Source organism: Amphibalanus amphitrite, unplaced genomic scaffold, assembly GCF_019059575.1.
Source record: "Amphibalanus amphitrite isolate SeventyFive unplaced genomic scaffold, NRLGWU_Aamphi_draft 000031F_arrow, whole genome shotgun sequence".
NCBI lineage: Eukaryota > Metazoa > Arthropoda > Thecostraca > Balanomorpha > Balanidae > Amphibalanus > Amphibalanus amphitrite.
The window spans coordinates 524,716-1,060,303 of NW_024881527.1; the positions used below are offsets into that span (position 1 = coordinate 524,716).

The 535,588-nt window shown below is 48.8% G+C and overlaps 17 protein-coding genes and 3 long non-coding RNA genes across 50 annotated transcripts; 11 read left to right on the top strand and 9 right to left on the bottom strand.

Moving 5' to 3' along the window:
* Window positions 1–5,612: 5,612 nt before the first annotated feature.
* LOC122367509 (BSD domain-containing protein 1-like) lies at window positions 5,613–17,988 on the bottom strand. Of its 9 annotated transcripts, none has more exons than XM_043340638.1 (10): window positions 17,727–17,831; window positions 15,488–15,733; window positions 13,864–13,951; window positions 13,052–13,189; window positions 12,540–12,692; window positions 11,295–11,506; window positions 10,869–10,987; window positions 10,428–10,442; window positions 7,854–8,033; window positions 5,613–7,454 (listed from the first exon to the last, which is right to left on the bottom strand). In XM_043340638.1, exons 2-10 carry the CDS (start codon window positions 15,718–15,720, stop codon window positions 7,363–7,365), a joined length of 1,230 nt encoding a protein of 409 aa, XP_043196573.1. In that variant the 5' UTR covers window positions 15,721–15,733; window positions 17,727–17,831; the 3' UTR covers window positions 5,613–7,362. The 9 variants fall into 9 exon arrangements, with proteins under 9 accessions (XP_043196573.1, XP_043196600.1, XP_043196562.1 ...); XM_043340665.1 differs by having other exon boundaries at window positions 5,613–7,451; window positions 17,727–17,829; XM_043340627.1 differs by lacking the exon at window positions 17,727–17,831 and adding an exon at window positions 17,618–17,663.
* Window positions 17,989–20,613: 2,625 nt separating this feature from the next.
* On the bottom strand, window positions 20,614–52,943 carry LOC122367532 (prolow-density lipoprotein receptor-related protein 1-like). The gene is made up of 12 exons (XM_043340721.1): window positions 52,788–52,943; window positions 45,261–45,393; window positions 41,577–41,686; window positions 39,429–40,418; window positions 32,803–33,023; window positions 28,185–28,369; window positions 27,181–27,404; window positions 26,262–26,444; window positions 24,049–24,257; window positions 23,501–23,605; window positions 21,732–21,799; window positions 20,614–21,337 (listed from the first exon to the last, which is right to left on the bottom strand). The coding sequence occupies exons 1-11, from the start codon at window positions 52,861–52,863 to the stop codon at window positions 21,737–21,739; spliced, it is 2,499 nt and encodes an 832-aa protein (XP_043196656.1). The 5' UTR covers window positions 52,864–52,943; the 3' UTR covers window positions 20,614–21,337; window positions 21,732–21,736.
* A 25,424-nt stretch (window positions 52,944–78,367) lies between these two features.
* Window positions 78,368–79,816, top strand: LOC122367275 (MFS-type transporter SLC18B1-like). Its single transcript, XM_043340235.1, has one exon. The coding sequence runs from the start codon at window positions 78,368–78,370 to the stop codon at window positions 79,814–79,816; it is 1,449 nt and encodes a 482-aa protein (XP_043196170.1).
* A 336-nt stretch (window positions 79,817–80,152) lies between these two features.
* On the bottom strand, window positions 80,153–81,943 carry LOC122367535 (keratin-associated protein 29-1-like). The gene is made up of 2 exons (XM_043340736.1): window positions 81,754–81,943; window positions 80,153–81,277 (listed from the first exon to the last, which is right to left on the bottom strand). Exons 1-2 carry the CDS (start codon window positions 81,940–81,942, stop codon window positions 80,381–80,383), a joined length of 1,086 nt encoding a protein of 361 aa, XP_043196671.1. The 5' UTR covers window position 81,943; the 3' UTR covers window positions 80,153–80,380.
* A 23,885-nt stretch (window positions 81,944–105,828) lies between these two features.
* LOC122367539 lies at window positions 105,829–108,445 on the top strand. Its single transcript, XR_006254073.1, has 3 exons — window positions 105,829–106,347; window positions 106,878–107,106; window positions 108,030–108,445. It is a non-coding gene; the product is annotated as an uncharacterized LOC122367539 (long non-coding RNA).
* A 5,069-nt stretch (window positions 108,446–113,514) lies between these two features.
* LOC122367544 (methylmalonyl-CoA mutase, mitochondrial-like) lies at window positions 113,515–132,793 on the top strand. 2 transcript variants are annotated; one of them, XM_043340758.1, is made up of 14 exons: window positions 113,515–113,730; window positions 122,533–122,705; window positions 125,950–126,144; window positions 126,753–126,936; window positions 127,219–127,401; window positions 127,657–127,806; window positions 128,487–128,618; window positions 128,989–129,165; window positions 129,492–129,681; window positions 129,975–130,180; window positions 130,616–130,768; window positions 131,128–131,274; window positions 131,562–131,778; window positions 132,157–132,793. In XM_043340758.1, the coding sequence occupies exons 1-14, from the start codon at window positions 113,716–113,718 to the stop codon at window positions 132,234–132,236; spliced, it is 2,202 nt and encodes a 733-aa protein (XP_043196693.1). In that variant the 5' UTR covers window positions 113,515–113,715; the 3' UTR covers window positions 132,237–132,793. The 2 variants fall into 2 exon arrangements, with proteins under 2 accessions (XP_043196693.1, XP_043196701.1); XM_043340766.1 differs by lacking the exon at window positions 113,515–113,730 and adding an exon at window positions 121,960–122,164.
* On the bottom strand, window positions 132,697–138,954 carry LOC122367554 (phosphatidylinositol glycan anchor biosynthesis class U protein-like). Of its 3 annotated transcripts, none has more exons than XM_043340779.1 (9): window positions 138,922–138,954; window positions 137,018–137,141; window positions 136,471–136,670; window positions 135,967–136,141; window positions 135,254–135,470; window positions 134,922–135,059; window positions 134,432–134,705; window positions 133,743–134,032; window positions 132,697–133,448 (listed from the first exon to the last, which is right to left on the bottom strand). In XM_043340779.1, exons 2-8 carry the CDS (start codon window positions 137,139–137,141, stop codon window positions 133,922–133,924), a joined length of 1,239 nt encoding a protein of 412 aa, XP_043196714.1. In that variant the 5' UTR covers window positions 138,922–138,954; the 3' UTR covers window positions 132,697–133,448; window positions 133,743–133,921. The 3 variants fall into 3 exon arrangements, with proteins under 3 accessions (XP_043196714.1, XP_043196723.1, XP_043196730.1); XM_043340788.1 differs by lacking the exon at window positions 138,922–138,954 and adding an exon at window positions 138,824–138,836 and having other exon boundaries at window positions 137,018–137,176; XM_043340795.1 differs by lacking the exon at window positions 138,922–138,954 and adding an exon at window positions 138,195–138,213.
* An 8,169-nt stretch (window positions 138,955–147,123) lies between these two features.
* Window positions 147,124–151,290, top strand: LOC122367585. The gene is made up of 2 exons (XM_043340833.1): window positions 147,124–150,324; window positions 150,646–151,290. The coding sequence occupies exons 1-2, from the start codon at window positions 147,714–147,716 to the stop codon at window positions 150,648–150,650; spliced, it is 2,616 nt and encodes an 871-aa protein (XP_043196768.1). The 5' UTR covers window positions 147,124–147,713; the 3' UTR covers window positions 150,651–151,290.
* A 2,641-nt stretch (window positions 151,291–153,931) lies between these two features.
* LOC122367580 (protein stum-like) lies at window positions 153,932–157,386 on the top strand. The gene has a single exon (XM_043340820.1). It carries the CDS (start codon window positions 154,158–154,160, stop codon window positions 157,152–157,154), a length of 2,997 nt encoding a protein of 998 aa, XP_043196755.1. The 5' UTR covers window positions 153,932–154,157; the 3' UTR covers window positions 157,155–157,386.
* Window positions 157,387–159,674: 2,288 nt separating this feature from the next.
* LOC122367649 lies at window positions 159,675–165,713 on the bottom strand. The gene is made up of 2 exons (XR_006254099.1): window positions 165,526–165,713; window positions 159,675–160,155 (listed from the first exon to the last, which is right to left on the bottom strand). It is a non-coding gene; the product is annotated as an uncharacterized LOC122367649 (long non-coding RNA).
* A 7,927-nt stretch (window positions 165,714–173,640) lies between these two features.
* LOC122367656 lies at window positions 173,641–186,282 on the top strand. Of its 2 annotated transcripts, none has more exons than XR_006254101.1 (3): window positions 173,641–173,692; window positions 174,363–174,547; window positions 186,224–186,282. It is a non-coding gene; the product is annotated as an uncharacterized LOC122367656 (long non-coding RNA). The 2 variants fall into 2 exon arrangements; XR_006254102.1 differs by lacking the exon at window positions 173,641–173,692 and adding an exon at window positions 174,211–174,234.
* A 9,468-nt stretch (window positions 186,283–195,750) lies between these two features.
* Window positions 195,751–199,959, top strand: LOC122367608 (elongin-C-like). Of its 10 annotated transcripts, none has more exons than XM_043340924.1 (4): window positions 195,751–195,842; window positions 198,317–198,359; window positions 198,645–198,835; window positions 199,205–199,959. In XM_043340924.1, the coding sequence occupies exons 2-4, from the start codon at window positions 198,336–198,338 to the stop codon at window positions 199,344–199,346; spliced, it is 357 nt and encodes a 118-aa protein (XP_043196859.1). In that variant the 5' UTR covers window positions 195,751–195,842; window positions 198,317–198,335; the 3' UTR covers window positions 199,347–199,959. The 10 variants fall into 10 exon arrangements, with proteins under 10 accessions (XP_043196859.1, XP_043196891.1, XP_043196828.1 ...); XM_043340956.1 differs by having other exon boundaries at window positions 195,797–195,801; XM_043340893.1 differs by having other exon boundaries at window positions 195,799–195,863.
* Window positions 199,960–200,204: 245 nt separating this feature from the next.
* Window positions 200,205–225,005, bottom strand: LOC122367573 (adhesion G protein-coupled receptor L2-like). Its single transcript, XM_043340807.1, has 19 exons — window positions 223,699–225,005; window positions 223,278–223,418; window positions 222,637–222,894; window positions 215,441–215,775; window positions 214,645–214,770; window positions 214,031–214,179; window positions 213,618–213,794; window positions 211,424–211,654; window positions 211,009–211,126; window positions 210,548–210,642; window positions 210,013–210,258; window positions 209,644–209,742; window positions 209,328–209,391; window positions 208,722–208,931; window positions 203,546–203,665; window positions 203,055–203,176; window positions 202,435–202,580; window positions 201,919–202,078; window positions 200,205–201,536 (listed from the first exon to the last, which is right to left on the bottom strand). The coding sequence occupies exons 1-19, from the start codon at window positions 224,651–224,653 to the stop codon at window positions 201,494–201,496; spliced, it is 3,795 nt and encodes a 1,264-aa protein (XP_043196742.1). The 5' UTR covers window positions 224,654–225,005; the 3' UTR covers window positions 200,205–201,493.
* On the top strand, window positions 216,174–218,618 carry LOC122367600 (macrophage mannose receptor 1-like). Its single transcript, XM_043340865.1, has 2 exons — window positions 216,174–217,505; window positions 217,928–218,618. The coding sequence occupies exons 1-2, from the start codon at window positions 216,491–216,493 to the stop codon at window positions 218,434–218,436; spliced, it is 1,524 nt and encodes a 507-aa protein (XP_043196800.1). The 5' UTR covers window positions 216,174–216,490; the 3' UTR covers window positions 218,437–218,618.
* A 3,758-nt stretch (window positions 225,006–228,763) lies between the features above and the next one.
* On the top strand, window positions 228,764–307,985 carry LOC122367590 (PDF receptor-like). Of its 2 annotated transcripts, XM_043340854.1 has the most exons (18): window positions 228,764–228,782; window positions 230,306–230,546; window positions 231,466–231,604; window positions 232,028–232,215; window positions 233,081–233,220; window positions 234,472–234,711; window positions 254,918–254,980; window positions 274,874–274,981; window positions 278,700–278,857; window positions 286,895–286,998; window positions 290,344–290,494; window positions 292,912–293,045; window positions 295,730–295,816; window positions 296,583–296,652; window positions 299,033–299,118; window positions 299,327–299,510; window positions 304,003–304,097; window positions 306,946–307,985. In XM_043340854.1, exons 3-18 carry the CDS (start codon window positions 231,479–231,481, stop codon window positions 307,022–307,024), a joined length of 2,013 nt encoding a protein of 670 aa, XP_043196789.1. In that variant the 5' UTR covers window positions 228,764–228,782; window positions 230,306–230,546; window positions 231,466–231,478; the 3' UTR covers window positions 307,025–307,985. The 2 variants fall into 2 exon arrangements, with proteins under 2 accessions (XP_043196789.1, XP_043196781.1); XM_043340846.1 differs by lacking the exon at window positions 228,764–228,782 and having other exon boundaries at window positions 230,221–230,546.
* A 9,158-nt stretch (window positions 307,986–317,143) lies between these two features.
* Window positions 317,144–413,236, top strand: LOC122367681 (PDF receptor-like). The gene is made up of 11 exons (XM_043341019.1): window positions 317,144–317,401; window positions 348,457–348,569; window positions 360,130–360,237; window positions 360,535–360,689; window positions 361,483–361,586; window positions 361,973–362,120; window positions 376,479–376,635; window positions 379,034–379,164; window positions 407,005–407,102; window positions 408,589–408,772; window positions 412,079–413,236. Exons 2-11 carry the CDS (start codon window positions 348,458–348,460, stop codon window positions 412,349–412,351), a joined length of 1,470 nt encoding a protein of 489 aa, XP_043196954.1. The 5' UTR covers window positions 317,144–317,401; window position 348,457; the 3' UTR covers window positions 412,352–413,236.
* Window positions 413,237–413,666: 430 nt separating this feature from the next.
* LOC122367664 (serine/threonine-protein kinase OSR1-like) lies at window positions 413,667–448,622 on the bottom strand. Of its 4 annotated transcripts, none has more exons than XM_043341001.1 (14): window positions 448,481–448,622; window positions 447,801–447,887; window positions 428,299–428,522; window positions 426,436–426,548; window positions 418,991–419,096; window positions 418,682–418,826; window positions 418,230–418,395; window positions 417,713–417,835; window positions 417,409–417,521; window positions 417,024–417,138; window positions 416,584–416,685; window positions 416,139–416,356; window positions 415,683–415,869; window positions 413,667–414,695 (listed from the first exon to the last, which is right to left on the bottom strand). In XM_043341001.1, exons 1-14 carry the CDS (start codon window positions 448,489–448,491, stop codon window positions 414,603–414,605), a joined length of 1,803 nt encoding a protein of 600 aa, XP_043196936.1. In that variant the 5' UTR covers window positions 448,492–448,622; the 3' UTR covers window positions 413,667–414,602. The 4 variants fall into 4 exon arrangements, with proteins under 4 accessions (XP_043196936.1, XP_043196925.1, XP_043196917.1 ...); XM_043340990.1 differs by lacking the exons at window positions 447,801–447,887; window positions 448,481–448,622 and adding an exon at window positions 440,745–441,002 and having other exon boundaries at window positions 416,139–416,303; window positions 416,349–416,356; XM_043340982.1 differs by lacking the exons at window positions 447,801–447,887; window positions 448,481–448,622 and adding an exon at window positions 440,745–441,005.
* Window positions 419,664–422,241, top strand: LOC122367691. The gene is made up of 4 exons (XM_043341029.1): window positions 419,664–420,068; window positions 420,279–420,404; window positions 420,742–420,954; window positions 421,371–422,241. Exons 1-4 carry the CDS (start codon window positions 419,895–419,897, stop codon window positions 422,115–422,117), a joined length of 1,260 nt encoding a protein of 419 aa, XP_043196964.1. The 5' UTR covers window positions 419,664–419,894; the 3' UTR covers window positions 422,118–422,241.
* Window positions 448,623–453,450: 4,828 nt separating the features above from the next.
* Window positions 453,451–498,810, bottom strand: LOC122367701 (tRNA-dihydrouridine(47) synthase [NAD(P)(+)]-like). The gene is made up of 12 exons (XM_043341041.1): window positions 498,509–498,810; window positions 496,058–496,131; window positions 495,579–495,778; window positions 495,221–495,449; window positions 494,178–494,808; window positions 491,162–491,356; window positions 490,770–490,886; window positions 476,691–476,867; window positions 458,096–458,334; window positions 457,665–457,737; window positions 454,795–454,976; window positions 453,451–454,220 (listed from the first exon to the last, which is right to left on the bottom strand). The coding sequence occupies exons 2-12, from the start codon at window positions 496,123–496,125 to the stop codon at window positions 454,148–454,150; spliced, it is 2,184 nt and encodes a 727-aa protein (XP_043196976.1). The 5' UTR covers window positions 496,126–496,131; window positions 498,509–498,810; the 3' UTR covers window positions 453,451–454,147.
* Window positions 498,811–524,008: 25,198 nt separating this feature from the next.
* LOC122367706 (zinc finger matrin-type protein 5-like) lies at window positions 524,009–525,774 on the bottom strand. Of its 6 annotated transcripts, none has more exons than XM_043341093.1 (2): window positions 525,714–525,774; window positions 524,009–524,932 (listed from the first exon to the last, which is right to left on the bottom strand). In XM_043341093.1, exon 2 carries the CDS (start codon window positions 524,905–524,907, stop codon window positions 524,440–524,442), a length of 468 nt encoding a protein of 155 aa, XP_043197028.1. In that variant the 5' UTR covers window positions 524,908–524,932; window positions 525,714–525,774; the 3' UTR covers window positions 524,009–524,439. The 6 variants fall into 6 exon arrangements, with proteins under 6 accessions (XP_043197028.1, XP_043197012.1, XP_043196997.1 ...); XM_043341077.1 differs by having other exon boundaries at window positions 525,680–525,737; XM_043341062.1 differs by having other exon boundaries at window positions 524,009–524,956; window positions 525,718–525,735.
* Window positions 525,775–535,588: the final 9,814 nt, after the last annotated feature.

The window sequence follows — 535,588 nt, forward strand, 5'->3', positions numbered from 1 at the left end:
TCCCTGGGTCCCCTATAGAGACCGAAATAACTATTGAACGCTCCTAATAGGTAGTAGATTCAGCTTAACAGCCCTTCACACAGAGCCCATGACGAAAAAAGCCGGCCGCTGTAAACCTAGAGGTTATAACAGTTGGAAAGGAGGAAGGAGATACTTAGGGCCGACTTATACTATACCTAGCATATCATATAGAGTCCTCCTTACATACCTTTTGATTATCACGAATCACGATTGTGGCGTGCGAATAAAAGTCGCCCGGCAAATGGCGACACAAATAACTACCGAGATCGACAACGTCACGAGTCCCACAGGCCAAGTGGCCTTCTAAATTCTCGTAAAACGCTAGTGTAGGTGTCTCGGCATCACCCTAGGCAGTAGGCACTTGCCTGTTTTGTTCGCTATAGGGCTAAAAGGTTTGCAAGAAAACTGTCTTTCTCCAAGGTCCTTCTCAGCAGCCTCTATAATGATCAACTGGGGCTATTATCGTAGGTGCGTCCGCCACGACAGGTTCAGCCGGCGCCGGGATCGCTTTCAGTGCGTGTGCGGGGATCGTTCGCCGTGGGGGCACTGCTCGGCTGTCGGTGCACGAGCGTCGTCGTCCCGGCGTTCGTCCAGTACCCCGTGACGGTGGCCTCCCTGTCGGCCGGATAAAAACGGCGCCACCCCAGCTGCCGGTCCGCCTGCGGTCCGTCTCCGCTTTCCACCAGCCGCAGCGGCTGTGTTCTCCGACTGCGGCCGCCGCCGCCCGGACGGTGAAACGCCGCCGTCCTCGTCCGCCGCGCGGCAGAGACACGGCGCCGTCCGCCGATCTCCCTCCGACGCACGCGACGGGCCGGGCTCGGAGCACGCGGCCGCTGGTGATGTGGAGCAGGTGCGCCCACCGCTCAGCTCTCACCGATCATCTTGTCAACGATTTGAGGATTCATGACGATATCTAATCCTTCGCCGTTTTTATTTTGAGATGCCGACAGACAATCGCAGGCATGAACGATACAAAACTGGGGTTTGAAGAACCTCGAGCCCATGGTTCATCGCCATTCCCACGATTGTCGATCGAACGGTGACTCTCCTTGACCAGAAATACACGAGATGACGTCATAGGACTGTTGCAAGATGACAACACTCTTACACATTTATGCAGCTGAATAATCACTCAGTTGTGTCTGGCAGAGTCAACCACCAGTGCTCGGCTTCATCACAACGAACACAGTTTCTTTTTCCGGTTTCATGGGCGTGGCGGCCCAGAGAGAGAATTGTTCTTCCCGTGAGATGACGCAAAAACCGTCTCAGTGACATCACCGTTCGTAAAAGGGTGACCAAAACGGCGGCTTTTACTGAACCAAAGTGCGATATCCTCCCACGACTATAAGTAAAGTAATCTTGCCCACACTATTGAAATAGCGGTGAGCGGAGCTCGAGGAAGGGTGTATTTTGGTCACACGGGTGAACCGCATGCATAACATGACCAGAAGTGGCGGCGTCGGCTCCACTGATAACGCAAAAGGAGACGTTAGCACACCATAAAGCTCCGGGCCACCATCTGGTAAACCTTCACTTTTCATCATCTCCGTTCCTGAAGTAGTCGTCTCCCCAGCCGAGCGACCTGCCGGTCCCACTCCACTGTCACTTGTCAGATACGAGCTGACAGCTGTCAGCTGGCGCCCAGCGAACCCGACCCAGATGGCCACACACAACATATTCCACATATCCATCGCAAAACGAGGCGCCGTAGCGCCGCAGGACGGCGCCAGGACAGCTGCTTGGCCGTGGCCCGGCTGCTCGTGGCACGCTTTCGAGCGTGTCCTGAATCGACGCCGCTCGTAGATCCGCCTGAGCGGCTACTGATCGACGGCCGCTGGTTGTTAGGATGGGATCGTGGTCGAGGGACGGTGAGCGAGCGGCTGGACAGTCGGATCGACTGCAGAGACGGCAGGCTACGTACCGACCAATGGTCGACCACCGCACCGAGACGGAAATGAGTCGCCTAAATGAGCCGCTTTATCAGACCCGAGCCTGCAGGACCCGGCACGGTCCGGACGGCCGCAGATGCGCTCGGTATACCTAAGTACGAGCAGAGGTGCCCCGTGCACAATGAACACACGGAGTCGCAGATAAATATTGTCAGACGTGCCCCACATTAGCGTCATTGTTTTCATGTACCGATCTCCCAATTTAACATCTGAAAAAAAAAAACAAGCGCCAGGCCGACCCACAAATTATGAGGAGCACTTGTTTTGCTATGACTTTCGCTTGAGCAATTCTCCGTCTCTGTTCCTAGTCAGTAATCCCAGATAAGAATCTCGACAAGCATCAAACACCAGCACCTATCGTAATACATATTTGTAGGGAAATCAGCCCGCCTCCTGGTCCCGGTTTCGCTGCCTGTTGGCGGTAATTGGTGACCACCTACGTATCTGTGTCAAATCTGGCCCGGCTGACGTCCTGGGAGCCACGTTAATCGCCTCTGTTCGGCGGCAGAATCGATCCAGCCGGCGCTCAGATACCGGCCTTCTCGGACTCATTCGACGTTCCACCTGCTGGTCGCCAGTGAAAATCCGTCTTGGAACGATCAAGGACACAGTGTTTGGGCCGAATAATTGCTTGGGTAGGCCGAGGCGCCTGAAGTGAGATTTATAGGATACACCAGCACAGGTGAAGTCAAAATAACCCAAATGCATGAAAACAATTTGTTCGCATGATTTATATTGACGTCAAAATCGGACAGCTGGATGTTCGCGAGCCGTTTATATACCGTATGCAGCTGCAACGGCTAAAATATTTGAACCGTCCATAAAATAGCCTTTACTATGACAATGGATAAGCCAATCCACTAACCACGGTTTAACCCTCGCACGACCAGGCCATTTCTCATAACACGAACGACCAGGGGGGGGGGGGTTGCTACGACCCCCCCTGGCGTTTCGAAACGGAAGGTCGTAGAGCTTAGCGGAAAAGACCAACGGATTGCTCTCAACGAGATCTCGCGATTGGTGGTATATTTTTTGGTCCTAGGTCAACATTTGACCTACTTATGACCGGTCAAAGGTCAGATTTTCCGAAAAATCAAACTTTTTCAACGTTCCGCGGCGATTGCGGCAAAACGGTGGGAGATATCGACTTGAAACCTTCACTATCGTGTTCCTTGATCAATTCTCTATCGTTTGGTATGTATTTCGTTTCCCTAGCTCTAAAAATGGCGCGTTGGGAGCGCCGGAAGTCGGCAAGGTCACAGTCGGCGGCAGAAATTCGAAAAATCAAAATTTAAATTTTTGAAATCTGATTTTATTTTTGGATTTGGGAGGTCCATTTGCTCCCTATAGAAGCTAATATTGCTGCATATTCCCATTGAGGTGACAAGAATTAGCAAAATAGTGGTTCGGGCGCTTTTCAAAAATAGCACCGGACGCTGTTCCTCTTGTGACGTCATAGCTCCGTGACCTGACCTGACCCGGTCAATTTTCTTGCACCACACGATAGCCAATGCTTGCCCCAACATGCATGGGAAGTTTCATCATGATCCATCAAACAATGTGGGTATCACCGGCAGAAAACCTAGGGATTCGGCGCACACGTTTGGTAACTGTCGGCCGGAGGCTGTACCTCTTATGACGTTCATAACTCCGTGACCTGACATGACCCGATCAATTTTTTTTCGGCAAAAGATGCGCAAAGGTTGCCCCAGAGGGTATTGAAAATTTCAGCCCGCTACGACAAGCCGTTTAGCGTGCACTTCGAAAAAAACCTCAGGGGGGGGGGGGGTGATACAACCCCCCCCTAGGCGTTCTAGGGTTAACCTTCGCCCCAGTGGGGGGCATATGTTACCACCCTGTCGCGTTTTTTGCGTGTGAATAAAAAACCGCGGCGCTACGTAGCTTTTTGTACATCAATTTTGGACAATGTGTGAAATTTTTGACCCCAGGTCATGTCAGGTCAGGTCACCAGGTCAAGTTAACTGACCAAGCCTAAAAAAGCTTGCAATCATGTCCAGCCTGCAGTGTTTGTCAGAAAGGTTTCAAAGTTGGTGGATTGCATGATGCTCTGGGCGCCTATAATTTGTACATCTCGGATTTTTTATATCCGTGACCTAAGGTCAGGCCAGTGGCATGACCTTTCCATTACAATTCAATGGAGAAAAATGAAAATGCCTCTTGATCCGTGTGTACGCATAGGAACAGTCCAAATATTTCAGAACCACAATGATTTGGACCACTAGTGATGACCAAGGTGTCTTTTTTACTGATAGCCTCTAGAAAGGTCATCCGAGGTCATTTGAGGCCACAAACATATTTTTGCCAATAACTCGCGATTGGAAAGAGATAGAACGCTAGGGATGGCCTCATTGTGCTTGTCTTGTTGAGACGCATCGACTGATATGCAACATGACCTTTTTCGGTCAGGTCATGTCCTTGACCTGAGGTCAAATTTTCAAGTTGACTTTTCAAGGTCAAATTATAGTCCATTCGACGTGTCTCGGCGAGAGGAACACGATTCTAGCAATAGAAATGTCGTGGCCTTTTTTAGTCGAAAGTTATTGTCGAAAAACACTTTTCGTAAAAACAGCTATTTTTGGAGTTTTTGCTCTCTGGAGGCTAAACCGTTGACCTGAGGTCAATTTTGATAATGACCTTATCAAAAGAAGAGTTCAAAAGCTATCGATTGCTTTTCCATGCGTTTTTCTAGCTATCATAGTTCCTGAGATAACGGCATGTTTTCTGAAAAATATAATGACAATTAGCAAATTTTGACCTTTGATGACCTCTGGTGACCCCAATATTGCTCTAAGATGAAAAAGGACCGAAATACTTTCAAATGTACGCATTGAGAGCTATCGACTGCTTTTTACCTCGTCTTTCTAGCCCTCTTAGTTTTTGAGTTAGAGGTGGGTGGTAACATATATGCCTCCCCCTAGGGCGAAGTTGGCTGAGACCGCCACTGGGGCGCGGGTTAACCAACCGTCCATCACTAGCGCTCACTTTTTGCATGCATTCCATCGCTCATCAACTAGCCCTCGATGAACCTTTCTGTTGCACTACGCAATACGACCCGTGTACATATCAGTTCACTCCCGTAATTCGATCTCTTACATCCGTCTCCTTATTAGTCGATATTACCAATTCCACTTGACATCCACTCCACTAATAAAGAGACCGTCCAGCGTCCACCTGTCTGTCACTGGTTACCACATCTGTTCCACGTTACTACCCACTCGCGCTCGAACATTGGCCCTTCCGAATCCTGCTACTCTTGCGGCTCGTGCGAACGAGGGGCAGGAGACAGGCCGCAGTTGGTGCATAGTGAACCAGACGGCAGACCCATATGACCACCGACAACGCAGACCCTCTCACCAGGACAGAGCAGGGAGGATACTCAACTCTACTCCAGCTGTGAGTTGTGACCACGGGGAGCGGCGAGTGTTCACCGTAAAACGCAATCAGCTCTAGCGACTGGGACATCGCCCCAGGGCGGCGGGTGGGCCGACCACAGGGCACTGGCACCGACAGCCGGGCTGAGCCTTCCCAGCGAGTTATTACAGGCTCGTCGGCTGGCGACGTCTTCCGTCTTTGGTCCGATATTAACACGTTCTGCTTCCATCACCTTTTAAAAACATTGCGTGACATCTGTAGCTGTATTGACGATTTTTCAGACACCGCTCGTCACGTGAAGTGCAACTCACACAAAGAAGTAACCAGCATCAGATTTTAGCAAAGACAATAAAATAAACGATCTATGGACATTCAACAATGGAAACAACTTAGCATACGGAAATTATTTTGCTTAAAAGGCATCCCCTTCCCGTGTACGTCAAACAACAGGACCATAAGGCTACAAAATAACACACGAAAAAAACTATGTATGCGTGCCTGCAATACATTCCAGAAACGACATCTAAGTTCCCGCCTATACCATTGTGCTATGCATTGCAGAAACGTATGCTGGGAAGCGGCATAGAACATCATCACACTCAGCATTCAACAGTCGCACTGCCCCGGCGAGAAAAACCGCACATTATAGGGCGCAGAGTCCGTAGACTGTCGCATTCTCCAGTTAGCGAGACGCTTCAGCACCACTCCACACACGGCAGGCCCAGCGGCTCGCAGCACTAAACTACAGGCCGTGGGGAGCGGAGCAGCTGACCGGTGGCAAAGCAGCCGACGAATCGGACATGATATGACCTTCATAGATAACACACCGCAACCAAACAATACTACGGGGGAAGAGACTACTAATTCCACCGCCCTTGTCACCGGACAGCACACACCGTAAACGAAATATTATGTGGCTTACTCAACATAACACTCCCAGCAGACACATAGTGAATTTTTTTCTCAATTACGAATAAGTCGAAAAGCAAGGAAATTAATGAAACCTGTTCCACGGGTCTTTGATTGTCCACGACCAATAACTAATCTAAATAAGATACTGTTTCATCGCAGAGCCACCTTTAACCATTATACATCCAGTAACACAAAACAAAGCTAATATCTGTCTCAGCTCATTCCACGTAACCAGACGTCATCAAATCACATTTCACCCGGCCATCCACTCACACACACACAGACATATCACCACGACCGGGTCCTTCGGGTGGGCGGGAGAAAACGCAGCTCGACCGGCCACTGCTCACACCAACAGCCACAATATATAGAGACGCACGCACTGGATGTATATAATTATATAGGTGACCGCAGGACATCTCGCGTCTGCAGCGAGCAAGCCAAACGGCAGACTCTGTGTGTGACACGACAAGGCGACAGCGATTGCATCACCACCACAAGCTACCGCCTTAATTAAAATAGCAATTCTTACCGATGTGGTCTGTTTGACGCTGCTGCAGGAGACACTCACCTCACCATGGGTAGTCAGTGCCGATAGCCGGCGCTTGGGACGCGGTGCGGCAGTATAGGGCCTGTTCTGGTGGTCGACCGGGGAAGGGTCATCACATACCGCCGTGGGACCCTCACACACCTCAGACCTCTGAAGCGACTCAGTGCGGTACCACAGCGCAGTGTACCGTAGGCCCGAGCGGCTGCTGTCCAATGCAGGCATGGTCGCCGCCTCTCCCGGTCTCCAGTGTGATATTTGTAGTGCTCTGCTGTCCGTTCTAACAGTGACATCCCGTCACTGTAGTACTCAGCGTTCGTCTGAGAACTGTCCCCACAGCAGTCATCGGTGTCTGTCCAGTCCTGGCACGCACACCTTAGAGAGTCCGTCGTCCGGCCCGTCAATTCCAGCACCCGGGCCGACTCAGTCTGCCGACCTTCTCAGATGCGCTGTCCAGTGTTTCCTCCAAGACACTGCGACCAGTGTTCCACACCGCTACCGGCCGACTCACGACTCGGCAGAAGGCTGTACCGGCGGCGGCTAGTCCCACTTTTCCCAGTCGTTTCCGACGCTGCTATTGGTCTCGGCGTCAATGTCCGCCTTCACCCAGTCATCCTCATTACTGGAGGCTGCTGAAGGCACACAGGCGGGCGGGAGCGAACCGGTCAGTACCTATGGGGTGTGGGAACTGTTTGGAAGAACGGTCTCAGGTCTGAGCTGCGGCGTGGCTTCGGCATAAACCGTTGTGACACGTGAAACGAGACGAAATATCAATCAGAAGCAAGAGGCTAATGGCAAGTCGAGCACGGAGTACGAGGTATAAGGCACGAACGTGTTGTAATTCGTGCTACAATCTACGATAAAAATAACAAACGGCTCAGCTCACATTACACAGAAAATGCAGTCTGTGCCACTTCCATCCAGCAACACTAGGAAAGCCTCTGCAAAATGAAAATGCAAACAAAACCAAACAGCAAACCCCCAAACCCCGCTATCTCGTGCACGCCCGACCTCTCCCTCGCGGCCCTCACCCCTCTCAGGTGACCGAGATCCAGAGCTGCCCTCTGCCCCGGCCGCGGCCGCGCTGTCGGCGGGGGCGGCGGCGGCGGGCGCGGCCGCCTTGCTGGGTTTCTGCCGCTGCTCGGCCTCATACTCTGCCAGGAGCTGGTCAGCCTGAGCGTCCGTCACCTCCACGTGGTGACTGAAGTCCTCTGGACGGCGGCCGGGCCCGACTCACGGTTAACAGACAGACAGACGGAGACGAGCAGGAGAGCGGGATGGACACAGACGGGGTAGGGACTAGGAACAGACACAAACATGGATGGGGGTATACAGAGACGGAGAGGGCTCGAAAATGACGGAGTATAAGGGAAGATGGGTTGGATACAGAGGGACATGTATACAAGGGGATGGAGGGAACTGAGGTAGAACAGCCGAACGGCAACTGACATACAGACGAACGAGACGGGTGCAACTAAATACACGTCGAACGGACGGAGGTATGAACATTGAACATATATTACACACTGAATGGGCAGCAGACAGAGACAGGACAGAACGACTCGGACAGTGCAGCCGGGAAGGGACAAACAGAGTACACAGAGGTGAGCCCCCGACGTCGAGTGATGGCGGCCCAATCACGTGCACTCAGAGTCGGGACTTGGAGGAGCTGAACAAATGGAAATACTGATTGAACATTGTGTGGCATTTGAGTTGGAGCTGAATTAAAATTATCTACCCCTCTATTCAATCATGTTTAGCATGGGTGTCTCGAAACAGGGCATATTCAATAATGTTCAGTATGAATGTCTCAAGACAGGGCAGAGTAAGAACGTGACTAAGGTCTTAGGAAGTGTGTCGTGGGATGTGTGTGTAGGCTGCAAAACTGTGTGCCTCACGTCGTTTTAGTTCTTAACCCGCGACCTGGTGGGGGGGGGGGCTATTTTTTGCCCCCCCTCCAGACTTTTCGATATATCTCCAGAACCGCTGCGCCGATCGTCACCAAACTTTCAGTACCCTCCCGGACATCAATTTTACACATGGTGACCAAAAATTGTTCCAAAGGCTATGATAGGTTGGCCGGAAATGACGTCAGAGTGACGTCATGTTCTGCCGTTTTCGACCCAAAAAAGGGTTTCGCGGGAAGAGCTGTCAGGCCTATAGCTTTGCAAATACAGAAAAATGATAAAGACATAAAAGCTGTAGAATTGACAGGGCTACAAAACTGCTATCTCGGATTTTTGAAATTTTTGGATTTTGACCCCCAAAAATCAAAAAATAATTTTTTTTGGATATAATGATCGTAAAATCCAAAAAGTTTTTTGAATTTCGCAAAAACCGGAATATATGTGATAGTCCTTACCGCCTTCCATCCACATACCAAATTTGAGATTGATACCTCTTTTTTGGCGACGTTATAGCGAAAAAACTTCAAAATTGATGACGTTAAATTTTCAAACTCAATTTTTAGCAATTCTAGACCCCGTAGCGCAAAACAAAGACCTCCATTAGACTCCCCGTGACGAGCTGCATCGAATCAATACACAGTTTATGCAAAACTATCAACTTTAAAATATGACCTTTTTTGTCCTGACCTTGACCTGACCTTGACCTGAACTTCACCAGAAAGTGACCTAAGCCGTACCTGATAGTCTTATAACCAACACCATTGAGTTGGAAATGAAAAATTGGCCATAAAACATGCATCACACAACCTTAGTAAAGTTGGGCTCATGTGACCTGACCTGTGACCCTTGGTGACCTGACCTGTGACGTGACCTGGTATTGTCAGTGACCTCTAATAGCAACATATCTACTAGGCAACTGACGCCCTATCGCTGATTCTCGACAAAGTGCGTTTTCCTCGGTGTTATAGCGCATTTCCTAAAAGACCCGTGAACGGTGAAACATTTCATCTTTGACCTGACCTGTGACGTCATCGGTGACCCCGAGGTCAATGAAATTTGGTTTCCTTCGACAAATTTGACAGGCCTTTCGAACGCCGTTTGAATTTTGCGGATCCGTCCAGTAGTTTCGGAGATACGAGGGGGGGGGGCAAAAAATAGCCCCCCCACCAGGTCGCGTTATTAACAGACCCCACCAGGGCGCGGGTTAAGGATCCCATCTATAAAGAAGCATGGAAGCTAGAAAATTGTACAAAGGAAAAGAAAAACAGCCTATGATAGCAGATAAAACTAAACGATGCACAATTAACATCGCCATGCGAAGTCATTCATTATGCCAGGATCTACAGTTCCAGCACATCATAAACCCAGGTACCCCTGAACAAACCAGCATCCCAGTGCAAACAACCATCCGGCCTGTACCCCAATAATGCGGTTATGGCGGCTGCAAGCTTGTAACTTGGAAAATTGATTTACTGGACCAGAGCCAGTGGTTGTGTTTAGAAGTAAGCGCGTGGATAGGATACAGACAGATCAACACATCGTTTATAGAAGATGCTGTGTTAACAGCAGACAATCATACTGTCTGGGTGCCAGATACAACCAGGAAAAGAAAGAAGAAATAGAACAGGAAGGACAGAAGCCTTGTGAGCAGACACCAACCCAGCAGCAGCGAACTACAGAGCAATGAGGGGGACTTACTTTTCTCCGCGGATTCTGCGCGGCACGAGAGAGGGAAAGATCAAGATGCAGCAGACATCAAACACCAATGGCGGTCACACACTCGGTTCATTTTACAGTCGGCAACACCATGCGGCAATATGTACATCATTTGTAAAGGGTATGATCCGGTAGATCCCGGAAACACCAACACTTGAAAACCCAGGCAAACTAGAAATCCTTGAAATTGACCGCAGATGACTGGTTGAGGAGACACTAAAAACGTAATGATTTATGAAAAAGAATAAGGGGCTCATTTCAAAGAAATGTTGGTTATTTTAAATGCACTCGTAGATCAGGAACCTTACAATCAACTCCCTCGGTTGTTAGTTTTGCTAATCTAATCACAATCTGAACCCAATCCCATCCACTCTAGCTCCCACGTCTCCAAGACCGCGTATAGCATCAATGCTTATTGCTTACCTTCTTCCCATGTGATTTGTTTCTCGGCCTGTCCAGGTGAGCTCATCTGATCGGCACGCTTCCTCAGCTGCTCGCGCTGCTTCTCTTTCTCCTCTGCCAGGTGTACTCGGAACAGGTACCTGTACACAAAGGCACAATCACACCGCTTAGGGTCAGACACATATACACAACTTGAATGTTACACCAAACGCTGAAAGCAATGGGTGGACGGCTGGCAAATTTTCGTAAGTAGGAGCTTCATGCCCGTTTAGACGCTAAACTATTGGTACACCCACCTGTGCCAGGCCCAGAAGAGTACCTATGTGCCTGACTGGCCGGCACCAGATGGGTTCAGTTCAGCCATCATTACGTAAGGCCACAGGAGTAGGTACGTGCCTACACGCCACCCACCTGTGCCAGAAGAGCACGTGGGGACACACCACCCACCTGTGCCAGAAGAGCACGTGGCTGACTTTGGCCGGCACCAGGCTGGTGTACTGTTCGAGCACGGTCCGGTTGGAGGCCAGCAGGTCGCTGAGCTCGGTTTGACGCGCCTCCAGGTCCAGATCGGCGCTCCACACCTCGTATCGCACCCGCTCCGACTCGGCTGGCTCCGTCAGGTAGGTGCTGGGGTCGGCCGCCAGCCGGTACAGCTCCGTCTGAGGGTACGGGGCGGGGTAGAGGTCAGGTTAAGGGAACCACCATGCACGGGCCAGGGTGCGGATGTTTTATTTAAGTCGCCTGTCAATTATCAGCGATGTGAGAGGGCAAGAACTGAACTTGTCAGGACATAGAGTTGGCTCAATAAGTTTGACAGATATAAGCCGACACATCGGGAAGATAAGATAACGATAAGACACCGCGCACATCACCTCGCAATAGACGCCAAAAGCATATCAGATACTGCAGCAATAAATCAGACAGCTAGTGTTGTGACTTGTTTCACTCTCGTCATTTTCATTCTTGAGTTTCAGAACACAGTTGTCCCAAATGACCGAAAAGCCTGTCCTCCAGCTCTCCCTACCCACCAACAGGCTCTCCATCTACCGAGCTGGAGCCTGTCCTGCAACCCTCCCCTACCGACCTGCAGCCGGTCCTGCAGCTCTCTCCTACTGACATGTAGACTGTCCCGCATCTCCCCCTGACCTGCAGCCTATCCTGCAACCCTCCCCTACCGACCTGCAGCCGGTCCTGCAGTTCCCTACACCCACCAACAGCCCGTCCTGCAGCTCTCTCCTACCCACCTGCAGTCTATCCAGCAGCTCTCTCCTACCCACCTGCAGCCTGTCGAGCAGCAAGGGCTGCCCGTCCTGCAGCCTATCCAGCAGCTTCCCCTACTGACCTGCAACTCTCCATACTCACATGCAGCCTAACTATCAAGCAGCACGGGCTGCCTGTTCTGCAACTCTCCCCTACCGACCTGCAGCCGGTCCTGCAGTTCCCCACACCCACCAGCAGCCTCTCCTGCAGCCTATCCAGCAGCTCTCTCCTACCCACCTGCAGCCTGTCCAGCAGCACGGGCTGCCCGTCCTGAAGCCTGTCCTGCAGCTTCCCCTACCCACCTGCAGCCTGTCGAGCAGCACGGGCTGCCCGGCCTGCACCCTATCCTGCAACCCTCCCCTACCGACCTCCAGCCGGTCCTGCAGTTCCCCACACCCACCAACAGCCCGTCCTGCAGCTTCCCCTACCCACCTGCAGCCTATCCAGCAGCACGGGCTGCCCGTCCTGTAGCACGTAGGCCTCGGCGTCGTCATCCTGCGCTGTGTCGGGGGTGAACACTTTGTGTACGTGAGTCAGGAAACCCGAGACGGACTTCTTCACCTGGCCGGCCGTCGACTCCTCGCTCTGCCGGGGAGAGAGGCAAGGGGATTGAGTGGAGTGGTGTGATTTTATGGCGAGGGGCGTGAGTTAGAGGGCATGTTCGTGACAGGTGAACGTTTGAAACTTCTGGAGGCAAAATCACTCTGTTGATAGATGTGCACTTGATATCGACGAGCTAGAATAATCAATACATTGCGATAGCAGGGGTCACAATATACCGAGATGACGATAAAAAATCAGCAAAACACCATTGACAGAAGAGATACAAGGCTATAACAGGTAGCGAGTCATCAACGTGAAATCACTTGAAATGAAACACACAACACTCCCCGCCCGCCCACCACAAGCCGGTGCTCCACCGTTGGATGTGCCAGTATTCTGACCTGCAGGCTCTCCTTCAGCGTCTGTGACGTGCTGCTGATCATGGAGCTCGTCTCGGAGATCATCGAGGTGGTCTCGGTCTGCACAGCCTCGGTGAACTCGGTCAGGTCCTTCTTCACCATGTCGTACACCTCTGCCGACTGGGAACGAATAGACACACGAGTTACGAGTTATCCGAGCCCCTCGGGCGGCAGACTAGCCCCAGTAACTACACACAATGGTCATCCTGTTCTTTCAGCACGTCCTTGCAGTTTCAGAGTACACACGTCGGGTAGCGGATACACCTGAGACACAAACCTCTGCGAGCTAACACGAGCATAGACACCCAAGATGCGGTCAGGGTGTATTGTGCGTGCTTTGTTCGTAGTCTAGGAGGAATACCTCCCCAATACGACAGAGTTCCTGCTGATACCTGACGAACTGTAGAGCTGGCATTATTTAGAAATTGAAACTGTTGGTTGAACTGTTTTGGAGCGTCACTATTACTCCAAATATGATTGGACTGGCAAAAGGGCTGCCTTGGCTGGTGCGCAGTGGCGGAAAATTCTGCAGGGCTCACTTACATAATAGTTGACGGAACTAAGCGAACCCAGGCAGAAGACAAGTAAAAACGTTCACATAATGGACTCGGACTACCAGACAAAGCGGCCATTGTTTGGACGAATCAGAGCATGCGGATAAACAAATCGATAACTATAGACCAGCTGACGTGCTCATAAAGCATGATTGAGGAACAGAATAATTCCGAACCTTATGACACTAAATACGACCGATTCGTGCCTGGCGGCACGTCCCCAGTCTGCAGCGCGCTCACCTTGTACTTGGCCACCTCGAGCGACTTCATCCAGCCGGACAGCCAGCCGGAGGCGGCGCTCGCCATGCCGGCCACCATGTCCTCCATACTGCCACAAACGAGTCAGAGGTCACAGGTCAGTCGCGTGTCACACAGACGCAACAGTCACCCAGAGAGGGGAAAACGTTGAAGCGACCTTCTAAAACCCTCCCTTGGTGACAGAAAAGACCATGGTTCAGACGGCAGAAGCGCTGATCGGTTCAGCGCTGGAATCCGGTTCAGCGCTGGTGCCGAATCCCGCACACAGCTCTGGACCGTGACACGGCCCAGCCGGGTCCACTGTGACCACTGGGGTGGCACGACACACCCGTCCTCACAGCCCGGCGACCAGCATCTGTCGAGCACTGACCGCCCTGACTCGGCAGATCCCGGCGCCGAATCCGCTAAACAAATGACACGAGCGGTGGCGACCAGAACTGAGTTCGCAATTATTGGCGTGGCAGGGTGGGAGGAAGAGAGATTGAAAGCTGAAAGATCACCTCAGAATGATATAATTCTGTGGCATAACAATACTTAAAAAAAAAAAAATCGCCAAGACTGTCAACTGATAAGTGACGGGCCCAGCATAGCATAACATCTCAACATAAAATAATATAAAAAATGTGACGAGATACAAAAAAATAAAACATTGTGTAAAAAGCAATATTTGTGATCGTTTGTCATTTTAAACCTCGCCCGTATTGGCGTTTTGCCAGCCACGAACGTAAAGGCGGGGGGGGGGGGGGGGTCCGTTGGACCACCCTTGCCGTTTCGCTCCTGCTAGAGCTAGAGCTTCGCGAAAAAACGAGCGTGCTGCCCGTGACGAGAGGAAGCCGATGATACCCAATTTTAAGGTCCCAGGTCATCGGTTGACCTTCCAGGTCAGGTCAATGACCCAAAAGTCGGGAAAATCGGGACTTGTTAGAACGTCGTAACGTGTGGCTGCTGTTTTTTTCGGGGTGCTGATTACGAATATCATGTCTGTTTTGATCACAGATGATGTCTTCATGCATTTAGGCCAGGTCGGGTCAGGTCAGGTCAGGTCAAACAGTAGGGGTCCTGCCGGGTATTCGTAGTACGTGTCAACCGCCTCTGACAGCTTCGTAACATGTAACGAAGGCACCAAAACTACTTCATAAATGTTCAAATGGTTGCTAGCTTCGAATTCAGTTCCAAAAACTAGCCTAGAAACATGTTAAAATCGAAAAAGTGAACCGAGGTCATCAAAAGTCAATGACCTGACCTGACCTTCAGGTGACCTTGATACCCACCCTAATGCATGAGAGCAGCATCACATCACATTTTAAAACGCTTGAAGCCACGAAAAGACTACAAACGCGCGGCTAATGCGAGCTGACAATCGCATTCGGCATACGCCGAATCGCGATTCCGGCGAAACATGGTCTCAAAAAGTATGTCACAGGTCAAAGGACATTTGGGTCAGGGTGAGGAAATTTTCAGGATAGGTGTAAAATTCATGAACGCGAGGATACTGAGAGTTTCGTCGCAATCGGCCGCTATTTATGCGAGTTATTCGCGAAAAAACCGAGGGGGTCCATTCGACTCCCCCTCACGGGCGGGGGTTAAGATGTTGCCCACACATTACCTGCTCTCATCCTCCTCTTCTTTCTTTTCCTCTGTACTATCAGCTGGAGCCTTGGCTGCTTTAGCTGAGTCCACAGGGGCCTCAGGGGCAGGAGAACTGGTCTTCTCTGCCTTTGAGGCTCCCTCAGCCTTAGTGGGTGTCACAGACATTGCTGACTGGGACTTCTCATCAGGGGACTCCTTCGAGCTGTCCTTTGCCACAGCCTCCTTCTTCTTAGAATCTCCTTCTTTCATAATGGTTATTTATCTGAAAAAGAGACAAAGATATCACACCACACTTAAAAAAAACTTAGAGACATGCTTGATAAAAAAAAAAAAAACAGACCATACTTCAAGCACAGGTTATGCATGCCTTGAGTTTTGTAATCCCATTGATCACAATGCATTGTTACATTAAATTATAATTTTGAAGGTAGGTAAGTCAAAGTGCAACCTAAAAATATCCAAATCTGACATAGCTGATTCATTCACAAAAACACACACACACACAAGCATAGGATGCAATATATTCTGCATCAATGATGTCTCCTTCTTGGAACAGATACTTCTATAAATTTAAATAATTTCCATGTAGTTTTATTCAAATTAAAAAAATTTTGTTTATCCAAAAAACATTGGTATTAGTATATATTAGGTCCGAGTGGACAATTGTGACGCTGTTGATACAAATATGTAACAGCAAAAATTTAGGTTTTAGGTTAGGTTAGGTTGTAGGTTTGTAGGTTTTAGGTTTTAGGTTGGTAGGTTTGTAGGTTAGGTTAGGTTAGGTTGTAGGTTTGTAGGTTGTAGGTTGGTAGGTTGTAGGTAAATAGGTAAGGTTAGGTCAGGTTTGATTATGTTTTTCTTTTATTTCCAGGACATATAAGTATCATTTTTGGATTCAGGATGTCAAATAATGTAAGAACATGAAAACTTTATCTTTTTACAGTCACTCGGACTCAATGTATACTTTTACCAAAACATTTACTCCAAACTTGCAAAAATGTAGTTTCTAGGTGTCTATTCATAAAAATGGACACAAATAATTTAACAAGCAGGTATTGCCCATGTGTCTAGTCTACTAGCTAGGTCACAATTTAGCAAAAGAAAGGGGTCAGTCATTTGTCTTCAAGGATAAAATCAATCCCAAAAGTAGTGATAGCCTGTCCTGTGGTTCAGTTGGTAGAGCATTTGACTCCCAGTAGTGAGAGTCATTGTTCCAGTTCATGTTGCTCTGGCACTGAATATCATGAGACCGGCTGACAGGGACCATCTATGGTTGGTAGGAGCACCTGCAGCCAGTTGAAGTCTGTTGCGTGAGACAGGCTATGTCTGGCTTTAATGAGCACATTTAACTTTGATATCTAAATTCTTCCATCATCCAGGACCACTTGATCTGATGATATCATACTCAATATGGGTCAGAGCTAGCGCAAAAATCTCATCTTAGCATCAAGCTTGGGCTTCGGAGTTCGGATGTCAATCCAACCACACATTTCCAACTTAAGTTATAAAAATGGAGGTATCCTTTCAATAGCCTGAAGTAGGCAAAAATCAAATGAACACGTAAACACAAGCAGGCAATGATCTTGATCTGAAAGAATACTGTCTGGTCCTGACAAGGCCTTGATCGTGCCTGTTATTCCACAAAGATGTTCTAGGGCCTGTTCCAGCGCCTCCAGAAGAAATTCTTGACTGGAGGCTCTACCAGAGGTTTTACTGGAGGCGCTGGAACGCAATCTGGAGATTTCTGGAGATTGGCGTCATAGATACCAAAAGAATGACGATTGTTCTCTCTTGAAACGCAAAATTTGTTTTCAATTTTAGTTAAAAAGATACATAGAATTATAGCAATGTAATTTTCTTTACATTCAAGTTGTAAAATAATTAGTCAAATGTCCTTTGTTTACATTCGTGATTGTCACATGTGCACCATAATTGTAGACCAGAGCCTCCAGAGAAATTTGGACCTCTCAACTCTCTGGAGGCTACTGGAGGTTTCTGGAGCTTTGGCGAGAGCTTTCTGGAGCTTTCTGGAGGCGCTGGAACGCTCTCTGGAGGATTCTAGAGCTTTCTGGAGCTTTCTGGAGGTTTCTGGAGGCGCTGGAACAGGCCCCTAATTTCCCACAACATGCATGTCACATCCTAGTACCTCACACAGTATTTTTGAAAGGACGCTTGGGTCGCAAGACTACGCGTCCTATTCCCACAACAACAACAAGTATTTTTGAAATCCAGTCCTCCTTTCATTAAAAACTTACCTGAGCTTGCCAGTAGTTAAAAATACAAATATTATGACCTTCCAGACAAAAATGCGTCATCCATTCTGTGAGAAACTTGTCAATATTTTGCCGCAAATCACCTAGGGAGACAATTGCAGCGCAGGCTTGGATTTCTTTAGCAAGCAGCTACTAAATTAAATAAGTTGTTTGTTATGAGAACTACTGAGGTAGTAAACCGTTTTTGGATATTTTAACATAAAATTTGATCCAAAAATCGAAATATAAGAACAATTCAAAGATCAATCGTTTTAAGTTTTTTGCAATATTATGGATTGTACGAGGGAACAAGACTTGAGATGACCGCAAATTGTGAGATCGTTTCATACTCATGTTGTCAGCTCTGTGGTACATTTGTTAGGTACAGGCCGTATGAAAACTCAGTCCGTTTGCAAACGGCCTGGCCCGATTCAGGCCGTTTGCAAACGGCCTGGACAGCCCAGACAGTATGCAAACGGACTGAAAAGTCAGGCCGTTTGAATACGGGCTGAAATTCCAGGCTGTATGCAAACCGCCTGAAATTTCAGGCCGTTTGCAAACCGTCTAGGCCGTATGACAACTTTCCAGACACCAGGCCGTTTGCAAACGGTCTAGGCATTTTGAAAACAATCTGGTCTGCATAAAGTTACAGCTGGACAATGTTGAGTTTGTTGAAGCACGACCGTTTCATGGCATTACATGGCACCATGAAATCCTGAGGTGCATTCGGCATCCGGAAAAATATCGTCACTCGGATATTCTCCGTCGGAAAATTATTGTTGAGCGCCTATCTTCAGCATGTCTCGTTATCGCGATACCGTTCGTGATCCCCGATGATTCTCGCTAGTTCCGGAAAATTCTCCCTGATTTTCCCGATGACGAATGCAGGCCTGGTTAGGAATAGATTAGAAGAACTGAGACCCGGCCCGTATAGCGCCCGGTCGACCCGGGCTTCCCCCGGACTTCAAAGTTTCGCCTTCCACCGCAATGGTCAAGTGTTGCCGGCGTACGCCACCGGCCAGCCGCCGGCGGTCGACCGGGCGCGGTGAGGACTCTAATGTGAACCAGTGGCGCGGGAACTTCTTCGATCCAGACTGGGGGGGGGGGGGGCTGAACCATAATAGAGATCAACCTAGGGTACCCCCAAATCCTCACCGGTTTTAGGCCACTTATTTTTCAGACCTTGGCCTTTTCAACAAAAAACGAAAATATTTGCAAAAAAGTCAGGTATCCCGTCTCAACTGAGTGAAGAAACGACCGTTTTGGCAACCTGGAATAAAGGTTTTAATCTGCCAAATGAGTTGCCGGGCCAGTGAAAGAGGTGGATTTTTCACTTACATGCTTTCTTCCTTTGTGACCCACAACCCCTAATTTGGGGAGGAGAGGACAAGCTGCCCCAACGGTTCCTGACCTCATGAAAAGTTGTGGGGCACCGCCCCCACGGCCCCAGAGCTTGGGAGCAGGTTTCCCCCACTGCCCCCTCCCCCGGTTCCCGCGCCTATGTATGAATCTATGAAATTATGTTGGTAGATTTTCGATTTCGATTCCTCCAGCTGGGGGGGGGGGGGGGGGCTCAAATACATTACAAGCGCCCCCCCCCCAGCCGAAAAAATTGGAGGGGCTCAGCCCCCGCTAGCCCCCCCCCCTCCCCGGTTCCCGCGCCACTGATGTGAACTCTGATGTCCATTGCGCGCTCCGGCGTTTTATGCCGCAAAATAATCGGTGAGTCTTGTAGTGATACGTTTCACCAGATCTCACCAGTAGTGGCTTTACCAGGCTCCACCAACTGGATGGCCGTACACAGGCGGACCGTGAACTTGTATAATTAGTAATATTGTCAAAAAACGGCCGGGCCGAGCATCAGCACAGTAAGAAAATGTTTGACGTATGTAGACGAGTCATTCGGCATGGAATGCGCAAGCATTCACATGGATGCAACCTGATCATCGACCAACCTGGATCCATTAAGTTCAATCTTCAGAGGCTGTTGTACTTCGCCAGACCGTTTGAAAACTGACTAGGCCGTTTTCAAACAGTCTAGGCCGTTTCAAACTGCCTAGGCCGTTTTCATACGGCCTGATATTTCAGGCGGTTTGCAAACGGCCGGCTTTTTCAGGCCGTTTTCAAACGGCCTGACTGGGCCAGGCCGTTTGCAAACGGACTGGGTTTTCATACGGTCTGTAACACATACACTTAGTTTGGCGAGGACCTCGTTATAGATTTAAGTTGCCAACCGGTTGGGACTGGAGCCCTTACCCCAGCTCGTCGCTGGCTGACCTCACAAGGCTGCCCAACAGCCTACAGGTGTCGCCAGCAATGTCTTACCATTTTTTTTTTTTTGTAGATGTCGTCACTTGTTGGTGCCTGGTGGACTGGTAGGCTCTCTGGTAGGCTCTAGCCTCTTATTATGACTATACATTCGCACTGCAAGACTGTCAGCTCGCAGACCTCAGGGGCATGGGTGGGGGGTGAGGGGGTGGGGGAGCTGAGGGGCTGCAGCCGGGAACCGAAAGAGGGCCGACCCTTAGATCCCTCTGGTCTATGCTCAGGACATGCAAACTATTCCTTTCAACACCCTGCAGTCCCCAGAGCCCCGGTCTGGGACGGCCAGCTGGAAAGACGATTACCTTTACACGACTCGATTAGGTACAGCTCCCGTTGGAGCATGCACGGTGTCTACTTGCGCGACTGGATGGCCTGTCCTTCGAGATGGGCTCTGCCTAACTTCCGCAGTGCACCAGGATGGCCGCCCAGACCAATGGGAGACGCATTGGAGACTATGTGGAGTTATGTCCACACATTATTTTTCTTACCAATTGCATGACTCGCTGTTCAAACGTCGCTGTGAATAATTTTACTGTTGATGCAACCATGCCGTAAACTATGGAAAGTTATCAGACGCATACATGTATTACCACCAGCAAACGCAATCATTGTCATACAACGCACATGGAACACCTTATGCAAAGTTAAACAGAAAATCGCATATTCGCCTTATTCTTGAGATAACATGGCGAGTTTGTGCACTACTTCTACGCTTAACAAGCTACATAAATATAAAACGGCGCCAGATTTCGCGCAGAAACGAGCTTTGAAGCGCGGTAGGCTCACCTGACCTCAAAACTACCTATGGGAATTCTTTTACTCTAATCATTTTCGCTGAAAACAGAGTACCTAATTTCACGATATTATGTCACACACGGTGAATTATGAGCATTCCGAAAAGATCTTCTTATCAACTATGCCGAGTCGAGTTTGATTTTCTATAGCAGGATCACCGCGGTCGATACAATCTCGGAGCACAGTATGTTGTTCGCGAGAGCCGTGCCACCTGATCAGCCAGCCGCGACGGGCACACATGGGGTATATATGACATATGTACAATGATATACAGCTCTATGGTGACGGGGATGCTCTATACTCCCTCCAGTCCTCCCTCTGAACACAGCAGCAGTAGAGCGACCCGCCTGGAGCCGTCCTGGCCGCCGGCACCCCACAGGTCACCGCGAGCACACGCCACTTGTGAACACACCTTCCTTCGGCAGACTGGACCGACGCCATCTGCCAGTCTCCCAGCGCAGTCTCCAACCCAACTCGTGGAGAGCAGGCCATATCTGCCGGAGGGGATAAATACCACTGTTCATGACTGGGATCAACGGAAGAAATTATATAGGTAAGCATGCAAACAACATCCGAATCGACAGCAATGGCTGATGAACTGCTCAAAACGCTACATTTCAACGAATAACCGTTTAGTTAAAACGCAATAAACTTCATCAGTACGCATATTAACCTAAAAGACTTGAGTTATATTCACGATTAAATGTTCCACATTTAAACGTTCATTAAAAACCCAATCCACATTAAAAAGCACAACGTTTCGATTACACAAATAAACGTTACAACTTTTGCTTTTAAACTTTTACAACTAAACCAGCACAAGTCACAATTAAACTATTGCCTCACAGTTACCGCAGCTCCACCAATTGTCTCGACGGCGCCACTTACGTCGCTCAGGACTCGGGACAGCTGAGCTCGTCAGCGCCGTCCAAACAGTCCGGGTTGCCATCGCAGATCTGTAACGAATACAACAGTGTCAACGGTGTGGTCCGGTCACTAAAACACATCACTATGATCGCATGTGGCATGCCATTTATTTCAGTGCCTGCAGCTGAGTACCTTCGGATTTTATATATGTTTATAATGGACGCCATTTAATTGCGTCCCAGAAAAGCTATTTCTGGCACCTAAAAGCTGACTCGCCCCAAAATTGGTCCTCAGCACCTATTTCGTGGATACCAGCACCAATCATGGAAAATGACCTTAATTAGCTGTTTCTGGCACCTATTCATTGGTACGCTTTACTCTTTTTTCTGAATCTGGCACCTAAATGCTGAGCGTAGCAATAATCTAGTAGAAAAATGAACTACTGGCTGGTAGAATCATGTTGTTCTGGTATAATGACCCCTGGAGTCTAGCCTAAAGGTTGCCAGTGCAGCTACACTCTAAGACAGCCCCGTAGTGATCTCAGCATTGTATATGACGTTTAAGTAAGCAAATAATATTAATTTGTTTGAAAAAACAATGTCATTTAAATATTTAAAAGTATTTATTTGTAATGCTTAAAGGGAATCATTTTTGTGGGTAATTGTCTCGATTTTGACCATTAAAACGGATATTGTATTTTTTGACGTCATCAAATAGCTCCAAAAAAGAAATGTAATGTTTTCATTCCGTTCAAGGCCGCTGAAGAAACGCGGGATCTTGCGTGGGACATTGTCCGTTGTTTGCTGCGCAGAGTTGTGCCGTGGTTGTGCCTTCTTCATCCGTTTCTTACTTATGGCATATGTGTGCATGAAGCTTTGATTTTGTTTTTGGTTATTGTGTGGCCGGTCAGTCAAACGCCCCTGTAGAAACCGGATGCTGCGTTTGATCGAGATGGAGTCAGACGATGATTGCAGAAAGCTAATAATATTGAAAAGAGGGCCGGTTGCGTGGCAAGTCTGTTCAGAGTTGACATTTTGCTTTACTCCAGTTTATGACCTGAGAGCCTGGCTGGAAGTGACGGATCCAAACTTTTCACGTTAAAATGGCTGAGGGTGCAATAATATCTAGTCTCTACATAGCGGGCTGGTATAGGAGCATCTTGCTATGCTGCACCATAGCTGGCTAGTGATTCTCTTTTGGCTAGAAATGGCATTAATCATTATCTCCACTGGCGAAAATGGCACTTGGCATCACCGAATGCAACGTTCATGTTGTTAGGATACATAAAATCAGGAAGATTACGCGAATTAGGTAGGCAAACGTGGAATAAAATAGGTGCTGGATGTTTTGGTTTTGGTGCTGAATCAGCAAACAGCAAATACGGAGTTCAACTAGACGATCTGGCAACTTTAGGCTGTGTGGAAGCAATTAGGTGCCAGATTCAGATATTAGGGTCGAATAAGCATTTTGGGGCTGATCAGCAATTAGGTGCCAGAAACAGCTTTTTAGGGACCAGAAACAAATATTCCCCGTTTATAATTTACATTGTCGTATGGATATCCGTTTATGGCTTCCTAGTTAATTCAGGATGCCTATCTATGCATACCAAAGCTGAGTTAGCTCGGTCATTCACTGGTTGTTACCGTTTACATTTAACGATGTGTAACAGAACAGAGACACGCATGTAGGTATACGACCGCATAATACACGTCTTTAACACAAGCTTTAATGCATTTAAACGTCCGTTAAAGCTCTGAGCCTGTCGATCGAAGGTCTCGATAGTAACTGACCTGAGATGTCTGGATGCACTGTCCGGTGCGACACTGGAACTGACCCCGCTCACACTTGAAGGGTGGACAGAACGAGGGCTCATCGGAGCCGTCCCCGCAGTCGTCCTGAGGAACGAGAGATGGCGTCAGTGGGAAGGAAAGAGGAGGGAGAGAGAGAGAGAGAGAGAGAGAGAGAGAGAGAGAGAGAGAGAGAGAGAGAGCCGGATGAACAGGACAGATCTAATCAACGGATATAATATTCACAACGGTTTATTTGTAAACCTACATACATGAGAATACGCAGGGTTAGCCTTTGCAATTAACAGTTGCGTGGAATACATATAGGCACTTTTCACAGGAATGGAACAACATTGGTCCGTATGGATGAAACATTACACTACGGAACAAAGACATGACAAGATTCCCTGAGACCCAAAACGCTCAGACGCATTGATCTAAATAAACTGCGGCCCGCGATCTCACATCTGCCATGATTGCCGTTCGATGTCGGCACCGAAGTCACAATCTTATCTCCGACAACAGAATAAGAGCAATGTCGCATGACTCACCACCCCGTTGCAGACCAACCAGTGCGGCAGACACTGGAAGGTGTGCTTGCAGATGAACTGGTCGCGCGTGCAGTTGGTCTTGCAGGTGGCTCCGTCGTCGATGGTGACAAAGTGGTCGGGACAAGCGCAGGCGTGACCTCCGCCCGGCGTCAGCAGACAGAGCGTGGCGCAGCCGCCGCCTGAGTCGCCGCAGGGGTTCGGCACCGTCACTGGCGGCAGCCGGGGTCAGGTCAGGTCAAGTCAGGTCGTTAGACAAGGTCAGGTCCGGTCAGACGAGGTTAGGTCAAGTTAGGCTAGTTCCGGTCAGGTCGGGCCAGGTCAAGTTTGACCAGGTCTCTACATGTCATGTCAGGTCAGGAGAGGTCATGTCAGGTCAGGAGAGGTCATTTCAGGTCAGGAGAGGTCATGTCAGGTCAGGAGAGGTCATGCCAGGTCAGGAGAGGTCATTTCAGGTCAGGTTAGGGAAGATACATCAGGTCGGGCTAGGGTAGTTAGGTGAGTCAGGTCAGGTCAGGTAAGCGAAGGTCAGGCGAGACTGACTGAGTTCTGGGTCGAAGGACCGGGGGCCGATTGAAGCTCCTGTTCAAACAAACTCGCTCCCTTCTACGGGATATGTGATGCCACTTTCACACCGGGCTTTTGCTAGTCCCTCTTTATATTCCCGGTCAACAGACAATAATAAAACTTACGCAATTGTTCCACTTTCAGTAGATCCTGACCTTCGACATCTGTCTAGTCAAAACCAGAGTGTATATAAAAGGCCAAAACATTCGGACAAATGTTAGACCAAAACAAGAATAAATGAAACGGAATGACGTCATCGTGACATCAATTCTGAGAATAAAAACAGGCTCATGGCCGTCACGGAAGATGCGTCACCCGCTAATCGGAGCCAGCTCACTAAAAACAGAGCCAGAGATTGTCGGCGCCCTCTCTGAAGGTGCCGGTATACCAGGAAACATTCTGGCTGGTGTGCCGCAATTCACACAATTAATAACAAGAAGCGGGCGTGATGACGAGAGGGCGCGGGGCGGCTCCGCGCTTCTGACCCGGTTGATGTCACCAGTCTGTGTTTGGTGGTCTCTTTGTGCGTGGGTGAGTCACACAGGGAGGGCAGACGCCTGCGACGCACCGAGATGTCACAGCCGAGATGTCACAGCACATTACCCCTGGAGGCTGCCAACCGTGCCGCCATTAGCGCTCGCGGCGGCTTTACTCGAGATGTGTTGCCACACCATTTCTCGTCCCTTATAGCTGTAAAACTGTCACTAGCGACTTCTTGCATAATGCGTTGTAAATGTTTAAGCCGGTTTGATGCGTATAATCTTCGTCTGCCTCCCAAGGATTGGCTGAAGAGGCTTATTGATCTAATGGGCTAGCAGATGACATGTATTTATGAATGGACTGTTTGTTTTGGCTTCGAATATGCCAACCATTCAGTGCGTGCAAATTGAATGTCGCAATCCTCACCTATTGAAAGCCATTTTGGTAACCACACAGGCAAGGCCATACCCAGAAAGGATAACGTGACACAATATCAAATATCCCATCTACCTCATCCGCCGGGTCTTATCCTCTACAAGGAGCTATCGAACTGTGAAACATCTTACGATAAATGGGGTCAATATGTGATAGACGCGCGGAGCTCGAATAATCCTTGAGCTCTCTGCATAGTTAGGGATTTTAAAACGTCATTCCGGTCACAGGACAGTCGTGTGAGCTGAGACGTTGGTGTTGGGACGAACCTTTCGAAAGTATCACTTCAGTAAAACTGCAACATATGTGACGTATTCAATCACCGATAAACGGTACAACTGCAGGGGACTTGAACTGATGAGAAGTAATGAATTCAGATTATCTACCATCGTTTCAATGTGAGTTTTTACGAACGAATGTCACTCGTAAATATTTTCTTTATGCTGAATCCGTAGGATAAGTTTTAATGTTTGAAAAAAACTCAGCAATAAACTTCGTTAACTCGTTAATCACTGAATCGTCAATAATTTAAATTAACGTTTGGTGTTTGAAGATGATTTAGCGGTATAATAAGGAACTATTTAACGGTTAACGATTTAAGGCAGCTATTTGCTGCATTTGCACTTCCGATGCTTTTTAGGTTGCTTATACATGAGGTGATAATAATTGCATGAGGTGACGAAGATAAATACATGTCATGATTTTCTTCCGCTACGGGAATCATTAGGCATACTCACGCGGCTTCTGTTGTGACGAGTGGAACACGCGCACACCCATCGGCAGACTGCTGGAGTTGCGCAGGGTGATGGCATGGGTCCCGTTGTATTTGATGATGCTGTTCGTTTGCCAGCTAGACCAGAACAGTTGCTTCTGGTAGATGGCCAGCGAGAAAATGTGCAACAGTGGCTTGATTGTCACGCCTGTGAGAATCAACACATGATGAGCCGGCCACATCGGTGGGAAAAACGACAGGTCACTTGAGTTCGACAACCCAAAACTAGCAGAACTCCGCGAAACGAAATGCCTAACGAGCGGTTTTACTCAGTTAACAAGTTAATCTGACATGCAAAATGTGCGACAACATAAAGCCTGACATCATATGGTACAATATGACATGCGACACAACGACAACTGCCCTTGTAACTTTCGCGTCTGTCAATGCATCCTGTCTCTTGCCACCCAGATATGGTTACTCGGTAATCACGGGCGGCCTTCAAAGTGGTGAGCTCACCACATCTGGTGGCCATCATCCTTCATCGGGCAACCGTTTCACATTTTTCCACTGAGATGCTCTGGTCTGAATCAGATGGCCATGAAAACGACCTTCACAGTTGGAGAGCATCAGCCTCCCGCTCATTTAGGACCATCGCCATCGAAGAAAAGTTTGGGAGTTTTGATCAGAGAAAGAATACCGTTATGCCAGATTACCTGTGTGTATGTATTTACCAGAATTTACCCCTTCTTATTTGATCATGAAACGTACCTAATTATGATAGTTCTCCAACGTCAATCTGTAGAGAAAGACACGCCTTTTGTATAACAAATGGATTTCAAATATCGCGATGCCTTGTTTTTCCCGCACTTTGACTTGTTTCACTCGCCCTCCGGACTCCCGAAGACCCCTTAAATCACACTCCTAAGGATTCTTCCACTCACCCTCTGGACTCCTGAGCAGGACTCGCCGGTTGCGTCCGAGCATGTCGGCCACCTCGATGTGACCCTGCTGGGCGTCCGCCCAGAACAGCTGCTGGGTCTCTCGGCTGATGGTGAGCGCGTTGGGCCACACCAGCTCTCCGGAGATGAGGGTGCGAGGCTCGGAGCCGTCCATGCCGGCTGTACCGATAAACGCCGGCTCCGCCCAATCGGTGTAGTAGAGACGGCTGTGGGGGGGGGGGGGGGGTGATAATAAAGGGGACTGCGCGACGTACAAATATATGATACCGCATGCAAATATATGATATCGTAGCGAAATTGAACAATGAAAATGTGCTTTCGGTGACCGATAAAATTAAAATAATCTCGTCGCTTTCATTTATAACGGGATACGTTCAATACGCTGACTATGCCAGGCTTTGGTTCCGGCCCCCCGACGCATAGAACAGCTGAAAAGAAGATGAGACAAAGAAACGGAGGGAAGCCGATCTACTCGTATTTTACGACTCGACGTACTTGAAATAATTCTTCACCGAACGAGTTTGTACCGAGAGATGTAACTCACCGAGCTTAACACTTTTCACAACATGATACCGTATTACAAGTTCGTACAACATGAAATGACATTACGCCCATGAAAACCCATCAGATGACCTTTTGCAACCGGAGATTACACGATTCCTTATTAACCAACGTGGCAGTTTGGTCAGCTGCCGGTTTGTCCATACACGGCTGGAGGTGGGAGTTTTCCGAGGCCGGCGAACCCAACTAATCTGTTCTGAAAGACCGATGATCCGACCCGATACCAGCCACGAGGGCCAGAACAGCGCTCCACCCCGTCTGGGCAGCCCGTTTCGGCACGGACCGCCAGTGGCCGGTCTGCCCACACGGGACGGGGCGGAGGGGCAGACACCGTCTCATCACAGCCCGCCCTCCCACACACCCGACCGCCGCGCCGGGACCACCGTCCTCTCCTCGCCACCGCCACCGTCCGCTGTAGCACTCACCCATTCTCCGGGTCGACGCAGATGGCCCTGGGCTTCTTCAGGCCCTTGGTGATGAGTGTGCTGGTGAAGCGGCCGTCGCGGTCCGACACGCGGATGGCGGACGAGCCGCCGTCGGTCCAGTAGAGGTTACCGGTCACCCAGTCCACGGCTAGGTTGTCCGGTCGCTCGGCGCCAGAGTGCAGAGACTGAGGGAGGAACGGCGAGAGACGGTTAGCGATAACAATCACTGCGTAAATGTTAAATATGACGAAAACGATGGAAATGGGCCTACCATCTCGACGTCCAAGTGCTTGCTTTGCGTGTTTGTATAAGTAAGTGCTCACTTAAAGTAATCTAATCACCTTTCACGCATAATACCCGGAAATCTTCCAAAGATCTTTATAGCTAGTGGCAGACAGCAAAGGCTGTACAGTGTACAAATTATGCAGATGTGTTTTGAAGTGTGCTGTAGACATGCCTGCTGACACCAGGAAGGAGTATAATCCGATCATTTTCCGGTGCTTATGCATAAGCGACTCCTCCCTGACCAAATATGTGCATGTGCATGGCTGGCACTGACCTCTAGCCCAGCTGTGAGCGGCGCTTACTCACGCCACACAATCACAATCTCACAATACACACCATTCCTCACACGGACGGGCCATCATCAATCCATTGTCGGTGGAATGCCGTCCGCTGCTTGACGGGTGTTATTGATTATTCGCCGGCTCTCGGCGGCGTGTAATCCAAAGTTGTTTGCATGTTTACGCTGCATGGTTCCGGCGACTCGGTACAGCCTTGGCGAGGCCCACGGCGCCGGCAGCGTTTGCACGGCGCGCAAAAAGGTGGCGAGGCGCGGGGTCCGGCGCGACTTCGCCCCCGCCGGTGTCGCCACGACACGCGGCCTCTCGGGGCGACTCCGGTCGAGGTCACTGCGGTCACCGGCGACCCACCGAGAGGGAAAGGCGCCGGGGAGACGAACAGTGACGCACGGCGCTGTCGGGTGTCCCACCTGGACACGGACGCCCCGCCGGATGTGACACAGGGGATGTCCCGGTGTCAGTGGGTCGACGCATTTAGTCAGAGGTCCAGTGGTCGAAGAGGTCTACGAGTACTTAATTGGTCATAAACTCATAATCAGTGGACATTATGTAAGTGGTCATTGCTAGGACGGGCAATATCCGGAGTCGGATCGGCAGTGTGGCGCCGCGAAGCAAGCAGATAGGTATGGGGATTTTCAACATTGTCAGTAAACAAAGCAAAAAATATGATTATACCTATTCATAGTTTTCCTCGTGACTCGTTTGGCTAAATATGACAGAAAACTTTAAGGGTCTATTAGCATAAATTGACTGCAACGAACAGTTAAGCTGTTGCAATTTAACAGTTAAGCAAGCTCATTGACAGCCGCATTTAACGAGTAAAGTAGGTGACGCTACTGCAAATCACGCCCTTGCATCAACTCCCCGTTGTCGCTGTTGGATAGGGCCTTGGTTGGGGCGCACTACGGCGAACGGCCGCAGGTTTTTATGTCCGCTTCATGCCTGAGACCATTGAGCAATAACCCTCGGGAACAAATCGAAGGGTCGCCGTAGCTGCGCGAATGCGTTCGCCATGCCGCGAAGTTCCTCAGAGTTCAGTCACGGCTATATGCCGTCCGATTTGCATACGCTGTGGTGCATGCATTGTGGTTTGCGAATGGTGGTCACTGCGCTGGCTGGATCTCAGAGCCGGTGCAGAACTTAAAGGGACCCTCCCACCTTCAAAAAAGTTAATGAATTGGCATGAATGTGATGTCCCTTGGTTCAGAAAGAGCGAAAACGAATATCTACCAAATTTCACCGAAAAATATTCACTGGTTTTCAAGATATTAGGCTTTTACTTTTGTTTACTTTTTGGGATCTCCCCTGTTACTAGCGACTTTATTTGGAAGCAATAATTTGGCAGCCTTAAAGTGCGGCAGACGTTGCGCGCAAAGCAGCGTATACCACCACGTGTTAACGATGGTTTTAGTCTAAGATTTAAAAATCGTTAGATCTCCGCTGACGTTACAAATTCTATGGGGGCATTCCAATGCATTAGCCCCTTAGAATCCGAAAACTGCAAGTTTGAAATTCCATATCTTCGAATTAAAGCATTTTTCGATGTTGTGAGTGCCCAAACCGGTATTTGCAGGCCATGGCCACCAATTTGGCTATCTCAACTCAAAACTAATGTTAAGGTGGGAGTGTCCAGGCGGTAGCATTCAGGACACTGACCCTACCGCCTGGTCGCCGGCCTACCGCCGGCGACCAGGCGGTAGGCTCAGCTCTGAGGCATACCTATCAGTCATCTAATGAGAGCAGAGGCTGAAGAGGCAGTTGAAAGGAGTTATCTGAATTCCCAGTATGCATGCACTCAGCCATTGGAATTGAGCAACTATGTAAATGGGTCACAGGGAAGCACATTTTAAAAAAGGCACACGCAATTGCATACTACATACCTACTGATACAATATTTCATGCGTCACCGTGTTAGTGATGCTGACTACGGTGATATGGCCTGCGATGTCAGCACGGCAACTGAATATTCTTCAGGCTATCCGGATACGAGTACATGCATACGTCGAATGAATGGTAACGTAATTACGGAAGGCAGCGGTCTCGAGACCACCATCAGTTTCGACACCACTCACGATCGTAAACCGTGAGAGACTGCACCGCTATTCCTGGGACGGAAACTAAGAGCATTACACTACCCCACCGTTTTCTCTCCGGTGGCGCACTCACAGAGATAGCTCTCAAGCTCACCACATGGACTTCTAGTGATTGAACGCTCCACTGCGCACAATATACATGATTATTGGGCTATGAACACTGCGCATTACGTACCTTTTTACATTTGATCAGCTCATGCGCAAAATGTAGAAGAGAGTAGAGACAAAAACGGTATTATAAGAATTACATGCAGTAGGTATACATAGGTATCTGAGAAAATAAGAGCGTGATTTGACCTATCAAATAAGCCCAGCATTGTATGCACCTACTGTCCTCCAGTCCTGAATGCTATTTAATGTTTTGTTATCACTAACCACTTCAAAGAAGCTGTAGTCCTTGCTCCTAATTAATTAAAAATACACGTAAGGAGAAGCAGCCAGCATCATGGATTGCCTAACGGATAAGCACGTCTAACTAACTAAACGGACAATTTACCGAGGATAATTTGCCCTCGGGACCCAGCGCACTAAACCGTGTTATCGCCGAAACCCGCAAATTGGTAGTCGTCGTGTCGCAAACCAAGTAATGAGCGGTCTCACGCGAATGGTTAATGAACGAGTGACTGAATGAATGAGCTTCTTTAAGTATATTGTTCAACTCGCATTGTCTCCGAGATACGCCACGGGGCAACGGCATCGATGTTCAGGTTTGATAAGATTCACTCATGGTGGGAATATAGGCGTCTGTGGTAATTCGATCGAAGATTGATGAGCATTTAGTGATTATTACGACAAAATTATAGCGGGTCAAGGCCGAAAGCGAGATTGCACATTAGGAATCCTCATCCACTTATGAGTTGGCTTACCTAATCAGCTCAAATAGGCCCATTCGATGTTGCTATGCAGTATGCAGTATGCACGCTTACACAAAACAAGTATTTTCCGATTTGGTCCTATCTTCACTGGTAATTACTAATTTTTGTTTTTTACATTTTATCAACGGGTCTTGGTTAAGTTCTCATGCATGACATACAATTGTTGCATTCCTATGAAATTTCAGCATCAGGTTAAATCAGATGCTTTTGTCTAAAAAAGTTAGGTGGAAAATGTGTCATACACGCATTAAAATGACAATAAGAACACCATTCTCGTCATTTTATGGAGGCGCAAGCTATCCGGAAATGCTCATATGGATTATTAAATTACATGTTCCATCACTGTCCTTTTTCTTTCAACCTAAGGTGACCAAGCGAATCAAATTTCTCGCTGCATAGTACTCGTATCGCAGAGCACATCCGAACCAACAGCTATGGACTGCTTCGACAGACATCCGTGCCAGCTTTAATTCGCCGCTCAAGTGTGCGAACTGCGAGGCAAAAGGCCGTGACAGGCCGTCCCCTCTACTCTCGACTCTCCCGTGCTGAAACACGGCAATTGGGACATGAGCTACCGACTGACCAGCCTCTGGAGAAGAGGACCTGATGTTACTCATCTCGACCTCACGGTACACCGATCCAGCCCGACCGACCGGTGTTTCTGGAACGGATTATCTGGTCTTAACGCTCCGGCTTCCATGCCACCGAGGTCGACGGCGGCACGGGTTAGTGACAGGGCGCGACGGGTTGGTGTTCGTTTCGCCACATGGGCTCATGTTTTGTCACCAGTAGCCCGCAGTAGCATGAAGAGCGCCCGGTAGGTTTCATGACAGTTTCATGACCTGAGAGCCGACTTGTCGACTTAGAGAATTAGGTGGTCGAAGAAAAAGAAACAAACACCCATCACGTAGGTTTCAAAGTCTATCGTATTTCATAATCCACGTTGACGGTTCTATGCAACAGACACTGAAATTGATCATTTCAATGCCCGTTTGAACTGAAGTGAAATTCATCACCAACAGTCCCGTGCCACTTTTGGCACTTCCGTCTCCCGATCGTGGGGACCCACCTCTGGAGGACCGGAGTGGCAGAGGCGGTCGATGCTGCTTGTGGACCGCACCACCGTCCAGAAGAAGCACTGCCTCTGCCAGTCGTAGTCGACACCAACAGCGTTGGTCAGGTCGGTGGCCACTATCTCTTCATTGGTGCCGTCCAGGTCCATCAAATGGAGCGCGTCCCGCGAGGAGAACAGCAGCCGCGGCCGGTCCTCGTCCAGTCGACACGTCCGACCTGAGGTCAGAGGTCACGGGTCAGAGGTCAGGGGTCACAGCAGCCTCAGCCGGTCCTCGTCCAGCCGACACATAAGTACGACCTGAGGTCAGGGGTCACGGGTCAGGGGTCAGGGCCAGGGGTCACAGCAGCCGCGGCCGGTCCTCGTCCAGCCGACACGTAAGTACGACCTGAGGTCAAGGGTCAGGGGTCAGAGGTCATGCATGTCAGGGATCAGCACGACGGTGTACCGTCGACAGGTGCTAGTGATGAGTCCGATCGTATCGATATAGGTGTTAAATGTTTATATTTATTGACAAACGGACATTCAGCGTCGAGGGTGTGTACTGTGTATCAATTCAAACTATCGCGTGAATGATGGGGTTTGCTATATGGTGACAGTTGCAGTCTTCTTCATGTATTCAAGTTGCGGACTGACCTTGGATGATAGGTACGACATACCCAGAACAAAATGCTAAGAGCACAGTGAATAACATCCTAAGCCCATTTACGGAACAGGTGACACCAGCTCTGGCATGTTTCTCCACGCAAGCTCAAGAACATGTCGTCTATGCATGCCGTTACACTCAAGACCGCAATCATTAGCATATCATCATGTAAATCTTCCACGTATAACTTGTCAGCCAAACAAGCAGCTTTGAATATTTTTGCCTCCTAGATCGTAGATGATGGTGCTTTTACAGGAAGATAGAACTAATCTTTACGGAAAAAGGCAGCTCACAAATGACGCTACCGAAGAGATCAGAGCTGACACTGAATAGCTATCAATCGATCACTGCTTTTTGCACAAGAGTAGGTACATACTAGCCTTTTTCTTGACTTGTCAGATGAATGGCCAATGACATAGAATAGGGGACACGCACGATTTTTGCCGAGAACGATCTATATGAATCACTCACGGTGGTCGTTCCGGGAATCGTTCAGTGACGAACCCTCAGACCCGACGTGCGCCCGACCCGAAATTTATGATGCGGGTCGGCCGCTAAGTGGCTCGGCAGTCCGTTCTGACACCCCTCAGAAGGGCCGACGGGGAGGGAGCCGAGCGACAACTGCATCTGAGGTACCGCCGCACCGCCGTGCCGCCGCTCGGCGCGTCAGCATTGCCTCACACGCGCCGCTGATGTCACCACGCCAATGAGCCGCGCCACCACTGCCGCACCGCTAACTGCAGCCAGCGGCGAAAGTGATTCCGCCGATTTGGCCGCTGATTCGCCATAGCGCGCCGCCTCTGCCTCGCGTGGAGATTTGCGACAATCACGACTCGTCTACGGCCACCGTCACGGTTGGAAGAGAGCCACAAGAGCCGTGAAATACGGCGAGACGAGAGGCGCCGTGAGGAGAGTGACGGCGCTAGTTTGGATCCACTCCTCTGACCAAGAGGCAAACGTATTACACACACCGGCTACGTGACAAGGCCGGCGAACGTGGCAGCATCGCATCTGGGACAGATCAATCTCGGCAGAGCGCCGGGCAAATCACGGCTGTAAATCATACCCCGAATAGGTGGCAACCTAATTGTATTTAGCAAATATGTTGCTCCATGCTTAATTCAACTTGAAGAGGACACCTGTCGTATGTTTTAGAGCTGGCCCAAGATAATTGTAGTGTAACTTTCTGGACATGTCAATCTCCAAGCGTAGCTCATGACGATGACTATGCAGTTTGGTGGAGGGGAAGCTGCTCGCCGCTAACCGTTGAGTTTTAGCTCGCTAAATTGCTGTCGCTATTGCGCTGTTGAGTGTAGGGTTGTGACACAAATTATAGAAGTCTTGCACTAACTCGGACAGCGTCTTCATATCCGCAATAAGAAGCTAAACGTGGGAAGACAAAGATGTTCCGATCCCACATAGTAGGCGAAATGATGAGGCATATTTAGTAGACGTGTAACGTGATACTTTAATAATACAGAATGGCCGTTTTCACGACGGAACTTTCGCAGAGGAACTTATTTGATACCTAAAAAGTACCTACCCTTAGAGGCCTTAACATCCCTCAAACTGAAATATTTTATGTTCAAAATAATTTTAGAAGTTTAAATCCGGGCATTTTTTGCCCTCAAATCACTTATTTATATACAAACACAGCAATTTTTGGTTCTAGTAGCCCACCTTTCGACTATGAGGTATTAAATCAGCGTGGCAACTTGCTCCCTCTTTGCTCCCTCGGGTATCTAATTCCGGAATTCTTAAAAACAAGGAAAGTATATATCGAGTTCTCTTTTATACCTATTCAGTTATGTTTTAATGGTGATTAAAATATGACAAATTTTTTAATTACATTTCATATAAGAAAACATGCAAAACAATGAAACAAAAATAACTACGGCAGATAATTACCTTCAGGTATCTAATTCCGACCAATCAGCACCTCAGTAGGATATGACGTCATACAAGAATGGTGGTGAAGGCCGTTTGCAGTCCCGGCCGGTAGGTCACGTGACCGCCGGGCGCCTCGGGTCACGCGGCGGTCGGGAGTCGGACGCGGGGCGTGGTCGCGGGCGGACGCGCGGGGCATCATGCTTTGCTTTGCTTGCTTTGTCAACTTCATATAACTTACTATCGCATTCGTGTGAAAGCCAAACACTGCTCAGTGCCCTTAGAAATTGAGTTTTGGAAAGCTCAAGTCCCTATAGCTCCTCAGGTCGGCAACAGTTGAAGCCTCATCTGAACCCATGTGAAAAAACGAGGGTAAGGAACCTTGTGTTGCTTTTTCTTTTACCGTCATAATTATCTCAAACCATCACAATTTTGAGTTCCCACATTGTCTGCTTCACTACATTCGTGTAAAACTTGGGTGAAGGCTGGTGGCTCAAAGAAAGGTGAAGATATTTCTTTAAGTGCCTAATCCGTGAAATTGAAATATCCCGGCTTTACAAATCTACACTTTTCATTTTCTCCACGATACATTTTTTAAAATTGTTTAAATTTTATCTACATTTGTTAAAATCGGGGCTTTGGTTTTGTGTAAACTAGATCATAAAGTTTACTATAGTTTTGTGTAACCTGATGGCTGAAGAAAATAGTAATTTTGCTAAAATGATGTGCGGAAATTTGTTGCTTTCCAAATCAAATTACTCATACCTATTTCATTCAAAATTAGGAGGCATTATTACTGTTTTTTCTTGTAACATGAACTGAGTTTGGGTACGGTGCTCCGGAAACGTTGTGGAACTTTAAGCTAGCTAGAGCAGTTTCCATAAAAATTGTTTAGATAGTTGACATGGCTTGTTGACAACTCTTTTGCTGTTTCTAAAAAAGTGGAAAAAAATATTTTCCTGCATTAAGCACACAAGGCATGTTATTCTCATAAGCTATCGAATGTGTGTGTGTGTGTTTTTTAAGCTGTTTTTTTTTTTAAGCTTTTAAGCTGTAACTTCAGTTACTTCACTTTAGAACATATTGCCCAGAATGCGTCACTGATCATGAGCTGGTATATCATATCATATGTAGCAAATACATAAATGAGAATAGTGTGTCATGAATTTTTGTGCATGCTTCTGGATCATCTGTAATTACATCAAAGGCTCGGCTCAAGAGTGTCCTGCCGACCAGCTTATGCCCAACCCTTTCTGTCCGCAGAACGTCGCCTGCGACTCCCGCACGCCGTTTGCCCCGGCCGTCCGTACTGGTCTTCGCGCTGCGAGCCGCGCTGGAGTTCGCGGCGGCGTCGTGGAGCTCCCATCGGGACGGCGTGTGATGCCCGCGTCGAGCTTATAAGCCGTGAGCTTCGATTGGCGGCTCACGCGGTCACCAGCTGTATGTACAGCCTCGGCCCCGACGACCCCGCTAATGGCCGAGACCGGCATACCCCCGGCATGGGTCCGCTGTCCGGCGCAGCGCTGGCCGCCCGCATGCTATGCTACTTTTGGCTGTATCGCTGCCCAGCGGGAGCGCGCTCCACGCTGCGGAAGAGGTACACGTTGCGACCCGACTGAGGACTGCAACCGGATGGTGACACGTCGGCCTCTGCGCCCTGGCCGGGGCAGGCGTGACCGACGTCACAGTGGAGGAACGCCCAAACAAGACCAGCCCACCGTCGGAGCAGCATGGAAATATCATGTTCTGCCTGGACGTCGGACCCGGCGGCGGCGCAGTGCACCTGCACACGTGCGGAGAGGGGCGCTGGAGGCTACTCTGGAGCTTCTGCCATTCCGCGGCGCGACTGCTGGCAAAACGGCGGCGATTGAGGCGGTTGGGAACAGCTGCAGCAATGGTGATGGCGGTGATGGCGACATGGCGGTTTGGGACTTCATCTCAGCGCGGCCGCCGCCCAGGCGCCGCTGCGCCCGGCTGCTCAGCCACCTACCGGATGGCGGGGTGGCCCTTACGGCCCTCACGCCCGTTCGGTCTGCGGCCACGTTGTGGGGTGGCGGTCGCGGGGTTAGCGGCGTTGGACTTCGTCCTTTATCCAGACTGCACCGCACCATCTGAACGGATGGATCTGCCAAGAAAGATGACATCCAAGGCGGCTATGAGGCGATCACAAAGCTTCACCAAGAGCTTCTCCTTCATGGGGCCGGCCGGCCGTTAAGTCGCAACACCGGCTGCCGAGTGCCAACAGCTGCGTGCGCTGGCGCCGACGCGTTGTGGGCCGCGCTGCTGACGCCCAAGCTGCGATATCAACCATCTATGAATAAGTGGCAGCGGTGGCGGCTTGTCAGTTGTTAACGTGCCTTAACAGACGTTGCGAATAGCCCGCGTTGGAATCGCATGGTTGGGAACACAACGCAAGTAAAAATGGGCTTCCTTGATGAACCTACTTTTTAAGCATTGTAGCCTTTGTAATTTTGGATGTTTTGCTGTAGATATTATTTTCTACATATATACTATATAGGCACTCACGTGCTTTAAATCGCGCAATGCAATTGAACCATGGTAAAGACAATGATAAATGAACTGAGAGCTGACATGCCCCATGCTTTGTGTGTGTATGTGTGTGTGTGTGTGTGTTTTTTTTGCGAGTCGATAAAAGTGGTTTTGGACACTGGATGAGTTTTTAGGGGTGTGGTGAGGGGGGATGTAATTCCACAGACCTGTCAGATTCACTAATGCAGTAGGTCTGTGCGGTGTTTAGTTATCGGAGCATTCTTTGAAAGTCGTGAATAGGGCCAACGAGTACCTAAAGCCGTGATATTCCCCCACAAAAACTTCTTTTAAATAACCGGGGATAGGTACATGAGCAGAGTAAATGCTATTACGAACGCCTATCACAATGCTGAGCGAATAGGAAAATCCATAGATGGAGAATTGTGCCGCGTTACGGGTGCTCGGGCGCAGCCAATCCACCGTTACCCCAGCGGTGACCTTGACCCGCATCGTCTGTCTCGGCTCCAAAGCCAAACCGGCGTGGAATTGGGAGCGTTCGAGCACTCATGGTCCAGCGCAATTCTCCACCTAAATCCATTCCTGATACACATTTGCTTGCTCATAGTCATGTAACCCCGGTAAATTCACCCAACTTTCATATTGGTCGCTCCATAGACAGATGGCCACAGAGATCAACTTAAAAGGCCATTGTTGCATTCATTTAGTGGAGATCATTAAAGAGCCGTGACAGGCCACAAGTCGCGTGACATCATACGTGTAACGACCAATGACGTCGGCCTGCAAAACCCAATGGAAGCGGCTAGCAGCGTGCAATAAAACAGGGCGCTGCTTTCTAAATGTCTGTCGTGCGCCATAAATGAATATATTCTTTGTAGCCTGGCAACTCAGTATCTTTTTTTAACTATTGTACTAGTATTTAATAATTTCATAATTTTATAATTGTGCTTACGCTTTATGTTGATATTAGTGATAAATCCTTAGATAAAGTAAATCGATGTGATATTTAATAGAAAAATAGCAAACTAACGCACCATTCGAAAGCTGGGGAACCTACTAAAAAGAACTACTAAAATTCCTGAGGAACTAAAGGATTAAATGGGGATTAAATAGATGCCTGCTATTCCGTCGTGAAAACGGCCAATATGATTTAATAGAGCGATCCATAATTCATTATCCGCGGCTATATTTATTAATGAAATATTAATGCTTTTGAAGATTGTCCAATGCAATAGAATAAAGAAAATGTTCAGGAAGGTGCTCGAGGTGGTGCAGCTTGCGGTCATACAAGAGTTGGATGAAGCTATGACATAATTAAAAGCAGACGTAAGTGCACAACTGACAGGCATACGCACCAGAAACGGTTAAAGGTGGAAACTGAGAAAGATCTTTATTATTTGCGGTGCACTTAAACCAAAAATCATCCACGGTAGACGATAGTGAGACAACCTCCATTAGCGCCCAATATCTAAGGTTCTGGCCACCAGCATCAGCTCATAGAACCCGACCCATCAACCGACACTCCCACTCGACCACGGACCACCCCGTGACCGACTGCTGTTCACCGCCTCCCGGTACTTACCGTCGGGCTGAAGGCGCATCTGCTCCGGGCAGCTGCAGTGGACTAAGCCGCTGATGTCACTGCTGCAGACGTGGCTGCAGCCACCGTTGGCCCGCAGGCAGCTGTTGCTGCTGTCGTCCAGCGGCAGAGGCACCACGGCGTCCACTGGCTCGGCCGAGCGGGCGGTCGTGCTCGAAGGATCCCGGGTCAGCGCAGCAGACGGACCCGTGGTCGGCCTCCGCCGCCGAGACGGCCGCCGTGCCCGAGCAGTGGTGGCTGCCTCCGTGGTGGTCAGCTCTGTGACAGCCTCAGTGGCAGGCTCAGCCCGCTCTGTGGTGGTCAGACGAGCCGTCTCCGTGGTCGTCTGGACGGGCGACTCCCGAGTGGTCGTTTCGGTTTCTGTGTCTGTCGGTTCTGTCGTCACTCGAGGTCTGACGTCGGCGTCTGTCAGCTTGGTCTCATTTAGAGCGGCCATCCTGAGCAGCAGCTGCGGCAGACAGGCGTCTCCCTGGCAGGGCCCGGCCGCAGCCAGTCGCTGGGCGGCCTCCGCACAGCTGCCGCCCTCACACTCAGGCAGTCGAACAGTAACGCACCGGTCACCGACGCAGCCCTCGCCGTCCCGCGCCAGCGTCTGCAGGATCTGCGGCAGGCAGGTGCCGTCCTCACAGGGGAACGGTGCGTCGGTGGCCGAGCGCGGCCGCTCGCCCATGGCGGCGATCTCCAGCAGCAGCTGTGGCATCGGCTCCAGCGGCTGTGTCGGCTTGGCCGGCCGCGCCACGGCGTCCAGGTCCGGGCAGTTGACGCCCTCGCACGGCTCGCCGCCCTCGGCGATCTCCAGCAGCAGGTCGGGGACGGGACGCTTGGCGGCAGCCGGCTCCGTGGGCACCCTCGGACGCTGCGCTCTGTTGGAGGCCGGCTGACTGCTCAGTCTCCGACCTGAGCTCTCTGACCGCGCCAGGCCGGAGACGTCCACCGCCCGGCCCCCGGCCACGCTGCGAGCGCCGATCGCCTCTGAAACGGGACCGGGTCACGTGAGCTGCGTACACGACGGTCACGTTTGGCTCTCATCCAGATACACTCGTCCATCAAAATGATGGTTTACTCTAACCACGGCCCGGGTGGGATGCGGATGTATCTCTATTTAATCGCCTTAACATGTATACAATCTATAAACCCTACAAGCTGGCTTACGACACGACCGAAACATTTAAAGGACAGCGGTGTAAGTTGAATCATTCTCGATCCTTCCTTGGGGAGAGCATGACGTAAATTTATCTGTTTCGGGTGTGCCCTTGGCAGCGGCCGTGCTGGCAGAATCTGTGGTCTCGTGATGACAGTTGAGACCGTCCGAACATCTCCCCAGAAGGTGACGCAAAACGGTCTGACGCAAACATGTTGCGGTGAGCCTAGCCCCCGGTAGCTGTTGCATCGGTTAATCTGAACCGTGTTTCTCGAGAGGATGAACTCTGCTTTTGCTAACTGGTTGCTCGGTTGCACCAATCGACCCTCACGGGATACTTGAGGAAGAGCACCGTGACGAAAAACGTAAACATCCAATTGGGAGGACCCGTTACGACGCTGATGGGGGCCGTCATGTTGAGTGAGGATATGTCAAACAAACTGATAAGAATACTCGGCTACCATATCGGGAGTTCCGTGGCAGACACAACAGACGCATATATCCGCTAATGAAATGGTAACGGCGGCGCGATGCGAGACGGATGGTGACTGACTGAATTGATACCGGCACACTGGCGCCGGGAATTCATCTAATTTTCAACTTAATGAGGAATTTAAGATATGACATTGATGGAATATGACTGACGCCGCCAAACAGAGGAAGGAACAGAACACCAGTCAAGTGAAAGTCCGATGACGGGACAATCGGGGATCGGCACCATGCAGGTATGCAGGCCTAAGTCTGCTGCAACTGAGCCTGTCTCGCTGACCGAATGAATGACGCAATGACCCGCTGTGGACGGCGCGTAACCGCAGCCGGGGCCCACGTGAGGCGGCCATCGGAAGGCGCTGAGGTCACGGCTCACTGCCGAGCCGCCCGGGTCAGTCGGCCGGCCCGACTGCTGCCGGCAGACCCGGCGGCGGCGTCTAGCACCGACAGGACGCGGCGGTAGGACCGGATCGGGTCAGGGCCGGCGCCTACACACGTACCGGTGGGGGCGCAGCTGACCCGTCGGCAGCAGTTGGGCCAGGGCGCCTCCGGGTCCGGGTAGACCACCTCGCAACCCGGCTCCAGACGGTCCTCGATGATGTAGCGGCACCTGGCGGACAGACGCAGGCCAGGTCAGGTCATGTCATGTCATGTCAGGTCAGGTCAGGTCAGGTCAGGTCAGGTCAGGTCAGGTCAGGTCAACTCTTGTATTTGAATGGTATGTCTTATTTGAAGTTGAACATTATGGAGTGTTATGTGTGTGTGTGTGTTTTTTTTTTGTATAGTTATATGAGGAGGAGCGAGGACGGCACAAGCTGTTTTATATAGCAACAAACAGGACAAGCATATTGGCGAAAAGCATATCTTTGTTTTTGAAATTCACTCGCAATTGCAAGACAGGCTGAGGGATTTTTCCATTAAAAATAAAAAAGAAGTCAATTTTGTCCGACGAAGACGGCCAATATCGTCTCACTTCATATCGTTTTTGCGTCGACCAGCCAAATAACAAGTAGATAAAGTAAATAATAAATAAGGAATTAAATAAATAAATGAAAAAACCAGACGGGTACCAGCATCACTTTGCTGCGGATGTCTCCAATCTATCATTGCTCACTCGATGCTCGAGCTCATATTCGCGCTTCATAAGCACCAGCCTGATTTGATGACGCCCTCAGAAGTATCTTTACCGCCTTTTTGCCACCTCTCGAAACGCCTCCAGCCGGCACCCGGAGGTAGGTAATTACATCCCCCAGGACAATCATCTTCCTCCGGGCCACCGGTGCGGGCTCTGACGTCAACACCAATCATCGGCGACCGGAGGTCGTCGCGACTCGTCACCCGCCTCTGATTGCCCCGTCATTACGCGCCGCATCTGCCGCCGGCACGCCGCCGCCGCCGCCGCACTCGGTCGCGCCGATCGGCCGTCACGCGCGCCAAATACGGCACGCTGAAGGTCGTCCGGTGGTGGGCGCGCGCGCCTCCCGGCCGCTTTGTGGTCACACAGGTCAGCCGCGGAGGCGCGGTGCGGGCGCCGCTCCGATGACGGCGGAGGTGGCGGAGCGGCGCGCGGTGGCGGCGCGATGATGGATGACGGCGATGAGCAACGCTCGGTGGTCCGGAGCGGGCGTCATCCTGAGGGGCGGGGGCGTCATCCCGAGGGGCGGGGGCGTCATCCCGCGGCGGTGGCGGGTGCGGAGATCAGTGCCTGGTGGTACCGGTCTGAGTCAGCTGGTCGTCCGGCTGGCCACGTCACTGCCCGGTGGGCGGGGACCACGGCCGGTATGGGCCGGAGCCGACCGGTCCCATCCCCCGAGACCGCAGGCCCCGCAGATGGACCGAACTATCGAGACAATCTGAGGAGTCGAGGGTGGCGTATCACGGCACGAGCCGCCGCTGGCCGTGAGAGTCTGAGGAAGCGTCACGGACCACCGGCGCCTCTTCTCGCTATGTCAGGCACCACTGGGCACCACCGGTGCGCTAAGGACGGCACACGATTCAGGCTGTAACGGAGCATCTTCCGGGATTCCGGTGACACTGTCACACCTTCATGACATCCCGACAGTCGTGTTCAACGTCCCGGGTGACTTTTGGGTATTGATTGATGCAGCTGGGACGTTCACGACGTAGCCGGTAAGGCGTGACCTGCCGTTCATGCCGCATCAAATCGTGCCGTGTAGTCGTGGGGATGAATCAATGGCCTTGACACTGCGGAACGATACAGGAACAGCTAAGGAACGTGATGTGCTCTTGCAAGAAGGTCACGTCCCAGGTCAGGTCAGAGGAATTGATGAGTGAACGGACACCATCTCTTATTCGAGGGATCAGCTTCGAATGATCACAGGAAGTCAGCTATATGAGTCACGAGAGCGTTAAGAATCTCGTGACGTTGTTGACGTTTAAAAAAAGGTGACGTTGTTCAATTTAGAGCAATGAGCAATTAAAATTAAAAAACAATGGTCATAAACACCATGCAAATCAGTTCATTGTCGAATCTATTCGACATTTCTGTTCTACTAAGTCATCAATGAGGTATAACATTAGTTTTATCGCTCTTCATCACACCTCTTCAAGTCCTTACGGTGTGACCTCCCATATGACCAACACTCCAAGTCCCAACAGCGCCTTCTCTTTCCACATGACGTCTCCTATTTCTCGCATCCTTATCTATACATCATTTGGCTGAGCTGACTGCGCCTCCGGTGAGGCCTCCGTGGGCTGATGGTCTCCGTTTGGAAGCCGTACTCTCCTAAACCCGGGACCATTTACTGGTGAAAGGCGCCTCACGCCGCACGGCGCCGGAGCCACGGCCGGACCGTGCCGGTGCGACCCGCGCACAGCCACGAGTGATGGCCACGCGTGACCGGCCTCTCCGAGTCGCCGCACGGAGAGCAATGGCCAATTAGTGTGCGCGCGCTGCGGTGATCGCCGCCTCGAGCGGCCCGTATTAGCAGGCGGGCTGTGAGTGTTTGTGCGAGTGAAATCCTCCGTCCGTCACTCTCTGGGTGTCCGGAGATATTAATCTTTCCACGTCAGTTGAGCCGCCGCCGCAGGAGTGATCGCTTGTTTTGGCCGTCCATGGCAGCTGACGGCCTGCTCTGGTCCCGGCGGCGCCAGCGGCCGCCCCTGATCAAGGCGTGCCGCTGACGGCTGAGCCATTTGCACCCTCCTCAGAGGAGAGCGCCGCCACTCCGCCGCCCGTCCCTCCCAGGATGTTCATTACTCCCTCAGGCTGACATCACTCTCAGACCCCTCTGCCATAAGTGTAAGGGTCCTCGAGACAACAACCACGTAGATGTTCGACAAAGGGCAGCGCTCCATAAAAGGCAGCACTGGCACTGACAGGCGCTGAACGTTTGCCAACTGGTCAGGGAATGCGCCGGACAGGGTACGACCCATCCTGCCGGATCAGCCTTCATTGCCGTGGCGTAAGAGGGCTGCAAGTGCGCCGGCGATTCATCGCATGAACGCGACAAAGCCTTACCTTGTCGAGAGTCCGGGACGGCTCACCGTCTGAGCGCCCATCTCCGGAACAGACTCTGTTTATGGCTGGGATCAGCGATGTTAATCGACTGTCGTAATCGTTGAAGAATGACTGATGGGCCACGGATCGCAGCGGACGCCTCAGCCGCTGCCAGAGACAAAGGACTGGATGGATGGACGGTGGGAAAACGCTCTAACGATAGTCACGGCGGTAACGCGAGAGAGCTAGCCTGATGTATTCGTGATTCCGTATACTTTATGACGCTTTGGAATTTTACGTTGTCTTGTTTTTGAAAGTGCGAATACTTTTTTTCTGATGTCCAAGACTATCCAGAAATCCAGATTAATGTTTTCATTTGTAAAACGAATAATCGAAAGAAGCCAGCTGCCATAATATGTCCATTTAAATTCAAACGAAATTGAACGAGATCAAGGAGATCGGCCGCATCCCGTCAGACAGAAAAATGCGTCTACTCCAATTAATATCCAATTCCACCGATGGAAAGTCGTGCGATGTGGCGGCAGAACCAGTTCTACCGGTCAGATGGCATCATCAAACAACACCCTTGGCTTCCCGATCTCCACATATCAGAGGAGACATGGGAGTGCCCTGCGGCAGACCGGATCCGAGTGACGCCCGCGACTGCTGGGGACCACTCTCGCTGTGCGGCGGGGCGTATGGTCGCCGGGAGTGCATCACTCACCCGAGCACGAGCACGCCGGGCCGGCCGTTGGTCCAGCCGTCCACGCACTCCGCCTTGGTGCAGCCCGCCTCTCGCCATGTGTCGCCGATGCTGAAGTACCGGTTCAAAGTCTTGGAGTAACAGTCGCCAGCCTCTGCAAATAAGCGAAGAGGTTAAATGCGATGGAAGCTGCTTTCAGAATCGTTTGGATGGAATAGTCGTTTATGCGCAATAATGCTTTGGATCAATTTTAATTTTTATATGCACTTTACGTTGTACCTAATGTGGGAAAAAAATATCTAACACCAGATAATTCAAAGGTAAGACACCAAGAACAAAAGAACAACAAGACGTGTAGCCACAACAACTTGTCGTTTCCCAGACATCAAGCACGTCAACCAGCTTCGTCTTTGTGTGATCAAGTCACGACCACGCGATAAACAAGCCCAAGTGAGTCGAACCATAAGTCACGCTTATGTAAGTACGTTTTGTTTAGATGCCAGAATTTTTACACAGTCTTATTTTGTTGATATTCACGCTAACGAGGGGAGTATAATTAACACTTTTCTATGGCCTGTCATGAGCTGAAAGAAACGTTGAACTATATATTTTTTTTTCAATTGCCTCAAACCATATCGCTGGAACGGAAATGGATGAAAAACACCCCAAAAGGTCACAGGTTTAGACAAATCGGTTGGGCTGCAGTCCGTTTTGAATAATCGAATCACTTTAATAAGCGTTGCAGAGTAGAACGAATCTGTTTTATTAATTGGTCAATATCTTTCTATACAATTTATATGACAAAGTTTCATAAATTTTGTGCGCTGCGGGGTAACGACGCATGCGCCGGTACATCTAAATCCGTCAGTGATTTTATCTTTTGCAGCTACAGGCCAATCTGAAAATCACGGTGTTTCGTTCCATTCTTTCAGCCACATTTGGTCCATTGTCAATGACCTCTGGTCTCTTCCCAGAACAGTTATCAGCCCTGATCGTTAACTGTCCGCACACAGCTGGTTCGGTGTAACTTCTATAGAGGAACTAGGGGCCATAGAGGCACTGTTCCGAGTATACCCGGAAAAGGGCCTCTATATGGCCAGCTGACCGTCAGCTCAACGAATAGGCGCCTCGCTAGCTGTGCCAGGCAGACTTCTGAAGCTACTAAAACAGCGCAGTCGGCGAATCGATTCAGTGCCCTCCTAATTATTGAGGTCCTCAACTGAGTCGAGCACTGCTGTCGCTCAAGACGCAGCTTAGCTATATACCCCGGCTCCGCCTCACCTCTGCACCGCCCGAGTTTGAATCTGATCAGAGCACGGTGACGGCCAACGGGGGATAGTTCAGCCACGCCCAGGGGCCCAGTCTCGTACCCATCTCGGGCGCCAATTTTGCACCGGTGGCACCCCCGTCTCACACCCAAATTGCGCCTTCGTCCGGCCGTCCCGCCGAGCCGGCGCCGATGGACCGCGCCCCGGCTGGAATATGACATCCAGTGGCGTCAGCCGGGCACCCAGAGCGGGCCGGTGGAGCCGCGAAATTGCGCTGATGCGCCCATTGTTTGGCAGGCGGTGGTCCATTGGAGCTGTGCATCGGACGGTGTCCAAACAGCGCCGCATAGTCAGACGACAGGCCGCTAACGTGGCCGGCCGGCCAGCAATGGAGAGGGGCCCGCCCGTCAGTGGACACTGTGCCAAATGTTCAGACAGCAGATGCAGCTGATGACGTTTGCCGGCGCGGTAGTGGAATATATGCAATCTTCACTAAAGTAAAGCACAATTAAGCGGTGATCCTCATTCCTTGCATAGAAATAATGCTGACAATGAACAGAACGTATTTAAAGTGCAAAATACCTTCATAGTTTGAACCTACGAGACAGGGTTTACGTGAAGCGCATATCAATTAAACGAGGCATAAAGTATGCATGCGAGTATGAATCATGCGTAAGGACCATAACGTGTGCACCATTTTGCATAATGAGAGCTCTGAGGGAGCGTAGAACTAATTATTTCATACATAATATACTCGCGTCTGCGCATATCCATGCAAGCACAGACATTTCATTTTCCAGCAGAATGCATATTACACCGCTCATTTCAGGCTCATTTTTGCATTTAATTTAGAAAACATCTTCTACTTTTACTCTGTAAAATGAACGAGAGCATCCGACTAAGAGTCGCCATCATTCAGGTGTCCAAACACCGGGCCTCTGCCAGTGGGCGTGTCATTGTCGGTCTTCAAGCAGAGAGACGTACAAAATTGTGGGTGCTGGCTCTGGCTCTCTTACGATTTCCGTGATCGACAGCCCTTTATCTGTCTATGTCTTGTATCCATGTTCTGTGAGCTCCATCCATCCATTAGTCTGTCTATGTTCTGTGAGCTCTATCCATGGGTCGATCCATGTTTTGTGGGCTCCGGCCGCCGACCATCCATCTGTCTATGCTTTGTAGGCGCCGGCCTTCTGTCTAGTGTCTAGTGTCTATCTATGTTCTGTTGGCGCCGGCCCTCCAGTTGTCTATGTTCTGTGGGCGCCGGCCCTCCAGTGGTCGCCGTGTGTGGGCGCCGACCCTTAAGTTGTCTATGCTCTGTGGGCGCCGACCCTTCAGCTGTCTATGCTCTGTGGGCGCCGACCCTTAAGTTGTCTATGCTCTGTGGGCGCCGGCCCTTCAGCTGTCTATGCTCTGTGGGCGCCGACCCTTCAGCTGTCTATGCTCTGTGGGCGCCGGCCCTCCATCCGTCGCGTCGCCGTGTGTGGGAGGCGGCCGGCTCCCGGACAGGGAAGGGTCGAGGTGAGCGGGGTGCCGGACCGACCTCGTGCACACCGGCGCCGACCGGACCTCTCCGAGAACAGGGCGGGCACTCCCGCCCCGGTCGGATCGCAGCAGTCTCCCGAGGTGGCCGAAAAAGGGTGACGCGATAGCTTTACGGTACGTTTTTGTAAGAACTAAGGTAATGTATGTATGTACATATAGTGGAGCGCACGCGCTGTTTGTTTTATATAGAAGGTACTGGGTACTGACTAGTGACTAAAGAAGCTATTGAACCTATCTGCTATTAGGATCTCACCAAATGAAATGTCTAGCAAATTCAATCAATACCTAATCATAGTTCTGTGATACGTTCGCGCATTGAGATGCAGGTATGCATAATTTTCAAGCCACAGAAATGCTCGCTAAAACAGGATACAGCTCGACTCATCGAAAATTTCGTCGAACGAGCCTGGCAATGTGTTGTGCAATATGCATGATTTCAACACTGCTTTGTTACTATGTGCCCCAAATGAGGAAGGCATTGTATGATAATAAGAGGTCCCGATTCAAAGCTGTGCACCTGGGTATAAATTGGATTGCATGCTACATGCCGTTCTGCCTGTTTTCAATATGGATGGAAACCACGCATCCCTTTTCCACGTCTCTCGCTTAGGAGAGAAACGGTGATTCTCATGCGTTATTCGAGGTCATTACATATTCACATATTACATATACACATACACTACACATATTCTCCTAGAGCCAATTCAATAGCTGGATCGTCTATTTCACCTAACCATTGTCCTTGGAATTATTCAGTCAGATCGCTCTCTGCTTGCGTCCTGAAACTAAATGCTGTAGGCTCACCTATATGCGCTGTGCGGTTTTGTGTTTTTTTTGTTATTATTCTTATATCGTGAACTACACGATATAAGAATAATAACTTCTGCCACTGTACAATACAGTGGCAGAAGTCTGCCTCCAGATAATGACATCAGCCCGTGCCTTTCGACTGATATCCGGCTTTGACTTGGCTTGTCAACAGCAGCATGACAACATTCGCCCTGAAGGTTGCATCACAACAATCAATCAACGGCTCTTCTCTGCTTCTTCGGCTGATTCAATGCGTTCCGGTGAGTCACCGTCAGGCTTCAGGGCCAACTATTTTAGCTTTGATGCAGCAATTATCTATTTGGTGATGTCCCCGTTTATATAAACAGCTCCTGACAGGTGCCCTGAGCTGGGGAGTCTGAAAAATTCCACTGACCGCTACTACTCTGAGAAGTAAAGTGTGCAACAGGGTTGTGCTTGACTCATGAATCGAGTCAGAAATTTGACTCAACTCTGACTCAAATGAGTCAGATTTGAGTCGAGTCGGATAAAATGTTGAGCTGTTGAGTTGAGTCAGAGTTGAGTCGGACAAAAATATTAAGGTGTTGAGTTGAGTCAGAGTTGAGTCAGTAAAATAACTTTTGACATTGAGTTGAGTCAAGAACATTTAGGAACATGAGTCAGCTGACTCAACACTTTTTAGAAACAATATATAGTATAAGTTTTTCATTCTCCCCCGCTTAACCCTATTAGTGGCAGGGGGGGTTGTTTTTATCCACCCCTCAGGTTTTTCGGGAATATCTCCGAAACCGCTGAAGCTACGATACTGAAATTTTCTGACTTTTCCTAAAACTAAATTAGGCACATTCCCTGAAAATTTCAAGTTCATAACTTTACCAGGGGCGGCTCCAGAGCACTGGGAATTGGGGGGTCCTATTCGTGAAGCGAGTCATTTGGGCGAAGATCACGATGCTGCACCAGTTTTACGAACAGTGAATGAAAGGTATCATGTGATAACATATACAAAGTTATTGTGCATCCTCTTTTGACACGTTTTTGCTATAATAGGCGGATCCAGGCGTCCAAAAAGGGGGGTTATTTTTTACCTCCCAACATAGGTGCCCTGACACCGCCTATGCATGACCAATACAATTTTAGTCCTTCTCTCATAAGAAAATTGTAACATAACAAAACCATTGCCACCCTTTTTAGAAACAGTACCAACAAAAACCTTATTTACTATACTTTTTGTGTACCCCCAATCTCAATGATCTGTATCCGCCTATGATTTTTGAAAATGCATATTTTTAGGATCCATGTGAATTCCTGGTTCATTCTCTAGGTATCGATCGGCAAAAGTTGCGTTAAGATTGGTTCAGAAACCTGGCCGTGATAAACAGTCTAAAATGTATCTGCAATTTGCCCGTTTTTACCCCCCTCTACCCCCCTTTTGACATTTTTTATTTTTTTTAAATGTAGATCTCGTTGAGCCAAATCGAATGCTGTTTGAATTTTGAAAATCGGCCGGTTAGATCTCGAGATATCAAGGGGGGTCGTAAACAGTCCCCCCCCCCCCCTGCCACTAATATGGGGTAGCCAGGAGCCTGCCACTAATAGGGTTAACAACTTAGGCCCGGCCCTGCTGCCGGATTTTTTCACCCCCCCCCCGCTCAACAACTTTTTTATCTAAGTCAATTTTGAGTCAACACACTTGACTGAGACTCAACAAAAAAAAATTGAGTCAAGTTTGAGTCAACTCATATTTTCATTGAGCCGCTTGAGTCATGAGTCGAGTCAAGGGAAAAATCATCTCCTTGTTTGAGTCAGAGTTGAGTCAGGGCATTCTGAAGTTGAATGATGAGTCGAGTCGGCAATTTTTTTTGAGTCGAGCACAACCCTTATTTGTCGAAGTCGAACACCCCTTATTATTTTTATTATTTGACTCTGGCACTAGAATAGCCACACAAGTGTGGAGTGAGCCAATGACGTGAAATAAATAAATAAATAATAATAAACCCTGGTGTGCAATGTATTTGCAGTAGGTACTCATTCTTACAGCGGGCAGTGGAATCTTTTGCCGGGTCTCACTGTAAGAAGTAGGAACATAGGCACATCTAGCGCGGATACTGAGTTAGAAAATCCGTGGTGGTGGCCGACCCACCCTCACACGGCTCATATCGACCCGTGGACCCGACCCACTCGATCGGCACTACCACCGGCAATGGTAGACAGGGTTCGATTCGGTTTTTGTGCTGATATCAGTGTCACGGCAATGTGGCAGGAGAACGCTGGCGCATTAACGGTCCGTGCTATCTTCTGAACACATGAAAGACTAGCGCTCAGTTGACAAGTTTTGCCGACCGTTGTCTCCGCGACTCTCTCAACATTGATTGCTACCATCTCGCTTTTAGACGATAATTGATTCGTGACTCGGACGAATAATCACTCTTTCGAAACGTTTTATTCTTTCGTGGGAAAATCCAGCTTAGGATCATTATAAGCGTCGTCAAACGTGAAATGGATGAACCTCAATAGCGTTCGGTCCCATGACGTTTCATAACTTTTGGTACAGGTGCCAATGAGCGTTAGACGGAAATCAAACTTGGTCGCTCACCTGCTATAACTATACCTACTCAGCAGTCAGCAGCCTATGTCAAAACCCTTCTAAAATGTCAAAGCAAAGCGGGATAGACGTCTGAGTCCAGCTTTCCAGAACACTGTGTTTCAATGACACTTGACAGTCATCTTCGCAGATAATGGAAGACAAGCATCCATCCCATTCTGTTCAGATTCAGTTCTGCCGTAAGCTCAAATTTGTCTACATTGGCATATTATTGCCGCAAAGTAACTTAAAAAAATACAGGTACCCACGGGCATCGAAGACAACATCCGGTACTGGACGAGCACTTCCAGCTCCTTTACATTTTACCATTTTTCATTTGTCGTGGGGTTACTCGACCCGTACCTAAAAGTAAGTAGGTACAGCGGGCACTTGGGCCTAGATATTACAATCACCATATACCACTATATACCTATATAGTGGTATATAGTGATCTATGCAATCACGCATCCGGTTGCCAATTCTTAAACCGGTTTTAAGCTGCGTAACGCTGTGGACGTATTGTGTCGAAATGCCGCAACACACATGCGATGATAATAATCAATCGTGCATCTGTTTACCTAGCTCAACGAATGACCGCAAGAAAACATTCCGTGTGCCGAGGCACGAATACAATTCGTCTGCAATGTCTGGTCTGGCAGCAGGCCAGCGGCAATGCTCGCGCTGGCCGGTGGAGCCTCGGCACTCTGCAGCTTCGGTCAGCTAGCCAAAGTGAAATGGAAAGTGGAGCGGCCGCCGCCGGGCCGCAGCGGTCAGTTCGACCGGCCAGAGGCCACTGCGCCGCCCGGGAGTGGCCAGCGAAAGTGTCATAGGCCGCACTGGTCAGCAGCCGGGCCGCGGGCCATGCGAGCACCTCCGGCGAGAAAATATCTCACACTGGGCGGGCCGCAGGACTGTTACGCCACCGGTCGACCTGTCCTCTCGGACCCGCCCGGACCGGAACCTCCCGTGGCGTTTGATAACAGCCCACAACAGATCGCGCTCAGACGGGCGCCGAGATTGGTTTCACTTTTGTCAGCCGGCGCGCCGTGGTCGGTCGTGGCCCCTCCGGTACCCCGGTGCCAATTACGGCCGTGCTGCGCCGCTGCGGCCGGTACTACGTTCAATGGTCGTCGCCTTCCGCCCCGACACTATGTCCACAGGCGGGCCTTTTCTCACCACACAGGAACGAACAAAAATAAACAGAGGGGAAACAAAGCATTCCGACGGCCAGCACGGCGCCAGCGCGCCGCAACGGCAGACCGGCGCACGGGACGAGGGGTGCACCGCCCCAGAGGGACCAACTCTGGGGCACCGCTGGAAATTATTCCGAAAAACGAATGCCCCTACAGAGCGTTAGCGGGTACTTACGATCACTGGGCGCTGCAGCGGTGAGCGCGGCGACCGTCAGCAGCAGCAGCAGCAGCAACGCTCCACGTGTGGCCATCTCGGGCGCTGGGCGGCACGGCGCGTGGCACGTCTGGAGGAGAGGTGGTGCGCGCTGCCGTTCGGCAGAGAGCCGCTCACCGACTGAGCGGCGTACGGAGCTGAGAGGAGGCCGGCGCCGCCGCCGACCCCAGCCGCCCGCCCGGCGACACCCGTCACCAATCACAGGCGCCGATGAAGCAATTGGTAGTTGAAGGATTATCAGGGTTTGAAAAAAATCGGTTTGTTTTGACTATCGATGAATCGTTCAGGCTCTTCTGATTCTAGGTAATGATAGCCGTTTTCACGACGGGCTATCCGGCGAGTGCACCTAATGTGACCAAATCTGCACCTAATCTCTTTTACAGCAAATATCTTTATTTTATGAATTAATTTCAGTGTTTTAATCGATGATACTCTCTGATAATATGACAAAGCAGGCATATATGTAAGCAATTAGTGCAGACCTAGGCCCTAGCTGATAGCTGCTAAGAGACACACTGAGCCTAATTTGACCAAATCTGCACCTAAGCTGCACCAGATGTGAACCAAATGTGTACCAGATGGCCGTCGTGAAAACGGCTAATATGTACGCAAATTGTACAGAAACCTGATTGTTGCTTGTATTTTATATTCGGTTACAGTACATTGACGATTCTATTATCTACGTATCGGCGACATACTGTTTAGGCACCCATACCCATGGCTTCGAAGGATCACCAATAAATAGTACACTAAACTAGCGATTTATTTGGAAACAAATCGTGATTAACCGTGACGCAGAGTCGGTTCACAACTGAGCGAAGAACAAGACAATAGCGAATAACTCAGACTCAGATCATTGTTTTGGGCACAAGGCAGCAAATTCGTCAACTAGTCCCGATAGAAATCAGGTTCATGGGTACCACTGCTGTGGGAACGTCCTCAGCTAAAAACCTCGGCGTCACTTTTGACGAGAGCATGACCTTCTCAAATCATGTGACTGATGTAGCCCGCCGATGCACCGGTATTCTGAGCGGCCTGAGTCACAGTAGGCACTACCTACCGAAAAGTACGCTGGCCACTCTGGTTCAGGCTCTAGTAGTCTCATCGATCCGGTACGCCATTGTTGTCTATGGTGGATGTGGTGTCACCCAGATGTCTCGGCTCCAGCGGCTTATCAATTTCGGTGCTCGTGTTGTGTCGGGCAAGCGGAAGTATGACCATGTAAGCGAAGTGCTGAAAGAGTTGCGGTGGCTCTCGGCCGAGAATATGTGGCGTCTACAGTCTGTCACGCTATTAAAGAAAATCCTCGAGACAGGAGAACCCGAAGCCCTATCCAACGCGATTGTGTCGCGAGGTAGCGTGCATGGGCGTGATACGCGTCAGGCCGACCGGCTCGATTTACCCGTGATTAGAACGGAATCCGGGCGCCGCCGGTTCCTATACGCCACTGTATCGCAGTATAACGCTCTGCCTCAGGCGCTGCGCAATCTCGGTCACAGGCTCTTTCGGAGGGAGTATCGGAAGCTCCTACTGCGTGAGCAACACGGCGACCCGGCCAGTGTGTAGCGGCGCGGTGGCGCAAATGTGAATATGTGTGCAAATTGTGACGCGTGTGTGTTGTGTGTAATGTTGTGCCCACCTCATTCGTTTCACCTGACTCGGCAGCCAATAATAGCCATTTTCGGATGGATCGGCTTGCCACGATAAGTACAATACAATACAATAGCTAGACATTATGATAATTATTAAAAATAACTGAAGATATACAACGTAACTATAGCAAATGTTACAAACAAGGCCCAACTGTCTCACTAAATCTCTGGTAGCTTCCTGCCCCGGTCGCAACGAACCAATACAAGACTGTAAATTTGGCTCCTCACGAATTCTTATTGCACCAAACAAAACAGGCAACATACAGCCAAACTGTGCGATGACAGGTAAGTTGTGTAAATGATCGGCAGAAGGCCGAACCTAACCCGTGAATAACCTCCATTGACAACGGTTAAGCCGTGAGTAACAAGTGAAACCTCCGCTGAGGACCAATATGACTCAAGAGTATATTGACCGTGGGCAGTGGCCGGGACCAGGCACCAAGACGTCTGGTTAAGAGGGTGGACTATAGTCCTCCCTCTCCCATTTGGGCAGCCCAATGCAGTTTGGCCAGAAGCTTTGGACAAGACGAGAGTCCCACCTGACAGCCGCCAACGGAACTATGTACAGTGAACAAGCCGCGAAAGGCGCTACTAGCGGGCCAGAATTCCTGCACCACAGCGGCCCAGCACAGCGGTCCGCCCGGCCACGACCGACTCTCGACCAAGAGTGACATGCCGCTGCGGCCCCGACCCCACATCGCGTACGATCAGGTCACGTGCTCACCGACCAATGAGCTCACCGCGTGGGCGCCCGTCGGGTAGGCTGTGCCGCCCGCCGCTCCTTGCAGCGACGCGGCTTCAACCGGCAGCCGTTACACAATGCCAACAGCAACGTTACACCGAGGCCGCTTCAGGTGACTAAGCTCGAATAGGCCTTTGAAGTCGTATGCGACAAGAATCGACGCGTGGCATTTTCTTCTCGATCGGCCCTGTAGTTGCTAAGTTACACAATTGCTGCTATAGGCAAAAACGTAATGCTAGCCCCTTAGAGTCACCAAGGTCACCTGAGGTCACCATGTTTAAACATTGCCAGAAATCACAGACAGCGGACAGACTATATTATTTTGTTTTTGATCGGCCCGGCACATATCTATATGTATGTAGTTGCTGAGTTCAATGGTTGCAACAGGCTAAGAAATTATTCTGACTTTTGAAGGTCATCGAGATCACCTGAGGTCATTATATTCAAAACGGCTCACAAAATCGCCTTCTGCCATTTGCATAGTGCCATTTTCGGCTGCTGCGTCAGGGTAGCTGAGGCGCAAGCAAGTACATACACTGGCGCTGCAAGACATGGGCGTTTAGTGTCAACAGAAACTAACGGTAACGACCTCTCTTTTCTGAAAATCTCACATTTAGCTTTATTTGGACGATGACATCACTCCACAAGAAACAAAGGCGGGACCCACACCGGACGTCTCAATCACTTCCTGTATGGTGACGCTGTTTTGCTCCGTCGGAGCCCTGCGGCGTTATTCACACAGCCGTGGCGCGGTCTGCGCCCGCCGATCGCAGTTTGTACAGTTTTTGTCAGGTAATCAGCCCTGCCTCCGGCAATTATAGCCGCCATGAAGGTCGTTCTCGTCTCGCCTGGCTGGATGGCCGGCCGAGGATGAGCACGGGCAGGACTCTCGGGTGTTCTTTTCTGCTGGCGCAGAGGCCGTGGGGCAAGCGTGTATCGCGGTGACCTCATCCGTGACCAATTGCGGGGTGGTGCTGCGCGACCCAGAGAACCGACGGTGAGCGGATGATTTAAAAACACATAATGAAACCGGTCGTATTCTTTGACTTTCTGTGAATCATTAGTGCACGATCATCCTTGACCGTTCGACAAAATTTTGAGGCTACATAAAGACGTGATCAAAGTCAAAGGCAGAATCAGGCCGGCGAGACTAGTCTGACAACTATCTAACGCCACCGAGGGGCGAGGACACTGCATCGCTGAAGGAAATAACACTGGCATAAACACACGCGAAACACGAGAGAAATATGGTAGTGTTTCGTGGCACCAATGCTAGACACTGAGCAGGTGGTCTCGTCAAATCTATATTATGAATTCTAAGATCTAATCTAAAATCTAAGAGATGATTAGATGCGTAAAACCCCCATAATGTGAACATATATTGCATTAAAAATAATGAACCAGTGAATATACATACCCACGGGTCCGGATTCTGGGTCCGGTGACGGGCCGGCTATTGATGCCTCATCCCACAGAGATGCTAAGATAAAGTCTCCAGGGCTTCAGCCAAAAAGCAAGCGTCCAAGTGAGGAGGCGGTAATAATCGAAACACTTTTTTTATACATGTTCATGAGCCGTTTTCATGACGGACTATCTGGCGAATGCACCTAATTTGGCCGAATATGCACCAAATTTCTTCTACAGAAAATACCTTGAATTTATTTCAGTGTTTTAAAAGGTAATAACTAATAATGTCTGATGACATAACCAAGTAGGCATATACATAAGCAATTAATGCAACCTTAACTCATAGCTACTTTAAGAAACACAATGAGCCTAATTTGACCAAATCTGAGGCCTCTTACACCAAACTACCTAGATAGGTAAAATCGAAAAACCGGTTTCAGAATAAGCTAATCTAACGGTGGTAATTTTTTTTTTGCAATAGCCCAATACATAATCCTACATGTTCTTGCTAAATTTTGCACTCAAGTTGTTACATTTGAGACTTGGACTGTGTATACGATGCAAAATAATCCAAGCATTGGTGCAAGAGGATTTTGGTGCAAGAGGCCTCTGCACCAAATATGCACCAAATGTGTGCCAGATAGCCGTCGTGAAAACGGCTATACGAGGGGGTATCGAAAAGTTCTGATCATCACCATTAATTAGATGTGATAGAAATTTGATTTTTTTACATGATGTTTATTACTCCTTTACAAGTCACCACACACGACTGCAAACTTATTGCATCATTTCTTGAGCTGCCTCAGGCGGTCATTGTAGGACCTTCGCACTCTTCCGTAAATCACTGCTCCACCTCATCAATGACGTCATTTCTGTCCTTAAATCACCGGCCATACTGTGGATTCTTCATCTCCCGTAACAATCAAGAGTCAGTTAATACCCGGTCAGGTGAATTTCTTAGATGCGATAGGATTTAATGTCCACATCATGTTGTTTCTTCAATCTCAGCTCAGGTTGAATGGGCGGGGGCGCTGTCAGTGCGGATAAAACATCTTTCTTGGGCTTTTTACGGCGATTCTGTTTGAGGCCATCTCGCAACTTGTCCAAAAGTGTGCAGTAGTGCTTTCTTATCACTATCCGACCATCATCAAGACAGTCGGTAATGACTATCCTACGCCAGACCCAGAACACTGGTAGCACTGACCTTCCATATCGGCTTCTGCATCTTCGCCTTTTAAGAAGGACAGATGTGCCGTGCTTAAACTTCTTGATCATCTTTTTGTCTCTGAATCATACAAATAGACCCAGCATTCGTCCCAAGTCATCAAATGATCGAATATGTCTTCAATTTCCTAAAAAAGGCCTAGTTTTCATTTCGAAAGGCCTTAAGACGCATTTTTTCTCTTGAACAAAGCAGACACACGAACTTCTAAGCGGGCTGACTCCTTTATCGTCTGTAGTTCTTCGCTGATAATATATTCAGGCACTGCCAGCATTGAGACCTTTCTGTTGCACAGTCATCTGAAAGGTCACACGACGATCTGTGAGGATGAGGTCCTCCACTTCCTTCACAGTCACCACCTTGTCAGTCACTGGTAGTCACTCACTTCTTGACTCCCCTGCAAGGGTCATGCAACCAGGTTGAAAATTATTTCTTCATTTTCGGTGAGTGCATGAGATGGGCTTTCCTCACCATAAACTAATTTCACGTTCTTGATGTATTTTCTCAGTGTGATACCGTTTTAAATGCATTAGTTGGATGACGGTTCGGTCCTCAATGGGCCCAATACTCACCTTTTTTACTTCTAAGTCTCTCCTACATAAGATAAAACCACCAGGATCCTCTTTGCGGATGCGTTGCTCTTAAGAACCAAATATAATACCAACCAAAAATCATCAAAATCGGTCTATATCTTCTATGTGATGATCAGAACTTTTCGATACCCCCTCGTATGTGGAATAATAAATTGAAGTCACATGATATCTACTCGACTTATGTTTCCTTAATATGATTAAATGTCGGTTAACGAAATACAATGTATAATGTAATTTAATAACTAGTGAGACGTTTTTTAGGCGATGGGCGAGTGAGCGAAAGGGTGAGCCGGGAGCCCCTCACGTGCGCTGGCGAGAGGGTACTTCCAACTTGAACACGGCGCCCTGTTTACTGACCTCTCTTACGGTGTGCCAAATTTGAGTGCCATTGGCCCAGTTGGGTTAACAGTAAAAAAGAAACTAATCCAATTGGCATGTGTGCACGTGCAGGGTGCCGCTTCCAGGATCTCGACAACGGCTGGGACGATTGCAACCGAATTAGGCATATCGCTATAACTGAGGGTGCCGCGGACAAGTCAGTTGGAAATATCCCCTCGCAATTTCGCACGTGCAAGGCTTACCCCTAACTCGTTTGTTTTTCGCCCAAAAAGGCGTTTTACTGCAGTATTGAAAAGACTTCGCCAAGACTGCATGGCTGGCAGCGAGCGAAGTCCATGACGTAGAATGGCAGAAATTTCTGAGTATCAGCGGCCGGCAGTGGGAACGCTTTTACGAGGCTAATATCCCTGCATCTGCTGTACCGATCCACTTGCGGCATTTTTTTTTTTTTTACACCGAGGTGACACTGAAGCGCGATTTCTCTTCTTGGGACCCAGTATGCACTGCACACGTGCAGGGTGCCGCTTTCACATCTCACTCGCTCGCCTTCTTCATATTAGTCGTTTTCACGACGGGCTATCCGGCGAATGCACCTAATTTGACCAAATCTGCACCTAATCTCTTTTACTGGAAATATCTTCATATCATGAATTTATTTCAGTGTATTAGTCGATGATACTGTCTGATAATATGACAAAGCAGGCATATAGGCAATTAGTGCAACCCTAGCAAATAGCTACTAAGAAACACACTGAACCCTATTTGACCAAATCTGCACCTAATACCCACCAAATGTGCACCAAATGTGCACCAGATGGCCGTCGTGAAAACGGCTATTTTCATTCAGGTGTCGTCAAAGCAGTCGTGCTCTACTTTTCTTGCTTCGATTTACTGTTAACCATAAGCCCCCACCCAGCTACCACAATCGAAAACACCAATGTTACGACAGCCATTCCAGAAGCCAGAATCGGCAAACCTACCTTTTCTATTACTGCGCCCCCCATTGGTGGCCAGGCCGCCTTGCCCACATTGAAGACGGCGCCGAAAACAGCAGACACCAGGGCATGGCCACGCAGGTTGTCTTGCAGGCCGGCGGCCACCGAGCAGCGCAGCAGAAGAGCCAGCAGTGGCAGGCGAACGCCCAGGCAGAACGCCTCACGTACCGCCATGCCGACGCCGAGCAGCGCCCGGGATGGCGGCAGATCTAGAGGAGGCGCCGGCGGCATCAGCAGCACCCCGAGAGCGGTAGGTGGCAGACAGGCGGCCACCAGCAGGAACGTGTTGCGCATAGAGTCGGCCAGCCGGCTCCAAACCGGAGCGGCGACGGCAAACGCCAAAAGCGAGGAAGCGAAGAAGAGGCCCAATTCTGCGGAGTCAACGCCCAGCTCCTTCTCAGCATAGGGTGCGAGACTAGCGTCTAGCCCCCACCAATTCATCGCAGCGATGAACAGTGCGGTGAAGACTATCCAATTGTCCGGACAGAAGAATACTGTTGCCAACATCTTCATGTAGCTCTGTTGATCCGTCCGCTGCTCAGCTTCTCTTTGATGCGCCTCGGTCTTGCCACTCTCAGTGCTGGCTATCGCAGGCATCGCCACAGCATTGATCGCCGCAGTGGCGAGCAACATTCCTCCTAGAATGTAGAACGACAGACCGTATCCTCCAAGCACGTACAGGCCTCCCCCGAGAGCGGGGCCTAGGCAGAGGCTCATCGCTCTCACGGCTTCCAGGACTCCGATGGCTGCGTTCACCCGGCCTGGGAACTGGTTGATGACGATAGTACTCGCAGAGGTCAGGGTTGCTGCCGTGCCCACCGCTTCCACGGCGCGCACGGTCAGACAGCCGGCCAGGAACGCTGCCGGTCCGGGGACGTACGTCAGAAGACCAAAGGTCAGCGTTGCGACGCCGGCGACCACCAGACCGGCTAGGTAGAGACGTTGGACGCCGAGCCGCGGCGCCAGCCAGCCCATGACTGGGTAGGCGATCATTTCGCTCACAGAAAAGGCGCTGAACACGGTGCCGGCCTCGGTCAGACTGAGATGGTGTCGGTGCGCCTCCCCGGGGAAGAAGGGCAGCTGGATGGATAGACAGAAACCGTCGAGTGCGGCACTGAGCGACAGGCAGACGAGTAGCCGCCACTGGGCCCAGGAGAGCGGCGGCACGGCCCCTTCGGCAGGCTGACCACAGCTGGAGCTGGCCTTGGTCTCCGCAGTTGAGGCGGCACCAGCGGGACAGTCTTCGGTAGCTCCGTAATTTACTCTGAGAGTCTTCTGTCCGGTAGAAGGATGTTTTTCGGATATTGCAGACATGGTATCAGCATCACATTTTATAATGGAACTGGTATTTGCGCCGGATGCAAGATGGCATTCTGTAAGATCAAGCGGTGACAGGTCTTCTGTGCCCCCGGCCTGGTACACTTGTGGTGGCATGCCACTTTCTCTGCCAACGGTTTCGATGTTTGAACTGTGCACCGCAACCATTTTCGGTCTCAGGCCAACTTTTCCTGAGGGATTACTTTTCACAGGTGGAACAGGGCCTGAAATTAAGCATAAGAAAATATCATTGATGTCCTTAAAACCGCGCCCCTCTGGCGTATTTTTTGCAATGCGTCCCACTGGAAGGGGAAAGCTATTCATAGCCCTCCTCTCAACTACGAAACTACTGAATCACCCTTGTGGCGCAGTTGGCAAGTGCGTTCACGTTTGACGTGGGAGGTCCTTAGATCAAATCTGACCTCTGGCAGCGTTTTCCTCGGCCGGCTCCTACCCAGGAGATGGCAGTAAGTGGGGAGTGTTCGCTCGGTCGTGGGGATTAACGCTGTGCCAGCCAGCGCCTCCGGCCGCAGGTACACGGGCCTGATCCGCCTTAAAACAGATCCTTCGGTCCGGTGACATGTCCCGAGGGCACGGCCTTGCTTCATGTCCCGGAGCAGCCCTCTGACCTGCCGGGCCCGAGAAATCGGGATATCCCCAGCGTGCGCACCAGTGCGGTGCCATCTGGAGTGCGTGACAGGAAGCGTGCGGTCAAGGCTGACCCGCGTAGCGGGTGCCGAAAACGATTCGTATCACTGCTGTGTATATAGTGTACTAACCCAGTATGAATGTGTGCTACTAACGACAAAAGCCCGGGTCGGGCACCAAAAATATTTAAAAAAAAAACAACGATACTACTGGGCTGATTACCAAAATTCAAACGGCGTCCGATATGGCTGAAAGATCTGTTTTAGAAACCCAAATTTATTGACCTCCAGATCACCGATGACGTCACAGGTCAGGTCAAAGTAAAAAATTATCAACGTTTTGGCTTGTTAACATTTGGGTTCTGGCCGCCGGCTAACAAGTCAGATCAGGCTCATTTTCGGTTTCATGCACACTGATGAATATATGCCTATGAAGATACCCTGAGGGTACCAAGCTTGTTCTTCAATTTATTTTAGGTCAAGACCAGGTCATTCTAGGTCACGGAAACTTTATATTCTATCGGTCAGGTAACACATTTTTTATATTCCATCTAAGCCATATATTTCGAAATCAATGTCATCCTGTCATTTGAGGCCATTTTTAGCGTTAAATACCTATAGTTGAGGTCAGAATACTTTCAGGTAAAACAGGTGAAATTTTAAGCTCAAATTTTTCAACAAAAAAGGAAATATCAGAAGAAAGTATCAGAATCAGTCAGTTGCCTTTTGAAACACGATGGTGCTATTTATTTTGTTGTAAGATGTCAAAAAGTACTGAAAAATATTTGTTAATTTGTAGGTGCCATGGTATTTTTACTACAAAGTTTAGGTATAACTTTGCTATTTTTGAAGATATCGGCCTAAAATTTCCGAGTATGTCATTGGTATGAGTTCTATCACATATATTCCGGTTTTTCGAAAAGATACAATTTTAAAGAAAATATTCAAATATAAAACTTTTAATTATGATATGTAATATTTTCAAAATTTCAAAAATTTCAAAACCCGAGATAGCTTGTGTGATAATTATTTGTGTTCTGAGTCCTCTCATGCAAATAAATTTGATCTAGCTTAAAAACTAAGCTCTTGAGAGCAATTGTCGTAGTTCATTTTTTTTTTCATCAAAATCGGCGGAACAACGGGGTCGAACAAAATCGGCCGGCCCTGTAGAGCCCCCTCTCCCAGTCATGCGAGGGCTAAGGGACACTGTTCGGATTAAATGAAGAACGTGAAAGTCATTAAAGATTGGGATAAATTGAAGGCTGCCATCCGTAAGCACGCTGATCGTAATTCGTAAGTTGCACGCTTTCTAAGCTCGTGCTTTTCTGTGTACAGTAGGTCTACAAAAAAAGTCCCCCGCTCCAGAGGCGGCCGGCCGGCCGAACCCCCGGATTCCAGCCCCGACTCTATTGCGCAGGCCGCGGCAGCGACACGGGTCAGGTCGCGGCGCCCGGCGAGTGGGTCAGTTGGCGGCGGCCGGCCGTCGAGTGAGGACGCCGTGTGAGGGGCGCAGAGATGCCGCAGTGCAGAGGAGGGGGAAGATAGTGACTCTGCACTATGCCGGAAATGATGCCTTTGTGATCTAAATTAAACACCCGCAGACGCAGTGCAGTGCATATCCTCCCTCGCCCCATTCCTATTTTATCATAACCCTTCAATAATCCGTAATGACCATTCAACGCAAGCAAGCAAACAAAACAACCCGTTTAGCGGCGACATCATCACGGATAAAAAAGCGACAGTAATGATTAAAATAGACATAGCGCGAGAGCAAATCGAGGGGTATATATGTATCACATACCCAGCATTTTATTCCCATCTAGCAAATCAAGATTGGGGATCTTGTCCAACAAGTCAGCGGCCGTTCTAGTTAGACACAGATAAATGCTTTGTTTTCGGTCGCATCATTATCTGCAATAATTCGAAGCGAGGTTTAACCCTCGGCGGCCGAGAAGAAGGGGTGAATGCCGCCATCATGTATTTTTTTTTTTGCGGTAGCTCAAAGCACACTGATGATAGAAGGCGGACATTTCACATGCCTTGCATTTGATTCACGCCGGATCATTTGAAATCAACCACGTTTTCAGGTCACTGGTCACTTAACCATGGCGTCTTAACCCTCGCCGGCCGAGGGGGGTGCCGCCCCCAATAGTTTTTTTTTTCGCGATAGCTCCGAACACGCTGGGGATAGAAAGCTGAAACTTGGCATACCTAACCTTTGATTCAAGCCGGATCTTTTGACACCAACCGCATTTTGGGTCAGGTCAGGTCACTGACCTATAGCGTCATAAGTGAGCCTCTGCACGGTCTTCCGATGTCGCAACTTCGCAACGCCCTCACTGCCAGAGGAGATGTCACAGGGAAATGAAACTTGCAGGATCTAGTATCCATTATGAGTCTCACAACTTGTATATCTCGGATTTTTCCTAAAGGTCATATGAGGTCAGGTCATTTTCGCGACTTCACCATTAGGTATAAGTCAATGGGGAAAAATGAAAACTGCTATTCTGGCGCCGGGAACGATCTCCAACTACCTCAAGCACACATAATCGTGATTTGATGCACTCCTTGCAAGGTTAGATGCGTCACTTTTGCAATTTTGACCTTGCGTGACGTCATTTATGACGTCATCAAGGTCATATTAGTTTTTCGTCAATAACTCCGGATCAAATTGAGCTAGCGAGTCGGGAAAGCCACCAATGGACTCAGGAAGACCTGCCGAATCGAATGATATTTAACATGACCTCTTTCGACCAACTTCGTGACCTGGGGGTGCTGACCTGACCTTGACCTAAGGTCACTACCCCAAGTTGACCTGACCCGGACAAAAAGTATATCATTCGACGCGCCTGAGCAAGGCGAACACGATGCTGCCAAAATTGCGGCTCTGCGGCCGTTTTTTGCGACGTTATTCACCAAAAACTGAACCGTACCTTGGGGCACTTGACCTGACCTCAGAGGTCACCGGTTGACCTAGGACCTTAAAATCGGGTACCAATCTCTGCGTCTCGTAACGGCGCACACGCTCGTTTTTTTCCGCGACGCGCTAGCTCTACCTGGGGCGAAACGGCGAGGGGGGTCGTACCCCCCCCCCCCCCCACCCCCCCTCGGCCGGCGCGTATGTAGAAAACCAATAGGTCCGGCGAGGGTTAAGTAAACCTCTGCACGGTTGTCGGTTATAAAATGATGCAAACCCGCAATGCACTTAGTGTCAAGCATAATGGAGAAATATGGAAACTGTTAATTTGGCGTCGGAAATGATCTAAAATTACACCTCAAGCACTTCAAATCGTGACTTCATACAATCTTGGCAAGGTCTAATGCTTCACTTTTGCATTGTTCACCTTGCTTGACGTCATTTATGACGTCACTAGGGTGATAGGAGTGGTTCGTCAATAACTCCCGATCAAAGTGAGCTAGCCAGTCGGGACAGCCATCTTTGGACTTTGCAAGACTTGCCGAATCAAATGTTATGCAACATGTCCTCCTTTCAAAAGCTTCGTGACCTGTGTTGCCCTAACATGACATTGACCGCAGGTAAACATTCTAAATTGCTTCACCTACACAAAAAAGCATATAAATCGACGCGTCTGAAAACAGAAAACACGATTGTATCGAAATGACGATAATGCGACCATTTTTGCGAAGTTATTTACCAAAAACCGATCGAATGCCTTGGGGCCCTTGACCTGCCCTAAGAGGTCACTGATATTTGAAAATGGGGTACCAGTCGCTGCGTCACGTAACGAAGCAAGCGCTCGTTTTTTCCGCGAGGCTCTAGCAGCTAGCTCAATTATAGGAGCTAAACATGGGGTTGGGAGATCGTTCCCTTCTCACTCACTATTTGGCCGGGATAGTGTTTGCAATTATTGTTAAAATCTAGCATTTTCAGATTTCAAATAACCCATTTTTCCCGCCCAAGTCTTTCAATTCAAGGTCATAACACCAGGTCACGTCAAGTGACCTTACCTCAAGGAAAGTTCCTGTGCTCATCATATCTAAATACACCGACTAACCGATCGCTTTAGAACTTTCAGCGATTTCAATGGGCAACACTATATGTATTTGAAACGTTTACTTTGCAAGTTTGACATTGTTGACAGTAAGGCCGGGTCAATTTTGTGATCGCTCAAGTCAATGGGAGAAAATTGAACTGCGCTTTTTTGGACGGAACGCTTAATAAACACTATGAAAACACGTGGTGCTTGATGAGATGCAATACTGAATGAGAAAATTGTTTGTTTTGTTGGGAGCCATCTTTTTCGGTCTGAAAAGGCCCTTGCAGAGCTATGACATAACTATGCGCTGGTGTAGTAATTGGGTTGTGCGAGCCAGCGACAGTGATCTGCGGAAGCGAGACTGTTCCCGTGGGACGATTGCCCTGTCGGGACGGTCCAGCCGTCTCCCAAACGGTCACCCGAAGAGGATTATGTGTCCTGGAATGGATCCGACATCAACTACAGGTTGGCTGGTGGGGTGACCTCCAGTCCAGAGAGGGAAACATGAAGACTAGGGGCGATGTGGATTGTTTTTTCCTGAGGATAGCGAGGACGGAAGGGATCTAGCACCCTTGACCCTTCCTTATACTGAACGTATCTCAGGCTGTTAAATCTCCTAAGCGTTTTTTTCTCGACATCGTCAAGGTGTCATTAATAGAAATATGAAATCCGGGAGAATAAATTAAATATAGAAATTGTGACCAACAGAACATTATCAGTTGCGTTAAACATACTAGTAAGCATGATCACACACCCATCTTATATATGAGCCATGTCATAATCATTTTTGATAGACATGCTTAAGTTATGAAATCATCTAAAGTGTTTGTAAAGTTCCACGATACGAATCTAATATCCTGCTATGCATCATGACCATTTCTGGTCAAGTCATGTCTTTGAACATAGGCCAAATTTTTCAAATGACCTTTATAGATCAACTTTTGATTCATTCGAAGCGTTTTTTTTTTTTATAAGAGGAACACGAGGCTGGTAAAATTAATTTCAAGCAAGTTTTAAGCTAAAAACTTTTGAGTGTTTGTGGAAAAGCAATTGGTTTTCTCATAATACCGATGGTGGCAGTTGCTGTTATTTACGTGCTAAGCCGTTCGCCTTTATTAAATCTGACAATATTATTCAGACATAGCGGTAAACGAGCTGATTGTTGTGTTAGGTTAGGCTCGGTCGATTTCAGAGTGGGAAGGATGACAGGAATTAGGGGGAGACAGGGGGCCTGGGCGAGAGTCCTGGACCTCATGCTCCGCTGGGGCCGAGCCCATCACGTGGGTTGGATTGCCCTGACACATGGATAGCCCTGGGCGGTGTTTCCCGGCCCTGCGTTGCAGCACGCTGCGCTGCGCTGCTGCATTGTTGCGGCGGTTGATATGAATTCGGCTCCACGCTAGCGTTGCGAGCTCCCGAGTCTGTTGATTTTTCCATGGAAACTGGAAACCCAATGCACCGGTGCGCGCAACGCACCCTGTCCAAGCAAAATTTTACCACCGGTGACCTCTGATGACATGACCTCTGGCTCTGACGCGATCTAAAATTGGCTGAAGTATATTTCTTCTTTTTGCTACTTTTGACGCTACTTCGAATGCCACTTAAATGCCCAAAGCTGAGTTATAAGAATGATGCTCAATCCCCATTTTCCCTCCAACAGGGCGTGCATAGGCATTCCTGTGGGGCACGGGCTAACAATGACTTTCTCATAATCATTGTGGCCATGAACATCTACTGCTATTCTTCAACACCGGTTTCGCTGCGCTGAGCGGCGGCCGTCCCGTTTGTTGGATTCTACAGCTGGCTGGCGGAAAGCGTTACCGGCCGCCCGTCCACCGCCCGCGGGCCGGACCGAGCGGCCCCGCTGACCCTATGACCTGAGCCCGGCGCGATATGGGACAGGCAGACGGGGGTTCGGCTCAGCGAAGGCAGCGCCCACTGGTGCCGGGGACTTTTTTAATAGACCTACTGTACCTACATTCTATGTCCTACTTTGGTTTATGCATCAGCCAAGAAGCTGAGGTTAAGAGAGCAGAGAAGGGTGATACCTGGTGATACAAATTAATGCATTTCACCCAGCAAAGTTCCAAGAGGTGACGCAAGGGTAAAATTTCGCTGGAAAAAGTTGTCTTTTAACAAAAAGGCTCAAACAACTCAAACAACATTCTTAATCAATTCAGACTCAATTGAAGCAAAACAAAATTGAAGCAAAATTGACAAAATTGAAGCAAGTGACCATCCCACCTTAACCCTCGCCCGTATTGGTGTTTTTCCAGCCGCGAACGTATACGGGGGGGGGGGGTCCGTTTGACCCCCCTTGTCGTTTCGCCCCTGATCGGGCTAGAGCTTCGCGGAATAAACGAGCGTGCCTGCCCGTGACGAGAGGAAGCTGATGATACTCAATTTTAGGGTCCTAGGTCATTGGTTGACCTTGCAGGTCAGGTCAATGACCCAAAAGTCGGGAAAATCGGGACCTGTTAGAACGTCGTAAAGTGTGGCTGCTATGCGGTTTTTCGGGGTGCTGATCACGGATATCATAATAGTTTTGATCACAGATGATGTCTTCATGCATTTAGTCCAGGTCGGGTCAGGTCAGGTCAGGTCAACCAGTAGGAGTCCTGCCGGGTATTCCTAGTAGGTGTCAACCGCCTCTGACAGCTTCGTAACATGTTGCGAAGGCACTAAAACTACTTCGTAAATGTTCATATGGTTGCTAAATTCGAATTCAGCTCCAAAAACTGGCCTAGAAACATGTAAAACTCGAAATAATGAACCGAGGTCATCAAAGGTCAATGACCTGACCTGACCTTCAGGTGACCTTGACACCCACCCTAATGCATGGGGGCATCATCATATCACATGTTTGAACGCTTGAAACCACGAAAAGACTGCAAAAGCGCGGCTAATGCGAGCCGACATACGCCGAATCGTGATCCCGGCCAAACATGGTCTCGAAAAGTAGGTCACAGGTCAAAGGTCATTTGGGTCAGCGTCATAAAATTTTCAGGGTAGGTTAAAATAGATTAACGCGAGGGTATTGAAAGTTTCGTCGCGATCGGCCGCTTTTTACGCGAGTTATTCGCGAAAAACCATGGGGGGTCCGTTCGACCCCCCCCCCTATACGGGCGAGGCTTAACATAAGTTTTGAGTTGAGCTAGCCAAATTGGTGGCCATGGCCTGCAAATACCGGTTTGTGCACTCACAACATCGAAAAATGCTTTAATTCGGAGATATGGAATTTTAAACTTGCAGTTTTCGGATTCTAAGGTGCTAATGCATTGAGATGCCCCCATAGAATTTGTGACGTCAGCACTCAGCGGTGATCTAACGATTTTAACCCTCGCCGGCACAGGCCATTTTGCGTCCTTCGACGGCACAAGGGGGTCGAAGACCTCCCCCCCTCGCGTTTGGCCCCTGATCGAGCTAGAGCTTCGCGGAAAAAAACGAGCGTGTTGCCCGTCACGAGAGGAAGCCGATGATACCCAATTTTAAGGTCCTAGGTCATCGGGTGACCTTCCAGGTCAGGTCAATGACCCGAAAACCGGGAAAATCGGGACCTGTTAGAAAGTCGTGAAGTGTGGCTGCTATGAGCTTTTCCGGGGTGCTGATCACGAATATCGTGTTAGTTTTGATCAGAGATGATGTCTTTAAGCATTTAGACCAGGTCGGGTCAGGTCAGGTCAGGTCAACCGGTAGGGGTTGTGACGGGTATTCGTAATAAGTGTCAACCGCCTCTGACAGCTTCGTATAAACATGTTACGAAGGCACCAAAACTACTTCATAATTTTCAAATGGTTGCTAAATTCGAATTCAGCTCCAAAACCTAGCCTTTAGACGTGTAAAACTAAAAAAAGTGAACCGAGGTCACCCGAGGTCACCAAAGGTCAATGACCTGACCTGACCTTCAGGTGACCTTGACACCCACCCTAATGTATGGGAGGAACATCAAATCACATGTTTGAACGTTTGAAACCACGAAAAGCTTGCAAACGCGCGGCTAATGCGAGCCGACATACGCCGAATCGCGATTCCGGCCAAACATGGTCTCGGAAAAGAGGTCACAGGTCAAAGGTCATTTGGGTCAAGGTCATAAAATTTTCAGGGTAGGTGTAAAATTGATCAGTGCGAGGGTGCTGAAAGTTTCGTCGCGATCGGCCGCTTTTTACGCGAGTTATTCGCGAAAAACCTTAGGGGGGGGGGGTGCATCAATCATCCCCCCTGTGCCGGCCAGGGTTAAAACCTTATACTAACATCTTTGTAAAGCAGTGGTGGTATATGCTATTTGCGCGCAACATCTGCCGCGAACGCCGCACTTCCAAAATGAAGTCGCTAGGAACAGCGGAGATCCCAAAAATGTAAACAAAAGTAAAAGTCTAATATCTTGAAAACCGGTGAATATTTTTCGGTGAAATTTGGTAGATATTCGTTTTTGCTCTTTCTGAACCGAGCGAGATCACTTTCATGCCAATTCATTAACTTTTTTGAAGGTGGAAGGGTCCCTTTAAAGTATTTAACCAAAAACAACGTTTTTGTAAGTTGAGTACTATTTGAATAAGATACACAGAAGAGTAAAACCGAGCGATTGAATTAGGCTAAAGTATACTTTTCTACTTTGATATTCACACCATCTCGCCAAAAAAAAAAAAATTGACGGCAGGGTCTTTTCTTTTTTTCCCACAAAATAACCAGCCGAATCTTACCTGTGGCAGGACAGGCAGCAAATGTCGCTCCGCTCCTCACCAACTTGGTTTTGTTTCTCAGCACCGACTTGGCGCCAGCGCTTGGCCCGCCAGTGCTTCTCCATTGTGCTCAGCGGGGACCACACCTGTGTGACAGTCTGCTATGGACTAACCTACTTAGTAGTCCCTACACACTTGTGGCCGACTCTGCGAGCTTCATTTTCTTTTTTACTAAACATAAAGCACTTCTTTACCCCCCCCCTCCAAAAAATAATAACAAAGCTTCACAAAACCGGTAGCTCAGTCAGTAGGTAAAGCGCGTTGGACTCCGCATGCGGTCAGAGCACGCGTCCAGCGGCCCATTTCCTAAAAGGGCGTAAAATGCGACTGGCGCAGTTTTCCACGCATTCTGCTGCATGTTATGACCGAACAGTCTCATTATTTGATTGCTTCAGCTGCATCATTTTGTCACCTTGTGTAAAAAATTCATTTCTTTGTCACTCTAGAATCGTCATGAAAATCATTAATTGTTAATCAATAGTGAATAGTCGTTAAATCGTTATTGTGATAAAATTAGACACATCAATTACCCCAAACATAAAAATGGCGGGCGCATTTTTAAACCTGTGCAGCGGTTCAAAAAGATCGTAAGTGGGGGACCAAAATTGCATTTATTGCACACACCCATGTGGTCTGCTTTCAGCTGGTATATATGGATCGATCTGGATCTCATGACGGGCTCGACACATGCGCTGGTACACATGCGGTTCCCACCGCTACGCACAAAAGGGCTATTGTTCATTTTCAATAATTGGCCTATTCACACTCACCTGTACCGCAGCGTTTATTCTTAGGTATTTCATGAAACTAATACAGCGTAGTATGTACCCCTTTTACGGTCAAATATGCGGTTCAGTAATCGTGCAACCAATTTCGACAGATTGAAACTCATTTTCAGTGATGAGCGATTTTAGTTTCGCCGGACTGTACTACGTCGTCATTTTCATTGGAATTTGGTGTGCCACAGAACAATTAAACCAATAGGTTAGATATTCAAGTAATTTCGGTGCTCCATAGAAAACACATTTTTGACAACGCGACGGTCGACCACGCAGTCGCCCGTTTGACGCGCATTCTCACAAGCACCTCCTAATAATCTCCACGGGCGGCATGGACTTCACTCAGTATATACTCGACACTTGCCCGTCACTCTTCTTCGGTCGGGGCCGCTTGTACCGACTACGAACGTTATGCCGGATATTTGAGCATTATTAGAGACACATGTCGTCTGTCCAAATTGAAAGGGCCTGACAAATGATGGACACTTTTCCTCATATATCTGAACCCTGGCCACTTTTGGTTGATCTATAACGGAATAGCGTTCCCTAATGCAATGTAACAGTTTAGCAATTTGGTCAAAAACCAGCACCATGTACTTACCTGCTTATTGCAGCAGGCTAAGCACCCATTTGGCAGATGCAGGGTGCTGGTTTCTGACCTAAGTGCAAAACTGTTTTACAGTGCATGACGAATGCCGTGCCGCCTATTCAATATATGAATGCACTGTGTCGAATCGTCGAAATCGCCTGCACTATCACCGAAATGTGCGCGCTGCCACCGAAATTGGGCGTAAAAAGGTGTACCTACATATAATGCAGGCTGTGTTAGGCTACGCTCCCGTATAGGCTGAAGTTATCTACACTGTACAGGTATCAATATGTCCATGTGCAGCACGGTATCGTGACGCTGCATGCTGATATTATCACGTTACATGTATTTTTCAGCGAATCTGGCGCACATAGCGACTGACCTCTTCCCCCGTCACACAGGTCTATAACTGTGCTCCATAGGATACGTCGGTTCTGTCTGTGCCAGTCTACAGGTGTGCCTTGGACCTCACACAGCCCAGTAAGTACCTATTAATGGAGCCGTGTGTACCTATAAGGTGCTGCTGAGTCGTTCGCGACGGATTAACGACTGAGTCATGAGTCGCGTCCGTGAGTTGTTGCCATGATGTAATTGTAAACTATTTGAAATTAAATCAAAGCTTGCGTTAAACAATCGTGTATTCACGCGATGGTCGACCACGCAGTCCCTCGTTTGACGCGCCTTCTCGCAAGCACCTCTTGATACCTAATCTTCACGGGCGGCATGGGCGACGACACTTGCCCGTCGCTCTTCTTCGGTGGGCCTCTTGTACCGACTACGAACGTTATGCCGGATATCTGATCGTTACTCAGGATATATGCCGTATGTAAAAAAAAAATGTTTAACCTCTAGGGGGCAAAAACTCGGAAATTGCCGTTTTAACGATTTTTTTTTTCTGTAATAACTTTTGACTAAATACACGACATTTATTTTGACAGCATCGTGTTCCTCTCGTCGATAATTGTTGAATAAACCATAATTTGACCTTGAAAGTTCACATTGAAAACTTGGCTTCAGGTCAAGGTCATAATCTGACCGGAAAAGGCCATGTTGCATATCAGTCGATCCGTACCGTCAACCTGAACACATCTAAGGTGTTTTCATCGCTCTGGCTTGTCTCGCTGGTCTGACGCAACAGGTCTACAAAACGCTCCATCCGGCGACCCGAGCTGATGTCAAACGGCGTGCGTGCCGACCGTGACGCCTAAAATTCGCACAGCCTAACACACAGCCTAACGGTACCAGGCGGCTGCTGCCAATGCTGAGCCATGGGGACCCGGTGGATAAAGAGTAGGGGACCATCAACCTGTAGCCGACTGTACCACGTCTGAAAACTATTTGCACCCTTCTCTTTCGTCCTACCTATGCCCCGCAGGGCTATCGGCGGACCCTACCACTCGTAGGGGGAGGGGGGCGTTTCGGCCCCCCTAAGATCTTGGAAAGTTACCGGTCGATTTTCAAAATTCAAACGGCGTTGGATAGCCATAACAGTGAACTACCTATTGACCTAATTTCATTGACTTAAGCTTAACCGATGACGGCACAGGTCAGGTCAAAGGTTGAATTTTCACCGTTAACAGGCATTTCACGAAATGTTTTGTAAAATCGAGTAAAAAGGAATACCATTGAAAATCATCGATGGGGAATTGTCCATCAAACACATCTTATGCTATTTGAGGTCACTGATACAGGTCAGGTCACAGAGGTCAGGTCACGGAGGCTCACAATATGAAAGTGTCGTGTGAGACATGTTATGGTCCATTTTACATGACAAATGCGATTATGTGGGTTAGGTTTGGCACCAGAAAACGGTATCATCATTAGAGGTGGCAAAATGTGGACCCGAGGACCCGGTCCAAAGAACCAGTCTGGACCCATCTGGGTCCAGACCGGTTCCTGGAAATTTTCTGACGGGTCCAACCGGGTCCTACTATAAACTATACATCTTGCACACTACACATTATTGCAAAATATGAAGTGAATGTTTCTTTACACACAGTAGCTCATGAGTATTCCCAGTGGGAAATAGGCTGTTTACATGATGCAACTAATGATACCTAGGTACAAGTAGTTTGTATTAATTGACCTTTGAGAAACGGGTCCAACTGGTTCCGATTCCAACTAAAGACCGGGTCCGACTGGTTCCAGAAATGTCCAGCCGGGTCTGGTTCGAGTCTGGTTCCCAAAATTTTCATCTTTTGCCACCTCTAATCATCATCGGTACCTATACGATAAGCAGCGCACTTGATATCCAACGGTGACCCAAAACAGCAACATTTTTTTAGTTTGACCTGACCTGGAAGGTCAATGACTGACCTGAGAAGGTAAAACTGGGTATCATTGGATTCGTCTCTTCCCAAAGAATCTTTTTGGTCTTTACCGCTAAACTCTATCTCCAACAGGAACGAAATGGCGCGGGGGGTGGGGGGGGTGGCAACCCCCCCATGTGCGTTCTAGGATGGGAAAATGGCATGTGCGGGCGAGGGAGAACATAGCCAATAAAAGAGGTATTGATCTCAAATTTGATATGTAGATAGAACACGGTGTGGGCTATCAGATATTTGTTTTACTTTTCGAAACTCAAGTAATTTTTCTTTTATTTTTTGGCTATTATATCCAAAAAATGACTTATTTTAGGGGTCAAAAAAATAAAAAAATCAGGAATAGCAGTTTTGTAGTCCCGTTTATTCTACACCTTCTATGTTTTGAACGTTTTTCTGTATCTTCAATGCTGTAGGGCTGACAGCTCTTCTCGCGAAACCTTTTTTGGGGGTCGAAAGTGGCAGAACACGACGTCATTCTGATGTCACTTGCGGCCAATCTATCATAGCCTCTGGAAATTACTTTAGTCACGATGTGTAAAATTGATGCCTGGAGGAGTCCTGAAAGTTTGGTGACGATATCTGCAGCCGTTTGAGAGTTATCTACGGAAAAGGACAGGGAGAGACCGTTTCGGCCCCTCTCCCCTACGGGGCGCGGGCTAAATATACTGTAGGGTACAAAATGGCCGTTTTCACGACGGGACTTTCACGGTGGAACCTATGAATTGATACATGAAAAGTACCAAGCCTTTAAGGCCTTAGAATTCCTACAACTGAAGTCTTTTTGCCTTCAAAATATTTTTAGAGGCTGTAATCTAGTTGATTTTCGCCATCAAATCGCTTATTTATTTACAAACAAATCAATTTTCGGTTCTAGTAGCCCCCTTTCCACTATGAGGGAGCAAATCAGCCTGGCAACTAAATAACCGGCTTCCCTTTCCCCAGCTCGACGCTGCGCGGGACCTGGTGGTGCCCGAGCGCAACAAATCTGCCGCCGCCTTAGCAGTGACCTTGACCGCCACCGTCTGCTGCGACTCCAAAGCCAAGCCAGCGTGGAATTGGGAGAGCTCGGTCAGCCATGGTGGTGCCCGGGTGCATCAAATCCGCCGCCGTCTGCTGCGGCTCCAAAGCCAAGCCAGCGTGGAATTGGGAGAGCTTGGTCACCCGCAGCTGGCAGCTCAGTATACATATATTGTACCAGCACTAGGGCCCAATCTTACCAATGCCGTAAATAGGATTTGGCAGCACTGGCCGGGGTCTATCCTTTTTATTTACATCCAGCTAATCTTATCCGATGATTTTGGTAACGTAAATGATTATGAATGTTGCCCAAACGAATGAATAAATGAATGTTGAGTAGTTTAAAATGCTACCAAATGCCGTAAATGCGCATTCACGGCATTTGGTAAGATTGGGCCTAGGTATCAGATTTGAGAATTTCATAAACGTGCTTACACTTTAGAGTTTAGGTCACGTGAGTGGTAAACGTACACCCTAGATAAAATAAATTCATATAATATTTAGTGAAAAAAACAGCAAAGTAACGGGGCACTCATTCGAAAGGTGGGAAACCTACCATAAAGAATTACTAAAATTTCTGAGCTATCAACGGATCAAACAGGTATCTATTAGGTACCCGTTATTCCGTCGTGGAAACGGCTGTAATAGCATTAAACAGTTAGCAGGCACTAAGCGAACTTTAACACGCGCACTGCAGGGGGGGGGGGTTGTTTTCAACCCCCCTCTGTTTTTTTCGCTGTAACTAAAAAACCAGTGAAGCTACGACTTTGAAACTTTGTATAGCTGTTCATCAAACAATTTTACATCACCTCTGAAAACATTAGTGTTAGGTCATGCAAGGTCAGGTCACCAGGTCACGATAAGTGACCTCACCTCATAAAAAGTTTGACGCTATGCTACATCCACACCATTTGACTGAATGCTATGAAACTTTCAGAAACATATTAGGAGACCATAAGGAACATTTTCTATATTTCGAAATTTTTATTTCTGTGACCTTAGGTCAGGTCACTTTTTGGGGCCCAGTATGCAATTCAACGGTCACCAACGGTTTTTCTTCAATAACTTTTAATTGAATAGAGATAGAGACTCCATTCGACGTTTATCGTGTTTGTCTCGTCAATGCGGATCGAATGATATGCAACATGACCTATTTCGGTCAGGTCATGACCTTGACCTGAGGTCAACTTTTGAACTTGACCTTTCGAGGTCATATTATATACCATTCGATGTGCCTTGACGAGCTAAGAACGATGGTGTGTGAATTATATCTCTATCTCTTTGGGAAGAAAAGTTATTGCAGAAAAAGCATTTCCGGAAAATTTGCAATATTGATCTGACATTACATGACCTCTATAGGCTGAACCGTTGACCTTAGGTCAAATCTGAGGATAGGTTAGCGAAAGAGCGTTTCAACAGCTATCGAATGCTTTTTCACAACTTTCTAGCTCATCTAGTTCCCGAGATAAAGCGGGAAATATGGAGGGATGTCGAGATCGCTAAAAAATCGCAACATTTTGAGTTTGGTGACCTCTGCTGACCTCGTTTTTTACCTGACCCAAAAATGATCTTTGTATTTCTTGCAGATCTCATCGAAACCTATCCAACGCCGTTTACCGCTTGTCGCTACGTTGCGCCGTTTACGAGATCTCAGGGGGTGGGGGGTTGTTTTCACCCCCCCCCCCCCTGCAGTTCGTGTTCGGCTCAGACCCGCTGCAGTGCGCGTGTTAAACTATGTGTATGCGGCTAGGCAATTAACCCGCGCCCTGCTGAGGGGGTGTTTGAACACTCCCCCTACAGTTTTTGGCACACTATATCATACATCTTTTCTACATATGTTGCGAAAATTTCAGACCCAGGTCACTCTTAAGAGGTCACCAGGTCAGGTCAAGTGACCTTACTGTTCAATGTCTGCCAAAGCCACACCGAGTGACTATCGATGACCTAAGGTCAGGTCAATTTTGCGAACTCGCCATTACAAGTCAATGGGAGAAAATTTAAAGTCGCCTTTTTTAGACGGAAGTCATTATAAACACTCTAAAACACTGAATTACTAGTATCTTTGACACACTGAACATGAAAATGGCACCCGTGACCCCTTTTTATACCTCAAAGGTCATCTCAGGCCACCGATGGTATCTGACTGTTTTTTTCGCGAATAGCTTTTGGTAGAGGCATGCTAGAGCGATTAAAACACCTTTGTTGTGTTTGGCTCGACGATACGGATCGACTGAAATGCAACTTGACCCTTGCCGGTCAGGTCACCTTGACCTGAGGTCAAATTTTCAAGTTGACCTTTCAAGGTCAAGTGATAATTTATTCGAGGCGTCTTGACGAGAGGAACACGATGCTGGCAAAAGAATGTTCGTGCAAGGTATGCGTCAGAAGTTATTGCAGAAAACCGTTTCCGAAAAAATCGCTATTTTGGTAGTTTTTGCCCCCTGCAGGCAAAACCGTTGACGGTAGGTCGAATCCGAGAGAATTATTCAGAAAGAGCGTTAATAGGGCTATCAAATGAACTTTTCCGCGGCGCTGTAGCTTATTTAGTTTCCGAGCTGTGCGTCGATTTGTTGAAAATTGTCGACATCTGACCTACAAATCGGCGAATTTTTGCCTTCAATGACCTCTGGTGACCTGACCTTTGACCTGACCAAAAGTGACCGAAGTGCAGATTTCTTTCTTATTTTTGACGCTCTTTCGAACGCCGCCTTCCGCGTATCGCTACGTGGCCCAGGAGCCGAGTTAGAAGGAGGGGTGTTCAACCCCCCCCCCAGCAGGGCGTGGAAATCCAGGACCCCCAGCCGGGCGCGGGTTAAACAACTATTTTTCTTCGGAAGGCCAGAATGTAAAAGCTGTTTAAATATAGTGACCCTCATCATGTTTCTAACTAATAAATATTTCAGCTTCTGATCTGTAAACGAAGAACCGATCAAACAATTCAGTCAAGAGAACACAAAAGTGAATCATATGATAGAAAATGGCCGCCAAACATAGTCAGTTTGCCAGGGCCGTCGGTAGAGCGTGCGACCTGGTCTCCACTCCCGACTACGGAGACGCCTTGACACCGCAGGTGGACCAGGTGCCGGGCACCAAGGAAACTTCGCCGCCTAACCGAGTAGAAACTCACGGAATACGTGACGTCAGCCTCATTTCCGCAACTAATGACAAAGACGATACCATAATGGAAAAGGTTGCCGCGAAGACTCAGGTAGCTGGTGAGGGAGCTCGTAGGCTCAAATACGGCGCTGCCGGAGACCGTCCCGCTGTCCCCGCCACCACTGCGGAAACCAAGACCAGTGGCGGCTGTGGACAGCCTGCCGCCGGGGCCCTGCCGCCGCTCTCCTGGGCCCAGCGGCGGCTGCTTATCTGTCTGTCGCTTGGCGCCGTGCTTGACGGCTTCTGCCAGTCCGTCCAGTTACCCTTCTTCCCCGGCGAGGCCCGGCGGCGTGGCCTCAGTCTGACCGCCGCCGGAGCAGTGTTCAGCGCCTTCGCCCTGGGCGAAATGATCGCCTACCCAGTCATGGGCTGGCTGGCGCCGCGGCTCGGCGTCCAACGCCTCTACCTAGCCGGTCTGGTGGTCGCCGGTGTCGCCACAGTGACGTTTGGTCTTCTGACGCACGTCCCCGGACCGGCAGCGTTTCTGGCCGGCTGTCTTATCGTGCGCGCCGCCGAAGCGGTGGGCACGGCAGCCGTACTGACCTCAGCCAGAACTATCGTCATCAACCAGTTCCCAGGTCGGGTGAACGTGGGCATCGGAGTCCTGGATGCAGGAAAAGCGGTGGGCCTCTGCGTCGGCCCAGCTTTCGGGGGAGGCCTGTACGTGCTTGGAGGGTACGGTCTGCCGTTCTACACTCTTGGAGGACTACTGCTCGCCACTGCGGCGATTAATGTTGTGGCGAAGGCTATGCCCGCGGCAGGCAGCACTGAGAGTGGCAGCAAGACAGAGGCGCAGCAAAAAGACGCTGACCATCGGGCGGAGCAACAGAGCTACATGAAGATGTTGAGAGTGGTACTCTGCTGTCCGGACAACTGGCTCATCTTTACCACATTGTTCATTGCCTCTATGAATTGGTGGGCACTGGACCCCAGTCTTGGACCGTACGTTCAGCAGCAGTTGAACGTCGAGTCCTCAGAACTGGGCCTCTTCTACGTGGCTTCGCGGCTGTCATTTGCTGTCGTAAGTCCAGCATGGAGCCGGCTGGCCGACTCTATGCGCAACACATTCCTGCTGGTGGCCGCCTGTCTGCCACCTACCGCTCTCGGGGTGCTGCTGATGCCGCCGGCGCCTCCTCTAGATCTGCCGCCATCCCGCGCGCTGCTCGGCGTCGGCATGGCGGTACGTGAGGCGTTCTGCCAGTGTGCACGCCTGCCACTGCTGGGCCTGCTGCTGCGCTGCTCGGTGGCCGCCGGCCTGCAAGACAACCTGCGTGGTCATGCCTTGGTGTCGTCTGCGTACGGAGCCGTTTACAATATGGGCAAGGCGGCCTGGCCGCCGCTGGGGGCTACAGTTATACAGGAGGTGGGACTGTCGCTACTAGCCTCCGGTATGGCCGCCCTAACATTGACCCTGGCCATTGTGGATGCCGCCTGGGGACTGAAGGTTAACAGCAAACTGAAGCAAGAGAAGTAACGCCAGGCAACTATGCCTTAACCGATTTCGACAGCTGTTGCTTTTTTCCAAAGAGTATAAGTGGACACATAAATGTGCAATGTGCATTTTACAATCGTATAACTACTAGGACATCTGCTCGTTGACGTTATTGTTGTGCATGGATAGATAATTCTTACTTTTCAGCCTGATATACGTTGTTGAATAGCCATGCAGCATAATGTGTGCTCACATTGCGGTGCATTGGCGCATTTCCGTCATACAGGGTGACCTATAAGACAGGTCTGTTTTTGTTTACATACTTGTTGGTGTAGGCTGTGCTACCACCTCGCATCTTCCGGCATTGTTCTGCTATGTTCGGTTCGTCAAGTGTCGCCAGGCTCCGCGGATCTCTGACCAATGTAATATCAGATTCAGGACCCGTCGTTAGGCACGGTTTTATTATTCATAATACATGGACCATGCAAGCCTTCACTGTATCCGACGGTGTCACGATAGAAAGTCTTTTGTAATCAAAATTTTACGCTATTAACATTATTGTGTCTCCTTAAGTGCTTAGAACACGGCTGGCTTATATGGAAAAGCTTAGATCGGGGTGCATAGATTCTGAAAGCAGATCTCTCCCTCCTTGCAGTCCCTAAGTGAGACACAATCTGCGCAGACGCGGGATGGGGAGCAGATTTGGCTGCGACACTGGCTGTTTTCGGTACACCAGTCCAGTTTCTCTCCGAACGGGTAGCATTCGCCCTCCCCCCTGGCGCAGAAGTGACCGCCGCGACACTCCCGGTCCACCCGACACGAGACACAGGTTCCTAGCGGGCCGCACCGGCCGCTACGACAGTTGGAGTCGTCGCTGCAGTAGCCGCCGAGGACCTCGGACGGCACGCAGTGACCGACGCGGCACGAGCGGCCCTGCCGGCAGTCGGCCGTCCTCTGGCACTCGACACACACCTTCTGAGTGCCGCAGAGTGCCGAGCTGCATTCAGAGCCGTCACGGCAGCTCTGGAACAGCAACCGCTTGGCGTGACAGCTGCCTTCCGAGCAGAATTGGTCTGCTCTGCAATCCGTGTGGTTCCTGCACTCAGTACAGCTGTTCCGCAGGCAGACATGAGACCGGCAGTTCTTGTCCACATGACATCGCTCTCCGAGTTCACCGGGCGGCCGGCACTGGCCGCTCAGACAGTACTCGTGCTCGGCGCAGGGCTGGTAGAGCGAGCACGCGGCGCAGCGCCCGTACAGACAATTCCTGGAGAGGCAGCTGCCGTCAGTGAAGCAGCGCTGCCCGGCGCTCAAGAGGGCCATACAGCGGCCCCCGGAGCACCGCCGGCCGCGGCCGCACTGCGGGTCGGAGGAGCAGGCCTCGCACCGGCCCCGCAGGCAGACGCCCTGGGGACACGGCCTGTGGCGGCTGCACTGCGACGGGCTGACTGCTGGGCCGCTGACCGCTGGCGGGCTGACCGCAGGGCCGCTGCACGATGCACCCTGCCACAAGGTAAGCAGAGATTAGTCGCGAGTAGCATGCATGGTATACAGTTCCGGCATACGTCGCTTCAATCAACAATCCATATAACAAAGACACAAATAGTACAAAAATTGACAAACCTTAATCAATCTTAGCTGTGATTCTCGAAGAATCAAAATAGCTTCCGAAACTACTCGGCATTGCTTTTGAAATATTGTTAACGGCATAGCAAATCGACTAAAAAGTGACACGCTGAAATTTCCACTTTCGGTTTCCGCCTTCAAGATCTTAGGGAAAATATGCACAGTATTTAGATCTTGTAACCCACATCTGTTTTTTAAGATTCCCAATTTGGATTTGAGGCGTTTTCGCTTGGCATGCCGTGGCGGACGTTTTCCCTCTGGCTAAGCCGCGGCGTGAACTCGGTCGGCTGATGGCACGGAGCCACCGTTAGCGCAGTTTCAGAACCTGCTGTATATGCACGTGTGCTCCCTACCTTGCAGGTCGGCGGCGACAGGAGCTGTATGACCGGCCGAATCACCAGCGGGCCAGCAGCCGACGGCAGGCGCTGTTTAGAGCCAAATAAGCCCCTAAAGAAGCTTAGCAGACTTCTGCCTTGGCGGTTTACCCTGCCCACACCCGTCCTTTCGGCACCGTCCAACGCACCATCAGCGACGGCGACCATGGCCTGCGTGGAACAGAACAATGTTTCAACTATGTGCCAGCTTGGATGGCGTGAGTTGTGGCTTCCACTACTTATTTGCCGCTTCGACTCATCACTTAGCCTGTCCCGTATAACTAAGCTCAAGCCGCGCTGCGCTGACCCTAGTTAGTTAATTTCGATCGCGAGTTATATGGTACATCATCTTCTGTTGCCAGTGACAGCCCAGTCTGGTAAACGAGAGAAGCTGATTAAGGAGTTGGATGGGTATAATGAATGGGTATTCAGGTCCAATAATAAAAAAGCAAATTGTTTGGATACTTGGTGGTCCGGTTCTAATTTAGTTTTGTCCCGATTTGTCCTTAGCGATGTATTTTCTCGCGCCACGCAAAACCAAATTATAAATAATTAACCCTCGCATGTGTAGGGGGGTCGGATGGACCCCCCATGGTTTTTCGCGAAAAACTCGCGTAAAAAGCGCCCGATCGCGACAAAACTCTCAGTACCCTCACATTGATCAATTTTACACCTACCCTGAAAATTTCATGACCCTGACCCAAATGACCTTTGACCTGTGACCTCTTTTCCGAGACCATGTTTGGCCGGAATCGCGATTCTGCGTATGTCGGCTCGCATTAGCCGCGCGTTTGCAAGCTTTTCGTGGTTTCAAACGTTCAAACATGTGATTTGATGTTCGATAGGCGTTATCACTAGTGTATTCGCGGCCATTGGGGCGACGTAAGAAAAGAGGAAAACAACTGGCCCCAAGAACTTTATATTATCAGTTAGCATGCATCTTTTCCTTGATATGTAGATAATTTACCATTTATTGTTAGAGAAAATTGCATATAAAATCTTCCATTTATGCTTTTTTCATCGTTTGCATAATATGTTCTTTTACTAAGCTAGAAACACTAATAAGAAATAGTTCTCGCATCTCGTCGAGAACAATAGGAAAGGCTTGAAGTGAATAGAATAGTATAAATGGTTTTGTAATCTATGTGAAGACACTTCTGAAATTGCCTGTAGAAATATTGAAGGCAAAAGTTCAACTTTTTCACAAGGCGGATGTCTATAAACCTATTCAACGTGTGACAACTCGGCCGGTATTTCGTCGCCTACAGCCAAGCTTTCCCTAGTGACCGATAGAGGCGCTGCTATCGATGTCCGCCCGTGCCGCCTAACGTGCTTCCATGCATTAGGGTGGGTGTCAAGGTCACCTGAAGGTCAGGTCAGGTCATTGACCTTTGGTGACCTCGGGTGACCTCGGTTCACTTTTTCGAGCTGTACATGTTCCTAGGCTAGTTTTTGGAGCTGAATTCGAATTTAGCAACCATTTGAACATTTACGAAGTGGTTTTGGTGCCTTCGTAACATGTTACGAAGCTGTCAGAGGCGGTTGACACGTACTACGAATACTCGTCACGACGCCTGCTGGTTGACCTGACCTGACCTGACCTGACCTGGTCTAAATGCTTAAAGACATCATCTGTGATCAACACTAACACGACATTCGTGATCAGCACCCCGAAAAACCCCTTAGCAGCCACACTTTACGACTTTCTAACAGCTCCCGATTTTCCCGACTTTGGGTCATTGACCTGACCTGACTTAAAATTGGGTATCATCGGCTTCCTCTCGTCACGGGCAACACGCTCGTTTTTTCCGCGAAGCTCTAGCTCGATCAGGGGCCAAACGGCAAGGGGGGGGTCCAACCGACCCCCCCCCCCTACACATTAGAAGCTGGCAAACGCCGCACACATGCGAGGGTTAATTTATCATCATGTGGCTTTATGGCGAACACTAGGTTCTTCGAGGAATTCATGATAACGGTTGAAACGAATTGCTTGTTCATGACATAAAGGGAATTGTTGCGCAGTGTTGTGGTAGAGAATACGACTACAATGCATTTATAATATCGAGCAGTTAAATGGGGTCTGAGTGAAACAATCCGTCATCGTTGGTTTTTCATCCACTGAGTCTGGGAGTTCCTTCACCACTCACCAGGGCGCAGACGAGCAACCGCAGCCTCATTTCTACTCTCCCTGTCGTCGTTATTTGTTGGTCGCCATCCGTCACGGTGCTCCTACCCAGCTTGTAGCGTGCACTGTCACACCTCTGGTCGGCTGATTCTCGCTGACACGGTGACAGCTGTCCTGTCGTCCCGATCTGTCTACGCACGACTTATTCCGTGGAACGGTCGACAGCAGTGATTGTCGTTTACTGGGTACCTGTTGATACCAGCCGCCCAGGCAGTGTCTCTGTCCACTGCCTGGTGCAATGCCTGTTCCTCACCACTGTGAACAGCCGTGTGCCTGCAGGGCCCTCTTCTCACAAACTGCGGAAGCGCGGCTTCATCCAGTGCTCTTTAAAGTCTAAGCCTTTCGAGATTTTCTGCATTGGTGATGCATTATGAATAATTTTCCTGTCTTACAGCCTCAGACGGTTGTATGTTTTCGCCTTCAGCTCAGCTTGTTGAAACACCGATGTAGGTTAAGATGCCTTGACTGTCAACCATACGAGTATACGTGAGTGCGATCGGAGGAGGAAAATGGCAATGGTAAAGCGAAGGCTTGTTACTGAAAACTGATCGATGTGCTTTTAGCTAAGTCTTAAATCGTATGTGGGGCTTGTAATGATAAAAATGCGTATAAATAATAAATTGTGTGACAGGTCAAAGATCAGCCTGGTCTAGGATCTTTCCTCGACTAAATCCAGCTCGGCCTCCGGCCATAGCAATACATCGCTCTCAAGAGCTTAGTTTTTACGCTAGATCCAAGTTCTTTGCACGAGAGGACTTTACACAGGGGTATTAAGCTGCACTAGATTTCGAAACTTTGAAAACATTTAAGTTTACAGATATAAAATCTAAACATTTATGTTTTTAAACCTTTCCCTGAAAGTTTTTTGGCTTTGGAAAAAACGGGATATACCTATGTGATAGAACACAAACCGACGACCTACCCTAGTAACTTTTAGCCCAATATCTTCAAAAATAGTTAAGTTATACGCTTTATAGTCAATATTTTACCATTACAAATTTTTAGTCAGATCAATTTGCAGTACATTTTCGACATCGTACATCAAAATAAATAGCCTCATCGTGTTCCTGAGCTCAAACTGCATCTGTTGAATACATTTTTTGTTGAGAAATTTCTACCTCAAAATTCGACGTTTTTGACCTGTAAGTGACCTGGCCTCAGATGAATTCAGCTAAAATTGGCCTCGTATGACTCATACGACACTGTTTTCAAAATATATGACTGAAATGGACCATAAAACATGTGTCACGTGACCGCTGCATAATATAAAATTTCCGGGACCTGGCCTGGGATGACCTGGCCTTGACCTGAAAAATTCGAAATACAAGTTCGGTGCTCTCAGGGATTCCTAAGCATGAAGTTACGACTAACGAGTGTGTAAACCAAAAATCAGCCTGATCTGATTTGTTTGCCGGCGGCCAGAGCCCAACTTGTGATCAAGCCAAAATGTTGATAATTTTTTATTTGACCTGACCTGTGACGGTATCAATGACCTCTAGGCGAATTAAATTAGGTTTATTTCGAAAGCTTGTCCTGGGCTATCAATTTTGACGCCATTTCAATTTTGACAATCAGCCCAGTAGTTTCGGAGAAAGGAGGGGGATCTATATAGAGCCCCCACCCAGTCAACCGCGTTATGGAAAATACCCCAGTCATTCGTGGGTTAAAGGGACCCTCCCACCTTCAAAAAAGCTATTGAATTGGCATAAAGGTGATGTACCGTGGTTCAGAAAGGGAGGAAATCAATATCTACCAAATTTCACCAAAAAAAAATATTCACCGGTTTTTGAGATATCCTATGCTTTTATTTTACTTATTTTTTGGGGCCTCCGCTGTTCCTACAACGTCACATGGAAGCAATGATTTAATGAAAAAAAAAAAAAACGGAGAGGCATCCGTTTCATCCCCCCCCCCCCCATAGATACGAAGGTGAATTTCGTTGGCTTGGACAGAATTAAAGGTTGAACAATTTGGCGGCTAGCCTCGGCGCCCTGCCGTTACAATTCTCAAACGGGTATGGTCCAAAATAAAGCCGCCTTTGCTGCACAACCTGGTTGCCAACATGCCAAATTGTGTTCGTGCGTAAAAATCCCTGTTTGTGGGGGAATATACTGAACGCTGAAAAAGAAACGCTACATCTTATATAGCAGCTAAGAGAGCCCATTTTTTTGGGACAAAACTTATGCCAAACCCTGTAGGTTGACAATGGTCTGGTGCATTAGCCGTCATCCGTGTTGTTAATAGAAAAAAGGATTATATACCAGCTAATCGTCAGAACCAAAGCTTGGAGCAGGAGCTACGCGGCGCGATTAGAGAGCCTTCTTTTCCAGATTATCTTCTCAGAAAGTGCACTGTCATTCTGAGCCGAGTCTAATGCGATAGCGCTTCTGTCATGTTGTCAACCACCCGCAGATGCAACTGATGTTCATGCCAGAAGCATGACGGGTAATGGAAGCTTTTCGTTTTTTTTTTCTTACACTTTTCAGTGGCTAACGACATGGGAAGCCATATGACCGCTACGCAACATTACCCTATTCCCTATTAGCAATTGGCAAAAGTTTGCGAACTCTTATCAATAAGAAAATGTCTAACAGCATTTCCACTGAACGCAACCCGATATTTTTCCTATAAGTTTTAGACTCATCGCATTCCTGAAATACCGTCGGCATGGGGACTGGGGAGTTGGTTCATCACGCATTACTGACAACGAAAGCCTCAGAAGCCGACGGGGGCTGCAGGAGACGGCATAGAAGCTCTAAAAACGCGGCTTTGCACACGGACCGTGCAATGATAACGCGAAATTCCGGCTCTACGTGTAGCGGGCATATTTCACAAGCATTTATTGAGCACCCTGTTGAGCGGTAATATAATTTTAATCCGCCTTAACTTTGACGGTTTAAATATTAAGGTAGGGGAAAGCAGCATAAGAATAATCTACAGCAACAAAACAAGAGTGCTTATATACGAAAAGTATGAAAATGATGACTGATGATTTGCGAAATCCACATACAATTAGTTAATAGTGGTAAAAGAGAAATTCATAAACGTTAATCCAACAGATCGCTTCTGTGCTCACGTTTCTGACAAACTATATTTAACGGGTCATGTCCTAACTGGTTAGGATCTGAGGACGAGTCACACTCCCAGAGATCCACGGTGTTGGTCTTGGCAACATACATAGTGTTACAGCAACCATATGATTGCTATGTCTCAAACAACTAAGTAAGACGAGAGGCATGTGCAATGTGCATCATCTGATTGTCATGTCCAGCTGCCGGTGCTGACCGCAGGCCAAGGTTTGGTCAAAGATGGTTTGGTCAAAGATTAGTCTCGGTAAGGTTAGAACGTGTAGTGCTGTCACTTTAGGAACAATCATGATACCTATGTATAGGGGAAGTTGGGGGAACGCCGAATACTTTTTTCTGACGCCCGTGCACGCAAGGTAGACAACATAAGCTATTCTTGTTGGCGTCATTCGAGAGGCCAGTCTTTTGTCTTTCAAACATACCAGGCGCATTTGATGAATTCGCATACCGTTAAGCGCAAAAACTAAAAATATCAAAGAACTGACTTTTTCGGCGCTGCCCCGGACTGCGGGGAAAGCCGAAAATGGGATAAATGATCTACGAGGAATGCAGACATTGATGTTTTGCCAATTTATCTCAAACTTTATCCAAAATTCATCAAAGCTGACACGCGTTTTAAGAGCTTGAGGGCGCTTGGTGCACACTGGAAGTTATAATTGTGTGATATAATAAAAAAATGCTAGGTAAATCATTCCTTATAGGTAACAGGCCGTTGTGCCGGCTGAAAGTGTAATTTGTTTGACTAAAAATACGCGTTGCTATTCTACAGCAGTAAAGTCCACGTAGCGTGCTTTAACGTGCGTAATTGCACGTTTTCGGCATTACCCCAGCCAGCCATACTTTCATTTGCAGGCCCATAACTTTTAAACGTGCTGTATAAATTTCAAATAGGCAGCACACTTATGCAAAGACATGCTGAAGATTACTTGACCGAATTGGCCAGACAAACGGTAGCATAATGAGTAAGAAATGCAGCTTTAAAGGCGCATGTAGTACAACGGAAACGTACTTGAAAACGCTTTTGGCGCCCTCACAACCGAAGTATTCCAAATGACAACTCGTAACAAACATGCGATAATTGTAGTCACTTAAAGGGACCCTCCCACCTTAACATTAGTTTTGAGTTGAGATAGCCAAATTGGTGGCCAAGGCCTGAAAATACCGGTTTGGGCATTCACAACATCGAAAAATGCTTTAATTCGGAGATATGGAATTTCAAACTTGCAGTTTTCGGATTCTAAGGGGCTAATGCATTGGTATGCCCCCTTAGAATTTGTGACGTCAGCGGAGATCTAACGATTTTTAAATCTTTTACTAAAACGTTTGGCAGCACGCGGTGGTATATGCTGCTTTGCGCGCAACAAATGCCGCACTTTCAAATAAAGTCGCTAGGAACAGCGGAGATCCCAAAAAGTAAACAAAAGTAAATGTCTAATATCTTGAAAACCGGTGAATATTTTTCGATGAAATTTGGTAGATATTCATTTTTGCTCTTTCCGAACCGAGCGACATCACTTTCATGCCAATTCATTAACTTTTTTGAAGGTGGGAGGGTCCCTTTAAGCTTCAGAGCATCACTGAGACGTGGCATCCATGTCGTACGGTTTTAGAAATATCTCGAATTTCGGCTTTGCCCCAACTCCGGCATTGCCCCAACTTCCCCTATTGCATAGGCGTAGGAACAGGGGGGGCCAGGTGGGCAAGTGCCCACCCACTTTTCGAGGTGGGGGGGCCAACCATGTGTTTTGGCCCACCCACTTTTTACTCGAGGCCCCTCGTCTCGATTTGAGAGGACGTCGTCACCTTCCAGAATAAACAAACTCGGTAAAAATAAGTTCCACGAATCCCCACGCACGGACTCCAAGGGGCCGTGATGGATCCAAGGAGGCCCTCTGTTCATACTTGTCAGTCGAAGCCCCTAAGACTGATGGCTGAGAGGCCCTAGTGGATCTGAGGAGGCCCCAATATCCACACTGGTCTGGGGAGGCCCCCGACACTGGCGGTCTGGGAGGCCCCTCTATCCACACTAGTCAGAAGTCTGAGACTGGTGGTCTGGGAGGCCCCTCCATCCACACTAGTCAGAATAGGCCCCTGACACTGGCGGTCTAGCCGAGGCCCCCTACCCTCACTAGTCAGAGGAGGCCCCTCTATCCTCAATAGTCAGAAGAGGCCCCTGAGACTGATGGTCTGGGAGGCCTATCCATCTACACTGTAGTCAGAGGAGGCCCCTGAGACTGATGACCTGAGAGGCCCTTATAATCACACCAGGCAGAAGAGGCCTATGAGACTGATGGACTGAGAGGCCCTTCTATTCATACTGGCCACAGGAGACCCCCAAAACTTTCGGTCTAGGAGGTCCCTCAATCCGGTACCAGTCAGAAGAGTCCCCTGAGACTGATGGCCTGGGAAGCCCTTATATTCACACTAGGCAGAGGAGGCCCCTGAGACTGATGGCATGAGAGGCCCTCATATTCACACCAGTCAGAAGAGGCCCCCGATTCTGATGGCTGTGAGCCCTTCTGTTCATATAACTGGCCACTGGAGGCCTCTGAAACCGGTGTTCTGGGAGGGCCCTCTATCCACACTAGTCAGAAGAGGCCCCTGAGACTGATGATCAGAAAGGCTCTTATATTCTTATATTCATACTAGCCACAGGAGGCCCCTGAGACTGATAGTCAGAGAGGTCCACTCCTAATGAATCTGAGGGGGCCCTCTATCCACATTTACACTTTTCTAGGGAGGCTCCCGAGGCTGATGGTCTGAGAGGCCCTTTTATTTATACTGTCCACAGGAACCCCTGAGGTTAATGGTGTGAGAGGCTCTTCTATTTATACTAACCAGAGGAAGCCCCTAGGATTGATGGTCTAACAGGCCCTTCTATTTATGCTAGCCAGAGGAGGCCCAAGAGACTGATGATCTGAGAGGCCCTTCTATTCAAACTAGGCAGATGAGGTCCCTGAGAATGATAGTCCGAAGAGCCATGCGGCGGCAGCTGGCCGTGGCCATATTTCGGCTCGGTAGGGCCCCACAGAGCTCGTGAGAGCACCTCAAGGGCTCCTAAGTAGACACGCTTATCCCCATAAGGGTGCCACGCCGGCTTCTGAAGGCTCCTTGTAGGCATCTAAGGGCCCTTTCCGGCCTCTAACGGCTCCACCCGCCTGTGATGGCTCCACACAAGTGTTTATGAGCGCCACACAGCGGCGCCTTTGTGGGTCATACTAGTGTCTCTTTGGGCCCTATGTCGGTGGCTCTGGGGGCCCCACACCGGCGCCTCTGTGGGCCACCACACCTGTGCATCTCAAGGCTCTATAGGTACAGCCCTCTGCAAACTGCGTGGTAGGTATTCTATTTCCGACAAAACCGAGAATAACGCGAATACTATGCTATCGGTCACTCGAAAATCGTACCAGCGAGTCGCGCGAGATACCGCACCTTAGATTGACATTACCATCGCATTCATTTTCCATCCAGTTTGGCAACAAAACCCAAAAGTTTATATTTGCCCCCATAACAAACTTTTGCATTTTGTTGCCACACAAGCCGTATACTTTGTTTAGTGATGGACCCAATCGAAGGAGTGGGGCATGGCGCATCTATTTGAAGTGAGTTCCGACCGACTGTTGACATAGCCTTTGAGTAATTATCGGTTTTGTCGAAAAAAAGAATACCTACCACGCAGTCTGCTGAGGGCTGTACAACTGAAGGACCCACACCGACACCTCTAAGGGCCCCACACCAGTATCTCGGAGCTCTGAAGGCCCCACACCGGTGACTCTGAGGACTCACCGGCTCCTGAGAGCACCATGTTGATGTCTAACGGCTCCACAAGGCCACTGAAGGCACCACACAAGCTCTCACTGAGCTCTAATGTCCATGTACCGGCCTCTGAGGGATTTAAGCCAGCGCATTCATAGCTCCACACCAGCAATTGTAAGGGCTTCACACTGAAGTATCTGAGGGTTCCACACCGGTGTCTCTAAGGGCCACATACCGGCATCTCTGAGGGCCCCATGCCGGCGTCTCCGAGGGTCCACATCTGGCGGGCACCCATCAGCGACTGAAGGTCCCACACTGTCGACTCCGAGAGCCCCATCTGCGTCTGGGAGCACCATGCCGTCTCTAAGAACCACAGCGGCTCCTCCGTACGAAAGATGGGCGTCGGCATGCCAAAGCGGAGCGGTTCTAAGACAGTAGGGCACATACGTGCAATAGAGGAGCGCCTATGAAGCCCATAGGGGCGCCTCAATGCGAAAGAGGGGCGCCTCTGAGGCCTACATATATGGGCGTCCACATGCAATAGAGGTCTGCGACTGCAATTGATCAATGCCATGGGGGTTTATTCATAAGAAACAGGGGCGCCGGCATGGCAAAGAGAGGCGCCTTCAAGTGTCCATAAAAGAGAGACGCCTATGATAAGCGCACATAGGGGAGAGTGGGGTAAGATGCCCAGGGTGGGAAAGACGCCCCACCCCCTCTAGCGGCGAAACAAAGAATCGGACCTGGAAATTAATGTTCTTTGCGTAAAGCGGAAGCCTGCCTTGTTAACTGCACAAAAATTTGCGAAGCTCAGTTGGGCAACGGCTGGCTGATGATTGCATGTTTTTTATTTGCTGCTTTCAAAAAATATTTTGATGTCAAAACATTGTAAATATCAAAGAAGGTAAATAATTTTTGCGTCCCTTGCTATAGTCGTGATACACTAGCATGCGTGTACTGTGTCCCAAACAGTTTGTTTCAGGGTGTAGTTTTATGGCTAACAAATTGTACTGGTTTAATGTTACTTCGGTACCTTGGGGTAAGATGCCCCCTGTCCTGATGGGGAAAGACGCCCCCCTAAATCCGTAGGCTGTCCTTCAAACAGCCCGTCAAATCATTTATTACATACTTGTGATGTAGACAAAAGCCGATCTGGGACTATTGAGAGTCCAGTACGGTCGGGTGCTCCCCATGCCGGTCTGTCGGCCCACATAGCGACTTTTTGGGCGGCATCTGACTCTGAGAGCCCTCACGACGGCCTCTGTTGGCCCCATTATTGGCTCCAGGGCCCCTCACGACATCCTTTGAGGGCTCCCACGTTGGCCCCACGGGCCGCGCTGGCATCGGAGGTCCCCACGATGGGCTAGAGGGCCCTCAAGCATCATGAAGACCTATAAGAGCCCCACAGTGGTCTCCGAACGCCACCACGGAGGCTTGTTTGGCCGCGCTGGACTATGATGGCCCTAACGATGACCTCTGAAGCCACTTACGACTACTTTTGAGGGCCCTTATGATGACGTTTGGTGTCTACTGCAGGCTCGAAGGGACTACTGATTCGTTCAGGCGATTCACGTGCCCATTTATGTCACTTATAGTGCAGGGGGCATCTTTCCCAACGTCAGGGGGCGTCTTTCCCACCCTGTGGGGTAAAATGCCCCCTTTCACTTCTTCAGGAAAATGCTTAATAGTAAAAAAAATTATAATATTTCAGGCACGAAAGTGTGATATTTTTGGAGAAAAATGATGTCGGCTTCCGTTGAAACTCGAAGTTTTTGCTTTCCCATCGTCATTTTCGAATAATATATGATACAGCAAAACCCTGGGCATCTTTCCCCACTCTCCCCTATATGTGACAACCAGCGCATTGTGGGACATTGACTGTGGGACATATAGAAAGTTTGACCTCAGGTCAAGGTCATGACCTGACCGGAAAAGGTCATGTTGCATATCAGTCGATGCGTCTCAACAAGACAAACACAATGAGACCATCCCCAGCGTTCTATCTCTTTCCAATCGCGAGTTATTGGCAAAAAACTGTTTGTAGCCTCAAATGACCTCGGATGACCTTTCTACAGGCTATCAGCAAAAAAGACACCTTGGTCATCACGGGTGGTCCAAATCATTGTGATTCTGAAAGATTTGGACTGTTCCTATGCGTACACACGGATCTAGAGGCATTTTCATTTTTCTCCATTTGACTTATAATGGTAAGGTCACGCCACTGACCTGACCTTAGGTCACGGATATAAAAAATCCGAGACATACAAATTGTAGGGGCTTATAACATCATGCAATCCACCAAGTTTGAAACCTTTCTGACAAACACTGCAGGCTGGACATGATTGCAAACTTTTTTAGGCTTGGTCAGTTAACTTGACCTGGTGACCTGACCTGACATGACCTGGGGTCAAAAATTTCACACATTGTCCAAAATTGATGTACCAAAAGCTACGCCAAGCGGCGCGGCGCTACGCGCCGCGGTTTTTTATTCACACGCAAAAAAAAAACGCGACAAGGTGGTAACATATGCCCCCCCCCCACTTGGGCGAAGGTTAAGCTATTATTAAAAAGGGCGTCATTCTCCCAGAAGGGCGCCCAGATTAAAAACGCTATATTATCCAGGAACGCGGGACGGTCAAAACTCAAAAGGATGCCGTTAGAACTTGCGAAGGGCGCCGTGCTCTCGAGAGGACGCTTGTAAAAGACTTTTGGGTGCATTTTCATCCTTGTGGGGGCATAATTCAGGATTGTTGGTGCATCTGCGAGATATAAAATTACACCCCTGTCCCTAGGGCCCTACTGAAGCGCAGGATACCTTTACTACCTACTCAGGCCAGGGCCTCCTCTAAGGATTTTTCACTGGGTGGGCAAAATTTTTCGCCGCTCCCCTGCCCAAGGGCAGATCCAGTCACTTGTGTTGGGGTGCAACCATTTTCACCTGCGACTGGGGGGGGGGGGCGGGTTAAAGGGACTATCCCACCTTCAAAAAAGTACCATTTAGGATTCGGAAATGTTACTCATGATATTGTGACGAATTCTGCAAGTTTTTACGCGTTTTCATTGTATACTTTTTGAGATATTGCGACTTTTATATTTCATCGTGACGTCATTTAGATCGGATCCGTGACGTAATGAAGGATTTACTTCATGTCAATGTGGAGGAAATTTGGCAGCAAATATAGGTATTTGCTCTCAAATATGACGCGGCTCATACAATAACAAGTAGCAAGATTTCCCCGGCGCCGATTTCAACTTATTCGTAAAGCAGGTCGAACGCGTGAAACGGCTGATGACGTCATCAAATGGCCGTTAATAGTTAAGAGATAGGGCCTTAGCGAAGGGCCACTTTTCAAATGAAGGGAACGAATTTCTTTAACACCACGAAACTGAAGATATTGCGACCAGGATTATAGTGGTTTCTGAACCTGGCCGCCAACTTGGCTATCTCAACTCAGAACTAATGCAAAGGTGGGACAGTCCCTTTAACCCGCGCACCGACGGGGGTCTGCGCCAACTTCGCACCGACGGGGGGGGGGGGGGGCGGATGACCGCCCCCCCCCCTGAGATCTCGAGAACGAAGCAAGATAGCGACAAGCGGTAAACGGCATCGGATACGCACGGTCAAGATCTACAATTTTTACTAAGGTCATTTTCAGGTCAGGTCAAAGATGACGTCACAGGGGTCGAAAAAGTCAAAATGGCGGCGCTGGATATGGAGAGAGTTTTTCTCGAATAACTTTCGAATTAGTCAAGATAGGAACAAACTAAGGGCAGCATCGTGATCCTCTCGTCAATCCGCATCGAATGATATATATGTTGACCTCGAAAGGTCAAGGTCAAAGGTTGACCTCAGGTCACGTGACCTCGAGGTCATCATGTATATCATTCGATGCGTCTTGACGAGCTGAACACAATGAGACCATCCACGCGTCTGTATCTTGTTCCTGTACGGAGTTATTGGCCAAAAACCTTTGGTGACCTTTGATGACGTCACATGACCTCGCAGCTGCCCAACAGCAAAACAGACCTCAAGGTAGTGAAGGTTGATCGTATATGAAGTCATGTATGGTATATGGGGCCATTCCGACCCGTTTTAGTGGTAAAAACAGGGAGTTGATTTTTCCCCCATTGACTTATAATGGGGAGGTCGCGAAATTGACCTGACCTTAGGTCACCGATATCAAAATTCCGAGATATACAAATTGTAGCTACTAATGACCTAATAACATCCTGCGACTTTCAAAGGCCTCCGACATCTACTGTAGCTCTGGCACGGTGACAAAGTTGCAAAAAAGTGACTTGAGGTTGGGTCATTCAAAGTGACCTGGTGACCTGACCTTGAAAGGTAGGAGGTTAAAACTTGCACACCATGTGTACAATTGATGAGGGAATAGTCATACCAAATTTGGTTTTCCCGCTATTCGCGAAAACCTCAGGGGGGGGCGGATATCCGCCCCCCCGTCGGTGCGCGGGTTTTAAGGCCTATGTCACTTTCACAGTCAACCAACTGTGCCATTTATAGTTTAACGTTTGTCGTGTGTGATATGGTATTTCGTGTGTATTTCACCTTAAAGGTATGCCTATTGTCTACATTAGTGATGTCAATAACGGAAAATCAGGATATCGATACCAAACCAAATGTCAACCAAAACCATGAAAAATACCGAAACCAAACTAACTTGGGAACATGAGGGAAATACCAACTTTTTACCGAATTCGTATCCTCTTATACATTAGCCGGATTCGTAATACCAACAAAATACCAACAACATTAGGATCAAAATACCAAATACCAAGTTGGTATCGGTTTGGTATCGGTATAGGTACCAAAAAGTTGGTATCCCATTGACATCTCTAGTCTACATACATTTAAAATTTTAAGAAGACTGCAAATGTGCAGAGTTAAACTTATGTACTATGATTGTGTAACGATAGAGACATAGTTTGTCGGTCTCCGGAAAGGGTTTTGTCGATATGGCCGCATTTGGCAGCGCGTGCGCCATTATTTTGTGTTGGTGCGCCATGGTTGTGGCGGTTGAGCGGCGTGGACGGGGCGTGGCCCGATGGAACTGTTGTGGGACGACGATTTCGAAAATAAAAACGAAAAAGGATTACGTGAAGACGTAACATCAGCGGTGGGATGTGAATTATCCATACTCTGAGGAGAAATCAAGAGATTGACATTTACGTTACGTGCAGATGAGTGAAGTAAAAAGTGAACGGGAGCCAGAAGAACCGAAGGTGACAAGTGGGTTAAAATCTTTAGAACAAAGTGCTGATTGTTCTGTTAAAATGGAGGGTGCGATGATGAAACCAAAAAGCTACCAGGGGGAAGACCCTGAAAGTTACTTGCGAGGCTTTGTGAGGCTGGCAAGAGCCAACAAGTGGGATGAGGAGCGTCAGCTAGCCATTCTCCCTGCCCTCTTCTCGGAGACTCATGAATGGCTTGCAAGAGAGCTAGAGGATGATGAGCACATAGAAACGCTGGCACAGGCCAAAGAGAAGATATTGGCAAGGCTGATGCCTGCTGAAAAACGTAAAACTTACCTGCATGATTTTTATGAGCTGAAAATGTCGCTGACCGATGAACCCAGGGTGTTCGTCTCCAAGCTGCAGGCTATGATCCGAGCAGCCATGCCTGAGCTGGGCCCTGAGGGTCATGAGCAGCTGGTGTCTGAACAGCTGACGAGGTCAGTTCCCTCACAATGGCGGCTCAGACTCTTGGACTGTGAAACGACCACGACGGAAGGACTAATTCGGAGGTTGGAGAAGATAAAGACAACAGAACAGCTACAGAAAGACATGGGAGCCTCCAGTATCATGGTGAGGAAGGTGAACCCGAGTTCAAGTCTGGCAGCTGGTGTCAGGAAGCGAACCTGCTTCAGGTGTGGCAAGGTGGGTCACATTGCCGTGAACTGTCGTTCTGCCAGTGCCTGTCCTCGCCCTGGAGAGGAAAGGCCTCAGCAGTCAGTGATCTCTGGACAGGAGGAGCCCACCAGCCAACCCAGAAGCTCAGCTGGGGTGGAGTGTTTCCAGTGTGGTGGCCGTGGACACTACCGTCGTCAGTGCCCCTCTGCACCAGGCAGTGCCCGTCCCCCTTCAAGGACAGTGAGGCGGCTGGGTACTCAACAGCCAGTTGCTGAGGTACGTACTGTGGTTCAGCTGGAAGGAGCCGATGTTCTGGCAGTTGTTGACACTGGCAGTGTGAACAGTCTTCTGAGTGACGAGTTGGCGTCTTCCCTGCACTTGAAGGTGGAACCAGCAGTGGATCGCTTCATTGCAGCCAATGGGACTGTCGTGACTACAGTTGGGAGGTCACAAGTCTGCGTCAACATCGGTGATGTGGAAGCCGTGTCCAGCTTCGTGGTGGTTCGTGACCTCACAGATCCAGCTCTACTGGGAATGGACATTCTGCAGAAGGTGGGGGCTACTATTGAGTGTGCCTCTGGCAGCCTGGTGGTGGGTGGCAGGAAAATCAACACTGAGCTGCCCATCAAAACAAGAAATCAAGTCTCCTGTGCTGCTAGGTCGGAAACCTTCATCAACATCAGGCGTGTGGCAGCAGAGAAACCTGTCCTCTTCTGCCCAGAAGAAGTTGAAGGAGTGAGTGTGGCATCTGCAGTGCACCTGGCTCACAAGGGCGTTCCAGTCCGGATCCTGAACCTGAGTGAGGAGAAGGTGGTCATCCCTGCAGGCACGGTGCTGGGGACTCAGGAGAGCATCACCGAGTGGAAGCCGCTGGAGGAACCTGAGGAGGAGACAGACCGAAGCCGGGACCCGAAGCTGCCATCCGTGGACCATCTGGATCCAGACGACAGGACCCTGTTCCACGAGTTACTGCAGGAGTACAGTGATGTGTTCTCCCAGTCACCTGAGGACATCGGAGACTACAAGGGGGGTCATCAGCTGGTCATCAACACCATTGGGAAGGAACCTGTTCGTCAACGAGCCTACCGCACACCTCTCCATCTTCGAGAGCTACTGAAAGAGAGACTGGACGCTCTGCAAGAACAGGGTATCATCGAAGACTCTACGTCACCCTGGTCTTCACCCATCGTGATGATCAAGAAGAAAGATGGTGGCGTGAGGATCTGCTGTGACTACAGAGCCGTGAACGCCGTCATCAAGCACGACTCCTATCCTCTGCCGAGGATTGAAGATCTACTGCATGCTACAAGAAGGGCCAGAGTCTACTCTGTACTGGATCAACGATCTGCCTACTGGGCTGTACCCATCGCGCCTGAGTCCAGAGAGGTTACTGCATTCATCTCCGAGTATGGCCTCAAGCAGTGGACGCGTCAGCCGTTCGGGCTCAAAACGAGCCCTGGGATGTTCCAGCGGATAATGGAAGACGTACTGGAAGGCCTCAACTGGGAGACAGCAGTGGTGTATCTCGACGACGTCATCGTCTACAGCCCTTCCATGGGAGAGCACCTGACTGCGCTGAAACAGGTGCTGGTCCGGTTCAGACAGGCAGGACTGAAGCTGCATCCTGACAAGTGCCAGGTGGCTGTCAAGAAGGTCGACTTCTTGGGGCACCAGCTGGACGAGACGGGGATCCGGCCAACAGAGAGCAAAGTGGAAGCGGTGAAGCACTGGCCGCGACCGAGCAACCTGCAAGAAGTTCGTCGGTTCCTCGGAATGGTAGGGTACTATCGACAGTACATACCACGTTTTGCGGACAAGTCGGTGCATCTGACGAACCTACTTCAAAAGGAGACGCCGTGGAAGTGGACGGGTGAATGCGAAGAGGAGTTCCAGAACCTGAAGAAAGATCTTCAGTGGTATCCGGTCCTGCAGAGCCCAGACCCTGCAGACGACTTCGTGCTCACCACCGACGCGAGCGGCACAGGCTGGGGTGCTGAGCTAGGCCAGTCTACTGGTGTAGTGGCCTTCGCCTCTGGGAAGTGGACCCCAACGGAGAAGAACTGGAGCGTCACCGAGCGCGAGCTGGGTGCAGTGGTGAAAGCCACGTCCAAGTTCCATCACTACCTGGTGGGCAAGCCGTTCCTGCTACGGACTGACCACGAGGCTCTGAAGTACTTGCAGCGCTCGAAGTGCCCATCCGGTCGACTGTTCAGGTGGATCGAGCAGCTGCAGCAGTACGACTACACCGTGGAACACGTGCCGGGACGCCAGATTCCACACGTGGACGCGCTGTCTCGCGTGTTCGAGATGGGCGCAGGGAAGCAGCAGCTACGTCCGACGGCACCAGAGTTTGTACCGAGGGGAGGTGCGGCCGAAACTCCAGGGGACAACACTTCCAGGACTCCAGAGGAAGGCGTGTCCAGGACGCAGGACAGCGTTTCCAGATGTCTGGAGAGCGACGTGGACCAGACTGCGGAGAGCGGTGTGTTCCAGACTCTGGAGGAGGACACGGCGGCGACTCTAGTGGGAAGTGCGACGAAAGTGCAAGAAGGAGGTGTGTCTGTCTCTACAACTTCACAGGGAGTCAAGTCGAAAACGGCCGAGGGAGACGTGTCTGCGACTTCGAAGCGGTACGTCCGCCGCTCTACATTGAAGACCCAAGAAACAGCGGAAGACAACAGCAGCGAGACTGCTGAAGACGGCTTGGACGTTCACCTGCTGGGCGACCTGATTGCTGCAACTCGGACAGATCCTGTGCTGTGGCAGCTCATCCAGCATCTGAAGAAACAAGAAGTGAAGACGGACAAGTTGACAGAGGACGAGAAAGCTGAACTGAGGTTCTACACGAGGCTACCAGATCTGCGGCTGTACAACGGCATCATCCGGCGGAGTTCAAGAGGACATCAGCGGCCTCAGGTGATTCTGCCGACAAGTCAGAGACAACGTGCGCTACAACTGGCTCACGATGTCCCGATGGCGGGGCATGGAGGCGTCAGGCGGACTCTTCACCGCCTAACAGCCGGGTTTTTCTGGTACGACATGCAGCGTGAAGTGAGGCGGTACTGCAGAAACTGCTCATCCTGTCAGAAGACCAAACCGAAGTACACGGGCTGCTTGGAAGGTCGAGGAACCATCCCGGTGGAGGGAGAACCGTTTCTTCACTGGTCTGCAGACATCTTGGAGCTCCCTGAAAGTGAAAGTGGACACAAGTATGTGCTGGTGATGACTGACCTTTTCAGCAAGTGGATTGAGACTTTTCCTCTCAAGAGACAGACTGCTGAGGATGTGGCGCGGTGTCTGTTACAGGTCATCAGTCGCTTCGGTGTCATGAAGAGTCTTCTAACCGATCAGGGGCGAAACTTCGAGTGCGCTCTGATCAAAGGAGTATGCCAGATGCTCGGAGTGAAGAAACTGAGGACAACCATATACCACCCAAGCTGCAACGGGCAAGTTGAGCGGGTCAACAGGTCGCTGCTGGAGCTGCTGACTCACTACGTCAGGGAAGACCAGCGCGACTGGGACCAGTGGCTGTCGGTGGTCACGTCTGCCTACAACTCGAGCTGTCACAGCGCCACAGGTTTCTCGCCATGTGAGCTGGTCTACGGAAGACCGATCAAAACCATACTGGATGACGAGTTCAGCGTTGAAAATGTGAAGAACCAAACTCATCGCCAGTTCCTGCTGAAGCTGAGAAATCGGATGAAGCAAACTCAACAGCAAGCCCTGGAGCAGATCCAGAAAGAGCAGAGTCTAAGGACAACCACAAGACCGGCGACGTTCCAACCAGGTGACACAGTTTGGTGTCGGAACTTCACGGCAGGAAAAGGAGTAGGAGCCAAGCTCAAGCCGAAGTTCGAGGGCCCATACGTCGTAGTGGACGCTCGACCCCCAGACTACGTGGTGAAGAAGGGACGGAAGCGACGACTCATCCATGGCTGTCATCTGAAGACAGGAGTACAGCAGACGACGGGTCGTGACGTAGCAGTCGATGAGGACGAAGGAGGGAGCGACATGGAGAGGCAGTCGCCTGTCACTGAGGCGACTACTGGTGGACGACCAGTGGAGTGGACGCCCGGTGGATGGCAGCCGGCGCGGGCGGCTGACGAGCAGCTGCCGATGATAGAGACGGCGGCTGACGAACAGCTGCCAATGACGGAGACGGCGGCTGACGAGCAGCTGCCGATGACGGAGACGGCGGCTGACGAGCAGCTGCCGATGGCGGCTAGAGGACGACCGGCGGCGGCTGACGAGCAGCTGCCGATGGCGGCTAGAGGACGACCGGCGGCGGCTGACGAGCAGCTGCCGATGACAGAGACGGCGGCTGACGAGCAGCTGCCGATGGCGGAGACGGCGGCTGACGAGCGGCTGCCGATGGCGGCTGGAGGACGACCGGCAGCGGCTGGAGGACAGCTGCTAATGACGGGGGCGATGCCTGGCGAGCAGCTGCCCGTGACGGAGCTGATGGCTGTTGGACGGCGGCCGACAGCACTGACGGCGGCTGAGGGGCTGCCGGTGACGACCGACGAGCAGCGACGGTCTGTTGCGGTGGTGAACGGTTCACACCAATTGGTGAGTGAGAGTGGACAGACAGTGGCACCATCTGTGCCAAGGACAGGGGCACTATCGGGGCCGACGACAGTGGCACCAGCTGTGCAGCCGACAGTGGCGCCATCTGATGCGAGCGGGACTCCGACGGGTGGTTCGAGAGTGTTTACTCGTTCAGGGCGTGAAGTGCGACGTCCGGCGCGATTCCTGGACTGATCGTGTGCAGAGAGTGTTTGGAGCGTTACTCCTTGTCCATACTCCCTGTTATAAGTGTCTCGTGTACTCTGCTTGTTTGCGGTGACGATGACGAGTGACTCGTTGGTTAACAGCTTAGAGGAGTTACTTTTGGACGTGAGTCCGGTTTAAGGAGAGGGGAGTGTAACGATAGAGACATAGTTTGTCGGTCTCCGGAAAGGGTTTTGTCGATATGGCCGCATTTGGCAGCGCGTGCGCCATTATTTTGTGTTGGTGCGCCATGGTTGTGGCGGTTGAGCGGCGTGGACGGGGCGTGGCCCGATGGAACTGTTGTGGGACGACGATTTCGAAAATAAAAACGAAAAAGGATTACGTGAAGACGTAACAATTGCTCCTTGAACCAGAAATCGAATAGGTAGGTGATGCTCGCTGCCTCTTTTTAGGAGGCATGGTCAGCTTACTCTTGGCGCGTCCTCTTGATCTAAATACGGCTTTTATTGACCTTAATCTACTTGTAATACATCCTTGGCCTTGTAGTGCGCTATCCTGCTGGCCCATGCCGGTCTATGAGGGTCCCACAGTGACCTCTGAGGCCCCATGCTGGCCTGTAAAGGCCCATATTAGCCTCTGAGGGCCCCGCACTGGATTCTGAAGACCCGATGCCGGCCTTTAACCATCCCCTGTATTGGTGTTTTTCCAGTCACGAACGTATAGGAGGGGGGGGGGGGGGCGTTGGACCTCCCTTGCCGTTTCCCTCCTGATCGAGCTAGAACTTCGCGGAAAAAACAAGCGTGTTGCCCGTGACGAGAGGAAGCCGATGATACCCAATTTTAACCCTCGCCGGCACAGGCCATTGCGTCCTTCGGCGGCACGACCCCCCCCCCCCCCCACGCGTTTGGCCCCTGATCAAGCTAGAGCTTCACGGGAAAAAACGAGCGTGTTCCCCGTCACGAGAGGAAGCCGATGATACCCAATTTTAAGGTCCTAGGTCATCGGGTGACCTTCCAGGTCAGGTCAATGACCCGAAAACCGGGAAAATCGGGACCTGTTAGAAAGTCGTAAAGTGTGGCTGCTATGTGGTTTTCCGGGGTGCTGATCACGAATAGAGATGCCACTTTTGAGCCCGCGAACCCGCTTTCTGCGGGTTTTCAAAACCCGCAGGGTTTTTGGCGGGCTCGAGAAGCAAAACTTGTCGTGTTGCGGGTATTTGGCGGTCAGACTTAAGAACCTTAATTTTTTTTTTTTTTTTTTTTTTTAGATGCAAAACACAATGCCAAGTGCATTTGCTCAGGTTAACAATACAATATTGATCGAAACAACTTTTAAAACAGAACCAAATATAAAAATATATCATGGCAGCACATTTCAAATGCAAAACTGAAAACAACCAGCAATAGCATCCACAGTCTAGCAATGACCAAACCAGGGTACAAGCAACAAACTACAAAGCATAAATAAGAACCTGAAAGAACATAGCCATCGTTTTATGGAATGCTGATGAAAGCATTCCATAAAACATAAAAGAACCTGAAAGCAAACTTAAAGGAAGCTGAACTGAAGTCCATGTGCAGTGTGCACTAGATATACATTATGGAAGAACCCAGACTTAAATGAGATGTTGAAAATCAGAGCAAATATCACATGTTACTTTATTTACGTCTGGTCGGCATAAAAAAGACCTATCAGCTAAACAAAATTTGATGCAAATTTATTGATTACCTATCCTACTCTATGTTCTGTCCCACCCTATATTACGAAAATAGCACACCAATTACCCTTACTGTTACAAAAAAAAAAATCAAAATATTGACTGGCATGCGGCCCAAACACAGCGCAATACAATACTGGCGCACTTCCGACATTATGACAAGGATTGGTATTTGACTGCGTCAATTTTGGTCTCTGAGGCGAAGGAAAGCTGTCATTGATGACGCAATAATAATTTTACAATCAATTTTTCTGTCTTGGTTTTTGAATGCCTCAAAATAGCAGTTATACATTAGGGTGGCACTAAAACGGGGCTAAAATTTCGTTTTGATCATTTTCAATGGGACGGGCAGCCAATCTGTTCTACCACCCGAGAAAACGTTGTGTGTAAAATATTTTTGGAAAATATGTTTATTTAGAGGTAGCTCAAACAGGTCAAAGTTTACATTTTTGTGAAAAACACAACTTTGCCGAAATTTCACTTTTCACGTGTATTTCTGATGTTCACAATGACATTGGACGTTGCCAAGACTTTATCGAAACGTTTTAGCACCTAAAGCTCAGATATATAGGTACATATGAGGTACATACCTACCTAATTATTTTGAAGGTATGCATAACTTACTGCATAACTTTATGAAAAGAGAAAGCGGTATCATCGGTTATCAGCCAACACTTGTACACATCATTCGTCGGCTAGTCTTGCCTACTTAGAAGCTACGATCGCCTTGCGTATGTCACAATGCTTGCGTCTTTGCTCCTCGACGACCTACAAGAGGAGCTGCTGTTAGTCTTTATCCTTCGTGGGGGTCAGATCGATTTCCTGGCCATCAACAAAATGCCTCGCTCCGCCAAGTCGTAGAGGCGTGAAGAGACCTCATGTAGCGCATGGCGGTGTTGTAGAATGGCTTGACCTCCCAAAGAATCGGATCCTTCAAGAGGAAGTCGGTGTCCATACCGAGGATGCTGAAGAAGCTTGTGAAGCCAGTTGTGATATGACGAAGTCTGCCGTGGACTTGCTAGAGACTCAAGTCTGAAGCTATAGTAAGTTCAACGTGGGCTCGACGGGGGGGGGGAGGTGCCCTCGGCCCTCTCCTTATCTCGTAACGATGCAGCCATCTCACGTTTAGTAGCAGCGATCGTAATCTCCTTCATTAGAAGTTGAGGGCGACCAGTCTCTCATTTAGATACCAAAGGTAACGGCTGAAGGCAATGGCTGTCGCCTTGGACACCGATTCGAACACCAGTTCGTCCAATTCGTATTCCAGGAGGGACTTGAGGAAGTCGAGATCTTGCGCTGGTGCAGACGCCAGAAGCGGTACATTGAATCGAGCCGAAAAATACGTTGTTACCACCAAAGGTCACGATTCGCTGGAGCCTCTTCTTCTTAGACGTAGTGAGCCGGGATTGTGCTCGGAAGAGATAAAGCTTCATAGCGTAAATGGCATTGGTCAACCAGCACACACGGAGCATATCGGGGCGAGCGATCTTCATACCTCGTTCTGGAGCACCACCGAGGACAGTGATGGCCAGCTCCAGCATCTCACGGTTGTCGCGTGAGTGCCAGCGGTCAAGGATATACGACCGAACTGTGCAAGAACATCACGCGCGTTGTGGAGGTGGGACATGTCACAGTTTTTGAAGGTTTATGGCTTCGTTCCATCTAGACGCCCACTTTTTATGGAAGCGCTTAAACAAAACAACGTCCGGGCTGCTGACGGGCCGAGGTAGGCTGAAAATGTCTTGATAGAACAAACTCGTAAATGTCGTGGCAAGTCAGGTGGAGTAAGTCCTGCTCGAGCCGCTGCTCGATGATCGTGCAGGCTCCTGCATTGAGGCCGGTGTTCGATACACTTGTGTCAAAACTGAGCGCTTTCACTCAATCCTTCAACTCTCACTTATCGAGGGATTCTAGAACAGCGTTTGCTGCGGCCTGTCAATTTGAGCCTGGCTAGCGAAAAAATGTTTTGAAATGGCTTAGCCAAACACAACTTATCTTTTTCACGTGCATGTCTTCTCCCTGACATCACGAAGACACGGAGACCTGCCCTGTGGCCGTACACTGGCAGTGTCCCCCTGCGCATTAGTGACCGGGGATACAAGAGCAGAGTAAATGCGTATTACAAACGGATCGCAATACTCAGCGAAGAAAAACCATTCCTGATACGCATTTATTTGCTCATGTAACCCCGGTAGGTAAGTGCTAGCAGTCTCATGACCCTTCCCAACCATCGTACTACGAGAGAAGAGCTGAAGTTGCACGTCTGGCAGCGGGCTACCGTCAACGAAAAAAAATAAGCTAAACTACGATGAACAGTCATTGGTCGAATCACGCATTGCGTCACAGCGCGTTTGCGGCGAGAAACACTGTGGTTATGGATCAAATAGGAAGGCATCTATCATTCATTTAAATGTGTTATGCCTCAAATATGACAATGCTTGGAAAGGCGCGACACACATTTGAATCCCCGTTCACAATATACGTTTTGTCAATATGTACCAAGTATGACCCCATTGAGCTACCTCTAAATATAAATATTTTTTGATAAAATTTCATACAGATCATTTTTTCGTGAGGTAGAACAATATGCCTACCCGTCCCGGTCGAAATTAAAAAAGTCGAAATTAAGTGCCACCCTATTATACATGTTACAAAACCACGTAGCTGGTCGCATTTATTTCTTTTGTCTTTTTACGTCCTTATTATTTCAGTTGGGCAAACTACGGGGAGGTAATCACGAACTTGATTAATCAAGTTCATGATTATGACGTCATGAAAATGGGGCGTGGCATGACCATATAAGGAGTTGTAATCAAGATTTTGATTACTTTTCGTGCACCGAACTATTCAAGTGTTTCGTTTCGATTGTTATAATGTCCATATCGACACGATTTTTTACCAGGTGAAACGCAATATTCTATTCTCCCGAAATGATATGGACCGGTAGCAGTGGGATATGTACTTTAGCTCATATGGCGAAAGATAAACTGCTAGCCTAACTTTTTCAGAAAAGTGATATTTTTTAAAGCCCTTTTTAGGCGGATATTATTCTTTTATCCACATTTTTACGTTTCTAATTTAAAAATAAATAATTGGACATTCATTTTACACACGTCTTAAATTGGTCGTAATAAACATTTCTTCCAAAAGGCACCGTCGCCTGTTAGCACGCCGCCATTTGTCGTGTTGTCGGTGTGTGGGTGAGGCCGGAAATTAGCGCCGAATTATTGGTAATTTGGTTCTTATAGGTAAAATTAGCATTTTTTCAATAATTTAGATCATGTTTGTAAATTTGAATAGCCTCAACGTTCATGTGCGTCGGTATAAATGTTGAAATATCGCGATAGAATTTATGATGATTTTGTAGGCTATCATGGCGCATGCTTTCCGCGGTATAATATTTTAATTATTTACAAAGTGTATTGCTATTTACATGGTTATAGTATATCTTAAAGTAAATAATAGGCATAGTTTGTTGTTTGGGGCAATTGTTGATTAGAGAGGCACATTTAACTGCCCACAGTAGCTAGAAATGTTGTGGCCTGGCAGGTTGTGCAGAAGTTTGTAGTGTGGCCATATCATTTATTCAGTCAATTGTCTGTGCAAGCAGGGACCAATAGGATATATCTTTTAGTTTTTAATGAAAAGTTAAATTTGGGCTTATGCTAGGTTATTCATACTTACATTTTAAGTGGCTTTGTCATGGATTCATAGAACAATAATAGAAGTGGTGACTGCAAATGTGTCTGTTTTTCCACAGCTCATCAAAGCACCACCTCCTCGCTGTAGCAGTGGGCGTCGCTGTCACCACAGTATTGTTCAGGAAGCTCATGATAATGGTACCTATGGTCCTACGTTGAGGAACGCTCAATCAAAAAATGATATGATGAACTTCTTTGGAATTAAGCGGACTAAGTACAGCTACATTTGTATTATGTGCATCGCTCATGCAAGACAGCAGGCCAGGATGCAGGGACACACAGCTGCAGGTATGTATGAATTGTTTTTGCAATAGATGGTTGTAGTGTTTTGTTTTGTCGCTGGTGTGTCACGTTCAGTTTTGTGCATCACGTTCAGACACTACAGTGGTCCAGTCCAGTGTACATTTTGCACACTCAAGCTGGGCATGCTGAAAATAATTCGCTGGATTTGTCGCTGGTGTGTCACGTTCAGTTTTGTGCATCACATTCAGACACTACAGTGGTCCAGCCCAGTGTACATTTTGCACACTCAAGCTGGGCATGCTGAAAATAATTCGCTGGAGCTCCTTCAGTGTGATCTCATGAAGTTGCCTGGCACAACTTTGGAACTTTGCGAGCTCACATGACTCATCCCCAGTTTTGTCCTGACACAGCCCAATCTAATCCTTTTTCAAGATACAGGCATTGTCTAATGTTTTCAACAAAAAAATCATTGTAATCTAAATGCAGAAACTTCTTCACTAATGCATGTGTAATTTGTACCCACATTTTCCAGACTGCCGAGTCTGAGGCATTATACATTATTTTCACATCATGTGCCGAAATGTAGTACCTATCAGTGCCCTGCGCCAACTCATCAGGTCCATGTCTTGTCTTGTTCGCCTTGTTACATCCGCCTACCTCTCCTCCATCATTTCTTCCTTCCATCTTTCCTTGCTTCCTTCCTCACTCCCTCTCCTTCCTCTCCTCTCCTTCCTCTCCTCTCCTCTCCTCTCCTCTCTCCCCTCCCCTCCCCTCCTCTCTCCCTCTATCCCTCTCTCTCTCTCTCTCTCTCTCTCTCTCTCTCTCTCTCTCTCTCTCTCTCTCTCTCTCTCTCTCTCTCTCTCTCTCCTTTACTTTACTCTTTCCCTCCTTCTCTCCTATTCTTTCTCCTCCATTTTCTCCCACGCAATGTGAAGTGTACCTATAATTTGGTTATGAACATTTTGCAGGGGATGAGCTGGAGAACCTGCAGCGCATTCTCCAAGAGACGACGGAAGCCAACGGAGGCCCGCAAAACTTTCCATCCCATAATCGTGAATGGAGAGCTGGGCGGGGAAGACGCGGTATTCGTCGAGGCCCAGGAGGTGGTATCGGCGCCACCAGACCAAGCATTCCTGCTGTGGCAGGCCACCTTTTGGATTTTTAACATCAAAACTCCTAAAAACGTGGTCAATCTGAATTGGTTTCTGAGAACCAAAGTGTTTGGTGGGGTGAAGGCCGATGTGCCGCCATCAGCGGCGGCCATTGCGACCGTGAAGCAAGTGGAGTGAGATCCCCGTAGAGCATGCCGCTGCGGGGTGTCGGAAGCGTTTGCCAATTCTTTGAGCCTTCCACCGGCAGGACTATAAATACACATTTCTTGAAATATATCTTTGATCTGTGCTTGGTTACACGGGCTCCGGGTTGTGACGCTATTCGTCCAATATATGTGGTCGACGGTCGTATGCAGATTATCATTTGAGCTGACTTATGGTCAGGCCGCTTATCGCGGACAGCGGTGTTCTTGCTCGGGGCGGTCTTTTTTCAGTTCCGTGTTCGGCAATGTGAGCGAGCAAGCGCGAGAAGAGGTGTGCTCGTGCACAAGTTCACATGTGTGTGCCACATCCCTAACTCGTCTAAAGCTTACACAGCTATTGAGTCTCTAGCCACCCACCAAAATTGAAAAACAATCGGTGACGCCGTTCCGGAGATACAGAAATAAGGTGCGCGTGTGCAAATATATCCGGTAAATGTCAAGTTTAAGTCCTAAGAAGATTTCATTGATAAATTTTTCATATTTTTACATTATTTGACATCCTGAATCCAAAAATGATACTCATATGTCTCGCAAATAAAAGAAAAAACATAATCAAACCTGACCTAACCTTACCTACTTACCTATAACCTACCAACCTACAACCTACAAACCTACCCTAACCTAACCTAACCTACAAACCTACCTACCTACAACCTAAAACCTACAAACCTACAACCTAACCTAACCTAAAACCTAAAATTTTTGCTGTTTCATATTTGTATCAAAAGCGCCACAATTGTAGTTAGGACCTAAACTTGACATATACCAATATATCCTATCCCCGATTCGTCCAAAGCTTATAGCTAATCCGCTTCCAGCCACACACAAAATTTGAACAGGCTCGGTCAAGTCATTCATGAGAAACATTAACTGCAACATAAATTCCATCCCACCAAAACTGACTGATTTTGTCTATTATATACACCATTATCATTGTATCTTTTAATTAGCTGCATCGTTCAACGCTCGCCAGTAGCACGATCAGCGCGATCAAAATCGTGATTAGCCAGCTGAATGCGAAATCAAGATCATGATTAGCCAGCTGGCTGCGTAATCAAGAAGTTGATCATCGGACTCCCGGGACGACGCCTCGGGGCTTTGGTAACAACTGGATTTCCATTACGTCATGGGTGATGATGTCACACCACGGGTGACGTTTCACTGCTGCTGCTGCTGTCCACGGAAGGCAGCGTTTGTGAGTGGAAAACAGTAGCAACATTGTAAATGAAGGCAGTATTGGCGCTTATGCTACACATGAAATTTATAACAACATATTGATATTAGTGAATGTTTATTTTTGTTACTTTTCATAAACCCTCCATTTCAGGGTCTGCATGCAAAATTTCTGTTATTTTAGAGTCAAGCTATTGTACTAAGGGATTTATTTTAGCAATTTAGTCATTTGTTAGGTTATAAGGCTGCAGAAACTTTTAGTTGAGGTTGGTATCCACTATCCAGTTGCAGCTATAATTGTGTCATATTTTGTATCATTTTCTGAACATGTAAACACCTACCTATATGAATCCAAATATTGTGATTGTAGAAAAGCAGCTACCCTCACATTGCAGCGGGGATTAGAACAATTAACCACATTTGTTATACAAAAAGCCTGTTTGCCATCAATTTTGGGATTCCAAATTGGGTATCTCTCATCTCATCTCATACTGTATTAAGGACATCCGCAATATACTTGCGGCTATTACTGCCTTTCGTCACGTGATAAAACAAATGAACGTCAATCGGCAATGGGAGAGTAGGCACAAAATGACAACGATCAAACATACAACTGTCACATGCACGCACACACATACACACAAAAACAGGTATTGGTAAGGTAGATGTAGCACAAGCTGCCCGATGCACGAGAATGGGTCTTTCTAACCAAACCTTACCTAACCTGACCTACAACCTACAGCCTTAAACCTAAAATTTACAACCCACGACCTAGTCCTACGGTATGGCATATCACAATTCACAACACAACAGCTTGTGCTATGTCTGCTACCATGACCCAACTTTGTGCCAATTCATACCAACTTGGGATGACAGTCACTGCAGATGTGTGCTGACCATGCAGGTCTTTGTTACAATTGCAATTCTATTGTGTTACAGGTTCGGCATTTTACAGCTGCAACCCGCCATGGCTGGGCCACCACGGCGGCATCACCTTCAGGGTGGACCTGCCCGTGGCCACCCGCCGGTCGGACCCGCCTGCAGTCCGCAGGGAAGCTGCCCTGCGAGCCACTGCAGAGCTCCCGCACCCGGACGTCACTATCTGGTCGGACGGCTCGGCTCGCGGCGGACGGAACAGGGCGGCGCAGGCGCTGATCCAGTTCCACCACCTCAACAGAGAAGAGACCGTGCGCGCTCCTGCAGGGGCGGTCTGCTCCAGCCTAAGAGCAGAACTGACCGCCATGCGCGAGGCGTTCGCGGCTGTGGCCGGCCTGGAGGACGGGGAGTTGGCATCGACCAAGTCGGTCCGCCTCCTCACCGACTCAAGGCCTGGGCTCCAACTACTCGGCCGCGGCCCAGCTAACCAGACCATGGCCCTGGCCGCCGAGGTGTGGAGGCTGCTGAGTGCTGAGCACCCTCGCCGAGAACGGCACCGAGACGGTGCTCCAGTGGGTGCCAGGCCATGCCGGGCTGGACGGCAACGAAACCGCCGACCGCCTGGCTGGCGAGGCCACGGCGGGCGACCAAGACAGCGCACCGATCGACCTTTCGAGTGCGCGGGCCGCCGTCACGCGCCATGTCCGGGAGCTGTCGCGACAGAGGGCAACCGCTGCCCACCCGCACCCGGACCCCACGCCTGGCCACGACTCCCTGGCGCGCTGGGGTCGGTGACGCTGTCCCAGCTGAGGACCGGCACATCACCGCTGACCCGTGACACGCTCCACAAGATTGGCCCGGAAGCCGACGACGAATGCCCCGCGTGCGGGGAGCCCGACAGCGCGGCGCACCTACTGACCGATTGTCCGGCCTATGAGGCGGCCCGCCGCCGCCGATGGGGTGTCGACCCTCGCCTGGTCGACGTCCCCGGCGGCCCGGCGACGAAGGTCGTCACCTTCATCGAGGATGTTGGGCGGACCGAGCCGCCGCTCGACCCGCCTGCGCCGCCGCCCCCCCTGAGCGGGTTGGCGGTGGGATGCAGAAGAAGAAGAAGAAGCAACTGCCAGCGCGCCACGGCGGCGAAGCCAAGTTCCGCCGCTGGACCGCCCGCGCAATGGCCAGCACAGAGAAGAGACAACCGAATCACAACACCTACAATTACGTTATTGTTATGGTATTGACATTGTTACAATTAACCCTGCTCTTTCGAGCGTGGATGCACGCTGAAATTGTCGCATAATTCCATGCAGCTTCCACCCTTCTGCAATACAAAGTTTGAATACAAAGTAGTCTTGCAATAGGTTTAGAACTTATGTGCAGATTGTCGATGCTGGTTGACTTGATGATTGGAATTGTGTTTATCTGTTTCATCTGTTTTGACTTAAATATATGGCCATGGACTATGGCCTACTTTGGGAAGTGTCTGATTTCAACAAAACATTTTTCATCAGGATACGCTGCAGGGTACATAGTACATACGTAGTGAAAATTTTGAGCATGTATGGGTGCGCATGTGGAGATGTAGACTGCGATTGAGACGGACTACGACGGTTTTTGAACCAATTAAATCTGATTGACAACATAATGTAGGACTAAAAACTGACTGTCAGAAGAATATTCACAGAATATTCACTTCACCCGGTACAACGAAAAGGGAAAGTCAGGGAATAGAGGCAGGGGCAGGGTACATCTCGAAGATCAATCAAATTGCAGGTGCCGATTGGTTATGGATCATCGCAGCTCAAGGTACTGCCTTGTGCTGCTTTATTGTTAACTGAAATTGCTTCCACCTTGTATCGAAAGAAGTCATTATGGAAGATTTTGAAAAGGTTCTTGAAAAATTTAAATGCTTTGAATTTATATTTCTGCAGAATTATACACCCGTATCATTCTTTACATGTCAATATTTGTATATTATCTAGCATATAAGAAAATAGTGGCCTCAAGTTTCTAGAAAATATCTGATTTTGCTCTCTGGGCCACTGCAGATCCCTAAAAAGTTAGGAGCCGTCTTCATTATTTAATGTATAAAACCAAATAAATTATCACTGCTCAAAAGTGGAAGAAATGACAAATGAAAAAAAAGTTTTCTTACAGCGTTGCAATCCAGATTTCATGATAGTGATGGGCGCACTAGAAAGCAAGTAAAAGTACTCCACAAGGTAAAAGTAAGAAACAAGAATATCCTTATACTGTTTCAGAATTCGGTAACAAACATTTTTTATGTGTTTTAAATACCCGAACAAATCGATTCCAAAATCAGTCTTGATGATATTATATGGTTTTTGTATGGTGTTGGTGGTACTTGAATGACCAAAGTCAGTACATGTCCATCACCTTTCGATATTTCCGTGGTGCTCGCTCCCATTTCATAGCTGCTCACGGTGTTTTCTGCTGACGTCATATGGTGCTGCTCCACTAGCGCCACCATACGGCGTCAGCTGGCGAATTATCCAGTTAATACCAGAGCCCACGCCTCGTAATCAAGTTGTTGATTACGTTTTGGTTGCAATCTACCGCCTCACGATTTTCAACTTGAATCATTCAAAGATTACACTTGTAGAGTGACTTCTTCTCTATCGGTCTTAAAATTTTCGTGCATCTCCGTAGACCCTGAATCGAGATTCGGCCGTTTTCGTGACGGGCTGCAAACATGACCAAATATGGGCATAAAATAATCATGAACTTGATTAATCAAGTTCTTGATTACCTCCCCGTAGTTTGCCCAACTGATTTGTATGCCGAGAGAGGACCAGGCGGAGAGCATTACCAAGACCATCTATAAAATTATTACATTTAATTTAGTACTTGCTGTCTCTTTATTTCTTAACCGGTGATTAATCTCTGAATTGTAAAACTTTAGCTGTTGTGTAAAATAATTTGATCAGAATGGCACATGAATATGCATTGTACAACGGTGTTTTCGCAACAAGTTCGCACTAACTACGGCTGCAATAATTTAGTCGCTGTAACATTCCTTGCAATCAGCTGTTGGTGACGCTTCTGACGCATGTTTTCAGAAATGCGTAGTTCATTGGTGGTTAGTTGGTTTTTGCTCGGATTTTGCATGATTTGTTTTATGTGTAGATCGACCGGATGCTCATTATTCACCGTGTCACTATTTATTTTTAACTGGAAATCGCATATCTTTTTCTATCATTTTGATAGCAATATCATTCCAGAAGCCTAACATTGAGAGGGAGCCAGAGTGAAATTTTGATCCTCAGCCAATGCTGAAGGGTAAGGTGAGAGAAAGATTTTACTGAACTCTTTTCAGAAAGGAATTTCAAATGTATTGATGCATTATTCATTTTCCACTACAGTGTGCACTTCCTGAGGACTTAGCATAACAATTTCAAGTCCTTACTATTTGATTGGCTGTCTTTTTATGCACAGCAATGAAGCAAGTAAGGTTTATATAGCTCTAGCATTGACCCAGCTGTATTTTTTTCTTGCAAAAGCAGGTTTTTGAAATTGCGGGTTTTTGGCAGGTTCGGCTCAGCCAAAATCAGCTTGCGGGTAGTTGTGGTTGGGCAAGGGGTAGCTGCGGGGCGGGGCGGGTAATGAAATTGCAAATTTGTGGCATCTCTAATCACGAATATAGTGTTAGTTTTGAGTAACATGTTACGAAGGCACCAAAACTACTGCGTAAATGTTCAAATGGCTGCTAAATTCGAATTCAGCTAAAAAACTAGCCTAGAACATGAAAAAAAAACTCGAAAAAGTGAACCGAGGTCACCCGAGGTCACCAAAGGTCAATGACCTGACCTGACCTTCAGGTGACCTTGACACCCACCCTTATGTATGGGAGCAACATCAAATCACATGTTTGAACGTTTGAAACCACGAAAAGCTTGCAAACGCGCGGCTAATGCGAGCCGACATACGCCGAATCGCGATTTCGGCCAAACATGGTCACGGAAAAGAGGTCACAGGGCAAAGGTCATTGGGGTCAGGGTGATGAAATTTTAAGGGTAGGTGTAAAATTGATCAATGCGAGGGTACTGAAAGTTTCATCGCGATCGGCCGCTTTTTACGCGAGTTATTCGCGAAAAAACCTTAGGGGGGTTGCATCGACCCCCCCTGTGCCGGCAAGAGTTAAGGTCCTAGGTCATCGGCTGACCTTCCAGGTCAGGTCATGGACCCAAAAGTCGGGAAAATCGGGACGTTGGCTGTTAGAACGTCGTAAAGGGTGCTATGGTTTTTCGGGGTGCTGATCACGAATATCATGTTAGTTATGATCATGGATGATGTCTTCATGCATTTAGATCAGGTCGGGTCAGGTCAGGTCAGGTCAACCAGTAAGGGTTTTGCCGGGTATTCGTAGTAGGCATGGCAACCTCCTCTGACAGCTTCGTAACATGTTACGAAGGCACCAAAAATACTTCGTAAATGTTCAAATGGTTGCTAAATTCGATTTCAGCTAAAAAAATAGCCTAGAAACATGTAAAACTCGAAAAAGTGAACCGAGGTCATCAAAGGTACATGACCTGACCTAAAATTCAAGTGACCTTGACACCCACCCTAATGCATGGGAGCAATATCATATCCCATGTTTGAACGTTTGAAACCAGAAAAGACTGCATACGCGTGGCTAATGCGAGCCGACACACCGAATCGCGATTCCGGCCAAACATGGTCTCAAAAAGTAGGTCACAGGTCAAAGGTCATTAAGGTCAGGGTCATGAAATTTGCAGGGTACTGGTAGGTGTATAATTGATCAACGCGAGGGTACTGAATGTTTCGTCGCGATCGGCCGCTTTTTACGCGAGTTATTCGCAAAAAATCGAGGGGTGTCCGTTCGACTCCCCCCTATACGGGCGAGGGTTACCCCCGAGTTGCTGGGGGGAGGGCGTTCAACGCCCCAACTTTTTTCGCTGGGCCATAGCAAAAAAACGGCGCGCCGCAGGCGCGCCAAATTTTGGGTACCTGTAGGGAATTGATTGACGTTTATTGTGACAAAATTAAAAAAAAAATCGGCTGGAAAATTTTTGAGATATCGAGGTTTCAGTGACGTCATGATTTCTTGGTTTTCGACCAAAAACTTTATGTGTTCAAAAAATCATATAAAATCACAGAATAGACATACAGACATGCCGCCATTAGACTGACAATACCATGAACAATCAAATGGCTATCTTCGATTATTGATTATCGTTCCTCATTTTCCAAAATCTTGAACTGAATCTTGGCAATTTCTCATGACTACTTCACGACCATGATACATGCATTTCTTAAATTGAACTTTTTGAGCCAAACACGTACACATATGATAAAATGAATGTCACCATCGTGTTCTACGCCCCAAATTACCCATAAAACATGTGTCACAGGCTGCGAATATCAGTTTTGATTTTCGGGGATATGTGCCTACCCGGTTGACCTGACCTTGACCCTGACCTATGCTTGACTGACCCCTACATGGAGCTGTCACTCTTTTAGGCCTTATATGATGGATTGTGCACCGTTTTGACAGAGTTTATGACGAGAGGCGCCCATTGTGAAGTCCTGAAGTCCATGCTACTGAAAGTCCGATTTCAGGTGTTTGACCTGACCTTGACCAGACCTGTGACCTCAAAATTCAACTTTAAAGTTCTCATCTGAAGCGTCTCGTCGCGTTCTTTCGTTTGCCGCCTCGTGCGTTTCGCTGCGCCTATTGGTTCTCGAGTTATCGGCTGGGGGCGTTTAACGCCCCTCCCCCCCCCCAGCAAACGGTGGGTGGCGAAATACCCCAGCAACTGCCGGGTTAAGGACCTGCATCGGCTCTGAGGGCTCAACTTGGCCTTTTCTGGACTCTGGGGTCCAACACCAGCCCAAGCCTGTCTTTTAGGGTGGATGGGACGCTGATGGGACGCTGATCCTTGCCTCAAGGACCCGCATTAGCCTTTGAGAGCCTAAGTCGGCCTCTGATGGCCTCAAACTGCCATTTTCAGGCCCTGTACTGGTCTCTGAGGGCCTTAAACTGGCCTCTGAGGGCACAAACCGACCTTTAAAGGTCCCACACCGGTTTCTGATGGCCCATTTTCTGCCTCTGAGATCCAAGACTGACCCTTTTGTGCCTCTGAGGGCCCCGTACTGGCTTCTGAAGGATCGATGCCGGTCTCTGAGGACCAATGTCAGTCTTATAAGGGCCTCACACTGACGTCTGAGGCCCACATTAACCTCTGATGGCTCCAAATTGAGGCCCTATTTAGTCCCCAATCAGCCTATAAGGTCTCTGATGGCCCTATTTTGTTGTGTGGCTGGGGACCCATGGCTTACACCCTTAGGCGTCACGCACTGGCCTCTGAGAGCCCACATCGGCCTCTGGGGTTCCATTCGGGCCTTTGAGGCCGCTATGGCCATGGGCCCCTTAACCCGCGCCCTGCTGGGGGGGGGGTGTTTGAACACCCCCCCTTGTGGTTTTTCGCGAATATCTCAAAAACGGCGGCGCGGAGCGCCGCCGTTTTTGGTATACCTTATCACACATCAATTCTACACATGTTGTGAAAATTTCAGACCAAGGTCATTCAAGGTCAGGTCACCAGGTCACTTGAAGTGACCTCACCTCATAAAAACTTTCAATGTCTGTCATAGCTACACCGAGTGACCGATCGCTTTGAAACTTTCAGCGATTGCTTAGAGCAATAGCATGTACAAAATGTATATCTCAGAATTTTGATATCGATGACCTAAGGTCAGGTCAATTTTGCGACCTCCCCATTATAAGTCAATGGGAGAAAATTGAAATGCGCTTCTTTTGGATGAAAGACATTATAAACACTCCCAAACACCGAATTACAAGTGGTTTAGACACACTGAACTTGAAAATGGTGTCCGTGACCCTTGTTTATGCCCTGAGGTCATCTTAGGTCACGAATGGTATCTATCAGTTTTTCGCAAATAACTTTTGATAGAGGCATGCTAGAGCGATGAAAACGCCTTAGATGTGTTCAGCTCGACGATACGGATCGACTGATATGCAACATGACCCTTTCCGGTCAGGTCATGACCTTGACCTGAGGTCAAATTTTCAAGTTGACCTTTCAAGGTCAAGTTATAGTTCATTCGATGCGTCTTGACAAGAGGAACACGATGCCGGTAAAAGTAAGCTCGTACAAGGCTTGAGTCAAAAGTTATTGCAGAAAAACTGTTTTCGAAAAAATCGGCTATTTTTGCAGTTTTTGCCCCCTGCAGGCAAAACCGTTGACGTTAGGTCAAATCTGAGAGAATTACTCAGAAAGGGCGTTAATAGGGCTATCGAATGCGCTTTTCCGCGGCGCTGCAGCTCTATTGGTTCCCGAGTTATGCGTTGGCTTCTTGGAAATTTTCGACATTCGATCTGGAAATCGGCGAAATTTTGCCTTCAATGACCTCTGGTGACCTGACCTTTGACCTGACCAAAAAATTGACCGAAGTGATTTCGTCATTATTTTTTACGCTCTTTCGAACGCCGCCTTCCGCGTATCGCTACGTGGCCCTGGGGCCGATTCGAGATGGCGCACTAGGAAGCTAGTAAGACTAGGCGGCCAAGTGACACTTGATGGTAGTGACACTAAGCGGCATTTTACACCAATCGGCTAGTGGCTCAGCGCAAACCGAAATCGTCTAGTGACACTTGAAATCAAGTGTCACTAGGGCCTTAGTGAGCCAACGCGAATCGGCTGCAGGAGCCGAGTTACAAGGGGGGGTGTTCAAACACCCCCCCCCCCCAGCAGGGCGTGGAAATCCAGGACCCCCAGCAGGGCGCGGGTTAAGCTAGCACCTCCGAGAGCTGACAAAGTTACCAAGTTGCCCCCACCCCCAAACGCCAAGTCTGCTACCGCCCCTGCATTCAGATGCATCCATTGTAAAAAATAACCTGCACTGCAGTGATTGGGGGCTGGGGCACTGGCTGCTAGCAAGTTTTTTTTTTCCCGGGAAACCGAAGTGGTAGTTCCTACCGGACGTCTGGCCGGACCTTTATTTTTGCATTTGCTTCTGGGTGGGCAAATCGACGCCACTGGGTGGGCAATTGTGGTGACTGGGTAGGCATTTGCCCACCCAGTGGGTATGTTAGAGGAGGCCTTGACTCAGGCTGGTTCACTAGGGAAATAAAGGCGCCGTGGTGACGTCATCAGAGGAAATCCTTCACGCTCAAATGGAGGGGTCATTTGAATGGCTGATTTGGGCTTGATATAGTCATATTTGTTTAGTTTTAGCCCCATTTATTGTAATGAGGCGAACTCCGTAGCCGTAGCGTAGGTAGGAAACTCCAGCTCGGCGCAAAGAAATAATGAGCGAAAAAACTTGATTTGGTAGCACACAAAAAGACCATATCTGACGCTTTTGTTCCAAAAAATATTGTGTTCGTCTTTCATTAAGCACCCCATTTACTAATGCCAAAAGGACTGCACGGCGACTTATTCAAGGCTATAGAACTCCAGGTAAGGACACCAGCCGTTTGACCTTGAACGCCGCCGGCCGGCCGATGACGTCATTGGAGGCAAGCCGGCTCGGCGGACACACAGGGCGAATGCATAACGGAGGGGCGTTGGAACGTTGCGGGAGCCAGGGAGATATTTTAAAGTGGTTGCATACCACCATTGTTTGTTGATTGATCTACAGACTGCATCCTTTTAAACCTCGATGCATCCTAGGCCTGGATGGTGCGTACATTCGTGGAACGATCACCCCGTCCGACGTCCGTGGTCGAAGCTGTCGCCTGTCATAGTATTTAAGACACTAAGACTGGTGCAATAACGGCGATCCGATCCCGTTTCTGGCGAATTTAGAGGGGTCGTAAGGACCCAGGCCGAATGTCGCGGAGGCGCGGAAGGAGAGACGACTGAGCGGGCCGAGACTTGTATTGCAACTCTGGTTCTGATTCTGATTCGCCAGTGCCTGTGCGTTATATGCAGGGTGGTTGCACAATGAAGGACCGGTCCGCCGACCCGCCGGGTCGGTGGACGGTGCCGACACGTGGGGAAAGTGACGGCTATTTCTATGTAACAAAGCTTGCACGTGTACTCTCTTTATCATGATATGGAAGAAGGGAATCGGTCCCACATTATCTTCCCTCCCCCAGGGAAGCGTAGGGAACCGAAGCGATCATAACAAAGAGAGGAAACGTTTAGCTGACGGAGAAAGAAATGTTCATATGAGCGTATCACAAAATGGTATGAACAGATAAGTAAGTTTCGTGACAATTACACCTACTACCGGGCGATCCCTCCGCACTCTTGGCGGGGACCGTCCCTGGGCATCTCCATGGCCCTCGGCATCTCTGGCCGAATATCAATACAATATAATTTCAGTGAATTGACCACGATTAACGTATTTGAATGTTCATACCGTTGAGAGCAGGCTCTTTTTACGTTTACTAGTGTCAAAATGACACGGCAAAGTGCAGGCAAAAATTAAATGCACTTGCAATTTCTCCGTAAATTTTGGGGTGAGCAACCACAATGAAGCACAACAAACGACAGAACACTGACGAAAACGGATAATGAAACAGTACGGTTTTTGAAACACATCGAAGTTAAAACAAATTTCACAGCACAATTTCACTGTCACTTTTTGACGAAAATACAGCAAAAGTTCATAATGGGTGAATTTTCTTGATTTCGGTGCCAATTTGTCTTGAATTTAGCGTTGAAGTTTTTGTTTTATCTTCTCTCCTCCGAGCTTGAGTCCTTCAGCGAGGTGGTGTCCATCACTCGATGATGCTGAGGAGGACGGCGCGGGCTGATGAGCCGTGCGCTGTCGGCGGGCTCCGTAGTAGTCCAGGGTAGCTGATGACCTTGCCGCAGGGCAGATAGTCTTGCTGGGCAGAGCTACTCACTGGAGACGGTGCTGCTGGACGATGACGAGTCCAGGATGATCAGCTCCCTAGTCGATGACGCGACGTAGGGGCGATACACTGTCACGGAGCACGGACTAACCAGTCTGCGATGTCAGAGCAGATGTAGAGGCTGGGGTCCGTGGTGAGGGGCACAAGTCCCCTCGACCGCCGCTGCCACCATTGTCGCGGAGGCGCGGAAGGAGAGACGACTGAGCGGGCCGAGACTTGTATTGCAACTCTGGTTCTGATTCTGATTCGCCAGTGCCTGTGCGTTATATGCAGGGTGGTTGCACAATGAAGGACCGGTCCGCCGACCCGCCGGGTCGGTGGACGGTGCCGACACGTGGGGAAAGTGACGGCTATTTCTATGTAACAAAGCTTGCACGTGTACTCTCTTTATCATGATATGGAAGAAGGGAATCGGTCCCACATTAACCGGTCAGTCGTTGAATTAATAACCCGGATCTGCAGCGGGCCGCACGCACCTGAACAAGGCCATACGCGCTTGTAGCAATAGTCCTTTGAACAATGCGACACGAATCTGACCGTCTATTTTTAGGGAAACGGGGTGGGTGAATTGACAACCGATGGCTTAAGAGATGATGAGAAGGGATCCCGTCGTCGATTGTTGTTTGACAGACAACACATGTTGTACTGGGCGTATGACCATCAGAGGTAATGCCTGAACGTAGGCAAGCATAATTGGTCTGTCATATTGTTTAGGAATATAAAATGGTAATGGAGATCATTGAGGATATGATCTTTACATTACGGGAATTCACTAATTACTACGGCCCATAGGGGCACCGCCGGAGCTGTTGTTTTGCCATCGGTCCCAGGCAACTCCAGGGAGCTGCAGTACCCGGCGGCCAAAGCGGCCACCTCGTCGACTCGCAGGTCCTCTGGGATTCCGTGATGCTTTAGTGCTTCACCCACAGAAGCACGGGCATAACAGTAGGATGTGGGGCTAGGTGTCTGTCCACCTCTTCATTCAAAGAACAACGTGTACAGCGCCTGGTCCCGCCGAAGCTCGGTATCGACCGTGACTTATTCACAACTGGCGGATCCAGGAAGCGGTATTGGACACTGCGGGGGCTTACCCCATAAAGGTTTCTCGGAATTAATTTAAAAAACTCGGATTTCGATTCCTTGCGCACTGCTTTGCGGTGTGATTAACCAACATTTCCTCAGAAAAGTTTTGAAGTTTTCATTTATTCTCGAAAATCGATTTCGGGCGCTGCCCTGGTTGTTGGGGAAGACATTTGCCCCAAATGCCTTCCCCTGGATCCGCCAGTGGCCGTTGCCCCACTCCGAGCTTGATTAAAGACGTCTTCAAACCTCACCAGAAACCGATGGTAAGGTGAATTTAAATCCAATAACTCATCTCTGTCTGCCCGCCTAAATATACTACACATGGTACAGCACCCGGCCCTGTCGGAGCTATGAGCCGATCGTGATATTTTCGGCTTTCCCCATCCCAAGCTCGATTAGAAACGTTCTCCTTCCCCAATCCCCACCCGATTGCTGATGTCAATTCAAATTCAATGCCTCATCTCTGTCTGCCCGACCATAACCCATTCATTGCACACCGTTCATCGCCCGGCCCCGCCAGAAGTATCCTAGCGCGCTGAGCAGTTGCCTCCAGCCGCGTCATCGCGAGGCCCCGCGCGGCCCATAAATGAATACATTGCGCGAATAGCCGTGTCGCCCCCCTGGACTTATTCGGTTATTTCAATTTGAGGTGGATTATTATGAATTATTTTTTCCTGAAATAAGACTTGATTAGTAATTAAGAAAGTGTAAAAGTCAAGATATTTCAGCGGCATTGAGAACATACGAAAATGTACTTTCAGAGTGTGTCCAGACTGCCTCGCCTTGTAAGTTTTTGTTTACCGTTTGCTTGTTTTGTTATTATAAACATAGCCATTATTGCTAAAACGACGCCAGTAGTCAAGCATGACATGCGTTATTCAATAGCCAAGAAAAATCAACTAACAAAATTATTGTTAGTTAGCTGCCTACATTGACACTGTTAAACAATATTGATTTTCTAGTGCAATGCATGTTAATTGTTTGGAGATTTTCAGTAATTGGTAAATAAACAATTGTCTTACCCTTTGTCAGGCTGAACTTTTGAAGTACACACATGATTTACCTAGTGATCAAAGTAGGTACTGGAACTGCATTCACAGATCCGATGAGGGCGACCATTATTGATTACGAGAATGTTAATGATTTTTCACAGTTGAACCGGCTGAAACTGGTGAGGCATAAACACTCAACTACAGGGTTGGACCCAGAATGGGCTAAGCTTGCAACAAAACAGCTTAAATCTGAAGAGGTCCTGAAGAAGCTTGTCTGGAGAACATCAGATGGCATAGAAGTGAAGCCAATTTATACTGCAAAGGATGTGGAAAAGTAAGTTTTATGTGTTTATTTTGTTTTAGAATAATTCATTTTGGGGAAGTGAAGCATTTGAATAGATTATTCTGTCAAAGTCATCTGGCAATATTTTTCAAAAGATAAGGCTATGCTGGATAATTCTGAAAATGGGATAAATACCTGGCCAAGTTTTGTCCCAAACTTGTAATGAAGACAACAACACCTTTTGCTCTGATGGGGAAGGGGTCAATATTTGACCACTCAGTTTTTGCATGTGTTAACCCTATTCCTGGCGGGCTCCGCCGGGACAAGAAACTGGCGGGGGGGGGGGCCGATTCGGCCCCCCCTGAGATCTCGAGAACGAAGCAAGATAGCGACAAACGGTAAACGGCATCGGATACGCACGGTCAAGATCTACAATTTTTACTAAGGTCATTTTCAGGTCAGGTCAAAGATGACGTCACAGGGGTCGAAAAAGTCAAAATGGCGGCGCTAGATATGGAGAGAGTTTTTCTCGAATAACTTTCGAATTAGTCAAGATAGGAACAAACTAAGGGCATCATCGTGACCCTCTCGTCAATCCGCATCGAATGATATATATGTTGACCTCGCAAGGTCAAGGTCAAAGGTTGACCTCAGGTCACGTGACCTCGAGGTCATCATGTATATCATTCGATGCGTCTTGACGAGCTGAACACAATGAGACCATCCACGCGTCTGTATCTTGTTCCTGTACGGAGTTATTGGCCAAAAACCTTTGGTGACCTTTGATGACGTCACATGACCTCACAGCTGCCCAACAGCAAAACAGACCTCAAGGTAGTGAAGGTTGATCGTATATGAAGTCATGTATGGTATATGGGGCCATTCCGACCCGTTTTAGTGGTAAAAACAGGGAGTTGATTTTTCCCCCATTGACTTATAATGGGGAGGTCGCGAAACTGACCTGACCTTAGGTCACCGATATCAAAATTCCGAGATATACAAATTGCACATACTGGTACCCTAACTAAAGCCTGAAGAGAAGAAATTGATCGGTCAAAAACTCTAGCTCTGGCGTGATTGCAAACTTTTCTGAGGTAGGGTCACCAAACCGCCTCTGGTGACCTGACCTGAGGTCAGATCAGCTCAAAATTTTCAGACATGTTGCGTAGAAGCCTTTTAGGAAAAGTCAGAAAATTTGAGCTTCCTAGCTCAACGCGTTTGGGAGAAATAACCAAAAAACCTCAGGGGGGGGGGGGCTCCTGAGGCCCCCCCCCGCCAGGAATAGGGTTAAGGAAGCTGGGTCACTTTGTCACAAAATTTAGCATAGCTCTATTGATTTTACATCATGTGTAACAATTTTGTCCCCAGGTTCAGAACAATGTCAGGTCACCAGGTCAGGTTAAGCAACCATGCCTCTAAACAGCTTTGTGATCCTGTTACTCCTACAGTGTAGGTATTTCCTAGAAGCCTGTAACTCAGTGAATTACATTAGGGCATCAGTAGGTACCTACCAAGTACCAACTACCAATAATTCTAATATTTCATCTTTTTTATATGTGTGACCTAGGGGCAGGTCTGATTTGTGGCCTCATCATTATTATGCAAGGGAAGAAGTACAAATGTCTCCTTGTTTAAGGAACACATCAAAACCATATGGAATTTTCAGAGCTGTGACATCTCTACTCATAGGCAACGGGAAAGATGCAACTAATTGCCAGTGGTTACTTGGAAGGTCGTTTTAGGTCATCAAAGGTCACCAGCAGTTTTTGGCAGTAACTTTTGAAAGAGACCTGCTAGAGCAATGGAAGCGCGTGTCATGTGTTTACCCTCGCCGGTACGGGGAGCTTGATGTAACCCCCTAAGGTTTTTCGCAAATAACTCGCGTAAAAAGCGGCCGATCACGACGAAAATTTCAGTAGCCTACACCTACCCTGAAAATTTCATGACCCTGACCCAAATGACCTTTCACCTGTGACCTACTTTTCGAGACCATGTTTGGCCGGAATCGCGATTCGGCGTATGTCGGCTCGCATTAGCGGCGCGTTTGCAGTCTTTTCGTGGTTTCAAGCGTTCAAACATGTGATATGATGTTGGTCCCATGCATTGGGGTGGGTGTCAAGGTCACCTGAAGGTCAGGTCAGGTCATTGACCTTTGCTGACCTCGGTTCACTTTCCGAGTTTTACATGTTTCTAGGCTAGTTTTTGGAGCTGAATTCGAACTTACCAACCATTTGAACATTAACGAAGTAGTTATGGTACCTTCGTAACATGTTACGAAGCTGTCAGAGGCGGTTGACTCCTACTACGAATACCCGGCAGGACCCCTAGGCCCTACTGGTTGACCTGACCTGATCTGACCCGACCTGTTCAAAATGCATGAAGGCAACAACTGCGATCAAAACTAACATGAAATTCGTGGGCAGCACCCCGAAAAACCCCATAACAGCCACATTTTACGACGTTCTAACAGGCCCCGTTTTCCCCGACTTTTGGGCCATTGACCTGACCTCAGAGGTCACCATTTGACCTATGACCTTAAAACTGGGTACCGTTGGCTTCATCTCGTGACGACCTACAAGATGGTTTTTCCGTGAGGCTCTAACTCAGTTAAGGCCCAAACGCGAGTCTTACCAATCCCCCCAAGGACGCAAAATGGCCTGTGCCAGCGAGGGTTACAAATTCATGTAATATGTCCTTTTTGATCATGTCATGTGTCATGACTAGCCTGAGGAAAAAATTCCAGTTTTGGCCTTTTAAATTTAACTTATAGTTCAATGGACGCATCTAGAAGAAATAAGCATGGTGGTGGCAAAAGAAATGATATACATTGATTGAGACCAAAGCTATTGCAGAATAATTGTTTATGTTTCAACAAAATCTGCTTTTTCGTAGGTTTCGTACCTGTGGGCATGTAGCGAGAGAGTTTTGAAATCGGATGCGCTTTTCCGCTACACTATATGTAGAGCTCTTTTGGTTTACGCCTTGTACGCTGACTGGTAAAATATCAAATTCGAACAAAATTTACATTAAATTCTACCTTTGGCGAGCTTCAGCGACCTTAGCATAGGCCTGAGTGAACATGAACTGTTTAGTTTTGAAAGAGCTCATAGAGAGCTACCTGTCGTCGCTTTTCCTGCGTCTTAGTAACTTTTTTTTTAGATAACCGGGCATGGCCAAATACCCCTTACAAGCCATCATAATCTCGCCACCATTGCCATTACCATTTCCAGCACCAAGAGGTGCGTAAGCTGACCGTTCCATTTGCCGCCTGCTCCCGCTCGACATGTGTTGGCAGTGTTTCCGCCGAGCTGCCGGGTCAGTTTCCGTTCACGCGCGGTCCGTACCCCACAATGTACGCCCAGCGGCCGTGGACCATTCGCCAGTACGCCGGCTTCTCCACGGTCGAGGAGAGCAACAAGTTCTACCGGCAAAACATCAAGGCCGGACAGCAGGGACTCAGCGTGGCCTTCGATCTGGCGACACACTGCGGGTACGATGGGAAATGCGACCATCCCAGAACTTTGGGTAATGCTACGGTCTGTTGGGTCACTGCTATGAGTTAATTGTTACAAGAGGGGCGAATGTAGTTCATTCATATTGTTGGTCTTTGTTTACGTGCTCGTGGATGTATTTTTAATAGAAAAGAATGTGTTTTACATGGATAGCGATGTTGGGTCAGGTCAGTCATACACGCAGCATCATTGAATTGCAAAATGCATCGGTGCTCTTTTAGTTATCTGGCTGGTACAGTCCACAGCAGAAGTAATGTGGGGTTTCAGTCATGGGTATGTTCTGCTTCTGAAGCTTAGGAACGATTAGCCAGACTACAATGAAACTTTGAATGTAGCTTGTATGTATCGTCACCCTTGCAGCTGCAATTTTAGCTATTGACATCTTCTTTTCGATCACTCCGCATTAAACAATCGCCAATCAAAGCCAATCGTTGAGATTGGTAAAACCCTACATTACTTTAGCGGTGGGCTGTACATGGCAAGCTCATTATTTCATTAGTGTTTTGAGGACATAGTAATATGATACGAATATGATAGATTGCATGGAATGCGTCCAATTCCTCTGACACTGCTGGCTGATCTGCAGTTACGACTCGGACAACCCGCGCGTCTCCGGCGACGTCGGCATGGCCGGCGTGGCCATCGACTCTGTGGAGGACATGAAGACGCTCTTCGACGGCATCCCGCTGGACAAGATGTCCGTCTCGATGACCATGAACGGAGCGGTCATCCCCATCATGGCCATGTTTATCGTCACCGGCGAGGAACAGGTACAGCGGAACGATCTTCTGAGATGAATAAAGATAATTTTACTCGAGTCTTGAACATCATTCTTTGCTGATTGATGTAGCTTCCAAACAAACTTAGACTTGAGAACAAAGTTAGACTTTCGATTGCTTCGCTGATCACTTTTTATCATTCTTATCGAACTTTCGGAGTGTTAACCTGCACGACGGTATCATAAAACAAGCACGTTTCCTGCACGTTGATTTGTTTGCCTAATGCATAATTGCATATACAAGTATCGCTTGCTGAATGCATATCGTTTTCAGGGTGTTAGCACAAAGCAACTATCTGGAACGATTCAGAACGACATTCTGAAGGAGTTTATGGTTCGCAACACATACATCTACCCTCCAGCTCCTTCAATGAAGATCATTGGAGACATTTTCGCCTACACTGCCGAGAACATGCCCAAGTTCAACTCCATCTCCGTTTCGGGCTACCACATGCAGGTATGACGTCCTTTATCGCATGCGCTATATATTACCTATTTCATGAATCAGACACATGAGTTCTGAACAAACATACCATAATTGTTCTTGGCAGAAACAAAATGTGATTACCCAAAGGCGTCCAGTCAACAAATCAAATAATCGCTGTTTTGCTAGCATCATTACTCACAAGTCATAGTCTGATTGTTATATTTTGAGTAGCCATTGTATATTCTGTGCTGTGACATCCCCTGTGTTTCTCGGCTCGCTCAATAGGAGGCAGGCGCCAGCCCGGTGTACGAGATGGCCTTTACGCTGGCCGACGGCCTGGAGTACTGCCGCACCGGTCTGAAGGCCGGGCTGGACATTGACGCATTCGCGCCGAGGCTCTCCTTCTTCTGGGGTATCGGCATGAACTTCTACATGGTGAGTCATCTGGGCTACCTCATCTAGGTGGCGAACTATCTGAGTGCACAAAGTATGACGGGTTTGTTATAGTTCGTTTTTCTTAAGTTTGCCCCTCACTGTAAACGTCTTTTTGAACACAGCACGAGAATTGCTAGCTGAATTACTGAGAAAACTGGTTAGCGCACATTGCATTGTAGATATGAATAATATTTTCAAAAATAACTTTTGAACACCGACGATTTAACGTTATGTTAAGCGCCGTGCAATTTATTTATTATTTCAGACATAATTCCTGAGAAGTCGTCTATCCCTGTGGGGCTGTAGGTATTGGCAAATACGAGCTAAGAATCTGTGAAATAGTAGAGAAATTTGATCAAATTGATCGTCTGTGAAATCTGGTCAAATCAATGTGCGCCAACCAGTTTTCTCAGTAATTCAGCTGGCAATTCTCGTGCTATGTTCAAAAAGACGTTTACAGTGAGGGGCAAACTTTAGAAAAACGAGCTATAATCCATCTGGCTGCTGCCAGTGGATAGCTGAAATGACGTGAGCAATTAGAAATGTAGAAGTAGATACCGGTGAACAACGAATTGACCGTTTCGTGATTTTCACTTACTAGTACCTTCTCTGTGGATGCTTGCCATTACTTGATAAGCATATCATTCTATCTTGTCTGACGGCCGTGGTATCTATCGCAGGAGATAGCCAAGATGCGAGCCGCCCGCCGTCTCTGGGCCACTCTGATGAAGGAAAAGTTCAACCCGAAAAACGACAAGTCCATGATGCTGCGAACCCACTCACAGACCTCCGGGTGGTCTCTCACCGAACAGGTCAGTCGGACGTCAGGTTCAGACGCTAGGTCAATTACAGGTCACACGCCAGGTTCGGCTCACTGGTAGCTGACTCTATGGAGTGTTCTCTGCAGCTCACTATTCAGTATTAAATACGCAAATAAGCATATGCAGGTGAAGAGATGTAGGACATTGCAAAGCTTTTCTTTGTCCTTTTGACTAAGCTGTCTTTGTTTTATCACCAACCTGACTATCGCCTTGTGGAAGCCGAAAAGCTTGTCATATTCTGCATATTTCCTGAAGAGTTTGGCCATCCGTCCTTGTGCTTCGTTCCTTCATCACCCGTCTCACTGCATAGTCCGCTATCTGCTTCGTGTCTTCATCACGAGTCTCCCGGCGTCTCGCACAGGACCCGTACAACAACATCATCCGCACGACGGTGGAGGCGATGGCGGCGGTCTTCGGCGGCACGCAGTCGCTGCACACCAACTCCTTCGACGAGGCGCTGGCCCTGCCGTCCGTGTTCTCGGCCAGGATCGCGCGCAACACCCAGATCATTCTTCAGGAGGAGACGGGCATACCCAAGGTGGGTCAGGGGAGACCGGGGGATACGGGCAAACGCAAGGTGGGATAGTGGAGATGGGAGTAGATGGGCATACCCCAGGTAGGGCCTTGTCTTGTCCAAGGTAGACTAAAGAAGACCGGGGTAAACAGACATACCCAAGGTGGGCTAGGGGAGGCGGGAACCATCTTTGCCAATTAGTCTGCCTTTTTCCTCCCTCTTACTTTGCCTCATTCCCGACACCCAATCCGGAGTCTGTCTCTGACTATCTCTCTTATATGATGATTGTCATGGTCATCATCATGATCATCATGATCAGCGACCCTGACTATGCCCCTCGCCGTCACCAGGTGATCGACCCGTGGGCCGGCTCGTACGCCATGGAGGCGCTCACAGACGAGATGTACCGGGCCGGCCGCGAGGTCATTGACCAGGTGGAGGAGATGGGTGGCATGGCAGAGGCGGTCGCCTCCGGCTGGCCCAAGCTCAAAATCGAGGAGTGTGCTGCCAGGAAACAGGCCGCCATTGACTCCGGCACAGGTGGGTAAACAGTAAACACGACCCAAGATGAAGATGGGTCGTGGTTGACTGGAAACACAGTGATGCTGGTGTGGACTGTGGTGGAGGATAGAACAGTGGACGGTAAGAACGGAACAGCGGAGTGGGAACGGATAAGTGGACTAGGGGTAAATATTAGTAGAGTGTGTTGACTGGGTATATTTTTTTCGGGATTAATTGCACGGCTGAAGTTATGAAACTAATTTACACGCCCGTCGTCGTGCCGGTCGTCGTAAATCCCCACTGACCAAACGGCCCGCTCTCTCCTTCACCAGAGGTGATTGTGGGCGTCAACAAGTACCGTCTGGAGAAGGAGGAGCCGCTGGACGTGCTGATGATCGACAATCAGCAGGTGTACCGCGCCCAGTGTGACAAGCTGGAACGACTGCGGGCCTCCAGGGACCCGGCGGCTGTCAAAGAGGCGCTGGCGGCCGTCACTGAGGTGGCCAGGACCGGGCAGGGCAACCTGCTGCAGATGGCCGTGAGTTGGGAGAGGGGATGGGAAAGGACGTGAACTGAAAAAGGGTCAAGGGGTTCGCGAGTTGTATGAGTAAGTAGGAGTGGGGAGGGGCAAGATCGTTAGTTGGAAAAAAAGAAACTGAAGAATGTCTGGATGGCAGTGAGGTAGGGAGATGCGTAGAAACGGCAAATCCGTAAGGTTGATAGTCTAATTTAAATTGATAAATAAAATTGTCTAATTTCCATCCTAATGATGCCCGTTGTGATACAACGAAAACGACTTCCGATCCAAACCTGGCTGCTCAACTGAGCCTGCTATCGGCGTTCTTTCTATTTGTACTGTCTGTTACCCGCGTCCTGACGTGCACCGCGTTCTATGTATAACTGCTTTGTAGTGTTCTCGAACTTATATCTCGTGAACCGCGCATAACCCGTGTGTGCTGTATTTTTCTGCCAGGTGGCGGCAGCGCGGGCGCGCGCCACCGTCGGTGAGATCACCCAGGCCATGGAGGAGGTGTTTGGACGTCACGTGGCCACCGATAAGTTCGTCTCGGGCGCGTACAAGTCCGAGTACGCCGACACGGAGGGCCTGCAGAAGGTCATGCAGAAGGTCGGTGATGGACGTGTGGTCCATGCTGTGCTATGTGCTCTACATATTTACGTCCCCGGCTCCGCTGTTCAGGCTCTCTAGTTTTACCCTCACCGATTCAAGTTGGTCAATGTTTCACTTTCCTCTTCTCAATCTTAGCAATAACCGATGGCACGAATAAGTTGATAACTATGTACCACACTCGCAAGTCAATGCAATCGATATATTTTGTAGCATACGCTTTTTTCCGTCCAAGCGTTGTAACAAGGGTAGGCAACGTTGCCTACAAATTTAAATTGCAGTTTTATGGCGGGCAGCTAGGGTCAAATTCAGTCTTCCCCGCTACAATCAGACCGGCTGACCTGACCGGTGTGCCTTAGGTGGAGGAGTTTGCCGAGGAGGAGGGCCGCCGACCGCGCATCCTGGTCGCCAAGATGGGCCAGGACGGACACGACCGAGGCGCCAAGGTCATAGCCACCGGGTTCGCCGACCTCGGCTTCGACGTGGACGTCGGCCCGCTGTTCCAGGTTGGTGAACGGACTGTGGAACGCACCCACCTCCGATCGATCTCATGGATTCACCCTCTTAGCCAGGCAACGACGATAGGCTGGCTAGCAATGCAGCCTAGACCCGTTGCAATTCTCAGAAAGTTTTCGATTGTCAATCTTCAACACAAGACTAGGTCTGTATGAAACCTAATGGATATTTATACCTACGTTAGTCGCTTGCCAATCTCCGAATTTTCAATCTTCCTTCTGCTAGGTCTGCTCCTATCCACGCGCCCCCTGACCTCCCCCTCCCACTGCTCCCACAGACGCCGGAGGAGGTGGCGCAGCAGGCGGTGGACGCCGACGTGCACGTGGTGGGCGTATCGACCCTGGCAGCCGGCCACCGTACCCTGGTACCGGCGCTGGTACGAGCGCTGCGGGAGGCCGGCCGCGGGGACGCCCTGGTGATTGTCGGAGGCGTCATCCCGCCGCAGGACTATCAGATGCTGTTTGATTGTGGAGCGGCAGCCGTCTTCGGCCCCGGTGAGGAGCGGGGGTGGGTTGGTGACATGGTCGGGGTAGTGCGGCTGGGCTAGACCCGGCGGGGCTGGGGCGGGGAAACGGGTGGGAGCTTCTCTAGCCGAGGACGTTGTTGTCAGACATTGGGTACTTGGTCGTTCGGTAATGATCTGGAGTGAAAAAGTTACAGCGTATATCGGGGCAATCGTGTCGGTACATACTACATACGTTCTGTGGCTGTCTGCTTACGCTGAGGCCTGATCGACGTTGCTGATTATCCGTTTTTTTTTTTATCCTAGTTTCTTCTTGCTAGTTCGCATGGGATACAGCTTCAGTGAGGACGTGCAGCGTTCCCTGCCAGCCCAGTGACGTTTCCTGACCGCTCTTCATTCACCGTTGCAGGAACCAAGATCCCGGTGGCAGCCCTGGAGGTGCTCAACATGATCAGCTCCAACCTCAAGAAGCAGCAGCAGACTGCCTGAGCCAGTCCCTTCTCAGGAGACACTGACAAGACAGAGTCTCATCAGTCAGCGATGGCTCAGCGCGCGTTTTCCCTCCGAGCACGTGAAGTTCACTGACAGGTTGGTGCGTGGCCTGCCATTCACACATCATGGCATTGATGTAGTACTGCTGCAATGCGTCCTTACGGGCAACGGAGGGGCTGGTGTATGGTGTATTTTTGTAGGGACACCTTTTGTGAGAGCGCCGTTGCGCGCCACAGGTTGTGGCGGATGTTGTGGCCCCAGAATTGTGATAAAGCTCAGTCAGCTCAGCGGTGGTCAGCTGGCCAGTGACCGAATTTCAGTGTCGGTAAATATGTTGTTTGTGTTGGTGGGAGGTATGGGGACGATCTGCACTGTTTCAAGGGTTGGCGAGGAATCAGTCACGATTCAGACCGCCGCACCTTTCAGGCCCCGGGTACTGGCCATTCATTTGACAATATGTAGACTGACAACTGTATTTATGTAATATGTACAATAATAATGTAGTGCAATACCGTGCCGGTGGATGATGCACGAATAAACGTGTGTGATTCTCATTCATCTGCTGGTAGGAATACACAGAGAGCGCCTGTGGCGACAGGTATTTATTACCCGGGCCGTACAAACAGACACAATGGTGACATGATGGAGTTACGATGGCGACTGAAGTACGTGACGGTGGCGTCACATGACAGTTATACGGCAAACGTGACTGGAGTTCGCGGCGACCATCGTACGGCGATGATTGAAACAAACAAAGTGACTAACTGACAAAACCGTCCAGCGGAAAGACCACGCAACACTGCCGGGAGCAGCACCAGACATGGGCTTCACTGGACTCGCGAGATACGTCGGCATCTCAGTTGAAGAATAGCACTGGCTAGCAGTACCGCAATTAATTATATGCAGGACTCACTAGAAAATGAGCTATGGCATCCCCCGAATCTCAGCTTAGCCGTACGTGCCCTTCAGCTTCAGCTTCCCGTCAGCAGCAGCGGACTGGACTAAATCACGGATCACACTCACAACCACGCTGCACTCTTCAGTCTTCAACGGAACCACCAGGCAGTGGCCCCTTCAGGAAAACTTGATGCTGTTTGACATCAACAGCGTCCCGGTGCATTGTGCATGACTCTTTTCACTGACTTCACTGGACCTCACGTCACTGATCATGACGTCACTGGTCCATAATGGTCCTGGGCCCTGTTTCACCGGTGATAGCAGCACGCTACTATCAAATTGCGCGAGCTGACGTAATGTGATGAGGTCACACTAATGACGTTTCGTGTAATCGGTGAGCTGCGGTTGGAACAGAAATGCTGTCTCGTTGAATTGCGTTTGATACATTTGTTTGATCGCACGGCCGTGAAGATGCTAACAGCAATATTTGATGACATCACACAGATTGACGGCGTCATTGTTTGTTGATGTTTCCATGGAAACCCAATTTGACACGTGTAATAGCAGCGTGCTGCTATCACCGGTGAAACAGGGCCCTGACATCACTCATGGTGGCCACTGGTCATGACATCACTGGTCATATAACCAGTGACAGACTGGGCAGCCGGTACTACCGGCCGAACACAGGCAGTGTTTTCCTGTGTTCGCCCACCGGACAGCGACCACGACCGACCGGGCAGCAGGAGCGCCTCACAGCCCTACCCTGTGTATTTGTGTGCGTGAGATCAACAGAGAACGAGCTTGGCCGGCTTTCCTTCCACCTCTTTGGCGGTGCCGTGGGTGAGCACGTGGTCCCGCTTCAGCTGAGCGAACAGCAGATCTGTCACCAGGAAAATCTGTCGAGAGGAGGAGGGACGTCAGTCACCGGGCTAACCCGAACGAGTTTTACTTTGGGGTTTGGTGGTTTGAATGGCAACAGCGAGCATATAAACAGAAAAGGTGGCCCAACGGTCACCAGAACCATTCAATTCCATCCCTATCTAAAACTGACAACAGTACCGATACCAGGTAAAACGTTAGGTATCACAAGATCGACTGTCATTTGAAGGCATGAAAGTGGAGGAGGCATGGAGACTACAGAAAAGCAGGATGAAAAAAGCCTTCGATCATTTCCACATCGGCCACCCCAGGCTGATCTATCAAAAAATAAATGATAAACCACTCTCCAACACGTCCAGTCACCAGACCTCGGCGTCACATCGCCCTCCCTCTCAGTTGCGCCACTTTCGGCTCACCTGCGCCGCGTTGTAGGCCAGTGTGACGGCGAAGAAGAAGTTGGCGTTGGCTGAGCCCGCGTGGATCCACAGGGTCCACATGACGGGCGCCAGCACCATCACAGACGCATAGAAACAGGTGACGACGAAGCCGTAGCGCGCATGCGGCGCCAGGGGCCGCCAGAGCGGCAGCAGGGCCAGGTAGAGGCCGGCCTCGGCTACACTCGGGTACGACTTGAACGTCACCATGAGCACGAGCAGGGCGAACATGACCAGCACGGGCTGACCGCGGAACCTGGAGGGGGCGGGGGTGCAGGTAAGGTAACTACCTACCGGGTATCACAGCATACATATTCTTCCATTAACTTGTTGATACCTACTTCATTCAACTATGCTTGAATGAATAGCTGTTACCGTTACGTTTATAAATCAGCGGCATCGACGTACATATAACAAATTGAACCACAATATGAAACCTCACTTTTAAAGTCCGAGGATCGAGAGCACCTACCGTAATGTCAGAGGCACCGCGTATATGAACGCGTTGATTTGGAATGTGGCAATGAAGAGCGACTCAAAGTGCTGAAACATCTCGGTGAAGAAGTACCAGAAGAGGCCAACGTTCGGCGACAGGTCCCACGTCCACAGGCTGTCGGGGGAGCCGTCCATAGCGTCACGGACATATTGAAACACGATCATGAAACTAATCCACGGGCATGAATCTCTAAGTTGGTGCAGTGTGCACATTAACCAACATAAGCAAGACGAGTCGAAAGTCTGAACTTTCAACCCCTCCCCCCCCCCATATCCTCTCCACGATCTCCCGGCGGCAGCTGTACGTACATGAAGCCGTAGGTGGACCGGAGGAAGCTCCAGTCGCCCAGAGCGTGGGCCGAGAGCAGCAGCAGGCCGGCCCAGCAGCCAGCGGCCAGCAGGGCGGCCAGCAGGCGGCTGCGGCCGGCGGCGCCGACGGCTGCCAGCAGCGGCGCCAGCAGCACCACCGGGTACAGGTCCAGGTAGCAGCTGACCGACAGACTGCACAGGCACAGCCACCAGCGCTCTGGGGCGCCGGGCGGGCGACGGGTCACGTCGGCAAACGACACATAATTTCGTTGTGAACACAGTCAACACGGTCAACAGTCAACCGCATGGGTGATAACGTCTCGATGCTATTTCACACCGACTGGCAGACTTGCTCTATTTAAACCGCTTTCGGTTAGGAGCATAAATTTTATTATGATCTTTGGAATACTGAGAATTCCCAAACTCCAAAAACATTCAAGGACATTCGTCGGATGTCAGTAAACATTCCACACGTCCGTTAGCCCCGTTCGCCCCGCCATCTCCCCTCGTCCCAGCTCCCCTGTGGTCCCCCAAGTCCTCCATTGACTGGATCTGTTTCTCCCCCGCCCCTCCACTGACTGTACCCTATCCCTCTCGACCTGTCTTCCACTGACTCAGATCCCGTTTCTCACCAAGTCCCTGACCCTCACTGACCGGACCCTTGCCCCTCCCCTGCCCTTACCTGACCGGACTCGTCCCTCCCGCCCACTGACCCGTAACGGCCGCGTAGAAGACTAGCGCCAGCGGTAGCTGGTGGAGTCCTGCCGTACTGAGCGCAGCGCAGCTCACCGCCGTGCACGGGTTGAACAGGTACACAGCGGTCACGATCAGCGGCACGGGGGACGGAGAGGAGGGTGGAGCGGCGCCGGAACGGACAGCTGGCTTCTCCTGTAACAGGGACATGACAGTCATTTCACCATGGATATGTCACACTGTCAGTGTGTAGGTGAATGTGATTTGATTTTTGCATGTGTGCTCTTCAAGATTGGGGTTTGTGGTGGAATGAAATTATACTGAACAAAGAGTATTATGGTGTTAAGAATAGCTACACATTTTTTCAAGTACATTGAGCCTTGACACATATCATACAGAACATAGGTGAGAACAGCATTCACTGACAATTATGTTGCAATCAGTATAGTAAGAAAAGATAAGGAATCATAAGGAAGATGAGTAAAACATGTTTTTCCTTTTTACATGACAGAGCATGAGCTTACCTGTTTCTGAACAAATTTGTCAGCTGTCCTCTTGAGAATGTGAGCCGTCAGTAGATCTACCAAGATGAAGAAGGCAGGTACAATGCCAGCAAAGTTTTGCAGAAGGAGGTTGTACAGTAGTAAGGTTAATGGTGGCTCATGGACCATGTCACCTTCGTAGGGGGATATATCCTGTCCCATCAGGTATGATCCCTCAGTCACTGAAAGAAGAAATACATTTCAACTTCAGTTCATGAAGAACAGTCCTGCAGATACAGGAAATCAAATAAGTACCTGTTTTCTGACATGCTTCATTGATTATTCTTTGGTCAAAGTACTGGTAGCTTATGCTTGAGGTTAGATGTTGGTGCTCGGTAGATGTTAAGTTAGATTAAGTGAGGTAGATAACCTCTTCTGGCACTCCTTTAACATGTTCAAAAGCCTTTCAAATTACAAATAGAATGCAGCAATACAATTTATTCTATAATCTAATTCACAAATATTTTAGTTTGCATCTGAAATCAATCAACAACCTTAAAAAATCGTCAAAGTATTGTCCTAATCTCACCTCTCTTCCATGATGACACTGGAGTGGAAAATATTGTGCCATCACAAAGATTCTTGAAGAAGTCATTGTGCATCAAATAAAGTCTGACAAAAGCTCCTCCAATCAAAAGAAGTGGCTCCATCATCTGAAAGGTTAACAGCAGAGGGCTGTTCACGGACCCTGTGTGCCACCGCGTCCCTACGTCAGCCTTCCGTCACCGCACACAGCGACCGCTGTTGCCGGTCCGGACCGGCCACAGGGGACCGTCCACCGCACGCAGCCGTGACGTCATAACCACCTACCCATCCCCTACCCCCACGCCTGCTGCACACACCGGCACCACATACACCGCACTCAGCAGTTTGCGGTGTCCGTGAACAGCCCTCTGATCAACATTTTGTGCTGAAAATGTTGGCAAAAACACCATCAAAATAATATTTGGTAGTAACATGGAAGACGTCACTGTCTACTACATATGTCAAGACTAATAGAAAGAAATACAATGAAAGCTGAAACCCATTGGCATCTTAATCCCCTATGCAACTTACAAACAAATTTTGATCAGACAAACAACATTGAATTTATTTCCTGAAGGCTGCCTTTGGACTTCCCCAGTTCCTGCAAATCCTTTGACTTCCACTCAGTCCCTCTAACCAGTTCTCATAAAAATTCCCTCACTCCTCCAAGCTTCTGCTGATCCAACAATCACTGCCAATGTTCTCCTCCCTCATCACAACATCAACATGAGTTGGATTTTGGGAGGAGTCTGAAGAAGACAAACATTGATATTGGTGCAAACATCAACTGTTTAGAAGCAACATGAAAACTGACAATGTGTCAGTGTATTGAAGAAAGGTATGTTCATTGTGATTTGAACCATAAAACGTAAAAAAACATGTAATGTGAATATTGCCTGTTGAGACATCTGGCTATTGCAATTCGAACTGCTGTAAGGGGAACAAGTAAAATTATTATATTCCCTTGTAATTGCCAAAGGTCTCCTAGCTCTATAGCTTTGGTCTAGACTGCAGCCTACCCATAAGTACCTACTTATCATTTGTCACCAAATGCTTGAAGTTTGAACCAAATGTTTTAAGCTAAGGCATGACAATTAATCATTCTCCTTGCAACATAAATAAGTTCATGTTTGTGTTGCCTACATATACATGCACATCAATATACAAAATGCATACATTACCTATGCCAAGGCTATACAAAACCTTTTATGCCCCCTATCCTACATGTATTATGCCTCGTAAGTCATAACCTTATCAACTTGTGCACCGTTTGACTTCAACACTTCAGCTTTGCGGCGGCCAGGGCAGTACATCAATATCTCATATGTGGCTGCCAGCGGCGGCTATGTTTTAGGGCCTTGGTGGCAGCTACCGGCTGTTACGGACTAGCAAGACTAGGGAGAGCCGAGAGGTGTCCTGACTTAGCGCGTACTGCGTATTTGGAGACTGAGATGAAATCACAGCAAAAATTGAAATGGATTAAGGAGACAGCCACCTGACCTCAATATCACTCCTGATGCTTGTAGGTATGACCAAGGTATGAGGTTGTCGCAGATTCTTTTCTAATTTTTAAGTTGTTAAATGTTACTAGCTTGGTTACTAATTTTTGTTGGTTACTTAAGGATTTGCTAGGGATTACGGCTTGGTTGGTTGGCTTGGGTTAAGCACCATATCCGGTGAATCAACTGCTAACCGGAACTCTCACGCTCTTGCTCACGCTGTTCCAAGCGGTCAGCCTCAAGATTTCTATAGATAGTCAGGCTTGGGTCAGGCAAAGGATTACGGCATTATTCAAAGTATATAAAAACACCGCATTATATATATATATATATATATATATATATATATATATATATATATATATATATATATATATATATATATATATATTCTTTTTGCTATCTTGACCCATAGATATTCTTGCTTGATCTGACACCATCACCATTGCCAGAAAAAAAGACGACACAAATGAATGTCCTATCTGCGCTAGTGCTGTCTCAAAACAGTGCTTCCATATGCGAATTGGCTAGCGGAAGAGAAAGGATTTTTTGCACCTTTGAATCTCTGACCGCGTGTGTAGTGGCTTCAGCGGCTTCAGCGCGTCGTTTGGTGACAAAACACAGTGATAAATCACAAATCATTTTGATTAGTTTAGTAATCTTATGACCAGATCTTGTGACCAAAACAATCAGCGTCCAGCGATGTGCGTGAGTGCCAGGGCTGCGGAGTTGATGATGGGACTTTGGTGACTCCGACTCAGTCTCAGACTCCACCTTCCTAAAATTAGCTCCGACACCGTCACCGACTACGGGTAAACAGTAAACTGTGGACTCCGATCGAATCCGACTCTTACTCCGACTCCGCAGCCCTGACTCAGGCCTGCGGGCCTGACAGGCGTCAGGCAGGGTCGGAGTCTATGAATTTTCGGTGACTCCGACTCTGACTTCCAAAATCGACTCCGACTCTTACCCAATTCCCATGGGCGTAACCACCGGGCTGGAACGCTGGAAATTCCAGCCCATTTTTGGGATGCTGAAATGCCGCCCCCGGTAGAGGAAGTCTACAATTGCGGGACTCGCGGACTTCAAAACGAAGCAAAAGAAACGGCACTGCTCGGTCCACTATACGCCTGACCTCAACGTACCGCTCCTCACTACTCGTGCCCTTTACACGCCGCCCCTCCCAGATGTCCTTCCGCCCCCCGCACCGACTCCCCCTCAAGTTCCTCGGAGCTCTCTATGTGCCGCCCCTCACAGAACCCCGTCGCCCTCAATGTGCCGCCCCTCCGCATAATGCTCTATCGCCGCTGTGCCGCCCTCCCCAGATGACTTGCCGCCCCTCCCCAGAGTACCTCGGCGCTCTCTACATATGTGCTGCCCTCGCCACAACTTCCCGCCGCCCTCAATAAGCCGCCACTCCCCACAATGCTCTATCACCATATGTGCCCCCCCCCCCCGAGGTGCCTCGGCGCCCTCTATGTGCCGCCCCTCACCACAAAACCCCGCCGCTCTCAATGCGCCGCCCCTCCCCACAACGCTTTACCACCGTCTGTGCCGCCCTCCATAGACGCCTTGCCGCCCTCCCCACAGTACCTCGGCACCCACTATGTGACGCCCCTCGCCACAACAACCCACCGCCCTCAACACGCCGCCCCTCTCCAAAATGTTCTGTCGCAGTAGCGCCGCCCTCCCGGCTCCCAAGGCACTTTGCCGCCGCTACCTGCCGCCCCTCCCCAGACGCCTCTCTGCCCTTACGTGCCTCCCCTTCTCAGAATGCGTCGAAACGTTTAATGATTCGCCCCTCCCTATAACGCTTCATCGACATCTGTGCCGCTCTCGGCCCGGGGGGGGGGGGGGGGGTCGCGCCTCCCCCTGGCAAATATTTGCGATAGCTCAGTCAGGGGTGCTTAAATTGCTGCTGTTTACATATACTACTCGTAACTACGCATTGACTTGGCGAATTGCGATGAAACGTGTCCGATATAGGTGAACATCGTGCGGACCGGGGGATCCATAATTCCATGGCTAGGTATCACAGTTTGGTTGCTCCTCTGAACGTGCGCAAGTGAAGGACGTGCGCACGTTTTGGCGGGCTCTGTATGCTGCCCAACACAAAGTGTTACATTTTGGGCTCGATAACTCAAAGGGACTCGCCTAGCGAATTCAGCCCATGAGAGCGTCAGGTGAGACGCTCTGATCGCAAACAACCATCGAAGCCGCGAAATGGCCCTGTGTGATCGCTTGATGTGAGCCTTCCGGGCCAACGAGTAGTGTCCTGAGCGCGCAGCGAGACTCAGAGTCATCTGAAGCTGAGCACTTGAAAGAGTCCTCGGTCTACTGTGGGCCCTTGAGTGGGTGAGAGGTCTTTGGCTGGATCCCGTCCTGCAGGCTCACGCCTGGAATGGGTCCTATTTAAGCAGGCTCGAAAGCTTAGGGGCCATCAGAGGCCGGTGTGGGGCTCTGAGAGTTAAGCGTGGCTGCTTAAAAGTTGCGTACTGCTTTCAGAAGGCCTGTGCGTTGGGCACCCAAAGACCAGCGTGGTGCCTTAGAATGCCAGTGTCACGCCCTCAGAGATGCACCGGTCAAGCCCTTTGAGGTTCTCAGAGGCGTCGGTGTGGGGCTCTCACAGGCGAGTGTGTGATCCGTTGAGGTTTTGGCGTGATACCTACCCTCAGAGGCCGGCGTGGTGCTCTTAGAAGCTGGTGTGGGCTTCCAGAGTCTTCAGCGTAGGACCCTCAGAGTCACCGTTGAGGACTCTCAGCGTCACCGGTGAGTGGCCGGACCGTGGGCAATGAGCCGGTATGGGACCCTCAGAGGAAGGCACCGGTGTGAGACTCTCAAGAGAGGTCAGTGTGAAGCCTTTAAAGTTGCCTGTGTGATGCAATGGGTGCACTGGCGTGGCGCCCTCAGAAGGCCGGTATGGGATTAAAGCTTAGCGAGGTGATAAAGGACTTGTGTGGTGCCTTCGGTAGGACCCTCAGAAGTACCGGTGTAGGACCTTCACAGCCACCGGCAAGGAGCCTTTGGAAGCATTGGTGTGGGGCCCTCAGAAGTATTATTGCTGACTGAGGCCAAAAAGGTGCCGGTGTATACCCTCAGAAGTGCTAGTGTGAGGCCCTGAGAGACGCTAGTGAGGGTCCTCACAGGCACCGTTGTGGGCCCTCAGAGACACTGGTGTGGGGCCGTCACAGACGAATGTGGGGCCCTTAGAGGCTTGAGCTGCTGGTCTGAACCCTTTACAAGCCAGCAGGGGGCTCTCAGAGACCAGCAAGGGGTCCTCAGACCAGCAAAGGGTCCTCATAGGCCGGCGCTACCTTCAGAAGCCCTGTGGGGTCCTTAGAGACCGGTATAATACTTTCAGACGCCGTTGGGGTACTCGAGAGTCGCCGATGTAGGGCACTCAAAAGTCACCGGTGGGTGGCCGTCAGATGCGCTGGTATGGGGCCCTCAGAGGCGCCGATGTTGGGCCCTCAGAGCTGCTGATTTAGGTCCTTATGAGGCACTGGTGTGGGGCCCTCAGGGGTGCCAGTGTGGGGCCCTCAGAAGCACTGGTATGGGGCCCTCAGAGTTGGCAGTGTGGGGCACTCAGAGGCGCCGGTGTGGGACGTGCACAGTCGCCGGTGAGGCCCTTTACAGGCGCCAATATGGAGTTCCTCAGAGACACAGGGCCATCAGAGGCGCGCATGGGGCCCTTAGAGCTGCTGTTGTGGACTCCTCATAAGCCGACAAGGGGATCTCAGAAGGCGATGGTGCGTTGAGGAGCCCTTTGGGGTCCTTAAACTCCGGCGTGGTTTTCTCAGACGCCGCTGGGACCCTCACAGTCACCAGCGTGGGGTCGTCCGAGGCACTGATGTGGGGCCCTCAGGACCGCCGATACAGGGCCTTTAGAGATACCGGTGTAGGCCCTCAGAGTTGGGGGGCGTGGGACCCTCAGATACGCCGGTTTGGGACCTCGTAGGCGCCCGTGTGGGCCCTCAGAGTCGCCGTTATGGGGCCCTCAGAGAAACTTGTGTGGGGCTATCACAGACGGGTTTGAGGCCACTAGAGGTGGCCGTAATAGGCCGGTAAGGGCCCTCAGAGACCAGCAAGGGGCACTAAGAAGCCGGCGTAGGGCTTTTATGGGGAACTTTGTGGCTACTTAGGGGCCCATGAGATGTCCTTACGAGCCCTGTGGGGCACTTCTGAGTCGAAATATGACCAGAAATATGGCCAGTTAAACCCCAGCAGCCCATTGGCGCCACAGGGCCCCTCGTGCCCGTGTGGGGGACCTTCGAGACCGGTTTGGGCCCTCAGAGGCGCCGGTGAGGGCTATCAGTTGCCATGACGGGGCCCTCAGAGAAATTGGAGTGGGAACATCACAGACGGATGTGGGGCCCCTAGAGGTGGCCCCTAATGGGCTGGTAAGGCCCCTCAGGCTCGTTAGGGCGCTCTGGCCGGTAAGGACCCTGAGGCCGGTAAGGGCCCTTAGAGACCGTTGAGGCCCCCTCGCTTTCGACGCCCATGGTCAGACTCAGATCCCATTGCAATTGAAGTCACCATCCTCCATGGTAGTAGCAAAGTCAAACTGCTAGCAACGGGCTGACCACCCATCTTACGCATGCATATCTACCGCATGAAGTACCAAATCTCAAAGACCAGAGTTGTGGCGTGTTCTCTGCGTGTGCCCCTTACAACGTGTAGTCAGCTGATGAATGCTGATTATTGTTCTTCTTTCCCAAAGCGGAAGTACTTGATGCACAAACAACAGTGACACGGTAAAGGCCCTCAAGCACTCACCTCCATGACTCCCAAAACATAATTGCCGCCCTTCCCTTGGCATTTAATGCCGCCCCCGGAGGGCGTTATTTCCAGCCCATTTTTTAAGGAGTGGTTACGCCCCTGCCAATTCCGGTCAGAACTTTCGACTCCGACCGACTCCGACTCCGGCTCCGCAGCCCTGGCTGAGTGGTGTTCCTGTTCCCACTGTGCGGTACAGCGGCGTATTTAGAAAATCGCGAGGGGGGGGGGCAAGGGTTTGGAGGGCGCCACCTCACCCAAGGAGGGCGCCATATACGGTCGCGAGATAAAAAATCGCTCAGTGGGGGTTGGGGGGTTGGGAGGCGTTTTTTACCATGCCACCAGTTTTTTTTGCGTAACCTCGTATAGGTCGTGCTGCATTGATTTTGCATCGTGTGTATTCTTTATACTTCAGGTCACAAAAGGTCAAGTGTTCTTGAAATGCTGCGCCGAAGGCGCGCGAAATTTTTGAAAACAACCTTTTCCTCCGCTTTTTAGGCACGCCTTTTATACGATCACTGTTCAAAGCTCCTCTCGCTCTTTTACCAAATTTGAAGATGTAAAAAATACCTAAGGTTTGGTCGGGCCGCTGCCACACAAACTGTACAGAAAGCTTGGCTCATGGGTGTCGATGTATAAAAGTTTATTGGCGGTGGCATATCTACGCACCAGATCACCGTATCGGATTGATACCGGAGCGCGAGATGCGTAAACATCATCCAAATTACCTCAGACCAGCCTTCATAGCCTTCTCACAGATGCATAGTGTACCCACATAACCAGTTTCAAAAGTACGTCGAGTATAAAGTACGTATGGAATAAGTACGTCAAGGACGGAAGTAGGCGTAGGTATCGCAGAGGTAGGTACGTACAGTACAAACTAGTACGTATACCTAGACAAAAGTACCTACGTCAAGGAAGAAAATACGCATCGAAAAAGTACGTAAATTATAAAGTACGTATATCGCTAAGCATAGATGTCGCAATCGGTCGCAACTACAGCGAGACATGCAGTGCAAACGGTAGCAGACAGCAGTAGTTTCCCCTACCAAAGTGGTGGTTTTCTACCACAGACGCTCGTCGAGGTCGGAAATTCCACGGTGACGGAAATTCCAAATACGCGTTTCAATCACCGAAACTTCAGATGCCTGCTGTTGCGCCCGAACCTGTTGACAATACTTAACCCGCGCCCCGTAGGGCTACCGGCGGACCCTACCACCCGTAGGGGGGGGGGGGGGGGGGCCGTTTCGCCCCCCCCCCTAAGATCTCGGAAAGTTACCGGCCGATTTTCAAAATTCAAACGGCGTTCGATAGCCCCACCCGGGAACTACCTTGTGACCAAATTTCATTGACCTAGGTCAAACCGATGACGTCACAGGTCAGGTCAAAGGTCAGATTTTCACCGTTCACAGGCAATTCAAGAAATGTGCTGTGAAAGCGAGTAAATTGGTAATTTATTGAAAACCATCGATGGTACATTGTTCGTCAAACACATACCTTGCTATCTGAGGTCACTGATACCAGGTCAGGTCACAGCGAGGTCAGGTCACCGGGGGTCACAATATGAATGTGTCGTGTGATACATGTTTTATGGTCCATTTTACATGACAAATGCGATTATGTGGGTTAGGCAGCCTTTGGGGCCAGCCTAGGTCACGTTTTTGTGAAGGTCAGGTCAAGGTCAGGTCAAATTAGGTCAAATTTCAAAGTTAATATTTTTGCATAAAATGGGTATCGATTCGATGCAGCTCGTCACGGGGAGTCTAATGGTGGTCTTCGTTTTGCTCTACGAGTTCTAGAATTGCCAAAAATTGAGTTTGAAAATTTGACGTCATCATTTTTGAACAGTTTTTTCGCTATAACTTGGCCAAAAAACGAGGTATCGATCTGAAATTTGGTATGTAGATAGAAGACGGTAGGCACTATCACATATATTCCGGTTTTTTTGAAATTCAAAAAACTTTTTGGATTTTTTGGCGAATATATCCAAAAAAATGCTTTTTTGATTTTTGGGGGTCAAAACTCATAAATTTCAAAAATTCGAGATAGCAGTTTTGTAGCCCTGTCAATTCTACACCTTTTATGTCTTGATCATTTTTCTGTATCTTCAAAGCTGTAGTCCTGACAGGTCTTCTCGCGAAGGTCTTTTTTCGGTCGAAAATGACAGAACATGACGTCACTCTGACGTCATTTGTGGCCAACCTATCATAGCCTCTGGAAAAATTTTTGGTCAAAATGTGTAAAATTGATGCCCGGAGGGGTCCTGAAAGTTTGGTGGCGATATCTCCAGCCGTTTAGGAGATATCGACCGAAAAGGACAGGGGGGGGGGCCGTTTCGGCCCCCCCCTACGGGGCGCGGGTTAATCGTAATCCATATAGATGCCATGATGCACGTAAAGTAGGATCAATCCGTTAAGACCAAAGACGTGTTTTATGCATCGTAGAGCGTAGATAGTTTTAGTAGGTATAGATACTTCATTCATTGTGCTGAATGCACGTTCATTTGTGGCAGTTTTCACAGGCAAGACATCAACTATGTGCAATAGAACGACTAAGTTGAAAAACATGCCAAAGGAGTAAATAAATGATAGGAGGGCAGCGATCAACGGATGTTGCCAATAGGTAGAAGGGCTGCGATCCACAGGAGGGCACTAGCCACTAATAGGTAGAAGAGCCCCGATCAACATCCCGAGTTTCGACAGTAGGGCACCGATAGGTAGGAAGTTGGCGAGCAGCAGGAGGGCGCCAATGGATAGAAGGGCAGCGATCAACAGGAGGGCACCAATGGGTAGGAGGGCGCCGATCAACAATCAACAGGAGGGCGCCACCAGGTAAGAGGGTGGCGAGGAACAGGAGAGCACCAATAGGAGGGTGGCGATCAACAAGAGGTCGCCAATAGGTGGGAGGGCGGTCATCAACTGGAAGTCGCCAATGAGCGGAAGGGTGACGATTAAAATGGGGGTGGCAATGGTGAGGAGGGCGCCTTTGCTCAAGAGGATGACACGAACAGGAGGGCGTCTGTGCGGAGGGTGCTGGTCAACAGGAAGGTGCCAGTGGATAGGAGGGCGGTGATCAACAGGAGGGTGCCCCAGTGGTTAGGAGGGTGGCGATCTACACGAGGGCGCCAATAGGAGAAGGGCCCCGATTAACATTCAACAGGAAGGACTAGGGAACCAATAGGTAGGAGGGCGGCACTGAACAAGAGGGTGCCAAAAGGGAGAAAGGCGGCCTTCAAAATTTCACACGAGGGCGCAATAGGTAGGAGAGCGCCAATAATTATGAGGACGCCGATCAGCAGAAGGGCGGCAATGTGTAGCAGGGTGGCAACCTACAGGAGGGCGCCTTCGGGTGAGAGGGCGCTTATTTACAGGACAGCGGCTTACATTGGCGACCACCGTTACGCTTAGAGAGCTACAGCCTACAAATGTGGTTGGAGGGCGCCCGAGGGAGCCCTCCAACCGTATTTGGAGGGCGTATTTGGAATGGGCGTCCTCCGAGGGCGCCCTCCATCCGTATTTTCCCTGTAAACACATTCGCGATTGGAGGGCGCCCTCCAGTCGCGATTGTTTTTCGATTCGATTATATCACAATTGCATTTGCGATTGGAGGGCGCCTTCGGCGCCCTCCAATCGCAAAGGGCGCCTTCGGCGCCCAAGGGGGGGGGGGCATGGCCCAGTGGCCCCCCCCTGCCTACGCCCCTGGTGCGGTATTATGTCTCAGCGCTATGGGTACCTACACTGTGCGGCGGTGTTATGTCTCGCGGTGCACCTGGCCGGTCCCAGGGCGATAGGGCGCTGGGCGCTGGCTGCTCTGCGGTGTTTGGACTCGGTGCATGTTTTGACCCGTGCGCTCCCGCCCCCTCTCGGCCGGCTAGCAGGGGCCAAGGGCGTTGCAACCGGACAGTCGCCCTGCTGAGTGCATGGCAGACAGTATCGGCGAAGCGGGAAGGGTGTTGTTTCGGCGAGTGACGTGTGATTAGTGAGTCGCAGCTCGCAAGTGAATTATCCACTGATTGAACGTGAGTGACGTGTGGAATGTGGGTGACTCAGTGATGATGTCTGGCATTGCGCAATAAGTCTCGCCTCCATCTGAGATTGCCTCTCCCATGAAGCCTGCGCGGTAGAATGTCATGCATCCAGCATCACTCAAAAGATTGGGCTTGAGGCAAGAAATAACTAATAAGAGATGCCTAGTTAAGCTTTGAACCACATATGGATGCTGAGTTATGGGCCACTGTGGAACTGAACACGCTGCGGTAAATCAACTATCAAGAGTGTCAAAAATCCCCTGAGCTGCTGACTGTGGGTTATGCTGCATGAATGACTTATGTTTGGTTTGTGATTCATCCGTGAGCTGCGGTCTTCGAGCCAATGATTTACGAGCATTCATGAACCGTAGTCCGTAAGTAGTGAAATATGAGCCACTATGAGTCACCATCTGCAGCGAGCAGCTCATGAGTCGCCGGGTGATACGCGCAACGACGGGGAGGACCAGCCGGGCAGTGGCCGGGAGGAACAGTCGCACAGTGGCCGGGAGGACCAGCTGGACCAGTCGGGCAGTGACCGGACGGACCGGAAGGATCAGCCGCGCAGTGACCGGGCGGGCCAGCCGTGCGGAGAACGGGCCGTCCGGAAGGACCAGGAGGACCATCTGCTCAGTGACAGGGCGGACCAGCCGGGCACAGGTCGGGAGGACCAGCCGTCCGGTGCCCGTGATCCGGCGGATCTGCTGTCGGCGCGGCTCGGTCCTGACTCAGCATGCCGCCGTCTGCTGTTCGACACCGTGCTACTCGAGAAAAACCTGCCGATCATGGAGCCGTCGGCCCTGCAGGCGTGTATAGTGCAGCAAGAGCTCGAAGACGCGATCTTCTGGATGATCAGCCGGCCACTGATGGAGACGCTGATGAACCGACAGTACAGGAGGGAGCGGCAAAAGGCAGCGGAGACCCTATATAGCAGAAAGAATACCCTACAGACCAACAAGGAGCCTGCTTCAAGGCAATGGCAGACCTCCAGAGCCGACCAGGTCACCAAAAGACAGGAACAGGAGACCACCAGAGTGGGAGAGAAGCCCGTTCCACTAGACCGGGAGTCTGCGGAGGCGGCGCTGTGTAGGCTGTGTCGTCCTGGAGGGGAACCTCGAGTGGTAAGCTTTAACCGCTCGGGCAGTCGGGCAGAGGGACTGGACGATGGGGTGATTGGTGGTCAGTCTGTCTCCGACCATGATGTGATGCTGGAGATGGATCTCGGGGCAAAGTCAGCAGTGGTAAGCCGGGATCCGCCGAGCCGGGTGTCTCTGAGCGATGCGCCGCAGCTGTGGGTTCGGCCCACCGACCGGCCGGGGTTCGTCACCCTGCACTGGACGCCCACGGTTCGGTGTGAACACGAGCAGGCGGCGTCGGCTCCGTCGGCACAGTCGGTGAGAACGCTGATGTGGGAGTTTTGTCAGATCCTGTACCCGACTGGAGCCGAGCTTGCCCGCCCCGGTCCGGCGGTCAACTTCAGGAAGCCGGAGCACAGGGACGGCGGAAAGGATCACGTTCCCTGTCAGCGTCTGAAAAACTGGTGGCCCCATCAGGAGGAGTTCCAAGGACGGCATCGCCAGGCAGAGTTTCCGTCGAGAGCGGTGCGAGACGACATGTGTCGGTTCGGCGTGCACCTGGTGCCGACCGGCATGCCCGGCAGTGCCACCGAGATGATAGAGTGGCGGGTGTCCTTCTCCAGAGCAGAGGTGGTGGTCGTCCGCCTCCTCAGTCCAGTGCAGCACGCCACCATCACCACACTGAAGAGCATGAAGAATATCATGAAAGAAAGCATGCCTGTTGAGCAGAGTGACAAACGCACGCTAAAGTCGTACTTCATCAAAAATGCCGTACTTTGGCTTCTACAGGATACCCGGAGTGAGGCGTGGGCGGGAGTCAGCGAGGGCGTCTACATGGCTCTGAACTGGTTGGAGGACCACCTCAGTGCTGGCGCCATACCCTGTTTCTTCTGGCCCGCGATTAATCTTGTGGCGGAACTCACCTGGGACGATCTACAGGCCATCATCACTGCGGTCCGTGGCATGCGGGAGCACGCAGACCGCCTCCTCCTGACCTGCTGTGTCCAAGCCCTACCTCTGGACGTCCTGATGCAGGGAGACCTGGAACCTCTTCCGGAGTTGGAACTACGCCGCCGGCTTGGGCGACAGATGGTGCGCAATGCGGTGTTCTTTGGGACCCTGTACCGACTGGACGCACCGTGCTGGGAGAGCTGGCACAACCACTTCCTCCCCGCACTGGGGCCAGCGGGACAGCATCGTCTCCTACAGCGGGTGTTCAGAAGAGACTCTGGTTTGTACACACAGCAGTGCTTCCTACTCATGGCGTGGATGGTGGTGGATCAGACGGATCTGACATCCGATGGAACGTCCTGCGAGGAGAAAAGTGAGGAGTTGGGTGACTCTCACCTCGGTGAGCTGAGAGAGACTCCCGCTGAGGACCTGGTCTCCCTCATGGACGCCACGCCGCTGCTGGCTCTTCTCACCGATCGAGACCTGAAGTACCTCCTGGGCGACACTGCCGCGGTGTTCGCCTGGTGGAACAGGCAGCTTCAGCTCCCGGCCGACTGTCGGCCAACCGGGATGACGGCACCGCTGGACACACCGCGAGGCAGAGCTGAGCTGCTGCTGCAGCCCGACCTGCTGCTGCGGGCCGTCGGTCACTCCAGCCCACAGAAACTCGTCCGGTGGCGTCGAAAAGACCAGGAGTACGCTGCCAGCTTCAAGGACAACTACACCGCTCCCTATTCGCTACGCCAGTGCCGCCGTGAACTGGAACTGATTCGAGCGCGCGACGTCGTGCCCAAGCTGCAGGACGGACTGGGTGAGGAGACTAGGAGCGAGCTCCTCGCGGCGGCCGCCCTATGGAACAAGAGTGTGCGGCAACTGCTCCTGTATGACCGGGTGAGGGAGGAGTACAGCCGAATAAAGAGGTCGTGGAATGACCAGTGGGAGCTACTGCCGTACCTGTTCCATAGGATCCCGATTCCCGACGAAGGTGAGACATGGGCAGCAACCGATGACAATTGATAATGATATGCTTATTGCTTATTACTTAGACATGTTCGGAAAACATCTGCTGGTAGTACGAAAATGACTTGATTGCTACTACTGTCAAGTGGTGTCATTCTAAATAGTCATACCCATAAGTCGGAATAACGATTTAAGGGACAGAGTACATTTTATGGGTGACGTAATGATAAAGCAGTCTCTTATATTCGCCCTTGCAAACCAAGGACGGGTCAGGGACTCAGGCCCCCCAGTGCCTCTGCTCCGCTGTCTTGGGGTTAAGCGGAATGGTCCCTTTTGTGTCCGACAGGATGACGGAACTCCTGCGAAGCCGGAACTGATCGGAACCGTTCGGATTCTGCGAGGAACTGCACTGATGTCTCGAGAGACAGGTCTGATGACATGGAGAACTGAACTACATAGTGCGAAACCGCGAGGAACTGATCCGATGCTGTCGGGAACTAGTGCGATACCGCTAGGAAATGGTCCGATGCTGTCGGGAACTAGTGCGATACCGCGAGGAAATGGTCCAATGCCGTGGGAAACTAGTGCGTTACCGTGAAAAACGGATCTGGCACTGTGGGGGACTAGTGCGATGCCGTGAGGAATTGATCCGACACTGTGAGAGACTAGTGCGATACCGTGAGGAACTGCTCCGACACTGTGGGGGACTAGTGCGATAGCGCGAGGAACTTATCCGATGCCGTGGGGAACTGCAGCGATACTGTGAGGAACTCATCCGATGCCGTGAGGAACTGATCCGATGCCGCGAGGAACTCATTGGAAGCTTTCAGAGTGTCTGATGCCGGCCATCCAGGGACGTTTGTCGCCGACGTTGGCAGGCGAATGCAAGGTAACCTACCGTCACGGCAGTAATGTGTAGTTTCTAAACTTGAACAATATGAGCTGACTATTCAACGAATGCCCAACATTACTCATAAATGACCCTAAATCATCGCGTCATTTTTCGAGACAGCTTGATTCAGAAAAAGGAAAGTAACGTCAGAGTTCAGACCTACGGGCGACTGATTTGGTACCAGATATCATCAGTGCATAATCCCTTCTGAGTGGCCCACGATCTGTTGCGTGCATATTATTTTGGACAATGTGAAGGTTCAGCTAACGTTTTTGGTCCGTCGGCTGGTGCCTAGGAGTGAAGTGTCGTCGGATGCTTTCGCCTTTCAGCAACGTATTTACTATTTTCTACGGTTCTACCCCAAAAGCTCTTTGGCTGCATGTTACAAGTTGATCTGAGTTATCCCGAACTTTTGCAGTATAGGCTGGATTGTTACGACAGACATGTTTTTATTGGGATTGACCTGAAGAATGAGTCGCCCTGTGGTAGGCATTGTTTTACGTGGTCTTCACTCATTACGCATTTATCTCATATACCTAGTGGTTGATTGATATAGTAGGGGAAGGTGGGGTAAGACGGACCAGCTAAGGTTTGAGGCCGCATATCTTTCTACACTGCTCTCGTAACTCATATTGTTTATAGTCTTCTGAATGTTCAATCCTTCCTCTTTTGATATGTGCAAAGACTGAATTTCAAAATAAAGACATCTAGGTGGTGGATGCTCTTAAAGGGGGACATGTCGAAAACTCGGACAAGAAAAAACGCGGGGTAAGACGGACCACCCAGCAGTGCCTGCTATCCATTCATGCTTGGTACAGTTCTAATCTGTACTCGAGTAAGTAGAGTGGTAAAATAACAAAATGAACCTTTATTCTATACTCATATGTTATGGAAGTGCAACTAAAAGCTGGGAACATGTGTGTTGATTGTCGTTTGGCATGAATGCATGCTAGCTGAGCATTTGCAATGGTCCATGTGCAACAAAGACGTCTCCTTCCTGAAGAATTGGCTTACTTAAACTTGTGTCAATGCTTTAGAAAAGAATTTTCCACATGATGGGTACAATGGACCACCGCAGGGTAAGATGGACCATAGTGGTCCGTCTTGCCCCAAATCTAAATTCTGTCATTACGGAGCGAGCGAAGCGAGCGTAGTCTTTCCTTAGATTAACGGAAATTTCTGAGTATGAGCGGCCGGCCGGCCGGCCGGCCGGCCGGCCGTGCGGACGCTTTTGCGAGGCTTATATCTCAGCAACCACTTGACCGATTTACACGCGGTAATTTTTGTAGGATAGCTTCATTCCTTCTACCAAGTACTGCACTATTCCCGATGCATGTGGGTGACCCCTTTTGCACGTGCCACGTGCAAAACGAAGAGGTGTCAGTTTTGTAATTGTTGCAATATCTCGGTAACTACTTGGCCGATTGCGCTGAAAGTTGGCATGTAGGTAGGCACCCACTAGGCACTGCATATCCATGTGCCAGAGTTGGGGTGCTGCTGCACGTGCGCACGTGCAGGGGTCGTTTCCAGATCTCGAGAACGGCTGGACCGATGGCGCTCAAATTTGGTACACGGTTAGGGACCAGTTAGTAGGGTGCCGTGCACAAGTCAGTTGGGACCCATTTTGCACGTGCGCACGTGCAGGGTGCCGCTCCCAGATCTCGAGAACGGCTGGGCCGATTGTGCTCAAATTTGGCACATCGCTAGAAACCGGTCAGTAGGGTGCCGTGCACAAGTCAGTTGGAGGTACCCCCTCGAAATTTCGCACGTGCAAGACTCACCCCCTCGCTCGCTCCGTCAGTCGCCCCAAAAGGCGTTATACTGGTTATTATGACGTATATGTCAAATAGCCCAACATTGCGAAACCTTGCCTGTTCTAAAGTGTGACTATACCTAACCAAGTTTATAACTTTGTTTTTCACCGTAAAGTGCAAAATAGAAACTAATCATGCAATAAAGGCGCCGAAATTGAATCACCCGTAGACCTCTTATATTAGATAGGTTTGACGAAAAACAACACTTTTCTCAATAACTCAAAAGCTATGCATCCTAGCCTCATGAGCTCAAGGTGGCCATTGTTACGAAGGGAAACAAAGGTAGTGAGTGCATAAAGCAGTAGATAACAGCAGCGGTTCAGCCGGGGGGGCTGGTGGTCCGTCTTGCCCCGCTGGGCCGTCTTACCCCACCTTCCCCTACAGATCATAGGTATCTAACTATGTGTGATTGATAAGGTATGTGATGACCGCTAGTGTTACTCCTCATGGTTTTCACGCGGGGCTTTCCTCAAAGTACTTCGTCCAATACAAGTCGCGTCAATTCACCCTCAGTACGTCATATTTATACAACGATAAGGTGTGACAATTGCGTGTGCTACAACAATCATTTGTCCCTAGGGGCGGGTGCAAGTGACGCTCTCTTGCTTGAGAAAAGTTCCGGTTATAAATGGGTGGAGTTAAATCTATGCTCCATTGGAATCGTAGCATGCCAGCGACTTGCCATTCTGTCGTACAAACACTGCTCGGACAGGCTGCCCCTGTGCGTCATCAGACACCAGGTCACCCCCCCCCCCCCCCGCCGAGGGCCGGAGGCGAGCCGTGACTGGAACGGCCGCCGGCGCCGTCGGCGGCGACACTAATCGTCGGTCATAACGAGCGCCGCCGCTGACCGTGCCAGGCCCCCGGGGCATCAAATTACTCCCACCGGGGGTCGGCACTTGGCCGCACAGCACGCGCCCCGTGGGTGATTATGGACGGCGGCCGCACGGAGGTCATGGTACACACTCTGCACCGGGATGGGGTACGACCACACTCCCCCTCCCCGCGCACTGCTTCGGCCGCCGGCGGAGGAGCAACACGGTTCCGTTCGGGGCGGAGGAGACGGCCGATAGCTCTGAAGTTCGCGTGTCGACCGGGGCTCGTCGAAGCGGTCGTTTGTTCAGGTTATCGTGCGGCTAATTCGCCAGGACCATGGTGTCCACTGGCACGGGCGCGTCCGACGATTCGGAGCCAGTCGATCGGCACACTGCGGGAGACAGTGCTGGTCAGCCGGAACGGGACCTTCAGTCGGCAGCGGCGGCGGGCCCGGCTGGCCAGCGCGCCGGCCAGTCCTCGGACCACGCTCCAGATAAGTCAGCAGAGCCGTCGGAGCAGTCCTCGGATCAGTCCTCTTATCAGTCCTCAGATAAGTCCTCTAACCAGTCCTCAGATAAGTCCTCTAACCAGTCTTTAGGTGAGTCCACTACTAAGTCTTTGGAGCAGCCTCCGGAAAAGTCGTCTGATCAGCTACCTACTCAGTCCTCAGATAAGTCCTCAACTCAGTCCCCGGACCAGGCCTCAGCTAAGTCCTCCAGTCAGTCTTTGAAACAGTCCTTGGAAAACTCGTCTCATCAGCCCTCTCATTCCTTAGATCCGTCCTCAAATCAGTCCCATGACCAAACCTCAGATAAAACCCAAAATCCACCACCGGAGCAGCCGCTAAATCAAATATCTAACCAGTCCTTAATCGAAACCTCTGATCAATCCTCTGATCTTTCTCCTGGGCAGTCATCTGGCGAACCCATCAGCCAACCCTCTGCCCGATCCTCTAGTCAGCTGGCTGAAAAGCCTTCACAGCAATCTTCTGAAGACACCCCAGAGAAGCCTTCTACCCAGTCCTCTATCTCTAGCGCCGCCCTTTCCACCGATCAGGCAGGTTCCGTAGTCATCCATTCAAGTGTCACTACCACTCAACCTCATTTGCTACCTGGGCAGCCTATTCCTTTACCTAAACACCCAGATTCTTTAATTGTTCAGGCTGATAATTCCCCTGAACAATCTGGCACACCCAGTCAGTCAGATTCCTATCCTGGACATCTTGAGACTCTCCTCGAAGAGCCTGACCTATCACCTGGACAGCCTGTGTCCTTACCCGGGCAGTTCGACCCCTCGCCTAGTCAAAATGACCGCGTAGGTAAACAGCCTGTCTCATTCTCTGGAGAACTTTCCACCGTCGCCACCGTCGAACAGCTCCTTCCATCCTCTGCTGAAGCGTCGTCAGCTTCTTCGTCGTCGCGACCGACGCGCAGTCCAAAGCCGCCGAAGATCCGCATCACCCGGCCTCCGCGCGAGTCCTCTGTGTTCGCCTCGCTGCTGCCGGGCCGGTCGCGCGCCGGACCAGTGGCGGAGAGTCGGGCCAAGTATCGTGCCCCGACCGTCCCTCGCCTGCCAGCTGTCATGTCCGGAAGAAAAACGGCGTTCGGCGGCGACTCTGCTGATCCCGCTCGGCAGAGGACCTCTGTGTTCGACCGGCTGTCGCGGCCGGACACGAGGTCGCGTGGCAGGAGCAGTGTTGTGCAGGAGCGGCCACAGCCGCCTGCGGTGGCAGCGACGTCAACTGACGAGACAAGCCGACCACGTGCTGAAGAGCTGTATGACCGTCTCATCAGCGGCCGTTCCCTGCACGACCAGCCAGACTCTTCCAGCAAGGAGATCTTGGCTCCGCGCATGGTGGCTGCGACGGTCAGTGTGACAGAGGAGAAGCCGGCGACGCCGCCCAGACTTGTTCCGCCGCTGCCGAGACAGCCGACAGTTGCCAGCATCAGCATCGAAGATGAGACGCGCGCGGCAGTTCGTCAGGCGCAGGGGCCGTCAACGAAACAGGCTGCGGCAACGAGAGGCAGCGTATTCGACAGGCTGTACGGAGCCAAAACAGGCAGAGTCAGAGGCGGAGCGAAAGGTGAACAGAATGATGGCGGTGTCGCAGTTGCAAGTGGAGCGGCCGCTCAAAATGGATCGGAAGGGAAGGATGCGAAGGAAAATGAAAAGAGTCAGGCAGCTAATGGTCGCAAAGGCAATGCTGATGCTGGGAAAGGAAAAGACACTGCCACGAAGGACAGTCGTACAAAGAAGGAAAAGACAGCTAAAACTGAGGCAGAAACAGCCGATGAAACCGACAACACCACGACTGACGACAAGAAGGAGCGAAAACGAGACAAGCAAAGCTCTATCTACGACAGGCTTTTCGCAGGCAAACCGGCAGCAACTACCAGCGAGCGCACTTCGCTGGTAGAAGAAAGGGAAACTGCGAAACGTCAGGAGGCCAAGAAACGCATCAACAAGCGAAAAATACAGCCGAAACCTGAGAAGCGTCCGACGGAGGTACCGAAGCGCGCTCCAAGAGCTCCCGCTCGTCGTCAGGGAGGCAGCGTGTTTGACCGCCTTTACCGCGGCGTGCCGGTACACGCCACCCGCGACAGTGATCTTCTGACACCCGAAGGAACCACTGATCAGTCGCGGACCCGCCGTCGCAGCAGTGACGCCAGCGCCAGCGACCAGGACAGCGAGCCTGAGACCCGACCACGCTCCAAGTCGCCGGTGAAGCGCTCCTCGAGCGGCATCCACATGGCGGACGTGGCGCTGGTGTCTGCGGGCGAGGAGAGCCGCCTCCAGCCGGGCGTCCTGCCGCACGTGAAGCGCACCAAGGCCTTCAGCATCTTCGGCGTGCCGGTGGTGTTCCCGGGCCGGCTTTTCGGCCGCCGGAAGCGGGAGGACGGCGACGTGGAGAGCCTGCGTGAGAAGGGCCCGCAGCTCGACCCGAGCATGGTGAACACCACCTCGATGGCCCGCGGCGCCATCCCAGTTCTGCCCCGCTCCGCCGCCTACCTTTGTCTGCTGCTCAACATCTTTCTGCCGGGTCTGGGGACGGCAGCTAGCGGCCTGCTCGTGCACTGCATGGGTCGCACTCGCTATTCGGTAGAGACGACCAAGCAGGACCGTTGGGCGAGCACGTGCACCAACCTGGTGGTGGCGCTGATGCAGCTGTACACGCTCACCTTCTGCCTGGTCGGCTGGTTCTGGAGCGTCGGCTGGGGGGTCATCATGGTGACGGTGGCTGACCAGCACCGCTCGCTGCAGAGCATGAGCGCCGAGGAGCGCGCCGCCCAGACACGCCGCACTTCGTTCCAGCAGCTCATCAGCAGCGACTGAACGGCGGAGGGCCAGGCGCGGCACGGTAGTGGAACGGCCCCCAGACGGCAGCAGAGCGGCGTCCCAGCGCGCGAAGTCGCGTGACACCACCACCACAACAGTGTGTATGTCACTACGTGCACCACATATCTACATATATGTAGACGTTTGGAAATAGAGAACTATTTTGTGATCATGCGATAGTGCAAGTTGCTTGGAATCAGTAAACTAATAGCTAGTTTTAACCCTCGCCGGCACAGGGGGGTTGATGCAACCCCCTAAGGTTTTTCGCAAATAACTCGCGTAAAAAGCGGCCGATCGCAACGATACTTTCAGTACTCTCGCATTGATCAATTTAACACCTACCCTGAAAATTTCATGACCCTGACCCAAATGACCTTTGACCTGTGGCCTCTTTTCCGAGACCATGTTTGGCCAGAGTCGCGATTCGGCGTATGTCGGCTCGCATTAGCCGCGCTTTTGCAAGCTTTTCGTGGTTTCAAACGTTCAAACATGTGATTTGATGTTGCTCCCATACATTAGGGTGGGTGTCAAGGTCACCTGAAGGTCAGGTCAGGTCATTGACCTTTGGTGACCTCGGGTGACCTGGGTTCACTTTTTCGAGTTTTACATGTTTCTAGGCTAGTTCTTGGAGCTGAATTCGAATTCAGCAACCATTTGAACATTTACGAAGTAGTTCTGGTGCCTTCGTAACATGTTGCGAAGCTGTCAGAGGCGGTTGACACGTATTACGAATACCCGTCACAATCCCTACCGGTTGACCTGACCTGACCTGACCCGACCTGGTCTAAATGCTTAAAGACATCATCTCTGATCAAAACTAACACGATATTCGTGATCAGCACCCCGGAAAACCACATAGCAGCCACACTTTACGACTTTCTAACAGGTCCCGATTTTCCCGGTTTTCGGGTCATTGACCTGACCTGGAAGGTCACCCGATGACCTAGGACCTTAAAATTCGGTATCATCGGCTTCCTCTCGTGACGGGCAACACGCTCGTTTTTTTCCCGCGAAGCTCTAGCTCGATCAGGGGCCAAACGCGAGGAGGGGCGTGCCAACCCCCCCCCCCCCCTTGTGCCGTCGAAGGACGCAAAATGGCCTGTGCCGGCAAGGGTTAGACATTGGTCTATATGTTTTTGTGCACGACACATTATAAAGTGGCATACATTTTATCGATTGGCGTTGCATTGACATTGTTAGGCACATGTGTAAAACAACGATCTTCTGTGCATAGTGCTTTTGAACTTACCATTTGCTTTTCTTGTTCTCTCGCCTCAGTCTATCCATTTGATATGAAGTAGCTAAACTCATCATAATTAGTATTTAGTATGTATTTTTACTAGTTACAAAAAATTGATATAGGTAGGTAGTCTACACTGTGCAGTCAAGTAAGCAAAGGTACAATAGGTACGCGTAGTTGTTGTAACAAATACGATGCGATGTTAATGATCCTAGGTAACTATTTGGCTCTTTGGGCACAAATATATGTGCATGTCTACCTGTGACCGTTTTTGGCCTAGGTATCATTGATATTTATTATCATAATGGTCAACAAATTGCTATAACTGTATATGCTATACCTGTGCTATAAATTATAAGTTATAACTACCTATTGTACTTGGGCTCAACCTGATCTCCCTCGGGGGCACGTGGGTCTAGGTTATAGGTACCGATTTTAATATTGTTATTTCAGATATAATTTATCAAGTCACTATTATCTAATGGACATTGACGTAAAGGCTTAGGTACATTTATCTTTCTTTGGAAAAAAAAAATTGGGAATTTTAGCGCTTGACAAGTGATAACACAGGGACGCTTTTACAAGAACGTTCGTGGTAAAGTCAAACAATAGCAATGCCCAAGGAAGTGAGATAGCTATAAGAATATTTGTGCACATAAGTTATATAGCTACAGAAGGTAGCTATATAAGTGTATGAACATTGCAGATATCGTCGCCATTAATCGTAGCTGATGCGTGCAGGGCACTTGCCTCATGCCTGACCATTGACCGGCCTTCTTCAGAGCGCAGACAGGACGCCTCTTGTATTCTGTATGAAACATACCTCAGTAGGTATTATTTGTCGGCATGCAGAAACTGAGAATGATTTCCTCGAAATGTCGCATTTCATTCTGGCTTTTGCTAGGCTACGGATCATTATGTGTTTTGTTATCTTATGTGTCCTGAATCGTTGCCGTTAATGTGACCGTCTCGGTCTGACTGGCCCTGCTGGAGGCCGGGTCAGCTGGAGGGGGGGGGGGGGGGGGGTCAGCTGACCGCCGACCAGCGACGGCCCGGTCCTCGGTGCCAGAGAAACATTGCGCCTTTCCATGTAGCTGCCAGTATGCGGAGGCTCGTGGGGGTGCATAGTCGTCTTGGAGTTTACGGGGTGACGTGCATGAGGGCAGTCGATGCAGCCACCTGTTATGGTTTCTGGAGGGATGCGAGAAGTGCCGCGCCGCGTGGAGACTGTACTCTATTATACACACTTCTGTACTCCCGCAAATAAACTGCACAGAAACGTCACCAGTGTATATGTATTTGCATAAATAACGGCAAGCCCTCGAAAATCAGAAGACGAGATGATTTTATTTAACGACCTATGTATATCGACGGTAGCTCTAGCACTATGCGAAACCAGCGTAGCTGTTAGCGATTTTTGCTTTTCAGTATGTCAACATCTATAGGTACAAACCGCAGTGTATGTATGCTCGGATTTGCTTCACTGTCAGTTACAATGCAGTGGCCATGTTCATTCATTGATAGGCCTACATGTTGGAAGACTGATGTTGCAGAATAGCTCCCTAATCAGCGGCGGGTATCTGTCGTAGTCAAGGTCTGGAATGCAGCATGGCTTGGTGATTGGCGCCGGCAGTCCGGGGGCGGGGGTGTCCTCGAACGTGTTGCAGCTGGAGCACTTGTAGCCATGGGGGCAGCCCTCGCAGATGCATCCGACAGCCAGGCACACAAAAGGTGGTCTTGTGGTTGGGGTAGCCGTACCTATAAAACGAGAATGGTGGTAACGTATCTGTTATCGTGGTTTAACGCACTACAGTTACATAATATGTAAGCGCCACAAACATACAGAAAAAGAGGAAAAAGACAATGAATGCATATATAAATAAAGCGCCATAGTACCTATGGTGTACACAAGTTGAAACTTTACACAATTACGAAACTGTTGTCGAACTTAAACACGATTTGATGCGATCGTGATTGAGTGCCCCCATACATCCAATTTTCCGCCTTACATTACATAATACATAATGCACATCTACATCCATCCATCCATCCAACCATACATACATACACACATGCATATTACGTCATACATACATGCATACATTCATACATACATACATACATGATTCCATCCATTCATACATACATACATACATGATTCCATCCATTCATACATACATATCTTCATGCATACATACCATCACATACAAACATACTTACACAGGGAGCTAGAGCTTAAGGCAAGATAATTGCATATTATGGATGTGTCTCCTAAGCGAAAGAAATTATTTTCCCTATACATAGGTCCATAATCTATTATACAGCTGACGTATTTTAATAGCTAAGTTAGGTACTGGTCCCGTTCTTATACTTAACCCGCGCCCCACTGGGGGGGGGGGCTATTTATAGCCCCCCCTCCCGTTTTTCTGCAATAACTTCCAAACCGCTTGACGGATCGACGCAAAACTTTCAGGACCTTCGGCTGCATCAAATTGACACCTTGTGTCAAAATTTGAACTCCGTAACTACCATAGGTCCGCCGGAAATGACGTCAGAGTGACGTCATGTTCGTCCGATTTTGACGCAAAACATTGAACCACGGCAATCGCTCCCAAGAGCTCAGTTTTTAAGCTAGATCCAATTTCTTTGCATGAAAGGACTCAGAATTGACTGCGCTATCAAACTGCTATCTCGGATTTTCAAAATTTTGAAATTTTCGAAAATGTTATATAATAATATTTAAAACTTATATTTTTATATTTTTTTCAAAAAGTTTTTGATTTTTCGAAAAAACCGGAATATATGTGACAGAACGCATGATGTTGACTAACTCTAGCAAGTTTTAGCTAAATATCTTCAAAAATGGCCAAGTTATACGCATTATTGCAAAAAATTCACAATTATTAATTTTTCAAATCAATTTTTCAGTACGTATTTGACATCGTACACCAATATAAATGGCACCATCGTGTTCCTGAGCTCAAACTGCATCCATTAGACACCTTTTTTGTTGAAAAATGTAAACTTCAAAATTTGACCTTTTTTGACCTGAAAGTGACCTGACCTAAGCTAAATTCGACTCCAAATGACCTCGAATGACACAGACGACATCAAATTCGAAATCTATGGCCTAAATGGACCATAAAACATGTGTCACGTGACCGACGCATGATATAATATTTTCGTGACCTGTGATGACCTGACCCTGACCTGAAAATCAAAGTACAAGTTTGGTACCCTCAAAGTATCTAGAGCATCTCTTCACGAGTGTGGAAACCAAAAATGAGCCTGATCTGACTTGTAAGACGGCGGCCAGAGCCCAAAATGTGAACAAACCAAAATGCTAAAAATTTTTACTTTGACCTGACCTGTGACGTCATCGGTGACCTCGAAGTCAATGAAATTAGGTTTCGCTCGACAGTTTTTCCGGGGCTATCAGACGCCGTTTGAATTTCGACGATCGGCCCAGTAGTTTCGGAGTTAGGAGGGGGGGCTATGAATAGCCCCCCCCCCCCCCCAGTAGGGCGTGTTATACACAGACCCCAGTGGGGCGCGGGTTAAAGGGACTATCCCACCTTTAACATGGGGTTTGAGTTGAGATAGCCAAGTTTTCGGCGAGGTTCAGAAACCACTATCTATCTAGGTTGCAACCAGGGGCGGATCCAGGAATTTTCGGGAGGGGGGGGGGGGGCGGCAAGTCGAAATGGGGGCGACCTGGCGATCCGGGGGCGCTCCATACAAAGGGGGCGCCAAACCGTCAAAATCGGGAGCTAAAAGCCCGCGCCGTGCTAGGGGGCGTTATTGCGCTCCCCCTCAGGTTTTTCGCAAATATCTGGAAAACGGCTGCGCGCAGCGCCGCCATTTTCAGCATACCTTATCATGCATCTTTTTTGCACATGTTGTAAAAATGTCTGACGCGGGTGATGGAAGATCAGGTCACCAGGTTATGCCAAGTGACCTAGCCTAAGAAAAAGTTCAAATGCTTACCATTGCTATACCGACTGAACGATTGCTTTGAACCTTTCAGCGGTTGATGAAAGCAACACTATTCATGAAATGTATATCTCGGAATTTCGATATCTGTGACCTAAGGTCAGGTCAGTTGTGCGACGTCTCCATTAGGTAGGTAGGTATAATTAAGTCTTTGGGAGAAAACTGAAAGGCATCTCTTTTGGACGAGCGCCATTCTAGACAATATCAAGCATTGGGATACATATAAAATTAACACACTGAATAAGAACATTGCACCTAGTGTGACCACTCATTATGTCCCAGAGGTCATCCCATGTCATGAAAGGTCCGCAGCAGTTTTTTAAAAAAAAATAACTTTTGATAGATTCAAGCTAGAGCGATAAAAACACCTCAGCTGTGTTCAGCTCGACGATACGCATCGACTGCTATGCATCATGACCTTTCCCGGTCAGGTCATGACCTTGACCTGAGGTCAAATTCTCAAAATTACCCTTCATAAGGTCAACCTTTAGTTTGTTCGACGTGTCTCGACGACAGAAACGCAATGCTGGCAAACGTAATGTCGAGAGTCCGAGACTCTCTTGAGTCAAAAGTTATTACAGGAAAACATTGTTCGTAAAAAGGCTATTTTTAGTCTTTTGCCCTCTGAAGGCTAAACCGTTGACCTGAGGTCAAATCTGAGCGCAGCTTGCAGAAACACCTTTAAAAGGGCTATCGAATGCGCTTTTCTGCGGCGCTATAGCTCTATTGGTTTCCGAGTTATGTGCCGCTGCTTCGAAAACGGAAAAATGTTGAAACACTAAACAGGCAACATTTTACCTTTGATGACCTCTGGTGACCTGACATTCGACCTGACCTAAAAAAATGACCGTTTTGTTTTCGTCCTGTTTTTTGACGATCTTTCGAATGCCGCTTATCGCGTGTCACTACGCGGCCCAGGAGCCGAATTAGACGAGGGAGTGTGCCCCCCCCCCCCCTCCCCAGCAGGACACGGAAAACTCAGACCACCAGCACGGCACGGGTTAAAAGTCGTAGATGGGCACCGCTACCCTAGCAAAAGATATTAGCAAAAAGGTGACCTCCATTTACTGGTGCAGTCCTCCTCCTCCCGGTCCTTTTTCTGGAAGCGTCTCACTTATGCTGGTATGCCTCACTTCCCGGGGGCGCCCAACCTCTGCTTGAATCGCCTAATCCATTATAGAGAGACCCACTTTGCTTAAGTCGCCTCATTTCTTCCTTCTAAGAACGACCAATTTGCTGTAGGCGGCCCACTTATCAGGGACGCCCATCTTTTGCTAGAAGTGCCCCTCTTCTTCCTGATGCGTCCCACTTCTACTACGAGTGCACCTTTTCTGTTAGGGCGCCCCTTTGCTGCTGAGGAGTCTTTTCTACTGTGAATAGGGCGACCCTCTCCTGTTTGGCGACCCCAAATTCTGCTGGAGGCGCCCCACTTCTGCCCAACTCTTGGTGGGGTGCCCCTCTCTTGCAGGGGGCACTTCTCTTTTGCTGGAGGCGCCACTCTTGTGGGGGGCGCCCTTCCACTGCGGGGAACGTCTCTCTTCTGCCAGAGGCACCCCTTTTCTTCTTATGGGGCTCCTGTTTTTTTTTTCTGGGGCGAGGCGACCCTCTGCTGCTCGGAACGGGGCACACCTCTCCTTTTACTGGGGCACCGCCCCTCTGCTGGGGTTGCCCTTCCGCTGTCGTCAGGGGCGCCCCTCTTGGTAGAATATACTCCTTTTCTTTTTGTAATGGGGCGCCCCTCTTCTACCGGGGGCGCCCATCTGCTGCTGGGGCGTCTGTCTTCTGCCGGATATTGTCAATGGGGCGCCCATATCCTGTTTGGCGGGCCCAACCTCTGCTGGAGGCTGCCTATTTCTGATTAACTTTTGCTGTGGCGCCTCTCTTCTGCTGGGGCGCCCCTCTTCTGCTTGGGGCGCCCGTCTCCTACTGGAGACCCCTCTCTTCTGCTGGGGCGCCCCTCTTCTGCCAGTGGCACCCATTTTCTTACTATGGGGCTCCTTTTTTGCTGGGGCGCCCAGCTGCTGTCAGGGCGCCCTTCTTCTCGGAATGGGGGCGCCTCTCTCCTTTTGCTGGGGCGTCGCTCCTCTTCAGGGGGACACGTCTCCTGCTAAGGGTGCCCTTCCGCTGCCAGGGGCGCCCCTCTTGAACAGAACGTATTTTATATTCTTGTAACGAGACGCCCTCTTCTGCTGGGGGCGCCCATCTGCTGCTGGGGCGACTCTCATCTGCTGGGAATAGGCAATTGGGCGTCACTCTCCTGCTTGGTGAGCCCAATTTCTGCTGGAGGCGCCCTATTTCTGCTGAACCTTTGCTGTGTCGCCGCTCTTCTGCTCGGGGCGCCCTCTCTGCCGCGGGATATGGGCGCCTTTTTCGGATGGCGGGGGGGGGGGGCGGCCGCCCCCGTCGCCCCCCCCCCTGGATCCGCGCCTGGACTTGCAACCCCCGCGGCCTCTTGGTGTTGAAGAAATTCGTTCCCTTCATTTGAAAATGGGCCTTGTACAAGGCCCTATCTTCAACATGGAGCGACCGTTAGTGTGACGTCACCTCGTTTAGTCATTCTGATTTAAATGGGGTTGTTCGTTGAAAAATCGCTTAAAACTTGGTCTGAACTTTGTTGTGGTGCCTACAGAGTAAAAAGAATCAGCTCTATGACCATAGGCGCGGGAGCGGGGGGGGGGGCAGTGGGGGCAGCTTGCCCCCCAACTCTAGGGCCGTGGGGGCGGTGCCCCCACAACTTTGAGACGAAATACCGCACTTTTTTTGCAAATGTTTGTTCTTTTTTGCTTGAAAAGCCTTTTGATGAAAAATAAGTGGCCTAAAACCGGTGAGAAAACTAGATTTGGGGGTACCCTAGGTTGATCTCCATTATGGTGTGCCCCCCCCCCCAGTCTGAAAGTAGTTCCCGCGCCTATGTCTATGACAGTAATGTGGCCTGGGGAAGGAGGTAATTTTGGGCTGTGACGTCACATATTTGAAAGTTTGTGTTTGGAATATGGGAAGCCTAAGATGTTAAATGAAAAATAAATGCCAGAACCGTGTTCCTGTTCATCCAATCTATAAAGTCGGGCACAATTTAACTGGTTTTAACAACATTTTAGAAGGTGGGATAGTCCCTTTAAGTTACTCAATACTCACCTGCTTGAAGCCAGACGGCTATAGCCAACAGAACGGCAGATGCCAACAGCAGTGCACGCATCTCAGCTACTTGTGTGGATACCGATAGCTCACTGTGATACGGCTGGTTCTACAACCGGCTTATATCGGCAGTGGGCGTCTGACACGGACACAAAGCCACCGACAGGACAGAGTTGGCCAGTCCACGTGACAACTGACAGCGGGTGTCGCGCAGCGGGCGCACATTGACCTTTGGATGTACTGCCGTGTGATTCATAGGTCGTGAACCTTTTGCTGACGGTCACCCTTCAAGGGGGAAAAATTGTCGAACTGATGGAAAAAGAAACTACACAATAACCAACCCTTGTAATCTTACATGTTGGTTAACGAACATTACAGATGTATCGAAGCTTTCAACAGCGATTGATACCGAGCTTCTAAAAAAACAAAACATTTCTTTTGCGGACAGTAATGGCAGAACAATATTAACCCGCGCCGTGCTGGGGGGGGCGTTTTTACGCCACCCCCTCAGGTTTTTCGCGAATATCTCAAAAACGGCGGCGCGCAGCGCCGCCGTTTTTGGTACACGTGTTCCTACATCATTTCCGCACATGTTGTGAAAATTTCAGACCTAGGCCTTTCAAGGTCAGGTCACCAGGTCACGTCAAGTGACCTTACCTCAGAAAAAGTTCAAAGGCTCGCTATAGCTACACCGACTGAACGATCACTTTGAAACTTTCAGCGATTGATATGAGTAACAGTATGTATAAAATGTTTATCTCGGATTTTTGATATCTGTGACCTAAGGTCAGGTCAATTTTGCGACCTCTCCATTATAAGTCAATGGGAGAAAATTGAAATGCGCCTCTTTTCGACGAATATCGTTCAAAACGCTCTCAAACATCGGTTCATAGGTAAACATGACACACTGAATAGGAAAAATGCACCTGTGACCCCTCTGTGTGCCCCTGAGGTCATCTCAGGTCATGAACGGTCGCCAGCAGTTTTTTGGCTATAACTTTTGATAGAGACGTGCTAGAGCGGTGAAAACACGTCAGATGTGTTCAGCTCGACGATACGGATCGACTGATATGCAACATGACCCTTTTCGGTCAGGTCATGACCTTGACCTGAGGTCAAATTTTCAAAATGACCTTTCAAGGTCAACAAATAGTTCATTCGACGCGTCTCGACGAGAGGAACACGATGCTGGCAAAAGTAATGTCATGGCGCTTATGAGTCAAAAGTTATTGACGAAAAAACGTTTTTCGTAAAAACGGCTATTTTTGGAGTTTTTGCCCTCTGGAGGCTAAACCGTTGACCTGAGGTCAAATCTGAGAACATTACTCAGAAAGGTCTGTAAAAGGGCTATCGAATGCGCTTTTCCGCGGCGCTGTAGCTCTATCGGTTCCCGAGATAGCCGTTGGCAGTTTCCAAAATGTTGAAATAGTCAACATTTTACCTTTGGTGACCTCTGGTGACCTGACCTTTGACCTGACCCAAAAAATGACCGAAGTGTTTTCGTCCTTATTTTTGACGCTCTTTCGATTGCCGCCTACCGCGTGTCGCTACGTGGCCCAGGAGCCGAGTTAGACGGGGGGGGGCGTAAAAACGCCCCCCCCCCCCCAGCACTCGGCGGAAAGTTCAGGCCACCAGCACGGCGCGGGTTAAGACAAAATAAATGCACTCGAGAATAAAACATCTTTTTTTTTAATATTTCTTATGATAGGTAAGTACCAACATAAAGATCTTATGTATATAAGATCAGAGTTTCGGAGTCGTGGTAGTGCTCTTCCGACTCCTACTCCGACTCCGACTCCGGGCTTCTGACCGACTCCGACTCCGACTCCGACTCCGGGTCTGATACAAAGGGCAGTGGTGGCTGTCAAAATTCCGCGTCATGATATAACGCGCTATGCTAGGTCTACAACAGGTTGTCCGGAAGTCCTGGCGCTTTTCAACATTTTTAAAATAAATGCCTTTGGTCCATAGGTACTCAACAATAGAACAAAACAATGACCAGGAACACCAAGCCACATGCTTCTGCTATAAGTGCCCATTCCTTGTAACCACCGTCCGTGTGCCGACGACGGCCGCGATGCAAGGGTGGAAACGTCTGCGGGTTTTGACAATGCAGGACATTTCCTTTCCTCCCATGCTGTCAAGTGTCATGATGCGAGTCTTCAGCGACTCCAGGCAGTAGCGGCGGAACACCTTCAATTAAGGGGGGCACTGCCGACTTTTGGTCCCATTCTCTCCATGCAACACCCATAGGGCTAATGTTAAAAAGTCAAAATCAAAGGGGGGCACGGTGCCCCGGTGCCCTCCCCGTTCCGCCGCCTGACTCCAGGCTGGGATGAGAGATGGCCTAGAGCTTATTCTGCAAAACGCGTAGTATGCCTTAGTCGAGCGGGTTAAGGCTGGGATAATAAGATGGCCTAATCTCATTTCACCACGGTGATCTGGTCCGCCGAGCTCCTCTGACAGTTTGGATAGGACGGCAGCGGCATTGTTGGAGGGCGCTCCGTGCTGTTGAAGTGCGAAATGACCCTTTAGGGCAAGTCGCCTTGATTGTGGTGTCCACGAACCCCTCGTGGACCAGCCGGTCATTCATTTATTTGAACTTGATGAAGATGATGGAACATTTGTGTCCATCAGACCCCAGATTTTCTTCGATTGCCGCTGAAATGCTGCTTCAGTCTCAGCAGCTTTGACATACCTACCGTGGACGTAACCGAGTGAGAATATTTTCTAAGAAATTTCCGATCCGGAATGCACCTTTGCCTGCTCAACCGTTCGCCGGGAAATGCCGCATCGCGCTGCAACTCGCGCCTCGTTCAAATCGCACCGGGCCCCCGCGCGCGGGCTCTCAGCGACAAGGCGCATCTTCGCCCATATACCTAGCACTGAAAACGGTTTAAGGTCATATTTACGCGACCCCTAGCTGAGCGGTCAACGAGGGGTCATATCTGCGGTGATTGGTGAAAGTCCGATAATCACAGCGCGCGTTAGACGACGTCCAAAAGAGGCGCCAGAACTTTCCGGACACCCTGTTCGCGCACCGGGAGATCGCTCCGGTTTCGTTCATGCGGTTACCATTTCTCCCACGTGGACGCAGCTGAATCCTTAGAGACCAGCGGCCGGCGGCGAGCTTGAAAACCCGCCGAGAAGCACGAGTGTGGCCGTATGGTATTGATTGGATGCAGCTGGTCACGGCAAGTCTAATGGTGGTCTTTGTTTTGCGCTATACGTGGTCTAGAATTGCTAAAAAAAAATTGAGTTAAAATTGACGTCATCAATTTTGAACAGCTTTTCCGCTATAACTTGGCCAAAAAAGGAGTTATCGATCTACAGTTTGTTATGTAGATAGAAGAGAGCAAGGACTATCATATATATTCGGTTTTTAAACTCGAAAAACTAGAGTTTTTTCCTATTTTATAACAAACCAGTTATTTTTTATTTTGGAGGTCAATAGCTCAAAACTTTTAGTATGTGAGATGGTGCTTTTTGCCATGATGAATAGTTATAAATATGCAAAAATGATCAATTATTCAATAACATGACCGCTATGTAAAACTTTTATTGTACACCAGTCGATGTGTTTAGTGATACCCTGTGTACGTTTAGAGCCCATGTAAAGTTATACGTCTCGTCTTTGAATGGGTAGTTTGCCGATGAGACGTTTTTTACTCACAGTTTACCATAGTTGTTACACTTTACGTACAATGTGTGTGTTTTACTTTTAGACTGGACTCACTTACTATAGTTAAGTTATAAAGATTTACTGGTTTTTAATATGCTTCTTATTCTTATTGAGGTACTTGGTGGGCTGTACTTTGCTCATTTTATTGTGTGCATTTTTACTGTATATTTTTAAACGTGTAGGGTAGGTACTATTGTACTCAGTATTATAATATATGTTATGCTGTTTTTTTCTGATTTACTTATTTTAGGCCTATGACTTCGCCTCTAAGTGGAGATTGCTCTGTTGGCGATTATGCAAATAAATAAATAAATAAATTGTAAAATAGGTCAAATATGGGAATAAGCTTTCGCTTTACAGCATTATCAGATTCATTATTTTTTTTTTACGTTTAAAAATTCTAGCTACACCAAAAGTCTATCACACGCTCAATGTTAGGTGGGAATATCGCAATGCAGATACATACATTCTTGACACTGACAATTTCAAACGTAAATCTTGTAGCACATATGTAGAAGTTAACGAAAGTAAGAATAGGTTAACCGTTAACCCGCGCCGGGCCGGGGGTGTTTGAACACCCCCCTGCGGTTTTTCGCAGATATCTCAAAAACGGCGGCGCGGAACGCCGCTGTTTTTTGCACACCTGTTCCTGCATCTTTTCCGCACATGTTGTGAAAATTTCAGACCCAGGTCGCCTTAGGTCAGGTTACCAGGTCACGCCAAGTGACCTCACCTCAGAAAAATAAGAATGCTCGTCATAGCTACACCGATTGATCGATTGCCTTGAAACTTTCAGCGATTGATTAGAGCAACAGTATCTAAAAAATGTTCATCTCGGAATTTTTATTTCGATGACCTAAGGTCAGGTCAATTTTGCGGCCTCTCCATTATAAGTCAATGGGAGAAAATTGAAAAGCGTCTGTTTTGCACGAACGTTATTCTTGACACTCTCAAACATCGAGATGTAGGTGAAATTGACAAACTGAACCGGAAAATGGCAACTGTGACCCCTCGTTATGTCCCCGAGGTCATCTCAGGTCACGAACAGAATCTAACAGTTTTTCGCTAATAACTTCTGATAGAGCCGTGCTAGAGCGCTGAAAACGCTATAGATATGCTCGGCTCGACGTTGCGGATCGACTGATATGCAACATGACCTTTTCCGGTCAGGTCATGACCTTGACTTGAGGTCAATTTTTTAAGTTGACCTTTAACCCTCGCCCCGTTGGGGGCCATTTTGCCCCCCCCCCTGTGGTTTTTCCTGAATAGCAAGAAAACGGCGGCGCGCAGCGCCGCCAAATTTTCAGTACCTTCCCGGGCATCAATTTGACACCTTCACACTAAATTTCAAGTCTTAGGCCATCTTAGGTCAGGAGTTATTGAGGTCAAACTGAGGTCATGTTCGAGCAAAAATGAGCAAAAAACATGCAATCTTGAAACGCTCACCAAATATACAGTTATCAAGCAATTTCAAAGCTCTTTATATGTTCTAGTAGACAAAAAGCGGCGCTACAAAACAACTATCTCGGATTTTCAAAATTTTGGGTTTTTGACCCAAAAAAATCAAAAAAATGATTTTTTTAGAAAAACTAAAAAATCAAAAATTTTCCGAATTAAAAAAAACGGAATATGTGAAAACTGTTCAAAAATGATGACGTCAAATTTTTGAACTCAATTTTTAGCGATTCTAGACCACGTACGGCAAAACAAAGACCACCATTGAACTTCCCGTGATGAGCTGCATCGATTCGATACCCATTTTATGCAAAAATATCAACTTTGAAATTTGACCTAACTTGACCTGACCTTGACCTGACCTTGACCTGAACTTGACCAAAACGTGACCTAAGCTGGCCCCAAAGGCTGCCTGACCCACATAATCGCATTTGTCATGTAAAATGGACCATAAAACATGTATCACACGACACTTTCATATTGTGACCTCCCAGTGACCTGACCTCTGTTACCTGACCTGGTATCAGTGACCTCAAATAGCAAAATATGTGTTTGAAGAACATTTCCCCATCGATGATTTTCAATGAAATGCATTTTACTCGATTTTACAACGCATTTCTTGAAATGCCTGTAAACGGTGAAAATTCGACCTTTGACCTGACCTGTGACGTCATCGGTTTGACCTATGTCAATAAAATTGGGTCACAAGGTAGGGCAAGGTAGGGCCCTGATAGGGCTATCCAACACCGTTTGCCGCTTGTCGCTATGTTGCGTGGTTCTCGAGATCTTAGGGGGGGGGGGGGCAAAATGGCCCCCAACAGGGCGCGTTGCTCGTCAGGGCCCAACGGGGCGCGGGTTAAAGGTCAAATTATAGTTTATTCGACGCGTCTCGACGAGAGGAACACGATTCTGGCAAAAGTAATGTCATGGTTCTTTTGAGTCAAATGTTATTGCCGAAAAAACGCTTTTCGTAAAAACGGCTATTTTCGGAGTTTTTGCCCTCTGGAGGCTAAACCGTTGACCTAAGGTCAAATCTGAGAACATCACTCAGAAGCACCAAGACTCTTTTTACCCATCAACCCTCAGCCTCTGGAACAATCTCCCACAGGAAACTGTGGGTGCCACCTCCCTCGACTCATTCAAGGCTGCTTTGGCCAGCCGTCAGTTCTGACTGACTGATATCTACAAAACGCATGAACGACTATGTTACCACGCGCAGTGGAAGGGTTGCGAGTACTACGCCCAGTGGAAGGGGGGGGGGGCGGATGTCGCCCCCCCCTAAGATCTCAGCTCCCACTGGAGCTAGAAAGACGAAATTTGGAGGGTAGGTGGAGGCCCAGGGGAACTCTGTTGTGTGTGAATTTCATGACCCTAGGTCAATATCTTCAAGGTCAAATGAGGTCAAATATGGTCAAATCTGCCATTTTAGCGACTTTTCGCGTTTACACGCCGATAACTCAAAACGTTACCGGCCGATTTTCTTTTTTCTTTCACTATACGAAAGAACATACATTTGTGAGTATGTATGGTGAATTTCTTGTTAATCCAACAATAAATATGGCAGTTAGAAGCCTGCTAAGCGTAAGATGTCACCGGCTGAAGCGGGATCGGCGGACGCGGGAAACGCGGCAATCACAATTTTTGTGTTTACACACTCATAACTCAAGTTGTTACCGGCCGATTTTCAAAATTCTTTGACCATAAGATTGCCTGTACATTTCTTAGTCTTCTCACAAAATTTGACGTGAATCGAATATAATCAGCGGTAAGGAGCGTGATGTAAAGACGGAACCGTCCCGCCCCGGCACAGTCTACAATTCAGGCGGCGCGTAACGGCTAGCGCCGGCAGCCGCGCCGCCGCGCCGCCGCGGCGGCAGGATGTTTGACTTTACACCGCTATTACTAGAAAAGTTGTTGCCCGATTTTTTTATTTCTTGCACGAGAAGATCCGCAGTTCAATTCTGGACAGGTAGCCAAAATTTCACATTAATATCATGTTTGCGGCGCGAGTTATTGGCGAAAAACAGGAGGGGTGGGCGAAATCCGCCCCCCCTTCCACTGCGCGTGTTACTTTATTACATTTGTTTCAATGTGTTACTCACCCCTTTGCCAAAGTTAGGCATTAAAGGTAGTGTGCCACCTTTGAAAGATTTCCCGTTTTATTTTTCCTAGGATAAGAAGCTTCTGTTTTTACCTAATATCGCAAAAAAAAAAATCAAAAATAGGCCTGGAATAGTGCCTTTTTCGCCTAAAAGTTTATCGGTTTTTAGATATGTATAACAACTGTAGTGGGCTCACGGTCATAGAATACTAAGGTAACACGGAGCCGAAGCTTCAAGCCAGGGGACACGGGAGGCATGCCGTCAGCTGTCCATTTATAAATAATCGGTTTCTTTGACTTAATTTCTAATGTTTTTCTGATGTTTTGCATCAATGAGGTACATCAAAAATTAAGTTTTATTTTTTTTGAGGTCGAAAATATTTTGTTGTCCAAACTATCCCCGTTTAAAGAAAATAGACAAGGGGAGAGTTTACCCAGGACCCTATGGAGAGAGTCAACCCAGGGCCCTATGGGAGAGAGTTAACACGTGCTTCTATGGGGCGAATTCGATGCAACAATGGCGCAGTAGCGACATTACTCTTGTTCGATGTTTTTCGGACGACAAAGATTCTACGCCATTCGGCCAATCATATTCCATAATTGCAGCCGAGCCCCCGTTGATCTAGAACGAGATTGGCCGGACGACGTACAATCTTCGTCGTCTGAGAGACATCGAACGAGGGGTACATCGACTGAACATACATTGCGATTCAATATTCAGTATTTTATGACCGTGATTGCAATCCAAATTTGCATTTGAGCTCAGCAGTCGAGTGTGGTGCCAAAAATACCAGAAGCGATGTCCTATATACGGCCTTGACCAGAAGTGTTGCATGCCCTGGATGCAGAACAAAAAGATTGAGATGAGTGGATCAAGATGTATCTTTCGTGCAGATGTATCAAGAACCTTTCACTTAAGATCCATGCAGGTGAGGTTCCAGTGAAATTTGAATTCGATAGGTAGCTATTTTTGATTTTGCTTTGATACTTGTGGTAAGGAAACATGATTATGGTTGCATGAACCGCCCACTGCTCATTGCTGTCTTGTCTCACGTTCGATATCCGATCACCATTCTTAAATAGCTCACCCCATATGGAAATCAGGTTTCAGGAGGCCACTAGGCTTGTGGGGCCTGGTCTCAATGAGCTCCCAGTGCTAAGGACAGTCAGGCTCATATGCTGGGTAAGGTCAGGTTCAGGTAGGCCAGTATGCACTCTGCAAAGCATGGCAATTTCGACAAGATCTTGTCTGTGCTGGCTTGTCCGGCTGGTGAGGCTTTGGTGTGGCGTGGATTTAGCTTGGTGCAGTGCGGATTTTGTGTAGCGCGGTGCAGATTTGGTCTGGTGTGGTCAGGTGGTGGGGGATGTAGTGTAGTGCATTTTAAATGTGGCTGATAGGTGTGCGGTGGTCAGAACGGACTGTGCCAGTGCTGGTGCCTGGTGGTCCCACCAATCACGGGGGTCATCTCCTGTTGTGACCCAGGGCCCAGGGGGTCTAGTCAAAACCTTACCTATTTCTGCTAACCTAAACCTATTTCTTACAAATTAGGCATAAATGTGATTATGGTATAATGATAATTAAACCTGGCCCTTTTTCAGGCGCAAGCTTTGGATGAACTTCTGCTTCTGCGGTCGGCATTCTTACAGGAGAACCCAAGATTCATTGTACCTACCTGTATGCATTTCAAAACTGAATAATTGATAGCAACAAGTAAATATTTGAAGTTGCAGCCAAATGCTGTGCCTTCTCTGCTGCAAGAGCTACATGTCACCATTGAAGCAAGGTAAGTGTTAAAAGAAATTGTTCACCTTCTGTGAGTAACTTGATAAATAAAATTTAAAAAGGTGTGTTAAAAATGTGATGAATAAAATTTAAATGTATTCTAACTTGGAATTACACACTTCTTCTAAAGGGATTTCATTATTTTAATGATTAGAGTTATGAACACTTACAGCTGAACAACCTATCAGCTGCAAGGGATTCTGCTCCTGTAAGTGCTCTCATCGCTGATTGGCCACTGTGTGTGTTGAAGAGGTTTCTGCTTGCTGTAAATGAGCACTAGAACATTAATTTAAGCACCAATATTCCAGGGGTGTCGTTTTCCGAAAATGATTGGTAGTGCCCAAAGGCGGCGGCTGGCCATATATGACGGGGCTTACAAGGTAGGGTACCCCCAAATCTGCCTTTCTCATCGGATTTCGGCCACTTATTTTTCGCTCTGGTCATTGACAAGACTAACCGAAATCTAAAAAAAAAAACAAACAAAAAAAAATTGGAAATCTGGGTCCACACCGGACGCCATGCACAAAACGTGCAGTTATATAGGCAATAGTGTCGGAGGAATGCACGCCATTCTGAAAGAGGTCCACATCGACTTAAAAGGACGGCTGTGCTGAAAGGGGACAGGAACAGCTTTGAGGGCCCAAGCCGACTAAAAAAGACGGCTGCGGGGCCAGGAACGGTTTTGAAGACCCACGCCAATTGAAGGGTTCGACAACTAACGAGGACTGGAAACACAACGATAGTTAGAAAGACCTGCTTGCCAAAATAAAAGGATGACAGTACGAGGGGCGTTCAGAAAGCTACGGGCCCGACCATGAAGGAGCAGAGAGATACAGCATCGACTCATTAGACCAAAAAGTTCATTTATTCAAATAAACACCGTTAAGACAAACACATTTCGCGCAGCGCTTCGCGAGAGCCCTCAAGGCCTCCATAACCAAGTGGGTTTTGGACCCATCCTCCACGTCCAAGACGGCTGATTTCGTCTCCCTGCTGTTAGCGAGGTTGCCGCTGCTAATTTTCTTATGTTGGGGAAGAGGTGGCAACCACTAACCAGAGTGTGCAAGGTTCGGAGAGAAAAAAGTGGATGCGACAACAACTCGAAGCTCATCGCTTCACTGTTCGTCATCCCGCCCATGTACGCAGGTGCGTGGTCGCGGATCAGGTGCACACTTTACGTCAGCTTCCCTATAGCCTCTCCTCGATGTTTATCGAATGGACGCACATCATCAATTGTGTGCCCCTGTTTTGGAAAGTTGACGAGCGGAGGGGGGTCGCATCGACCCCTCCCCCTGCCAGGCCGTGTTATGAAAAATGCCCAGGGCGAGGGTTAACGCTTGGTGCCTTTTCTGCACTAACTACATACTATGAAACGAATCACTGCTCTCTTCTGGGCGTCGCCCATCCTATCCGAAATGGCGAACTATGCTACGAATAGAAGCCCGAATCAATCACAGAAGAGACTTAATTAATGGCCACTTACTTAATTTGCGTAAGTGGACATCCCAATAACACATCATTTAACACACCGCCTTGCAGGCCAAAATTCCAACTCCTTCATTGTTCGGCCCGAAACTTTTTGAACGCCCCTCGTAGTTACGAGCTTCAGTTTTCGGGGTCTGATGCGGTAATGACCTGGCGTTGAACCCTGGGGAATCAGGCTGCATCACCCACTCAAATCAATATACCTATGGCCTATTCTGGAGCACCGCGGCACCTTCCGAAGTCGGTGTAGGGCCTCCAGCGGCTGGTGTGGAGACGGATCGGGGTCTATTAGGGGCGGTCGCGTGGTATGCGGGACTCAGAGGCAGTTATGGACCTCTATAACCAATTGCGTTTTCGAGCCTCTTAAAATCCATTAACCCTCGCCCGCACATGGGGGGGGGGGGGTGGTTGCCACCCCCCCAGGCAGTCTTTCTGCTCTGCACTCAACATTTTTAGAGCTAGAAGGCTGATTTTTCGTATAGCTGCTCGTCTATTCTTTCTTGATGTCCACTGAAAATTTCAAGTTTCTGTTATTTTTGGTTTCGGAGATATGACCTTGTTTTTCAGGTCATGTCATGACCCAAATGGCCAATTCTCAACATCTTGCGTTTGCCATGGGCCTTGTGAGCTTTTGACACCCTGATTTCGGCCTTTTTTGCCAGTCTTACCTCCCACCTATCATGGAACATGTTGTTCGACGATGTACAGGGGTCAAGGTCAGGGTCAAGGTCAACCTAGGTCATCTAAGATAATTGCGTTTTAGGCAAGCGGAATTTACTTTTTGTGAAGTTTTTTGACTGCATTTTTGGTAAAAGCTTCTCAGATCATGATTTCATGTGATATGGACCCAAAAACAATCGGTGCACACATCAGTATACACACAGACACACACAGACATACAAACACATATAATTGACCTTGACCTAACTTGACCTGAAATGACCTCAGCAGCAAAATTCTGGTGGGATAGTGTGACAAAGAGGTTCTAGCTGGCTTGGCACCAGAAAACAGCATCGTCATCGGTATTTGATAAGCAGCGCACTTGATATCCAACGGTGACCCAAAACAGCAACATTTTTTAGTTTGACCTGACCTGGAAGGTCAATGACTGACCTGAGAAGGTAAAACTGGGTATCATTGGATTCGTCTCTTCCCAAAGAATCTTTTTGGTCTTTACTGCTAAGCTCTATCTCCAACAGGAACGAAATGGCGCGGGGGGTGGTGGCAACCACCCCCCCCCCCATGTGCGTTCTAGGATGGGAAAATGGCATGTGCGGGCGAGGGTTAAGGACCAGAGTCCTAGACACGTGAAACCTCATTGTCAGCTACATGCACCTACTGTGGCTAGAACCTTATTTATGTACTTGCATATGTGCTTATTTAATATTTGCTTATCTGTTTATTTTGATTTTTTATCAACTGATAAGTGACAAAAGATTGGTAGGGCTCAGCGAGCATTGGTAGGGCCCAAATAAACATTGGTAAGGCTCGGGCAGGCGCGTAACCACCACTGGGGACACTGGGGACCGTCCCCAGTAAAACTGACGACTTCAATTTGCTACAATAGCGAAATATTGTCTCTAAATCGACGTGAGGAGTAATATGTAGTCAACGTAAGACAAAACTATGGATGTTTTGTTTACCCAGCGCCCGGGTGGGCCTCTCAGCCAGCTTCGCCATGGTGTGGGCTTTTTGGCCACACCAGGTTATCTCGGAAAGTAAGCAAGCTAGAAAGACGAGGTAAAAAGCAACAGATAACTCGCTACAGTATCTTTCAGAATTACCTACATCATTTTTTATCAGGTCCGCTACAGGTCACCAATTGTAAAAATTTTCACGAAATTTTATTCCCAATTTTGACAACTTTTCACAAATACGCGCATAAGTCAGGAACCAATAGAGCTGCAATGCTGCGGGAAAGCCCATTCGATAGCGCCTTCAAAGGCCTTTCTGAGAAATGCTCTCAGATTTGACCTAAGATCAACGTTTTAGCTTCCAGGCTGACGTTTTTGCGGAAAAGGTTTTTGCATCATAGCTTTGGACTTAAAGCTTGTAAGACGCTGATTTTACCGGCATCGCGTTTGTCTCACCGAGACGCGTGAATGAACTATAAGTTGACCTGAAAAGGTCAACTTCAAAATTTCACCCCTGTTCCAGATCACGGAAAAGGTCATGTTGCATGTCATTTGATTGGCATTGTTGAGCTGAACACATTCATACTGTTTCAGCGCTCTAGCATGTTACTACATAAAGGTGTGGGGAAAAAACTGTTAGAGATGTTTCATGACCTGAGATGAGCTGAGGGGCATAAAGGGGTCAAAGGTGCAATTTTCCGGTTCAGTGTGTCATGTTTACCCGTGTCACGGTGTTTGAATGTGTTTTCGGCCAGAAGAAGAGCATTTCAATTTTCTCTAAATAACCTATAGGTAATGGCCCCCAGCCAGCAATCCCACTCCGTTCCCGATCGGGTTTTTCGGACTCAGCCCGCACCACCCCGATCGGGACCGGAGTGGGACAGGATTGGGAAATGAGACACTTTGTACGGGCTGGAACGGTCCGGATATCCCAACCTACCCCGCACGGTCGGTTGGGAGATCCCGCACGTATCCGGACCGCCTTATGACGTTTTAACAAGCGCTTAACTCCGATCCCGATCGGGATTCCCCAAATCTCCCCGCACAACCGGTTCGGAAATCCCGCACGCATCCGAACCGCCTTATGGCATTTTAACAAGCGATGAACTCCGATCCCGATCGGGATGTCCCAACTCGGCCCGCACGGCCGGTTCGGGAATACCGCAGGTATCTGGCATATTAACCGCAGTCTTATAACCGCAGATTGCTGTTATGCAGATGCGACCACTTTGCTTGCGCCACCGTAACCCCCTCGCCTCTTCATTATTCTCCAATTCAACCTTTATAATGCCTGCACGACAAAATGAATTACATTGGACACTGAAATATATTCACAAATTTACTGGCTGCACACAGGTCAAATTTTTACAAATTCACAGCCTGGCCAGCACATTCGTGGCGTCGGCCAACATCTTAGCGCCGCTGCAAGGCGCTGGCACAGCGGACTCACTTCCGGTGTTCACAGTCATTATAGCAGGCCTGCGCCTTGTTCGTGTCGGCTCCTCTGCGGACAGTGTGTCCGTGTGCCGTCACGGGCTTCAGAGAGCCACCGCGAAACTATGTAGACGGCTGGCATCTGGTCGGGCGGTTCACCACTGTGCGAAGAGCAGGGCCTCCTCTAACATACCCACTGGGTGGGCAAATGCCCACCCAGTCACCACAATTGCCCACCCAGTGGCGTCGATTTGCCCACCCAGAAGCACATAGGTGGAGAATTGTGACCAGCTGGGGGACGGGGGTGCTCGGGCGCAGCAAATCCGCCGCCGCCTAGCGGTGACCTTGACCCGCGCCGCCCGGCCGCGGCTCCAAAGCCAAGCCGGCGTGGAATTGGGAGAGCTCGAGCACCCCCAGTCCAGCACAATTCTCCACCCGTGCAGAAGCAAATGCAAAAATTCTGGTCCGGCCGGACGTCCGGTACTACCTTTCTGGTCTTAAGCAAACTGGAGGCTGTTTGAAGGTAAAAAAAAAGTTTTCTGGTTGCCCGATATTCAGGGGCGTAGTCAGAATTTCCTCAAGGAGGGGGCCAAACGCACAGGGGCCCAAAATAACCCCCTAAAAATCCAAAAAGCCATCTGGTTGGATCCAATATTTTTTTGGAGGGGGCCCAAATAAATAGAAAAATATTTATTAACAGAAAAAAATATTAGAACTGAGGGGGTAAGCAGTCCATGGGCCCTGTTAGATAGGCCCACGAATAGCTTCATAGAGTCGCCAGTCGGTTTTGAGGGCGGTCTGAGGGCCCGTAGGTCGGATAAGGGTTCTTCAGACCGTCACAGGCCCCTACAGCGCATGAGAGCCTCGTAAGCCGTCTGAGGGTCATATAAGCCGCCTAAGGGCCACTAAGACCGACAAAAGCCCTCCTTGCACCTGCAGAGGCCCAGTCATGCCGACGGAGGGCTCTCTCAGACAAACTAAGGACCCGTTCAGGGCATTTGAGGGCTTCCTCAAACCGATAGGGGCCCCTCAGATCGACAGTGGATCCGATCCGAGCTCCCTCAAACCGATATAGGGTCAGACCAACAGTCGGAACGCATTGATTCTGTTTACACACCGTTGGACCCAAGTTGGACCCATCCCATCCAACTGGCCCCCTGGTTTCAATAGGGCCCCAAGGCTCTAAAATTGGGGCTCTCTTGGCCAAAGTATAACTACTCAGCTGTGTCAAAGGATCTGCCGCAGGGGCCTTTGCGTCGCCAAGGGCCCACTGTGTCAGCCAGGGCCCCTATAGAATAAGGACCCCTGGCTTCCAGGGGGGGGGCATGGTCCCTTTGGCCCCCTCCTTGGCTATGCCACTGCAGGTGACAAGCGTTCTTCCAGGAGACCAGGGGGCAGGGGCCAGGCGACCAGGCCCCCAGGCGACTAGCCCCCAAGCGACCGGGGCCCTCTAGGCGACCAGGGGCCCCAGGAAACCGGGGGTCATCGGATGAGTGCAGGGGCCCATTGGGTCATCAGAGGGCCACAGAAATGAAACTTCGATATCAATTTTCTTCCGAGCAAAAGACGTTTTATCCAGTGTTTGAAAAAAATATCCCGGGGCCTGAGGGGCTCCCCCATGGCGCGTTTTGCGCTCAAGGGAGGGGGCCATTGCCCCCGTGGCCCCTCCCCCTTGGCTACGCCCCTGCCGATATTGTTATTCATGGACAAAGCCAGCTAAATCTCTAAATACGGCTGAGCTAAACAAATAAGCAAGAATCATTACCGGTTCGGGTAGCCTTTACTACAATGTATTATGTTAGTTAGCCCTCGCCCGGTGAGGGGGGTTGATGCATCCCCCTAAGGTTTTTCACAAATAACGTAAAAACGGCGGCGCTCAAATTTAGCATACCCTCTGGGCCTCTGGGGCAACCTTTTGGCACTTGTCCTGAAAATTTCAGGTCTCTAGTCTTTTCAGGTCAGGTCACCAGGTCACAAACCCCGTACAAGGTCAGGGGAAAATTGGACTATGTAGTTTAGCGGCAACCGAATGCCAGAGTTTTTCGTTGATAGCGTGAGTTCTATAGCACGTAGCGCTACCAAATTTAACCCTCGCATGTGTAGTAGGGTTGTTAAAAAAAAAAACCGAATTTTGGAAAAGTATACGGGCTCATGGCTCATGTGGTGCGGTATTCTTTTCTGAGTCCAATGATGCCCTTTTTTCTGAAAAGTATTAACTGTTAGGGGCTCCTCAAACGGCTTAAAGAGGACAATGTTACGCCCGCCGACCGGCCGGTGTCAATAAGGGCGAGAGTTCGACGCCGCACGGCGGCGGCAGCGCCTTATCGGCCCCGCGCGGCACGACATCTGCCGGGCGGCCGGCCGGGCGGTGGGAAGTTATAAGTGGGTGGTCTTTATCACGCGGTTGGGGTGCGCTATCCCATGTTTTCGCGGCGGAAAGCTTCAGTGCAGCATCGGTGCGTCTGCCACGGTGGTCTGTGTCGATGGTACAGAAAATAACTCAAACAGAGCTCAGAAAAGACTGAATGACTCTGGGTAGTTGCCTAGAAACAATCCGTTTCAATAATACAGCTGCCTTCTTAACGTACTGTATCACTTTTTAATTCTTCAAAAAGCAAGCTCTGAAGTCTGAGCAATCAGCAATAACAGACTTCTTTGCATTGCTGTTGACAATTCAAGCTGCTTTTGGACGGTGGCTCGCAGCCCCAATATGCTGCCGCGTAATTCTATTCCAACGACGAAACGGCAACTTAGCGAGAATCGAAAATTTAACGAAGTAGGTATAACAGGAGCTGGCAAGGCTCCTGCATTGGTCTATCCGTCATGAGTGACACACCGGGGTAATGTGTTACGTCAGGGCAGAGCTGTGTCCACTGTCCTATGCCGGGTCTGGATTCGGGTCTTGATCGGCATCGGTGGGCACGGCCGCCCTGGCCGGACTGCCGGCGTCGCTTATGCTCGAAGGATTGGATAAACGGCGCTTGATTTATATGAGTAGGTACTCCGGCTAATGCCTCTACTCATGTCTCACTTCGTCACACTGTCAGGGTGGCCACCCTGTCATTCCCAGACATGTTATGTTTTCTTTCGACCTGCTAATCTAAGTTAAACCCTGGCGTCGATTCTGTTGCCCCAGCATCTGATATCAACGTATCTGAATAATGACATTGGTGACGCCTATGCTCGTCAAAGCCACCTCCAAACTTGGGCCGATGACTGTCGGGTCTCCTCTAAATTATGTCCTTGTGCATACTGCATTGCCAGCCCCTGCTGTACGTATATCGTGAATTTTCGATTCTCGCGAAGTTGCCGTTTCGCCGTTGGAATAAAGTTGGGCGGCAGCATATTGGGGGTGCGAGCTACCGTCCAAAACTAACGTAAATTGTCAACAGCAATGCAAAGAGGTGTGTTATTGCTCAGAGTTTGCTTTTTGAAGAATTAACAAGTGATACGGTACGTTAAGAAGGCAGCTGTACTCTTAAAAAGGATTGCTTCGAGGCAACTACCCAGAATCACTCACTCTTTTCTAGCTCTGTTTGACTTATTTTCTGTACCATCGACACAGACCACCCAGTGGCAGACGCACCGATGCTGCACTGAAACTTTCCGCCCCGAAAACATGGGATAGCGCACCCCAACCGCGTGATAAAGACCACGCACTTAAAACTTCCCACCCGCCCGGCCGGCCGCCCGGCAGATGTCGTGGCGCGCGGTGCCGATAAGGCGCTGCCGCCCGTGCGCGGCGTCGAATTCTCGCCCTTATGGACACCGGCCGGTCGGCGGGCGTAACATGGTCCTCTTTAAGCCGTTTGAGGAGCCCCTAACAGTTAATACTTTTCAGAAAAAAAGGCATCATTGGACTCAGAAAAGAATACCGCACCACATGAGCCATGAGCCTGTATACTTTTCCAAAATTCGTTTTTTTGAACAACCCTAATGTGTAGGGGGGGGGGGGGGGGTCGGATGGACCCCCCATGGTTTTTCGCGAATAACTCGCGTAAAAAGCGGCCGATCGCAATGAAACTTTCAGTACCCTCGCATTGATCAATTTTACACCCACCCTGAAAATTTCATGACCCTGACCCAAATGACCTTTGACCTGTGACCTCTTTTCCGAGACCATGTTTGGCCGGAATCGCGATTCCGCGTATGTCGGCTCGCATTAGCCGCGCGTTTGCAAGCTTTTCGTGGTTTCAAACGTTCAAACATATGATTTGATGTTGCTCCCATGCATTAGGGTGGGTGTCAAGGTCACCTGAAGGTCAGGTCAGGTCATTGACCTTTGGTGACCTCGGGTGACCTCGGTTCACTTTTTCGAGTTTTACATGTTTCTAGGCTAGTTTTTGGAGCTGAATTCGAATTTAGCAACCATTTGAACATTTACGAAGTAGTTTTGGTGCCTTCGTAACATGTTACGAAGCTGTCAGAGGCGGTTGACAGGTACTACGAACACCCGTCACAACCCCTACTGGTTGATCTGACCTGACCTGACCCGACCTGGTCTAAATGCTTAACGACATCATCTGTGATAAAAACTAACACGATTTTCGTGATCAGCACCCCGAAAAACCCCTTAGCAGCCACACTTTACGACTTTCTAATAGGTCCCGATTTTCCCGACTTTGGGTCATTGACCTGACCTGTCACCTGGAAGGTCAACCAATGACCTAGGACCTTAAAATTGGGTATCATCGGCTTCCTCTCGTCACGGGCAACACGCTGGTTTTTTCCGCGAAGCTCTAGCTTGATCAGGGGCCAAACGGCAAGGGGGGGGGGGTCCAACCGACCCCCCCCCCCCCCTACACATTAGAAGCTGGCAAACGCCGCACACATGCGAGGGTTAAGACACGGCTTGGAGCATCTGTTTGTCACTTGGCCTTGGAGTTTTAGGTTCTAGTGACCCGAGGCCAGGTCACAAGGTCACAAAAACTGGTACATTGTCAAAATAGCAAGAATACCGAATAAGAATACCTACCTACCACGCAGTTTGCGGAGGGCTGTACATGTAACTCTGGAACGAATCGCTCGAGCATCGCTAACCATAAAACATACGACAAAAGTTAACTTTGCAAACTATCATCTTATTTCCAATAACGGCACTGCTTATTTCGCCTCACCCCCGCCCCCCCCGCGGTAACAGGTTTTGAAATTGGTTGAACCTCAAAATAGTGGCTGGATTCGCCCTTGGGCAGGGGAGTAGCGAAAATTCTGCCCACCCAGTGAAAAATCCTTAGAGGAGGCCCTGGCGAAGAGAGCATCTGAAAATGACCAAGAGGTAATTAATCAAAGTCTGGGACACACTAAAAATCACTAAGAAATAACCCACATCTGACATTTCACATGGTATGCCTGGTAATTCAGGTTTCAAGCCTTCAATGCAACCAACGACACTGGACAATGAGACCAAACATCTTCTGTCCATGATAACTGATCAAACATGCGACAGCACGAGTGTAATTCACATGCCGTACAACCACAACGAACATAAAAATTTATATAAATTACCTATAGCTTTCCCGCTCCCTACATCACGGATGAAGTGTGCACTATACTCACCCTGTTCTCAAAGACGGACTGATTTCCCTGCAACGACAACAGTTGAACCGACCGCTTGCTAGAGCCAGTTCAAAAGCAATATCCTAAGGCAGCAGCTCAAAGGAGGGATCGACACTTGACCAACGCGGCAGCTAGACTGGCCGCTGCGCTCAGAGGACGCGTCTGCCTGCACGCGGCCCATCTGATTCTGATTGCTTTTCCAGGCTTTCTGGGCCACCGGATATGGTGCCCGAAGCGCCTTCTCAGATCGTTTGGGATAACAACGTAAATCACAAGCCTGTCTAAACATGGGATTCGATTGGGCTATCCGTACCGCGTCCCAACCGATTAAGCATGCGGTCCGGAAATCCCGAGTCGCCCCTACCGCCGGCCATCGAGGTCCGGTATCGATTGGGACAACCCAAGCCTACCCAACCCGGTAGGGACAAGTCGGGACATCCGGAGCCTATCCCGACCGTCCCCAACCGCATCCCGGACGAATTGCTGGCTGGGGGAGAGGTCATAAAATTGACTTGACCATAGATAACATGAATCATTCATGTTATCTATGACTTGACATTAGGTCACCGATGTAAAAACTTTGGGATAGGTAGGTATACGAAATTTTCATGCTGATTTCCTCAAGTAAAAGCTCGAGTTTCAAACTTCTGGGATGTAGGCTATAGGAATGACAGTCACAAAGTTTTTAGAGGCATGGTTACTTTACTTGTCCTGGTGACCTGACCTTAGGTGACCTGGGGTCAAAATTTTGACACACGATGCGAAATTGAGGTATCATAAGCTATACCAAGTTTCACGGCGGTGCGCGCCTCGGTTTTCTTTACACGCGTAAAATAAGCTGGCAGGTGTGGCCAAAAACACCACACACACTCTCCCCCCCCCCCCACACACACACACACTCCGGCGAAGGCTGATCCTGAAATATCATATTTGGTCTTCGCGGCCCTCCATGTGGTCCCCAGTAACTTCAGACCCGTGGTTACGCGCCTGGGCTCGGGCCCTACCAGGCCTATACAAAACGACGCCCCTGACTATTGTGAAACTTGTTAGGTAGGTAGGTAGGTAGGTACCACATAACTTGAAATTACTTGACGTAATGACATGATGTGGAAAGTGAAAATGATACTTAGGTATTGATGGAAATTTATGGACTTAGGTACGCTACAAGAAGATTGAATTGGTCAACCAATTCAAATTCAATCTACTTGTGGAGTAAGTCTATAGATTTTCATCAATAGTTACCACTTACCATTGAAGTTACTTGCTATCATGTTGATTTTATACATAAGAACCTCATTCATTTTATTTGTATGACATGTTTGAATGCAATTTTCTCAATAAGTGAAGAAAAATGTTGGTAGTGCTCAACAACACATTGGTAGTGCTCAGCTGAACAGTGGTAGTGCTCGGGCACTCCCAGGCCTATACAAAACGACGCCCCTGCAATATTCACTGATAAATGGTGAATATCTCAAACGGTTCAAATATAAGGCATACACAAATCTGCTCTATCAGACTGCTATCTCAGTTTAAAATCCCATGTTAAAGGTGAACTATTTCCTCGACAGGACCAGCTCGACTCCTGCAGTAGGAGTCCAGCCTCGTCCAGTCGTCGCCGCTCGCCAAGACCAGCCGGACTCCTGCAATAGGGGTCCAGGCTGACCCGTTCGTCCAGTAACCGCCGCTCGTCAGCACCAGCTGGGCTCCTGTAGTAGGGGTCCAGCCTCGTCCAGTCGCCGCCGCTCGCCAAGACCAGCTGGGCTCCTGTAGTATGGGGCTAGGATGGCCCGTTCATCAACCGGTCCTGAAGTCACATCGCCGTCAGCCAGCCGAACTCAGTACATAAGTCACCAACCCTGAATGTTGCCAGCCAAAGTCGGCAGTTTCCTTCGGACAGTCATCTCACCAGTGTTGTACAGTGTACGAGGTTAGTGACGCAGTTAAATGCGTCAATTAAATGCGAGGACGTGCGCTTGTATGCAGCGTTTTGTCATGTTGCGCTGCATGGGTGTCGATTTTCACCGAATTGAGGGTGCCCACTGCCCGGGCGCAGCAAATCCGCCGCTGCCTTAGCGGTGACCTTGACCCGCACCGTCTGTTGGGGCTCCAAAGCCAAGCCAGCCGAGCCGGCGGGGAATCTAAAGAGCTTGAGCACCCCCAACCCGGCGGAAATTGACACCTATGTTGAGCTGTATGGATGCGTTTTAGCCTTCCGCCGTGGTGGTAAATAGCAGCCTACATGCAGAATTAGGCAGGCTTATTAGCGGACTCATTATTGGATTCATTGTGTCACGTTTGTCGGCACGTGTAAGATGTGCTTAACTGCCATTAGCTCTCGGCCTGGCGACTTCTGGGGACCACGTAATGGGGATGACAATTGGGATCCTGTGCCTTAAGCCGGCCATTTACGTCCATGGCTATATACCCCCGTACTAGGGCTAGTTATGACGTATATAGGGATCCACGAGATCTTTTTTGATGAATGTGTTGTGCAGTGTTGAGATCCGCGTGTAACGTCACTGTTTGGCCAGTCTGCCCTCAAACGCGTCATCTTTACTCGTATTTTATTTACTGAACGTTTTGCATGGTCCAGTGGTTTATATAGACATCTTCCTTGCACTAGCTAGTTTTATGTGGCCAGGTTGATTGCCTGTCAGCGCGGTCACGCTGTCGTCTTTCGATTGGTGCGCTTAAATGCGGCGAGATGAATATAGGATTTCCTTTGATGCTATTTAGTACCTGCGCCCAGCTCAACTGGGGAAGGGGGGGGGGGGGCACTGCCGACTTTTGGTCCCATTCTTTCCATGTAACGCCCATAGAGCCCATTGTTAAAATGCCAAAATCAAAGGGGGGCACGGTGCCCCGGTGCGCTTTTCCGTCGCCTATGCGCGAAAGTACCAACTACCAACAGTTTCCAGTTGTTTGTGTCCCAAAGTTTTTTATGAGTTGACGATTGGGCTTTTCCCATCGCTCGTTATGCAATTATTTTGTTAAACGCTCTAAAATTGTTTCTCTACAAGTCATTAGAACTTAGAAGCAAATAGATATTGATGGATACGATCTCAAGGGGGCCGATAAGAAGGAAGAGCGCGCGGCGCAATGATTGTGGAGCACAGCACACGATTAATGTGAGGCGCATTTAAGCGAGAAATAACTTCATTGAACAGAAATGAGAAGAGTACCAGCATTGAAACTGCACCAGTACCAGCATTGAAACTAAATATAAGATATCTCAGAAGGTTGCGCTTTTGGGGCCGAGTTGTGGCGCTTTACGCCGTACATCATGCTTAATGAATGTGACCGTCGTGTTTGTGGGATCCCCGTCGGTACTAGTCAGCCCCACGAATCGTGGTAGATCATAAAGATAATCTTCGCCTCCGGTTATGATTTTGATATATCTACGAAACGGGTGCTGGGTGGTACACGAAAGCAGCTTTTTCAGGTGAGTTGAAAGGGGAAGAGGTTCTTTGAATTACCATTTCGGACCATGGTTCTAAAAAGCGCTAGTTTAAAACTATTGTTATAATAGTCCTATCGTAAACCATCGGACGCTCGACGCTGCATTGGCATTGGTACGATGTGCCGGTAATCGCTTCGCTCGCCGAGAATGATAGCGTGGCAGGTTTACTGATATGTAGGATTATCAAATAAATGTAATAGAAACGATATTAAATCCACTACCTCTTTAGAAGCTCTTGAAATAAACCTGGCTATCTGGTTGTCGAAGCCAGGGAAATTATATGCTTGGAATGGCCAAATGTCCATTGTCTAGAGCACTTCACGGATAGGCTTTTTAGGATCCGGCCCGGCCTATATCCGGCAAGTCATATCCAGATCCGCCCATTATCCGCCTTTCTTTGAATATCAGAATCCGGCCCACCCATGGCCCGTATTGCAGCCAAACTTCCCAAAAATATCCGTAATAATCCGTTTCACCAATAACTGGTTTCACCCAAAACTGGACTAACAAATTCAATCTAAGGGACCAGACAGCCATACAAGTCTTGTGACAAGTGAGTGTCATAAAATGATGCCTATTACTTTAATCAAACCTCTGCTGCCGCTTAACACATTAGGTTAATTTTTAACTTCAATGTTGAATGTTAAAATTTTGATCCGTTTTGATCCGGGTTCAACCTTCAATTCCCAAATCCGGCCCGCCCATATCCGTTCTTTTTTAACAAATTTAGAATCCAATCCTATCCGGTCCGCGGATTTATCCGTGGATAACGGCTTTATCCGGCCCATGAAGTGCTCTACCATTGTCCATGACATCATTAAATTGAATTATTTTCCTTCTTAGCACTTAAAATACATTTCTCGTAGGTTCGCGCTCGCAAAGACAGTGGTGTGGTTCCGGGTCTATGTATTGGCTTTCCCACACTGTCTTTGGGTGAGGGAAAAAGCCCATAGCCGATCACAAACAATCAAATGATAAAGCTTTTGACAGAGCACAAGTATGTCTAACACAGTTGCTGGCTAGATACATATGCCAAAGCTGGCGGCGGTGGGGCGGACGGTGGATGTCGCGCCAAATCGAACCGTGCGCTCAGGTGACACGCGCGCAGTGAAATGGCCGGGCGCAGCCGGCTACCACTCGGGTCACATTGTAGATGGCGCTGGGCTCGCGCTCGCCCGCGAGAAAGGTCATTTGTGCTCGTGCGCGCAAAAATGCTGCATTTCAGCGACACAAAACTCCCAAAAGTCTGATATCTTGCCCGTGGTATCGTGGTACGATCGGCGAGTAGGTACCTAAACCTTCCTACGCAATGTCCATGGCTATGCGAAGTCTAAGGTTGGCCTACATAAGCCTTGGGTTGGCCTGTTTATCCTGTTTCATATCGTATCTATGATAATAAAGTGTTCACGATCTCATAGCCAAACTGAGAACAAAATATTTATTTGCGAAACTCCAGCAATACCCCTCGCTTGATACTATAAAAAAATATTGCACACGATCATGCAAAGCCGTGAATCCTACCGCCTTTATCGTGGTACGATCGGCGAGTACCTTCCTACGCAATGTCCATGGCTATGCGAAGTCTAAGGTTGGCGTACATAGCCTTGGGTTGGCCTGTTTATCCTATTTCATATCGTATCTATGAAAATAAAGTGTTCACGATCGCATAGCCAAACTGAGAACAAAATATTTATTTGCGAAACTCCAGCAATACCCCTCGCTTGATACTATAAAAAAATATTGCACACGATCATGCAAAGCCGTGAATCCTACCGCCTTTATTTAGCGCCGGCGTTCCCGCGTTAATAATTTCTCCTGAATCGGAGGACCAATAATCAGCTGACGCACCGTTGTTTTGATGTCGGCGGACCGTGCCAGCCTGAGTGGGCTCACCTGCAAACAGGCGTCGGGCAACAATCGCGAATGCGGCGCACTTGTGACAATAAGCAAAGGTCATTATAGTGTTACGACCATACGACGTACGGGAATGAGTTATCAGCTGTCTAATCGTAGACAACACAATGTCGAGCCTTAAACTGCAAGCCTGTATTGGTATTGTTTCTTAAATTTGGCTGTCGAACATTAATTTGTGGTTTGAAATATGATTTTATGTAAAATAATTGCCGTCTCTAAAGTTATGACCCCATTACACCACACGCAAGTGGCAGAAATGACAATGATCAGCTGACGCATTTTTCTTGGCCGAAGTCAGAGCGCGCGGCCCGACGCACCACGCGTATTTGGAAATTCCGACCTCGGCGAGCATCAGAAGCCACCTAACAGGCGTGTTCGAAACCGCAGGAGATGATGATGAACGGGTTTATCGAAACTTGATTGGATGAGCCTATCGGTAATAGCGATTTTAGTGTGTGCATTTATTGTTCATAGTGGTGTGAAATGTGGTTGGGGTACGACCGACAACCCGTCGGGGCGAATTTCGCACTGGGGTACTCAAAATTTGAAGAATTTAAGACGTTTCCATAAGTTTTGAAGGTATGGATAAGTTCTAAAAATCCGGTTCTCCTTATCCGGGTCATTAACTCCATATGGTCCAAGAAAGCTGGCACACTACCTTTAAGCAGTCCCAATGTCGCATGATGTGATGCTGTGTGTGTGTGTCTGACCTCTTTGACTTACCCCGAACCTGTGCGTAAATGCTCGATAGAGCCCGGCACAATAAAAGGAGAGAGAGAGAGAGAGAGAGAGAGAGAGAGAGAGAGAGAGAGAGAGAGAGAGAGAGAGAGAGAGAGAGAGAGAGAGAGAGAGAGAGAGAGAGAGAGAGAGAGAGAGAGAGAGAGAGAGCGAGAGAGAGAGAGAGAGAGAGCGAGAGAGAGAGAGCGAGAGAGAGAGAGAGAGAGAGAGAGCGAGAGAGAGAGAGAGAGAGAGAGAGCCCGAAACACTCTCTCAGTCTTCCATGATTAGCTCTGTAGTAATTACGAGCGAGCGAGCGCAGCGAGCGAAGCGAGTCTTTTCAATATAACGGAAAAATCTCAGTATGAGCGGCCCGGCCCGGCCCGACACGGCCCGGCCTGTAACGCTTTTGAGACGCTTATATCTCAGCAACCGCTGGACCGATTGGCCTGCGGTCTTTTTTGCTGGGTAGCCCCATCCCTTCTACCCCGTAATTGACTACTTTTGATACATCTCAGTGGCCGTCGTGGCACGTGCCACGTGAAAAGTCAAGCGTGTTCAAGCTGTTTTCCAAAGTAGTGATTTTGAGAGGCTCATATCTCAGCATCCGCTTGGGCGATTGACTTGCGGTAATTTTTATAGGGTAGCTGCATCCTTACTACCAAAAATAGGATACTCTCGATGCATGTGGGTTACCCCCAGTGCACGTGCAAAATACAACAATAAGACAGGGCCTCCTCTAAGGATTTTTCACTGGGTGGGCAAAATTTTTCGCCGCTCCCCAGCCCAAGGGCAGATCCAGTCACTTGTTTTGGGGTTCAACCATTTTCACCTGCGACTGGGGGGGGGGGGGGGAGGGCGGGGTAAGGCCTATGTCACTTTCACAGTCAATCAACTGTGCCATTATTGGAAACAAGATTATAGTTTAACGTTTGTCGTGTGTTATATGGTATTTCGTGTGTATTTCACCTTATATGCCTATTGTCTACATTAGTGATGTCAATAACGGAAAACCAGGATACCGATACCAAACCAAATGCCAACCAAAACCATGAAAAAATACCGAAACCAAACCAACTTGGGAACATGAGGGAAATACCAACTTTTTACCGAATTCGTATCCTCTTATACATTAGCCGGTTTCGTAATACCAACAAAATACCAACAACATTAGGATCAAAATACCAAATACCAAGTTGGTATCGGTTTGGTATCGGTAACTATACCAAAAAGTTGGTATCCGATTGACATCTCTAGTCTACATACATTTAAAATTTTAAGAAGACTGCAAATGTGCAGAGTTAAACTTATTATGATTGCTCCTTGAACCAGAAATTGAATAGGTAGGTAATGCTCGCTGCCTCTTTTTAGGAGGCATGGTCAGCTTACTCTTGACGCGTTCTCTTGATCTAAATACGGCTTTATATTGACCTTAATCCACTTGTAATACATCCTTGGCCTTGTAGCGCGCTACCCTGCTGGCCCATGCCGGTCTTTTAGGGTCCCACACTGACCTCTGAGGCCCCATGCTGGCCTGTAAAGGCCCATATTAGCCTCTGAGGGCCCTGCACTGGATTCTGAAGACCCGATGCCGGCCTTTAACCACCCCCTGTATTGGTGTTTTTCCAGCCGCGATAGGGGGGGGGGGGGGCGTTGGACCCCCTTGCCGTTTCGCCCCTGATCGAGCTAGAGCTTCGCGGAAAAAAAAGCGTGTTGCCCGTGACGAGAGGAAGCCGATGATACCCAATTTTAAGGTCCTAGGTCATCGGCTGACCTTCCAGGTCAGGTCATGGACCCAAAAGTCGGGAAAATCGGGACGTTGGCTGTTAGAACGTCGTAAAGGGTGGCTATGGTTTTTCGGGGTGCTGATCACGAATATCATGTTAGTTATGATCATGGATGATGTCTTCATGCATTTAGATCAGGTCGGGTCAGGTCAACCAGTAAGGGTTTTGCCGGGTATTCGTAGTAGGTGGCAACCGCCTCTGACAGCTTCGTAACATGTTGCGAAGGCACCAAAACTACTTCGTAAATGTTCAAATGGTTGCTAAATTCGAATTCAGCTAAAAAAACTAGCAAAAAAAAAAACATGTAAAACTCAAGTGAACCGAGGTCATCAAAGGTTAATGACCTGACCTAAAATTCAAGTGACCTTGACACCCACCCTAATGCATGGGAGCAACATCATATCCCATGTTTGAACGTTTGAAACCACGAAAAGACTGTATACGCGCGGCTAGTGCGAGCCGACACGCCGAATCGCGATTCCGGCCAAACATGCTCTCAAAAAGTAGGTCAAAGGTCATTAAGGTCAGGGTCATGAAATTTGCAAGGTAGGTGTATAATTGATCAACGTGAGGGTACTGAATGTTTCGTCGCGATCGGCCACTTTTTACGCGAGTTATTCGCAAAAAATCGAGGGGGTCCGTTCGACTCCCCCCCCCTATACAGGCGAGGGTTAAGGACCTGCATCGGCTCTGAGGGCTCAACTTGGCCTTTTCTGGACTCTGGGGTCCAACACCAGCCCAAGCCTGTCTTTTAGGGTGCCACACTGACCCCTGAGGGTCCCATCCTTGCCTGTAAGGACCCGCATGTAAGGACTTTGAGAGGCTAAGTCGACCTCTGATGGCCTCAAACTGCCATTTTCAGGCCTTGTTCTGGTCTCTGAGGGCCTTAAACTGGCCTCTGAGGGCACAAACCGACCTGCAAAGGTCCCACACCGGTTTCTGATGGCCCATTTTCTGCCTCTGAGACCCAAGACTGGCCCTTATGTGCCTCTGAGGGCCCCGTACTGGCTTCTGAAGGATCGATGCCGGTCTCTGAGGACCCATGTCAGTCTTATAAGGGCCTCACACTGGCATCGGAGGCCCCACATTAGCCTCTGAGGGCTCCAAATTGAGGCACTATTTAGTCCCCAATCAGCCTATAACCCTCGCCGGCACAGGGGGGGGGGGGGGTTGATGCAACCCCCTAAGGTTTTTCGCGAATAACTCGCGTAAAAAGCGGCTAATCGCGACGAAACTTTTAGTTCCCTCGCATTAATCAATTTTACACCTACCCTGAAAATTTCATGACCCTGACCCAAATGACCTTTGACCTGTGACCTCTTTTCCGAGACCATGTTTGGCCGGAATCGCGACTCGGCGTATGTCGGCTCGCATTAGCCGCGCGTTTGCAAGCTTTTCGTGGTTTCAAACGTTCAAACATGTGATTTGATGTTGCTCCCATACATTAGGGTGGGTGTCAAGGTCACCTGAAGGTCAGGTCAGGTCATTTACCTTTGGTGACCTCGGGTGACCTCGGTTCACTTTTTCGAGTTTTACATGTTTCTAGGCTAGTTTTTGGAGCTGAATTCGAATTTAGCAACCATTGGAACATTTACGAAGTAGTTTTGGTGCCTTCGTAACATGTTACGAAGCCGTCAGAGGCGGTTGACACGTATTACGAATACCCGTCACAACCCCTACCGGTTGACCTGACCTGACCTGACCCGACTTGGTATAAATGCTTAAAGACATCATCCCTGATCAAAATTAACACGATATTCGTGATCAGCACCCCGGAAAACCACATAGCAGCCACACTTTACGACTTTCTAACAGGTCCCGATTTTCCCGGTTTTCGGGTCATTGACCTGACCTGGAAGGTCACCCGATGACCTAGGAACTTAAAATTGGGTATCATCGGCTTCCTCTCGTGACGGGCAACACGCTCGTTTTTTTTTTCCGCGAAGCTCTAGCTCGATCAGGGGCCAAACGCGAGGGGGGGGGGTCGTAACAACCCCCCCCCCCTTGTGCCGTCGAAGGACGCAAAATGGCCTGTGAAGGCGAGGGATAAGGTCTCTAAACCGGCCACTGATGGCCCTATTTTGTTCTCTGGCTGGGTACTTAGTACTTACACCTTTAGGCGTCACGCACTGGCCTCTGAGAGCCCACATCGGCCTCTGGGGTTCCATACGGGCCTTTGAGGCCGCTGTGGCAAGGGGCCCCTGTAAGCTAGCACCGCCCCCCCCCCCTCCGGGGGTTGGCAAAGTTGCCAAGTTGCCCCCACCCCCAAACGCCAAGTCTGCTACCGCCCCTGCATTCAGATGCATCCATTGTAAAAAAATAGCTTGCACTGCAGTGATTGGGGGCTGGGGCACTGGCTGCTAGCAAGTTTTTTTTCCGGGAAACCGAAGTGGTAGTACCTACCGGACGTCTGGCCGGACCTTTACTTTTGCATTTGCTTCTGGGCGGGCAAATCGACGCCACTGGGTGGGCAATTGTGGTGACTGGGTGGGCATTTGCCCACCCAGTGGGTATGTTAGAGGAGGCCCTGCAATAAGAGGTGTCAAATTTGTTCCCATTCTAATAACTCTGTAATTACTGGGGCGATTTCGCTGAAACTTGGCATACAGGTAGGCACCCACCAGGCAATGCATTCTCATGTGTTGAGGTTAAGGTGCTACTGCACGTGCGCACGTGCAGGGGGCGTTTCCAGATCTCGAGAACGGCTGGGCCGATTGCGCTCAAATTTGGTACACGGTTGGAGACCGGTTAGTAGGGTGCCGTGCAAAAGTCAGTTTGGACCCCGTTTGCACGTGCGCACGTGCAGAATGCCGCTTCCAGATCTCAGGAATGGCTGGGCCGATTGCGTTCAAATTTGGTACACCGCTAGCGACCTGTTAGAAGGGTGCTTTGCGCAAGCCCGTTGGAAGTACCCTCTCGCCCTTCCGCACGTGCTGAGGGCTCACTATCTCGCTCGCTCGTTCTTCGCCCAAAAGGCGTTTTACTGGTGATAGCAAGGCAAAAGTAAATTATTCATTCTTCAGCCCATGTCCGTGACGAAAATGATGGATCTCGATTCTCGACGGATATAGTATGATCATGGATGAAGGAGAACCTTTTATCCATGGTTCTTTCATCCATGGTATGACTATTTCTAATCTCAGCAAAAAGATCAATTTGTCCTTCCTATGACGCAATTTAAAACGCAATATCTAAGATGCCTCTCTCATTACCCATCGTCTTGATTTTAGTCAATGTCAATGTTGAACGCGGCAAAAGCAACGCTCTTGTGATTTCTGTGAAGCGTTGCGTGCCGTGTTGACGACAATTGTGAGAGTTCTCGTTGGAAGGGTTTATTTTTATTTGTGTGGTGTGACCACTCATTCGGCATACATAATTGCAATATTTTGCCTTCATTGTTATTTATAAATTCCTTGGTGTATAAATATTATTTGTATGTTCAAGAAGTAGATAGAGCTCAGACAAAGAAGAGATCATGACAAATGCATTGCTGCTACTATCATACTGCTAACTTGCTGCTAACTTGGTTTGTCTGCTGCTCAATAACAAATTAAGGCTACAAATTAACCAAGAAGAGGCGCACCATAGGCCAGTTTTACCAACAAAAATAGTGACCTGCTGGAATTCTTTGTCTAGAGGCCGCTTCACATACCTACCAATATGGAGCGTAAAGGCACTGGGCATAGTATCGGACGGATAGGGCTTTACCGTTTACATATATGAAGCAGTCTTTAGGCAAAAAACCCGGCAGGCAGCTATTTTTCTGTCAGTAAAACTGGCCTCTGGTCTGGTCACCAGAGATGTCAATTTAGGTTGTAACTTGGGTACCTAGTCACAAAGCAAGCATCTCGGTTGTTTTTTTGCAACTGAGGTGAGTAGCCATACCCAGAGATGCTTTCCAATCAAAGCAAACCAAACCTAACCAAACCTGACCTTACATTACCTATGACCTAAAACCTACAACCTACAACCTAAAACCTAAAACCTACAACCTACAACCTAAAACCTACAACCTAAAAGCTGCCCCCCAAAACCTAAAACCTTAAACCTTTAACCTACAACCTAACCTACAGTGCCTTTCTTTGGTTGCAAAAAACAAGTTTGATGCCTGTTTTAGTACTATTGTAACTTTTAGGTAAGTTTGTAGGTTGCAGGTAGTGGGTGTTAACTGTTAAGTTGTAGGTTCTAGGTTGTTGTATGTTATAGTTTGTAGGTTGTATGTTAGGTTAGGTCAGGTTACATTAGGTTAGGTTAGTTTTGGTTTGGTTGGTTTGGTTTGGTTAGAAAGAAGCATCTCTGGGTATAACTATAGCTCCTCTCCTTAGTTGCAAAAACAAGTGTGGAGCCTGCTTTAAGACTACCCAAAGAAGAAACCCAAAATTTGTAGATGTTGTCAGCATTATAAAACTTCTTTGGGTCTTTAAGTCTCTCCAGTCGGCAGTCACACTTTATAGGTATTCATAAGACATCATCAAAGTGCCTGAAGGCACTAGCAGACAGGAGTCTTGGACACTGGGGATTGGAGAACTTCCCCAATCCCATACCCCAAAATAGTTCCTCATGATTGTAAAAGCTCATCAGCTTTGATTCCTTATGCACTACTGAGCAATTGAAAACAAACTTTTATTAATATAAATTGTTTAGTTCTCATGTTTTTGCAAAAAAATTGATATTGTCAATTTTGGGCATTGCACCAAATAACCCTTTCCCCAATCAGCAGGTGGCTGAAGGAAAATTAAGTTCATGAGCACTGACCTGAGTGACTACCAAACATGCTACCTACAATTATCAGGCCAGTTTAACTAGCAGAGAAAATGCACATGCAGGTTTTTTTGCCTTCAGTGACTGTGAGATTAGTCCTGCAGCTGCGACAAAAAATAAAGTAAATAACCACTGATGTTAAACCCATTATCAAACAGCCCAACTCATATATTTTGCATTATTAAATAGAACCTAGTTATTCATAGCATTGATGACTTTGGTTATACTTTTGGAATATTTTAAATACTAGGAGCTGTTAATTTTTTATGTTTGTACAACAGATCTCAGGTCAAAAAAGGTTTTACAATGTGCCTACATGCTGCAATGGAGAAGGCAACAGCATTTCAACAAGTTGCACTTTATGATACTGATGCAATGACCAATTATACCTAATTTCATAATAATCTAGCAAGTGTAAGAGATGGTGATTTAGAAAACGAATGTAGATTGTAGGTCTTTGCTGCATGCACCTGCATAATGCAATGCATTATATTCTGTGCATACTTTGATCATTTGATGATCATTTTTACAAGTTGCATTGTCAAGCAGTCTGAGCATATTGATAAGTGTAAACTGGGAAGGAATTCAGAGATATGCGGGAAGATGGTTATGGTAGTGTCAACAGTAGGAGTCTAGAAACGTCAAACAGCTTACCTTCTAGAGAGATCAATCCTAATTAGCTTGACTTAAAAAAAGATGAGTTAGCCTACAGCAAAGCAATGTGAATAAACCTACCTTGCATTGCATTTTGTGATCATATTAATCTGTAACCTCAGTAAACCTATGTTGCCTTGCTGGGCCCAGTTGGCAATATGCTGCTGCATTCAATTGGTGACAAGTGTTATACTATATGCTATTCAGCGCATAATTTTACATTGACATACCTGACATACTGACTCATAATATCGGAGAGGGCAATTTTTATGTTTTATGGAACATGCCCACTCAATTTAATTTAATGCGCCTATTGAGGTCATAATGGTAGCCCTTGCATTATTTTGAAACAAACTTGTCTTTTTTAGGCGACACAAAGGAATAATCATGAGTGAGGGAGCTGAGAAAATGGTGAGTTTTAACGTTTTGCTGATTACTAACGTTTTACATTTTACAGCACTTTTTTCACTGCTAAATTAAAAATGGTTGAATTTCAGTACAAATAGATGTTACTTGACTCAATCCTCTTGGGTTTGGTGTGGCCTTTTCAGTTGATTGGCCAGCTGGCATTTTCTAACCATGGGGGCCAAATAGCCTAGCAAAATAATGAACAGTCATTGTTCCATCGGTTTCCAAACAGCATGTGCTTTCTATATATTGTGTTCCACCTCCCTGAGCTGCGCCGCTGTCTGCCAGGACGAGGACCCGCAGTACGGCGGCTGCGAGGGCCCGGACGCCACCTACGTCAAACTGCGCTCCTCCGACAATCACGAGTTCATCGTGAAGCGCGAGCACGCGCTCACCTCGGGCACTATCAGGAACATGCTCAGTGGACCCGGGCAGTTCAAAGAGAACGAAACCAACGAGGTCACCTTCAAGGAGATCCCGTAAGTGTCAACGTGTAATGTGTATTGGTTATGAAGTTTCGACAAATCTTTCGACGAAATTCTGGTCAAAGTTTGATATCAATTTTCCACACCGCTGTACAACGCAAGTGTATTACGCGAAGTGCCCAGCTTTGTACACAGAGTGGGTTTTGAAAGCCTTACAACTTCCACCTGTTTTACTGTGTTTAACGATTTGTATTACTATTGTTTTACTATGTTTGATCAAGGTATTAAAATGTGTAGAGGTGTTTCAAAAATCATCCAAGTGTAATTTCGTGGTATTATTCCACATTCCACATCACTGCCTCCGTAGGTTTTATTGCCGTGCAACCGGTAGGTACTCCTGCTGATACAGAGCAACATTTTCAGGTCGCACGTGCTTCAGATGGTCTGCATGTACTTCACGTACAAGGTACGTTACACCAACAGCTCCACAGAGATCCCCGACTTCCAGATCGACCCCAAGGTAGCGCTGGAGTTGCTGATGGCGGCCAACTTCCTCTACTGCTAGGTCCGGCGCGTGTGGGCGTACTTACCTCGGGGGCGCGACTTCGGGACGCCGGGGAGTGGGGACAGCCGTCCACGGGGTCCCACTGGGGGAGGGATATTCCCGGGCCGGTGAGCCGCACCTGTCGGCTCCGAGGAGCCCGGAGAGCCGGTGGGTGTCCGGCCGTGACAGGTCTGCTGAATCGTGTGATGCGATGCGTGATTGGCTATATAGATGGTGCCGTGAACGAGTCCGCGCTAGGTCGTGTTTGAGATGCCCGTGTAGAGAAGTAGTTGGTTGTGTTTATAGCTCGTTGATAAAACACGTGCACAGTTGAGGACTCCGTGGTGTTTGTCCTCAATGTCTGGGTTTCTTGGTTGTAGTGGTCGTGTTTATGGTACTTCATATTTTGATGCATAGGTCGCGCTCTGACTTTCCATATTTGGTGACTCGTGGTCTTGTCCGCAAAATTCTGGCGCTGATCATTTCTTCTTGGCATTAGCCTTACAACCAATACGCTTTCATAGGACCTCGAACGTAGGAACGAGTGTTTAGGTGTTCGGCGCGTTTCACACGATATGCCAACTGCACGCCGAATGCTTATTTACCTAACTGAAAATAAAGTAATATCGTTTGATTCCTTTTGTGTCGATGTGGGTAAATAGGCGGTACAGACCGAGATATTGACCTTATCAAAATCCATTACCGTCGTATTAAGAAGTTTCTTTGTGGAATGATTTTCTTCGGAGGGAGACCATAAGGCCAATGTGGCTATTGACTGTTGATTTGTCTTACATTTATCGGCGCTGATCCAGGATTGTGACAACTTCAAACGCTACATACCGCGTCAGCTAGACATAGCTCCGTCCTTACGTCACCACATTTGATTCATTGGGTGATGTATTCCGATTCTTAACCTTAGGTGATAACAGAGAATAGAGTGTAATCTATCGCATTCACAGGTCATCTCAACATCAGCCGGCACGCCCCGAAATGTCGAGGCAGTATGTAACAAAAACACTGATTTGGCAGTAGATGGTACAGCTGCCATCGGGTGGGTTGGGCGTTGTTCCATGTAAGCTGTCCGGAACTACGGACGAGTGTCATGACTCACGTCATCGGACGCGGCGGATCGTCTGTGTTCAACTCTACTTGGGGGTGGATGGAAATTTGATCATTCGACATCCCTATTATTTTTTTCGAACACGAGCTGACCTGCCTCAATTAGAGGCGTTGTTTATCTACGAACAATACTTTAAGCTCTAGTCAATCACTTGTGTAATACGGATATCTTATATTTCAACGTTCTTATTCGCACGCTGAGATCCCGTGGCGCCACATTGACTCGCCATAAAGCTGGACACTCAAGTTTGTAAATACTCAAGGCGGCTCGTACACGGTACGTTGAAGGCTCGCACAAACGACACATTTAACAATACAATCATTTGCTTAGTTATAGTATCATGATGACTAGTCATCCAGTTAACACAATGCTGAACTTCGCAAGCCTTTCCTTCTGGCTCATCATTCAGCAATATTCCTTCGTCCCCTCCGTTTCACTGCGGTCTCCTCGGTTGCGCAGCAGTATCGCGACGGTTCTCTGTCAGCGGCTGGCATCCGTCGCAATACTTCGGTGCTCTGTTCCGGTACACCCCATTCGGGCCTCCCTGAGGCAGTCCATCTGTGTCCAGAACTGGCGGCTCCTGGCACTGGAACACACCTCAGCCGACCCTCCCGACTCGGAGATCGGTCCTCGGAGCGCGGGCTCAGGGCGCTCAGAGACCGGCCCCCTCCGGATGCTACAGGTCCCGATCGTGCCTATTTTCCGTCTCTGTAGTCTATCGAGGCGGAAGCACCAATAGACTGTACACAAACCGAAGCAGTTACCGGGTCTTAGGTTCGTCTTTCACGCTCGGTGGTGATTGAAAACTCGGTGTCTCATGCTCGTGCTCACTCAATGCCACTGGAACAGCTGTAAAGGCGGTAGATGACGCCAGAATAGCTATTTTGGCGGCTATCAAACAGGTCACCGCTGCAGATGTGGGTGTTGGTTCTCCGCTGCGAACAGAGCTGCCCGCTCAGAATGAGGTTGGTATTGGCTGATGTTTTCCGACATGCTCGGGACGGTCGGTCGGAGCTCAGAGCCGGGTCTGACACCACCTGTGACCGGCTCAGTGGGCCTTCCCGTGCCGCAGAGCCGCCACGCTGTGACTCCTGCCGGTCAGACGGAGACGAGTCACGTAAAATGAATGAGCGGGAGGTCACGAAGGAAGTGCTCTTTCCGTCCTTCTACTTCTAGTATATCTATCACAGATGGCATGAAATTCCACAACCTCGAAGGGAAATAGGGCGTGAATACTGAGAGGTTCACGATTTCACTGCCTGCATTTCAGATGTCGGTAAGGGCTACAGCCTACAATGCTTATTTCTGACCCCAGTTATGCATGTAGATCCGCACCGTGTTTTATTCTGATCCAGTCCTACTCGTGGATATTCACGTTGCGGTACCTCAAGTGCTCCTTGAAGATCGATCGAGAGAACTCTGAGGCACATCCAGTCATGTCCCCCCCCCCCATCCGTGGCCTCTTAGCCTTACCTGTAGATCTCCACGCCGTCGTGGTGTGCGGGGTGGTGTGCGCGCGCGCCCTGTGAGCCGCGGCCCGGCACCGGGACGGGCCCGTGGCGCGGCGACCCGGCACCGTCCGTCTCCTCCGAGATGTCCGGCAGCGGCGCCCACGGCTCGTCCGGCTGGAACGCTGGCAGCGCGACGGAGAGGGAGGTCAGGGGGCGGTCTGTCTTGGACTGACGCAGCTGCTGCTAGTGTATTTGGTTCCGGGCTCATTGAACCTTGTGAAGTGCCTACTTCTTATATGGTGCGATTGTAACAGTTGGCTCATATCATTGACAAGATTTGGCCAGACCTTTCCATTTTGGCTTCAGCTTTCCGGGTCATGAAATCGGAGATTGCCGCTAGGGCTCCAAGTTCACGGTATCATATGCTTTGTTGGGACTTCGATTATTATTGAGCAATTTATAAATGATACCAGGAGTTCGGTTCCTGTATTTATTGAAGACGAAAGTTTGAAAGTGGATCTGTCGTACTCATACTGACCCAGATTGACCCTGCCGCGGAGACTGCTGGAGCTGGTCTGTGTGTCGCTCGAGAAGCCCCTGGTCAGTGACGGCAGACCCTTCCTGCTGGCCGACCGAGCCGACACCTTGCAGCTGCCCGAGCCCGACGACGAGCTGCTCCTCTCACTGTGGACACGGCGGAGCGGTCAGACTGACCGTGACAGCATCGAGACAGCGGCGGGGCCGACAGGGAAGTCATGGGTCGTCATAGAAAGATAGCGGTACAGAGATCTCGCTACCAGGCAGTTCGCGGATGCTGTATGGAATTTAGCGATATCGAATACTCCTACAGCAAATCGTGAGATGTGACTGGAGATGATCCAGACCCAATTCGTAGAAGAATTAACTTTGTCCATTTATTGACTGTTGGGCTGACTAAAGATTGCTTCGAACTGACCTCGCCGTGGTCGGTTAAATTTAGGTCAGGTGCAGGAAACTATCGAGTGCTGGATGACTCGAGGTTACTCCTGACTGACCTGGCCGTAGTCAGGTGAGAAACTATCGACTGCTGGATGACTCGAGGTTCCTCCTGACTGACCTGGCCGTGGTCAGGTGAGAAACTATCGACTGCTGGGTGACTCGAGGTTCCTCCTGACTGACCTGGCCGGTGACGAGTCGGGCGACTCGCTGTTGGCCGGTGAGGCCGAGTTGGAAAGCGTCGTGACGCACGTGTCGTGTGACATTCGTGACTGCCGGTACTCCTGCTTCTTTCTCTCGGCAATCTGAAACGACAGAAAACGTCATCGACAGTCTGCGTTGGCTCGACTTCGGAGTTCAGATATTTAGCTCTGCGATACGACCCGGACCACCAAATAGTCCAGCTTTGCCAATCCAAGGTGTGTTGGCGTTTGGCCTAGTGACCGTCGTATCATTCCGCCGCCAAAGTTCGCTCCATACCCTTGTTATTGAACTCAGGCACCGTTTGAATTATTATACTCGGTTCAGTAGTTTCGTAGCTCAAGGGAAGCAATCTGAATTGGCTACCTCTGTACTCTGAACCCATCAGCTGAAAACCCAACTGACCACCATTTGGTGTCTGAACTCGTCTTCATCTGAGGACTGAATTCCCACCATCTGCTGTCTGAACTTACCACCATCTGGCCGTACACGCTGTTCATCATGGTGCTGCGCTTGGCCGTGCTGAACCGGCCCAGCAGAATCTGTCGCGTCTTCTCCCGCAGGACGCAGTGGAAGATGAAGATGAGCAGGCCCTGTCGGCAGGCGGGACAGATACCTATCTTTCAGAGTATGTGTGGGGAAACTGATACTTATGGGACTTTTCTATTGTCTTCCCAGTCGTCGAAATATTGAATCGCAGTAGCTTTGTAACAATGGACAGCGATGGGCAGTCAGTATTACCTGCAGCTTTCCGTTTCCGCTCGGTCTTTTCAGCTTGCCAGCAGGTGCCCACTCAGATCCCTTCACCCACTGTGTTTCACCACTTCTCCTTCCGACACTAGCGGCGCTGCACGCACTCCACGTTCCACACACACCGTTCCGACATGCACTCACACCGGGGCCGCACTGCACACACTGACGGCGCGGTTCTCCGCCGCACGTGAGGCGGCGCGACGTTTGGAGGTCACTCCCCCTGGCCTGTGACGCAATTCAGCCCGGATGGGCGGCCGGCGCGGCGGGGCGGAACTACGCTTCTCTCCGTTTGGCGCCTGGGCCCGGCGGGTCCCGAGTTCCCCTGTACTAGACTGGAGAGATCCGAGACGCCGCGCCGGTCTGCCGCCCGCGGTGTGAACTGACGCAGTGACAGCGGCGTGCAGCTGTCTCGACGCAATCGGCCACGATATCGCTCAGTTCTGGCCCGCCAGCGCAATGTATCTTATCTGAAGTCGTAAAAGCGGAAAGTGAAATGAGGCCACAAATGGCGTTACTCTCGAATTGCAATGTGGCTCCGATTGCACGCGCAGATAGCGAGGTACTTAGGGGGCCGACGGAACTCCGAAAGTATCTATTGTCGTCGGGATAAGAACGGGTGCTTCTGTTGACTGCACTTTGGATACCCGTGGCAGGAGCGCGGGAACTACTTTCCGACTGGGGGGGGGGGGGGGGGCACACCATAATAGAGATTAACCTAGGGTACCCCCAAATCTAGTTTTCTCACCGGTTTTAGGCCACTTATTTTTCACCCCTCGGCTTTTTCAGCAAAAAAGAAAGCATTTGCAAAAAAAGTGTGGTATTCCGTCTCAAAGCTGTGGGGGCACCGCCCCCACGGCCCCAGAGTTGGGGGGGGGGGGCAAGCTGCCCCCACTGCCCCCCCCCCCCCCCGGCTCCCGCGCCTATGACCCGTGGGCTCATAGCCGGCGGCGAACGGTTGAAAGGCTATGGTTGAAAGCTGCAAGTGAATGACTGCGTTTGACTCATATCCTGGATTGAAAGCGAGTATCGGGTATCGATGCCTTTCCTTTTTAGTTGATGGTATTTAAAGGCTCAAGGTTGACACCGTTCATAAGATATCAAAGACATTTTTCTCCTCAGCCGTTTGGATAACGTGGCCATTTATTCTCATTGCTAGAAGCCCTCTTCATATAATTTGCATTCCCTATGGAAGCTACAGTGCCAGTTCATACCTACAAATACGCGGAATGATGTCACACGTTTGACGTTATAGATGACTTAGTTTTTGAGGGATTAGCCCTGACATTGGATCGAGTGAAACGAGACGTCAGTCATGACCAAATCATTGTAACTATCAGTTTATTTACTCCCTTTCCTCGTAGATCGGGATCTGCGGAGTGTTGTGTGCGTTTCCTCCTCGGGGTGGCTAGAGTGGGCATTTCCCTATTTGTAATACATTCGTTGTTTGGCACCCACCAACCAAAAATATGGAATTAAAACTCGCATAGTGACAAAAGCGCTGTAAGACGGTCTAGGGAACTCCACGGATCAGCATTACGTGTTATGGTGATGTCAAAGCTCTAGCATCGACACCATTCTTAGATGGCTTTTCCAGACGAATGAGGTCGGACCTGTCATGTGCTGATATCACCAAGGAAGTAAGCAATCCTCACGGAAAATAGGCTAAAAATGAACTTGAACAATGCATAGGTGCAGCTCCATACACGTATATTCGTGATATTAACATGCAGAATGCATTAATCTATACGTTAAGGTAAGCCTAAGCTCTAACTTATTATCATGTTTAGAGGCTCGGCGGTAAAATGAGATTCGCCTGAGAGGCGAAGTTCAATCCATTGTTGACTGTTGTCGTGGTCACGGCCTCGAGGATTGCAGGGGACCTCTGAGTCAGTCGAAGTTATCGGACATGGCCATTGGCCATGGGTCGGCCAGTGCCCGACTGGCTCGCCCTCGGCCTTGAACGCGACGCCCAACCACCGGCTGGCTGCCGGCCAACATCGCCCAGCTTCCCAGGAGCTTCCTCCTCGGGGGCGGCGCAGCTGCAGCGCCCATCAGTTGCGTTAATTAATTGCTGCTCCCAGATAGGCAAAGTTCTGCCGGTGTAGATGGAACTGGCTCCGAACAGCTTTGGGGGAGTTACAGACACCGGTTACCGAGAGGAGGATGGATCTCCCCCTTCCGGCCTGAGGCCTCCCACACAGACCCCAGCGACCAACTACCTATCGAGAGGGTCGTACTCTTGTCTCAGGGGAGGTAGTCGGTAATCGGGAGGCTCTCTGGGGAGGCAGTGAAGTAGTAAGAGCTAATCATACTGATTTACACTTTCTAGCGTTGAAGTTTGAACTTGCTTAAGTAGAAACGTTGTTGAGACGTTTGTTTTGTGATGAATTCGATTAGACGTTGGTAAAATGTTCAAACGTCTCAACGTTTGATAGCTGTAGGTACTTCTGTCTGGTGAATCGGTCTTGCTCAAAAGCAATACCTACCTTTTACTTAAATTCGTATGAAAAATGGTTGATCAGTAATTAAAAAGAAGCAGAAGATAAAGGAACTGTAATCAAGAGAATATGTGATTAACTCATATCGGTTACATTTTGGCGAGCTGGATAGTTGTGTACAGGGAATAAGGTGTGATGAAAACTTTCAACTGTAAGGCATTGTACCGCGATGTAACACCATGAATACGATGTAAAAGCTAAGCATTACTAAGCATAAAGTAAACACAAACAGCAGCTTATTTACTCCCTGGCCTGACCAATTCACTCAATTCGTGAACCATGCACCCTCGAACAAAGCCGCCGTCCTGCGTCCCCTCGAAACAGTTGGTGCCAGTATCGACCCCCTATCGACCCCACCGACGTTTGTGTACCTGGCGGCGTCAGTGGCAGAATGTCCACGGCGAGCGACTACCCTCGCCACTGCAGGGGTTCCGGCTGACCAGGGTGGTACTTCTGCACCAGTTTCCGAGTCACTGCACAGTGCCAGTACGTTACTGACCGCCAGTGGCGGCGGAAGCGGGGGGGGGGGGGGGGGCAGCGGGGGCACGGCGCCCCCCCCATCTTCCAGGGTGGGGGTGCAAACATATCTTTTTGCCCCCCCAAATTGTTATCGACGAAGTACCACAATACTTCCATACTACGTCATGAACATATGCCAGTTTGGCTGAGTACCTTTTTAAGTTAATAGAGCGAGTAATTTGGAATGGATTGATATTGTTGTCAATGTCGTCGTACATATTTTGATCACATTGGCTAGCATTTTGCAGTGCGAGTGTTACCAACCAAAAAGGTTTGCAATAGCCAATAATTGGCTAACTTTAATGACGTCATTGGTTTAAAGGAAGCAAGTTGTTCAACGCGAACAACAGTCACGGTGACAGCCACAGCGTGCTACACGTATTTGAACTGGACTTGCCGCAGTGGCGCGGGAACCAGAGGGGCGGTTCCCGGGAACCGGCTGGAGGGGCTAGCGGGGGCTGAGCCCCTCCAACTTTTCGGCGGGGGGAGGGCTCGTAATGTAGGTATTTGAGACCCTCCAACCGGAGGAATCGAAATCGGAAATCTACCAACATAATTTCATAGATTTATTACCTTTTCGAAATGTTAACCAGAAACAACCTTCATTATGGAGCGTTCTAACGCAGAAGACTGTGACAACATGTAAGCACATATTCATTCTCTAAATATCATACATTTCCACCAAACGCCCTCCACACATAATGCTCAGAAATCAAGCAGCTATCTACGAGCTACCGGTAACCGGAAGAGTAGGACGGAACGCGAGTGGCCCGGCATGCGGACGTCACAGAAGCGCGTCTGAGCGTGCCACAGGCCTTTCCCCGCGACTCTGCCAGACGCCAGCCGGCATAGACTCGTGAGCCGGGGGGCAGCATGGGGGTAGCCTGCCCCCACAACTCTGGGGCCGTGGGGGGCGCAGGCGTTGCCCCCACAAAGTTTCATAGGGCCAGGAACCGTCGGGGCAGCTTGTCCTCCCTATATTAGCGGCCGTGGGCCTCAAAGAAAAGCTGAATGGAAGACAATACCTATTTAAGTAAAAAAATCCCCCTCTATACCTGATTTGACAGCTCATGTGTGAAAGCTTTAAACGTTTATTCCAAGTTACCAAAAAGGTAGTTCCTTGACTCAGATGAGACGGGATATCTCACTTTTTGCAAATGTTTTCGTTTCGATTTTTCGTTGTAAAGGCCAAGGGGTGAAAAATAAGTGGCCTAAAACCGGTGAGAAAACTAGATTTAGGGGTACCCTAGGTTCCGGGAAGGATCAGGTGTGCCCCCCCATCCCAAAATACCTTCCGCCGCCTCTGGTATACATACCGGTGACTATCGCTACACGGGACCGGGACACGGATACCAACAGTGGCCTCGGCCTGTGCAATACCGCACTCCGACGGAAGGAGACTGACGTGCATTATGGATGCTCAGATAGTTAGTATCGGATGCTCGGATCCCAGAGCATGAGGCGCTATACATATTGCCTTTGAAGACGGGCCAGAAATATCGGAACTCCGCGAGAGACCGCGCATCGAAAAAGAGTGACGTGCCTTATCAATGCGACACAGCATCGGATGCTCGGGTTCCAAATTAGATTCATATTCATTTATCTGTTTCGCCGTCTCCTTTCCAAACAAAAGTAGTCTCTCAAGTCTTGCGGTCTCGTCTTGTCGTCTGAAGCTGATCTCACGCCCATCGTTAGCGGAACACTGTATTGTATTGCATTGTATTGTATTGTATTGTAACGACATATAGAAGCCACTCATGCTGCATCCTTTGTGTATGTGGAGTCGTGGACTGTACATACATGAAGGCATATATTGCAAAAGTATCTTCCGAAACAAGACCCGCCAGGAGCTGACCAAGAACTGATCGTCCTGACTCACCTGCGAGCAGTTGAGAGCAGTGAAGATGTAGTCGAAGACGCTGGACCCGTCCACGTAGATGTATCCGATCGCCCACTGGACGCCGAGCAGGCAGGAGAGGGAGAACCAGCCCTTCAGCCAGCGCTTCAGCTTCTCCTTCTTGGCTCTGAGCTTGTTGACCTTCAGCGAGGCGGCCGACCGGTAGGCCAGGATCAGCACGAACATGTTCATCTGCCGAAGACGGGGACAGAGGCAATGACATCCGCTACGGGTACGATGTTGGTTGCCGTTTCGGCCAGTCGTGAGGAACTCTAGCCCGGGTGGCCTGATATGGGACCGGTGCCGCCACCTACACACTGGTGGCGATACTGACTAGAGCTAATGCTGCCAGCGAGCTCACACGGTGTACGGGCGATTTGTTTATGGATTCTTGGTTATAGGTTACCAGCCGGCAGCCCGTAGACGGAAGACACTACACGTTACTTTGAAAGTCTTTGTCCAAATCGACCGAGCAAAAATATAGAAGCCAAGAATGATTTTTTCCTTCAAAAAAGACATGGATGGAAGGCGAAGAGGGACTTTCGGCGCATCCACTTGAACGTCCGGAAGTATTCAAGCAATACTTACGATCAGCACCACGGCGATCGGACCGTTGTAGAACCAGATGAAGTACGGAACCGTCAGCCAACAGCTGCAACGAATAGACCGGTGGAGTTTGAGCCACATTTGGAATCAAGCGAAGAATTCCCGCGGTGAGCTGAAGCTTATATAATGAATTATACATTTTGAAGGTTTTGTTTTCTGCATCCGTTTCTACTACTATAATACTAAGGTCGTAACGAATCGCATCGCACCAGGTTTAACATTACTGCCTCTCCGTATCGACACAAATGGCGTGAAACTGAGCGCTGACGGTAGCTGACGTAGCTGACGGCCAACTCACAATTCATCCCTGACGTAGGCGTACTGGTCGGCGGCCAGCGCCACGGTGTTGGTAACGATGATGATCAGGGCCGGCAGCAGGTAGCCGTACATGTAGTACCTGTAAGTGGTGAAAGGACGTTCAGAATTAGCTCTAGTCAGTAAAACCGAACCAAAGTATACTTTACCATAGAAGCTCATAAGGGAAAAGCACATCGCTGGACGCCGGTTAGTGATTAAGTTCCCAGCTGCCAATTATTTGAAGAGTGCTGAGCTTGCGTGGCATCTCGGCTAAAAGCTTCTTTTAGTGGTTTGTTTCAACGTTTTTCTATTTCAAAAGATCCACTGCGCTGTGCTGTGATAGATGTCCATGGCGCTCCACCTAACTCACCTGGTCATAGAGTTGCTCCTGGGCTCGAAGACGTGTCGCAGCACCTTGTACAGGTGTATGCCCTCGACCATGGTCCAGGCGAACACGGCCAGGAAGCTGTAGTGGATGGCCATGCCGGCGACGGTGCAGGCCGCCGGCTCCAGGTAGACCAGTCGCCGGTCCATCACGGTGAGCAGCAGCGTCAGGCCGACGGCGTACGTGGCGCACAGGTGGCGAGTGATGGTGGTGCGCGTGCACCGCAGAGACCTGGCGCAGAGTGTCGGAGGGGCGCACATTAGGCCCATGCTCTCGTCTGTGCTCTGGTGACGATTGAAGGGATGTCACACCAGATAACTAGTAGCAAGCAGTCGTTCTGGGTCGCATATAGGGCTTTGGCGATGAGTGAATGCCGCAGCATTGTTCACATTTGCCGACCGGCGCGGATAATCTGCATTATGCATGTATCGGGGTTCATTCATCAAATGTGCAATTCGTTTAACGTTACGTTGATGATGATTACGATGATGATGAGCACGATGATGATGAGTTGTCTTACCTGTTGCACGTGAAGATAATCCAGGTGATAACGAGTCCGATCAGTGACAACGAGCCCAGCACCCAGGTCAGCATGTTCAGAGACTCGGGTGTTCCCTGAGAAGAAGAGAAACGACATTGAGGCGTGTGAAGTTTGAGGCCTGAGACGTCTGAAACTTGTCCAACTGAATTTCGGGATGGACTTGACCTTCCAAGCTCTAAATCTGATCCATTTCGGCTTTGCGTTAGTAAAGCTTCATCCATATTATAAATAACGCCGATAAACGCCAGTCAATCAGCCATCAGGTAACATCAGTACCCACCGGCCTTCGCATTATCACGCATTGTTTGCCCAAACATTTCGATAGCCAAGTTCTGTCCTTAGCATGACCTACCTTGGTCGGCTTTCCAGGATGTGCGAGTACCGGGTGACACGAGCTATGTTGACCAGGCCATCTCACCCGGAACCCACTGCGCACTCACCACGTATTCGTGATAGTCCATGAGAATGGCGAAGCTGGTGAGATGTTCGCAGACGCAGGAGGCGTGGTGCTTGCTGGAGGCGCTCGTCTCGAGTCGACAGCCATCGGTCCTCCATTCACTGCGGGATAAATGGGGTTAACATCTATTTCGATCCTTTGCTGTGTTGATTTTATTACAAACAATCGACACTCGACAGCTCTTGAGTTGCGATATTTGTTATCGCTATCGCTTATTAGGCTAGGACCTTTCAACTCGTGAGTTTTATGAGGTACGTAGTCATTTCAGGATTTTACTAGCCTAACCAGTAGGAGACGGTCTGTCAGGCGGCTCACCGGAGCGTTTCATTCCAGTAGGCGCACACATCCGGTCAGGCGGCTCTCGTAAGTGGGCGCGGAGGGCCCGTCAGGAAGCTCACCTTAGTGTCTCATTCCAGTAGGCACAGACGGCCGTGCCTCTGACGGCTGATGGCTCCTCGCCAGGGTGCAGGTGTCTCCACACCTCTGTCTGTGCCGGCTCCCGCTCTGTCAGGGAGTACTGCAGGTGAAGCTGCGCCCCCATGAGGCCGGGCAGTTGCACCCGGGCGTCCCCGTCGCCGAGCGAGAAACTCAGCACAGGGGAGTTCAGACGCTTCCCGACGTCGTCCATACTGCGGAAACGGGGATCGAAAAACGTGAGGGGCGAGTGCAGGCGGCATGGGAATTTCATGAGCTGAACTCGAAGACGAACAAAGGTACCATTTGTCCACTGCCACTCATTTGTCCACTTTAAAGGTAGTGTGCCAGCTTTCCTGGACCGTATGGAGTTAATGGCCCAGATAAGGAGAACCGGATTTTTAGAACTTATCCATACCTTCAAAACTCATGGAAACGTCTTAAATTCTTCAAATTTTGAGTACCCCAGTGCGAAATTCGTCCCGACGGGTTGTCGGTCGTACCCCAACCACATTTCACACCACTATGAACAATAAATGCACACACTGAAATCGCTATTACCGATATGCTCATCCAATCAAGTTTCGATAAACCCGTTCATCATCAGCTCCTGCGGTTTCGAACACGCCTGTTAGGTGGTGCGGTAGACCACGCCCAAAGCCAGGGCCCCGGTAACGTGAGGTAGCCGAGTCAGGGCAGCGTGCGCTGACCCAAGCCGGAGCCGCGCGTCCTCCCGGTGTCATGTGATAGCCCGGGGCTGCCCGCGGGGATGCGGTAGACCGCGCCCAAAGCTGCGGCCCCGGCTTGGGTCAGCGCACGCTGCCCCGACTCGGCTACCTCACGTTACCGGGGCCCTGGCTTTGGGCGCGGCTTCTGCTCATACTTTGTGGTGCGGTGGTGGTGCGTCGGGCTGCGCGCTCTGACTTCGGCCAAGAAAAATGCGTCAGCTGATCATTGTCATTTCTGCCACTTGCGTGTGATGAAATGGGGTCATAACTTATGAGACGGCTTTTTCATATCAATTATTTTACATAAAATCATATTTCAAACCATAAATAATGTTTGACAGCCAAATAAAAGAAACAATACCAATACGGGCTTACAGTTTAAGGCTCGACATTGTGTTGTCTACGATTAGACAGCTGATAACTCATTCCCGTACGTCGTATGGTCGTAACACTATAATGACCTTTGCTTATTGTCACAAGTGCGCCGCATTCGCGATTGTTGCCGACGCCTGTTTGCAGGTGAGCCCACTACAGTTGTTATACATATCTAAAAACCGATAAACTTTTAGGCGAAAAAGGCACTATTCCAGGCCCATTTTTGATTTTTTTTTTTGCGATATTAGGTAAAAACAGAAGCTTCTTAGTTCTTATCCTAGGAAAAATAAAATGGGAAATCTTTCAAACGTGGCACACTACCTTTAAGGGATCCCGAGATGTGAGACTCGATAGTCACAACAACGTGTCTCTTGTCTGCGGCTGGTGCTTCCAGAAACGCAGTGTTGATACGAGATCGATTGGATGATGTGGGATTTCCGAGAGTTTTGCTGTTACGATTCGAAGTGGTAAACACCGAACACACACGGCGGAGTTCTTGGTAGGCCGCCACAATTCACAGCTATCTGTCGTATCGAGTCGTGAGATCAGCCACAGCACACAGGCACCGCGCCCGCTGCCGTGGATGTTTGGCAGCGTTTTTATGAATTACCCATAAATTTCATTGTCATTCGTAGGAATGATCACATTTCGTGGCGTCATAAATATGTTTCGTCAGGATTAGAATTATCGATAGTGCGATAACAAACATGACAATTAATCGACAATGCTGGATTGTGCAGGACCCCAAGGGAATAACCGACATAGTTTTGTCCACAACGTTTTTGTTTTGAACAGCCTTAGTCATCGGCTCATGGCATGAGGAACAGCGAAAGGTTGGGATAGTCCGATGGCTGTGACCAGATGAAACAGTTGGTGTTTATTAGCAGCTTTTATGCTAAATGTTTAAAGGTACCTTGCCTGTTACAGATACATAAACTGTGAGCAAATCCTTGTCCCAGGTCCAGACTGATAGCGTTCAACCGAGACTTTGAACTTCGTATAGCGGGGTTTAACGTGTTTGTCAGTCCCTTATCGGGTACTGCATTTGTTCTGAGCCGCACTCGAGCAATCTCACCTGTTATTAGCGGGCGAGAGCATGAGCTCCATCAGCCGGGTGTGGTACAGCACGCCCACCTGTGCCAGTCGGTCTGACCTCAGGTCAGCGGCGACCTGTGCGGCGTACCCGACGGGCAGCCAGATCCAGCTGGACGCCGCCGACTCACTCGGGAAACGGAACCCGCCGCTGCTGTTCCTGGAGAGATGGACGGACACGAAATGGGTTAAAGCATTCCATCAGGTCGGGTAATTTATTGAGCACTGCATTGAGGATCATTTCCCCATTTTGTTAGGCTCTTTTTCTACTAGAATGAAGGAGGGACAAGAAAATCCAAATAATTGATTGCAAAAATGATTAACAAAGTCGTGCACTGAAAAACTGAAAACGGCGATGTCGCATGACCGACAAATTCCGTTAGCTCTCGAACTGACCTGTTCACGGAACTGGCTGACAGCGTCAGCGACGCCTGGGATGTCTCGATCACATCGTCATAGCCGGCCACGGCAGTGCTGTTCGCCAACATGAACCCGGCCGCTTCCGTGCTGGCCATCAGCTTCGTGGAGGTCTCCTCCATCTGACTCTGTTTCAGAGGGGACGCGAGATGAACGGTGCTTATCAAAACTACCGAAAAGCCGATCGTGGGCCGACAGTAGCCAACAGTTCAATGGTGCGGAATATGAACGGCAGAGCACTCGTATTGAACAGGTTAACCACGATAAGGCGGAATAAAACCCTATCTGAACAGCCATCGCGCACTGCTGTTTGTTAGAATCGCGATAGAAGCCCCGGTAACAAGTTGGCACATTCGGGCTTCGGCGTATCTCAAGAGTCTCTTGACCGAGAGCAGCGCCCACAACAGTTCGTTTCAAACCTCTTGTCCTTGTTAAAAAAGACATGACAACCTGAATGGCAAAACGAAACTGCTGGAGTGTGTTTGAGATTCGGTAGCAGCCGAATAAGCCGTGGTCACATCCTATCCGACCCAGCGGCCTGGAAGGTCAGGAGAGGTCAGGAGAGGTGAGGTGAGGTCAGGTCAGGTCAGTACCTGTGTCATGTTGTTCCAGGCATCTGTGGCACGGAGCAGGGTGTCCACCAGCTGTACGAAGTCCACGGTGAACTGCCGGTCATTGTCGAGCCTCTCGTCGGGAGGCAGGCCGTAACTCTCGTTCAACTAAAAACGTGCATAGACGCGAGCCATTATTAGTGAAACCTATACCTAAATGCAGCATTCGCACACTTATAGCCAATTCATTACCCCGCGTTCGATGTCTCTCGGACGACGAAGATTCTACGTCGTTCGGCTAATCACGTTCCATAACCGCAGCCGAGTCCCCGCTGACCTTGAACGGGATTGGCCGGACCACGTAGAATCTTCGTCGTCCGAGAGACATCGAATGCGGGGTACATCTGCCGGTACTACCCTAATTTTGTTTTGCTTTTTGCAGAACAAGAGTCCGATAGGCGATAGCGCTGTCATAAATATGTCTTACGAAGGTCGACAAGCGATTATATCAATGCGATCAAACCGCGCAAGGGCGATTTTCAAAGTCAGGCACTCGTGTTCGAAATAAGTACGATTTATTGTCTATTGTGAAAATGAATGCATGAAAGGTTCAGTAGGTATATGCTAAAAGCAAGGAAGCCACTCATGCAACCATCTATCTGCTCACTTGTGACATGAAATCAGTAAACAGCTGCACGTCATGAAGGACACTATCGTTTACCTAATGTTTTTTAGGTTACAATATAAATGCGAGTTGCTTTAGTCATATCAATATGGCTTCAATATGAATAGTGTCGCTGCTTTTTATTATTGATCTGAGCACAAAATGGCATCTTACCTGAGCATCTATGATGGTATCCAGCTGATCAACCGTCTCGATAATGTCTGACTCGGTGATGTTGGACGATGTCGTTCCATTCAAGCTGTCGATGAGGTCATTGATGACGTCGTCTGGTGATGGCGGTCGGGGCTCGGGCGTGGTTGATGTAGCAGTGGATGGCGTGGTGTCCGGAGTTGTTGACGCCAGATCCGTGGTTGTGGGAGAAGATGTCGTCGATGGTCGGGGCTCGGGTGTTGTTGATGTAGCGATGGTTGTGGATGACGTAGTGTCCGCAGTTGTTGACGTCAGATCCGTAGTTGTGGGAGAAGACGTCGTAGTTTCTGGTGTGGTCGCTGAAATCGGTACAAACGTAACAATGTCGACATCCCTACATAGTACATATGCATGTAAAAAGCGGAAGAGGCTGAATATTCCCTCCATATTAAGGAAAATACGAATCAAGCTACACCTAACCCGCTAAACCGCGCATTTGATCCTCAACATAAGATGACCGCTGACCAGCGAGAGCGATGACCGCCGTTGAGGCCATTAGCCTTTGCTTATGCCACACCTATCGTTGAAATAAATGATAGGAAATTTGCGATGAACGGAGCTATTTAATACTATTTCTAATTAAGAGGAGTTTTTCATTTTAACGACATTCGTGGAGAAAGACCATCTAATGATATAAATTTTCTTAATTTTCGTAATCAATCGATTTATTTTGCGACCTTTGAGCCAAATTTTACACAACATAATAATGCTAACACAAGTAGCAGTTCAGCGTACCCATATTATTGCACAATTTGTTTTTTCACAAAAATATGCACAGTCTTAGTAGAAGGGGTAACTAAATGCCTGGCTTAAACTTAGCAAAAGGCGAAACGAATCGGCCACATCAGCCCAATAAATGCCAATAAGCTAGGAAATGAACGAATTCCTCCTGGGAGAAGATCGAATTCAAAATCACGCTTTTTCACCAACGACACTATTTTTCAAGGGATTTTAAAGTCAAACCAAAACTTCCAAGAAATTATGCAGTCCGAGAACAAGCCAAAATAACTATTTATGCAACAAACATTTGCTCGTTTAAATGATGCCTGTTATGCGCTTGCGACTGGAAGACGTATCGCTTATAACGTTCGGTTTGTATTTCTCTCCAGCTTCCTTTCTTTGCAATGGGCGAGACTTACTCTTATGGACATGAGTAAGCACATTGGCATCGCCTTTCACAGTGAATGTCATGAGAAGAAATATTGCAAGAGACAACCAAAAGTCATTCGGCTTCGATATGTTGAAGCGAAATGGCATCTTCATCTTCTCATCATATTGTCGATGGTGGGATTTTGTGTATCCGACTGTCCTGACGGTTGGAAATCTCACAAAGACTTCTGTTTCCGAATGACCGATGACAGAAGTGAAACGTTCAACTTTGCCGAAAGTCTCTGCCGTAAACTTCATCCTTCTGCTCATCTGGCTAGCATTCATAACGAGGAAGAAAATGAGGTGGCTTGGATCGCTACTCGCAATATCACCGCTTGGATTGGATTACAACTGGTTAAAGACAAGTGGCGATGGAGCGATCGCACATATTTCGACTATGTAAACTGGGTAGACGAGAAGGTGCCGGTAAGCAACACTACCGGATGCGTGCAGTTGACAATGTCAAAGAAGTGGCAAAATGGTATATCGTGCAAGAAAGATAAGAAGGCGGAAGAGGGCGCCGGTATCCAGGAGAAAATCACCAGTAAAATTCAAGTAAAGCAAAAAAGACCAAAACGCAGCGGATATTCTAGCATCCATCAAAACATACGAAAAAGAAGAGCTGCAAAGAAAAAGGGAAAAAAGAAAGAAGGTGGTAAGGGCAAAGGACAGCCGGCACTGTGCAAAGTGCCTCATATGGAGACATGTGGTGGTCCTGATTGGATCCGAGCCGGTGAATTTTGCTACAACTTCTCCACACCCGGCCAGGTCAAGACGTGGAACGACGCGGGCTCCTATTGTCTTCAAATGGACGCCCGGTTCGTAGCCATCTTCAACGCTCGGCAAAACGACGTCCTTCGTCGGCTTGCTCGGCTTGCAGGTAAGTGTTTGTGGGACGTGATTAACTGTCAGTTTGGCTGTCAGAATCGATTACTTGGTGGGTTTATTGTGGAGCATAAGGTTCTTATTCACTCACTTATAAAAGTTTGATGAAGTAAGCTGCGTACATGACATCCTGCAAGATAATATTGATACTCACACATATTTCTGTCTGTTGCCTTTGATGCGATATTAAAGGCAACAGACAGAAATAAATATGCGAAATTAGAGCTGTTGCGTGCCGCTCGCTGTAAATCGTAACAAAAGTAAAACTTCGGTCCATCAAAGCTCATACAGAATCGTTTATAAACGATTCTGACATTCGACACAGGGGCGCAATTGGTGTTTCGTCCGACCAAAATTATAAATCAACCAACATAAAACTCTCCATTTGTCACTCTAACGCTCATCATCCATCAACAGGCAGTACCATTTGGCTCGGTCTTATTCATACCGACGACGGCTTCCACCGCTGGGCTGACGGCGCAATTATGAGCTACGAAAATTTCGGGAAACACGACAAGTACGACCCGAACCACAAGTGCGTCTACCTAGAGGACGAGACGGGAACGTGGCTACACGAGCAGTGCGAGAAAGAGCTCGACTTTGTCTGTATGCGTCCCAAGCTGCAGCTGTACGACTCCCGCACAGCCAACAACAGCCGGCCGCGCGCGACCGTCGAGATCTGGCGCAGGATCGAAGAGGCGCTGGTGCCCGCGCGAGGGCCGCCGCGACCCTCAACGACCACGACCACGACCGCGAAGCCGACGCCGGAGCTGCGCTCAGAAATGCGCGAGGAGGTTATTGAGGCTTCCGAGAAAATCACCGCCGGTGTGATGACGGACACGGGGAAGAAGCACGGAGCGCGCAGCCGGCGGGCGGCCGGCCGGCTCAAACGACTGGCAAAGAAGGTCCTCGGTCATGTGACCTGACCCGACCCCGCTGGGCAGGCTGCGGGCCCAGTGGATAATTGTTTGACATGTTGCGAAACATTGCTAAGATCAGGTTGACCCGCACGTTACTCGTCTTGCACAATTAAGATGATGAAGCGATTTGCCACCTGCGAAAAGTGTGCATGTGATGCTTGTTTGAATTATACGCGATTTTTGGTGCACCTAAGGTTTCTCCTGGACAAATGCAACATACAGTAGATACTGGCGCAGCTGATGTTTGTTACAATTAGAAAGGAAGATTTCTCTCGACAGCAATCTCTTGAACTACCGAACTACCCTCGTATGACGCAGTTGGCGATTGAAGAGTTAAAACTGCGCCCATGACACCAAATTTATGCATTTCAGTTCACGCGACGTCATAAAAGGTTCATTAGAGTTTTCTGCAGTCGCATAGACAAAATTAGAGTACCCAACGACCTAATCTGACCGGACCTGACCTGACAGACTACACACCTATGCCTAACCCGAGCCCCACTGGGGTCTGCGTATAACACGCCCTACTGGGGGGGCTCTTCATAGCCCCCCCATCCTAACTCTGAAATTACTGGGCCGATCGTCAAAATTCAAACGGCATCTGATAGCCCCGGATAACTGTCCAGCGAAACCTAATTTCATTGACCTCAAGGTCACCGATGACGTCACAGGTCAGGTCAAAGTAAAAATTATTAGCATTTTGGCTTGTTCACATTTTGGGCTCTGGCCGCCGTCTTACTAGTCAGGTCAGCCTCATTTTTTGTTTACACACTCGGGAACAGATGCTTTAGATACCCTGAGGGTACCAAATTTGTACTTTAATTTTCAGGTCAGGGTCAGGTCATCACAGACCACGGAAATATTATATAATGCTCGGTCACGTGACACATGTTTTATGGTCCATATAGGCCATCGATTTCAAATTTGATGTCGTTTGTGTCATTCGAGGTTATTTTGAGTTGAATTTAGCTTAGGTCAGGTCACTTTCAGGTCAAAAAAGGTCAAATTTTGAAGTTATTTTTTCAACAAAAAAAGGTGTCTAATGGATGCGGTTTGAGCTCAGGAACACGATAGTGCTATTTATATTGGTGTGTGATGTCGAATAGGTACTGAAAAAAATTGATTTGAAAAATTTATAATTGCGAATTTTTTGCAATAATGCGTATAACATGGCCATTTTTGAAGATATTTAGCTAAAACTTGCGAGAGTAAGTCATAACCATGTGTACTATCACATATATTCCGTTTTTTTTTCGAAAAATCAAAAAGTTTTTGAAAAAGATTAAAATATAAATTTTGAATTTTATTACATATAATTTTCAAAATTTTCAAAATTTTGAAAATCCGAGATAGCCGTTTGATAGCGTAGTCTATTCTGAGTCCTTTTATGCAAAGAAATTGGATCTAACTTAACCCTATTAGTGGCAGGCTCCTGGCTACCCCATATTAGTGGCAGGGGGGGGGGGGGCTGTTTACGACCCCCCCTTGATATCTCGAGATCTAACGGGCCGATTTTCAAAATTCAAACGGCATTCGATTTGGCTCAACGAGATCTACATTTCTAAAAAAATAAAATTAAAAAATGTCAATAGGGGGGTAGAGGGGGGTAAAAACGGGCACATTACAGATACATTTTAGACTGTTTATCACGGCCAGGTTTCTGAACCAATCTTAACGCAACTTTTGCCGATCGATAGAGAATGAACCAGGAATTCACATGGATCCTAAAAATATGCATTTTCAAAAATCATAGGCGGATACAGATCATTGAGATTGGGGGTACACAAAAAGTATAGTAAATAAGGTTTTCGTTGGTACTGTTTCTAAAAAGGGTGGCAATGGTCTTGTTATGTTACAATTTTCTTATGAGAGAACGACTAAAATTGTATTGGTCATGCATAGGCGGTGTCAGGGCACCTATGTTGGGAGGTAAAAAATGACCCCCCTTTTTGGACGCCTGGATCCGCCTATTATAGCAAAAACGTGTCAAAAGAGGATGCACAATAACTTTGTATATGTTATCACATGATACATTTCATTCACTGTTCGTAAAACTGGTGCAGCATCGTGATCTTCGCCCAAATGACTCGCTTCACGAATAGGACCCCCCAATTCCCAGTGGTCTGGAGCCGCCCCTGGTAAAGTTATGAACTTGAAATTTTCAGGGAATGTGCCAAATTTAGTTTTAGGAAAAGTCAGAAAATTTCAGCATCGTAGCTTCAGCGGTTTCGGAGATATTCCCGAAAAACCTGAGGGGTGGATAAAAACAACCCCCCCTGCCACTAATAGGGTTAAAAACTAGCTCTTGGGAGCGATTGCCGCGGTTCAATGTTTTGCGTCGAAATCGGCCGAACATGACGTCACTCTTAAGTCATTTCCGGCCGACCCATGGTAGCTACGAAGTTCATATTTTGACACGAGGTGTCAAATTGATGCAGCTGAAGGTACTGAAAGTTTGGCGTCGATACGTCAAGCGGTTTGGAAGTTATTGCCGAAAAGCGGGAGGGGGCTATCAATAGCCCCCCTCCCCCCATTGGGGCGCGGGCTAATAATCACTTGTATATGTATGGGGAGAATAAATTTTATCTTAGCACAAAAAGAAACAAGCGAGCGAAACCCCACTTCTAAAAATGTAGAAAGCCTTGGTTTCTATGGGGTGCTGGTCATTGATCTGAACTAAAGATGGCCCATTCTGTCTAAAAATGTCCAAATCTCGGGCAACTTGGCTTTCAGAGACCCCTGCCGAACATGACGTCGGCATGTTGGAGACTGATGATGGAGGCTTTGAGTTTGACAAACTAAGACCCAAAATTCTTTTGCCATGGCAGTGGCAGATTATTGATGCCAGCTTTAGAATGTTTATGTCGAATATCCGTCCAATGTCCGGCATTTTCGTTGATTTCCCGTCCAAAAATGTTCAAGTCCCTTATTTACCCAAATATGTATGTCCGAAAATTATGCAGTAATCAACACTCAAAAATGTCATTTAAATTGCTTATAAAGTAGGTAATTTTACCAGCCAAAAAGTGTTCAATTATGTTGAGAGCTTACCTAAGCTTTCCATTCGCCAATCAATGCCATGCAAGATTAATTTAGACAAATGCTGAACTGTAGCAAGCCATCGTTTAATGTTGTCCAGTTTGCTACCTTTGTCCAACCAATTCTGAATAGAACATTGGACGAAATCGGAACTCCGAATGTCCAGGTTCCAATTGGCACCACTTTAACAGATAAAGTGAAGTTGGGAGAGTTTTTATCGAACGGAAATGATAGACGCTCTTTTAATTAAAGGGAGGCGACTTCTGTGAACTGAACGGTTTGCAGCGTGCAGATATTGATACTCTGCAACTACTCTGCAACTTTTATACTTGTTATGCTGATTTTTCAAATGAGGACATGCTTAGAAATTATAATTGTTCTGCCTACTTGTTTATGAATTGAACAACATCGGTGCTGGCGAGATTATCGTTTTCTGGCACGTAAAGGCAGTATGTTCAAATTGCCCAACGGTAGGGTAATTTGAACACACCGTGACTTGGTAGAGAAGTGAGGCTATGCTGTTCAAGGTATTCTCGGGTCGTCCAAAAATGAGACTTGCATGGTGAAAGCAAGTGACATTTGCACTACTGAAACAGTTTTTGTTCATCCAGGGTTGAGCTGGAATTTGATACGACGAAGAGGACGTAAAAATATGTTCAACTTACCCCACCCTACCCACCGAACATATGTTCAACCCAAATTTCACCGAAACCACCAATGCCCATGTAGCACTTTTCCATAAGGGGCAACAGCCCATGAGTGCTCGACAAACTATGATTGCTGGAAGCTAAGTGAGGTCATATCAGAGTGTCATTACGAGCCATGATAGGTGGCGACTGGCGAGTACCCAGCGACCTGTGCATAGATTGCCGATGCTGTGCCATAACTACTTGCTTGGCAACGCGATGCGAGCGCGACAGATCTCACCAGAACTGGTGCCAAAACGTGCAAAGAAGAAGAAAAAACTTTCCTACTAATTGTCTCCCCAACAAACCTACTTGGTTTGTTGGTGGTGACCGAACTGCCGAAACTCAGAGACGTTTCGCTTCGCATTGCATGATTTTCATTAATTATAATTCAAAATTTTTATAATAGCTGAATACCCCACCAAATAAATCAAGAACGTGGCAAGCCGGACGGATAGCGGAGCATTTAGTTTGCACTCACATGAGGTGGTGGTTGCGGTGGGCAGCTCGCAGATGACGGCCACCGTGCTGGGCAGGCTGTCCGGTGGGTAGTAGCGCATCGTGGTGGTGTCGGGGCTGGCGCCCTGGATGTTCTCCCAGACGAGCACGTCGCCGGCTGTGGGCGTGCCGCTGGTGGCACCGGCCAGCCAGCCGGCGGCCGGGTCACCGGGCCAGTCGGCCCACTGCACCGTGGAGCCGTCCGCTTGCACCGTGCCGCTGGTCACCACGTCATCCGTGTCTGAAAGGCGCGCGCACACAGACGGGGCACAGACGTATTACACGGCATATAGAGGTGCCTGACGGCACACAGACGTCATACACTATCGACGGCATGCAGACGACATTACCTGTCAAAATGCACACAAATGTGAGGCGGCGCAGAGATGACTGGTAAGCGGGATCATCTGCCGCACTCGCAGCGATGCACGCTATTTATTACTGCGCTTACGAGTAAATAACTACGTGATATTTATTCATTTCACTGTCGTAGGTACGTGTTAGCCATTCCATTTAGTTTATCATTCGTTCGTGCATCTCTTATCAATTTTGGTCATGCCACTCCTTCAATCCATTCAATTCACTGGCATTTCATTCATTGCATTTTCTCCAGTCGCTATTTACCTTGAAGGAAGCCCATGTCAACTAGCAGGATCTGAAACACGGAATCGCGCTCCTCCTTGGTCTCAACTGCCCAGGGCCGCCAGCCGCCGTTGGATAGTCGCGAGCACGCGTCGACCGCCTCCTGGTAGGTGCGAGGGTCGTCTGCCCGGGGGGCGAATCAGATCAGTGGAGTGTGATGATTTATCAGTCCAAAGTAGGCAGTAACTCGTAAAAATACACCTAATACTATATGCTAAATATTGTTGCATTATAACTTCATTTGGCGATTATTTATCTGTCGTTTCATTTGATATACAGCAAAGTGTGTCAAAAATACGTTTTGCCAGTCGCTCGTTCATTATAGCAGCCCGTCCTGAGAGTCGTGTCCATTGTATTGCGGCCTCCCGGTCAGCCGGTGCCTGCCGGGTGGGCCGGTGCGTACCTGGTCGGGTCATGTCGCCGGTGACGGCCTCGGGTCGGTAGCAGCTGCCGCCGCCCACCTGGACGCCGCCGTCCGGACACGCCGAGTCCGTGAAGCCGCTCACCGACGACGAGAGGCCCGTCGAGCGGCGCGTCGTCACCGGCGTCGGCGTCGAGCCGGGGATGTCGTCCAGCAGGCGGTAGACGCTGAGCGCCGTGGCGCCGTCGGGCGTCTTGCCACCACACGTGGTGTCGTGAAGAACCTCGCCGGGGCGCTTGCACTGCTCCACGCACATGGCGGGGTCGAGCGACTTGCCAAAGAGGTCTTGGTCGCTGCAGTGGCACTCGTAAAGCACGGAGTTGCCCTGGGACGGGCCCAGCGCCATGAACCCGCCGCCGAAGTTGACGCTGCACGTGTGCACGCACATGTCCACCTGTTTGGCCGGCTCGTTGCTGCTGCCGGTGGAGAGGGCACACCGGTCGAACTGGAGATACACCGAGCCGACCTGGAAGCGCTCCGACACGGGGCTGGCCGGGGACGGCGGCCGCTCGGAGAGGAGTGCGGCGCCCTCCGCCGCCGGCTCAGTGACGGAGTACACGTGCAGGAGCTGCAGGCCGTCCGGCGCGGTGCCGGAACAGTTGGCCGTCAGCTCGGCGGCGCTGACCGGCTGGTTCACACAGAAACACCAGCGCTGGCCGCTGACGGCCAGCAGCGACTCCTGCTGCTGGCAGACGGCGGCGCAGTCGACCCCGTCTGCTGGCGTGCTGAACGCCGCCCCCTGCAGCAGCTGGTCCTCCGCGGCCGTCCGACAGCCCAGCAGCCGAGGTGCGGTAGCGGAGGACGCCCCTGCGCCGGAGCTGCTCATCAGCAGGACCACCAGCAGCAGTGCTGGGCCCAGCAGACCCCTCTGCAGGGGCGGGGGCCAATCGGCCGGCCGTCGAGGACCCGCCGATCGGTGCATCCTCCGCGGCAGCATGCGCCGGTCGGGTCACACGTTCACAGCTACCGCTCCTGGTCAGCGCCTCTCGAACGGCAGACCAGTGCCGCGCCCTCGACGGGGCGGTGCTTCCGGCAGCTGGCCGCTCACTGATGTCGGCCGGGCTTCTGGCGGTGTCGATCATAGCCCTATCTTATCCGAACCGCCAGAGCCGCCAATGACAGCCTTATCGCGTCGGCAGCCAACACTGAGCTGATGTCAGCCGACAAATGTGACGCACACAAAGACGCAGTATACACACACTGGCCACCAATAACGGCCCGAGTGACGTCACTAGAATCACAACGGACCGGCCGACAGCACGATACCGGCGGTCGAACAACAGCGGGTGCACCACCTCGCACTGGTCCTGGAACATCTGCTTGTCGTTGACACTTTCGCTATCCCTCGCGGGTCGCGTGCCCGGGGGGCCGTTTTTGCCCTCCCTTGGTGGATATACTTATGCCAAAGGTACCTTTTCTTACTTTCTTTCAGTACTTTTAACCCTCGCATGTGTAGGGGGGGTCGGATGGACCCCCCCATGGTTTTCGCGAATAACTCGCGTAAAAAGCGGCCGATCGCGACGAAACTTTCAGTACCCTCGCATTGATCAATTTTACACCTACCCTGAAAATTTCATGACCCTGACCCCAATGACCTTTGACCTGTGACCTCTTTACCGAGACCATGTTTGCCCGGTCCGCGTATGTCGGCTCGCATTAGCCGCGCGTTTGCAAGCTTTTCGTGGTTTCAAACGTTCAAACATGTGATTTGATGTTGCTCCCATGCATTAGGGTGGGTGTCAAGGTCACCTGAAGGTCAGGTCAGGTCATTGACCTTTGGTGACCTCGGTTCACTTTGTCGAGTATTACATGTTTCTAGGCTAGTTTTTGGAGCTGAATTCGAATTTAGCAACCATTTGAACATTTACGAAGTATTTTTGGTGACTTCGTAACATGTTACGAAGCTGTCAGAGGCGGTTGACACGTACTACGAATACCCGTCACGACGCCTACTGGTTGATAGCTGACCTGACCCGACCTGGTCTAAATGCTTAAAGACATCATCTGTGATCAAAACTAACACGATATTCGTGATCAGCACCCCGAAAAACCCCTTAGCAGCCACACTTTACGACTTTCTAACAGGTCCCGATTTTCCCGACTTTGAGTCATTGACCTGACCTGGAAGGTCAAGTGTCAACCAATGAATAGGCTCTCGCATGCGATTTCCTGACTGCGGAAAGAGTCTGATCCAGGCATTAGCACATTTTCCCTTATCCTTTTTGACATCTTGTGAAGCAAAAGTATAGATCTAGCCTTCTTGATGACGATACAGAATTGATTTTCCGACCTAGACCCTTGCACGGCAAAGTTCGATGTCACGGACGCAAAATTCCAACACCTCTGTCAATATTAGAGGTTATAGCTTTAGAGACTACCCCGGCGGCCGCTGGGCCTCCGCACCACCCCACGATAGGACCGCGGCCGGAATTAGCGCGACATTGGTGGATTTGGCGACCTTTCCCAAATTGAGTTAAACTGTGTCACGTAGATCAGAAATGTCCATGGACCACAAATCTGCAAATATTTTTCGTCCATAGTGTACAGCCTCCGCGCCACATCAGCCCAAACACAAAGTTTTGTGCCAAGCATCGTAGACCCGTTTTCGTACGGAGAAAAATAGCAGCTAATGTAGGTAAAAAATATATCTATTAGACGGCTTTATCAATATTTTCGACGTCTAACCTGATAGTTTAGACCATGGGCTAAACGATGGAAGAAAAAAACTCAAAGCGGAATAGGTATATAAATACGCTTCCAGCCACACTTTACGACTTTCTAACAGGTCCCGATTTTCCCGACTTTGAGTCATTGACCTGACCTGGAAGGTCAAGTGTCAACCAATGAATAGGCTCTCGCATGCGATTTCCTGACTGCGGAAAGAGTCTGATCCAGGCATTAGCACATTTTCCCTTATCCTTTTTGACATCTTGTGAAGCAAAAGTATAGATCTAGCCTTCTTGATGACGATACAGAATTGATTTTCCGACCTAGACCCTTGCACGGCAAAGTTCGATGTCACGGACGCAAAATTCCAACACCTCTGTCAATATTAGAGGTTATAGCTTTAGAGACTACCCCGGCGGCCGCTGGGCCTCCGCACCACCCCACGATAGGACCGCGGCCGGAATTAGCGCGACATTGGTGGATTTGGCGACCTTTCCCAAATTGAGTTAAACTGTGTCACGTAGATCAGAAATGTCCATGGACCACAAATCTGCAAATATTTTTCGTCCATAGTGTACAGCCTCCGCGCCACATCAGCCCAAACACAAAGTTTTGTGCCAAGCATCGTAGACCCGTTTTCGTACGGAGAAAAATAGCAGCTAATGTAGGTAAAAAATATATCTATTAGACGGCTTTATCAATATTTTCGACGTCTAACCTGATAGTTTAGACCATGGGCTAAACGATGGAAGAAAAAAACTCAAAGCGGAATAGGTATATAAATACGCTTCAAATGTTAAGTTTTTTTTGGTGCTTTAAAAATTTTGAGTTAATTTTACTGTTATAGATATTCTGGAATGCCGATATAAAAAGTCCCGCAAGGTCCCGCTGTTCTTTTATCAATATGGTGTTTACCAATCCATTGCCTTTCAGAAAATGTATAATTTAGCTGCGTCAGCCTGCGGCAGCGAAAATGAGGGGCATTTTTTTACTCCAGGTCGCCGCGGCCGGGAGCCGCGAGTAACAGAACCTCAGGAACCGAACAAGGTTGCCAAGTAGGTACCAACTATATTAAAGTTTTGTCCGGACATATCCATACCATCGGAGTTTCTGATACACTTTTCTGACCCGTAATAAATTTGTTATATAGTCATGTAGGCCATCAGATTCCCATCTTCACGGTTTTGGTGGCTACATTATTTGCTTATCGGAATTTCCGGTGCCGTCATGACCTGGCCTGACAGGTGCTGCCGTCTTATCACGTGACCGAGCGGAGTCGAGGTCAGGGCAGGTCAACCGATTAATTAATCAATTAATTAATCAATTAATTAATCAATAATTAATGAATTAATTAATGATTAATTAATTAAATTAATCAGAAATTGCTTAGAAAGTACACCGAATACCATTTTTATGATTCTACCATCCTTTTCATGTGAAAAGCGGGCACGAAATACGAAAAAGTACCGATGTCGCGCTAATTTTCGCTCCGGTCCCATTGTGCCCGTCGGCCGCTGGGGGGGGGGGGGGGGGTGGCATATGTGTAGGTATATACACACTCACCAAATTAACCCGCGCCCCGTTGGGGTCTGCCGAGTTATGCCGAGCAACGCGCCCTGCTGGGTGCCAATTTGCCCCCCCCCCCCCCCTAAGATCTCGAGAACCACGCAACATAGCGACAAGCGGCAAACGGTGTTGGATAGTCCCATCAGGGAACTACCTTCTGACCAAATTTCATTGACCTAGGTCAAACTGATGACGTCACAGATCAGGTCAAAGGTCGAATTTTCACCATTTACAGGCATTTCAAGAAATGCGTTGTAAAATCGAGTAAAATGCATTTCATTGAATATCATCGATGGGGAAATGTTCTTCAAACACATATTTTGCTATTTGAGGTCACTGATAACAGGTCAGGTCACAGAGGTCAGGCCACTGAGGGTCACAATATGAAAATATCATGTGATGATGCATGTTTTATGGTCCATTTTATATGACAAATACGATTATGTGGGTCAAGCAGCCTTTGGGGTCAGTTCAGATTATGTTCTGGTCAGGGTCAGGTCAAGGTCAGCCGTCAGGTCAAATTAGGTCAAATTTCAAAGTTGATATTTTTGCATAAAATGGGTATTGATTCGTTGCAGCTCGTCCCGGGGAATCCAATGGTGGTCTTTGTTTTGCGTTACGTGGTCTAGAATGGCTAAAAATTGAGTTAAAAATTGACGTCATCAATTTTGAGTACTAGTTTCAGGGTAGGGGAGAGTGGGGTAAGATGCCCAGGGTGGGAAAGACGCCCCACCCCCTCTAGCGGCGAAACAAAGAATCGAACCTGGAAATTAATGTTCTTAGCGTAAAGCGGAGGCCTGCCTTGTTAACTGCACAAAAATTTGCGAGGCTCAGTTGGGCAACGGCTGGCTGGAGATTGCATGTTTTTTATTTGCTGCTTTCAAAAAATATTTTGGTGTCAAAACATTGTAAATATCAAAGAAAGTAGATAATTTTTGCGTCCCTTGCTATAGTCGTGATAAATTAACATGCGTGTGCTGTGTCCCAAACAGTTTGTTTCAGGGTGTAGTTTTATGGCTAACAAATTGTACTGATTTAATGTTACCTCGGTACCTTGGGGTAAGATGCCCCCTGTCCTGATGGGGAAAGACGCCCCCCTAAATCCGTAGGCTGTCCTTCAAGCAGCCCGTCAAATCATTTACTACATACCTGTGATGAGAGACAAAAGCCGATCTGGGACTATTGAGAGTCCAGTACGGTCGGGTGCTCCCCATGCCGGTCTCTCGGCCCACACAGCGACTTTTTGGGCGGCATCTGACTCTGAGAGCCCTTACGACGGCCTCTGTGGGCCACATTATTGGCTCCAGGACCCCTCACGACATCCTTTGAGGGCTCCCACGTTGGCTCCACGGGCCGCGCTGGCATCTGAGGTCCCCACGATGGGCTCGAGGGCCCTCAAGCATCATGAAGACCTATAAGGGCCCCACAGTGGTCTCCGAACGCCACCACGGAGGCTTGTTTGGCCGCGCTGGACTATGATGGCCCTAACGATGACCTCTGAAGCCCCTTACGACTACTTTTGAGGGCCCTTACGATGACGTTTGGTGTCTACTGCAGGCCCGAAGGGACTACTGATTCGTTCAGGCGATTCACGTGCCCATTTATGTCACTTATAGTCCAGGGGGCATCTTACCCAACGCCAGGGGGCGTCTTTCCCACCCTGTGGGGTAAGATGCCCCCTTTCACTTCTTCAGGAAAATGCTTAATAGCAAAAAAAGTTATCATATTTCAAGCACGAAAGTGTGGTATTTTTGGAGAAAAATGTTGTCGGCTTCCGTTGAAACTACAAGTTTTTGCTTTCCGATCGTCATTTTCGAATAATATATGACATAGTAAAACCCTGGGCATCTTTCCCCACTCTCCCCTATATTGAGTGAAACTAGTTTTTCCGCTATAACTTGGCCAAAAAGGGAGGTATCGATCTAAAATTAGGTATGTACATACGTACCTATATCATAGACCACATAGGCCGGAATCGCGATTCGGCGTATGTCGGCTCACATAAGCCACGCGTTTCAAGCATTCAAACAACATGCGATATGTTGCTCCAATGCATAAAGGGTGGGTGTCAAGGTCAGCTGAAGGTCAGGTCAGGTCACTGACCTTCGATGACCTCGGTTCACCTTTTTTGGCTATGTTCAAGGCCGGCCGTATATGCTATGTTCTTGTTTTCGTGCATTATGCATGCAGTTCTCTATACACCGCGATGCATGCTTCATGCATGCATGCTTGAAATGCACCGTATTTTATCTTCAATGCATGTTAAATGTTTTTTTAATTGGTTCTATGACGCAAACATTTGTTTTCAACCATTTTCAACGTTCGCTCTGATGATTGGTGAAATATCGTGACGTAGCCCGCAAGCTAGCAAATCAGATGTCGACACATGTATTTACGTCATCAATTTACTTTGGCCACCTTGAGACACATGAAGATAAACCGATACAACCAGTCAAGACGAGACGAGAGTCGGTTGAGCGCATATGTGTTGTTGTTTTCAATGTAAGGCGACCGAACGGAAAAAGGGAGGTTTTTTGTGTAGTTTCGTCCCAAGCTGTGTGGTTTACAGCACTGGGCTTAAAATAGTCAAATCGCTGGTGAGTATTTCTGTTGAAGCTATTTTATATTAGGTATATATATTATATTAGGTATATTTATATTAGGTCTGCCGGTACCTACTGAAACGATTTTGTGTCACTCCAATAATCCAATTCACGGATCAGTTTCAATATTGAATACCTTTCTCATTTTTGGATATCATACTGTCCATTGCGTTGTATTTGTCAAGGTGATCACTGCTCGCATGAACACCGTTACAGGGTTCATTTCAAATTTCCTGAAATAAGTTTTTCAATGGATTTATGATTTTTATGCTCAAAATGATCAAAAAATAAAATAAAACCTTTGATTACTTTCTATATTATTATATAGGAAAAACTATTATGTAAATTAATGTTTGACATGGAATATTTTTAGGTACGCCTTGACCTATCATATTGTGTAGTATAAATCTACGCATTCTGCATTGGCTGTAAGCAGCATGCTGATTGGCTGGCGATGACGTGGCTGCATTCCTCAGCAAGGCGCACATTCCTCAGCAAGGCACTCTTTAGTCTTTACAGAATGAGAATTGAAATATCCTCGTCTATGGTGGTCGTTGGGCCATAAAAGCTCCTGATTGGTGCTAGTCTTAGGCCTCAACTCAAGCTATGAAACTGCTATTCCAGTTCAAAACCCATGTTAAAAGTGAACTATTTCCATTAATACGATCCATCAGACTTAAGCGTTTGATTGTATCAGTCACTGTTTGAATTGGCATCAGTTTTGAATTGGCTTGGATAATTATTTTGTAGATTTTATTGTTAAAATGTGGACTGAAAATCTGTTAATTAAAAAACTTTTTTTTAGAGGACATTATATTATGTCTTATACTTATCTAATTTCTGTCAATGCTTTTGCTGCTTATTTAACTGTCACTGTTTGCATTCATCACCTAGATCCATTTGCACTTTGCAGTCAGCGCCTAGTGATGCAGCCTCGTCGGGGGCGAGGTCAGTCCCAGGTGGGGCTGGGAGTCATCATGCTGGCCTCGCAGCTCCTCAATGTCGGACTGGACCGCATCCCACCCGTCACCCTGGCTACCATTGCTGCTCAAGTGAGTCTAGCAGCTGAGGTAGGAGAGGATCAGTGCTGTTTTAAGTTTTCTACCCTATAGATCACAGGCAGAAAAGAGATAGGAGCATGGCTGAATTATCCAGTTTGTAGCAGATGCAGATTCCTTTAATGCCTTCAGGCCTCCTTCTGCAATCTGAACTCCACTGGTGTCTGGTACTATCTCTCTTGAAAGTACCGTGCATCGGGTCAAGGCCCTAAAACATACATCAGGTAGACAGTGCCACCAAGCCCAATGTAGGAAGGGCTGCTAAGTTTGAGAGTCGCCGAACCACTCAACCTGGGGAATGGATGAGCTGCTGCCGCTGAACCGTCTATAGCCGCTGCTGGTTCACCGGTACTTTCTTTCCCTATGTTACGGTGCTTTCAAGAGAGACTGTACCCTTGTCTCTTGATTGGCCGGCAGGTGGCGCTGTTTCTGAACATCATCCGTCCGCCGTGGCACCGGTATGATGCCTGTATCAGTGTGCTCACTGTGCTGCGTCAGGGCGACTACAAGCGCATCCTCATTAGCACCTTCGAACATGCCGACGAGTGGCACCTCTACTACAACATGGTCTCTTTCCTCTGGAAGGGCATGCGTCTCGAGCAAAGGTAAGCGGGTGAACGTCACTGTGGATGGTCATCTGTTACCGTGAGATCGTGAAATTTGGTCATAGCTCGACATTCGCGTACTTACTAGGTACATTTTAGGCGCGGTAGTTGCGGCAGTTGGCCGTTACTCTAGGTGCAGTTGCGGCAATTGTCCCTCCTGTGTGATATTTTGGTTAAGCGCCATGATTTCATTATTGATTCATGCTTTTGATGATAAAATGCTGCAAAGCCCGCACCGCACATATGGCTCGGGGGTACTTGGAGTGAGAGAATCGGACGGTACAGCACGGCCGACCGCTGGGTGCTGGTCATAGACCCGCTCCAGCCCCTGATTTGCGTCTATATGCTTGTTTTCCTCAACTGATTTTTTCTCGGTGCGCTGTACAGGAAGCGTATGCATTACGGTCGAATTAAGCTCTGTAAGCAGAGTGGGGCTTGTTCGACTTTGTTTGCAATTCGCGCTAAATTCCAGGCATGAAGACTTGTATAAGCAAATGCTCGCACTCCGATGCTCGTGTGATTTAATTTAATGCCGGTAATTTCCTATTTGGGGCTACATTTGTTTAAAAAATCCGTAATTGCATATTGATTTAGCAGCTGCGTGCTGACGAGGTAACCGATAAATTATTCCCAGTGCGCGAACCACAAGCGCTACGATTGCTGCTCTTCTGGACTTAGCATCACTTTGTGGCATCACTATCGGATGACATTATATAGGCTCAATCATATGCCTTATACCTATGTTAGCATGGAGTCTATTTCATTAGATTCTCTGCTCTATCCCAAATATATCGTGTGTCGTACATAGTTGCTGACCAGTGATCGCTCACGATGGTTTCTGACTCGCGCTGTGCCTGGTTTTCAGGATGGGAAGCCGGCGGTTCGCCATTCTTCTGGCAGTGTTCTCAGTCTCCTGCAGCATGACCTATCTGGCCTTGGCCAAGACTGCTACAGACTTCTTCCACGATGGCTCATACTCCAGACAATGCGCCATTGGATTTTCAGGTACTTACCATTCCTGAGTCAGGATATGCTTCTTTACCAGTATGGGATAGGTAGTCCATTGATATTTGTTGCTTAAACCGTTTCGGTGACGACTTTTCGGATGCTGATAGCACGGAATATATAGTTACGTAGACTATCCCTCGCCCATGTAGGGGGGGGGGGGGGTTGGTGCAACCCCCCCCCCTGAGGTTTTTCTTAGCTACACGCCGAACCGTTTCAGATAGCCTGCTCAAATTTTCAGTACCCTATGGGGCATCCTTTGCGCAACTTTTGGTATTTAAGCCAGATTTACGCTAAATTGGAGATTGCTTCACATTGGTATAAATGCCGACTGACCTGACACACTGATGGATTGTTTTAGAATCACAACTGGCTGATTTGACATTGGCACAATGTCCGTTGACATTTTGAAGGTTACTAAAGGTCAGGGTAAGGTCAGTGACCTCGGTTGACCTGTAATGACTTCTTGCACTTGTATGCCTTTTCGGGGTATTTTGATGCCCTGAATTCGAATTTGCTATCCATTTCAGGCATCGTCGGTTGTTTCTTGTAGTTCATTTTGGGTCAGGGTCAGGTCAGTGACGTCACACGCCTGACGTGACCCAATGCACAAATGACCTTGCAGACTTCCGATGCTCCCAACGCATCATTTTTAGAGTTATGACATCGAAATACACACCAAACGATAGAGAATTGATCAAGGATCACGATAGTGAAGGTTTCAAGTCGACATCTCTTACCGTTTTGCCGCAATCGGCGCGGAAATCTGAAAAAGTTAGATGTTTCCGAAAATTTGACCTTTGACCGGTCATAAGTAGGTCAAATGTTGACCTAGGACCAAAAAATATACCACCAAATCGCGAGATCTCGTTGAGAGCAATCCGTTGGTCTTTTCCGCTAAGCTCTACGACGCTCCGTTTTCAAATGCCAGGGGGGGGGTCGCACCAACCCCCCCCCCCCCTGCATGGGCGAAGGTGGCAAAACACCGTTTACGGGCGAGGGCTACATATTCCGTGCTGATAGTTCGGGTGACATGCTCCCGGCATGCTGTGCATACAAATGCAGTTGTTTGGCAGCAATCACATTTAACAATTCTCTTTTTATATAAACGTGACACGTGGTTCCTAATTCCAAGTATTTGTTCATGTGTACATTTTTTTTTCATCGCATTTCCAGGCTTCTACAGAGCTTATTCGCGTCCCTTTATGTTGAACCCTGCCGACCATCGGTCTCTGTTCCATTGTCGTGCAGGTGTGATATTTGCGCTGAAGGTGCTCACTCACCAGCTGGAGAGCGCGCCCGGCACGTGGACCTACCTGTCGGGCCTGGCGGTGCCGGCGCGCTGGGCCGTCTGGGCCGAGCTGGTCCTCATCCACATACTGGTGCCGGGCGCCTCATTCATCGGCCATCTGGCGGGCATTCTTGTAGGCCTGGCTTACACGTACGGGCCGCTAGAGTACGCCGTCAGCTGCCTCGACAAGATTATTGCAGGTGAGTGGTCTGCCTGTGTGCATGGAGGGCTCAGCTGTGATGCGTAGAAGAGGCGTGCTTGGCTTTTCTGGGGTTGTAATACCTTTTTTGCGCTATGTTGATATTTTTCTTCGTGTATTTCTTCGAAGTCGTGACTCCGATTACGCGCCGCGAAATTTGGTATGACTATAACCTCATCAATTTTACACATGGTGTGCAAGTTTGAACCTCCTACCTTTTAAGGTCAGGTCACTTTGAATGACCCAACCTCAAATCACTTTTTTGCAACTTTGTCACCGTGCCAGAGCTACAGTAGATGTCGGAGGCCTTTGAAAGTCGCAGGATATTATTAGGTCATTAGTAGCTACAATTTGTATATCTCGGAATTTTGATATCGGTGACCTAAGGTCAGGTCAATTTCGCGACCTCCCCATTATAAGTCAATGGGGGAAAAATCAACTCCCTGTTTTTACCACTAAAACGGGTCGGAATGGCCCCATATACCATACATGACTTCATATACGATCAACCTTCACTACCTTGAGGTCTGTTTTGCTGTTGGGCAGCTGTGAGGTCATGTGACGTCATCAAAGGTCACCAAAGGTTTTTGGCCAATAACTCCGTACAGGAACAAGATACAGACCCGTGGATGGTCTCATTGTGTTCAGCTCGTCAAGACGCATCGAATGATATACATGATGACCTCGAGGTCACGTGACCTGAGGTCAACCTTTGACCTTGACCTTTCGAGGTCAACATATATATCATTCGATGCGGATTGACGAGAGGATCACGATGATGCCCTTAGTTTGTTCCTATCTTGACTAATTCGAAAGTTATTCGAGAAAAACTCTCCATATCTAGCGCCGCCATTTTGACTTTTTCGACCCCTGTGACGTCATCTTTGACCTGACCTGAAAATGACCTTAGTAAAAATTGTAGATCTTGGCCGTGCGTATCCGATGCCGTTTACCGCTTGTCGCTATCTTGCTTCGTTCTCGAGATCTCAGGGGGGGGGGGCGGTCATCCGCCCCCCCCCCGTCGGTGCGAAGCTGGCGCAGACCCCCGTCGGTGCGCGGGTTAATTCCTGGAGTTATATTACTGCATAACATGAGAGTTTTTGGACAATAAAGTTGGTTTGGTGCCCACACTCGGCAAAAATAGTATCAGTCGCGTTGCCTATAAACGTTGTTGTCCCGTTTAAAAGCATTTGAATACGATAGTTATCCCTACCTGGCTCCTGGGGGAGGTCAACAGAACGTCGTCCGGAAGCATCTACATTCTACAGCACGTTTCATATTCAAGCAATGCTAAACCCAACTCATCAGCGAAGTATAATTTATGGTAGAAGTGGTTCATGCATATGCATACGATCTGCGTGTGGAAATGAATAAGCGCTTTAAAAAAAAAAAATCATCCTCACTTCTCGCCTCGACAAACAGAAGCTAATATGCGCACGAAATCCTGCGCTTATTCTCTTATTTAAATGGCCAGGTAGGTATGGTCTGCTTTGAACAATCGTTCTGAATTTTTCATGTCGATGTCAGGAAGTAATGTGTTGACTGGCAGGATATTTGTTCTTACTTTTCCCTTTGATGTGATTGTATCACATAATGCAAGATTGTTGTGACAAACAAACAGAAATTGCATCTTGCTTTGCTAGGTTGTTTTGCAGCGCTGTTCCTGAGTCATGCTTGTTTATACTGCCCTTTACGTTAGCTGTCCAGGACAGGTAACGTGGGTATTTAATGATTGTTTGGCCACCTTGTCTGGTCCTTTTGCTGTTATACCCTGTATTATAAGTGGTGCTACTTTTCACGCTGTTCTGCACCACGTATCGCGCCACGCTGTGAGGCCGTGCTGGGGTCGTGTCTTGTCCTCCCACCCTCCCCTCCCGCGGCGTCCTGTCGGCCGGCCAGCGGTGGGCGGGTCGATCCCCGTCTGTCCTGCCGCCCCGCCCCGCTCCGGCCGGCCAAATAGACGCCCCCAGCCGCCGGCGGCCCTTGTCCTGCCGCCCGCCCATATATATCACTGCCCATCGACATGTCGTCCACTGACGTCACGGTTACGTCACTGCTGCGGCCGGAGAGGGTCCCGTGTGCGTGCGGCCGGCGCGCTGAAAGCAGGTCTGTTTACTGGTCACCGCGGCGGGCAGCCGCACCTGTCCACAGCTCTCTGCCACGGTCGCCTCATGCGGCCGGTCCATGTGGACGTGCTGGTAGTTTGCTGTTTGTGAGCGGCTGTTTGCTGTCTTATCGATCACCGTACTTATGGTGTGCTCCTCTGTGTAGTGTTTGATAGATGGCACGTCGCATTTATGGTCGGCCGTAGTGAATATTAACGACTGTCTTGGCGTCGTATCATCGTGTCGGCGCCTTCCGTGTCGGCGCCGCCTCCCTCCCGGGGTGCGACCATGGACGGGGAGCCCGCAGACGTAATGTTTTTTTCCCCACACTGCCTCATGGGTGACACATAAATCTACACCCTGCCGCACACAAATCTGCCCGTTGGTCGGTGTCACGCACACACAAATATCATTGGGGTCGGTGTCAGGCACACAAATCTGGCTGGGGTTGTTTGCACATACAAATCTGACTGGGTTGGGTGTCACGCATACACCCGGGCAGGGCTGCGGAGTCGGAGTCGGAGTCGGTCGGAGTCGACAGTTGTGACCGGAGTCGGAGTCGGAGTCGATTTTAGAAACCCGAGCCGGAGTCGGAGTCGGAGTCACCGAAAATCTGTCGACTCCGCAGCCCTGCTAGGTCTGCGGAGTCGGAGTCGGGAGTTGGAGTCGGTCGGAGTCGACAATTCTGCCCGGAGTCGGAGTCGGAGTCGGAGCTGGTTTTTGAAAGCTGGAGTCAGAGTCGGAGTCGGAGTCGCCGAAAATCCATCGACTCCGCAGCCCTGCACCCGGGTATACGAAATACGAATCGCGGTCGCTGCGGTTGCCACACATTAATCATTCACGAAGGAAACAGGAACATGCTGGTCGATATGTAAAATGTCTTCAACGTTTTGGATTTTGTGCACAGTTGAATATAGTTTTTAATATTACAACTAATGTTGAAGAATGCTAGATAATTTAACAACTTTTCTCAGGAGAGCATTAAGCTTTTATGTGTATAGGATCGTTTATATGTATGAAAACATCTGGTGAAGCCAGTCGCTGAGTTTGTTGATAAACTCAGTCACTGATTAGGCGTTCAATTGCGTTTGTTGGAGTTCTTCCACAAAATCTTTGAAATCAGCATTGCTGATTTTATTCATAGAGGCGACAAAACTTTATTAATCACCACAAACTTCAGCTTGCTCATTGGCTTTGCAAGGCCTCGCGTGACCAGTGATTGTATAAATCAATGACATGGTTTATTTCATGGCACAGCTCCAGAGTCCCTCTCCGGGCTCATTAGTAAGAGGTTGGTGCTATTGACGCATCGGTATATATGTACAGTCCACAGCAGAAGTAATGTGGGGTTTCAGTCATGGGTATGTTCTGCTTCCGAAGCTTAGGAACGATTAACCAGACTACAATGAAACTTTGAATGTAGCTTATATGTATCGTCACCCTTGCAGCTGCAGCTTTAGCTATTGACATCTTCTTTTCGATCACTTCGCATTAAACAATCGCCAGTCAAAGCCAATCGTTGAGATTGGTAAAACCCTACATTACTTTAGCGGTGGGCTGTACCTACTAGCCCATCCGTTCTGCGGTGCCGGATTTTTTTTTCTTTTCTTCAACCCTCCTTCTCGACTCCCGTACAATGCGGCGTTGTGTCAGGGAGGCTTTCTGACGTCGAGCTGAGTGATCCAGTTAGGTCTAAGCCGATATTGGTGGGTAGTGTAACATCCTTGTTTTTATTCGCTACTTCTTGCTGTATTGTATCGTTTTAGTTTCGCCATAAGTACAGCGGCGGATGTGAATTGTGAGGGGCACCTCTGGTACGGCTTGTTAGCTTGTTACACCTGAGTCGTTACTTCGTGGAACAGACAATCGTATTTTCACAGAAACTTTTGTCTCGGTCAGTATTGCATTATGTGGAAGCCTCTACGATAGCCTGCTCGATCATTAGGTGGATCAATCCAATCAGGCAATCAAATCCCCCGATACCCATTACGAGGTCGTCGCGGGTCGGATATATCTCTGTCGGTGAGTCTGTGGGCCGACCGGCCGGCTCTCGGTCAGCCGAGCTGAGGCCAAGGTCGGTGTGTGTTGAATGTGGCGCCCGCCGCCGATCTGCGACTCGGCTCTGTCGGTGCCCTCGCGCTGAAGGCTCCCGGGAGGCGCGGCCGCTCACGGGCCAGCGCCGTCCAATTTCTTTAGAAGGCAGTGGCCGTGCCGACGGAAAAGTTAGCGCCGCGCGGCGCGCCCCGTATGACTGCGGTCGGGCTAATGTCGGGAGTTGGGCAGTCGGCTATGGTCACGGGTCAGTAAGCCAGGCTTTGTGGCGTATTACGTCCGCCAGGTGGCCGTCAATGATAACGTGGAGGGCGCCCATGGCCTCATTTCTCTCTCCCCCTCTCTTTCTCTCCCTTATCTCTCCCCTTCTCTGCCGTTCTCTGCTGTGCTCCGCTCTGCTGTGCTCTGCTCTCCCGTTCCTCCCTTTCTTGATCTCGCTTCCCTGGTGCTAGACTCACCTCTAGCTCTCCCATTCCTTCCTCTCTCCCTTCCCCTTCCCCTTTCCTCCTCTATCCTGTCTCGACCTCGAGATTCTGGGCTGTCATACACGACGCAGACCAGCTGAAAATAGCGCACTTCAAGCTGTCAGCGCCGCACAGAAGGGTGATGTAAATAGTCTGATTTGTGAATGTGCTCGCCGGATGGATCTATCGAGTTCGGATAAAGGCTGCGCTCCGATGCGATCCCCGGCGCCGGGACCCGGCCGATGGCTGTGCGCGCTGGCCAGCGAGGGTGAAACGGGAGCAGAATCATTCCTCGCACGTCGGCCTGATCGTGTTTACTTGCTCCGTGGCAGTTACACGAGTGAGTGGTACCGCAGTGAGCATGTCCAGTAAAACTGTTACTGCGCCCACTGTTGCGATGTGCGAGCTCAGTTATTATGAGTCAATGGTGTGTCGATTAAGCGTTATTTTAAAGTCTGATACGTTCGCTGCTGGTGTGGCACGCTGTTGAATCAGCCCGATCTTGAGACTGCTATATATTTTCTCCGGTTTATCATTGCTGAATCTGCGCTGAGAGACGCTCGTTTAGTGTTTTAATATCCCATTCATTTTGATCCTAGCTCATGCTTTTGTGGGGTTATATTTGCGTTTTTGCAGACGCAGATATTTTAACTACTAGGTAGTTATTATCTTTTTGTGAGTCGGCAGTAAAATCCACTTTTTGTGAAATATACGGTGCCAATTTATGTAAATTGGTGCACCATGTGAATTGTGTATCGCTGCACCGGCTGTCACCTAGGGCAAGTAGTTACTATGTGATTTGCACGTATGTAGGTTTCACTTTTTATATACGTAGATAAGATACAAAACCGAAAACATTTTCTTTGTTTCCCTCCTCATTTGCTCTTGTGGAAGCAAAAGTTTTAATGAAACAATCAGGGGCCTCAAATTGTTACGGTGTTTTGAATCATAAAGTATGCAAATTTCTTTCAGCGTAAATTCCATTTTCCCTTGGATGGTGACGGGAAACCGAGGCGGTTCTTTGAGATTGTCACAGTGGCTTCCCTTATTATCCAATTTGTGAGTCGCATCTCTTTTCGTATTTCCTCGCCTCTTTCTCATTTTACACGCATTTCGCGGCGAAGATCCGCATCTGTTAGCTCGTTTGTAATTCTTTAGTTGAAGTTTTTTTTTGCTTCTATCTGTGGTATGGTTGAGGTTCTACGGCGTATTCATGAATAACGTTTATTTTCCTTCAGTAGATGTTTCCACAGATTGCAGTGGAAGTGACAGTTTCTTCATCCACGGCACAACATCCTTCCATATCTTCCAATGAGATATAGCTATAAAAAAGTTCCATTGTCATGTAGGAAGTCTCCTTTGTGCGTGTATTTGTTGGAAGGTACTGTGCCGATATTGTGTCCTGTTGCTATGTCCTTTACTTCATCTGTCGCCTTTCCATCGTTAGCACGGCTGACCGCCAGTGACTGGCCCGCTGTTTCCCGAAAGTTGGCTGGCCGGGACGGACTGTCGCGCGCTGTCCGTGTTTATAACTCAGCTAATGTGTGGTGGCGTGCCAGTGTACCTTCGTCACTAACCACCTGTTTCTTCCCTCCACAGTACCGTTGGCCAGGGCAGGCTCGACCCACCCGCGGGGCGCCTCCTACACCTACCACAGCGGCTCCACGGGCCGGCGGAGCGGCGGCAGCGGCGGCGGCGGCGGCGGCTCCTGGTCGGCCGGCGGTCCCCGCTCGGGTGGCCCGGGCTCCGGCGGGTTCTGGGGCGCGGCGCCAGAGTACGGCGGCGGCTACCCTCCGCGGCCGTCAGCCCCGCCCGACTACGGCTGGTCGGTGCCGCCGCACGACGGGCCCGCCGGCGCCGATGACGGTGACGAGGACGCCGCCCTGGCCGAGGCGATCCGCCGCTCGCAGCAGACGTATTCAGAAGAGTCGGCGGCGCGGCGCCGGTTCGAGCCCTCGGCGCCACCGCTCTGAGTGGACGCCCGCCGGCTCCAGTCATCGCCACCTATTGATCCGCTGAGGCGGCTGAGTCGCGATTCGGAATCGCTGTTTTGTTGCGGCCTGCGCCGCCGCCGCCGCCGGCGGGGGGCTGGGCGGGGGCGGCTGTTTGTTGCGTGATATAACGGAGGACGAGACGTCCTGTCGGTGGCGACAGGCGGCCGCGGAACGAGTGCCGACGCTCGGACCGGGGCGGGTCCGACGGGGACGGAGTTATCGCACAGCTCTCTGGAAGGTGGTGACGTGATAAGAACGAATGTTTGTGAGCTGGTTCCGGGCGGGGTGGGAGAGTCTCAGCCGTCTCTGAGACTGTGCGTGTCTTACCGTCTGCTCAGGCTGCCCAGCGGCCGGTCACCGTCAGCCTGTGTCCTGGACGGAGCAGCCGGCGCGCCCGCTCACTGCCGTGACACGCCGGCTGCACTGAGTTATTAGCCAAGTTGCGACGGCCGATGTTGCCCGGCGATCGAGTCGCTAACTTGGCCCGCTGCGTGTGTTGGCGGGCGGCGCTCAACATATTGCCTCCTGTCGCCTGTCGTCCTCGCGATAAAGTTCGCTTTAACTCTTCCCCGGTATCGATCACGGCAACCTATCATCACGCTATTTATCGGAACTTGGAAAGCGAAAGGAGCGGGAAGCTGCGGGATGTTACTATTTGGTAGCATAAGATTGTCGCGCGATAAAACTCGTATGACAAAGTGGTGTTATCGTGTTATGGGAAGGTTTGTCTGTGATATTACTACTGCGTAGTTACCTCAATCTGTACTAGATTTTAGTTATGGTAACATATAATATATTTCATCTTGTTCTTTTAATATTACCTGTTTGTTGCTTTGGTTTCCGTTTATCGTTTCCCCGAACGCAGGAGTTGCTTGTAATACGCCATTCTTTTTCTTAGAAATAGGTACGAATCGTTCTTAGGACGTCCGTGCTCTGCACTGTTTGTCTATTCAGTGCCTTTTCCTGCAGCTACTGGGCAGTTTCACAGGCCGTGTGGGGGGAGGACGGTCTCATCTGTATTCGTTGTCTGCGTCCCGGGCGCCTACCTGTCTTTATTTCTGCGCGCCGGCGCGCGGTCCGGACCGCGAGCTGCCGGACGGGGCCTGCACGCCGCGCCGGCCGGGGAGGGAGGTAAACAGCGCTGGGCCGGCAGAATGATCACAGCACGGTCCGTCCACAGGGTCGGTACTACAGCGGTAACAACGGCCTACACTCGCGGCTGGGCGGCGCCGTAGCGGCCTCTGGCACTGAGAAACGTCTGGCAAACTGACTGACTGGCGATAGCTCAGAAAGTCAGGTATTACGCAGAGTTATGAAGATCCTTGGAACTGCGTAAAAAATGAATTACCCACCACAGTTTGGTCTGTCTGCGTGTTTCTCATGCTACAGGCAGTTTATTACGTTCACTCCTATTTTTAGGGATTACCCGGGGGTCAACACGTAATGCACCGTGAGCTTCCTGTCAGCGCGAACGGCCCATAACAGGCGCTCATAACCCACGAAGGAACGATGGAATCCTGTTTCGATTAGCTCCGACCGCGATGCCTGCGGCAACAAAAAATCGTGACGAGATGCTGCCTAGTGCCTACGCAGCGCGGCTTCCTGATCCTATGTTGCCCCTCAGTTTACTATCCAGTACACTTCCTTTCACAATTTCCGTAATTCATTGACTTGCGTGTCATGCCATGTCAATATCCAAGTACCGAACATGCTTCGTGCCAATGGCTAATACGGATCTCGTCAGAAACATATGGATCAATTTGACTAAAACGATATCCGAGTCGTAATCTCTTATAGGGAAACTGAACACGAGTGGAACGTCATCTATTGTAAAAGCAGTAATAGGTATAAATTTCGATGATGAAATGTAGGTATGTACATACCGCTTTGCGTTGCATGAGTACATGTTGATTGTTGAATGATGCAATTAACTCACTTATCTGGTAGAGTTTTCAACGTTCGCGTGTCGTTTTCTGCGAAGCTCAAGATCGATGACCGAAATTGTGAAGGGCGGCAATGCCAAACACTCGACCGAACGTTGCGCAGGAAACACTCGTGTGCAGAGGGCTAACCTGGGTACAATACCGTACAAAAGCAATAGGAACTCGAATATTGCGTATCGCAACGCAGTTTGATTGCTGATACAAAAACATGTGCAACATCGTGGGACAGTGGTTTGGTGCGGTGCTCGCCAGTCCAATGGAGACTACCCTCCGCGGCTGTATTCAGGTCGGGTGTAACACACCCGTTCCAATCAGGGAAATGTCTCTTGGGAGGCCTCGTACCGGACAACCACGCTCACACCAAATAGCAATGCTCCGAGAAAACGTATACTTTTACTTGATTCGAAATAGCTGTGTATTACATAGGGATGGGTACATCGCATTGTCTCGCGGCGCGTGATGTGTAAGTTTGTCTATGTCTTTATCTGTGTCGCCGTCCTCTGCACCGGTTGACCTCCGCCAACCGTTCAGTCGGGCGGCGTCCCCTCCCGTGGTCAGCTCAGGTCCTGCCGTTGATCGTCGAGCAGCGGTCAGCCGGCCGGGCGATTCGGCGCCTCGGCCAGCCTCCGAACGCCGCCGACCACCCTGCTAACGAGACCCTTTGCCGCCGTAATGGCCCTCAAAGTGTGGCCGGCACACCAAGTGGTCGGGTCGGCCGGGCGCCGCGGTGATTGAGGCGCGGCGCGCCGGCCGGCCGGAAATCTGCAGCTCGGCTCAGTGTGTCGCTCCGCTACCTCGCGGCGGCGCTCCTATAGCGCTGTCACCCACCGTACTGCAGCGGCAGACTACTGCAGACTGCCGAGCGGCTAGCGCCAGGGATGCAGCGCTAGCAGGCTTCACTGGACTGCAGTGTCACACTTTACTCAGCTGCAGCGTCTCCGACGGCCTGCTTCACTGTAGACTGCCGAGCGGCCACCGACCGGCTTTACTGGAGGACTTCAGTTCTACTCCACCGGTCATCTTCACTGGACTCATGGTATATAGAGATAAGAGAACCTACTGAACTACAGTGCTGAAACATCCGGAGCTGGCAGCCCGCATAGTCTGCTCACCGGCAACTGACACGCCACAACTGCACTGCCGGAAAATCTCCGGATACTCCGAACGGCTACTAAAGGCCCTGCAATGCGGCAATTGTTAAAATTGCAGCTTAGTCTTCGGAAACACGGGTAGAAAATTAATTTCAGCCAAACCTTCGTAGGAGGCTCTGAATTAAAAGCATCACGTATTTCTTTAGCATTTATCGTATCCGCGGTCGCCTGGACGGAGTTCGATGGCACGACTCAGGGTATATTGAATTAGGGCACGACTTGCCGATGCCTGTCGAGTCGACATTAACCCTCGCCCTGGCAGGGCATTTTTCATAACACGGCCTGGCAGGGGGGGGGGGGGTCGATGCGACCCCCCCCCCCTCGCGATTGGCTCCTATGGCACCTAGAAACACCAAATTTGGTAGGTAGGTGGGCCCCCTGGAGTTCTCGCCCCTGTGCAAATTTGGTTGCTCTAGGTCAATATTTAGGGGGGTTTTGGGGGGTATAAATGTAAAAATTTCGCTTAAAACAGGTCAAAAGTTTTTCGCTTATAACTTTTGATCTAATTAAGATAGAGCAAAAAGAAAAGCACCAGTGAACTTAGCACGTCAAGGCGCGTCGAATGATATACTTTTTAGCTTGTTTAAGTGTACTTAAAGTTTTTCTTAAATTTTAAGTTCCACGACAAATCGACAAGTGCCCTGCACCCTCATATTTTATTTTTTGCTTAAAATTGGTCTAATGGGTTGTGATGGGCGGGGAAGCCAGCTGTGGCAAGGATTTCTTTCTTCGAACAACGGTTTCCGAGATATAGCCTCGGGCAATTCTTTGAGTTCGCGCTGCAGCCCTATGTTTGGCGGCCTATAACTCAGAAACTATTAGTTTTTTACGATAAAACTTCATATGGTGCAACTCACAATCTACCAACAAACATTTTGGCTATCTCGGATTTTCAATTTTTGAAAATTTTGATCACGTGACCTTTTGTCCTATTTTTCGAAGAGTGACCTTGATATTTTCCCCACTGAAAGTTGCAATTTTGTCTGATGACGATTAAAGCCTTATCGATTGTCATTCATATGCGATAATAAAAAAGTGGTTATCGCCCTGCGTTGACCTCAGGTCAGGTCATTTTTATGACCTGTCCATTATTACGAGCGGGAGCGACAGCGAGATCTCGAAAATAAAGCAAGATAGCGACAAGCGGTAAACGGTAAAGGGTACACACGGATAAGGTCTATAATTTTTACTGAGGTCATTTTCAGGTCAGGTCAAAGATGACGTCACAGGAGCTAAAAGGAAGTCAAAATAGCGGTACTATACAATTATACATATATATGAAGTTTTTCTCGAATAACTTTCAAGGTATCCCAGCTAGGAACAAACTAATAGCACCATCGTGATCCTCTCGTCGATCCGCATCGAAACATGTGTATGTTGACCTCGAAAGGTCGAAAGGTCAAAAGTTGACCTTAGGTCACGTGATCTAAGGTCAACTTTTGACCTTTCGACCTTTCGAGGTCAACATACATATGTTTCGATGCGGATCGACGAGAGGATCACGATGGTGCTATTAGTTTGTTCCTAGCTGGGATACCTTGAAAGTTATTCGAGAAAAACTTCATATATATGTATAGTGCCGCTATTTTGACTTCCTTTTAGCTCCTGTGACGTCATCTTTGACCTGACCTGAAAATGACCTCAGTAAAAATTATAGACCTTATCCGTGTGTACCCTTTACCGTTTACCGCTTGTCGCTATCTTGCTTTATTCTCGAGACCTCGCTGTCGCTCCCGCTCGTAATAATGGACAGGTCATAAAAATGACCTGACCTGAGGTCAACGCAGGGCGATAACCACTTTTTTATTATCGCATATGAATGACAATCGATAAGGCTTTAATCGTCATTAGACAAAATTGCAACTTTCAGTGGGGAAAATATCAAGGTCACTCTTCGAAAAATAGGACAAAAGGTCACGTGATCAAAATTTTCAAAAATTGAAAATCCGAGATAGCCAAAATGTTTGTTGGTTGATTGTGAGTTGAACCATATAAAGTTTTTATCGTAAAAAAGTAATAGTTTCTGAGTTATAGGCCGCCAAACATAGGGCTGCAGCGCGAACTCCAGGAATTGCCCGAGGCTATATCTCGGAAACCGTTGTCCGAAGAAAAAAAAATCCTTGCCACAGCTGGCTTCCCCGCCCATCACAACCCCTTACACCAGTTTTCAACGAAGAATAAAATATGAGGGTGCAAATTTAATTTTTTATTTGTCGATTTGTCGTGGAACGCCCCAAACTTAAATTTATAAATTAAGTTCAAGTTAACCAAATTGCGTCATATCGTATATCATTCGATTCGGCTGATCACCAGGAACACAATGATACCATTTTTTAAGCTCTAGCGTCATTATGTGCCAAGTTATTGACAAAAACGTCATTTGACCTCAGTTGACCTCATTTGACCTGACCCATGGATAAGTACACCAAACAAAGAAGCACCAAGTGACCTGCTGTTAAGTACTGTGATTTCAAAGCACAAAAATGATAGAACGAAGCGGATAACTCCAGTATTTTCCGAATTCAGTATTTTCCCATAGGCTTAACATTACGATGTAATGACCTCTAACTGACCTCAGGTCAGTGACCTCAAAAAACCCGAACTATATGTTATACAACTCGGTGAGCTTAGCACATCCTGAAAGTTTGAAGGAAATCAGTCCAAAACTGTGAGTTGGACAGGTGCAAAAAGAAAATTGAAATTTGACCATGACCTTGTACCGGTTTTTCTGACCTGGTGACCTGACCCAAGGTCACCCGGACCTGAAATTTTCAGGTCATATGTAAAAAGGTTGCCCCATAGGCTGTGCCAAATTTGGCGGCGCTGCGCGCCGCCGTTTTTACGCTATCTTCGAAAAACCTTAGGGGGGGGTCGCATCGACCCCCCCCCCTGCCAGGGCGAGGGTTAAACACTGATTGCGGTAGTTTTTGTGATAACTGGCTTCAGCATGCTTCAGCCTAGGCTGGGATATCTCCCAAGAATACTGATGAGTGATTAACTTTGACAGGCACAGATGACAGAGAGCTCAGAGCACCGAATGAACCAAAGCCAATTCTTAGTTCTGGAGCACGGCCTTCAAAACAATAGTCACAGTTCTATTATTTTACCTACCTTTCTTGCTGGACCTACAGGGAGGCTCAGCTTTTTTTTAGCTCAGCACAGTTAATTTAATTACAAAAACGGATGGTACAAAATGCAGAGAATTAAATCTTCGCATTTTACGTTTTAACTCTTGCGTTCGATTTCGATACCTAACAAGTTACTTACCTACACCGCACAGAGTGGAGTTGGCACGGCATGCCTATAGGCATATAGGCACGGCTGCCTACATGTAGTCATGATGCAGTCAGTATACTGACTGCATCATGCCCACCGGCCCGAGACCACCCAAATGTAGCATGCTCCATACCGACTCTGGTCAGAGTCACGCTCACGAGGCTTTACCTTTTTCCCACAAGAGCCGAGAGTTAACAGTTATGTAACAAATAATATCAAGAACGATTGAAGTGATACAAATAATTTCGAAATGCTTGTCAAAAGAGAAAGTACAATTGAGACTTCAGACTTATAGATGTTTATATGCAAACGTACGGGTATAAATTAGAGGTGGCAAAATGTGGACCCGAGGACCCGGTCCAAAGAACCAGCCTGGACCCATATGGGTCCAGACCGGTTCCTGGAACTTTTCTGACGGGTCCAACCGGGTCCTACCATTAGCTTACATCTTGCACACTACACATTACCGCAAAATATGAAGTGAATGTTTCTTTGCACACAGTATCTCATGAGCATCCCCAGTGGGAAATAGGCTGTTTTACATGATGCAACTAATGATACCTACAAGTAGTTTGTATTAATTGACTTTTGGGGAACGGGTCCAACTGGTTCCGATTCCAACTAAGACCGGGTCCGACTGGTTCCAGAAATGTCCAGCGGGGTCTGGTTCGAGTCTGGTTCCCAAAATTTTCATCTTTTGCCACCTCTAGTATAAATATATGTGCAAACATATAAATGTTTGCATGCTGGCACTCGATTTCTTACGACACTTTAAAATGCAAAGGTTATCAATTACGTATCAATTAACCAATCAGGTAAGAAACGATCTATAGATTAGCTGTATTCAAGTTACCTTGAACGTCTTGAGTCCTTGACCTCAAATAACCTTTTCAGGTTTCCAGATCAAATGGTAAACTATTCGCCTGGAATTGGTGGGGAAAACAAAATCCTTGAGCGTCGAGTTGCAGACGCACGATGACTGCTCTAACGTCCAATAACGAGGCAGGAAGGAACTGCATTTGGCCGGGCTGGACTGTCACACCACAGCGTCCACCGTTGCACCATAGCACCAGCAGGGTCGGCCATACCGGCCTGGGTGGACAAAGGACATGCGGGTCCGTCGACGTCGACCATCCGTCTCAGCCTCCCGAGCTGCCACACTGACAGATGCTGCGCCGCGCGGCAGCCGTGCCCTGCGGGTCGGCCTACCTTCCAGTGATTACCGCCGCGCCGCCGACGGATTCGTGCGGGGTTTGTGCGCCCACTGCAGTTCCGGTGTGGCGATAGGCGTGGGTCGTAACGTAATGCCGTAAATAGAGCAGTCTACCTCCCATAAAACGCTGCGATTTGAGTCGCGGGTCGCTTTGTGTGAGTCAGATTTCTGTGGGCGGAGCGGTCTGACCGGCCGCGGGCTGCCGACGCTGTTGACGCTAAAACGCTGTCGGTTGAGCGCCTGTTGACGACGCAGCAGGTTAGAGCGCGTGGCAGCCGCCAGTTGGTGGGATCGTGTTTCACGCCCCGACAGTGCTGAAAATCGATTTCAGACTACCGTCGCCAGCGGTCCGGACACCGGCAGAGCAGATTCACACACCGCCGAAATAGGCCGCCGGATAGGCCGCCGAGCGATGCAAGTTAGAGGTGGCATTGTTTTGTGGCGGTCCTGTGGAAACACGCCAAACGTTTTGTGCCAGCGAGTCGTGCGTGGCTGATACACTAATACCAGGTCTTCCGTCCAGGCGTTTGTGAAGCAAACCGTATCCGAGCGGGGCTAATTTGTTTGGAAACAACTAATGGTGCTCTGGCACGAACAGAAGTTAGGAGCCAGCTGGTGCTCCCGGCAACACTGAAGGAAAAAAGCACCAACAACTGGCCACGCGACGTGATCGTACAACCGGGGGAGGACACTTATGAAGCAATGAAACTTGCTTCTATTGAAACTGCTAAAGTCAATAAGGTTTTACTCTCGTTTCTGAATGGCATTAATTAAATACCTAACTGTAGATCTACTATCTGAAATTGAACACCAGTGACTTGCGCAACATTTGCTTGCTAGAAATAATGAAAATGTCATGCGCTGAGACTCTGATTTTGTAGAAATTTGATGTTGATCATGTGTAGTCATATTTGTTGGAAAAGCTGGAACAAATTAGCTTTAGCTAGGTATGCTATGATTCAGATGAGTGTTGATAATCAAAATAAAAAACAAGCAAAGGCCAAAGCGATTTGATTTGATTTTGTTATCTGTTCTCAAATGTCCACTATCCATATGTTACCTCATTCTGCATTCGGCTGCAAAACAGAGACTTAGGATAGGCTAATTAGTGTGTGTTTTTTAACTGCTGCACCTTGGCGGACCAGCGTCCAACCAACGAAACCAAACAACTGCCCATAACCGGGCTCCAATTCTTTACATCCAATCCGGACCGTTCCACATCGGCTGCGGATTAGCCGTCATCACTGCAGACATTTGGGGTTGAAAATTAAGCGCAGCTGTCGATAGTAAGTCATTAATTGTCGTTCGTATGGTCGTTAATGGCCGGCTATTGACGGCGCAGCGCGCCCGGCTGACCGGCCCCCGCCGCGCCGCTCCGACCTTATCGGAGCGATTTCATTATACGAGCTATGTGACCAGCACGGCGATGAAGCCGACCCTCGGCAGCGGAGGCGGCATCCGCCAGCCGGCAGAAAGGTGCCGCGGGCCAATCAGCCCGGGCGCCCGGGGGAAGGTCAACCCGTCACGCTACCGGCGACCTTTGACCTCGGCCGGCCGGTCGGACGGACGGTCGAGCTGTCCGCCTGCAGTGGGCGATAGCCGGCCGATCCCTGAGTTCCGCGAATCTCGGCCTGAGAAGGCGGAGTGGCCCCGATCTGGTACGGACGACTGACCTACGGAGAGGGAGGAGGGGGTCATGTGAAGAGGCTGCTGAGTGCTGAAGAGGACTCAGGCGGTCGTAGACGTTACGGCGATGGTGATGAAGCAAGGTAATTAGTCGGTAATGCAGCTTAGTGTCCGGAATCCTGATAAGGAGCGTCTGCTCACCGGAATTTCCAAATGGTGCAGCTATTTTTGGATAAGTCCGTCTGGTATTATGGCCTGCAAAGTGCGCACCCATCCTCGTTTAGCTCGATATTCCAAATATTATCATAATCTAATTCAAACGCTTTATTTAGAATCATTATATAACATTCCATCTGGAAATACTAAAAGAAAAACGAATGCATGCTGATCATTTTTAACAGCAATGACATAGAGCGAACAATAGGCAACGGACTGCTTCAGCCTTTTAATGATATCCTAGAACAATGGCACGATATGAATGTTGCAAAAAAATCATTATTTTGTGCATAACATTCCGTCCTTGCTAAGTGCTTTATATCATGCTTTATCGGAAATATACACAATGCACATGCGTGTACTTAGGTATAAACATGACTGACTTTCAGCGATTGGTTGGACTCCAGCTTAGCGCTTTCGGTGCTAAACTATCGCCTACAACAAAGGCATATGGCACAGACCAAATGCTTCGAAAGGACTCACAGCTCGACCAAATCGTTGAACGACGGCGTTGTTGAAGGTCAGCCGCAGTTAGTGAGCTGCCAGTGTGATATTCAGTGAATTTTTTTTTTTGAATTTTGCTCCCGACAGGCCGAGGCCCTGGTCGGGGTAGGGGGAAGTTACTAGCTGGCAATTAGCCAGATCTTCCGTTTTACTGTATGCCTGGCCTATTCAAATACATTAGCCTGAGGGGTGTGGTAATAACTGGTGTAAGCAAAGTGACCACGGTCAAAAACGAATTACCAAGTCAACATTTTGGGATGTCCTCGTTCAACAAACGGCTAAGAGCTTCGGTCTAGACAATTATTTTATCGTTGGCATACAGTAAAATACATACCAAACTCGGCCGGTAATAAATTTTCAAGACCTCAGTCCTTACTGATTTTTGAACTCGGCCTTCGGCCTCGTTCAAAAATTCAGTAAGGACCTCGGTCTTGAAAATTTATTTACACCGGCCTCGTTCAGTATTATATATTACTTTACTTTAATGCCGGCTATGTTATTCCGGCCCAAGGCAATATCAAGAACAAAGTTTACGTTAGCCCGGCTCATGTGACGTCCGGTGGAAGCAAGTGCAAGGAGTGGTGTACGGCGCCTGAATAGAAATTACCCCGGACGGTCTGGAAGTTATTGCATCTCTTTTTATGTGGGCGAGGATGGATGACATGATTATTATTAATATAACGAGGCTTGAAATGATCTCACGCATGTCAAAGTGTTTTTATTTTAGGCAAAATAAATATCTAAAACAGTAAAACATTTGAAAACTATTTGTACAAACTTTTGATAAAAAAACATTTACATTTTACTTTAGGTAGATAATACCAGAACGAATGAAGCCCTCCTTATAATATGTGCCATTGTGCATACCTATACGACAATCAAAAGTGGAAAATGCATTGTTTGCGGGGAGTGTCGATTAGCCCTCCATTCTAAAACACATTTAGCTTTTTAACTTCGCTGCTGTTTTAGAACATGAATATGCAAATCGCCCTGGAACATCACATTCCACTCACCGGCGCAGCGTGCGGTGGACTTCAGTTTGGCACAGTGTGCATGGGATAACAGGGGAGGTGGCAAGCCACTCGACGAGCAGGCACCAGACAGTGCACATTACTAAGGCTCTTATAAACATTGCGGATCTAATTACACTGCCGCTATAACCCTCGCCCGCACATGCCATTTTCCCATCCTAGAACGCACATGGGGGGGTGGTTGCCACCCCCCCCGCGCCGTTTCGTTCCTGTTGGAGATAGAGCTTAGCGGTAAAGACCAAAAAGATTCTTTGGGAAGAGACGAATCCAATGATACCCGATTTTACCTTCTCAGGTCAGTCATTGACCTTCCAGGTCAGGTCAAACTAAAAAATGTTGCTGTTTTGGGTCACCGTTGGATATCAAGTGCGCTGCTTACCATATACCGATGACGATGCCGTTTTCTGGTGCCAAGCCAGCTAGAACCTCTTTGTCACACTACCCGACCAGATTTTTGCTGCTGAGGTTATTTCAGGTCAAGTTAGGTCAAGGTCAGTTATATGTGTTTGTATGTCTGTGTGTGTCTGTGTGTATACTGATGTGTGCACCGATTGTTTTTGTGTCCATATTACATGAAATCATGATCTGAGAAGCTTTTACCAAAAATGCAGTCAAAAAAACTTCACAAAAAGTAAATTCAGCTTGCCTAAAACGCAATTATCTTAGATGACCTAGGTTGACCTTGACCCTGACCTTGACCCCTGTACATCGTCGAACAACATGTTCCATGATAGGTGGGAGGTAAGACTGGCAAAAAAGGCCGAAATCAAGGTGTCAAAAGCTCACAAGGCCCATGGCAAACGCAAGATGTTGAGAATTGGCCATTTGGGTCATGACATGACCTGACAAACAAGGTCATATCTCCGAAACCAAAAATTACAGAAACTTGAAATTTTCAGTGGACATCAAAAAAGGATAGAGAAGCAGCTATACCAAAAATCAGCCTTCTAGCTCTAAAAATGTTGAGTGCAGAGCAGAAAGACTACCTGGGGGGGTGGCAACCACCCCCCCCCCCCCATGTGCGGGCGAGGGATAATCTCAGAGCGTTTTGATTGAAGCCAATGAAAGCGGCTGATTAGTGATAGCTGATGAAATCTGACTTCTGTAGCAAAGGTGGACTTCTCCGTTGGACTGTTATATATATAGTGACGAGGATGTGAGCTAGGTTAGGAAACATCCCCAGGTTTTCAAAGAGAACACCGGCGTCACGTTCCTGCTGAGGGCGGCTCCTCTAACAGCGCTCTGCCGCTGCTGAAGACAGTGTCTCCCGCCTCCGACACACAAATGACACCCAGAGCACTCCGACGTGACGCTATTCACTGCCTGGGTAAGTGCATACACCTGGTGACAGGATGTAATCCAAACACACCCGAGGAGGAGGCACATGAAAGCATCAGCGCAGAAACGGATAATAAAACAAGGGCTGCAAGCGGGTGCGAGGAAATATGCACGAACAATGTTCCGCCGTGAGATCGGTACTTGATATTTGAGGTGAGATATGCTGCTTATGAGATAAACGTATGTAGTTATAGCAGTGGTCTTTGCCATTGAATCCTGCACCTGTCAGTGCGACAGGGTCAGTGGCATCCTCTCAGCTCCGAGCATTTGGCTTCGCTTCCACTTACGACCGAGTGTGTCCTCGAGTCGTCTCTGCGCCACATTTAAGTACGGGCTCGAGTGTGTCAACACCACCTGTTTCAAGAATCACGTACTACAGGCTGTCTACGTCAGATCGTAAACGACAAAGAAAACGAACCCGAAACAACAATTTGTTATTTACGTGCTTTTTAGTTGCGTGTATTGTTTTATTTTACGCGCGCCAAAACGAGCTAGCCCATCGGGCGTGTTTTATTTGTGCAGATACAGTTAAGTGCAAGGGTAAGACACTTAATCATGGGTTGAAGACATTTTAACAATATAGAAGTCGGCTCTTGCAGAACATGTTTCCTAACGTTGATTCTTAATTAGAGCAATTCTCTCCGCCCACTCTCTCCATCCGTAATAGCCAGAGGTCCTGATTTCTGCGAACGCTGCTCTGCCGTTCGCTGAGAACCCCACCTGTTCATTATTCATCAGTGGATCCTCGATCACACTCTCGCATCTCGGTTATTCCGGCGTCTTTAGTCCCTCCATTAGCCGGCGTGGAGTGAACACTCCCCGGGGCCCATTGTGCGCTCGGCTACTGTCACCACCAGCTTAGGCCGAATGAGCTCATCACACATGCCGGATGAAGCACAGGGCTGGGTGGAATTGGGGCCCACCGCCAGCTGCGACCAACGCACCAACATGAATAGAATCACCGAACGCATTGTGATAGGCTCCGAACCTATAATTATAGCGTTCTATATCATAATTCAACCGTATGTTTCCTAGCTTCTACCATTGAAATTAAATCAGTTTAATAAATGCTGAAGAAATAGATAAAAGGTTCGCGTTGTCATCTCTCATACGAGTATTTCAACCCCTTGTTGGATTTCAGGGGATATGTTTTGTGGTTTCACTTAGGAGTTAGGAGGTTCGATAGGTTCCGATCTGTGACGGCAATTTTTCCCACATGGTCAGGTCCCTTTCAGTTATGTGCGAGAACCATCGACTCATCTATATGCTAACGAAGATGCGATGTTTGTTGCAGCATTTTCGGCGGCTGCAACTTTGGAGGGCTGCCTTCGGTATCATCGGAACTCAGCCTACCAAGGTGAGCGACCGCGACGGACTCGACTTTTGATCTTCGACGAACACATCTGAAGGTAGAGTTATCTCTTGAGACATTCATCTGCATGCTATTATCATTCACATACAGATAAGTCCCAGGGCAGACAACAGACTTAAAGGGACACTCCCACCTTAACATTAGTTTTGAGTTGAGATAGCCAAATTGGTGGCCATGGCCTGCAAATACCGGTTTGGGCACTCACAACATCGACAAATGCTTTAATTCGGAGATATGGAATTTCAAACTTGCAGTTTTCGGATTCTAAGGGGCTAGTGCATTGGTATGCCCCCTTAGAATTTGTGACGTCAGCGGAGATCTAACGATTTTTAAATCTTTTACTAAAACGTTTGGTAGCACGCGGTGGTATATGCTGCTTTGCGCGCAACAAATGCCGCACTTTCAAATAAAGTCGCTAGGAACAGCGGAGATCCCAAAAAGTAAACAAAAGTAAAAATCTAATATCTTGAAAACTGGTGAATATTTTTCGATGAAATTTGGTAGATATTCGTTTTCGCTCTTTTTGAACCGAGCGACATCACTTTCGTGCCAATTCATTAACTTTTTTGAAGGTGGGAGGGTCCCTTTAAATGATTGTTTCCTATATTTTCTGTGAGGCTGTTGGTATGATACCCTGGTATGGAGTTTCAGCGGCCTTGGGCTCAGCAAAGATTGTATGTTATAAAACTGTATGTTTTGATATGTATGATAAACGGATGCATTAGTTTGGGTGTAGAAACTTGCATTTTTATTGGTATTATTTGTGTAGAACTGGGTAACTGCTTTTAATTGAACTATAAAGTTAGATAACTCTAACTATAGAGTTAGAGTTATCTCTTGAGACATTCATCTGCATGCTATTATCATTCACATACAGATAAGTCCCAGGGCAGACAACAGCCTTAAATGATTGTTTCCTATATTTTCTGTGAGGCTGTTGGTATGATACCCTGGTATGGAGTTTCAGCGGCCTTGGGCTCAGCAAAGATTTTATGTTATAAAACTGTACATATGTTTTGATATGTATGATAAACGGATGCATTAGTTTGGGTGTAGAAACTTGCATTTTTATTGGTATTATTTGTGTAGAACTGGGTAACTGCTTTTAATTGAACTATAAAGTATGATGGTGATGCATGCGAGTATTCGAGCCCTTAATAAGTTAGGATGTTACTCAATTCAACCCTACCCTACCCTATCCTACCCTACCCCTACCCCTACCCTACCCTACCCTACCCTACCCCTACCCTACCCCTACCCTACCCTACCCTACCCTACCCCTACCCTACCCTACCCCTACCCTACCCTGCCCCTACCTCTACCCCTACACTACCCTACCTTACCATACCCTACCCTACCCTACCCTACCCTACCCTTACACTACCCTACCCTACCCTACCCTACCCTACCCTACCCTACCCTACCCTACCCCTACCCCTACCCTACTGTACCCTACCCTACCCTACCCTACCCCTACACTACCCTACCCTACCCTACCCTACCCTACCCTACCCTACCCTACCCTACCCTACACTACCATACCCTACCCTACCATACCCTACCCTATAGTATGTTTAATTTTTGAATAAATTTAGATAGAAGAGCTCGCACCAAGGGCTCCTGTTACTTACAGCTGAAGAAGCGCTGCAACGAAACGATCCTAGTCCCTAAACAAAATGTGCGGGTGAGGCACATTTTTGCTTCTTGATGCCCTTATGGGTCATGTAAGGTTTCCTCGAATTCATGGTCATGCAATATCATTTATGGCAGAAAATATGTCGAAGTTATTCTATTATAATTCATTCTTCTTAAACTATCCTGAATCGTGGGATGTTTAGAACAAAATCAACGCCATATACGAGAGCAACCTCTACCACTACAAATTGTTAGGTCCGTTACGTGTCAGGGTCCCCATAAGTCATTAAATGTGATAATGGGCCAAAAGCGTTTTTAAACAAAGACGCATCTTGACAGGTGCTAGAAGTATCATTTTGTTTTGTATGCGACCATTTCTGCAAGTTATTCCCCAAACCAAATAGCAGATCTTCAGTCATTGACTTGACCTGTAAGGTCAACGGCTGACCAGGTCAAGGGCTGACCTAAATCCTTAAATTTGTGTAACGTAAGCTTCAATCTTCATCTCGTGGAAAGCAGCACGCTCGTTTTTTTACAGCAAAGCTGTGGCCCAATTAGGGGCCAAAGATGAGGAGGAAGTTGCACCTTCACCCCTTATATCGTGCCGTCGATCGCAGAATATCTAATGGGTTAGACAGGTGAAGGGGGCGGGGGGGGGGGGAATAGACGCCCGCACCGTGTTCAGCTTCGGCCAGGGCGCAGTCAGTTAGGGCCTAGGTAGGGGACATTCGAGTGGTGAATAAATATTTGGACCAGCTTAACTTCACATATGCATGCCTGCAGTAATGTGATAATTTCAAGGCCATTGTAAACGGTATGGAGTAGGCTGTGTGTATGTACCTAATTAGCTAAAGTACATAGTTGCAAGACTGCAGAACTACTTTACACGGCGGCCTACTAGTACCCAAAGACGGCGGCAGAGACTGGTGCATTTTCTTATGGCATCAAATGTTTCGATCAATACGGCAGATTCAGGAACAGGACCTATTGCTAATATTAATGTCCACACGGTTTTGTTTTGGCGATCAAAACAGAACGCTTAGGTATGTCACGTTACTAGCACAACCAAGCTGAAATGCTGCGTACGAGGCTGATCTACAATCATCTAAAAACCTTGATCTAAAAAAAAAACACACACACACACAATTTGTACGTATACGCTGTATATTTTGCGCCGTATATCGTACGCCATACTGGTCTTTCAAAAACGACGGAGCGGTTGCGAGGAAAATTTGATGCGGGAGTGCAGATTCCCTGTTAGTAGATATGCAAATGACCCGTAGGTCAAAACAATTCTATAGGCTATCCCATCCGGACCAATCCCACTTTCCAATCAATCGGGACAGCTGCTGCCGCCGGCTGGCCTGCAGCTGCCATTTTCAGCCGGCTGCCTCAGTGACACTGCCGACAAACAACTCAGAAAGAGCCAGCTCGGACAAAGCGGCTCTGGTCGGCCCTACCTTGCCGCTCATCTCCCTAAATGTCTCCCCATCTCCGGTCGTCCTGCCGCGCCTTCGTCTTTTGACAGTCCTGAATTGCCTGTTTTCGCCCCGCTCAAATCTGGTGGAAAATAATCAGACAGCGCGAGTGAATTTTCACGTGACGGAAAAAGTCGCTGTCATCTATGTGCGACGTATAAGGGAAGTCTTCGCAAAAATGGTAACAGAATGGGCGGTTGTGTACCTAGGAAGATGCGTAATCAATTAAAATAGCACTTTGATTTCGCCAAGAGAAGAGTTCACTAAAAATAACTACCTTTTGATTAGCAATATCTATTTCTGAATGCTTTTGATTTTGTTTTTGTTTTTTTAATGGACGGGAAAATAATTATAAAGCGAACTTATTCGTCATAAGTGAAAGAGTGAAACGCTGAATGATCTCTGGGAACTTTAGGAGATTTCGTTGTTTGTGGCTCCAAGTAATAGGAAAACTAACAAGTGAAAAACACTGGAAAACTTCCGTGGCACGCGCTGCTTGAACAAACTTTTGGACGGCTCCAAAAAGCGGATGCCTCTAACGGGGTGATGCTGCTGGGAAGTGCTAGAGATGATCAGTGGACTTTTCACAGGATGCCTGTCAGCTGGTTGACAGAATTTGAGTGGCATGGCTATCGAAATGACTTCGCAAGCCGCATGCTGGAACGGAGAAGTGAAGGGTTCCATGGCTTATACGTTCAGTACCCGTGATGATCAAAACTTGGAAGGTGCCTGTTGAAGAAAACGATGTGCCGCCAGACGGCGCGGGTTATGGTCCGCGGCCGATATAGATGTCGCGGCAAACGCGTGCCTTTGCCCCATCTGTATTTCGTGGTTATTTTTTGCCTTGTTTAATGTTCTAAAATCAATTGGTGTTTTTTTTTTATTGATTTATTGCTTTAAGGGTAGTGTTTTCTGAGGTGGAATTTGTGATTTGCTTGTTTTGTGATTGACCGTTTTTTCCATCTCTTGCTTCTCTTTTTTTGCTGTCGTGTCATTGTTGTTGCGTGTGATGGGCGGTTAGCTGCGCGCCCGATGTTCGCTTTTTGCTCAGTGGCGAATAGAGTTGATGTTGAGTTCAGAAGTTTGGTTTCCTGAACATTTGGTGCCGAAACTGCGGGACGTAGAACCAGTGATCTTTGATCGAGTACTTCTGGATGTTTGGTGCCCAGAAGCAAGATAGTACTGCGCTGGTTTCGTCTATTTATACCACGCCGGTCGGTTTGGTGACGACATGGACGTGGAGAGATTGAAGAGAGCGCGCGCCGCGGCTAGGGGCTGGGCCACGCGATCGTGCAGGGCCCTCCAGCTGGCGTGTAGCGCTCCAGAGCCGGATTGCTATGAAATCCAAGAGCTGAAAGCCGAGGTCGAGCAGAGGTTGAGTGCGCTAGATTCGTCTCAAGCTGCGCTGGAAATTGAGTTTGATGAGTCGGAGCTGCCAGAAGTTGTGGAAGAGGCTGCTGACTTTCGCAGCGGTATCAGCAAGGTGCTACGCACTGCTGGTAAGCTTCTCCTTCGTGATATTGATCCGAACCTGCCTGCTCACTCTGGTGGGGCCTCCAATGCTGGAACCTCTGGTCTGCCGAGACTCCCGAAGTTAGACCTACCCAGTTTTGATGGGGACGTCCTGAAGTGGTTGAACTTCTGGGAGTGTTTTCAAGCAGCAGTTGGTGATAAGGAGGAGTTAGCGGACATTACTAAACTGGCCTATCTTCGGTCCCTTCTGCGGGGTGAGGCTGCTCAGTGCATTGCTGGGCTCCCGCTGACTGGTGCCAACTTTGCTACTGCCAGCAAGCTGCTGCAGGACAGGTATGGCAGGACGGATTTGATCATCTTTAAACATGTGCAAGGTCTGCTGAACATGGACAGAGCAACTGAGGATGTGAGCAGTCTCCAAAAGTTGCAAGATGAGCTTCAAGTGCATGTGCGGAGCCTTGAGTCACTTGGAGTGAAAGGAGACAACTATGGGGTTATCTTAACTCCACTGTTGCTGAGCCGGCTTCCCAAGGACATTTGCCTGGCTTGGGCGCGTGACAGTGTTGGCAAGGAAGGTGATCTGGTGTTCCTGCTGGAGGTGCTTAAGGCTGAGGTGAACTCCAGGGTGAAGTCTGGGGTTTACAGCGGCCTGTCTGCAGCTGGTGAGAAACCGACTACAGCTTCAGGAGTGAAGACCCGGCCAGTGGACCGGGACAGCGGTCGGAGGAAGAGGCTTCAGCAGCCTCGGTCTGGGGCAGCTCTGCAGGCTGCTTCCCCTGGTGCTGGTGCTGGGTGTGAGTTCTGCTCAGGGCCACACAGAGCTACTGAGTGTCCTGACTTCCTCAGCTTAAGTGTAAGCGAGCGACAAGACAAGGTGAGAGGAGCTAACTTGTGTTTTGTCTGCCTAAAGGGGGGACATCGAGCCAGACACTGTCTAGAGAAGTGTGCTCACTGCAAGGGTAGACACAATGTGCTCTGTTGCTACAAACATGTCTTTGACTTTACTCACAAGGGTGTGAAAGCTTCTGATGCTGTTTCAAGTGATAGTGCTCATGTGGGTTCAGGCAGTAGGCCTGCTGCCACTGCTTCATTGTCATGTGTACCCCCAGTTCAATGTAGCGTACTGCCTACTGCTCGTGTGTATGTGAAGGGTAGTAAGGGGGTAGTTGAAGCTACTTTGATGTTTGACACTGGGAGTGATCGCAGCTATGTCAGCCAGTCACTGGTGAAAAGAGTTGGTGCAACTTGGATAAGAGCAGAAAGGAACACTTACTGTGCCTTTGGTGGGGGCAAGTCTGCTATCGCTGAGCGTCAGTTGTATGAAATGGAGGTGTCAGGAGCCAATATGGCCAGGCCGGGTGCAGTCTGTTTGAGGGCCATGGAGGTTCCTGTGATTTGTTCCCCTTTGCAACGTCCGCAGGTGCCACAGGAGGTGGTTCGCTCCTTGGGTGGTTTGGAGCTGGCGGACGGGAGATTCAGTTCTGATCGACACCTGTCTGTGGACCTGCTGGTTGGGCTGGACCAGTACTGGCAGCTGCTGAAGGACGGCCTGCTCCGTACTTCTGCAGGTTTGGTCGCCCAAGAGACGGTATTTGGTTGGACAGTCTCTGGCTCTGTAGCTGGCAGGCCAACCTTGTCCACCTGTCAGCTCCTCTTGCTTAACGATGTCTCAGATGATGCCTTCCGCAACCTGTGGGATTTGGAAGCCATAGGTGTTTCACATGATGATGATGAGTCAGATCCTGTTCTTGCTCATTTCAATGCTACAGTCTGTAAGAGAGATGGGCGTTACGAAGTCAACCTTCCTTGGAAGGAGGGGAGTGCTCCTCTGGGTGACAACCGTGACATGGCGGCTGGTCGTTTGGCAGGATTGAGACGAAAGCTGGCTAAGGACCCTGTACTTGCAGAGCGCTATGATGCTGCTTTACAGGAGATGGAGGATGCCGGGGTTATTGAGGAGGTTCCTGGCTGTGAGCTGCAGACCTCGTACCCGGTGTTCTACCTGCCGCACCGGCCTGTCTTGAAGGAGGACAGCTCCACTACTAAGGTGCGGCCGGTATTCGACGCGTCGGCAGTGGGCCCTGGCGGCGTCTCACTCAACGACTGCTTGGAGGTGGGTCCGTGCTTGGTTCCGAGCCTGCTGGAGATACTTCTGCGCTTTAGGCGCTGGCCGTTCGCCATTGCAGCGGATATCTCAAAGGCTTTTCTGCAGGTTCAGCTGCGTAAGGAGGACCGGGACGTGCACCGATTCTTGTGGTGGCGTAACGGAAGGGTACGGGTGATGAGGTTCATGCGTGTCACTTTCGGTGTGAGGAGTTCGAGTTTCCTCCTGGCGGCCACTATCCGCCACCACCTGACACAGTGCCCGTCCTCGCCTCTGATTTCGGATCTGTCGGAGAATTTCTATGTTGACGATTACCTGTCTGGTGCTGACACTGAGAGTGACGCCTGCTCTAAGCTGAAGGAGGCACAGACTGTAATGGCAGATGCTGGAATGACGCTGACGAAGTGCTCGTCCAACAGTACAGCAGTGTTTGATATGGTGCATGGCGTGTCGTCGGCTGAGTGCGGGCCCGTGAAGGTGCTTGGGGTCCGCTGGATTCCGGGTCGTGACGCATTCTGTTTTGACGGCGTCTGTTTGCCAGCAGATGTCGTTCCCACTAAGAGAGCCGTGCTCAGCTTCATTGCGAGGCTGTACGACCCGCTCGGCTTTGTCGCGCCATTTACAATGATGGCGAAGCTGCTCTTTCAGGACATCTGGCAGCTGGGTCTGGAGTGGGATGCCGTACTGCCAGATGACCTCAGCCTGACCTTTTCGCAGTGGGTGAAGGGTCTGACCGAGTTGAAGGAGTTTGAGGTCCCGCGCTGTTTCACAGAGAGGCCTTGGAATGATGGAGAAGGTGTTGAGTTGCATGCATTTGGCGATGCGTCTCCGAAGGGCTATGGTGCCGCAGTATACCTGCGTGCCGCTCGTGAGGATGGATCATACGCCGCTTCTCTCGTGATGGCTAAGGGGCGTGTGGCTCCTCTAAAGGAGCTGAGTCTGCCGCGGCTGGAGCTCTTGGCTAGCTTGATGGCTGCGCGTCTGCTCGTGTTTGTACGACGGGCTCTGAGACTGCCGGAGAGTGTGGTTCTCCGCTGCTGGACTGACTCCATGGTTGCCTTGGGATGGATCCGCGGGGATCCCAGCAGGTGGAAGCAGTATGTTTCTAACCGGGTAACAGAGATCCAGCGGTTGACCAGCCCTTCGAGCTGGGCTCACGTGGCGGGAGAGGAGAACCCGGCAGACTTGTTGACCCGTGGCGTGTCGGCGAGCAGCCTAATCGGTTCTGACCTGTGGCTGGCTGGGCCCGAGTGGCTGTCCTCTTCGGCAGGTCGGCCGCCGTCTGCAGACGGTGACGACAGCGCTTCACCGGAGGCGAGTCTTCCGAGGGAAGAGATGGCACTGCTGTCGAGATCTGGCAACCCCACAGCTCTGTTTGAGGTGGAGCGGTGGGGATCGCTTCGTAAGGCGACTCGCGTCGTGGCGTGGGTCAAGCGGTTTGTGTTCAACTGCCGCAACCCTGGTCTGAGGCGACAGTCTGAGCTGTCTGGTGATGAGATTGCGGAGGCCAGGACAGCTCTGGTGAGGGACGCGCAACAGGCTGCGTTCCCAGAGGAGGTGAGTGCTGTGGAGAGGGGCAGGCCACTGCCCAAGAGCTCACCTGTCCGCGATTTGACGCTTTTCATGGGCGATGATGGGCTTCTGCGCATTCGGGGTAGGATCCAGCTGTCCGATTTAGCATATGAGGCGAAACATCCGGTTGTGTTGCCAAAGGGACATGTATCGGAGTTATTGGTGCGTGATCAGCACGTTGTCATGGGTCATGCGGGCGTCTCGGCTCTCATTACTGCGATCCGGGGAGCTTACTGGGTTGTTGGGCTGCGTTGTCTTGCTAAGCGGGTAAAACGCAGTTGTGTGGACTGCCGGCGGCAGGACGCTCCGAGTTGTAGCGAGCCAGCCGCTCCGCTGCCCGAGACCAGGGTCACTGAGGCGCCGGCATTCGCAGTGACTGGCGTGGATCATGCCGGTCCGGTGTTTTGTGTAGATTTTCCAAGGAAGAAGTTTTACATTACGTTGTTTACGTGCGCTGTTACGCGGGCCGTTCATGTTGAGCTAGTCGACTCGCTCTCTCAGGAACAGTTCATGCTGGCTTTTCGGCGTTTCGCGGCCAGGAGGGGTATGCCGTCTATCGTTTATTCAGACAATGCTAGGACGTTTGTAGGCGCTGACGTTCTGTTACAGAATTATTTCGGTCATTTGGCTCCCGAGTGGAAACTGATAGTGCCTCGTTCCCCATGGTGGGGAGGATGGTGGGAGCGCCTGATCCGCTCCGTAAAGTCGGGGCTTAGACGGTCACTGGGGTCGCGCTGTCTCACTAGGGCCGAGTTAGAAACTGTTTTGTTTGATATCGAAGCGTGTGTCAATTCGCGCCCGCTGACCTTTGTGGGAGATGGTCTGGACTGTAGTAACGCTCTGACCCCTAATCATTTTCTAGTGGGGCGCGGCGCTGGCTTCCAAACCAAGGTGTTAGAGGATCCGGACAGTGTGTGTGCTAAGGCGCTGTCTGAGAGAGCTAGACTTTGTGAAAGGCGTGTAAATAGATTTTGGTCCGTTTGGGCGAGGGAATACCTCCAGAGTCTGCCCTGCTCAGTTAGGAAGTTTTCAACCCGTGGCAAGCTTGTCGTGGGCTCAGTAGTCTTGTTGGGTGAGGACAATGTGCCGAGGATGCGATGGGTGACCGGTGTTGTTACTAAACTGTTCCCTGGTAGGGACGGCACCGTTAGGTCCGCCGAGGTTCGAACGGCAAAGGGCCTGAGAACACGCGCAATCCAGCGGCTGCATGATTTGGAGCTGGGAGCACAGCTGCAAATTCCCGATGCTTAGGATAAGTGAGTGACGTGCAGCGCTGTGCTCGTTCATCATATTCAGTCGCTCGTTGATGTTATCTTTCACAGTGTGTTAGGGTTGCTCGTATGTCTTGCCAGACTGTTATGCGTATTGGTTAGTTGTGTGAAGTAGTTACTTCAGGTGGGGAGAAAATGTTGAAGAAAACGATGTGCCGCCAGACGGCGCGGGTTATGGTCCGCGGCCGATATAGATGTCGCGGCAAACGCGTGCCTTTGCCCCATCTGTATTTCGTGGTTATTTTTTGCCTTGTTTAATGTTCTAAAATCAATTGGTGTTTTTTTTTTATTGATTTATTGCTTTAAGGGTAGTGTTTTCTGAGGTGGAATTTGTGATTTGCTTGTTTTGTGATTGACCGTTTTTTCCATCTCTTGCTTCTCTTTTTTTGCTGTCGTGTCATTGTTGTTGCGTGTGATGGGCGGTTAGCTGCGCGCCCGATGTTCGCTTTTTGCTCAGTGGCGAATAGAGTTGATGTTGAGTTCAGAAGTTTGGTTTCCTGAACAGTGCCATTTCTTATTGAGACAATGGTTTATTTGGGATCGCGGGAGCAATATTGCTCAAGCTATTGTTCCTTTTTCTTCTTATGAACCAATTTATGAATACCTAATCCAGATATATGTAGACCTAAAGCTATCGTTTATCAAACGTCAGTAACACCTGACGAAGCTCCGTGCTCGCTCTCCAGTACACATCGTGCGATTGTGGCCATTATGACATGACCGTTATGACATGGCTGATATGACATGGCCGTTATAGGGGACAACAGCAACCTTCATAAGACCGGGCTCTGCCATTGTCCCCCGCCCTGCTGACGGGACCGTGGCGCAATTGTGTGTTTGCTGGGTCGCACTGTTTGTCTTTAGGTCGGCCGGTCGATGGTTTTGGTTTGACTTCTCCTGCCGGGGGCATCAGACTTTAGCGCCGCCGCCGCGGCACTAATGCCTGTTTACGAACGGCGCTGCTGACGTCTTCCGCGTAATTACGTCTGGCATCGTGCGTCCGGCGTCCGGCCAGCGCCATAGCCGGCGGCGCGGCCGGCCGAGTCCTCTCGAACGGGCCAAACACTCGGCGGCCAACCGCGGTCGAGCCGCCGCGCTGACAGGGAGTCGAACGATACAAATAGTTGGACCACTTCCACTGCAACCGGACCGGGCAGACAGGGAGAGGTGCGCTCCGGAAGGTGATGAGCCGCGCGGACAGGGAGACACACCGACCGCGACCGCAGCTGCTGGCAGGCGCAAACAGAAATTCGGAGCACTTCTTCTGCCAGCAGGACAAGGAGAAAGCCGGACCGTGCTCCCATCAATCCATCATCTGTCAATCCAGTAAAATAGCGAATGAGACACTTTTCATAGAGGATATTGCAGCTGTTTCCTACGCCTCGGTTGGCGGATGAGCGCTGTGGTGTTGTCATCGGTAAGTCGTAATCATTTCTTGAAATTCCTGAAAAAAAAATCAGATGCCCTTTCCGCTAAGGGTGGCAGTATTCAATTCACTAGATTTCTAGCGCAGGCATAGCGTGCTGATGTTTTTATGAATGCTCTCATATACCGAGTTATTACAGGAAGGTGTGGAAAACAGATCCATTGATGGAATAGGTGGCGTTTGATAAGATGATGATCAGTCTTCACTTAACTATTTTCATGTAGTTTCTGAACTGACTGGTGATGTGTTCGACTGTATTATTTTGTTTTGTTTCGTTGACTGCTTGACTTGGTCCTTTCAGATTACTGAGACCATTTCGCGGCGGTGTGATGTAATAAGAGGGTTGGGGATGCATGAGGGGAAGAGGGGGTAGGAGGCAAGTCGGCCACCGTCTGGTACGTGGCACTTGAACAGCCCATACCTTTGGAACAGAGTGTCTGAGGGAGACAGACCACCCAGCCGCTCAAACAGGCCCCCTGCGCGGTGAGACACGCTCTTTCGGAGCTATTCTCCCCGCCTGTCTGTAGGTAAAGTGACTGTAAGTCCGGAACATTGGCTGTGTGACCAGCGCTGATCTGATACTTGATTATTATAGAAACTATTATGACGGACCCTTTTGTGGCCTATGATATTCCTATCAATTGTAATTTACATGCTGTCTTACATGAAAAAGTTGAACCAAAGTTGATCTGTCAAGTATTTTTTTCTTAGCATCAATGTTCTGACAAGCGCGCTCCACCCAATACCGCTTTCAGCGCATGTCATGCTCGCGACTCATCCTAATCCACCAGCGGATGCATCATTCATTCAGCGAGTTCTGCATCCTCGTTCAATCGTAAAGTTCCGGTTCGTTGTTCATGGCATCAATGGAGTGAGTCTGCCCATGTGTCGGCATCACAACACTGGTTGCATCTTTATGAATCAAACAATGTAAGTAGGTGAAGCGTGCTTTACAAAAGACGGAAAGTCACCGACCACGACTTCCGCACGTATACCATCCGACTTTTTGTCTTCAATTTTGTCTGTGTTCATGTTTAAAGGGACCCTCCCACCTTAACATTAGATTTGAGTTGAGATAGCCAAAATGGGGTCCCTGGCTCACAATTACCGGTTTCGGCACTCACAACATCGAGAAATGCCTTAAATCGGAAATATTGAATTTCAAAATTGCAGCATTTTGATTCAGAGGGGCTAATGCATAGGAATACCCCTCTGAATGTGTGACGTCAACGCAGATATCTAACGATTTTTAAATGTTTGACTAAAACGTTTTGTAGCACGCGGTGGTATAGGTATGCTGCTTTACGCGCAACAAGTGCCGCACTTTCAGCTGCCAAACTATTGCTTCCAAATAAAGTCGCTAGGAACAGCGGAGATCCCAAAAAGTAAACAGAAGTAAAGTCTAATATCTTGAAAACCGGTGAATATTTTTCGGTGAAATTTGGTAGATATTCGTTTTCGCTGTTTCTAAACCGAGCGACATCACTTTCATGCCAATTCATAAACTTTTTTGAAGGTGGGAGGGTCCCTTTAATGTCATCAACTAACTCATTTGTCCCTGAACTAATGAACAATCTCATCCACGTTAATGAAGCTTTCGCCTATCAACAGCTAAGCTACCTGCATAAACAAAAACAGCTTGGGGTTTTCAATAAATCGATTCAATTGTACCTAATTAGTCTTACCCACAGGTTATTTTTAATTTATTATTTTGTTCAGTATTTTTTTATCAGTTATGTACAGTGCGCACCGTCGCCATTGCACACCGCACATCGTCATCGCCATTGTGGTGGAAGCCTTAGAGATAGCATCAGGCCTATGTGGACGAACAGGAGCTAGAAATGTTATATAGGGTAGGGTGGGGTAATTTGAACATGTGGGGCAATTTGAACATAGTATGAATAACACAAAATTATGGAAAATCCATAAGTGGCACGACAATAAGACCAATTAGGGAAATTATCGTAACTAAAAGAGCAATCATATGAACGGGGTTTAAAGTTTCAGGGAATGAAGATGTTGACGCACAATGTAAAAAATCAATTTCGCAAGTAGAACGTCCAACACGTCATTGCAACTTCATTACAGCGCAAAATATTACATTGCTAGCACTTAATACGCAACGGCTTTTGTTGTACAACGAACTATTAAGTGCCTTCAACCCAAGAAATTGGCTTTTGAAACCTGTGTTAAAATATGGCAAAATAACTTTAAGCGTGGGGTAATTTGAATATAGTGTGAGGATTTCAATAAAGACAGGTATAACTCCGAAAAAAACAACGTTCCTAGTTTTTTTTTTTGCCAATATGTTCGACACAAGGCAGTAGCAGCTATGTGATGCCAGTTTTAGAAAATTTGTGAACTTCCGTCCAATGTCCGGCATTTTCGTTGAATTTCAGTCAAAAAAAAAAAAATTAAGTCAGCCATGTGTCCAAATATGTCCGAAAATGACGTATTGATCAGCATCCAAAGCTGTCATTTAAATTGTTTATGTTGTAGCTTTACCAGCTGAAAAGTGTTCATTATATTGAGAGCTTAACTAAGCTTCCCATTCGCCAATCAATGCTTGCACGATTACTTCATAAAAATGCTGAAGTGTAGTAAGCCATCGTCCAATATTGTCCAGTCTGCTACCTTTGTCCAACCAATTCCGAATTGGACATTGGACAAAATCAGAACTCCTAAATGTCCAGGTTCCGATTGGCACCACTATAACAGATGAAGTAAGGTTGGGAGAGTTTTTATTGAACGGAAATGATAGACGTTCTGTTAACTGAATAGAGGCGACGTCTGTCAACTGACCGGTGTGCAGCATGCAGATATTGATACTCTGCAAGTGTTATGCTTGTTGTGTTGTTGATTTTTCAAATGAAGGTATGTTTAGAATTGTTCTGCCAATTTGTTTATGCATCAAACAACATCGGTACTGGCGAGATTATCGTTCTTATGGCACGTAAAGGCAGTATGTTCAAATTACCCCACGGTGGGGCAATTTGAACATACCGTGACTTGGTGGAGAAGTGAGGCTATGCTATCCAAGGTACGCTCGGCTCGTCCAAAAATGAGATTTGCATGGTGAAAGGAAGTGACATTTGCGCTACTGAAACAGTATTTCTTCATCCAGGGTTGAGCTGGAATTTGGTAGGACGGAAAAGACGTAAAAATATGTTCAAATTACCCCACCCTACCCTAACAACCATTTGCCGTACCTGCTACGTGATTCGTGGTAATTCCTCCAGTGCAGCGTCTAGTTTCGTATACCGGGTTTTATGGAATGGGGGCAGAAATCATCGGGCTATATTTCGATCCACAGCATAAGTCCAGCGCTGGCTAATGCAGCATTAACATATTGCTCCGATATGTTTGATCGGTAGCCTGCTGACAGCCTGTCGCCGTGGTCGGAACACTCTCACCAGACGACCGCGACGGCGGCGGCGGCTGTACCGTCGACGGCCGCGCCTCGCACGCCGGCGCGTCAATATATCGGGGGCAGCCAGCAGAGCAGTCCGGCGATCCCGGCCGACGAGCAGCACAAACACACCGCGCTCAGGCAAATCTGGACGGTGCTGCGGCGGTCCGCCAGAGACCGGGACGCAGCTCCGCTGATGGCTGGTCAACAGAGCCCCGCCGACACGACGCACCGGGGCCGACGGGGGACGTGGCCTCGGTCGGTCGGTACCGACAGGGGGTGGGGGACACTTTGGTACCGACAGGGGGTGGGGGACACTTCGGTACCGACAGGGGGAGTAGGGGTCCCTTCGGTACCGACAGGGGGAGTGGGGCCCCCCTTCGGTACCGACAGGGGGAGTGGGGGACACTTTGGTACCGACAGGGTACACAACGGGTGAGGGGTTTTGTTCTGCCGCTACGAGGCAGGCATCGTCCACTCCGAAGCTCAACAGTATTCGGTGAGGGTAGCAGGTGTGAAAGGCCAAGTCGTGTCAGTCTAGTGCATGAGCGCACGGACTCCTGGTCCGGTACCCCGGCAGTTCACCGAGTGTGGAAAGTCGAGCCACGGAGGTAAAGTGGGGCTGCTCCCGAGTGCCGACAGCTGCTGTGAGAGCATTCAAGCCGTGACAGACTGCCAACGGTCGACGGAGCACACTGTCACATCCGAGTCTCAACAACAAAGAATACTGAGTGGCTTTTACGCCGCTGGCCGGCCTTTTGTTGAACTGCCGAGTTGGAGTGACGTGCGGGGTCTCGGCGCACCCTCTCGGCGAATATGGATCCACTGGATGCATCAAATATCTGGCCTCCCTTTTATAGTGATTCTTTCGTGCAGAGTGTATGCTGAGATCCGGCTGGGGCTTGTTTAAAAACTATTTTCTGATCGGGTTTGAATTATTGCGCATTTTTATGCTCTCAATATGAGAATAAGAATAGCTCGCACACATTTCTAGCTTGGCATGAAAGCTTCCGATGATGTGAACCATTTGAATGTTTCTTAGATTCAATGCTCATAAAATACAGATACAGATACAGATACAGATGTGTATTCACGAATAATCCACAGTACACTGGGGCTTTTCATACTCGCACGTCAGATGGCTCAATGGACAATGGAAGTAGTTTTGATTCGCACAAACATAAGCACATGTACACACCAGTAAATAAGTTATGCCGCAATCCGCCGGTTCGATCACAAAAGATTGCCTATCACCGCGCCCTGTACAGATAGGTAATGACGCTCCCTCTGCTGACAGTGCCCCGCGACGCAAGCACGTCATTGTACGCCGTCACACCACTGTAGCAGAGTCGCCTGCGGCCCGCCTCGGTACAGATACGCGGCAAAGTGAGGCGGTCGGCACCCCGCGTCTGGTGCCGGTGCCGCTGACCAGCGGGCCGGCCGATGGTACGAACCAGCGGCGCGGGCAACTGTAGCGTCACGAGTCGGTGCACAGCGATGATGCGGTGGTACAGGTACAACTCGCGCGCGGTTAGCCAGCCAACATCGTTGATGACATCTGAGACGTGCTGGTGTTTACGCCGTCCACTCAATACACGGGCAGCAAAGTTGACCAACTTCTGAACTCTATGAATCTGGGATTTGTTGCAGCTACCGTATACAGATATGCAATACCGGACGATCGAAAAGACAAGCGCAGTAATCAGTGTTCTCAGGGTGCCAGTGGGGATAACATGCTTCGCTTGGTTCAAGGCAATCAATATACCGGTGCATTTCGGAACGAGCTGGTCTACATGGGGCTGGTAGGTCATGTTCCTGTCAAAAATCACACCCAAATTTCGCGCCTGGTTTGAGCAGGTAACGGTGGAGCCAACGAAATTTACTTTGATATCGCAGGGGACATCTCTGAGCATTTGACGTGAACCAAAAATCATGAACTCTGTTTTTTCAGCGTTAACTTTCATCCCGTGGTCACAAAACCAGTTAAACATACAGTGGAGAGCACTTTCAATCCTGCTAATTAGCAGCGGTAGATCCTGCTTTTTACCGGTCGTCCAGATCTGAGTGTCGTCGGCAAATTGAACGATTCGCACTGTGTCGGGTATGTGTAAGTGCAAATCGTTAGCAAAAATTGACCACAGTATGCAGCTCATGGAACCTCCCTGATACACCCCAACGGAGTTTTCTTTCACAGTCGATCTGGTGACAGTTCCTTCACCGTTAGAAACCTGAACCTGTTGAGTGTGACCTTTCAAATAGTCAGAGAGCCAGAAATGATCAATGCCATACAATTCTAACTTTTCGATTAGCCTATCATGCGGTACCATGTCAAAACATTTGGATAAGTCAACCATAGCCCAGAGAGTAATTTCGCCACAGTCCATGGCACGAAGTATGTCATCAGACACCACATGCAGCGCCGTCTCACACGAGTAGTGCCTCCGATAGCCGTGCTGAGCGTCGCTGAGCAGGTGGTGGGACTCCAGATAGTCGGTGAGTTGCAGCTGCACCGCTCTCTCGGTTATCTTCGTGATGGCTGGGAGCATGGATATTGGGCGCGTTTGGGCAGGGTCGGAAACAGCCGACTTCCCTTTTGGAATGGGGGTGATAATTGCGTGCTTCCACGCCGCTGGCACGCGGCCAGATGTTAAACTGGCGTTGACTACATCGCTCAAATATGAACTTAGATTTGAGCCTTTTATTTAAAAGGCTTCTTCGTTTGATCTTTCCTTGTAGTAATTGTGTGTGCTCACGTGTCGCTTCGCTTGTGTCATGCTAGTAAAATGGCTGGGCATGCGTTCCCTTTCCTACATGCCGGGGTATGTCTTAAGCACAGCACGAGCCGGGCAGTAAAACTATGACCAAGAAACTGTCGGTGTCAAAATGCCATGTTATTTGATAGGCCGGGCAGGAAACAAAAGTTTACTGCCCGAGTTTACTGCCCAGGGCAATGACCTCTAAACTACAGTTTATCGCATTAGTCGAGAGGAGGTATAATTGACAGGGAATGTATAATTGACATCATTATTGCATGATATTTGCCGCGTAAAATTAGAAAACTAATATTTTTTGGTAAATATCTGCTCTGCTTATCAAGGGTTTTGAAATATTTTGTATTGGTTACAAAGCCGAAATTATGGTAAGATATGCACCTATTAATCGAAATCCGTTATCACTTGTTGTCTCATCTTCGTTTGATATGTCCAGTGGTCCACTGATGCCTTGGGCCTGAGTTAATGCGTTTTTATTTGGCAGTTGTAGTCCTTTCCTCGAAACAAACATGTTAAACATGGAAAATATAATGTATTTAACGAACGTTTAGCCATAGGGCATATCAGCAAAGTACGATTAAATAAATAAAGCAAAGATTCTTGCAAGAGCACTGGGAAAATTCGCGTTTAATCACTAGGAATATTATACCTTCTTCTTGTTCTTATGTCGTGGCAAATCATTCAAGTATTATGTTTCTGGATATCCATTTGTTGTGCCATTCTGAGATGATATTTTCAGACGTGATTCTTTTTGAAGTAAGGTATTTTGATGCATTTTCTTCTATAAATTTCCTTTAAGGCTTTATCCACAGCAGTAGCGCAATCACTGTTAGGAAAATATGGACAAAACAATTGCATAAAAGTGTCACCAAAACCTGTCGAAACTAACCTAGCAGGTATGCGGCATGTAGGAAAAATCTTACTGACCTCAGCCGTACGAAATTATTTGGAAACTCGGCTTGCAAAATTTGACTCCGGCCCTCGTGCTTCGCACTCGGGCCTACGTCAATTTTGCAAACCTCGTTTCCAAATAATTTCGTCGGCCCGGTCAGTAATATATAGTGTTCAATGCGAGGATGACGATATTTTGAAACGGTAATCTCATGCAGTTGATTTGATGCCTACCTTAACTTCATCTGTGTCATGGCTGTGTCCAATGACAGCGAACTGTGCGGGCCATTCGACGGTAAGTCCGGCAAATTGCGGTATCCAGCGGTGTCGCCTGAGTACCGAGCGTTCACCAGTTATCGCTGCCGGTAATCCCGCAATTATGGCCCTGATGGTGCTCTGCTGCGCCCGGGACTGACAGCTAATCATTGCGTCCTGGAAAGTAATTCGGGACAGACTCATGTTCCGTTTGGAGATGCATTACAGGTTAAACCTTTGGAAAAATGATGGAGATTCAAACCATCGTTCTTATTTTAGAAAGGATCGTAATAGATGGGCAGCTTGGGGCTAGTAAATTGGCCCATGACAGTACTAATTGAAGGGCATCATACGTCACATGAAGCGAATAAAGATCATACATAGATGGTAGTAGAATACCTAACAGAAAGAAGGAGATATCTAACCCTAGTCTAACATGAATTACGGTTTCGTCGATAATTTGTCCACTAAAGATACGTTTCAATGGCTTATAAGCTACACCGATTATACGTAGTTCTTTATGCCTTATTTCCATAAAATGTATGACTTTGTGGTTCGCTGAAATGATGCAGCTAGGAGGATGTATGTATTTAATTTTCATTATATAAACATAGGTTCAATAGGTCTTACTAGCAGAGGGATGTTTTACTTTTGGCAATGACAGTTGATATATTTGCATGGTGGCCATGTCAAATATATGCTGGCTGCTTATGCATGCGCCAATCCGGGGAAGTTTCCAAAGGTCGTAATGTCATTCCTTTTTCTTATAATTGACTGCTACAGTGCTGTTTGCTAATGTGGATTGAGCTGTTGAAATAAGATATAAATTCACAGTCAATTTGTAACTCTGTTTAGACGAGGGAATGGAGTCTAGTTCTTTCATGTGTGGAACTTGCCAAAGTCATCATGCAGTCAGCTGGAAAGTTAGAGCCAATCATGTCAGAATTACAGTTCGATAAAATCCTCTTGGGCTGGTATCCGGACGATGATTGGACATCTGGTTAAGCCTAAGTTCCACATATATACCGAATACCTTACTTCTGTGTACACAACATTCCGCTATTTGATATTACACACACGTCACACACCGATCCCGGTTTTCTATCAGCCTATAGGTCGTGCCGAAGCTTGATAAGAAATTTACCAAACCAATTTAAATTCATGTTTGAGCTGACGATCAAATAGCTAGGAGCCCTTCTTACCATCGTATACTTGTATTTGATTGCCCAAACAAATGATGAAAGTGTTAGATGATGATTTCTCGTATCTCATGTGGTGTTTTTAATAAAACGGCATGTTTGATCAGAATACGAATAGATTCAGTCCGAAATATCGCAGCCTACTGCCTGGTTTTATAATCGCGTTACCATATTTCAGAGGATCAGACAGGAAACTATGTCAAAACAAGCCGCGTCTCTCCCTCGTAAAAATACCAGATCAAAGCAAACAGACTACCACAAAAGCTACATCGGATTTAAAGCTTCATCTACAAACTGGTACAAATTGGATTGAATAACACAGCCAGTGTGATAACGGTCTAATTTAATTTGTATCGATTTGCGTGGTCTCTCATATATTTTCTTTGCTTCTCAGATGGGTGGTGCAATGCCACGTTCGACAGCATCCTCTGCTGGCCTCCGACGGCGCCGTCCACTGAGCAGCTGCTGCCCTGTCCACCCTTCAAGGGCGTGGATCCCAACAGTAAGTCCAGCTCCAACACATTGGCGGCTTGACCCACGATGTTTTTCGGCCAGTATGAGCAGGGCGTCGCCTGTGTTGAGCTATCGCGGCGGTTATTTCATAGTTATGTCTTCTAATGTGCGCTGAAATGCAACGAGCGGGAATGACATAAAAACATCTTACATTTTAGCAAAGAATCTTTGTTACTGAATGCTGAATACCACAAATAAGAAGTAGGTGTTGCGGGGCCTTGATATCACACATTGTACCTACCTTAAATCTGTGTGGAACTTTTTATAAGCTTAGCTTTCTTTTGAAATGTCGCAAGAGGGTCACTGGAACACTTGTAACCACGCGTTAGCATTCCTTATTGCTTCTTTGTGGTCGGTCTTGCTCTCGGAATTTCTTTCATTAGAGGTTAACCCGCGCGGGGCTGGGATCTCCAGCCGAACGCGCGGGGCTGGGGGGGGGGGTAAATTTTACCCCCCCTGTTATCTCCCGAACTAATGGTCCGATTTGGAAAATTCAAACGCCAATCGAAAGATCTCATCACGAACAACTAACAACATGTACTTAATTTTAAGTTTGAGGTCAAGGTCAAGGTCAGGTCAAGGGTACAAATTGCAAGTTCCTACAGTATCGGCCTTGCACCGTAGTTGCCGAAGAATGGAGTCATGGACTGAGACTGATCGCCCAAAACGTGTTCTTAGGCTACCAAGACAATATTTGTTGCATACGATGTCATTCAGAGGTCAAGGTCAAGGTCAGGTCAGGTCAGGTCAGGTCAGGTCAGGTCAGGTCACCAAAAACAAAATATAGAAAAGGGCATGTGCGACACATGTTTTATGGGTCATTTTACTCATAGAATTCAATAGGCACACTCAATAAGTGATATGGACCACCTCTGGATGAATTTCAGGTCGAGGTCAGGTCAAGGTCAGGTCAAGTGAGGTCAAATTTTGAAGTTGGTTGTTAAGGCCTAAAAAGGTGTCTATCTGATGCAGTTTGTCACGGCGAATCGAATGGTGCTATTTTTGTTTCCGTGCGAGGTCTAGAACTTTCACAAATATCATTTTTCAAAAATTTTGTTTGTCGTGACGTCATAAAATTTTGAATAACTCCCATATTTTTGAACCGATTCTTCTAAAACTTGGTATGTAGGTGCACATAGGCCACTTCTCTGACATACATTCCGTTTTTTTCGATACACTCAAAATTTTGGATTTTATAATTATTTTCCCAAAAAAGTCAGTTTTTTGAAAAAATGGGCCAAAATCCAAAATTTTCAAAAAACCGAGATAGCCATTTAATAGACAAAGTAGAATTACGTATATCCTTTTTTGTTACGTCTTGATTCCTTTAAAAATGAAGATGTTAGCGGCGTTTGAACTTTTGCCGTTTTTTAGGCGAAAATGGCGAACATGGCGTCACTAAAACGTCAATTTCTCAAAAATTTTCCGACGGATTTCGCTCAAATTTTCAGGGAACGTGTCAAATTGATGTAAAAAAAGGTACTGAAAGTTTGGCGGCGCTGCGCGCCGCCGTTTTTGAGATATTGCAAAAATTTGCGAGGGGAGGTAAAATTTACCCCCCAAGCCCCGCGCGGGTTAAATACAATATATTGATGAAGGTCATTACGTCATTGGGTTGTTGTTTCTGTTGGCATGTCATTTTTTGCATGCCTTTTGCTTAACCCACGAGCCGCTGGGGGGGGGGGCATAAAGTTGCCCCCCCCCTTTACGTTTTGTGCAATATCTCCGAAACCTGATGAGCTACGAACGAGAAACTTGGCATAGCTTCAAATGAATACCTAGGCAATGTTTGAGGAAAGTTTGGTGGTTGTAGCACCAAAGATGACGTCACAGTGACGTCATAAAGTTTTGTCGTTTTCCGATATGGACCGTTTCTGATGACGCTCAGCATGAAACTCAACTGTAAATGAACTACACAGCACCTGCTGTCATCCTAAAACATCTAACTACACTTCCATCTAGTTTCTGACCAATAATCGACCCTTTATATTCGGTCCCATATATCTGATGTATCGTGAGGAATATGAGAGTCGCAAATCTATAATTTCACTTATGACGTCACTGTGACGTCATTTCATATGGGATCGACACCAAATTTGGACATAACCTCGGCTAGGTATTCAGGAAGATGTGTGCAAAGTTTCGCTTCTCTATCTCTTCGCGTTGCGACGATATCGTCGCAGAAGTAAAGGGGGGCAACTATATGCCCCCCCCAGCGGCCGGCGGGTGGCGCGGAGGCCCAGCGGCCGCCGGGTTAAGCTTTTCATGATAAAACAAAAGACGATTGCTGAAATATTTTAAGAACAACTGCAATATCTTGCAGTTACACATTAGTTGTTAACCCGCGCATGACTGGGGGAGGGGGCTCTACAGAGCCCCTCCCGTTTTTCGGCAATATCTTCTAAACCACTTGACGTATCAACACGAAACTTGCAATACCTTCAGCAGCATCAATTCGACATCTTGTGTTCAAATTACAACTTTCTAGCAAGGTCGGCCGAAAATGACGTCAGAATGACGTCATGTCGGCCGATTCTAATGCAAAACATTGATTTACCGTAATCGCTCTCAAAAGCTCAGTTTTTAGGCTAAGTCCTATTTCTTTGCATGCTGGACAAAAAATACACTTGGCTATCCAACTACCAGCTAGGATTTTCAAAACTTCGAAAATCCCGGAAAATACACAAATACAATTACAAAAAAAAAGATTTTTTCCAGAAATATTTGACTATACGAAAAAACGGTACCTATATATATATATATATATATATATATATATATATATATATATATATATATATATATATATATATATATATATATATATATATCTAGAAAGCTGTTGCCCAATATCTTCAAAAAAATGACTGAGTTATACGCATTCTAGTCAAAATTTCACAAACTTAGATTTTTCAAATCCAATCTTCAGTACTTTTTTGACATAATACAGTAATATAAATAGCGCCATCGTGTTTTAGAGCTCAAACTGCATCTGACAAACACCTTTTTTCAAAATTTGACCTTTTTTGCCTGAAATTTCAGGAAGTGACCTGACCTCAGCTAGATGCAGCTGAAAAATAACCTCTAATGACTCAGACAATATGTTTTCGAAATCTATGAGTGAAATGGACAGTATAAACATACGTCACGTGACCGATACACGATATAAAATTTCCGTGACCTAGGATGACCTGGCCTTGACCTGACAAATTCGAAGTTCAAGTTCGGTATCCTCAGGGTATCTAGGACATATATCAAGGAGTGAGTAAACAAAAAATGAGCCTGATCCGACATGTTAGCCGGTGGCCAGAGACTAAATTGTGAACAAGCCAAAATACTGATAATCTGTATTTTTACTTGACCTGTGAGGTCATTTTCTGCGTGTCGCATTAAGCTGCGTGTCGCAAACGCTTGTTACTAAGACGATCCTGAGATTCCGTATGTATGTATGTACCGTGTACCCTGTACTTATAACACTATGTTCCGTGTGTAGTGTGTACCGTAGCTCGAATATTCAACCTTTACCCGACGTCAAAATTGCCGACGCTGCATCTCAGGTGTATGTATTAACATATATTCCTTTTTGATTACTGTCTCCTATGATGTATAATAGTTTTCAAGATCTGCTAGGGCTCAGTAACTAGACATCACTTTCACTTGGATCTTTTCTGATGTTGATGTACGCGCTGGCCCGTTTGTGTTGTCAGAGTTCGCGCGCCGTTACTGTCTGGAGGACGGTATATGGCGGGGTCGGGCACACCACGAGACGCTGGTGGGTGGCTGGACCAACTACTCCGACTGCTTCATCCCCGAGGTGAAGAAGCTGATGGACCAGCTGTACAGCTCATCAGGGGACGACGCTGGGGTGAGGTCAATCGCCGAGTAGCCTGCAATAGTGTGATGACCAGTGGTGAAAGAACATTGCTCTTTTTTAGTACTGATGTACTGCAACAAATAATGCGCAATAATCTCATTAAAAAAAATGTGCCAAATTTGTTTTAGAAAATTGACCTAAATTTCAATCCTACCCACGTCAGTACACAAAACTACACATATGCATGTCTCATGCACAAATCTACATCACAAGGACAACACATACGCACACGATTGGACCATCTCACCGTCCCTCTTTCGAATGAGTTGCTTTTGCTGATCGGAGTGTTCGCCCGACGCCCAGAACAATGCCAATCCACACTAACTCTGATGATGTCAAATAGAAGAGCCCCACTTTACCTGCGCCGCACGGGGGGGGGGGGGATAGTTATTCATAGCCCCCTCTCGTCCCACCAAATAGTAGTGGTGACTAGTGAGACGCGGAATCGAGATAAACTTGGATAATCTTGGAGGAGCGACGGGAATGATTTTTTGAAACGACAGGAGGTCAGAGGAGCTTGGAAGAGGCTGGAGGAGCCACGGGAACAGACCCGTTGATAATTTTTACTTAGACCTGGCTTGTGACGTCATCGGTGACTTCAAAGCCAATGAAATAAGGTTCCGTTCGACATTTTTACCAGGGCCAACAGACGCCGTTTGAGTTTTGACAATCGGCCCAGAAGTTTTTTGAGTTTGTAGGGGGCTGTGTATAGCCCCCCCCCCCAGTAGGGCGCGTTACACGGAGACCCCGGTGGGGCGCGGGCTAAGTTCATTGATCCGAGTCGAAGGTCTGGATAAGCCTTCGGTAGCCCTCTACTCCCTTAGTTTCCCAGCCTGTGATTTTCCACGTGCGTGTTTCCAATGCTGGGCGCCGCACTGATTCGCCCAAGACACGGGCGCTTCGCCTCCAGCCCTCCAGCGCAGTGCGGCGGCACGAATACGGCGATCACCTGGACGTATAGGCTGACCCGCAAAACATCTGAGCGTTGCGGCACAGCCTACCGCGCCGGCAAACTACCGTCGCGCAGGCGGCCGAAGCGAAACGAAACCAAATGAATAGCAATTTGTAACCGATGAAGGAGCGAATAATCATTTCCCTGTTCCCGCTTTGGAACAATTTTTTCACGAAATTCTTACTCTGCGAGCCAAAGGTCATTTGGGTCAGGGTCATGAAATTTTCAGGGTAGGTGTAAAATTGATTTACGCGAGGGTACTGAAAGTGTCGTCACAATCGGCAGCTTATTACTGCGAGTTATTTGTGAAAGACCGAGGGGAGGGGTCCGCTCAACCCCCATCCCTATACGGGCGAGGGTTAAAGGGACCCTTCCACCTTCAATAAAGTAAAGTCCAAGGACGAGGAGGAGGAGCAGGTGCTCTCTGCTGTAATTGGGAAATATATGCGACGGAAATATATGCCCGTTGGAAAGAGGTCCAAAAAATATACAGGGTTCGACGGTCTTGCTGGGCCGTCTGGAGGGGTACGTGGGGGGGGGGGGGAGGCTGACTGCGGTGACTCCGGCGAGGATGTATCACCGTCTGGGCCCAGCCCGGGCCGGAGTCGGCTGAAAGCGGCCGCCGCGCCGGCCCGGAAGCAGTCCAGCGCTGACTCGGCACCGCTGTCATCGTTCTCGGATCAGGCCCCAGAGAGTGCGTCGTTGGCCTCCACGCGCCAATAAGAAACCTGTCTGGGATTTTTTTTTAAAGAAAAGAACGTGTGCCAGCCCAAGAGAGTGAGGGTGTAACTGTTATTATTATCCTTTTTATGATTTTAGACATGTCTATTTCTATCCTTGTTGGACACTGACACTACTTGAAATATTTAAACATCTAATAATATGGACTTATTATGTGACATAAGCAAAAATCCTTTTTATAAATCATTATAGCTTGAAGATTGTAAATGATAAAATGATTGAATGACGACACTACACAACTCACAACACACTCGCAGATAGCAAGTCTGTCCCCCACTTCAATTCAAGTCTTCACAGAATTGAAGTAATTTGTATGAAGGATATGCAGCATCACCATATTTGTGGAGTAAACGGAGGTTAGGTGCCATTAGCCGAACTGCACGGGTATCTGGCACGCCGTCCGCCAGGCACGCCGATACGCAGGGCATGAGGATTGATCGGTATCGATATGAGAGGCTCTCCCGAGAGGGAGCAGTGCTCATCTTTCTTCTCAGTTATTTAATTCTTCACTTATTTCTGGGCTTATTTCTGTTCCTTTCTCCTATAGCTAGATGGTAAACTTGTTAGCATTTTAAAATTGGATTTCATGTTTTCAGTGCAGCTTGCGATGCAAATTTAAACTGAAAAATCACCTTAATGATTCGCTGATTATGTTGTGAACAAGCACAAGGCTATGGACAATCATATATTTGTATTTAGTAAGTGATACTCAATTAGCATGAAAAGTAAATGCAAAAATACGGAGCATGGCAGCCCTTATTTAACATTCTTATAGGACACTTACTACGCGGCTTTCAACAGGCTATAATCCGTGAACTGCAGCCATTTTCCAGCTATAAATAACATTCATCGTCCTTAATTTCCCGGCAGCTCGCACATTCCTCCAAAGTTAAATGACCGTCAGCATTGTTGCCGGGACCTCCCAAGAGAAGGAGCCAACAGACAGGAGCGTGCCGCGTGACCGTGGGAGGGTCATTAACACCCTGGTGCGACTGGCTCGTTAGCTCGCCTGTGATTGGCTGGGGCCCGGCGGTGACACGCCAATCGAGAACACGCCACCGGCAGCACCGGAACACAATGCAGCGCGCGGCTGTTCACAGAGAGAACGGCCAGTGGATCAGACTGGAGCCGTACCCTGTTCAATCCGTGGACGTTTCCAGTTCATCGAGCCAGATGGGACTCTGTACCTACTCTTGGGACAGGCTGCCGGGGTCAGTCCAAACCTCTCGGGTGGTGTTAGAGTCGTGTCGGGAACGAGCTGACTGTCATTCGACAGCTGGCTGTACCATCAACTCGAGCGAGAAGAGAGGGTCCGCCGATATTGCCCAATGCCGACCTGAGGCCGAAGGGAGCAATGGATTGCTTCCGGAAGGTGGCGGGGAAGGGTGGAAGGCTGAGGCCGACGTCCCCATCTGGGGACGATAGCTTTATTTGGGGAGCACCGACCGCAGTTGCCATGGTCTCCGCGAGTCGGTACGAACCTTGGCCTGGGCGAGGGGAGGGGTCAGACCAGGGACAGGACAGGCTGGTGGGCGGGTGCGCAGGTGAACACTGTGGGCTCGTCAGGTCCGGTAACGACCCTGTCAGCGGCGACCCGTCCCAGGAGCGTCCGGCGCGGCTGGGGCTGACACGGCGGCGCTTCTGTCCCCGCAGGCCCCCCTCCCTACCCTTCCTCCCCCCGCGCTGTTCCGGCCGGCAAACTGAGCACCGAGCGACTGGACGGTATAACCGGAATCGCGGGCACCGGCAGCTGGTGATGGGAGAAACACGGCCTGCTAAGTTTGCAAGTTTCTGCGCTTCGCTAGGGTTAATGGTCAAAATGGCCATAGTTCACAATCTCGAAGAAATTAACCCGCGCCCCACTGGGGGGGGGGGGGCTATTTATAGCCCCCCCTCCCGTTTTTCTGCAATAACTTCCAAACCGCTTGACGGATCGACGCCAAACTTTCAGTACCTTCGGCTGCATCAATTTGACACCTTGTGTCAAAATTTGAACTTCGTAGCTACCATAGGTCGGCCGAAAATGACGTCAGAGTGACATCATGTTCGTCCGATTTCGACGCAAAACATTGAACCACGGCAATCGCTCCCAAGAGCTCAGTTTTTAAGCTAGATCCAATTTCTTTGCATGAAAGAACTCAGAATTGACCGCGCTATCAAACTGCTATCTCGGATTTTCAAAATTTTGAAAATTACGAAAATTTTATATAATAATATTCAAAATTTATATTTTTATATTTTTTTCAAAAAGTTTTTGACTTTTCGAAAAAACCGGAATATATGTGACAGAACGCATGATTATGAATGACTCTAGCAAGTTTTAGCTAAATATCTTCAAAAATGGCCAAGTTATACGCATTATTGCAAAAAATTCACAATTATTAATTTTTCAAATCAATTTTTCAGTACGTATTTGGCATTGTACACCAATATAAATGGCACCATCGTGTTCCTGAGCTCAAACTGCATCCAATAGACACCTTTTTTGTTGAAAAATTTCAACTTCAAAATTTGACCTTTTTTGACCTGAAAGTGACCTGACCTAAGCTAAATTCGACTCAAAATGACCTCGAATGACATAGACGACATCAAATTCGAAATCTATGGCCTAAATGGACCATAAAACATGTGTCACGTGACCGACGCATGATATAATATTTTCGTGACCTGTGATGACCTGACCCTGACCTGAAAATCAAAGTACAAGTTTGGTACCCCCAAGGTATCTAGAGCATCTGTTCACGAGTGTGGAAACCAAAAATGAGCCTGATCTGACTTGTAAGACGGCGGCCAGAGCCCAAAATGTGAACAAGCCAAAGTGCTAATAATTTTTACTTTGACCTGACCTGTGACGTCATCGGTGACCTCGAGGTCAATGAAATTAGGTTTCGCTCGACAGTTTTTCCGGGGCTATCAGACGCCGTTTGAATTTTGACGATCGGCCCAGTAGTTTCGGAGTTAGGAGGGGGGGCTATGAATAGCCCCCCCCCCCCCCCAGTAGGGCGTGTTATACACAGACCCCAGTGGGGCGCGGGTTAATGATGAACTTGTCCAACAATGCGATTAAGATGTATGGTACTAATTCAATCTTCATTTGTAAACCAATAAGCATGACAGGCAGAAAGATGTGTGCTACATTATCCTCGCCTTTATGATTACTTTTCTAGAAACATTCATTTTCACTTCGCTTTCATTTCGTAGTTCGCTTTATATATGTTGTAAACAACATACAAAGTTCCATCAGTGCACACGTAGACAATTCGTTCCATCAGTAGCCCTGTAACAAAGATGGCGAGCTATGTATGTACTTGTAGACGTTTTGCTGTAAGAGCAATTATCATAGTCTTAGCCCTCGCCCATGAAGGGGGGGGGGGTGCAACCCTGAGGTTTTTCTTAGCTACACGCCGAACCGTTTCAGATAGCCTGCTCAAATTTTCAGTACCCTCTGGGCCCTGGGGCATCCTTTGCGCAACTTTTGTTTTTGTCAAGGTCATGTCAGGTCACGGAATTATGACGTCATAAGGGGAACAACCTCCGGCCAGATTTACGCTAAATTGGAGATTGCTTCACATTGGTATAAATGCCGACTGACCTGACACACTGATGGATTGTTTTAGAATCACAACTAGCTGATTTGACATTGGCACATTTAAATGGCACAATGTCCGTTCACATTTTGAAGGTTACTAAAGGTCAAGGTAAGGTCAGTGACCTCGGTTGACCTGTAATGACTTCTTGCCACTTGTATGCCTTTTCGGGGTACTTCGGTGCCCTGAATCGAATTTGCTATCCATTTCAGGCATCGTCGGTTGTTTCTTGTAGCTCATTTTGGGTCAGGGTCAGGTCAGTGACGTCACACGCCTAACGTGACCCAATGCACAAATGACCTTGCAGACTTCCGATGCTCCCAACGCATCATTTTTAGAGTTATGACATCGAAATACACACCAAACGATAGAGGATTGATCGAGGATCACGATAGTGAAGGTTTCAAGTCGATATCTCTTACCGTTTTGCCGCAATCGGCGCAGAAATATGAAAAAGTTAGGTTTTCCGAAAATTTGACCTTTGACCGGTCATAAGTAGGTTAAATGTTGACCTAGGACCAAAAAATATACCATCAATCGCGAGATCTCGTTGAGAGCAATCCGTTGGTCTTTTCCGCTAAGCTCTACGACGCTCCGTGTTCAAACGCCAGGGGGGGGGGGGGTCGCACCAACTGCCACCTTCGCCCCCTGCATGGGCGAAGGTGGCAAAACACCGTTTACGGGCGAGGGTTAACCCTATTTGTATTAGTGGCAGGCTCCTGGCTACCCCATATTAGTGGCAGGGGGGGGGGCTGTTTACGACCTCCCTTGATATCTCGAGATCTAACCGGCCGATTTCCAAAATTCAAACGGCATTCGATTTGACTCAACGAGATCTACATTTCTAAAAAAAAAATTAAAAAATGTCAATAGGGGGGTAGAGGGGGGTAAAAACGGGCAAATTGCAGATACATTTTAGACTGTTTATCACGGCCAGGTTTCTGAACCAATCTTAACGCAACTTTTGCCGATCGATAGAGAATGAACCAGGAATTCACATGGATCCTAAAAATATGCATTTTCAAAAATCATAGGCGGATACAGATCATTGAGATTGGGGGTACACAAAAAGTATAGTAAATAAGGTTTTTGTTGGTACTGTTTCTAAAAAGGGTGGCAATGGTCTTGTTATGTTACAATTTTCTTATGAGAGAACTACTAAAATTGTATTGGTCATGCATAGGCGGTGTCAGGGCACCTATGTTGGGAGGTAAAAAATAACCCCCCTTTTTGGACGCCTGGATCCGCCTATTATAGCAAAAACATGTCAAAAGAGGATGCACAATAACTTTGTATATGTTATCACATGATACCTTTCATTCACTGTTCGTAAAACTGGTGCAGCATCGTGATCTTCGCCCAAATGACTCGCTTCACGAATAGGACCCCAATTCCCAGTGCTCTGGAGCCGCCCCTGGTAAAGTTATGAACTTGAAATTTTCAGGGAATGTGCCCAATTTAGTTTTAGGAAAAGTCAGAAAATTTCAGCATCGTAGCTTCAGCGGTTTCGGAGATATTCCCGAAAAACCTGAGGGGTGGATAAAAACAACCCCCCCTGCCACTAATAGGGTTAAACTGATTGATAAATTCATAAGTCTTTTCATAAGGTCATTAGCAATGCTAAATATCATAACTTTCTTCTCGGTGTTCGATCGTTTTATATCTACGCCTATAAGTGTGAAACTGTCTAAGCTGGATTTTAACTAAATATTTATCAGGATGCATCACGCGTCGCCGACTAATAAAATCGTTAGTGGGGGCCGCCGCGGTGGGCGACGGTCCGCAGGACGTATTTTCGGGCGTCCAATAGGAAAACAGCTCCTGCCGCTACCCGGCGGCGAGGAAAAACACGAGACGAGGCTAATCATTGTCGGCGGCGCCGCTGCCTGGTCCTGCACACCCTCGCCTTCCCTACAGCACAGGGTCGCCGCGGAACCGAGCCGCCGTGACCACTTCTGTCGCTTCATTTTGGGGCATGATGGATGGAGGATTGAGGGATGCTGTCATTCCTATAGACAAAAGGTGTAAACTGCAGAGGTTACCGTGCAGCGGTGCGTATATGTGATCAACAGCCCATGTGTGATGCTGATTACGAGAATAACGAGAACATATTTCATAAGAAAAAGGCCTTGTGTCATGCATTGGGACAGGTAATAAGAGTGACGAAACATCCTGAAAGGTCTAGGCCTAACAAATGCATGAATTTATCTCAGACTGAAGTATTTCTAGACGCCTGGTGAAAAGACTTGTTCGCTGATAAAACTCGGATCCACCGAACAGGTCGGTAGCTGCAGCGGCCGACTTTCATAGGCTTCAGCGGAACTTGACATCGAGCTGCGGGACGAGGTGGGCCTTTCAGTGGGGTCGGCTCCATTGTGCTCTATCTGACGTGCTATCGCAGCCTCTCAGCCAGAGACAGAGGCTTCTGTTCGGCGGACGGCGGGTCACAATGGAGTCCTGCCGTCCGGGCGCGCGGCACAGACGTGCAGCGGAGTCTTCAGGGCACTGACAGCCGTCTGCGCCACTGACAATCTGAGCCGGATCCCGTGGTCATTAATCTCCCGCTGATTATGGAACGTCTATAGGTTTCCCATTACTCAGCTCGGCTGAATTGAAAATGCGGGTGTCATTCACGCAGGGCTATAGGAGATTGAGAACTCGTTATGAGTTGTCAACTGGAATTTGATTTTAATCAGATTTTGTGTCATGTTTATAGCATGTATTAACCCTAATTACTTTCATTTGCAGAAGAAGCTCACTATCGCTCGGGTGGGCCGAATTCTGGAGATGGTCGGCCTAAGCGTGTCTTTCTGCTGCATTATCATCTGTCTTTTCCTCTTCTGCTATTTTCGGTAAGTGATTATACTGGTCATAGGGGTCTTGCAAATACCTTCATCGGAGCTTTCTTTGCAGTTCAACAACAGATGTTCAGATAAGCAGCGAAACATCAGTTTTCACAATATATTTAAAGTAAATTTATAATCTATTCAATTTTGAAACAAAAATAATCGGTAATGGAATCGAGCATATCACTCGCAATTTAAAGTGACGCTGAACATCGAACGGGTCCTCAATCCTGCCACAAAAGGGTTGGAACGAACGGTCTCGATAAGCGAACGCTGTGACCCGCTGAAGCGAAGCGAGCTCGTTGGTGAGGCGGCGTGCGATTTTGTCTGCTCAGCACGTTTGTCGTCTGTCAAAACATTTCAGAAAATAACGACATCGGAGAATCGTTATTGACGGCTTCATTTTCTCGACGGAACTGTTTTGCAAACTGGAGACATATATCTCAACCGCGTCACGTTCGTCTTTTCGAAGTGGATTTCAATTGCTGTACTTTTGGAGGATGGGGAGAAATAGAGGAGAATGTCGCTTACCGAACTGATATTTGTAGTAGGTAAGTCAGGTTTGAAATGCACCAATGTCTACAAAAGGTGCACGACCGCCTTTGGGCCACTGAAGATGTATGTGCATTATTGTATGTACGTGATATGCGTTTGTAGCAAAATAAAGTCATTATATCGTATTAGTGAGCGGCGCCTAGAATCAAGTCCAGGCAAATATGTAGGTACCGGGCTTCTCAAAGCGTGGGTCGTGCTGCAGCACGACCCACGAAAGCTGCAGACGACACACCGCTGACTCCACTGCATCCTTATGATCTTCGGAAGTTTTTGGGTGGTTTCGGTACACCTGGGACTTGAGGTGGTCCTATAGGAAAAAGTCCGGTGGGGTTACGTTCGGAGAATTCGCCGACCACGGGCGTGTCTTGAACCTCGAGATCACGCGCTGTCCGAAGCGCTCCCACTGCCCCTCCCGGGTTTTCTTTAGCGGCATTGGCGTGGCACCGTCTCGCTGAAACCATTGGATCTTAACCCTCGCCCGTAAACGGCGATCTGCCACCTTCGCCCATGCAGGGGGGGGGGGGGTTGGTGCGACCCCCCCTTGGCGTTTGAAAACGGAGCGTCGTAGAGCTTAGCGGAAAAGACCAACGGATTGCTCTCGCCGAGATCTCGCGATTGGTGGTATATTTTTTGGTCCTAGGTCAACATTTGACCTACTTTTGACCGGTCAAAGGTCAAATTATCGGAAAAATAGACTTTTTCAACTTTCCGCGGCGATTGCGGCAAAACGGTGGGAGATATCGACTTGAAACCTTCACTATCGTGTTCCTTGATCAATTCTCTATCGTTTGGTATGTATTTCGTTTCCCTAGCTCTAAAAATGGCGCTTTGGGAGCGCCGGAAGTCGGCAAGGTCACAATCGGCGGCAGAAATTCGAAAAATCAAAATTTAAATTTTTGAAATCTGATTGTATTTTTGGATTTGGAAGGTCCATTTGCTCCCTATAGAAGCTAATATTGCTGCATATTCCCATTGAGGTGACAAGAATTAGCAAAATAGTGGTTCGGGCGCTTTTCAAAAATAGTACCGGACGCTGTTCCTCTTGTGACGTCATAGCTCCGTGACCTGACCTGACCCGGTCAAGTTTCTTATACCATATGATAGCCAATACTTGCCCCAACATGCATGGGAAGTTTCATCACGATCCATCAACCGATGTCCGTACCACCGGCAGGAAACCTCGGGCGTTGGCACTCAGTTTGTGAAAATCCGGCCGGAGGCTGTTCCCTTTGTGACGTCAAAACTCCGTGACCTGACATGACCCGGTCAAATTTTTTTTTATCAAAAGATGCGCAAGGTTTGCCCCATAAGGTACCCAAAATTTGGCGGCGCTGCGCGCCGCCGTTTTTGCACTATTTCCGAAAAACCTCAGGGGGGGTTGCACCAACCCCCCCTACATGGGCGAGGGTTAAGCGTTTCCGGATCTCTGCTCATCCTGATATTGCAGAACCCTCCAAAACGTCGCCAGAGCCACCCGATTTCGCTGACCATTGACAGTCTGAGTAGCGCATCTCTCACACGAGTGGTGTTCGCCGTGAGCCTTTGATTGGGTTTATGACCGCCGCTGTGTTCCTTGAATTGCGTGAACCTATTGTTAACACTTCCTCGCGCCAGAAACTTGTCAATAATGTGGAAAATTTTGTTTCAAGATGTTGCTCTCTTTGCCCTAAAGTGTTGTTCACCAATCCTGAGTTTGCATCACATGTGCATACCGCAAAACAGCAGCCTACGCTGGCGTTCGTATTTCTGCTATCTTTGCATTTATGCTGCAAGGTCATAGGTACGGTTTTTATCCTTTCCTCATTAGCTATATTTGTAGGAAGCGATGTTTGTCCCACTTCAGGAATGGCCGCGAATCGACCACACCAGAGCCGGGTAGGTGTGTGGATATGACGCAGTGTGGATGATTAAACAAAGACCGACGACATAATTACATAGCCTGTTTCATCATGGTATAAATAACAAACTTCTTCCTTCCCTATTCCATCTATTGTATGCTGATATCAGACAGGTTTTGTAAAATTGTCGGAGAACTCAGGTTTGTTTTCCAGTAGAAAAACAAGTCCAACGAATATTGTTTTGACTTTTAAACACAAACCTTCGGCTTCTTTTTTTACGGGAATTTTACGGGAAACGTTTTACAGCTTACCATTCCGCGTACTATTCTTTATGATTCCCGTTGTTAGGCCCTTTTTAGCAGCGTGTTTGCGATGCTCAACTGTTATCTGATCGCAATCACGCCAGCTGTGAGACACGCGAAGTCTTCCGCCGAGCGTGACCCAATCAACGTCACGTGATGCCTAGCGGTGTGGTGGTTACATGGTTGGTGCCATCCGAAACGTCACGTGGTTTAACGTGATAGTTGCCACCTGTGTGCTTCAAAGTGTCATATATTTGAAATCAACTGCCGTGACTTCACTCATCACTGGTGTGTCTCTTGATATCACTGGCACCTGTAGGCTTGATGGTTCATCAATCGTCAATGTGTCAACTGTCGGACGTCGGTATCAGTGTTTTGTGTCACTTCAAGTGAACTGACCAGTGTCAAATGACCTCGATGCTGCTGTTTATTGTTCGAAGGGCACCTCATTATGGTCCAATAGTCAATACCACTCCTCCAGCATAGTATATTGCCCTCATTTATGTTTTGCTCTGATTTTGATTTTGTTTTTATGCTCCTGATTTATGTTTTGCTCGCCTGAATGACATCTTTACTATTACGACGTCATCCGCCGGCCGTACGTTTCCATGACGTCACGTTCCCTGAGTGACGTCACCTGTCCGTCTGGCCGTCAGTCGTCTGCGGAACAGCCGGACGCGGATCCACATCCACCTCTTCACGGCCATCCTGGTACTGGTGGTGCTGAGGCTGACGCTGTACATCGACCAGTACATCATCCGAGCCGGCGACAGCAACGACGGCAACGAGCGAGGCATCGACAACACGGTTAGTAGAACGGGCGACCCGCTACAGCACGGTCAGTAGAACGGGGGACCCTCTACAGCACGGTCAGTAGAACGAACGACCTACTGCAACACAGTAGATCGAGCGATCTACTAAAACACAGTCAGTGGAACGAGCGACCTACTACAACACGGTCAGTAGAACGGGGATCCGCTACAGCACGGTCAGTAGCACGACAGCACGGTCAGTAGAACGACCGACAACACGGCCAGTCTATAGCCGAGAGGATGGGGTGGTATTAGAAGTAATTTAGTCCCGGAGAGTCCGCAGCTTGTTAATGGAGAGCTTGGTCAGTCACAGTCTCCCCTCGGTGTGACCAGAACTTGATCATTTACAGCCCCTTCTCATTTTCCTTTACAGAATGTCCAACACTGATGTAGTCGCCTCAGGCACACGCAAAAGTCACAAAATTTGGGCTTTTAGAATATGTCCGGCCAATTCGGGGCATTTGGACTGGAAGAAGATAGAGACACTTGTTACAGGGCCTTATCCACACTGAGACGGTCGTATCAGTTTCCAATTCCTGGATGTCATTCAACTTGAAATCAAGCAGCAAATAGGATAATCTCTAGTAAGCTGGTTGTCGCAGAAGCTTGGAATTCCTATCATGTCCATCGAAGAGGCCTGCTCTGATGTTGTTATGGCTCAATATGGGTGACTGGTGTTCTGCTAAACAGCCACAACTGCTCACCAACACCCGTTGGCACATGCTTTAACCATAAACATAACTAAACAATCGACTCCCTCCGGCTCCAGCAACTTCAGCACTCATATAGCTTACATTTAACCCGCGCAACGACGGGGGTCTGCGCCAACTTCGAACCGACGGGGGGTGGGGGGGGGGGCGGATGACCGCCCCCCCCCCCCTGAGATCTCGAGAACGAAGCAAGATAGCGACAAGCGGTAAACGGCATGGGATACGCACGGACAAGGTCTACAATTTTTACAAAGGTCATTTTCAGGTCAGGTCAACGATGACGTCACAGGGGTAAAAAAGTCAAAATGGCGGCGCTAGATATGGAGAGAGTTTTTCTCAAATAACTTGCGAACTAGTCAAGATAGGGACAAACTAAGGGCGTCATCGTGATCCTCTCGTCAATCCGCATCGAATGATATATATGTTGACCTCGAAAGGTCAAGGTCAAAGGTTGACCTCAGGTCACGTGACCTTGAGGTCATCATGTATATCATTCGATGCGCCTTGACGAGCTGGACACAATGAGACCATCCGCGCGGATGTATTTTGTTCCTGTACGGAGTTATTGGCAAAAAACCGCTGGTGACCTTTGATGATGTCACATGACCTTACAGCTGCCCAACAGCAAAACAGACCTCAAGGTAGTGAAGGTTGATCGTATATGAAGTCATGTATGGTTTATGGGGCCATTCCGACCCGTTTTAGTGGTAAAAACAGGGAGTTGATTTTTCCCCATTGACTTATATTGGGGAGGTCGAGAAATTGACCTGACCTTAGGTCATCGATATCAAAATTCCGAGATATACACATTGTAGCTACTAATGACCTTATAACATCCTGCGACTTTCAAAGGCCTCCGACATCTATTGTAGCTCTGGCACAATGACAAAGTTGCCAAAAAAGTGACTTGAGGTTGGGTCATTCAAAGTGACCTGGTGACCTGACCTTAAAAGTTAGAAGGTTCAAACTTGCACACCATGTGTAAAATTGAAGAGAGAATAGTTCTACGAAATTCCGCGGCGCATAGCGCCGCGGTTTTCCCGCTATCTACGAAAAACCTCAGGGGGGCGGATATCCGTCCCCCCGTCGGTGCGCGGGCTAAGGTATCATCAATAGGTTAATTGAATGACCTATTTCCTTCACAACATAAATCCCATGCCACTCACGCAAGCTTTTTTGGATTGCACAAATGCGTCAACTAAAAACAGAGTTGACCGCCCACTCTTTATACTATCTAGCTGCTAAATAACAATCGTTTTTAACGACTTTTGGGTTTTATTTGGCCGTATACCCAGACATCTCTGGTATGCTGGATCGTAAAACTCATAACCAGAGAGTGCTGAGATGTCTGGCAGGAATAGGATAATATATTTCGATGAAGCAGCTTCCGATTGCACTACATTCAGTTCTGTGTCATCTCTGTCAGATAAATGCCAAAACTCGAAATCGAATCGTAAATAGAAATCTAGTGCTACATATGTCAATTGTTACTGTAGGTACCCAAGCAATTTCATTTTTTGTGTTTAAACCCTGTCCGTGTAGTTTTGCTGCAGCCATCAGGGCAGCCTGGCGTGGCTCCTCTTGCAACAGGCCCTTAAAATTTATTGCAACCTGTCCGTTTTTAGCGAATTCTCGCAACCCCTCGGGTATTCCCACCGTTCGAATGCTTATTCCATTGACATTGGTGTGTTTTCGTTGACAGCCGGGGCTGTGCGAGCTGTTTTACGTGCTGCAGGAGTGGGCGCGGTCAGCCACCTTTCTCTGGATGTTCCTCGAGGGCTACTACCTGCACTCGACTCTCACCAGGGACGTGTTCAACGAGAAACCCAACTTTGTGTGAGTGACAGCGCCTGCGCCCAATGGCACAACTTGACTGAACTTCATCATTAAGACCGGTAACCATTTTCACTTGCTGAAAAAGGCAAGAGAGGTCGAGGTCGACTTGGTCGGCTGTGCCTACTTCAACGCTCTGTCAGATTTTTTAAATAATTGTTACAAGCACGGCGATTGTTATGTGGTATAAAGATTTTAATGCATTTACACAATTTATTTTGAACAGCTGCTGCAATTGATAAGCATCATACTCTCTACAAAAGAAAAGAAAAATATTTGGGTGGCAATTCAACGAAAAAAAATCATTTTAACGGGAAATGTGTTATCGAGAACCGCCCACGTAATTAACCATGTCTCGGTGCAATATCTGAGTCACCTTCCCCGCTGGGAGCACCTCGCTCGCCCATTTGTCGGACTCTGTCGACTGCTGAGTGCGGAGCAACCCCCCCCCCCCCCGCCCGCCCGTCTACCGAGGTAGGGGGTCTGTGAGTGTGTGTTCGGCATCGGGCGGCGCCGCGCCGACCGGTGGAATCAACAGCGGAATCTGGCAGCGCGCCACGACCGCGGCCGACTGGCAACTGGCTGGTGCTCGCTGGTACGCCGCGCTGGTGGCGTGTGGTGCGCGGTGGTGCGGGGCCTCCGAGCACGCTCTGGCAAACAGCGCGGCGGCTCGGCCAGCAGCGGCGCGGAGGCCGAGGCCGCGGGCTGAGGCGCCGGACACGCACCGAGCAGGGAGCTCAGGTGTGGGCGCTGCCGGCCGTTAGCCGTGATATATTCCCGGGATTTGTCCGAATGAGTTGTTTTTCCCGGCCGGCGGCCATCGCCTCATGCATTGGTATTCTGTGATGTGCGCTGTCACTCCGGCTGAGTTGTTTTGTTGGTATTTTAGGTCACGGTGGCGTCTTGATATAAAGCTGCGCAGCAATCATGGAATGGATAGGTAGAGTATTATTACAGACATGCTTTCATTGTGTCAATACTGAATTACAAAGTAACGGTCGGATTCGATGTCATTCACAATGTTATGTAACATATGCGCTGCCATTCAATCACGTCGTGTATATAACTCACATAAGGCTGGCGGGGATGGAAGCTGCTTATAAGTACTGCCGAGTGCCGAGTTATTCAAAAGCTAAACGTCAAAAACTCATCAAGAAACACTAAGCTGAGGACCCTTTTCAAACATGATATTTCAGTCCTTTCCGTCATCAATATGTCTTGTTTAGCATTTGCAGAACGATGGCTGACGCTGGCTTTCGGTGCTATCACCATCCTATCATGTCAACTTATAGCTTGATGTCAAGTAATCCTGCTCTCATTATGGTTCAGCTCTGTGTATAAAATCCGTTTGATTTTCGGAGACACAACTAAGAGGGACATTACCACGGAAAAGTCTCCTGATGATCCGCTCATCAGACACACCGTCCGATCGCTCGTCGCCCGCGTGCCGTTGGTCGGTGTCGCGGCCGGATGTGCATAATTCCGGGGGATGGCTGGGACGCTGAGGAGGCGGCCAGATGCGCTGACTGAGCAGAAGCGGCCCCTAAGCCGGGCTGACCCAGGGCGGCAGCTCTGCTCGAGAGCCACATCACTGGGACGGCCGATCGGCCACAATAAAGGCGCGGCGGCGCATCGGCGACTCCTGCCCGGTCTGCACCCGGTGGGCGAGCCTGCCGGTCTGCACCCGGTGGGCGAGCCTGCCGGTCTGCACCCGGTGGGCGAGCCTGCCGGTCTGCACCCGGTGGGCGAGCCTGCCGGTCTGCACCCGGTGGGCGAGCCTGCCGGTCGATCAACGAGACGCGCTCCAGCAGATGCAGGAGACGGAGAGGGAGAGGGAGAGAGAGAGAGAGAGGAAGTAGAGGAAGTAGTGAGAGACAGAGCGGCAGTAATCTCTCCGGAGCGCCGACGCTGTTTCCGGTTTCAGTCAACAATCGACCATCGAAGCGTGATAAACAGATTATATAGCGGCGGCTCGGCTCGAGCCCATCTCGGTAATGTGAATGCCTTTTGTTTCTGGGGTCTGGCTGGAACCGCCACATAATTACATTACGCTTCGTCAAAACGGTGCAATTTCGGCTTCTGTTGTTTGATGGCTTTGTTGTGCATTGATGAATGCAGAATATCGTTAGGTTAGGGAGTGATCAATTAATCCCGTTATTGGTTTGGACTAAGGTTTTTAGCACCCACCTTTTCGGGTATGTACGAAATTACCCCAGCTGCTGCCTTCCTTATCTAGAAAGTTATGAGATTGCTTCTTTTTGAAACCCATTATCCATCGCTTGAGCTAACCACTATTTTTAATTCGAAATTTAAAGAAAAGTTACAAAGTATGCAATTTTGAAATCACTTTGCATGTCAATGCGTGCACTGTCTATGCATAAATGTTCAATGTATACACCTACATTAAGTCATATGTAGGCGTAAATAGGCTCGAGTGTTACAACAAAAGGAAGAAGAAGTCTAAGCAAGGAAGAAGGTGAATTTGTCTTGTCAGTAAATACTGTCTTCGATTTTTGGTGATATTAAAAACATCACAAATATTTGAAAATCAGATTGAAGATCACTTTTGTCGAGCATCTATCACATCCTCTGTCAATTCTAAGGTGACCGGATAACTAGGGAAGTGCCTCGCTACAAGCATCCACATTTGTTGCTAACCTCGACCATTTTGTGTGCTCCGCCAACAGAGTATTCAGCCTGATCGGCTGGGGCCTGTCCATTTTGCTGACGTCTGTCTGGGCAATCTTCATGGCGTACCTCTACACAGAGACGCAGTAAGTGCTAGTGCTGATATATTTTTTAAGATTAGTTGAGAAGTTCTCAAATCCCCTCGTGATTACTTCTGTTCATTCTTTCAGGTATTGAAACGTTGAATTGAGCATTGTTGATAAGATTATCAGGAGTATGAAAATAACCTCTTGCTCATATCTGAAGGAATTAAAAAATTAAAGACCAATATATATTCGGGCGTGGCCCTTCCTCAGTGGTACAGTGTTACAATGGAACAAGAAAGTTCCATTGTAACACTGTACCACTGAGGAAGGGCCACGCCCGAATATATATTGGTCTTTAATTTTTTAATTCCTTCAGATATGAGCAAGAGGTTATTTTTCATACTCCTGATAATCTGTTCATTCTTTGTTCACTTCTGTTCATTTGCTTTGCTTATCTCCGTCTTGCTCAATAGTGACATTAGAAATAGTGCAGACGTTCATAACTGTTTCTCCTGACGTTACGTTTCATTACATATATTTTTCGATTTCACTCCTTCGACAATCTACAAGAATGCACAAAGCCGATCCGTTGCCATTTTGATGCCCTCACCTCTCTCCTTCATCTTATCTCCTCCCTTTCCCTCTCCCTCTGCATTTCACTCCTAATTTTAATTATTTTAATTAATCTTGTTATAGACTGGTCAGCGGCTAGCGAAAGTTGCAATTGTCCTTTTACTGCCTATATTATTTGTATTTATTCCTGCAATAGCTTTAGTAAAATACGTTTCCACGGGCCTTTTTCGTGACCTCACGTTTGTATCATCAGGTGTTGGTGGGGAAAACATGTGAGCCGGCTTTATTGGATCATCCAAGGACCTCGGTTTATGGTAATAGCGGTAAGTAACATTCCATGAAGTCTAAGTTCTTTTTCCAATCAATGAATCGTTTATCGTGTAAATCAATATCTTGTAAACACATTTCTAAGTGATACAGCTCGACCTAAAATGGCAAGGATAATACACCCTCAACCCGTCGCTTTGTGATTAAAAAGATGATGAACGACTTTTTCATTTTGCCTCAGTTATATGACGAGTCATGAAACACTTCGGTGCATATACATCACTTATATCTGGAGCATATTCTACCTGTCTTTATTTGCTCGTCTTCAGTCTCTTTACATGTGTGTCTTTGTCTGATATTCTCGCGCTGACATTTACATGCCCGTTTGCCATTGATCGAACTTGTCAATGGCCCATTGGCTGGTGAGCGGCCCTAGCTGCATGCTCGGGGAGTTTCCGTCGCCCTCGGCTGGCTGGCCGCGCTCGAATCGCCGCTATAAATTACCGCCGTGACGCCCTGCGGCGAATCGCCGGAGATTTGCCGCCGGTTAGAGCACAGATCGCCCCAACGATCGGTCCGGTCGAGGGCTCCACGAGTGCGAGAAAAATGATTATATGAGGTGATACAAACTGTAATTTTGTAGCGCAGCAAATAGTTATCAGGTAGTAAAATATTTTCGCAATCGGAACATGTTTTCGGACTTGTCGCTCGCTGTCAAGACTCATCTTGTAATCTGAAAACACTTCTGTCTAATCAGTATCCAGCCCAGATTGCACATGTAGGTACAATGCATTTGATATTTTTCCATTTTTCATAATTCCATTAGTTTCAGCTAAACGTATTCAGCGTACGTTCTCGTGGCGATATTTCTTGCATGTTTGAAATTTACGCCACTGAATCAACTCAATAGACCAAAGACAAATAAAGTTATCGTTTTACTCCTTTACAACAGAGACGACAGCCTATAACACAACTTCATGTATTCTCAATAGTAAAGATAACACTCGAGAAAGGCTGGCTGGTGCTACATTCACCCTCGTGATAGGATGAACTTCTTTCATTTTTATTATATGAGCGATATCATTTAAGCTTGAAATGAAATGAATTTAAATTCATCTTCTATCTTCTTTCAAATCAAAGAAGAGCTATAGCAAAATTTTCATATAAAGATTAACCTTCGCCCCAGTGGGGGGGGGGCATATGTTACCACCCTGTCGCGTTTTTCGCGTGTGAATAAAAAACCGCGGCGCGTAGCGCCGCGCCGCTTGGGGTAGCTTTTGGTGCATCAATTTTGGACAATGTGTGAAATTTTTGACCCCAGGTCATGTCAGGTCAGGTCACCAGGTCAAGTTAACTGACCAAGCCTTAAAAAAAGTTTGCAATCATGTCCAGCCTGCAGTGTTTGTCAGAAAGGTTTTAAACTTGGTGGATTGCAAGCTGTTATGGGAGCCTACAATTTGTATATCTCGGATTTTTTATATCCGTGACCTAAGGTCAGGTCAGTGGCATGACCTTTCCATTACAAGTCAATGGAGAAAAATGAAAATGCCTCTAGATCCGTGTGTACGCATAGGAACAGTCCAAATATTTCAGAATCACAATGATTTAGTCCACTCGTGATGACCAAGGTGTCATTTTTGCTGATAGCCTCTAGAAAGGTCATCCGAGGTCATTTGAGGCTACAAACAGTTTTTTTGCCAATAACTCGCGATTGGAAAGAGATAGAACGCTGGGGATGGTCTCATTGTGTTTGTCTTGTTGAGACGCATCGACTGATATGCAACATGACCTTTTCCGGTCAGGTCATGACCTTGACCTAAGGTCAAATTTTTAAGTTGACCTTTCAAGGTCAAATTATAGTTCATTCGACGCGTCTCGGTGAGGGGAACACGATTCTGGCAATAGAAATGTCGTGGCTTTTTGTAGTCGAAAGTTATTGTCGAAAAACACTTTTTGTAAAAACAGCTATTTTTGGAGTTTTTGCCCTCTGGAGGCTAAACCGTTGACCTGAGGACAATATTGATAATGACCTTTTCAAAAGAAGAGTTCAAAAGCTATCGTTTGCTTTTCCATGCGTTTTTCTAGCTACCATAGTTCCTGAGGTAGCGGCATGTTTTCTGAAAAATATAATGACAATTGGCAAATTTTGACCTTTGATGACCTCTGGTGACCCCAATATTGCTCTAAGGTGAAAAATGACCGTAATACTTTCAAACGTACGTATTGAGAGCTATCGACTGCTTTTTACCGCATCTTTCTAGCCCTCTTAGTTTTTGAGTTAGAGGTGGGTGGTAACATATGCCCCCCCTCACTAGGGCGAAGTTGGCCGAGACCGCCACTGGGGCGCGGGTTAAAGTGATATGCTTCCCCATATGACTAACAGAAGTGAAAACGGCTGCGTTAGATGCTTGACATAAGCCATTTGGACTCTTTCAGGCCAACCTGGGATTCCTTCTCAACATATTAAGAGTTCTTGTCACAAAACTTCACGAAAGCAGCTCAAATGACGTCCAGAAAGTCAGGTAAGATTCGTTATCCGAGGTCTGTGTGTGACATAATCACAGCAGTCGGTAATCTCCAGCTCCCAGCTCCTAAGCTGCTGCTGAAAATCTTGAACCACTTTATTCAGTTATGCGACGACAAAAGCTGCCCGGCTCGGCGTCCGGTGCTCTGCCGGCCCGCGGCCGGTCCGGAAAATGATCTGCGGCCCTCCCGGTGCCGTGCCGGCAGGAAGGCGGTGCGCGCGGCGCTGTTCCTCCTCCCGCTGCTGGGCATCACCCACTCGCTGGAGATGTTCGAGCCGCCGCTGGACCGGTCCGTGGCCGTGTTCGGCTGCTACACCATCGTACTCGCCGTGCTCGACTCGTTCCAGGGCTTCTACATCTCGCTGCTCTACTGCTTCCTCAACCAGGAGGTACGACATGCACCTCGTAGATTTAGCACTATACCTGACGGTTATGGTAATATTTTGGTATACAGCCTTTTCATTATGCGCGTTGAACCACACATGAAAGGGACGGAATAGCTTCATTTTTACGTAGCAACCGAGCGGGAATCCCTTCCCGGCGATGAACCGTCTGCTCTTCATCGATCACTCACTTTCAGCTATGTCTGGCTGTGCTAGGCAGCATCAAATTCCCCGCGGTGTTCGGGCTCAGACATGCCTGGATCAGATGCGGATGCGAGCATTTATACTCGTCTTTGGAGCTATATGTCTGAGTGTGTTAGGCAGAACCACAGTCCCTGCGGCGTTCGAGCTCAGACAGGCTCGATCAGAGGCGGCCGCGAGCATTTATACTCGTCCTGAGTGTATCCTGCCCGAGTCCATCATGTTATACGACCCTCCGGGGAGTTTGCGCGGGATACACCTCCCCGGAAGGAGCATGATTGCTTGGCGACCGTTGTCACCCACTGCCACCAAGTCGCCGTCAGTTCCTGACTGGATTTCAGATATCACAGCTGTTCCACGGCACTTGAAAGAGCGTCAAAAATAAAGACGGAAACTCCCCGGTCATTTTTAAGGTCAGGTCAAAGGTCAAGTCACCAGAGATCATCAAAGGTCAGATTTAGTCCATTTCAATAATTTTGGAAACTGCCAACGGCTAGAGCTACAACGCCACAGAACAGCACATTCGATAGCTCTTATACAGAACTTTCTGAATATTGTTCTCAAATTTGACCTCAGGTCAACGGTTTAGCCTCAAGAGGGCAAAAACGCTAAAAAAACGATTTCACGAACAATATTTTTCGGTAATACCTACCTTTTGACTCAAGACAGCCACGATATTAATTTTGCCAGCATCGTGTTCCTCTCGTCGAGACGTGTCGAATGAACTATACATTGACATTGAAAAATCATTTTGAAAATTTGACCTCAGGTCAAGGTCATGACCTGACCCGAAAGGGTCATGCTGCATATCAATCGATCCGTATCGTCGAGCTGAACACATCTGACGTGTTTTCAAATTTCACCGCTCTAGCACGTCTCTATCAAAAGTTATAGTAAAAAAAACTGCTGGTGACCTTTCATTACCTGAGATGACCTCAGGGGCACCAGAATGTTTCACACATTAAGTGTGTCATGTTTACCTATGAACCGATGTTTGAGAGGGTTTAGAACGACATTTGTCCAAAAGAGGCGCATTACAATTTTCTCCCATTGACTTATGATAGAGAGGTCGCAAAATTGACATGACCTTAGGTCACCGATATTAAAAATCCGAGAGGTACATTTTATACATACTGTTACTTTTATCAATGGCTGAAAGTTTCAAAGTGATCGTTCAGTCGGTGTAGCTAAAGCGAGCCTTTGAACTTTTTTTTAGGTAAGGTCACTTGACGGAACCTGGTGATCTGACATTGAAAGACCCGGGTCTGAAGTTTTCACATGTGCGGAACGGATGTATGAACAGGTGAACCAAAAACGTCGGCACGCAAACCTGAGGGGCGGGGACGTAAAAAGGCCACCCAACCCAGCACGGCGCGGGATAAAGTGATCTAGTTACCTACATGTAATTTATTCCTGCTGTGATAAGTGCTGACGAGAATCGCATGAAAAACGCAAGCCGCTCAATTTGACTCGTACATAGCACATACCAGAGGGAAATCAGAAATGTTCAGAATAATAAGCAGAAGGCCATGCTCAGACATTTTAATACCATATTAAATAAGTTAATATTTCTCCAGCACAGAACATACATAATACCAGAAGCAATACCACCTATATTGCATGGTCTTTGGCATTCGCAATTATAAGAATTTTTCCGTAACGCCTTGAAATGAAATTCCTCGATGCCGTGCGGCTGATTTCGTGGTTATAGGAATTTCCTAAGGAAGTAAGTCCTGGTGAGCCGTAACATTATGTCTTATGAAATTCTTCTCGTAACAGAAATGCGGGATTTGCGGCTTTCCGTACTTATATGAGAGCGAATGTATCAAAGGGAAGATGGAATTTCCTTGGAGATGGTATTTCCTGGGCTGGCTCACCGCTCACATAGGTATAAGTACCTACATATATCGATCCATGTGAAGCTCCCTTGTCCCTAGCTCCAGAAATATGGAATGTTGTCCTCTCACCAACCCCCTTCTTGATCACGTGTGATGGTTCGCAGCCTATTCTGTTGCTGCTGATGCTACCAGAAGTAAAAATCAATGCATTACAAAAGGTTTCGCTTTCTATGCACGGCACACATTTTAAGCTCACATGGCTATTTGCCGGTGTTATATTCAAATAAATACCAAACAGGGCCGATGTGTCTCAAGGCCGTATGAGATGTGTCTGAGCTCAGAAACACTGGGTCTATACTCTAGGGCTCGGGTAGGATTTTGTAAGTACTATGCGGGATCGATGCCGGCCTCATAACTATTTGGTGTGCAGCTCTTGTGATTTGGCACACATGAAATGTGGTCAGAGGCCTTAATTTTGAAATAGCATTTGCTTTTCCGCTGTTACCCCAAAACAATCTGCGCCCGTGTTTGTGCAGGCTACTCTGTGCATTGTTATCCTATAGCTCATCAGTTAATTAATGCGAATCGTGGCCCATGCCTTATTGTTCGTCATACAGCGCCGCGATATTGTCATTAACCAGCAACAGCTCCCTGCCGTCCGCCGTTGTACTGCGCCGCGCCGTGCCGTGCCGTGCCGTGCCGCTATGTGCCGTTCTGTGGCGTGTGGTGTGTTCCCTGGTCTTGTCGTTGTGTGCACTGTGTATACTTGTAGTGCCGTGCCGTTCTGTGCGGTGTCGTAACCGTGCCGTGCTGTACCGTTCGGTGCCGTGCCGTGCCGTGCCGTGCCGTGCCGTGCCGTACCGTGCCGTACTGTTCGGTACCGTACCGTGCCGTTCGGTGCCGTGCCGTACCGTGCCGTGCCGTTGTGTGCCGTCCTGTGTCGTACCGTGCCGTTGTGTGCCGTCCTGTGTCACGCCGGGCCGCTCTGAGCAGCGCCGAGCCGTCGTTTCCAGCAGCTCTCCGCCGGCGCTGCCGTGCCTCGCATCCGGTCCAGCTAATAATCGCCGCCGGCACGCCGGCACCGCCGCCGGCGTCCCGGCCAGCCCGCCGGCGGCGCACACAGGCGCGCGGCGCTGAGCTGCAGTCGCGCCCACCAGCGCAGACAAAAGCGGCGGCCGCGGACGGGCCCGCAGCGGCGCTGCAGCGGCCGCCCGGCACCGGCCGCTTTGATCCGGCCGAGCGGTGTAGCCTGATGATTATGAGGCCCGCCGCGGCCGCCTCTTGATGTGGCCCGATTGAGCCGTGGCTGCCTCGGAGCGCAGCGACTCGAGCCTGGGGGTGATCGCTTCGCGCGGTACGCCGCCCACTCGGAGCCGAAATGATTACTGCACGGGGAGACTGTACTGATCTGATCGCGCCGCGGGGAATTCGAGGGCTGTCCATGGGGATGGAGACGGCACAGAGGGCGCACAGGCCGGGAATAGGCATCAACGGGTGGAATCTGTGCTGATTATGTCAAATGTAACTGAGGTTGAATTTTTTGACATTGATTAGCTGCCATTTTTTGACAAGTTTTCGTCGCAGCGAAACTTTGCAGTGACTTTCAGTCTCATGATAAATTGGCAAATAATTGGATGGGTATGGCCAACATGTTTATTTGCGACTGCAAGCGTTACAAATCGCCATTTCGTATCACATCGAACATATCTATACGTCGATCGGCCACGCTCAGAGAACTTGTATCCGTTGGCCATGTTATTGCTATTTCAATCAGTGTACTTACATTGTTTCATGCCAGAAATACTACAATTGTGCAAATGTCCATCCTTTACTTCGGAAACTGTCGTGTTCTCATTTTCCGCGTTCTACATACCTACACTCTTTTCTATTCAATTTCTATTTAATTTTCTATTCAATGCACGTCAGAAATGTCACAGGGCACACTTATACGAATTATTCTTAGGTGTTGTTTTTATCCGCTGGGACTGAGAGCGTGAGATGATGTTTTTCGTGGAGTACGAAAAACATCATTATACGAATTACATTATCAATTGAGATAACGCCCTTTCCCTCTGTGCTTGTTGACTGCATCCTCCTTATTTAACCACCTATTAGTATAGTGATCATTCATTGTTCGTGTTTCGCACCATGCCTCACAAAACTGGAGGCTCTTCCTCCAGTTTCGTCTCGTCACTACTTGCATCGTATCGTCACTTTCAAATTATCACTTTCAAGAGTATGTACGTACACATGTTGTGCATTTCCGTAGTAATTAGACGGCGTTGCGCGTCGGCAATGCGTCGGTCAATGCTAAGCGTGCTGTGCTCCGTATAGCGGTCATTATACCACATGTGTCGGGCGCATGTGACAGACCCGTGCTGTGCTCACTGGTCACGGCCCCCTGTATCTGTCCGTCTGTCTCGCTGCTCAGGTCTGTATGTCTGTCTGCGTGTTGACAGGTGCGTGATGCGGTGGTGAAACAATGGCACGACATGAGCGTGCAGCGCCAGCTCGGCTGTCGGAGACCGTCGCACATCGACAGAAAAGCCAGCTGGTGAGTCCGCAGCAGAGCCGCTGGTCATGGCAGCAACAGGAGGGTGGGACAGTGCCCAGTGCGTCGGCCTGCTCTGCATCGTATAGATGTAAAAGAAAATGGTGGCACTTTATGGTATGGTAAGTTGTGTGCCTTTATGGTACTGCCTTTATGGTAAGTTCACAGTTGTTTTGCGAATTTCTGTCAAAAAAGAGGTATGAGGTAAAACTATAAATTGACTTGGTTCCTATTTAACGATTGGCTTGCAGGTAGGTACTCGTACCTATATTGTCCTCGTTGTAGATGGCTCCGTGCGCATGGATGGCTCATTGCCCGAGTTTTGAAATGGCTGCAGTCTGGCAAGATTTATAGGCGAGTATGTTCCGAGTCAGGGATCACAACCGAAATCAGAATACCGGTGCTGTAGTTGCCTTTTTCTTCACGAAAGCTTAACAAGAAAAATGATCCGTAATACAAATGCACACTAGCAGAACGGGTGAATGTTTGTGAAGCCAAATAGGCCATAGGATGCAAACGTGGCACGCTTAAAATGAATATGCTAATTTTGGTGGTAAAAAGGCAAGACCAAATTTGTTTCACCAGCACCCTGAGAAAATGAGACAATAATGCGACGAGTAAGTGTCTTGTTTGCATCACGTTTCTTTGGGTTTCCTCTGAATGCCGGACGAATGTAGGGACGCAGCTGTTGGCTATGCAACGCTCTAGCTCTCTTTCGAGTGAAGCCTGTTCTTTCTTTACAAATCCTTCAGAGTTTTTCTATTCACTGGCCACAGTTTTAATTAAGGAGGGCTGGTTTCCGTTTTCAGCTATGCAATCGCTGACTCGGCAGTCAAGTCGGTCTTATTTTACGCTGACTGATTCTCGAGTGGCCCTTCACTCTCGGACCAATAATTGATTGTCCTCGGAGCTGCTTTGATGAGACATTCGCCACCCGGGGCCGGCGGGCTTATGTATAAAAATGAGCCGGCTCTCGAGAGGTAGGGCGATGTCGGGCATCAGTTCACGGTCCGGGTTGACCTCTCCGGCGTGGCTCCCTCGCCTGCCGAGTAGTGACAGCTCAGAGCTGCCGAGGCCCAGACAGTTTCGGACTGTCAGCTGAGACAGTTGCGGACTGTCAGCTGAGACAGTTTCGGACTGCGAGCTGTGTCGGTCCCGAGCTGCCAGCTGCGTCAGCTCGAACCGTGAGCCGCGGCAGCGCGTCCGTACGGGCCGCTGCCACACAGCTGTCGCCTGGCAGTCACTAATGAGTTAGTCGACTAGTAACGCGACCCTTGCTCCCAACGCGCTGATTATGGTAAATGGGCAGGCAACCGAGCGTGGCAGCGGAGCGGGCCCAAATGTACGCCTGTCGTGCTTTGTGATATAGGGTTTCAGACAAAATGACAAGTGAAGTAGCCTTTAAATTGAAGATAATTTTAGGCATTGACGTGGAAGACAGATTCAATGTAAATAGCATGACATGTTTTTCATAATATGATGAGTTAACTATGAAACACGGAACTCGCGATATAAATTTATCATATAACTTCCTACCTTTTCCTCGATGACTCACAAAAGGCCGCCATGTGATTGCGAGCATTTTCCACCTTTCCGTGCTTCTATCCTCAGGATACTGAAATCCTTTTCCTCCACGCCACAACCCCCTTCCGGGCTGGGCAGGCAACTTTATCTCATGCGGGCTGCTCCCTTGGAGCGGCACCGCTGCTCCCGAGGGAGCGCACCCCGTAGCCGGGTGCAGTGAGTGCCTTGGGGCTGGGTGGCCTGTCCTCTGGACGGGTTCAGCCCCGGCGACTCACTAGGATGCCTGCCCAGACCAATGTCTCCCCCTAATTCCTATCATCCATCCGGCTCTGCAATGGTCTTGTCGACCGAAAGGGCCTAACCCAACAAAACAAAAACAAAAACGAGCATTTCCAAATTGCAGTCACCGGCTTCCCACGCCAGTCGCCAATCGATCATGAATTTCACAGGCTTCTTCACAAGCCGCTTCCTCGTGGTAGCCACACTTACCTACAAAGATGGCTTAGGTGTCATGGCGCTTACATTTCTCCGATATCATTTTTATTGCTTATTGTTTGGCTGTGCTTCCGAGCCTCCGAGCCATTTCACGGTTATGGGATGAGAGCATGAGGCATCGGGCTGATGCGAGCACCGGCTGATGCGCTGCCGCTGCCGCGGCTGAACCCGCTCTGTGGGACAGGGGTGCTCTGGTGGCCGGTGGACGGGTCACTCAGCCCCACATACGATTACTTCGGAAGGGTGCACAATTTGGAGTGACCCCTAACGAATGCCTGGTTGGGGTGACCCTCAGTCCTAAACAGTGCGCTGTGCTGACAATTCTGTCTGAAATGAAAAAATGACGAAGACAAATGGGAGATGAAAGCGTCGTTTCACCCATCTCGACCGTTTGCAACTTTGTCCTTCTATGAGCTAGCTTACCAGGCACTCACCACCTATATCTTTGTTTGCTTGTTTTCTAGGGCTAGGTTCTTTTAGTCTGATGACGCTATTTTGAAGCCCGAAGGACAATAGAAATTAGCGGGAGACATTGGTCTGGGCGTCCACCCATTTGCGCCGCCGGGGCTGGGCCCGTCACATAGACAGGCCGACCAGCCCCGCTAACGGTCACCCCACCACATGATGGGCCTACTCCTGAGACCTGAGCAGCTACTCACATCGGACGGAGGTGACTGTCCAGCCCTGAACAGATGATGTGGGGCGTGGAGAGGGGTCTATGCGTCCTGAGGATGGAATAGGAGGGATCGGAGGATCTATTGCTAATGCCGTGCGGTCTAATAACGTACTACGTAGCCATTAGCTTACGTTGCGAAATGATCCCCTGTTTCAGCCGGCTGCTGCACATGCACAGCGTTCGGACGGATGCGGAGGCGACTGTCGAGCAAACGGTACCCACCGAGAACCCATGACAGGAGAGGGCCGGCACCAGTCGGCCGTCCGACCCCGGCGAGCAGCGCCACCTAGCCTCCAACGGCCGCTCCGGACTGCCGCCTGGCGAGCAGACAGTGCTGACATCTGCCGGCCGCAGTGTGCTGCCATCTGCGGGCAAACTACTGTCGCCCTCGGCTGGTCGCCTGGCCGATCGCTCGAGCGAAACACAAATTGACGCCCTGTGATTGACTCGCCTTTGCTCGCTCGGCCGAGAGAGGGCGGAGTGTTTTTAGAAGAGGACTGCTTCGCAATGTGTGAGAGGGAAAGGAGAGAGTCAGAAAGCCATTGATATTTGAGGACAGTGTCATGATACGGGTATCATCAGACGCATATGACTCTCCAGCACGGTCAAGAGCATGAAAAAATACGAGAACACCCAAACGAGTACGTCATGTTGAATGTATCATAGTTGATATGAGATATATTTACGTGGGTTGCTGGTTGATCCAAAGTTCTCTTTCTTGTTGGCTTGTAAACACAAGGGTTTAGTTGGTAAGGAATAAAATAGAACGGCGCTCATATTATTGTAGGTATAACGAATTCGAGTACCTAGTTACTATCAATGGTTTTATCACTTAGGCGTTGGTTGTGTTCAACATTAATCACAGTGACTCACAGACCAGTGAATTCAACTGAATGTTATCACTACGATGGGGAATGATCTATCAGGCGAGAATTGCCCAACACTTGAAATGTAGATCGTTGCATCACTCATTAGTTTAATGTTAAGCATACGAAACACCCGCTCATCAGTGGAGCACAAAGATCCCACAACAACAACTGGGTTGTGTGTTGTGTGTTGTGGATGGGGGGGGGGGGGGTATCGCCGATGGGGAGAGGCTGCGAGTCACCAGTGTCATTGGTATTGATATTCCATACATGTATTGGGACTTGGGATACATTTGTGAGCGAATCGAGACAATAAATCAAAAATGAAAACAGTAGCGTCTGATGCAACTATACTGTTTTTTTTTTTTTAACCTGCGCTAGGATTTCAGTAGAATATTATCAACAGGCTTTTTCGCGAAGTTAAAATTCGCGGATCAAACGTTAAAGTTAAAACCAATCAGTACGAAACCTGCGCCCTATACCATGAAGGAGGACCTGTGCGTTTGTTTTTTTTGCAGATGTCTAAAAAAAACGGTGCCGCAGAACGACACCGTATTTTGCACACCTTTTGAGCTCCAGTCTCCATCTCACCTGCATATGTCGTAAAAATTTCAGGCCTGGGTCTCTCAAGGTCAGGTCAACTGGTCAAGTCAAGCGAGCTGACCTAAAGACTAAAGAGGTCAGCGCCGCGTTGGGGGGCGGTCTCACGCCCATCCCCCTCAGGTTTTTCGCGAATATCTCAAAATTACGGTACACCTGTTCATACATATTTTCCGCACATGATGTGAAAATTTCAGGCCCGGGTCGTTCAAGGTCAGGTCACCAGGTCACGTCAAGTGACCTTGCCTCAGAGAAAGTTCAAAGGCTCGCTGTAGCTACACCGTTTTTAGTTTTGCCTCTGGAGGCTAAACCTTAGGTCAAATCTGAGAACAATGATCAGAAAGGTCTGTGAAAGAGCTATTAAATGCGCTTTTCCGCAGCGCTGTAATTCTATTGGTTGATGAGTTATCCCGCGCCCCGTAGGGCTACCGGCGGACCCTACCACCCGTAGGGGGGGGGGCCGTTTCGGCCCCCCCCTAAGATCTCGGAAAGTTACCGGCCGATTTTCAAAATTCAAACGGCGTTTGATAGCCCTATCCGGGAACTACCTTGTGACCAAATTTCATTGACCTAGGTCAAACCGATGACGTCACAGGTCAGGTCAAAGGTCAGATTTTCACCGTTCACAGGCAATTCAAAAAATGTGCTGTGAAATCGAGTAAATTGGTAACTTATTGAAAACCATCGATGGTATATTGTTCGTCAAACACATACTTTGCTATCTGAGGTCACTGATACCAGGTCAGGTCACAGCGAGGTCAGGTCACCGGGGGTCACAATATGAATGTGTCGTGTGATACATGTTTTATGGTCCATTTTACATGACAAATGCGATTATGTGGGTTAGGCAGCCTTTGGGGCCAGCCTAGATCACGTTTTGGTGAAGGTCAGGTCAAGGTCAGGTCAAATTAGGTCAAATTTCAAAGTTGATATTTTTGCATAAAATGGGTATCCATTCGATGCAGCTCGTCACGGGGAGTCTAATGGTGGTCTTTGTTTTGCTCTACGAGTTCTAGAATTGCCAAAAATTGAGTTTGAAAAATTGACGTCATCATTTTTGAACAGTTTTTTCGCTATAACTTGGCCAAAAAACGAGGTATCGATCTGAAATTTGGTATGTAGATAGAAGACGGTAGGTACTATCACATATATTCCGGTTTTTTTCGAAACTCAAAAAACTTTTTGGATTTTTTGGCTAATATATCCAAAAAAAATGCTTTTTTGATTTTTGGGGATCAAAACTCAAAAATTTCACAAATCCGAGATAGCAGTTTTGTAGCCCTGTCAATTCTACACCTTTTATGCCTGATCATTTTTCTGTATCTTCAAAGCTGTAGGCCTGACAGGTCTTCTCGCGAAGGTCTTTTTTCGGTCGAAAATGACAGAACATGACGTCACTCTGACGTCATTTGTGGCCAACCTATCACAGCCTCTGGAAAAATTTTTGGTCACAATGTGTAAAATTGATGCCCGGAGGGGTCCTGAAAGTTTGGTGGCGATATCTCCAGCCGTTTAGGAGATATCGACCGAAAAGGACAGGGGGGGCCGTTTCGGCCCCCCCTACGGGGCGCGGGTTATGCGTCGGGTGTTTCGAAAATTGTTGAAATAGACAAAACCTGACCTTTAATGACCTCTGGTGACCTGACCTTTGACCTGACTTGGAAATTGGTTAAGGTATTTCCGTCATTATTCTTTTTTTTTGCGCTCTTTCCATGCCGCTTACAGTATGTCGCTACGTTGCCCAAGAGATGAGTTAGACAGGGGGCGTGAAAACGCCTCCCCCCCCCCCAGGCGCGACACGGAAAACTCAGACCACCAGCACGACGTGGGTTAACGCTCGTCACAGGGCCACTAGAAAACTGTTTGTTTTAAAACGTCAGTCAAGTAAACGTCAACGATTGATAAAGTGGCAGGATATACAAAAAAAAAATCGGATTTTCAATAGGTATCTGTACCTAACGTGAAGTCAGGTCAATTTTACGGCCTAAACTTAAAACTTAACCCTCGCCCTGGCAGGGGGGTCGATGCGACCCCCCTAAGGTTTTTCAAAGATAGCGTAAAAACGGCGGCGCGCAGCGCCGCCAAATTCGGCACAGCCTATGGGGCAACCTTTTTACATATGACCTGAAAATTTCAGGTCCGGGTGACCTTGGGTCAGGTCACCAGGTCAGAAAAACCGGTACAAGGTCATGGTCAAAGTTCAATTTTCTTTTTGCACCTGTCCAACTCACAGTTTTGGACTGATTTCCTTCAAACTTGCAGGATGTGCTAAGTTCACCGAGTTGTATAACATATAATTAGGGTTTTTGAGGTCACTGACCTGAGGTCAGGTAGAGGTCATTCCGTCGTAATGTTAAGCCTATGGGAAAATACTAAATTCGGAAAATACTGGAGATATCCGCTTCGTTCTATCACTTTTGTGCTTTGAAACCACAGTACTTAACAGCAGGTCACTTGGTGCTTCTTTGTTTGGTGTAGTTATCCATGGGTCAGGTCAAATGAGGTCAACTGAGGTCAAATGACGTTTTTGCAAATAACTTGGCACATAATGATGCTAGAGCTTAAAAATGGTATCATTGTGTTCCTGGTGATCAGCCGAATCGAATGATATGCGATATGACGCAATTTGGTTAACTTAAACTTAATTCATTAATTTAAGTTTACTTAAAATTTAAGAAAAAAATTAAGTACACTTAAGCAAGCTAAAAAGTATATCATTCGACGCGCCTTGACGTGCTGAGTTCACTGGTGCTTTTCTTTTTGCTCTATCTTAATTACATCAAAAGTTATAAGCGAAAAACTTTTAACCTGTTTTTAGCGAAATTTTTTCCTTTATACCCCCCAAACCCCGCTAAATATTGACTTAGAGCAACCAAATTTGCACAGGGACGAGAGCTCCAGTGGGCCCACCTACCTACCAAATTTGGTGTTTCTAGGTGCCATAGGAGCCAATCGCGAGGGGGGTGTCGCATCGACCCCCCCCCCCCTGCCAGGCCGTGTTATGAAAAATGCCCTGCCAGGGCGAGGGTTAAATAAAGTTTAAATAAACTTAAGTAAAATCTAAGTCTTAAGAATTGTCGAAATGCTTAATGTAGCATGTCATTCGACTCGGCTTTTCAAGAGGAACAGAATCATACCATTTTGAAAGCTTTATCTTTATTATCACCAGGGCCGCCACGGCGCAGTCGGTTAAGGCGTCGACCCGCGGTGCGGGCGGTGCCGGATTCGGGTTCGATTCCCGGTTCCGCCCGTTCCGCGGGCGTCGTCCCCGGCTGTGTCACCAGGTGTGGGGTAGGCTCCCACTTCAGCCGTAGCCTGGGGGTGGGGAAAAGGGCCGGGGGATGAGGAGCCCTCCTATAAATGGGAGTATATGAGCCCGTTGGAGGGAGGCCTGAATAAATAAATAAATAAAAAATTATGTGACAAGTTAATGGCACAAACGTCATTTGACCTCAGTTGACCTCATTTGACTTTTGGATAAGAACACCAAACAAAGAAAAACCATGTGACATGATAGCCGTTTTCACGACGGGCTATCCGGCGAGTGCACCTGATTTGACCAAATCTGCACCTAATTTCTTTTATAGCAAATATCTTTATTTTATGAATTTATTTCAGTGTTTTAATCGATGATACTCTCTGATAATATGACAAAGCAGGCATATAAGCAAATAGTGCAACCCTAGCTGATAGCTACTAAGAGACACACTGAACCTGATTTGACCAAATCTGTACCTGTCTGCACCAGATGTGCACCAAATGTGTACCAGATGGTCGTCGTGAAAACGGCTAATGTGAAGTACTGTGGTATCAAAGCACAAAAGTGATAGAATGAAGCGGATATCTCTAGTTTTTCTCCGTATTGGAGTTAGGTATTTGAATATTTTCCCATATAATTCATTACGACGTAATGACCTCTAACTGACCTCAGGTCAGCGAGACCAAAAAAACGAACTATATTGTTATACAGCTCGGTGAACTTCGCACATCTGAAAGTTTGAAGGAAATCAGTCCAAAACTGTGAATTGGAAAGGTGCATAAAGACAATTAAAATTTGACCATGACCTTGTACCGGTTTTCTGACCTGGTGACCTGACTCAAGGTCACCCGAACCTGAAATTTTCAGCCATATGTAAAAAGGCTGCCCCACAGGCTGTGCCAAATTTGGCGGCACGTTTTTACGCTATCTTTGAAAACCTTGGGGGGGGGGGGGGTGTAGGTCGCATCGACATCTTCCCCTGCCAGGGTGAGGTTAAAGTGTATCGCATGGCCCTTTCCGGTTAGATGACGACCTTGGACCTAGGTCGAAGTTCAATATCGATATTTTACTTTTCAAGACCAAATTTCAATTCATTCGATGCTTTTCGACAACAGAAACACAATGCCGGTAAAATAATCGTTATGCAAGCTTGGTAACAAAACTTATTGCAGAAAAAAAATATTCGAAGCGTCAACTCTTAGTAATTCTCTCTCTTTAGGCTAAACCGTTTATGCTAGGTTAAATAAGAATATCAATCGGGAAGAGGTTTTAAAAAGCAAATTGATGCGCTTTTCCACGGCAATGTAGCTTAAAGCTTTATTGGTTCCCGAGTTATGCACCGATTTGTCAAAAAGTGTTAAAATAGGCGTAGTTTGTCCTTGTATAGGTAATCTTTGGTGACCGGCCATTTAGTCAGGGACAGATCCAGGAAAACTCCAAGGTGAGGGTCATGAATCAAAGTGATGCCCTTACCTATACCCAAAATTAAAAATCCAACGGATTTCGGCCACTTAATTTTGGTGGTGCCCTATTTTCATAGATTTTCTTATATACCTTTTATTTTTGGTCGGTGTCTTTCGGCCACAACCAAATTTGCCCATTGTAAGCAGGCCTGTGTTGCTCTTGCTAGGCTAATGGTGCTCCTGACAGGCTTGCGATTTGCATGGTGCCCCTGCGAAGCCTATGGTGCTCCTGACAGGTCCGTGCATGGTGTCCCTGCTAGGCCCACGTGGTGCCCCTGACGGGCCTGTGGTGTCCCTGACGGGCCTGTGGTGCTCCGCGAGCCTGTGATGCCCCTAGCAGGCCTTTCGTGCCCCCGGTCCCCAGGGGGGGGGGGGGGTCATGACCCATGTGAGCCCTCACCCTTTGGATCAGCCACTGCATTTAACGTCACTTAACAATTGATTGACCTGACAACAAACTCACTTTACAAGTGTTTTCGTTACGATTTTTTTCCTTTTTTCGAATGTCGCTTACTGCGATCGCTACGACACTTACGAACCGAGTTTAACTGGAGAGGAATAGTGTTCAAACACACACCCCGGCCCGGCGGGGTTTGATATCCCGCGGTAAAAACCCGTGCAGTTAGATCTGTATTCCTCTAACATCTCATTTATCCGGTCTGCACACTCAGCACAGTCCACAATGCACAGGTCTATGATCAGTGCAGCGTGGACAACCAATCAATAATTTATTTTCCAATGTCCCAGGCTTAGTAAATTAATAAATTTCGTAATCCTACAAATTCGTACCCAGCCGTCAGCCATTGGGGCACTATCATATGTCATTTACTAAAGAAAAACAAATGGAAGCTAACTGAAAACGAACCAGAGCAGAAAATATTCGAAAGATAAATAAATGATACAATTGTCTTGAAATGCAAAGGCATGATCAAGCAAAAAAAATAGCGTTTTCACTCGGAAGTTTGGTACAGGCTGTTTGGGGTTTCCGTTCTCCGAAAGTGTTACAAATTACTTCAAGAGAGGGAAATAGAGCAACCAATTTCCCAATGCGCCTCCCGAATTACTTCTAGCGCTGATGCCTACCACAAGGAGTGAAAGGATCAAAGTCAAAATTATACCAGGTTCACAGGCGAATTGCCGTGTGAGAAATGCTTCTGTGGACTAACACACCCTAGCCCGTTACGGGTTCGGCTGGCCCAGGTTTGTAGCAAATATCGTGGCAAACAGCGCGTAGCGAAGAGAAAGGGTTTGTATTTCTCGCTGCTTCTGGCGCAACGGCTTAGGGACTGAGTAGAGGTTTTGAGGCGAGAGGAGAGAGAGGAGAGAGAGAGCGAGAGAGAGAGAGAGAGAGAGAGAGAGAGAGAGAGAGAGAGAGAGAGAGAGAGAGAGAGAGAGAGAGAGAGAGAGAGAGAGAGAGAGAGAGAGAGAGAGAGAGAGAGAGAGAGAGAGAGAGAGAGAGAGAAAAGCTAGTGTCCTAAAGATTGTGACGGCCGCTTATCTCTGGTTGGGAGTACGACCTGCGTGGGACCTGGAATCGAACACGGGCCTTCCTCTCGGCGTGTCTGAGCTCCTCACGGCTCAGGCGGTTGCCAGGCGGGCTGTCCTCCGACCATGAGCGCCCGTATAGACCGGATCAGTCTGTCCCCGGCCGTGGGGGTGGCATCGTGCCTCCTCTGCACGCTGAACACGATCCAATCATCGCCTAATTGGCACACCAACGGCCCCATCACGACATAGAGTTGTCCATACCCCGGGCCGGATTACACGCTAATTGTGATTAATGGTGTCATTATGATCCTTCAGCACACATTGGACACCAGTGTGTAATTGGCGCCCAATGGCAGAGGCGCCCGAAGCCGTGAGCTGGTTAAACGGACCCTGCTTAATTCCCGTGTTCTGAGAATCTCGGATCTGCCAAATCCATAACGGTTCGTGGTAGGTAGCTGCCGATAATGGTCAATTACTAAAATATTGCACACCATACCTAACTCCGACTCGAAGATAATGGCAAGAGCCAGTAACAATAGTGTAAACCAGATAAGGATAATGTTATGATATATCTCAGCTAGAGCGTTGCATGTTTGTCAGTGCCCACAAAATACAACTTTGAATGTCAATTGTTAACGGACATCCTCTCTTCCTAGTTCCTTGATTAGCAACCAATTACTTAGACTAATCGTAGTGTGGGTGATTGGTCTGTTAACGACGACTAGGCGATCCCAGCATCAGAGACCCTGTGACCTTTTTGAACAGTCCAGCAACCATAGCTACAGAAGTTTAGGTATAGTAACTACATCGGCAACTCATCAGTCCTATGCCAATAATCGGTATTAATCTGACCGCAACGCATAGCCGACTCGGCAGACCACCGGAGCAGTCCTGCAGCTCTGTAGCCGAGCCGCTCCGACCGGCAAGCAGAACAGGTACCCGTGCTGATTGGCAGAACAGTTGTAGTCGTTTTGGCTAGTTAGCAGTACAGTAGCAGTTTTAATCGGTCAGGCAGTAGGCATATTCTAATCCAGCAGCAGCCGTTTATTTCGCCCACGAAAGCCCTGCTCCAGCAGATCCCGGGTATCAGTTTCTCTCACCAAATGTAAACTGTGATAAAGAGGTCTGTTTGCACTGTTTGCACTGGCGTCTGTTTGCACCGGACAGACGCCAATCCTAGTACCCTTGTACGAGCCCCACGGCATCATCGATCTCTGGGCTTTGGGGGGGGGGGGGGCAGCAGGCGGTTTGACACTACCCGAAATCACACTGACTTCCCGACAGATAGTGTCGTTTGTCTGTGCCGCTGTCGCCTGTCATTTGTCAGTCCCGTTGTCGCCAGCGTTGTCGAATCGGCCACTAACTCCGCCCAACTGTGCACACGGAACCGTCCGAAATAGCTGCTAAGCTGTCTCCGGCCACAGGTCACTGACGCGGCGGGCGGGACATTTGTTCTGGCGATGTGTTACTGACCTCCGATAAAGGGAAGGTGCAATTTATGGGCCGGTTTGTTGATCCGACCTGGATCCGACTTGACATCTGGATTTATTTGTGGTGTCGCTTACTTAAAACAACTTGTCCTAGGCGAATTGTTATTTATTCGACACGCTGGCATCCATTTGTAAGGCCTAACTAGATCGATAATGTTATTGGTTCAGTGACTGCATTTTGTTCTCTAATCTTCATGATTACGACACAATGTCATGGCATAGGCTGTGGCTTCCTCATTATGGAATCTATTAGCTTGGGAAATTAGTCGACCACCGCGTCTTATTTGTCTGGATGGTGCTCCCAGCGCGCCGCTAAGACGGTTTATGGTTAGTTTATAGATACATCAAAAGAGGTAACACCAAAATTTTGCGATAAAACAAGGCGATGGCCATAAAAAGAACGCCGATGGTAATATCGCGGTTAAAAGTATACTTTCTCAAGTCATATAGCATACAATTGAAAACATTGGAAGGCTTTTACACCTTATTTGTAGGCTTTCTCGTCATATCAATATATGATTGAAAGGTGCCGACTTTCGCCATGGCTAAAAGGCTTAACAGCTCAATGGACATTTATCGGTTAGCGTACGTCGGTACCACTGACCACATTTTTCTGCTCTTTTAGGCAAGTTGGCATAACATGTTTAATTTCAATATTTGTGGCTGTTTGTGGTTATTGCCGGAACAGCTGTTCTAATCAAGAAAATATCCAGCCCTCCGGTGCACCTAAATTATAATCATGTTTTCAAGTTACGCCTTTAGATGCTTCATTCACGATAAACTTATCAAAGCTCGCTCTTTCGGCGCACGGCTGTTAAACTGATACGGCTGCCTTCCGAATCGATGCCGACTTATTTCGTCCGCTTGTAACTGTTTCGGCTGCTTAGCATACTTTGGCTCCCTGTCCCTGAACAGATCCGAGAACTATGTCCGCGGCTCGCCCCCTCCCGCCTGTCCTCGCTTTCCTTTCCGCCGGTCACCGCGCCGGTCGCGCTGTCCGATGACCGGCGATGGAACTGATACATACGGCCGTGCACGGCGGCGCCGTCAGCCCGGCACGGTCCGCCGCTCTGCAGCGCGACTGCCGGCAGCCGGCGGGCCCGATCAGCCCGACACTGCCCCCGGCGCCGCGCTGCCGGCGCGCGCGCCCGCCGCCGCCGCCGCCGCCGCCGCCGCCGCCGTCCGCTCACTAGACGGACAGGAGTGTCGCGCCGCGCACGGTCGGGGACGCTGGTAATTATAGGCGGCTGTGGTGGTCCGCCTTACTTGGCGGCCTTCCACCGTCCCCCCTGCACCCCCAGCCGCGCAGACGCCGACTTTTCGGAAAGGCCGACAGCCTGCGGTGTGGGTAGTGACCGGTCGAGTGGGAGCCGATCAGGGGCGGACGTCGCAGCCGTCTCGGGAACAGGTGTAGCCGCCGGCAGCCAGCACCAGGATCGACGCCAGGTGGGTGCCCAGAAGACCGTCTACAGGTGGAAGCCGGCCGTCCACAGGTCTACAGCATGGTCCACATATTGTCCACACACGGTTGTCTACACAGGTCCACATACGGCGGTTCCTACATGACAGAATTAATGGTGGTCAATACTCCTCATGCAAACTATTGCAAATGACCACCCACAGACGGATTATACATGAGGCAGTCACTCACGGTTGTCTGCATACGCGGGTGGTTCACACACAATATTCAACAAAACGATGATCCATGCAGTGCCTTTTGCAAAACGTCCACCGTACAATATAAAAACATCGCACGAAATGTGTCACGAAACACATCGGTATGACGGGAATTTCACACCGTCTTGCACAAAAGAACGAAAAAGGAGAAGCCTAGAAGAAAATCACCAAGGACTAACAAGCTTTCAAATAATATCGATGATTGTTCAATGTTAATTTTGAAAGGGTTCCTTTGGTATGTGTTCGAATAGGCCAGAGGAAATGCCTAGCGTATTTAGTTCATGTGGGCTAGGAGCGGCTAATAAACTTTATTGTCTTTCACACAAGTCATAGTTTTACACCAGAGCATTGCAGAGCTCTGGTGTTACTGTATGCCTGGCCTATTCAAATACATTAGCCAGAGGGGTGTGGTAATAACTGGTGTAAGCAAATTGACCACGGTCAAAAATGCATTACCAGAATGCACTTAAGCGAACATTTTGGGATGGTCTCGTTCCTAAGTCGGCTAAGAGCTTCGGTCCAGAAAATAAATTTATCGTTGGCATACAGTAAAATACATACCAAACTCGGCCGGTGATAAATTTTCAAGACCTCAGTCCTTACTGATTTTTGAACTCGGCCTTCGGCCTCGTTCAAAAATCCAGTAAGGACCTCGGTCTTGAAAATTTATTTACACCGGCCTCGTTCAGTATTATATATTACCTCATGACTGCTAATAACGTCTTAGGAAATCATGAAGTTTTGTCTAAAGTAAGGAAATGACGTTTTCATCAACAATGTGCTCAATATTCATAATATTTTACACATTATAATCAATAATCATCCTCCTGTGATTATAATCAATGTGATTATAATCAATAATCATCCTCCTGTGATGTAAGTACTACAGTGCAACACTTTGCAGTTATGCAGTTATCTGTTGTCAAAATGCTGCACATTGTTATGGCCCGTTCACAGCACGGCGATGTATTCATGGGATGGCTGACTCAAAATTAGAAATAAGCATAAAAAAGAATATTATCTGAATGTGTTTGTAGTTACAGCCACGTAAGCCAAGGATTCTAACGGATTTTTTTAGGGTCGGGATCGATATTGATGAAGTTTCTAGGCATTGCTTAGCATTATAGTCTGGACATGCATTTAAGGGGAAAGACACAGGCTCATTTCAGAGGTGTCAAAGACAGTTTCTGTGCCAAATATTGCTCAGCGTATCCCAAAGCAAATCGCAAATGCGCGGATGAATGTAGGTAAAAGATTGAAGGCTAAAAAGTTAATTACGTTCATGACCTTTATGTTTTAGACATATATGAAGTAGAGATGCATATATATTCGGGCCGAATAACCTATTGAGGTGGAGTCTGGTAAACCAAAGATTATCGGGTCTTCGCATGCCGATCTCTTGAATGGAAATCATTCCAGATAATACACGATTTTCTTCAACTCTTAGCAGCTGCTTTGGTAGTTCTACACTGAACTTAAGTTATGGATTGGTGTCTGCCTCTCAGACAAAAAGAGAGGTGGTTTTGTTTAGTTGGATACCTACACCACTACGCTAGGTATTTTACCACTGCAGGGACCTCACACGAATCCACTTAGCATATTCAGCCGTGCTTCCGCACTCATTTACCACGGCTGCTGCTGTCGTGGCACAAATTGCCGGAATTAAAAATAAACCAGCAGCTGCCACTCAGGCATAGACCAAAGGAAAACTAATCGCTTTATTTCGGGATTAGCTGTAAGACAAACTCGCTGCTACTTAATTGTTTACACTTACCTGTAACTCTCACTCAAAGTTCTTTCTGAGTTCTTACTGCGATATTTGATGAGGTGCACTTGAAAACGTTCTCACTCATTTCAATAATTTGACAAATGTTTGGGGGTTCGGTGAATGATAGGTATGTAATTTAAATGTTGAACTGAATATAACTAATTGTACGTGAATATTCCTCAACTACAGGCCTGTCATCTAGATTAAGTTGTGGTTAAGGCAGCTAGTTGTCACTTTTAGGCTTTCTGAGGACTTTTCGCACGATAAGACGCGGTGCATGTTTCATATGGTGCATATTTCATGGTGCCTGCCTGAGTTGGTGGACGTTGATTGGACCGGAACGACAGCAATTAATTGCGGGAACAGCTATTATTAATAATTGCCCACTGGATAGATCAATCAGCGACTGGAAGCCCCCGGATACCCCACTTCCCTGTGAAGTTTGATCGTACAGCAAATCCTTGTTCTTCCGTCTCGGATCTCTAGGCCACAGGGCGATTACATTTTGTTATTGCACAAAACAATATTTTCATTGTGTGCACCATTACATCAGCAAATCAAATGTAAGGAAAAATGGAAGAGTTCCTTTAAATGCACTTGATGCGCTGGCTTCCAAGTCGTGGTAATGAATAAATATGATGCATGCATAATAAATAGTGGCATAGACTGCATTTCAATTCAATACAATCATTATTCTCTTCTGAGATCTCGCGTTCTCTTCTTTGGCCGGGAAGGCGGTCCTGATAGCGAGAAAACAAAGTCGTCGTGCATTCCACTCCTTCATCAGCAATGCTTCAGCGACGTCCCGCTGTGGTCGCGGGGCGTTCCACCGAAGTCTGGTCACCTCCACGAGTGGCCCCAGGTCAGAGAGTCACATTGACAGTCACAACAAATGGCGACTTCATTGCAGCGCTGAGCTTATTATCGACCAAGGCGTCCCCGTTGTCGGTGGCGCTAACACCTGCTGTCAACAGCTACTGACTGAGGCTATTCATTTTGTCCGCGAATTGAGACACGAAGGACTGCGCCACGACTGAGCGTATTCTATCGACCGATAGTGATATTGCGTAAGCTCGTGCAGATAAACCCTATTCCGGCGAGGGGGGAGCGATTCCGCCCCCCCCCCTCTCCCTCAGGGTTTTCTTGTGCCATTGCCAAACGCCGCAAGACTGAAAGCTCATACTCGGTGACGCTTCCTTTACATTCATTGCGCACATTTTGACAAGAAAAAGTTGCCGGGTCAGGTCAGGTCAGGTCACCAGAGGCGCTTTGTTGACCCCACATCGAAAACGTTTGCAATCACGCCAGAGCTAGAGTTTATGACTGATCAATTTCTTCTCTGCTGGTTTTAGTTAGGGTAACAGTATGTGCAATTTGTTTATCTCAGAATTTCAGGCCAGACTCGTGACCTTTACATTGCAGGCCATGAGAAAATATTGAAATGTCTCCTGCTTCGTGTAAAACGAGTCAAAACCAACCAATTCTTTCAGTAACGTAGAAGATTATCTCATTGGTGATGATCCTGGTGCCGCTTATTGACAGGGGCACCGGGAAAGGTCATCTGAGGTCGTGTGACGTCATAAATAGATTTTTGGTCAATAAATCACGACATCATGGTGTTAAAGACATGTAAGTGGTACCAAACTGCTCGCCTGGTCAGGGCGCGTCGTTTGATATGCAACATGACCATACCCCACAACCTCATTGGTGAATGACCTGACGCTCGACCTCGGGTCAAATTTCAAATTGACATGTGAAGGACATCGCATACTTATTTCGCATCGCCTTGACGAGAGCAACAAAAAATGTATGAAGTTTATGTCTCTATGTTTGTTAGTTCAAAAGCTATACTAGTAACTAATTCCAAAACATGTTATTGTTGATGACCTCTGGTGACCTCAAGATTGACCTGATCCGAAAATATTTTGCGTAAAAGTTGTAGATCTTTAAACGACCTATCAAACGCCGTTTGCCGTTTGTCGCTCCGCTGTGTGGTTTTTAGACCTGAAGGCGGGGGGCGAAAAGACCCCCGCCCCGCCCAGAATCAATCCTTTCAGAGTCCGCCCGGAATATAGGGTTAAAGCATAAGCACAAAGTTACGAACGAGAAGATTAGCCCAGCAGTCTCTGGGCCTCCGCGCCACCCGACGGCTGCTGGGGGGCAAAACTGCCCCCCCCATTTACTTTTCCGAAGATATCTTCGCAATGCGAAGGATAGCTAAGCGAAACTTTGCACACATATTTCTGAATAGCTAGCCAAGGTTGCGTCCAACTTTGGTGTCGATTTTATTTAAAATTACGTCACAGTGACGGCAGAAGACGAATTATGGATTGGAGTTTCTTGCTTCCCCACCATAGACCTCTACATACCATAGACCTCTATGTAGGTATGTAGAGGTCTATGTTCCCCACGATATATCCGATATATAGGAATGGATATATAAAACCGATCACTGGTTTGGAAATAGTTGAAAGCAGGGTTTCGGAGTCGTGGTAGCGCTGTTCCGACTCCGACTCCGACTCCGACTCCGGGCTCCTGACCGACTCCGACTCCGACTCCGACTCCGACTCCGGGTCTGATACGAAGGGCAATGGCGGCCGCCAAAATTTTGCGTGATATGACGCCACGTGCTAGGTCTACGTGCACGGGGAGAACGCTCCTACAGGGTGGAACGAAATTATCCGGACATCTTTCTTCGGGGATTAATTAGTGCCATTTCTTTGTCGCTATCTTGACAACTCTCCCCACCACTTGCCAAAGGGCGCCTTTCGCGATCGAGGCCGGGCTGAGTCTGCCACCAAGTCCCAGCTTATTACGCCTCAGGCAGATGTGCTACTGGCTGCTGCTGATGTCCAGCTGCTGACAGACCAGCTTCTGGCTCATGCCACCAGCACGTAACCTTACAACGAAACGAGAGACTTCAGACTGTACTCCCTTCTCTCCACTCTGCCTTAAACGAAAACTATCAAATGAACCCGTCGGCGACTCGACTCTTACTCAGAGCAAGAGTCATTTCGCAAGGTCCGATCACTGCTGAGTTGTGAGCAGATACCAGAGGTATGCATTCATCCAATTTTCGAGCTCTGACATCAAAAAAGAAACTGTGCGAGCAGATATAGCGAAAAAATAGATGTCCGGATAATTTCGTTACACCCTGTACTCTCCGGTTTCCTTCATGCAGTCACCATTTCTCCTGCACGTGGACGCAGCTGAATCCACAAGAGGTCAGCGGCCAGCGTGGAAACCCTCCGAGAAGCGCAAGAGGCGGCCGTGTCACGAACACGAAGTGTCGCTATCATGTCGGACTCGGTCATTCCTATGTGTTTATACTTTTCGGAGCGATAAACGAAGAAAGTAAAATACAGTTGTCATTTAACTAGTCTTTGACTCGTCCAATACTTCAGATAGTGGAAGTTATAACGCGCATACAAAATACTTGGCTACTAAATTATGATATAACTTGAAACCTGTAAGATCGAATGTTTGACGTTCAGAACAAAAACAAGATCTGTGCAATTTTTATCGCCGGAAGCGAATTCTACCACGGGCAACTGGTAAAAAAAAAACTGAAAAGTGATATCACGGATTCTAGTTATTTTCCGGAGTCGGAGTCGAGGCAGCTGGACCGACTCCGACTCCGACTCCGACTCCTGGCTGCTTGACACGACTCCGGGCGACTCCGACTCCGACTCCGACTCCGACTCCGAAACCCTGGTTGAAAGTAGTTAGATGTGTCAGGATGACAGCAGGAGCTGTTAAGTCATTTAACGTCGAGTTTCATGCTGAGTGACATCAGAAACACCGGCGTATAGCGTCAGGAAAATTTGCATACCTTTATCAGTCTGCATATGGTGCTATTTCCTTGGTCATTGCCTTCTGTGTTGTTGTCACCATCTATCGTATATGCCAATCTCATTTGGTAGGAAGCGTGGAAGCATCTGTTCAATTTGGCTGGAAGATTAAGCTCCTAAATATCTGCCAATCTAATTGCTGATTTCCATGCTGTTCTCCGCCCATATACACAACAGGGGCATCCTTTATAATAATTCATTCAGACAGAGCATATTAAATGCACTTCATATTAAACACCACATTTTCCCTTTTCACGCCGCATCAACCATTTTCACGGTGGCCATTGTTTTTAACCCGCGCCCCGCTGAGGGGAGGGGGCTATTCATAGCCCCCTCTCGTTTTGTCTGCAATGACTTCCAAACCGTTTGACGCATCGACGCTAAACTTTCACAGTACCTTCGGCTGCATCAATGTGACACCTTGTGTCAAAATATGAATTTCGTAGCTACCATAGGTCGGCGGAAAATGACGTCAGAGTGACGTCATGTTTGGCCGATTTCGACACATAACATTGAACTACGGCAATTGCTCTGAAGAGCTCAGTTTTGTTTAGCTGGATCCAATGTCTTTGCATGAAAGGACTCAGAATACACTGCGCTATCAAACTGCTCTCTCGGTTTTTCAGCATGTTAAAAATTTATATGTGAAATCTCAAAATTTATATATTCATCTTTTTCCAAAAGTTTTCGACTTTTCGAACAAAAACGGAATATAGATGATAGAACACATGTTCAGGATATACTCTAGCAAGTTTTAGCCGGATATCTTCAAAAACAGCCAAGGTATACGCATTATCGCAAAAATTAAACTATTATAATTTCTTCTTATTAAGATTAAACTTAATCAATTTTTCAGTACTTATTTGACATCGTACATCAATATATATATAGCACAAACGTGCTCTTGAGCTCAAGTCTCAAACTGCATCCGATAGACACATTTTTGTTGAAATATTTCAACTCTGAAATTTGACCTTTTTTACCTGAAAGTGGACTGACCTCATCTAAATTCAACTCAAAATGACCTCGAATGACATAAAGGACACCGAACTCGAAAGATATGGCCTAAATGGACCATAAACATGTGTCACGTGACCGATTCATGATATAAGATTTCCGAGACCTGTGCAGATGGCCTTACCCTGACCTGAAAATCAAAGTTTAAAAGTTTGGTACCCTCAGGGTATCTAAAACATCTATTCACAAGTGCGTTATATTCACAATCTATTCACAAATATGAGCCTTATCTGACTTGTAAGCCGGCGGCCAGAGCCCCATTGTGGTCAAGCCAAACATCGATAATTTTTACTTTGAACTGGCCTGTGACGTCATCGGTGAACTCGAGGTTAACAACAATAGGTTTCGCTCGACAGTTATTCCGGGTCTATCAGACGCCGTTTGAATTTTGACGATCGGCCCAGTAGTTTCAGAGTTAGGAGGGGTGGCTATAGCCCCCCCCCCCCCCCCCAGTTAGGGCGTATTATATGCAGACCCCAGTGGGGCGCAGGCTCAACAAACCGGCATTCAACAAACTTTTCCATTGAAAAGGGTAATGTTTGTTTTTCTTTTGGCTTGCATATTGCAAATGCAATTCACATGGCATGAGCGAAAATATGCAATCAAATGTGATAATGGCAATATTGCATCCATTTGCCAATGCATCCAATGTTCAAACTATCACTGGGGAAGCAAAGGTCAATATCAAAAGTGATTGAAGAACATGACTGTGAGATAATTGAATATTTTGGTTTTCTACATTATTACTTTATTATGCTTGTACACACCTGTAGCTTACCCAATTTTAACCCTCGCCGGCACAGGGGGGGTTGATGCAACCCCCCCTAAGGTTTTTCGCGAATAACTCGCGTAAAAAGCGGCCGATTGCGACGAAACTTTCAGTACCCTCGCATTGATCAATTTTACACGTTCCCTGAAAATTTCATGACCCTGACCCCAATGACCTTTGACCTGTGACCTCTTTTCCGTGACCATGTTTGGCCGAAATCGCGATTCGGCGTATGTCGGCTCGCATTAGCCGCGCGTTTGCAAGCTTTTCGTGGTTTCAAACTTTCAAACATGTGATTTGATGTTGCTCTCATACATTAGGGTGGGTGTACAGGTCACCTGAAGGTCAGGTCAGGTCATTGACCTTTGGTGACCTCGGGTGACCTCGGTTCACTTTTTCAGTTTTACATGTTTCTAGGCTAGTTTTTGGAGCTGAATTCGAATTTAGCAACCATTTGAACATTTACGAAGTAGTTTTGGTACCTTCGTAACATGTTACGAAGCTGTCAGAGGCGTTTGACACGTATTACGAATGCCCGTCACAACCCCTACCGGTTGACCTGACCTGACCTGACCCGACCTGGTCTAAATGCTTAAAAACATCATCTCTGATCAAAACTAACACGATATTCGTGATCAGCACCCCGGAAAACCACATAGCAGCCACACTTTACGACTTTCTAACAGGTCCCGATTTTCCCGGTTTTGGGGTCATTGACCTGACCTGGAAGGTCACCCGATGACCTAGGACCTTAAAATTGGGTTTCATCGGCTTCCTCTCGTGACGGGCAACACGCTCGTTTTTTCCGCGAAGCTCTAGCTCGATCAGGGGCCAAACGCGAGGGGGGGTCGTACCAACCCCCCCCCCTTGTGCCGTCGAAGGACGCAAAATGGCCTGTGCCGGCGAGGGTTAAGGTCCTAGGTCATTGGTTGACCTTCCAGGTCAGGCCAATGACTCAAAAGTCTGGAAAATCGGGACCTGCTAGAACTTCGTAAAGTGAGACTGTTATGGGGTTTTTCGGGGTTCTAATCAGGTATTTCATGTTAGTTTTGATCACAGATGATGTCTTCATGCATTTAGTACAGGTCGGGTCAGATCAACCAGTAGGCGACGCGTCCTGCCGGCTATCCATAGTAGGTGTCAACTACCACTGATTACCACGTCGTAACATGTTACGAAGGCACTAAAACTACTTCTTACATGTTTAAATGGATGCTAAATTCGAAATCAGCCAGAAAAACTACCCTAGGAACATGTAAAACTCGAACAAGTGAACCGAGGTCATGAAAGGTCAATGACCTGACCTGACCTTCAGGTTACCTTTCAAACTAAATTTCGAGCCCCTTGCTAAAGTGGTTTTCCATCGAGAACAAAAACGCTACAGGTGGGGGCCGATTCCCCCCCCCCCTCCCCCCAACAGTAATAGGGTTAACGTCAGGCGAATATCTTAGCGTAATGTAGGTACAGTCGTGTACAGGTTGATGGTCCCCTACTCTTTATCCACCGGGTTCCTATGGCTCAGCATTGGCAGCAGCCGCCTGGTACCGGTAGGCTGTGCCGCATGACCCGAGAGTGAAGCGGCACAGTCTACCCACGCCGTTTGACATCGGCTCGGGTCGCTGGGTGGAGCGCTTTGTAGACCAGCTGTCGCTTCAGACCAGCGCGGGGGGAGGGGCTCGTCTCGGTGGTTGGCGTGGGTTGGCGAGTGGTGTGGGGCGTGTTGGTGGGCCATGGGGGCTGGGCGGTAGAGCACTTCATGGGCCGGATAAATCCGTTATCCATGGATAAATCCGCGGACCGGATAGGATTGGATTCTAAATTTGTTAAAAAAGAACGGATATGGGCGGGCCGGATTTCGGAATTGAGGGTTGAACCCCGGATCAAAACGGATCAAAATTTTAACATTCAACATTGAAGTTAAAAATTAACTTATGTGTTAAGCGGCAGCAGAGGTTTGATTAAAGTAAAAGGCATCATTTTATGACACTCACTTGTCACAAGACTTGTCTTCAAGTGGATAATGTATGCAATGTATGCATGGTTTTTGGAACCATGATGGTCTATGAGATGTATGGCTGTCTGGTCCCTTAGATTGAATTTGTTAGTCCAGTTTTGGGTGAAACCAGTTATTGGTGAAACGGATTATTACGGATATTTTTTGGAAGTTTGGCTGCAATACGGGCCATGGGTGGGCCGGATTCTGATATTCAAAGAAAGGCGGATAATGGGCGGATCTGGATATGACTTGCCGGATATGGGCCGGGCCGGATCCTAAAAAGCCTATCCGTGAAGTGCTCTACTGGGCGGGTGTGTGTGGTCACTTGCTGCATTGCAAATTTTGCGTCGCTTAACAATTGCATTCCTGTTTTTGCTAAGCACAATGCACGGAAGACCCAGCGAATATAATTTGCTTGCGCATTGTGCAAAACGTGATTTGGCACGGTATCGAGGCAACCATAGGTCTTGTGCCACATACATGCATGATATTTAGGCAATAGGCTTATGAAAATGGTAGATTGATCGGATTGATCCTGGATGTCAATTCGTATGCTAAATGTCGACATGTATTAAATGAACGAATGAATGAATCAATCAATCAATCGACAATCGACATGTAGATATAAAACCGTATAAAGGGCTCGCAACCACTAAAATCAAACCAGACCCTAACTCGGAAAAGTAGCCGGAGCCCCGATGAGGCTCGAACCGGGACTCCACGTTGAACGTTTTGCCAATGATCCATCATCATTCCACCAAGCTAGAGCGACCGGCACCCTAAACCACAAAAACATTCATTGACTTTGCTGCCGACCTCCCGGCCCCGCCGCCCGCCCGGCCAGACTTTGCCCCGCCTGTGGCCGCCATCCGGTGTATGTAGCTCAGCGTAGGAGTGCTAGGCTGTCAAACTGACCGGTAGTGAGAGGCCCGGTTCGAGACGCTTCGCGTGCTGGATGTTTATTTCTGTGTCCGAGGCTATGCGATTAGTCCACTTTTCAGAAAGATTTTTTGGTGACAGGTCTGTTTTCTTTCTTTGCTGCAATTCATGAGGAGACCGTATGGACCCTTACCTGTCCTTCCGCACCGCACTTGGGAGATGGGTGTTTGAACCCCCCAGGGTTTGTGAATATCTCTAAAGCGAATTTTTGGAGGGTGGATTACGATCGGTTCTATGCGACAAGTGACCACACACACCCAGCCCCAGGTCCGCTCACTCACTCCCCACATCACCCCCGCCCCACACCACACTCCAGCCCGCCTCATCCACCGAGCCGAGCCAAATAGACAGGCCTGACCCTTACCCCCCCCCCCCCCCACCCCAGCCGGTGTAACGCAGCGTGCGGTCAAATCGCTCTACCAGGCGACCCGAGCCGGTGTCATACAGTGTGGGCAGGCTGTGCCGCTTCACTCTCGGGTCATGCGGCACAGCCTACCGGTACCAGGCGGCTGCTGCCAATGCTGAGCCATAGGAACCCGGTGGATAAAGAGTAGGGGACCATCAACCTGTACACGACTGTACCTACCTAAGCCTTCACTTCTAGGTTTTCTGCGCAAATGTCAGAATGAAATTGCAGAAATTGCACACCCAAAGTGCAATCACGTGCTTTGTCCTTCAGTTTCTGTCCTTCCCATAACGTATGTAGCGCGAGCAAGATTACGTCTATGCTAATATAGCATATGCACCAGACCTTCACAAGTGCATGCATGCATGAAGCCGCTGAATCCTAAGCAATATCCCCGGGCACCTGAGCTGGGTTGCTACGCAGCACATGATATGCAAGTGCAAACGACATGCGTTGCCATGACAACCGTGGTGCCATCAGTGTTGCATCGTTGCATTGTGTCGGCATTGTTGCACCGGCCGCTGCCGCTGATGTCATTCCGCTCAGTGCAGTCTGATCAGCGGTACCTATTTCACCGGCGACAGCGGAGTTTACAATCATTTCTGAACGTCGAGCGACACTGTGGCTGGGGCTCTTGATTTGAATGCTGGCTGTCACAACACATTGTCATGTTTATGCATTCGCCGTGCATAGGTTCGAGTTATGTCTCCGTTTGCTTTCTTTCCTACCTGTCTTGAACCCAGCATTCAAGATGAAACGATACCTTGTATTTATTTGTGTTTCTTACAAACAAAATGACAACATAAAGAGAGAGAGAGAGAGAGAGAGAGAGAGAGAGAGAGAGAGAGAGAGAGAGAGAGAGAGAGAGAGAGAGAGAGAGAGAGAGAGAGAGAGAGAGAGAGAGAGAACGAGAGAAAGAGAGAGAAACATATTAAAGCGCTAATGGTTTGCTATCTTATGTGATTTCCACTTACTTAGCTTACGAGTTGCGGATGGTAGGTCTGTGATAATGATTAATCTAATGAGTTGTGACAGTGTCACTGAGCGAATGACGGCGTCACTGACACCACAGTGACTGAATAAGACTGTGCCCCTGGCCGGTGGCCCTGACTAGGGGACAGTGCCCTTGACTCACCGATTGGCGGGCAGTGCCCCTCACTGGTGAATAGTGTCCATAACAAGTGCACAGTGCTCCTGACTGGCGGGCGGCTAAAAAAAGGATGATTGAGCGCCTTTTGGTCACCAAAGATTGGCAAAACGCCATCGCTAAAACCGCTATAAAGTGGCGTTTACCAAAGGTAATGAAATTAACTGACTTGAAGCTTATTACTCATGACTCATCATAAAAGTAATTTGCCCACCCCCATCCCACCGGGTTAGGGTGGGTAGGGACGGGTAGTCGGAGAAGGCTGACACTGGGGAGGGGTGGGTACGGGGAGGGGCGCAGCCGGCGGCGGCGGCGGTGACGGAGACCTTCGACGCCCAACTGACGTCGAGGTGGATAAACGCTGACAGTCGCTGCGGTCCGCGTCCGGGCCGCACGTCGATGGGGACAGACGAGGGGCCCACCGAGACGCGTGACGTCACGGAACTGCTGCCAACCACCAATCACACTGGCAAATATGCGTGCGGAAAGCGTGCACCTTTTTGTTGTGAGATGAAAATGATTTAATGGACTCATTTGTTTTTTGAATATTTTTTCTTTTCAAATCCGTTTTACCAGTTCATGATGAAGTGCCTACGTTTATTATGGTATACGCATTTGTTCCAAAGCAACCACAGCATGAGCATAAGATGGTCTTTTTGGCTGAGCACATTATTCTCGGAGGAATTCTCCTTCAGCACTTTCAGCCATGTGCTGGCAAAAGCTTGCATGTGTGCATAGATCCTGATACTGGAGGATTCCGTTTGCTCACGAGATATCCACAGATTTTCGAGGTTTCAAGAATTACAAATTTGGGTCTAGAACATTGCTGAATGGACAGGTGCTAATTACGAAATATGTCATCATATTTTCAGTGCAGTAATAATGTTGCTAGCAAGCAAAGATCATTCTCGTATGTTTCTAAGTGAGCTTTAGCATATGCTTCTGAAGAGCTTTACAGGATGTAGATGAAGTTTGAGAAAAAAGTGCTATAACTTTAGATCATCAATCAAAATTGCGATGTGATAGCTACTTTTTTTTTGACGCAGCTGTACGCAAATGAAGATTAAATCATTCGACCTGACTGAATTAGAACAAAATTGTGTGGGCTCCGGGAGCCATAATAAGGGGAGTTGCAGATGTCTGAAAAGCAAGCAATCTTCTTCAGCAAAACATATTTTCTTTCTGTTTGGTATGCTATTGATATTTTGGGTATTGCTTTTGATGGACCAGCCTCATCCCTCTGTCGTTGAAGAACCACTTCAGTGCTACACCTGCAATTCAGAAACGACGGGAGAAGACTGTAAAAATCGAACAGCCATAATAGCAGATAAGCAATATGTCTCCTCGTGCAATCCTTTGGAAAAGTTTTGCCAAGTCGACTCTCATAGTATGCCTAAGAAGGGCAATGAAACAATTCCGAAGATTTGGAGCATGAAGAGATCGTGCGCCGCGACGTGCGCCCCTAACTGCACCACCGCTCCTCCGCCCCTGCCAGTGCAGAGCTGCACCTACTGCTGTCGAGAGAACCTCTGTAACGGCCACGATCGCCCAGATCTAGTCGTGCTGGCCTCAAACATCTCAATGACTAATACAACAAAGTCATCAGGAGCACGCGCGCGCTCCAATTTGTTCTACTTTATTGTGATAGTGCTGATTTTTATATCGTTGCGTTCGTGAACGTTTTTGTTCGTGATGTAAATAGTTAGGCATAAATAGAACACTATTGATTACGCATATTTTGGGATGTTTGCTTTTGACATATTTTCCTTCTTATTTCAAAATACACTCTAATATTTGTAGCATTTCGTTTAAAATATCAAACGATTATAGCATGCTTATGACAGGTTCACAAAATTAACTTGCTTTTGACATTTTCTTGCGGTAAACATCCATCTCATTAATGTCACTTGCGTAGTAAAAGCATTGCAACACCGGACAGTATCAGTTGCAACTTTTGAGCTCCAGTTTCATAGCAAGGGCAAGGACACTTTATGTAAAACGTACCTAACCCTATTTACTTTTCACACATGCACTACTGAGTAATGTTGCCATGATTCGACCAATTGTATCATCTTTCATACGCTGGTTTTAGCCCCCCCCCCTCTGCCCCCTTAGACAACTATCTATATGTCCACTCCGTCTCCACTTTCACTCTCCCCTTTCAGGTTTACAGAGTAAAGATTCATACGATCATTATGGTAGCGCCGAACATACAGATGACCTACCATCACATTGATACCGATGTCGCACACATTTAATAAGCATCAACACTCCAGGCATCTAACATGCATACATACGTGGCTTTTATGTACTACCTACATAACCACTTTCACACCCTCAAACATACAAGAAAATAAGCCCACAGTACCGCCTTGCCCATGAGACCCACCGAGCATGAGCGGAAATGTTGCTTTAGAGCTCCGGATGCCTCGACGACACAAGTTTGTCTGACATTTTCTCGTTCAGCGCCCTGATCGAAGGCAACTTCAGAACTTTGGAACTCTGAATTCCAACTGTACGCCACGTACTGAGCAAATGGCATATTCAAACATTCTTGATCTGTAACGCTTTGGTCTTAAGACGGTTGAGAAACATTTGAATGCCAGGGTCTGAATTTGCATAGCTCATCGGCCGTATTTGTGCGAGCTCTTCACTGGGTTCGCACAATTATACGCTGTATTGTAATTACATAAAAAATATATAAATATTTCAATTATATGCTGAGTATAATTAAACATTTTTATTATTATATTAAACAATCATTAAACAATTTCTACGGCTGTTTCTTGGACTCATGCACAGCACATAACTATCAGTGTGAACAATAAAGAATGGCATAAAGCTAGCCTCCGCAGAAGACACATGACATGCATTTTAACATAAAAACAGCACACCGTTAAAATGACATTTCTTGGACATTTGACGTCACATAAGCAGAAGGTCGGTTGTGACGCTTCGGTTGTCTATAAGGTGCTCGAAGTGCCCTCCCCTCTCCGCGCAAAATAGCTCGGCCCGGCGCCGGGTGTGCCGCACCATGCCGACAATCCTACAGGCAAAGTCTTCGAGGACTCAGGACAGCATTCCGTTCATCAAGGGTCTTGAGTTCGCTCCGCAGCTTCTTGACCTGCCTGGGGCCAGAAACTGAAGTCCAGACAGGAAAATCCGGACCGTGGGGTGGCAGGGGTGCTGGGTACTTGCTGGGTCCGTAAGAGGTGGAGAGAGTAACAAAATTTAAAAAATAAACCTAATATCCACGCTTGCAAGGCCTCAGCAGAATTGACCCGTTGGAATGAATGGACAACTAACTGCAAGAAACTGAACTGGAAAGCATACCGTCCGATCCAAACAAACGTCATCTCCGCTGACAACATGGTTCGAGGCCGGAAGCGTGCACCTCCTCAAGCGGAAGAATTGTTTGAACGGGTGATCTGGAGTGATGAGAAGTGGTTTATGTCACAGCAAGAACCCCGCAGGAAGAAGTCCCTGGTCACCTGGCCACCTGGCCACCAACGGGTCACCTGGCCACCAACGAATCCACAGAAGCTGATTCCATGCAAGAAGGTGCACGGAGCGAACGAAGGTCATGGCCGAGCTCTGCCGCGCGGAAAAGGGAGGGAACTTCGAGCACCTCCTGTAGACAAATGAATTGTGTCACAACTGACTCACGTTCGTGAGATGTCAAATGTCCAAGAATTAGCGTTCTAACGATGTGTTGTTTGTTAGTTAAATTTATATCATGTGGCTACCGTGGGGCTTATGTACAGTCTGTCTTAAAAGTACCGCGCAAAGTGACGGTGGATCCATCAATCCTGACCGAGGAAGGGCCTGCTGAATTTGAAAGTCACCGAAGCAATTGACCTGGGGAATGGACGAGGATGTCAATTGCTTCGGTGACTCAAATTCGGCAGACCCTTCCTCGGTCAGGCTTGATGGATCCACCGTCACTTTGCGCGGTACTTTTAAGACAGACTGTACTTTACACTGAAAAAAATCGGGGAACCCCATTTCTTACAATCTGACACCACATACTCCAAAATACTCCTAAATTAGGCTCCGTTTTCATGATTTTAGGATGTCATGGGTGTTGTGACACCCGACACGGGAGCCCCATTACCTTTTGACGCCGCAAAAATGTACATGACCCCCTTGGGAGAGGTTCGGCTAGCGAACTCCCCAAAAATTGCAGGCCAAAAAATTGGAGTGTCGCTGAGACACCCCCGTTGAAACCCCTCTGGGGTGTCATTATCCTGGAGTGACACCCCGTGTTTTCAGCTTCAAATCCTACCGATAGATGGCGCAAACTAAAGTTGGTAAAATCGGGACCTGTTTTTCACGAATGGCTGGTGCATGTTTGGAGCTAAGGCAAAAGCGTGCATAGCGTAGAGTGGCCAACTATATCATGATGATATCTAGACTGATTACCGTGTCATACGTTGGTCGTGCACACTACAGGGCGCCGCAAGGCCGCGAACGGAAAGAGTAACTCCTCACCCGGTTATAAATATAGTCTGAGATTCTCGTTCCGAAGGACATTTAATACTCGCCGGGAGTTTTTCGTAAGTATAGGGGAGTGAAACTGCTCTGAGAGATTCCCCATGCTGAAGGCGCGCGGTTCCCCGCGTGGGGGTCAGGAACAATATGGGGAGTTATATCAGAAAAATAGGGGAGTTGAGCTGCTATATTTTACACCCTAATTTGGGAGTTTGACACCCTGTCGGGTGCTTAGGGACCAAAAAGGGGTGCTCGGCTGATATTTGAGGGGTGTCACCTGCAGTCTAACGGAACCCCATGTGGGCCGGCGCTGACCCCCCTTTAGCGGCTGCGACTCCCCACTATGCGTCGAAACCCTCCTGGGGTGTACGCCAAACACCCCATTTATAATAGCTCAGCGACTCCCCTCAAAACACCCCACTTGGGTGTTATTTTTGACATGACCGTCAATACCCCGTACAGGGTGTCATTTTTTCTTTCAGTGTATAACATTCTTTATTGATCACCCTGTACGTCATACACATCAATTAATTACATATCGAACGTGCGGTAAGCTTATCAATTGTATTCTCATTTAAGGGCAAAAAGGTATATTGTGTTGGTAACGGGTGCAGCCGAACTTAAAATGCTTCCGATAAAATCGGGTAATGGGGAAGCGGCAGGTCGGCTGACAGTTCAAAGTTCAAAGGATGACGTTAATTTCAATTGATATTTAGTGGACACTGGAGCCTTACAAAATTAATTTTGTGAACACTTCTACAAATATGAATAGAGCAAATTGCCGTACCCTTCTAACACCGGTTGATTGCAAATTGTAAGACCCTTTTACACCCCCTCGAGTGGAATCGTTTCCCGTCTTCGATCCGTTGCCATTTTAGGCACATGCCAATTGCCAAAATACTACATGAAAATAACTCCCGAAATAGCTTTACCGCCGTGGGGCCTTGAATTGGTAATTTGTCTGACTGGTGAGAAACGCATCTTTGCCGTCTGACGACAGCGCGGTACGCACTCGGCTCGGTCTCACAACAGTTGTGCTGTGCACGTGCCAGATATCGGTGCCAGTGGAGGACGGTGGTCGTTATTGGTGTGCCAAATCAACGAGCACGGGCCTGCCAAACGGACCGCAGAGGACGGCCGATCCATCGTCTCACCAGCCCCGAGGGAATGCCGGGTGTGTACGATGGCTTACGGGCCTATCCCGATATCAACATTAACCCGCGCGGGGCTGGGGTCTCCAGCCGAACGCGCGGGGCTGGGGGGGGGGTAAATTTTACCCCCCCCCCTGTTATCTCCCGAACTAATGGTCCGATTTGGAAAATTCGAACGCCAATCGAAAGATCTCATCACGAACAACTAAAAACATGTACTTAATTTAAAGTTTGAGGTCAAGGTCAAGGTCAGGTCAAGGGTACAAATTGCAAGTTTCTACAGTATCGGCCTTGCACCGTAGTTACCGAAGAATGGAGTCATGGACTGAGACTGATTGTCCAAAACGTGTTCTTAGGCTACCAAGACAATATTCGTTGCATACAATATCATTCAGAGGTCAAGGTCAAGGTCAGGCCAGGTCAGGTCAGGTCACCAAAAACAAAATATAGAAAAGGGCGTGTGTGACACATGTTTTATGGGTCATTTTACTCATAGAATTCAATAGGCACACTCAATAAGTGATATGGACCACCTCTGGATGAATTTCAGGTCGAAGTCAGGTCAAGGTCAGGTCAAGTGAGGTCAAATTTTGAAGTTGGTTGTTAAGGCCTAAAAAGGTATCTATCTGATGCAGTTTTTCACGACGAATCGAATGGTGCTATTTTTGTTTCCGTAAGAGGTCTAGAACTTCCAAAAAATTCATTTTTCAAATTTTTTGTGTGTCGTGACGTCATACAATTTTGAATAACTCCCACATTTTTGAACCGATTCTTCTAAAAATTGGTATGTAGGTGCACATAGACCACTTCTCTGACATATGTTCCGGTTTTTTCGATACACTCAAAATTTTGGATTTTATAACTATTTTCCCAAAAAAAGTCAGTTTTTTGAAGAAAAAAAAAATTGGGGCAAAATCCAAAATTTTTAAAAAACCGAGATAGCCATTTGATAGACAAAGTAGAAAGACGTATAACCTTTTTTGTTACGTCTTGATTCCTTTAAAAATGAAAATGTTAGCGGCGTTTGAAGTTTTGCCGTTTTTGAGGCGAAAATGGCGAACATGACGTCACTAAAACGTCAATTTCTCAAAAATTTTCCGACGGATTTCGCTCAAATTTTCAGGGAACGTGTCAAATTGATGTAAGAAAAGGTACTGAAAGTTTGCGGCGCGCACGTTTTTGAGATATTGCCAAAATTCGCGAGGGGGGTAAAATTTACCCCCCCCCCAGCCCCGCGCGGGTTAACCCGCGCACCGACTGGGGGGGGGGGGCGGTGGATATCCGCCGCCCCCTGAGGTTTTTCGTAGATAGCGGGAAAACCGCGGCGCATAGCGCCGCGAAATTTAGTACGACTATTCTCTCATCAATTTTACATATGGTGTGTAAGTTTGAATTTCCTAACTTTTAAGGTCAGGTCACCAGATCCCTTTGAATGACCCAACCTCAAGTCACTTTTTTGCAACTTTGTCACCGTGCCAGAGCTACAGTAGATGTCGGAGGCCTTTAAAAGTCGCAGGATGTTATAAGGTCATTAGTAGTTACAATTTGTTTATCTCGGAATTTTGATATCGATGACCTAAGGTCATGTCAATTTCTCGACCTCACTACTATAAGTCAATGGGAGAAAAATTAACTCCCTTTTTTACCACCAAAATGGGTCGGAATGGCCCCATATACCATACATGACTTCATATACGATCAACCGTCACTACCTTGAGGTCTGTTTTGCTGTTGGGCAGCTGTAAGGTCATGTGACGTCATCAAAGGTCACAAAAGGTTTTTTGCCAATAACTCCGTACAGGAACAAGATAAGCCGCGCTTGTCAGCTCGTTAAGGCGCATCGAATGATATACATGATGACCTCGAGGTCACGTGACCTGAGGTCAACCTTTGACCTTGACCTTTCGAGGTCACCATATACACCATTCGATGCGGATTGACGAGAGGATCACGATGATGCCATTAGTTTGTTCTTATCGTGACTAGTTCGAAAGGTATTCGAGAAAAACTCTCCATATCTTGCGCCATTTTGACTTTTTTTTACCCCTGTGACGTCATCTTTGACCTGACCTGAAAATGACCTTTGCAAAAATTGTAGACCTTGTCCGTGCGTACCCGATGCCGTTTACCGCTTGTCGCTATCCTGCTTCGTTCTCGAGATCTCAGGGGGGGGGGCGGTCATCCGCCCCCCCCCCCCCCACCGTCGGTTCTAAGTTGGCGCAGACCCCCGTCGGTGCGCGGGTTAACAACATCACATTAAAGTGCATGAAATTGTATATGCGATATACAAACGCTTTGCGATTTCAGTTAGGGTGAATGTTTTGACTTCCGACGGCACAAACTTGCTGCTCTTTTAACCCTCGCCGGCCGAGGGGGGAAGGGTGCCGCCCCCCCCCCCCATAGGGTTTTTTCGCGATAGCTCCGAACACGCTGGCGATAGAGAACTGAAACTTGACATACCTGACTTTTGATCCAAGCCGCATCTTTTGACACCAACCGCATTTTTGGGTCAGGTCAGGTCACTGACCTATGACGTCATAAGTGAACCTCTGCACGGTCTTCAGATGTCGCAACTTCGCAACGCCCTCACTGCCAGAGGAGATGTCACAGGGAAATGAAACTTGCAGGATCTAGTATCCATAATGAGTCTCACAACTTGTATATCTCGGATTTTTCCTAAAGGTCATATGAGGTCAGGTCATTTTCGTGACCTCACCATTATAAGTCAATGGGGAAAAATGAAAACTGCTATTCTGGCGCCGGGAACGATCTCCAACTATCTCAAGCACACAGAATCGTGATTTGATGCACTCCTCGTAAGGTTAGATGCGTCACTTTTGCAATGTTGACCTTCCGTGACGTCATTTATGACGTCATCAAGGTCATATTAGTTTTTCGTCAATAACTCCCGATCAAATTGAGCTAGCGAGTCGAGAAAGCCACCACTGGACTCAGGAAGACCTGCCGAATTGAATGATATGCGACATGACCTCTTTCGACCAACTTCGTGACCTGGGGTGCTGACCTGACCTTGACCTGAGGTCAACACCCTAAGTTGACCTGACCCGGACAAAAGTATATCAATCGACGCGCCTGAGCGAGACGAACACGATGCTGCCAAAATCGCGGCTCTGCGGCCTTTTTTTGCGAAGTTATTCACCAAAAACTGAACCGTACCTTGGGGCACTTGACCTGACCTCAGAGGTCACCGGTTGACCTAGGACCTTAAAATCGGGTACCAATCTCTGCGTCTTGTAACGGCGCACACGCTTGTTTTTTCCGCGACGCGCTAGCTCCACCAGGGGCTAAACGGCGAGGGGGGGTCGTACCCGCCCCCCCCCCCTCGGCCGGCGCGTATGTAGAAAACCAATAGGTCCGGCGAGGGTTAAAAGCTGTCCCCAACTGTACACAGACATGCGATGGAAGTCCCTGAGAGGCAGTACCATGAGCACACTGTGGCACTGTGGAAGGATAGGTGGGTACAGATCGCCGTGGTCCTTGCTCCGGATCAAGCGGGCGTCGTCCATCTCCGGTCCCACGTGTCCGTATTGATTGCGCATCAACCTCGGCCGGGCCGCGGCCGGGAGGGCCGCCGGGTGCTCTTCGGCGCTGGCACGGGCCGCCGCGCCTCCCGTCGACGAAGACAAACGCGCGCTGGCCCGGACAGCGGCCCTCTTTGTCGGCCGATCCGCTGACTGGCCAGAACCTCTTGGCGCGCGCCTCCTTTTCTCTGCATGAGTGGCCGGCGCGGGGCGGCGGCGCGACGTCCGGCGGCGTCACGGTCCCGTCTGCCGGTCCGGGTCCCGTCCGCCTTCCTGCCGCGCCACTTCTGTGCATATTCTGACTTATTCTGACCACTGCCATAGCGGCACTGGCCCGGGGCAGACGTCGGCTATTGACAGCCTGGACTGACCGATCGTACAGAACGGCATCAATACTAACACCAGACCAGCAACAAACCGTCACTGAAACAGCACAATACCAGCACCAGATCAGCAACAAACCATCACCAAACCATCAACATTCAACAGACCAGCACATCCGGAAGGAACTGCGGTGCTCGGGTTCGTCACCTCTGATTTGTGCGTGCATAGTCCGTCAAAAATAGAATGGCGCCCAAATCACGGCAGTGTTGTCTATTGCTTTGTCGCAGCTGTTGTCGGGCAGGAGCACAAAACTTCTATAAAATACGAGGCATGATCACACGGGTGAAAACGACGCATTGAGAAAATCGCGAAACTCCCGTGAGTCCGGCTGTCCTAAGCAACAGCAAGGTGGTGCTTATGCCTTTGGTTTTGCTTTTTCGTCGCCACTTCTACGAGTAAATGGGACTGGTAGCATGGCGTAGCTTACTTAAGCTGCGGAATAATCTGTCTTTTATTTTTAGACAAATTTACCTTGTACGGATTCTAAGAATATCGGCAAACATGTTTTGGCAGTATTCTGCAAAAAATAAACCTTTAGTATTTTGGTGGATTACCATAAATTTCTCTAACAATTTCTTTGCAGATATCTATTGTCAATACATTAATGGAAGCTTCCTCGATGTGCGACAAAAACATGTGCATTGTGCGACGCTTTTGTCTCGTTCTTGGAAACTACATGATACGCATCCGTGGCCATCGGAACTGTTAGTGCCGGTGGCGGGCCCCGCTGCCCTATAGGTGCTGTCCGGTCAGCAGAGGCATTGGCAACCACATCAGCATCGTCAATGAGGCGTGCCATCCACTTGGCAGCGCGAGAGGCGGCGCGTCATCGGTCGGTGATACGCCCGAGAGCCGACTGCAGACCGTCAAATGGCCGCCCAAGGCCGTCAGATAACTTGACAGCCGCTCAATGGCGCAGCCCGCAGCCCTCAGAACCAGATAGCACGTCATCCGGGGAGCCCCAATGACTAGATTTTCCCACCAGACAATTATTTCTGATGGAAATGTATCGTTTTGGTAATTCTTCTGTGATGGTTCGCTAAAAAGCATAAAACCATTAGTTAAACCATACGAGTATAACTATGTATATAGCAGTAGCGGCGGAACACCATCAATTAAGGGGGGAGGGGCACTGACGACTTTTGGTCCCATTCTTTTCATGCAACGCCCATAGGGCTCATATTAAGATTCCAAAATCAAAGGGGGGCACAGTGCCCCGGTGGCGTATTCGCCAATTGTATTACACGGATCGGCCGACCAATAGCGTGCCTCCTGAGTGACGTCAGCGCGGCGTCATACTTTCGGTCCTCGCCCTTGGTGGCGTCTATTGAAGCTAGGTTTTATCTTAATGACATTTAAGCTGGCAGGAATATGTTGTCGCCGTGGCGAAGTGGTTAGAGTATCGGGCTGGTGACTCAGAGGTAGGTGGTTCCAATCCACTCGGCGACTTCGATTTTCGTGTCATCTGTCATCTGTCATTGTGCGTTTTTTATGCATTTGCAACGGTGTGCACCTAAGAAATCAGACGTAGGCATTCTTCTAATGAATATGTTGCATAAGATAGATATTTGCAGTCCAACCGATTGGTTCGGTTTCGGTATTTTCCAATGGTCTTTGTTTGTATTTGGTTTGGTAGCGGTGTTCTGATTTTCTGTGATTGACATCACTAATGCATAGTGCATACTATGCGAACGTAGCCAATGGAAAGACAAATGGTGCTGGGCGATGGCATTGGCCATTCATTGATCAATATTTCTCGCTGCCAATGGGTGATAGCACGCAGCATTGACAGGGGCGGCGCTGACGTTTTGAAAGTAGGTGGGCACTTGGCAAGGTAAAGTACCTACCTAAAAGTAGCGAAAACTAAGATGAAAAGTAAAAATCGCACGCTGGTAAGCAGGCTATTAGATAGCTTTTCGTGTAAGAATCACCATGCACAAAAAAGTTCGGCATAGCTGTTAGCGTAATCACGGGACGAGAATAGATTATCAGTTTCCAGCCGTCAGAGCGTTGTTCTATATACCCTGGTCAGAGCGTCATCTATAGGAGCTATGCCCTAACTATAACTTTTACATTTCAGCCGCCAGGGGGATACCTAAGTCCCCTTACTTGGAATCTTTAAAGTCAAAAAGATTTATATTAGACGTTTATGAAGATAACTTGGGACTGGTTGTTAAGTTGCATGCTCACGGCGGGCTGTCATCAATTTATCTCTATACATGTCTTATCTGATCGATGAAATAATACAGGAATCCGTTGTCATTCGAGTGTGTTTCATAATAGCTCTTCCGACTTTGACGAATATCGACAGTGCCGTAACAAAATTGGTAGTTCAGGTATAGACTGCAACTGCAGTTCTTTTGCAACTTATTCCTTAATCAGATGAATACTTGTCAGAGATTTATTGGGCGTACGATATTGGCGTGCGAACGTAGGGGCTAAAAATGCGCGTCTACGACCGACTTCTTTTTCAGAGAAAAGAACCGCTAAAGCAAGAATCGATCCACCGACCTTTCGTCCACCACACCGAGACTCTAACCACTCGGCTACGACGACACAAACACTCCTCACAGCCATATACAATTGCAAAAAAAGTCTCAACTCAAATCTAGCCTCAATGCATGCATTGTCGCGGCGGATGGCTATGACGTCGCACTAGAGATGTCGCTAGTTGATGGGCCGATTCGTGTAATACAATTGGCGAATACGCGCCCCGGTGCCCCCCCCCCCCCCCCGTTCCACCGCCTATGCTATATAGTGGGCTGCATTTCCTTTCTCCATCGTAAATCTTCGACAACGGCTTTGACGTCACATCCGATACCGCCGCTTTTGGGGTTTAACAGTCACAAGGTGCGGAACGTCCTGATGTTGAGAATTGGTCAAAAAGTTTCCTTTCTTATCATCTCTTTGACATTTTTCTTCTGGGGAAAATAATTAACCGTAAAAAACATCATTGCTGGAAGATAAAGTAGGTGTGAAGGATGATGTTTCCCACTTAGTTTATTAGGCTCGAAATCTTAGTCGTGAGCGAACCTATTCAGCAACTCGGTAAAACATTATTTGTTTCCCTATTTGCCCTCAACGCTCGGCACTTGGAATCACTCGCATGGTGTATCTGTGTACATCTACGTCCCATTCTGCAGTATTAATGGAAGACTTCTTGTGTACAATAGCGCGTTAGCCCTGTTCATGAATCGTCCATATGCATAATGCAAACCTCTTGTGGATCGAATGGTTTCCATGTTACTCCTACCTGCGCATGATCACTATCAGTAGACGTGACCTTGCGGATGATACACGTTAAAGGGACCCTCCCACCTTAACATTAGATTTGAGTTGAGATAGCCAAAATGGGGTCCCTGGCTCACAATTACCGGTTTCGGCACTCACAACATCGAGAAATGCCTTAAATCGGAAATATTGAATTTCAAAATTGCAGCATTTTGATTCAGAGGGGCTAATGCATAGGAATACCCCTCTGAATGTGTGACGTCAGCGCAGATATCTAACGATTTTTTAATTTTTGACTAAAACGTTTTGTAGCACGAGGTGGTATATGCTGCTTTGCGCGCAACAAGTGCCGCACTTTCAGCTGCCAAACTATTGCTTCCAAATAAAGTCGCTAGGAACAGCGGAGATCCCAAAAAGTAAACAAAAGTAAAAGTCTAATATCTTGAAAACCGGTGAATATTTTTCGGTGAAATTTGGTAGATATTCGTTTTCGCTCTTTCTGAACCGAGCGACATCACTTTCATGCCAATTCATAAACTTTTTTGAAGGTGGGAGGGTCCCTTTAAACATTAGGGCAAATTCATTCACAGTGAAACTGCTCACACGTTATATTTACTGCAATTTGCAGCCTTCTCCCCACGATTCGCTGACCAGATATGGCTAAATTGTAATTTACTTCCACGAAACAGCAGCGAATTATAAGGATAAGCTTGGGTCCACCCATCCCAGTCCCAATCCGCATTTAATGTTTCCTTTGCCATCAAAGTAAATCAATATTCATATTGTATTCCATCAATGACCTGGCGCTGGTCCACTGTGCGCTATTTCTACACAAGCCCGCGTCCTTCCCATTCGTAGACGCTGACTCGTCGACCGTCCTAATCAGACCCCCCCCCCCCCAGGGCAAGGCGACCCTCGAGGGGGGGGGGGGGCGACACCTCTACCGTCGCGTACGCCTCCGCTGACGGACAAGGCGGTGGGCGCAGAAATAGCGCCGTCATCGGACAGCGCCGATGATGTCTGGTGACGCGTCCGTCAGCAGTCACGTGACCGAGATGGCTGACAGACAGGGGTGGGGGAGGGGGCAGTACTCGACTGGGGGATGCTAACTACACTTCTACACAGTACATAACCATGCTGGGCATGGGCTGATTGGCGACGAAACTTGATCATTGTCAAAGACCAAATGTATGCGCATATTTCGTGCCAAATAGCCATTCCAAACGTACATATTTTTGTCTATTAATTACATCAGCATTGGACCTATTGGACCCAGAGTGCTGGCGGCATTCGCACAGCTAACGTCTAGCTAATCAGAGCGATCCCAATATCCGATAAGGCGCGGCTCGCACACCCATTCTGCCAGCGATGAGTGGCCAGCCGCCGGTGAAGGATCATAGAGAACTTCATCAGTACGCATCGCGCCACACTCCGGGCGTGAGCCAGGGAGTGACGTCTTCTGATCGTACATATGGAGCCAGTGACGTTTGATGTTCAGTGTTCATTATGTTTCAAGTAATAGTTAACATTCTTACAAATTCAGCATCTAAGAAATAATAGATACAGATACATTAGGCGAATATTTATCAAATAAAGAAGAACTGTAACGGTGTGACAAAAACCATACGGCATGTTTATACAGTTGATTAAAAAAATCAATGCTTACGTAGACCTGAGGTCGCTCTATGCGGTGTCTTTGTAAAGGAATGAGACTCGATTCGACCCATGTTTAAGGCGTTCAATTAATTGTTTTTCTGCACACAATAAAAAAGTAATTTCGGGCCTGTTCCAGCGCCTCCAGTGGAAATACTTGACTGGAGGCTCTACCAGAGGTTTCACTGGAGGCGCTGGAACGCAATCTGGAGATTTCTGGAGATTGGCATCACAGATACCAAAAGAATGACGATTGTTCTCTCTTGAAACGCAAAATTTGTTTTCAATTTTATTGAGAAAGATTAACAAAATTATAGCAATGTAATTTTCTTTACATTGAAGTTATAAAATAATCAGTCAAAAGTCCTTTGTTTACATTCGTGATTGTAACATGTGCGCCATAATTCAGTAGACCAGAGCCTCCAGAGAAATTTGGACCTCCCAACTCTCTGGAGGCTACTATAGAGGTTTCTGGAGCTTTGGCGAGAGCTTTCTGGAGGCGCTGGAACGCTCTCTGGAGTATTATAGAGCTTTCTGGAGCTTTCTGGAGGTTTCTGGAGGCGCTGGAACAGGCCCTATGTATAGGATGTCCCAGAAGTCTTGAAACCATTTCGGTCACGTATTACTCGCATATGCGTGTATGAAAGTAAACAGCACTTGGTCATTCATAAACTACATGAATAAAAGTTTTTGATGCATGCGACTCCTACGCCAGGTTGGAATTTGTTTTAGCCCCATAACACTGCGTCGAGTTAGAGGAAGGCCTTTCGACAGGTAAACCATTCTGCTGGTAGAGCACTCTCAGGGAATGTAATGCGTCGTTTCGTGGTCCGCTTCAGGGAACAAGACTCTGCAGCCGACAAGAAACGGACATGTCGCACGGCGACACCGGGATGTCGCAAAGCTGGAGAACTTGACTTGATGGCGCGGAGAGCGTGCTCTCTCGCGCTCGTTATTGAGCGACTCATAACGAGGTCCATCTGACTGATGCATGGTGTTCTACCAATGAAAATACAGAACTTCCGTTTATTTTACTAGTTTGAGGTATCGCTTGTCTTAATCGGTGGCATATCACGGCCACACGACGAAAACAAAAATATCTAAGGCTTCCGGGACATGCTATATTAACATAAGCATTTATGTACCTATAGTGTTTCGAAGTTCGGTTCGAAAGACGAAAAGTGAAAATTGCACCAAAATACATCGCATTTTACGCTATGGGGAAAACATCGGACAGCCGCAATCAACCCGAGACGTGCTATGAAAAGGCTGACGTGAATATCATGCTCACATCGGAAACTTAGTGTGCTTATACGTTGATAAAACGAAGAAAATGTCCGGATCCAATGATCTGTGAAAGTTGGCTCGGCTAACATTCTATTTACATGCTATCTAAAGAAGCGATGTCGCAAATATATGCCGGTAAATTCCTATCCTGAAAAGGCGCCACTGGTCTCGCAGAATATCTGAAAAGGGTGTTGGTTCCGAGTAGAAGACGCCAAAGCTCCGTCTATTGATCAGTTTATCGCTGTCGCTTGTCTCACGGCGGATACCTATTCTGGCTCCTCACAAAGAAGCATGAAATGCTCAGTCCGCAGTGTTCAACACACAAACAAAACAGTAGAGACGTGGAGGCTGTTTGTTCAATAACGAAGAATAGGAAGCATACCTACCGCCTGTAAATTCTGAAGCTTCCTAAAATATACCAAGGGGTTAAGAATTGTTAGTTTTATGTGCATAGCCGACATGCATAGCCGGCAGTTGATAATGATGCGAGCCTGAAGTTCAGGGTCGGGATCAGGAGCTGCATTTCATGATTTCATAATTGTTAGCAGAACTGATCCCGTTTTTCATACTACGCCTAGCTGGCAATTACTTTCTTTTGAATGTTGATCGTTCATTTCATTTCAAATTATTTCATTCATTTCATTTTATTTCATTCATTTCACTCATTTCATTCATTTCATTCATTTCATTCATTTCATTCATTTCATTCATTTCATTCATTTCATTCATTTCATTCATTACAAAACTGACTTACTAAATATGCAGCTTCCATTTTAAATTCAAGAGCTTAGTCGAGCCCATGTAAAACCCTTTTAACTCTGCTCTCGATAACTGTCACAAAGTTGTTTGTCGACACACATTCATCCCTGAGCTCAGCGCAATAGTCCGTTTTCGTATGTCTCATGGCAGAAAGACCTGAGGAAGCCACAGAGAGGAGAGGAGAGGCGAGAGAGAGAGAGAGAGAGAGAGAGAGAGAGAGAGAGAGAGAGAGAGAGAGAGAGAGAGAGAGCCGGAGAGCAGGGGGATGATCGGGTCGGTGTGATGGCCGGTGCGGGAGCGGCGAATACACAGCAGCCGAGCCGTTATTGGCTGCACGTCCACCGCGATCGACTGGTCCTTCAGCCCTTCCCTCCCCGCCCGCCTCCCCGCCTCCCCCTCCCTCCCCGGCTACTCGGGGAGAAGTTACACGCCAATAGGCCGCAGATGCTAGCAGTAGAACAGCGGGCCGCAGTAGGCATGGAAGAATCAGTAATGGCTGCTCAACATGGCTGTGGAAATAGGGAAAATAAAAATTTATCAGGAGTATGAAAAATAACCTCTTGCTCATATCTGAAACAATGTGAAACACACATTGTGAAATCACATTGTGAAACACAGTGATCAAGGTCGTATGTGACCGAAAGCTTTGTGTATTTAAAAGTAATTTAAAAATAAATATCGTTTGGTAATCTTGAGTTTCTTGAGTTGTCGTTATCCAGACCAATATATATTCGGGCGTGGCCCTTCCTCAGTGGTACAGTGTTACAATGGAACACTGTACGTACCACTTCCAAACGTACAGTGTTCCATTGTAACACTGTACCACTGACGAAGGGCCACGCCCGAATATATATTGGTCTTTAATTTTTTAATTCCTTCAGATATGAGCAAGAGGTTATTTTTCATACTCCTGATAATCTTATCAACAATGCTCAATTCAACGTTTCAATACCTGAAATAAGAATTTGTTCAACTTCAGGAATTCTTCTTGTGATATAGGATTATATGAAGAAAACTGAACTAATAATTGTTCATGTTGTCACTAGCCGTGATGCATGCTTTCGACAAAATGCAATGTTATCACATGTGAGTGAATAGAACTTAAGATCACATTGCGACGAGGAACTATTCGTTCATTATCAATTTTCCCAAATCAATGGTAAAATTTACAAACAATAAACATATATAATGGCTTCCGCTTGTCCAAAAATCAGGATCGTTAAAATTGTTTTTGAGAGCTGTTAAAATCCAATTCCAGCTCGCTCATTAGAGGGCTGAATTGGCATTATTCTTCCTTTTTTCGATTGGATGCTAAGAGTGCTCCTCTTCGATTGGGATGGCCACTGACAACTGATATTACCAGCACGGCAGACATGTGCACTATCGCTAAATTAATGTTTATTTGCTCTTGCTAATGACATAATAGATTATTATTACATACGTTACAACAAATTCGGCATGGCATGTAGGTAATGGTTAACAGCCTTTGATCACAGCACAACCAACTTGATCCGTTTATTCCTTACGTTATCAAAATAATTGCGAGCTTCTTATACAAAGCGTTGCTATAAACGTCTCATTTTCATTATAAACATAAACGTATGTATATAAATTGATAAAAGTTGTTAAACGGTAATGTAAGCAAGATGTAAGTCATCGCTATGAGCCAATGCGAAAATTCCCGATCCACACAATAGGTAGCCTACTGAATAGATGCGGATATACTCGTACGACATATTAAACTCGCTCGTATCTATTCACGAGTGAATTTCAAATGAGTGCGCTCAAGTCACTGCGCTCAAGATCGAAACGCTTCGCTTCTGATCCATTCACCACTTCCAAACTAATTGAGAACACAATTTCTGCTGAAGGGGCTAAGTTTGCACGGTAACCATTCGTCTCCTGCATTGAAAGTATTGCAATAAACACAAGGCACACTGCACCAATCCTCCGTCCTTGCCGGTCACCTACTCCCGGATTTCGACAGAATTGCCCTGCTGCTTGTAGTATATGATTGCCCCTGCTTGCAGTACATCAGACTCAGCGCTTTATGTTGCCGTCCGTGACGGCTGCTGAGTGCAGCAGCCGTCACTCATGGAGTTCCTTTCATATGACCCCTCCCTCCCCTCCCCCGCCACCCCCACGGCCAGCGGTGCTGCGGTGGCCCGCGGACATGCCGCGGACGTTCAAAGGCAGGGACCAAATCACATCACACGGGAGGGACGCCGCCATACACGGCGAACACGCGGCCAATCCCGCTGGGCAATTACACTCTGGCTGCGGTCAGACATCGACATCGATGGTCGGTGGCCAATAAGGCTATTGCCCGCGGCGCAACGGAAAACATCGTCAGACATGGGCTGTTTGATATACTGTACTGGAAAGAGCGAAACTGCCGATCAGTCCTTTGACCGCTTCTCTGATTTGTTGCAGGATGAACTCGTCCGAGTCGGAGAACCCGCTGGACGTCCGGGACGTGCCCCCGTGGACCATAAAGTCGACAAACAGCTGTCTCCGATACCACCGTAACTCGCGGGTCAACTCAGGTAATATCTCTGGGCCTCAGTCTCCGCCAGGCTAGTCGCTGTTATGGTTTTACATTTAAGTCTACGTTAATGATGGTTCGATAGCAAATTAATTATCGTCGCGATTCCGCCGCCCCAGACGCACACGCGCACTCCCGATGTGAACTGTATTGAGTCCGGCTGACGACTGCACAACAATACTCTTTACTCAAGGACACCGGAAGCTGCCGGGCGGCACAGCCTGCCATCAGGCGCCGGCCGGCGCCGCGGCGGCTGGCAACAGCTGTCAGCTGACTGCGCCGGCATAGCTCGTGCCGGCTCAGTAGCACGCGTATTTACAAATTGCAACCGAGCTCCGCCGTGGGGTAAGGTGGGCAGGGGTTTTCGCACTACGGCTGCGGTTGAACTACCGTCTGTGGTAGAAATTTCAGGACGATGGCGCGTTTGATACGAAATCTGGCGCAATGTTTGTTTGCTTCTGAATTTGTATTGTTGTTGCTGTGAATTCTTGAAGTGGGAGTACTTCAATAACAATTTGTGGATTATTTGAGTTTCTTTGTATAAACATAGAATAGTATTATGAAACATTGTGTGGAAACTGCAAATACTGATATGATCAATTACTGAGTTTGGGAATTAATCCACATTTTGTAGAGATTTGTCTGGCAAATTGAAATGGTGTAAGTTGTAACAAACCTCAAGCCTATCATGATCTGAAGCTGTTGTAACAAATCAAAATTGCTTTGATGTTACATAGTACCTTGTTGGAAAGACTGAAGCATGGTTCAAGATGATGTGTAAAAATTCAAGATTTGTGCGAAAGCTTGTGACTGAAGAACGAAAACAGTTCTATATGATGGCTCAATCAAACGTGGATATGGACGACAAAAGTAGAGTTTCAACATTCCAGCATGTGAGAATAACTTCAGAAAGTCATAGTTCTTGTAGCATTGCACTCTTCTTATGTACAGTTATAGGTTTTGTCAGGGTATTTCAAATTCATTGTGTCAGTTGAGATACAGATGGATTGCGGACAAATTTTAGAATCATTGCATGATAGCTAGGTAGGTACTTGTTCGGTAAAAAGGTATGTGATGAATGCCATGAGAAGGTGTTTTATGATTTAATATATGGTCGTTGTTGTACCTAAAAATGCAAGCTTACTAGCAACTAGTTTCTGAATCAAATCAAAAGTATTTGCCATGAATGTAAATATGTACCTGCAAAGTATGTCAATAAATTTGTGTGATGTTGACCAGAGAGCTTTATCATCTGGGCATTTATGTCGCTTCTTACATTAGGTGTCAAGCATAGTAATTACGGATGAACTTTGTGCCAATATCTTCACTGCACAATGTATGTAGCATGTCTACAACCCTCACTGATCCTGCTATAGCTATAGGCATCTGGCACCAGCAAGGCCAAGGGCATGAACTTCACAGTTGCACAACCTTTTGTCATGTACCACCAGTCACTTTTTTTACTTAAGGTGCACATAGCAGTGGACACAACAATGTGCAGAGGGCCTACACAAAAACAGCATGATTAGTGTGCACTATGCACAGCATTGTACCATGATTATTTGAATATTTTGATCACTCAAAGTCAACAGTCAACAGTCAGGAGATATGCCCACTTGTTTGTGGTTGTCGGGTGAACCGAAAAATAAATAAATAATAAAATAATTATTGAATATCACATTTATTTTACATCACTTGTCAAACAAGAGCATGATGACACACATTTTGACAAGCAATCATGGTAGTATTTCAATAAGTTGGACAGTCACCTCCCTGGGCGTCATTTTTCCAGGAAGGTACCTCTGCAGGTGTTGTTGTAGGCTAGGTTGAATTGGGTTAAGTTAGGCGAAGTAAGGTGGTTAGGACCAGGTCAGGTCAGACCGTAAGGCCTGGTCAGGTTGATTTTAATCTTTCATTCTAATTTGACATAGATACCTATTACCTATGTTTTTTCTCCAGCCTGAATTTCATTAGGTAATGAGTTAATTTTGCTTTGTTTTTATCTGTGCTTGTGTTTTTGTCCCTTATATTTTGCCCCATAGGCAAGGGTGGAGCTTTTCCAGGGAAGGTGGTGGAGCATGATTGGAGGCGCTCAACCAGACGGCATAGGAGGGCACGGTTTCTGAACGCGCACTGATGCCTGATTCAAGCAGTAATCTTGATTCAAGCCATGCTGTCTTCATGCGGGGCGGAGCGCTACTTAAAAGTCCCTAAAAGACCGGGAAGTGATGCCGATAGAACCTTCAATCATTCTGGGCTAACGATTATGACTTGGAAAAAGTCGCGATTCCAATTCAATCGAAAATCTGTGGGCTCTTGTTCAGCAGGAGGTGTATGAAGAGCCACCCGCCATAAGCACTGCTCAACCGCAGGCACAGGTTTAGACGGCGTTGGTCCACATCAAAGCCAGTGTGCTGGAGAATCCATTGGCTGAAATGCTCCAGAACATTCGCCACTGTTTTTATGAAAGGTGGCTACAAGCTCAGTTAAAAGAAAAAGTACCAGATTGTTTTGCTTTTTAATTACAGCGGGAAGAAAGGTGTCCGGATAATTTCGTTACACCCCCTGTAATGTTCAAATGGTTGCTAAATTCGAAATCAGCTCTAAAACTAGCCTAGAAACATGTAAAACTCGAAAAAGTGAACCGAGGTCATCAAAGGTCATTGAGGTGACCTGACCTTCAGGTGACCTTGACACCCACCCTAATGCATGGGACCAGCATCATATCACATGTTTCAACGCTGGAAACCACGTGAAGACTGCAACCGCGCGGCTAATGCGAGCCGACATACGCCGAATCGCGATTCGGGCCAAATATGGTCTCGAGAAATAGGTCACAGGTCAAAGGTCATTTGGGTCAGAGTCATGAAATTTTCAGGGTAGGTGTAAAATTGATAAAATCGGGGGTGTTGAAAGTTTCGTCGCGATCGGACGGTTTTTACGCGAGTTACTCACGAAAAACCGATAAAGCGCACCCAAAAAGGCAGAAATATGCACATGCGATATCCTATACTGCGAAAAAAGGTGCATCATTTTTTAACGTCGCCGACAAATTCTAATTACCCTAAGCTCAGGCAGATGTATGGTAGAAAATCCCCCAAGTGAAATATACTACGGCGGAAATAAAATACCCTACGGCGGAGCTCGGTTGCAATTTGTAAATACGCCAGTAGCACGCATCACAACACCTCCCCCCAGACGTGGGGGAGACAACACGTCTCAAGAACAAAAACGGTGCCTCCGACAAACACAAACGCACCAACGCGTGTCAGCGCACGATGGCTACACGAACTCGTACACTGGGTCCGACCAAGTCACAGTCAGCCTCTTAGGCTGTCGACGAAGTCGTTCGCTGCGCCTGACAGAGACCTCAGGCGCGGGGGTCGCTCCGCCCGGACGGCTGCGGGGGACTTTGTCAGCGACTGGGGTCCCGCTGTCGGCGTTCCTGGTTCGGGCGCTGTCGCCTTCTTCGGTGATGGCGTCTCGGCTGCCATCGGGTGACGTGGTCACCATCGGCCGCAGCGGGCGGAGGTATCGTCGATTCCGCCAGTAGGTGCGGCCGCTTGGCAGGCGAGCGAGGTAGTCTCGGCGGCTGCCGATGCCAACGACGACGCCTGTCCGGTCCCACAAACCAGTCTTCGGATCTTGCAGGAGAACCTGTTGACCGATGCGCAGAGGTCTCAGCGAGCGGGCGCTCGCGTCGTAGCGCTCTGCGGTCTGGGACTTCAGAGCGGCTGCTCTCTCATCACACTCCTCCGCCGCGCGCTGCCACACCTCGGCAAACGCTCGGTGGTGAGCTGGCACGGTAGAGCGCAGCGGGTGGCCGTACAGTATCTGGGCCGGAGAGCGGCCATCGGCCCGAGGCGCGTTCCGCAGCTCCAAGAGGCCGTGCGCGAACGCGTCATTGTCCAGGTTGCCTCGGTCGCTGACCTTCTGCACGAGCCTCTTCACTGCCTTCACTGCAGATTCCGCGTGTCCATTCGACTGAGGAAAATGCGGAGTGGAGATCTCGTGGGTCACTCCCCACCGTCGCAGAAAATCGCGGGTGTGACGGGCTGCGAACTGCGGCCCTCCGTCCGTTCGCAGAGTCTGGGGTGCCCCAGTGGCCGCGAAGGCGACCCTCAGGCTGGACACCAGGTCCTTCGCCGACGTCTCTCCAGAGCAATGAAAGACGAACGGCCATCCAGAGAGGCGGTCTACGTATACGAGATACGTTCGACCAGCCCACGAAAAATAGTCCGCTGAGACGGCCTCAAAGACTCGAGTCGGTACCGCCTCGGAGACTAGCGGCTCCTTTTGCTGGCTCGGAAGATACATCTGGCAGGACTTGCACGCTGCGACGAGGTTAGCGATGTCCTGGTCAAGCCCGGGCCAGTAGACAACTTGTCTAGCCCGACGCTTGGTGCGCTCCACACCTTGATGGCTGGCGTGAAGCCGCTCGAGCGTCTCCCGACGCAGACTCTGGGGAATCAGGAGTCGCTGCCCGCATACCAACAAGCTGCCGTCCACGGTGAGACGGTCTCTAGCTGTCCAGTAGGGCCGCAGCGTCGGCTCCAGCTGCGACTTGTGGTCTGGAAAGCCAGCCAAGACCACGTCTCGGAGGGCGCTGAGCTCTGCATCACGCTCAGACGCCGCCCGGACCCTCTGCAGGGTAGCGTCCGGGAACAGTGATTCCTCCTCGGTCGGATCAGCCGTGGCGATTCTGGCGATCAGGCTTGCGATCTGGTGGGCTTCCTCCTTCTCCGCCTCTTCGTCGTCTGGCGTCGGAGTATCCACCGGTGCCCGGGAGAGCGCATCCGGGATCGCGTGCAGTTTCCCTGGCCGCCAGACAGCGACGAAGTTGAACGGCGTGAGACGTTGCCGTAGCCGTTGCAGTCGCGGGTTGTCGATGTCGATGAGGCTCTTGGAGTTCAGCACTGGAACGAGCGGTCGGTGGTCTGTGACCACCTCGAACTGCTGCATGCCCGAGAGGTACATGCTGCACTTCCGACAAGCCCATGCAACTGCCAGCATCTCAATCTCGCAGACGGCGTAGCGGGACTCCACATCGGTCAGGAAACGAGACCCACACTGGATCAGTTTCCATCGTCCATCTGCATCCTGTTGCCGCAGACAGAAACCCAGCCCTCGCAGGCGTGCGGCGTCGGTCTCCAGGACTGTCCGGCGCCGCGGGTCAAAGAAGTCGAGGACGGGTGGCGAGACCAGCGCCTTCTTCACATCACTGAAGGCTTTGGAGTGCAGCGGCGTCCACACCCACTCGTTCTTCGGTCGCAGGAGGTGTCTCAGAGGCTCGGCGGCGGCCGAGACGTCTGGTGAGAAGTCACCCAGCTGGTTCACGAGACCGAGAAACGATCTGAGGTCCGTGAGGCACGCCGGCTGCGGAAACCCCGCGATGGCTCGCACCTTCTTGTTGTCTGCGGTGTAGCCTGTCTGGTCGATCTTGAATCCACAGAACTCCACCTCATTCCCGGCGAAGGAACACTTGTCTGGGTTCAGTGTCATCCCGTGGTCATCACATCTCTGCAGGATGTTCCACACGTGCTCCAGGTGAGCTGAGTAGCTCGAGTCGTACGCCAGAATATCGTCTACGACTTTGCATGTCTGGGGGATGTCACCGAGAGCAGCGTCGCCTCTTCGGTTGTACTCGTCTCCTGACGAGATCAGACCCATGACGGCACGTTTGTAGCGGAAACGGCCCCATGGCGTGATGAAGCACGTTTTGTCCTGGTCCTCCTCGCGGATGGGGATCTGGTGGTAGCCAGACTTGCTATCCAGCTTCGTGTAGAAGTTTGCACCGCTGCCGATCGAGGCCACAGCGTCGTGCGGCGACCTGACTGGGTACGCTGGCCTCTTGACGAATCGGTTCAGCTTGGTGAGGTCGACCGTCAGACGGCAGCCAGAGACCGTGCCGTCCGGCGACCGCTTCGCCACCGGCACGATGGGGTGGCACCACTCGGTCGGATGCTCCACCGGCTCGATCACGTCACTCTCCAGCAGCTCATCCAGCTGGCGCCGAATGTCGTCACGCCAGCAGAACGGTACACTGCGAGCTGTGGAGACGGCAACTGGTGTGGCGTCTTCAGTCAACTCGATGGCCATTGAGCCTCCGGACATCTTGCGCAGCTTCGAGGTGACGTCAAACACTCGTGGGAAGGCTTCCTTCATCGCTGAGAAGTGCTTCCGTCGTTCCTCAGCCGATGGCACGCCTTTGCTTTCATCCCACGTCGGCTTCAGCGGGTGCACCTTCTGCGCCTTCCCGGCGTCTTCAAGTGCAGGAGCAGAGTCTCGTTTGACCACTCTGCGGGGTATCTTGCTCTTCCCTGGCATGGTCTTCAGGGAGCAGACTGCTGGAGCTGGTCTGGAGGTCTCCTCTTCTTCAGAGATGGCAGAACGGATCTGCTGTGGGAACTCCCTGTGCAGTATTCCCAGTCGAACAGCGTCGTGCCACGACAGCAGCGAGCTGTGCAGCTTCTTCACCACAGAGACGGCTATCGTCTTCTTGATGCTTCCCAGCTGCAGTGCGACTTGGCACGCTCCCAGGCAGGGCAATTCTCGTCCGTCCGCTGCGAACAGGCTTCCAGAGGGCGGCGTCAGCTTCTTGACGTTGATGCCCATCTGCTTCGCTGCCTCCTGAGAGATAACAGACACCTCAGCGCCTGTATCTGGCGTCCATGTCGTTTGTTGCCTGCGACCGTCACTCCGATGCAGCAGAATCTGGATCTGCGGAGCACGCGTCGTATGCAGGCCTTGGATCATGCAGTCTCGGTGCTGCTGGTCCACTGTTTGTCTGGCAGGTGCAGATGCCGCTCGCGTCTTCATTGTGACGAGTGACACACGTCTGCCTCCATCGGACCTCCGCTGGGTCCGGTCTGTGCTCGCCGCCGGAGCGCGCGAGCGACTGGCGCTGCGACCGCGGCAGACAGACGCGAAGTGGCCTACCTTGCCACAGGCTCGGCAGGTCCTCTTGACGGCCCTGCAGTCGCCGGCGCTACGGTGAACTTCACCACCGCAACGGGGGCACGTCTTTTCTGTCGACCGGTCTCTCGGGCGACCGCGGCTGCGCTGGTACTGAGAGACCTTCGCCAGGGTCGAGCCAGCTGGTTCACGGATGGCTGAGCTGTTGGAGGCGGCATTCTCTGACGCTCGGGCGATATCCACTGCCTTCTGAAGCGTGAGATCCGGCTCTTCCAACATTCTGCGGCGTGCTTCTTCGTCCCGCGTGCCGACAACGACTCGATCTCTGAACCTGTTGTCCTGGCAGTGGTGACAGAAATCACAGAACGATGCAATCTCTTTCAGTCCACAGAGAAAATCGTCCACTGTTTCGCCCGCTTCCTGTACTCGCATGTAAAAATCTCGGCGATCAATGATGACGTTACGCTGGCGGCGCACATGCGTCTGCATCGCCGTGATGATGGTGCTCATGTCAGCGTCTTCGGGGATCGGCAGGCCGTACCTGACCACCCTGGTCCAATCATCATCAAGCAGAGCGAGTAGGGCTGCCTTCTGCTCGGGCTGGGCTAGCCTGTTGACGCCAGTCAGCAGACTGTAGCCGTGAAATTTCTGTCGCCAGGATTCAAACTCCTTCAGTGACGCCGATGACGACAACTGTGGAGCGGGAGTTGCTGATGCCGGCAGTCTGGGCGGTAGATTGACGGCTGCGCTCGTATCGGCTGGGGTGGCCGCTGCAGTAGCCGCCGCGGCTGCAGCGTCGGCCCCGGCCGCCGGCCCGGCCCATATCCGTTCCATTACGGCCACCATACGCTCCTCCCGCTGCTGGCTTTGCCGCTGAGCTTCTTGAGCCAGCTCCAGTTGCTGGGCGAGGAGTTGGGCGAGGGCTCCCAGGTCTACCGGCTTGCCTTCCTCCGTCATTGCGAGAAAAGCGCGCTAAAACCGACGAAAAAATGCTACATTTAATGATAAAAAGTAAATTATACCGATCGCGCCATGTTATGGTTTTACATTTAAGTCTACGTTAATGATGGTTCGATAGCAAATTAATTATCGTCGCGATTCCGCCGCCCCAGACGCACACGCGCACTCCCGATGTGAACTGTATTGAGTCCGGCTGACGACTGCACAACAATACTCTTTACTCAAGGACACCGGAAGCTGCCGGGCGGCACAGCCTGCCATCAGGCGCCGGCCGGCGCCGCGGCGGCTGGCAACAGCTGTCAGCTGACTGCGCCGGCATAGCTCGTGCCGGCTCAGTAGCACGCATCACAACAGTCGCCAGTGTTACCGAGAATCGTCTGTTTATTCATGTGACCTGCGGCGGGCACTCGCAATGCATTTATTCAGGGTGACATTGCTTATTTCGTGTTACAACGCAGTATTGAAGTTTATAGTTGCTTGAGAAACGCGGCAAACGTTATAAACGGCTGCTAAAGAGAAAAGAGCGAGAGAGAGAGAGAGAGAGAGAGAGAGAGAGAGAGAGAGAGAGAGAGAGAGAGAGAGAGAGAGAGAGAGAGAGAGAGAGAGAGAGATAGAGAGAGAGAGAGAGAGAGAGAGAGAGAGAGAGAGAGAGAGAGAGAGAGAGAGAGAGAGAGAGAGAGAGAGAGAGAGAGAGAGAGAGAGAGAGAGAGAGAGAGAGAGAGAGAGAGAGAGAGAGAGAGAGAGAACGCGCAGCCATTTGCATACGGACTACTGTTAGTCTGGCTTCTGGTGCGTGTTAGGACGGACTTCAACAAATGGGATGTGTAACTTTGCCTCGTCCTGTTCTTCGATTTGCGCTTGAAAACTGAAGCAAATTTGTTCAGGCTAATTCAATTCCCTATGTTTTGTGTAAGTTCTGGATGGGTATTTCCCAATTACTTTCACACATACGAGTAGGTATATGCTTACGATGTGATGTGGTATGCTTAATTATCTTCACTAAGGAGGAATATTCTAAATGTTTTAACCAGATAAAAGGATTTCAGAGAAGTTAGCAGAGACCACGGACGGACGTAACTTTGACACTTTGCAAAAGGATTTTCTCTGACTCTTATGAAGTTAGATTATGTCACTTACAAAGTGCGGCCCTCCAGGTTAGTGGCTGGTTGCCAACATCACAATAATCGATCTGCATTGATGAATACGTCTAATGGCTGTTGAAAATCACTGCCGAAAAATGTGTGCACGAACTCTCTTTTCATTTCTATTGAGTCATTTTACAGGAGTGTCTCTGTCATTTTAAGTTAGGTATTACACCAATGACCAAAAGCACATAAGGCTAACCAACCACTCTTTTGCTGGAGGGCCGTACATGGATGAATATTTATGAGCGTATGATGATGCCTATGAAGAAATGTTGTAGTTGGTAATATTCAGCTGACCTACGAAGAAATGTTTTATTCCCGTTTATATAGGTTTACCGGAAACATTCCTCATAACATTATTGAAAACACTGAAGTTTGTGGTCAGTAGTTTGTATGTGATTGCGTGATTTTTAGACTTTCATGATTCATTCTTTAGACTTTAGAAAACGTCCTACAAAAGGAAAGAATAAAAATTCCATAAAATAGTTATACAAAGGATGCGTGACATGTGTTGTTCTTCGTTAACAACCAATCATCCGATATTCACGGTCAATAATTGGACTATGGTTCGTCTTTTTTTAGCTCGACCCTCATTGTAAACATATTTCTGAATAAAGCACAGGAATTGCCAGCTGAATTACTGAGAAAACTGGTTAGCGCACATTGTATTGGATATATTAATAATATCTTTTTCAAATAAGTTTTGCCAACACCGATGATGTACAGTTACACAAAACTCCGTGGGACAGTGGCGGATCCAGGGGGGGCAAAATGGGCATTTGCCCCCCCCCCCCAACGGCATGATTTTAACATTACGCCTATGGACGATGCATGGAAAGAATCGATAAATTTTTATGGTTTGCCCCCCCCCCCCCCAAACCTCTGAGCTGGATCCGCCTCTGCCGTGGGATGTATTAATTAGTTCAGCTAAAATTCCTGACAAGTCGTTATATGCCTGTGGAGTTGTAAAAACAGGCAAATACGAGCTGAGAGTCTGTGAAATAGGAGCCGGCTAGAAATGATTTTGATGAAAGTTGATCGTCTACGAAATCAATGTGCGCCGACCAGAGTTCTCAGTAATTCAGCCAGCACTGCTCGTGCTGTGTTCAAAGTGACGTTTACAAAGAGCGTCGAACTTAGAAAAAAAACGAACTATATCTGAGTAGTGACTGTATTTTATTTACAAAACATTGAGGAGTGAGCTACCTACTTGAAAGCAATAAACACTAAATTAAGTTCACGGCATGTTGATAGCTAACTTATGTATATCAGATAATGATTTCGTCAGCTGTTGTTGACAACTTTTGAGCCTTGGTCAGCTGCTGCAAAGGTAACACATTAACCCTATTAGTGGCAGGCTCCTGGCTACCCCATATTAGTGGCAGGGGGGGCTGTTTACGACCCCCCCCCCCTTGATATCTCGAGATCTAACCGGCCGATTTTCAAAATTCAAACGCCATTCGATTTCGCTCAACGAGATCTACATTTCTAAAAAAAATTAAAAAATGTCAATAGGGGGGTAGAGGGGGGTAAAAACGGGCAAATTGCAGATACATTTTAGACTGTTTATCACGGCCAGGTTTCTGAACCAATCTTAACGCAACTTTTGCCGATCGATAGAGAATGAACCAGGAATTCACATGGATCCTAAAAATATGCATTTTCAAAAATCATAGGCGGATACAGATCATTGAGATTGGGGGTACACAAAAAGTATAGTAAATAAGGTTTTTGTTGGTACTGTTTCTAAAAAGGGTGGCAATGGTCTTGTTGTGTTACAATTTTCTTATGAGAGAACGACTAAAATTGTATTGGTCATGCATAGGCGGTGTCAGGGCACCTATGTTGGGAGGTAAAAAATAACCCCCCTTTTTGGACGCCTGGATCCGCCTATTATAGCAAAAACGTGTCAAAAGAGGATGCACAATAACTTTGTATATGTTATCACATGATACCTTTCATTCACTGTTCGTAAAACTGGTGCAGCATCGTGATCTTCGCCCAAATGACTCGCTTCACGAATAGGACCCCCCAATTCCCAGTGCTCTGGAGCCGCCCCTGGTAAAGTTATGAACTTGAAATTTTCAGAGAATGTGCCCAATTTAGTTTTAGGAAAAGTCAGAAAATTTCAGCATCGTAGCTTCAGCGGTTTCGGAGATATTCCCGAAAAACCTGAGAGGTGGATAAAAACAACCCCCCTGCCACTAATAGGGTTTAACTACAAAAAAATTGCGGCAACCTCCTGGAACCACCTCCCACCCACCACCACTAGCTCTGGAACACACGCTGAGTTTCTTCGCCACCTTGCTGCCTAGCGCTTTTGCCTTCTGTCATATCCGTGAAAATTGTGACGCGCTTGATGCTTTGCACTCATCAGTCTACTGCACGGCAGTGTTTGTGCATGTGTGCGTGTGTGGGGGGGGGGGGGGGAGGGGTTAGGTGTACCTTGTCTTTTTGTGTGTGTGTGATCGAATAAAATGCTAAACCATGCAATGGATTGATTCGAAATACATTGAACTGAACTACACGTTTCTTTTTCAGAGACGTTCTGTCCGGCGACGTTCGACAACATCATGTGCTGGCCGCCAGCCGAGGGAGGGGAGACACTGAAGCAGCCGTGTCCGCCCTTCAAGGGCATCGACCCATCCAGTAAGGGGCGACCTGACAACAGCACAGATGACACGATCACCTGACCAATCGTCAGCTGTGTTGAAACGTGATGAATGTCCGACACTACCCTCTTGGATATTGCCACTAATGCTTGCGCCACCGTAAGTTCTTTGTATCTCTAGTTAACAAAAGACATAAGCGATAGGTGAATTAGGCCACATTTTCGATGCATCCATATTGTTACATGCTTTGAAACACCTTGTCGATCCAGTTTAATCGTTGTTTTTCGCCCGACGTTGTTTTCTTCGTCCGCCTGATTTAGTTTTCAAATTGCAGAATTCGCGTTCAAGTCGTGCTCTGAGGACGGCAGGTGGTCGGGAAAAACTGAGGACGACTTCAGTCGACCTCAGGGCTTCACAAACTATTCCAACTGTTTCCTACCCGTCATGAAGGATCTCCTGGAGAAGCTTGGCACCCCAGAGGAGAGAAAGGTAAGTCAAAGAAGATCGATAAAAGGCACAGTCTATCATTTATTCCACTTTGTGAACAGACCATATCTGCATCTGATACGATTTCAGATGCGCATAAGTCACTAATGCATCACACAAGACTGTGCAGAATGCATCAAACAATTACAATTCGAATTTTATTTTCATCATGATTCCGCCCGTTCAAACGTGTAAAGCAAAATTAACCATGAAAAAAAAGAACGTAAGCGCCTGTTTACCTTCATCAGTTCATAAGTATACATTTGGTGACGTGCATTGCTACAGCTCTTTTCAATTGTGTGCGTGGTGACCTATCTGCCAGAATGTGCCGCAATATGGCGAACTACATTTTGAAGGTTTATTAGGTTCATCTTTCATTCGTTCCGCACTAGTGCAGTGCCCCTATCGAAGTCGGGATGCTTGTCGCCGTGAACCGTCATGGAATTTCCGCGGGTTTTGGCTGTCAACAGCGTTTGACAGACTGCCAGTGCGCCGAGTCAGTGGAGCCGAAACGCGAGTCTTTGATGTGATGCGCGCCAGATCAGTGCCGCATGGCGCATAATCGCCCAGATAGGGGTGCTGACTGGGCCGACACTCAGTATAGATATTCAAATGGACTCACTTGATGGGAGCTCGGGGTATTCGCGATAGTACCAGAGTGGTAGCGAGACGCATAACTATCGTTGCTAGTCGGTGTTAGCCAGAAAAATAAAAGAACACGCTCATATTCTGCGGATACAAGCTCTGTCAATGGCATAAGCATAATGAATACGCTATAGAACGTCTCCGATTTCAGCTCAAGTTCACGATCGCCGAGGGCACAAGGACGATGGAGCTGATCGGCTGGTCCATCTCTCTGTTGTCGCTGCTCCTTTCACTCTTCATCTTCTTCCATTTCAAGTAAGTAAATAAATCTCAGGCTAAAAGTTTTCAAAGGAAAGTGTCTCTCCCGTTCATCGCCATGTTTGCATCGGACATCGTTCTAAAAACAGGCACACATTTCATTGTATAACTATGATCGTCATTCATGTCGTTGAAAATACCAGGCGTGACATGAAGCGCATCAAATAAATTGAATGGTCTTCGCCATCGCTACTGACACAATGACGTTACGTAACGAAATAGATTAATTCATATCTCCCGAATATATTACACAAGAATACAAATGAAACATCATGTTATTCAATGCATTATCTCTCTCGATATCAATTAGTTAGCATGTCAGCTCATGAGGTCGTGTTCTAACGCCGCCTCTCCTCTGTTCCCTTCTCGCCCATTCCCCGCAGGAAGCTGCAGAATCACCGGACCCGCATCCACCGCAATCTGTTTTTCGCGATGTTGATCCAGGTGGTGGTCCGTTTGACTGTGTACGCCGACCAGGCCATCGTGCGGCGGCCCGACACCAGCCCCAACAAGCCAGGCATCGACAATACGGTACGTTCTGCACCCTAAGCAGCGAAATGGGTACCGTATCGCATGGTACTGTGCCACTGTGGTCACCTCACCTATACACTAGTGTGAGTGCAGGTGTGGTTACCTCATATAATGGGACCAGGATCATCGATACAACATCTCGAACACAACACATGCCCCGCGGTAGGTACATACAATGCGAGGGCAGCTTCATCGTGTATGAGACGAGCGCCGCACCGCGTCGACCGGCGTCTTATGTCTAAACATGACTCGTCGTATTTCCTTTACACACCAGCGATAGCAGTGGCGTTCCCGATCACACCGTTACATCGCCTTTAGGAGGAGGGCTTGGAAGGCAGAGTGGCGTATTACCCACCTTAACTTCAGCAGCTTCATTAGGCCAACTTTACCACGAACGCTACTCTAAGCCAACTTGAGCCGTCCTTTGGACCCCGCTCATTATGATGTCGTAGTACGCCGAGCTCACTTAAGAAGTTCAATTTCCGCACCGGCGATAAGTGAAATGTTTTCCAATCTGCAATCACAACGCCACTTTCAAATTTTTTGTGTAATATGGTTGAAAATTTTATCCGTCGTAATATCAAACTAATCACGTGACCATCTCAGTGCCGTGGCCATGTTCTGAGCTTAAACGCCAACAGATATTCACTAAATTCGTGAAATAAATGTTTTGATTAATTGTGCCGTGACGTCGATAATTAAGTGCACTAGCATAGTTTGTTGGCTTTCATTCTATGTAGGAAACATCATTAGCAATGTGCTAACACTCGAGTCAGATGGACCTCCATTTACTTTCACTTAGCTGGGAGACGAGCTGGATGTGGATTGTGGATGCAAGGCAGCTAAGTCCTGTCAATGACCAAACAGGTCCTTTCCGGCCTACCATTGTATCCAGTGCTCGCAGTGATGATGAAGTGTTTAGTTTCTGCGAAACTAAAGCAATAATACTGAGGCGTATATAGCACATCAAACTCGCGATAATCCAATTTGACAGAATATGTGAACGACTATAGCAAATTAAACAAATAGCACCCTTTGATCAGAAAAGTCAATGATTTTGCGTCAGTCAAGATTGAATACCTAATGGCGAGGCACTTAGAGCGATTGAGGTGACCCATATGACCTCTTAGTCTTATGGCCTTTTTAGCCAAAATGGTATCAGGAGACAATGCAGTATGCACATTTCATGAAGCTGTTGCAATGCGTCGGTGTCTTGTGGTCGTAAATAGCAGACTCAGCTGAGCTAGACAGATTATTGAGGTTGTTCACCCCCTGCATAACAAACATAATGCTTTGAGTGGAAGATTCGTGTTGTTGCAAAAAAGTCATGCATCGAAAACAACTGCGCTAGTATTCGCGTTTTCTTGCTTGGCATGACGCATTTAAAGGTAGTGTGCCACCTTCCAATGATTTCCCATTTTATTTTTCCTAGGATAAGAAGCTTCTATTTTTACCTAATATCGCAAAAAAAAAATCAAAAATGGGCCTAAAATAGTGCTTTTTCCGCCTAAAAGTTTATCGGTTTTTCGATATGTATAACAACTGTAGTGGGCTGACCTGCAAACAGGCGTCGGCAACAATCGCGAATGCGGCGCACATGTGACAATAAGCAAAGGTCATTATAGAGTTACGACGTACGGGAATGAGTTATCAGCCGTCTAATCGTAGACAACACAATGCCGAATTTAAACTGTAAGCCTGTATTGGTATTGTATCTTTAATTTGGCTGTCGAACATTAATGTATGGTTTGAAATATTATTTTATGTAAAATAATTGATATGAAACAGCCGTCTCTAAAGTTATGACCCCATCTCACCACATGAAAGTGGCAGAAATGACAATGATCAGCTGACGCATTTTTCTTGGCCGAAGTCAGAGCGCGCGGCCCGACGCACCACCACCGCACCACAAAGTATGAGCAGAAGCCACCTGCGGTAGACCGCACCCAAAGCCAGGGCCCCGGTAACGTGAGGTAGCCGAGTAGGGGCAGCGTGCGCTGACCCAAGCCGGGGCCGCGGCTTTGGGCGCGGTCTACCGCATCCCCGGGCAGCCCCGGGCTCACTCAAAACTTTTTTACTACCTCCTGGAGGATTCATTTTCATCAAACCAGCAAGATAAGAGTATATTGAAAGGGTAACTCTTTGCTACCATTATGTGCATAGTAACGGTACGTGGTTGATATGAACTTATTCGCCAGCGAAGAGTATTATTACCATGTAAATATCAATATTACTCTCGCGATCCAGAACATCACGAAAACTCTTTCCTTTTGGGTATCGTGACTCGTGTACAGATAGTCGTTTCATGCGTGGATCTTGTTTACCCTCGTGAAGATGATATTTGAAATGGAATCACTCAGCCAATCAGAAACGAGATCGGCCGTTTGCGGTTTGAAGGCCGCGCGCATCTGTCAGTTTTCGGCCGTTGGTCTCCGAGAGCGGATGTGAGCAGTGTCGGTGCCGCGCGGCGTGGCCGTTGGTGATTGTGCTTGCGTGTTGTTCATCGCCTATAGAGCCTCTGTGGACATTTTATTGTAAGTACCGATGTGCTAGAGCATTGCATGCCGCTGAGTGGTGTTAATTTGACCTGGTTAACAGGACCCCGTGCACGGCCACGTGGCCTAGGTTGTGAGTACGTACATTAATTTTGTTGTGATGCTACAAGTTTATGCATTTTGTTGGTGACTTTGAAAAAGCCTTGCACTGTAGTGATCCAGTCTCATTATCTCACGCATACGGGCGACCACCCAGGAACGCCGTCGCTCTCTTCAAATATTGTGCGCTGTGCCTTATCCAATATGAGGGCGCTGAATGTCTTGTATTCACATTCAAAGTGCATTCAAGTTGTATCGTGGTGTTTATTTACCGCTTGTGCATTGCTGAACGCTTCGTATAAATTCGTATGCATAAGTGGAGAGTCTCACAATGTACATTGCTGGTGTGCCCCTCGTATTGTTTGTACGGAAGCCAAATAAACATTGTTGCTCTTGAAGCATGTTTTTTTAGTTGGTGAGCTCCGGTTAACAGAAGCTTCGTGAAGCTTCTGAAGAAAGCGTCTGTGGGTCCGTTACCATCCTCTGGGGGATTTACACTAAAGGAAAGAGTAAACATTACCATGTGACAAAGGGTAGGCCAGAAGAATACACTCTCTGTAGGAGGGTAAAGCACAGAGTAGATGATGCGTTACTCCCTAGAAAAGGGTTCCGTTTAAGATTTACCCTTTCAAAGAGTGTAACCCAAAAAATGTTACACTCTAGACAAGAGTAAATCAAAAGAGTTCAGAAGATGCCATTCAGAAGATGGTAAAAAACGTCTGTGTGTCATGTTACCCCTCCCTGGCGAGTTTACTCTTCATGAAAGAGTAAAATTTACCATCTGGAAGGTGGTAAAAAACGTCTGTGTGTCAAGCTACCATGCTATGGCGGGTTTACCCTTCAGGAAATGGTAAAAAAGTTTTCAGTGCTATCCCATGACACCGGGAGGACGCGCGGCCCCGGCTTGGGTCAGCGCACGCTGCCCCGACTCGGCTACCTCACGTTACCGGGGCCCTGGCTTTGGGCGCGGTCTACCGCACCACCTAACAGGCGTGTTCGAAACCGCAGGAGATGATGATGAACGGGTTTATCGAAACTTGATTGGATGAGCCTATCGGTAATAGCGATTTCAGTGTGTGCATTTATTGTTCATAGTGGTGTGAAATGTGGTTGGGGTACGATTCGCACTGGGGTACTCAAAATTTGAAGAATTTAAGACGTTTCCACATGGTTTTGAAGGTATGGATAAGTTCTAAAAATCCGGTTCTCCTTATCTGGGCCATTAACTCCATACGGTCCAGGAAAGCTGGCACACTACCTTTAACATTCTTCTTATGCTTCTCAAAGATGAAATAATTTCGGAAGTTGTTTCGTGCTTACATAAACGACAGGTCTACCAGCTTCTAAAGTCAGAAAACTTGACATCCTTCCGTCAGAGCTCGACTTGTACCGTCCGAGTCCTTCCCCTGCTGTCAGAAGCCTCACGTGCCTCGTGAACGGCGGCTTCAGGTTTCACTGGCGGGACACGGTTTCGCTCTGGGCCGGTAGGGGAGGTCGGTGCTGGTATCAGTAGTCTGTCGCACCGACTCGCGACCTCAATCAGTAACGGATTCCCTTCCAAAAACTGTGACCTCGTATCAGTATGGCTGCAATCGATCCGGGGAGCCGCGACCCACTACAAAAGCGCGTGATAAACTTTGTGCGGCTGCAAATGGTAGCTTGTTATAGCAGCGCCCAGCGTAGTGAAAATATAATTTTGAGCAAATGTCCGATATGGTTTTGCATACATATGAGCTCATTCGGTGAGGATGGCTTAATCCGTTGAGACCGCCACAAAGGCGTGTGATTAGGGGAAGCCAGCCATGGGCCGGTGGCCTGTTGCCGAGCGATGGGTCACGCAGCAGGGCTACCGTTCCTTCCTCGTCCGAGGTCATATCACGGCGAAAGACCAGGTCAATTCACGGAAATTGTTCGGGCTACGTCAGAGACGATGCTCACGAGAAATTTCATGAGAAATGCTCGGAAGATATAACAAAAAAAGTTTCGGGTCACGAGAAGTTTTACGTGCATGTCACGAGAAAGTGGAATCATCTGACTTTGTGGGAGATGTTAGGTTTATGCTATTTGTAATATGTCCGACCGACTGGGCTACAATCGGTCAGCAGAAGGCGAGCAATGGGCGTGTGGAGGTGGGTTCTGCGAACTTACAAACGTTTTCAGTTACTGTCAGTGACGTACTGGCGGTCCCAGGTGCCATGCCACACTTGCCGTTCTGCCGTTCCCAGCTGCCACCGTCGCCGGGCTGCCTTTCTCAGCTGCCACTCTTGCCGTGCTGCCTTTCTCAGCCCGCCGTAGGCTCTCCGTGGCCCGACCATTAGTGGGAGGCGGGCCGACGTACGGCGCCGACACTGGGCTCGTTAGGGGCTCACTCCGACCCTGACCGTCCGCCTGGGACGCTGCCACGGCCGGCGGACACCGCGAGACACGACACGCATCGCTCAGTCGCGGCGAAACTAATATAATTGGCGCGTCCGGCATGGCCGAGCCGTCAACTAAATCAGGCCGCTGAGGATGATTGGTCTGAGCTGAGAGCCGGCCGGTCCGCTGCCCGTGCTGCCACCTGCTAGCGAAGGGCGTAACTGCTGATTGGGGAATCAGCGCCGACCAACCGGCGCGGGCGGGCGGGCGGCGGGCCCGCAGCTCACTGAGGGCGAATTCTTTCCCGAAACTCACTGAATGGGTGAAGGACGGCGTCGGTTCAACTTTGAGGGGTCTTGTCGGGCGGCTGGCATGGGTCCAGATAGGCGAGAAATGGGTTGTTACGTAATGTCTTGTTCCGGGTGTTCATTGCGGGAAGTCGCCATATCGGTTTTCATCAGTGGTATACGCGTTTATTTTATTCGCAACCTGTTTCGATGCACACATGCGAATTCCCAGTAGTAATGATATGGATTATATCCCGGCCTCTTTGTCTAATTACCGCCTAACTTTGTATATAGCTGATGGATGGTCTCCTCACCATCAACCGGTTGAGGGCAGCTACAGTTGTAGGTTGTGCGTCTCCTCCCCTGGGTGACGGTTTGAGATGTGCGCAGAAACATGGCGCCTACCTATGATCAAGATTGTACCTATCGCTGTCAGTTTTAAGGCAGGTTTTATATTGTAGTTACGCAAAAGCAAAAAACATCGCTTTTTACTCTGCAATTTGGCAGAGGGGCAATACCCAATTTTGATGTCATCATATCATTAGAAAGCCAGCTATCAGAATGTCCAACACGTTCTTTACTATCAAATTACAGCAATGAAAATTGAGTCGCACTAAAAGTCAATGCATCCTGTCATAGGAAAGTACGCAGGTGCTTCCTCAAGCAAGGAGGTCTTCGTCTGTGATTGCTTGCATCATAGATAACATGAACTACCTGGATTGGACACTCGTTTTTGGCGCCAAAAATAAGAGGCCACTTTGGCCTCTTATTTTTAAAGGCGGCCTGTAACACTTTTGAGAGGCTGATATCTCAGCAACCACTGGGCCGATTAGCCTGCGGTCTTTTTTGTTCGGTAGCCCCATCCCTTCTGCCCCATAATTGACTTCTCATGATGCGTCTAGGTGACTGCCGTAGCACGTGCCACGTGAAAAGTCAGGGGTGTTCACTGTTTAGGGTATTTTGCATAAGTAGCGCTTTTGCGAGGCTTATATCTCAGCAACCACTTGACCGATGTACATGCGGTAATTTTTATAGGGTAGCTTCATTCATTTTACCAAGTATTGGACTATTCCCGATGCATGTGGGTGACCCCTTATGCACGTGCCACGTGCAATACGAAGAAGTGTCAGTTTTGTAACAATTGCAATATCTCGGTAACTACTCGGCCGATTGCGCTGAAACTTGGCATACAAATACGCACCCACCGGGCAATGTATACCAATGTGCCAGAGATGGGGTGCTGCTGCACGTGCGCACGTGCAGGGCAGGGGTCGTTTCCAGATCTCGAGAACGGCTGGACCGATGGCGCTCAAATTTGGTACACGGTTAGGGACCAGTTAGAAGGGTGCCGTGCACAAGTCAGTTGGGACCCATATTGCACGTGCACACGTGCAGGGTGCCGCTTCCAGATCTCGAGAACGGCTGGACCGATGGCGCTCAAATTTGGTACACGGTTAGGGACCAGTTAGAAGGGTGCCGTGCACAAGGCAGTTGGGACCCATATTGCACGTGCGCACGTGCAAGGTGCCGCTTTCACATCTCGAGAACGGCTGGACCGATGGCGTTCAAATTTGGTACACGGTTAGGGACCAGTTAGTAGGGTGCCGTGCACAAGTCAGTTGGGACCCATATTGCACGTGCGCACGTGCAAGGTGCCGCTTTCACATCTCGAGAACGACTGGACCGATTGCACTCATATTTGGCACATCGCTATAGACCGGTTAGTAGGGTGCCGTGCACCGAGAAAGTTGTGGCTCTGCGCGTGCTCACGCGCGCACGTGCACACCCCTCCGTCATATCTCGGGAACGGACTGACCGATTGCAATGAAATTTGGTGTGTGGCTGGATGCTGACCGTGTATGAGTTTTTCTCAATCGACGAAGGTGAGGTAATGCACGTGCGCACGTGCACATCCCATAGTTCCAGCTAAAAATGGGACACGCCGCCTTCAATAAAAAGCTGGTGTGCGATTGAAGGATAACAAAGTGTCGACTGTGTCGACAAAGTGACAAAGTGACGCGACAAAGTGTCGCGACTGGGTGCAAAGTGATTGCCCTGTGACAGCCAAACTGTCGAAGGACACGGGCATGGCAGTGTACTACACCTGCAGAGGTCTGCACGGTCTCGCCAACCATCTCCTGGAGCGCTACCCAGACGTCGTCCAGTACGTGCTCCTCGGCAAAGTCCAGTCGGACGCCATTGAAGGACATTTTGGCCATTTGAGAAAACTAGCTGGGAGCAACTACTGGGCCAGTGTACGTCAGTTCATGGAGGGCGAAACGGTCATCCGCGTCAGCAGTCTTATCTGGTGGTCTGGAGTAAAGGTCTCCGAACTACCGACCAGAATGGCACTTTCACAGAAGACCAGAGCCCAAGGTGACTCAGCAGCCGTACTCAAGCTGAGAGAAGCTGTCGAAGAATCAGAAGACGCTGAACAAGACCAGCCGTCTGATTCAGAAAAGGCAGCACTGGGGCATATCGCCGGATATCTGGCTCGGTCAGCAACAAAAAACGGGCAGTGCAAGGAGTGCTCCGACTTTCTGGTCTCAAGAGAGCATGGCAGCATACCCATTCAAGTGAACGATGAGGACCAGGAGGACAGCATCGTCCAGTCCTTCACGAAGATATTGGATCGAGGGCGACTCATCGTGCCGTCCTCGCTCGCCATAGAAACCACGATGCTTATCCTTAGAATGTGGAAAGAACTCGTGCGAAAAGAGGCCTCAAAAAGACTTCTTTTTGAATGCTTTAGTCCCAGAGAGGCATTTGTCGACGTGGTAAAAGCAGTCACGACACGAAGCTCCATCGTCAGAGATACAAGCTGCCCCAAGGGGCATGGATTCGCCCAAAGCTTGGAACGTATGTCAAGGGCCTTGTTTAACCTGTTTGCAGGCAACATGGTGAGGGACATCAACAGCGCGATCCATGCCAAACGTGGAAACTGTGCAGCGAAGAAAGCAACAGACGATAAGAGGCGTAAGCTATCCGGCATCAAGAAGAGCTAGAGCCTAGAGGTACTAGCACACACACGAAGAGGCGTGTGCGATCTCGCACATGTTGTCGAGAACTCAACTGAACTGTGGTAGTGCTTTCGTGCCTCGCCCTTTACCTATCCGGGCTAACCTCTGGAGATAGCCTACGGACTCCCATGGACTGTGGAAACTGTTATACGGCGGCGGCGCCGTCCCAGTCTGGCCGACCGGGCCTACCGTAGTCCCACATGCGTGAGCGTGAGGACTGAGGAGTCTGGTGACCCACAATTGTGTTGAGTGCTCTTATGCCGTTGTTTTTTATACATAGGCTTAGTTTGTACAAGACGCTGGCGAAGAGGTTGGCATCGTGGGACTCTCCTCGGTTGGATGGGCATTCTTACTTTTCCTCGGGTTTGGGGTGGTCATCTAAAAAACTCTTGCCTGTTTTGGTCAAGCAGGCCAAAACGACTTTTATTTATGTGTTGTGCACCGTGCTCATACTGCGATGAAATGTGCTTTTCAAAACATGTATGTGGAAACCAGTTATATTTGGTGATTTTCGAAGAAATATAAATAAGGTGTGCATTAGGGGTACCCATTTTTGGGTCAATTTTCCAAATTTTAGGTGGGGGTGGATTTTCCCATTATTTGGTCTGTTCTGATTCCATCTGGGCCAAAAATAGCGAAATCAAACGATTTCTAAGGGTCGCGAATTCAAAATGAAAATGCCAATTTTAGCGAAAAATTTACCAAAATTATGTTATTCTATTTTGGAACAAGGTTGCAATGCGAACAGGTTGGAGTCAATTTTCCCATTATTTGGTCTATTCTGATTCCATCTGTGCCAAAAATAACGAAACCAAACGATTTCTAGGGGTCGCGAATTCAAAATGAAAATGTTAATATTAGCGGAAAATCGACCAAATTAGCAATATTTTATGTTGGAACAAGGTTACCATGTCAACAGTTTGGGGTTGATGTTATTATTTTTTGCTCCGTTCTGGATCTAGCAGTGACAGAAATAACGATATCAGACTACTTTTAGGGGTCGCAAGCTTGCATTGGAAGTTTTGATTTTACTTGGAAAAATGACTTCATTTTAACGACTATAAATATGCAAAGCCAATGTGTTGCAGTGGTATTGATGACTGTTGGACACCGTGCAACACTACTTCAGTTGTATATTTGACGTGCAGCGGTAAAAGAGCACCTCTACAAAGACATAAAAACAGCACTAAGCTATGCCGGTATGCATGACCTTTTCCAATTCGCTAGACGACCTCCCTGAGTCCCGGAGTTGCAGACGGCAGAGGGAGGGGCGCAAGCTTTACACCACCGCGCCTTTGGGTGACCGCTGTGCTTGAGTGTAGCTTTGCCCCTCCCCCACAAACACCCACAACCACACACATAATGCGATTGTGCATATGGAAAAACAGCTGGAGGAGAACATCGCAGGAGGAGAGGAACAATGAACTTCATCCTCACCCCATTAAGAAAGCAATATGTTTGCAATCTTGCTGATGACGGACAGCACTGGCCTGGCCGAACGCGTGCACGACTGCTCGTGGCTCCAGTTCTGGGCATGTGCCACTACAAGCAGCTGTTAACATGAGACGGGTGCATGCCTTGGAACTAGTACTTGGTGATGGCCGCTTCCAGAAGTATCCTTGCAAGATAAAGTAACGGATCTTACGCTGCACTCTACAGGCCCAGTCCAAACCCTCAGATGGTGCTGAACTGAACTCGAATGGCATTGCCTAAAGCTGGAAATTAGGAAGGTGCAAAATCTAAACGACTCAGCCAACTCCGAGGCAGAACCTTTTACTGACTCTTGGCATTGACTGGGGGCCGACACAGTGGGTGGGCCATGGACCTTAGGCGGCGGACCTGATTCTCCTCCTCTTCAGCCTTTGCATGCACACTCCTTTATATGATGCGTCTTGGTGCTACCATACGGCCCATGCAGGATGAAAATCTTCTGCTACATTAGGTTCTTCAGATTCAGACGCCAATTACCTGAGATCACAAGTGATCTGTGCCAGAAGCTGTGAAAGTTCTTCGTCACATACCTATCAACCGTGCACGTATCAGCGCATGGCTAGTCCCCCGTGTCGAATAATTAATATGAACTCGTAAATGATCGGATTGTATCGGAAACTCTCACATGAACGGTGTGTATCTGTCCCCACTGAAGAAATGAAATGGTACATGGTTGGTGGGCATGGATAGAGTCGAATCTTTGGAGTTTCTGTTTTTGGACCAGAAGTTGATTTTCTTTATAGAACACCCATAGGTATTTATCCTACCCTGTCTATAGGTGTTTTACATCGTAGCCGTGAGTGAACAGGTCGGCGTTTCTTGTGGAAGTATACGGTCGAAATGGTTTGATCGTTTTTGAATTAAATGGTTTGAAATACATTCGGAGCCATATTGATCTGTCATCCTGAGCACAAACTTTAATTGTATGGACACAAAGAGCCTGTCATGAACTGAGATATGGCAACTGAAACTTCACATTTTAGTTTGACCTCAAAGGTCATCAAAGGTCACTAATGCAACACAAAAAGAAAATATCAAAAATGATTGCACGCTGACCAGATTCAGAATGATACCAGCAACAGGAGCAAAACATTCTGGCGCTTTTCACCAAATGTTACAATATCGACATTGTAATGATCGCTAGTAAAGCATTTAACCGTAACCACGTGATGGAACACATCGATCTGGATGAAAAAGGAGCGTTCAATGACCCCTCTACCCGACTCTCGAAACAAAAAGTTTGCCTTCGTTGCGATTTACTATCAGCGTAAAATAAGCATATTTCTAGGTAAATACGCAAATTTCAATCTCAATTCGCGACCCCTAAACCACCTTTGATTTCAAAATTTTTGGCACCATTGGAATCAGGAGCCGCGAAATAATGGGAAAAACCACCCCCACCCACAAATTTCCAAAATCGGGAAAAATGGGTACCCCTAGTGTGCATGTGCGCACGTGCATTACTTTACCTTCGTCGACTGAGAAAAACTCATACACGGTCAGCATCATGGTCACACAACAAAAGCAACAAACAGCCACACACCAAATTTCATTGCAATCGGTCAGTCCGTTCCCGAGATATGACGGAGGGGTGTGCACGTGCGCGCGTGAGCACGCGCAGAGCCACAACTTTCTCGGTGCACGGCACCCTACTAACCGGTCTATAGCGATGTGCCAAATATGAGTGCAATCGGTCCAGTCGTTCTTGAGATGTGAAAGCGGCACCTTGCACGTGCGCACGTGCAATATGGGTCCCAACTGCCTTGTGCACGGCACCCTTCTAACTGGTCCCTAACCGTGTACCAAATTTGAGCGCCATCGGTCCAGCCGTTCTCGAGATCTGGAAGCGGCACCCTGCACGTGCGCACGTGCAATATGGGTCCCAACTGCCTTGTGCACGGCACCCTTCTAACTGGTCCCTAACCGTGTACCAAATTTGGGCGCCATCGGTCCAGCCGTTCTCGAGATCTGGAAACGACCCCTGCCCTGCACGTGCGCACGTGCAGCAGCACCCCATCTCTGGCACATGGATATACATTGCCCGGTGGGTGCGTATTTGTATGCCAAGTTTCAGCGCAATCGGCCGAGTAGTTACCGAGATATTGCAATTGTTACAAAACTGACACTTCTTCGTATTGCACGTGGCACGTGCATAAGGGGTCACCCACATGCATCGGGAATAGTCCAATACTTGGTAAAATGAATGAAGCTACCCTACAAAAATTACCGCATGTACATCGGTCAAGTGGTTGCTGAGATATAAGCCTCGCAAAAGCGCTACTTATGCAAAATACCCTGAACAGTGAACACCCCTGACTTTTCACGTGGCACGTGCTACGGCAGTCACCTAGACGCATCATGAGAAGTCAATTATGGGGCAGAAGGGATGGGGCTACCGAACAAAAAAGACCGCAGGCTAATCGGCCCAGTGGTTGCTGAGATATCAGCCTCTCAAAAGTGTTACAGGCCGCCTTTAAAAATAAGAGGCCAAAGTGGCCTCTTATTTTTGGCGCCAAAAACGAGTGTCCAATCCAGGTAGTTCATGTTATCTATGCTTGCATTATTGCTACATAACGATAAAAACGCGCATAAGCGATACAGTGATAAAGAATAGAATTAACATGACCACTAACGTTCTGCTCCCTTTTTATTTTGATCTTCTCCACGCCTCACAAAACGGAATATCCCTTGGCCCTTGTCGTTCGGAACCATGTTTAGGCTCAATTAGTTTTGAAATGAGATAAATGAGCGGTGTGCCGCTCTTAAAGTTAAGTGCCGCTCTTAGATGCCAGCGGTCCATGCGCTGGTAGCTGAAATGATGCTGATTCTTTGTCTCGTTTCCAAATCTCCTTCTCTGTAAAGCCTGGCTGTCGCGGGCCATTCCAGCACGGCATTGGGCAGCTAATCTGGGGACGCGCCTTATCGGCAGCCGCAAACGTTCCTGCTGACAGGCAGATCAATTGGTGCTGTCTGTCCCCCCCCCCCCTCCAGTCCTCTGGGAATCATCCGGGCTGGCGATGAACCTGCATGGCCATACAGCAGTGAGCTTGTCTCCCGGGGACAGCAGCTCGGCTGAATTTGGGGCGGAAATCATCAGATGATTGCCACGTGCCGTGGTTTTTTCTTGTGAACATTCGATTTTGTCACTCGATAAGATGGATGTCGAGCCTTTGCAGTTTGATCTAATAGGACGATTGAACGAGTGAAGTGCATAGATAATCGATAAGTATTGTGAATCCACCAGAAAGATCAGATCTATGACTATGACCACATCTCTCATTCTCTCCCACTGCAAATGACCCAGATTTCACCCCACCCTCTCTGAAAAAGGTGTCGACGGCAGTTGGAGCTCGGGTCAGTGGCACTGTGTTTGTGCCGCCTTCCAGTGGGCAGCTGGCCTAGTGCGTAGCCGGTCAACAGTCCGTCGATCTCTGGCGCGGTGTTTTGACACTCGGCCGGGCCACAATTTGCCGCAGTGCCGCCGGGCCGGTGGTGGCTCTGTGTGTGCTGCAGAGTGCAGCGGCCCGCCTGAGGTGAACAGTGCCCCTGGGACACGTCAGTCTGATCACGCTGAGTGGGTGCGCTGGTGCGCTGGTGACTGCGCTGTGCGTCGTGCTTTAGCCCGGCGCCCGGTGGTGCGTGGGGCGGGGGACGCGCTATAGCGGGCTGTTTATGGTGTGCTGATGGCTGAAAGCGGCTGCGCCCGGTCCTGCAGTGTGTTTAGTGTTTATTGCAGAGTGGGGATTTACGATCCGCAGGGAGGCATCCTGTGAATGTCTGCAAGCGCAGGCCGGTTACAGGGTGACGCTCAATACGTAACCGTGGCCGGCGTACTCGTTAATTACATGCCCGGAACTTTTAAACGGTGAACCGAGTGTCGCCGTGCATACACCACCATTAATCAGCCTGTTCTCAGCAACATGGCCCAGGGAGGCGAGACGGATAAGCACGGCCCATGAGCTATAGTTTCCAAAATATTGAATGAGGCATTGACGAGAAAGATCACATTGCGTTATTGTTATATTATTGTTCGATATAACGTTTAAGAGCACACGTAAAATAACATCGTCAAGGCACCATCCCAATGCCATTCTTCCAGTGCTTTCATAACAACTTCGTGTTTACGATATAAGTTCCATTATTTCAACAGCTAGGGAAATATCCCGACTGAATTGGGATGTTTCAGACCTGAGCAGCACAAAGCTAAAAGCTAGCAAACCCGTTAACTTATGTTAGGCTTGCCTCAGGGGATATTCAAGACGTACAGAAAAAATAGCAGTCTCTTTAATCAACACAATGACTATAACATCAATCTACATCACAACGAATGCACAAATACCTAGTTACATATGTGGAGCAAATATCTGACGGCTACCGCGGGGTCGTGAAATTGCATATCCGCTAAATGCGTGGGTAGGTATTTACATTGCAGCTGATTACAGCGCTTGTAAATGGTGCTTGCGCGGCACACATCTGATGCTCTTTGCTCGGAATTAACTACCGACCTGCTGACAGTATTGATTGCTGATGCCTGATGGTGACCTTCTGACCTGCTGACACTGTTGCCTGCTGACCTGCTGACCTTGCTGATTATCCTGTTCTCCCCAGCCGGTGCTCTGTGAGGCGTTCTACACGATGATCGAGTACGGCCGCACGTGCATGTTCATGTGGATGTTCATCGAAGGCCTCTACCTGAACAACCTGGTGTCGGTGCCGTTCTTCCAGGGGCCCGTCAGCTACAAAATATACTATCTGCTCGGATGGGGTGAGGATATATATCGACAGCTGCATGTAACATGTTATACTTGAGAATGAGTCTTTTTCTTCTTCATCTTACTATCTTTCATTTTCAGTCTTCACTTTGTCTCTTCCTCCTCCTCCTCCTCCTCCTCCTCCTCCTCTTCCTCCTCCTCCTCCTCCTCCTCCTCCTCCTCCTCCTCCTCCTCCTCCTCCTCCTCCTCCTCCTCCTCCTCCTCCTCCTCCTCCTCCTCCTCCTCCTCCTCCTCTGTCTCTCTCACACACTCTCTGTCTTTCTGTCTCCTTCCCCCTCTCTCTCTCTTTTCTCTCTCTCTTTTCCGTACTCTGCCTCCTTTTTACTACTCTTACAATCTTCCTCAGCATGCTACTGCGTGGCAAAACACACTTGCAGTCACTGCATTTCCTAAAACTCGATTGCTGTAGCCCGTTAGCTTGTCAAGATTCATGACTACACGACAATTGAGAACGTATGCACCTAACTTTATTGTCAGTACGGATTGCTGTCCCTTGACTAACAACAAAATCTTCCTAGCTTCTGTTTCCATTTTTTTTTTCATTATTTACTCTATCTCAGCACGTCTTTCGGAAGCTGTGTCAATGGCAGGGAAATGCAAAAATGACTACCTACATATACATACGTAGCGCCCTATTTACTTCGACGCATCGCTTTGTCTGTTTTCGGCTGCGGTTAAAGTACAGCCTTACGTTTTGAACAATGTACAATAAGGCGCTTCCGGCTGGTCTTGTTCTTTGTTTTATAGAACATCACCGGTAAGTCACTGTTCTTCAGCATTATTTCATAGTGACATACACGTAATATGTAAACTACATGCTTTACACTATTCGGTGTTGCTATATCATTTTCCTGACATGGAATTGAATAATAACATTTATCGAATAATTCTTGTGATGCTATTGCATTTATTTTGTACGAGCAATTTGTGACATTCGTACAGCACTGGTGGAATATGTGCCATTTTCTCGTAATATTCATAGAACTTGGTGTATGTGCAGACATATATCGAGGGAGAGGTAACATTCGAGTCACTCTGACCTTTTATTATTAACATTTTTCTTAATGTTGCTTCCCGGACTTTCGTTTTGAAATTTGACAAAGCTGCTGGAGAAGTGTGTGCCATATTTATCTCTGGGTTCATTTCTGGCTAGGTATGTCAGGTCAGGCGAGGCTATATGGTTCGACCTGAGAAGAGGGCGGGAGGGATAGCAGGCCGGATGTCTGCCATTGGTGCCGGAAGAGGGTTAGGGCTACCTCGAGGATGCTGTTTGCCATCCTTCCCAACACAGAGGCAGCGGCTTATTAAAGGGACTATCCCACCTTCTAAAATGTTGTTAAAACCAGTTAAATTGTGCCCGACTTTATAGATTGGATGACCAGGAACACGGTTCTGGCATTTATTTTTCATTAAACATCTTAGGCTTCCCATATTCCAAACACAAACTTTCAAATATGTGACGTCACAGGCCAAAATTACCTCCTTCCCCAGGCCACATTACTGTCATAAAGCTGATTCTTTTTACTCTGTAGGCACCACAACAAAGTTCAGACCAAGTTTTAAGCGATTTTCAACAAACAAACCCATTTAAATCAGAATGACTAAACGAGGTGACGTCACACTAACGGTCGCTCCATGTTGAAGATAGGGCCTTGTACAAGGCCCATTTTCAAATGAAGGGAACGAATTTCTTCAACACCAAGAGGCCGCGGGGGTTGCAACCTAGATAGATAGTGGTTTCTGAACCTCGCCGCAAACTTGGCTATCTCAACTCAAACCCCATGTTAAAGGTGGGATAGTCCCTTTAACGGACATGTCCCGTAAATTTCGTGATATTACAGCACACATGCTCCTCGTACAGCGTACTATAACCAATACCATCCACTTGATATCATCTACTACCGTGGATGATCTCAAATCCATTTCTGACGGAAAACCACGATCTATTTTGGAAACTTGCTGTAAATTAGCTACATCATATCCGACAAGTTATTTTTGTTTATTTAGTCTGAAAATAATAGTAATAACATCTTATAACACACACCTGCGCTGATGTCAGTGATATGATACAACCTTGCCTTGTATGACCACGTTTGCAGGAATGTCTGACCACCGTGCATTGTTTCCGTCCGTGCTTTGTCCGTGACTGAGTGGCGAGTCGTCGCTCTGTTTCCGGAGTTGTACAGAAATGTCGCCGCCAGCCCGCCGTGCGCTACCCCTCGGGACTACCGCGGTGTGTAGCAACAGGTCCGTACCAGGGTCTATACCTCTGTTGATGAAGCGAGGTCTACCGCCTCCACCCTAGGCCTGCCGCTGTTGATGACGCTAGGTCTGCCCCCCCCCGGTCTGCCGCTGTTGATGACGCCAGCTCTGCCCCCCCCCCCCCCCCAGGTCTGCCGCTGTTGATGACGGCCCTATGGGCGGGGGTAACCGCCGTCTATCACCAGACTCAGTGTTGGTGGGGCTACAGCTTCACGCCCTACTACTGGGTGCTGGAAGGACCGCGCTTCACCGTCATCGCGGTAAGCTGGCGCCGGTCCGGCCGGACGCTACCACTAAACCAGTGTATTGGTTGCCCTACCGAGCCGTGCGTGCAGGTCCAACACACAAACACGAACGGGTTCTAGTGGTATTGGGCGTGTGAAGTGTCTGGTCGCGGATAAAAAGAAAACCTCACACATCGGAGTTTCGAAAGCGATAGAATAAGGACCACAAATAATTTTTCAATGTGGAAAAGAACTTATGATTGCATTTTAAATTAAGGCGCACCATTAACTAATATTCTAAAATCGCATGACTTTTGCATTTGTCGCTATTTTGATTAGATAGGTATATTTGGTATGTGAAATTTTCAGCTTGATCCAAACCGACCTAAAGATAATGAATGGAGAAAGATTCATTCGATAGAAAAGTACGACCTGCTTTGAAGCATTCATGCGATTCTGTCGGTAATATATCCCGCCTTAAATTGTCAACATCTACCAATATCGCATCCTTAGCCAGTTTTTCCGCAATATAAGCAGAAGATGGCGATTCAGGCGAAGGGCGATTGTAGTAAGCAGCCTCAGGGTACATGCTATCAAGATTTCTGCACGTGCCAAGTACAACGCTTATAACTACATAGCTGACAAGTTTCAACGTCATTTATTCCAAGTTTCTTTCAGATAAGGTTGGGGCCCCAGTCACGTGCAACTTTTCCCAACCCCGCTCACGATTTTCATAAGCCTTGATCTATTTTTCTGGCTTGAAGTCTTATCAACTGGGTGGTTTCACACTTTACTGTGTACGCAACGATGATAAGAACAAAAGAGAACAAATAAAAGAATATACATTTGAATGAATGGATTAATCAACAAATCCGTATAAAAACAGCAGCCTTACAAGCCTTGCGTTCGGCATCCGGAAAATGAGGGATAATTATCCGGGATCACCGGTAATTATTTTGTATTGCATGGACCATTGATGCAATTATAATAGTCACATCCTTAGATTGCTTTTGTTTCACTAATGGCTCTTCTCTACACTGTAAACCAAATCTACAAGTTGGCTCCTTGTTACAAGTTTGGTTCCAATTCGCATAGGCGTCACCTTGTCGATACCTTGTCGATTCACCAACCCCAGGCTTGTTGGCCAACAAACTAACGGTGTGTCTACAAGTTTGGTTCCAATTCGCATAGGCGTCACCTTGTCGATACCTTGTCGATTCACCAACCCCAGACTTGTTGGTCAACAAACTAACAGTTTGTCTACAAGTTTGGTTCCAATTCGCATAGGCGTCACCTTGTTGAGTACTAGTCTGGGCCTTGTGGACCTACCAACTTCTGGATAGGCATATTCGTTTCCTTGTCGGTTCACCAACCCTTGGTTTGTTGATGAACTAGCCTTTGACTGGGCATTGCTAGCTTACAAATTGTCAACAAGTAAGTGTACTAACGCTCTGTTCAAACTTGTCAACAATCGCTTTGTTTGCGTTGATAACCTTAAGAACTTACGATTCGCGTTCGTTTTCAATTGCCACGATACTGACTCAGGAAATATTTTATATACGGACAGGTTATTTTTTGGCTAGAAGTGGTGCACAAAACCATGACTGGCATCAGTTATTGCTCAATGGCTTGCGCTGACAAGAAACGAAATACTGATGGGTTATATAATCAATGAATGCATACACCACATCCTTTCGGAAGTTTCTGGAATCATTAGTATTTACTACGGTCACGTAATTAATACTATTGACTGGAGACAATTCCGAGTGCATATTTTCGAATGGATGTGGTAAATGCATGAGGTAGGTATACCCAGTAGGTATACCCTTGGGTATACCTATCATGCACCGTCAGCATATAAGTCTTTGAAGCAAGAACTGCTGCGTATGTGAAAGAACATGGTTTTGTGCACCGCATCAAGCCAGAAGTATAACATGCCCGTATGACGAATATTTCCTGAACATTGACCATAACAATCGTGGCAGTTGCACCATCACCCAGATAATTAGAATAAATCATGATCGCCAACCAGATTAGCTTTTACAGCCCGTATATGTCCATCAGTTAACCCTATTAGTGGCAGGAGGGGGGGTTGTTTTTATCCACCCCTCAGGTTTTTCGGGAATATCTCCGAAACCGCTGAAGCTACGATGCTGAAATTTTCTGACTTTTCCTAAAACTAAATTGGGCACATTCCCTGAAAATTTCAAGTTCATAACTTTACTAGGGGCGGCTCCAGAGCACTGGGAATTGGGGGTCCTATTCGTGAAGCGAGTCATTTGGGCGAAGATCACGATGCTGCACCAGTTTTACGAACAGTGAATGAAAGGTATCATGTGATAACATATACAAAGTTATTGTGCATCCTCTTTTGACACGTTTTTGCTATAATAGGCGGATCCAGGCGTCCAAAAAGGGGGGTTATTTTTTACCTCCCAACATAGGTGCCCTGACACCGCCTATGCATGACCAATACAATTTTAGTCGTTCTCTCATAAGAAAATTGTAACATAACAAGACCATTGCCACCCTTTTTAGAAACAGTACCAACAAAAACCTTATTTACTATACTTTTTGTGTACCCCCAATCTCAATGATCTGTATCCGCCTATGATTTTTGAAAATGCATATTTTTAGGATCCATGTGAATTCCTGGTTCATTCTCTATCGATCGGCAAAAGTTGCGTTAAGATTGGTTCAGAAACCTGGCCGTGATAAACAGTCTAAAATGTATCTGCAATTTGCCCGTTTTTACCCCCTCTACCCCCCTATTGACATTTTTTAATTTTATTTTTTATAGAAATGTAGATCTCGTTGAGCCAAATCGAATGCCGTTTGAATTTTGAAAATCGGCCGGTTAGATCTCGAGATATCAAGGGGGGGTCGTAAACAGCCCCCCCCCCCCTGCCACTAATATGGGGTAGCCAGGAGCCTGCCACTAATAGGGTTAAGTTAAAAATAGAAAGAGTTGAATTAAAGGCAAATAAATGTATTTATATATAAAAAACACCGACCGCAAAACATCTGCTCACCTGTGCATGCACAGGTCTGGCCCACTTACATTGCGCGCGCAGGGGAAGGGAGGCGTCTCGAACGCGAGTATAGGCACGATTAGTGCGTCCCGCAGGCCAGAGGGGGCCCTCACTCACAGCACGAACACCACAGTTCACAGATTTCACTTTTTACTGCACAAATGCTGGAACAGCCCTCGTCGCTGCTCCAGGCTGCACGGCGGCCGCGCGTCAACTGCTGGTTCGAAACCGCCGCGCCGGGGCCAACGGCGGGCGGCGACCGCTGATTGGTCCGCCAAGTCTGACGTCATATGCGCAGCTGACCATGTGTATGCTGACCAGCTGACCAGTACAAGTTAGGCGCCGGTTGAATAACCATGCGGCAACAAGTTTCCAAAACTGGTTAAGAAACAAACGTAGAAACAAATGTAGAGTTGGTCTGGATACTGAGAAGTTGGTGTGCATAGTAACTATTGACTCGTAGTTGTCACCTGACAAGCAATGCACCAGACAACGGCTTGTTTAAAAAGTATCAGTTGGTAAACATACCAAGAGATGATTGGTTATATTACACAAGACTTGTCAATTTGGTTTACAGTGTAGTTGTCATGTCCGTTGTGCACATGGTGTCAGCCTATAAACACCGAATGATCCCAGTGATTCCGGATAATTCTCTCTGAATATCCGGATGCCGATCACTCGCAAAGATGAAAAATCATTAGGTACCGTTCAAATAAAAGTATGGTTCAAATCGAAGGTCCGTAAAAATGGCATACCCATTATGTCATGGATGACGTCACGATAAAAACTGCGGTGGTCCAATTGCGATTTGAAAGATTCTCCCGTGCCACCAGGCGCTTTTATGCCTCTGATAAAACTTCCCATCAAGAACCGTGAAGAGTGCCCAGCGATACCGCGGTTGTAAGTGTAACAGTCGTCGGCACTTCCATGTTCCATAAATTTGTAGGTAAATATGCGTGTCATTACATGTTTGCTGCATGTAGGTAGGGTAATTTTAACACATTGTTTTTTATTTTCACTAATTGTGCTGTTAAACTTAAATTTCGTTTGATTTTTTTTAGAAACTTACCTATAATTGGAATAATTTGGCTTAAATGTAAAATGCATGCCCAGGTAGGTTCTGCATAGCCTGTGAACACACTTCAGAATTGGCAAGCAATACAGTCATATACAGTCTTGGTGCATCCATAGGCGGCAGAACGGGAGGGCACCGGGGTACCGTGCCCCCCTTTGATTCTGGCATTTTAACATTGCCTTATGGGCGTTGCATGGAACGAATGGGACCAAAAATGGGCAGTGCCCCCCCCCCCCCTTAAAGGGACCCTCCCACCTTAACATTAGATTTGAGTTGAGGTAGCCAAAATGGGGTCCCTGGCTCACAATTACCGGTTTCGGCACTCACAACATCGAGAAATGCCTTAAATCAGAAATATTGAATTTCAAAATTGCAGCATTTTAATTCAGAGGGGCTAATGCTTTGGAATACCCCTCTGAATGTGTGACGTCAGCGCAGTTATCTAACGATTTTTAAATGTTTGACTAAAACGTTTTGTAGCACGCGGTGGTATATGCTATTTGCGCGCAACATCTGCCGCAAACGCCGCACTTCTAAAATAAAGTCGCTAGAAACAGCGGAGATCCCAAAAAAGTAAACAAAAGTAAAAGTCTAATATCTTGAAAACCGGTGAATATTTTTCGGTGAATTTTGGTAGATATTCGTTTTCGCTCTTTCTGAACCGAGCGACATCACTTTCATGCCAATTCATAAACTTTTTTGAAGGTGGGAGGGTCCCTTTAATTGAAGGTGTTCCGCCGCTACTGGGTGCATCATATACCTTGGTAAAGTTACAAGAGACATTGTTGCTTTGATCCTCATCACATTAGTCAAGTTAAATACAACAATGAAAACTTAGTCCTTAGTTTAAATTGCTAAATCTCAAGTGTTGATAGACATATCAGTATAAGCAATGTACTCGCACTTGCATTAGGTATGTAAAAGAATGCCTGCCTTGTTTACTACCTCTCTAGATTTTCCACGAACACTGCACTGCCAACAACAATCTCGGACAAAACTGATAAAGAACAAAAACACTCCCTGGTATCACGGCACCATGAATAGAAGCGACGGAATTTTTCCCATTTTCCTCTCTAGATTGTAGGTGGGACATATCGCCGTGTTCATGAGCTCATGCCGAGCCAATAGCAAACCACTAGCGACTAGTGTCAGCTTCAAGGATGATGTAAGACAGATCTTTACAGCCATTACGCTCGAAATTTGTCGAACTGTATGGAGTAACCGAAGGTTTGTTGTCAATAGTTAAAACACTATTCTTTAGAATTGTGTTTTCTATTGAAAAACAAATATGAGTTCCCTGACAATTTGGCAAAAGCTGCCTGAGATCTATGAATGAAACAGAATACCGAACATAACCAAGATATACGCTACTCAGAGATGGGCACAAATAGATTGCAGAGGCAGAATGATGGACGCGATGCATGCAAATAACCGGTACCGGATGTGCCTGGCATTTCAAACAGATAAAGGTGGTGGAATACCATTCAGGGCGCTCATGAGCTACGAGATCAAAAGCGCAGATGCGTGGACGGTGATCTAAGTGACGTGATGATATACGTCGCTTGATAATAGCCGTTTTCACGACGGCCATCTGGTACATATTTGGTGCACATTTGGTGCAGATTAGGTGCATATTTGGTCAAATTAGGTGCACTCGCCGGATAGCCCGTCGTGACAACGGCTATTATTGCTGAGGGACATCGGACCAGGCACCGCCCTGGCGCCCATTGCCTGCACCCTAAGACTGGCCGTGGACCGACGGGGAGAGCCTGCAGTGGGTGTCATAGGCAGCTGTCCACAGGACGTCATGTGCCGCCCCGGCAACGTATCGCGTCAGCAGCGACTATATAAGGATCCGGTCAGCAACAGCCAATGGGAGCAGATTTAGTAGCAGAAATGTACTGAGGACGGCGCTAAGCGCCAGCGTCAACGCCCTATGACGCAGCAGACACGAGAAGACGAGCGTATACCTAACTAAATGAAAATATTCGCTTGGAGATGTATGTCAGAAGAGCGAAAATGAGTGATAGATAATTAAAAATTGAACTTGCATTTAGTACCCGGCTGCTTTTCGCATGTAGTGTTCGGCAAAGAAATTGCTAATGCTGTAGGTAGACCATGCATGTTAATGTGTTTTACTCTTAATTTACTAGGCTAAGTTTTATGCAACATCTAACTTTGAACCGCCGTTTGCATTGAGGAAACCAGGAGAGCATTCAAACATGGATAGCATGTTCGCAGCTTACGTGGCTCATCTATTTACTCTTACCTCATACCTGTGAACCTCATTCCTACTGATTTATTGACACAGCGACGCCATCCAAGAGCCAACTCATAGTCAGTTGAGTTGAGTCTGTGCGGCCGGCTTATTAAATAATAAATCCCATTGGGCGTTCTCGGTACGATCATGGTCGACTCAGTGCGGTATGCGCCATGCAGAGACGGCCAGCCAAGGATCCCCGAAGCGTCAACGCTGGATGATTGAGCGGATTATTTCAGGCAGCTCAGTGCCCACTCATGGCTCCAGCCCTCTCAATCAGCCGGCACTGCAGCTGCCGCTGCCAGCAGCGCGGGCCGTTTGCCCACGGCACGGACGCAGGTCGAGCGGCCGGGGGTCCTCAGCGGGCCAGCACAGGGCGACGCTCTACATACAAGTGGCTGTTCAGCGCCGGAGGCCTCCTCAGTCCCCTCCCCCTCCCCGACGGGGGGTGTTGATAGTCCATGACGTCACCGCGGACTCTGTCCGCCGCAGCAGGCCGGAACAGCGGCTAGGGGCGGAGGAGGGGCGGGGGGGGTGACCACACAGGAAGCGACTATCGTCCTCTCGTATCCGGTCGTGACGGCGGCGCCCCTGAGCCCCCAGGGCAGAGAGGCGGAGGAGACGGCAGAGAGGCGGAGGAGACGGGAGAGAGCATCAAAGTGGGACCTCTGATCATCCAGGACGGAATGAGCCGGGAATTAGGCATACAATGATTTCCAGGAACCATATGCATCGCAGAGAGATCAGACCAAAGTGCTCTGGACTAATTATGGCATACACTAAAAATGCGGGTTGCATTCATTGCCAATTAAGCAACATATGAGCCAACGGGCATAGACTGCCCTTTCCTTATCCGTTGGATTAGGGATTCTGTTGTGTTTTTGCACTACTTCTTCATTTATTTCACTGTAAGTAGATCAAATTTGTTTCGACACATCATTCCCCTCCACCACGCCGTCCGGTGCAGTGACTTGCGAGTTGCTCCGCGGCGGCCTCTGATCAGTCATACCTATACGGGGCCCAGCTACAGGCAAGGCCGTCTGGCTGCAGAGTAACGAACGTGACTACAAGCGCCGCTGCGGCCTCTGCCGACCTCGTGACGTCATCAGCGGGCGTGCGGAGCAGGTCAGCACCTGTCCGTGTGCACTGTGCAGTGTGCAGGGGCGGACTGCACGCTGCAGGCGAGCTGTAACGGGCGAGATGGTGCTGTACCGACCGGACGTCAGGGGAGTTACGGCTGAGATAACGAGAACGGGGGAATGTTCTGCGGTCACTGTATGTTCCGCTGCACAGTGGACAGACTGACCAGACTGATCAGACTGAGCCAGACTGGCCAGACTGTCAGACCGCAGACTGCGTTAGGTGCGAGCTGGGGAACTATGTAGTTTAGACCACAAAGGTCGCACACATCTCAGTCCAGTGAATACACTGACATGGCGCGCGGAGCGAAAGCTGAAGGAGGAGGGGAGGGGGAGGGGGCATTGAGGAGGGGAGGGGGAGGGGGCGGCATTGAGGTCAGCTGATGGCCTCGACAGGCACAGGATGGATGGCGAAACTTTCGACTTCACTGAATCCCAGCAGACAGGAAACAATGGGCGAATGTACTCCGGAGACCGGACGTCTGTGGCCTGCCATCGGATCGAACAAATTCGCCAAGCATTCTAGAATAAATCATCAGTTTTCACATCGTCAGTTCTCACATGCCAAACAGATAATTTGCCAATTTTTGATAATTTGCATAAACTACCTTATTCTTCACATGAAGAAATTCAAACGACAAAAGAATGAAGCGGTCCATTCCACGCGATGAGCTAATTTCAATGCGGCATATAAATTGACGTAGCCAATAGCCATACCGTTTGTCTAGAATTTCGATTCCCTGTGGTTGCGCTCACATGCTCATTACAGCGTGAATGGCGTGAGCAGTGTTGCAACATCGCTGCAGCGCACGCAATGGCGGGCTCGGCATTCCATCGTTCCTATTGCATGAATGATGATTGACGATTGCATCAGAGAATCTGAGCCTTTCCTCATTTTGCTCTATGTCGGAGCGATTGCAGCTCGGAAATCACGGCCCCGGCGCGGGATCAGCGGCTGAGGTTGAAGGCGCCGAGCCGCCGCGCCGGTGGCGTTCACGGCTGCCCGGGCCGGCCCTCAGCGCCGGCCGGCCGGGCTCACGTCACCCCGTTTCCTTTCCGCTGAGCGGTGACGTTTTCCTCCGTAATCCATCGGCTCAGTGAAGTTGGCCGGCTGCGGAAGCGGAAGTTGTGGGCCGCGCAGTGTCCGGCGGGGTGTTATCCGTGCACTCCTATCCACGAATGCCGGTCAGGACACGTAGTTGCACCAGGTGATGTGATCGTGGCATGGGAGTGGCCGCTCCTACCCCCTCACTGCCACACCTGGGCCACTCGGTACGACATGACGTCACCGCCACTCGGTCCGGAGCTCCGCGAATCCAACCGGGCTTACTGCGAACTGGCGCTGACGTCATATCTGCCGGCCGCCCCCGCCCCCGCCCCCGCCCCGGTCGGCCGCGGCTGGCACCGCTGGCTGAGGTGCCCCCGCGGGCGGCGCGCCGCTCCGTCTGCAGACTCGCCGTCCGATAGGGGCCGCCGAGCTGTTTGTCGATCGCCGTGCAGCCGATACGGCGCCGCCGGGGGAGTGTTTGCGGTTCATGGGGCGCTGAGGATTACCGGCTCAGCGGACCTAGGGAGGCCACTCGGCACAGAGTACTGTGCCGGCGCCCCACGGTCGAGAGGTCGCCGCGCAGGATAAAATTAGAACGTGCCTTTGTTTGACGTCATGGCCACGCAATACATTATTTCATCAGCTGACCCATGGACGTCTGTTGACCCTAACTGGAATCGGAATGTTTAACGTGCGTCATTACCTATATATTCGTGCATCATGCAGTAATGCATTTTTTATCAATAACTTTCCAATGTGCACTGAACAAGTAAAAAGGTCAATAAATTGACATTATTTTCTTTGGCATACCGCATATGTAGGATATATTCGTTACAGCCATAACCGAACACAGATAAAACTGGCCCCCACAGGAGAAGCGGCCCTTTGAATTAGCTCGAAGAATGATGACCGCCATCAATAGCCAATTCTTTCAATTCCTGACACGTACGTTATACGTGTCAACAGATTTCCGCCCAGATAAATGGGAGCAGCGACGCCTGCCTCAGTTCGAGGCATTAGGATTCCTGGGCCGCGCCTGAATCGTTTGATTTCCTACCTTGAACACTCCGATTGTTATACTCATTCATACGGGTCGATCGGATGGCCCTGTAACTCACAAGAGTAAAATGAGTTTCAATATACAAATCACGTCGCCTTATTGCTGCTGAAAAGCATACTGAAGCACGATAATTACTGCCTATTCAGCCATTGTTGCTACCCTGAATGCGAGATGCTGATGATCTTAATTTTCGCGCTAACTGAGTCGTCTGGCCCTTCGTAAACACAAGAACAAGAGCATAGGAAAATCATTATTAACGAAAAGTCAGAGCAGAAAGAAAATAATAAAGAAACTATTAAGTGCTCAAATTCTACCGATATTCAACGTCAACTCAACCGTTTCTCGTCAGTCGGGTCAGTCGGCTCCCGCAGTTGTGATTCGTAATGGTCATATGCGCTCAGTGATTCGTCTCCACGTTCGCATCAATCACGCGCACCTCCCTGCATAGGTAAGTACATACAATTGATGCGAAAGTGAAAAGGCTATTGCATGCGACTACTACGGAAAGAGTCTGTTTCAGCCTTTAATCGTAAGCCGTCTTTCGTGTACTCGTTGTCGTCTTTCAACGTCCGTGTGTGTGTTGTTCATTATCTCTGATCTCTCATCCACAACTTTGCTTTATCGTTTCGCGTCATTTTTGGCGTATCATTGTTTCGTTTTTTTTTTTTGCGTCGACTTAACCTCTCTGAATACCACCGTGCTCCGGTAGCATCCGTCTGCCTTAGTGTTCCGGCTGCAGGGTGCCTCGGTCGCTCCGCTTCGGTGTTTTCCTGGTGGCATCACATCACTCCCGATCCCGCTGCGCGGCCAATGACGCGGAATCGTTTGGTTACTCCCCTTCGGCGCTGTCCAAACACCCCTACCCCTAGCCCTCCCCATTCCATCCAATTCAGTCGCCATCACCGCCACCGGCACAGTCACCAACACCGGCGACACGATCTAAACGAGACCAACACCTGCCGCTGGCGTCCTATCGAGCCAAGTGTCAACGGCACTCTTCGAAAACGGCTGGAACAATAATGTATACGATTCACAATTGGGCTTTCAATGAAGTAGGTAGGTATTGTTTAATAGCACCATCAAATGGTATTTTTACTTCATGCTATTTGTATTAAATCGAATAAGTTGATTGGATGACGTTCCGAAACTGCCTCAAAAAGGAACTTCGGAATAGTTTGTTTTCTTGATTGCTTGTCCAATTCACTTCTTTTTAAACTACTTATTTGTTAGGACTAAGTCCCTAGCAGCAGCTGTGTTCCTAACTTTAAAAATGACTGCAGTTGAAGAGTCCGTCTGGCACGCACATATGATCCGGGTCCGCAAGTTCTTCTAAGCAATGGATGCTTAAATTGCGTCGGTTTCCAATCGAAACGTCATGCCCATTTTGCCACACAATGGACAGCCAGGCATTTCATTCGCGGATGTATAGACGACTGCTAGCCAGAACACTAAATGAACAAGCCTAAGGTTGCAACGAACCGAAAAAAGTAGCTGAGAGAGACGTTTCGCCATACCTGGCAAAAATATTGATGACAAAGGCTGAGGAAGAGGGAACTAGAGAGAGATAGAGAGAGAGAGAGAGAGAGAGAGAGAGAGAGATGGAGGGAGGGAGGGAGGGAGGGAGGGAGGGAGAGAGGGAGGGAGGGAAAGAAGGAGAGAGGGAGGGAGAGAAAGAGAGAGGGAGGGAGAGAGATACAGGTAGACGGAGGGAGATAGAAAGGAATGGTGGAAGGAAGGAAGAGGGATTGATTTTCCTAAGAAGATCATCAAAGGTTTGACCAAACTCTCAGTTGAAAGCTCGTTAAAGGAAGACTGCCACCTTCAAAAAGTTTTCTCAGATCGGCCTATGATTTATTCCCTGGACAAAACAAAATTTTAGAATTCACCTGACAAAGTATCATCACGTGAATCGCGAAAAAAATGTCGATTATCATACAATTATCAATCGGTTAATGTCTAGCGACAATGTTTACACATCACTAGACTTCAAGGTCATAAGATTATTACATTTTATTTGAAAAAGTAAGGTATTTTATGATTTACTAATATATGATTTCATAAGAAATTGGCCATGTTTAATTTATTTTGCATTTAAGTTCGTAAAACATTTAAAAATCATGGCTCATTTGGAATGGGTCTGGCCCATGTTAAAACCCATTTCCCACACTTTTTTGGAAAAAATGAACTACTGAATATATAAGTTTAACTTTTATTTTGACACTCCAAAATTCTTCTCTGATCTCGAAACAATCAAAGTTTTGACATATATTTACCAAAAGATAAGAAAATTCATGTTTCAAAGTTATCGATAAACAGTAGAGATGTCGGTTTTCTTGGACTAAAAAAATGGCATCAAACTGAACTTTGGTCTCCGATTTCTCGCAAACGGGTTCGAATTTCGGAAAACCGACTTCAGTCTGGGACATAGGTGGCTCAGCTCTAGTGAAAACCGTTTTGTGGAAAAAAGGTGGCAGTCTACCTTTAAAGCTTCCGACGTACGGCGTTCAAACTAGTTTCAATTTGGCTAGTTTTTTTTTCTTTATCTTAACAGTTAGGACGAATGAATCCAACGCTATGTTCTCTTATGAAAATCCAGTTTCAATGAAGCTATGGACCCTTGCCTTCAACCTAATTGAGTTCAGGCTGATGGTTTAGGTCATTGGAGCCTGGAGGTCAATTTAATGATCGGGTATTTCAGCTCATGCTGACAGCTCAGGCCACGATAGATGTCATTCATGTTCCCCAGTCAGGGAAAATATTCAATTTCACATGCAATGCTGTCGCAACGGCATACCTTCTAGTGTTATTATGTTTATAATGATTTCTTAATTTCTTTTAGCACTGTTTTGAGTTATATCCCTGTACAGTTAAGGCCTGGCTACACTATGCGTTTTCTTCGTGCGTTTTTTGCGTGTTTGCGTGTTTTGTGTGATATCGTTCTAGAAAAAAGAACGATATTACGTTTTTGTGATGTTTTTCATCTTAAATTTTAGTTACATAAGAGTTATATTAGCTTTTGTATATAACCAAAGAAAAAATTATATTGTTTATAACTTTTTTCCTAGAACGATATTACGCAAAACAAGCAAACCTGCAAAAACGCACGCAGAAAACGCATAGTGTAGCCAGGCCTTTAGACTTGGTGGCACGGTCTTGGTCGCCGTCAGTTGCTAGGAGGCTGCAAATTTCATTTGTGAGATAAAAGGCTTGCGTCACCTGAGGCTAAGAACCCGCTGCGTTGAAGTTGTCATCGGTGTCCAAAACACAACAGGGATTCCCGGCCGGGGGAAGAAAACTCCGCAGGAACTGCCCTTTTTGCAGGGGGACGGTCAAGGGACGGCAATGAACTTCATTCGTTCAAATTCAATGCTTGCATGTAAGTCATCTGTGTTGTATTCCCCGCAAGGGAAACACTGGCGGTCCCAGGGGGGGGGCCACGGGGGCCATGGCCCCCCCTTTGGTGCTGAAAGGTGGGGCCATACTATCTTTTGGCCCCACCTTTCAGATCGAACAAAAGTCCTAGAAAAGCTTTTCGTATGTTTCATTTTCTTTCTTGCGCCATCAAAGGACGTAAATTTCACTCATGAGTGGGCTCAGTTTCGCATTCTGTCAATTTGGTGGTCAGCGTCGCTGGCACCGGTTCACGAGTATGGCCGGATCTTATATGGAATATCAGCGTGGGTTTACTTGAGGCTCTCGTAGACCCAGCAATGACTGGCATGAGACCCTCTTCGGCAGTGGCCCTGCTAAAGGAGATTGGCTCTAAGACACTAAAGTAAGACCTCATGGGTTGGTGCTGTGCACCTCAGAAGCCCGGTGGTGACGCCGTATGCCGGCTTGGTTTCTTAAGGATTAGCGTGGGAACTCCGGGGCCTGCATAGAGTTTGCATGAGCTAGTATGTAATCTCAGAGGCATGTGTGTATTGTGTACACAGTGGCGGTCGCGGGGGGGGGGGGCATCAGGGCCATGCCCCCCCCCCCCCAAGGTCAATAAAGGGGGCCATCATATCATTTGCCCCCCCCCCCTCAAACTACCAATGGGCCCCCATGTAGGTGTATGGGGCCCTGGCAATTATTCGATCGTCACGAGGCTCAAAAAACCCACGCCCAGCTATTAATATAGCTCCCACACCGGTCTTTGAGCGTCCTACACTGACCTCTGAGGGAACTTCAGTGGCGGTCAAGTGCCCACGTTGACCGCTAAGAGCCTACATCAACCTCTGAGACCCCACATCTGGCCTATGAGGGCCCCTAACCGGCTTCAGGGGTCCCAACCGGCGTCTGAGGGTCTCACACCGGTCTCTGGTGGCCTTATTTCTGTCTGTGGTGTCCCAAGACGAACCGGTGCCAATGAGGGCCCCGCACTGGCTGCTGAAGACCCGATGCCGGCCTCTAAGGGCCTGCATTGGCATTTGAGGAGGGCCCATCTTGGCCTTTGAGGGCCCTCTGCTGGCCTCTGGGGTCCAACGACGGCTCATGCCGGTCTTTTAGGGCCCCACGCTGACCTCTGAGGGCCCATGTTGGCCTGTAATAACCCACATTAGCCTCTGAGAGCCCAACTCGGTCACTGATTGTCTCGACTCAAACTACTGGCCTTTGTAGTTTGCAGGCCCTGTACTGGTCTCTGAGGGCCCTAAACTGGCCTCTGCGTGAAAACATACATGGGTGGGTTTCTGAAGATCAGAGGGCTCACACAGTCTCCCGCACAGCCCTACGTTGGTCCTGATCGAGATTACTTTGCGTCCTGATGGTCCGGCGCAGATTCCCTCATATTTCGACGTCGGGACCCCATGAGCCGGTGTGGGTCCTGGGGCTGGCAGAGACTGATAAAGTCCTTAGGGCTCAGGGCCAGTCTTTTTAGCAGTAAGACTAGGCAGGTTGAGTGAGCCCCAATAGAGCCGCTGCGAAGCCCCGCAGGAGTCGCGCGCGGCCCTCAGATGCCAATTTTGAAAGCTCGGAACCTGTGGGGGGTCTCCAGAGGTCGGTGTACCTACTCTCTCCCGCCGCCACACAGCTAGGTATGTTACCTATATGGGTAAATGTCATAGTCTGAAAATGCTCTCTGGGTTTCACATGCTTGTTCAAAGCAAGAGGTATCTGTACTTTTCTGAATTGTTTTATAGTGGTAAGGTCATGAATCCACGTGCCTGACCTTCCAGTATACCTATGCTACACCGATCCGTCGTCATGGTGCAGTGGGCCGACCGGTGGAAGCACCGTGGGACGGGAAATGGAACTGGTGATTTTGCCTTAAATTGAGCTTAAAAATTTCACGCAAGAATCAGATGGATGAAGCATAAGTAATGCCAACTGCGCGGCACCTCGTGGACGTAAAAAATTAGCCGATCACCCCCTCCCCCCTCCCGGTGACGAATAAATGTTATGTCCCGCGAGTGTGACTTTGGCCCCCCCTTTTGCTAGCGGCTGCGACCGCCAATGAAGGGAAATGTTCGGGAAGTTTATGATTCGATAAAGTATTGGAAATATTGAAAGTTGACTCATAATAGATGAAAAAATAGGAAAATATAGAGGAGTCTCTTTCGAACTTAGTGGTTTGGATATTAGGTTGGAAAGTTATTACTTCTACTATATATGCATTTTGGCCATATACCTGCCTATACCCATCGTCCAGCTGGTAATTCATTGCGATTATCGTGAAATCCGCCATGATGCTGGTTACGGAGCGAGCGAAGCGAGCGGAGTCTTACGTAGAATAACGGAAATTTCTGAGTATGAGCGGCCGGCCGGCCGGCCGTGCGGACGCTTTTGCGAGGCTTATATCTCAGCAACCACTTGACCGATTTACACGCGGTAATTTTTGTAGGGTAGCTTCATTCCTTCTACCAAGTATTGGACTATTCCCGATGCATGTGGGTGACCCCTTATGCACGTGCCACGTGCAAAACGAAGAGGTGTCACTTTTGTAATTGTTGCAATATCTCGGTAACTACTTGGCCGATTGCGCTGAAACTTGGCATGTAGGTAGGCACCCACTAGGCACTGCATATCCATGTGCCAGAGTTGGGGTGCTGCTGCACGTGCGCACGTGCAGGGGTCGTTTCCAGATCTCGAGAACGGCTGGACCGATGGCGCTCAAATTTGGTACACGGTTAGGGACCAGTTAGTAGGGTGCCGTGCACAAGTCAGTTGGGACCCATTTAGCACGTGCGCACGTGCAGGGTGCCGCTCCCAGATCTCGAGAACGGCTGGGCCGATTGTGCTCAAATTTGGCACATCGCTAGAAACCGGTCAGTAGGGTGCCGTGCACAAGTCAGTTGGAGGTACCCCCTCGAAATTTCGCACGTGCAAGACTCACCCCCTCGCTCGCTCCGTTAGTCGCCCCAAAAGGCGCTATACTGGTATGTGGTGGCTCTCAAGAATGTATGCCATTTCAATCAGATGCTGATGATGCTTCTCGCAAATGTCGCAGTGTATTCCATTGCCAGTATAATTGCCTGGCGCTCCAGCTGACAAATCCTCTCGGCTCTCGGTCATGTCGCTGTGAGCGGGACATGTGACGCCGACCGGAACGGACCTCACTGCCGTGGCGCAGAGCGTGATCTCGCGCGGGTGACCTTTTCCTACTCATGTCACCGCTCTCAGAGCCCGGCTCTATGACGGGTACTCGCGAGACTCGGCGACAGCTGCGGGTCGGCGGCGTCCCAGCGAGGCTGGTCGGACCAGGAAGCACCACCTTCCAATGAAGGAGCGCCGGCGGCGGCGGCGCCTATCAGTCGGTTTCCAGTGGCTGAACGGCGATGGCGGCCGCGCGCTAATGCATACACGGCTCGCGGAGTCTGTCGCCGCGTATGTGACATCCATCAGCGCGCAGAGATGGACCGGAGCCCCCCTCCCCCAGTCGGTACAGCTCAATATGGGTCTCACTGCGAGTCATGGAATAGCGGCTCAAAGTAGGTTTACATAGGCGGAAGTCATCAACGCCACTGTCCGCCAGCTGCAGCCGATTACTGTGCTTGGTCGCCTCCTGATCATTAGACGGTCTTCCTTCATTGCAGTACGGTCTTCCTTCATTGCAGTAACTTGAATCAGTTTGTCGCTACATGGCCTGGCCTGTAAACATACAACAGCTCGACGCCTTGCAAGCATCGATATAAGGACGAATGAGTAAGAGTTTGCCGCGTAAAACCCAAAGCTGTGTCTAGCGATGCATAAGGCGTATATAACACATTTGCATTTCAGGTGTAGGTCTGCCAGTTTTTGTCAAACTCTGTCACTTCATTCTACCAGCTATTGCACAATGCTGGCACCTTCCTAAAAATAGAACCATTGGAGCTAGTTCCGTTCTAAGCTCCTTGCCATTGCCCTTTCATGATATAATTTACATAGGTATCGGAACACTTTTTTCCCTAAACACGCTCTGAATTTCCCACCGTAACGTAAAAAATTCGTCCCTTGTTTTCTCTTTGCCTTTCGGATATGTTTAACGTTTCTGTACTGATCTTTTATATACTTTTGCATTTATTTGTTTTGTACTACCTACTCTAAGCAGGCACATGCTGCATGTGGAAGCATTATTGATGCTTATGTAGACACAAATGCCCGTTGTTGGCTCGAACCCACGATATTTTTTAGTTGAAACAGGGTGTGACTCAGAATAGATCATCGAATTGAGCACGATGATTTCACGAAAATGGCCTGAAAAAGAAAAGATTGCTTCTGTTCTAAAAACAATATGGTACCTAATGAAAATGTTGTCACGTTTTTTCAGGCTTTTGCAGCATAGTTTATAAAAAACAAAGATCTTGCAATCAAAGGTCTTGCTGTTAATGTTGTTCTATGAAGAACAATTGCATATTAGCATAGTAAAAAGCAGTGTATCTATTCCTAGTGTATAATGCTAACTGTAACATACTGACTCCTCTCACTATTAAAAGCTCGACGCTCATGTGACAAAAAGCTACACTGCCATTTATGGCCGATAGAGTGAGTGCCTTTCAAAGTCCACGAGCCAATCCGGTCACGCAAGCCCGCGACAACCTATATCATGACCATGTGCGATAGATAGTGCGGCTCGCCGCCAATCAGACCAATCCGCCGGTCAGCTGTTGAGCCGCTGAGCCCCAAATAATGATCGTATGACCAAGCGGCAGTGGCGGCATCTTCTGCCTCCACGTGCGTGCTGTAATCCTGTCTGGGCCGGCGCGGGATCTGGAGGGGGTCGGTCGGGGGGCTGATGTCAGCGGCTGACGGTAGGTAATGATGCTGACGCGCCGCCGTCTCGGGCCGCCGCCAATAACGAGCGCTGGCGATGAGCGATGAGCCCGCGGCGCTGCCCTGTGGCCATCCGCAGTCCGCAGCTATACTGCCGGCGCGGGCCGAACACCAATGGGCGCCTCCTCGGCTGTGCACGAGTCCAGGGGCTAGCATAACCTGCGGAACGATCGGCCGCCGCGCCGCGCTGGCTCCGCCCGAACAGCGGCGCCGTGCGCTGAGCGGCGCGGTGGTTTATATCAGCGATCCGTACGCGCTAGCGAAACGCGGCGTGGTAGTCTGTCCCAGTGAGTCGCGTACTCCAGCGCAGACTCATGGTGGCATGCAGGCGATTCTCGAGTCCGCCCACACTTTCTCAGAATTTTCGCGGACAGCTGTCGGAAAACGAATCACGACCGGAAGGTGCCGGCGCCGAGTAGACGGCTGTGATTCAGGGACTGGTCATCTAACCTCGTGGCAGGAGGTGGCCACGTGTGGCGCGGCTGCCAGCGTCGTCTCCGCCGCCGGCCCGCCAGCCGCCGCCCGCGCCGTCATCTCCGTTGGTGAACCCCCGCTGCCCACAATCGACGGCCCCCGCCCAGGCTAGGTCAACACTGGAGACAGTGGTGAAACAGGGTCATCCCCTGCTGATTGGAAATAACTGCAGCAATGCAACGGATAGAAATGAAGCTGCATGAAGTTGCTTTGTAAATGAAGTGAAATGCGTTGCTGTTTCTGCACGGGGACTGGGGAGTACCCGTAGTAGTTAGCTAGCAAAACGGTCACAGATCCAAACAAGTTTGCATCGCTTTTGTATTGTGAGCTGAGCGTAATTGTTTAAGTAATCAAATCCACCTTTATTGAGTATTTACGAGCAAAAGGAACTGGGTCCGTAAATTGGTTGAGCATTTACATGCGAGCAAAAGCAACTGGGTTGAGCATTTACATGCAGGCAAAAGCAACTGGTCTGTATATCCGTAAATGTAGCATTGTACTGGTCGGGAGTGGTCATTCATAATGAATTGGCAAGACCGTGGAAATGTGTCGGCCATCGTTCTTTCTTCTAGGTATGTGAGATTGACACCCTACACCTGAAACCACCGGAACTCCAGTAGGGCGTCCGTGACAGGTCATAACACGGTCTATATAGCGCCCGAGTCGTGTTTCGTCGGCCCCGGTAGATGTGGGCCGCGGAAGTTGGCACGTGGCCGGAGACCGGAGCGGGTCTCGGCCCGGTACCCCCTCTCTGCCCCCCCCCCCCGCTTCTTCCCCCGTCAGACAGAGGGCCTGGGGCTGAACGGAAAGACGGGAGACGCGCAGCCGACAGAAGGTCGTATGTCCATTTCATTGGCGCTCCACGTGCCGCGAAGGAACTTTAGGGCTCCGGTGTCACCCTCGCTGCATTTCTGACGCGCGGAGCGTTTTTCGGCGAACCGATACTGGGAAGCTGGGGGGGGGGGGGGGGGCAGCTGTCATTCAGTTCGGCGGACCCAAACGTCAGTTCGGGAGGCATCGAAATCCCGTCAGCGTCACTAGCAAGTGCGCCTGGTGCCCAACGTGTCAGTTCTGGTGAAAGAGACGGGGTAGATTCATGAAGTTGTATTCATGTTACACTTCACTTCGGTAATAATACCGAATACATGACAAATATAGTGCATAGGTCAACTCCAACAGTACTACATTGATGGTCTCGTTGGCAATTGAACTGATCAGGTAAATAAATAACACGATGATTCGCAAAGCTGTGCGTATATGACAAACGGGTGAACGATATGCAAACTGCGAACAACAGACATGCAATAAATATCTCACTATGTCAACAGGGGAACAGCCACACGTTGTACTGCTCCGTCCAGCCGCCGGCCGGGGTGCGGGTCTCACAGGGACACCAGGTGACGGTCACCAGGGCTCAGCATGTCCCCTCTGCGCAGCTCGGCCTGTGAGGTGACCACGGGTGTGGCCAGCGCTCCGCCACCGCTCACGGGGAGCAGCGGAGGCAGGCCGGTACATGTGACCGGGGTCAGTCCCGTGCCGCCCTCCATCAGCGAGTCAAAGTTGAGTCCCAGGCCGTGCGAGGGCGTGTTGATGGCCACGCCAGGGCCGCTGCTCGGCACCAGTGCCAGCGAGGTGGGCCGCGCCTGTCGGGCCGGGCCCGCCTGAGGCACCGTCTGCTCGAGCCCGGCGGAGACAGCCGGCTGACCCAGGTAGGGCGCCGCCTGCGGCACGGTGGCCTCCTCCGCCGGCTCCTGTTTGACGACGAACGAGCGGCGAGTGGGCGCCGGCGCCGGCTCGTTCTCCTTGCCGATGCGGCAGCAGGGCCGGTGCGACTCTATCAGGAAGTGGAGCTCCTCCTTCTGCGCCTGCAGGTGGCGGATCTCGCGCTCCAGCGCCGAGCGCTCCATCTCCAACTCGTCCGTCTCGGCCTGCAGCGTGTTGGTCAGCGTGACGCGTCGCTGCCGACACCGCGCCGCCGCCTGCTTGTTCCGCTCGCGTCGCAGACGACGTCGGTGCTCCTCCTCGGGCGAGACGGCGTCGTCTCTGGGCCGGCGGCCGCCGCGCCGGTGGCCCTGCGGCGCCGGCCGGGCGGCCGCGTCGATCAGGGAAGGTCCGCCGGCGGAACGGCCGGCGGTGACGGTGGTCACGCCGCCCTGCCACCGGTGCTGGTCCAGCTGAGAGAACGTCACCGGAGGCACCACGAAGCCGGCCTGGTACTGGTGAGCGGCCGGCCGAGAGGCACCACCTTCTCCGGTATCCATCAGCGAGTCTTCAATGGAGCGCAAAGTGGTCGGAGTCAGCGACAGAGTCGGAGTCGTGAAGGTCGGGGCCGGCCGCAGTCCCTCGCTCGTGTTGGTCAGTGGCGAGAGCACTCCCGAAGCACCTCCACACTCGGCGCTGGCTGCACGAGCACTGAACAGCCGCATCGCACCCTCGCTCGTCCAATCAGCCAGCTTACGCAATCTGGTGCGAATTCCTCGTGTCGGGTGCGACTCAGCGCAGGCGTAGCGCACTGTGCACGTCCGCTCACCACCACGGGTAGAGAATGATTCACCTCTGTGGGGCCGGCGCAGGCATATAAACAGGCCCGGCCTCCCGAGTGAAACGTCACAATGTGACGCAAGCGACCTTCGCGAATCGACCAGTGAGAGCCGCGCTCGGCCGGCCGCCGTGCCGACGTCACCGGCGGCGGCCGCGCTGATTGGCTGACGTTGTTTGTGACGTCACCGATGAGTCACGGCCGTACCCGCTCGACAGTGAAGTGGGCCAGCGGCGGCTCGAGGAACGAAATATTTCGGAGAACCGCGTTTCGTGGACCGGAGCGGAGCACCGGATGTGCGGCCGCCGGAACCGCTGGCTTCTGGTGAGGAAGGCTGGAAATAGACGGTTCGGGGATGTGCGACACATCGGAATGGCCGGTCACGTCAATACTCAATGCCTATAGTGCCGTTCGGCCGTTTTACTGAATGGGTAAAACGTAAGAGTGGGATTTGCTAATGCATTGGTTATATTGCTTATGGCATCTCTCATCTCATCTGTGCATTTGATTATCAGATAAACAATTGTATGTTACGGCATCAAGCTACAATATGCAACGTATACATGAAACCATCGCATCACGCGACAAATAACGTTTCGAGCTGTGCCGATACAATCGATCCATCAGTTCCAACATGGATTGGTCTGCGGGCAGTGGCAATAGCGCAGCTATGGCTATGAATTGACACCCAAAATAAAGTTTGGTTTGGTAATTCCAGGGTACATCTGCTTGCATGGGTGGAGAACCTGCCCCGGCCACCCCGGCCGTGGCCGGGGTAACTTTCAGCCTACCCCGGCGCGGCCGGGGTAACTTTTCTACTCTTGTAAATCCTAAAAGCTGTCTCCATACGAGAAAAGAAAACTCACGCTCTTCGAATGTTGACTTCCATGGGCGTAATATTGCAAATCAGGTAGGTATTTACCATTTACTTAACTTGCCATAATCTCCAACCCTAAGACCCGCGTGTGGTCGCCAATGCCAAGATTGCTCTCACATCCTGTTCAGTTTCGAAATTTTGGCGCGCCTTCGGCGCACTTTTTCAAAACTACTGTTTGACCTCATTGCCTTCAACTGACCTGCCACCAACCGCAACCACACCCGTTTATGAGCGTACCCGTCAGGGTGCTCATAAACACCGAGCGGCCATCATGCTTCGAACTCGGACTGTTGTAACCGGGCCGCGTGCTCTCGCCACGCGGAATCCAACGCTCTAGCAACTGAGCTACGAGACCGGGACCGGTCGATATTCCTGGATCGACTCCCTGTTTGTATTATAAGAGCCGTCCAACATTGAAAAAGGCTACGCCCGTGGATGTCAGTGACCTATTTTAGTGCTTTGCTTGGTTCGATCTGTCAATTTCTCTGTAAAGCTTCTACTATGGTGAGTTGTCTTTTTGTAGCTATTTTGAGACACAATAAAAAGCTGAAAACGCAACATTTAGGTACTCAAAATGGCATATGGTTTGGTTTGGGTTCGGTGTGAAATTGGAAGTTTAAGTAAAAAGAAATAATAATTTAAAAGGAAATTGCATTTTCGATCATTCCAAAAATATTATGAATAATACGGTGTCGGATACAACGCTCATCCTTGAGCAAACACAGCATCCTATTCCATGCGTCAGAATAGGGGTTTGATGATGACCGTTGAGAACAACGTGAGTATATCGTCTTCCCGCGACTAGGTATCGGTCGCCGGCCGGGGTAACTTTTTCAAACATTCTCCACCCATGTCTGCTTGCTGAGTGCTATAAGTGGCTTCAACAACCATTTCAGAAAGTTTGGAAGAAAAATGAGATACTATGGCCGTTTGACTTTTCGTTCCACTTTCCATTCCACTAGGCCTAGGGTCATTTTATGCTGCATTTTATTTCCATATCTATGCCACACTTGCGTACAATATAAGAAACATGACCGAAGGTTTGTTGTCAATAGTTAAAACGCTATTCGTTAGAATTGTGCTTTTCTATTGAAAAACAAATCTGAGTTCCCTGACAATTTGGCGAAAGTATTCGTTGTAGCACGGCGAACGCTGACATGTATCCTTCCATAGCAATGTCACTGTCACTGAGGAGCGTTTAAGTCCACGGCAGATGAGCTTCGTCTCATTGTCTTCATCTGCATACAAATGAAGCTCTCTCCCTATGATTTCGGTATGGATAACTACTTGAGACGGGTTACACAACACATTTGTCTCACATTTGTCTATTGCTACTCAACATGGATAACTACTCCTCGCTCTGGCCCGTGTGAGAAGTTACACGGCTGAACCGCGCTCGGTCGCTCGCCGGGGCCGCGCCGGCCGCGGCGGCTGTGACCTTTGTGTCAGTCAGGCGCCATGCCGCGGGCCGCGGCCGCTCCGAGTGCGGGCCATATCCTGTCATACATAATGGAATGTCGAGAGGAGGCACCGGTGGCCGGGGCGCCCCACTGACGGAACTGCTCTGCAGCTCGGCTCGGCGCTACCGCCGCTCCCCAAATGGATGCGCCGTCGTTCCCGCCGCTCCATCGTGAGCAATTGAACGTTAAAGTGACAGGTAAAGTGGCAGAGAGCGAGCAGTTGTGGTGAACTGTCGGCTTTCCAGAGTCGGATGCTTCTATTCCCGTGGCAGTTGGCAGGAGTGATAGCATTCTCAGTTTCCAGTCATGTCTGGTATGTTGCTCATCATGGGACGTCCTTCTGGTTACAAAAGAAAATCTAAAACAGTGATATGAAATAACCAGAATCTCATACAAGCTTTAGTATTTTTAGTTTTATGAAATTAGATTTCTATGTTAACTTTCACTCGCTCTTGAGGTTCATCCGGTCTTTGTTTTTATGATTTCAGGAGAACGTATCCCATACGAGTGCCGTTGCATGTGGTTTTAGCACTTGCAAGTTCAGCTGCTTGAACGGCTAATTGCCGCTTAAAACATGCTTGTTCAGCACAACAGTGAATTGATTCGTTCCAGTGATCCAGGGTTCGTATAGGTTCTATGTACACTCGACATTATGTCATATTGATCAATTAACTATATGTGTGACATTATATACATTTCACAGCAGCCCATCTCCATCCCCTTTGCTGTAAATACGACCGTTGTTGCGGCCTTTGTTTTGATGCTTAGATCAACGAATTTTCCTAGATTTTCACACAGGAAAACTATTTTCCTGAAATAAAGCATCATGCCTTAGGTATTTGGTAACTACATGTTTTATAAGCACGCATGCAGCAGATGTGTTAGATGAAGTTATCATATCTTGCAAAGCTCAATAACGGTCTTCATTGGCAGCGCAACTAAATTAGGGATCTCTTTGTGTGTCGAGACTTACGAAGGACTTGGAGGATGAGAGGAAACGACACTGTGAAGGGTTCTTTGGACAATGAAAATAAATAGGCCGAGGTGGATAAGTAAAAGAATAGGGGAATCAACGGGATTCTGGATATTTTGTAGGCCGATTGTGGACATTTTTTGTTGCCAAAGCTTGAATGAGAGTGATTACTTATCCGAGTAATTAAACTTTTTCCGGAATCCGGATCGTGATGGGCGGGAGATATTCTTTCCCCGCGGGTGTTGTGGTTGGACTGTCATGAGAGCCGATCCGCCCCTCCCTCGCCCCGACTCAGCAGTGCCATTTGTTTGTAATTGCACTCCGTTCGCCGGCGATGACACGGCCGTTATTTCCACTCGGACGGCAACAGCGGGTTCAACAGTGTGACGTCACAACTTTCACAAGGTCACCGGACGCCCAGACACGCGGCACGCCCCCGTCGCGTGGCGGTCGCGGCGGCTGTTGTGGTGTGACGTCACACGGTGGCCCGGGGCGGAGCCGTGACGTCATGACCGGCCGAGCGGCCAGCGACAGGCTCTCGTGGAACTGGTATGACGACATAGGGCGGGCTGTGGCGTACTACGACGTAACAGAGCCGTACTCCAAATACCTGGCGCGTAGTAGTGAGAGTCGCTGCTCTGCTGTGATGGGTTTCGGTATACAGGAGTTTTTAATTACTTTAATACGCAGCTGTGTGAGTAATGGCCTTACTCAGATATTTTAATATAACTTTATACCAGTCAAAAAAAGCCAAAGAATTGACACTCTAATCCAATAGAAGACTCAGCTCCTTCAGAACCTTTCTACGTCAGGTGAAATTGCGCGATAGGCCATCAGGCGGACGGTCAAGGTGAGCCGCGTTTAACTTGATTAAGCAATACGGATCCTTCAATGCTCGATTTTTTAACACTCTTTCTTCTCTATATACAATGACAATCGCTCGGTAGACAATCAATCGGTATAGATCCCAACCGTGGCGAGTCTAAAACACAATTAGTATGTCGTAGGATCGGACCACATCGGCTCGACTGCTGTTAGACGGCCGCGGGGCCAAGAGTTCCCTTGTTCTCTTGCTTTTGAAGTTATTTTAGACGTATCGAGACGAACGAGTAAAATTTTAGAAGACAGATCACGTTTATGATGTACAAAGTCAAAGAGCCACTAGCTGAGCATCCGAGAACGTCAGTTGCAACTTGCAATTCCTCTCATCATAGACCTGTGTAAGCCGAGATGAGCAAAGGTCTATGATTTCATTCATTATCAAATAGCATTGCCCTCACCGCACTGCCCAAACAACCCACTATTATATAATTGGCTGGTTACACAGTACACACAAAGCTGGAGGTAAGTACATGAACCGGTTCCAAGTTTGTGACGCACCGAATTCCGTGTGACGTCAGACTAACCAGTTTCGCCCAGCGATAGGATAACGGCTGGCGGAACCGGTTCGGTCTATCGCCTCGGTAAATCTGGATGACGTCAGCCGTCGCCGCCTTGGAAACGCGTCGCGCCACTTCACCGTGGTGGCTGGGTGTAGTTCGGACTAGCGGAGCGCGATGTGACGTAGCGGGCGGAGGAAACATGTGACGTCATTCAGTGGTTCTCAAACCTCAGAACATGCCAGTCATGTAGGTAGTGCAGCCGACGCAATGGTCCGTGGCTAATCTGTCTACCAACATTGATTGCAACATCGTGTTGAAACAAAACGGGTGTAAACAGTTGGAAATAAAAAAGATGTACGACGTAGAATAAAGCTGACGCTTTTTCAGGGCCTCGTCTAACATGTTAATTGGAGGGGGGCAAACCCCCGCAGTCACCGGCCTGCCGCCCCCCCCTGCAGTCAGGGTAAAAATGTCACGACTGGGGGGGGGGGGCGGCAAAAGCGAAAAGGCAAATGAATTTTTACTGCAAGGCGTCAGTGCACATAAAAACAAATGCGTATAAACGAAACATGGATGCAATGCAGAGCACAGAGATATACCCGATTACCTCTGACTGTTTTCACGTGTTTATTTTGTTTACCTGATACCATTGTTTTTTTTTTCTTCGCTCAGCAATCCGTTACATTTCGGGTTTTCAGGCGACCCAAATCCGGGTGTCCCGCATATTCTCTTTCTCGTATTCTCCTGTTGTTTCTGTGCTCGAGGCGTCAATCTGTTGTTCCTACCTTTCGTCGTCCTCACTACGCGACGTCGAACTTCTGGCTGGACGGTCACCGGTGTGCGGCAAGAGAAGCTCCTAATCGTAATGAAGCAGGCTCCCATTCTGGGTAATCGTAAGCTCATGTTGGTGGTCTGTCTCTGGGGACGGGAAAGACTAGTGTGGGCTAACAGAGGCCGACGTGGGTCCAGATTCCAGAAGCTGGCACTGGCCATCAGAGCTCGGCACCTGACGCTCATATGCCGTTGGGGCCCGTTAGAAACCGATGTGGTTCGCAAAAAAGATATGCGTTCGTAATAAATTGCTAAGATAAGGTCAATGTTCAAGTCATTTGAGGGCATTAATTGTTCATTTCGCTCGATTATTCTAAGAAAATATTTGGTTTCAACGTTTTAATTCTACCTTGCACGAACAGAGGAGCAGAAGCGCATACAAATAAGTGATGGCTCCCTTATGGCCATAACGGGAGCAAGATTCTTAGATAAATGGAAATAAGTCGTTAAATTTGAACTCCGATGAACAGTAAAGCATTCATTAGAGGCTGAAATCGTAAACAAATAACCTACTTAAAAAGGTGTAGCGGGTCCAAAAACTAAGGTTTCATTCTTTGTTTTGCTTATTTCTGTCTGGTGGGCCAATGTGAGGGGGTTATAAACTAATGCAAAGGCATGGGTCGGATGTTCTACTATTTTTATTTATCTAGTGTTAAAAAAGTTCATCAGGTTTCCGGGCTGTGATGCAAAATCAGTGGCCTAGATCCGGTGAGAAAACAGGATTTGGGGGTAACCTAGGTTTGGCTCCCTGAGTCCCTGCCCCCCCCCCCCCCGGAAAATCTCTTAGACGAGGCCCTGCGCTTTTTGCAGCTCACGAAGTGTGTATGAAGTTTGAATGACTTTCCCTGCGTGGTGTCCCTTGACCGTTTATTTAGTCTGACCACGACGCGAGGAAAAGGAGACACTAGATGCGACATGATGATGCGACGCCATTCTCAATTTTTTCCGTCTAATTTATGCATATGAATTGACATTGCACGTCGAACGGGAGACCGATGTTATTAGACTATCAGTAGGTTATTTGAGTTATTTCTCCTGCAAATTTCGGCATTGGCAATAATAATTTCAACCGCACTTCTCAACAGCTGTCGAAATATTGCGCTGCCCAGCGATTCATCTCTCCCACATCTCGAAGACGGAGAATGTCTCAGCTGATCGAGTACAATAAATTACGTACGGCGGTGCCATCGGTCGTGTCAGACATCCCCGGTGTGTGGGCGGCGGGGAGGGGGGGAGGAGGGCATGTCCTCCCCCTGGACGACTGAGCCGACACAGAATGGATGGGACACGCGCCAGACTGTCGACAACAAATCTCCCCACGACAGACGCGGCGGGCCAGTCCGATCCAGGGCAGCGGGGCAAACGGGACGGCTGGAATGCAGATTGCAAAGCCCATTACCACATAACTAACATATGATAAAACTTCGTGATTTTCTCAAAGGTACTAATTATGCAGTGTTAGTTGTTTGACATTTTATTTCTCTCTTTTTGCAGGTTAACATACTTTTCCTTCTCAACATTCTGCGCATTCTGATAAAGAAATTAAGAGGCCCTCAAGCCCAGGAAAGTCCACGAGAGACAGCAAAGGTCAAGTAAGTGCCGACAAGTTCCGTCGTGCTGCGTGCTGATAATTGTGTGGTGCATTCTCACAGAAATGGCAATTGGCATAACAAGCAAGGGCCTTCCGAAAGGGGAAACCGTAAACACCATAGCTATCACTATCTGTATGACACAGTAAATCCATTCAGTGCCCGTTAAGTGCATGGCAGTTGCAATACGGCAATGGCTTCTTTGTTACACGAGACGTTTAAAAATAAATAGCAATGTTTAGCTCAGGGTAATGTGCTTTGTCCGCCTTGATTTGCTTCGCATTATCAAATGGTGTCATAGTTATTGGCTTCGGGCGGCATTTATAAATAACAACAGCTAAAAATCATAACTCTTTTACAATCAGGCCCACGCGAACCTAGAAGGACAAAGCTCAATGCGGCATTTAATTCCAGACTATAGACCCCGTTCCTTTACCCAAAGACCAACAATAAAGATACAAAAGAACACAAAAGAACCACAATGCAGGTACTGTGATTACCGTTAGCCGGTGATCATTACTGCATTACTGCTGAGCGGCCTGGCAGCAGTTATTTATCTCTCTGACCGGTTACGGACGGCGCTGGGTGGTCAGTCGATCGCCCGAGGGTACCGGCAGCCTCTGATGGACATCGGCGAATTTGGGGAGCTTCAGCCGCCGGGGACTGTATACGAGTATACGGGACTCCCCCCACGACTGTGCTAGCCCCCCCCCCCCCTCCCCGGCCGGTGCCCGGGCCGTACCCGCCGGCGACTGTCCGGGACAAGTGCCACGCCCGCCGGCGACTGTCCCCCCTCCCCCCCTCGACTGTCCGCGCCGCGCCCTCCGGCAGTGATAGCGTCTGTCGAAAACCGATCGGCCAGTGGCTACTCCTGATATACGACAATTGGGTGGCTCCTGGTCATTGAACCTTACCAGCAGTGGTCGACGAGTAGGCTTTGATCGCAGAATTGGCAGTAAAGAAGGGACAACGGATGGGATGACGGAACATGATTAGAATGAGGATGAGCCTTCAGACCCCGATAATTGCGTTGTTTGAGATATTCGGGCAAAAACGGCACAGCTGTGACGAACTGTGTAATAGCACTGCATCGCCTATCTTCTGTGAACACTGAGCAGTGAGCATTCATATGCTGATCAGGTATTTTCTGACACAAAAACTGGATCAATGACTGATACCTATCAGTGAGCACTGAGCTTAGATTAGATGCAAATAGTTTCGCTAATCAATTTCCAGACATTCTGGGATATATTCCTTTCTATAAGTACGAAGAAAGGCATCCCCTCCCTCCCTCCCTCCCTCTCTCTCTCTCTCTCTCTCTCTCTCTCTCTCTCTCTCTCTCTCTCTCTCTCTCTCGCGCGCGCGCGCGCGCGCTCTCTCTATTTTTATCACCCTCCTCTCCCTCCCTCGCTGACGTGTCTCTCCCTCCCTCCGCTGACGTGTCTCTCCCTCCCTCGCTGACGTGCCTGCCCCTGTGACAACCACCCAGGAAGTCTGTGCGCGCCGCGCTGGTGCTCCTGCCCCTGCTGGGCATCACCAACTCCTTCAACATGATGACGTCGCCGGTGCACCGGTCGCCACTCGAGTTCGGCCTCTGGAGCTACAGCACCACCTTCCTGCGCTCCTGCCAGGGACTCTTCGTCTGCTGCATCTACTGCTTCTTCAATGATGAGGTAAGCGATATTTTAATTTTTTACGATGCTGGCGCAGATTATTGACTACTCAATTTATACTTACAAAACGTACGGCAACTTTATCGGAGAATTATGGTTGTGACTTGTGACTAAACAAATTCGGCAACTAGCTGAAGTTTTCATCCCGTCCTATATCAAGAGCCAAAAGATAGGTAGGTAATAGGTATAGCCAAGGTCTTACGCTTTCGAATGCCGCTTTCCGTGTGTCGCTTGGTGGCCCAGCAGCCGAGTTACACTTGGGTGTTCAAACACTCCCCCGGTCCGGCGCGGTTGGCATTCAGCTCTGGCCCGGCGCGGGGGGTAATCTAATTTCAGGTCATCGTCGTCAAATACCTTCTCACCATAAGAACGCCTATCACTTCCCGGCTTCCCTGTAAGCTTGTGACCACCATCCCATCCACTGTTCGAAGTGGCATCGGCGAAATTAGAAAACTGATTTATGGTCTGTTCTCTATTGTACGAGAGGACGTCGCGCAGTACTTTCGTGGAGTGGGGTGGCAAACCCCGGGCAGTGATGAGTGACCACGTCCCGCAAGCGAAGCACGAGTTTACCCACCTATGGGAGTTATGTTTCGAACGCGGATTGAGCTCTAGGTCCATGGAAAAATATAGGTACGGTCTTCATAAGCAATTGAATTTTGGCGGAATTCTTCAATTTTTCGAACCATGCATGTCTGGTCGCTTGGAAGTATTGTACAGCAGATATATGCCCGTTCAGTACCTTTCATCTGAAAGCACTTTGCGTAATAAGTCGTTTTAATTTTTCACCAACTCTTGAATCCAAGAAAACCGTCGAATCAATGAGAAACAATAACATAACAAAAAGGTTTTGAGACAGACTGACACTAAAAGTTATACATACCTATATCGTCAACGTTTTTAGTGTGCCCATGACAGTAAAAACATAAACGATGTTAAGTCGAAGTCTATGAACGGATGGTTTGCCAGTGTTACTGTTGACTATCATTATTGCTGCACGCATTCGCTGTGCATCCGAAGTTTATAACATTAGGGGATGGCCATCTTATGTCATTTAACCCTATAATTCAGTTCCCCTCGACTATCGCATACTCTTCAAAACGATTTCATCGTCCATGAAATCTTGCCCCACGTGCCGCAGCTGAGTTCATGAGTCCGTGACCCTTAGCCGCCCACACGCTTCTCAGTTTCATGATATTTCACTCAGTGCCGGTGAGTCAAAGGCGGAAACCTCGGCGGATTAGTGCCGACAGAGAAGTTTCGAGGTTAATTCAGTTACCGGCAGCACATTTAGTTCAACTTGTCGGGCGAGTCTTTGGGAGACGCAGCTGGTTCGGTCCGTGCAGTGCCACTCGGGACGTGGCGCCGTCAACAGCACCGGATGTAGACAACTTCCACAATGTGCTTTACAAAATGCATAAACACGAGGCCCGGGCCTTTCCCGTGTGAGTTATGGCCATTGTCCGTCCACGGTCTAAGGTGGCAAACGGCTCAGTTATGCCACACCCTGCCTTGAGTCATGGAAGTCTTCACACCCCGGGTATAGGAAATAGGAATTATAGGTGTGTTCGCACACACCTGCCTTATAATTAGGCTGTTTTGGACTTCGGTAAGCTCGTTTAAAATGGTCATTGAAGTTATTCTGATTGTTCATTGGTAAATGTGTTTGCAATTTGCATCGTCTCTGCCTGCGACGTGTCATCGATTGCTCCATTACCGCGATTTATATTTTCCAATCAGAGCGTTTCATATAAAACCTAATTGTAAGAAGACGGCGCATGAAATAATCGACAGCACTTTACACATTATACGAAATGTGTCTTGTTGCGTAATCAGATAAATCAAAGGTCGGTGTAGGTCTAGCATATCAGACGTCGCTTCGCAAGGCAGGTCATAGACCCAGGTTATATTGATGAACTCCAATATCCGGACCATTTGTCATCTCTAGAAAGAATAGGTAGTGGCGGCTGGTAGCTGGAACTTCGGACCTGCGCAGCGCGCATTCATCTTTACCTATCTCAACATCTTCAATATTCTACGTTCATCCAAAATGCCAGTGGCATATACGTATACAGTATCCGTTGGCTTTCGGGCCTATGGTATAGCGGAAGGCGACGAGAACATATGGATACGTTTCATGCCTGAATCCTTGTATGTGTACACACTACACAGTTGGCTGCACTGAAAATATGCAATATCTTACCGGGATTGATCGAGCCCTTTCACCACGTGTTCGGTTCTCGGGGCGATTGTAAATGGAACACGGCTTTGGGTGCACTGAATCAAACACAATTTTAGTGATTGATAGGCCTCGGAAATGCCAGTCTGGCAATGTTGCGCCGTGATATGAAGAGCATGGTCTCGGTCTTACCCTCGGGCCATGGAAAGTAATTGAAAACTTATCCCCCGCCTAACGCGCCCGAAATAAAACACGTCAAGTGAAAATCTCTCGTCATTTCTCCCGCATCTCAGTAGCTCGATCCTAGTTGGTCCCTCTCTCTGAGCTCATAATGGTAACCCATTCTCTTGGTGAGCTCCATATGGTAGCGTCTTCCTTCACCATTCATCAATCTCCATGAGGCCACTAGACACCCTCTCTATCTTCAGACCTCCATATAGTGACCCCTCCCTTCCCAAAACTGCACGGCTGACCTTTTCCCCAAGCTCCACATCTTGACCCTCCGACCCATGTGTAATTATGTATGCATTCATCACTCCCTCCCTCTCTCTCTCTCTCTCTCTCTCTCTCTCTCTCTCTCTCTCTCTCTCTCTCTCTCTCTCTCTCTCTCTCTCTCTCTCTCTCTCTCTCTCTCTCTCTCTCTCTCTCTCTCTCTCTCTCTCTCTCTCTCTCTCCTCTCTCTCTCTCTCTCTCTCTCTCTCTCTCTCTCTCTCTCTCTCTCTCTCTCTCTCTCTCTCTCTCTCTCTCGACCTTCGTGAGGTGGCCGTCCCTCTCTCCCGCTCACCCGTTCCTCTTGAAGTGGTCGATGTTTTCCTGACTACCGTGTTTTGTCCACTGGCCTTTCTGTCTTCCGTGGGCAGTTTTCGTAACCTCCTTCTTTATTGAAGACCAACAGGCAGTGAGTCACCACTTCCAAACCTCCACGTGGTGACCTGTTCCTCCACCTCCATGAGTGACCCCTCCCCCGTCCGTTACTTACTTGTGGTTACTTGTGGTGTAGGACGTATAGCCTCGTTGGGCCCAGAACGTCCAGTTGAATTGTCGTTCCTCGTAAAGTCGTTCCTTCACGTCTTGTGACTTGATGTAGAGACCCCCGTCCGTCCCTCCCCCGTCCGTCCCTGCGGCAGGTGAAGCGCACACTGCGCCACTTCTGGAAGCGGCGGATGGCGGCGCGGCGCGGCTGCCGGCGCCGCTCCAACCGCTCCACCTCGCTCTTCGACAACCCGTCGCTGCTGGATGCTGCACGCCGCCAGTCGAGCGTGGCCGCGCGCCTGCGCACCTCGCTCGACTCACAGATCACGATCGCGCCGCTCGGCCGACGTCGCCAGCCGTCGGCTGCGGGGATCCCCGCCGGCGCCGCCACCGCAGGCTCGTCGTCACCCAACGGAACCTGCTTGTGACCCATCGCCGAAGAGGCGCTCTGACGCCTCCCCAATCCAAACTCGTCTTGTGCTGAGGTCAAAGACGCTGAGATTGTAATTGCTGCAGGCGGTGGAAAGGCCAAAAGCTGTGGTATTGTCATACAAGTGGATGACAAAAGGGTATGACTCAGTGATGTCGGTATTGAATGCGAATGGCGTCGGTGTTGACGTGGAATGGCGTCGGTGTTGGGGTGGAATGGCGTCGGTGTTGACGTGGAATGGCGTCGGTGTTGACGTGGAATGGCGTCGACGCTGAAGCAGAATGGTGTTGGTATTGACGTGGGATGACGCCGGTGTGTATGATAAATGCCGTCGATGTGAAATGGCGTTGATGTTGATGTGGGCAGGCGACATTGATTGTGGAATTGCATTAATGTCGATGTGACAAGGCGCTGATGTTTATGAAATAATGTCGACATTGACGGGAATGACGTCAGCGTTGATGTTGAATGACGTCATGTCGATAACGTCAGTGATGTTTGGCCAGTTGTGATTGGACGGAGGGGCGGTCGGCAGCCGCGCGTCGACCCCGGACGGTCAGGGTTGTGTAGCGGGAACAGTTTTGTAGTGCGCGGTCATATACACAGCGAGGTCAGTTGCCGGCGCGGGGTCCGCCGGCACTCTGCCACACTTGAGTAGTTCGCTCTAGCATCATTTACGTGTCTCATTCATCGTGTCTGCATGTTCATGTACTGTTGAGGCGTCAAACCTAACGTTACGTGGTTGTAAGATACAAGCGTGCCAGTTTTCATCATGCGCCTTCCTTCGTTTATTATTTCTCCATCTTCCTTTGTTTCTAACTTGAACTCCTATGCTTCGTCAGTCAATCGTGTTGTTTCTTCACCGATGAAATTGGAACAACTTCAACACTGAAGTTAGTTTCCTCGTAGTTCTTTGAACTACACAGGCACAATAATTGTCCTCCAAGTTGCATGCTTTTTGTCTTAGTTCTTGAGCACTTGCTGCTGCTTATTCTAAAAGTGGCATTCGTTTCATCATGCTTGTCAATTTTCGAGGTTGTGCAGGTAGAATGTTTTAGCAATCGATTCGCTTTCATGAATAACATAACGGCTTTCAGAAAATAAATGCGCTGGTAAAGTGCCAACATCAAAATACGTGTTTCATACCGATAATAAGGAATCGAATGTTCAACACACATCAAAGGAAAACGTAGGAGCATAAACTTTGTCCGGTAAGAGACTAGAATAGCTGGCCTTGCATTCAGTATCTGGCGAGGACCTCAGGCAATGAAACTTCTCGGCACTTCGTAAACTTCACACAAAACAGAAGTGAGTTCAATGTGTCAATCTATTTCGATGGGACAGCCAACAAGAACTGGCAAATCATATCAACGCGCCGCTGTACCAGGGAAAGGGACGTCGCCGACCTCGCGAGCCACCATACAGCGCAGCGGTCCCGATGGGATCGCTGAATGCCCCGCTCCGCACACCAGAGACCGAACCTCCCAACTGGCAGCAGAGCGCACTCGACGGAATAGAGAAGCGTCCGCAGTCAGTGCAGAAACGAACAGTTACCTCACCGAGTGGCTGGTTAAAAAGACACCAGAAACACTGGACACAAGCCTGGCATTAGTACTTATACGGAAGTCTTCACTGGCACTCCAGCCGGAGAAACGTAATTCGATTAACTGCACGCAATTCGGAAGAATGTCGGAGTAACGCTTCACATCCGGCACAGAAAACAACGCTGAATCATACACACGGTTGCATCATGATCTACCTCCGATTCGAGTTCTGAGCACAGCTCCTAAAATATCTCCTTGGCTCCCGGCCACTCTGAGCGGACTGGCGACGACCACAACACATCCGTCCCTCCGCCGCCAGCCCGACGGCCTTTCAGTTTTATACGTATGCGGGAGGAGAGCCCCAATATGACACTCAGCACGGCACCTAGCGGCGCCAGACGCAACCTGATTCAAGTACCACCTACTCCTCGGGACAGCCACCCTAACAACGTGCCACCCTCGAACCACGACCGCTGCAGTGCCAACGGCGAGCGATTTCCGCCGGAGGCACGCCTGGCGCCAGACGACGAGCTAGCATCACCACACAAAGAAACAAATTTTCAAAATCAAACAAAACAACATTAAACTCACGTCTCCTAGTACGGTTTACATGACAATTAGGTCTAGTGCCTGCGCAGCGTGCGAGCGCCACCTATCACAAGGGCTGGCAAGTTGCGGGTGAGCCGTGCGCGGCAGGTGGCGCTGTCAGCGCGTGGACGGTGGCGAGTCGATGGTCAGCTGGCCGTAGCCCATCAGAGCCGACTCGTCGCGCTCGTGGGGCTCGCAGAAGCCGGCCGTCTGCCGAGCGGCGAACGGGACAGTCAGTTAGAAACAGTGTAAATTTTACGTGCGGCATTTGATCAACTGCGATGTAACCAAGAAGCAGAAGCTACCAGTTTCATAGCTTTTCACACTTACTATGGCGCCTGCTTAATTTCTGAAGTCCATTTCGAAGAAGAAACTCTCTCAGATCCCTCCTATCTATATCAGGACGCACTAAGCTTTGTCCTCTATACCCTAAACCCTAGCTCCAGGCTGCTCAATGGACGGTCACCATCATCCGACGGGGATAGCTTATCAGGAGGTTCACGTATGGTAGCGGCGCACCATAGCTGCCGCCCCGCTCCCCTAAAGCTTAATATCCTGCAGTCCTGAAGTGGTCTTAGTAGACCGAAAGTGCTTAACCCAGCAAAGTCAAACTCAAATCCGAAATCAAGATGTCCAATATGATGATTTTTCACTCTGACTTTACCAAAACAATATGTGAATACTGAGTAAGATTAAAGCTGCCCCAGCATCGCTCCCCCCCCCCCCCCATCCAATAACCCACAGCTGAAAACCACCGGCCGTACCACTGCACAGCCGGTGCCCAGGAGTCAGCCCACGGCCACAGCACACACAGCCGGCCGGGTCACCCCACAGCCACTGGACACTCAGCCGGTAATCTCTCACCCCACGGTCACTACAGCACACACCTAGCCGGTAGCCTCTCACCCCACAGCCACAGCACACAGCAGCTGGCCGGCAGGGCCACCCCACGGCCACCGGACAGCCGGCCAGCAGGGGTCACCCCATAGCCACAGTAGAGAACCGGCCAGCAGGGGTCAGTCCAAGCCCACAGCACACCCAGACGGCCAGTAGGGGTCACCCCACGGCTACCGGACAGCCGGCCGGTAGCCTCTCTCCCCACGGCCACAGCACACCCAGCCGGCAGCCTCTCACCAAACGGCCAGCCCACAGCACACTCAGCCGACAATCTCTCACCCCCGTCCCACGGCCACTCACCAGCGGGAAGGTGAGCGTGGTGACGCGCTGCGGGTCGTCCACGATCGACTGCAGCTTGGCGGCGATGACGATCCGGTCCCTGCCGTCCACCAGTCCGGCGGCCACCAGCTCCTGGGCCACGCTGTCCGCAGTGTCCAGACCGTACTCGTACTCGAAACGGATGTCGTTTAGCTCCCGCTGCTGGTTCCTGCGACCATGAAAGGTTTGTTGGTAGGGTTTTAGGGCACTTTAGGGACACATTTTGCGCCCCAAAAGATTGACAATGTGACGGGGCAGCGATTACCTTCGTGACAGTCCCAGCCATTTTATTCGGTATCTATCATTGCGTCATGAAACATTTGACTAGCTAGAACACGTTCAAACGCAGTCCGGATATCCGGCTAGATACGGCTGACCGCAACTGTCACTTCCCTGACACCCACACATCGTCTCCAGAACCGCTCCAGTGCTACCTACCTCATCCTGAGCACCAGGTCGATGCAGTTTCGGGTCCCGGTGCCCGCCGCCGCCGGCTGTGGGGCCGCACCAGTCGCCGGGGCGGCCGCGGCGGGGGCAGCGGGGGCAGTGGCCGCAGCGGCTGGGGGAGCCGGCGCCGGTGCAGGGGCCGGGGCGGCGGCCGGCGCCGACTGAGTGGAGCTGGCGCCGTCAGCCTGCGGCTCAGCCGGCCTGGAAGTCTGCCGCGGAGAGTGGAGGGGAGGCCAGAGGTCTAACTCGTCACTAACGTGTCTAGCCAGTATTACACCCGACAATCCATCACCGGACTCAGAAGTCTACATCACACTACTACCTTTTTCCTGTCGTACTTTTTTCTGTCAAACTGCCATGCATACGTTTCTGTTTCTGTAATACTGGCGACCCCAAACATCCAACCCTGAGAACTACAGCTGTTTCTCTAACTCACCGGCACTTCGTCGTCTGATTCACTCGACTCTCCCGAGGACCAGACCCAGTTGCCCTCCTCGGTCTTGTGGAACCGGCCCGAGGAGCCCGGCGCTCGCTGCGCCTGTACGGCAGACAGCAGCGTTGGGTTATCAACGGGGGACATGACAGCAGCGCTGGGTTATCGACGGGGGACATGACAGCAGTGCTGCAGTCACCACCAGCACAAAGACACAGGGTCATACCACGGAGAAAGCACGACGGAGGGTTAACTTATCTACATTCTACACAGCGGGTCAGGGTGCGCTGAACGTCCGATCGTTGGTACGGTGTTAAACGAACGAGAGAAGCCATTAAATAGAAAATATAAGTAGACTTAAGATCAACTATTTTCAGACGACGGGAGACGTAACATTTACCGAATAACATCAGTGAATGAATCAAAAGGTACTTAGTACTTACCCTGCCGGATGGTGCCGAGGGCTTGGGACCAGACTGATTGAACATCTGCTGGATGAACTTCTTGTCTTTGGCTTTCTTGAAGAAGGGGTGTTTCAGGAGCTCAGCGGCAGTCGGACTGAAAAGATCCACCGATAATTATCGTTAGCTAATGACAGATGAACATCCCTCTGTATTCAAAGAAGCAGGGGACCAGGGCCACAAGATCAAAACAAAAAGTGCAATGGCTAAATTCATACTACGCCAGTGGCCATTCAATCAAATAAGCTCCGAAAAATGAGTAGGAATGAAAATAGCGAACAAGACGTAAGCCTTCAGCATTCAAAACGCATTCGTCAGTTCCACCTAACTCCCCCACCTGTCCCAGTCCTGTCGAGCGAGCGCTCACCGTTTCGCCGGGTCTTTTTGCAGGCAGTCGCTGACCAGCTTACGGATCGTCTTGCCGTATCCCTTGTACTGGTCCTTGTCCTCGGCGGCTGAGTCGATGGTTGGGGGATCGTTCTACAGGGACGGGAATACGACAGGGTAAATCACAAAGGTCACCAGGGTAAGCCGACAACGCGTACATGTCAGTTATCATCACTAAACGACCACTATGTCCAGCCGTCAGAGACAGAGCTGAACCTCTGAGTTAAAGAGCAACGCCCTCTCCGACAGTATCAGACCAGTCCCCGCGCCGTCACCATTCTCACCTGCAGTGTCAGCATGAGCACCTTCATGGGCGGGTACTTGTGATAGGGCGCCGTGCCGGTCACCAGTTCGATCACCGTGATGCCAAAGGACCAGATGTCCGCCTTGAAGTCGTAGCCCGTCACCTGGCGGGGAGAAATAAAGGAGGTATCAGAATTCAGAACTGTATGCAGCAGACACGTCCTAGCATCAAGAATGTAAGGGAAATCTTCTTATTGGGTAATAAGCCAGCATCTAAGCTAGGACTAGAACATTTCAAGTAACCTGATGAAGAGCATCTGTATGTGCAAAGCATCCGCACAAATCGGCAAGCAAAGACCGAATAAAATAGCAAAAGTATACAAGCTACCACAAAGTCGTCATCTAACCAAATACATACAGTGTAAAAGAAAAAATCTGACCAATCTATACGTAAAAAACGTGCTTGACGAGAACACCCATCGGACCGTTTGCCTGCCAGCCGAGGTGCTGTGACGTGGCCGGCCAAAGGCCGTGCTCGGGCGTCGACCGTCGCCTCACCTGTTCCATGACCTCTGGCGCCATCCAGCAGGGCGTTCCGACGAACGTGTGACGCGCCTTCTCGCGACTGAGGTCGCCGCCGGTGGCCAGCCACGAGCTGACGCCGAAGTCGGCGATCTGGATGCTGCCGTCCTCGCCGATCAGAATGTTACCCGCCTTGATGTCTCTGTAGAGAGAAGGAACACTATCAGCCATAGACCACCATAAATGCTCTATAAATGCACTATAGACCATATAGTATAGGCGACAGGTTTATGAATCAGCATATTCATGGGCTTTGAGATGTGCTGTCGACATTTTGGACCGGTTGTTATATAACACAGACATGGCTCCCGGCAGGATACACCTATTCAACAGCAGACCAAGGATAAAGACACAAAGCACTGCACTGATGAATATGCTCACGGTCAACAATGCCTCAATCTGATGAACATTTCATCCAGAGCACTCGCCTGTGGATCTGTCCGTTGCTGTGAAAGTACTCCAGACCCTTGAGCACCTCCCTCATCACCGTGGCGATGGTAGCCTCGTTGAGCACGCCGTGCTTGCAGTCCTGCGTCTTCATGCGGTGCTTGATGACATCCAGAAGCGACCCGCCTGTAACACGCATGTAAAACACATAAAAAGCTACAATTCGCGTACCTAACTCATACAGACAGGAACGACGCAAATTATGTGAATCGAAGGCATCTATTGTCGATGCATTCGATTACGAAGGGATTGCGGGAAGAGAGGTCAACTAAGCTCGCTCATGCACTCACCATTGAGAAGTTTCAGCACTAGCCACAGCTCCTCCTTGACGACAAAGCTGGTGAAGTATGTGACGACATTGTCATGATGACAAGATGACATGGCAGTGATCTCTTTCTGTAACACAAGATCAAGGAGGTCATGATGTTAAAGGAAATAGTTCACTTTCACGAAATTATTTTTTTTTGCAACGATTTATTATTTTTTTATGTTCAAAATAATCAGCAAAGAAAATAAAACCTTTTTATAACAAAAGATTTTTTCCTATATTTTGATATAGGAAGAACTTTTCAGTTTCTGTAAGGCACACGCGATCCAGTATGAAAAGAGCATGGGTCCCGAAAATTCTTCAGAAACAGAGAAATTATCACAGCCACCGGCATTTGGGCGATCTGCTCGATCTGATAATGCTCCCCTGAATGTCCTAATTGATCAGTACGAGAATTTCTCTAGAGTTCTCGTAGATAATTTCTCTAGTTTCTGAAGAATTGTCGGGACCCATGCTCTTTTCATGCGCAACCAAAGTGTGACGTCACGGCTCTTGCCTGGGCGCAACAGCTGATTGTAGTAATGTTAATCCCCATAGACTAAAATTTTGATGTGAAAATTTTAAGTAATGAGGGCGAACTTGAAGTCAAGATGGGTACCATCAGATGTGAAATATTAAAATCTACTGCCTTGGCAAAAAAAATATATTTTTTTTCGGGCTAGATTTCCCTAAAAATGCCTTAATAAGTTATGCGCCAAAGCTGGCGCACGTAATACAGCCGGCGCATCTCCCTTGAATCATACGCGCCAAGGCCTTAAAACATAACACGCGCGGGCCGCCCCGGTCGGGCTGGTCAGTGAGGCATATACCCTGAGTGAGGCAGTTTTGCAGCTAGGCGTCCTCTTAATTTTTGTTTTACAAAAGCCATGGCATCTGTATTTGGAGTCTGTTCGTATTTTCAAGACGATAACAAGCTTATCCGGAGAGGAGAGCTTGCATTAAAAGCTTCTCATTTGCTTACCTTTGACTATGATCCAGACATTGGTTCGTGTAGAGCCAAGGTTCAAGCTAGCATGAAGAAGAAAGCGTACACAGTGGAGGTGAGTAATATTTGCCTGATAATCATTTTTATAAAATGCGTTGGTATAAAATAATTGTTATATTTTTGTGCTAGTGTACCCATGGTGGTTTCACTGGTAGAAGTGTTTTTTGGAGGGGGTATGACGCTAGGCCGCGACCTGTGGCCCCTTTCTGAGCAAAATCCTGGCTACGTGCCTGGTGTAACTGATACTGATATTTGTATGTTTCAGATTACCGTAGACAAGGAAGGTAATATTCTGGAAACATTATGTGAGTGCCCACGAGGCCAGTCAAAGTGCCACCACATGGCGACTGTTGCACTGTTTTCTTCTCAGAACAGCTCATCTACCAGCAAGGTAAGCATGAAGTTCAGGAGTTGTAATGGTACGGATCTATTTTTGGGATGTGTTGCAGGTTCTGGTTCTTGGCCCCTGCTCTATTGAGTTTCTACTATGTACTTGTATGGTTGCTGGCTTGGTACACACTGCTTGTCATATTAGTTGGTGACTTAAGCATATTAGTTGGTGATTTACCAGGGGAAATAGTTAAGTTATCGCTAATAAAGAGTTAATGACCTCAGCACCTTCCATATGGTACTGACTGATTGTGCCAGTCATTTGCGTGGAAGGTATGGAATGGATTATATGCATTGTGTAGATGATCGGCACCTACAGACACTTCCATTTTTCACAGCCTTGCACTTGGAGCCAGCCAAAAACAGCAAAGGAGCCAGCATCGTCAGTGCCAGCAGATGCCTTCTTGCCGCTAGGGAGCATAGCGGAGATGGACATCGCATGGATGAAGGAAGAGCTGCAGCGCTTAGAGCCATGCCATCTGAGCTGGATCTCAAAGCCATGTGAAGATCAAGACCCACATATCAGATATCTGGACGTTTCAGAGTGTTGTGTGAGTTGTCATTGATTTTTGCTTTGCAACAGACATTAGCCAAACTAGGAAGGATATTATTTGATGTTAGTTTAGGTGCACACACCAGCTACATTGCACCTACCTTATAAACCTTTGAATTGTCAATGTAAGAACAAATTATTGATGAACCGTCGTTAGGTTTTGGTCTGTGCAATGGAGCCGATGTTAGATACTGTACATTTTCATGTATGACCATTTATCCAAGTGAGCACTCCTCCCCTCCCACCCCTAGTTCTGTCAGTGGCACTAGGCTCGTTACTGTGACGAGTGCTTTGCAGATTAACAGTTAATCCCAAACTTGAAGATAAATTGAAACGATTCAGGGTTTTGGCTGCTCAACTTACCGTTATGGTCAATTTGTTTATATTAAAATTGGACTCGCCTTGCATTTTCAGGCTACGGTTGGCTACAACAGTCTTGGTGCTGAAGAAATCGCCGTCATAGAGCGCGCAACGAAGGGCCAGCGCACCAACCCCAACTGGAGTCGCGCCCGAAAAGGGCGGCTCACGGCGAGCAACTTCGGAGCGGTGTTAAAAGTGAGAGGACGAAAGCCTTCGGCGTCCCTGCTTAAAACGCTGACCGCGGGGAATTTCCTAGGGAGGGTTGCTGCTATTCAGTGGGGCGTGACCCACGAGAAAGACGCGATCGAACTATTTGAGAAACACTTTGATGTGAAGGTAGACCAGTCGGGAATATGGCTACATGAATCGGGGGTGCTCGGAGCATCACCAGATGGTATGATCGGTGCTTCCGAGATCATCGAAGTGAAATGTCCCTTTTCTGCACGGGGTGGCCTCTTCAAAAAGATCGATGAGGGGAGTTTCTACATAAAACGCAGTACTGAGGCAGTGGATGAAAACCAAGAATACTACCTGGATGCTACGTGTGACCCTGGCTCCGCATACTACCACCAGGTGCAGGGGAATCTATGCCTGACTGGTCGGGATGTGTGCCATCTGGTAGTGTGGGCGCCGGGCGAAATGGTTGTGGTCACCGTTCGTAAAGATCCGGCTTGGGCGCAAAACCTCGACACGCTCATTGCATTCTTTGATGAGCATATGCGCCCTGATAGGACCGTGACCAGGGCGAACAGTCCGCTACTGTTATGTGTTTTACGTGAGGGTGAACCTAGCGAGGAGTAGAACGCAGAAGGCGCTGTGAGGCGCCTTTCCTTTCTCGCAGCTTCCACATTGTTAGCTCCCTCGACTGGTGCTCAGGGATTCGGTTGTGATGTAACTGACATATGGCTGTGGAGCAATACATATAACAAACATGGTATCACGTTGTCTATGGTATGTTACGGTACCTCATCCACCAAAAGCGATCGCCTCCTCTGATTTAGCCTCTTTCCATAAGGAAATCTTCTGTCAGCCATTAACACAGAACATTGACCTCTTATGTATTTTTAGCGAGCCCGAGTTGCATGTAATAGGCAAAGCATTACAGCGGTTACTGGTTACCGCGCGCGCCCATAGACACACGCGCACACACGCAGCAATGTTTAGCATTGCTCTGATACGAGCGATTCAGAGAACGCCTTAACATACATCGCAATTCGTAAACGTGGCAAGTTCATTATCCAAAGACCTCGAACGCACACAGGGGTTCACCACGCATCAATGTTCAACGCAAACGGGCAATAAACACAACAAGTGCTCTGACGAATAAGCATTTCCACTAAGTCAGGCTCTTTATGATAGGTACAACGCAAGCTGTCACTGATGAATGTACAAAATGATTTACATGTGCCTAGACTAGATTCGCCTCTCATTACACAAAACATAGCAGCAGTTCACCGAACTGGTCGTTTCGCCTACAAGATCTCGTTCCTAGATTCGCAGCCGTCATGCGAACTACAAAGATGACGCTACTTCCTGGATGATGGGTCTCTGCAGGTTGACGAGCCAACTGCAAACCTGAAATATTGTTGTTATGGATGATTTCAGGAAGTGAGGAACGTGTCGGAGGATTTCGTAACCTTTGATACGTTCGATGGCCCGCTCCACATGGATGCGGGCTCGAGCTATTTCGGTGGTAACGCGGTTTTCACTGGGAGTGAACTGTTTGTGAACAAGCCGCGGAGGAACGTTCAAGTGAACACCAGGTGGAAGGATATCGCGAATCAAAAAACCTTTGTCTGCCACGATGAAATCGCCAGGACGCAGCTGCGTCAGGATACCGCTCCGAAGAGTGATTTCTTTGTCAGATGCAGATCCCAAATACAGGTCACTCACAAACACGATGGATCCATTTGGAGCAACTCCTATCAGGGCCTTGTAGGTGTTCCTCTGCTTATAATGACTGTATGAACTGCTTTGCTCCGCCATATCTCCTCTAGGAACATCACACTCTATCTCAGTACAGTCCAGGACAACCCTGGTGTTTGGGAACTCGGCGAAGCATGCTGGGAGCGACGCGTTATTCTTCTGCACTGATGGCATTTCTGGCCCATGGAGGGCTTTTAAAATCTGATGCAAAGCGCAGATGCACGTGCGAAAAACGTTGGAAACGCTCGTTTCCGAAATATCGAACCTGACTGCCAGGTCTGGGTTTTTTGGGTTGTGTCTCAGTTTGTACAGAGTGAGAAGGAGTTGGTCAGCTAATTCCAGCACACCTACGTTCCACTTATAAACGTATGTCATGGGAAAACGCTTCAGGCAGTCAACCAGAAAGTCAAACTTCTCCTGTGGTAGCCCCGTATAAAATGCTACAGCATCGCTATCACCTCGAATCTGAGCGTAGGAAAACCGAGAGGCTTCTGCACTGCCTTTTGCCTCACCCTTCTTCAGCTCCTCTTTCAGCAGGTAGTTCTCTGCCTCGTTGACCACACATGTCGAGCACTGCTTGCCAGCATCAGCAGCTACCTTCACCTCCATGGTGCTGGCATCAAGGTCAGCCTCAGACTGCTGTGCTGCATCCTCTGCCGATTCAGCTTCTTTTTCCACCTTCCGCCTGAGAAGGGAGAAAGTGAATTCAAACCATGAATTCCCATAGCATAGGAACATAGAAACATTTACCTGCAGTTGGTGGTAAACTGGGACATGTGGGCGCAATATTGGTGTTGATGACCATTAACAAATTACTCAGTGGAGGACATAGGTGCAAGTATGCTAACAATGGCTACACAAAGGTAAGGATTCAGCAGTTCACATTCCACCAGTTTCATTTAATTTTCATTTGGAAACTTTCCAATAAGATGTTCTGCTGCCCTGAATGTGTCAACAGTTTGCTGAAAACAACCATGTGTAACCAATTGCAACCTGCAAGCCAACACTGTATATTTATTTGCTTTAATCTTTATCTTTTGATCGTGTCACATTTGGTTACCTACTGTAGCAGAGGCGGATCCAGCTCAGAGTTTTTTTTTGAGGGGGGGGGGCAAACCATAACAATTTATCAATTCTTTCCATGCCTCATCCATAGGCAAAATGTTAAAATTATGCCGTTTGGGGGGACAAATGCCCATTTGCCTCCCCCCCCCCCCTGGATCTGCCACTGTACTGTAGAATCCATCACCCATGTTTACATCATCAACTTCACTTAAAGCACTCATTTTTTCCCTTGATAAAAGGGGTGAACCACAAATCAAGGGGATGCATATTTTGTGCATTTAAATAAATGTTTTAATGCAAAGAATCAACATCAAAAGGCATCTAGGATAGGCATCATAGCATACAACTGAACGTGAAATGCCCAATGGTTAATAAATTGCGGACGTATCTCAATGACATTTATAAACTAGGCGAACCAAATAAAAATAAATTTACATCAAGTTCAAATGTGGGTAAAACAATCAATACATTAATGGCATGGAACAGTGGTTGATGCCATTCAGCCCAGTGGCTAAGGTATCCTAAATCACAAGGCATCATCCTGAAAATGGATGATGAAATGCATTAAAGCTTAAGACTGCATGCTAGATGGAGCCGAACCTTTTACTCTTCTCAGGTGAAGAATATGAGAACCTCTTCTTTCTGTTCCAGTCAAAGATGGTTGGCCCATGCTTTTTCTCTCCATTCAGAAAGTGGCATGCACAAAGACGTGCATCTGATGGCGCTGCACGGTCTGCTCGCCTGAAATAAATATTTTCCATATCAATATTATCCAATGTGTTCATAAACAGCTAACAGCACCCATCCACACTTCTTACTTTACTTTGTGACAGAAATTGACAGAATGATCATTCCTTCTTTGAATACAAATGCTTAGGTATGTGGATCACATTCAAGTGATGTGTTACATTGCATGTCAAAATCTGATCTGCTTACCTGCAGCTCTTTTCCCACTTTTTGAACTTGACAGGGTCCTTCGGAAACCTGAAGAGAGCACAGCTATCTTGCACAGACCGATGATTGCAGTTGGGTGCAAAACACGCTGGCATGCTGATGGCATTGACAGCTCAATGACCAACTAGATACCTATGTGCCAGTTGCTTGATCTAAAGCTACGTCAATTATGATTACTTAATTGACCTTAAATGGCTTTTATAATATGATGAACCTGAAACAAACACACAGGCATACATAAGAAATGAAATGATGATAATCTCTGACCCAAAACTCCTTTTTGTCAGCTGTTGGTAAACATTGTTACAAATGCATTCTCAACGATTGTAGGTTAGGTACCTACCTACTTGTTTTCCAACCCATTTCAAACATCAATGATGTTAAAACAATGGAATGGAACAACTCCTAACATTTGAAAATATTCCTGAAATAATTCCACTACATTCCCAGACCAGATCTAACACTCAAGTAAAAGAGACAGTACCAAACCAACACCACAGCATGACCCCGTTCTTACAAGCAACACTCAAAACTAGTCACATTCCAATCGTCATTCCTCACAAATGAGCTCGGATGAAATGAAGAAAATAATTTATTGACAAGCCACAACGAATGAGGAAGCAATGCAACAGATTTTCCAGCGCGAAACAAATCTCCTAACATGGTAAAAAGAATTGCAAAGACACCAACACTCACCTACCGGATCGGCGCCGTATGGTGGCGTCGCGCTCCTCGGTTTGTTTGTGCCCAGCAGCTGACTGCGCCGATAAATGACGTCACGACTTTGGATGCGTATACTGGATGGAAATATATGCAAGGCACACATCCTCAACGCAAGACACCTTTTTCGGGACGAGAAATAGAATATCTTTGCCTAGGGTGATCGTTGGGCTGTAAAAGCTCCTGATTTATGCTCGTCTCAGCCCAAGCTACGGAGCTGCTATTCCAGTTCAAAACCCATGTTAAAAAGTGAACTATTTCCTTTAAGGCGAGAGATCGTTTTATCAAAAGCTTCAAAAGCGATCAAAAGTGACGATCTACTAGTGAATCCATTATTATAACACGACGCCACATGGCCAAGGATAGATACCACGATGAACATTTCAAGACGTGCATTTACTGCATCAGTCAATTTACATAAGTCATGAACATACCATTGATTAAATAAACTTACCAAAAGTTCGTCCATACTTGTGTTCCATTTTTCCAGGTTGATTCGTTTTATTGCACATTTCTCTTGTCTCGGTATGCATAGTGCCTCGTGCACCGCCGCAGTTGCACCGACGCCTGGAAAAATCACAATTGTTTCAGGGTTACATATTGGATTTGCAACATAAATTGGGGAAGCTGACCTATACCCCACCCTATTCTGGGGTTTGGAACAAAAGGATATGTGCATGGTAATGCTAACTGCAAACAATTAGCATTACTTGAGCTAGGTAACCTGTGTTGTAGTTCATGAGCTAACACCATAAGGCAGTGGCTCTCAGAGCACTAAGCAGGCATGTGTTTGGGAGTGAGAATAGTAGTGGAGTTAAGATGGCACAAAAGGAGATTATCCAATTAATTTATGAAATGGATCACGATCTATGGTGTTTGAGTAACAGGTAATAAATAAGGAGCATCCAAGGTATTCTGAGACATGTCATAATGACAGAGACAGGCCTTATTGGGAGTAAATGAACCCCAAGAGGCAAGAGGGAATAAGGTACTATTCTGTACCTACTAAAAATTCAGTCAATAGGTATAACATTCAGCAGTTTTTGAATGTGTAAAACTATAATTGGCATTTCCAAACTGAAAAGAGAAGTCCTACAGTAAGAATATTTGAGGCTAGAACTTAGCACTACTCATGTAGTGTATTGTGCATAAGTTGAATTTGACACAATTATACTGGTCCATTCAGTGTTGTAGCCAAAAATTGTGAGTCAGGCCAAACATATCAAATCTAGAAAAAGAAGGTAACTCAGGCCATATGTTCCATTAGCTGATCTAAGTGAATTTGCCACATTCCAAAACATCTTGAACTTTGCATTACCTAATTGAAAATACTTTGAGACACACTGGTAAAAACATGTTGGTTGAATTCAGAGCTCCTTGCATTGCATAAGCTATCCCAGGAAAATAAAACAAAGCTGATCTCATGCCAGTCAAAGGTACTGACAAATTACAATCTTTTGAACAAATTGTAATTCCACCCAATTGAAAACAGAACAGGTAACTAGTCTAGAGCAAAATATTGATTTCTTGAAAGAAAACATAAAAAACATCAACCCATAAGTTTTGTGAAGTGAATGTCTACTTTTACTGGGAGCATAGGCAAAAAGCATGGCAGTGAATATTTATCATTTAAAATTCATTGGTAAATGGTGACATACCAATTCATTTAGCTAGGTACTAGTTCCTTGCCTGGATTATTGAAGAACGCAGACAAAGCATTGGATGAATGCTACATAACCAGAATGCTCAGTATGCCTTATCTCCTGAATAAGTTTTAATTGTAGGAGATATAGGTATTACAGAGACAGATACTTAGCAAAAGCATAAAAGAAGTCAATGATAAAATGTCGACCAGTAACGACTCCCAGATCTGGATTCAAGGTTTTGTTGGTGAAATTTGAAGAAAATTGATCAATAATTTACCAATTGTGAAAGTCATTCATAATAATTTTCAAGCATTTAATTCAGCTTCAAACTGTGAAAAAATCACGCATTTACATTGTTTGAAGTCGTCATGCCTTCATGTGTCTATCAACGGGAGCATTTAATACATTTTCTGCATGGAATTTGGATATGGATTAGCCAGAAAGATCAGAAAACAACCTATGTAATTGTTGCTTTCAATTAATTACCCGTATTATATTTCATTTATAAAATAAAAACAAATCCAAAAGCAATACAATCGAAACATATGCGCCATTTATGCCTCCGAACAGCAAAAGGCCATTACTTCAATATCTAGGGCATTTCGGTAAATGAAAATGCAGCGAATCGATAGAAAATTACAATATACAGTTCGTAATAGCATAGTACTTACCAATAACTTGTCCCAGTTCGTATTCATCCTTGTTGTTTGGCCACCCAGGGAGAGGAGTCGTCACGTCTGCCATCTTGTGGGAAAGAACGTTAGCTATAACTCGCGATGCCCGCCGCGGGTATGTGGCGAAGCCGGGGGCGACTCCGATCGCATCGCCCGCCGATGATCGGCGCCGGGTCGTCGTCATGGTGGTGATGATCTGTGACGGCGAGGACTGCTGCTGACTGAAAACACAACCGAGCACGACCCGTGTGAGACTGCCTTGTCACACATTCTGTCGCACACTAACAGATTAGCGACACAACTTTGCCTGCAAAACCGGTTTCGACTGCAGTTGCGTGACCTCGGAATGCGTCACACCGTTGCCGATGCGAGCCATTTCGTTGCATTATTCATGCAAACACACACGTAACAACTACACACAAATACCAGTCATACATTTTCCTGCTCACCAATCAAAACTGACTGGGTATCGGGCCAAACCGTCTAAATCGATCGACGTCTACCTATTTGGGCGGCTCAAGTCACTATACGTTTAAACTCTAAATAGATGTTTATACGTTATAGGCGTGCCCAAGAGGGAACATAAATGTTCCACGCTCTTCGCTCTTTTTTTTTTGCCAGAAAAAAAATCCTTACAAATGCAAAAAACTGCTAGCTTAGGTAGGCACTGTCTTCTTTTCCGCGTTTTAGTATTTTATTATATATAATAAAACTGTACCTACCCGTAATAAAATTGCAGCGTTGATGTATTCGCGTAAGGTTCATCGGAAAGCCTGCACTAACAGATTAATTGGACACCCCTGACTGACCTCCAACGTCGGGTCACACACTTTCCGAGAGCGCCCCCAATGGACGTTCATGGATGTTATTGGAACATCCATGTGACTGATGCTACTTGTCGGACTTTCGCACCCGTCTTGAGTTGAGACGTTAGATAGGGACGAAAGTCCGACAACTACCATCGGTGATACTAACACCTCGTCTCAAGCATTCCGAAGAATTATAGCATGATCCGATAAATATGCTCATGTGTCCTAAGAACTGTCCTTGGTTATTGCTTCCCACAGTCACATTGGATATTGAAAGCGATTGACCGCTTAACGTGTTTGTTATATGTTTACTAAATAGAATATAGCTGCTCAGCCAGCAATAATGTAAGTTGAAAGAGTATGGTAAACTACTACGTGCCGGAGATATTCGGCCGCGGCCGCAATATGGACAAATATCGTGCTTATCACGACCCGGCACTAAAACGGTTTCGATCATATCAATTTCATCGCTGTTCGCTCTTGATTCGGGCAAATTTAGTAAACTTCATGGTTTAAATTCGCCTTATGGGCAGACGGCTCGCAGTTCTCAGATATTGCGTTATTCAATGCCTGATTCGGTTTTAAATGTTTTGACTTTAAACCTGCCAGAGCTGCTGGGTTTCGCTGCAGCGAGGTGAAAATATCTACCTACACGAACGTTTACTTACATTTCAGTTGCATCTCCGGAACACCGAACAATTACATAAATATTAGGAAGGTATGTGAATTAGCCGTCTACATAAGTGATGCAGCTGTTAGTTGAAAGTTATTGAAGGTGTGAATTAATTTACCTCTTATTAACCATGCTTGGTTGGAAATTCCCGGTGCTGATGATGAATATATTGTAATTGAATTATTTTACGTACAAGTCATTTCAACGGGTGCGTCCACTGTTAGGTAGGTACATGGTTTTAGCATCTAAGATGAAAAACAAAGGAATCAAAACGTCTGCTTTTTTCAACGAAGAAATGGCCGTCTAACACTAAAAAACAAATATTAATTTCATACCAGTAACGTTCATAAAATAGAGGACCTACTAGGGTTACCCGCGTGCTCCGCAACGCGAAGGGGGGATTTTTTGACCCGTGGGTATTGGGTTGGTCTGTGTCGATTTGGTTGGTAGATATCCATTTCGTTCGATTGCTTTTTGACGGCCAAGCATTTTGTAAGAAACAAAAAGATACATCGCATCGAGGTGCCCGTGTCGTATTATCATGCGTTCTACTTTAGAATGATTCGAAAACTGGCGTGAAGTCTTTTGAGGGCCATCGATGAATTTCGCTAAAAATGACAATGTAATGGTTTGGAACATTTACATTTTTGAGGATACTGTTGCTAATCATGCAAAAATGAAGAGTGAATATTGGACATAATTGAATGCTCTATCCAATGGTACCATATTCAATTGCCAAAGGTATCAGGTTATGCAGCAAACCCCGTGTGATTAATAAAGTGGCACAAAATTGACAAACACCATTTTCTCCTGTGATTTGCACCACCTTGATTTGGATCAATCAGCTTTTCACAATTTTTATATGAGAGGCGGTACCTTTCTCTTGCAAATAGGCGTTGATTCAACTCGCTCCATTTAACGGTCACCTAAAAATAAAATTAATTCCAAAATCCCTCAAAAACCGCAATTTTTCAAATAAAAGTGCCCTCTCCGGTGCACGTGGCGCGTGCTATCCTCTGCATTGTACACCATTCAATAGCCCGTTCAATTCTGTACACGATGCTGTTTTCCCCGTGCCGGTCGGACCCCTGGTCACCAAGATATTGCACGGGAACTGGACCCGTGTCGGCCAAAATTAGCCGTTTTCGCCCGATTTCGCACGCCGATTTATACATGTAAAGTCTATGACGCGAATTTGCACTTTTTGAGCACGCGCCACGCGCTCCCTATCAATCCGATCGAGCTGAGACCCCTCAAAGGCACGTCGCGCATCCTTGATCTATAAGTTGTGCAAATTTCACCGGGCTAGGTGCAACGGTCTGGCCTGTAGTCCACGCAAAGCACCACCAAGTCGGGACCTCGGTAACGGACAGACGCACCCTCCTCAAATAGTAATATAGACAAGCGGCTGCGCCACTTGCTTTGCTGCGTGGTAGGAAAAAAATGTGGCACCAGCCAATTTGCTTTCGAATGGTGTTCGTTTCAAATCGATGTGTTGGCTAGAAGCATAGATATGGACGGAAATGTGAAGAGAATTAAAAAAGAGCTGTTCTGGGGGCTTTGTTGGATGAAATTTGACTGATACGGGGTCAAGATGGGCCAAAGGGGTCAGCCCCGGTCACTTTGGGTCAGGCCAGGTCTCATAGGTCACCTCTCGTCCGATGGGATCAGCCCGGGCCACTGTTCTACTTTTGCCTCCACCACAACCCCTACCCCTACCCCTACCACTACCACTACCCCTACCACTACCCCTACCTCTACCCCTACCTCTACCACTACCCCTACCACTACCCCTACCTCTACCCCTACCTCTACCACTACCCCTACCACTACTCCTACCACTACCCCTACTACTACCCCTACCCTTACCACTACCACTACCCCTACCCCTACCCCTACTACTACCCATACTCCTACCCCTACCACTACCCCTACCACTACCTCTACTACTACCCCTACTACTACCCCTACCCCTACTACTACCCCTACCACTACCCCTACCCCTACCTCCTACCAGTACCACTACCACTACCCCTACCACTACCCTACCACTACCCCTACCACTACCCCTACCCCTACCCCTACCCCTACCCCTACCCCTACTCCTACCCCTACGAACACCGCTAGATCATGTCAGGTCACAGAATAATTGGATCCAATCAGTACTAAAATATCAGACTTAAAGTGTTCCCAGCCCTGCCCTTATTCGTACCATTCCATTGCGCTTAATCGTATTTGTCGGAAATGGCGCTTTGTGGCATATGTGGCGCATTGCGACAAACGCGGCGCATTTTCACCCGGCGATTGAGCATGCATCCTTGCACCAAATTGCACCCATATCGGACCATATTTGACAAAAACTGTGCGATTTGCTACAAAAATGACGCCCTAAGGTAATTGTGGCGCATTGCGGCAAACACGGTGCATTTGAAACTCGTATCACAAACTGTTGCCATTCAACGAAAATCTTCACATTCTCTCGCCACTTTTTATTCAAATTAAAACTTGCCCATCCGCCAATGCGAGGCACCCGCCACCGATCGGCATGGATTTAGTTCACAAAGTTTGTCGACCCCGGCTCTCAATGAAGATATACGAACCGATCAAAATTTCATTGGCGTTCTTCCAGCGCGCCCCACGCGCGAACCGTGCACCCCAGCGAGCCGAAACCCAGAAAAGGCGCTGACCCGTTACGTCACCTATAAGGTGTGCAAATTTCAACCCCCTACGATATACCGTCTGCCCTGTAGGCCGGCTAAATTGAACCCACTACACGACGTGGCGGACAGACAAACAAACAAACAGATGGATCCTGTTCAAATAGTAGTATAGACAAGCGGCTGCGCCACTTGCTTTGCTGCGTGGTAGGAGAAAATTGCGGCACCAGCCAATTTGCTTTCGAATGGTGTTCGTTTCAAATCGATATGTTGGCTAGAAGCATATGTAGATATGGACGGAAATGTGAAGAGAAAAAAGAGCTGTTCTGGGGGCTTTGTTGGATGAAATTTCGCTGATACGGGGTCAAGATGGGCCAAAGGGGTCAGCCCCGGTCACTTTAGGTCAGGCCAGGTCACATAGGTCGCCTCTCGTCCGATCGGATCAGCCCGGGCCACTGTTCTACTTTTGCCTCCACCACTACCCCTACCCCTACCCCTACCACTACTCCTACCTCTACCACTACCCCTACCACTACCCCTACCACTACCCCTACTACTACCCCTACCCCTACCCCTACCACTACATCTACCACTACCACTACCACTACCCCTACCACTACCCCTACTACTACCCCTACTACTACCCCTACCCCTACCCCTACCACTACCCCTACCCCTACCCCTACCCCTACCCCTACCCCCCTACCAACACCGCCGGGTCATGTCAGGTCACAGAATAATTGGATCCAATCAGTACTTAAATATCAGACTTAAAGTGTTCCCAGCCCTGCCCCTATTCGTGCCATTCCATTACGCTTAATCGTATTTGTCGGAAATGGCGCTTTGTGGCATATGTGGCGCATTGCGACAAACGCGGCGCATCTGAACCTGTTGGCTGAGCATGTATCCTGGCAACAAATTGTACCCTTATCGGACCATATTTGACAAAACTGTGCGATTTGCGGCAAAAATGACGCCTTGTCACCAATGTGACGCATTGCGGCAAACACGGTGCATTTTTATACTTGGTCACCTTTCACGGTGCATTTTTATAATCTATACATTATCTCGCCACTTTTCATTCAAATTAAAAACTTGCCCATCCGCCAATGCGAGGCACCCGCCACCGATCGGCATGCATTTAGTCCACAAAGTTTGTCGACCCCGGCTCTCAATGAAGATCTACGAACCGATCAAAATTTCATTGGCGTTCTTCCAGCGCGCCCCACGCGCGAACCGTGCACCCCAGCGAGCCGAAACCTAGAAAAGGCGCTGACCCGCTCTGTCACCTATAAGGTGTGCAACTTTCAACTTCCTACGACATACCGTCTGCCTTGTAGGCGAGGTTAATTGAACCCACTACACGATGTGCGGACACACAGACTCACAGACTCACAGACGGATTCTGTTGGAATAGTAAGTTAGATGTATTTTATAAACGTTACTGGTGCAAAGTATTTTTTTCTGATGAACATGCCTCAGTACGTGCAACAATGCGCCATGCGGTCTGTAAAATTAGCCGTCTATTCCCTCGCCTCTGAACTAATGGGAACGCATGTACGATCAAATAAGAAACTGAATTCGTAAGGACCACGCCGCGTAAATAAGTGAATTTGTCGACCTGGCTTGGACCTACTAGAAACGTATGTACATAATTATCAACGTGTTTAAGTGGATGCATAAAAGTTCACTTACTTGGAGCGCAGTATTGCCTTTCTCGCACACAGCTCGATCGGGGCCTCTGTCAGTCAGACTGGCTCACCGAGTGAGTGACGCCGAGCTGTACCCACACGGCACACACATATATGGCGCCCCAATATTCCCTATCTATTTGGCCGTAAGTTCGGCGCAGACTGCCGTAACTACCAGGACAACCAGAGCTGTTAGTGACGAGCGAACCGATAAGATTGGTTTGAGGGACGGGAGAGAGAGAAACCGACGCCGAAACTGCAGAGATTTCCATCCTGATAGGACGAATATGTAGCAGACGCCGATGAGTTGTGTCTGACAGGGTATTTATTTACTAGGTTATTTATTTCAAGCTGCCGATAGCCTAACAAAAATAGGATCGGAGGTAAGTACTACCATATAGGAGCAAATGCATGGATGTGATATGATCTCGAGACGTGCTTGGACCAATACTCATATACCCAAAATAGCGAAACAAACATCCGGAGTATGAATGTGATGTCGTTACCTCTTCTCACCTCGTTCTAATATCTCGGTCGCTCGACTGGCGGTCCGCCGACTGAGACCTGTACCGCAGGTACTCCGCTACCAGTACCCGACAGAGAGCCCGCACGCGGTCGGCGCCGGGCTCCGGTCGCGTCAGGTCGGGCTGCGATCGCGGCAGGTCGGGCTCGGGGTCAGGTCGCGGCCGAAACAGACGACCCAGCGCCGACGACAGGGCGGCGTGCGAGCGCGGCGGCGGAGCAGACTGGCACGCGCACATTGTCGTTCGGTTGTGAAGGAGAGAGACGACCGGCGCCGACTGCACGCAAGAACTACTGGTCATGGAAGCGTGGAGCTGTGGATATACACTGCAGAGAGTGCCTCGGGCTGAGACCTCCAGACTGAGACTGAGGGCCTACAAACGGAGCGGCCGTCGTGCCTGACTAGTGTTTGCCCAGCCACTGGACGGGACAATGAGAGGAGCGGCACACACGGAGCCACTCAACGGAAGCCTCTGTCAACACAGGAACAGGAAGGCTCCACGCTTACCAGTTACAAGTGCAACTAAGCAGCGCATAGTCAGCTGCTTCCAAGAGACGTGACGTTGTTGCAACCTTGAGATATTTAGGATGTAAAACAAAAACGCATTTGGATGTGCGACAAGGCCAGGAGAAAAGTGCGGTGAAAAGATAGCAAATCATCGATATAAGGAATCAGTAATACCTACACTTCTGTAGAAAATCGTCCTGCTCCTCCTTTTTTCAGACTACGATTTATTTCCAAATAATTTATTTTTAAAAGATTAGACTGGTTAATTCCCTGATTAAATTGAGCGGATAAAGTCCCATTTTTTTTGTAACGATCCACTTCCAAATTGCGGAGTGTAAGCTCCTGGACAAGCAGCTGAGCTGAGTGCACCAACTACTATACTGACCACCGGAAGGCGAAATGTACAGGGTGTCTCAAAAGTTCGTTCACACATTTCCCATGCCAATAAAGCATATAAGAACCGGCCAAAAGTATAAGGTTTTGGTGTCTGTGTGTACACTAGACAAATATGCATGCTTTGACAACTGATTAAGAAGGTTGGAAACCAACCCCTTTGCTGTATCTCCAAAAATATTTGCCCATACCGATTTTTGTTGCTCCGTCAGCTGCCGGAGGCTGATAAAAGGTTACCAGCTTTCAAGCTCTTGCAAGGGAATCCCCTGCAGTTTCTGCGTCGGATTTAGTTTTGACTAGCTCCCCGGCAACATCTGATTTTCCCTGAAAGCCGACAGCTTGCATCGACACCATTCATGAGTATTTTGTAGGAATTCTCTGGCGCTAACTCCTTCATGAATGACTGGCGCCGACATCCCAAGCGCCATTTTCCTTTTCAAAACGACCCCAGTCCTGAACAAACGGGAAGTGCCAGGAGTAAATTTATCGCATCATCTGGTAGCAGAATGTGTCGGACGTCTGTTTCTCAGACGCATTGTGCAAATTTTGCAAATTCCAAGCGCTCGTCATTCCCCATGCCAAGACCTTCGCTCGGTTGCGGAGTGTTTTCCTCGGGAGATGTTCTGCTTTGTAAACGGCCCAAACCTGTCCATCGTATGGTTTTATCGGGATTTTGTGTTTAAAAGAAAATTATTCGCTGCAGATCTGCCTCTTGAAACTTCGTTAGATAAAATTTTACAATAACTGACACGTTTGGAGGGTCAGGTGTCCAGAGCCTATTTTAAGGGAATTTGACTGGGGGGGCAACCTGGAAAATTGTCTTTAATAATCCATTAACCCTCGCCCGTATTGGTGTTTCCAGTAGCGAGCGTATAGGGGGGGGGGGGGTCCGTTGGACCCTCCCCCTTGCCGTTTCGCCCCTGATCGAGCTAGAGCTTCGCGGAAAAAACGACCGTGTTGCCCGTGATGAAAGGAAGCCGATTATACCCAAGTTTAAGGTCCTAGGTCATCGGTTGACCTTCCAGGTCAGGTCATTGACCCAAAAGTCGGGAAAATCGGGACCTGTTAGAGCGTCGTAAAGAGTGGCTGCTATGGTTTTTCGGGGTGCTGATCACGAATATCATGCTAGTTATGATCATAGATGATGTCTTCATGCATTTAGGCCAGGTCAGGTCAGGTCAGGTCAACCAGTAAGGGTTTTGCCGGGTATTCGTAGTAGGTGGCAACCGCCTCTGACAGCTTCGTAACATGTTACGAAGGCACCAAAACTACTTCGTAAATGGTCAAATGGTTGCTTAATTCGAATTCAGCTCCAAAAACTAGCCTAGAAACATATAAAACTCGAAAATGTGAACCGAGGTCATCAAAGGTAAATGATCTGACCTGACCTTCCGGTGATCTTGACACCCACCCTAATGCATGGGAGCAACATCATATCCCATGTTTGAACGTTTGAAACCACGAAAAGACTGCAAACACGCGGCTAATGCGAGGCGACATACGCCGAATCGCGACCTCGGCCAAACATGGTGCCATGGTGCTAGGCCGCCGGTGCATCTGAAAGAACTGTGGTGCCCCTGACAAGCCTGAAGTTCCAACGACAGGCCCGTGGAGCCCCTGACAGGCCCATGATGCCTTTGCGAGGCCGGTGGTGTCCACGTGAGGCCGGTGGTGCCCCTGGGCCCTGACAGGACTGTGGTGCTCCTGACAAGCCTTGAGTGTCCCCGACAGGCACGTGGTGCCACTAACAGGCCCAAGGTGTCCCAGTCCCTGCGAGTCCGGTGGTGTCTCTGCCAGGCATGTGGTGTCCATACTAGGCCTCTGGTGCCCCTGACAGGTCCGTGGCGCCCTTGCTAGGCCTATGGTGCCTCTGGAAGGCCTATGGTGCCCCTGGCGGGCCTGTGGTGGTACCCCTGACAGGCCCAAGGTGGTGCCCCTGCGAGGCCGGTGGGGCCCCTGGCAGGTCTGTGGTGCCCCTGGCAGACCTATGGTGCTCTTGCTAGGTTGATGGTGCTCCCAACAGGCCTGTGGTGCCCCTGACAGGCCGGTGGTGCCCCTGGCAGGCCTGTGGTGTCCCCGGGCCCCAAGAGGGTGGGGGGTCATGACCCATATGACCCACCCTTAGATACACCACTCACCACTGGTCATTACTTACAGACTGACTCATTTGACATCCATTGCAAAACAAGTCACAGTAGTTACGTAGTATGTTTCTCACCCTGTTCCTTTATGCCCATTTTTATAGTGGGCAAATCTCGACGACTAGGGGGGCAATTCTGTCGAGTGCGGGGGCATTTGCCCCCCCAGTTAACATGTTAAAATAGGCCCTGCAGGTGTCCTTGGCATTGACGATTTTTGTGTTATTGTCCCCAAAAATTAGCGTTATAGATATTATAAACAATTTTAAATTATAATTTGTCTTTATTTTACGATGACCTGCACTTTTTGAAAATGGGTAACCTCTGTCTGTGACCTTCTTGCCAGTTTTCAATAGTTATGACCGCATTTTCAGCTGCTTTCCGGAACACGAGTCTGCTGTCGTGAGAGGGTCGTTCAAAACGCCGTTAGTCTCGCATGGTTTCGTCCTTCAAAAATTTTAGCCACCGTTTTTATGAGATGATCATCATGTTGCACTCATCCTCGCCGACACTTAGACATGTGTCATTTCCGACTTAACCATTCCCATTACTCCTGAAACAGAGAGTTTCACAACATACCCGACTTTGCAACCTACATTTTCGTGCCTGACCCATGGTCAGAGGTGAACCCTTTTTGTGAGCTCATGAAGGGTCGAATGCACTTGAAAACAATAAGACTGCTTGAGGAAGGTTGTCACCAATGCCCATGCAAAATTTCGACTGTTAATTTCTTGTTGATTCAGAATTATTGACAAAAAAGCATGGCTGGTACCTGTGAACGAACTTTTGAGACACCCTGTATAACCACACAGCCAAGGAGCGGGGTCCGGTGGAATGCGATCGGTCCGGTCCCGCGGCTGAGGGCACATTCAGCCCTGCCTATACCAGGAGCTAGTGCGGTGCAGCGGGCACGGCACGTGACGGTCGGCCCACTGCCGACGGCTGTGTATTACCTTCTGGACCGGGCTGGGGCCCACGGTCCAGCGGGTGAACGGACAGGCAACCGATTTCGGAGAAGGGCCCGCCACAGAACCAACTTAATATAGGTACTTAACCGTGCTTCTTGCTCCTAAAAATGTTCACTCTACATGTCTTTTTAATTTTTTTTTCGCTCCTTTTTTGTTTACTCCTCTTTCCTAAAGTATAAAAGTTACAATATGACATGCGACTCTAACAGGCTGTTAGTAACAGCAGGTATCCCGTAAGCCATCGCGTAAATAACTAAGCAGACCACAAAATCAAGTTCTAGCTAAGTGTCACGTGCGAATCAGCTCTACATAGAGACCGGTAGGCGGTATGACTACCATCCTATAAAACATCGGTGTCGAGTGACCGGCGCCACGAGACTGTAAACTGTTTATGGCTGTGCAGCGGCGCTCCGCGCGTTCGGTGACTTTTTTAGCTCTCTGAAATATAAACAGAGACGAGTGATCATTTTGATGCATATGTAGACCTAGGCACCAGTGTCCAAGTAACCCGCAACCAGCACAGTTTGACATCTGGAGGTGACGAATAGCTAATGCGATTATAAAAATGATTGCTTGGCATCGATCCGATACGTTGTGAGTTGTGACTGTCTATGAGTCAGCCGTTCGATTAATTTCAAATTAGCCTTTATTACTTTAGGCTTAATGAATGCATCATTTGTTGCAATTACGGGCATTTCACTTTCAGTCACCATGCGAATGCTGTAAGTACTTACAGCTACGCTAATTAATAACCATAAACAGAGGCGGATCCAGCTCAGAGTTTGGGGGGGGGGGGCAAACCATAACAATTTATCGATTCTTTCCATGCATCGTCCAAAGGCGTAATGTTAAAATTATGCCGTTTGGGGGGGGGGGGGGCAAATACCCATTTGCCCCCCCCCCCTGGATCCGCCACTGACCATAAACAATCATACAGTCTTCCATTATTGGTAATGAGCAAGCCATGCTGTAACTTAAACGGCATTTGTTTTATTGAAATTTTAGTAGTGCTGACATGATGTAGTTAAAATAATTAAATGGCATGAACTCCTCCACAATACAGCACGTCTCCTACCCAAGCTATTTTTGTCAAATAAACATCACGAACACCATTAGATAGCAGCATACCACGGAACACTCTTGTAATTAGTATCAGAAGTGCAAAGTTTGGCCCACTGTAGGCAGCGTTATGCATCAATGCAAGTAGGGTATGGCCGATGAGTTGGATGGGGCGGACTTACACTGATATCCTAAGAAGGATACTGTTCAATGTGTTGAACCGTACTTTACATTTCTTATATCACGGCTAGCTACCTACAAAATGAATATTTCAAAGATTTAATGAATGAATATTCAGCAATATTTGATTGAGGCAGTCTGTTCCAAGATTTCTTGTAACGCCGGCATCTACATTGGTCCAAAGCAGGCAAAAGCCCTTGGCCGTCTGAAAGACTGAAATGCGAGTAAAAACACAACCCACTTCTTTGTCAACCCCGTGGCGCGGTAATAAATGAACAAATTTGTTCAGTTATTGGAGCGATGAAGAGAAGCGATGGAGAGAGGACAACTATTGTATTTATACAATAGTTGTCCTCTCTCCATCGCTTCTCTTTCATCGACAGCAATTTCGGATATTTTGTCAGAATAACCTTCAAGTTGCTGCACCACTTTCACAGTCCGAAAACGATGACAAACGCGATGCTTTTTCATAAAGTCGCACGCTAGGTGGAACCAGCAGGCAGACGACAGACGAGCATAGGGTAGGCAATAGTCAACAGGAACTGTCCTTGATGCTCTTGCAGTGCTCCACCACTGTAGGAAGTCGGCAGTATATCCGGCCTCTGAGACCGACTCCACCCTCGCTAAACGAGCAAGAGCCAACGCTGGACGTGTTGACTCTACACTCATGCAGCGGTGCGATGTTGGCTCAACACACACCGTCAAGCGTCCTACCGACGACACTTCCCTATAGGTTGAACGGTTCCTACGAGTACAGCCTGAGACCAAGTGCGTGACGATTAATTCCCCTCACCCTGGATGAACAGCGGACCTTGAGTGCGCCTGCGGCAGCTCGCAGACCTCACCTGGAGCCGATGCGCTGGTTGTAGTCGCAGTCGGTGGAGAGTGTGAGCGCGATGCGGCCGGCGCGTGCCAGCGAGGCCGCCACTCGGAAGCGCTCCTGGTCGCGCGACGGCTGCACTGACAGTCGCGGCGGGCGGCGGCGCACGCCGACCATGGCCGCGGCCGTGCACGTCCTTCACCTGGTCGGCGTACCCGAGCGGCGAGCCGAGCCGTCACCGGGCTGTCACAGAGGCGTGCCGGCCGGCGCCGCGGGCCGCAGACGTCTGCCGCGCCGCCTGCGGCTCCAGGCGCCGCGAGCACCCGCACCGGGTGCCCAGAACACCGCCCCCGGGAGCGCCGCGCCGCGCCACCGAAACTGTATACACTCACGGCTTTACCGAGTGACTCCTCAATGCTGGACTGCCACAGAAGGGCAAACAAGGACGCCGGGGGACTGCTCACCGACCGCTCACTGATGGTAACCAGGGACAATCTGTCCAGCAACAACTCGTCAAAATATTTCGAAAGACTGCTTTCAAGCTACGTATACCAGCGACTGGCGAGGGTTAAAAACTGGCAAATTTGGCGAGTGCAAAACGGAGACCGGCTGAAAGCAGGAGCCAAAGCACTGAGCATTCAGTCTGGGAAGTACCCGCATCGGTGCGGTGGATCCATCAAGCCCGACTGAGGAAGGGCTGCTAAATTTGAAAGTCACTGAACCAATTGACATCCTCATCCATCCCTCAGGTTAATTGGTTCGGTGACTCAAATTTAGCAGCCCTTCCTCGGTCGGGTTTGACATGGATCCACCGCACCGAAGCGCGGTACTTTCAAGACGGACTGTACTCCAGTCACCGGTGGCGACTGTCTTTTATGTGCTCTTTATTTGCTGCGTATCTATTTCTAAAAACTGCAGTTTCTAGAAGATTAGCCCTTAACGAATCATTCAACGAAATGTTGATTGTAGTTCAGACCGCTTGAGTCAGTTCAGCGCTTAATCGCAACAACTGACCTGCATGGTGCCCCATACTCTGAGTCGTTGATCACCCGCATACTTCGATGCATAGTCCTGAATCAAAGTGCAACGTTTATTTATTTATTTATTTTACATCGTGAGCAATTCCGTCAAAACAAGAGGCTATTACATGCTCGTGTCATCATATAGCAATGGACTGGGGAAACGAGACAACATAACGCACATAATTGACACATGCTAACAGGAACAACACTACATCATCGCAGAATGTAGCATCACATTCCATGGTTGACATGCTGGGGCTCACGCTGGTGTTCTAACAAGAACTTCCTGAGCGTGGGCTTAAAGACAGTCGGAGTTGACTCTCGCAATGTCTGTGGCAGCTCGTTATAGTCAGATACCGCCGAGTAGAGAAAGCGGCGCCTCCCAAACTCCGACCGTGGGAGTCACCAGCATGTCACTGCTACGGGTGTCTCTCCCGTGTACACTCCGTCTAATGGACAGGCTAGCCGACAGCGCCGTAGGCTCAGACGTGGCTAACATTTTGTGAATCGACACAAGTCGGTGATACATGTACAGTAGGTCTATTAAAAAAGTCCCCAGCACCAGTGGGCGCTGCCTTCGCTGAGCCGCACCCCCGTCTGCCTGTCCCATATCGCGCCGGGCTCAGGTCAGGTAGGGTCAGCGGGACCGCTCGGTCCGGCCCGCGGGCGGTGGACGGGCGGCCGGTAACGCTTTCCGCCAGCCACCTGTAGAATCCAACAAACGGGACGGCCACCGCTCAGCGCAGCGAAACCGGTGTTTAAGAATGGCAGTAGATGTTCATGGCCACAATGATTATAGATAGTCATTGTTAGCCTGTGCCCCACAGGAATGCCTAGACTCTAACGCCCTGTTGGAGGGGAAACGGGGATTGAGCATCATTCTTATAACTCAGCTTTGGGCATTTAAGTGGCATTCGAAGTAGCGTCAAAAGTAGCAAAAGAAGAAGAAAAATACTTCAGCGAATTTGAGATCGGGTCAGAACCAGAGGTCATGTCACCAGAGGTCATCGGTGGTAAAATTTTGCTTGGACAGGGTGCGTTGCGCGCACCGGTGCATTGGGTTTCCAATTTCCATGGAAACATCAACAGACTCGGAAGCTCGCAACGCTAGCGTGGAGCCGAATTCATATCAACCGCCGCAACAATGCAGCAGCGCAGCGCAGCGTGCTGCAGCGTGGGGCCGTGAAACATCGCCCAGGCCCCCTGTCTCCCCCTAATTCCTGTCATCCTTCCCACTCTGAAATCGACCGAGCCTAGCCTAACACAAGAATCATCTCGTTTACCGCTATGTCTTAATAATATTGTCGGATTTAATTAAGGTGAACGGCTTAGCACGTAAATAACAGCAACTGCCACCATCGGTATTATGAGAAAACCAACTGCTTTTCCACAAACACTTAAAAGTTTTTAGCTTAAAACTTACTCGAAATTAATTTTACAAGCCTCGTGTTCCTCTTATCAAAACGCTTCGAATGAATCAAAAGTTAACCTTTAAAGGTCATTTGAAAAATTTGGCATATGTTCAAAGACATGACCTGACCAGAAATGGCCACATGATGCATAGCAGGATATTAGATCCGCATCGTGGAACTTTACAAACACTTCAGATGATTTCATAACTTAAGCATGTCTATCAAAAATAATTATTACATGGCTCATATGTAGGCTGGTTGTGTGATCATGCTTACGAGTATGAACGCAACTGATAATTTTCTGTTGGCCACAATTTCTATATTTAATTTATCCTCCAGGATTTCATATGTTTATTAATGACACCTTGACGACATCGAGAAAAAAATGCTTAGGAGATTTAACAGCCTGAGATACATTCAGTATAAGGAAGGGTCAAGGGTGCTAGATTCCTTCCGTCCTCGCTATCCTCAGGAAAAAAAAAACAATCCGCATCGCCCCTAGTCTTCATGCTTTCCTCTTTGGACTGGAGGTCATCCCACCAGCCAACCTGTAGTTGATATCGGATCAATTCCAATTTCCAGAACAAATAATCCTCTTCGTGGTGACGGTTTGGGAGACGGCTGGACCGTCCCGACAGGGCAATCGTCCCACGGGAACAGTCTCGCTTCCGCAGATCACTGTCGCTGGCTCGCACAACCTAATTACTACACCAGAGCATAGTTATGTCATAGCTCTGCAAGGGCCTTTTCAGACCGAAAAAGATGGCTCCCAGCAAAACAAACAATTTTCTCATTTAGTATTGTATCTCATCAAACACCACATGTTTTCAGAGTGTTTATTATGCGTTCCGTCCAAAAAAGCGCAGTTCAATTTTCTCCCATTGACTTGAACGATCTCAAAATGGACCCGGCCTTTCTGTCAACAATGTCAAACTTGCAAAGTAAACGCTTCAAATACATAGGTATAGAGTTGCCCATTGAAATCGCTGAAAGTTCTAAGGCGATCGGTTAGTCGGTGTATTTAGATTGATGAGCACAGGAACTTTCCTTGAGGTAAGGTCACTTGACGTGACCTGGTGTCATGACCTTGAATTGAAAGACTTGGACACACTATCCCGGCCAAGCACTATCCCGGCCAAATAGTGAGTGAGAAGGGAGCGATCCCCCAACCCCATGTTTAGCTCCTATAATTGAGCTAGCTGCTAGAGCCTCGCGGAAAAAAAACGAGCGTTTGCTTCGTTACGTGACGCAGCGACTGGTACCCCATTTTGAAATATCAGTGACCTCTTAGGGCAGGTCAAGGGCCCCAAGGCATTCGATCGGTTTTTGGTAAATAACCACAAAAATTGTCGCATTATCGTCCTTTCGATACAGTCGTGTTTTCTGTTCTCAGACGCGTCGATTTACATGTTTTTTTTTGTTTAGGTGAAACAATTTAGGATGTTTACCTGAGGTCAATGTCATGTTAGGGCAACACAGGTCACGAAGCTGTTGAAAGGAGGACATGTTGCATAACATTTGATTCGGCAAGTCTTGCAAAGTCCATTGATGGCTGTCCCGACTGGCTAGCTCATTTTGATCGGGAGTTATTGACGAAACACTCCTATCACCCTAGTGACGTCATAAATGACGTCACGCAAGGTGAACAATGCAAAAGTGAAGCATTAGACCTTGCCAAGAATGTATGAAGTCACGATTTGAAGTGCTTGAGAGTTGAGGTATAATTTTAGATCATTTCCGACTCCAAGATTAACAGTTTCCATATTTCCCCATTATGCTTATATGGCACTAAGTGCATTGCGGATTTGCATCATTTTATAACCGACAACCGTGCAGAGGTTTACTTAAGACGCCATGGTTAAGTGACCTGACCTGAAAACGTGGTTGATGTCAAATGATCCGGCTTGAATCAAATGCAAGGCATATGAAATGTCAGCCTTCTATTATCAGTGTGCTTTGAGCTACCGCAAAAAAATACATGGTGGCGGCATTCACCCCTTCTTCTCGGCCGGCGAGGGCTAAACCTCGCTTCGAATTATTGCAGATAATGATGGGACCGAAAACAAAGCATTTATCTGTGTCTAGAACGGCCGCTGACTTGTTGGACAAGATCCCCAGTCTTGATTTGCTAGATGGGAATAAAATACTCGGTATGTGATACATATATGTAGTATATACCCCTCGATTTACCCTCGCGCTAAGTCTATTTTAATCATCACTATCGCTTTTTTATCCGATATGATATCGCCGCTAAACGGGTTGTTTTGTTTGCTTGCTTGCGTTGAATGGTCATTACGGATTATTGAATGATTGTGATAAAATAGGAATGGGGCGAGGGAGGATATGCACTGTGTCTGCAGGTGTTTAATTTAGATCACAAAGGCATCATTTCCGGCATAGTGCAGAGTCACTATCTTCCCCCTCCTCTGCACTGCGGCATCTCTGCGCCCCACACACGGCGTCCTCACTCCACGGCCGGCCGCCGCCAACTGACCCACTCGCCGGGCGCCGCGACCTGACCCGTGTCGCTGCCGCGGCCTGCGCAATAGAGTCGGGGCTGGCATCCGGGGGTTCGGCCGGCCGGCCGCCTCTGGAGCGGGGGACTTTTTTTGTAGACCTACTGTACATGCTATCAGCATGAAGCCAGCCACGTTCATTGATGACGTCACTCACGCGATCGAATTTTTTTCGTCCAGAGACGACACGCGCGGCGAACCGAATCACCTTCTGAAGTCGACCGCGTTGAGTCGCATTGCTTGCCCCATAAACAGATAGGCAGTACCGGATGACGGAGAACACCAGGCCTTGTACCATGGTGGCCATCACCGACTGTGGCAGACTGTGTCTGCTGTGGCTCAGTCCACACAAAGTGCCGGTACACCGCCGTATGACGTCGTTTGTGTGCGTGACAAATGTCATGTCCCTTTCAAACCACACACCGAGGTTTTTGACGGCGTCTGAGCAGGTGATGGTTGAGCCGGCGAATTTGATGCTGACTGATGGAATGCGACGGGTCATTTCTCGTGAGCCGAGCACGATGAACTGGGTCTTCGCTGCGTTGATTTTTAGACCATTTTTGCTGTACCAGTTGTGTGCTACAGACAGGGCCTCTTCGAGCGATCCGACAAGCTGGGCCAGCTCACTCGGCTGTCCCGTGACAAACAGCTGGACGTCGTCGGCGTAGGCGATCATCTCCGTTGGGGCGTTGGGCCGCCGTCCACGTGCAGTGGCAGATCGTTGGAGTAGATGTTGTAGAGCAATGGCCCGAGGGCGGATCCTTGATAGGTGCCAATCGGGTTCATGAGAGGACTGGAGAGCGTGCGGTCAATAGATGTCCCTGTTGACTGCACCTGCACGCGCTGGTAATGATCAGCCAGGTAGCTTTGAAACCAGCGCGTGTCGACGCCGTATAGCTCCAGCTTGCGTAAAAGCGAGTGGTGCGGGATGGAGTCAAAACAGCGAGAACAGTCCAGCAGACACAATAGAGTGACTTCACGCCGGTCCATAGAACGAAAAACATGATCGGTGAGGGTGAGCAGCGCGGTGTCCGTTGAATGGTTGCTTCTAAAGCCATGCTGATTCGCGGAAAACAAATGGTGAGAACAAAAATAGGCGTTCAACTGTTCGAACACGACTCGCTCTGTGATCTTCCCTATAGTCGGAAGAATGGATATCGGTCTATAGCGGCTGAAGTCATCAGCTTTGGAAGCCTTTGGAATAGGGTGCACGATAGTGAGTTTCCAAGACTCTGGAACGGCATGTGATGTGATGCTGGAGTTAACAATATGTGTCAACACATGGTACAGTAACGTGCAACGTGAATGTGTGCCGCTAGGCGAGGCGAATACGAAAACGATGCATAGCCGTCAAGGACAACCGCAAAACTGAACCGGTTCGACCGAAATAGCACGGTAACTATGTAGAAAGTACGCTAGGTTCGTCGGCCCGTGATTCGATTCACGTCAGTCGCAAGCGTTGAGGCCCTTTGGGTGTACCGGAACGTGCAGCGAATAGCGATATTTGTACAATGTAGGTACATCTGAGTGTTGCTTCCCTAGATATGGCCTAGGTTGTATCATTGTTTTGTAAAATAATGAGAAAAGAAGGGGTGAAAGAACGTTGCATGATCGGTGTTTTCAATTCGATAGAATATATGGGGTTACATAACAAATCGATGCGAAGAATAACGAATGTATCCTTTTTCGTCGTAATTGCCACTATCGAGACACCATTAAGTATCAGGTCTTCTAGTCTTTCATAACTATGGCAGAAATCATACGATAGCACGCAAAATCGACCAGCTAACTAGGTATATTGCGGTAGCATGAACCCCTCAGTTATAATGACTAATGAGTTGGCAGTGTTATGCGCCGATTAATTATGAGTCCACGAGTCGTCGTGGCTCGTGCTGATATGGTGCGGCGCCCTCATCCCCAACGGCCACCATGCACCCTCTCCGAATAGCGGTAAGCTGCAGAGGGTGCCCGAAGCCGCTGGTATACTTGTTAATTACCGTTAAGCCCACCCAGGTGTATTACACGCTTCAAAGCCACGGGTTAATCCGTTTGTCGCCCTCGGCACACAGGTTCGTCCGATGGAACGTCCCGTGCAATACCCAGGGACAAATATTCACATTGTGTGACTAACCTGAGGGTCTCGATGAGAAAATCACGAGACTCTTTTCTGCGAAATGAGCCGGAAGACCCGGCTGCCAGCATAGCGGTGGACACCTTTCTGAAAATTGACAAAACGAGATCAAAATCGAGAACACTGCTGCTGCTGCTGCTGCTGCTGCCTGCTACCTGCTGCTGACTAAACTATTGGGAGCTGGTTTGTTTTAATCGTGTCATATTTGACAGCAATCACGCGGGGAGTCAAGTTATACAAGGTCCTCGAGTACACAAAATTATACCTAACAGTCAACTCGACGACAAAGATTACCATACAACATAGCCAGAAACATGCTTATCGCGATTATCTGGATTGCAAAACGAAAAATATGCCACGCCGTATGCCATCGGTAAGCATCAAAGCATGGTAGACGCTGGGAACGAATAATCAAAAGCTAAAAGGGATACGCAGCAGATATGGATTGTTAGGTTTACCCTCTTCTCTCGAGTAGGCATTTGACCCTATCTTGCCAAAAGCGATATATTTTTACTTGAAAACATTAATCAATGATACACTTATAACTTTAACGCATCGTTATTCGTACTTCAATATCACGAGGGAGGGAAAGCGTAAAAATACACATCTCACTCTCGACACACTAAACAAGCACAATGGAAGCAGGTCGTTAGGATGCCTGCTCTGGCCAACAAGCTCACCTTTGCATCATGTTGCAGACGTTGGGTTCCACTCAGTTCCAGACGCTGTCGCCCCCACCACCCCTCGCGTCCCTCGCGTATGCCGGTCACCTGTGGAGCCCCTCACACGCACTCCGAACCGAGCGGTGTCTCGTCACCAGGTGCGCGGCTCCCGAGCACGGGCGCGCCCCACACGACATCGGCTGATAGTGGACAGATAGTGGTCACGGTGGTCAGTCGGCCGCCGCTGACCGGCCCTCCTCCCCGCCGGGTACACATCGACACCCTGCACCGCGCGGCGGTGACCGACAGCCGGCTGACGAGCGGTGTTGCAAAACAGATCGGTTGCGAGATGATAAGATAAGATGATTGAGCGTGGTCAACGCCCTTATGACTTAAATGGCGAAGGCGAAGGTTAGATGAGAGATCATTGCAAACACTGTGGTCGTTGCGCGGGTCACAATAACATCTACCCACACGGACAGGATATATCAGGTAGATGACTGCAGTATGTTTACCACATGCAAATAGCTAGACACACACACCACAGCCGTCCTGCTCAGCGAATTCCCTGGCGTATAACGTGACAAACGGCAAGGTTCAGTGATCATTAGGACATTTTCCGTCTGGCACAAATGTTCGAAAGTTGCGGAACGCAAATACTGAGCCACAGTGTTTATGGAAGTGCTAACAGTTGCCAGACTTTCACATGTCAAGGAAGCGACTTCTGTCTCCTACATTCGTAACATTATTTTCTTACCCAGTTGATTATGTGGAAAACAAATTATGCACTTGTTGGTGAGCAAGAAGGCCATCACAGCATTAGTTTTCCTCAAATAATTTCCAATTATATTTGAAAGGACCTCTGACCCCATCACATGTCAAATCAGTCAAGGGACGGAATCTAACATAGCCTATTGTAGCCTTCGCCAGAGGTTACATCCCTGACGAAGATGCTTGTGTAGATACTAGATAGTGTTAAAAATTCCTTTCACGCATAAGAGTATCTTGGCGGTAGATCTCGAGTTCTCAAGAGGCTGATTATCCTGGGTACAGGAGGGCATTTTATAAACCACGTCATGCCACATTTCTCGGAACCGTTGATTTTGATCGATCTGATTGCGAGTTGCCTCTGGCAGGATCCATATTGGGGGTCAACCATTCTCAACACGGGTCAATCATTCTCAGCACGGGTCAATCATTCTCAGCACGGGTCAATCATTCTCAACATGAGGTCTAACTGCTACTGCCGGTCTTCCTCAATAAGGCAGCTATGCAAAATGTTTTTTTCTTCTTCAAAGTTTTCCATTTTCCCGTAAATGAAGATGTGTAAATAAATGCAAAAAGTTCATATTTACGAAGAGCTGAAGCCTTGTAGAGAACTTCTTATAGCCATTTTAAAAGATTCAGTGATCAGGCATAAATGACCTCCAGATGCTAAAAACAGGCCAGTGGCGCAGCCAGGATTTCATTTCGGGGGGGTCATCGCCTCCAAAGCGGGCCCCCTAGTGTGCGGGCCCCCCACCCATTTTTCAGAATCTCTCCATATTTTATACACACTCTGCTGGGCGGGCCCCCTTTATCTGCACGATAACCCTTGAGCGAGTTTGAATCGGAAAGTTTTGATAGAACAAAAGCTCGGTAATCACCCGGTGTGTCATCAATGGGTTAATTTCCACGCAAATTGACCACGACAGAAATATAGGTAGGTACTGTTACTATGAAGTATGAATTTGTATCTTTCGAGGCCAAAATGTACGCCTTCCTTAATATGCATAGCATATATGCAAACGGAGCTGTTACCTGCTTCTGTCGGACAATATATGATATAGATATATGTACTTTTTAGTCCCATGTGCCTGTCATAAAGTCATCTATTGGCTGCTGTAGTACCTAGATGGTGTCATTATTCTTCTTCATTACGTGAATTCGCTCACAAGAAATTTTAACGCGCTCATATGGGACATTTATTGCCTTTGGCCGGGTTTGTTGTGGTGTGGTAATGTGGTGATGTAGATTCTGTCTGTTACCGAGGTTCCGGCATGGTGTTACTCCATGGTGTTACTTAGCGCAGGGTGCAGGCCTGCAGACTGTTGCACCTAGCGCGCTGAAATTTGCGCAACTTATAGAACAAGGATTGACAACGTGCCTTCTAGGGGTCTCAGTTCGATCGGGACGATAGTGAGCACATGGCGCGTGCCCAAAAAGTGCAAAGTCGCGTCATATGCTTTACGTGTATAAGTCGGCTTGCAAAATCGGGCGAAAATGGTTAAATTTGCCCGACACGGGTCCGGTCCCCGTGCAATATCTCGGTAACCGTGGATCCGATCGGCACGGGGGGAAGTGGGAACACAGTACCTATCGTGTAGTGAATCGAACGGGCTGCGGAATGATGTGCGATGCAGGGAATGGCACGCGCCACGTGCACCTGTGAGGCACTTTTGCCTAAAAATTGACGTTTCAGACGGATTTTGGATCTTATACCATTTTCGGGTGACTGTCAGACGGGGCGAACTCAAACAACACCTATAGGCAAGAGAAATGTACCGCCTCTCATGAAAAAAATGTGAAAAGCTAATTGATCAAAAACAAGGTGGAACAAAGGCTGCAGAACATAGTATTTGTCCATGATGTGCCACTTGCTTAATTGCATGGGTTTTGCTGCATAACCTGATACGAAAATGGCATCGTTGGAAAGAGCATTAAATTTTGTCCAAGATCTAATCATCGCTTTTGCAAGACGAGCAACAGCATTTAAAAAGATAAATGTTTCAAACCTCTACATGGCAATTCATCGCTAGCTTTCATTTTTCAATAACCTACGTCAACCTTTGTTATAAAATACACTTGACATGTTCTATTGTAGAACGCACGCTTATCTGACACGGGCACCTTGATGCGATGGATATTTTTCCCAAACCAAAATGTTTAACCGTCAAAAAGCAATCGACCGAAATGGATACATAGCTCACGGAGACAAGACCAACCAAACGCCTACCGATAAAAAATACCCCTTATCCGCGTTGCGGAGCAAGCGGGTCACCCTAGCGGCCCAATCCACCCGGGGGCCTGGGACCCATCCACACGGGCCCGGGCCCCGTCCACCTGAGGGCCCGGGTCCCGTTCTCCCAGGGGTCCGGGCCCCGTTCTCCCGGGGGCCCGGGCTCCGTCCACCTGGGGCTCCGGGGCCCATCCACCAGGGGCCCGGGCCCCGTTCTCCCGGGGCCGGCGGGTCCAATCCACCCGGGGGCCCGGGCCCCGGGGCTCCATCCACTCGGGGCCCGGGCCCGTTCTCCCGGGCCCGGGTCAACCCACCGGGGCCCGGGCTCAATCCACCCGGGGGCCCGGGCTCCGTCTACCCGGGGCCCGGGCCCCGTTCTCCCGAAGGCCCGGGCCCCATTCTCCCGGGGGCCGGGCTCCATCCACCCGGGGCTTGGGCCCGTTCCCCCGGGGGCCCGGGCTCCATCCACCCGGGGGCCCGGGACCCATCTACCCGTGGGCTCGGGCCCCATCTACCCGGGGGCCCGGGCCCCGTTCTCCCGGGGGGCTGGGCTCCATCCACCCGGGGCTTGGGCCCGTTCCCCCGGGGGCCCGGGCCCATCCACGGGGGGCCCGGGCTCCATCCATCCGGGGGCCCGGGCCCCAACTTCCCGGGGCCCGGGCCCCCGTCCACCTGAGGGCCAGGGTCCCGTTCTCCCAGGGGTCCGGGCCCCGTTCTCCCGGGCTCCGTCCACCCGGGGCCCGGGCCCCGTTCTCCCAGGGACCCGGGCCCCGTTCTCCCGGGGCTCGGGTCCAATCCAACCGGGGGCCCGGGCCCGGGCCCATCCACCGGGGGCCCGGGCTCAATCCACTCGGGGGCCCGGGCTCCGTCCAACCGGGGCCCGGGCCCTGTTCTCCCGGGGAGTCGGGCTCCATCCACCCGGGGCCCGGGCCCGGGCCCATCCACCGGGGGCCCGGGCTCAATCCACCCGGGGCCCGGGCCCCATCTGCCCGGGAGCCCGGACCCCATCTACCCGGGGTCCGGGCCCCATCTACCCGGAGCCCGGGCCCCTTGCACCTGGGGCCCATGGACCATCACCCGTGGTGTCCCAGTAGGCATTTCTCGAAGCGGGCTCGTCCGATTAGATTAGGACCTCTCTCCTCCCTCCCTCCCTCTCTCTCTCTCTCTCTCTCTCTCTCTCTCTCTCTCTCTCTCTCTCTCTCTCTCTCTCTCTCTCTCTCTCTCTCTCTCTCTCTCTCTCTCTCTCTCTCTCTCTCTTTCGCTATCCCAGAGCGGGCCCCTGACAGAAATTTCGGGGGGGTCAGCTGACCCTCTGACCCCCCCCCTGGCTGCGCCACTGAAACAGGCTCACAGCAATATGTAGTTTGAATCTAACTCTTTATCTATCTCTTTATCTTATTCATTGAAAATATTTGTGTTGTCCTGGATCTGCACTGCAAACTTTTCGCAAGGTATATCCATGCCCCGTCCATCCCCGGCGACTCTGCCTCCCCGGGCCGCGGCTTCAGCACTGCGGCGCACCGACCGGCCTCGGCGGGCCGTGATCCAGTTCGACAGTGGGCCATAAGTTGGGTCCCGCCCAGATTGGAGACGATATTTTGCACGTCGCATGTTCATAGAATGATTCGGACGCAGCTGGCGGGGCGTAACTCAGCGGCCGGGCAGCCACCGAGGAGCCGCCGCGCTGGAAATAGCCGCCAGGCGAGGGAGGAGCGAGACCGGCAGCGGTTCTGATGGGGTACAATGGCATTGGGGTGGGATGGGAATGGACACTTATAGAGGAATGAGCAAATGGTTTTCCGTTGACCATCCGCACGATAACGAATTAAAGTAAATAATACGCAATCGTTATAAAGCCGCTGGGTTACCGACATAGTGATGCGCTTGTCGCTGTCATTGCTCACTCTTTCGACAACAGCGACATTTTTTTCGACAGACGATGGTTTTGTGACCTTGTGTATTTCATTAAACAAAAAAAAAAAAAAAAACAGAGAAAATCATCGTTGAATTACTGAGGTCCGTTTCACACGAAGGAGATAAGTATCGAACAACGTAAACTAATATAAAAAAACCACGGAGACATTTCTTCCCTGATTCATAGAAAAGGACAAGACATAAACAAACCCTTGAATCAACTGACAGCAGGCTCAGCTGTTCTAGTTAGCAGCTGTGTCTTTTGAAGATATTTTAGTGACTTTCTTATTACGCAACCAGTAGAAAAAGTGCTTAAAACGTTGAGCAAATAGAAGCGGACCGCAAAATCACCTCATAAAACCAAGCCATCAATGTGCCCAATTACCACTGGAAACAACTGACCGTCAACAACGCAAAGCCGAGCCACGAGTCAACAAAACAAAGTCGTGTAGCGTTCAAACAGTACGACACGCAGCATCAAATCACACGAACATTCATCACACAATTTCACCTCATCACATTTCGTTTCAATTTCAAACCACAGTTTCGTTCCCGAGATTCGGCACTATACCAGTTGGCTGGACAGGAGTCCATCTTTGATATACGTTCAAAAAATCACACTCCCTGAGGCTAAGCTGACTGACCTCAGTGATGCTTTGATCACACCCCACGACCAAAGGGGTCAGCTGGGTCAAAACTGGCGGCGCCGGCCTGATCACATTGTTCCCTTGAAGTGTGACGACGGAAGCTAGACTGAGCTGACTGAGAGGCGACTAGCCGTACGAGTTGGCCTTGTGCTTGGGAAGGAACTCGAATGAATCGGGCACCTTGCCCAGCAGCATCTCGCTGAAACAAGAGAGAAAATAAATTGACAGGCAAGAAGCATACCAACACTTATATATAAAAGTAAAAAGTAAAAAGCATCGTGGCAAGGGGAACGTTGGGACATCCAACGCCACTCAAACGCCGATTTAAAAAGTTCTCGTAGGAAGGTTTATATCAATTGTAACAATATTCCTATTGCAACTACCTTATCGAAGGTATACGATGAACTTCTACAAAAACAAGTGACATACTGTTGTCAACCTAGAAAGCACATGCTCTCTGTCTTTTATCAATTCTAGATGCCTCAATCGAACACAATTCCAAAATACCAAAAATGTATTCTGTCTTAACTACCCTTCATGCGATCGGTCTTCATCCCTGCCAAAGATCGGGCAATATCGTCCAGGAACTAATCAGCTCCCAACCAGATACAATTTATCCTCATCCAGCCGCGGTGGTCGGGTAGTAAAAGCGATGGCAGCAAGTCCCACAAACAGTCTTCACCTGAGGGTGAACAATCTCCACACCCCTACCCCAACTGATCCGTGACTACACTGTTCTTACTGTAAGCACACTGTAACCACACCCTGCTCACCTGATGGTGACCCAGTCGCGGCAGTTGCCGCTCGCCATCAGCGTCTCCAGGTCGTCCCGGCCGCGGAAGGCCGGCGGACGCTCGTTGATGCGCTGCGGGGGTCGCTCCAGCAGGCCCGCCGGGATGTACCGGTACAGGAACGACAGCCACTCCAGCAGGAAGCGACGCGTCTTCTCCACACCCTAGCGGGAGGTCAGGGGGTTAGACGCTGGGAAGTCTGTGAGACCCACTGCGGCACACAGCAGCTGAACCGACAACGCTGAGCGCCAGGCATGGTGGATTGGTCGTAGCACTGAACGATGTCTTATCGAAGCAGGGCGTGGCGATAATAGAGGACATATTTTAAAACATCAAGACCTCGATCAGCGTTTACTGTTCACCGCTTATCTTAGTGTATAGAGCTGACGATTTTGAGGGAGCACCGAGTAGCGACATCTGGGATGGGACTGTTTGGCACAGAAGCTGCAGCAGGTGGCGACACTGGCAGGGCATACGAGTAGGGAGACACATATGCCTGCTCATACGTTCACAGACGGTGCTAGGCGCAGGAGACTGAGGAGATCGGCAGAGGCAAATAGGTTCTCCGCTCGACGTTCTATCATTTAGCTGACTACCAGACACTTTCCCAAGTTGGCTCCAGTCGCAGTCGGAGTCGGTCGGAGTCGGCAGTTTTGCCCGGAATCGGAGTTGGAGTCGCTAAGGTCTTAACGACTCCGACTTCGGAGTCATAGTTATCACCGCATGGCTCAGTCACGCCCTACACCTGGTTGCTCGACGATTTTTCGCTCGTTGACCTGTTAAAATCAGGCCTTGTTGAAGCTAAGGACATGCCCCTGTTTTGGACCAGTGTTTTTATTGAAAAAAGCTGAAGAAGGCTGCCGCGTCAAAACCCGTGTTTATTTCTGCATGCTATTTAAAAAGTACTTATTTGCAATACAAGGTCTTGGAGCGCGCAAAAGTTCGTTTCAGGCAAGATAAAAAAATATCCGACATAAAATTTGATTTCATTATATGGACTTAATGAGCAACGCCCGGAGTCGGAGCTGGAGCTGGAGCTGGAGTCGGAGTCGGAGTCGGAGTCACCTTAAAATCTATCGAATCCGCAGCCCTGATCAAAACAATCTTCGTTATATTCAAAACCCTCCTTTTCATTTATGGCATATATCGGATACGAAAAGTAAAAAAAAAAAAAAAAATAGGGCGTTGGTTCACATTTGGCACCTTATTGACATTGCGTGTTGAGATTATCATGAATTAGATATCACAGCAATGTAAAAAAGAGCAATAGGCAATTGAGATCTTTTATTTCAAACTCAGGCTTGTGAGGAACAACACAAGCTCAAAATAAAAAAGTAAAAAGAACGTCCTCAAATGTTCTCGTCGAAGACGACCATGTATGACGTCAGCAGACGGCGGTCCGAGCTGGTATGACGTCAGCCGACGTCAGCAGGCGCTGGCGTGACGTCATCTGACATCAGCCGGCTGACGGAGCGGCGTCTCTCCGTCACAGTCGGTCCGTTTAACGGGCGCGGCTCGGGCGACTCCGGAACCCGTACCAAGCGGCGGCCACCCAGCGCTCGACCGACACCGGATTTTCGGCTGTTAATTTTACAGCAATTTTACGGCCGGCCTTGAGCCAGCCACTTTGGCATTAGACGTAAAAACGTCGCAAATCACGTCATTGACATACGGAGCCAAATCAGCCGAGCTCGGCCCAACTAGCATCCTATACATACACAACGACGGCAGTGTGCGACAGTGCGACCCAGGCCGGGCGGCGGGCGCGAAACGGCACGCCCCGGCCCGCCGCGCTCGCATCACTTAACCCCGAGGTCGTGCGTGGCCGGTACTTGGCTCGCTTGGCCCGCGGCCACGCCGCGTTCAGCGGATATAAATCCTCGGCCGGTGTCGGCGCTGAATACGACACACCCCTGGAATTCGGGAGGGAGCGGACACGTTACCGGGGATCAGGACACTGCGACTCCCCGGGATGACACGACGCGTGACATCCGCGCTGGAAACGGATAAAAATGCAGATTTAATGTACAGACAAGGCAAGATAAACGACCGGCAAAAAGGGTGACGGGCTCCATCAACTTTGAATTTTGACCTCGAACCTGGAATATTTTGCCGCGTCGCAAGAATGCCAATATGAATCCTCAAAAAGTTGAATTTGGGGATTCGAACAAACGCGGGAAGTGGAAATTGTTGTGCGGTCTTGTCCGCTACCATACGATCTATTGTTTTAACATTATTGCCCTTTGCCACACGATCTGAAAATTCGGGGCCGACAGTGGAATTGCGAGTCTGCCTGTAGCTCGGTGGCATTCTATACAGAGATATAGGCGCGGCGATTTATGGCCTGGCCGCGGGCGAGGAAGTCGACACCGTTGAACACCACTCAATTGGCCCGGAGGCCAGCTCGATATCACTTGACCTTGAACCCCCACTGCACATTGGTCATATACTTGGACCAAAAAGAAGCTCACAAAGACAAACTCCTAGACTGAGCAGAATTACCCTCAGACTATTGGTACCCCAAGAAAACTTCAAAGCCTTAACTGGGCACCTATTAACTATGTCTGTTTTGATGTCAAAATCATCAGGATCCCAGTACTAGCCTCATGACTTAAGCCTCACCAGCGCAGTGGTCGGCGACAACCGTACGCCGCCAGGATGGGGGCAAGTTAAGTGTCCTTTTTCCATGCTCAACAGTCGGGTCTCATGAGCGGGACTCGGAGTTCGAAAGACACCGAAAATTATTTCGCAATTATTTCGAAACAATTTTCCTTACCAACATAAGACAAAATCTAATCACAAAAAGTCATGCAAATTTCCCACATTTTTCTTTAAGGTGACTTTTCACTAACCTCCGTGTCGCTGCCCCAGTGCTCCAGCCCGTAGTTGGTGTACTCCTTGAGCAGATCTAACCGCTCCGAAGACCTGAAAATGGCGTCAACGTCAGACCACAAACAGTGCTAGCTCGTATCACACACAGTCATCCCACGATAACAAAAAGCATACCAGAAAAGAAAAGATCTAAAAACTAGTTTCTTACTGAAATAGAGTAGCCTATAGAGCAAATTAAAAATATCAGTGTAAGTTCATATTCCCGCGTCTCAATGCCCATCAGTCAAACAATTTTCCCTGGCTGTCATCCGCACTGCCCCAACCAGCGAAACTTCCCAAGACTGCCTACACTGCGCGGCTTCCTATCCGAACAATGTTCCAGCGCCCGGGCGGCGCGGCCATTCACCTCAGATGTCCGAGACTTTCAACATTGCGCAGCCCGCCACCTCACCTGATGTCCCAGGTGCGACGCTCCTTGATCTCCGTGAAGAGCCACGGTTTGATGAGTGCACCGCGTGCCACCATGATGCCAGCCACGCCCGAGGCGGCCTTCTTGGCCTCATACTCCTCCCAGGAGAGGACGTCCCCGTTACCGTACAGAGGGAGGGGGTGGGCAGCTCGCGAACACTCGGCCACATACTGCCAGTCGGCCAGCTTTGTGTAGCGCTGCTCCCGAGACCGGCCGTGCAGCTGTGTGGCGGAGAGGAGAGCAGGCGGTCAGGCACGTCAGGGACATAGCCGATATTCGATAGTTACGGAGCGAGGACAGGGGCGACAGGCAGGTCAGGAACATAGGCGACAGTGTAAACTGTAACAGGGCACAGGTGACAGGCACGTCAAAAATATCGGCGACAGGGGATTGCGCTCCGTGGAACTGTCGTGGAGCGCAAGTCAATTTTACGCATGGCACATGTCTCGAAATGCTGACAAAGGTAAAAAACATTCAAAATTTTGGTTCAATAAATCCCCACATGCCATCATATCCAGCTTATGGTCTCCAAACATCTCCAAGAACGTCGAGATTTATCTAGAAGGATTATAACAAAGACCATTTTCACGTTTGAGGGTCAGTGTCACAAACATGAAATATCACCTTCCATCAATATAGCATACGGGCGAGATAGCACACCATATGCATCGCTTCACATGAAACCCAACAAACAAATCACCTCTGAGAAAAGCTGAGCTCGAGTCGGACGGTTCCCACCGACCACCGTCGCTGTCTCTGTCTCTGTCTCCGTCTCCGACGCCCACAGGCGGCTGCCAATGCTGCATATCCGGCGCCGCTCCGGCCAGATAGTTTGCATACAAAGTGTCCGGTAAGATGCCATACCGCATTCAAACAATTGCCACCGCTCCGTTTATGTAACGAGGATCGGCCCGCGCCGGCCAATGAGCGCCAAGGACTCCGCTCGCAGCGGCCTGCTCTGCTCGCTCCAAACACGGCCGACCTCCGTTTGACACACACGATCGACTATTATACGCGTCCCGTTCAAGGGCGACATACGGTGGCTGGTGGCTGGTGATGCATTTCAAGCAAATGATGCATTTCAAGCAGACAAGGCTCTTCTTAGTTCTTGACCCTGCAACCGATCTGCAATGAACAGGCAATCTGCTCAAGTTGCGAAGCGCGGAGGACAGTACCAGTTCTGTGGTTCAATATTTAACTGGCCGGCTGCTCTGCCCGAGCCACTGCCACCGGGCCGGGCGGGCGGGCGTTCGGCGGCCGCTGCCGTCTCAGCCAGTTCCCACTCGCTCAGATATATAGCCGACATCCATTCGAGCGTGACGTCACGGGCGCGTCTCTCGTTATCGAGCGGAGCCAATCGTCGCCCGGTGGCGGCCACTCACCACCGGCGGCACCGCCGGACCGATATACATCACCGGAGAGCGGCCGACAGTCGGCAGACACCGGCAGACGGGGCGGCGCGGCTCACTCCCGCGCCGCACCGATTGCCGCTGTCCGACGCGATTTGTGGAATGCTGTTCGGTAATGAATGGGACAGCGGCGTATCGCCATGAGCGGCAGAGGCGGCGTGACGGCCCGAGTGACCCAGTTCGGGTTGCGAGAGGGAGGAAAACGTCAAACACACACCACGCCACAACTCCACATGCAACACTCTCTGCCCGGCGCCACTGCCTGTCCGGGGTTGAACCCATTAGCGTTCACCGGCCGCCCTGACCCCACTGAGTACGATGCCCCTGTGTCTGACCAGCGGGCTGTATCGACGGCACGTGCGGGCGGCGCGTTCATTGGCCTGTTGCAGCTCTCCCCGGCCCGTCCGGCCGGCCAGACGACCACGACAATCCGTCACCGTAACAGCTCCACTGCCGCTGGTAAACGGACCAAGACCGGCCGCGGCCACCTATTACGATAAATCTGGATCAGAAAGACATTCGGCGATCGACTGGTGAATAGCGCGGCCAGTGGGAGTGGGATTCGGCCAATTCTCGGAAACAGGAGCCGAATGTGGGTGGAACGCCGGCGGAAACTCATCAAACGGCGGGGCGGCTGCGGTGAAATTAAAAAGGATCGACTGTGTAGAAGACGAATTACAGTATGCGGTATCATTTACCGGACATAAGTTATAGTCCCCATCGAAAAAGAAAACCGATAATAAAATCGGCAACAAATAAACTGGTGATAAAATAGAAGAACATGACTAGTTAAAAAAGCAAATCCCAAAATATAAGCCTTCGTCGGATAGGATAAAGGCTTGAATCAGGCAAATTTAGTCAAAATATCGAAATGAGCGAATAGCTAACCGCAAAGAAATGAAATGTTAATACTTTTTCACGGCAATTCTCTGACAGCCTATGAACTGGTTGATTTGTTGGTTGTTTGTTGTCTGCTGGCTTTTAACGTAGTTTATAACCTTTTGCGTATGCATTAGATTCAGCGAAGACCATAAACTGGAAATATGAGCAAAATCAACAAAGGAGACAAACAACAGGCAAGGTAGTTTCGAAACGCAAAATAGAAATTCAGGAGAGCTACAGCACAGGCCGATGTCCGTAACACCTAACACCATGCCGGGTGACCCGGGACGCCGGCATGAATAGACATTAGACAAGAAGTCCATCGTTGATTTCGTGGGTCAATCCTAAATCCTTAACCGTGCAGTCAATCACGCTGGTTAAATGACTGGGCAACGAAAAATATTACTTGGTCATGGTCATAATCAGCGTTTCTATTCCTCAATGCCTTATTAATGCTTTTAAGACAATCGATGACAGCTGTATGAGCACCAATTAAATTGTAAAAAGAGGCGTGCATTAACTTTTTGTGTCCATTTATTCAATAATACAATATTGGGTATATACTGGGCGATTTGCTAATGTCACGTGGCATGTGAGTTTAATAAATGAGTTAGCAATTCATCAAAAACGTCTCCCGTGTGTTCCTGACCCTGAACTGTGCTAGCAGCATCTCCCCTTTCCACCGCGCCAGACAGCCCGGAGACCACAAAAGCGTCGGAGCCGTTTTCTGGGCGGCCATCCGCCGTGGGCGTCCCTGGCGGCCTGGCGCTGAGGGCCACTGGCCAGTCTGCAGCGGCGCTGATCGGCTGTCGGCCAGTGGCCACGTATGCCGGCGGCCAGCCTCCCCCGCCGGCGGCGACAATCGATCCGACCATCACGTCCAAGTGGCCCCGTCCCGGTCCGTTTTTGTGGTCCGGCCAGGCGTCGGCCGGGCCGCAGATGAAAACGGAGTGAGAAGCCGCCCCAGAAAAAAGCCCGGCTGCTGCGAGCGGACGTGGCCGGCCGCCCAACTCCGATGACAAGACGCTTTGTCGAGCAAAGTTGGCGTCTTGGGCGGCTAATCTGCCGGTGGACGGCCGAGCAGCCGGGTCAGCCGCCATTTCATCTCAGTCCAGAGACGACGGAGGCAGAATGAAACCGAACGGGACGGCCAGCGAGATGCCAGCACATCACTAAACGAAAGTAAAAAATGTAGACAAGAGTCAAGAGATTTATCAACGATGCGTGCTCAATGCCTACCATATGCAGAACACGCCGACTGTCTCTCTCGCACAGAAACACAGCCGGGACAGTGGGCGGCACCATTGCAGCTGGGCAGAACACCAGCAGCGGCCTTGGCACAGTGCGGCCCCAATAAAGGCCGAGCTGTCTGGCAAACAGCACCCGACCGAGCCAAAAACGAACAAACAACTGCAAATGCTCGAGGTCAAGCCTATCAAAGTATTAGAGAGACAAAAAAGGGTCGATCGGCGACAGGCTTTAATCAGGTGGGCTGATGGCGACAGAGCTCGTCGCTCTATCTCCGAGATAATCGGATGAAATCGGAGACCGACCGACCGATGGAAGGGTTGTTAACCGATCAGACACGGCGGCTGGCTTCGGCACCAAGAATGGTCCATCACGGTCAGCCAGGCGGCAAGTCCAACGTCTTCGTTTTCAGCAAGTCCATCGTCTTCACTGAAAGACGACAGATTCGGCGGGTTCAGATAGCTACTGAAAACCAAACCAACCCTCGTTTCAGAAGACCGTCGCTTCGGGTAAGACAGACGTAGTGGATTAGGCAACTGTCTCCTGGCTCAGAAGCAGAGTTCAAAAATGGCAGCGGCAAGCTGCCCCATGCTTGCTATGTAGGTAGTCATCGGGCACCTAGTGAGAGGAAACCCAAGACTAAGGAAAACCGAAGCGTCATCTACTGCGAGAAACTAAGAAAACAAAACGCCATCGATCCTGCTAGGTTCGATTTTACATAAAACGCCGACGGACCCGTAGCAGCCTGTGTTCGTTGTTTCTGATGATCACCCGGTTCCTCAGTCTGCAGCTACATCTAAGCGTTGCCCAACAATCAACATTGATCCCTAGCTGGGACGAATCCTGCGTACAGATGGATGCATATCATTGCATTTCGCTCCCCTTCCTACTTACATACCACTGGTGAGTCCATCCCAGCTCCGTCTCCAGCTCTCTGTCTCGCTCCCCATCCCGGGTCACCACGTCTCACCCCTACCCTCCGGCTCGGACCGCTGCGAGCGCCGCCGGTCACCAGGGCGGGTCTCTCTGACCGATCTCTTCCGCAGCGGAACGGCCAGCCGACTCCGGACGGCCACATTGGCCGGCCGCCGGCCACCGGCCACCGGACGTCGGACGTCGCCAGCGAGCCGACTGTGGTCCCGTGCCCACTGCCCAGGCAGGGATAGCAACTCTACACGTTGGATGACTGCATGAGTCACTTCTCACTTGTGACGTGAAGTTCAGTCAGCCGGCAGAATGAAGGTAGTTTAGTCTGTTTAGTTTCAATGACATGGCGAGCCTCCTGCCTGTCGTCACTTTTACCGTCTTTGCCGCTCTGGTCACTCCTAGAGACATCGGCTCCTGCCGCCCGGTGACGTCCTGTCGCCCCTGGACATCCTCTACCACCCGGCCCCTAGTTAGTCACCCCTAGAAGCTCCCTGCCGCCCTGGTCACCCTCTGGTCACCCTGGCGGCCCCTGGCGCCCGGTCGCGCGCACGGCATTGATTGGGCGCCGCGCGCGGCCGCCGTCTCGGGCCGGCAGAGCTGGGGCGGCGGCCGCTGCTCTCGTCGACGGCGACGGCCGGCTCTGCGGAGCTCCGCCGGCCGGCGAGGAGGCGGCGGCGCTGGCGAGTTACGAGCCACGCTCCAGTTGCAGTGACGAGGCGCGGCGGCCGGCCGTTGGACGGAGCGCCGCGGCGCGCGGCCCGTCCGAGCGCCATCCGTTCGGGCGGCGCCGGCCCGGCCGGGAGCCGTGCCAACCGCGCCCCGTCCGCCCGCCAGCTTTGCATTTAAAGCCGAGCATTATTTGTCGCCGAGCTGCCTTGGTATTGGGGCGACGCTCGATGGGCGACACGGACGGAACGACAGACACGGAGAGAGCCAGAGCGAGAGCGGCGCGCGTGTCGGCTGTAGAGCAGAGAGCGGTGGGTAACGACCAGGTGTTTGTAGCGATGTCCCGCTCGCCGACGGGATACCAATGGACTGGGTGTGTACTGTGTAGGTTGGTGTTGTCTTGCACCCAAATCCAGCGGCATTGGCCGGGGTGGGAGGTGGATTAACTGGGCCAGCCGCCGTGCCCACGGTGAATATTACTGAACCGAGGCAGCGCACCGGTCCGACGCATAGAACCTGAACAAAGCCAGTGCGGGTGAGGCTGCTAATCCCTGAAGATCATGATGACATTAACGACGTTTAACCCGCGCGGGGCTGGGGTCTCCAGCCGAACGCGCGGGGCTGGGGGGGGGGGGTAAATTTTACCCCCCCCCCCCTGTTATCTCCCGAACTAACGGTCCGATTTGGAAAATTCAAACGCCAATCGAAAGCTCTCATCACGAACTACTAAAAACATGTACTTAATTTAAAGTTTGAGGTCAAGGGTACAAATTGCAAGTTTCTACAGTATCGGCCTTGCACCGTAGTTGCCGAAGAATGGAGTCATGGACTGAGACTGATCGCCCAAAACGTGTTCTTAGGCTACCAAGACAATATTCGTTGCATACAATATCATTCAGAGGTCAAGGTCAAGGTCAGGTCAGGTCAGGTCACCAAAAAAACAAAATATAGAAAAGGGCATGTGCGACACATGTTTTATAGGTCATTTTACTCATAGAATTCAATAGGCACACTCAATAAGTGATATGGACCACCTCTGGATGAATTTCAGGTCGAGGTCAGGTCAAAGTCAGGTCAAGTGAGGTCAAATTTTGAAGTTGGTTGTTAAGGCTTAAAAAGGTGTCTATCTGATGCAGTTTTTCACGGCGAATCGAATGGTGCTATTTTTGTTTCCGTACGAGGTCTAGAACTTCCAAAAAAGTCATTTTTCAAAAAATTTGTGTGTCGTGACGTCATAAAATTCTGAATAACTCCCACATTTTTGAACCGATTCTTCTAAAATTTGGTATGTAGGTGCACATAGACCATTTCTCTGACATATATTCCGGTTTTTTCGATAGAATCAAAATTTTGGATTCTATAATGATTTTCCCAAAAAAGTCAGTTTTTTGAAAAAATTTAGGCCAAAACCCAAAATTTTCAAAAAACCGAGATAGCCATTTGATAGACAAAGTAAAATTACGTATAACCTTTTTTGTTACGTCTTGATTCCTTTAAAAATGAAGATGTTAGCGGCGTTTGAACTTTTGCCGTTTTTGAGGCGAAAATGACGAACATGACGTCACTAAAACGTCAATTTCTCAAAAATTTCCGACGGATTTCGCTCAAATTTTCAGGGAACGTGTCAAATTGATGTAAGAAAAGGTACTGAAAGTTTGGCGGCGCTGCGCGCCGCCGTTTTTGAGATATCGCAAAAATTCGCGAGGGGGGGGGGTAAAATTTACCCCCCCAGCCCCGCGCCGGTTAATCTACTCCTGAAAATTAGGACGAAGAAAGCGTAAAATATTCATGCATGACTTAAAAACCTTTAGTGGATAAATAGCTATGAACAGGTCATAAACGATAAGTCCAATCGTAATTCATAGACCGATATAGACCGGTATGAAGAGGTCTACAGTCAAATCTAAAAGTTATGCATTAACTTTGAATGCATTTACACATCTTTTACATTTACCGCATACGATAAAATATTAATATTGCAATACCATCTTAGGTTTTGACCCTTTTAAACAATGAAAAATATTGTTTGCATGCGATTAAAAACAGATAGAACATAGAGCATAATCACTACGAATCTGCTTTGAGTACATATAAGTTGCAATAAGTGCACTACAAGTTCATAGAAATCTTTAATAGCATGTTCATAGGATCATTTGAAGCGCAAATTAATGAGTCAGTTACATCCTGAACATACAAAAGTGAGAAGAGAATGAAAACTGAACATCTGTAGTTATTTCATATTCGTTCCGTTTAACATGGTTTAACTCTGTGAAAACAGGCAATTTAGTGGAATCAAATAAGAAGAAGGTATTCAACATTATATTATGTCTAAGAAGAATAAATAAACGTTTGGCAGCAATGAATAACCTGAGGTTCTGAAAACATGATCCGCTGGGATGGGGAAGATTCAGCCGCTTCCATGATTTCTACTAAAACATGAACGCCGTTGACTTGCAAGCATCAACTCGAAGCTTTCTTTGACTTTCTTGTTTTCTTCTGTACCCAAGGTCAGTTTAATTTGGTTTAACCCGCGCCCCGTAGGGGGGGGGCCGAAACGCCCCCCCCCCTGTCCTTTTCGGTCGATATCTCCTAAACGGCTGGAGATATCGCCACCAAACTTTCAGGACCCCTCCGGGCATCAATTTTACACATTGTGACCAAAAATTTTTCCAGAGGCTATGATAGGTTGGCCACAAATGACGTCAGAGTGACGTCATGTTCTGTCATTTTCGACCGAAAAAAGACCTTCGCGAGAAGACCTGTCAGGACTACAGCTTTGAAGATACAGAAAAATGATCAAGACATAAAAGGTGTAGAATTGACAGGACTACAAAACTGCTATCTCGAATTTTTGAAATTTTTGAGTTTTGATCCCCAAAAATCAAAAAAACATTTTTTTGAATATATTCGCCAAAAAATCCAAAAAGTTTTTAGAATTCCGAAAAAACCGGAATATATGTGATAGTGCCTACCGTCTTCTATCTACATACCAAATTTCAGATCGATACCTCGTTTTTTGGCCAAGTTATAGCGAAAAAACTGTTCAAAAATGATGACGTCAAATTTTCAAACTCAATTTTTGGCAATTCTAGAGCTCGTAGAGCAAAACGAAGACCACCATTAGACTCCCCGTGACGAGCTGCATCGAATCGATACCCATTTTATGCAAAAATATCAACTTTGAAATTTGACCTAATTTGACCTGACCTTGACCTGACCTTCACAAAAACGTGACCTAGGCTGGCCCCAAAGGCTTCCTAACCCACATAATCGCATTTGTCATGTAAAATGGACCATAAAACATGTATCACACGACACATTCATATTGTGACCCCCGGTGACCTGACCTCGCTGTGACCTGACCTGGTATCAGTGACCTCAGATAGCAAGGTATGTGTTTGACGAACAATGTACCATCGATGGTTTTCAATAAATTACCAATTTACTCGCTTTCACAGCACATTTCTTGAATTGCCTGTGAACGGTGAAAATCTGACCTTTGACCTGACCTGTGACGTCATCGGTTTGACCTAGGTCAATGAAATTTGGTCACAAGGTAGTTCCCGGGTGGGGCTATCGAAAACCGTTTGAATTTTGAAAATCGGCCGGTAACTTTCCGAGATCTTAGGGGGGGGGCGAAACGGCCCCCCCCCCCCCCTACGGGTGGTAGGGTCCGCCGGTAGCCCTACGGGGCGCGGGTTAAGTAGTTACATTTTCAAGAAAATAGCGCTTCTGTAACGTCACTATATGAATGCTATTAAAAACCAGCACAAGTTCCCTGTTACCAAAAAAATCAAAGGGAACGATTAAACAAACTATGAATAATGTGAAGTTACATGTGGGACAAAAGAGCACAATTTATCAAATTTATCAGAGCTTTGCTATTTTCACCTTCAAAAAAATCATAGCTTCAATAAAATCGATCATATTGAGAAACAAAACAGTCCAACATATGCAGTTCAGACTGATTAATGTTGCTATGAAGTATGATCATACCTATCTAAAATCGAGTGTTTTATTTTGGGCAACAAAAAAGATCCAATGACCTGCAAAAATGCACGGACTTTAAAAATAATTATGAGATCTTTTCAATTTTCGAACCAATTACAGAAAAAAAACATTCACATAAAACTTATTTATATTTAAATACTGAAAATCTGTATGATCAGCATCAACCCGCGCTCCGCTGGGGCCCCTGGATTTTCACGCCCTACTGTGGGGGGGAGGTATTTGTTTATTTGTTTATTTGTTTATTTCTCCAAAAACAACCACAGGCCAATGCCCAGTTACGGCTGCAGTCAAAGTTCCTCACAAACACCGCACACGCAAACACAAAAAAAAACACACACACACACACAACCACACACGGACATCCGTGTGTGTACTAAAGTCTAGATAAAATATATAAATAATTACATGAGGATATGATAGTAAAAGTGCAAAAACACATAAATATGGGCATGATAAAAAATGATAGAAACCCATGTTAAAGGATGCGCTTGAAAAGCAACAAAAAATGTTACCATCCACCGGATATCCAGCTGAAATGGCAAAGATATCAAGAATAAACGCAAGTAAAGTCTAAAAAAGAGCCTAAAAACGAGCACGAGGCTGATGGGAAAACACAAAATGTGACATAAAAGTTGCACAAAAAACAGCAAGTCGCCATCGAGCTGGCAAATGCTCACAAAAAGGTACCCTGACTGGTATTTGAACACCCTCCCCATTTCTAACTCAGCTCCTGGGCCATGTAGCGACACGCTCTAGGCGGCGTTCAAAAGAGCGTCAAAGGTAATGAAGAAATTACTTCAATCACTTTTTAGGCTAGGTCAAAGGTAACCAGAGGTCATCGAAGGTGGAATTTCGCCAATTTCCGGGTCAAACTTCGACAATTTGCGACAAACCGGCGCAGAGCTCAGGAACATATAGAGCTACAGAGCTGCAGACGGTTTAGCCTGCAGGGGACTAAAACTGCCCCCAAAAGACGTGTTTTGCGGAAGCAGTTTTTCTGCAATAACTTTTGAGTCAAACTTGCACGCGCTGACCTTTACCGGCATCGTGTTCATCTCGTCTAGAGCACTCGAGACGTATCGAATGAACTATAATTTGACCTTAAAAGGTCAACTTGAAAATTTGACCTTAGGCCAAGGTCATTACCTGACCGAAAAAGGTCGCGTTGCGTAGCAACTAGCAATCATAGGCGTAGGAACAGGGGGGGCCAGGTGGGCAAGTGCCCACCCACTTTTCGAGGTGGGGGGGCCAACCATGTGTTTTGGCCCACCCACTTTTTACTCGAGGCCCCTCGTCTCGATTTGAGAGGACGTCGTCACCTTCCAGAATCTCGGTAAAAATAAGTTCCACGAATCCCCACGCACGGACTCCAAGGGGCCGTGATGGATCCAAGGAGGCCCTCTGTTCATACTTGTCAGTCAAAGCCCCTGAGACTGATGGCCTGAGAGGCCCTAGTGGATCTGAGGAGGCCCCAATTTCCACACTGGTCTGGGGAGGCCCCTGACACTGGCGGTCTGGGAGGCCCCTCTATCCACACTTGTCAGAGGTCTGAGACTGGTGGTCTGGGAGGCCCCTCCATCCACACTAGTCAGAATAAATTTAGGCCCCTGACACTGGCGGTCTAGCCGAGGCCCTCTACCCTCACTAGTCAGAGGAGGCCCCTCTATCCTCAATAGTCATAAGAGGCCCCTGAGACTGATGGTCTGGGAGGCCTATCCATCTACACAGCAGTCAGAGGAGGCCCCTGAGACTGACCTGAGAGGCCCTTATAATCACACCAGGCAGAAGAGGCCCATGATACTGATGGACTGAGAGGCCCTTCTATTTATACTGGCCACAGGAGACCCCCAAAACTTTCGGTCTGGGAGGTCCCTCAATCCGGCACCAGTCAGAAGAGTCCCCTGAGACTGATGGCCTGGGAAGCCCTTATATTCACACTAGGCAGAGGAGGCCCCTGAGACTGATGGTATGAGAGGCCCTCATATTCACACCAGTCAGAAGAGGCCCCCGAGGCTGATGGCTGTGAGGCCCTTCTGTTCATATAACTGGCCACTGGAGGCCCCTGACACCGGTGGTCTGGGAGGGCCCTCTATCCACACTAGTCAGAAGAGGCCCCTGAGACCGATGGTCTGAGAGGCTCTTATATTCATACTGGGCACAAGAGGCCCCTGAGACTGATAGTCAGAGAGGTCCACTCCTAATGAATCTGAGGGGGCCCTCTATCCACATTTACACTTTTCTAGGGAGGCCCCCGAGACTGATGGTCTGAGAGGCCCTTTTATATATACTGTCCACAGGAGCCCCCTGAGATTAATGGTCTCAGAGGCTCTTCTATTTATACTAACCAGAGGAGGCCCCTAGGATTGATGGTCTAACAGGCCCTTCTATTTATACTAGCCAGAGGAGGCCCATGAGACTGATGGTCTGAGAGGCCCTTCTATTCAAACTAGGCAGATGAGGCCCCTGAGAATGATAGTCCGAAGAGCCATGCGGCGGCAACTGACCGTGGCTATATTTCGGCTCGGTGGCCCCACAGAGCTCATGAGAGCACCTCAAGGGCTCCTAAGTAGACACGCTTATCCCCACGTGCCACGCCGGCTTCTGAAGGCTCCTTGTAGGCATCTAAGGGTCCTTCCCGGCCTCTAACGGCTCCACCCGCCTGTGATGGCTCCACACCAGTGTTTATGAGCGCCACACAGCGGCGCCTTTGAGGGTCATACTAGTGTCTCTTAGGGCCCTATATCGGTGGCTCTGGGAGCCCCACACCGGCGCCTCTGTGGGCCACCACGCCTGTGCATCTCAAGGCTCTATAGGTACAGTCCACAGCAGAAGTAATGTGTGGTTTCAGTCATGGGTATGTTCTGCTTCTGAAGCCTAGGAACGATTAGCCAGACTGCAACGAGACTTTAAATGTAGCTTACTTGTATCTTCACCCTTGCAGCTACAACTTTATCTATTGATGTCTTCTTTTCAATCAGTCCGCATTTAAAAATCGTCGGTCAAAGCCATCCGTTGAGATTGGTAAAACCACACATTACTTTAGCGGTGGGCTGTGCATCTGAAGGACCCACATCGACACCTCTGAGGGCCCCAGACCAGTATCTCGGAGCTCGGAAGGCCCCACACCGGTGACTCTGAGGACTCACCGGCTCCTGAGAGCACCGTGTTGATGTCTAACGGCTCCACAAGGCCACTGAAGGCACCACACAAGCTCTCACTGAGCTCTTATGTCCATGTACCGGCCTCTGAGGGATTTAAGCCAGCGCATTCATAGCTCCACACCAGCAATTGTAAGGGCTTCACACTGAAGTATCTGAGGGTTCCACACCGGTGTCTCTAAGGCCGCCACATACCGGCACCTCTGAGGGCCCATAACGGCATCTCTGAGGGCCCCATACCGGCGTCTCCGAGGGTCCACATCTGGCGGGCACCCATCAGCGACTGAAGGTCCCACACTGTCGACTCCGAGAGCCCCATCTGCGTCTGGGGGCAACATGCCGTCTCTAAGAACCACAGCGGCTCCTCCGTACGAAAGATGGGCGTCTCCATGCCAAAGGGGAGCGGTTCTGAGACAGTAGGGCACCTACGTGCAATAGAGGGGCGCCTATGAAGCCCATAGGGGCGCCTCAATGCGAAAGAGGTGCGCCTCTGAGGCCTACATATATGGGCGTCCACATGCAACAGAGGTCTGCAAATTGCAATTGATCAATGCCATGGGGGTGCATTCATAAGAAACAGGGGCGCCGGCATGGCAAAGAGAGGTGCCTTCAAGTGTCCATAAAAGAGAGACGCCTATGATAAGCGCACATTGTATGCGACAATGGGGCGACTGTGGGAGTGTGGGACATATAGGAATGTCTCTGATGACTATGCATAGGGCGCTTATATGCCAAAGAGGAGGGCGCCTATGAAGCTAATGGGGGCACCTGGGAAACGAGGAAGACATTTGTGTAAGGGTTTTCAGGGGTCATGCGCCGTTTGCGGCAAATACATTCTAAAAAAAAAAATCGGAGGGGGAACAAGTTTTAAAAATGGTGCGGACTTTCTGCACTATTCGTTGAAGCGGTTACGCCCCTGGGTACATCTGCCCAATCTCAGAAGCTAGATTTGGAGGTCATACTTGAAAGCAGCCAGCAGGACGAGGCAAAAGTTCTCCCCGTGGCCTAGTGGATAAGGCGTCCGTCTCCTAACTCGGTGGCAGCGAGTTCGCGACCGGGAAGCTCCACGTCGTTTGACCCGCGTTCCTATATTAAGCCAGCTGGCAACTGGCGAGAGAGGGCCACGCTAGACCCGGGAGGACCGTGTCGCCATCTACCTGCGGCACGTTAAACTTTCGATCCAAATTATCACCGGTGAACCGGGCGCGGGCATTGGGCAAGGCGGGGTGGTGGGTCCGTGGTGTCATTCGCAACAAGCACTGCTTAGCGGGGCACCCGGGCCCATAGCCACCCATTCATCCATTCGGACAAAATTTCTTTAAAAAAAAAAATTAAAAAAAAAAAGTTGGAGGCCCCTGAAAATAGGAGGCCCCCTGGAAAAGGAGGCCCCTTGACAGGGTGGCCCACCCACTTTTCATGACGTTCCTACGCCCGTGGTAGCAATCGATACGTATCGTCAAGCACAACACATCTAAGGTGTTTCCATCGCTCTAGCATGCCTCTATCAAAAGTTATTAGAAAACAAAATGTTTCATATCTTTCGTGACCTGAAAAGACCTCAGCGACATGAGAAGGGGTCACGGGTGCCACTTTCCGGTTCAGTGTTTTATGTTTACTTGTAACTCGGTGCTTGAGAATGTTAGGAATGAGGTTCTTCCAAAAAAGACACCTTTCAATTTTCTCGCATTGATTTATAATGGAGAGGTCGCAAAATTGACCTGACCTTTAGTCAGCGATATCAAAATTCTGTGGCATACACTTCGTACATACTGCTGCCCTTTTGGAATGCTGAAAGTTTCAAAGCGATACGTCACTCGTTGTAGCTATGGCAAGCATTGGAACTTATTTTGAGGTGGATCACTTGACCTGACCTCGAGAGACCTTGGGTTGAGTTTCACGTTGCTAAAAATGTATGATAAAATGTGCCAAAAAACGGTGGAGTTTTTAGATATTCGCGAAAACCCTCAGGGGTGGGGGAGTTAACCCTTCGGCCTTTCAAGATGTCGAAAAATGATTGACAGCGAAACTGGCTCCAGAAAAAACCTTAGTTTTTTCTTCTCATCAATCCAAATTTAGGGTTTGCTCCCAGCTGCATGGAACTCGACCAAGGAAAATATGCATTGAACGGATATACTGCGACTGTAACTTGTCGGTGTATGCCATGTGCGGCATAAGCAGTACAACAGTGGTGCTTGGCAGTTCGAGTTAAACTCACATATTGAAAACCAAGTTTGCTTCGTGATGCATTGTAAATTCGTTTCAAAAATGATAGGTATGCCAGAGAAGATGAGCAAACGATAAAAGTGAGCGTGCAAAAACATTTTGCAAAAATAAAGAACGCTCAGAAAAAAAAATCAAAATAACGGAAATAGCAAGAATTTGAAGCAGTAGACAGGGCAGTAGATGCCTTTAACAAAGGCTCTTTGGCAGGATTCGGCTGCAATATGAAAACAATGCCTTGGTGAAATATGATAGATCTTGGTTACAGCAAGACCGTAGTTCTTCTGTTGACAACCGCCAGCTCGCTCACAGAGCGGCGTTCGTTATCGGCGACTCTCTGGGGGAATCTCCCCCACCGCGGACGGACGGACGAGGCATAGCCGAGGGACGGGTCCGGGCAGGTGACGGACCCCACTTACCGCCGGATTACCTCCGGGGCCAACCGGGTGGCGCGGATTAGAACGTCGGCCGCGCTGACCGGCGCCGGCGGGGATTACCGCCGCGGCCGAGCGCGGTCGTAATGGGATCGGCGCGCGGCGCTGGCCGGCCGGCCGACCCGGCGGCCACCTGGCAGTCGGCGCGCCGGCGGCCGCCGCAGGCCGGCGCCGATGGCACCGACGCGCCGCCCGGCCCGCGGCCGGCGCGCCGCCGTCGGCCGCCAGTCGACGCCAAACGGGCCGCGGGCGGCGCGCCACCGCGCGGCGCCCGCCGCCGTCATGGGCTACGGCAGCGCGCTGCTGTGTCGGGCGCTGGGGCCGCGCCGCGCCGGGCCCACAGTGGTGGCCAGCGCGCCGGCCGGGCTGCCCGAGCTGACCGACCGCGGCCGGCGCGGCTCCGTGGTCGCCGCGCTGGACGAGTTCGCGCTCTACGACAGCCGCCGGAGGTCGCTCCAGCTGCCAGTGCCGTCACCGGTCGCCTCTCCGCCGCCGGTACCGTCCGCGGCGCCGCCGCCACCTCCGCCGCCGCCGCCTCCGGACCCCAGCCGGCCCGTCAGCATCCGCGTCATCCCGGCCACGCCCGAGGTGAAGCCGGCGCCCCGCGCCCCGTGCTCACCCACCGGCAGCGAGTCCAGCGCCGGCTGGGGCTGCGCCTGGTCGCGGCGGCGGCGGCGACGGCCGTGGACGGCAGCCGCCGGCGACAGCGCACCGGACGCTGTCGGCTACGGCTCCGAGTGCCTGGCCGGCGTTGTGAGCGCCGTTCTGGCCGTGCTGGTGACCGCCGGCGTGGTCTACTGGCTGTACGCCTCGCACGACGTGTTTGAAACCAGGACGTGACGAAGGCCGGGCGCGACAGGACGCCCCGCCCGCCCTCAGTGCAACCCTAGTGCGCCCCAGTGTGAGTGAGCGACCGAGCGCGCGGCCGGTGAGCGCAGCCAGGCCCGGAGCCGAGTGACGGTGTACCGCCAGTGACCGGGGACGACGCCAGCTCTCCATACAGCCTCGCACTGCCGCGCATTGGGCGACCGGCTGCACAGCCAGACAGGGACGGACAATGACGGCTGGCTGACCTCGCCACCAGTGGCCGCGGCCAGGGCGCGACGGCAGTGGTCTCCGGCCAGAGGAGATAGCGGCGGGCGGCGGAGGTCATCAGGCGGAGCGGCCATCTCGCTCTCTCCCTCCGCCGGCGGCCGACTTGGCACCGCCGACCGGCCAGGCGTCATCGCATCGCGCCGGACAATGGGCCAAGCGCCCTCCGTCCCCACACCCCGGCGGCGGCGACGACGGCCGACCGTCCCTCCCGCCGCCCCGCCCCGAGACCAGGATCGGACCGAGGCCGGCTAGAAGCGGTACGTAACCGGATGGCGATGTTCGTGGCGAGCGCTAAAGCTCAGGCCAGCGTCGGTTCAGGGGCGGGTCATAACGGGCCGCGTCCGCCCAGCCTCTGTAATCCATCAGACAAAGGCAGCCGGCGTGAGAGTAGCAGCGCAGATCACCAGCTGATGACCGTCCCTAAACCATCCACTAACAGCGCACGACCCAGCAGCGCAAGCGCTCGCCACTCTTCAGCCAAGTCGCCCTTCGGCGGAGCCGGCCGGCCGGTCGGACGTCTGAGTCTTCGAGATGGTGGTCAGCGCCGACCCACGACGGGTCCGTGAGGTAAACCAGCCGGGAAAGCCCGAGGTCCATCGTTAAGCCGGGCGACCGTGATCTCAAGTCGTGTTCGTGATGCGGCGAGAGCAGTGCAATCAGTTGGCATTCCGTGTGATCTGAGGTGTTGGATCAGGTTCGTGACGTTTACAGGCTTGTCGCCGCGCGCGCTCTAGTAGGATGCAGAGGAGCGTTCCGTTGGGAGCTGAATGTGTGATACCGGTTTATATGTTTGTCCGAGCTATTAAAACGAATCGCTCGTCATATTGACGCGATTGGTTGAGACAACCCCTGCCGAGATTCATTCAGAAGGCTGCCATTACTTCCGAATGAAATATTTCGAATTGTTTGAGAGATGCGGTCATTCAGAATAAACATGAATGACATTTCTATCGGCTCTTCTAGTCAAACGCATTCGGTCTACGTCAGCATTCCTGTGGCCAATCACGGGTGGGCAGCGACGTGCCGCGCCCGATCGGCGGCCGATAGGGGCGGGGCGGGGGACAGCGCCGTAATCACTTCCCTGTATCGTCGGCCGTGTCTGTTCGCGGCTGCAGCGTCTGTGACAGCGTCCAATCAGTCATCGCTGGCGGCGAGTGTGGACGTGCGCCCGCCCGCTGCGTGTCGCCGGTCCGCCTCCTGGCACGGACCGTCTGAGGACCGACCGCCGCCGCGGCCCTCACCACAGCCGGCCGCCGGCTCTGGCCAAAGGATGGCGCCATCTCGAGCGGTCGTCTCCGGCAGCGTCCATCCGTCATGTCCAGTCAATATGCGCCATCGACCGGCGACGGCTCGAGAGCGGCGGCCGGCCGACGGCCGCGGCGCCGCCGCCCAGCGGCGCAGCGGCTCCCGTTCACTTCACCCAGTCCCATTCAACGGCGCAAACCCATTCCGCCCACTTCAGGCCAGTCCATCCAGCCATTCCATGCCAGTCCTCCCAGTCACTCCAGGCCAGTCCATCCGCTCACTTCAGTCCATTTCAGTCCACTTCTCCTCCGGAGTTAGCTTACCCTACCCCTCCCGTCCACCCTATCAACAGTTCACGCCAGTCCAGTTTATCCTATTGAACCCACTACCCAGCTTCAATCCTCTCCTCTCGACAGTCCACAATACTCTGCCTCGGTTCAGCTCTCCACACCATTTCATGCCGCTCGCTATCCATCCAAATAGAACCCGCTCCGCACCACTGTTCCCAATCTCCTCCTCACTCAACGCCACTCCCGATCACTGGATTCCATTCATCTCAATTCCATACACTCCATTTAACCCACTTTACATAACTCAACTCTACACTTCACCCTAAGAGCCCACCCCAACCCACTCCACTCTCCACACTCACTCAATTCCGCCCTTCACTTCACGTCACCTACTTTACACTTCTAACTCCTTTCATTTCTATTCCACTTCCATTCAAGCTCTACTTTATCACTGAGCCGTGGATGGACGGTGATTTAGTCCACACCTTCAGAGGCTCCCAGCCTACCCTCCCCTTTCCGGTCCACGCCCGCAGCAGGCTCCGTCATCACAGCCCCGTCGCCTCTGTCCGCCGCAGTGTGCTCTCTCATTAGCGGTCCGGTGTCGCGTCTGTCATCGCCCCACCTCTCCTCCACGAGCTCCTCCCCTCTCCACGTCAGCAGACTTCCCTATCAGATCATGTCACCCATCGCCTCCGTCTCACCATGCACCACGGAGAGCCCGCTGCTCACATCCCAAGGGAAAAGTATCCGCCAGGGGACTCACATCGACCGGGCACCACAAAAGACCCCTTCTCACCCCGGGGAGAAATACCCAACAATCGCCCAGGGGACGGGGCGTCACACTGACTGGGTTCCGCAGAATACTCTCACCATGGGGAGAAGAATCCACGAACACGCCCTGGGAACCACACCCAGCACACACCCACACCCTGGGAAAGGAGGCAGGTCATAGGGGAGCCGCAAGGGGAGGAGGCCGCTGCTGAAGTACTTACCGTGACCATGTCTACGCCCCAGTCGGCGGCAGAGGTGATGAGGTCGTGCGCGATGTTGGCGCCGCGGAACACACCCGTCCGCATCTTCAGCGTCAGCGGGATATCGATGACGGACGAGATGCTTCGGCAGGTGTTTTCTAGCATGGAGCGTTTACGCATCATAGCACTACCGCCGCCCTGTGGAGGGGAGGACAGAACGTGGTTAGAGATGCTGTGGGAGGGGGGGGGGTTCTGCAGGAGAAGGGAGGAGAAGGGCTGAAGTAAGAGGCGGAATGAGCCACCAGCAACGACCGGCAATTGCATAGCAAAAGCACACAAAACAGCAGTGCCAGCGCCCAGTCAGCTTATGAGCTGTCAGCACCGTCAACTTTTTTTTTTGCAGATTCCTAGTCCCTTACAGTTAGAAGTCCACAGTCTGCTGCAGCTCAGTCCACAGACATTAGAGGGTCAGTTATTGACAACCAATGACGGACGGTACAAAGTCAGTCGCCAGAACGCCCACCGTGGCCATTGACGATTATAACGCTTTTTTAGACGTGACGCAGAATAACCCAGAGTTGGACCGCTGACGAGGGACACAGACGGGGCAACTCGGCATGTCTCCAGCTAGTGTGAATTCATGAACGCCGTGGAACGGTGTCAGTATATTGGTGTTTCCTTGAAGAAGTTCAATAGAAGCTGGCACGTCTCGAACAGCCGCTAAAACACCGAGCATGGCTCTGACCTCCCTGCACGGTCCTCGCCCAGGATACAGTCGACCGCCGCCCGGTCCTCGGTCTCGCGGAGACCGCAGTAGCCCGACCAGCCACCGAATAAAATGCAACTGCGGTTCTGGCCGGCCGAGGCAGAGCGCCATCTTGGTGGGTAACGGCCCGGCCGGGCCGGTCGTCGCCAATATATGGAGGTCGGTCGAGACAGCCGCGGTGGTCGGCGGCAGACCACGGCGATCTCTGGGGACCGGTCCAGCGCCGGCCGGCAGCGGCCGGACACGCAGATAGACACTACAGAGGGGCGCCGCTTATGGAGACAAGGTGAACTGTGCAACGCTCGCTGATATTGGGGCGAACTGTGCCGTTCAGTGCGATGCTCATTACAGAAAGAAAGGGAAAGAGAAGAGTGAGAGGGCAAAACAGAGGGACACGGAAAATGAGAAGCAGAGTGTGATCAAAAGAGATGTGAAGTGGGTGAAGCCAACTTAGGAGTGCGGATTTGAATGTTTTTTTTTACCATGCCATGTTATAATTTAGAGAACCTAGGACCACATATGAAACTATCGAAAGCACGTCAAACTTAGCCCACCAGTGACGAACTCACAGTGATCTCAACTTTCGCTCTGAGATGTGTCTGATTGGAATAATTCTGAATATTTACTAATGTTATCTTGCGATATCAAGTAGGGCCTCTGCATTATGAAGGAATATGGATCTATGTATTATTTCATTATATTGTTGTAAAATCGCCTTCGTTCCAGAGCTGTCATATAAAGGCAATAACTTGACTGAGAGTTGGAAAAAGTTGCAACAATTATTCATAATACGGTATACATCAACGGTAAACGATAAAAGAGGTTAGCTATAGACCTACCCATTCTTTTCGATTTAGTCTAAAGCAAGCGCTTACAAAAACATTGCAGGGAGATCATGTCATTTCCGTGCCGTGCAATGTTCCGCTCACAATCAGCGGAAGAACTGTTGAGTGAAGAAAACATTACTGATCGCAATGCCATTCCAATTACTCACTATCAGGTTCCCACGAATTCATACCGAATTAAATAGATCGGTAACTGGAAAGATTGGGCTCAGAGTCGTGCGGCGCAGCATTCCACATTGGTCAGGCGCTAGCCCCACAGAGCGATGTACGCTGTAGCGCCAGTAGACATAACTAGGCTGAGCCGTGCGGTGCGGCGCAGTATCAGCCAGGCGCTCACCCACAGAGCCATCTAGTGGCAGTAAAGAAAAATATGCTGAGCCGTGCGGCGCAGCATCAATCAGGCGCTCACCCACATAGCCATCTAGTGGCAGTAGCGAAAACTAGAACGAGCCGTGCGGCGCAGCATCACCAGTGGGGCATTCCACGATAGATCGACCAAAAAAACTTAAAATTTACACCCGCATATTTTGTTTTTTGCTTAAAATTGGTCTAAGGGGTTGTGATGGGCGGGGAACCCAGCTGTGGCAAGGATTTTTTTCTTCGAACAACGGTTTCCGAGATATAGCCTCGGGCAGTTCCTGGAGGTCACGCTGCAACCCTATGTTTGGCGGCTTATAACTCAAACTATTGGTTTTCTTGATATGGTTCAACTTGATATGGTTCAACTCGCAATCAATCAACAAACGTTTTGGCTATCTCGGATTTTCGAATTTTGAAAATTTTGATCACGTGACATCTTGACCTTTTTTTCGAAGAGTGACCTTGATATTTTCCCAACTGAAAGTCGCAACTTTGTCTGATGACGATTAAAGCCTTATTAATTGTCATTGATATGCGATAATAAAAAAGGTGGCTTTCGGCCTGCGTTGACCTCAGGTCAGGTCATTTTTATGACCTTCCCATCATTACGAGCGGGAGCGACAGCGAGATCTCGAGAACAAAGCAAGATAGCGACAAGCGGTAAACGGCACAGGGTACACATGGATAAGGTCTACAATTTCTACTCAGGTCATTTTCAGGTCAGGTCAAAGATGACGTCACAGGGGTAAAAAGAAAGTCTAAATGGCGGCACTACATATACATATATGAAGTTTTTCTCGAATAATTTTCGAAGTATCCCAGCTAGGAACAAACTAATAGCACCATCGTGATCCTCTCGTCGATCCGCATCGAAACATGTGTATGTTGACCTCGAAAGGTCAAGGTCAAAAGTTGACCTTAGGTCACGTGACCTTAAGGTCGTCATATATATATCTTTCGATGGGCCTTGACGAGCTGAACACAATGAGCCTATCCGCTCGGCTGTATCTCAAACCTGCAAGGAGTTATCAGCAAAAAACATTTGGTGACCTTAATTTAATGACGTCACATGACCCAAGAGCAACGTCACAGTTGACCAAGAGCAAAAAAGGTCTCAAGGTAGTCAAAGTTAGTCGCATATGGAGTCTCTCATGGTATATTACGCAATTCCGACGCGTTTTAGTGTAAAAATAAGGGAGCTGATTTTTCCCCAATTGACTTATAATGGGGTGGTCAAGAAATTGACCTGACCTCAGGTCATCGGTATCGAAATTAAAAACGAACTGGCGCTAGGCGAAAGCAAACGGATTGGTGCCTATTCTACGGCTCTTTCTTTATTGGATTAAAAGGTACAGCCAAAACTATTTTGACTTCCTTTTTACCCCTGTGACGTCATCTTTGACCTGACCTAAAATGACCTCAGTAAAAATTGTAGACCTTATCAGTGTGAATCCTGTATCGTTTACCACTTGTCGCTATCTTGCTTTAGTCTCGAGATCTCGCTGTCGCTCCCGCTCGTAATATTGGACAGGTCATAAAAATGACCTGATCTCAGGTCAATGCAGGCCGAAAGCCACTTTTTTATTGTCGCATATGAATGACAATTGATAAGGCTTTAATCGTCATCAGACAAAATTGCGACTTTCAGTTGGGAAAATATCAACGTCACTCTTCGAAAAAAAGATCAAGATGTCACGTGATCAAAATTTTCAAAATTCGAAAATCCGAGATAGGCAAAACGTTTGTTGGTTGATTGCGAGTTGAACCATATCAAGTTTTTACCATAGAAAGCCAATAGTTTCTGAGTTATAAGCCGCCAAACATAGGGTTGCAGCGTGACCTCCAGGAACTGCCCGAGGCTATATCTCGGAAACCGTTGTTCGAAGAAAAAAATCCTTGGCACAGCTGGCTTCCCCGCCCATAACAACCCATTCGACCAATTTTAAGCAAAAAATAAAATATGAGGGTGTACGGCTTTGGTCGATCTATCGTGGAATGACCCCACTGTGCAGGCAGGCGCTAGCCCCGCAGAGCCATCTAGCGCCAGAAGCGAGAACTTGGCTGAGCTGTGCGGCGCAGCATTAGGCAGGCGCTCACCCGCAGAGCCATCTAGTGGCAGTAGCGAGCACTAGGCTGAGCCGTGCGGCGGAACATTAGGCAAGCGCACACCCAGAGCTATTTGGTGACAGTAGAGAACCGCGCTGAGCCATGCGGCACAGTATTATTCAGGCGCTTACCCGCAGAACCATCTAGCGGCTGTTACAATACCTAGGCTCCGAGTCTGGCGATGCATGAGCCGGAGAAGATACGCCCAGTCACAGAAAAAAATGACCTTAGATTTTGTGTGTTTTCTTATATCAACAAAAATATATCAGAAAATATCAGGCAAATTTAGATACCTCACATTCAAGCAAAGCTTCGCGCCACCCCACTCGATTTGGACTGCGCGAAAGGTGGGTTGGGTTAGGAAAGCTTCGCCAACCGACTTTTAAACGGAAACCATATCTGGCATATTGAGTCCCAAAGTGTGAATTATGGCATGATGATTGGGGCGTCAAAGCGTCTCAACCGCACAGTTATATGACATCATAACTTTGACTGCGCTTGTTCATTGAAATATAGACCATCAAAAGAGCTTCCAACGTTGTCTCTTAGCGATGTTTCCAACAATAACGCGGCAATCGTCGCTCAAGCCGGCTATATTTGTTCAGAATGATTCACTGCCTGTGATAATCTCAGTCCTCTTTGTTCTCACAAGTTTAAATAAGGCTTCGTGGTTTGCAAATATTTCATCGCACGATTTCTGAGGTTCACTAAGAATATCACCAGTGAGGCACTCCAGCTCGTGCTGAGATTTTATCTCAAGGGTTCTTTAAATAACACCACACTTAGCTACAGAGACGTATACATTTAATTCATACAAATCAATCTAATGACGTTCTAATGGCAGATCAAACTAAATGAACGTTCTTTTGGAATCGCTAGCAAGTCTTACTCCAAAGTTATCAAGTGATAAACTGTGATATAATGACTGAACCACAACGTTACAAAAATATCAAAACATTATCTATAGGATGCCATAATTTGTTTGGAAACTTTCAATGCATACTATTCAATGCAAAAAAATGGTTGCGCAAAAACAAAATAACTGCGTTAAATGACTTGCACAAAAATAAAAACAAAAATAAACAACGAGTTACATCAAAAAATTTACACAGGAGCCAGTTTCGGGAGTTTCTGTTTACCGGGAGGTAAACTGACGAAGGGTAACCTGACTCCAACGTGCCAAGAGATTACAATTTCAATGCATATCAAAGTTTGCGCCGCCACACTGCAGACTGTTGGCCGCTGGCCACGGCTGGCCAACTCCGAAATTCGGGCTTCAGCCGAAGGGGTGTTCTGAATGACTGTAACTGAGCCGACGGAAAGCCCGCGGTCGATGGTTCCGAGCCGGCGATGGCAGTTGTGATGCTTCAGCAGAGCATTCGATCAACCTGTGACTGCGCGGCGGGGTCCCACCGGCCACGCACTGGCCGCGGCGCCCGCCCTCTCGGTCGCGCCGACCACACAGAAACCACGATCGATGCCGGCCTATATTTGGCCCAGTGTGGCGTCTGGAGGCGCCGGCCGCGCGGGATGAAACCGACCCACACCCGGCGCCGGACCGCCCCAGCTGAGGCGGCAGCGGTGGTCGGCAGTCTCCGCACCGCGCCGCGCAGAGCCCCAGTTAAGGCAGGTCCGACACTGCATCACCGGAGACTGGCCGGACGGGGGCGGCCGACGGCGCGCCAGCCGCGGCGCCCCTCCGGCCCGGCTGCCAGCTCGAGGCTCCACAGCTCGGCTCGGATGGCTGGCGCAGCTCTTACGCACCATTTTAACGTCCGTCGCCGGCGGACATAAAGCCGAATGGTCGTCGGGCTCCGGGCGGTGACGACGGCAGCTTTGTGGCCGGCCCGGCGCCGCCCCGCACTCGGCTCTAACGGCACCATCAGTCCGCGGAGCCGGGACTGGCGGGGGCGGCCAGCCGACGCCCCGTGACCGGCCGACCTGCTCACCGCTACAGGTCACGCGCGCGCCATCAGTGTCAGCCTCGTCTGTCGGCTCCTCGGCGCGGCAGTAACGACCCAGCCGAGATGAGGAGACCTCGTGACGAGCCGCGACACGAGAGGACAGCGAGAGGCGCCGACAACAGCTTCAGATGACATCAACAAGACAGAGAGATGGGTCACCGAGAGAATGACAATACATCGCGGGGACGCTCTGGGTCGGCGTTCCCGGCCGCAGGGATACTCAGGGCTCTAGTCACTTGAAGACAGGGATATGTTATCCATTGAAGAAGCCGTTTAGCGTTTGAAGCAGCCCAGCCACTTTACCGCAGAGCAGTATGATGGCGGAAACCAGAGGAGCTCGTGGAAGAGATATCGGAAGCCATGTTTTGCGGAAAGGCTGGTGCTCGAGAAGCCATTGGCGACGTGCAAAAAAACACCACCAGACCATTAGTTACACGTCTATCGACAGGGCGCGGTCTGTCGCGCGGTCTGTCGCCAGCGGGACCTGGAAGGGAAGGCGGGGCTGCATGGAAAGTAGTGGGTGCAATGGAAGAGCATACGAGAAAGGGAGTGGGAGCAATGATACATGAGAGTCCCAAGAATACCCGCATCGTGACAATCATTCTGGGATGGTTCGAACCGTTTAAGCTCTCCAAGATTTGCATTCCTTCAATATTTCCGTGAAATGCGACCCGCTTTAGCATTCGGAGAGCTGGGGAGCCGTACAACAGTGTTCTACCGCTTCCAGGAAAAGGGGAGCCGGCAGACCTGCCGGGCTCCGTCGGGAGATGGCTCAATAGTTCCAAATGACCCCGCGGACCGTCCGCGTGGGACCGGCTCTGTCGGCCGCGCCCGGACTCTGCCGGCCGGCTCGGTTCGCGCCGCTCGGCTGCCAGCTCGCCGGCGGGCAGCGTCCGGCCGGTGCGGTGGCCGCCGCCGCTGGCACGCGCCGGTCAATGTTTATGGTGCGTTGCATCCGGCGGCGGCGCGGCGGCCTCTCGGCCCGACCCGGCGAGCGGCTAATGGCGGTAATCTACGGGTACGCCCGGCCCGCGGCCGCTCTCCGCCGCCGTGCACCGGACGGCCGGCTGCAAATCGACTGATAAATCGGCAGACGATAAGTCACCGGATTGCGCTGCGAGTCGGGTCTGTGCTGTCAGCTGTCGAGGGGAGGGTGGTGGTGGGCATGGAGGGAAGGATGAATGTGGGTGTGATGAGCTGGTAATACACATCTTGAAGACAGATATATCATACTTTTTGTGATGTCTTGGACTGGAGACATCATATGGGATAATGAACCCACCACTGCAACTGGTAAGCGCGGAATAGTGCAGTCATTGGCGAATGAACATAATTACATGCATCATCCAACAGCCCTCCGCTTTCCAGACAAGAGATCGTCTCAGCTCTGGTAGGCACAGAACCAGCGCCGAGCCGCAGCCGCTCCGTCCGCCGTTTCCCCGTCCCAGGAGGACTGAGCTGCGTCGGACAGGGCTCGGGCGCGGCCGGCGCTGCGTGAGCTCGTTCCAGCCGCCGAGCGGCCGTTCCCCGGCCAATGGACCATTGATCAAATGTCGCAGAGCGCCGGCGGACGGGCGGTAGTTCCGCTGGAGAGCGGCTCACTCCACTGAGAGCCGCGAGTCGGTCGGCGCGTCAGAATGGTGTCCGCGTCGTTTTCGGGTCGGCTGGCCGGGCCGCCCGACCCGCGACTGCCGTCTCTTGACCCGCTGGGAAGCCCCGCGGCGCCCGAGCCGAGCGGCGACAACTTGTTGTCGGCACTTACCGGGTGACACGGCGAGCATCATAGCTAATGGCTGATGTGCAACATGCAGGTGGACACGACACGACAGAGCGATGGATATGGTGGATGCGCTCAGACGGCGCCGAATAATAAATGTTTGTTTATTTATTGGAGTTTTTGGGCGCGCCGACTGCAAAGGTCAATTTGCGTCCAGAATAATAAATATTTGGTTCACCTAGACCGAAAAGACGTTTATTTTATATCCTCTCGCTATGCATTTATCAAAGATCCGTAGCCTGTGTTAGAGTAACAAATATTAAAGTTATTTTCCAGAAACGAGCAACATAAAACGATACATATTTTTAGAAACAATACAAAGATCATTTCACCACGTTTTAAAAGTATTCACACAATGCAGTTAACAAAATCTGAATCGATGCTCACGTACAGGGAAAGCGACTTTTGTTAATGACAAGTATGGCAAGATTTGATCTACGGATGAAACACTTTAAACATGTAACTGCTAGAGATCGTTGGTTTGTTCCTTCTAAAACGCAGGACATGGCATTGATCAAATGAAAATACACCGCCACACATTTCGCGTAAAACGAATCAGACCAGCACTTTAACCGGACACAAAGTCGCCCGCCGTCGTATTCTCAATGAATGGCCACATCTGGAACACTAGTCGACACTATGAGCTGACCGACTGTATAACACGGGCCATTCCAACTTTATTGCCATGCAAGTTAGTGCCCATCACAGCAGGCTAGGAGGCGGCGGGAAAGGGCCGGAACGGCACGGCCGCGGCGACTCGGGAGCCGGCGTTTGGCAGAGGGTGGCGGACCCGGGTCAGAGTGGAGAGGGAATGGGAAAGGACGGGGGAGCCCCCACAAGCTATTGATTGGGAGTGAGCATTGAGCACCAAACAAATGGCGCACAATCTCTGCTTCATGAAATAGACAGACATAGCGGTCGTCGTCGGCGACTTACAAGCTCGGCCTTTCACTGCGATACGGGGAACGTTTATATTGCTGATGTTACGCAGGACCGCTCAGACCCAACTCCAGGATAAATGTGAAGTATTTCTGGAAGAAAGGCCAAGATGGAGTCGAAAGCCGCTCGACGACGGCCAGCGAATTAGCATAATCGGGTTATCTTAGAAAGGGCAGCACCGACCATGACAAACAGTGCCCGGAGGCACACAAAAGAGAGCCTGGGCCCCGCCGTCCAGCGCTTCATTCCGCCCTCACCAGTGCTGCATGGTCAGGGTCGGTAACCCCGTGTAATACAGCGGAGGAAGACACTTCTTGGCGAGCTCCTTAGCCACTTGGAGCGAAACACGGATCCGACGGCGGTGTTCAGGGGCTCAGGGCGGCGATTTCACGGTTTTCTTGTGGGCTTTCAGCAGCACGAGCTCATGCAGAATGAGCCTATTATGACTAAAATTGGCAGTTTGATATATGTTTATGACTGCGGGGGCTCAGCAGCGACCCTTAGATATGTAGGACGCAGAAGTGATGGTGTAGGCAGACTCCAGCAGAGACGCGAGGGTTAAATGTTGGCGTCTTCATACAACCAGACAATGTGTTATTTGTAGCACTTGTGAGGCATTGTGCTGCACATTCTACACGACATGCAAGTGTTTTCTCTGACGTGAGAGTAATGACGCGCAGAAAAGAGGCGGCAAAAGTTTATTCACTATGAAGTCTAAGGCAAGCTTTATTTTCTAGCCTGGCGAACCTGCTTTTCTAGAAATAGCCACTAACGTGAACCCCGGACTGTGCACGACAAAACAGCTCGGGTAGGTACGGGGACCCGCAGTTGCTACTGTACACGAACCCCAAGTCTAACCGTCTGTCCTGTCCAGTAACAACCGATAACATTGATATCGACTGCCAGTCCCTGTACAAGAGCAGCTGAGGTTTTCTGTGCGTGCCCTCTGACATCTTATCGTTGTTACCTGTGTGGGTGCTGGGACAATTTACTCTGGGTCGCTGTACAGTAGCAATTGCGGGTCCCCGTACCTCATAGTTCGTTCGCAGGACATCTATGACGGAGTTAGAGGTCAATCGCCTCCGTCGTCCGTCTAGTGCCCATGAGCGGTCCACTGGCTCCTAGAACGTCTGTCAGTCCACCCGGCCGACCGTCCGTTCGGTCAGTAGCAATGATCGGCTCTAGAGCCCTAATGCTACCCTTTCTTTCCGTCCAGCAGTTCATGAGCGGCCCGTGATGCTAGTGCCGACCGGCAACCTCATTAACTTTGATATACGGCCACCGTGAAGCCAGCCAATTGTTGGAAGGCATCAAAATATATAATCAAACTGCTTAATAAGTGGCCAGCTCGGCAGTTTAACACATACGACCAGAGAGCTATCATTTTTCATCAAAATATGTTAGCTCCGCTGCTGGGACTCCCTACCTCACAGCGCCGCCTTTTGATTACATACGACACCCATTTACCTCAAATGACCTACGGTCGGAGCTGAAATAGCCTGTTGACGATGTGGTATGTAGAGATTCCAAGAATGCTCGTAAAATTCACCGGAATCCTGGCAGTACAGTCAACCTGCCGCGAACGCTTCCCTGTCCCGACTGGAGCATCCCAGAGCAGGCGGTCGTCCGTACGGCACAAATGACATTGGACGACTTCTGAGGCGATCGGCCAACTTCTGATGGGCCGAGTGAATCAGAATTCGTCGAATCCCGGATATGGTTCCGGTCCGAGAGGCGGCCAGAGAAGAGGCTCCTGCGAGCGGTACAAGGAACCGGCAGAGGGCGGGGAGGAGAGAAGAGAGGAGAGAGCATAGAGCGGCGCTGGCCGGCCTCCAACCGGCATGTATTGACGTGTTTGTGACCATTGATCTCGACTCAATTTGGGCAGTCAAACTGGGAGTTATGGCTCCCGCTAGGCCAGGTGGCAGGCAGGCCAGTATGGATTCGATGCAGATTCTCTCCGAGACAGAACAGCAGGGCTTGTAGCAGATCAGACGTTCCAGTCCAGTTATAGGAGTGTCTTCAAGGAACATGTGGCTGTCGATACCATGATGTTCTTTTGAGAACACAAAATGTCCAGTGGTAACATAAATTCGGCAATGTCCCCTATCCAGCAGTAACATTCGGCCCGCTATGTCGAATGTTCGGCTGTAATATTCTGTCGGAAATGCCCAATGTCTTATGATGGCAATTTATCCAAAACGTCTGTCCCGTGATCCTTCTACCCAGTATCCAAGCCGTTCAGTTAAAAGTTGACAAGGCTAAGGGTGCTGGATCGGTTCCTTTCCAATTCCCCTCGCCCGCGTCCGTTTCCTCCCTCGCCTCGCGTCTCTAATCCCTCAGAGTCGCCGAGCTCCTCACACCCTCCCGTCGTGGGTTTGCCCTGTTAGCGGACGGACCGTTTTCGTCCGTTAGAGCGCAGCTCCGTTTGACCAGCTGCCAAAGGATAGAAACAATCTATGGCCAGCCGAGTTGGAAGGTAGTTTGGCGAGGAGTGCTGACTTCAGTCGGCTGACGCTGTCACAGACCAACGAGCGTTCCAAAGTTAGGATTAATTTTAATATGACAAGAATCCTTCCTCAACTACCGTCTAAGCCACTAGCCACTAAGCAAATGTCGACCAGTATCACATTCAAAACACCCACCGCCCGCCACACTCCACCCACCGCCCGCCACCCACCGCCCACGCCCGTCGTCCACGGCCGTTTCCATTCGCTACCGAACAGGGGCTGTCGAGTGGAAGGCAGTCTCGGCCGTCAGTCTCCCGGCAGGCTCCGATTTACGCCCACAACCGGTCCTGTCTGTTTGCATCTGCAACTGCGGCCACTCCCAGCAGAGCGCGCCGCGCCGGGGCGGGGGCGGGGGCGGGGGCGGCGAGATGAACGGCACGACACGGTTACAAAGGCGTCCGACGGCTCAACGCCGGCGCCGCCCGAGCGGCCGCTGCGACAGCCGACGGCGGCGGCGACGCACACAAATGATGCACGCGCCATATGGTGTGGCGGCAGAGCCGTGATTGTCCCGCGCCGTGACGAATACGGATGACCGGCCAAGGACGGGGGATTCGCGCGGACGGACGGCGGAGACACTAAAAATAACCACACGAAGAATGGTGAGGAGAATAAACAGCACAACACGCCGCACTGGCTGGTAGGCAGGCATGCCTTACCAAAGTACGAAACTGATTTATTGGTCATTCGCTACAGTCCTAACTCGATTTGAGGGAATGGGTTGCGCGTGTGGTGGGTCCATCAATTTTAGAATCGCCGCAATACTGTATACACTTCAGCGGGCAGCGTGGCCATTTGCCCGTATGAGATATAGAGCGAGGCCCATACACCGAAATACTAGCAACTCTTGAGCTGAAGCACGCAGTTAAACTGTAAATCACATACTTCTCGCATAAAGTATGAGTAATCGAGTTAGATTTTGGCCGGGAAGGTCGCTTCTAAAAAGATAGCTTCATTTTCAGAAATGGTTCAGGATTCAGTATCTCCAAGTTTGTGATAGCTGGATTCAAACAGAATTAAATACAAACTCCTGACTGGCAAGTTTTCCGTCTCTGCCGAAAATAATGCCCAGCCCGTCTGTAGGAGACCCCAGCAGCCGACTGGCGTGTCCCACCGCCGCCGGACCGCCCGTCTGCCCGGCCGCCGCTCACTGATGAGCCCCGGGGTCGCGCCCCGCTCCGAGACAGACCGCAGCTCGACTGGAAACACGATATCGGAGTCGATCGCACGTCAGGCCCACACCGTATCGACAACAGCCGCCGCGGGCTGCTCGGTGCGGAATGACTGCGGTGTATGGCAGACTCCGACCGGGATACATCGTCAGACAGTGCTTCACATAGTGCTGAATGACTGAATGTGGCCGCACGACGGGCGGAGGGTGGGTGGGTAATAAGGACCGGAGTTCTGACGCCAGTGTGTAGCTAACCACCTGGGCCCGATCTGTAGACATACCCAGGGTACAGAAAACGAACTCTTCTCTGAGTGAGATGCTCCTCTCAACATAAAACTAATCAAAGATATTGGTATGTGTCGGGTATGTCTTCCAGTATCGGCTACGGCAAGTCCGTTGGCGCGCCGTGATTTCACTACGGTGCGAGCGACTTTAGCGAGTGTCATTTGAGCGAACGTCATTTGAGCGAACCATTTTCAGCGACTGGCAGCTCACTCTTAGCGAATATCAAATTGAGCGATTATCAAATATAGCGAGTATCAATTTAAGCGAAAGCTATGTTCCAGCGACATCTATTTCGTCGACTACAGTTTGAGCGACTGTCATTTCAGCGAAACACTTCATCGTCCCGTAACGGTGTTTTTTTTTTTTTTTTACTTTTGCGAGCGTACGTACAAAGAATGTTTCCGGAACTTTTCATGGTTATCCGGAACTGGATGGCGATTGGCGGATGTCACGTTCAAAGTTCTGTTTGCCAATAATGGTGACCAAACGTTTATTCAGAGATTCATATTGCTTGTGCTGTTTTTCGCGAAATTCCCCCGCTTGAATTTGGATCAGTTCCCCATGTTTAAAATTTGTTCTTGCCCCAAGCAACGTGCGAATTTCCAGATATTTGGGTGAGGTCCCTGAAACATAGACTGGATCCCCCTGTGCCATCCCTCGAATTTATTATTGGTCCTTGACATTCCTTCCGTCGTCCTATCTCTCACGTTCCACATTTCCAGATCAAAGTTGCATAATGAGGCCAGATATTTTTGTGGTTTCCAAGCTTAAAAGCAAATTTTTAAGTTGCCGCGCGCAGCTTGAAGCATGACACATACCAAGCGGGCATTCCAAGGGCAAGAATTCCCGAAAAGTAGCAAATGATTGACTTCCGTCGCGTTCGGTTTCGCTGTAACTGTATTCGCTCAATTGGTCCCCCATTGACCTCCATATATTCGCTCAATCTGGTCTCGCTGATTCTGGTCCTCGCTTAAGTTGATAATCGCTGTGATTGAATTCGCCGACTTGACAATCGCTGAAAAAGTCAATCGCTTAAATTGATAATCGCTGAAAAGGCTTCGCTCAAATGTCGTTCGCTGAAATGACGCTCGCTCAGGTGTCGCAGAACCATTTCACTGGCCTGGGTACGCATTACAGGGACTGACTGTTTCCTGTCGTGGAGCCACTTACCTTATTGTAGATCAGGAACGAACTGAGTGTGGTCTGCCGTGGCCTCACTGACCCGCACACGGCACACACCAGGGACTGACCCGACAGACTGAATGTGACCTATGCTGACCCCAACAGACTGACTGTGGCCTGTCCTGACCCGACTGACTGTGGCCTGTTCTGGCCCGACAGACTGACTGACTGTGATCTGTGCTGACCCCGACTGACCTGCTGGTAGACCAGGTCGATCGGACAGCCGAGGTTAATGTCGATGAAGTCCAGCTCACAGGTCTCGTTCAGCAGCTGGGCACACCGGGTTAACACGCCCGGGTTGTTGCCGCAGATCTGTGAAACGAACAAGGTTAGACACACTGTCAAAATCGGGGGAGGTTCAAAAAGCTATCTCTCGTTGAAAACAATGGGTTGTTACTCACACCCGAGCAGGACACGTAAGGCAATACCTTTTCAAGCTAATAATTCAGCAAATCCCCACAAAACATGCGGCACCTTCTTCCATTTCCCTGACCCCAACATCTGATAATCATTTGCGCAATGCCAAAAGCCCGTGTCTTATTCCCCACGAATGGCCCAACCAGCGCCACTGAGCGTCCTCTCCTCACCTGGGCGCCGAACACCTTCTCGGAATGGTGCCGTCGCACGAGCGCCCACTCGGCCTGGGCGCCCTGTAGCAGGTTGGTAGCCATGGCCATCTCTCCGCACGTGATGTCGGCACCCAGTCGTCGGCACAGTCGGCGGAACGGCAGGTTACCGACCGTGGTGAGCGGCGCAAGGTACAGCTGGTCCTGCCAGTCCACCTGCCGGGGTACGGAGGTGTGAGGTACAGTCACGGGGGTACAGAAGTGTGAGGTACAGTCACTGCAGCGGCGCCAAGTACAACTGGTCCTGCCAGTCCACCTGCCGGAAGGTGTACAACAGGCGTGAGGTACTGCCTACCAGGAGGCAAGGAACGGTGAGATATAGCTGCAGCAGCGGCACCAAAGACATACAGCTGGTCTTACCAATACATGTGACCGCATCACCAGCAGAGCATACAGTAAACATTCCATGTAAGGTATTGCACGGATAATGCCTCAGCCAGTTATCCAGCACAAAATGCACACGTTCCGCACCGAGTAGCGTCAGACACCAGCCCGTCTCCCTGCCTCTCATAGACCGCTCGCCTCGCCCCTCCCCTCTCCCGGACTGCTGGACCCGCTGATCGCTCCTGGGCTACACAGTGAAGGCGGGCACGGTCGGCGGCCGGCGGCTACCGGCCCGCGGCACGACGGTCATCGTTTGGTAGAGCAACTCCGGGTCAGAGCCGCCGGGCCACGAGAATGGCTGGGTAGGTGAACAACGGACCAAACCCAAGCTACCGAGCAGCTCTGTGTAACTACTTAGTCAAGAAGAAACTCTAACTGCCAAGGAAATAAAAGGTTTTATTATAATGATTCAAGAGTTGAAACTATTTTACAACTTCTCAACAGAAACATATGACAAGAGTGAAGAGCCACAATATGTCGTTATTGGTAATAAAACTTGTAGCACACAACTTCTCAAGGGTCAAAGCCCGACCACTCATAATGGGTTAGGTAATAAGCAAACCACGAAATAGTCCAGGACGAGGTACAGCAAGCCGTACATACGCGTAACAACAAAAAGGCAGCAATGAGCGGAGCGAGGGCTTACGAAGCTTCCTGTGATGCGATGAAAAATTGGCACGAATCGCATCCCGTACAGAGCCGCGGTACAAAACGGTCCGCAGCTTTCTCTACAGTTTCTCTCAGAGGTGACTGAAAAGGTTGCCTCAATACTACGCCCCGGTACCCCAAAAGCTTTAACACCAACCAAGCCGTACTTAGGATAACAAAACATAGTGCAGAAGGCGCAGGAAAGCGCCCTAGATGCTCAAGCTCCATCTAGCCAAATCCTATTCTGAAAACGGTAGTGAAAATCTGCTTATTCTCAAGAAAAAGATAATCCTGCGATTTCCGGAGCTCAGCTGCTCGGGCCCCGAGATGTGAGTAGCTTTCAGCGAGCGTTGGGCAGTTGATCTGGCTCGACAAAACACAGCGACGACACACTGCAGATATCAGCGAAAAAGTTATTGGTGAAGCAGCAAGAAGTTTGGTGGACTGTGGACGTGGAGCATGCACCTTTTGTGTATAATTTTAGTAGACGTTCGTTGTGCTGAGAGAAAGGGAAACTACGAACGCATTCAAAATGCAGCTATCATAGTCGCCGTTTAGTCTTTCCAATATGAATATTTTTCATTTAGGTAAAGCATATTAAGCACAAGCATTCAAAACGTAGAAATCCAGTTAAAACCTTTTCAACAAAATCGTTTGTAAGCCACTCCAAAATGTTTCAAAACATAAATTACGACGCTATTACGGGTCGTCAACGGTGATGTAGAATCAATAAAAAACTACATCTGTTTCCATTCGTACTTGTTATCGAAATTGCAATGTCCTCTTTCTGGACGTTTGAGGTGACATTTGAATTAGACAATGGCTTACATTAGGATTAATGCTGGCAATAAGGAAACGGTCTCATTTTTATCAAAACATGACCGGACACGCTAGCATAGTCCAGAGACCTATAGATGCGAGAAGAATTCTGAACTTTTATCATTAAGCCCAAAATATAATTAGATTAAAAGTATAGGACTATTATTGACGTTGAGAGAACCGCAAGCAGTAATCATGGGAACGATTGAGGAGCTGACCATTATCTTCACTGCTATAATGTTCTAATTTCCTCGACTTGGGGTGCGAACATCAAACAGATACACTCTGTATAGACGTCCACTCTGGTTCCTACAAGCGCATGATAACTCCAGCTGCACCCCACAAATAAGGTTGAACCGAAAAATATAAATTTTAGACGTCGATAATCGTATCGCATCGAATTAGGTGACAGCACGCAATCTGCGCTGACCCCTCGAGGGCTGCCTCCGTCTCGATTTACGTACCCTCTACATCATGTGGCGCCACCAGACGTAAACTGTAGTTGGCTTTAGTGCGCTGTCAGGTCGCTGTTTTAGATTAGCATACTGTCAGGTTGTTCGCGTTTCTCAGCTTATCATCGGTGAAATTCACGTAGGGTGTAACACGTGAATTAAATTTACCGAAAGGCCGAAAACGCAATCATGTAACTTCCATATACGGCAAAACCAACAGCATCCTGATAAAAAAAACAGCAATCGAACAACACCGTCTGTGGCTACATCTCACTCTCTCATTATATGTACAGTGTACAGATGGCAGCACCAGGCCCCTGTGCTGTTTAGGTAGGTCTTGACTGTTTCAGTGTACCAGTACCTATTCCGCACTTTACCGTACGTACACCAGCTTTCATGTGTCTGAATGACTGTACCCTTCTGTAAATTACCAGCTGACAGAAAATATCACAACTCAAAACTCTTTTTCGTGTCCCAATGTCGTTAAAACGGATGCCTTGGATACATGCACCAGATGGCAGCACATTGCTGTTGTCATTTAACCGAGCAAAGCGACCGGTACCATAAGGCCCAGTGGCAAATTGTGCCATTAGACTGTACCGCAGAAGGCTTGAAATTATACAGCAGACAGAGTACAAGTTCCCATGTCTCACCCAGGCTCAGCAGCATCTTACCTTCTTTTTCTCGGCCGGTCGGGGCTTCACGAGGTCTGTGTCCGAGTGGGATCCAATCGGCTTCTCCAAGCAGACCGTCGACTGAGCGCTGTCCCCACGTCCGTCGACCGGTCTAGTAGTGTTCCCTGCTGCCACCGACACCACACCGGGAGCAGGAGACGTGTTCATGTCCGCCACAGCGGGGCCTTCCGCGGAGATGGCGTCCTGGCCCGGAGCGGGAGCCGCGGTAGTTCCAGAGGTAGCTACACAGGTGTCCGAGGGGACAGCTGGGTCGGTAGCAGTAGAAGTGGTTGTCTCAGAGCCGGCTGCGGCGGCAGGAGCAGTTTCAGGGGTCGTCATGGGGACATCTGGTCCCACGCCGTTCTGAGCTGGCGGCACCTCTCCGGTCCCCTCGGCCGGCCGCCGGCCCGGTCTCTGTCTCTGCCCGCCCCTCTGTGCCGACGACGGCCGCCGGTCGAACCGCTGCACCGCCGCGTTAGACACCGAGAAGTCGTAGCGGCGCTTCCAGAGCTGCCGCTGTACATCCTTGGTGAGCGCGTTCCGCGTGGGGCGCAGCGCCTGGTAGGCAGCCCACTTCTCCGGATCCCCCTCGCTGCTCCGGTGCTCCGGCGTGGTGTGCGACGCACCGAATCTGGTGGGTACACAGAAAGCATGCGTGACATGTCTGCCACTCACAAGATATCCCGTGGCCTCTTTCCATAGATACAGCTGACACCCATCAGAAGCAGAAGGCAACCCAGATGTTCCGTCCTTTCTCCCTTGTTAACGGTCCCACGACCAAGCCCCACCTAGTCACCGGTATTACGTTACTGCTTCATCCTCTGGGCAGCTGCAGCCCTAGGTCCCGCCCCATCTGCCTGGTCAGTGGTGACACATTTCATCCCAGTCCCCTGCTAGCGGTGTCAAGTGACCCCTTTCCCATCCTCTGGTGAGCATCCCCTCAAATCCCAGTCGGTGATCCCGCCCTACTCTGTCAACAGTATCACGTCCCTCCCATCCTCTGGTCAGTGGTTCTCACTCCTTCCCATCTGCCCTGTCCTCACCTGCAGGTCAGCCCGGACGGACAGCGGCCGTGCTCCTCGTACATATAGCAGCGCGGCCCGAGGTCAGCCGGCTTCTTGGCCAGGTAGGCGGCCGGGTCGTGTAGGAAGTGACACTGGCCGGGGAAGGTGCAGCGCGGCTCCGGCTCCGAGGCCAGCACGTCCTTCAGCACCGGACACAACTTCTCAGAGGGCGGCTGACGAGCTCGGCCCGGACGCTGCTTGTTACGGCCTGCGGTGAGCACAGGGGTTAGGATGTCACAATCACCATTTTAGTAAAAAATAGTGCCACAGTCAGCACTAAGCATAGTGTATAAAAAGGCAGCAAGTGAAGCATGCACTAGCATCAGATTGCACTCACCTCGCTGTTTTTCTTTCTGGTGGCCTGCTTCCTTTTCTTGCCCATCATCCACAGGTTGTGCATTGTCTGCACTGCTGGTTTCTGGTGCTCCATCATCAGACAGTTTGATTCTTTTGGCTGTTACATCCTCAGAGAGGTCGCTCTTGCTTTCTTCATTCTGTGGCTCCCCTGCACCATCTTTATTTATAGGCAACAGAAATCTGTAACATTGATGACAGCCGTAACTATAACTGAATGTCGCCATCAGACATCCCCAAAGGTAGGCATCTTAGAGTCCTACTGGTCTTACTTTCTTTATAAATGTCCTCATAAACACCTATTAAAAACAAAAAAAGTAAATATGGGGTGGTAACACTTGACATGCTATGAAACTTCAAAACTAACCAGCACAGAAGGCTAACTTTGGTTAATTTTGAAGGTTAATTTCATCAGTAAGTCTATTTCAGGACAGAATCTGAATGTAACCAAAATAAACTTACTCTGCTTTGATAGCAGCCTCCCCTGGCCTGTAGACCGGATCCATCTTGCATTCATTGCTGTCAGCCATTGTCACCTGAAAAGAAAAATCAGTAGGTACTTAAGGTTAGGTACAAGGTCCTCAGCCACAACTGTATGGGGATCTGCAGTTGACAACTTGACACCTGACCTCACTGTGTACAGTGTACACTGCAGTGTGAACAATATTAACCCGCGCACCGACGGGGGGCGGATATCCGCCCCCTGAGGAAATTTGGTACCACTATTCGCTCATCAATTTTACACATGGTGACTGGTGTGCAAGTTTGAACCTCCTAACTTTTAAGGTCAGGTCACAAGACACAAGGTCACTTTGAATGACCCAACCTCAAGTCACTTTTTTGCAACTTTGTCACCGTGCCAGAGCTACAGTAGATGTCGGAGGCCTTTGAAAGTCGCAGGATGTTATAAGGTCATTAGTAGCTACAATCTGTAGGTATATCTCGGAATTTTGATATCGATGACCTAAGGTCAGGTCAATTTCTCGACCTCCCCATTATAAGTTAATGGGGGAAAAATCAACTTCCTGTTTTTACCACTAAAACCGGTCGGAATGGCTCCATAAACCATACCTACATGACTTCATATACGATCAACCTTCACTATCTTGAGGTCTGTTTTGCTGGTGGGCAGCTGTAAGGTCATGTGATGTCATCAAAGGTCACCAATGATCTTTTGCCAATAACTCCGTACAGGAACAAGATACAGACGCGCGGATAGTCTCATTGATATTTGTATACCATTCGACTCAGCTCGACGAGCTGAATCGAATGGTATAAATAATAAAAAATCTCAATTTCGAAAAATTTGGCACTTGAGGATGCCAAATTTTTGGCATGTGAGGATGTTTTTGCTGAGAACTGTCGAATATGGCCCATAGCCGAAGCCGGAGCCGGAGCCGTCAAAAAGGGGGCGACTCCGGCTCCTTTTTTTGAAGAGGAAAAAATTATTGACCTAGTTCGGTTTGACAGTTCAAAGAAGTAAAACATGCAGTAGGTATTCAAGATATGAAAATAGCCTTGTTATGCAAATACAGAAGCAATGTGCTCCAATCCCATCTTCGGTCGGAGAGGCCATCATAACCTAGCGTTTTCATTGTAGTTAAATCAATCTGCCATCTTTTTTTCTTTCACCCGTTTCTAATTGCATAGGGGATGTGCTGAGTATTGGAGCCGGAGCCGGGGCCGCCATGGCATTTCACCAGGAGCCGGAGCCGTAGCTGATTTTTTTCTCCGGAGCCGTCTGAAATTTCCACGGGTCCCCATCCCTGCTTTCTAGTCAAGCTCCTTGTTGTGTCTGCAACATTAAAGGGACCCTCCCACCTTAACATTAGATTTGAGTTGAGATAGCCAAAATGGGGTCCCTGGCTCATAATTACCGGTTTCGGCACTCACAACATCGAGAATTGAGAAATGCCTTAAATCGGAAATATTGAGTTTCAAAATTGCAGCATTTTGATCCAGAGGGGCTAATGCATTTGAATACCCCTCTGAATGTGTGACGTCAGCGCAGATCTAACTATTTTTAAATGTTTGACTAAAACGTTTTGTAGCACGCGGTGATATATGCTGCTTTGCGCGCAATGAGTGCCGCACTTTCAGCTGCCAAACTATTGCTTCCAAATAATGTCGCTAGGAACAGCGGGGGCCGGGGATCCCAAAAAGTAAACAAAAGTAAAAGCCTAATATCTTGAAAACTGGTGAATATTTTTCGGTGAAATTTGGTAGATATTCGTTTTCGGTCTTTCTGAACCGAGCGACATCACTTTCATGCCAATTCATAAACTTTTTTGAAGGTGGGAGGGTCCCTTTAAACAACAGTGCCGGATCTTTCCAATCAAGAAAAATGGAAACGCAAGCATTTCATTCATTCATTGAGCCGAAACAATTATAGCACCACATTGAACCAAGTTTCGAGCCAATTTCAAATTCCTTTTCAAAGGTTATACATTTCTTCACATTTTTCATCAGAGAAACAATTTCATTTTTCGCTCACTGTTACTCTCGCCCTATCGCTTTTACATACACCTTGTTGGAACAGAACACTCCTCATGCGTCTGACTATCTCCGCGTGGAGGATGTCGTGTGCAAGGTGTGCCCAGTGAGAGTCAAGCCGGTTTTTGAATAGGTTCATGGTGTTGGAACTTGGAAGCGACGACCGCTGGTCCCTGGACTGGTAGAATGTTCATCATTGAGGACGCAGATGGAGAACGCCCTGTGCTGAATCCTTTCAGTCTTCATCAACACATTTACTGGTTCGCAGGGACAGTGACACCAGCTTTACAGATATCGGGAAATGTTTATCTTTCATTGCGGATGTTTTGATGAAAACAAATAGGTACCTAGTCAACTTTTGTAGTTGTATTTTCAGGCCTGTTCATCTTACAGTTATCAATTTTTACCTCGCACTCTTACCTCGTTGGGTTGGGTTCCTTCGTGCCTCGCTTGTCTCCTCGTCGCTTGGTAGGAAGGGGTCAACTTCAAAGTTCAATCGAGGCCATCTATAGAGTTCAATGCGCGCCCCCAGCCTGAGTCATGCCATGTGGTAGAGAATACAAATGCGTTTAGCATGGTGTTAGAAACACAGCTATTCGAAGCTTCCTGCGCACAACGCTATCGCAAGACAAAATGAAAATGAACCAATCAGCGCATGATATTTCACTTATTTCGCAGATAAAATTAACAATAATATTTACGAACACGCCATTTCATGAGTCAGCTGCGCCGTTTTTGAGAAACAATTCCCTATGGTGCCGCTAAAAAGCTGCATTCATCATCATCACCATCATGATCATCATCATTTATATTTCATCCGTTGTAAGCATCACTGATCACAGGTCAACAATCTGACGAATGACGAAATGCCATGGGCGCAAGCATCATTCTGGGCCATCAGCCATCGCAGTGAGTCAGCCATAGGCGGCGAAACGGGGAGGGCACCGGGGCACCGTGCCCCCCTTTGATTTTGGCATTTTAGCATTAGCCCTATGGGCGTTGCATGGAAAAAATGAGACCACATGGTGTGTCGTTTCGGGAACTAGCGACCCGCGGCCGGGCGCCGCGGGGAGGTGCCCGCCATAGGGTTTTGGGGCTATTTTTTCACGTTTCGGTCTGAATCGTGAAAAGTACTGGTCGTAGCAAATATGTTCCCTGGTTTCTGAATTTTCAGCCCACGTGGAATGCGATAGCACAAGAGTCATTTTCGTACAGACAAAACTGTGCCCGCGTTTTTTGGTCAAAGTAAAAATGTTCAGCAGCTTTTAACACGTGGGCCGCCGCAAAACAGGGTACACCGGAGGACTTACGATTCAATATCTCCTAAGCCATCATAGATAGCAAATATGTTCCCTGGATCTATGTAGATAATACTTTAGAGAACACTTCAGGCCAAAAATTGTTTCTCGACAACTTACACCCAGCCCGCGTTTTTGGCTTAAATGCAATGCAACACGGCAGCCGACCTTTAGGGCTCAGTTAGCGAGTTCATTTTTTAGCGAGCACTTCGAGCATTTCAGCGTTCGATGAAATGACATATTTTTTCAACGCAGTCGTTTCTTCATTTGCATCTAAACGCGACCTATATGATAATGTGATTGTATCGTCACACTAGAAGGTGTAATTCATGGTAATTTATAGGGCTAATTCTCGGCGCACAGCAGCAGACGGACACCGACTGACCCACCATCTAAAGGCAGTTTGGCGAAGCAGTATCGTGAATCACAGCCGCGAGATGTCCCTAGCGTAGAACACCGTCTGTTTGCCCAGTTTAAATACGTGATGTTTGCCCTCTGTCAACCCCTCAGTCATGGGGTTGGGGTCGCGGATGAATGGGCGACCGCCCGCCGCGCGGGGAGGGGGCTGCTCCCCTGACCCGGACCGCCACGGCATGGGGACGGTCCCACACTCGCGTGCCTCACGTCACCGCCTCACACCGGTCAATTACGCTGGTTTTGAGGAACCGCCCATTGTGGTGGTGGGTGATCCAACGCAGACCATGCCAGAACCCCACTGAGGGGGTATCACCCGTGTCAGCTTTCAGACCCATGATATCCCCATACCGAAAGCGACGTTCCAAAGAGCAATATGCCTTTAGTGGGCATTATTGATGTTTAATTCGAGAATGTATGCATGGATGTAAGCAAATACCTACATGATATGTTGAAGTACCTACTCCAACTGTACAACTCTGGCCTCTCAGCTCAGGAATAAACTTTTCTTACTTTAAAGACAGATTTTTAGTGACTTAACACTCGCACATACATATAGCGGGGTCGAACAGACCCCTCCCGGTTTTTCGCGAATAATTCGCGCAAAAAGCGGCCGATCGCGACGAAACTTTCAGTACCCTCGAGTTAATCAATTTTACACTTACTCTTAAAATTTAATGACCCTGACCCCAATGACCTTTGACCTGTGGTCTGATTCTCGAGACCATGTTCGACCGGAATCGCGAATTAGCGTACATATGCCGGCTGAGGCTCACATTATCCGCGCAATTTCCATGCTTTTTTTGGTGTGGGTTTCAAGGTCCCGTGAAGGTCAGGTCAAAGTCATTGACCTTTGATGACCTTGCTTCACTATTTCGAGTTTTACATGTTTCTATGGTAGTTTCTGGGGCTGATTTCGAATTCCCATTTGGAGATTTATGAAATAGTTTTGGTGCCCTCGTATGCTACGAAGCTGTCAAGTGGTCAACACCTGCTATGGATGGCCGGCAGGTCACCTAATGGTTGACCTGACCTGACCTGACCCGACCTGGCCTAAATACATTAAGACATCAAAGGTATGTGATCAAATCTAACATGAACTACGTGTTCAGCACCCCACAAAATCTCTTTTTCAACCTCACTTTACGAACTTCCAGCAAGTCCCGATTTTCCCGATTTTTGGGTCATTGACCTGACCTGGAAGGTCAACCAGTGACATAAATAAGACCATAAAATTGGGTATCATCGGCTTACTTTCGTTGCGGGCAACGCGCTCGTTTTTTTTTTTCTGCGAAGCTCTAGCTCCATCAGAGGCCAAACGGCAAGAAGAGCCAACGGACCCCCCCCCCCCCCATATACGTTAGACGCTGGCAAACACGAATACGGGCGAGGGTTAAAACGAAGGAGGAATATACGAGCGAACGGACCGCGCAAGCGAAGCGAAATCTTTTTAACCCTCGCCGGCACAGGCCATTTTGCGTCCATCGACGGCACAAGGGTACATCGACGGTACGACCCCTCCTCGCGTTTGCCCCTGATCGAGCTACAGCTTCGCGGAAAAAACGAGCGTGTTGCCCGTCACGAGAGGAAGCCGGTGATATCCAATTTTAAGGTCCTAGGTCATCGGGAGACCTTCCAGGTCAGGTCAATGACCCGAAAATCGGGAAAATCGGGACCTGTTAAAAAGTCGTAAAGTGTGGCTGCTATGGGGTTTTCCGGGGTGCTGATCACGAATATCGTGTTAGTTTTGATCAGAGATTTTGTTTCTAAGCATTTAAACCAGGTCGGGTCAGGTCAGGTCAGGTCAACCGGTAGGGGTCGTGACGGGTATTCGTAGTACGTGTCAACTGCCTCTGACAGCTTCGTAACATGTTACGAAGGCAACAAAACTACTTCGTAAATGTACAAATGGTTGCTAAATTCGAAATCAGCTCCAAAAACTAGCATAGTAACATGTAAAACTCCAAAAAGTGAACCGAGGTCACCAAAGGCCAATGACTTGACCTGACCTTCAGGTGACCTTGACAACCACCCTAATGCATGAGAAGAACATCAAATCACATGTTGGAACGTTTGAAATCACGAAAAGCTTGCAAACGCGCGGCTAAAGCGAGCCGACATACGACGAATCGCGATTCCGGTCAAGCATGGTCTCGGAAAAGAGGTTACAGGTCAAAGGTCATTTGGGTCAGGGTCATGAAATTTTCAGAGTAGGTGTAAAATTAATCAATACGAGGGTACCGAAAGTTTCGTCGCGATCGGCCGCTTTTTACGCGAGTTATTCGCGACAAACCTTAGGGGAGGGGGTGCATCAACCCCCACCCCTGTGCCGGCGATTAACCCTCGCCGTATTGATGTTTTTCCAGCCGCGAACGTATAAGGGGGGGGACGGACCCCCCCCTTGCCGTTTCGCCCCTGATCGGGCTAGAGCTTCGCAAAAAAAAAACGAGCGTGTTGCCCGTGACGAGAGGAAGCCGATGATACCCAATTTTAAGGTCCTAGGTCATCGGTTGACCTTCCAGGTCATATCAATGACCCAAAAGTCGGGAAAATCGGGACCTGTTAGAAAGTCGTAAAGCGTGGCTGCTATGACGTTTTTCGGGGTGCTGATCACGAATATCATGTTAGTTTTGACCACAGATGATGTGTTCATGCATTTAGGCCAGGTCGGGTCAGGTCAGGTCAGGTCAACCAGTAAGGGTATTCGTAGTAGGTGGCAACCGCCTCTGACAGCTTCGAACATGTTACGAAGGTGCCAAAACTACTTCGTAAATGTTCATATGGTTGCTAAATTCGAATTCAGCTCCAAAAACTGGCCTCGAAACATGTAAAACTTGAAAAAGTGAACCGAGGTCACCAAAGGTCAATGACCTGACCTGACCTTCCGGTGACCTTGAAACCCACCCTACTGCATGGAAGCAACATCATATCCCATGTTTGAACGCTTAAAACCACGAAAAGACTGCAAACGCGCGGCTAATGCCAGCCGACATACGCCGAATCGCGATCCCGGCCAAACATGGTCTCGAAAAGTAGGTCACAGGTCAAAGGTCATTCAGGTCAGGGTCATGAAAATTTAAGGGGAGGTGTAAAATTAATTAACGCGAGGGTACTTAACGTTTCGTCGCGATCGACCGCTTTTTACGCGAGTTATTGGCGAAAAACCGAGGGGGGTCCGTTCGACCCCCCCCCCCCTCCTATACGGGCGAGGGTTAAGATAACGGAAAGATATCAGCATTTACATATAACGGCCCGGCCCAGCCTGTAACGCTTTTGAGAGGCATATATTTCATGCCTTAGTAACCGTTGCAGTGGTTGGGCTGATCGATCTGCCGCCCTTTTTGTTGGGAAGCCTATTTCTTCTACCCCGTACTTAATTGCTCTTAATACATCTACATATAGCATACATAGGTGATCGTCGTGGCAACTGGTACGTGTCACGCGAAAGCTATTTTGTTGAAGAAGCACTTTTGAAAGACCTAAACCTTTCTAGTAGAGGTTTTAGCCAATGGGTCTACAGTGCAGGGATATTTCTATCTTCCACTCCTCTGAGAGCTAGAGCTTCGCGGAAAAAACGAGCGTGTTGCCCGTCACGAGAGGAAGCCGATGATACCCATTTTTAACCCTCGCCGGCCCTATTGGTTTTCTACATATCGACACCTTTTTTTAAACCCCACATCTGTTCTCCGGTGAATTTCCGGGAAGCACGAAAGATCTCTTTTTAGAAGTGTCCAATCGTCCGATCCTGATCAAATTTGTGTGTTCGTAAGCTTGCTCTGGCATTGCTTGATCTGCCAAGACAGACAAACTTAAGAAAAATCGAGTGACTGTACCTTTTTTGAAGGTTTCTAAACAACTTGTCTGAACTTCACGGGAGAACAAATGTGGGGTTTAAAAAAAGGTGTCGATATGCGCCGGCCGAGGGGGGGGGGACGAGTACAACCCCCCCCCCCTCGCCGTTTCGCCCCTGATGGAGCTAGCGCGTCGCGGAAAAAACGAGCGTGTGCGCCGTTACGAGACGTAGAGATTAGTACCCGATTGTAAGGTCCTAGGTCAACCGGTGACCTCTGAGGTCAGGTCAAGTGCCCCAAGGCACGGTTCAGTTTTTGGTGAATAACTTCGCAAAAAACGGCCGCAGAGCCGCGATTTTGGCAGCATCGGGTTCGCCTCGCTCAGGCGCGTCGAATGATATACTTTTGTTCGGGTCAGGTCAGCTTAGGGTGTTGACCTCAGGTCAAGGTCAGGTCAGCACCCCCAGGTCACGAAGTTGGTCGAAAGAGGTCATGTCGCATATCATTCGATTTGGCAGGTCTTTCTGAGTCCATTGGTGGCTTTTCCGACTCGCTAGCTCAATTTGATCAAGAGTTATTGACGAAAAAATAATATGACCTTGATGACGTCATAAATGACGTCACGCAAGGTCAACATTGCAAAAGTACGCATCTAACCTTGCAAGGAGTGCATTAAATCACGATTCTGTGTGCTTGAGATAGTTGTAGATCGTTGCCGGCGCCAGAATAGCAGTTTTTATTTTTCCCCATTGACTTATAATGGTGAGGTCACGAAAATGACCTGACCTCATATGACCTTTAGGAAAAATCCGAGATATACAAGTTGTGAGACTCATAATGGATACTAGATCCTGCAAGGTTCATTTCCCTGTGACATCTCCTCTGGCAGTGAGGGCGTTGCGAAGTTGCGACATCTGAAGACCGTGCAGAGGTTCACTTATGACTTCATAGGTCAGTGACCTGACCTGACCCAAAAATGCGGTTGGTGTCAAAAGATCTGGCTTGAATCAAAGGTCAGGTATGCCAAGTTTCAGCTCTCTATCGCCAGCGTGTTCGGAGCTATCGCGAAAAACCCTATGGGGGGCGGCACCCCCCCCCCTCGGCCGGCGAGGGTTAAGGTCCTACTATGCATTTCAGACCCCATGAGACCCTGTTTTTCGGCGATAATTTCTTCAATTTTTGTCCAATCAGCTTGAAATTTTGGCAGACGATGTTTCAGCTCAAGCGCCAATTTTTGTCAATATAGTCTCTTAACAAAATATCAAAATTTAGAGCACTTGTCGTTGCCTCGTAATGCTAAATTCGGCTCCGTAAATCCGTCAGTGGAGTAGAGGCTATCCGTACGTAGGCGTGACGTCACAAACACGTGGCCATTAAGCTCCGCCCTCCCGGCGGACGGGGCGGTGACCTTGGCCGGTCAGTCGGCTGCGTGGAGCGGGCGGGGCAGTAGCTGTCGCACCGGGGCGGCTCGCATGGAACGTAGCTTTGCCGTGCAGTTGTCGTTGCAGCCGTAACTTCATCGAGCGAGCTAAATAGCGCGCATAAGTAACGCACTAGCTGAAGACCTCGACTTTGTATTTATCACAAATGTACGTACACCTTGTTCAGTCACAAAAATGTATATTTCCACACAAGATTCGGGGCTTGTGAAAAAAAACGCACCTAAAAGACGCTGTTGATTTCAAATGCTTGCGTAAAATTATGTATCGCGTCAGACTACGTCCAATTGGAAAATGGAATCACCATTAATAGGATGCAGTTTATGTGTTTGATATATGAAATTTGATTAGAAATGAATGCCGGCGTGATCGATTTATATCATCCCGGTGCAGCATAAGCATTGAACACCTTCAGGACTAATCCATGTTATCATTGACTTAGGTTGAGGAGGTCGCCGGACTAACTTTACCCCCAGATCTTGTGTGTTGAAATGCAAGCATGAAAAGTAAAAGCCTAGAGATAGTTACCTCACCATTGAGGACATACCTACTATTACATTAAGCTTTACAAAAAGATACGTGCTTCTTGATGATCGTTCTCGTGTAGTGCACAACGTCCGCCTGCCACATTCCTATTTCTTTCTGTGCACGTCTTAACAATATAACACACACACATGACATTCTACCATAGACACATTACGCTTCTGCCCCACCCGGCGCCCCGCACCGCTTCACGAATCACGCCAATACGGTCGTCTCGCTGGAGCGATGCCCAAGGCAATCGGCCGTGCCCGAGACTCTTCATCCTACTTTGTTGCTTTCTGCGTCTTCCTCAGAAACAGTTATTGACGCTGCCAAATATATCAATATTTTTGGGTCATGCAGAGGCTTACGCATGATCTTATAGGTAATCGGGTAGTGACCTGACCCAGCCTGACGATGAGATAGACCTGCAACTCCGGCTTAAATAAGTGTTCAGAGTCCAAGAGTTCATCTATCTTTCCTTCTACGGCCGGTTCCGTTCCAATAGATCCTACCTTGATTCTGAACATTCTGAATTTAAAATACCAAAAGAAGGAAAAGACTAAGAGGACATCAAATGCCCTCGAACGGATAATTTTTTGGCTTTCGTCCCGAAGCAACTTTGCCAGCTTCACTTGCCCCAGTATGTGGTCCCGCTGCGACCTCTCCGCGGTGCTGACACCGACTGAAGCGGCATAGACCCATCGCGGTCACGGCCAGTGGGCGGAGTCAAGTTGAGCACGGCGTAATGTGATTGGCCAGCGCTCCTATCCAATCCGGTGCGGTAGCGAGCGAGCCTCTATCCGGGTGCAAAAACTGATTAACATTACGAGCCAACGACAAGTGCTCTAAATTTTGATATTTTGTTAAGAGACCATATTGACAAAAATTGGCGCTTGAGCTGAAACATCGTCTGCCAAAATTTCAAGCTAATTGGACAAAAACTGAAGAAATTATCGCCGAAAAACAGGGTCTCATGGGGTCTGAAATGCATAGTAGGTCATCGATTGACCTTCTAGGTCAGGTCAATGACCCAGAAGTCGGGAAAATCGGGACCTATTAGAAAGTCGTTAAGTGTGGCTGCTATGGGGTTTTCCCGGGGTGCCGATCACGAATATCGTGTTAGTTTTGATCACAGATGATGTCATTGAGTATTTAGACCAGGTCGGGTCAGGTCAGGTCAGGTCAACCAGTAGGGGTCGTGACGGGTATTCGTAATACGTGTCAACCGCCTCTGACAGCTTTGTAACATGTTACGGAGGCACCAACACTACTTCGTAAATGTTCAAATGGCTGCTAAATTCGAATTCAGCTCCAAAAACTAGCCTAGAAACATGTAAAACTCGAAAAAGTGGACCGAGGTCAACAAAGGTCAATGGCCTGACCTGACCTTCAGGTGACCTTGACATCCACCCAAATGCATGGGAGTGTTGTAGATAGTCTGTCTAATGAAGGACTTTAATGAGGATTAGCCCGCGGATAAACACGAGCGCCTGTAAAAACGAACAAACAGCTGCTGTGACAGCTAGTGGAAAAACGATGATGTTGAAATAGAAAGTGGAACATGTGTGAATGATAATTTCTAACAAATTTACCGTCAGTACGAAGCAATATCGAACCCATAACAGGAGCAACATCAAATCACATGTTTGAACGTTCGAAACCACAAAAAGCTTGCAAACGCGCGGCTAATGCGAGCCGGCATACCTACGCCGAATCGCGATTCCGGCCAAACATGGTCTCGGTCCTCGGAAAGTAGGTCACAGGTCAAAGGTCATTTGGGTTAAGGTCATGAAATTTTCAGGGTAGGTGTAAAATTGATCAATGCGAGGGACTGAAAGTTTCGTCGCGATCGGCCGCTTTTTACGCGAGTTATTCGCGAAAAACCTTAGTGGATAGTTGCAACCCCCCCCCCCCCCCCCTGTGGCGGCGTCCGGCCACTGGCGGATCCAGCGGGGGCCACCGGGGCCATGGCCCCCCCAAAAGCTTGAAAGGGGGGGCCAACATATCTTTTGGCCCCCCCCCCAAAACGCTTGGAGAAAAATTAATGTGAGAAGGTTGCGTAGTAGATACCTACTAGAATCAGCAGCGTGATTCAATAGCGTAGAGAAAGTCAGGGGCGCGGGAACTACTTTCAGACTGGGGGAGCACACCATAATAGAGATCAACCTAGGGTCCCCCCAAATCTAGTTTTCTCACCGGTTTTAGGCCACTTATTTTTCATCCCTTGGCTTTTTCAACAAAAAAAAGAAACAGTTGCAAAAAAGGACGGTATTCCGTCTGAAAGTTGTGGGGGGCGGGCACCGCCCCCACTGGCGGATCCAGGGGGGCCACCGGGGCCATGGCCCCCCAAAAGCCTGAAAGAGGGGGCCAACATATCTTTTGGCCCCCCAAAACGCTTGAAGAAAAATTAATGTGAGAAGGTTGTGTAGTAGATACTTACTAGAATCAGCAGCGTGATTCAATAGCGTAGAGAAACCCAGGGGCGCGGGAACTACTTTTAGACGGGGGGGGGGAGGAGGTCACACCATGATAGAGATCAACCTAGGATCCCCCAAATATAGTTTTGTCGCCGGTTTTAGGCCACTTATTTTTCATCCCTTGGCTTTTTCAACAACAAAAAAAGAAAACAATTGCAAAAAAGGACGGTATTCCGTTTGAAAGTTGTGGGGGCACCGCCCCCGCTGGCGGATTCAAGGGGGCCACCGGGGCCATGGGCCCAAAAAGCCTGAAAGAGGGGGCCAACAATCTTTTGGCCCCCCAAAACGCTCGAAGAAAAATTAATGTGAGAAGGTTGTGCAGTAGATACTTACTAGAATCAGCAGCGTGATTCAATAGCGTAGAGAAACCCAGGGGCGCGGGAACTACTTTTAGACGGGGGGGGGGAGGTCACACCATGATAGAGATCAACCTAGGATCCCCCAAATATAGTTTTGTCGCCGGTTTTAGGCCACTTATTTTTCATCCCTTGGCTTTTTCAACAAAAAAAAGAAAACATTTGCAAAAAGGAGCGGTATTCTGTCTGAAAGTTGTGGGGGCACCGCCCGCACGGCCCCAGAGTTGGGGGGGGGGGGGCAAGCTGCCACCACTGCCCCCTCCCCCCGGTTCCCGCGCCTATGGAGAAACTACCGGGTTTACTAGCTTCCTTCATAAAGTGTCGTCATGTCTTATCGTCACCCGAGAAGGTCTTATTGCAGATTCCCGGATGAAAAGTCAAAACGTTAAAAGTAAACGGATAAAAAGTCAAAGGACATAAAGTCAACAGACAGAAAGTCAACATCGCAAGAAGTCAAAGGACAAAATGTCAAATGAACAAAAAGTCAACCTGCCAAAAAGTCAACACGCCAGAAGTCAACAAGCTAAAAGTCAACACGCAAGAAGTCAAAAGACATAGGGGAAAGTGGGGTAAGACGGTCAAGGTAGGTAAGACGGGCACCCCCTCTGCAGACCAAACCAATAGCGCTACGAGCGAGAAAAATTAGGACCAGAATAGCCTTTCCCACTACACACCGCCATTGAAGTCTGGTGAATTTGTGTTCGGTCAATAATCTTTTATTTTGATTTCTTTAAAACACTCATTTCATTGAAAACATTCATAATGTATTGTGCAAGCTTTTGTGTGCAGCACTATAGAGTTAAAAACTGGCAATCACTTGTGGCACACTCATATGCCTCCAGTGTTCATTCACCGCGGATTTGCTTTGTCTGCATCAAATTGTCCACAGAGAAAAATCGTGCTGAACTTCTGACATTGAGTTTGGGGTAAGACGGGCAACTATGAATCCGATGGGTCTGTAATGGTAAAAATATTTTTGTTGCTGTAGGAAAAAAGAAGCATTTCTGATAAGAATATGTTCGATTCCGATACTCACAGACATGTTAGCAATATTCCTTCGGCACAGTTTATTCTCGAATAATGAATGTGAAAAACGGCTCTACATGGCTTCTGAACTAGGGCCTATATACGAGTATACGCCTTCTGCACGAATCTCGTATACTGCCATTTCCGAAGCACTTGAGACCAACGAGCGACTGTATCAATGCGGCTAATCTCGGGCATTTGCTGCGAGCTGTGCTGGTCGGTGAAAGAAGCTGGCCGTCTTGCCCTACCCATGTGACCGTCTTACCCCATGGAGTGGGGTAAGATGGGTTTTTGCAAGGTTTTGCAAAAATAGCTGCAGTTTATTTGTTGAGTCAGGTCTAAGTCTCATCTTCTGGCAAATGGAAGTAAAATGTCTGTAAAAGGTTTTCACTCAGTTTCCCGTTTCTATGATGTTTCTAACCGGCCGAAAAATGGCTCCAAAGTTAAGGTGCCCGTCTTACCCCACTTTCCCCTAATGTCGAAGAGACAAAAAGCCGACATGTCAAAAAGTCAACGCGCTAAAAGTCAACACGCTAAAAGTCAACACGCATAAAGTCAACACGCAAAATGTCAACGCGCAAAAAGTCAACACGCAAAAAGTCAAGACGCTAAAAGTCAACACGCCTAAAAGTCAACCCGCTAAAAGTCAACACGCGAAAGGTCAACATGCTAAAAGTCAACAGGCTAAAAGTCAACATGCTTAAAAGTCAACACGCTAAAAGTTAACACACAAAAAGTCAAGTTCAAGCAAATAGTTCATAGGTGGGCGAAAAGTTGATGCGCAAAATGTAGTCAACAGCAAAAAGTAGTCTTTAACAGCAGTCGTTAACTAAGTCGGTACAAGTACGCCGCAGCCCGCGTCTCCGGTCGGCGACTGACCCGCGCCGGGCCACCTGATCCCCGGCCGCCGCCCGCTGGGCGCCGGCTGCACCGCATAGCGCGTCTCGGCGCGTCCCCGTGCGTGCCCCGACACTACCGATAAGAACGCTCCTACCTATTTTTACTTTGCTTTAAAAAGTATATTGGGAATGTGAACTTATCTATATAAAGTTAGCGTACTGTGCCTGCTGGTGGCGGGGGGGGGGGGGGGGCAGTTCCGATAAGGAGACGTAGGGCGGAGGCGAAGATGAAGGAGAGGGACAGTAACTGGTGGCCACAATGCGCTATACTTGTCACCTCTCTTTGGACGTCACAGCTCCGAGGTCCTAAAAAAATTGTGTTTTTAGCAATCGCATCTCGATAACTTAATTGACCTATACATTTCGATGAAAATTGGGCTCCCACCTCGAAAGTCAGTAACTTTCGATGAAAATTGGTCACCTTAATTGTATGCAGTCCGTGAATATTAACAGGTTGTTGTATGTTGATACTGATATGAGCGTTCCTTTCAAGGCAGAACAATCCAACAATCACACAATTGCCTCTCGTTCCAACTTCCACCTATCTTAAAGAAACGACGCGCTTTACTATTGTACCAATTGTACCATACAATACGCTTGAACTATAATAAAAGTGTGAAATCGCTTATAGAGCCCGTGACGAAATCAATTGATGAGAAACGTCCCCCTACACAATATAGGAAATTTGAACAAGCGAACTTTTCGTATCGATTACATTCCGGGTTACTATATTTGTTGAAATAATTCCAGTAAACTGCGCCTGGGACAGCCAGTTGTCTCGAAGGATCATGTAACGCCGCCTCATGACAACCTTACCATGCGAGCGAGCTCCCACCTAGCACGTAAGTGTCAACGGTTGTGTGTCAGATTTCAGCCAAGCATGCCCGTGTGACCAGCTGAGTCGCGGTTGCGGGCCATGGGAATCCCCATCAGTCGCGCAATGGGGGCAGTCTCGCTTCAATGTCCAATGATGCAGGTTATACATTGTGCAGCATCCTGCTTAATTGTGTACAGCTGTTTGTAAATGTTATCTCATGTATGTAATGACTGATGATCCAGGGGTCATTGACTTTGTCTCTTTGACTTGTCCTTTTCAGTTTTTGGATTTTGGATTTTTTCCTTTGGATTTTTCGTAATTTGACTTTATGTCCTGTTGACTTTTCGTCTTTTGACCTTTTGTCCTCTTCACTTTTTGTCCTTTTGACTTTTTGTCCCTTTGATTTTTTGTCCTTTTGACTTTTTGGACTTTGACTATATGTCTTTTTGACTTTTTGACCTTTTGACTTTTTATTTTGACTTCATGCCCGATTGACTTGTTGTTTTTTGACTTTTTGTCCTTTTGGTTTTTTGGATTTTGACTTTATGTCCTGTTTACCTTTTGTCTTTCGACTTTTGTCCTTTTTACTTTTTGGCAATTTGACTTTTTGCCGTTTTTACTTTTTGTCTTTTGACCTTATGTCCATTTGACTTTTTGTCTGTTGACTTCTATGCTAGTTGACTTTTTGTTCACTGACTTTTTGGCAATTTCACTTTTTATCTTTTGACGTTTTATCCTTTTTGACTTTTTGCCTTTTGACTTTCCTCTTTGTTGACCTTTTACCTGTTGACTTTTAAGATTTTTGACTTCTTGCTTTTGACGTAATGTCTGTTGACTTATCATCCTTTTACCTTTTATCATTTGACTTTTTGTCCGGAACCCCTTATTGCATAAATATCGATTGAGCTGTCAAGTTAACAAACTTGCTGTGGCAGCCTGACCTGACATGACCCGGCAACTTTTTATTCACGGAATATGCGCAATAAATTTTTTAGGAAAACTCACTGAGTTTTCGTTGAAAAAAAACTTGTTTTGTTTCGTAATTGTACAAGAAGCATATGAGGGACCTTTTTGTCCCTTCCTGCGAAACGGTAAAAGACTTATTTCGGTCACAGCTCAGGCCAATCTCTAAGGGTCAGTCGGGTCACTTATTTCTTAAAAGGGTCCTTACGGCATCCAAGGACCAATTCCGGCTTTTGAGTGCGCCACATCAGCATTTGATGCTACGACAGATGTCGAAATCTGAATATATGTTACAGGCCGTATGAAAATTCGGTCCGTTTGCAAACGGCCTGGCCCAGTCAGGCCATATGAAACTACCTGAAAATACCGGCCGTTTGCAAACTATGACCTGAAATATCAGACCGTTTGAAAACGACCTAGTTAGTTTCGGCCTAGCGGATCCAGGGGGGCCACGGGGTCATGCCCCCAAGCCTGAAAGGGGAACAACATATATTTTTTGTCCCCAAAAACACTTAAAAAAAATGAATGTGAGAAGGGCGTAGTAGGTAGAGAGAAAATACCGTATCATTAAAAATCTGTGAGCTTGATAAAAGTGTTGGTCTTGTCTTCACCCAAGAAGTTCTTATTGCACACTTTAACCATGGATGAAAGAACCTTCATCCCCTGGTTCTCCTTCATCCATGCTTTAACTCTCGATCGACGTGTGAAGTTATCGTGTAAGGTATCATGAAGCCGATCGCGACGAAACTTTAGTACCCTCATGGTGACAAAGTCTGAAAATTTCATGACCCTGACCCAAGTGAACTTTGACTTGTGGCCTATTTCTCGAGACTATACGTGCGTTCGGAGAGCATGGAATATTCACCGTCCCCGGGAATATTCCCCGTGCCGCGTTCGGAGGCGTATCTCTCTGAACGGCTAATCTTCGGAAATATTCCGCGCGCATGGAATATTCAACGGATTCCACGTGGAATGTGCCTCTCCGAACGCACCATATGTTTGGCCATGTTGGAGGCCATGTTTGGCCGGAATAGCGATTCGGCGTATGTCGGCTCACATTATCCGCGCTTTCATAGTCTTTTCGTGGTTTAAAACGCTCAAACATGTGATATGATGTTGCTCCCACGCATTAGGGCGGATGCCAATGTCACCTTACGGTCAAGTCAGGTCATTGACCTTTGATGACCTTGGTGCACTTTTCCGAGTTTAACATGTTTCTAGGATAGTTTCGTTTAGCTGATTTTGAATTTAGCATTTTGCAGCCATTTGAACATTTACGAAGTAGTTTTGATGCCTTCATATCATGTTACGTAGCTGCCAGTGGTAGTGGACACCTGCTATACGGACGCCCATAAGTACTCCTACTGGTTGATCTGACCTGACCTGCCCTGACATGGTCTAAACGCATGAAGACATTATCTATGATCCAAACTAACATGAAATTTGTGATCAGCACAAAAAAAACGTATTACAGCCTTACTTTAGGAGGTTCTGACAGGTCCTGATTTTTCCGTCTTTTGGGTCTGTGACCTGACCTGGGCGGTGTTTCACGGCACGCTGCCAGCCGCTGCCAGCGCTGATGGCACTTTTGGTTTCAATGGAGACATCAACAAGCCTATACCCACAACACTACCGAAGGCTGACCTTAGCTCGCGGAATGCGCTGTCAGCGGCTGTCAGCACGACCGTGAAACACCGCCCTGGAAGGTCAATCAATGACCAAGGACCTTAAAATCGGGTATCATCGGCTTCGTCTCGTCACTCACGGGCAACACGCCTGTTTTTTTCCGCGAGCTCTAGCTTAATCAGGGGCCGAACGGCAGGGGGTCCAACCGACACCTCCCAGCCCGCGAAGGCTGCGCCACGCACCGACCCGGAGCGGGCTAATTGGTCGACAAAAGCAATTTGAAGTGTTTTCAAAGTAATATTTAGGCTCGGGTTGGGTGGGCTACCATTTCTATATTTTTTTATTTTTAGTTTAAAAAAATATCGTTTCAGGGCTGTGACGAAAAAATAAGTGGCCTAAATCCGATGAGAAAACAGGATTTGGGGGTACCCTAGGTTTGGTTACTTGCAGGAATTGGCCCCCCCCCAAAACGCAAGTCTGGATCCGCCAGTGCGTCCGGCGAGGGTTAAGCAGTCGAAAAAGCACTTTTGGACAATTGACATGTGAATGAGACGTGGAAAGGCAGTAAAAACAGCTGCAATGCGTTCAGTTTTACAATAGGCAATCGATTGGGATGCCACATGAGTTTTACCGGTCAGGTCATGAGCTAGACCTTAACTCTATTCCTGGCGGGCTCCGGCGGGACAAGAAACTGGCGGGGGGGCCGATTCGGCCCTCCCTGAGATCTCGAGAACGAAGCAAGATAGCGACAAGCGATAAACGGCATCGGATACGCATGGACAAGGTCTACAATTTTTACTAAGGTCATTTTCAGGTCAGGTCAAAGATGACGTCACAGGGGTCGAAAAAGTCAAAATGGCGGCGCTAGATATGGAGAGAGTTTTTCTCGAATAACTTTCGAATTAGTCAAGATAGGAACAAACTAAGGGCATCATCATGATCCTCTCGTCAATCCGCATCGAATGACATATATGTTGACCTCGAAAGGTCAAGGTCAAAGGTTGACCTCAGGTCACGTGACCTCGAGGTCATCATGTATATCATTCGATGCGTCTTGACGAGCTGAACACAATGAGACCATCCACGCGTCTGTATCTTGTTCCTGTACGGAGTTATTGGCCAAAAACCTTTGGTGACCTTTGATGACGTCACATGACCTCACAGCTGCCCAACAGCAAAACAGACCTCAAGGTAGTGAAGGTTGATCGTATATGAAGTCATGTATGGTATATGGGGCCATTCCGACCCGTTTTAGTGGTAAAAACAGGGAGTTGATTTTTCCCCCATTGACTTATAATGGGGAGGTCGCGAAACTGACCTGACCTTAGGTCACCGATATCAAAATTCCGAGATATACAAATTGCACATACTGGTACCCTAACTAAAGCCTGAAGAGAAGAAATTGATCGGTCAAAAACTCTAGCTCTGGCGTGATTGCAAACTTTTCTGAGGTAGGGTCACCAAACCGCCTCTGGTGACCTGACCTGAGGTCAGATCAACTCAAAATTTTCAGACATGTTGCGTAGAAGCCTTTTAGGAAAAGTCAGAAAATTTGAGCTTCCTAGCTCAACGCGTTTGGGAGAAATAACCAAAAAACCTCAGGGGGGGGGGGGCTCCTGAGGCCCCCCCCCCGCCAGGAATAGGGTTAAAGGGACCCTCCCACCTTAACATTAGATTTGAGTTGAGATAGCCAAAATGGGGTCCCTGGCTCACAATTACCGGTTTCGGCACTCACAACATCGAGAAATGCCTTAAATCGGAAATATTGAATTTCAAAATTGCAGCATTTTGATTCAGAGGGGCTAATGCATAGGAATACCCCTCTGAATGTGTGACGTCATCGCAGATATCTAACGACTTTTAAATGTTTGACTAAAACGTTTTATAGCACGCGGTGGTATATGCTGCTTTACGCGCAACAAATGCCGCACTTTCAAATAAAGTCGCTAGGAACAGTGGAGATCCCAAAAAGTAAACAAAAGTAAAAGTCTAATATCTTGAAAACCGGTGAATATTTTTCGATGAAATTTGGTAGATATTCGTTTTTGCTCTTTCTGAACTGAGCGACATCACTTTTATGCCAATTCATTAACTTTTTTGAAGGTGGGAACTGGGAGGGTCCCTTTAAAAAATGTTCATCTTTGGAGGTCAAATTACACACCATTCTACACTATTGGACGAGAGAGACATGATGCTAGCCGAGCTGATTGTTTTTAATGCCTATGTACCCACAACAATGACAACAATGCACCGCTGAGCTACGCTTCGCTTGCGTTCCAGGACCGTAGTGACGTCACAGGAAGGGACGCGGGCGGACCGCTGATGACCCGCCCGCTGTCAAAGGGCGGGCTGGGTTTGACGGGCGCACAATAGCGGCCGCGCGCGTGTTCCTGAAAGCGATAGCGAAGGCACGGGCGCCGGAAGGGTTGGACGCTTTGACCCTCTCCCAGACCTCCCGCTGTTACTGCCAAGGTTACTGCTACTGAGAAGGAAAATAAGTGACAGTGGCATTCACACAGGCTTTTCACTAATTTCTGACGTTTCGCACGTGTCGTCAACAATTCTCGTCGTCCCCTAGAGATACTTGAACGATGCTTGCACGAACACTAAGGTAACCGGCCTGTTAGCTTGAAACGCCGCCAAAAACATAGGTTGCTCCATAATATAATCTCTTCCATGCATGTGACCGGTCTGGAGCCTTTTCGCATTAGATCGATGCGCGTTTTTATCGATATAGGATCTCCATCGATCTTAGAATTTGGCGAATTTGCGATCTGAATGATGGGGTGGAGCAAGATTAGAATGGGTCTGAGCCAGGACAGTAGAATCGGAGTTGAACCCAGAGTCACCAAAATCTTACTAACTCCGACTCCGGAGCAGAATCGACATCGCTAACTGAATGGCTCAAAGTTATACCCGAAGCGGAAGCCAGTCTGCCGAAAAATAGCCGTTTTCACGACGGGCTTTCTGGCGAGTGGACTTATATGGCAGTGTTCGCCATGGGCCGGGCCAGCCAATGGGTCATGGGCTGGGCTGGGTCACGGGCTGGGCTGGGCCCTCAAATATAAATAATCGATGGGCTGTGGTGAGTGTGGATGGGCTGGGACAAGGACTGTAAAGTGGACTCAGAGGTTCGCGACTGAGCTAAAAACAAAAACTAGCTTATTACTGTGCAATACTAAAAAAAAAAACGAATGAAAGCATATATGTGCAATGTGCATTGTGCATGCTGCTCCCAAAAGATGGTTTCTTTGTGCCTATGGGTGACATATGTAATGCCTGTTTGGTGTCCATGATCCATTCATTTTTGACGGGCTGGTCCGGGCTGGACGGGCTAGACCGGGCTGGGCTTCAACAATTTTACTGTGCATGGGTTCGCGCTGGGCCGGGCTGTCAACCCATGGGCCTGGGTCGGGCTAGACTGGGATTTTGCGGCCCGTGCGAACACTGTTATATGGACTAAATGTACAAAAATCTCTTTAACAGCAAATAGGTTCATATCATGACTTTATTTTAGTATTTTAACCCTCGCATGTGTAGGGGTAGTTGGATGGACCCGCGTCCCGCCCCCTCGGTTTTTCGCGAATAATCTCGCTCAAAAAGCAGACGATCGCGACGAAACTTTCAGTACCCCAGAGTTGATCAATTTTACACATACTCTCTTTCTTTCATGAACTTGACCCAAATGACCTTTGACCCCTGGCCTTTTTCTCGAGACCATGTTTGACCGAAATCGCGATTCAGCGTATGTCAGATCACGTTATCCGCGCGTTTCCAGTCTTTTTTTGTGTTGTAAACGTCCAAACATGTCAAATGATGTTCGTCCCATGCGGCATGCATTACGGTGGGTGCCAAGGTCACGTAAAGGTCAGGTCAGGGTCATTGATCTTGGAGGACCTTGATTCACTTTTTCGAGTTTAACATGTTCCTAGCATCCGTTTGAACATTTACTTAGTAGTTACGAGCGAGCGAGCGCAGCGAGCGAAGCGAGTCTTTGCAATATAACGGAAATATATCAGTATGAGCGGCCCGGCCCGGCCCGGCCCGGCCTGTAAGACTTTTGAGAGGCTTATATCTCAGCTACCGCTAGACCGATTGGCCTGCGGTCTTTTTTGCTGGGTAGCCCCATCCCTTCTACCCCGTAATTGACTACTTTTGATACATCTCAGTGACCGTCGTGGCACGTGCCACGTGAAAAGTCAAGGGTGTTCAAGCTGTTTTGCAAAAGTAGTGATTTTGAAAGGCTCGTATCTCAGCAGCCGCTTGAGCGATTGTCTTGCGGTAATTTTTGTAGGGTAGCTGCATCCCTTCTACCAAAGGTCGGAGACTCTTGATCTATGTGAGTGACCCCCACTGCACGTGCAAAATACAAAAAGAAGAGGTGCCAAATTTGTTCCCATTTCAATAGCTCGGTAATTACTGGGGCGATTTCGCTGAAACTTGGCATACAGGTAGGCAGCCACCAGGCTATGCATTCCCATGTGTTGCGGTTAAGGTGCTACCGCACGACGTGCAGTGCACGTGCGCACGTTCAGGGGGCGCTTCCAGATCTCGAGAACGGCTGGGCCGATTATTTCAACATTTTTTTCTTCAAAAAGCGGCGCACAACTCGGGAACCAATAGAGCTACCCGACTCAAGAACCAATAGACGCAGCAAAACGGACGAGAAGGCAAACGAGAGAACTTGACGAGACACTTACGATGAGCACCTGAAAGTTGAATTTCAAGGTCACAGGTCGGGTCAAGGTCAGATCAAACACATGAAATTGGGCTTTCAGTAGCATGGGTCCAAAACACCTCTGGTGACCTGACCTTTGACCTGACCGAAAAAGTGACCTAAGTATAAATTTCGCCATTATTCCTTACGCTTTTTCGAAGGTCGCTTTCCCCGTATCGCTACATGGCCCAGGAGCCGAGCTAAAAGGGGGGTGTTCAAACACCCCGCCCACCAGCAGGGCGTGTAATTCCAGGACCCCCAGCGGGGTGTGGGTTATGAAATGCATTCATCATGGTCGTGAAGTAGGTAGTCACAATAAATTGCCAAGATTCCATTCGAGATTTTGGAAACCGTAGAACGATTGGTAATCAAAAATCGAAGATGGCAATTTGATTGTTCATGGTATGTATTGGCAGTCCAATGACGTTTACGGCATGTCTGTATGTCTATTGTCTATTCTGTGATTTTATAGGTACCCATGCTTTTTTAAACATGTGTCGTTTTTTCGAAAACTCAAATCATGACGTCACTAAAACCTCGATATCTTAAAAAAAATTGGACCCATTTTTTGGGAAACTTTGTCACAATAAATTTCTATAAATTCCCTACATGTACCTACCTACACAAAATTTGGCACAAAAAACATCGTCCCTATGCTAAAATTCTGCACCAGCAACATTCCAAGCGCTCGTGCTTACAAACGAGCCAATTGTCTATATGGACTCTCAGCTGCTCCCGGGTCATGCGCAGCGCCTCGCCGACTGAGCGTATGCCAGGCTGAGGCGACAAGCCAGCCCGTCACCGCAAGAACGGCGCTGCCTCCCTCCCCCTCCTCCCGACCCCGTCCCCCGACCGGCGCGGCATTCCTCAGGCCACAATAGTGACTCCCCTCCCTCAGCTGACCCGTCCTCAGGTGCGGTGTATACTGGACAAATACCTCTGCCGGGGCTGACGTGGTCCATGTTTGAACAAGGGATTAAGGGAAGCCTTCAAACATCTCAGACGGAGTTTTCGCCGAAACTACCAGCTAGCGCCATCCACCGGTGAACGGCGGTACTAAACTTCATTCGCTAGTTCCCGAAACGACACACCATGAAAAGTCGGCAGTGCACCCCCCCCCCCCTCCCTCATTGAAGGTGTTCCGCCACTGGAGTCAGCCGCGGATAACTCTAGGAGATGCAACCCATTCGGGCGATACGTGGCAGCCAGCGATCCTCACAAGACTTCCATCACACAAGGCGAGCACATGTTACAATCAAGCCAGATGTCTCGCATAACTCGTGTTTAAAAAAAAAAATCGTGTCCGGAGACGGTCATAGATGTAAAAACGATGGTTCCGGTCAAGCCTAGCTAAAATTCGTTTCAAAAAATAGTTTGCTTCAGTGTCACCACTGACTCCACATATTCAAAGCTGAAGGAACAAATTATTCCGTTTATTATTACTTAAAGATATCATGCAATATCGTGAAAAGAACTAAACCATGTCCAGCAAAATAAGATAAATGGGACCAAAAGTCGGCAGTGCACCCCCCCCCCCCCTCCCTCATTGAAGGTGTTCCGCCACTACTGGAGTCAGCCGCGGATAACTCTAGGAGATGCAACCCATTCGGGCGATACGTGGCAGCCAGCGATCCTCACAAGACTTCCATCACACAAGGCGAGCACATGTTACAATCAAGCCAGACCCAGTAAACATGCCCACGTCGGCCCAACGTCGGTTCAACCTCGGCCCGACATCGGCTGGACGTCGGATATGCCCGCATGTTCCGACGTCCAGCCGAAGTCCAGCCGACGTCGAGCCGACGTCGGGCCGAGATCGTTTGCCGAGGTTGACGAGATCGTTTGTCGTTGGACCGACGGGGCCGACGTCGGCATGTTTATTGGGACAACGCGCCAAAAATATCAACCGGCGGCGGGATTCGAGCCCCCCAGTCGCCGACGTCGGCATGTTTACTGGGACAACACGCCAAAAGCATCACTCGGCGATGGGATTCGAACCCCATGTCATGCGAATGCGAGGTTAGTGCGCTAACCACTACACCACGCAGCCAGCTAACGAAGGGTGTTTGTTTTGTTGTCTTATGCCCTTTCGGTCTGACAAGACCATTTCAGAGCCGGAAGGATCATAGGATGGAGACATTGGTCTTCTTGGCGAACACCCTGGGTCCAGTTAATATAGAGTCCCTGGTCCCATTGCTGTTACCACTACCTGACACTTCTTGGAAAGGGCGACCCCACAATGGATTCATATAGCCACTCTTACACACCTGCACCAACGTTTCCCAAAGTGTCCCTTTGATAAGTGGCACTTTGGCAAAGTGACACTTGCCGACTGGCCTTTCTATATGAACTGGGCCCGGCCCTGGTGAGTTGCCGGGGCTGAGCCTGACCAAAGGATAGGCCGAGCAGCCCCCAAGCACTCACCGCACCCGGCTACGGTCGAGCTCGGCTTACGGGCAATCCCAAATGGGATAAAGTTTCCCGTCCAGTCCGGATCAGGGGGTGGTGGCGTGGAGGAAGATTTGAGTTTCCTGAGGATATTTTGAATACAGAAGCTCTTTATGAAACATGAAACATGTATTTTATAATATTTTAACGGTCAAAACAACGGCCGATGTCGGTCCGACGTCGCCCCGACGTCGGCTGGACTTCAGCAATTGATCTCGGTCCGACGTCGGCCCGACGTCGGCTGGACCTCGGCTGGACGTCGGAACATGCGGGCATATCCGACATCCAGCCGACGTCGTGCCGAGGTTGGACCGACGTCGGGCCGACGTCGGCATGCCGATGCCGAGTTGCCGACGTCACCCCGACGTCGGCCGACGTCGGGCCGACGTCGGCATGTTTACTGGGGATGTCTCGCATAACTCGTGTTTAAAAAAAAAATCGTGTCCGGAGACGGTCATAGATGTAAAAACGATGGTTCCGGTCAAGCCTAGCTAAAATTCGTTTCAAAAAATAGTTTGCTTCAGTGTCACCACTGACTCCACAATTCCACATATTCAAAGCTGAAGGAACAAATTATTCCGTTTATTATTACTTAAAGATATCATGCAATATCGTGAAAAGAACTAAACCATGTCCAGCAAAATAAGATTGTGATATGGACAAATGATTATGCCAGAAGAACCGCGGAACCTACTCAAGTGTGATTGGCTTAGCTGGCCTCAGCGAGGTGAACATCTCATGCAGCAGATTTAGCATTTCTTCCTGGAAGTAGCAAACCCCACGCCGTATGTCCGCCAGTCGCTCATCAGTTGGATCCCGCAGCACGTTTATCTCACTGCAGAAAAAGGACGGCAAGACCTTGTCATCGACAGCCTGCCGCAGCATCTCCAACACGGCATCCATCGCAGCCAGCGAGTCTCGCCACTCGGTTTCCTGCCGCTGTTGGCACATCCACAGCACACATGTCTTCAGGTAGTAGGAAGAGACGTTGGCCAGCCGATCCCGTCTCTCCTTTTTCACCGCCTTCAGCAGCATCAGACAGTAGCGTGCCGACGGCGGAAGACCCCGCACCAGCTGCGCCTCCTGCCGGGAGAACGACAACCGCCACAGACGGTCGTCCTCCGCGTGCGGCCCAGTGGGCACCAGGAGCAGTGTCCTGTCCAGGCGCGCCAGCAGCCGATCCTCGGGCCAGCCGGAAGGTCGCGGCCGCGCTCGCAGCTCCGCTAGCCATGGCACGGCAGCGCTGGCGCACACAGCCACGCACGGCACGCAGTCGACAGCGCCCCGCGTGTCACAAAACGTGACGGCCGGTCCGTTGACGGTGGGAGGCCCTTCCCCACGCCGGTGACGGCGCACCGCCTCTGTCAGAGCGCGGCGTACCGCACCCGCGGTCAGGTCGCGACGGCCCGGGTGGCTGCAGCGCAGACGGCGGCCCCGCAACACCCGGTAGTAACCGAGCACGGCGCTCGGCGCCACACACGGTTCGCCCTCGGCGGCGGCCGCCTCGGTGGCCAGCGGCGACCGGCTGACGTCCAGCTCCAGCAGAAAGTCGTTGTCGGAGCGCAGAGGCAGTCTGTGACCGTGCAGGGAGAGCCAGCCCACCCGGTCGGCCACGCTGCCCGAGATGGTGGCAGAACGGATCTGCAGCCGGCCGGCCGGGTGGCAGTGGGCGCAGTCCTCGCCCCCGGCCGCCGCCGGTACCTCGGCCAGGTGTCTGTTCAGCTGCCGCCGCAGCGTCGGCCCGTGCACTTCGTTGAGAACCTGCAGGTGGACGGGCTCCGGCCGACCGTCGGCGCTGGAGGCCGGCGCCGGCTGAAAGTTGAGGCGCAGCAGGTGACGCACCTCGCGCTCCATACCACTGGTCCGCGCCGGTCGCCCCAGGTGCTCTCACAACCGCCGCTCCCACAATACACGCCGGCGACCGTTTAACGACCGAGCGCACAGTGCCGTGCAGCTCAGCTCAACACAAGGTCACCGCCAGCGCTCGGGCCGGTTGCGGGACCACCGCAGCGCGACGTTCTCGCGCGCGCGCCCGCCGCCGACTGACTCCCGCGCCGGGAGGCAAAGCTGGAAATAGTCAAGCTTGTTCCGGCCATGCCTAGAGATGCAAACTGCAGTTTTTATGCCCAACGCTTCAGGGATCAGCAATACACTGGCGATAGGAAGGTACAGGTCTCGCGAGATTAAGCAGTAGGTTTTGCACTTTTACATTTCCGGTTATATCTCAGAAACTAATCGATCTACGATGAAGCCATTTTACACGATCATGGCCGGCTTGTTACCTACCCAACAAGTCGATCGCATCTTCAGCTTGAGACGACGAAGATATAGCCTGAAGTACACTAAATTTTCTAGGTGCAAAACCTACCGCTAAAACCCGCGAGACCTGTACAAGGTACGCTTATAAAATCATTTGTCGCGTTTTTTTTTACCCCGGAAGGGAATGTTATGCCAACCAGAGGAAATTCTGGTGGCAGAATTCGTTCTAAAACTAGTTCGCATACTTGTGGAGTCATCTGCCGGTAAAGGTGATTCACTTCGGAAAGTTGCACCTCAGCATCTCAAACCAGCGAAAAAGATAACCTTAACCTAGTCAGCGGATGATCTGCAAATTGCTAATAACCGACCACTGCCAATCAGTGGCCAAGACAGGAAAACACTGCAAACATATAATGTGCAGTGCAGCAATGTCCCGGGAACCCTTCCTCGGTCACCGCTCCGGCCGTAAACCATCCCCTTCCCTCACTCAGCCGCCCGGTCACCCCGTAACGTCATGGCGTCCACAACTTCACCGCGCCGTCGAAGCTGACCGCCACTGACTGCTACCCACCGTGTCTTACGCTACTCACGAATACTGCAATAGGTTGAGGTTACAATTTTGCTGATCCGTCCAGTGTAAACATTCAAACTAAATTAACGTAACAGAACAGTTGCTGTCCTCACTCACTCCTCGTACACTGGCAATGTCACCAAAAAAGTCGTCGAACACGTGAAGAATTAGCACTTATGAACTTTGCTCAAAGCAAAGCAACGTTGGGCTTCAGTTTCACAAAACATGCTGTAAACGTACATTATTAGAAAGCAATAGTTTACAAAGATCCCGCAGACACCAAAACTATCATGATCAGGTAGTCAGTTTATTGGACGTCCATTCTCTTCGCAAGCAAGTCCATTTCGCACCGGCTTCCGCTGTTGAAGGCCAGTAACTTCATAATGAATTACAATGATGATAGGAGACGATACCGCATGTGCAGAATCTGGAATGTGGACCTGAACACGTACAATTACTGTTTTGAATGATATATTTACACTTTAAAACGTATGCACGGGATTGTTTGTTCGTCTTTCTGATACACAGTACCTATCCATATTTGAAGCGACGAGAGGCATATCATTACTCATGCTCGATCATTTAACGATCGAATTTATGATGAATAAAAAGTTTCACTATAACGCAGCGAGTTTATACGCACGAACACAGCCTTCCCCAATCCCCAGTCCAAGCTGAGGCGTATTTCACAGAGTTTGTAGTTGCGGAGCTGTTCGGGTTCGCTCTCAGCCCCACTCAGCGATCAGGTGCGGCGCCACCGCCGCCTCCAGCGGACGGAGGGAGGGCGTCACTCCCGCCATCTGACGGACGGCCGGCGGGGGCCGCCACCGCACCGTCGGCCCCTCGGTCACCTCCTGCTCGGCCAGCCGCGGCCGCTGCCGCAGCCAGTCGGCCAGACTGGGCGGCGGCCGCTGCTCGGCCTCGGCCTCCGCGCGCAGCCGCTCCAGCTCCTCCGGCGAGAGGTGCGAGAAGCGGCAGTCGTCGCCGAACGGGCAGCCGGCCGGAGTGGAGAGCCGCCAGCAGGGCCGCCGGCCCGCCACCTCCGAGCGCCACTGGTCACCGGCCGACGCCAGCTGCCGGTAGTGCTCGGCACGGGCGGCCATGTGCGCCGCGCCCCGCACGTGCCGCCGCCACGTATCGGGCGAGTAAGCGAACCGTGTGCCGCAGTAGTCGCACAGGTACTTCTTCACCATGGTGTATGGCTATATGACAGATGTCCTGGGCCAGAGAGTTGAACAGTGGCTAGGTATCAAAGAGAAATGGTAGCACACCGACATGAAAGTAACATATAACATCATCAAACACAAAAAAATAGAAAGGCAAGTTAAGGAGAAAATGCAAAAAAAGGTATAAATTTATAATCATGGGCCAGTTTCACCAATCTTAGACCCACCAGCAGCAGTTACTTTTAGCTGAAGTCACTTAAGATTTTTGCTAAGCAAGTTAACTGGAATAATTATCAGAGTTAAACTAATATTTCTATAGGAAACAGAGTTATTTCCTCTCTTAGCACCCCTAAAAACTGGATAAGTTGGCAAAATAAGTCATTAGAACATGAAAATTGAAAGGAAAGGACACATCGACAGTTCCAAGCAAGAACATCCTTTGTGTCAAATTTTTTGAAGGTGAGATTTTTACAATGTTCTTTCTCGGAACTGTCGACATCCTTCTTTTGTCGGCACATTCGTCTTCAACATAGGCTGGTGCAAAGGGAGGATTTCAAAGTAAACTGCTTTACTGAATATTTCATTAAATTAAATGCTGAATAGTAAGATGATAGGTACTCAAGATTTCAATATAATGCAATTTCATTTATGGCAAAACTCCTGATGTAGAACTAGAGAGTAGAGCCTATGCTATGACATTACCCGCAAAAAACAAGGCAAAATTGCGCATCATATGATAAAAAATGAGCACATGAAAATCATGCAAATGCACTGGAGCCGCTACAATGCATATTTTTACCCAAATTAATCAAAACAATAAATTTCCGGCTCACCCACTGAACTCTATAATGTGGAATGCGCATCGGCCGCCAAATGGTGTCCAACGGTGCCGCCATGTTGCGCAGACCAGAAAGCGGCCGCCGCCTGTGCTGGGGAATAGGGAATTCGGGACCTCGATTTACGTTTGCGGTCGCTGCATCCGTTACGCTCAAGCTATGTGGACACGGAACCCGGCATCTTACGCAGAATTGAGTGGAGAACAAGATGAAATCCTAAAAAATCATCAGCTATAAGGAACTAATACGTTAAACCCTTATAAGTAAATGGGGAAATATGAAAATTGTTATTTTGGCGCCGAGAATGATCTGAAACTATCTCAAGCATATAAAATCATGATTTCATGCACTCTTTGCAAGGTTCTATGCTTCATATTTGCATTGTTGCCCTTGCGTGACGTCATTTGTGACGTCACAAGGGTCACCATTTTTCTTCAATAACTCCCGATCAAATTGAGCTAGCGAGTTGGGAAAGCCACCAATGGACTCAGGAAGACCTGCCGAATCGAATGATATGCGACATGACCTCTTTCGACCAACTTCGTGACCTGGGGGTGCTGACCTGACCTTGACCTGAGGTCAACACCCTAAGTTGACCTGACCCGAACAAAAAGTATATCACTCGATGCGCCTGAGCTAGCTGAACACGATGATGCCAAGATTGCGGCTCTACGGCCATTTTTGGCGAAGTTATTTACCAAAAACCGAACCCGTGCCTTAGATCACTTGACCTGACCTCAGAGGTCACCGGTTGACCTGAGACCCTTACAGCGGGTTCCTACCAGTCACTCTGCATTATACTTTGCCGCATACGACCACTTTACCGCTTAATTCTAGTTTAATTAGCGGTGCATTAGCGAGGTGGGTTCAATCAACCCCCTCGGCCGGGGCAAATGTAGGTCAGGCGAGTGAATTTGAGGAATTCTGAAGATACGATCGTGTTCCCCACTCAATTCTGCGTAAGATGCCGGGTTCCGTATCTACGTAACTTGAACGTAACGGATACGGCGGCCGCAAACGTAAATCGAGGTCCCGAATTCCCTATTCCTCAACACAGGCGGCAGCCGGTTTCTGGTCTGCGCAATATGGCCGCCACCGTTAGACACTACGGCCAATAGGGTTGAAGCGGCATTGCTCCCCTGTGGGCTCACCCCATACACACACATATCGGGGTTACATGAGCACAGTAAATACGTATTAAGCCGCTAATTCGAATTAGGAACGCATTACCGACTCATGTAGCCACCTGCTAGTACGAATCGGCGATCCGATCCGCGGTTACATGAGCAAAGCAAATACGTATCACGATCGGATTCACCGCTAATGCGAATCAGGAGCGTACTACCGACTCATGTAAATAGTAAATATCCACATAATTTCAGTTGAAACATTTTTCTGACAGCACTACAGACGAATCAAGAGAGGCAATTGCCCAATGAGTCAAAGCAAGACAACTTTATGTTCAACTTTTTTTTGTTAAGTTAATTGAGAATGTTTTGAGCAGATTAAATGCAAAAAAGACATAAGATAATAAATTTTTAATTTAGTCACCTCTATTGCTACGGAAGTGCGCCACATTTGTATGCTATTCCGTTTGTAATGCGCATCGGGCCGAGAGCCAAACTAGATCCGTTTGACGTCACTGATACGAATTTGCTCATGTAGTCGGTGCACTGAATGCGTTCTTGGGGAGCTGATGCGAATTAGCCTAGTGCGTATTTGGAACGGATCGCTCATGTAACCGAAACGTCCGAGGCACACGATTCGGGCCGTATTTCACAAGAACTATTCTTTGCTGACTGGAAGCGTCAAAATGCAAAATACTTAACAATTTTTTTATTGGCTGCCTCGTAGAAAATAGCAAAAAAATGTTGGTATTTTGGTTTAGTCTTTGCATGTGAAATAAAATGAATGAAATATTTTGATAGATAATTTTTTCTGACCACCCTGCTGTCGCTGCATGGCGAATCAGTGCCCACGGACTGTCCCACCTTAACATTAGATTTGAGTTGAGATAGCCATCTTGATGGACGTTCTTTGAAAATCAGTGCCGTGAAAACCGTTTCTCCAGCAATTACTTCATCGCAAAGAAATTTGAGTTTGATTTTGACATCTGTGCAAATAAGTGCCACAATGTATTGGTATAGGCACTTAAATCTGATGACGTCATCAGGCTTTCGAACGTCCGTTAAATGTTTGACTAAAACGTTTTGTAGCACGCGGTGGTATATGCTGCGTTGCGCGCAACAAATGCCGCACTTTTAAATAAAGTCGCTAGGAACAGCGGAGATCCCAAAAAGTAAACAAAAGTAAAAGTCTAATATCTTGAAAACCGGTGAATATTTTTCGGTGAAATTTGGTAGATATTCGTTTTCGCTCTTTCTGAACCGAGCGACATCACTTTCATGCCAATTCATAAACTTTTTTAAAGGTGGGAGGGTCCCTTTAAAACAAGAAAACTTTGTTTTCATTTTTTGATTTCATGTTAATTTTAAATGTTTTTGAGCCTATCAAATGATATAAGTATTTAAGATTTAGCTCAGTCGTCCCGGTAAATGCCGCAACTGCGCTATGACTGTACGCTAATCCTATTCCGTTTGTGATGCGAATTACCGGCCGTCGAGGAGTCAGCCCGGGTGAGCCAAACAAGATCCGTTTGACGTAGATAAAACGAATTAGTCTCATGTAACCGGTGCCGTAGATCCGTTTGTGGGGAGCTGATGCGCATTAGCGTAGTGCGTATTTGGAACGGATCGCTCATGTAACCCCGGTAACAGCCTTGACCGCCTTGACAAAAACAAAATAATAATGCTGCGTCACGATTGTAACAAAAAAGCTGGCATTTACCGGGGTTACATGAGCGATCCGTTCCAAATACGCACTACGCTAATGCGCATCAGCTCCCCACAAACGGATCTACGGCACCGGTTACATGAGACTAATTCGTTTTATCTACGTCAAACGGATCTTGTTTGGCTCACCCGGGCTGACTCCTCGCAAGCCGGTAATTCGCATCACAAACGGAATAGGATTAGCGTACAGTCATGGCGCAGTTGCGGCATTTACCGGGACGACTGAGCTAAATTTTAAATACTTATATCATTTGATAGGCTCAAAAACATTTAGAATTAACATGAAATCAAAAAATGAAAACAAAGTTTTCTTGTTTTGAGTCAGTGGGCACTGATTCGCCATGCAGCGACAGCAGGGTGGTCAGAAAAAATTATCTATCAAAATATTTCATTCATTTTATTTCACATGCAAAGACTAAACCAAAATACCAACATTTTTTTGCTATTTTCTACGAGGCAGCCAATAAAAAAAAATGCTTAGTATTTTGCATTTTGACGCTTCCAGTCAGCAAAGAATAGTTCTTGTGAAATACGGCCCGAATCGTGTGCCTCGGACGTTTCGGTTACATGAGCGATCCGTTCCAAATACGCACTACGCTAATTCGTATCAGCTCCCCAAGAACGCATTCAGTGCACCGACTACATGAGCAAATTCGTATCAGTGACGTCAAACGGATCTAGTTTGGCTCTCGGCCCGATGCGCATTACAAACGGAATAGCATACAAATGTGGCGCACTTCCGTAGCAATAGAGGTGACTAAATTAAAAATTTATTTTCTTATGTCTTTTTTGCATTTAATCTGCTAAAAACATTCTCAATTAACTTAACAAAAAAAAGTTGAACATAAAGTTGTCTTGCTTTGACTCATTGGGCAATTGCCTCTCTTGATTCGTCTGTAGTGCTGTCAGAAAAATGTTTCAACTGAAATTATGTAGATATTTACTATTTGGTTTTCACTATATTTATTGTTGAAAACTTGACAAAATACCGACATATTTTTTAAATATTATTTCAAAAGAAGAAAATGAAAAAATACCTATTATTTTGCATTTTAATGTTTCTTTTTGCGAAGAAATAGTTCCTGTAATACGTATCTTGGTCCTATTCGCTTCTAAGCCTCTTTCCCAGCGGATTTTGTTCGGACCGCCGATTCGTATTAGCAGGTGGATACATGAGTCGGTAGTACGCTCCTGATTCGCATTAGCGGTGAATCCGATCGTGATACGTATTTGCTTTGCTCATGTAACCGCGGATCGGATCGCCGATTCGTACTAGCAGGTGGCTACATGAGTCGGTAATGCGTTCCTAATTCGAATTAGCGGCTAAATACGTATTTACTGTGCTCATGTAACCCCGATAATTGACCTCTATAGTAGCCTAGACGGGCGACTGCCGCGCCGCGGCCGGCACGGAATCGTTCCCGCATGGGGGCGCAGTGGCGCCACCTGCAAGTGGTCAGAAGTTCCCGGTCCCTGTAGACGGTCCATGTTAAATGGGTAACTTTTGAAGTTGATTTGTATGAAAGATTTAGCCTGCGGATGGCTGAAAAGGATTGTTATGTAACTGAACATGCATTCTTAAGATGTGATGTGTTCGATTGCCAACAGGATGGCTCGAGCCATTGAATAAAGTGCATTATTTCAAATGAACCGGACGCTGGCAAGTGGCATGGTGCAAAACATATCGAAACGTGGAGAGGCTCCCTGCCGTAGGTAAGGCCATGCGGGACGAGGAACGTACCCGCTTCCTACTCAAGTGGCAAAAGATGATCAATTATAGCAACCGAAACCGCAACCAAAACCGGGGGGGGTCGAACGGACCCCCCCTCCTCAGTTTTTCGCAAATAATTCGCGTAAAAAGCGACCGATCGCGACGAAACTTTCAGTAACCTCGCGTAAATCAGTTTTACACCTACCCAAAAAAAAAAATCATGACCCGGACCCAGATGACCTTTGACCTGTGATCTACTTTTCGAGACCATATGTTTGGCCGGAATCGCGATTGTCGGCTCGCATTAGCCGCGCGTTTGCAGGCTTTTCGTAGTTTCAAGCGTTCAAACATGTGTCAAAATGTTGCTCCCGTGCATTAGGGTGGGCGTCAAGGTCACCTGAAGGTCAGGTCAGGTCATTGACCTTTGATGACCTCGGTTCACTTTTTCGAGTTTTACATGTTTGTAGGCTAGTTTTGGAGCTGATTTTCGAATTTAGCAACCATTTTGACGTTTACGAAGTAGTTTTGGTGCCTTCGTAACATGTTACGAAGCTGTCAGAGGCGGTCGACACCTACTACGAATACCCGGCAGGACCCCTACTGGTTGACCTGACCTGACCCGACCTGGCCTAAATGCATCCAGACATCATCTGTGACCAAAACGACCATGATATTCGTGATCAGCACCCCGAAAACCTCATAGCAGCGACAGTTAAAGGGACTGTCCCACCTTAACATTAGAATTGAGTTGAGATAGCCATCTTGATGGGCGTTCTTTGAAAATCAGAGCCGTGAAAACCGTTTCTCCAGCAATTACTTCATCGCAAAGAAATTTGTGTTTGATTTTGACATCTGTGCAAATAAGTGCCACAATGTATTGGTATTGGCACTTAAAACCTGTGACGTCACCGCCTTTTCCGAAGTTTCTGTATCTGTCGACTTGTTTTTTATTGAAACCTTGAAAAATAACAACGCCTCTTGGAACAGCGCCCATTCGTTCCGGTGCCACGAGGTGGAGAAATAAATTGATATGCCAAACTAATTCTAATAGTCTTCTAATTCTTGTAGTATTTTTACTTTTGTATTTAAATAGTTAAGAGGCCGTCCTAAATGTGACTGAAGAATGCAAGAGCCATTAACTTATCAATGGCAGGTGTCAAGTTCAAGTGTGCAACTCTCTAAAATTAATCATAGCATCAAAATGATAAACGATTTGCTCACTGCTGCTTCAACTCCATAATCAAGACATGCTCTGAGGAGTCCACAATCTATTGATGGTGACAACTAAGGAAGAGACAATGAATGTTCACCTTTTTATTTCTGAGCATCCAAGACGACTAACCTTGAGCCGTTTAACATTGATAATACCCTGTATGCTGAAGTGTGGATGGCCTGAGGTCGACCATGCCTAGTAAAGAACTGTTGTTTGTGTAAACACCATGCTGAGGCGTTTTGAAATAAATTTTAGTGATGTAATGTATCATTCTTTGAACTGAGTTGCTGATGGCGGATGAAAGCCGAAGTGCTGCATGTTGAATCAGAAATGCTCTGTTGCGCTTTTAAGCTTATGTTAGATTTTATAGATGGTTTAGTTTTCCTGCAGATTTCATCTTAAAGCTGTCAATAGTGTTTTACCTTTGTTTCCTGGGAGCAGATCCAGCTACTAACATGAGCATGGGACTGGGCCTTTGTACCACAGTCGCTGCGCTGCTTGTCAAAACCTAGGTAATGAGCTTTGTTAGGCCATGCTGTGCATTTTTTAAACCTTTAGAGTACTTTGTGATCATTGACGCACATATTGCAATTTGCACCTGACAAACAGCAGCAAAATCACACCCCATCCTTACCTCTGTGCAGTGTCACCCAACAGACAACAGGGCTTCAAAACAGGCAGGTTCCGCATTCAAGTCGCTTCTTGCAACTATTTGACTAATGTTAGGACAATAGACGTGCTGTACAGGGAAGGCGTGTTCTGTGTAGCTCTTGAAAAATGAAGTCATGCCTAAAATTCAGTTTAGAATATTACAATTACAAATAACTTGGATAAAAGTTGCAAAACATGACCTCTGACTGGTCAGTTGAAATGTCTTGAGTCAGTGAACCATGCCTGGGCTGGAGGTGGTCAGTTCCCTGACTTGCGCGACCTCGGGCAGGAGCTGTGGTACTCGTACATGGACAAATTGAATAGATGCTAGCCTAGATCATGTCGTGGCTGCAGTCCAAGGTTCACTAGTTGCTGTTGCTGCCACCGCCTGCTGCTGCCCTGCGTACCGGCTGGCAGCTCACTGCTGGACTGTTTGCGCGCCAGGCATCCTACTGGACGAGTGGGGTAGGTCGCAGATCTTTGAGAGTGAAACGTTTGGTCTATGAAAATGTAGCTGAAACTCTTACAAATAATCTAATAAAAAGGCAAAATTTCAGAGGACTCCATTGGTGTCTCAGTGGTGACAATCAGAACTTGATCAGAACTGTTATCATGCTGAATGCTGAAACTGAGAATAGGGCTGAGCTGGTGGGCTAGAATTTAATATGCAGGCTTACAAGGACCCCAGTTAATCCACAAATTTGTCAGACTTGCCTGTAAGCAAATTTATGCAGATGAAATGTTTCTGGCAGATAGCCCTGAGGCAAAATGCTATTCAAGCTTGTTCCGCAGCTCGTTGCGTTCCACATGAGCCACTAAATCAGAGTCACACAACTCTGCCAAATGTGCTGAAAGGCCACGATTTTTCCAATAGGTAGGTATATTTATTATTTTTCACAGACACAACAAAAATACAAATGCAGTTCACTACAATTCATTCTGCTTCAATTACAATTGCTGGAATGTGTTCTGCAGACTTATTATATTGAATCTTGAACAGACTATATTATATTACTTTGCTCATGGGCCCAGGCCAGTACTGCAGAGTATGGCTCGCAGGTCGCCAAGGAGCACTGGCCCAACTCCCAAGCTCAAAATTGACACAAACCCTTCAAACAGCCCGAAAATTCACACCAAAGGGGGCCGAGGCCTGAGAGAACACAACAAATGCACCAAACCCCAAAATGGCCAGTCAAAATCTGCACTGACCTCAAATCCCCACAATGCTACACATCTGCACCACAGCAAGCCAAATTCGCACCCCGCTACACTACATCCGCACCACACTAGACCAAATCCGCACCGCACCACACTTAAATCCGCACCAGACGAAGGAGTCCGCACTGACAAAATCTAGACAAAATTGCCCCACTTTGCAGTCTGGCTCATGGCTATATCCATGGTGATTCTTAGGTCTGATTATTGAAGTTGAGCTCACTTCCAGTTCCATCATCCATGCGTCCAAGACATTGTGGGCAGCATCAATAATCAAACATCAATATCTTGCTTTTGCTTATTAGGGAGCATTCTATAACTTTTTAAAAATGATAAATAAGGCCTTGTTGATATTCTTTGCAGTTTGCGACCTTCTTCTGGACAAAGTTCAAGCTTCAATTTTCCAATTTTCATTTCAATCCTTCCATAAACATTGAACATGTTGGCTCTCTCTATCGCCTGGATAAAAATAGGCCCCGCCCATCCCAATCAGCTGCTGTATGACGAGTTGATGACGACAACCACTACTTACCAGCAACCAATCTAGGGATAGCGTACGTGACAGTAATGGTGCAGCGGTTGCAAAATATCACATTGTTATTCAAACGGTTTTTGCTTTTAGGGCCTTGTTGTTTACCCCATCTGTGTTTGATTGTATTGAGATGTGATTTTAGTAGATGAGGTGTTGATAAAGGCAGGTATTTTTAAAAATATTTTTTTGACAACTTTTTGCCCTTGTTCTACGGGCAAAAACCCGGGGAACCCGGGGCCACCTGAAGTCTAAACCTTATTTATATAACATGTCGATGCTGATGCTGTCTTGAAATGTGAAATTTAGACAATGGTAATAGGAATAATGAAAAGCAATTTCACCAACAACTTGTTAATCTCTAGTAAGTGCAATTAAAATAAAAATCACTGTCTGCCACACTGCTTCGATCCTGGTCATGCAACCAACGTTCATGGGTGGTGTTTCATGGCAGAGCACTGCGGTGCGCTGCGTGTGTCAGAGCATTGGGTTTCCATGGCAGTGTCGACAAACTTCACTGTGACGCTAAGCTATGACAGCATCCCAGAACGTTAGCATGCTGCGGTACCAGCACCAGCAGCATGCTAGCAGTATTTGAACTCAAACCTTTGTTTTTGGTACGGTTTTTCAGCAACTCTCACTCTGTTCCAAACGCGATTCATCATAAACTAAGAGATCACATGCAACGTCATTGGAGTGATGCTATGGTATGCCGTAGCTACCAGTGCACACAGTGTCTGGATGGTGAAACAGGGCCATTGTTAATCACATTTGTTTGTTTTGTTTCAGCAGAAACCTGTCTGCACATGGGAGGAGCGCAACAAAAGCCCATCAAGTTCATGCATGGCAGTGGATCTCAACAGGAGAAAACCAGAAAGAACATGGATGCTTGTAGATTGCAGTTGTACACTGCTGTTATCACCTGATGTGCGTGGCTGGCATTGCTCCTGGCAAGAACCACCTGCAAGTGATGAGATGGTGCCTCAGTCGTTGAGTGTGCTGCAGTGTGAGAGGCGCCCTGATCTCTACTTTGTGATGGGTTTCCATTGGAGGTTCAACTGAGAAGTGAGAACTGACTGTGACCATGCTTGAGCATGCCAGTGGAGCTTTACATGCTTATGGCAGCTTTTGAACAGATGCTGACCATGGCATGTCCCATCCAGTTATCACGTGCACAGAATGGTGGGGGGAGGGCAACTCTGGGCTCTTGAGTCACCCCTACTGCACAGGGGGTACAGATGGCCGCTTACTTTGGTGTGTCCTGCACTGCATTATCAAGCCCAGTCTGCTGCCACAGGCAATGGGTCGGGCTGCACTATATTAAAGGCAGACTATCTTGCAAAGGAGGCTGGCATCCTCTCCCATAATGACACACCAATTGGCAATCATCGCTGCGATGATCACGAGGGTGTCCGCTTATCTAACATGGTGAGGTGGAGAGCCAGCTCAAGCTGGCCTGAGGGATGGTTTTACTTCAGCTGAGGCCCCCTTTCCCCGCCTGCCAGGTCCGGTCAAACGACCGCTTCACAGTGAACGACTTGCAGCTGTGGATGCCGTCCCACAGCGCAACGAGCGCGCCGACCAGAGGCGGCGGCCAAGAGGCGGCCGCGCTCTCCCAGTCGACGGTCCCGGTGGACGTCGGCAACGCCCACCGCGCGACCATCAGATCGGCTCGCGACCGCGCCGTCGCCGACTGACCGC

Coding starts and splice junctions, on each gene's coding strand:
- LOC122367590 (XM_043340854.1), top strand. CDS start 231,479: ATGCAGCCTCGTCGGGGGCGAGGTCAGTCCCAGGTGGGGCTGGGAGTC. Junction 232,216..233,080: donor GGCATGCGTCTCGAGCAAAG/GTAAGCGGGTGA, acceptor CCTGGTTTTCAG/GATGGGAAGCCGGCGGTTCG. Junction 254,981..274,873: donor TCGGAACTCAGCCTACCAAG/GTGAGCGACCGC, acceptor TTTGCTTCTCAG/ATGGGTGGTGCAATGCCACG.
- LOC122367706 (XM_043341093.1), bottom strand. CDS start 524,907: ATGGTGAAGAAGTACCTGTGCGACTACTGCGGCACACGGTTCGCTTAC.
- LOC122367691 (XM_043341029.1), top strand. CDS start 419,895: ATGGCATCTGTATTTGGAGTCTGTTCGTATTTTCAAGACGATAACAAG. Junction 420,069..420,278: donor AGAAAGCGTACACAGTGGAG/GTGAGTAATATT, acceptor TGTATGTTTCAG/ATTACCGTAGACAAGGAAGG. Junction 420,955..421,370: donor TGGACGTTTCAGAGTGTTGT/GTGAGTTGTCAT, acceptor TTGCATTTTCAG/GCTACGGTTGGCTACAACAG.
- LOC122367701 (XM_043341041.1), bottom strand. CDS start 496,125: ATGGCTGACAGCAATGAATGCAAGATGGATCCGGTCTACAGGCCAGGG. Junction 495,450..495,578: donor CCAGAAAGAAAAACAGCGAG/GTGAGTGCAATC, acceptor TGCTCACCGCAG/GCCGTAACAAGCAGCGTCCG. Junction 454,221..454,794: donor CGCGACTGGGTCACCATCAG/GTGAGCAGGGTG, acceptor CTCTTGTTTCAG/CGAGATGCTGCTGGGCAAGG.
- LOC122367573 (XM_043340807.1), bottom strand. CDS start 224,653: ATGCTGCCGCGGAGGATGCACCGATCGGCGGGTCCTCGACGGCCGGCC. Junction 211,127..211,423: donor TACTGGAATGAGACACTAAG/GTGAGCTTCCTG, acceptor TTTATCCCGCAG/TGAATGGAGGACCGATGGCT. Junction 201,537..201,918: donor GACGGCGTGGAGATCTACAG/GTAAGGCTAAGA, acceptor TCTGACCGGCAG/GAGTCACAGCGTGGCGGCTC.
- LOC122367580 (XM_043340820.1), top strand. CDS start 154,158: ATGGTGTCCACTGGCACGGGCGCGTCCGACGATTCGGAGCCAGTCGAT.
- LOC122367585 (XM_043340833.1), top strand. CDS start 147,714: ATGAGTCACCATCTGCAGCGAGCAGCTCATGAGTCGCCGGGTGATACG.
- LOC122367664 (XM_043340982.1), bottom strand. CDS start 440,896: ATGGTCGGCGTGCGCCGCCGCCCGCCGCGACTGTCAGTGCAGCCGTCG. Junction 426,549..428,298: donor CGAACTGGGACAAGTTATTG/GTAAGTACTATG, acceptor TGATTTTTCCAG/GCGTCGGTGCAACTGCGGCG. Junction 417,836..418,229: donor CGCCAGAGGTCATGGAACAG/GTGAGGCGACGG, acceptor TCTCCCCGCCAG/GTGACGGGCTACGACTTCAA.
- LOC122367535 (XM_043340736.1), bottom strand. CDS start 81,942: ATGGTCGCCGTCGCTGATGGTGCGTTGGACGGTGCCGAAAGGACGGGT. Junction 81,278..81,753: donor TGTCGCCGCCGACCTGCAAG/GTAGGGAGCACA, acceptor ACCTTGTGGCAG/GGTGCATCGTGCAGCGGCCC.
- LOC122367600 (XM_043340865.1), top strand. CDS start 216,491: ATGCAACAAACATTTGCTCGTTTAAATGATGCCTGTTATGCGCTTGCG. Junction 217,506..217,927: donor TCGGCTTGCTCGGCTTGCAG/GTAAGTGTTTGT, acceptor ATCCATCAACAG/GCAGTACCATTTGGCTCGGT.
- LOC122367608 (XM_043340948.1), top strand. CDS start 196,016: ATGCATTGCTGCTACTATCATACTGCTAACTTGCTGCTAACTTG. Junction 198,360..198,644: donor GTGAGGGAGCTGAGAAAATG/GTGAGTTTTAAC, acceptor GCTGTCTGCCAG/GACGAGGACCCGCAGTACGG. Junction 198,836..199,204: donor GTCACCTTCAAGGAGATCCC/GTAAGTGTCAAC, acceptor CAACATTTTCAG/GTCGCACGTGCTTCAGATGG.
- LOC122367509 (XM_043340638.1), bottom strand. CDS start 15,720: ATGAAAGAAGGAGATTCTAAGAAGAAGGAGGCTGTGGCAAAGGACAGC. Junction 13,952..15,487: donor GAAGAGGAGGATGAGAGCAG/GTAATGTGTGGG, acceptor CGTTTGTGGCAG/TATGGAGGACATGGTGGCCG. Junction 13,190..13,863: donor TCGAGGTGGCCAAGTACAAG/GTGAGCGCGCTG, acceptor ATTCGTTCCCAG/TCGGCAGAGGTGTACGACAT.
- LOC122367681 (XM_043341019.1), top strand. CDS start 348,458: ATGAACTCGTCCGAGTCGGAGAACCCGCTGGACGTCCGGGACGTGCCC. Junction 360,238..360,534: donor CAAGGGCATCGACCCATCCA/GTAAGGGGCGAC, acceptor TTCAAATTGCAG/AATTCGCGTTCAAGTCGTGC. Junction 362,121..376,478: donor AGCCAGGCATCGACAATACG/GTACGTTCTGCA, acceptor TGTTCTCCCCAG/CCGGTGCTCTGTGAGGCGTT.
- LOC122367554 (XM_043340779.1), bottom strand. CDS start 137,141: ATGATGGAGCCACTTCTTTTGATTGGAGGAGCTTTTGTCAGACTTTAT. Junction 136,142..136,470: donor ACAAATTTGTTCAGAAACAG/GTAAGCTCATGC, acceptor TCCCTGTTACAG/GAGAAGCCAGCTGTCCGTTC. Junction 135,471..135,966: donor CTTCTACGCGGCCGTTACGG/GTCAGTGGGCGG, acceptor CCGGCGCCCCAG/AGCGCTGGTGGCTGTGCCTG.
- LOC122367544 (XM_043340766.1), top strand. CDS start 122,129: ATGTACTTTCAGAGTGTGTCCAGACTGCCTCGCCTT. Junction 130,769..131,127: donor TGCAGAAGGTCATGCAGAAG/GTCGGTGATGGA, acceptor GGTGTGCCTTAG/GTGGAGGAGTTTGCCGAGGA. Junction 131,779..132,156: donor GGCAGCCGTCTTCGGCCCCG/GTGAGGAGCGGG, acceptor TCACCGTTGCAG/GAACCAAGATCCCGGTGGCA.
- LOC122367275 (XM_043340235.1), top strand. CDS start 78,368: ATGGAAAAGGTTGCCGCGAAGACTCAGGTAGCTGGTGAGGGAGCTCGT.
- LOC122367532 (XM_043340721.1), bottom strand. CDS start 52,863: ATGGCCACACGTGGAGCGTTGCTGCTGCTGCTGCTGCTGACGGTCGCC. Junction 40,419..41,576: donor GGTCAGCTGCGCCCCCACCG/GTACGTGTGTAG, acceptor GTCCCGTTTCAG/AGGCGATCGGCGCTCGCAGC. Junction 28,370..32,802: donor GCCACTCCGGTCCTCCAGAG/GTGGGTCCCCAC, acceptor TTCCTCCCTCAG/TCTCTGCACTCTGGCGCCGA.